The sequence below is a fragment of the Anguilla anguilla genome, chromosome 3 (assembly GCF_013347855.1).
Source record: "Anguilla anguilla isolate fAngAng1 chromosome 3, fAngAng1.pri, whole genome shotgun sequence".
Classification (NCBI taxonomy): Eukaryota; Metazoa; Chordata; class Actinopteri; order Anguilliformes; family Anguillidae; genus Anguilla; species Anguilla anguilla.
The window spans coordinates 65,907,990-66,484,705 of NC_049203.1; the positions used below are offsets into that span (position 1 = coordinate 65,907,990).

At 42.7% G+C, this 576,716-nt stretch overlaps 16 protein-coding genes and 1 long non-coding RNA gene across 49 annotated transcripts in view; 9 read left to right on the forward strand and 8 right to left on the reverse strand.

Annotated features, from left to right (window-relative positions):
* LOC118223949 (insulin-induced gene 2 protein) overlaps nucleotides 1–2,368 on the reverse strand; it is a 9,082-nt gene extending 6,714 nt beyond the window's left edge. The window contains exons 1-2 of one of the 3 annotated variants that reach the window (XM_035411058.1): nucleotides 2,188–2,368; nucleotides 167–494 (exon numbers count right to left, since the gene is read on the reverse strand). In XM_035411058.1, coding sequence (XP_035266949.1) covers nucleotides 167–407 — 241 coding nt within the window. In that variant the 5' untranslated portion in view covers nucleotides 408–494; nucleotides 2,188–2,368. Of the gene's footprint in view, nucleotides 1–166; nucleotides 495–1,163; nucleotides 1,299–2,187 lie in introns of those variants that run through there. The other 2 variants (XM_035411059.1, XM_035411060.1) reach the window with 2 other exon arrangements.
* Nucleotides 2,369–9,593: 7,225 nt separating this feature from the next.
* On the forward strand, nucleotides 9,594–86,814 carry LOC118223681 (microtubule-associated protein 2-like). Of its 12 annotated transcripts, none has more exons than XM_035410540.1 (19): nucleotides 32,340–32,466; nucleotides 32,614–32,706; nucleotides 39,190–39,270; nucleotides 40,207–40,363; nucleotides 51,861–52,147; nucleotides 59,686–59,760; nucleotides 61,572–61,787; nucleotides 65,324–65,584; nucleotides 67,271–70,405; nucleotides 70,886–71,083; nucleotides 72,583–72,717; nucleotides 73,998–74,080; nucleotides 74,652–74,796; nucleotides 75,017–75,073; nucleotides 75,570–75,889; nucleotides 80,149–80,241; nucleotides 81,596–81,677; nucleotides 82,600–82,712; nucleotides 83,186–86,814. In XM_035410540.1, the coding sequence occupies exons 5-19, from the start codon at nucleotides 51,895–51,897 to the stop codon at nucleotides 83,402–83,404; spliced, it is 5,385 nt and encodes a 1,794-aa protein (XP_035266431.1). In that variant the 5' UTR covers nucleotides 32,340–32,466; nucleotides 32,614–32,706; nucleotides 39,190–39,270; nucleotides 40,207–40,363; nucleotides 51,861–51,894; the 3' UTR covers nucleotides 83,405–86,814. The 12 variants fall into 12 exon arrangements, with proteins under 12 accessions (XP_035266434.1, XP_035266433.1, XP_035266431.1 ...); XM_035410538.1 differs by having other exon boundaries at nucleotides 40,233–40,363; XM_035410544.1 differs by having other exon boundaries at nucleotides 40,233–40,363; nucleotides 51,864–52,147.
* Nucleotides 86,815–87,091: 277 nt separating this feature from the next.
* Nucleotides 87,092–111,965, forward strand: LOC118223685 (GTPase IMAP family member 8-like). Of its 9 annotated transcripts, none has more exons than XM_035410555.1 (5): nucleotides 87,092–87,847; nucleotides 88,382–89,065; nucleotides 89,868–90,434; nucleotides 92,888–93,322; nucleotides 103,838–105,184. In XM_035410555.1, exons 1-5 carry the CDS (start codon nucleotides 87,805–87,807, stop codon nucleotides 104,176–104,178), a joined length of 2,070 nt encoding a protein of 689 aa, XP_035266446.1. In that variant the 5' UTR covers nucleotides 87,092–87,804; the 3' UTR covers nucleotides 104,179–105,184. The 9 variants fall into 9 exon arrangements, with proteins under 9 accessions (XP_035266446.1, XP_035266450.1, XP_035266451.1 ...); XM_035410559.1 differs by lacking the exons at nucleotides 92,888–93,322; nucleotides 103,838–105,184 and adding exons at nucleotides 96,645–96,789; nucleotides 97,322–98,176 and having other exon boundaries at nucleotides 89,868–90,289; XM_035410560.1 differs by lacking the exons at nucleotides 92,888–93,322; nucleotides 103,838–105,184 and adding exons at nucleotides 96,637–96,789; nucleotides 97,322–98,176 and having other exon boundaries at nucleotides 89,868–90,281.
* On the reverse strand, nucleotides 94,246–95,450 carry LOC118223687. The gene is made up of 3 exons (XR_004764482.1): nucleotides 95,223–95,450; nucleotides 94,992–95,109; nucleotides 94,246–94,260 (listed from the first exon to the last, which is right to left on the reverse strand). It is a non-coding gene; the product is annotated as an uncharacterized LOC118223687 (long non-coding RNA).
* slc12a8 (solute carrier family 12 member 8) lies at nucleotides 104,604–119,382 on the reverse strand. 4 transcript variants are annotated; one of them, XM_035410553.1, is made up of 14 exons: nucleotides 119,265–119,382; nucleotides 118,761–118,894; nucleotides 118,142–118,288; nucleotides 117,570–117,761; nucleotides 116,129–116,360; nucleotides 115,609–115,722; nucleotides 115,147–115,234; nucleotides 114,550–114,637; nucleotides 114,283–114,429; nucleotides 113,230–113,920; nucleotides 106,264–106,361; nucleotides 106,033–106,150; nucleotides 105,225–105,285; nucleotides 104,604–104,812 (listed from the first exon to the last, which is right to left on the reverse strand). In XM_035410553.1, the coding sequence occupies exons 2-14, from the start codon at nucleotides 118,875–118,877 to the stop codon at nucleotides 104,647–104,649; spliced, it is 2,259 nt and encodes a 752-aa protein (XP_035266444.1). In that variant the 5' UTR covers nucleotides 118,878–118,894; nucleotides 119,265–119,382; the 3' UTR covers nucleotides 104,604–104,646. The 4 variants fall into 4 exon arrangements, with proteins under 4 accessions (XP_035266444.1, XP_035266443.1, XP_035266445.1 ...); XM_035410552.1 differs by lacking the exons at nucleotides 106,033–106,150; nucleotides 106,264–106,361 and adding exons at nucleotides 112,620–112,737; nucleotides 112,851–112,948; XM_035410554.1 differs by having other exon boundaries at nucleotides 104,677–104,812; nucleotides 106,242–106,361.
* Nucleotides 119,383–124,389: 5,007 nt separating this feature from the next.
* On the reverse strand, nucleotides 124,390–131,303 carry LOC118223683 (zinc finger protein 148-like). Its single transcript, XM_035410550.1, has 7 exons — nucleotides 131,139–131,303; nucleotides 129,894–130,179; nucleotides 129,341–129,457; nucleotides 128,878–129,001; nucleotides 128,106–128,189; nucleotides 127,574–127,692; nucleotides 124,390–127,183 (listed from the first exon to the last, which is right to left on the reverse strand). Exons 2-7 carry the CDS (start codon nucleotides 130,146–130,148, stop codon nucleotides 125,594–125,596), a joined length of 2,289 nt encoding a protein of 762 aa, XP_035266441.1. The 5' UTR covers nucleotides 130,149–130,179; nucleotides 131,139–131,303; the 3' UTR covers nucleotides 124,390–125,593.
* Nucleotides 131,304–131,779: 476 nt separating this feature from the next.
* Nucleotides 131,780–139,992, reverse strand: LOC118224316 (sorting nexin-4-like). Of its 2 annotated transcripts, none has more exons than XM_035411734.1 (14): nucleotides 139,414–139,992; nucleotides 138,398–138,522; nucleotides 137,989–138,145; nucleotides 137,726–137,875; nucleotides 137,353–137,400; nucleotides 136,936–136,991; nucleotides 136,470–136,542; nucleotides 135,976–136,037; nucleotides 135,578–135,643; nucleotides 135,133–135,222; nucleotides 134,697–134,796; nucleotides 134,429–134,574; nucleotides 134,105–134,219; nucleotides 131,780–133,722 (listed from the first exon to the last, which is right to left on the reverse strand). In XM_035411734.1, exons 1-14 carry the CDS (start codon nucleotides 139,606–139,608, stop codon nucleotides 133,675–133,677), a joined length of 1,431 nt encoding a protein of 476 aa, XP_035267625.1. In that variant the 5' UTR covers nucleotides 139,609–139,992; the 3' UTR covers nucleotides 131,780–133,674. The 2 variants fall into 2 exon arrangements, with proteins under 2 accessions (XP_035267625.1, XP_035267626.1); XM_035411735.1 differs by having other exon boundaries at nucleotides 137,989–138,127; nucleotides 139,414–139,990.
* A 1,727-nt stretch (nucleotides 139,993–141,719) lies between these two features.
* Nucleotides 141,720–147,334, forward strand: LOC118224228 (glycerol-3-phosphate dehydrogenase [NAD(+)], cytoplasmic-like). Its single transcript, XM_035411509.1, has 8 exons — nucleotides 141,720–141,931; nucleotides 142,379–142,556; nucleotides 143,534–143,674; nucleotides 144,590–144,728; nucleotides 145,387–145,499; nucleotides 145,853–146,086; nucleotides 146,300–146,406; nucleotides 146,742–147,334. Exons 1-8 carry the CDS (start codon nucleotides 141,891–141,893, stop codon nucleotides 146,836–146,838), a joined length of 1,050 nt encoding a protein of 349 aa, XP_035267400.1. The 5' UTR covers nucleotides 141,720–141,890; the 3' UTR covers nucleotides 146,839–147,334.
* Nucleotides 147,335–152,626: 5,292 nt separating this feature from the next.
* On the reverse strand, nucleotides 152,627–164,505 carry lmln (leishmanolysin-like (metallopeptidase M8 family)). 3 transcript variants are annotated; one of them, XM_035409205.1, is made up of 17 exons: nucleotides 164,379–164,505; nucleotides 162,094–162,191; nucleotides 161,912–161,942; nucleotides 161,496–161,578; nucleotides 160,722–160,839; nucleotides 160,181–160,359; nucleotides 159,597–159,702; nucleotides 159,341–159,435; nucleotides 158,763–158,880; nucleotides 158,243–158,350; nucleotides 157,083–157,159; nucleotides 156,557–156,667; nucleotides 156,078–156,210; nucleotides 155,003–155,162; nucleotides 154,370–154,500; nucleotides 153,539–153,749; nucleotides 152,627–152,887 (listed from the first exon to the last, which is right to left on the reverse strand). In XM_035409205.1, the coding sequence occupies exons 1-17, from the start codon at nucleotides 164,382–164,384 to the stop codon at nucleotides 152,787–152,789; spliced, it is 1,866 nt and encodes a 621-aa protein (XP_035265096.1). In that variant the 5' UTR covers nucleotides 164,385–164,505; the 3' UTR covers nucleotides 152,627–152,786. The 3 variants fall into 3 exon arrangements, with proteins under 3 accessions (XP_035265096.1, XP_035265095.1, XP_035265094.1); XM_035409204.1 differs by lacking the exon at nucleotides 164,379–164,505 and adding an exon at nucleotides 163,050–163,507 and having other exon boundaries at nucleotides 156,078–156,207; XM_035409203.1 differs by lacking the exon at nucleotides 164,379–164,505 and adding an exon at nucleotides 163,050–163,506.
* Nucleotides 164,506–164,586: 81 nt separating this feature from the next.
* LOC118223083 (zona pellucida sperm-binding protein 4-like) lies at nucleotides 164,587–166,593 on the forward strand. Its single transcript, XM_035409209.1, has 9 exons — nucleotides 164,587–164,831; nucleotides 164,917–165,107; nucleotides 165,182–165,279; nucleotides 165,351–165,517; nucleotides 165,597–165,783; nucleotides 165,858–166,005; nucleotides 166,082–166,163; nucleotides 166,251–166,370; nucleotides 166,443–166,593. Exons 1-9 carry the CDS (start codon nucleotides 164,609–164,611, stop codon nucleotides 166,556–166,558), a joined length of 1,332 nt encoding a protein of 443 aa, XP_035265100.1. The 5' UTR covers nucleotides 164,587–164,608; the 3' UTR covers nucleotides 166,559–166,593.
* Nucleotides 166,594–170,138: 3,545 nt separating this feature from the next.
* On the reverse strand, nucleotides 170,139–172,145 carry LOC118223082 (zona pellucida sperm-binding protein 4-like). The gene is made up of 9 exons (XM_035409208.1): nucleotides 171,901–172,145; nucleotides 171,625–171,815; nucleotides 171,453–171,550; nucleotides 171,215–171,381; nucleotides 170,949–171,135; nucleotides 170,727–170,874; nucleotides 170,569–170,650; nucleotides 170,362–170,481; nucleotides 170,139–170,289 (listed from the first exon to the last, which is right to left on the reverse strand). Exons 1-9 carry the CDS (start codon nucleotides 172,121–172,123, stop codon nucleotides 170,174–170,176), a joined length of 1,332 nt encoding a protein of 443 aa, XP_035265099.1. The 5' UTR covers nucleotides 172,124–172,145; the 3' UTR covers nucleotides 170,139–170,173.
* A 715-nt stretch (nucleotides 172,146–172,860) lies between these two features.
* LOC118223081 (zona pellucida sperm-binding protein 4-like) lies at nucleotides 172,861–174,880 on the forward strand. The gene is made up of 9 exons (XM_035409207.1): nucleotides 172,861–173,104; nucleotides 173,188–173,378; nucleotides 173,461–173,558; nucleotides 173,632–173,798; nucleotides 173,884–174,070; nucleotides 174,145–174,292; nucleotides 174,369–174,450; nucleotides 174,538–174,657; nucleotides 174,732–174,880. Exons 1-9 carry the CDS (start codon nucleotides 172,882–172,884, stop codon nucleotides 174,848–174,850), a joined length of 1,335 nt encoding a protein of 444 aa, XP_035265098.1. The 5' UTR covers nucleotides 172,861–172,881; the 3' UTR covers nucleotides 174,851–174,880.
* A 1,251-nt stretch (nucleotides 174,881–176,131) lies between these two features.
* On the forward strand, nucleotides 176,132–329,589 carry LOC118222531 (nck-associated protein 5-like). 5 transcript variants are annotated; one of them, XM_035408186.1, is made up of 20 exons: nucleotides 176,132–176,764; nucleotides 184,518–184,622; nucleotides 212,636–212,709; nucleotides 237,891–237,954; nucleotides 252,185–252,318; nucleotides 272,641–272,731; nucleotides 276,649–276,789; nucleotides 285,309–285,377; nucleotides 288,723–288,761; nucleotides 288,961–289,080; nucleotides 299,763–299,867; nucleotides 302,953–303,153; nucleotides 304,666–308,171; nucleotides 309,074–309,194; nucleotides 312,122–312,209; nucleotides 314,478–314,777; nucleotides 316,606–316,724; nucleotides 317,634–317,772; nucleotides 318,879–319,036; nucleotides 329,227–329,589. In XM_035408186.1, exons 2-20 carry the CDS (start codon nucleotides 184,554–184,556, stop codon nucleotides 329,512–329,514), a joined length of 5,826 nt encoding a protein of 1,941 aa, XP_035264077.1. In that variant the 5' UTR covers nucleotides 176,132–176,764; nucleotides 184,518–184,553; the 3' UTR covers nucleotides 329,515–329,589. The 5 variants fall into 5 exon arrangements, with proteins under 5 accessions (XP_035264077.1, XP_035264078.1, XP_035264075.1 ...); XM_035408187.1 differs by having other exon boundaries at nucleotides 176,132–176,715; XM_035408184.1 differs by lacking the exons at nucleotides 176,132–176,764; nucleotides 184,518–184,622 and adding an exon at nucleotides 193,025–193,139.
* A 10,519-nt stretch (nucleotides 329,590–340,108) lies between these two features.
* LOC118222276 (ly6/PLAUR domain-containing protein 1-like) lies at nucleotides 340,109–368,166 on the forward strand. Its single transcript, XM_035407726.1, has 3 exons — nucleotides 340,109–340,631; nucleotides 346,501–346,635; nucleotides 363,425–368,166. The coding sequence occupies exons 1-3, from the start codon at nucleotides 340,583–340,585 to the stop codon at nucleotides 363,676–363,678; spliced, it is 438 nt and encodes a 145-aa protein (XP_035263617.1). The 5' UTR covers nucleotides 340,109–340,582; the 3' UTR covers nucleotides 363,679–368,166.
* gpr39 (G protein-coupled receptor 39) lies at nucleotides 365,083–394,432 on the reverse strand. The gene is made up of 2 exons (XM_035407725.1): nucleotides 393,341–394,432; nucleotides 365,083–367,104 (listed from the first exon to the last, which is right to left on the reverse strand). The coding sequence occupies exons 1-2, from the start codon at nucleotides 394,107–394,109 to the stop codon at nucleotides 366,575–366,577; spliced, it is 1,299 nt and encodes a 432-aa protein (XP_035263616.1). The 5' UTR covers nucleotides 394,110–394,432; the 3' UTR covers nucleotides 365,083–366,574.
* Nucleotides 394,433–399,241: 4,809 nt separating this feature from the next.
* LOC118223733 (actin-related protein 3-like) lies at nucleotides 399,242–415,932 on the forward strand. The gene is made up of 12 exons (XM_035410663.1): nucleotides 399,242–399,444; nucleotides 402,092–402,147; nucleotides 403,416–403,540; nucleotides 404,959–405,069; nucleotides 405,341–405,436; nucleotides 406,049–406,156; nucleotides 407,596–407,739; nucleotides 408,656–408,829; nucleotides 411,127–411,219; nucleotides 412,594–412,719; nucleotides 413,225–413,308; nucleotides 414,524–415,932. Exons 1-12 carry the CDS (start codon nucleotides 399,401–399,403, stop codon nucleotides 414,617–414,619), a joined length of 1,257 nt encoding a protein of 418 aa, XP_035266554.1. The 5' UTR covers nucleotides 399,242–399,400; the 3' UTR covers nucleotides 414,620–415,932.
* Nucleotides 415,933–459,879: 43,947 nt separating this feature from the next.
* On the forward strand, nucleotides 459,880–573,746 carry LOC118224266 (inactive dipeptidyl peptidase 10-like). 2 transcript variants are annotated; one of them, XM_035411599.1, is made up of 26 exons: nucleotides 459,880–460,179; nucleotides 517,274–517,388; nucleotides 520,202–520,297; nucleotides 538,278–538,372; nucleotides 539,512–539,586; nucleotides 551,758–551,810; nucleotides 552,209–552,290; nucleotides 555,655–555,775; nucleotides 557,257–557,411; nucleotides 560,188–560,285; nucleotides 560,632–560,755; nucleotides 561,530–561,568; nucleotides 561,941–562,048; nucleotides 562,462–562,553; nucleotides 563,336–563,383; nucleotides 564,547–564,668; nucleotides 566,579–566,626; nucleotides 567,249–567,347; nucleotides 568,100–568,169; nucleotides 568,593–568,787; nucleotides 569,652–569,706; nucleotides 569,902–570,001; nucleotides 570,940–570,998; nucleotides 571,463–571,535; nucleotides 572,389–572,462; nucleotides 572,791–573,746. In XM_035411599.1, the coding sequence occupies exons 1-26, from the start codon at nucleotides 460,120–460,122 to the stop codon at nucleotides 572,923–572,925; spliced, it is 2,391 nt and encodes a 796-aa protein (XP_035267490.1). In that variant the 5' UTR covers nucleotides 459,880–460,119; the 3' UTR covers nucleotides 572,926–573,746. The 2 variants fall into 2 exon arrangements, with proteins under 2 accessions (XP_035267490.1, XP_035267491.1); XM_035411600.1 differs by lacking the exon at nucleotides 459,880–460,179 and adding an exon at nucleotides 500,638–501,315.
* The last annotated feature ends 2,970 nt before the right edge of the window (nucleotides 573,747–576,716 follow it).

The window sequence follows — 576,716 nt, forward strand, 5'->3', positions numbered from 1 at the left end:
GCGACGTTGGCGGTTCGAGTCTGTTCGCATTTCTGTCCCTCTCTCACCTCCTAGTTCTTCCTGTCCCTCTACACTGTTATACGCAAATAAAAGCTGAAAAAAGCCCAAAAAAATATTTTTAAAAAAGACGGAGGCGGAGGAAGAAGAGCACAGGAAGAAGGCGTACCCGAGGCGGTGCCACAGCAGGGCGGGACCCACCAGGCGGACGAGAAGATGCTGGCGATGACGTCGGGCGGGAAGAGGGTGACGTTCCGCTGCACCTGCAGCAGGTTCAGCACCAGCGCCAGGAAGACGCCCACGGAGAACAGCATCGTCCCGCGGATCGCCACGTTCGCGGCGCGGCTGGTGATGACCGCCAGGTACGGCCCGCGGGGGGGCGAACCGGGCTGGCCGTTCACCTCCGCCATGGCTGTCCGAAAGCGACGGCGGTGTCAGGCATAAAAAAAGCGCCCAGCCGCCAGCGTTCTTGCCGTGGACCGGACCTCACCTTTGGCCTAGAATGACAAACGTGCTTGTTAATTGAATGTACACACACACCTCAATACGAAAAAGGCACACCGTGCAGGATTTTCTAGCCTTGCTGTGGTCCTCCCTGTTTACAATCGAAGAGGTCTCCTACTCCGGGTTCAACCCCCACCACTCACTCCCAAGTAGCCGACCAAGCCACTGACACCAAAAGGGTAGCTAGCTAGCTAGCAACAAGCCACAAGCCTGAAGCCAAACCACAAGCTCAGTAGCCACACCCACCCCTCCCCACACAGAAAAGAGCAAAACGTCCCGAACACATTTTAGAATAACAAATACAGGTAAAGGTGCAAAAAGTCAGTACGTAAAGACAGAGACTGCCAGGACATTATAGATGCGCCTTAGCATGATTATTTTACAGTATTTTCAAGGTAAAACTCCTGCATTGTATGCCTTTAACCGTCTCCATATGCTTGATCTGATAGTCTGACCAGTGACGCTATTCAACCCTATCCACGCCAAAGATGTACGGTTATGAACTGGCTAATATAGACACAAGGATCAGCTAACTTTTCATTTCTTTATGAATACATTAAGCCAACAAATAAAACCCGTTTTCCACTTTACAATAATATTGTATAGAACACACAGACAGACCTGGGCTAAAACCCTCACTGGAAAAAATGTAAATTTCTTACCAGAAAACATTCAATACACAAAACACGGAAATTTAAATTTCAGTTCGAAAGCAGACATTCAAGGTCTATTCAGTTCGTTTAACACACAAGTACACTGCCCATAGACAAACTTTGCATATTCATCCTGTTTCATAACTGCCGACAAAGGGCATTTCTCGGAGTTACACCTGACCTGTTCTACCGAAGCCAAGAAATAAATGCGGCATTAACTATTTCGCAAACATGGCTAACCGTGAACGTAGGATTCCGCTTGTGCGCGTTTGAAAATAGTGTTTGCCCTTTACGTAAACGCAATTACAATTAACAACGAATCACGTTAAATCTGCACCTACAGCTATGGTTGACTGGGTTAATCCTCACGAAATTATCGTACGTGGTCTTCAACTATTCCGATAATGTGCTCTTTTCAGGCAATTAAGTCAGCTAGATAATTATTGCGATCGTTTAGCTAATATATAACTGGTAATCTAACGTCAGAAAGAAAGCAGCATATAAATTCGACGGCTACCAAATTGACTATGCTGATGGCCAACTGCCTATTCATTTAGACTAGTGTTTACGGATTTAATTGTGCAGCACTAGCTACATTAGTTGACTGAAGACAGGTTACACAACGTGGCACAAAGTAGGTCACCACGGTACCGGTGACACGTAGATTCACCCAAATACTCTAGAAATCATTCATTTCAAGCAACACCTCGCCCACTGTATTAACGTTAGCTAGCTAGGTAGCCAACTAGCAAACCGAAACCATAGGCCAAACAGGCCTACTCACTGCCAACTAGTCTCGAGGCATTTAAAAATGGCCGGGTTGTTGCTTGTAGACAAATTGCCTTAGCTAACAAAACATAGCTCGACTTAATAACAGAAGATTTACGAACGCTAGTACATGCAACACAAACACGTAGATCCACAGTGAAGAGCAAATTAATTTCACAGGTGTTTCTTGTAACAAGCTAGCCTGCCGAGTTAACTTGCAATGTGTAGCGACATATTTACAACATAGCTGCCCTTCGGTACTTACCTCTTTTCAAATTGTTAAAACTCGCGTTCCTCAGCCATGTTACACATGGCATGTTATTAAAAGAACACCTCGCCGAAAATAATGGGAGGTTACGCGAAGGTATATTTATGAACAACTAGCCAGCAAGCTAACGTCGCTATCCGGTAGCTACAATCTTGCTCTCGGCGACCACATCATTCCAGTGCGTGTCATTTAAAGACTATTGGACGCTGGTACGTCCAATAAGAATCAAGTTAAATGACGTAGCCGCCTAGGGCAAAACCGTTGTGTGGGTTTGCCAACATAGTGAACAAACAGTAGCAATTATATAATGTGAAGCAAATAATAGTAAACAAACAATGGCCTACGTGTATAACGGGTTCAGACACAGAACACAAAATAGAGCCTCTCCATAATTAATTAAAAAATTTAAATTAGTTACAATTAAAGAAATACCACACACTAGAAATACAGCATTAACAATAATAAAAAAAACCTCCAGGTTTCTTGTGTACTGGGGTGTTACATCTTGCCAGAAAGTCATCCCTGGTCATCACTACAAAAAACTGAGTTCACGATTGACCTGCCTGTTTAAGTAAATGTAACAAATATTGATACAATCTCCTATGTGATGACTTATCCCCAATGTTTACAGCTGTAAAACAAAATAAAGATGGCTTAGAAAGCAGAGTGAAATTCACCATAAGATGAGTCTTATTTGATGACTCAGTGCAAAACTAGGTTCACATGTGAAATATAAAATTTGGAAGAAACATAGCATTTTGTTTACAGAACAATGCCTGGTACCCTACAAAGTAGAATACATCATTCAAATTTTGTTTAAGGAAAAGTTGGAAGATTGGGGTGTTGTCTGTACAAGTTGCTTTGGAATTGCTTGAAGTGTACTTGCTTTAGACCGTGAACCACCAAATGCTTTATTCCTGCTATTGTAGTACTGGAATGGAATATTGTAGTACTGGAGACAGAGAGAGAGAGACAGAGAGACAGAGAGAGCGAGACCACAATTATGTGTCAAGGTCTGGGATGAGTCCACTGATGATAAGTGACCAGGCACCCAATTCATCATTCCTCTCAGCCCACTATCGAAGGGGTTTTCGCTATCAGGGCTATTTCCCCTGGCTGTCATAACCCCAGGATAAATCTCAAGGGAGAAATCACATTTTGCTGAAGTGATTTCCCCCCTTTGACCTATTTTTTTATTAATGATCATACTGAAGATCCCCACTTGAAAAAAAGGTAATTTGATAATTTGATTACAATTCCAACTCAACCATTTTAGGATACAACTTGTATGTGGCAAGATCTATTGCATATATTCTAAAAACACTCCAAATAGAACACCATAACCACTTTGACAAAATGACGGATTAAATGAAATGAACGCAGTTAAAAAAATTCTATACAAATTGCGGTGTGTCAAGTCAAGATGATATGAATGCATTAGAAAATAGAAAGGGAACAATAAAGCAGAGTTTAATTGAGGCCCTTTTCTTTTGGGATGGGACTGAATTGACTCGAGTGAGTTGCGATACGGAATACGGGTCATGTGACCTGTCCATTGTGGGGATACTTTATTCCAGTGGTGAAATGGTGGAGGGGGTGTGGGGGGCAGGGGCTGTGATATCTTGGAATGAAGAACAATATTCTTTTTTGTAGCCAGACGTAGCCTTGGAAAGTCCTTGAAAACCACTATGGATGTAAAATCACCATAAAGCATGACTCATTAATCTACAAGCTGCTGTGCTTGGCTTATCCACGCATGACTACCCGGAGTCCAAGGCCATTGCTGCACCAGTTTCTTGTGCTTTGGGGTAGATTTTGTCACAGTAAAAGCATATGCAGGGCTGCAAATAAACATCACAGTAAATAAAAGTCCTTAGCTCATTTGTGCTGGTTTAATTTTCTCATGGAGACTACAGGCCCAATCATATTCCTCCAGGATTCAACAAAATACCATCATTTCATTCAAAGGTACTTGTCTGAATCCCTAGGCACAATTATGTCTACATTTACTTTGCAGTTGCTTCACACCAAATGGTTGTTTACTGTCTCAGTAGCAGCAATCACATTAACAAAAGCACAATATTCACACAGCTAATGCTAGCATAATTACATGGGAAAAGCGAATGAAAAAAAGAGAAGCTACAATAGAGGAGATCGGCTGTTCCTATTGGCTGATCACGGGCAGAGCGACACCCACTCTGGCTGTCACTGTTAATCAGTGCACATCTCTTAACAGTGGCCACAGTTATCAATGAGGTGGAGATTAATATTCTGAGCGAAACAGATGATAAATCATTTGTGCGTAATTAGTGTGCAGTGAGGTTACAGCTGACATGAATTTTCATCTTAATTAGGGGGGAAATTTGTTCCATTAATTTAATTTGGCCTGCATGAGTGGCTCGACACCTAACAAAGTTAATCTTACACCTGTCACTGCCATGGCTTTAGTGGGATTCTACATGGTGCGGGCAAAGAAACAGCAACCTCTTACTGCCCTGCCGTGTCTTTAATCTACTGTAATGGAGAGACCTTAGTGACTGAGGACTTTTTCCGAATGCAAATGTGATTGTTGAATCTTGGATAGTTTTATAGCAGCTGGAAAACATAGTATTGCGTGCCAGTTAATACAATGTGATAGCATATCTTTAGATTTTAAAAAAGGTTTTATGGCATCAATCATTAGTTTTGTGGTCCCCCTTATTTGGGACAGAAAGACTCTGGGGAATTAGTTACCCTGGAAATGCCACGAAAGGTGGCTATTGCGTCAGCTTCCACTGTACTGCATGTGCTAGGTGGAGACAAAAGAAAATGCACCTATTGTAGCTAAGAAGGGATGTTCTACATTTTAAACTAAAGTCACAGCATATAAGCCCATCCTTCAGCACAAATTCTCAGGATATATGATTAAGATAATTCAAGCAGGTATAATAATGGTACTGTATGTGTAAATATGAATATGGTCTGTCATGCATTGGCTGCATTGAATCAGTCTGGTGACTTAATGCTTTAGGGAGATTTAAAGCTCAAGCCATGCATTTTTATATTAAGCTGTGATAATTACATTCAAGTGGCTGGAGACGGAGGTAGCTCTATAGCATGTGTGTGTGTGTTTGTGCGTGTGTGTGTGTGTATGTGTGTGTGTGTGTGTGCGTGTGCGTATGTGTGTGTGTGTGTGTGTGTGTGTGTGTGTTTGGGGGGGCTGGGAGGTAGATGGGGGGATAAAATTAGTTATTTAAAAGCGAATGCCCTTTTTGGCATTCACTGCTGCCTCTCAGTCTGTTCACATGGCGACTCTATTATCCGCAGTGACTCATTCACAGTCCATTATGGGGAGCGTCCATTTCAATAAAATGCCTATCTCTGCTGTTACAGGCATGCCAGGTGCCCAGTCATGCATTCCTCAACCCCACGGTTTCATGTGGAAACTAGTCTCACCCTCAGTGGTAGCTGTGCTTAATACTGCTGTGACTAGAGGCCGATATTATGGTATATTTGTTTCTCGAGGAGCAATTCAGTTTGAGGATATGGGACTGGGCAATTACACATTGTTAGGTTGAGTTTTTGAGCTTATAGAGAAGCCCTCAAATACATGTCATTCTCCTGTCTTACAAAGTATCACACCCCCATTCTGTCTATCTGCTAATGTCTCTTCTGTGCTTATGGTTGATTTTGAATCTTTCAAAGAATTTGAATTTGACCCCTTTACATAGCCCACTAGTACCACACGATGTAGAAGTGTCTGTTGGCGTACACAAGCTCAAAACAGAATAACAGGCAGTAAAGTGCATACAATAAAAAGAAGCATGTACACACTTTATATTGAAAGATACATAATTAGCAGCATTACAATCCAACAAGAGAGGAGATCAAAATTAAAACCTCATTACGAAGAAAAAAATAAAATAAAATATAGGCAGAGAAGACTGCGCGGCAATAACAATTGGTCTTGAATCATTAATCGGCAAGATCGGAGGACACATTTTTCAGTATACACAGAGCCCTCTAGTGGTAAAATTAGACACTACAAGTATTTGTTTTTACTAAATATATTTGTGTTTGGTTACCGCGCCGCCTACTGGATTAAAAGTAGAACATACAGCTATGAAAACTACCTGAAAGAGCTATAACTAATTTTCTCATAGTAAAATCTTAGCAGCTATTTTCCTCCTTTTCAGGATGACCATATCAGCTCTTTTTATTTGGTCAGTGCTCAGAAAAAAATTGTAAAATTGTATCAGTTCACACTGACAAAAAGCACACTCCATATCTCATTCATTGAGCTTGTTTAAATTAATCCACTAACCTCCTATTTTCAGTTGGTCTTATAAAGGGTCTATCTGTTTATGCTCTGAAGTCAACATGAAGGGATAATATTTATTGCAATATCAGTTATGTTTTCTAGATTCTGGCAGGATATCAACACGGGTATGAGGAAACAAAGAATAATGTTTGTTTTGGCAAAGAACGCTCAGGATATTTATCTAGTAGTCAGAACACATTTACGAGCACACCACACTATCTACAATTCTAACAAATCAGTGTACAGAGTTGGCATCTACATATCTTTTATTTACGGACCTAGTGATGTGTTATGCAGCACTGTCCTTTTGATGCAGCTAACGTATATTTCAACAACTATGGTGAAACGAAAAGGGAAACTGTAAGATGCAGGATTTTCATTAATTTGTTCTGTCAATCGGCATTACTAGAAATATCAGTATGCAGTGCCAACATGATCAGTCATATCAACTTGAACATCTTTTATGCTTGGAGAATGATCTTGGGCCAGGTTTTCACATGTATGCACATCCAGGGAAATTTGCTAATGGAACTTGAATGTGATCCAGTACAGCAGGACTGTTCAATGAGACTCAACATTGCATTGCTGTGTTGAATTTGCATGAGTATCTACAGTATATACTAGAGAATACCACACATTGGTTGGCATCATTCGTTTTCAAGTGTAATTAACGCTATGCTTTAGCAAGCCAGGTCCACATTCTGAATTGCTTGTCACGTGTGCCTGTGATCTTCTCCTTACGGTGGTTATTGTGTATAGAGACAGCTTGAAAAGAATCACAGTCACAATAAGACTAAAACAAAAACAACTAATGGCTGCATTAAAATAGGGTTTATAACATTAAGAAAATAATTAACTATATGCTGTTCCTAATGGAAAACGTGAATGTAAAAGATTACCCGCTCCTACAGTGTAGCCAACATAAGGCAACAAACAACCTCTTAGCTCATTACCAGTCTGCTTCAGCAGTCCATGGCTGTGGGTGAGACGACTGCTGTCCGTGGTCCTGAATAGCTCTTGTTTTGGAACACAGACTCTCCGGTAGCAACTAAAAGCTTCCTGTCTCCATAAAGAGAACAAGGACAATCAGTACATGCAACAATAATATTAAGTTATATGCACTCCACACTTCTGCAAGTGGGTTAGGAGTGGACACCTATTGCAGTGCAATGCAGATGGCTTTGGTACATGGTCCAAAGGTACAATTTCCTGCAGTGTGCAGACATGAAAACATGTACAACTCTGTCATGTATTTAGAAGACGTTGGATAACAATCTTAGCATCCCTAGAAGAACACATAGCTCACAGAGCTGTAGTGACCAACAGTGTTTTAATTATACTGCACCAAAACTTAACATCCCAGGCCGGCTGCCTCAGACATCCTGGTGTAATACTGACTGAAAACTCTAGGTGATGCTGCAGTTATATCTTTGGCTACAGGACAGACAAGAACACATCAAATAATTTACTAGTGTAATATGAAGGGTAATTGTGAGCAGCTGTTTAACATTTAAAATGGTTAACCCATCTATGTTGAATCACAAAAATATTGATGCTCATGTTTTCAATCCTATAGCAAAGCAGATAACAGAATGTAATGAACCTTAATGTGATTATGCACACACACACATACGGGAGCATGGATGTGATGGTTGGGCGGTGGGAGGGGGGGCGGGGGTTGTGTAAGGGGTGGGGGTCAGGGTTTGGGAGTACCTTGTGTTCCTGCCCATCCCATGAGCCCAACTATAACTGCAGCAGCTTCCTAAATTAAACAAATCAAATTAAATCAATTTTATTTGTATTGTGCTTTTTTACAGAACACTGTCACGAAGATGCTTTACAAAGTAGCAGAGAAAGAAATAGTGGCTATAAATGTGCATCACTGTGTGTCACTGGGGTGATACACTACAGGTACATAAAATTGCACCTTGAGTCAGCAATACATAATTAATTTGTGCCTTTTTTGAAAAGGGTACATATTACTACCCAACATTTTTTGTACTTTCAGGGCAAATTTGGAAAATTTATTTCTTAAAAAACAAAATTGTACCTCCCGTGCACCATCATTTCTCAGTGTGTTTATTAATGCTTGCGCCCTGCAGCTCAAATTTTCCCGTGTAATCATCATTTTATGCTACAAACTACGGCAATATGTCCCTGGCTGTACGCCAGATTCGCCTGTAATCAGCTGTGAAACTGCATTAATGTGTTTACGGAGGTGCTGCTCAGGTAGGCGTGCGTAGGCGTAGCCAGAAATATTAAGCTCTAATGATGTTTTCGCGGTCAGCGGCACTCAAGCAGTCGGTGAAATCCAGTTAAATGAAATGCAAATAATCATATTGCCTCTTGTGAGAACAGGGCACATACTGCCCGGCTAGGGTTGGATCAGGGGAAACCGCACCATAGACATATTAGGAATGGTTCACAGAGGCGTCCGTCTAGTAGAGACAATGTAACGACCCAAACCATAGTCCTTTCTCTGATCATTAATTTGAGTGCCCCACTTTGTACTTCCAGCTTGGGTGACTGGGCATCACAAGAAGCACCAGCTGAGCCACAGCATGCATTAGACGGCAGGTAGTTTCGATTGATGCCAAAAGTGTGCATGGCTCTCCTGTCTGAGTGAAAGCAGGAGAGATTATTCTCACAGAGGTCACAGCGCACAGAGGTCGCAGGAAAGAGCACAGAAACAGGTCCTTATGCATACTTCAGTTATTGATTAGAGAAAGGAACTCCCACGGCTGTATGCATATTGGTGGGGGATAATGTCATTATAACAACAAATTGATCAACTAAACCCAGCTTGATCAACAAATTGATCAACAACACATACTGCGTTTAGGTCAGTACTCAGTACTTCTTTATCTATCTATCTATCTATCTATCTATCTATCTATCTATCTATCTATCTGTCTATCTATCTGTCTGTCTGTCTGTCTGTCTGTCTGTCCAAAATGCTGAACGTATCAAATTTTAAATTAGGCTACCACATTGAAGTGGTAGTAAATTCTCTGCGCTCCCATTTTAGTAATTACGGTATTTGGATAGACCTGGGAGGGGTTTGGACGCTCGGGTATTCTTTAGGTTGTCATTGAGCTCAAAGCGGAGTTCTGCAACGGATCACAGGTAGGGAAAATTCTTTATTTAAAACAAGGCGGTATTTTAACGGTTATTCCAAGAGGAAAAGATGAAGAGTGTTATTTTAAAGTGTGTGCGTGCTTGCGTGCGTGCGTGTTATTGAGCGCCCACAGTGTAAGTGTTCTTAATTGCAAAAGCGATTGTATCTACTTACAGGTTTATTGCGAGATTTTAATCGTTTTCTGTTCGAGCAAGTTTTTAATTTTGTTATTGCATCAGCGTTGGTGCATGGTTTGTTTTTTCTTAGTGCGGCTATAGCCTGCCTAGTTTAAAATTTGGTTCGGTATTGTATTATATTACGAAACTACCTGCTGACCACACATTTCGTTAAGCTATTTTAATTGTATATGGTATACATTTATACGGAATTTAATTCCACTGTTTAAAACATTGAGTGAACAAAAACAAATAGGTACCATGGCATTCCCTGTATGTAGTCAACTGATTTGATATGCTGAGCCGAATAGTGTTGCAGATGTTGGGGGCTGGTGTATGTGCCAAAGTAGGCGTGGCAAGCGAGGGACCAGAGAGCGCGGGCTTGGCAAGTGGCTGCGGTGGACGCACCGAGCGCAACAACCGGCGTTCCATTGTTCGTCTCCCACTGACATGACGCTAAAACAGAGATCGTATCCCTTCCTTCAGCTGAACTAGTCCCACGATTCGGAAAAAAAGCATATGCTGTTTTATACGTGCACGTCTTGCTTTTTTTGCGCAATGATTCTCACACTATTTTTGCTGTTTAGGGTAAGGCAAATGGACGTGCAACGCAAGGGTGCAAAAAAGACCGTTCAGTTGAATATGGCATGGCCATCGATTTGTTGCAAAAAAAGGTGTCAGGTACTAAACAAATACACTTTAATATGTCAGTATTGGTTAGTTATTGTTTTTCATGAAATTATTTCAGTTTAAGCCAGGGCACTGTGCTGTGTCTTCAATATTTAAGAAGGTGGGCCCAAATAGTGTGTGCTTCTGCTCCACGCCATAGTAATGTATTCCTCGCATGACAATAAAGGCTGTCATATATCCTACATGTGCCTAGTTGAAATTGATGTAAGCTCAGACAGGACAGCCTCCTCCATGCAGGAAAAATAATTAAATATGGGCATGATCTGTGCAGGACACTTACCTTCATGTTTTCGTGATATAGCTGCCAAAGACTGGCTTGAGACAGAAAATGCCCGTACAAAATGGTTTCAAGCCACCCCTGCCCTACCTAAGTTACAATCTCACCCATTAGAAAGAAAAGCTGCCTTCAGAACAACATCTATGGGCGGCTTCCATCTATGGCTAGAGGCTGCCCAGTCTTCAGTGATGGACATGGAAGCTAAAAAAATCTTTGATTTGGGTCCAGTTTGTGATCGACACTGTCAGTGTGTGGTGGGTTGAGCTTTTCAAAAAATTGTGAGTCCTCTGTGAAATATTTCCATTCATGTCATTTTTTTTCATACGGAAGTACAGTTCTTGCATTGATTACTGGGTTGCTACACTTGAATGTTTTCCATGCGACACAGACATTAGGTTTCAACTGTAAATGATATTGAACTTTCCACCTTGGTGGTAGTCGGTTGAGAAAAGTCCAGTCACTTTGAGAAAAGCTGGTGACTAATCTCTCTTCCAACTGCCAAACTAGTTCTGAGAAAGTACGTTAGGAAAACTCAGGAAGCCAATATCAAGCCTCGGATCGTCTCGTCTGGAGAGGAATGTGATTACGTCAGCATCGATTCAGATTACGGTAATCACAAGGACGGCAACAGGAATGACCTTAATCACAACAGGAGGGTGTGGCTTTGACCTCAATTATATTGTCTGCAGTTTAAGTTAAGTGATCCGGATTGCACAGAGGCTGATTAGAGACTGAGCGTGTGCAGGGTCGTGCACCAGATACAGTGACATCACTGTTCACCGTGGAGCCTTTTGATTGGCCTTCCGTGTCCTACACACTGGGGTTTTCATGCTCTGTAAGGATGTAGACTCCAAATGGGGTGGATGCATGGAAATTATTATTTTAATAATAATTTTAATTATTTCTTGAACAGAGTAACTTCGCAGGCATTGCTGTATTTTTCTCGATTTCCAAATAAGCTTCGGGCTTTTGTTCACCGTGCGGTTAAAGTCAGACAGTGCCTTGCGTCTCCTGGCATCCTCACTTACATAATGGGCTGAGTGAGTAACTGCTGGTGGGCTGTGGAGCAGGCTGAGACCGGGCGGCTCAGCCGCTGCGTTTCTGGCGTTGCTAGCGGCCGAGGGGACGCGGCAGGACTTTAACACGGAGTGGCTCCTGGTGCAGCGTTTCTCTGCGTGAGCCGGTTCCGTGTTGCTCGTTGGTGAGCTGCAGCGTTCTGTATACTTCCTTCCTGTTCCTGTGCTGTGTGGCTCATGCCTGGCTTTGGCCTCGGGCCGGCCGGCTTCCAGTCGGGTCCGGTTCTCTTTCCCTTTCACTCTTTTAAGCTTAACCCTTTGAAGAGTAGGTCTTTTTGGAATGCTTTTTTTTTTTTTGCTTCTTCAAAATTCCAAGTCATTGTTACATCATTGTTTGCATCATCGATGATTGTTACGTCAGCATTAGAATGTTCTCGTCACACAATTGCGATCTTACACCTTAAAGGGTTAAACCCCAGGTGCCATCTGTTTGCTCTACTTGAAGCTCATATTCTAATAGCTTTATTGGCATGACATTGAAAAAAACACAGACACATTCAATGCCCCCCGGTTAAGTAATTGCTCCAACACCAGAAATGTCTCGACGAGGCATTGTTCACTGTGATCTGCAGTACTGTGTCCTGAGTCACATGGATAAAACAGTGCATCCAACCCTTATGCTGATGTTGTGTGTTTGCATTTTTGCGTTCCTGTCGTGCCGGTTGTGTTGCGAGACTCAAATGCTTTAAGGCGGCCTTGGGGAGACGGAGGAAGGAGATCAGATGCCTGCCGACAGGGCGGAGGGTCTCCAAAGAGAGGAAAATGACGCCAGCAGCCAGTAGATAAGCAACCTTCTGAGACATTTTTCATCCGGCGTCTGCGGTCGCCTGTCATATTTTGGACAAGGACGAAGTTATTTAAGCGTGTTTTTGTCACCAACTGTTCGGGTGACACCTCTTATCTTGATGTTCTAATGTTCCTACTCCGGTCGGTTAAAGCGCAGCCTGTAATCCTCCACATAATTGGGTGTGCGTGAGGTAGGTAGGACCGCGTCGATTTGGCGGTGCAAGGTGGAATCGCAATTTATTTATTATGATATTATTATTGAATGACAATTTTTTTTTAAACCATGCACACTGAAGTATTCATAGCCAATTTCATTCACAGACAGAAACTGTCGTTATGAAAATTGAATACATTTGAAAAATATATTCAAATAAATAGATTATCAGTCGATTGTAGCCCATCGCAATGTCTTGGGAGATACACAAATGAGTGCTTTTTTAATATATTGCAATACATTACACTGCAGTGAAATATATTATTTATTTTAAAAATAGGTTCATAAATATTTAATGAGCATAAGTAAGTCCATGTGTTTGCAATATATTGTAGTATATTTCATTTTCATGGGGATGGTAGCCTGTGGGCAACTACGATTAATTAAGTTTATGCATCATTGACCCAAAGAGTGGCAGACTGATTAAAATAATAATAACAATTGGTGCGTACATGATGCAGAATATCGGCAGAAATATTTTAGACTCACTGAAATATGGCCTTCATGTGAAAGGGCTTTGTGGGCTGGTCTGGCCCTCTCGTGAGTTTACTGCTGTCACGACCAGAGAAAAGCAAGAGACCTGTGACAGGGCACAGAAAAACCCACCATCTCCATCTCTCTTCCCCTTTTCTCCCCTCTCTTTCCTCCCCCCGACCTCCTTCTCCATGCTCCATCCCCCTCTCTTCCTCTTTTCTCCCCTCTCTTTCCTCCACTCGACCTCCTCCATGCTCCATTCCCCTCCCTTCCTCTTTTCTCCCCTCTCTTTCCTCCACTCGACCTCCTCCTCCATGCTCCACCCACTCTCTTACCCTTTTCTCCCCTCTCTTTCCTCCACTCGACCTCCTCCATGCTCCATCCCCCTCTCTTCCTCTTTTCTCCCCTCTCTTTCCTCCACTCGACCTCCTCCTCCATGCTCCTCCCCCTCTCTTACCCTTTTCTCCCCTCTCTTTCCTCCACTCGACCTCCTCCACGCTCCATCCCCCTCTCTTCCTCGGCTCTCCTCCTCTCCTCCCTCCCCTCTCGACCTCCTCGGCAGTAGCGCAGACATTTCAGAGCTGACATTTTACAAGGCCAGACAGCGCAAGTCTTTTTTTTTTCTCTCCGGCAGTAAAAGACGTTGGTTTTATGGCATCGTGACAAGCATCTGGGTGCAGACTGTTCCAGCTGAGAGGAGGGACAGTGGACCATGGTGCCTTCTGCATTGTTTTTTTTTTTTTGTTTTTTTTTTTGGTGAGGGACAGAACCTGGTTATTTGTTTGTCCTGAAAACTAACAGAGCAAAAAGACGTGTTTTTCCCCTTTGCCATGAGGCATCCACGAGAGAGGATCCCCTTGGAAGACCAGTGTTTTCTAGTTTTATATCATTTTTATAGCCTAATGTACACTGTCCTAGCGTTGTTCATTCTGTCATTAGATAAATCTTTTGACCGGCTTTGATTGCGAGAACGTCAGCTTTTGGTTCTAGACCTGCCCTGCCACGAAGTGAAACCAGGCAGCCACCGCTAACCCTTCTCCCGTTACCCAATGGTAACAGCACAACAGGTCTCATGGGGACCACTGCACCGCCTCCTAATCAACTTACTTCCAAAAGTAATAGCGCTGATGCTGAACAACGTTACGCAACACTGACAAACGCTCACAGGGGAGCAGGAGAGGATCAACGCAAGGCCTCTGTTCCAGCTGACGTCCCAGCGGCCTATAGGGCTGCCTTATTTAGAATTTGTCAAAAACCAGACAGCATGCATAGCAGGAAGCTTAATTGAGAACGTGGTGCGGGGCTGTCTGTACCAATGTTGAAATGGGGGGGGGGCCGGGGGGGGGAGTGCGGGCGGGGGGGTATAGCCATCGTAATGGATCCTAATGGTGTTTGAGATGCAAATTCATTACAAACTAATGGAAAATTTAGTAAATCAGTTACTCAGACCAAACGTTATATTGTCCGGTCGAGACCACAAAGCCGGACCTGTATATAATAATTAGAAATCCAATGGAAAACCGGGCAGCTGGCATGCCCAGCAGCCAAAGATCAATAATTCAGCGCACCGTGGCTCTATGCCTCTGGCTCTGGGCGTGGGGGTGAGCGGAGATGGCCCCCATGTTGTTCATCGTTTCTCATTCGGCCTTCTGCAGCCAGGAGTGTCTGCTCAGGACTTCCATCCGCATTCCATCCGTCAGCTTCCCACTGCTGAGGTCACTGCTGATGTCACCGTTATTCCACCAGCCTCAAAGAAAAATAATCGAATCTATTCACAGGGTCTTAAAGCAGAGTTTCTGCTGGACCTTCCTAAGCTGTTCTTAAGTTAGACTGGTGTCTCGCTTGGGCTTTCTAGCCGAGCTTGGTCGTGTAATCGAGTTGCTGAAAGACGTGGCAAAAAACTGCAGCCGATGAAAACAACGAGAGAGAGAGGTTCAAACCCCCCTGGGGAAGTGCCCCAACTACGGTAGAGGCTGGACATCCTCCTAAATACACTGCAGTTTCTCTGTTTCCATATGTTTGACTGGAGCAGTGGCCAATCCCGTTGATCCGTAGCAACTCAGGAATAGGATTTGTGGGAGTAAACTGCACACAAATGACAACCTGGCAGAAATTGTATTAACACAGTACCAGTTCTGTAATAGTACAATGCTGCTGGCCTTGTGTTTGGTCTGCTTTTGGGGTGTGCTATATTTAAAGTGGGCTTTATCTCTCTGAAATGAATTTCAGTTGCCCTATGTCAAAGCTGCTGCTGCTGTAGTCCATTATCAAATCAAGAATTGGAAAAAGTACTGGGGCAATATCTACTTTTGTGTGTTTCTTAATTTAACAATAGCATATGCTAACTATGTCATCTATATTTTATTACATATTGATGTTATTATGTAACTATATTATGATCAAAACTATTGTGTGTATATATATATATTAATATATATATGTATTAGTGTTTTATTTGTCTCTCATAAAACGCATTGACAACCCATGGCTGCGTTTAAAAATGTAACTGCACACATGCGTTTGTCAATTATGTTGTGAAACTTCAGTGGAGGGTGGCCTAAATGCACTCCGTCATCACCACGGCAACCTCTGCCATGGAAACCGGCAGAGAGAGGCCCCGGCTGCCCATTCAGACAAAAGGGCCCCTCTTCAGAGCTCAGTCCATGTGGAATTAACCTGGAGCCTGCGGAGGACCGCCCCCGAGCCGTCCCCCCCCTGGCCCCTCCCACTTCAGCTCTGCTCGTTCTGGGAGAGTGTCGGGCGCCTCCTGGGCCATGCCGGACTTGCGTTTCCACGGTTTCCGCTGGACCGCAGGACCAGGCGCCAGGCGAAGTGTGCCGCTCACAGGTAACCCAGTTCAGCCCGTCCAAACTCACCCCCCAGCCCCGCCCCTCCTCCTCCATCCCAGAGCCCAAAAACGGCCGGCGCACTCCGTCCCAGATGACTCCTATTAGGCTAAGCAGTACGGGCAGATCCCACGCTGCCCTGGGACAACACGCCCTGCCACCCGTGGTCACCGGGGACGTTGCAGGACAAAATCCGTCAGCCAAACCTAAACGCCCCCCCTCCCCCCCCCCCCCCGTCTTCTGAGCAATTACAGGGCGTAAAGACCACTGATTGAGGAGCGGAACCTTTAACGGTGCGATGGCTCCCTCTGACCCATCGGTCCTACGTAACAGTTATGCTAGATATCATTCATGAAGCGCAATGGATCCAGTGGCCTCCGTTTCACCCTGTGTTTCATTTAGCCTCTTTTGAAAGCACAAGCACTATTAGGATTTTTCTTTCTCTCTGAAGCACCACATTTTTTTTTTCCCCCAATGCTTGATGTCAGTGCAGATAAAGCTGAAATGGTCGCCTTTCATAAAGGCCATTCTCATTTTTGTTTTCTCCAGAAAAAAGAAAAGAAAAAAACAAATCAATTTTCCTAAGAGCGCCAGCACAGTGTTTCCCTCTTGTGAATTCTGGAGCTGTGGCAAAATGCGTCGCTCAAGGGTATAATGGCTTAGTCCTCGCTGACATCTCTCTCCCTCTGCCCTGTAGGGGGAGCTCATGAGCACCGTCTCATTTAGGAGTTTAATCCCCTTGCATCCTCGTCCAGCTTACAATTCCACGGATGGGAAAGAGGATGGCAGCGGTGACGCATCTGTGGAAGAATTTGTTCTGCCTTTTTTTCCCCCCAATGCCCCTCTGGCTTTTCCACAGCGGCGTCCCTTTTGCTTTTTTCACAGCCAAAAGAAAAGGCGGCTGACCTTCGAGTAGCGACCTCCCCTCTGAGCGTTCTCCTCTCCATGGCAACGTGACCGGGCACTTTGGAATGCACAGCTAACACGCAGGCCCCTGCTCTGACCCACCCTGCGCTAAGTGTGGCTCCGTTTGTACGCGGCGATCTCAGTTTTTAATCACGCTCCTGATATTGCTGCAGGGGGATCTCCTTGCACTGGGGGGAGTGCCGTCGGTAGTTCCTCGCTAATCCACCAGGGAGGCCAAACGCGGGAACATCTTAACAGTTCACTAACGCAGTTCAGGCCACATCGCTCACTATCGCTGACAGCCGGATAGAGGAATCCGGTCACCCTCTCATCTCTGTGGTGTCGCTGCGTGCGGAACAGCATTTGCAGGCAGCAGAAGTAGAATTTATTTTCTTCTTACTGGAGAGCAGGAAGTCCACCCTCCTTATGTGTTTTTTTAACCTTATTCAGACAGAAGAAGAAAACCAGAGAGGGGGACAGGAGTCGGATTCGCAGTACATGTAGTGTCACCCTGGAATCAAACCCGTGACCCCTTAGGGGGGCTTTTGTAGGTGGATCTGCGGTGCAGACTGCACCACCGTCTTGCTTGAGGCAAAGCAATGTTAAATGGTCCACTGGCAGTTCACCTCTTCCAGGCATCAGCAGCTGCATTTGCTTATTATCACACATAAATGATTGAAAAGCATAAGTAATTACGTACAAAAACTGCACTTTGTTAAAACAATGAAGAAGAAACGTGGAAGATTAATGTAAGAAGAATACATTTTTGTATAATTAAAGGGATCAATTAAGAATCAACATTGCTAGCCATGCGTGGGATTTGATGGCATTGATTTAGGTGGTACCGTCTGTGTATTATTTGAAAGAGTTTGGTGGAGTACCCCGGGTGACCCTGGATCCATGTCTGGCAGATGGGAGATCTTGTGGTTGAGGGCAGATGGCCAGCTGGCCTGTTTGGTGGACCACCCACCACCCCCCCCACCCCCCCTTCAGAAAGCCTCCCATCAAAGAGAGGCAGGAAGAATGTCCTAGTGGGAGTGGGGGGGAGGTCAGCAGGGAGAGAGGGAGGCAAAAACCAACGGGGGTCCAGGAGATTGCAGGTACCATTACCATATATACTCTAATAGGAGTGCAAGATTGTGCGAGGTTCGGAAATTCCATTACCGTATATACCATTTTAGGAGTGCCAGCAATAAAAGAGGTGCAGAAATGCAATCAGATGAGATCATTAATTCTTGATAAATTAAATGGATGTGCTTCACAATTCTAACCATGAACATATTCAAATCTGCTGCAACTACGATGTGATTATAAATCCCTTCATCTCCTTAAAAAAATGATTTGTATGGATGGATCAGAGTATTTGTCCCAGTGGGTACCGTGTACAGCTTCTAGCGGTAGTGGGGGATGCAACACCAAGTTACAGAAAGATCAAAAGAAAACTGAAATATAGGAACTGGTAATAGATCTGCTCACTCATATTATTTCTGTGTTTACTTCATCAATAGATATGAAAGGATGAAAGAATTTCTCTAGTCTCTTGTAGTGTGTAGCCCTTTCATGGATTGCATCCTTGTGAGGACATGCCCTGTAACCACATACTGAGGGAAAAGAAAGCATGATGATGTGGCTTTAATTTAGAGAGGAAGACAGGCACTTCCTCAGCCCTTTCTGTTTTTTTTTTTCCTTTAGTGTGTTTGAGTCACCCGATTGTAGAGATGGCTTTGATTTTTTATGTTAGATTTTTGTTTTTTTTTATTCTGTACTATCACAAGAAAAGGTACAAAAAAGTGCCTTAAAAGGTACAACACTTGCTACTCGGGTGGTGCTCTATTGATACATACATTTGTACCTCTAGCTTTGGTTTTAATAATTCATTTTTATTTTTTTTTTTGCTTGTAAAATGTGCTAATTAGTACCCAAATAGAACATCGTTGTACCTTCCAGGGTACATTTGGGAAATCTGTTCCTTGAAGAACAGAAATGTACCACTGCTGTAGGTTTATCTCTGAGAGTGTTTTTTTGGGAGCTGAGGCTTCAGTGGGATGCAGTGGCACTTCAGTACCTGGCTGTAGACAGGTGAATAAGAGGAGGCCGCCATCAGAATGGTGGTCCTGTTATTATTTTTTTTTTTACTGCCGAGCCTGGATTTCTCATTTCCCTCAAGAACTGTGAACCTGTCGTCTGCTTTAACGGCTTCGTTCAGAGCCTGCCGGTCCTTTTCCGGGAGAGTGCAGGCCAGAGTTTTTGGCAGACACAGCCAGGCTGTGGACGCAGGGCTGGTCAAGGGAAGGAAAGGGTACCCTTTCGCTCAATATAGTATAATGGGTAAGGAACTGGACTTGTAACCTGAAGGTTGCAGGTTCGAATCCTGGACAGGGTGCTTGGAATGTCACTTATGAGCTGCCTTTCCATTTGGGGACTATATAGGCCTCTCTATTTAACCACATACTGGGATCTTACCCACCAGTGTGTGTGTGTGTACATTTCTTCCAGGACTTTCTTGCTTCTCTGTACTTTGATTTTATGGCCGCCGTGGCAGCTTGCCATCAGACTAGCACAGCTGTGGGGACGTCAGTGTGCAGTGCGCTTGGAAAAGACTCTGTGGATTCCAGGAAGTCATCCTTCTCTGCCAGTGAGGACTGAGATCTAGGGCTTCTTCTCCACACACCTGGCTGTGTGTTCAGCCCCTGCAAGAGATGTGCAAGTGCAATAGTTTGGATCGGGAATGATGAATTGCAGGGAAAAAATACCACACTAGAGAGTTGCTGTTGCCAGCAATTTATATTCATGCTTATCTGGGTTACAAATGTACAACCTGAATCCTGTCTGCGGGGAGGTACTCGACTGTGTGTTCTCAGTGTTTTTCAGATCTGACAGAATCACTTAGCGTGTCGCGCTGCAAGTCTGCTGTGAAGAGGTCCTGGGCCACTTCCTGCTTCGCTTCACAGCTCCTGACGAACACCACTCTCGCAGTCAGAGTTGACTGGCAATGATGACACCGAAACTGATTTATGAGGTCACCTGTCCCCTGCTAGGAAATATTCTTTCACTCTTACGGAAGCGTTGGAGTGTCACAAATAATGCAATATGCAATGTCTGACAGTTGTATTTATTCTTCTCAAATTGAAATTGATTTTTTTTTCTTTTTCTGTCTTGGCTGTCACCATAGCATTTTTCTTAATCTTCCCAAGCACTCACAATAACGTGCACCAAGTAGCCCAGTTGGCAGTAATTTTTTAAAAAAAACTGCCCTTTGCAGCTTTGTCTCCCCAATTTGGAATGTCCAGTTGTAATTATTAGTGCTAAATTGCTGCAACCTCTGGCAGGCAGACAGGCTTGTGCTCTCTTCTCAAGCATATGAGATCAGCCACTATTTCTTTGTCATGTAAGAGTTTGCGAGCTGGCCTCACACAGACATGAGTCAGAGGATGACTCTTTATGTGCAGCTCAACAGACGGGCTTGCAGTTGCCTGATCAACCAGCAGGGGTCACTGCTGTGTGATAAGAAGCTGTCCCGCTGGCCAGCTGAAACTTTTGGCATGAGCACGGTCTGGATCCATACCCTAAAACAGTGCCTTAACAGGATGAGCCACCCAGCAGCCAAATATGTGGATGTTCCAGGGCTGACGGGCTGGTGTGTATGTAGGTGTCTGTTTCTTACCCTGGTTAAAATTAGCTATATTTGGCTTATATACACCAACACTGATTCACTCATAGTTTAGATCACAGTAAAATGGTTTCATATAGGGACACAAGAACAGCCTTTGGTTGTCACTCACAAACTTCGCAAATCAAGAATTGTACCATAAATGAGAGGTGAGATATAAATGTTAAAGTGCAAATTACATAATTGAGGCCAGAAGTTGGCATGGAAACCAGAATAAACAGATACAACCCTCATTGCCCACCTCTGCCACGGTCTTTCCCATCCGACTTGAGTGGAGTTACAGCCCAGGCCTGTTAACCCCTGCCACCGTGACTGTCACCATCAGTGGGTTGCTGCTAACCCGCCATGATGGCTAACGGGCGACGCTACGACGGCTCTGTTGGATATTTCTGGGGGGTCGCTGCCTCGGTTGCCGCGCTGCTCGTGTGATGCTTTGAGTAAGAGGTGCTGGGCCTGCTGACTCAGACCCTGTCCCGTGTCTGCTCAGCGGGGGGGACTCCAGCTCCCTCTCTGAGCCTGTGATGCTCGCTGATACTCCCCTGGCGGTCTCAGGTCTGTCTGTCCCGCTCACCGTCTCTGTCAGCCAATGACCTTTCCCGCTCACCGTCTCTGTCAGCTCTGTCGGCCTTTTCCTGGCGCTTCACGGTGGGGGTGGCGAGGCCGGGAGACGACCTGGCACGAGCCGACGGGAGATGCGGCTAAAAGGGGACGCACGTCTGGCGTGTGTTCTCTTAGGCCGTTCTGTCCCGATTTCACCGGCGAAATGGCCGCCCATGTCACCTGAAACACCAGCGCTGTCTGACTCCACAGCACTTAGACTAAGGGAAAATGGCCTCCTGTGGGCTGAGAGGCCTTCCATAAAGCACCATTCAGGATTATGAAAGGGCGATTGTGTGTGTGTGTGTGCGTGTTTGTGTGTATGTGTCCAGGTGTATGTGTGTGTGTGTGTGTGTGTGTGTGCAGGTGTTTGTGTGTATGTGCATGTGTAGAGGTGAGTTTTTGTGGGTGTGTGGTGTGTGTGTGCGTGTGAATGTGTGTGTGTGTGTATGTGTGTGTGGAGGTGTAAGTGTATGTGTGTGTGCGCTTGCATGTGTGCGTGTGTGTATGTGTGTGTGGAGGTGTAAGTGTATGAGTGCGTGCGCGCTTGCGTGTATATGTGTATATGTGTGTGTATGCAGGTGTGTGTGTATATGTCTTTGTTTGTGTGTGTGCATGCATGTGTGAGTGCATGTTTGTATGTGATTAAACTCTCCAAGTATGAGTGCCCATTTGAGCACGCATATTATAGCTGTTATTAATGAGGAAGCTGTCGGTAACCATGGACACTGACTCAGTTGAGTTGCCATAGAAACAGAGTTTTAGCTTACTGATACACCTCCAACGGCACTCAGCAGCTGCTTGTCTGCCCACCAGCGCCAGGATTTATCTAAACCATCGCCGAACACTCTCGAACCCGGGTGGGCTGTTCTTTACCAGCAGCTGTCGTCAGCGCTAGCTGTGAGCTCACAGAGCTCAGGTGTCGTTGTAAGACAACCTGTCTGCGTAAATGGATTCATTTGTTGCCCTAAGCTTGATAGATGTGAGACACTCCGCCAATGAATCTCTTCCTGTTTACGGAGGCCCGCGTCCTGAGCTGAGCAAGTGGTGTTGCTGTGACGACGCTGTGCGATGACCCTGAACACAGAGGGCGAGTGGAAAAGATTTGCTCCGCCTCCGGGCCTCTGAGGTGCCGGGAGCTGTTCACAAAACTTACTGCGAAACTTACCGCAAACTATATACATCCTCCTCTTTTTGAAGAGCGAAGAAGCTCCTGTCAGGAACTCTCTTTGTAAATATTATAAAATATATCCCTCTGTTTTCCTCACAGGCTTCCTCACAGAGAAAACTCTCGACCACAAGCAAGCAGCATTATTAGCTCACGTTGCGGCGTCCAGTGAGAGTCCTCCGATTACATTTCTTAAGTTGGCATCTGCGCTCTAAGTAACCTCCCGAGATGGTCTTTGAGTGCCAGAGGCTTTTAAACGCGCCATCGATTGGAAATAGATAACCCAGGGCAGGGCTAGAGGAGGCACCTGGGGGCTGTTTCTCTCTGAAGCATCCGTAAGTCATCTTTTAACTGTCATTTGACATAATGTGATTTAACGGCGACGGAAATCAGTTGCAGCATTTCTGGAGGAAGTCAATGTGTGGGCCGTTTGAAAATGAGCCCTGGGGATACAGTTCAGCAGGATGACCTGTCTCAGGTTACCCATAGCCCTTTGGGAGGCTGGTATGTTTTGTACAAAAAGTCAAAACAGACATATTTTTGTCCTTTATTGTTTCGGAAAAACCATCCCAATCTGCCTTTAAAAGTAGTTTTGATTTGCAGGTGCAGAGGGAGCATAGCTATTTTAGGCTGTTATCGGGTGTGGAGTAATTGCACAGTGCTGTTTCGCTTAATGCCCACGTGGCTTTGTTATTATAAAAAAAAGTACAAACTTCCTGTAACATGGCGGAACTGAAGAAATACAGGCAGGGTTCTGTTTGATGTTTACCGTATTTACCTGTTTGTGCAGTCTGAGAACACGGCTGACGTGCAGCGTTCCCAACAGCAGCGCTGTAATCTCATCATGCCAATGCCGCTGGAGTCTGGCTGAAACCGTTTGGATTTCGAATTTTGAATTTGTAATGCGCAACTGTAGGATTTGGGCGAAGGAGGACGGGGTCGGTCGGGTTCTGCTGACAGGGATGAGAGAACTTGCGAGTCTCTGTTGCGAGCAGGGGAGCCAGCTCTTCCCGAAGGCTTCGCAGACACCGCGAAGGAGAAGAAAGGGAGCGACAACGGAAAGCTTGGCACGAGGCGAGGGAGCGTTTTCGTTTTTTTTTTTGGTTCACCCCCCCCCCCCCCCCGTCTGAAAGTCGCGGGCGCACGAGAGAGCGGTGACTCAGCGGGTTTCTGCTTAACCTGCCAGATAAAATCCCACTCCCATGATCCTCCTCTTCGGCGCAGCGCTCGGCCTGACTCATTTCGGCTCGCCGCGCGTGGGCTCCGCTCGCTGATTACCGCGGCCGTCCTGTTGTCACATTCAGAGCGTCGCCCTGGTTATTCACTGTAAGTCACGTGAACACTAATCGGTTGGATTGACGGTTTGAACACTGATGGTCCTGAAGCAGCATTACATCTCGTTCTGTGCTTATTTTGGTTGGTCTCTCATATTCTATCATTCCGATATTCTAATATTCAAATTGCAGCGCTTCAACGCACACGCACATATATTCTCACAACAGACTGGCCTATATTTAGCCATAAATAAGCAAACAAACCATCCAGCAGCCTCAAGAGGCTATTTGACAGAGAGCACAACAGGAAGCCTGTCCACTGTCTCCAGAACCGTAAAAGCAGATGTGAGTTGCCGGTTGTTCTTATTGCAGTCTCATACTGTGTGCACAGGACCGTGTCGTGCGGTGAAGGATATACAGGGGTCTGTAACAGGGTTTGTAGGAAGGCAGGAGTCAATCTGTTGGTGGCTCCCTTGGGACGGTAAAGGGGAACAGATGAGACCTGAGAGGACAGAGAGTCCCACAGGACAGGCTTTAAGGAGGGCACATGTTCACTGTAATTAGACCAATTACTCCAGCACAATCTGGAGCCAGGTGCCTTCCATTCAAAACAGACCTTCTTTCGAGTATACATACATGCACTCAATCGCAGACATGCACGTGCGCACACACACGCACATGCACACACACACACACGCACATGCACACACACACACACACACACACACGCACTCACACGCACAGATGCGCACACACACGCACATGCACACACACACACACACACACACACGTACAGATGCGCACACACACGCACATGCACACACACACACACACGCACTCACAGATGCACACACACACACATGCACACAAACACACACACACACGCTCATCACAAAAGTAATCTCTAGTGTGTTTCTAGGAATCTCTTTGGGTTTCTTTCACAATTTTTATCTGTACACTTTGAACAGTGACCAAAGGAGATTTTTTTGTTTTTTTTATCTGTATATTCATGCGAACATTGATCAATGTGTTGAGCTGAGTGCCTTATGTTCAGTTCAACTGAGATACTACCTGCCACAGAAGTGATGATCACCACTGATACATAACAATGGCCAGCCATCCATCCATCCATTATCTATACCCGCTTATCCTGGGCAGGGTCACGGGGGGCGCTGGAGCCTATCCCAGCATGCATTGGGCGATAGCAAAGACCAGCCATATCTGTTGAGAAATGTATCCTGCTATGCTGTCCCAAAAAAGGACGAAAGAAAAAATGATAGATGAAGACGAAACACTCGTCCCTCATAGCTGAGGCCTGTGAAGCGGACTGGAAGAAGCTGGGTCCTGCAGCAGCTGCACATCAGGTGACAGATGTGTATCTTTGAAAATGTTCCATCATCTTGACTCCAGAATGCACGCAGACTCCTGTTCCATATGGAATTTTGGAGCCTGTCTGCGGGCGTAGGGACTACAGTGCTAAGGTTGGCCTCTGCTGTCATCTGAACGCACACACACTCACACAGACACACAGACACACACATACACAAACACACACACACACACATTCTGACATGCACACACAAAGGATGTGGAAGAATTATGTTTCATGGGTGCTGGAGGTATCCCCCTCTCCCTTTCTTTTGTTATTTCATGCTGTCACTCCATACTTCCTTTTCTCATAAAATCATTTTGCCGTTGTTTCAAATTGGCCCTGGGGAGACATATTTCGCATGCGTGGAATTTCCTGTGCTCTTCATGAAAGCATATGAAAATTCAACAAGATGGAAGCGAACAAGGAACTTCTTGTGAAGTTTTAGCTGAGACCTGCAACCCTTGAGGGAGGGAGGGAGGGAGGGAGGGATGGCTTTGGACCAGAGACCCCCCAACCCTGGTCAATTAAAGCACCTGTTTACACTATTATCTCACTTGACCTGGTTTCCTGGGTCTAAACTGGTTGCTGATGAGGTGAATATAAAACCCAGGACATCAGGGCTGGGGACTCCTGATTTAGACACTTAGACACGTCTGGCCCATTAACTGTTATGAGCACCACCCCCCCCCCCCCCCCCCCTCGGTCTGTTCACACCCATCACTTATCTGCAGAGCAGGAAGTCTCTGAGACTGAGACTGCCAGAATCTGGAGCACGATATGGAGGCTTAGTCTCCTATAGAGAGAGAGGGGGGGGGAGAGAAAGAGAGAGAGAGAGAGAGAGAGAGGGAGGGTGGGATGGAGAGAGAGAGAGAAAGAGAGAGGAAGACAGAGAGGGAGAGAGAGAGAGAGAGGGTGGGATGGAGAGAGAGGGAGAGAGAGAAAGAGAGAGGGTGGGATGGAGAGAGAGAGAGAGGGGTGTGAAGGCAGAAGGGGGAAAAGTAGAGCCCTTGAGTTTCAGGAAAATTCTAGAACCAAGAGCCACAGCTGAATCGGTTATACTCACTACTGCAGTCTGGAATAAAAATGCTGCTGCACACACAGGGACTTACACATTTACACTTTCCGTGTGAATGCTTTCACTCTCAATCTCTTTCCCTTGGTCCATTTCTGGCATCGATTTCGGGAAAAGATGACCAACTGAAAATTATGCCTTTTGCTCAAAAAAAAGGCCACATGATGCGCATATCACCCACAGCAGACACAGAGGCCTTTGTCTGACCAGACGTTTTTGTTTTTTTTCCCCAAATCCCAAAATGCACTGTGTGGGGACAAACTGAGAACGGACAAAGTTCTGTCACAGTCTTGTGGCCGGAGTTGACCTTTCCCTGAAGGACGTGATGTTCCTACGCAGTGCTGATTACAGTTTCCAGTCCAACGTGAACATTAGTAGACTACCGAGCCGTGACTCAGTAGATCTCCGTGCTGTGTCTCGGTAGATCTCTGTGCTGTGATTCGGTAGTTCTCCGAGTTGTGATACTGTAGCTCTCTCTGCTATAACTTGGTAGCTGTGACTCAGCAGTTCTCTGTGCTGTGACTAGGTAGCTCTTTTTGCAGTGATACCGCAGCTGTCTGAGCTGTGACTCGGTAGCTCTCTGTGCTGTCGTCTTCAGTGTCAAGGAGCAAAAGTTCAGCCTTGCCGGGCACAAGGGGCTTATGGGATTATCGAGCACAAAGAGGCGGGAAACAGATGAGCTGCTGTCCTGATTATTCACGCTAGCCAGCTAGCCCAAAGCCGACAGATGCGTCAATGGCAGGGGAAACAGGGACAGTCTGAATGGAGAGGACGGGGGCCAGCGGGCAGTCCACCAAACCTACAGGTGATAATGACATCATCGGCAGGTCGCTGTGAGTTTTCCTGTCTACCCCACTGTCCGACCGGCCTCCCCACAGGCCAAATATTCTCTTCCATCTGCAGGAGGGTAGTACTGTGTTTACCTCAAATTGGAAGTGCAAATTGGGACATCCAGACCAACCAACCCAATCCTGAGATCATGCTGCATTTCCAACTGGATGGCAAGTCCACCGCCTTTCACGGCATTACCAAGAACAATGAATGTGCTGCAGATGAACAAACTGTTATGCAATGTTATGCCCACCAGATTGCGTTTGTACTCATGCTAAAAGACAGCTCTAAAACCTGGCTGAAAATAAATCATCACTGTGAGCTCGCTATTCATCTAGTCTCTGATCTCATAGAGGACTGCTCTCTCTCTCTCTGCTTCAGCAGGACATTGTTATGGGGGGCTGCTGGGGGACGGGGGACGGGGGACGGGGGACGGGGGTCATTCGATTGAGGCACTGCGCTCTGGTGCATGGATGTGCCTCACGGTCTGCGCTCGAACCCGGATCGTTCCAGTGCCGACTGTGCCCGGTCTGCATGAAACCCATGTGGCCAAAAAGCATTGACTGCTTATGATGGAGAACCTATTACTATAATCATTATTTTAAAAATATTGTTGCAGTTGTCAGTCATAATAGTAGTGATAGTACTTGTAGTAATCGTCCTGTCTCATGAGGGTTTGTTTTGAGACTTGTGTGTGGTTCTGCTAGGTTTACATTTGTTGTAATGTAATGCATAGCATTTTTAACTTCACCTGTAGTTAGAGCAGGCTCTTTCAAAGGAGCGTTTCCATCTTCGTATCCATTTCCATCTATTTTAATCTGTTAATGAAAGTGAGAGAGGTTGTTGTTTTATTTTCGCAGTGGCGTGGTGCTTTTATTTCCCAGCATTCCTGTCCACGCAAAGCTGGGCTCCTGAGCGCCGTCTCCTGTGCGTTCTCACTGCCTCTGTTTGCCACTGTTACGCTCGTTCTGTGCGGTAAAACCAATGTTTTCATAAATAATTGAGCTGTCGAGTTTCTAAATGTTACTTTTTCGGCATTTTTACCTCCGGTCTTTCGGGCCCGGCTATCCGCTTTTCTTTTTTTTTTTTTTTTTGGTTTACGCATGAATTCCTCATCTGGGGATCGCAGAGGCTGTTGTGTGGAAGTAATTATATTTTGAATTCAGTTCTGTGTTGGCTTCCCAGCTACTGTATCCTTGGTGGCAATACTGAAACCCAGCCTGTGAGTCATTCACACGTGTGCGCACGGACAGGGACTTACACAGAAACATGTGTGTGCAGACTGGAATGCATGCACTGAGATATAACACAAAGAAGAACAGGGCTCGCACACACACACACACGCACACATGGACACAAACACATACACACATATACACATATACACATACACATACATGCACACACACACACACACACACACACACACAAAATATGCACACACTGAACCCACACAAGCACAACTGAATATTAAAAAGCATGCATGCACACAGCCTCTCTCTCTCTCTTTCTCTCTCACACACACAGACACACACACACACACATTGAGTTTGCAGGAGCGTCATATTATACGAGGTGTCAGTCAGGAACTGGAGTAAACTGTACCCGATTCTCAGCAAACACACTGACACACTGATTAATCTCCCTGTTGACCTGAGAGAGAGAGAGAGAGAGAGAGAGAGAGAGAGAGATTCCAGTAAAATTGAAGCCACACAGTTGCTCTCTCAGGACACCGTGACTGACTGGCTGAATCCTCTCACCGGGCCCGTGCTCCACAGACGCTGTGGTGAGGAGGAGGATGAGGAGGAGGAGGAGGAGGATGAGGAGGAGGAGGAGGAGGAGCAGGTGGTAGGCAGCCTCGTAGCGCAGTCTGATGCGGCCCCCGCTCAGCCCACGGACGGCGTGAGTCAGCCTCTCGCACTGCGATGGTCAGGCCTACAAGGTTAAAGCCCTCTGGCACAGCACTTTCAGTGAACGCTAACCAGGAAAAACCATACAGAAGCTAACCAAGAAACACACAGAGAAGCTAACCAAGAAACACATAGAGAAGCTAACCAAGAAACACATAGAGAAGCTAACCAAGAAAACCATAGAGAAGCTAACCAAGAAAAACCATAGAGAAGCTAACCAAGAAAAACATAGAGAAGCTAACCCCTTTCAGTGGAGTCTTGGGAACCAGCCAACTCACTCTCTGGTTTTCATGTTTTCTTCAGCTGTTTTTTTTTTTTTTTTGTGGGGGTGGGTCAGGTTCCCTGTCACACCATCACCTGTAGGGGGGCGGGACATAACCCGTCTGTGGTCTGCCTAGGACTGAAGGAAAGAAGAGAGACATCCTGCTGATTGCAGGAGGGCGGGATTGAAACCAAAAAAAAAAAAAAACACTTCTCTTTGTTCTGCCTCTCTAATTTAGAGCATTCACCATGAGAGGCTCACAGCCAGGCAGGAAAAGACCCAAGGGAGACCCTTGAAACAGTGCAAATCCCCAAAAAGGCAATGTATTTTTGAACGTCGGTAAAATATAACGGCGCATTGGTGACTAAATCTAAATTCTGTAAAATAGCGGACTTGCTTTTGAACCACAAACAAAAACTGTCTCTTTCGTAAATGCAGACTTGTCGGGGGACCACATGATGGGGGGTGGGGGGGGTGGGGGTGGGGAGAAGGGTAGTTAGGATGATTCCAAGGGCCCTGACTGATGGGGGCCCTCAAAACATATTAGAAGATAGGATTTTCTGGGGTGGTGGGGCCCAACGTGAGGTGTTTTCATGGGGCCCAAAGCTCCGTGGTGGTGCCTCTGCTTGCTTGCACCTGCATACACTTGGGCACAATGGTGCACACGCACACACACACACACACACACACACACACCTGCAAGTGTGCACATTCACAGGCACACAGAACACACACCGTCTATCAGGCTGGTTTAGAGGTCTTACAGGCCTGCTCCAATCTCTCCGCTCTGTTCTGTTTCCTTAGTGGGGGGGTGGGGTGGTGGGGGGGGGAGGGGGGGGGGGGCGCAGGCTGGTGCATTGTCACCATTAGAGCAGCACTCGCGCCTAAGGCCTGGACTTTGTCCCCACTGTACACTGGGCTAACTGGAGCTTATGAAACACCCATTCATTCATCCACTGCCTCCCCCTTCCCCTTATCCTTCAATCCCAAAAGATGCCACCGTCATCATATGTGGGAAAAGAAGGTGTGTTTCAGTACCTGGTGATAAATGAAATCCAATATATCATGAATCTTTATATCATCACCTGCATGTGTCCACAACAGACGTTTTACCTGTTTTCACGCTGTGTGGATGACGAGCGAAATAACCGCCAGGCTATTGTTTTGCGTTAGTTCGGCTGTCAGCTGGGCCTTAAAGTGATCAGCAAGAATACTGCAATTATTGAGCACAGGGTGTCCCTCCCAATCCTAATTAAGTACAGAGAGGATCTGAGCCTAATTCTCCCCCCAGACTGCAGCTGTGCATCCATTACCTTCTCCTGGATTTAGATAGAATCCCAGCACACAGCTCAGAACTTTGAACTTTGAGCTTTGACCTCTGAACACACAGCTTGGCAATCCCTTGTGAAAATATCGCTTTAGGTAATTAGGATGTAATATATGTTAGGTAATTTTGGATGTAAACAATATTCTGTGTATCTGTATCTTTATATAAAAAAACAACACATAGATTTTTTGACTTTCATAATTGGATAAATATTACAATATTCTATAATTCTGACTATAATAAACAGTATTCGTTAATATTTGTCAGATCACTAATATGTGATTGGAATGCTCTTAACTGAACATTCTAATGCTGATGTAACAATCACTACTAGAAACTGAAAGTAGTGGAGTTCTAGAACACTGACTTATAATTTAGGAAAAAAAATAAAAATTCCAAAAAGCCTACTCTTCAAAGGGTTAAATTGCATTGTGGGTGTTGTTATCCAGATAGATTGACAGACTGTGTAATTTTACCAATATTCAGTAGACCGAATAATAGTACAGCAGAACTGGGTAACTGACACACTTTGATTCAGTGAGCTTGTAATAAACAAATAAGTGTCGGACTATTCTGTGCAGCTGGTCTGTTAGTGCCAGTAACTGAGCTACAACAATGATTACATTATCCTGATAAACGCATTCAATCTGTTCGATGCATTCAACAAATTCAGCTGTTCAGCCTTTTCAATGTATTCAACAAAATCAGCGACACAACATTAACATTAACATTAAAAAATTAGAACATAAATAAATACAGTTTATCCAACCAAAGTGCTAAAACTGCTTATAGAGAGCTGGGTTGAAGGGTACAGCCTGAGTCTTTTACTGTATAAGACATTTAGTACATTGTAAATTTCCCATACGAGTCATGGACATGATACTTTTGATTCCTCTATGGTTTCACTATGATGTTCCAGCTGGTTTGTGTTTGACTGTGCCTGGTCCGTGGCTATAGCAGCTTCCCAGAGAATGATAAATGAATGTGTGGTTATTGGGAACTGGCTGATATATCGATTCTGGTGCATTGTGGGAGAGTTTGTAGCATGTTGAGCTGTGTGTCTCAGCGTCCGCTCTTGTCAGGGATAGAGGAAATGTCCCTTTGAATGATGGACAGTTGTCCTTTTGCGAGGCAAACTTGTCAGCCTTCTCACTGTGCCAGTCCAATTAAATGAAAAATCTTGGCAGCCAGACAGTGCGTAAGCAAGAGAATGAGAAATGGATGAGATGGAGAGAGAAGTGGGGGAGGGGGGGGTCACCAAGGGAAAGAGATTGAGAATGAAAGGATTTACCCAGAAAGTGTAAATGTGTAAGCCCTGTGTGTGCAGTAGGTATATCATTTTCAATATCAAAGAAGGATATATCAATATCATTTTCATTCCAAGCTGCAGCAGTAAGTGACTGTGGCTCTTGATTCTAGAATTTTCCTGAAACACCAGGGCTCCACTTTCCCCCCTTCTGCCTTCACCTTCTCTCTCTCTCTCTCTCTGTCTCTCTCTCCCTATCAGTCTCTCTCTCTCTCTCTCTCTCATTGAATACCCTCTTGAGAGAGATGTTGTTATTCCCCAGCACGCCTGTAATTATTTAGTCATTATTTCCCCCCCCCCCCCACCCCATTAGACAAACACTCCATATACACACATTCACATACAAACATCCGTCGCACATACATAACTCTGACTTGGCGCACGCACACACACACGCACGCGCGCGCGCACAGACTCACTCAATCACGCACACACACACACACACACACACACACACTCCTCCCACTCCCTCCTCCCCTCTCCTCCCCTGCCCTCCCCTCTTTTGCGCGCTGTGGCTGGCAGAGAGAGAGAGAGAGAGAGAGAGTGTGAGGGAGAGCCGCAACCCGCCGTCTCTCCGCGCACCTCCGCTAGCTCTCCGCTCGTCCCCGGGACACAGGCGACACGGTGGGTACGGCCAACTGCCGCCCGCCCCTGGTGGGGCCCTGCCCGAAATCCACCGGCCTCACCTTCCTCCTCTCTCTCTCTCTCTCTCTCTTTCTCTCTGTCTCTCTCTCTCTCTCTCTCTGTTTTTCTCTTTCTGTCTCTCTGCAGGTCTTTCAGAAAACCTCCTTCCTTCCGCCGGACCGGAGCCCACCTCTGCTCTCTCTCTCTCTGCCCGCCCCTCCCCCCCTCCCCCGGCTCCAGGTAGGGCTCCTCCCCGACTCCGCGGGCCGCTGTCGCGCCTCTCTCCGATCCCGCCGTCCCCGCGCTGCGGAGCTGCTGCGTCACCGCGAGTGTCGCCATGCCGACTGTCAGTCTATTGTTGGGTGACGGTCGGTCTGTTGATGGAAATGCCGGCTCATTGCTATGCAGCTGATGTCTCGCTTTCTCTCTCCCTCTCTCTCTATCGCCTCTCCTCTCCCCCCCTCTCTCTCCCTCGCTCCTGCTCTGTCTTTTGCGCTCTGCCTCTCTCTCTCTCTCTCTCCATCTCCCCCTCTCTCCTCCCCTCTTTCTGACCCTGGATAAGAGCTCTGTTTCTCTCCGTCTTGCTCTCCTTTCCTCGTTCCCCCTCTCTCTGTCTGCGGAATACTGGCGTTGTGGCTCTCGGCTGGAGAGATTGCTTAGAATGTTCGTCTCACCTCTGCTGCCGTCAGCGAATTCTGTCCTCTGTGTGTGTATGTGCGTGTGTTTGTGTGTGTCTGTGTGTCTGTGTGTGTGTGTGTGTGCCGGTGTGTGTTTGTGTGTGTGTGTGCGTGTGTGTGTGCATCCGTCTGTTAGCGTGCGTGTGTCCGGTTTATGCGCACGCGTAGCTGTGTGTGTCCGACTGTTGGCGTGCGTGCGTCCGTTTAACTACCAGTATCACTGTGGCAGAGGCACGACATCGTAATGTCGCAGAATCTCATCTGGACTACGTGTGTAAAATGTTTGTGTGTGGCCTTTCTAATTTTGCTTGTGGGGTGGGTGGGGGAGGGGGGCAGTAATTGAACCAGAAAGGGGTGAAATATCACAGTTTTTGTGTCATTTTTTTTTAGCCGTATGATTTATTAATACCGCGTGCTTCCCCTTGATGCTGTATATTTGATGAGGGTACTTCCCCTCTTTGCTTCTGGGGCGTCCGTTGAGTGAATGAGAGCGTCCTGCGCTTCCAGTGGGAGCCGGGGGACAGAGAGCGTCTAGACAGAGTTGGTTTTTCAAAAGGCGCAGCGATGACACTCAGGGTAGGCTGTGGGGGGAGGTGGGGGGGTGGGGTAAGGAGGTTCGGGGGAGGGGGTGGGGGGGGTGGTGGAGGAGAGTGATGGCGTCAAACACAGTAGATCATCACGAAGAGATTTGTTTCTTTTTGTTGATAGGTATGGTATATATCATATGTGTGTGTGTATATGTGTGTGTGTGTGTTCTAAACTGCCGGTCTGCTGTTACCTCAGCAATAACTCAGTCAAACCCTCACACTCTCCCCATCTGCCATAAATGCTCTTTAACCTGGTAATATCAATCACAGTTATGAACATCAGGACACCACCTGTGTTTTGTGTGTGTGTGTGTGTGTGAGAGAGAGAGAGGGGGGGGGGAGGGAGAGAGAGAGGGAGAAAGAGAGGGAAAGAGAGAAAGAAAGAGAGTGAGAGGGAGATAGCATCTTGAGCTCTGCCTCAGTACAAATAGATTGTTCCCTTTTAATTATAGCCTAAAATGCACAGTATAATTTTATAAAAGGCGATTACCAATTATTTATGGTTAACTGTTGGAAATTGCCATGAGAAGACTGAAAGCTGATAGTACAATTTACAAATTGTACGGGTGAATAAAAGACTATCGGTGCATAAATTTATTTTAAACAACAGTACTTGTGCAGTACTCAGCACAAATGCAGTTCTGTTTCATGCAGAAAAGGTTGTTTTGTGGTTATTAAATTGCTGCCAGAGTTTTTTTTGTGTGAAGTTACACATGAATTGAGCTCAGAACAGACAGGATGGCCAGAAGACCAGCATCTTTATGAAGCTCTTGCAGTTCCTTCCATCAGTCTGTTCCCTAGAGAGCCAGAAAATCAACAAAGCAGTGATGGAGCCATGAAAATGAGCTTTACGTGATGGCAACCGGAATGTTTCTTTGATTATCCGTCATGTGCTGTATTCACATTCTTTGGTTGAGATATGTGCTAAGCGTGTTGTTAAACATTTGTGGTGGCTGGGCGTCCGCTCGAAAATGGGTCTTCAGAAAAAAAAAAAAATCAAAGCCAATTCATGTAGTGTGACAGATGTGCCAGAAGTATAAACTTTTTAATTTGACAAAAGAAAAAAAAAACATGGATGGAACTGGCTGGCTTTCACCAAAATGGCTCTAACATTCTGAAAAGATGTTATGACAAAAGAGGATTCTTTCAAAAAAAAAAAACATCTGTGGGTAACCAGGCAGCTTTTTATGGTGACTCAGTGCAACCTGGTCACAGATGCCAAATAGGAACAGGCTATGGCATCAGCATAAGCAGAGAATAAAACACTCCAGTATCTCTCCAGAGTCTCCATGACTGCAGTGTTTCATCAGTATACACGCTAATACGGTTCTGTACCACTCTTGTTTACCCGACTATTGTTAGACATTTAATAGTGCTCGGTTTCCATGGCTAACTGGCAAACCTAACAGGGTGGCTTAATCTGGACTTACTCAGCCTGATCTATTGCTTCAGTACCATCATGATTGGCACGTTTAGTTCCGGTCATATTTTCTTCTTCTAAGAACGCGGCATTACTCAGGACTCCGCGTGATTGGTCATACTGTTATCATCCTTTTGTCTGCCTCACTGCACGGTTGGCACTTCTTGACCACTGACACCACAATTAGAGCGCTCAGCGTTGAAATGCAGGCTGCGATACGATGCAGCTCCGCCGTGGCGAAGGCTTCTAGAGTCGCTCTTAACGTTAGTCACGGCCCCACAGAGGAAACAGGAAGCAGGAAGCCGCCTCGCCCCCCTTGTCGCGACAGGCGAGGTCATATAGCTGAGCCTGTGGAGGACCACTGCCCCTCAGTGGAGATTGGGCATGACACCTGTCACATCTGTGTGGGCGTGTCCAATTTCACAGGCGTCCCTCTGTCGCATATGCGGTGGCGTGTCCATTTAGGGCTGCCCCCCGCCCCGTCATCTCTTCCCTGACACCTCAGCCAAGGGGCTGCGGGGGTGGTCATGGGCTCCTGTGGACAAACCGGCACTGACACGGGTGGGCGTGTGTCCCTCCAGCCAATGGGCCGGGGCCTTTACCGCTGATGTCATCTGACTCAGCAGGGTTCCAAAGCCTGTTTCCACCCATCATCACAGTGGCTGTCTGCCTGCCCCAATTAATAATGAACTGTGGATGACGAATGGCGTCTTGTTAGAGGGCAGGTCCTGCTGCGTTAGATGGATCACAAGATGAGGAAAAGGCTAGACAGTTGAATATAATGTTTTTTTTTTATCCAGTTTTTGGTTTAGACAATTGTGTAGCAATTTTTATGTTCTTTGAGCTTGTGCGAACTGTTTTTCTTGGTTGGCGTGCCCTTTTATCAGTTTCTCAAAAGGTCTCCACTGGGTCCTGTGTGTGAGAGTGTGTGTGTGTGTGTGCATTTGTGTGTGTGTGTGTGTGTATGCAAGTGTGCGCGTGCGTGTATGTGTGTGTGTGTGTGTGTGTGTGTGCGTCTGTGTGTGTGTGAGACTGGGCACTTTTCTGAAAACTTTTATGCAAAAGTGCAGTGATGTGGCGGAATTGCCAAAGTGCCAGAGAAAGTGTGCTGAAGCATCGCTCTGCACTTTGGGAGGAACAATGTCTGCCGCTGACATAACACTGATATAAGTCATGCCTAGAGCAGATTTTTAAAAAACTGAGTCAGCCCTGTTTTGGTAACAGCTAGGCCTGCCTGTGGTGTTTATCACACACCCCCTCCCCCCTTCACCTCCACCACCACCACCACACACACTTATACACACACACACACACACACGCACACTTTCCATCATTGTTGCCATGGAGACAAAAGATCTCTCTGGCAGTTAGGTCTCTTCTGTTGCTAAATCTGCCAAATGAATTAAACTTTCATTTGTGTTTATCGGGAAAAGTGAAAATGTATTTTCCATTTAGAATAGAATAGGAACAGCCATTGCGGGTCTGATATGCAATAGTGGCCTAGAGCTCTAAACTCAGTGTTTACAAACCTGATAAAGTAATGTAATGTAATGATAAAAATCTGCAGTCGGCCCATTGGGTCTGCTGGTCATTGCCATTTAATTGTTTTTATTGTAAAAGCCTGGCTATAAAGATTTATCAGTTGATTAATAGGCCTCAGCAGAAAGTATACATTCTTTTCTCTGTCCTTCGTCAATCCTCAACCTGAGTTTTACTGCAATAGAGTGATCTGAGTAGGTTGAAAGTGAAGTAAAAGATGGCCACCTTGGTGTTATTTATTTTTATTTTATTTATTTTTCTGTGTGGGATCTGTATCTTTCTTTGAAAATGTGCTCACGATGACCTCCGGGCTGGATCCAGATGAGAGCGTGCCGTTGCGGGGGCATGACTGTCCATGTAGATAATAAATAAGGGATACAGGCTAGGCTCTGTGGCCTCCAGTGGTGCTCTAAGCCTGTCTGCATGGGAACTGTCTAAAGTTCAGAGGTGATTTAATATCAGTACAGTTTTTTGTCCCCCCACCCCCCCTTTCCCCTCCCCCTGGCTGCTGCTGTATTGCAGCAGATGCTCTTCTTGTCTTATTTTGCATATTATTAACTGCATTATTTTGACCCCTTTTGCATACCTTTTGCTAATGCATTAGACAATGCTGAGCATTTGGCGGGGGGGGGGGGGGGGGGGGGGGCGGGGGGGGGGGGGATGTTAAAGTATATTTACAGGCCCTGCAGGTTCTGGAAGGATGTTGTTAGGTCCCCTGCTCCCTGGAGCTCCTTGTTAACCCCTTCAGGTTTGAGATCACACATCTGTGATTAGAATGTCCGTTGCTCAGCATTCTAATGAAAATCTAACAATCGCTACTGGTAATTGAAAGCAATGTAGTTCAAGGACATTGACTTAGACTTTTGAGAAAAAAAACAAAAAAACAGTGGCACAGACCTGTCCTACGCACCTGGCTGGGGTCTCAGTATGTCTCCATGGTAACGCGGGGAGGGGCGTCATGGCTGGGGCTTGTTCACCTTGCCCTGTGAACGACAGCCAATGTCAGCGTGCCCCTGCTGTAGTCTGGGACACTTACGCCCCCCAGTTAATACAGCTGCTCCGGACATCAGCTGTGTTCATCTCCCATCGTCCGTGCAGTCCGGTTCTATAGTCTGCTCCAGTGTGTCCATCCATTTTCAGTATTTAATGAAATAGAATAGAACTCATAGGCAAGCTCTTTTCTGAAAAGAAAATGATAGTAATTTAGCTGTTCCTGAAGTGTCCATGTGGACCAGTGCCACCCAACCCCTATTCCTGGAGATCTACCATCTCGTAGGCTTTCATTTCGACCGTAAATAGGCACGTTCTAATTCTACTAATTAGAATCAGAACTAATCAATTAATCTCTAGCTGCTGAATGAGCTGTGCTTTGTTAGAGCTGGAGTGAAAACCCACAGGACGGTAGATCTCCAGGAACAGATTTGGGAAGCCCTGATCTGGCATCTTCAGACTGTTTTGTGTGTCCGTCCATCAGTTTAAAGTGAATCTGGAAGTGCATGCTGAGGTGTTGGGTTTCCCTGCAGAAACAGAACACAACTTGTTGCTGTGCCCTTCGCTCTCCTTTCAGATGGGGGTTCATTTTACCCTAGGGTTGAGCGGGCCAAGGTTACTGCCCCCGTGACCAAACCAGTAAGCCTTTCCTCCTGTCAGGGGTCAGCGGCGACCCGTAAAACGCTTTCGGCCAGCCAGTGATTCGGAATCCATGAAATGGGGCGGCGTGCCTTGGCGGGACGCGCTTTCCATGCTTAACAGGGACAGGATGTGTCCTGAACCGCCAGCTTCCACACTCAGGGCTGCCCAGACCTCCCTGCTGTCTCCCAGCAGCCAGCTGTGCAGCAGCGAGGCACAAGAGTCAGCACTTTCCACTTTAATCTGGGGCTCCATGCACACAGAGGGATACGCTCACACAGACATAAAAACTCATAAACACACACACACACACCCACACACACTCACGCACACTCACACACACACACATGCGCGCACACAGACAGACGTGCAAACACAGAAACACACGCACGCACACACACACACACACACACACAGACACAGACACATGCACACACACCCACGCACACACACAGACACACACACACACACACACAGACACACACGCGCGTACATGCACACACGCACACTCGCAGAGGATCTGCCAATGTGACAGCTGTTTGTGACACGCTGGTTCTCTTTCATCAATGCACTTTAATTTGAACCACCTGTTGTCTTGTTCTGCTACTTTCATCAGTCCCCCTTATTACTAGTATTACGGTAATTCAGGGTTAGACACCAGGCTTGGACTCCTTTGCCGCCCAAAGTGGAGTGAGCTGCCGTTGCACTACCCGGAACATAGTGTGTTTGACTGAAACTGAATGGCACTTCAGTCTCTGGGCCTAAACAAAAAAGACCATACTCTTGAGCTTGGAGTACATTTGGCCCACGATTTCTTGAAATGAAGTCCAGTGAGCAGAGGTCTAACAGTTTCCATTGCCTCTTTTCCCAGCAGATTGGATCTGATCAGCAGAGTACTCCCAAACTTCAGCGGCAGTCATACTGCAGTCAGACACCGAAAATCGGCTCCCAGGTTTGTATACCGTGCCATGATGCAGTCGTGTCACAGCTCTTAACGCAGTGTTCAGTGTGTGTGAAAAATCTGCATACATCTGCATGTCTTCGGCTAATAAATGTATGTGTAATTGATTTTTTTTTTTTTTTTATGAGACAAAATTGGAGGTGCTAAGGCGCTCTTTGACAAGAAATTAAGTGATAATGCTGCATTGCGGAGCAGCAAGGAGCTCTTCTAATTACATTTCTGTAAGCCTGTTTGAAAAGCGTAACCACAGAAGAAAAATCCCTGTCAGTGCTGGAAGTGTGCTTCTCCCTAATTAACCATCCACGTGCTCTCATTTGACACATAATCTCGCGCTGTGAGTCAGGGTTCACAGCCTGGCGGTGATTACTGCCTGCATTGCAGAGAGTCATGACGAAGCATTAGGACTGATCCACTGACCCAGAACCCCTTCCTGTTTCCACCAGTTATCTGTATTATGTACACGGACAAACATGGAGCAAATCATTTGCTTAAATTTCACCCCTCAATAAGCCTCTTCATGTAGTACTGGAGCTGGGTGCCTTGTTCAAGGGATCAACAGGATGCAAACCTATGACCATCTGGTTCAATAGTTTGAGCAATTTGGCTACGTGCTACTCGTTTTGCAGAACAATAACATTTTAGATATGTAATGCAAGGTACAATTTTTGGCAATATCTCAGTATTTATTGTTATGTGTTAATGTTTATTTAAATGGCTACTATGTCATTTATTATGGGTATATTACCAATGATGTTGTTGTTTCATTTGATTGTATTATTATTAATGAAAACAAGTTATAAAGTAATAAGGGAATATTTAAAGATATTTACGGGGATGCATTAGCCTGTCCAGTCTTATACAGTTATGTCAGTGTAACACTAATGAGGGGGCAGTATAAATGACTCACCCCCCTGGCTCTCATTTCAGACCTGCTCTATCAATCTCCCATGCAGGTGTGGATCTGAGGCTTTTCAATTTGCTTCCGTATCCACTGGTGACCTGCTGAGCTCCAGTGGAGAAGAGGCCTGCATCTGCACTGACCATCGCTCACCACTAGGGGATTCTCAGTCCTCCACGTTGTAAGGTAACTCCGGCTACATACCAAAAAGAAAACTGAAAAAATCACATCCAAGCTGGAGGGGTTTCAAAATGGAGGGAGGGGCTTCAAAATATTTCCAATTGCCAAATGTAGGCCTGACCAAAAAAGTTCAGTCTGCTTTGTAAGGTAACTCTACAGGCTACACAGTGGGTGTGGCATTTTAAATATATTTTTATTTAAATAAACTTTTATTTAACCAGGGTAGCCACACTGAAATTGACATCTCTTTTGTAAGTGAGTCCTGGAGCCTACAAAATGTTGGACTGTGGAAGGAAACAAGAGTTCCCGGAGGAAACCCATGCCAGCATGGGTAGAACCTGCTAATCATAAAGCATATTGACTAGAACCGCGTTATAAAGCTGAATTCTCCATAATTCACCCTTAGGGTGGCTATACGTACGGTACGATGCTGACTCAAACCTCCCGGCTTGCGTTTCACCGCAGATCACTTCTCTGAATCATCAGACCTTAGGAAATGGGTCAAGTGGCTCCAGTCAGGCAGAATGAATGGCTGACAATTGAGTATACAGTTGGATAAACGGGTATTGTGGGTAATTGTATCAACTGGATGACCTGCGATAGATTGGCGGCCTGTCCTGGGTGCATTCCTGCCTCTCGCCCAAAGCATGCTGGGATAGGCTCCAGCACCCCCTCCCCCCCACGACCCTGCTGAGGATAAGCGAGGATAGATAATGGATGGATGGACGGATGGATGGATGGGTGAATCCACTGGAACGTTGAGCTTAGCTGATGTGTTGCCTGAGTTATGGGGGGCCGAATCCCAGTCCAGGACAGCCATGGATGGATGGATGGATAGTGGTGCTGATCTATCCCACCAGCAACCCCCCTCTGCAGGATTTTCCTGTGCCCCTTGTGATCCCTGAGATATGAAATCCAGTTTGCCACATAACCAACGTACAGTGAAACCAAATTCCCACAATGCATTCCTTCCTGGCATGTAAATCACCTAAATTATAAAACATAGGAAGGACCGAAAATGCTCCAACCCATCCTGTCTGACTTTGTTGGGAGTAAGTCTACAGTGGGTCAGTGAGATCAGACTTCCCTGGTATTTCCTGTCTCTCTCTGTCTGTCTCTGGATCATCCCCTAAGATCACTGCTGGGAGGTTTCCGTGCATTGCACCACCGTCCATTTAGCCTTAGCTGTACATGTCGAGTCAACCAGTTGAACCCGACCAGTATGGATTTCAAGCCTGTAGGCAGTACATATGGCGTGACAGTTGCTTGACTGCACCTTGTAAGCACTCTGTGATTCTCGTAAGTTCTTTCCTCTGTGGGGACTCCCATTGGTGCATTGCGTGCATCAACACGGTCCAAAGTGCTACTCTGAGAAATGGGAGGTTGTGGGGAAGTCTTGTTCCCCAGCAACGCCGAAGCACTGAGAAGACATTTGTGGAGACATTTTTTGATACAGTGTAGGGTAAGAGGGTATTCATGATGAAGAAAAGTTTTTGTTTTTATTCTGTAATGACCAAACCAAAGTCCTTGTTTTGATTTGTGTACATGTATAACCGTGTGTCTAATTGGGTTTCTTAATAAGAGATGACTCTATGAATCCATTGCTGACAGTTCTGTAACTAAGCAACCACTGCAGTTAGGGAAAAGTGTTGGCCTGATCCATTAATTGTTCAGGGTATATGTTACATAAGAGGAAAAGCCTGTTCAGTACTGTTTATCTGCTTACAAATGGCCTCAACTGAAAGTATTAGAAAAGACCTTACATTTTGCACAGTTTGCCTGTCTTTACAGGTGAAAATTCTTTGGTTTGGTTGCGACTGGGTCTTGGATATGAAGTCAGCCATTTTGTTTGAGAATCTCAGAGTGATAAGATGAGGAAGCCACGCCATTCGGCATCGACTAGAAATTTTCCAGCACATGCTCGCGAGTTAGCCTTGTGATGATAAATTATCCAAAGGCCTTTTGAAATGTGCCTTTGAAAATTTGGGGTACCTCTTGCCCTCGCTGCTGAAATTACCCAGAAGCCAAAGCACTTTTCCATACTGGCAATGCAGGCAGTTTTTTCTTTTTTTTTTGTCAAACTCACATTTGTATTCCACCAGAGAGGCATGTTTAATTGGATTATCCTTCGCTATCAAGAGGTATTTAATGAATCCCTTGTCAGTTAATGGGACCTATGCACATTTTATATGCAGATGGTATTTTCTCAAGAGGTTAGATAGCATGGTGTTCAGTGGCTTTTACTTGCCAGAGGGAAATTTCCTTCTCTCATTTGGATTTAGTGGTATTTGCTGACATCATCACCTGTTAGTGGTGTGTCCATCAGCCTTATGTCTGGTTTTTAAGTAGTAGGTTCATGAAAATTTTTTTTTAGAGCCTATGTAATCCAGAGGTGTCAAACTCCAGTCCTGGAGGGCCGCAGCGTCTGCTGGTTTTCTGAGTTTTCTCACGCAGCAGTGGTTCATTTAAGTCATCGATTGACCAGAGAATCCGAGAATCCGTCTTAACTACTGCTTGTATTTTTTCCATAGACTGCTTTGTTGCCGTTCTCGTTTGTGTTAGTGTTAATCAGTTTAACCTTCAGGGTCCAAGTTGAACTATGCGGTTGTTCCCTGCACTTGGACCGGTACTTCTCTCTAGGGTTTTCGTCATACTTGTTCCTGGTTATGGTTATACACTTTGTTGTACGTCGCTCTGGATAAGAGCGTCTGCCAAATGCCTGTAATGTAATGTAATGTAATGTGCACCTTGTTCTCCAGGCCTGCCGTAAAGGAACCTGCAGGAACCCCAGAGACACTGCGGCCCCCTGGGCATTTACAGTAGCTTATAATACCTCTAGGCGGCCAGGGAGTGACACGGGTGTACCGCTGGGGGACCCCAAACTGGGGGGACATGCGAGCACAGCGTTCGGCTCCGTTCCTGCTCCAGCGTAGAGAGAGCAGTGGCTCTGTTTCCAGCTGCTGCTGCTGTTCAAGTGTCTCTGCAATGCAGCAGAGGTGTGGTTCAGGCAGGCACTGGAGTGGAACTCTGTGGAGTGAGAGAGAGACGGGACAAAGGGGGGAGGGGGGGGCATGGTTGGGGGGGGGGGGCGGTGGGCGGCTAGGCCACAGGAGCAGACATTTTCATCATTGTTTTTACCTTGCGAGGGCTGTACTGCACCTTAGGCACTCATCCTCCAAAGGGGCAGGACTTTTGGGCGAAATCCTTAATTCGGTATGTTATAAAATCATGACCGACCGAGATCCAGACTTGGAAAGCAAAGTTAGCTCAGAGAAAACAGCCTTTGTGCGGTGCTGCGGGTGTTGATGGCACATTGTACAGAATTTATGCTTTTGTTTTTTGTTTGTTATTAATGTTTATGTTTGAGATAACTGGACATTCTGGATCTTTGTTATTGAGGTGTTTATGAAGGTGTCATTGATGACTAGCCGTTCGGGAGCTTCCTGCTGTTACTGTTCACAGGGTTTACACGGGTATGATGTTGATATGGTGGATGCTTCAGCACACAAAGCATCACAGCAGCTACGGAGCATTGAATCCCAGGGTGCTGGTGAGGATCTGTGTCCGTCTTGCAGCAGCTTGAATCAGCAGGCTGAAAAAAGGAAAGCCCCCTTTACACAAGCAAACAACCCGAAAACTGTGGAACTAGACAGGTCACATGACCAGCAGTCTCCGCTACAGAGCCGGAGGAGGTGTGTCTGTGTGGCTAAGCCAGCCCAGGGACGAGCCTCAGAAATTTCCGGAAAGAGGGCCAGAGCTGTCAGTTTCATCCGCCACAGTGAGAAGGTCAGCCAATCGCAGGCGATCGCGGCTTTCAGCCAATGGCGTGTTGCTATTGTGTTTGTAGCGAGCTGTAGTTACTGACCCATGGCTGTCCTGCCTTGGTTCATAGCATCTTGCTTGTCGAACCAGATCTTTCGAGAGTTCATATCAAAGTGAGCAAGTTGAATTTGAATCTAAATGCCTGTTACACGTTTTTTTTTCTGTTATGTTTTCACATTTTTGTCCTCTCACACTTTATTGTACTTTATGTATGTAGACTGTATGAATTGGGGAATCTGCTAATTGGTGTTGTTGGGAGCTGTGGCCACGGTATTACAGTAAGCCATACAGTAGCAACCCCTACACGCCTTTAAAAAGCACCCGCACCCAAATTACTCCTGTGAAGCCCCAGTTGGATAAAATTGTGTGTCCTGTGCAGTATAAGCAATTCGCAGTAAACTGTCCTGGATAGAAGGGGTCAGCTGAGTATATACAATAGCCGGGGTTATTTGAGGAATGTTTGCCCTTGATTGTCCTTACAGTTCCCCTGTTCTGTCTGGTGCTTCTCTCTCCCCTCCGCTATTGTCAGAACCAGGGGGTCGGGTAGCGCCTCCTGGGTGGGTCGGCATTGCGGCTCTCCCTGAATGTGCAGGGGGACATTCTGGCTCGGTGGAGCTCAGAGAGGCACAATGATTGACCCAATTAGGGAGGGCCCAAAGACAAGGGGATGGGGGGGAGGGGGGGGGGGAGTGTGGGGGTAGGGGGGGTGTGTGGAGTGTGGTGGAGGGGGTGGGTCAGCTGGCAGGAATCCACCGGAACCCTACAGCCACAGTGCCACTGCCTGATGGAAATAACAACTCGGCAATTTTTTATTTAAAGAGTACATGGAACACCTTGGGCTCCGGGTTCCCATGCCAACCCCCGTGCCATCCCGCGAAGACTCAAGGGGCGTCGCCGGGCTCCCTGCGTGGTTTGCGTGGGGGGGGGCTGGCACCCGACAGCGTTGCCCCCACAGAGTGTCGCGGGGCGGGGGGGAGTGATGCGAGGAGACAGCCAGTCAGCCTCGTCAGCTCACACTCTCAGCCCTGTCCGCACACTGCGACCGCGCGCTCATGCGGCTAACTCCACCGCGAGGCATCGCTGTTTAGATCGAGCAGGATGAGCTTAAGAATTCAAAGTTTGGAATTTCGGTTACGTTTCGTTTCGTTATTCGTTTGTTTATCTCGTTCGTCGTTGCCGGGAGCGACCGCTGCCCCGACGACGTGACTTCCGAGGGTCTTCTTACGGGCTTCGCCTGGAAGTGAAAGGGTTGCCAGTGACCCCATTTTAGGATTGCACAGATCGTAGGTTTTGATCCTCAGGGCAGGGTTGTGACAGAATGAACATGGGATGTGGTGACTGGTTTTTCCTTTGCATCTGATGAGGAGTGGCATGCTTTGGACACCTTATGGAGAAAATGATGAAAGAGACTTGTGGGAACACAGGCACAATGAACGGGTTTTTATTTTGGGGGGTTCCACAGGGGGGGGGGGGGGTTGGCACAGAACGGGCCTGTGGCAAACACGCCTGCCACAGGCCACCGAAGTGGCTTTCCAAGGGGCCCTCCAGCACAGAGACACAGGGAGAAGATGTTCAAATAGTCCACATTTATTTATGAGGGTTGGCAAGATGGTACAGCCAAATGAGCAGATGTAAAACACTGTCATGACAGAGAGGCTTCCTTGTGTGGGTGGGGATGGCAGATTTAACCTGTGCGCACTGATTACCTCACTACGCACAGGTGCAGCCACCCCTGTTCCCGGGTCCAATTAGCCTGGCCAATTATCTAATTAATAACCAATTATCTAACTAGCCAGGTCTAATTAGCTTGACCCAGGGCAGGTGTGGCTGCTTAAACCAGCCATCCCCACACCACAGGGCCCAGTGGGGTTATGCACTGCGGATGGAGATGTGGGAGGCTGCATTGGTAGAAAACTCCAGTCTCCCCAAAAAACTCCTCTTGGTTTGGGTTAGATATCCGTCACAGCGGGAACGTCGGGAGGCTGCATCCCAGATCATCCCGCGGGTTCCCCTCCAGCTCCCCCTCAGCCCTGATTCTTTTTTTTTTTTTTTTTTTTTGCGCAGATCCGTCCCGTCGTCCCTCCAGCCAAAAAGTACGTCAGTCAGGAGGAATGAGCAGCCTTTACGCGCCGGGCCCGGGGATCGTGCTAAGTTGCTAAGTTGCTAAATGAATTCCGATTAGCCGCGCGCTCCCTTAACAGCTACACGAATGTGAAAGCAGCCTTTTCTTTAACGAGGCCATTTCCATATGTTAGGCTTGCTGCACTGTTTTACAACCCCGTCCCCCAGCAGTCAAAACTGCGTAGGGCCCTGCACATAAACAACCTTTGAGTACCTTTGAACGTAATTAGGTCACGGGCCACGGACCTGCTGATTTTTGCAGACCCCTTTGTGGTACGCCGGTCACCTGTATATCAGAGATGCACTCAGGGGTAATGTAATGTTCCACCGCATCAGACCCTATACATTACAGTTTAGCTGGAGAGAAAGGTGATTTGACCAGTTATAATGATATTATCCTGTAGATCACATAATCATATTGCCTGACTAATTATTCAATTCAATTCAATTCAATTTAACTTTATTTCAGACACATAGGTCCATAGCAGTAAGAAAAATAATAGAAGTATTGTTGTGTGTCATCTGACTGTAGTGGAGTGAGCATATTATGCTTGTGAATAATGCAGAAAGAAAGAAAGAAAGAGCAGAACATTACATTAATAACAGTTCTTTGATTATTTTGCTGAAGAACTCATAACTGGTACTGGGATTAATGAATAGGATTAGGTTTTTTATTTACCAGAAGTGCTGGTCACAGGAGCATGGGATTCTGGTTCTGAAAGTGATGGAGTCGTTGGTGAGAGTCTGATGAAGTCGCAAAGCATTTTCGCTTACATTGGTCTTTAATGGTTTGGCTAGGCTTTAGCATTAAGCCGGCTGACTGCTTGATTGTTTTTTTTTTAATTTTACTTCTGGGCTAAAATCTATTCCTGAAGAAAGTAACCGATTACGCATTGCAGTAGCAGCTGTGTGCTGCTGGAAGCGTGAAGACCAAAATCAACAGCAGGGCCCACCTGAGGCCGTGTGTTTGCTGGAGTATGTAAATCGTCCTGTCCTCAGGCTCTGCTCTCTCTGAGCATGTGCATCTCTGCACGGCACTTTGTGGGTTTCGCTGTGGCTATCAGGGTTTGAATTACGGGGGGGAACCAGGGGGACCTCAGCCTCCCCCAAGAGAGACTGGAGGTCCCTCAGAAAGAGAGCACAGACCTCCCCCCCCCTAAAAAAAGAGGCCAGAGACCCCCCCAAAAGAAACCAGAGCCCCGACATAGCTCAGGAGGTAAGAGCGGTTGTCTGGCAGTCGGAGGGTTGCCGGTTCGATCCCACGCCCTGCGTGTGTCGAAGTGTCCCTGAGCAAGACACCTAACCCCTAATTGCTCCCAACGAGCTGATTGGTACCTTGCGTGGCAGGCTTTCACCGTTTGCGTGTTAGTGTGTGTGTGTGAATGGGTGAATGAGAGGCATGAATTGTGAAGCGCTTTGGATAAAAGCGCTATATAAAATCCACTCCATTTACCATTTACCCCCAAAAGAGACTGGAGGCCCCCCCCCCCCCAAAAGAAACCAGAGCCCAAAAGAGACCTGTGCCCCCCCCCTCCCCAAAATCAATAACAGTGATTGCAGTGGCAGTGTATCCACCCCCTGCTCTGCGATTGCACAGACAGCCCCCCGTCAACCCCCACAACCCCCCCCCCCCCCCCCCGTCTCCCCTCCAAAAGCCAGATTCAATCCCTGCTGGCTGTTACCGTGTAAACATTAGATATTTGTTTTTTTTTCTTTTCCCTCTGGGCTTTTTTCCCAGAGATTCTGTTCATCTGATGCTGCTCAGCGCTGCGGTCGTAAGCTCCGGACAGTGCGTGAGATAATCACATGGCTGTGATCGTCCGCGACCCCCCCCACCCCCCACCCCCCCGCCCCCCACACACATACGCCACCGTCAGCTGAGCAGCGGGCCGGAACGCTGCCAGCACCCTGCCGAAAAATCACCTGCCCAATATCAGCGCTCATCTCTTCAGATCTGTCCAAAGGTTCCAAGTTCCAGCTGTCCATGAAAAAGATCCAGAACCAACAGTGGCATTAGTATTAAGCTGCTCATCATCTCGCAATGATGGAAAGGGCATAGATCAACTGATATGTCATTTGATTTATGGATTTATTCATTTACATAATATTATTACCCCCAAAATAACAATATTATTGTTATCGAATATTCCTCTGTTTGATTGAAATAATGTCAAGTGTTCGAGCATTATGTCAAGTACCCCATGTGAAAAAATAGCATGCTGAAGTATACCTGAAGTTTTCTATTTACTTACGGATACTTGAAGTATAATTAAAGTTTAGTTAACAATTTTTTTCACATGGGACACAACGTTGCAACATTTCATTACATTTTGGCATTTAGCCAATGCTTTTATCCAGAGTGACTTACACAGAAGACATCAGTTTATACAGCTGGGTATTTCTACTGAAGCAGCCGCCGGGTTACATGCCTTGCTTGAGGGTGCAATGACAATATCCCAGCTGGGATATGGAATCCATTACATTTCAGTTACAAGCCCAGTTCCCCAACCATCATACCCCACCGTTGCCATTTGTTGGTTCAATCAGATCAGCTTCGCATTTCAGTAGCAATACTGTCTATGCTCTTCCGCTGCTTGTAGTTGTACTCTTTTAATTGTGCACAATGGTCTGGTTCACAGTATACAGTCAACTGCCATTACTATTTTTTTTCTACCCTATTGCAGTTTTCAGGGGTATGAGCTGGCAAGATATGATTTATCCAACCCTCCAATGTTGACAGGCATTAGAAAATAGAAGAGAATTACAACCAGGATCCCAATGAAAGGTTTTCTCGTATCTACTTTGCTGTTCCCAGCTGTGAGTGCCTGGATGCATTGTTTTGTTTGTTGTTAGATGCGAAGAGGCTGCCACCGCGGCCAATTTTTTTTTTTTACAAAAATGGCAGAACTGTGGCAAAGGACAAAAACCGAGTCAGCGGAACGGAGTGCGCACGAAAGGGCTAGAGGAACAACAGACGCCGAACTGCGGCGTCTGAAGTACGCGGCGATAACTTGAACTTTTAAAAAACGTCTTTTGTGAAGTGTGCGGGAGGATTTTCGGGGAGGCTGGAGGACACATTCTCCGCACTGCAGCGTGAGCCTCTTTGATCAGAGAACAGGGAGTGCGGCTGAGCCGTTTGAATGGGGTGGGGCGGATTAGCTCGTTCCTGGCGTTGAAACTCAGCCGAAACGCAGGGCGGGGGGTAACTACTCCTAACACGAGAAAAAAAAAAAAAAAAAAAAAGCAACTGAGACATTGTCGGAAATTTGCGGAGGCAGGCGTGAGCCCAAAACGTGAACCCACACAATGAAGCCCATTCTGGGCGAAGAGATGGGTCAGAGGATAACACGTGAATATACGTCACATCGCATTTATTTGGCGGGACGCTTTTATCCAAAGCGACGTACAGTACAGTAAGTGCATACCGAAGGCCATTGGGTAGTTACAAAACGAGGTTTCAAGTCCACAAGTCCAGTTCACACTGTAATCATAGGCTAGGTCAGAAAGTCATGACTTTCAAGTCAAACTAGAATTAGGATATTATAGAATATGATTGTAAAGTTAGCACAATGCATCTCTTCTCACTCTTTCATTAGATGTACTTTTAGCCCTCTGAAAGAAAAAGAAAGACAGAGCCACAAAGACCTTCTGTTTGAAAAAAAACAACCAGTAATAATACCCAGCATCCATTTGCTGATAAATGAGGATATGGAAAGAATATTTTAGGAACACCTTTATTTTCTTTCAACTGCAACCAATGAGTAATATTTATTTTTGTATTTTAGATTGTGACCTAAGCCTTATCCCCATCCTGTGTCATACAGGGCCTAGTGGTATGAGCCAGAATAGCATGCTGTGGAACAGCGGTTAATATTGCTTGATCAATTCTCAATGATCCATGGAAACATGTCTACCACCTCACCTATTGATCCTTCTGTCAAATCACATAACATTACTTGCTCAGAGCATAGCATAGCTATCAAGAGTGACTTGTGGAGATCGGTATCTTTATGCATTTATACAGCCGGGTATGTATTGAATGCCCGAGCTAAGTTTGGTAACTTTCCATCCACAAATTGACTTTGCATGCCACGCTTCCGCCTTCGATTCGTCCAGTGTGGCAGTTATCCCTTTTAGCCGACCAATCACCTCGTCCGTGGTCAATATTCCTTTTAGTTTCTTCACCCCCTGGGGGGTGATCTTGAAACCCGGCGGCTTCCATTGTCGCATTGACGAAAGTAGACCAACCGCTGCGTCCGTCAATTGGTTCAAATGAGAAATGCCCCCCGTGCAGGCTGATTCCGGTTGGCTGACACGCTCTCCGCTTGGTTTTTGAGTCACCTCATTTCACGTTTCGCGCTCATTCAATGCATATCAATGTGCACCTTCTGAAAAAAAAACAAAACAAGCAGATCTGTAAAAAAAAAAAAGGAAGATGGCCTTCCTGCCATGAATAAATTGCCATTTTGAAATCGCAGGAGTCAAGCGTGTCAATAATTCATGCCTGATCCCGGCACCACACTGCTATCTTGCTGTCCCAGGATAACACCGTTCTTCAGAAAACATTTTCAGTGTTAAATCAACTCTTACGGAGTAACACCTGGTCCCTATTGCACTGATATGTACTCTGTTAGAGTTGATTTAACACTGAACGTTTTACTGCATAGTGATCACATGCAGCTGTGGAGCAGAACTCACGAAGTGCTGTCAGCTATTGTGCCAGAGCACAGGATTTTGTCAATGCTTAACAAAATCCTGTAAATACTACACCTGTTCCTCCGCACAAAGTTGAAAAGGGGAATACGCTGGCAATCCACCCCCTGGTCTCCTTTATGTCCCTCTGTGTAGTCTGAACCGGTGAGGAATGGCACAATCTTACGAGTCTCTATGCTTGATGCTTCAGTGCTTTCGCGGTGCCGTTTGAGTGCCTTGACGTGAATCGCATGGTTGCACTTGATCGAGGCTCTGACTCTATCTCTGGTCTCTGTCCGCTTTTAAAAAAAGCTGTTTTAACCTGGCCTTGTCAAGCGAATCATCTGGCACATTCTCTGCGATGTCTCTTGTTTAATTTCGCTTGATGAAAAATCGCAGCGGACAAAAGGGGCAGTAACAGCACCGCGGTGAAGCTTTTTTAGCCTCGTTGCAGTGTTGACACAAAGCAACCCTGATGTTCCTGGACAGACTAAAATCCTCGAAATGTGGAGAGGAATTTTAACAGCGGGCAGTGGTTACGGCAGCGTGTTAAGTCGCAGACTTTTGCGATCCATACAGAGAGAGAATGATCGAGTGTATGCCAGAGCTTCGTAATCATAACAGAGGGGGGAATGACTTGTAACATTTGTTTGAAGTACGAGTAAAAATATGGAGTTGTAACCTTTCTTGTAAATAATTTACAACTTGCAGCTATTCTAAAATGACAATCAGGTATTCTTGGTGTCTGCATTCATTTTCGGTGCACAAATCTGATGTAACATAACTAGAATTGTTTACATTTTACATCTTTACTTAAGGTTCATAAACACCTGAGACTGACATGTCCCTCCACCCTTCCACCCCCCAGCAGTAAGGAGTGCCCCCCCCTCGGCCCAGTCGTGATGGCGGACGAACGGCAGCCCCAGGACAGCGGTCCGCAGTGGGTTCCCCCCGGAGCCCAGGGCCAGGCGCCCCCTGCTGGCCACAGCGAGAACGGCTACTCTTCCTACAGAAGCTGCCAGCCCGGAGAGGGCCCCGCCTCTGGCCCCGCCTCTGGCCCCGCCTCAGGCCCTGCCTCCGGCTCCGCCTCCTATTCCGCCACCAAAGAGAACGGCTTCAACGGGGACATGACTGGTGGACACGTGGTGACAGCTGGTAAGGATGCTTCAACCACCCCCCCCAACCCCCCCGCCCCCCCCCCCGTGAGGGCTATGCCCTGTTCTACTTTAACCCTCTAAGGTGTGAGGTCACAGATGTGTGATTAGAATGTTGATTAACATTCTAATGCTGATGTAACAATCGCTGCTGGTAATTGAAAGCAATGCAGTTCTAGAGCACTTAGGCTTAGTTAAAAAAAAAAAACTGCAGTCCATCTCTGAGCATCCAGTACTATTGTTTGGCAGTTCAAATGATGTGCTGTTTCACCTTGCCATATATTTATGAGTGAATATATAATGCACAAGATATGTGTGTATTAGTACAGACATATGACAGTGTGTTCAAAACTTACATTAACTCACTAATGTGCATGAACATTAATATCCTGCTATTTATATTTGGCTTAAGCCACTTGTATTGCTTTTCATACACTGGCTGAAAATATTCAGATGAAATTGACAAGCAAAGTGTAAGCCCTTGAACTGTGTAGATTCAAAATCCCTCATGTCGGTTTTCATGATCAGGTCGAACTTCCTAATGACATAAATGCTAATGTATTGTAAAAAATATCTTTATCAATTAATTTTCAATCAGGCAGCACACATAGCATGATTGGTGCTGTAACATTACTGCTCTCCAGTGCAGGACGTAGCATTGATCCCTAGTGTATCGGTCTGGGAGGGAGGTACAGCTTTCGTATTCCTTAGCAGCGGTGACTCAGATTTACTGCGCTGTTACAAACGAGCCATTGGTGCTCCCAGCTGAATCAGTGATGACCCCTCTGTGTTCTCTCTCCTCATTGGCTGTGTCAGCAGCACAAGATTACAGTGATCTCATTACATTACATCAGTCCTGCTTGAGGTCACACACACACACACAGTGTGTACAGTGCCTGATGACTTGTCCTAAAAGAGGGACATGCATACTTCCATACAAACATGCATGATCTGTGAGATGAACTTTTTTTCATTCTTTTTTTAAGATAACCAGCGAGCAGACAGGGGGGTTGAGGCCTTATTTTTGCAGACAGCAACAGCAGCGTTGAATAACCGTAAAACCCGAAAGATGTTGTCCCATTAACCATTCTGACACCTCTTTTCCAGAGTCCATCCCTCTGAAAATAATCATTATGGCCACTTCAGCGGTACTTTTATTGAGATGGATGAGGTTAGGCGTGCTATAGCTCCCTTCCTCCCTCCCTCCTTTCCTGCTGAAATTCTCCACTTAGTTTTTAGCTGCACAGAACAGAGGCTTCGGGGATGCGTCTGACCATGAAAAGGAGACGGTGGCGTGAGCGGCAACAGTGGCGCTGCTGTAATTATGGGATGGAGTCCCACTCTCCCCAAATGGCGGTGGCGTTACGCAGGGGGCAGCGGTCTTGCTCCAGCGTTGCCGGGGCAACCGCTCCTCCAGAATTCAGCGCGTGGCACCTCTTTGTTCCGGCGTCCCTGCAATGGTGAAGCGTCCTAATGCGACGGTACTCTGCCGCACAATTAAAATTAAAATTAAAACATCAGCTTTGTCTCCCGCTGCCCTACCGCTCCGTTCACTTCAAGGAGTCCACTAAGCACTCGAGAAGAGAACAAAAATATTTGTCTGCGACGTTTTGCTACGGAAAGACGTTGAATTGACGTGTATAACATCGTAGTGCTTTTTTTTTTTCCTGTGCAAATCACAAATCCAAAGCCTTAAATTATATTAAGGACTTGGCTTTCCCACAGCACTTGAGATTGCTCCTGCTGTCAGGGTGAAGTTAATTAACTATTCTCAATGGAAGTGTTAATCACACTTTCAAAATATTAGCTCTCAGAAGTTTTCCACTGACAGTTTAAAGTGTGGGTCACACCAGATATTAGCAAGTAGACTAGCGATTAACTTAATTTTTTGTTAGAGATTAGCATGCAGCATACGATAATATATATCTGTAGCATAAATTAATTGGCATATTATCCATTTTCACAGTTATAAATTTGGGCACAATAAGCATGCTAATCATGGGTATCCCTTATGAGTAAATAGTTTTGCTGTCCCCCATTTGAAGGTACTGTACTTCCTGTAAGGCCCTGAACTGCATGTTGGGAATTGTCTGCCATCCTGAACCTTCTGCACAGCTATTTTACATTCAGAATCCTTTCAGATGCTCTGGAGCCGTACGTCTTGCGTCAGATCAATGACTATCTGCTTTGTGTTGGAAAAAGAAAAAGAAAAAGTAAAAACGTAAAAGTCAGCCAAGAGGAAGATTGACTTGAACTATGGAGAAAGCACTGAAATGTGAAGTCGGTGGTTGATGAAGAGCACATGCCAAACTGCACCGCTGGGGAAAAAACCCAGCATTTTACAGATTCAGTAGGAAGTCATTTTGAATATTCCAGAAAGAACTCTTTCCTTACAAATCGATTCAGATACGGCCTCTGCAGTCTAGCTGGTGGGTAGTGGGTCTCATTTCTTTCTCAGCAGTGCTGTATCAGGGATATGAATCATCACACGCTAGCAGTTCACAGCACACAGTAAAGCCCCAGGTGTTTTTTTTACCTCCACAGCCCATGAGCTCTGGCTGCAGTCTGTGGGCTACAGAAACAATGAATCGACAGCTTTCCTTGTTTATGATGGCGATTAGCATTAACAGTATGAAGTAGCAGGCTTGAAGATAATATGCCGTTTCCATGGCTACTGAGTTCCTGGTTGTGGCCAGAACACCGTATCCTGCTCAAAATTCCAGTGTAACCCAGCCATAAGATGGTCAAGCTGGTTTAATAACTGTCAACACTTTTAGCTGGTCAGCTGGCTGTTCATCAGCTGACCAGCCTATAGAGTCAGCTAGTTCACCAGTCTGACCGACAGCTTTACTCTACCAGCTTAACCAGCTCTGACCAGCTTTGTCCGGCTAGAGACCATCTTTGACCAGCCACAGACCAGCCGTGACTGGCTTAAAGTGTCGTAAACACGGCTTAAACCCTCTTACAACCAGTTTACAATCCCAGCTGGTCTCGGCTGGAAATTTTTTCGGCAGGACAGAAAGGGGAAAGATGATGTGGGGAGCCTGCTTCCACGGTACTCGTCTGAGATGAGAATGAGGTGGGGTGGGGGGGGGGGTGGGGGGGGTGTGGCGGGCGGGTGGGGTGCTGGGGGCACGGGCATCGTGTTGCCAGGGTAACGGCTCCCGCTCCCACACAGAGAAGACGTGCTGGCTCGGACGATGTCGCTCCCCGCTGGCTCTCAGATAAGTGTGTGTCGGGATACTTGGGTTCCTTCTCCCCTTCGGCCGTTCGACCGCGACTTCCTCTTCAGATATATCGGCCTCTCCCGTTTTTTTTTTTAGGGAAGCAGCTGCTTTCGAATTTTACTGGCGGGGGTGAGTGCTGTGTTTGAATCCTGCATGCTGCATTGCAGATTAGGAAAACGATGTGAACATCAGCCCTCATGCCTGTGAACTTGGGGCGGGGGGGGGGGGGGGGGGGCTTTTTGTATCATTTTTCCATTCGTCAGTTTTACAGGTTCTTTTTAAAAAAAAATTATTTTACTCATCATGTCAGAATATTTTAACTTCCTGTTTCATTCCTAAGATATTATTGGCACTGAGGCTTGAGTAATGGTAGCTTAATGGAAATGTGTGGTCAGTTTCTTGCTTGCTTGAGTCTTATATACAGCGTTTTGAGATGATGTGGTGGTGTTGAATTCGGTGGTTTATAGGGGCTTTTAAGGTGATGTGGTGGTGTTGAATTCGGTGGTTTATGGGGGCTTTTGATGTGATGTGGTGGTATTGAATGCTGTGTGTGTGCGCGTGCACATGTGTGTGTGTGTGTGTGTGTGTATGTGTGGTCCGTTGTGTTGGGGCAGGTATTTGTATTTGTATCGTACCTAAAAATATTTCTACAATTATATGCTGCAAATGCGTGTGTACAAATGTGTCTGTATGGGAATACCGTAGAGCAGTGAGTGTGAGTGGGCTGGGATTTGGGGGTGCTGGTGCTAGGGTGGAGAGGGGGGGGGCTGGAATGAATCTGCTGTCTCATGGTCTTCCTGACGGTGACAGATGCCGTCCCTGTTGAGTGGTCACTTTAATGGACGCAGGTTGTGTTTTGTCTGAGACGAGAGTTTATTTGCAGACGGAGCACATCAGCACTGTCTGGACAGGGTGGAGTCTGGGAAGGTGAGGGGAGGGGGAGAGGGAGTGGGGGGGGGAGCAAGGGGACGAGGCACCCGCCCCAGACTGTGAGACAGAAGGTGTGTCTGACTGGGGAGGCACGCAGCGGCAGCAGCCCCCCCCCAAAATTAAACTGGTGCAGTAGACGCAGCAGCGGCTGATGGGCTGGGATGAACGGGGGGGGGGGGGGGGGGGGGAGAAAAGGCGTTGACGTTTTCGGTGCATGAATGCACCGCCAGGCCGATCGGGGAGGATTCCTGTCTGCGACCGGGCTGGGCGCTGAGAGATGAGTCATGTGACAAGCGGTTGGGAATCCGCCGTCTGCCGCTCAGTAGAGCTCAGATGAGTGTATTACGGTCACACGTTCGTCTTTTTTTGTGCTGCCGCCTAGATATATTTTATTAAGCCAAGATGCACCAGAAAGCCTGTTTAATGCTTGTGACTGATCGACTGAAGTAAGTGTTTTTATTTGCAAGACGAAATCGTGACGTCTGGTGCTGTATGTTCAAGGCAGCAGTGTGCATTGTGGTAAGAGTCTTCTCTGTCTATTATTATTATTATTATTATTATTATTATTATTATTATTATTATTATTATTATATTTTTCAGGGGTGCCCTGCATTTTTACAATAAAATGAAAGATAAGAATCTATATACAAAGTATATATACAGAATAATATATGACAGAGTAGTGATAGATATATACTACTCTGTCATATATAAAAAAGAACAGAAAAATAATGAATATATAATCCTAGAGAATTCATCATTAAATATACTGTGTATATATATATATATATATATATATGAAAGAATAAAAGTAGACATATATGTTCATTAAAAAGTCACACTCTAAACGTAGCTGTCATGGTACGTTATATTAGGCAGCTACAAGTGCATTTCATATCAAATAAGTTAACTACCATTTGACATTAATGGGTGAGTTGAGCCAACTCCCACCTGATTGGTCAGTCTTTCCCCGCTTGCCTTGCAGTGCTGTCGTTTCCATGGTGATGCATCAAATATGATGCTGCCAGTGTTCCTGGCATCAATGTGAAATTTTTGTTTTGTTTTTAAAGCCTAGATGTTCCCCATGGGGGGGAGCTATTTGTGTCAGGAACAGAAACTGATTAAAGAATTTTCAAAAAACCAAACGAGAGCCAACAGGTGGGACAGACACCCGAAACGAGGACTTGAGCGCAAGGGTTTAATTTTGGGATAATTTCCCCATATGCCAATTTTACTGTACTGGGGAGGCAAATGTCACGCCCATCTGGTTTGAATTAGTAACCAGCTTTCAGTTTCTTCAGAACTGTTGAAGGACATTTATTTTTTTAAATAATAATATTTAGTTTCCCTGACTGTTTAAATAGTCAGTTAATGTAAAGTTTTGAATTCAGTTTAAATTCTGTGCAAATACTGAATGGTTCTTTCTGTCTAAAGAAGGCTATTGGTATTTTAGGGTCAAACACAGTGATTGTGAAGTAGATGACTTCTGCAAAGTTGCAGTTTCCAGCAGTGTATTTTCACGAATAGAAATGCATTACTTTACCTGTACGTGTAATTAGCTTGGTTGGATGAGAGCATGCTCACATCCTTACAAGATTTTAGATTGACTAAATCTTGGCTCCCATCCCATCACTACCCACTTGCACTGAGATAATTTTAGATTATATAGTACTGTATGGTACTGATGATATGGTACGGTATGGTTCTGGTTCTTGGTTAACATGGCTAACTCACATTAGTGCTGTACTGATGCTGTATATTATAAACTTGCTGGTCAGGGAATGTTAGCCATATCTGAAGCTGTTGCTACTCTGCCAATTATTTTAGGGGCTGGATCACAAGTGTCAAACCAGCAAGCTTATCTCTGATTTTTGATAAATTCAATGTATTTTTTAGTTAACAGGGTGTGATTTTTTAATTTTTTTATTTGCTTTTGATTCCATTTGTCTTTTTATTTTTGTTGGTACCTATAGGTCTGAGACTTGGCACTGCTGGGAAAATTTTGGATGCACGTGGTGTGCCGCATTGACCCCTGGGGATGTCATGGCTTTGCAGAGCAGATGCGATGATGTTATTGGGGGCTGTGACAACCCATATGTTTTTTTAATTATAGGATAACCTTGAATTATTTAACGGTTATCCCATAAGTGTTCATTTTGTTCTTGGACAGTATGTCGAGGCTCCAGTAGTGAGCAAGTTTGCTTTGCTGGAGGCTTAAAAAAAATTTTTTTCCTGGACTTTACTTGCCGTTGACATTTACATGAAACGTTGTGTAACGTTTGGCTGTCTGATGCTGCCCCCCAGTCAGCTCTCAGCCCGTCACCTCACTAAAAGCTGTAGATGCATTATGACACCTGTCTGGTTCAAGCACCGTGCTGTCCCGTGTGTTCCATTGCCCCCTTATGCAATTTGACACGAAGGCGTCACATGACTACGGTTCTGGAGAAAACATCAAGCATGTTGGTGACGTCTGGCTCTGGTGGTGTCAGATTAATATGTTTAATATAAGCCCTTTGGGGTTTATTTTGGTGTCAAATTAATATGTCCAGTATAAACCCTTTGGGGATTATTTTGGTTTCAGATTAATATGCCCAATATATGCCCTTTGGGGATTATTTTGGTGTCAGATTAATATATCCAATATAAGCCTGTTGGGGATTATTTTGCAATGCCTCCAACCTTCTGTGCAATCTGACTGGTTGGCTGGAAGGGTTCTACCATGATGAACGCTGTCAGGATAGCCCCGCCCCCTTTTGGGGGGAGGAGCTTGTCTAGTTAACTTGAATGAGCCAATCTGGGATCAGCAGAATCATGCATACGGGGTCACTTGAAATGAACTCCGGGTGCCGTGCTAATGATATCTGCACTGGAAGCTTACAGGGTGAGCTAGCCTGTTTTTAAAGCCTAATTGGCCTCCTGTTGTGAACTGACACAGGAGGCAGTGCAACCACTGAGTCCAGAGATTAAGTGTAGAAGTAACTTTCGAGTGCAGATTGTTTAAAAAAAAAATTAATAACGCTTTTCCTATGCCAGTTTAAAATCCACTCATTCTGTGTGTTCTGCCAGCACTAAGCGCATTTTCCACTTAATTTTCTTCTCTTTCCCCTATTTTTTTTTTTGATGGCTGAATTATATATTTCCATGGTGGAATGATTCAGCAAAAAAAGACCAGCTTTAGAGTTCTGTTTCTGAAGTTCAACAGGCCTGTCAAAGAAGCTCAAAGGATTAGATTAGACCTTTTTCTAGAACCCTCCAAAAACAGCTTCTGTGAGCCACTCTGGACCCTAGCACAGTTGGCAGTTGTGGGGTGTGAGAGAGGGACCTTATGTGAGTTTAACAGCCCTGCATTTTCGCTCTCTGTCCTCTGTCTCTTCCTTCGTAGTGGACGACTCGGCCAACCTGCCCCCCTCCCCTCCGCCCTCTCCATCCGCTGAGCAGTTCGGACCCCTGGAACAAGGTAGGGCCCCCCGAAACTCTGCCCTCGTTTCGTCCGCCCAGCAAAGAGGAGAGAAGAGAGTGCGAGAGAGAGAAAAAAAAATAGGGAGGTTTAAGAAGGTCTGTGTCACACGACGAAATTTAACGGGAAGCTCGAACTCGCTCGGCCCCTTTTCTCTGGGTTCCGTTGCGTCCAGCCGAGCAGCTTGAGAGGGAGAGAGGGAGCTCTGGCGATGAGCTGGGCACAGATGCATCCTGGGATATGCTGGGGGGGGGGGGGGGGGGGGCTCTACAGGGACAAGAGGCCGGAACAGGAAGAAATGCGTCCAGGCTTGTTTTTTTTTGTTTTTCATTTGCCGATGTGACAGGAGCCATCCTCTTCCTCTTGCTACTCTTCCCCAATATTAACAAGGTAGCTGTGCTCACATTCACTAAATTACGCGGTTCTGGATGCCCCCCCCCCCCCCTCTCCCCCACTCCACACATACCTGCCCAGGTCAGAGTTCATGCAGCGCTGGCTCCGCCCCTTGCATGATGTAATGAGAGTTACCCTTTCCCCCCAGCCATCCCCGCAGCCAAACCCTCCCTGTCATCTTTGTTCTTGCCACCCGCCCTTCCCCTTGCCTGTGTATTTTAAAAAACCTGCTTTACATCTTTTTTTTACGTGGTTATTTCTGTTTCGGTGTCTTTATTTGGCATGTTTGACCTTTGTCTTGTTGGTGTTCTTTCTGTTGTGGCCCTGTCTGACTGAGGTCTAGTCCGTATCTGTGTCCAGTTGTCACTGGAGCTCCAGAACCCGCTGTCAGGCAGAACAAGTCGTGCTCAGACGGGTCAGTGCTTGGTTCTGGTCAATCTGGAGGTTATTCAGAGATAGTCATCCATCCCTGCAGCGTGTACAATTCTTCTCTTGGGGCAAATTCACTTATAATTGACCACCTACTTACCTAACAATTGATTTAATGTTACTTTGAATATAAACTTCTTCATGCAAACATTCTGTGGGTAAACTACTCTCAGTTATCCACGTTTTAGAATCATACTCCATAGGTTTGTGGTCAGCTTATCGGTTTATCAGATACTTCCCTCAAAAAAACACCTTTATGAACCCAAGCTTTTTGATCTTGAGGGGCACAGTCACTCGAAAGATAGAAGGTGCCAAGAAACCAACTGTCCTCCATTGAGTTTCCGCACGAATGCTATATCGCCATTCCGTGTGAAATAGCGATGATGTCACAGGCGCGTTTGTAGAATGTTACGTCTCAGCCGCATGCTAGATCCGCCCCTCCCAGTTCTGAGCATGGCTTGCTCCGCCCTCGACTGCGTTTGAGTTTCTGGACATCGAGCTTGTGTCCATGCGTCTGTCCGTCCGAGCGTCCCGTCTCCTGGGCACCAGCGTGTCTCTCCTCTCTTTCTCTCTCTCCCCCTTTCTCTCTCTTCCTCTCTCCCTCTCTTCCTCCCTGGCTTCTTCTCCCTCTCTCTCTCTCTCCCCGCCCGGTTCTCTCTCTCCCTCCGCAGCTATCTCTCTCTCTCTCTTCCTCTCTCCCTCCCTGGCTCTCTCTCACTCTCTCTTCCTCTCCCTCCCTGGCTCTCTCCCTCTCTCTCCCTCCCTGGCTCTCTCTCTCTCTTTTCCTCTCCCTCTCTCCCTCCCTGGCTCTCTCCCTCTCTCTCCATCCCTGGCTCTCTCTCTCTCTCTTTCTCTCTCTCTCTCCCTCTCTCCTTCCCCAGCTCTCTCTGTCTCCCTCCTCAGCTCTCTCTCTCTCTCTCTCTCTCTCTCTTTTCCTCTCCCTGTCGGAATCTCCCTGCAGTTCTCTCCCTTGTGTCCCCTGTTTGTAGACGTAGGGGACGAGGAGGAGGCACGCCCTCTCCAACGCTTCCAAAATTCTCGGGAGAGGTGCAAGTTCCTCGCCCCCTCCATCTCGGTGTCAGTGCCCGAGGATGAGCCCTCCCGCTCTGACGAGGAGTTCTTTGATCACCCCTTGTTCAGCCCCGAGTGGACGCGGCATGGCTACTGCCCCACGGGGCAGGCCGCCGTCTTTAGTCAGATCGAAGGTGAACCGCGCATGGTTCCTCGTCTCTGTTCTTCCTCCCGCTCCGCCCTCCTTCCTCTCCCTCTCTGCCGCTCCCGTTTGTCATGCACGCTCAGAATATATATATGTATATATATATTTATATTTCTTTTAAATTATTTTTGGTCTCCCAAATCGTGGTGTGGTCATTTGGTTGTCCTTCGGCACTTTACTCCTGTATAATGGGCTGTAGTATGTCAGGCAGAAACTCAGTAGAAAGTCATGGACCGCCCTAGTAGATAAATGTATATGGCTGTAAAATTCTTGGCAATGAGTTAATAAATGCATCTCTGCCTATACACATACACACACACACACACACACACACACACATATTGGTGCATCAGGCACCAGCCATGATAATGTAGCCATACTCATTATTAACTTATTTGAAAGTTAAAAAATATGACGACAGGTGAATATGAGATAGGTAAAGCAAACTGCCCAGGCCGTGTACTCCAAATGACCTGCCAGATTTGAAAATTATTATTATTATTATGATTATTTTTAAAAAGCAATGCGCATGATTCCCTAAGGTCATGTGCATTCTCTCTCCTCCATTGATGCCCACTCTCAGTGTCTGATCAGGTGGTGTTGCTCCGCTCACTGACTCCTACATGCCCCCCCCCCACCACCCCAGCCCACCCTCAGTCAGGACCCCCCCCCCCCCCACCAACTCCCCCATGCGTCCCACCTGTTGTAGTTCACCAGAGGGCTTTTCAGCTCTTTCTCAAAAGCACCCACAGGCCAAAAAGTGCTCACGCGTGCTGGAGTCTGAAGTCAACGTGGACTTGGCCTTTCTCCAGAGATTTTCCACACTTTCTCCAGCGAAAACAACAAAAAAAAAATCTAGCGAATCAGGGCTCCGGCCCTCTACTCCGTCCCCGCATCCCACTTTTTTTTTCCCGAAAGCGGGATTTGTGCGCCGCGGCGATCTCTCAGCGCGCGTAGCGCCCTCCCGCCCGCCCGCCCGCCCGCGTCCCGTCGAGCTCAGCGGAAGCGATAATGAAGCCGCGCTCCTCGTGAGCTGCAGAGGAAGCTAAGTTAAGCGCCCGCTCTCTATTCTTTTAAGGAATTTAAAAATGCGTCGGAGGGCTCCAGGGCCTTATTAAGGCTGAGATAAAGGAGAGAGGGCCTGATGGCTGTGTTACCAGACAGTAAAAAAGCCCACATTTTCAGCGCCGCTTCTGTGTACTGCATAATTGCTCTGCTCCCAGGGGCTGCGCACACTGCCTGTGGATTAGCATTAAGCATTAGCGTTTGGAACAGACTGTTTTTTGTTTTTTTTTTGTTTTGTTTTTTTCTTGACGATACAGCAGAGCAACTGCGTAAACATAGTTAACTCAAATGACACATACAAAACTGTTTAAAATTTTTTTTTTTTTTTGAAATTTTTTTTAAATGCAAGTGTGCTGCATTTGCAAATGTTCTTGAGCTTCCAACAGCGTATGAAGTGCCTGTGGAATCCACGAACAGCCATTATTTCCTGTGATAGTACACCCAGCACACTGAGTCCTGACTACTCTGCAATTCAAGACAAATGGCGTTCCCTGAGTTTTTTTGTAGTTCATTCTGACTGTGGTTTTCTGGGAAAACTGGGGCGTTCTGGGACGTGGGGACAAAAGAGCTTTAAACTAGGGGACCATTTTCCAGCCCATCTCCTCAGGTCCCAGAATAATCTCTTAGCCTAAAAACCCTGGAGCGAAAGCATGTTTTTGAACTGTCTTGTATGTGCGGTGCATAATCTGCTAGCAGTTAGTTGCAGCCCGCTACTAACATTATTGCAACAGAGGAAGACTTTTACTCTCATAGATATGCTGATGTAATATGATGGTGAGTTCAGCAACTCTATGGCCCGTCCCTACAGTCATTCATTTGCTGTATATCTGTTTTACATTTTGAGCTTTTATCTGCTTCTGTGTATCATTAGAACCCTTTTTATCGTGGAGGAGCAACTTATCAATATATGACTGTGTCTATCATAATTGTACATAGTGTGCATTTCCCTAATGTTTTTACCCATTCATATTATTGTATTTATTGTATGTATCTGAATACTTTTATTTAAGTGAGTATGTATGTTTTAGCACAAGGCTGCTATAAATGTAAAAATTAGCCACAAGATGTCATCATACAAACTAAACTGTATCCTTTGCCTCAGAATTTTAGTCAGTACCACCTGTAGCAGTTAGATTTCTTTACTTTTTTTTCTTTTTTTTTTCACGAAATCATTTTAGCCATTTGTGAGTTATGCTATTTCAATCTCAGAATTAAATACAGAGCAGAGTTATGAAAGAAAAGAAGGAATGGTGACACTGTTATGTAAAGCAGGTAATTAAGTCAGTCTGAAGACTTACTGAGTGACACTGAGGGCACTTTTTGGAAGAACTACACGTGCACTATATGCATACACGTTCAAAACCATAATCAATACATCATTTATGATATTTTATACCTGACTAGAATGATGCTACTGTTATTGTAGCTGAAGTGTTCATTTTAAGAGGTCTGAATATATTATCAGAAGACAGTCATAATTCATGTCAAATAATTATCTCATATCGACCATGCTCAAATTGTAGTAATTGCCAAAAACAAATAGCTTTCTTGAAATTCTTCACATTCATCTATTTTTTTGGTGTGTGGTTGAGATAAAAAAAATAGCAATCGATTTACTGATGTTAGATTCTGTCACAGTTCAGTTATGAGTATGATATTATAAATTCATTGTTTACTGCCTCAGCAGTTGGCTTTATAGAATGTTATTAAATGTGAATTCATATTGCAATGAGATTAAATTAAATATGAGAATATGAGCAAAGTATGTGAGTATGCACATTTGGCAGCCTTGGATCCAGTGGCATCCTGAGGTGGTGAGCTCAGCAGAATAGATAATACTGTTGAAAGGGCCAGGCAAACTGTACAGAAGCAGTTTCACTTCCGTCAAGGCAAAAAAAAAAGGGGAAAAAAAAACCAAACAAACAAAAAATAAATAAATATGTGGAAAAACAGCTGGAAATTATCTTAATCATAGTGCCCAAATGTCAAATGATGCAGTTCACTGATTACGTTTAGAGTAAGCTTTATATTTTTGAGTGATTTATTTTATAATCTCCCCCTTTGTTTCTGCCTAATTTGAAGGCACTGATTATGTCCCCCCAAGTTATAAATTATTATTATTATCATGGTGCTACAAATGAAAAATTACATGGGTGTTTTGACCTTTCATGCAGCGTTATGACTAAAGTAAAGCCGCCACATAAGGACTTACAGAAAGCTTTGGAATCTGCTGCATAAATTACTGATTGCCCATTTGTTTGGAATATTCTACCAAGAACTTGGCCTTTCATCCTTTCAATCATTTGGCCTTTGGCAAACACAATGCAGACCACTGAAGTTCCTATGGCAGAAACTGCTGGCAGAACTGAAAGGACATCGCGGAGTTTTACCCCAGCCTGTGTTGTCCGTCCGTCTGTCCGTCCGTAGTCTTTATGTTTCCGCCTCTTCCCCTTTCCAAAGAGGAACAGTCCATAGAGGCTCTCACAGAAGCTGAGGAGGAAGAGGAGACTGCAGACGCAGACGCTGCTCCTGAGGAGCGAGAGCAGCAGGGGAGTGGGGAGGAACCTGAGCAGGGGCCCGAGGTGGAGCCCGTAGAGCAGGCAGAGAGCTTAGGCGAGGCCCAGGCTCGGCCCTGTCCGCAGGCCGAGACGGCTAGCGCGCCCGCAGAAGCCCTCGAAGGGAGGGGCAATGAGGCAGGGTTGGAGAAGTGTCCCGAGGAAGGTGTGTTCTGCCCCACTCCTCTCGATATGCATGCCGTCTGTCTGTCATTACTGGACTTCGAGCGTCGACAGCTGCGGGTGCGAACTAAGGTGACCCGGAAACAAGTCCACCGCTCTTTTGCGCACGCGCAAATTTGATTCGCTTGCTCTCGTCTGCCGCCGTAACCCGCTGACCCTCCTAGAGGGAAAGCACTGCTTTCGCACAGTAGGTCGGCAGGTCACGCCAGCGGACGGGAGCACGAGTGCGAGAGAAGGGGGCGCAGATTCGTTTACGGTCACCGTTGCCGTACCCACAACCGTCGACGCTTGAAGTCCCGATTATAGAGCCTCTGGGAGGGGGGAGGAATGGCACAAGGCTTCTCGCTTTTTGGCTAACGCTGCCAGGCAACGCAGGCTATACGTCCGCCCTGCTTCTCCACGCGAGCTCAAGCTATGACGTCCTGTATGGAAGAGCCGAGGGGTTTTTTATTGCCTTTTTGTCGTTGCTATGCTATCCTGTTCGTTGCCATGTTTGTTTGTTTGTTTCAGGAACTGTAAGTTTGTCGGTCACGACGTTCATGCGCCAACGCTTCTGCTGCCGAACCCTATTGTGCTTTCTGCATCGATGCGATGTCTTAACGCTGCCTTCCAGAACCAATCCGTCTCATTGGTTTTAACCCATTGCTTACTGTCCCTTTGCCGGCTACATTGCTGATATAAATCAATGATTTATCCCAATGCCTTTATCACCTGTCTTTTGTGCACAGGATTCAGTGTAAATCCTCTGAAATTGTGGTATTTTGGCTCAGCTTTTTTTTTTTTTTTTTAAACCTATTTTATTTTACTGAGTTTTGTTTTCTTTGTTTGTTTGTTTTTTTATGTCTGTGAAAGAGCCTCATAAGTACTTTTTCGATGTTTTTATTTTTATTTGTGTCTTACATTGCCATCATTCCATCTGTTTTTGTAAAGCACTAATTGGATTTTGATACCTTGTTTGGGTGAGGCTATAATATATTGATTGATTACCTGATTTTTATTTGCTGTTTTTATATTTAATTATTTGTATTGCTTATTTATATAGCTCTTAGTCATAACTGTGAAACAAGGATAATATTAGCTAATATATCCAAATGAAAAACTGCAAAAATTATGTCTATTAATGATATTGATAAGATTGATTTATTGATCACATTGTTGCAAAAAAAAAAAAAGTAGGATTCAACCTGCTTTTAATGAAATTTTTATTGTGAGTTACACAAATACAACATATTAATTATGACAGTCTTGACAAATGGCAGTGACTGTATTGCTAATAGGCTATTTGTAAGGTTATCATAATCCAAAAAAGCAATAAAGGAATTGAGAAGAATAAATTTCCACTCCTGTCACATTCATATCTACTTCTCACGAAGCCATGGACGATTGTTCCATGTACACGTCTGTGTCATTCATTCAGCATCAAGGGCGCTGCATGCTGACCCCTGAGAGATCCATGCCATTTTCCCAAACCATCACTGAGTCAGTGTGTGCGTTCACCTGCTGCCGCCACGCTCGCCCATCAATCCCACGCACTTGCGCTTGAGGAAGAGGTGTGTGCACTGGCAGAAAGCTTTGCCCGTCTGTCATGCGCTGGCCTGCGGGAACTGCCGAGCAAAGCAAAAACCGAATGTAACGCAGAGCAACCAGACTACCTCAGGTTTGCTTGCAGCCCTGAAGACGGACGAAGGGAAGCCGGACAGCATGCAGGCTGCCGCTGCCCCCGCCGGCTCGGACTTTGCCGAGAAAGGTTCGGAGGAGCCCTCTGCCTCGGTCAGCCCAGCACCGCTCACTTCAGAAAAAGATAAAGAAGATCCCTGCAAAGCTGCTCCAGAGAGCCCAGGCAATGGTCAGAAACACCCTAAGGAGGCCACGGAACCCTCCTCTAAGCAGCCTGACAAACCATCCCAACAGCCCACTGACCAATGGAAGGGGGAGGAGATGGCTGACACCTCCAAAGTAAGCTCAGACGAAGAGGACAAAATTGCCCCTAAGGTCGCAGCCGAAAAACAGGCCTTTTTGGAGGCACCTATAGGGAGGGACAGTCGGGACAGCCAGGATGAGGAGCAGATGAGAACGGATGCCGAATCTCAGAGTATTAGCAGAGAAAAGGAGAAGGAAGTCAAATCTGATGATGAAATGAACAAGGACAAGGAAATGATAATGGTAGTTGGAGGCAAGGAAACTAAGGACACTAAGGCAGAGGAATCGAGTGAAAGGATGGAAATGACCCTGAGTTCAGATTTTAAGGAGATGGAAGCCCGTCAGGGAACCTCTATTGTCAAACCTGCAGAAGTGTTTGAAAAGCTGGAGGCAAAGGGTCATTCTGTCCCGGAGGACACCAAAGGCGAAGTGGAGATCTTTGATCAAGGAAAAGTCATCGGCGAAATGGAGGATTTAAATTTGCACATGGACACCGTTGACCAGTCGCAAGATTTAGACATTGAACAGGACAAATCGGGAATGTCTGCCTACTTTGAGACGTCAGCCCTGAAGGAAGATGATGATAGGGGGCAGGAGGAAGGATATTATCAGCTTAGCGATGCCAGAGAGAAGATTTCTGTACCAGTCGCAGCTCCTTCACACCCCGAAATGGGGTACACCACACTGGCACAACCACCATCCCCAGAATGGGATGCAAGGATGAGCCCTTTGGAAGAGCACCGGTCCATCCCAGTCACTGAAACGAAGGATGACAGTAAGCTGTCACCTGGAAAGTTGTCACGGGAACAGAGGAGTTACTCCCTGAACATCTCCATTGCACCCGTGGATCAAAGTGGTGGGCAGGGGCGGCCAAAGATTTTTTCCCCGTTGGCCACCGATATTATGTCCCATACTAGTGGAAGTCTGGACGAGTCTGCAGAATACCTTCCAGTGACCACCCCATCTGTGGAAAAGAGGCTAAATTTCCCCCCCATGATTCTCGAAACCGCTCCTTCAGTTGCTACTCCCCCATCGTCACCACCAGATGTTCCAACCAGTCCAAAGACAAGCCCTCAGTCTGAGTCGCCTGTGTTGCCTTTCCCAATGAAGTTCAACAACAGAAATGGTACCGTGATGGCCCCTGACCTGCCAGAGATGTTGGACCTAGCTGGTGTCAGACCAAGGCTGACGTCTGACAGCAGCGATTCTGAGATGATGAGGAGGAAGTCTGTCCCGGCTAATGTCCTAATGAGTGATTCTTTAGCTAACCTAGTGCTAGGAGATAAAAGCCAAAAGGCGGCAAGAAGTGAGAGCCAGTTAGAAGAGCTGGGCTACTGTGTTTTTAATGAGTACTCTGGCCCCATGCCCTCCCCTGCTGATGTGCACAGTCCCCTGGACTCTCCTCCCCAAATCTTCCCCACAATGATGTCAGAGAAGGATAAAGCTATAAAGGAGCCAATGGCAACAGAAGGGGAAATTAAAGAAGCGCAAGACCAAAAAGATGATGAAGAAGAAAAAGAAGCTCAAGAAAAGACAGAAGAAGAAACTGAGATTCCCAAAGACAAGGAGGCAGAGGAGGATAAACTTGAATATGTGTCTGGAGAGAAAACTGTATTGTTAGACGTACTTGCTGCGGAAGATGGCAAATCTAAACCAATGATCAAACCTACTGAACCACTTGAGGAAAAGCCAAAGGATTTCAGTCTGAAGACTGGTCTGGTTAGCGATATCAAAGACCAAATCATTCCTGAGGTGGAGGAGCAAGATCTGTCAAGAGAGGCCTCTCCTGTGCCACCAGATAGGATTGGGACAGAGGCTGTGGAAAAGCAGCCCGATAGACCGGTGACACCAACTGTCACAATCACCCTCGATGAAACGAAGCCCGAACTAGACAGGGATGCAAAACTAGTGACAGAGGCTGAAATAGCTGACGCTGAAATCAAAATTCGTAAGTTGGAGATGGAGAGCAGGCCTTTGAGCGTGGAGGAGGAGCGTGAGCTCCAGGAGCTGAGAGAAAAAGTGAAGGATAAGCCGGACTTAGTACACCAGGAGGCCTATGAAGAGGTGGATGCTGAGGATGTCTACCAGCTTACCGGTGTAGCAAAAGACAGAATTGCACGACCCATAAAACCATCACCAACATCATCAGTAGAGAGTGCTACAGAGGAGGAGAAAGTGGATATTCATGAACAAGAGAAGGTTCAGCAGCCTGAGAAACAGGTTTCTCTGAAAGCAGAGCCTATGCAGGTGAAGGAAACCCCAGAGGAAAAAGCCCCAGAATCCTCTAAAAAGCCAGAGGAACCTGCTGTAGTCACCTCTACTGTCCAGGAGGAACAGATCGAGCAAGAGGACGAAGATATAGAACTGGCTGAAGAGCCTGAAGAGGTCATGGAGGACGTCCAAGCATTGGTATGTCTAGGAAAGGAGGAGGAGCACGAGATCCCTGAAGAGGAAGAGTTAGTTGAAGGTGCAAAAGCAGCTGCTCAGGAGTCATTGGAGCCCCGAGCCATCATTGAATCAGTGGTGACCGTGGAAGACGACTTCATCACAGTGGTGCAAACCATCGACGAGGGAGAACAACCTGGACACAGCGTCCGTTTCTCTGCCCCACCCGAAGATGACCAGGTACAGCTTCCCCAGGAGGAGGAGGAGGAGGAGGAAGAAGAAGAGGAATCGATTGAAATAGCCCAGGAAGTTGCTCTGGAGGCTCCCAGTCTGGAGGAGGTTTCAGATGTCCCAGAAGCTCCTGAGATGACCACCTCCCCCATGAAGGAGGCAGCATCAGAGGGAGAGCCACATACAGAGACATTTGATGACTACAGAGACGAGACAACCATGGACGACTCCATCTTAGACACAGACAGCGCCTGGGCAGACACTCAAGGTGCTATTATTGTTTCACTAAATGTAAAATTACAACTTTGCAGTTTATTCAAAGATATGCGCAGAACCATATACTAAGTAAATTTTATGCAACATAAATTCAGTGGATTTAAAGTTCATATTTACTTTCTTTTTACATTTTAGATTAAAATATTGGCAGTCATACATTTTGTAAATCTACACATCAGATTGAATAAATGTTCAGTGCATGAAAACTATATTACCACATACAAGTGCAGCAGACAGTTTGTCGGATAGCAATTTAAAAAAATATAAAATATCCCAATAATCTGCATTGTCACATCTATATATGGCATATGGCATTTGATCTTTAATTAAGGACAATACTGTATTACCTTTTCACGAGGATACCTAATCGCCCGCTGAGGTGATTGCAGTCACACATTGGGGGTGTCTCTGTGGCCAGGCAACGAACGAAAGGCCCCCGAAATGTCCCTTTCTCACTCCCTGTGCGCTGCAGATGACGACAGGAGCGTTGCGACAGAGAAAATCGAACCCCTCCCCGAAACGCAGAGTCCCGTCAGGGAGCCCCCCGAGGAAAAGCAAACGAGGGGGAAGCCGGCGGGCCGTGCGAAGGCGCGCGTCGGCACCCCCGAGCGCCGGGCCGTCCGAAGGGAGGCCAGCTCCGGCCCCCGGGACGAGAGCAGGAAGAAAAAAGGTTCCCGCCACAGACGTGACGCCTGGCAGTTTTTGTGACATCGTTTTCGTTTTATTTTTTTAAAATCAATTTTATCATATTATTTTTTTCATATTTCTCTCATAACTTGAACTGAATTGTTCACAAAACCTTCATTTAAAGGTATTGCGTTTACGATATGTATTATATCAAATTATTTCTTTCTTTATTTAATTTTATTCCTTATATTCCTTTATTTTTGATTTGTAACTTTCCCGATGTTTACCACTGGCCAGTGATGAAGGCACCCCCCCGCCCCCCCACCCCTTACCCATAAGAATAAGTATATAAGTATGTTTAAAAGATGTGTTGCGATAAATACATTACTGAATTATATACTTACTTAATAGTGTCTGACTTCCAAGAAAGTATTTACAAGCAATGAGAGTGAGAGCAATCTCTCAATAGAGCAATATCTTAATCTCAGTATTCTACATTTAGCATTATATGGTGTACCTATGGTAACAGTATTATTTCCATATGGGATATGACAGGTACATCAGAAACATAAAAATTAAGTCTGCATGTATTTCAAGAGTAGAATACTTCTAATCCAAACACAAGCCATTTGGTGTATCCACCATATGCAATATCTTTGCAAGCATACTGCATATACTAGAAAATATATTAATTATTGGTGGTGTAATTTCTTTCAATACATTGAAAACAAATGATAAAATGTACTCAAAACCATGCCTTGAACTGCATATATGAAATCAGATAACCAATATATTTTGTAGTATATGCCATATATATTTCAACATGCACTATATGACCAAAAGTATCTGGACACCCCTTAGTCTGGAGCTGTTTTTCATGGTTTGGGCTAGGCCCCTTAGTTCTAATGAAGGCAAATCTGACTGCTACAGCATGCAGTCACATTCTAGACAATTCTGTGATTACCCAACAGTTTGGTGAAGGCCCTCTCCTTTTTCAGCATGACAGTGCCCCCGGGCATACTGAAAGTCCATATAGAAATGGTTTTGTTGAGAACAGTGTGAAAGAACTTGACTGGTGTGCACAGAGCCCTACCTCAACCCCATCCATCAAGTGCCCGACCTCACTAATGCTCTCCTGGCTGGATGGAAGCAAATCCCTGCAGCAATCCTCGGGCATTTATTATACAGCGTTCCCAGAAGAGTGGAGATTGTTATAACAGCAAAGGGTGGATAATCTCCATTTTAATGCCCATGATTTTGGATGAGATGTTGGATGTTGTCAGGTTCCACATACGTTTGGCCATGTAGTGTACCAACACTTCCCATGCGTGTCCGAGAGTATATAATGTTACTTCCTAATTGCAGGGGCAACAGCTTTTAATTGAACATGACGGTTTTTCCTTCCTTATGTTTGTTTTGTAGTGCTGAGCTGAGGGTGGGTGTCTCCATCGCACTGTTCCCTCTCTTTGTGTGCCCTGCCCACCACTGCCCCCCCCCCCTTGTTCCTCTGCCGTCCTTGACTGTGTCTCTCCCTTCCGACAGCTGTGATTAAGAAGGCCGATCTTACTAAAAAATCAGACTCTCAGACGCGCTCTCCCTCCCGGAAGAGCGCGTGCAGGCCCGCGGCCAGGCAGCCCAGGCCGGCCCAGCACGTCAGTGCTAAACGGAAGCACACAGGTGACACACCCACCGCTGGGCAAACTGCAATGTGGCTGGCAAACGCGGACGTTGAGTGGCTCGCTGCTGGAATTATCTTTGCCTTTTTTTTTTGCGTCTATTTTTTTGGCGTTTAATTTATTTATTTTTATTTTTTGCTGTTAGTATGTTTGTTTTTTTTTTTTTTAAAGCTTTATAGAAAGCACCCGGCTGTATGTTTTATTTCATTTACTGGCGTGTCTGTAGATGTGCTCCACGGTTGTTCTACGGCTTCGGTCCCTCTGTCCCTGTTCCCGTGTTGTTTTATTTTCCACTTTTTTTTTTGTTGCCCTTTCAACCCGCAGGACTGCAGCACGTACTGCACTGCTGACATGCATCCCTGCTGCTTTTCTCCTTGGTTTTGATTGGCTACTGAGAATCACGCTTTTGTGAGCGGCCTTAGCAGAACATTGGTCAATCTGCTCTCTCTCTCTCTCTCTCTCTCTCTCTCTCTCTCTCTGTCTCTCTCTTTTTCTCTCTCTCTCTCACAGACACACATGCTTTTTCTGGTTCTCTCGCTTATTTTTGGGTGGAGGCTGTATGCTGTTCAGACGTGTGTTTTGTGTGAAAGAAAGACTTGCAGAATGGCAAGTGTGTCTTTCTGTGCAACATAGGCGCATGAACCACCACAGCCTTTCCTGGAGATTTCAGCACTTCCCAAGCAAATGGTGGTTTTTGTGCATCATAACAGAGACTTACAGCGATACGCATCACCTTTTAAAAGCCTTAATCAGGGCCTTTTTTGTGTGACAATGACATGATGTGCATTTGAGTGGTTGACAGAAACCACTCTGTCAACCATTGCATCACCACCTGTAAATGCGACAGACAATCTCTTGTATGATCTGAAATATTCTTTGATTCTGATTGGGTCCCTACCAAGGAACTGCAGAACAAAGCATATCTCACGCTACAACTGGGTACTATTCCATTGTGTCTTGAAATGGCTGTATTGGCAACTCTAGTTTTAAGCAGTGCACTGTCATGTGTGATCTTGTGTGAGGTCTATTTGAAAGATTATATGCACGCTATATGCAAATGTAAAATGGTTATCTTCTGATTCACATATTCACAGTTGTGTCAGTATACGTGTGTAAGGACTGGATGTTCTCTGCTCATTCTGTTCGTTCCTGCGCAATTTTTTTGTCACCAATCTCTAATAGCCAGGTTTTGACATACCCAGTCTCTCTCTCTCTGTCTCTCTTTCTTTCTCTCTCTCGCTCTTTCTCTCCCTCCCTCCCTCCCTCCCTCTGTTACTTTAGTTCTATCAGTTTCTCCAGCCATGGCGGTGACAGAAGGCCGGCAGCCACTCAGTGTAGCCCATAAGTCCCGGGAAAGGATCGCAGTGAGTGCACATGCGCATGCACACACATGCACATGCACATGCGCATGCACACACATGCACATGCGCATGCACACACATGCAGTAAATATGCACACACATGCAGTACATATGCACACACATGCACATGCAGTACATATGCACACACATGCACATGCAGTACATATGCACACACATGCACATGCAGTACATATGCACACACATGCACATGCAGTACATATGCACACACATGCACATGCAGTACATATGCACACACATGCACATGCAGTACATATGCACACACATGCACAGAGTGCACATGCACACGCATGTGTAATGCTTGTGTGATGGTGTGCTTCTGTGTGTATTTATGTGTAATTTTGTGTTTCTGTGTGTAATTGTGTTTGCATGTGTAATTGCGTGTTTCTGTGTGTAATTGTGTGTTCCTGTGTGTAATTGTGGTTTGCGTGTGTAATCATGTGCTTGTGTGTGTAATCGTGCATTTGCGTGTGCGTTTGTGGTTTGCGTGTGTAATCATGAGCTTGTGTGTGTAATCATGTGCTTGTGTGTGTAATCATGCGTTTGTGTGTGGCAGGATGGCAGCTCGCGGAGTCCAGAGAAGAGGTCCTCCCTGCCCCGCCCGGCCTCCATCCTGACCCGGCGAACACAGCCGGCAGACCAGGACGAGACCTCCACCTCTATCACCAGCTCCGGATCCACCGCACCCCGCCGCCCCACCTGTAAGACTGAGGCCCCGCCCACTACACGCACGCTGTGATGTCGTCACTGTGCTTACTGGAGCTGCGCCTGATACTGCTGTCCCCTCTTACCAATGTTTCCCAACCTGGAAACCATTTCACTAACATAGGAAATGAACTTTATGATATATATGTACAATTATATAATTCCGGCTTTTGCTCCCCCATTCCCCCCCCCCCCCCCCCCCCCGTTCTCTTGTAGCGTTTCGTACGGAGGGCCGAGCGGAGCACAGGACTGGACGAGCCCCCACTATGACAGGTACAGGTAGTCAGTGTGTGTCTCGCTCAGTCATTGCCATTCCTCCTGCTGTACCCATCTTCCCCTGCAGGGGGAGCCAAAGGGAACGCTGAGATTTAGGCCCAGATTCTCTAAAGCAGGGGGGTCCAACCTTCTTCTAAAGGGCCGGTGTGGGTTCAGGTTTTTGTTTTAGTCCAGCACCATGTCACCTGTTTCAATTAATTAACTAATTATGGTCTTCAATCAAGACCTTGATAAGTAAAATCCGGTGTTTTAGTGCTAGTCTTAAACAAAAACCTGCATCCATCCCAGAAGTTAGTTATGATTTCCCTCCTTTTTTTTACTCAAGAGCTCAGTTAGATACAAATGGTAAAGCACTGTATCTGCTGTGTATTAGCCTTTGACCGAGAAAAGGACACCTGTGTGGATGTGTTTCACCTGAACTTGCGTGTGAGCTTTGCAGCATGTGCTCGCTGACTGACCACCGCGTGACCTATGACCTTTGCGACCTCCGCAGGGATGGACTCCTCTCGCTCGCGTTCGGCTCGCAGCGGCACCTCCACCCCCCGCACCCCCGGCTCCACCGCCGTCACCCCGGGCACCCCGCCCAGCTACTCCTGCCGCACCCCGGGCACCCCCCGCACGCCGGGCACGCCCAAGTCTCTCAGCCTGCTGCCCCAGGAGAAGAAGGTGGCCATCATCCGCACGCCGCCCAAGTCCCCCGCCACCACGCCCAAGCAGCTGCGCGTGCTCAACCAGCCGCTGCCCGACCTCAAGAACGTCAAGTCCAAGATCGGCTCCATCGAAAACATCAAGTACCAGCCCAAGGGTGGTCAGGTAAGGCTGGACACAGCGCCCGGTCACCTGACCCTCCCGGCCAATCGGCTACTCTCCTGCTCTTAGTGCTTCCGCCGCTGCTGCTGCTGCCGCTGCTGCTGCCGCCGCCAACTTGCGTCTGGAGTCACGGTGTCCCCCGTGTGGTCCCCCTCCCTCCCCAAACCCCGCCCGCTTCTCCAGTGGTCCCCAAACCTTATCCAGAAAGGGCCGATGTGGGTGCAGGTGTTTGTTTTGGCCCAGCACCAGGACACCTGATTCCACTAATCCACTAATCAAGACCTTGATAAGCAGAATCAGGTGTCAGAATCACCTGCACCCACACCAACCTTTTCGGATAAGACTGGATCCCCCTGCTGTGCTCCATCACTGGTCACAGTGTGTCAGATGGAGTCATGTGTGTGTAATTTGTTGCTCTGTGATCTGGTTTTTATCTCTGTGGGGGGATTAAACCGTTCTTGTCCATTCTTGGTCTGTAGGGTGGTGCCAAAAATGGACACCGTTGCGTTTTTAAATATTCAGAGTGAATCTTGAAAATCGTTCATTTTTCTTTTTGATAAATAGAACGTGTTAAATTTGTGAATTAAGAGAAATCAGAGGACAGAATATTGCGTTGAGTAATGATGTGTGGAAGTGTGCAAGTGATGGGGCTTGCCAACAGGGTGAAATCCTGCATAAGACCCTGCTCAATAAAGCCGAATAAATACCCAAATACCCAATAAATACCCAGCAGTCAAAATGCATTCTTAAACTTCAGAAAAATTCAGGTTGTGCAGCGGACGGGTTTAGGTTTGCCTCTGAGATATAAATGATGAAGATTTGTAGCTCATCTGAGCTGAGACAGGTCAGTTAATATCTAGCTGTGTAAGACTATCGTGCATATTACTGATTGCACCACTGATTCCTGGTGACTCGGATGTGGAATGTGCAAGCTAAGAACATAACAACTGAGAAGTTCAGTCGGGAAAACTTGGTGAAAAACATTTCACTTATTTTTCCAAATTATTACAATTTGAAAGTAAGTTTTCCTCTGTCTATATGTATCTCTCTCTCTCTCTTTCTCTTTTGCACCACTAATATAAAATCTCAGCCACAACCCTGAGCAGATTAGCCTTTTAAGGTATAAAATCACAAATAAGTGATTAGAATGTTTCTAACTGAACATTCTAAGGCTGATGTCACAATCACTACTGGTAACTGAAAGCAGTGGATTTCTAGAACACTGACTTAGAATTCTAAAACAAAAAAAAACAAAAGAAAATTCCAATAAATCTACTCTTCAAAGGGCTCATCGTAGCCCAGACAATCCGCAGGCTGTAGCCAGCCGCTTGGCGGTGCCCAATGAGCATGCTCATGCCCCCGCGTGGATTTGACAGAGATCCAGAGGGGGTTGTGCTGCAGGGAAATTGCCCTTCATTGACTTTCCGCCTCGTGGGGATTGTGAGAGAGGACGCGTGAGACTGCGGAGGGTGTCACGGACGAGCACGCACCCTTCCTGTCACAGCAGGAGAGAGCCCTCGCAGTGGGCGTGCGTGGGAAGTGAACAGAGCTCTGACACAGTCTGTTTTAGTCTGTTTGGGTTCACAGCCAGCCTGTGGGGTTCCCTGGGAGTGCCCCTTCCCCGTCCCCCCTTCCCCGTCCACCCCATCCATGGCAGAACGAGGAGCCTAATATGTGGACTCTTCTGTGCAAATTACTGCAGTTGTCTCTTTGGCTGAAGTGGAAACAACAGCGCTCAGGGGTCACTGTCCGGGCACGCGGCAAGTGGGGGAGTGGCAGGGGGGACTGCCTGCTGACGCAGTGCTGAGGGCCAGTGGGCCGAGGTGTCTTTACTGTAACGAGTCAGAAACATGACACGTTGTGCCCTTCGCTGGAGAGACTTTGTGCATGTGTGTGTGTGTGTGTGTGTGTGTGTGTGTATGTGCATGTATGTGTGTGTGTGTGTGTGTGTGTGTATGTTCATGTGTGTGTGTGTGTGTGTGTGCATGTGTGTGTGTGTGTGTGTGTGTGTTTGTATGTGTCCGTGTGTGTGTGTGTTGTGTCTGTGTATGAGTGCGTGTGTGTGTGCATACGTGTGTGTGTGTGTGTTTGTATGTGGGTGTGTCTGTGTGTGTGTGTGTGTGTGTGTGTGTGTTGTGTCTGTGTATGTGTGCGTGTGTGTGTGCGTGTGTGTGTGTTGTGTCTGTGTATGTGTGTGTGTGTGTGTGTTGTGTCTGTGTATGTGTGCGTGTGTGTGTGCATACGTGTGTGTGTGTGTGTGTGTGTGTTGTGTCTGTGTATGTGTGCGTGTGTGTGTGTGTGTGTGTTGTGTCTGTGTATGTGTGCGTGTGTGTGTGCGTGTTTGCGTGTTGACTTGGTTGACAGCAGAATCCAGGTCAGACGCCTGCTGATGGATCTGCCTGCCACTCACGTCCCTCCCTCCCTCCACTGCACCACAGCCGTGATTATTAACCCATTAAGCTATTTATTCCCCATTGCCAATGGCCATCATGGGGATTTGATGGCCTCTGACAGGGGGACACGGGAATGAGATTCCAGGGCAGTAGGGAATGGGGCTGTGTAATAATATTCAGGACTAACACTCCCAGTCCTCCGCACTTTTCCGCGAAGCCCGTTATGTGACTTTTGCGAATATTTACAACGTTTTGCACACGGTAATCGTAAAATGGCTTTGTGACTCTACCCAGGTATCTGACAGGTTTTACGCTGCACCGCTTGAGGGTAATTTTTTAGATCTTCTAAATCCAACTAACTGCACTACTGGCATCCAGCATTTTTTGTCAATGAGAGAGAGAAGTGGGGCGACATAGCTCAGGAGGTAAGAGCGGTTGTCTGGCAGTCGGAGGGTTGCCGGTTAGATCCCCGCCCTGGGCGTGTCGTAGTGTCCCTGAGCAAGACACCTAACCCCTAACTGCTCTGGTGAGTGCGAGGCATCAATTGTAAAGCACTTTGGATAAAAGCGCTATATAAATGCAGTCTATTTACCATTTAGTTTGGTAGACTACCATTCCTCGAGAGGGATCATGAAGTGCCGTGGCCTCTATATTATATTTCCATTTTGGACGATAATCCCAGTTACATTTCGGTACGTGTGATTCATGTGTATTGTAGCATAAACAAAATGCAAAATGAAAGAAATTAGATTTACTAAAAATATGTATTAGTGTGAGGAATCCACATGACTCATATTTAGTATTGACATACTCATAATAGTATCAGTAGTCATCACAGGAAATTATAAATAATAATAGAAGGCTAATTTTTGCACAGCAGCCTCTGTGGTTTATATTGATCAGGGCTGTTCTGTATTTCCCGTTCCTGAAACTAAACCTGATTCTCAGTGTGTCTTTTCTATAAAGCCTTTTTTTTTGGTCTTAGTGTTTGCTCATCCCTCATCTCTTCTGTGATTGGCTTTGGCCAGCCAATTATTTCCCTCCGGTTTTCTGTGGAGCCACCGAGGAAGGCTTTGAATTGACAGCCTTGATTTCAGGAGATTCTTTGGTCCAACAAGAAAGGACCCCTCTTTTATCACTGAAGTCTTTTTATTAAGCATTTTATTAATAAGATTAAAGATTAAGACTAAACCTAGTAGATGTCTCATAGGTGTTACTTTGTTTTCAGTTGGCTGAGTGGTTACTGGAATTTGAAAGCAATGGTGTTTTAGAACACTGACTTACATTTATGAAAAAAAAAAACATTCCAAAAAAAGCCTAGTCCTCAAAGGGTTAAAATCTGAGTGAGACTCATGTGCTGCACAGCTACAGCTGGGTCTTCATTGCTAGGTTTATTGACACCTTCTGTTACCCCTGAGATTATAATGGCATCGTTCCGTTCTTCTCTCTCGTTTTCTTAGATCATCTCTGCTGAGCCCTGAAAATATGTGCAGAGGTTTTTTGTTTTTTTTTAATGTGAGGTCACAATGTTCCTGCTTCTTAGTTTTCCCAGCTGAAACTGTCTCTGCATCCTAGCAAATCAGCAGCAGATGTTAATGTACACTTTAGACATTTAGCATGCTGCGGCTAACGTAACCACTTCTGCGTAGAAGGGCATAAGACTAGAAAAAACTGGTAGAGCAAATGAAGATAACAGAAATGTAACACTGAAGCACTCTATAATTCTGCAAAACTATGACTGTGTAATATTCCAAGAATAGTCGTGGGTTTGGTGCCAGTTCAGCGCTGCTGGGTCCTGCAAGACACCCCTCCAGCAGCGGATAAGACTGTTGTGGAGAGCATTCGCATAAAGTGCCCTGTCATCCCCAGGTTGTAATCCCCAGTGTAAAACTGGACTTTAGCCACGTTCAGTCTAGGTGTGGCTCCATGGACAAAACGCATTACGCTGCAGCTGGTGGAAACGTGAGTGCCCCCGACCTCACACCTGTACCTGTACCTGTACCTGTGGTCTCCTTTCACTCACACTCACTAATCCCCGGAGAGAGATGGTGCACGGGGAGGCGTCGTCCAATCAGTGCACTGACCTCATCCGGGAATCCATTGAAGTTTTTCTGGGGGCTGTGTTTTGTTTTTTGGGGAAAAAAAGGGGCGCTGCCAACAGGCTGTTTGCCCTTATAGTCTAAAAGACATGCACCCTTAATTATTAAATGGCTGATTTAAGGAAGGGGAAGCCAGCCAGCTCCTTTTTTTTTTTTTTACCAACATGAAACACAGCTCCTCCATTCTGAAGCTGACAACCTCTTCCTGCATGGGCTTGTTCATGAGGCTGTGTTTAATGTATAGAGGTACATTGCCCTTGGAAGTCAGAGTAGTACCACGTAAGCGGAGCCCCTCTTCTACTACTAAACAGGTTAAATGTCGAGGAGGGAAACCAATAGGCATGCAAACCCTAGTCACTTGATCAGTGGCTTATGATTTGTCTTCCCGTAGTTTGTTTTCATTTTATCGTTCGTCTCTGTGTTCGTGCTTTATCACTGCTTGCTTTGCCACCTGTCCGTGCAGCTTAACCGTTCCTCTTCTGTGGTTTTTTTTACTGTTGTCCTGACTTGAATTGTTGCATGACTGCCCATCATCAGGCCATAAATAAGTCTCACTCCATGCTTTCACTTGACTCTTCTTTCTTTGAAATAACATGCCTTTTAAACATTTTTTTCTCTGTGTATGGCTTGTGTGGAGTTTAAATGAAATGACTCCCAAAACTGTAACTGAAGGCTATGGGTCAGTTTGGGTTTTCTACAGATAGTGGAGAGTGTGGCCTCCCTAACCATGCACTGTTAATGTATTTTAAGGATTTCTGTTAAAGTTTTCACTGTAGCTGTCAGTAGTGAACATTGCTTTTTGTCAGGAAACCCATAATTCTGTTCTTTTATTAGTGTGAAAATGTCTGTGATTCGTTGCCATGTGGCAATGGCTGTGAAACAGTCATTTTCCTTTGGAATGACAGTGAAAATATCACGTGCTAGCAAAAGAGAACTGTAACGTGTCGCTACTGGTACTGCAATGACATTGAAACTATCACGGACATGGCATATCACGAAATGTGGTTACCTTAGGATATCTTATGCTAACAGGCTAGCCGTGATATTTGGTAAGCTGGCAGTATGACATGGTGTAAGTCTCATAATCACAGACAATAAAGCTGCTAAAAACTAATTCACTGTCCATGGGTTTTCCTACAACCCCCCCCCCAACTAGGCTGTGCTATTAAGCGTGTGCCACAGTAGAACCAGGAATGACTACTGCATGTTGTTCACAGGTGCAAATTCAGACCAAGAAGATAGATTTGAGTCACGTGACCTCCAAGTGTGGATCACTGGACAACATCCATCACCGGCCAGGTAGACTTTAACACCTTCCAGTCCAGTGCAGCCCAGCCCAGCCCAGTCCAGTCCAGTCCAGTCCAGTCCAGTCCAGTCCAGTCCAGTCCAGTCCAGTCCAGTCCAGTCCAGTCCAGTCCAGTCCAGTCCAGACCAGACCAGTACAGTTTCTGGGGAATTTTAGATTGATCAGCATCCTATGGGACATCCCATAGCACAGTAGTAACCAACCTTGTTCCTGGAGATCTACCATCCTGTAGATATTCACTCTTACCCGACCCAGGCACACCTCATTCAGCAGCTAGAGATCTTTTTGAGCTGCTAATAAGTAGTCGGTCAGAGTCAGGTGTGCCAAATTAGGGTTGAAATGAAATTCTACAGGATGAAAGGTCCCAAGGAACAGGGTTGGTTATCACTGCCATAGCACATATTAACGAAGAGGGCCTGAATGCTGAGGCAATAAGCATGAATGAGCCCAACACTGAGAGGGAAAAATTCCCTGTATGCAACAGCGACCTCTTCCTGCTATGAGAATTTATGATTGTTGAGTCGTAGCGAGATCACAGTGCCACTGTTGGCTCGCACTGCCATCTACTGGCCATCTTCTCATACTGCATTCATTCAGCTTGGGAGAGCATGTAAGGCAGTTAATGGGAGTGAAATAGACTGAAGCATTGCTTTATTATTGACAGGTTGGTGAGATTGGCACAATTTTTGAACTGAATATATTCAGAAATCAAAACTTGGTATGGGTATGATACAGACCGTGGTCATTCCCTGTTTAATTTTTTCTCCCTCTGCCTCTGTATGAAAGGAAAGGGAGGGATAAGGGGCGAAGGAGAGAATCTTTTACCACAGGCCAGACAGATATCTCTCTCTCTCTCTCTCTCTCTCTCTCTCTCTCTCTCTCTCACTCTCTCTCTTTCACTCGGTCTCCCTTCAGGCGGTGGTCGCGTACGTATCGAGAGCATGAAATTAGACTTCAAAGACAAGGCCCACGCTAAAGTGGGCTCCCTGGAGAATGCTCACCACATGCCGGGGGGAGGAAACATAATGGTGGGTGAGCATACTTCTGTTACCTCAAATATCGCAGCTACTGCCTTCATAGCATAGCCTTAAGCATAGATGTGTTTCTTAAACTGCGGGTCGGGACCCAAAGCGAGTCATGGGAGTTTATAAGGTGGGTCCCGGAATGAGTCTGTAGTCCACTAAGCTATACTAGTAGGTGTATTTGACGGGTCTCTTTTCAAAGTTGGGTCCTGATATAAAAAAAAAGCAAAAAATGTTTAAGAACCAGTAGCTTAATGAAAAGAATATAATTTATTGTAGTTCATAATAATAATGGTCCCTAAACAGAGCCTTGTGGGACACCAGGTGAGATATACTTCAAGGTTCAAGCAGAAGAATACCCATAGCTCAGTGTGCTGCCTTAAAATGAGGACAGAAAAGGCAAAAAAAAAGGCCTGCCTTATAGAGAAGCACTTCACCTGGTCTTTAAACAACCTCCCCACCCTCCCTTATTCTGTTAGATCGAGAGCCACAAGCTGAGTTTCCGAGACGTGGCGAAGGCACGCGTGGACCACGGAGCCGAGATCGTCGTGACCCAGTCACCTAGGCTGTCCGGCGGCACCTCTCCCCATCGTCATAGCAACATGTCCTCCTCGGGCAGTATCAACCTGCTGGAGTCTCCACAGCTGGCTACCCTGGCTGAGGATGTCACTGCTGCGCTGGCTAAGCAGGGCTTATGAGCGGCCCACCCCCCCCACACACCCCCCACCTCCCCCCCCCCCAATATCCAGCCCTCTCCCACTAAACGCCCCCCCCCCCCAACCCCACCTCTCCATGGCACAGCAGTGGGTGGGACACCACTGATATCACGGTTTTGGGGAGGGGAGGTCCTGCACCACTCATCCATTTAAAAAAAACAAAAAACAAAAAACAAAAAAAAAACAGATTTCCTCTTGGGACTATAGTGACTGTATCTAGGAATAAAGCTTTCATTTTTGAATTAATGTTTCTGTTCACACCAAAATGTGGTGTTTTTTTTTTTTTGTTTGTTTTGATTTTTCTATGGTGTAGATAGACAGTGCTGCCCAGCACTGATCTGGGATCAGTTTTGGTTATTTGCACAATATGGTTGCGATTAGAATGAAGGGTTGGGTCGGCAGGTCCTGGATCAGTGCCTGGGGACCCTATCTACCCACAGCATTTTCTATGATAACTAGGACGAGACATTCCTTGCAGAACATCTCCTTGTTCTCTGTCAGTGCATGGACAGCAGACACAAACATGCTAGATCAACACGCAACATATATTTAAACAATATATAAAGAAATATACACCAGGCTATTCGTCAGAGACATCATTTCAGTCAGATTTTAAGGACGACTGACACGTACCTTTAATATCGCAAGACCAGATTATGGTATGATGAGCATGTTAAAAAAAAAAGAGGTCATTTTCTATTTAAAAAAAAAAAAAAAAACAACAACAAAAACATTTTAGTAAGTTATTACCTCAATCAGAGGACGAAACTAATACTTTGTGTTTTGTAGATATTAGTAATTATGTTACAGTTTGGCGAGTTTCAGTGGCTGCTCTGACACTGCCCACGGAGCCCCCATTTCAGCCCTGCCTCCCTGAAACGCTAGACAGTTGGTGTTACTGCGGATATATTTTAAATGAAACCAGCGGGAGTTTTTTTCCAGCTTGATTCGAGCTGGTTGTGCTCTCTCTCACTACTTAAAGTTACCGGTGTGACTTCCAGAGCAGCTGCAAGCACCGAATGCCTGAACGCGCAAACTCGGTCAGGAAAGGGCGGGAAAAACTCCTGGACCGTGGTGAGCTCAGTAATAGCGCTATAGCTACACAAAGCAATAGGTCATCCTCTTTCGCTGATGCAGACGAGCCCGAACTGCATAAGGAGTAGAGGGACATCAAGTGACACTAAAGTCACTGAAATTAAAGAGTTCACTCTCCCATGTTGGCCTTGTCAGAAGCCATAGCTCCTGACAACTTACACATTTACACCCAAGATGGCTGACAGTGGACATTTGGAGTTGAGGGCTTACAGTGATTTCAGAAACAATGATACTAGAAATCTTATTTAAAACTAGTTGAGACTTGGGAGCAGCTTTTCTTTGGGCACTGAAATCATGAAATTCTAGACTCGACTCGACTTATTTATTCGCATTACACTTGTTAGGCTACGTTGGTTTTGTGTGTGCATTTTAAGGGATAAAAAGTCAGGAAAAAATATATTTAAAAATTGCAAAATCGCAGAGAAAAAAAGTTAAATCACACTGACTTATGTTTGATGATGTTTCAGTGCCCTTTATATATGTCCCCTTTTGTGCCAACCCTTCCAGGAATTCCCCAGTGTCTTTGGCTTCTGTGTTTTTTCTGCACTCTCCACACGTGTAAATGTGTATAACAGGTCATGTTGATGTGCAACAGTTTTCCCCCCCTGTAGAACTAATAACACTAATAACATATGCTCTTACTCAATAATGACTGTAATAAAAAAAATCATTAGCATGAAGTGCTTTCTGAAGCATCCCAAAGCAGTGATCAAGTTTTTTTTTCCCTTTTTCTTTCTTTTTTTTTTTTTTTTGCAGATGTGATTGGGATCCAATGGCTTGAGTCATAGTGGGTGTGAGAGTGCTTAGTTACTGTAACCAAGGGGAGGGCACAGAGCAGACGGGAGGCCTGGCCTTGGGCCTGTGCTTTGCTGAAGTCGAGCATGTGCGCTGGGAACATCCTACGTCAATCGTCTTTCACAGGATTCGCCACATGCTGTAAATACAAAGCCTATTGAAGAAAAATGCCCACATGAGCTCTCGTATGCTATGGCCACAGTGCGGCGTAAAAAAACTTCTTTGAGCTGAAAATACATAATGGTATCAGACACGTTATGCACATTAGATACCCCATTTCCTTTTTTTCTCTCCAGGGGGTGTGTTGTTCTGCATCTCCTGTGCAATCGAATAGCCTTAAAAATGTATCTGCTACTGTGCAGCTAAAAGCCTAGTATGACACCATCAGGGTAGAAATATGCTCCTCTTCTCAACTGCATATCAACTTGTTTTAATTGATGTGGGTGTTGACTTTTGAAGCTGTGTACCAAAATACCTACGAAGTTGCATAGTATCTGCACTTGATCGCATAAGGTCACCCGAGTCTTATACTCCCTCACAAAATAGGTATTGACTTCGGCTGGAATACACCTTTTCTAATTTAAATGAACTGCATCATACCTTGATAGACCAGATATTGAGGTACTACCAAATCCTGTGTGATTTGTAATGTACTTTCCAATATGGAGTTAAGGCCGAAAATAATAGTCTGACATGTAATCCATCCATCCATTATCTATACCCGAATCCTGGGCTCTTTCCAATGGCTTAGTTTAGCTCCTTTCCTTGCTTCCTTGGCTCCACCCAAAAAAGTGTCAATTCAGGAATATCTGGTATATCATCCTACATTATGGGAACAGATCCCATGGGCTTTCCGTGGTCTCAGTTTGAATCTGGAATGTGGGGTGTGTCACTGAAACTGGTATTAAGCTGTTACAGTGAATGTCACATGCTTTATGAAAACAATATGGACACATGTTTGTTATAAAGTGGAACTGAAATGCGATGTAGCTCACCACTCCATAGGACACTGAATGTGTCAATCAAAGTCGACATTGCCCCATATAAACAAGAATAGCAAGCGGTCAAAATGACCGTGGACAGAATAACAGGGAGATCAACAGTGAGTATGTGATTTTTTGTCGTTTTTGGAAAACGACAGCGAGCGAAAGCGAAACAGGGCTAGTCACGTCGGGTCACTTCCTGCTTGCTCTCTCGTCGTCATGGTTACCGTCTCAACACAGCCGCTCTGGGCGTAGCTCGACTTCAGCAAAGTAGAGTCAGAGAGAGACCCCTCGAGAGTAGACGTTTGAGTTCTGGCAGCGTTCCCAGGGTGCCCCGCTGGAATTCAGACGCAGGTCTCCTCGCCTGTCCCCGTGTCTTACGCCCGCGGTCGAAAGAGACGAGAAATGGGTGACTAAGGACGCTTGTGTTTTGATTCGGACACCCCGCTAGGCCCATGAGAAGCATCGCACCTTTTCCGTAAAACGCACTGATCCTCCGCAAGCCCTTTAGAACGTTTTTTTTTATGTTTTCAGGTTGCCTGTTGCTGGGGCGACCAAGGTTCCCCCTTCTCTCCTTTTGTTCAGATGAGATGGCAGCCTGCTATCCTACTTGCACTTGTGTCTGTTGCTATATGGTGATGGTTGTTTTTAATCAATAAACATGCTTCTCACGTGCTGCTCAAACGTTGTCCATATTTCATGTGGAAGTTTCAAACAAAATGTATTCCAGCGTGTCATTCGAAAAAAAAAGCTCTTTTTCAACTCCACATGTACAGTACAGAAAATATGTACCTATATTCCATTCAAATAAAAATACATTTATATAGAACCTAGGATTCATTTGTACAGTAAATAGGCTACAGAATGTTTCTATGTCAGAATTAACGCAAGTTAGCCATGGGACAGGTAATACTCTTGCATACACCACAGGTTGTAAAAATGTGTCGAACCACCATCAAGTTAGACTGTTCAGCTACTTGGAAAGGTACGCTATAATAAACAAAACGCCACTACTTGAATGAGTGTGGATCACGAGATGAAAACCCCTCATCACACATAAAAGGGTGCCAGGCCCAGAAATGGCCCGAACACATTTTAGAGTAACATAATACAGGTAAACGTGTGATAATCTGGAGAAAGCGCGCATAGACAGATATTGCCGGTGCACCATAGATATGTCATGGCATAGTTATTTTATAATATTTTCGAAAAGGTTAAAAAAAAAAAACTGCGTAGTATGCCGTTCAAGGAAGCATACAGATTAAAGGATGCATGCGACCAGGAAACAAGTTCTGTGGTGATAAGGGGTTAAATTCCTCAGTAAAGTTACCTCAGGTTATAAATGCACTAGAATGTCCTTGAGAAGTGGAAGTAAAAAGTGAACTGGGGGAAAGACTAGCTCGCGGACTCGGTTTATTAACGTTCAATGTCAACGATTAATGGTTAACAAAATAAATTTGGTGTACGAAAGCTTTAATTTGAAAAGCTAAATAACAGGCATTTTCAGACATGGGAGAAATATTACGAACATCCTCACCAGATCCGGGACTTGGTAAGTTACGTTGGCACATATAGCCTACATTCAGACAAGTGCGTAGATAAATTACATTGGGAATAGGGGGGGATTATCAAATCCTCCGACGGGTTTGGTCGCAGTTATTGCTGCTAAAGGTGGTGGCACAACCAGTTATTGTTATAGGGAGAAGTTTAAGGGAGAAATTACTTTTTCACATATTTTCATTAAATAAATGAAATCATTTTTTAAAGTATGTTTTGTGCTTGCTCAGGTTCCCTTTGTCTAATTACATTTTGTCAACAGATCTGTAACCATTCAGTGTGACAAAAAATGCAATAATATATTAAATCAGGAAGGGGGCAAATACTTTTTCATGGCACTGAATCTGTTTTTGTATTGGCAGTATAGAATATGCCGTGTATTTCATTAAATATTTTTTGCTGATTGTATTCTTTTCTTTTACCCTTGTGGTTGTGTTGCTTATAATGCATTTGTCACCCCATCCAGTTTTAATTTATTTGTTTGAATATAACTTGTGAAGAGGCACTCACTCACTTTTGTCTTTCATAGGTGTAACGTCCCGTTTGCCCAAGCTCAGAATTGTGCTCATTTGTAATGACAAGCAACAGAAGAACTGGGCAGTAAACACCATCCTTGGCCGAACACAAGCTTTGTCGAACCTAGACATTAAGACGGAGGGTGAAGTGCAAGACAGGCATGTCATTATAGTCAGTGCACCAGACTGGGTAGAATATTCTGTTCAGGAACCCTGGAAGCATGTCAAACAGCAGATCGAAGAAAGTGTGTCCTTGTGTCTGCCGGGACCACACGCCTTCCTCATGCTCGTTCCATTGCGCCCGTTTAGAGAAGCAGAGAGGAGGGAGGTGGAGGAAAATCTGGAGCTGCTCTCTGATAGCATCTGGAGACGGTCAATAGTGCTGTTCTCCGGGGAAGAGCGGTTGGGCGGTAAAACCGTCGAGAAGCACATCGAGGAGGAACCATGCCTGCAGCAGCTTATACGGAGGTGTAGGAACCAGTATAACATCCTCAGCAATGAAAATAGGGAGGTGGTTCTGGAGAGCATAGTTACTGTGGTAACAGGAAATGATTTCCAGCATTTTCAAATGGGGGAGCTTTTAGAAGAAGTAAAAGAGAACAAGGAAAGATTGGAAGAAAATGCCAAACAGAGGCTCATCAAGGAAAGAGAAAAGAGAAAACAAAGAGAAACACTCAAAGAAATGATGATGATAAAGGGTGAGTTTTTAAAAACATTTTTTTTACCTCAAATCTGGCCCTCAAATCCAATTTGAGCCTTTTTCTTTTCTATCAGGTAATTAATTGAACAAGTGGAGCAACTGATTCCCAGGAAAAGGGAGGGTAGAAAACCAGCCGTTATTTGGCTCTAAAGGAACGTAGTTTGAGTAACAGGGCAGTGTCTGGAAAGGGAAGTTACTGTTTCTGTAGAATTGGTTTCTGCTAAAAATACTGCAAGCTGATTAGCGCTTAATAACCTTTAGCAAGGGTTTGAGTTATAAGTCACTAGGTGAGTTGGCTTGAATTGCTAGCTTCTGTTGAGGCCACACCTACACAAAATCATAATTCATTCCAAAATATCTGACCACTGCTTTATTAGCAACGCACAAGATGGCCAGACATGGGGTGTCTCGTGGCGTAGCCTGTAGAGCACTGTCCACATGCTCATTGCGAGCCGCGACGCTGGCGCTTTGAGTCCGACCGCGCGACCTTTGTCGCACGTCTCTCCCTCTCTCTTCCCCGTTCTTCTCTCTACACTATCCTGTACAATAAAAGCTGAAAAGCCCATAAAAAACTAATAAAAAAACAAGATGGCCAGACTTTGCTTAGAGCAAAACATCTTCCTGGTCCGGCTTATATTATCATTCATACCTGTTTAATTTTCCGCCACTTTTGCTGAATAGATCAAACAGCACGTAATACCCTCACTCAGCGTAACAAGGATGGTACAATTGTTCTTTACGGAATTGTCATCAAACAAATGGCACCAAGTGATTTATATTATGCTGTCTTTCTCTGTCAGAGTCCGGACACAATTTCCCAGATACAACGATGGTTCTCCTGGGAGGATTCGGCGCTGGGAAGAGTTCCACAGGAAACACCATCCTGGGAAAAGAGGAATTTGACACGACGCATAAAGCTGTGGAGTGCGTGAAGAAGCAGGGTGAAGTGGGCGGGAGGACGGTTACTGTGGTCGAAACACTGGGCTGGCACAGGGACTCCTCAGGGCAGGACGAGACGGAGCGCGTCAAAGAGCAGATTAGGCAAAGCGAGTCTGTGTGTGCAGGCAAACCCCATGCTTTCCTCCTGGTGGTACGCTGCAACTCGTCATTCACGGAGACGGACAGGAGGCGAGCGGAGGAGCATCTCTCGGCTCTCAGTGAGGAGGCCAGAAAACGCACGTTGGTGCTGTTCACTCGGGGGGACGGGCTCGGAGGGACAGACATCGAGACGCACATCGAGAGGTGGAATGAGCTCCGCGGTCTCGTCGACGAGTGCGGGAACAGATATCACGTTTTGGACAATAACAGCACCGATCGCTCTCAGGTCGAAGAATTGCTGGAGAAAGTGGATGAAATGGACGCTGAAAGTAAGTACGCATACTCCTTCCTTAGCATGTACCAGGTAAACCAAAAGAGAGGAACAGGGAGCTGAACAAAATGTACTGTATGAGGAGAAAGACAGAGAGGTAGAACAGCAGGTGAAAGAAAAGAATTGGAACAGAGGTGTCAAGAAACCAGAAGCCTGAAATTAGTCAAAGTCAAAGTGTTTTTATTTGTCAAGTGCACCGTATAACACAAGGTCATTCTGAGCAAAGAAATTCTTATGACATGGCAGGCAGCAACTACGTAGAAGCAAGAGCAAAAATATCAAAAAATATCTAAAATATACTTAATATTAAACATAATATTAAATATTAGCAGCAGTACCAGCCTGTACAGATGGGGGATATGGACAGTGAGGAGTATTAAATATTTAAATATTAAACATTAAACATATAAAGTGCAGGAGTACTGATGAATACGTGCGTAAGTTTGTGATAATGTACATTGAACGTACATAGGAAGTGAAGGAGCATACATAGGAGGTCATGTGATAAATGTGATCCCTGAGATTAATGTTGCTGGTTGAGAAGCCTGATGGCCTGGGGGAAAAAACTGTTTGTGAGTCTGGTCGCCCGTGCCCGGATGCTCCGGTAGCGTCTACCAGACGGCAGCAGCGAGAACAGACCATAGCCTGGGTGGCTGAAGTCTTTTATGATTTTCTGTGCTTTCCTAAGGCATCGTGTGTGGTAGATGCCTTGCACAGAGGGGAGGTGGCAGCCAGTGATGCGCTCCGCTGTCTTCACCACCCTCTGGAGGGCTTTGCGGTCAGCAGTGGAGCAGCTGCCGTACCAGGCAGTAATGCAGCCAGTGAGGATGCTCTCAATGGTGCACCTGTAGAAATTGATGAGGGTTTTGGCAGACATGCCAAACTTCTTGAGTCTCCTCAGGAAGTATAGGCGCTTTTGGGCAGTTTTCACTGCTGCGTCTGATTGCCTGGACCAGGTGAGGTCATCATTTATGACCACACCGAGGAACTTGAAGCAGGAGACTCTCTCCACTTCAGCTCCGTCGATGTGAATGGGGGCATGACCCGTTAGGAAGTCCAGGATCCAGTTGCAGAGGGAGGTGTTAAGTCCCAGGTTCCTGAGCTTGGGAACGAGCTTAGCAGGCACAATTGTGTTGAATGCTGAGCTGTAGTCTATAAACAGCATCCTCACGTACGTGTCTCCCTTATCCAGGTGGGAGAGGGCGGTGTGCACTGTCAGGGCGATGGCGTCATCTGTAGATCTGTTGGGGCGGTATGCGAATTAAAGGAGGTCCAAGGTGTCAGGAAGAAAGGAGCAGATGTGGGTCCTGACTAGCCGCTCAAAGTAGGTCATATCTGGACTTCCTCAAGGCCTCCAGGTCCCCAGAGCTATGGGCAGAGGACCGTGCTCTGAGCTTAGCACGGACATCACCATTAACCCAGGGCTTCTGATTGGGGAAGGTCCTGACATTGACTTTCAGGATGACATCATCAATGCACTTGGAGATGTAGGCTGAGACAGAGTCTGTGTATTCATCAATGTCCCCATCAGCTGCAACACAGAATATCTGCCAGTCTGTGGTTTAAAAACGGTCCTGGAGGGTGGCAATGGATTCCTCACTCCAGCGTTGAACTGCCCGAAAAACCGGTTTTTTCTGTTTTAGGCGTTGTCTATAGGTTGGGAGGAGAAGAATGGAGGTGTGATCCTCCTTGCCAAAGGCAGGGCGGGGGAGGGGTTTATAGCTGTCCCGTATTTGAGAATAACAATGATCAAGAGTCTGGTCACCACGGGTAGGAAAGTTAATGTGCTGGTGATATTTAGGCAAAACTTTCCTCATATTAGCCCTATTGAAATCGGCAACAACAATAGAAGCTGCCTCAGGGTGAGCGTTCTCTAGTCCATTGATTACTCCGTAAAGGTCTTCTAGCACGCGCATTTTATCCGCATGTGGGGGTATATAGACTGCTGTGATTATAGCGGAGCTGAATTCCCGAGGGAGGTAGAAGGGACGGACTTTTATAGTTAAGAGCTCCAGGTCTGGTGAGCAGTGTTTAGCAAGTACTGCTACATCCGTACCCCAGCGAGAGTTAACCATAATGCAGACCCCCCCGCCTCTGCGTTTACTCAAGGGTCAGAGATGGGTTAGGGTTAGACTCAAGGGTCAGAGATGAGTCAGAGTCAGAGATGACAACAGACAGCTGGAGATTTCTCATTTGAAGGATGAGATGATTAAAATTATGGAAGCTCTTGGTTGTCCCCCCTTCCGGGGAATCATTGTCTTGCTCATGTACTACTGATATTAGATCCATATGAAACAGACCAAACTAGGTCTTATCATTAGCTTCTAAAGGATCTTAATTTATTCTGCATTTAATTCCTGTATTTGTAAAACAATAATCTGATGGCATATTCATGAGATCACAGGGAAATGCTGCATATGAGGACTGTGAACTTTTTGTTTGGCTTTGCAGTGAAGGAAGAGACATACCAAGGATATCTGGGTCAGCCGTTACGTGTGGAGGAAGAGAAACCGGGGGACAGAGAGCAGGAGTTGCAGAGAGAGGAGGAGAAGCTAAGAGAACGACACCAAGCCGAGTTGGAGGAGTTGGAAAGGGAGTTCAGAATTCAGAAACCGCAGAACAGGCTGGAAGGAGAGAGCGTTGAACATGTGAGTGAGCTTGAGGGAGAACTGAAGAGAAAGCAAGAGCAGAGGTCACGGTTGGAGAAGGAAGAAGGAAAGAGGAGGGAGGAGAAAGAGATGGAGCTAAGGCAGAGGCATAAAGAAGAGATGGAAGCACTCAGACAGCGTTACAGGGAGGAGGACAGACAGGGTGCAAAGGGGTACCTGAAGCCTATATTGGCAGTTTCGGGGGCAATAATAGGGGGTGTAGCAGGGGCTCTAATAGGTCCAGCAGGGGTGGCTGGGGGAACTCTCTTAGGGGCTTCAGGAATTGGGAGCATATCAGCAGCTTGGGTGGCTGGGGGAAATCTCTTAGGGGCTTCAGGAATTGGGAGCATATCAGCAGCTTGGGTGGCTGGGGGAAGTGTCTTAGGGGCTGCATTAGGAGTACTAGGAGGGATGTTTGGAGGAAGGGAGAGATCTGAAGAGGAGGGAAGAAGTGGGAGAAGGAGAAGTATGGATATTAAAATGAGTCTTTGATTAGACTCATGAAACATACAGACCTCATACAAGTTGAATGTGTGTTTCAGTCAGAGAGGGATAATGTGGTGTTTAATTTTATATACGTGATCACGTGATATCTGTCACGTGAGGCAAAGTCAGCGTTGTCCTCTGTCACCTGTCGGGTTTCCATGCCAACAGCCAGAAACAAGGGCGTTAGCACGATCTGGTCCTGGAGGGTTGGTTCCTTCCTGAAAATCAAAACAAGGCAAGTATAATGGGTAAGGAGCTGGTTTTGTAACCTAAAGGTTGCAGGTTTGATTCCCTGGTAGGGTACACTGCCGTTGCACCCTTGAGCTAGGCACTTAACTGGCATTACTTCAGTGTATATCCTATGTAAATAGTAGTGTAAAGTCGCTCTAGATAAGAGCGTCTGCTAAATGTTTGTGATGTAATGTAATGTAATGGGGGTGGGACTTATGATTGACATGTATGGCAAGCCTTGAGTACTGAACGTTTTAACATTTTACATTTAACGGGTGTATGTTTCTTTTTATCTGATCGGACATAGATTTTGTTGTACACATTCTGATACTTTGAATTAAAGTTGTCTGAAAAAGGACCTTTGTCATTTGTAATACACGCGAGCAATAAACACACACCTGCCCACTTTCTTCAGGGAGGACCGTACCCATCTGAAGAAACAGAACTGAGCGGCTGCTCCTATGGGCAAAACAAACAGTGTCTGAACAAAACAAACAAAGCGTCTGAAGATGTTGCGGGTTCAAGAGTTCCATTTAATACATTGTACTACCCAGGGAAAGTGTTTGGTTGGATGTTTCAAGCACACTGGCCATTTATTTAGTTCATGCTTGTTACTTCTAAAAAATAAAATAAAATAAAAATAAAATACCTATGGACAAAAGTGTCTGAACAAAACAAACAAACCGTCTGAAGATGTTGCAGGTTCAAGAGTTCCATTTAATAATACTACCCAGGGAAAGTGTTTGGTTGGATGTTTCAAGCACACTGGCCATTTATTTAGTCCATGCTTGTTACTTCTAAAAAAAAAAATTAAAAAATAAATAAACCTTTCCCTGGGTTCCATTCTCTATTGCTTGGCACATTTTGTTGAGTTTAATATTACTTTAAACAGGATAGATCTACGCAAAGTACTCTGAGAAATCTCCATATCAAACAAACTGTGTGTGTCACCCTATACCCTTGTCAGAATCCATGCTTGTAGACAGATGCCTTGAGACATCTCTTTATGTTGTTCACGTCTAACACTGACTTGCGATGAGGGAAGTACATTTCTCCAAAATTAAATTTCCTTGACTCTGATGAGCATTTTCAGACCTCAGTGAATATAATAGCCAGCTCAAATAATTAACAGATTAAACTTATAGGTATCTTTCTGGAGGAAATGGCAACATTCAGAAGCCTGTATTCACCTATTGGCAGACCAGGGCTTGCTTGTCCAATGTAGAGGAAGAGGATAATGGCGACTACAATGTTGATGCCAGCATATACCCACTGTATAACAAACATTATCAATATGGAGAAGAATGCCTGAGAAAAGAAGAAAAATGTCAGCAATTTGAAAAGGAAGAATCCACGGAGAAACAGAAGAGACTTTAACAGAAAGTTTGGATATTTATACCTCCTATTTTTAACCAACTTACGCCAATAAGTGCCATCCATTGGTTGCAGAATGAGGAATAAATTGACTTGGGCATTAAACGAATTTCTGACCCCTGTGGTTTTGGTTTGGGGGCAGAATCTGATGAAGAAATCTGTACAGAAATGTCATACTTGTATGTGAAGTTATAATAACTTTTTCAAATACAGAATTTGAGTCATTTGAGTCCAACAAGTTGAGTTCTGGCAGCGTTCCCAGGGTGCCCCGCTGGAATTCAGATCTAGTCCTCCTCGCCTGTCTCCGTGTCTTACGCCCGCGGTCGAAAAGGACGAGAAATGGGTGACTAAGGACGCTTGTATTTTGATTCGGACACCCCGCTAGGCCCATGTGAAGCATCGCACCTTTTCCGTAAAACTCACTGATCCTCCGCAAGCCCTTCAGAACGTTTAAAAAAAAATGTCTTCAGGTTGCCTGTTGCTGGGGCGACCAAGGTTCCCCCTTCTCTCCTTTTATTCAGATGAGATGGCAGCCTCCTATCCTACTTGCACTTGTGTCTGTTGCTATATGGAGATGGTTGTTTTTAATCAATAAACATGCTTCTCACGTGCTGCTCAAACGTTGTCCATATTTTACATTGTTCATGTGGGAGTTTCAAACAAAATTTATTCCAGCGTGTCATTAAAAAAAGGCTTTCTTTCAACTCCACATGTACAGTACAGAAAATGTGTACCTATATTCCATTCAATTAAAAATGCATTTATAGAACCTAGGATTCATTCATAGAGTAAATATTCTGTAGCCTGTTTCTATGTCAGAATTAACGCAAGGTAGCCATGCGACAGGTAATACTCTTGCATACACCACAGGTTGTAAAAATGTGTCGAACCACCATCAAGTCAGACTGTTCAGCTACTTGGAAAGGTACGCTATAATAAACAAAACGCCACTACTTGAATGAGTGCGGATCACGAGATTAAAACCCCTCCTCACACATAAGAGTGCCACGCCCAGAAATGGCCCGAACACATTTTACAATAACAAATACAGGTAAACCAGAGATAATCTGTAGAAAGCGCGTAGATACAGATATTCCCGGTGCATAGCTATCTCTATGCTTCATTCATAGATATGCCTTAGCACGCTTATTTTGTAATATTTTCGGTAAGTTTTTTTAAAAATTGCGTAGAACGCCGTTCAAGGAAACATGCAGATTAAAGGATGCACGCAACCTGCAAACAAGTTCTATGGCGACAAGGGGGTAAAGTCCTCAGTAATGTGTCCCGCCTTTTACTTCAGGCTATACATGTTTATTAGAATTTCCCTGAGAAGAAAAAGTGAACTGGGGGAAAGACTCGCTTGCGGACTCCGTTTATTAACGTTTAATGGTTAACAAAATTAACTTGTTGTAAAAAAAACGTTAATTTGAAAAGCTAAATAAGCTACAAGGCACCCTAAAGGGACGGACATCGAGACGCACATCGAGAGGTGGAACGAGCTCCGCGGTCTCGTCGACGAGTGCGGGAACAGGTATCATATTTTGGACAATAACAGCACCCATCGCTCTCAGGTCGAAGAATTGCTGGACAAAGTGGATGGAATGGATGCTGAATGTAAGTATGCATACTCCTTCCATGGAGTGTACCAGGTAAACCAAAACAGGGAGCTGAACAAAATGTACTGTATGAGGAGAAAGACAGAGAGACAGAACAGGTGAAAGAAAAGAGCTGGAACAGAGGCGTCAAGAAACCAGAAGCCTGGAATTAGACACAAGGTTCAGAGATGACAACAGACAGCTGGAGATTTCTCATCTGACGGATGAGATGATTAAAATTATGGAAGCTCTTGGTTGTGTCGCCTTCCAGGGAATCATTATCTTGCTCATGTACTACTGATATTAGATCCATATGAAAAAGACCTAACTACATTACATTACATTACATTACAGGCATTTAGCAGACGCTCTTATCCAGAGCGACGTACAACAAGTGCATTAGTTCTAGGTCTTAGTAGCTTCTGAAGGATCTTAATTTATTCTGCATTTAATTCCTGAATTTGTAAAACAATAATCTGATGGCATATTCATGAGATCACAGGGAAATGCTGCATATGAAGACTGTGTGAACTTTTTGTTTGGCTTTGCAGTGACGGAAGAGACATGCCAAGGACATCTGGGTCAGCCGTTACGTGTGGAGGAAGAGAAACCGGGGGACAGAGAGCAGGAGTTGCAGAGAGAGGAGGAGAAGCTAAGAGAATGACAACAAGCCGAGTTGGAGGAGTTGGAAAGGGAGTTCGGCCAGGAGAGCGTTGGAGCAATCTTGGTTGCGGTCATTCAGAACCTGCAGAACAGGCTCAAAGGAGAGAGGGTTGAACACGTAAGAGAGCTTGAGGGAGAACTGAAGAGAAAGCAAGAGCAGAGGGCATGGGTAGAGGAGGAAGAAAGGAAGAGGAGGGAGGAGAAAGAGACGGAGCTAAGGCAGAGGCATAAAGAAGAGATGGAAGCACTCAGACGGCATTACAGGGAGGAGGCCAGACAGGGTGCAGAGGGGTACCTGAAGCCTATATTGTTAGTTTCGGGGGCAATAATAGGGGGTGTAGCAGGGGCTCTGATAGGTCCAGCAGGGGTGGCTGGGGGAACTCTCTTAGGGGCTTCAGGAATTGGGAGCATATCAACGGCTTTGGTGGCTGGGGGAAGTGTCGTAGGGGCTGCTGGGGGAAGTGTCTTAGGGGCTGTAGTAGGAGCACTAGGAGGGATGTTTGGAGGAAGAGAGAGATCCGAAGAGAAGGGAAGAAGCGAGAGGAGGAGTAGTATGGAGGTTTCACTAGGCCTTTGATTAGACTCATGAAACATACAGACCTCATACAAGTTTAATGTGTGTTTCAGTCAGAGAGGGATAATGTGGCGTTTAATTTTATATACACATTTCTCCCACATGAACCCTATTTCTGAATGAATTGGCACAATTTAGCAGAACCATGTGTATAAAGCATACTGGGATACACTGGTGCGTCAGTCATTTATTTTTAAAAATATTTCATTTCCAAAAGAATGTTTTAATATTGTTGTACTATGTAAATATTGAAGATTTTCACTGACCATCTGTACACATAGCTCTTCAATTACTTTAGGATTTTCTTTCTAGTACAAATTCATAATTTGCTGGCTACAAAAATTAATTAAAAATCAAAAAATACATGTTTACATCTTACTTTGCCAGCCCGTGTACAGTACAAAAAAATGATAGAGCCATTAAATCTTTTTTCCTGTGACAGTGACATGGACAGAAGAATCAATAAAAAGCGTAGCTTGACTATTTAAAATTACAATCTCGAAGATTTGTTTTGTTCTCTTTGGCGGTACCAATGGCGAAAAGCAGTAATTGCAGGTGTGTTTTTGGACCTCACTTCCCAGAGATCCAACCGGATCCAACAGTCTCTGGATCCAACCAGTGTCGCCTGTGTGACGTCAGTCAGTTGGCACCTGGGCCACGCCAACTATAACTTATTATTTACTGAATAAAAGTGGTTGTTATAAAAGTAACGCTATGTACACACCCATTCATTGTCTAAGATTAGGCTAACTTAAGTTGCCTTTATACTGCCGAGCTGGGTTAAAATGCTGTAGCAGACCTGGGGTAGAATTAGTGATGATCAATTTCCACAGACGTTCTTTATCCACCTTTTGCCCGGTATGAACATCTTTACACTGCAGAGAAGAATTTGCGGGATTCGCTGCGGCTCGTACAATTATGTATCTCTAAACAGCCTCTCGTGAATGATTGTTGTGTGATATTTTTGAAACAGCTGCCTTGCAAAATGTTACCGCTGGTGTTTCTGGTTTTGCTAGCCAACTGTTCGAGAATAAAGCGGAGCTGGGTGTTAAATTAGCAGTCAGAACACGAATAATAAAACAAAAACAAAGGAGATTTCATCAAAAAGGGCAAGGCTGAAGGACCATATGAGGACGCGTAATAAAATAACGCTAATCCATACTGCTGTATTCTTTTATTTAGTTTTCTCCGGTTTGACATCTTTACACTGAAATCAGACCTGGCTCTGCTCCACCTATACCCCTGGTTAATGCTCTGTGTAAAGACGGCTTTATTCCAATCATTATAATATACTGATGAACTTGATGGCAATGTAAATAACGGTAACGTTAAGGCCAATTTAGATCAATCATTCGAAACTAGACAAAACGGTTTTAGAATGTTGCAGAGAAAATTGCAGCGGTGTGCACTGGTTAGTTGCAGAGCGTCTGAAGCCGTTGCCTGGGGTCTCAAAAGACCCACCTTGTCAAATCTAAGTGCAGTTAGAACGTTCATAATCAGACGTCTTGGAATTTTGCAAGTTGCATTCAGTCTCGTTGCGAATCATTGATCTGAACTGACATTTCGTAGGCTAAAATGCAACGTTGCAACAAGGTAGCATTGCATTCGAGAGACGTTTTGCGAGGTCGGTACCAGTCGGTAGCATTAGCTAGCGTTTTTTTTCTAATTGTTAGCTGACATTAAATTGTGTTAATTACATTAGCTAGCTAGCTAACGCAACGTTACCTGACATGAGAGATGGATACTGTGCGCAACGTTGTCTAAACTAATGTTGCCTTTCTTGACATGGTCCGGTAGATATCGTTAGCTGTGCAAATAGCTAGGCTATGTAATTTAGTAACGTCACATTGTCATCAAATGTAATACGAAATCTACATCAACAAATAATATGACCTCTCATGTTACACAAAAACCTTTTAGGGTTCCATAACTCCCCCTTTCTCTGTTATTGTAACGCTAGTAGACACCGGAAAAAAACAATACACCGCTCACACACAAGGAAGTTGAAGAGCGAGCCTGTTGCGTTAGCTCCGTCTACCCTCTCTGGCGGACCAACCACTGATGGGTGATGGAAAACGCGTCACTATCTATGCGCCGCTTGTGATTTTTTCCCGGGAATGTTGCCACAGACACCCAGTTCTTTAATCATAAATTATATTAATAATAATATAAATTAATATAATAGGCTTAATCACCATTGTGTTACCTAATTCGGCAATAGATAGTGACATAACAGACATTTATTTTAATGAAAATCTTCGAGATTATTACTTGAAGTTATAACTTTTTCAAATACAGAATTTGAGTCCAAAAAGTTGAGTTCTGACAGCGTTCCCAGGGTGCCCCGCTGGAATTCAGATGCAGGTCTCCTCGCCTGTCTCCGTGACCTACGCCCGCGGTCGAAAGAGACGAGAAATGGGTGACTAAGGAAGCTTGTGTTTTGATTCGGACACCCCGCTAGGCCCATGTGAAGCATCGCACCTTTTCCGAAAAACGCACTGATCCTCCGCAAGCCCTTTAGAACGTTTTAAAAATAAATAAAATGTTTTCAGGTTGCCAGTTGCTGGGGCGACCAACGTTCCCCCTTCTCTCCTTTTGTTCAGATGAGATGGCAGCCTGCTATCCTACTTGCACTTGTGTCTGTTGCTATATGGTGAAAGGTTGTTTTTAATCAATAAACATGCTTCTCACGTGCTGCTCAAACGTTGTCCATATTTTACATTGTTCATGTGGGAGTTTCAAACAAAATTTATTCCAGCGTGTCATTAAAAAAAGGCTTTCTTTCAACTCCACATGTACAGTACAGAAAATATGTACCTATATTCCATTCAAATAAAAATGCATTTATATAGAACCTAGAATTAATTTGTAGAGTAAATAGGCAACAGAATACTCTTACAAACAAAAATACACAGTTGGCAACCACCCTTTTTCTAATATGTCTATACAAGTTTCCTCCTGTGTGTAGCACCGGTGTATAGAGGCCTCTGTCTTACCTGCCCCAGGGCCTGAACCACACACAGACAACCACGCATACACAAGCAGGGGAAACGTTTACACGCGCACACACACCGGTCTCTAAATCTCTACCGCACATACACAACCACACAGCGAAAACAAACGGATATCAACGACAGAGAGAGCACGAGCAGCAGTAGCCACGCAGCATTTATCTTCAAAAGGAGTGATGTGATTGGTGGATGCGGGACCAGGTTAACGATGATTGACAGCGAAGACAGCGAATGGGATGATGGATGGCTCTCCTGCAGCATGACAGAGGGGGGGAGAAAAACACACACCACGTGGAACGTAACAAAACGTACTAGAATGTCCATGCGAAGTGAAAGTAAAAAGTGAACTGGGGGAAAGACTAGCTTGCGGACTCGGTTTATTAACGGTTAATGTTAACGATTAATGGTTAACAAAATACATTTGGTGTAAGAAAGCTTTAATTTGAAAAGCTAAATAACAGGCATTTTCAGACATGGGAGAAATATTACGAACATCCTCACCACATCCGGATCTTGGTAAGTTACGTTGGCACATATAGCCTACATTCAGACAAGTGCGTAGATAAATTACATTGGGAATAGGGGGGGATTATCAAATCCTCCGACGGGTTTGGTCGCAGTTATTGCTGCTAAAGGTGGTGGCACAACCCAATCATTGTTTAAGGGAGAAGTTTAAGGGAGAAATTACTTTTTCACATATTTTCATTAAATAAATGAAATCATTTTTTAAAGTATGTTTTGTGCTTGCTCAGGTTCCCTTTGTCTAATTACAGATCTGTAATTATTCAGTGTAACAAAAAATGCAATAATAGATTAAATCAGGAAGGGGGCAAATACTTTTTCATGGCACTGCATCTGTTTTTGTATTGGCAGTATAGAATATGACGTGTATTTCATTAAATATTTTTTGCTGATTGTATTCTTTTCTTTTACCCTTGTGGTTGTGTTGCTTATAATGCATTTGCCACCCCATTCAGTTTTCATTTATTTGTTTGAATATGTGAAGAGGCACTCACTCACTTTTGTCTTTCATAGGAGTAACGTCCCGTTTGTCCAAGCTCAGAATTGTGCTCATTTGTCGACCTTTGTCGCACGTCTCTCACTCTCTCTTCCCATTCTTCCTGTCTCTCTACACTATCCTGTCCAATAAAAGCTGAAAAGCCCATTAAAAAAAACAAGATGACCATCTTCCTGGTCCGGCTTATATTATCATTTATACGTGTTTAATTTTCCGCCACTTTTGCTGAATAGATCAAACAGCACGTAATACCCTCACTCAGCGTAACAAGGATGGTACAATTGTTCTTTACGGAATTGTCATCAAACAAATGGCACCAAGTGATTTATATTATGCTGTCTTTCTCTGTCAGAGTCCGGACACAATTTCCCAGATACAACGATGGTTCTCCTGGGAGGATTCGGCGCTGGGAAGAGTTCCACTGGAAACACCATCCTGGGAAAAGAGGAATTTGACACGACGCATAAAGCTGTGGAGTGCGTGAAGAAGCAGGGTGAAGTGGGCGGGAGGACGGTTACTGTGGTCGAAACACCGGGCTGGCACAGGGACTCCTCAGGGCAGGACGAGACGGAGCGCGTCAAAGATCAGATTAGGCAAAGCGAGTCTGTGTGTGCAGGCAAACCCCACGCTTTCCTCCTGGCGGTGCGCTGCGACTCGTCATTCACGGAGACGGACAGGAGGCGAGCGGAGGACCATCTCTCGGCTCTCAGCGAGGAGGCCAGAAAACGCACGTTGGTGCTGTTCACTCGGGGGGACGGGCTCGGAGGGACGGACATCGAGACGCACATCGAGAGGTGGAATGAGCTCCGCGGTCTCGTCGACGAGTGCGGGAACAGGTATCACGTTTTGGACAATAACAGCACCGATCGCTCTCAGGTCGAAGAATTGCTGGAGAAAGTGGATGAAATGGACGCTGAAAGTAAGTACGCATACTCCTTCCTTAGCGTGTACCAGGTAAACCAAAAGAGAGGAACAGGGAGCTGAACAAAATGTACTGTATGAGGAGAAAGACAGAGAGGCAGAACAGGTGAAAGAAAAGAGCTGGAACAGAGGCGTCAAGAAACCAGAAGCCTGGAATTAGACTCAAGGGTCAGAGATGACAACTAGAGATTTCTCATCTGAAGGATGAGATGATTAAAATTATGGAAGCTCTTGGTTGTCCCCCCTTCCAGGGAATCATTATCTTGCTCATGTACTACTGATATTAGATCCATATGAAACAGACCGAACTAGGTCTTATTATTAGCTTCTGAAGGATCTTAATTTATTCTGCATTTAATTCCTGTATTTGTAAAACAATAATCTGATGGCATATTCATGAGATCACAGGGAAATGCTGCATATGAAGACTGTGTGAACTTTTCGTTTGGCTTTGCAGTGAAGGAAGAGACATGCCAAGGACATCTGGGTCAGCCGTTACGTGTGGAGGAAGAGAAACCGGGGGACAGAGAGCAGGAGTTGCAGAGAGAGGAGGAGAAGCTAAGAGAACGACAACAAGCCGAGTCGGAGGAGTTGGAAAGGGAGTTCGGTCAGGAGAGCAGTGTAGCAATCTTGGAGGCGGACATTCAGAAACCGCAGAACAGGCTCAAAGGAGAGAGGGTTGAACATGTGAGTGAGCTTGAGGGAGAACTGAAGAGAAAGCAAGAGCAGAGGGCACGGTTGGAGAAGGAAGAAAGGAAGAGGAGGGAGGAGAAAGAGACGGAGCTCAGGCAGAGGCATAAAGAAGAGATGGAAGCACTCAGACAGCGTTACGGGGAGGAGGCCAGACAGATAATGGGGGGTGTAGCAGGGGCTCTGATAGGTCCAGCAGGGGTGGCTGGGGGAACTCTCTTAGGGGCTTCAGGAATTGGGAGCATATCAGCGGCTTTGGTGGCTGGGGGAAGTGTCGTAGGGGCTGCTGGGGGAAGTGCTGTAGGGGCGGCTGGGGAAAGTGGTGAAGTGGCTGCGCAAATTGGGAGTAGAACAGGGACTATGTTCGATCCAACTTGGGTGGCTAGGGGAATTCTCTTAGGGGCTGCTGGGGGAAGTCTCTTAGGGGCTGCAGTAGGAATACTAGGAGGGATGTTTGGACGAAGGGAGAAATCCGAAGAGAAGGGAAGAAGCGAGAGGAGGAGTAGTATGGAAGTTTCACTAAGTCTTTGATTAGACTCGTGAAACATACAGACCTCATACAAGTTGAATGTGTGTTTCAGTCAGAGAGGGATAATGTGGCGTTTAATTTTATATACACATTTCTCCCACATGAACCCTATTTCTGAATGAATTGGCACAATTTAGCAGAACCATGTGTATAAAGCATACTGGGATACACTGGTGCGTCAGTCATTTATTTTTGAAAATATTTCATTTCCAAAAGAATATGTTTTAATATTTTTGTACTATATTGAAGATTTTCACTGACCATCTGTACACAGCTCTTCAATTACTATAGGAATTTTTTTCTAGTATGAATTCATGATTTGTTTGCTACAAATCAAAAATCTAAACAAACATGCTTACATCTTACCATGCCTGCCCATGTACAGTACAAAAATGATAGAGCCATTAAATGTTTTTTCCTGTGACAGTGACGTGACATGGACAGAAGAATCAATAAAAAGCGTAGCTTGACTATTTAAGTTTGTTGGCAAATTCATCTGCACTAATGAAGGAGGAGTGGTGATATCTGTCACGTGAGGCAAAGTCAGCGTTGTCCTCCGTCAGTTGTCGGGTTTCCATGCCAACAGCCAGAAACGAGGGCGTTAGCACGATCTGGTCCTGGAGGGTTGGTTCCTTCCTGAAAATCAAAACAAGGCAAGTATAATGGGTAAGGAGCTGGTTTTGTAACCTAAAGGTTGCAGGTTTGATTCCCTGGTAGGGTACACTGCCGTTGCACCCTTGAGCTTGGCACTTAACTGGCATTACTTCAGTGTATATCCTATGTAAATAGTAGTGTAAAGTCGCTCTAGATAAGAGCGTCTGCTAAATGTCTGTGATGTAATGTAATGTAATGGGGGTGGGACTTATGATTGACATGTATGGCAAGCCTTGAGTACTGAACGTTTTAACATTTTACATTTAACAGGTGTATGTTTCTTTTTAATCTGATCGGACATAGATTTTGTTGTACACATTCTGATACTTTGAATTAAAGTTGTCTGAAAAAGGACCTTTGTCATTTGTAATACACGCGAGCAATAAACACACACCTGCCCACTTTCTTCAGGGAGGACCGTACCCATCTGAAGAAAGAGAACCGAGCGGCTGCTCCTATGGACAAAACAGTGTCTGAACAAAACAAACAAACAGTGTCTGAACAAAACAAACAAACCGTCTGAAGATGTTACGGGTTCAAGAGTTCCATTTAATAGTACTACCCAGGGAAAGTGTTTGGTTGGATGTTTCAAGCACACTGGCCATTTATTTAGTTCATGCTTGTTACTTCTAAAAAATAAAATAAAATAAAAATAAAATACCTATGGACAAAACAGTGTCTGAACAAAACAAACAAACAGTTTGAAGATGTTGTGGGTTCAAGAGTTCCATTTAATAGTACTACTCAGGGAAAGTGTTTGGTTGGATGTTTCAAGCACACTGGCTATTTATTTAGTTCATGCTTGTTACTTCTAAAAAAAAATAAAATAAAATAAACCTTTCCCTGGGTTCCATTCTCTATTGCTTGGCACATTTTGTTGAGAATTTAATATTACTTTAAACAGGACAGATCTACGCAAAGTACTCAGAGAAATCTCCTTATCAAACTAACTTTGTGTGTCACCCTATACCCTTGCCAGAATCCATGCTTGTAGACAGATGCCTTGAGACATCTCTTTATGTTGTTCACGTCTAACACTGACTTGCGATGAGGGAAGTACATGTCTCCAAAATTAAATTTCCTTGACTCTGATGAGCATTTTCAGACCTCAGTGAATATAATAGTCAGCTCAAGTAATTTACAGATTAAACTTATAGGTATCTCTCTGGAGGAAATAACAACATTCAGAAGTCTGTATTTACCTATTGGCAGACCAGGGCTTACATGTCCAATGTAGAGGAAGAGGATAATGGCGACTACAATGTTGATGCCAGCATATACCCACTGTATAACAAACATTATCAATATGGAGAAGAATGCCTGAGAAAAGAAGAAAAATGTCAGCAATTTGAAAAGGAAGAATCCACAGAGAAACAGAAGAGACTTTAACAGAAAGTTTGGATATTCATACCTCCTATTTTTAACCAACTTTCGCCAATAAGTGCCATCCATTGGTTGCAGAATGAGGAATAAATTGACTTGGGCATTAAACGAATTTCTGACCCCTGTGGTTTTGGTTTGGGGGCAGAATCTGATGAAGAAATCTGTACAGAAATGTCATACTTGTATGTGAAGTTATAATAACTTTTTCAAATACAGAATTTGAGTCATTTGAGTCCAACAAGTTGAGTTCTGGCAGCGTTCCCAGGGTGCCCCGCTGGAATTCAGACCTAGTCCTCCTCGCCTGTCTCCGTGTCTTACGCCCGCGGTCGAAAGGTACGAGAAATGGGTGACTAAGGACGCTTGTGTTTTGATTCGGACACCCCGCTAGGCCCATGTGAAGCATCGCAACTTTTCCGTAAAACGCACAGATCCTCCGCAAGCCCTTCAGAACGTTTAAAAAAAATTTCTTCAGGTTGGCTGTTTCAAACAAAATTTATTCCAGTGTGTCATTCAAAAAAAAAAAAAAAAAAGGCTCTCTTTCAACTCCACATGTACAGTACAGAAAATATGTACCTATATTCCATTCAAATAAAAATGCATTTATATAGAACCTAGAATTAATTTGTAGAGTAAATAGGCTACAGAATACTCTTACAAACAAAAATACACAGTTGGCAACCACCCTTTTTCTAATGTGTCTATACAAGTTTCCTCCTGTGTGTAGCACCGGTGTATAGAGGCCTCTGTCTCACCTGCCCCAGGGCCTGAACCACACACAGACAACCACGCATACACAAGCAGGGGAAACGTTCACACGCGCACACACACCGGTCTCTAAATCTCTACCGCACATACACAACCACACAGCGAAAACAAACGGATATCAACGACAAGAGCACGAGCAGCAGCAGCCACGCAGCTTTTATCTTCAGAAGGAGTGATGTGATTGGTGGAGGCGGGACCAGGTTAACGATGATTGACAGCGAATGGGATGATGGATGGCTCTCCTGCAGCATGACAGGGGGGGGGGGGGGGGGGGGGGGGGGGGGGGGGGGGGGGGGGGGGGGGAGAAAAACACACACCACGTGGAACGTAACAAAACGTACTAGAATGTCCATGCGAAGTGAAAGTAAAAAGTGAACTGGGGGAAGGACTAGCTTGCGGACTCGGTTTATTAACGGTTAATGTTAACGATTAATGGTTAACAAAGTAAATTTGGTGTAAGAAAGCTTTAATTTGAAAAGCTAAATAACAGGCATTTTCAGACATGGGAGAAATATTACGAACATCCTCACCAGATCCGGGACTTGGTAAGTTACGTTGGCACATATAGCCTACATTCAGACAAGTGCGTAGATAAATTACATTGGGAATAGGGGGGGATTATCAAATCCTCCGACGGGTTTGGTCGCAGTTATTGCTGCTAAAGGTGGTGGCACAATCAATCATTGTTTAAGGGAGAAGTTTAAGGGAGAAATTACTTTTTCACATATTTTCATTAAATTAATGAAATTTTTTTTTTTAAGTATGTTTTGTGTTTGCTCAGGTTCCCTTTGTCTAATTACATTTTGTCAAAAGATCTGTAACTATTCTGTGTGACAAAAAATGCAATAATAGATTAAATCAGGAAGGGGGAAAATACTTTTTCATGGCACTGAATCTGTTTTTGTATTGGCAGTATAGAATATGACGTGTATTTCATTAAATATTTTTTGCTGATTGTATTCTTTTCTTTTACCCTTGTGGTTGTGTTGCTTATAATGCATTTGCCACCCCATCCAGTTTTCATTTATTTGTTTGAATATAACTTGTGAAGAGGCACTCACTCACTTTTGTCTTTCATAGGTGTAACGTCCCGTTTGCCCGAGCTCAGAATTGTGCTCATTTGTAATGACAAGCAGCAGAAGAACTGGGCAGTAAACACCATCCTTGGCCGAACACAAGCTTTGCCGAACCTAGACATAAAGATGGAGGGTGAAGTAGAAGACAGGCATGTCATTATAGTCAGTGCACCAGACTGGGTCGAATATTCTGTTCAGGAACCCTGGAAGCACGTCGAACAGCAGATCGAAGAAAGTGTGTCCTTGTGTCTGCCGGGACCACACGCCTTCCTCATGCTCGTTCCATTGCGCCCGTTTAGAGAAGCAGAGAGGAGGGAGGTGGAGGAAAATCTGGAGCTGCTCTCTGATAGCATCTGGAGACGGTCAATAGTGCTGTTCTCCGGGGAAGAGCGGTTGGGCGGTAAAACCGTCGAGAAGCACATCGAGGAGGAACCATGCCTGCAGCAGCTTATACGGAGGTGTAGGAACCAGTATAACATCCTCAGCAATGAAAATAGGAAGGTGGTTCTGGAGAGCATAGTTACTGTGGTAACAGGAAATGATTTCCAGCATTTTCAAATGGGGGAGCTTTTAGAAGAAGTAAAAGAGAACAAGGAAATATTGGAAGAAAATGCCAAACAGAGGCTCATCAAGGTACAGAAACAAAGAGAAACGCTCAAAGAAATGATGATGACAAAGGGTGAGTTTTTAAAAACATTTTTTTACCTCAAATCTGGCCCTCAAATCCAATTCGAGCCTTTTTCTTTTCAATCAGGTAATTAATTGAACAATTGGAGCAACTGATTCCCAGGTAAAGGGAGGGTAGAAAACCAGCCGTTATTTGGCCCTAAAGGAACGTAGTTTGAGTAACAGGACTCTAGTGTCTGAAAAGGGAAGTTTCTGTAGAATTGGATTCTGCAAAAAACACTGCAAGCTTATTAGCTCTTAACAACCTTTAGCAAGGGTTTGAGTATAAGTCACTAGTTGAGTTGGCTGGAATTGGCAGCTTCTGTTGACGCCACACCAACACAACTGCTTTATGAGCAAAGCACAAGATGGCCAGACTTCACTTAGAGCAGAACATCTTCCCGGTCCTACTTATATTATCACAGGTTTATACGAGTTAAATTTTTCGCCACTTTTGCTCCATAGGTCAAACAGCATGTAATACCTTCAGTCAGGGTAACAAGGATGGTACAATTGGTAAATTGCTCTTTACGAAATAGCTAGTCATCAAACAAATGGCACCAAATGATTTATATTATTCTGTCTTTCTCTGTCAGAGTCCGGACACGGTTTCCCAGATACAACGATGGTTCTCCTGGGAGGATTCGGTGCTGGGAAGAGTTCCACAGGAAACACCATCCTGGGAAAAGAGGAATTTGACACGACGCATAAAGCTGCGGAGTGCGTGAAGAAGCAGGGTGAAGTGGGCGGGAGGACGGTTACTGTGGTCGAAACACCGGGCTGGCACAGGGACTCCTCAGGGCAAGACGAGACAGAGCGCGTCAAAGAGCAGATTAGGCTAAGCGAGTCTGTGTGTGCAGGCAAACCCCACGCTTTCCTCCTGGCGGTGCGCTGCGACTCGTCATTCACGGAGACGGACAGGAGGCGAGCGGAGGACCATCTCTCGGCTCTCAGCGAGGAGGCCAGAAAACGTACGTTGATGCTGTTCACTCGGGGGGACGGGCTCGGAGGGACAGACATCGAGACGCACATCGAGAGGTGGAACGAGCTCCGCGGTCTCGTCGACGAGTGCGGGAACAGATATCACGTTTTGGACAATAACAGCACCGATCGCTCTCAGGTCGAAGAATTGCTGGAGAAAGTGGATGAAATGGAGGCTGAAAGTAAGTACGCATACTCCTTCCTTAGCGTGTACCAGGTAAACCAAAAGAGAGGAACAGGGAGCTGAACAAAATGTACTGTATGAGGAGAAAGACAGAGAGGCAGAACAGGTGAAAGAAAAGAGCTGGAACAGAGGCGTCAAGAAACCAGAAGCCTGGAATTAGACTCAAGGGTCAGAGATGACAACTAGAGATTTCTCATCTGAAGGATGAGATGATTAAAATTATGGAAGCTCTTGGTTGTGCCGCCTTCCAGGGAATCATTATCTTGCTCATGTACTACTGATATTAGATCCAGACCGAACTAGGTCTTATCATTAGCTTCTAAAGGATCTTAATTTATTCTGCATTTAATTCCTGAATTTGTAAAACAATAATCTGATGGCATATTCATGAGATCACAGGGAAATGCTGCATATGAAGACTGTGTGACCTTTTTGTTTGGCTTTGCAGTGAGGGAAGAGACATACCAAGGACATCTTGGTCAGCCGTTACGTGTGGAGGAAGAGAAACCGGGGGACAGAGAGCAGGAGTTGCAGAGAGAGGAGGAGAAGCTAAGAGAACGACAACAAGCCGAGTCGGAGGAGTTGGAAAGGGAGTTCGGCCAGGAGAGCGTTGGAGCAATCTTGGTTGCGGTCATTCAGAAACCGCAGAACAGGCTCAAAGGAGAGAGGGGCGAACACGTGAGTGAGCTTGAGGGAGAACTGAAGAGAAAGCAAGAGCAGAGGGCACGGTTGGAGAAGGAAGAAAGGAAGAGGAGGGAGGAGAAAGAGACGGAGCTCAGGCAGAGGCATAAAGAAGAGATGGAAGCACTCAGACAGCGTTACAGGGAGGAGGCCAGACAGGGTGCAAAGGGGTACCTGAAGCCTATATTGTTAGTTTCAGGGGCAATAATAGGGGGTGTAGCAGGGGCTCTGATCGGGCCGGCAGGGGTGGCTGGGGGAAGTGTCGTAAAGGCAGCTGGGGAAAGTGCTGTATGGGCGGCTGGGGAAAGTGTTGTAGTGGCTGCACAAATTGGGAGTATAACGGGGGCTATGTTCAATCCAATTTGGGTGGCTGGGGGAAGTGTCTTAGGGGCTGCAGTAGGAGTTCTAGGAGGGATGTTTGGACGAAGGGAGAGATCCGAAGAGAAGGGAAGAAGCGAGAGGAGGCATAGTATGGAAGTTTCACTAAGCCTTTGATTAGACTCGTGAAACATACAGACCTCATACAGGTTGAATGTGTGTTTCAGTCAGAGAGGGATAATGTGGCGTTTAATTTTATATACACATTTCTCCCACATGAACCCTATTTCTGAATGAATTGGCACAATTTAGCAGAACCATGTGTATAAAGCATACTGGGATACACTGGTGCGTCAGTCATTTATTTTTGAAAATATTTCATTTCCAAAAGAATGTGTTTTAATATTTTTGTACTATATTGAAGATTTTCACTGACCATAGCTCTTCAATTACTATAGGAATTTTTTTCTAGTATGAATTCATGATTTGTTCACTACAAAAATTAATCAAACATCAAAACACACATGCTTACATCTTACCATGCCTGTCCATGAACAGTACAAAAAATGATAGAGCCATGAAATTTTTTTTTTTCTTGGGACAGTGACATGGACAGGGGAATCAATAAAAAGCGTGGATTGACTATTTAAGTCTGTTGGCAAATTCATCTGCACTAATGAAGGAGGAGTGGTGATATCTGTCACGTGAGGCAAAGTCAGCGTTGTCCTCCGTCAGTTGTCGGGTTTCCATGCCAACAGCCAGAAACGAGGGCGTTAGCACGATCTGGTCCTGGAGGGTTGGTTCCTTCCTGAAAATCAAAACAAGGCAAGTATAATGGGTAAGGAGCTGGTTTTGTAAATAGTAGTGTAAAGTCGCTCTAGATAAGAGCGTCTGCTAAATGTTTGTGATGTAATGTAATGTAATGGGGGTGGGACTTATGATTGACATGTATGGCAAGCCTGGAGTACTGAACGTTTTAACATTTTACATTTAACGGGTGTATGTTTCTTTTTAATCTGATCGGACATAGATTTTGTTGTACACGTTCTGATACTTTGAATTAAAGTTGCCTGAAAAAGGACCTTTGTCATTTGTAATTCACATAAGCAATAAACACACACCTGCCCACTTTCTTCATGGAGGACCGTACCCATCGGAAGAAACAGAACCGAGCGGCTGCTCCTATGGGCAAAACAAACAGTGTCTGAACGAAACGAACAAAGCGTCTGAAGATGTTGCGGGTTCAAGAGTTCCATTTAATAGTACTACCCAGGGAAAGTGTTTGGTTGGATGTTTCAAGCACACTGGCTATTTATTTAGTCCATGCTTGCTACTTCTAAAAAAAAAAAATTAAAAAATAAATAAACCTTTCCCTGGGTTCCATTCTCTATTGCTTGGCACATTTTGTTGAGTTTAATATTACTTTAAACAGGATAGATCTACGCAAAGTACTCTGAGAAATCTCCATATCAAACAAACTGTGTGTGTCACCCTATACCCTTGTCAGAATCCATGCTTGTAGACAGATGCCTTGAGACATCTCATTATATTGTTCACGTCTTACACTGACTTGTGATAAGGGAAGTACATTTCTCTGAAATTAAATTCAGTTTCCTTGACTCTGATGAGCATTTTCAGACGTCAGTGAATATAATAGCCAGCTCAAGTAATTAACAGATTAAACTTATAGGTATCTTTCTGGAGGAAATGGCAACATTCAGAAGCCTGTATTCACCTATTGGCAGACCAGGGCTTGCTTGTCCAATGTAGAGGAAGAGGATAATGGCGACTACAATGTTGATGCAGGCATATACCCACTGTATAACAAACATTATCAATATGGAGAAGAATGCCTGAAAAAATAAGAAAAATGTCAGCAATTTGAAAAGGCGGAATCCACTGAGAAACAGAAGAGACTTTAACAGAAAGTTTGGATATTTATACCTCCTATTTTTAACCAACTTACGCCAATAAGTGCCATCCATTGGTTGCAGAATGCGGAATAAATTGACTTGGGCATTAAACGAATTTCTGACCCCTGTGGTTTTGGTTTGGGGGCAGAATCTGTTGAAGAAATTTGTACAGAAATGTCATACTTGTGTATGTGTTATAATAACTTTTTCAAATACAGAATTTGAGTCATACAAAAAACCAAACCATGAACCACAGTTCAATGAAATGGTGTGTATAACCAAAGACTTTTAGACTGAGGGGTAAATGGTACACTTAATTCCTGAAGATTATTCAAATGCTTGAATTTGCACATTTAAAGGCTGGTTAATTTGCCATGCACGTAGTAGAATGAACACCATGACAGAATTAACAGGAAGAGTGGTCATGCTCACCTGAAGGTTCCAGTACAGGGTCTGGTGTATAATTTAGCTCAGGGGAGGAGGAACAGAACGAAGACCTCTTCTCTTGCCATGTTCCTAATTCTTGGCCTTGTTGAGAGGCTTTTTCTGAAGATTCTTCCAGTAGTTCACTTTGAGGTTGAGCACCATCAAGACGATGAGCTTCATCAATAGTCACCAACATCCTCTGATCGCCTAAGCTTTTACCATGTTCTGTATCTGAAGGCCCATCAGACCAAAACCCAAAGCTGTCCATCAGTGTTTGTTTTGGGGGTGCCCTCGACCTCCTTTCCCGCTGGGTGAAAGAGGAGGTCTTCCAGGTCTCCTCCTTTAAGGGGCTGGGTGGTTGAAGAATCTGGTCCAAGTCCCTGGTGAACTCAAGCAGTGTCCCATTACTTTGGTTCTTCATGATATCGCCTGTTCCATACCCCGAGTGGTCAATGTTGATGAGTGGTCTACTGGCACCATGAGCAGAGGCCTCCCTTGTGGGATGCCTTTGCTCCTTAACCTGAAGATTGTAGGTCATGGCCACACAGAAGTAGGAGTAATCGATGATGCTGTATGTCATCATGAAGTTGATGGTGACAATTGGGGCCAGGACATTGACCTGACCGATGAAGACAAAGGCCATGGTCACCAGGCTGGTAAGGCAAATGGCTGCCACGGGAGTCTTGTTGGGACCTTTCTGCCAAAAAGAGGAACGGCAAATAGTGTGTTACTGCAAGGAGCCACAATAAGTTCAAAGTTTTCTTTCAAAGGTCTTCTGAGCCTCAGGTAGTCTTCTTATGTGTTCAAGAACAGCATGTCTTCCTTTTACACAAGTTAGGTGAGGATAATCACACACTCATTAACCCTTTAAGGTGTAAGATCACAAATGTGTGATCAAAATGTTTGTAACTGAACTAATTCTAATGCTGATGTAACAATCAGGACTGGTAACCAAGTTCTAGAACACTGACTTAAAGAATTTTTATGATATACGATCAGTTTCAGAGAGGCCCTGGCAGAGAAGGCCAGCTCTTCGCCGGCCGCCAGCCTGCCGCTCACCCCGTGTGCCAGGAAGCCGAGGGCGGGGATGACCCGCTCCTGCGCGATGCACTGCAGGATCCGGGGGGCCCCGTACAGGCCACCCATGCAAGACGCCAGAGAGGAGACGTAGAGGCCCAGGAGAAACAGGAAACCCACCAAGGAGACCTGGAGAAAACCAAGCGTTGACTCATGGTGATTTCCTGTCACGTTTACCAACATATTCAAAAAAAAAAAGTAGAAAAAAAAAAAGATTCATAGATTTTATAGGTGATAAATGGTGAAGACCTTTTCTGCTATTAAGAAATCATAGCGTAGAGCCTCCCTGGTGCAAATGGCCCCCAGCAGAAACACAAAGATAAGATACAGGAACCACCTGAGAATATACAAACCAGCAATCATCATAATGATTAAAAATAAGATCATTAGTGGGGTGGTCTTGTCACAAATAATGGATACGTGATTAATTAAAAGTGCTGAAAAAAATTCAGCACTTTTATAACATACAGGGACAACAGTTGTGTGAACAGGAATTAACAACAGGGATTTAAAAAAAAATGCTGAAGTAGGATCAAGTTGACCAACCCAGATCATAACAACTATAAGGCAAACAAGACCAGGTAAAAACCCAGTATATGCTGGACTGGCCGACCAATGGTGTGACTTCATCACTCACTCACAGACATTCGCGTTTGTAGGGCTGGCCCCGCTGTTGCGCAGTCCAGCCAAAAATAGAGGCACACAGAATTCAGAGATTGGTATTCAAATATTCTAAATACAAACAACATTCAATAGGTAATTTCTGATATGTGTATTTGTAAACAATAGCAAATTTTCACAAAAAAAAAATTGTTTACAATTACACGATGCGGGAGAGACACCTACGAAATGAAGACCGCGGCCAGCGTTCCCAGCGGGATGTTCTGCTCCGGTCTCTGGAGGTCTGAGCTCATGTTGAAGCCCGCCATCACGCCTACACGGCAGAACCAGGAAGCACGCAAAAAAAAAAAAAAACCGTTAAAGCAGTTGCTGCCCGATCGATTCAAAAACCGCGTTTTAACATATTTACTGTATGCGTTCATGACTGGCAGGCCGAGTCATGTTTGAACACAAGAGGGAAGCTCGTACACACTAGGCGTATCTGACTTCAACTAACCCTGTAGCCTGAAAACCTTCATTACATTACATGCATTCAGCCAATGCCCGTATCCAGAGTGACTTATAATGTTGATGCAAGTCACTCTGGATAAGAGCATCTGCTAAATGCCAGGAAAGTAAGGAGGTGAACCATTTAAAATACAGGATGCACTCCCAGCAGAAAAAAAATGAAAGTAGTGTGCAAGTTACCTGTGGCAACCGGAAAGAAAACTCCAAACACAGTGAAGAAGGTCTCTCCTGTTGTGTAATCTGGCAGCGAGTTTCTTTGCAGCAGCTCCTCAGAATATCCAACAAAGCCATGTTCTACAGGCAAAACACACGGAGCAAAACATGTCCGGTGGCAAATAAAGTGCATCACTTCAGAAACCGGCGATTCCCTTCTGTAGGGAGGATGTGGGGGTATATCCAAATAAGAATCCACATGCAAAAAAAAAAAAACATACTCCATGATCACAATGGCCAAAATTATTGAAAACAATGACTACTTTCGGTCTTTGGTCTTGTTTTGTACAGTATTGTCTGTGTGGAAACAATGCACTGCTGTCATTTGATTAGAGAATGTCACGCACATTATGGAGATTAAAATGGAACCTGGGATTTCCTTTTCACTTTTGCCCTGTTTGTAGCCGCGGATGAGATCGAACTGCTGCGTACAATTGTCACACGGGTACATTTGTTCCACCATTTAAAGCCGGACAGGCTAGGTTACCTGGGTCAAGGTGGGAGAAGCTCCCCACGACGAAGTCCAGGGTGGAGACGGCCAGGACGGCAAGGAGCAGCAGCTGCAGCCGAATGATCCACTTGACCCCGGCCAGGTTGATCCCGAGCAGGCCCAGGAGCACCGCCACGGAGATGGCCCGCACCACCCACGCCCCGCTCAGGTTCAGCACCTGGGCGATGGACTCGGCGAAGCCGGTGATGTACAAGGCGCCTGCAACGCACTGACACACGCGAGCGGCAGTCTTATCGTTCCCGGAAAAAAAAAAACTCCAGCAACAGACACAAAGCTCCTCACACAGAGAAACTCCAGCAACAGGACACAGAAGTCCCCGCACAGAAAAACTCCAGCAACAGGACACAAAACTCCTCACACAGAAAAACTCCAGCAACAGGACACAAAGCTCCTCACACAGAGAAACTCCAGCAACAGGACACAAAGCTCCTCGCACAGAAACCTGGGAAGGGTTGTTCCCATCCAAAAGCGGCCAGTGGGTCTGCAGGCTCAAGTATTATGCGAACACTTGGACGTGCTTTAGGTTCAGGAGAATTAAATCATTTGGTTTTCAGTGTGTTTCAGTGTTACTGTACAGTAAGTGTTTAATACAACTCATTGGCTGGCTCTACACGCTCGTTATCCAATGCTCAAAACTGGTTTCTGATTGAAAGAAAACCATAAAAGCCTGCAGATACTATGGCTGCTCTGGGCATGAGTTCAGGAACCTTGCAACAAGTTATGACAGGATAGGCATGTGTAAATTAACCCTTTAAAGTGTAAGATCACAAATATGTGACTAAAATGTTAACTGAACATTCTAATGCCGATGCAGCAAACACTACTAATAACTGAAAGCTATGGAGCTAGAGCACTGACTCAGAGTTTTGCAGAAATATTTCAAAAAGCCTATTCTTGAAAGGGTTAAATAGAGCGAAACCCCACACTCTTTGGTTTAATGCAATTTAAAGGGCAATAATATATCATGGTGAAGCATACGAGTATGCTAGTTTTTTCCCCAACTTTGCCTACAGTCAACAGAATCTACACATAAACACAGCCCATAATTTTAACTGTAGCTTTTTTTAAATGGAGATAATTATTGTGCAGCAAGTGTTGCATTATTTTCTTTACAACAAGATTATACTGCCACAGTGTGGTGGAAGAAGAGAATAACAACTTAGACTGATGTCTTCAAAGCATTTTAACCACTTCAGTAAAGCACCTTAATCTTGCTTCATCTCAACCCAGACATACCCCTGGTGCTGTATGAGGTGGAGGGTGCATGTACCATACACTGTTGCAATTATCAATATTGGAAAAGACATGGCTCCCATTACACAAAATTAAAACACCCCCCCCCCCCACTGTTGAGTGTGATGGATGTCAATACGAGACCTTACCTGGCCAAACACAGGTCAGCATGAAGCCTCCTTACCTGCCCAAACACGTAGAGGAGCCCGACCGTCCCTCCCACTCGGCCCCCCAGGACCGTGGAGATCATGGAGTAGACCCCGCCTCCGCCCACACTGCAGCGTTCGCACACGCCGATCCCCGACATCACCGTCACCAGGGCCACCAGAACCACCAGGGACACCAGGAGCATTCCCAGCAGCACGCCTGTGTTTCCCTGGCAACGCCGAGAGGGGAACGCGAACCGCATCGTCGGCAAAAAAGGAAACGGAACCCGGGTTCTCCTGTAGGGTTCTCTACGGGAGGGACTCGCACCTCACGTTAGGACTAAAATGAATTCTGAACTTTTTCCCAATGAGGTTTCATTTAATTTCATAGCCTTGTGCTCAGCCATGGTGGAATCTCAACTGCATCTCACAGCGTAATGTTAAATAATCAGACAACACAACACTGCATGTAGACCACACAACAACACTGCATATAGACCACACAGCAACACTGCATATAGACCACACAGCAACACTGCATATAGACCACACAGCAACACTGCATACAAACCACACAGCAACACTGCATGTAGACCAATGAGAAACCCACCACGAGCCAGCCAGTCCGCAGAAACAGAACCACGCCAAAAATGTTGATCATGCAAGTGGTGAAGACCCCATCCCAGGTCCCAAACAGCACCGGCTCCCAAACGAAGAGGTTCACCTTCCACCAGGGAAAGGCCTGGCTCTGGGACCCCTGCAAGAACACATCAGCCATTTTACTGTCCTGTCCCAAAGGTTTTCTGGCATTCAGAAAATGCATAGCATTATGCAAAATGCATACCAAGGACCCCAACCCAGGCTCAAAGGCATCCAGATTACCCCCACCATAAGTTAAATTAAAACAAAAAACAGCTTAATATTTTCCCATAGTTCTGGGAATTAAGTCTGGCCAGGGACCCCCTACAGTACTTTCAAGACTCCCCTGAGATATGCAGACCATCTGTTGAAAACCCAAATAGCTGGAGAGGAGACATGTTGCAAAGATACCAGTTGCTGTACTTTTTAAGATGATAAATATTGAATGAAGCTTAAGGACTAACACCATAGCTAATCTTCCAGGTGCCATTGCAACTGGTTGAAAAAAAAAAATCCCTATTGGCTTTGGATCCCTAGAGTCACCGGTGGTCACCAATGATCCAAGGCCCACAGGAGAACAAAAACCTGACCTGCACATTCTCGTGGAAAAGCTCCTGGACGTTTCCGCCACTGTTGCCACCGGCCAGGGATGTCAGAAGCATGAAGTTGTTCGCTGGTGGCGTTCGGCTGTACGGTGGAGCCTCCATAGTGCTTGGCGCAGTCGCTGAAAAGCATGGCATCAACAATTTTCAAATGTCCTGTGCACTCTGTGGTCTTCCACTGGACCAATTAAATTCCTCCAGTTTATATAGGCTAATTCAATTTTCTTTTCTGTTTAACAATAACCATTTACATTCAAATATCACAAGTCACCAACTTCCTGACAACAAAGGATTTAATTGGCAGCATACCTCTATGTCTAAGTGCACTTTTTATACTCAAGACATATCACTTGGCCTTCATCCATGTCCCTTTTTAATTACAAAACAAATTGTTCTTTCACAGTTAATGAACCTTTCATTGATCCCATTACTGAAAGATGGTATTTCAATGACCTGCCCTCTAGGTTCAAAGCATGTCCAAAATATATTTACCTGGATGTCAGAGGTATCGTCTCTACGGTCTCTACTGAGACAGACTACAAATATGTTCTTAAAATTTACGCAACTCCTTTAGAAAGTGGGAATATAAGATGACTGAATGATTTACTCACTGAAGTGGAAGCCTACATAAAGGAAATCAGATTACAATATCATCATCCCTAAACGTAAAAAAAGCACCACCAAGGCTTACACTGATTGACTGACCTCGACTATAAAGAACAACCTGCGTTGACCAATCACAAATATTTATCAAACGTTTGCTTCTTATTTGTTGTCAATCGGCGTCATGTTCACAACCTTGACAGAAAATCTGTCATATAAATAGAAAATAAACTGTAGGCTGCGAAGTAAAGTGACGTGGATCTGTAGCATCTGTAAGCTACTGCTCAGTTAGAAGGAAGCCATAGATAGAAAATAGAACGGCGAACCCTTACCTTTGCAGGAACACCGGAATTATACCGGATGCTGGCAGGTGCGAACGATGTGAGGATTGATTACGTTAATGAACATATGTTGCATATATCAGAATGAAAAAAGAAAAGAAATACAGCTCCATGTAACAAAAAAATATTTGTCTGAACATTACAAATTGGATTGGTACACTGGCCTACAATTCGTCGTAAAACTATTTTGGTTCGGAATGATGTTAGAGCATTTCCTGCTACATGGCTACAGACTGTTTAGCCTACTTTTTTCAACGGCTAAAAATTGCGCACTTAAACTTTTTTTGTCCAGCAATTGACAATTGAGTTCATGCCGTAGGTCTATATCACACTATTCTCGAGGGAATAGTTTTAAAAGTGGAATTTTTGTTTTTTAAATACATTTCAGAGAGGTAGGAGAGTGGAATTCTGCTGGGCAAACGGTGGACCAGAACGTCATTGAAATACCTTCCCTCCAGCTCTATAACATTCCATCGCTAATGGAATTCTCTGAATGAATTTAAGTCAATGATTAATGAAAATAGGCATGTTATGTGGACCTATGTGTAGCCTATAATAAATAATCTCGGTTAGGTAGTAATTCTCATAAAAACAGGACTAGAATAAGAGTTAAGATGTATGAAAGGATGAGGGAGAAATAGAGCCTACCTTAATGAAAATCCATTCCTCTTAGAAATCAAAAATGCATTTCTTTAAATATTTCAAATGGCTGCGCTTATAGACCAACACGATAATTACGAAACAACCTGTAAATTGCAATCATATGCACACCGGTTAACTTTGAGCACAAGATTTTATGCTACGTGTTCCAGTGAAACGTCATTAAGTAAATGTTTGTTTCCACCAATGCCCTTTAAGGTGTGTTTCAGCGTTCGTGAATCAAACGGTTATTTGCTTGTTTTGGCCATTTTCCATATGAAGCATTTCGACTGGTTTTCCAGCGCATATTTCGGTATAAGTGCCAGCTTTTTCAGTTATGTACAAAATCTACGCTACGTAAACAGATTATTACTCAGACAAGTCTTTATTCATTTTCAATATTGGTTGAACCCATTCTGCTCAAATGTGTTTATTAGGCTACTGTAGTTTACTGACGGTGCTTCCTTGTAGCCTTGAAGGGGGGCTTATCTAAAGACAGATACTGTAGCAAAACTGAAATGGCAAAATTAAAGCAGGCCACTTCAGAGCATGCAATATAGCCTACAGGCAGATGAACTGAACGAAATCAGAGCGAAGTTATTTTTCTAAGATAATATTAGGCCAATTGCAGTGCTTAGCTGGAGTTTAAACCTCAGGTATAAAACCATAGACCATAGAGCTCCATGACAACTAAAACAGCGAATCACAAATTTGTCACATATTTGGATTAGCTGTTCCAGTTGTAATGAAGTTATGTGATCTACGGATTTGAAGTCCAGGTGAGCATTCTGCAATTGACCCAGGGGATTTTAGGGATCCAACAAAACAAATTAAGATTCTAGCATGAATAAAGGACGTGTTGTGGTGAGTAAGTAGATACACATAACAATGATATAGACTGTCCTGTTGTCCAAAACATAAGACAGGAATAAGATTTCTAGACTAAAAGGATTTTCTTTTTATTATTACTAATATTACATTTGGTTGTCAGCATTGAGAAACTGAACCCTTCAGATTCTCAATGCTCTTTCAACTAGTTCCAACAAATGATTTCACTGAAGTACTCAAAACGTGCAGTGGAAAGGTATACATGAAGGGGAAAAAAAGTTTAAAAAGTCAAATACTTTTCTTTTATCACATGGAGGTGAAAGATAAAATGGATCTATCAAAGTATCAGCACTACCTGAACTGTGCCTCTTTGCCCGAGTTGTGTAGTCTCTCCCTGATTAACGAAGCGGTGACGCGGTAGCGTTTTTACCACTAGAGGGAGCCGCAAAATACCGAATAATGTCTTTAAACAGAATTTTGTATTGCTGTAATGACGTAGCCTAAAATTCTTGAATGATCTCATCTGCATATCTGCTCATGTACACGATCAGAATTATGATTTTTACTTTAAAAAAACCCACCAGCAACCATCTATTAAGGGTCAAGTTGACAGGATACACACGCTCATATAAATTATGGAAGGAGGCGCCGTTTACCCGTCATCCTTATTTACAAAGGGCAAGCCAAGATCAGCCTGTAACATATGGAGATCGTTCAACATCCGTTCCATTGTTACAGAGCAAACGGACTTCTAGAAATACACACTTTCGATTTTACAACACATAAAAGTGGTGTGGGTGCTTGTCTTAATCTAAACATTTCCCTTTCCATATGCGTATCATTCTAGTATGCAATAATGTCAGTCTGTGACTTCTAACAGTCTTTGCTGAAACCATCCCATTTTGTTTCTTAAGGGAAAATCAGAACTATGCTGCAATAGTTCTTCAAAAAAGGAAAAAGGAAAAATAGACAAAATATCCTGACACTGTTGCGTTAAAAAATCCCAAGAGCCTCAGATTAGTGTCTATTTTCCCTTCCCACTTGCAATAGTTCTTTGAGTTAACATTTCCCCTTAAAAAACTACCTCCATAAAAATATAATCACACTTCAAATGTGTTAAATTTCATTAAAAAAAAAAAAACAAAGAAAAATGATTTCAGCTGTTTCACTGCTTCAATTCACATAATGCAGCCAGACTGGATTACTCGTATTATAGGCACAAATTAACATGGAAATAAAAAAATAAAATAGACATTAACAAAAACCAGTATACTGCATACAAGTAAATGTCCCCATTGAAAGCTTTATATTGCACATAAAAACAACCAGTGTACCAAAATTAAATTGATAGACAACTGATTTTCCATATTTCTATATCTTCACAAAAACTTGAAATTAAATGATTTATTACCCATTCATAGTATTTTCCAAATGATCAATATAATCAGAAAAACATTACACACATGTACAAATCTCAGTCATAGATATACAAAGGTGTTCAATGATGTACTGTACTTCCCTGGATAACATTTCATTACTGGATATGAAAAACTCGAAATATCATAAAATAATGCAGTGCCAATTCAAAACTACAAATTAGAACATACCAGGTTCATGGTTAACATTTCATACCTTACGTACCATCCAGACAGAAACTCAAAATAAGCATCATAACTGCATGCTGACATCTGCATTGTTGGAAGTGTAGCATAATGGGTAAGGACCCATTATACTACACTGACAACAATGCATATGTATGAATGGGAAGAATTATTTTATAATAGCCATAAACTTGGCATAAGACAATAATCTTAATCACAGAGTTTCAATGAAAAGGAATGTTATGAGAGGACAGAGTAAAGCAGCTAAAGGATGAAATACCTGTCCATGATTTAATTTAAAATTTCATTCCAGGCATACAGGAACAGGCAGTGGCTCTTATCCAGAGGGACTTACACAACTTTTTACATTTACACTGCATCCATTTATACAGGACATGTACTGAAGCAATGCAGGCTGCAGGTTAAGTACATTGCTCAAGGGTACAACAGCAGTGGCTTACCTGGCAATCAAACCTGTGAACTTCATGTTACAAGACCAGCTTCTTACCCATGATGCTACACTGCCAACAATGCATATATATGAATGGGAAGAATTACTTTTTATAGCCATAAACTTGGCATAAGACAACAATTCTGAAGAGAAGAAAGCAAGAAAAATCGGAACAGGAAATGAGTCACAAACCACTTTCACCATTTATAGCAAATCAAAAGAAAGCCCATACAAATAATCTACCTAAAGTGGTGCATTATATTTTCATAAATGTTAAAAATTATGGATTTTAAATTTACAGTAATATGTTAAAGTTCGTTCCCTGATGTTAACTTCATTGAATTGAGAGGGGGAAAAAACTTATTGAACAGTGATGCATGTTGTGATCATTTACTATTTTTTTGATTATTTACTGCACTGATTTACTAATTTGTACATTAGACTACACCATATTTATAGCGCATTTTGTGTACATAATGTAATAGATGTATGTTTGTAGCAAATCTAAATATTACAAAATTAGAGGGAATACAAGATCAGTTATATTTAAAATTTTGTTTAAATTATATTTAAATTATTTTTATACATTTAACATAAAAATGTAAATCTATACATTTATAATTATATTTATAAACTGAAACTACAAGAAATTTTCAACTAAATAGATCTAAAGAGTTAACTCCAAGCATATGCTCTGACTATTTTGTTATTTAATAATTTAAAAAATAATCTTCAATAAAATAAATTGTTGTGGAAATATATATATATACATATATATATATACACTGTAATACTGTCGCTTGTGTCAAGCAACATGATCTTTATGGTTTTGCAATGTAACAGTAAAAACATCTTGTTATTATTTTTTTAAAATTACTGTAGTCTAATGTATTTACATTACATTACATTACAGGCATTTAGCAGACGCTCTTATCCAGAGCGACTTACACAACTATTTTACATAGCATTTTACATTGTATCCATTTATACAGCTGGATATATACTGAAGCAATGCAGGTTAAGTACCTTGCTCAAGGGTACAACGGCAGTGTCCTACCCGGGAATCGAACCTGCGACCTTTCGGTTACAAGTCTAGTTCCTTACCCACTGTGCTACACTCCCTTTTTATTTTTTATTTTATTATAAAAATTTACAGTTTTAAGCAAGTCAATACGTTATATTTTTCTAGTTATTAAAAAATAAACAAAACTTTCTAAATGCAAGTAGACACATGACATAAAAGCCTGTAACACAGGATGTGTGGGAGAAAGTTAAACTTACTACAATTTTGTCCAAAGAGAAATTGTTTTCCCCCCAACAAGACAAAACAGTGAAGAAAACCAGTTTGGTTTATGTGGCAACCAAACTGCTCATTGAACAATCTGACTAAGTGGTATCTTCCAGTAATTGTTATATGACTACCAGTTATGCCATTAATAAGGGAAGAAATAGTTTCATTTGTATCATGTTTTGATTTACAAACAGCAGCGAATCAACTCCAACCTTTTTAATCTTTCACATCCCCATACAATAAATACAATCAATCATTTTTATCCAACAAATTCTCTGCAAACAGTCTTAAACGTGATATTTTCCCATTTTGTTATTGAAAACTCAGATGAATGCAGATGAATTCTGAAAATATAAAAGAAAAGAGCTTAGCAGTGGCTTAAAGTGTCTATCCAGCAAAATGTCCATATGTACTGAATACATTTCCAGAATGTTAATAGACTATGTTATCACTATTAGTCTGAAGCTGAAACATGCCAAGACCATTGTTAGCCATCAGTCAGGACTACCTATGGCTAAATCTCTCATTTGCTTTGTAGCTCTTTTGCATCTCCACAACTCACCTTCTGAAAAGCCAGTTAGCAGACCCGTCCAGCTTTTAATATGATTTGTATTTCAAAGCTCACATAGCCAGTTTGCACATACCTACCCAGTTACAAGCAAATGGTGATACTTTGGGTAGCAGTTCATAAGTAAAGGGGTGGAAGTGTTTTTTGGTACATTAATCTGGCAAGCTGACCGAGGAGCCAACCGTAGATGCTATCCTAGCTGGACCATCCTAGCCCAGCAACAGCTACAATCTTATGAATGAGATTGATTTCTTCTATTAATCTTTTTTTCATCATTTAGGTGGGTCCCATAACCATTTTAACAATTCAAATACGCTATAAACAATGTGTGTGTGAACCTGTTCATTTGAAGCCATTAAAAGGTGCTGGACAGACACTTTAAACAGCAATGCACTGAACTTAGGGATAACAAATGTTCTGTAGCCAAGATTTGTTGGACATAAAAGAGGATATGTAATGATTAAAATGTTTCAAAAAAAAAATTTTTTTTAATAATAAATCAACTATACATTTGGCTGCCTGTAGAATCCAGGGATGAGGTTGGTGGAGTTCTGCCATCAGCCACACTGGCTAGAGGGTACTCTGAGAAATCGGTACCACTCTCGTGTCCATGCAGATTTACTGCTCCACTGGAGAAGCTAAACAGGGAGGACACAGCAGATCCAGAGCTCTGGAACTGAGATCGAAGGTTCTGCTCAAAGGCGCCTATCTGAAAAGGTGAGTCGGTCACCTGACTGTCGGACTTTTTCGGAGGGGTTACCTGCTCGAGGAAGTCCTCCGTTGAGGAGACTGAAGATGGGTTCGTCTCCTCCCCGGAAAATGAGAAGGAATGCTGGGAGTCCCCGAAAAGCAGCCCAAAGTGTGATTTTTCTGAGGACATTCTCGTGCTCAGAGACGGGTTCATCCCTGACCTAGAACGACTGGAGGAGGTGTAATGTGTGTCAATGGCAGAGAATTTAGGCTGGTGTGAAAGCGACTGGCTTTTGGGAACACAGGTAAGACTCTGTGTGTTCAAATAACTGTCATTCTGGCTCGTCCTTTCCAGGGTCTGCTGGAGGAACTTGGAGTACTCCTGCAACACACCGGCATTTCCACTAGGGGGCGCCTGGGCACTCATCCCCAGCGCCTCAACATGGCCGCCAGCAGACACATCAGATGAGTGGACTGATACGCGCGAGGTCACCTCTGTGTCGTCCACACCGAAGGAGACCTCTGGCTGCCCACCGGCCTTGTTGGAGTAGTGGTCTAAGAGGGTCTGAAAGACCTCGTCGGTCAGGATGTTCTTGTCCTGGGTCGACTTGATCTCGGTCTTCGCGGCGTGAGAATTCGAAGTGCAGGCGGTTGCCGCATCGTTGCCGATGCTGGCTCCGGCGGATCGGCTCCCGGAGGTCTGCGCGGCGATACCCGCGTTCAGGGTGCCGTCCCGGCTAGAGCTGGGACCGCCCGCCTGCAGGTACCTCCTCTTCTTCAGGAACTGCACGGCGTCGTCGTAGTTGGTGCTGCTCGTCGGAGGTTTGCTCAGCGCCCCCCGGCGGGGGTCCAGGTCCGTGTGACTCTCCAGGCCCGGGAATCCGGGCTTGTCCGCCGGCTGGAAGGCGTACCTGGCGACCTTCCCGTCCTCAAACGAGGACGTAGGAGACGAGTCCTCCCGCAGCCCGGCCGGCTTCCTCGGGCGCTTCCTGCTCGCGGGCGTCTTCAGGACGTCGTTGCGGGAGGCGTTCGCCTCAGGAGCGGGAACCTCCGCCAGGCGGCCGATGCCGACCGGTGAATCGCGGCGCTGCGCCGAACACTCAGCCGGCTCGTACTCGTCCTTCACCTTCGACGCTCGCGAGTACGGCGACGGTCGCTCCCCGCTACCCGGTCCAGGCTCCTCTCTCCCCTCCCCCCCTTCGAGGCATACAGGATGCCAGGGCTTGTCGTTAGCTTTATGCCTTTGCTTCTTCGGCCGCGAGCGATCCCCAGGGAGTGAGGAATAGCCGAGGCCCTGCCCGCTGAGCACCAGCCCGTCTCCAGCGTGCAGCTCGTCAGCCCTCCTGCTTTCACGGCACAGCCGCTGGTGCTTCAGCACCCGATCTGTCCTGGAGAAAAGCTTCACAGGGGGGAACGGAGTATGAGTATGTATACCGTTTTACTAAAACATATCATTGCTGCAGTCAAAAAAAAAAATTATAGAAACAGCCCTTCCAAAATGAATAACGTCTAAATTCCAAATTATTACTTTTTTTTTTTTTTTTTGAAATACAGTGTAAGACAGGGCTGACCAACCTGGTTCCAGGAGAGGTTTTCATTTCTACCCCAATTTTGACGCACCTTTTTTTTGTAATATAGAATTTTAATATTCTACTCTTTAGCAGCTCAACAAGATCTCTAGCTGCTGAATGAGGTGTACTTTATTATGGTTGGAGTGAAAACCTACAGGACATTAGATCTCCAGGAGCAGGGCTGGGCAGCCCTGTTGTAAGCGATAAGGCATTTGCACCTGTTGGCAGTGACTGCACTGATAGGGCTTCTCTCCACTGTGAGTCCTCTTGTGCCTCTCCATGTGGTATTTCTGGATGAACTTCATCCCACACTCATCGCAGCGGTAGGGTTTCTCACCTGGAGACATTCAAGGAAAAGGTGACATTTCATCCCTTCCTTTCTAAATACACAGAAAGGTAGGGCGCACAATAAGGACCAGTCATATAGAGAATGCAACAAATTAATTTGCCATTGTCTACTCTTGTCAAACTATTAATTATGAATAGATTTTTTATTTTTCGAACAGAATTTAGAAAACATTTTATATGGGTGTTGTGTATCTAAATTTAAACACATTTTTGCACAGGAATTTTGTTTTGTAACAAAATACATTAACTGAAAAAGGTCCTCTCCAGGTTTTTCATGGATGCGGTACCATAATAGTTTTGAGTAACCTCAAAAAGAAATGCTTTTAAAAGGAAATGCCATACCCCGTATTTCCATACCCCGATACTCTTATCTCCATGGCATTAGTGGAGTTCTCCTCTTACCTGTGTGGATCTTCTCGTGCCTCTGAAGGAGATACTTCTGAATGAAGCGCATATCGCAATGACTGCACTGAAATGGCTTCTCCCCTGGACAGACACATTTTCTTTAGGCACGCGTTGACAATACGGATTATATTTTTCACTGCTATTACAATGCAAGACAATGAGCATCAGGGCTGTCAATCAGTAATATTTCTTAAAATTTATATCATAAAATGTGCTATGAGCTCAGCTGTCAGGATACACTAATCACTATCAGCTCGTTTGACTCGTTTAATGTACAACTGGACATTTTTCCTTTGGTTCACTTTCATCAACTGGTATTTGACAGGAGGTCAGAAAACACAAATGGATCCAAAGCACTGGAAATGTAGCATGGGGAAGAAAAAAAAACAGGTTTTTCCAGACAAAACTATTAAAGCGGGAAGAATTACACGCTGAAACAAAAAACTTGTTGGAAAATGTATGAATAATTGCCATCAAGTTCCACTTCCATTTCTAGAAGGCCACCCAACCTTTCATGTTGTCATTCACACAATGCCCTCAGTATGAAATTTGTTATTCTCATTAAGATTAAATGGGATCTCTTTATATCCACCCAGACACACACACATGCGCACAGAGACACATGTACAAACACACGTGTACACACAAAAATGTTATTATTACCATTTTCAAATCTGGGGTCTCCAGATTTTGTTGTGGACAAATGCACGGGCGACTGGCCGGTCCAGTGCCACAGGACGGTACCCGTGAGCAGAGATCCCCCTCTTACCTGTGTGGATGAAGGCATGCCTTTGCAGGTGATAGTTGGTTCGGAAGGTGGCACTGCAGTGTTCACACACATGAGGCCTTGCGCTCTGCAGGCCCAGCGACCCGTCTTCATTCATGCCGACAATCTAGCAGGGAGATGATGTACATCACAATAAGCATCTCTTAATATAGGTAGCATCATAAATCGTCAAGTACATTTATCACAATTCATTTACGTTGCAGAAATACACAGGTCAACGTAAAAAAAAAAAACCACACAACGATTGAGCAGAACACACATTTCAAATAGGCAAGTACAGGTGCCTATCTGTAGCATATAACTGCATATAAGCATATAACACGGTACCACCTCGTTCAGTTAGAAATATATCCTAAGATGATAACACTAATATTAATACTAATACCAATGCCTATTTTGCTGTATTGCTCTTATTTTCTTGACTACACTCTTGACACTATTGTACCTTGGCAGGAGGGTGCTGTTTTATTTTCTTCTTCTTCTGAAAATCAGTAAGTTCTTCCCCTTCCTTTTTGATCTGCATCACTGCATCAGACAGCTTGAACTCCTGTTTAATGTTATCCTGTGAAACAAAAAGGATATCGGATAAAGGTCAAACAGACCTGAAATATAACCTGGGGTACAACAGGAAGGAACACACACTTCAGCAATACCAAAGACAGAACAGAATCACCTGACCACTTGTACCAGCCAAGTCTAGACTGAATGATATGGGTCGTTAAATCGACCGAAAAACAGGAAACTGGACTCTTTGGGTTGGTTATGAACCTAGTAAAAACACAATATTATAATTTCCCTGCATTACTATAAGTCTTTAATTGATTGTGAACTTAACTGAGTTCTTTAATGAGTGAACATTCGTCGATTTAGAATGGGCTGCCCATTCACGTATGGTCGTGGTTTGCGTGCAGTGGCTTAACACATTAGGAGGAGGAATTCGGCAGCTGGTAGGGGAGTAGAGAGCATAGCTCAACTTCCTCAGCCATTCAATCTCTCACCGTCTCCTTGCGCACCATCAGTCCATCCATGGAGGCCAGGCCTCGTGGCAGAACAAACCGTCTGGCAATACCCTCTTCCTCATCTTCCTCGCGGTCTACCAGCAAGGTGTGGTGGGCGAAATCCTGCCCGTTCAGCATCAGCTCGGGAAACCCCGCTCCTGCCCTCCTCCAGTCCATTCCCCGGAAGGGGGGGTTCAGGTCGGCCGGGCTACTGCACTTAATTAGCATCCCGCCCGGCTTCTCATCCCTGTTCATTCTCCCAGGTGGGGCACGTGCAGCTCAGAACCTGCCAGATGTCAGAGAGATTGTGGCTGCTTTTAGAGAAACTTTCAAGTTGCCTTCTTATGCTAGCTAGTTGAGTGGCTTAATGTATCATGCATTGTAAAAGTTGTCAAATAACCATTTTGTCATTTGGTAGCAGATGATAAACGATAATACGACAGTTTATATAACATTCAAAATATGAGCAAAATCAAAATGAATAAATTGCCGTAAAATATATACATACATCTGACAGAACTGTTATTCGGTTCACATTTCGTAAGGCCCTATAAAGATTATAACGAAATCAAGATATGGTCGGTAACTTACAAGGTCTCAATAAAAATAAATAAATAGCCTACTTGTCACTGACATGCATTAACAGCTACTGTAACTTAGCTCTATCACGACAGCGACCACTTGATATATCAGCCAGCTAACTAAGGCAGCTAGCGAATATTTTGTGACAAGGCAGAACAAGCAACTATAAACTAGCAACGTTATGTGGAACTGGAAGTAACAGCTGTCGGACTGACTCCCCGTGATGTAGATTCATTTAGTGTTTGTAATTTTGAAAACTATTAACACACACTTTAACTGCATTTTACTGTCGAGTTACTGTCTGTCGTGCTAATCGCTGAGCGAGCATATTTGCCCGTTTCTTAGACTATTGGCTTATTTTTTAAAAATTGGTCATCGACTGACACTTATCGATACGTCGGCTAGTTCATTGGGCATGCTGGCTACATATAACTAATATTAACTCAGCTACACACGGTATTTTAGATAGCTAAGTTAAACACGAAAACAGGCCTGAATAGACGAAACAAAAAGCAAGCTTCACTGACAGAAAATCCAGCAGTGCAGTCAACAAATTAACGCTAGCTTGTACTAAAGTGGACTTTGCAGAGGTCAAAAAACAAAGCGGAAGAAAACAGAAGAGAATCGTTATATACATAGCCGATTTGGTTAATTGTTACGCACCCGTCGTATTATTACGAAGCTTTGCAATGTGGTCACGGATTGCCAGCAAAAGTTTCTCGCGGCTCCACTCCAGTCACTGACAGCAACAGACATTCCAACCGAGAAGTCCCTTCATCTGCGGTGCATTGTGGGTTCTGAACGGAACGGCTCTCAGCCAAGATCGTGCTGTGGGCACCCACCGACATCAAAGTGTTGCTGCATGAAATCAGTTTCAAAAGTAATCGTAAACATGGGCGTTGCTTGATTTTAGTCGTAGATTATGACTGCGCCCCTCAACTCTCTCTAAATTTGTAAACTTAAGTTGCAAGAAGACAGCAAGAAGACATGCTTTTCTCTTCAAGGCTGCTCCTCACTCGGTTCAAGTCCAAAACACTCCAATACTGACAGAGAGCACCATATTGATATGGCTTGCACTTTTCAAAAACATTTTTTTTTATTCCTGTGGGTTTCTGTCCAGTGACAGAAAGAAAATAAAAAATGCAATTACAAAGGCATGCTTGGCTTCCTAGGTATCTGAAAAGTAACCTTAGCATTTCCTTAGAATTATAATCACTTTTCAAATGTAATATGCCAAATTGTAATGTACAACCTCCATCACCCAGCTGTTGGCAATGCACAACACAGACAGAAACAACTCATGGTATCATACAATCATTCTTAATTTATTAGCGTTTTTGAAAGCTCAGGGACAATGATTATGCCAACAAGTTCAAAATTAACCTGAAGTCAAAGGAAATGTCAAATATTGATTCCTCCCAAGAAACCATTCTGACATCGTAGAATTCAGACAGCAGAATGACTTAAAACCAAATCAAAGAGCCAAGCTAGTCTTCCAGCCAGTTTCTACACAGAAATGACAATATACATTTCCTCACAGTCCTTCACGTTATTCAGACAGAAACTGACCCACTTCCTCAGAAGAAACTACAATGCTGGTTGCTCCTTCATTGCAAAAATTAACCAACGGTTCAGAATGAAGGCCGACATTTTCAGCAAACAAAGGGTGTGCCAAAGCTGGCCATTTGAATGAGTTTTATTTTAAAATTTCTTTTAATATATACATTTTTTTTTGTTGACATGTTGATAAAAGCAAACTATGCCAATATTTACTTTGCAGCTCACCCAGAGTTGGACCAGTAAAACCCAGTGATGCAAAATAAATCCTGAACACAGGATCTGGACATTAACCGTCAATGACAGCTCTCTTTAAACTGGAAGCTCTTTCATTAAAGTGCTGCTAATTTTAACAGTTTAAACCTCTACTTTGACAAAATGTGATATTCACATTCTTAAGCCTTTTTACAATGTGTCTTGTGACAAGGGACAATGCTATAAACAATGAAACATCATATTCCACTATCTTACATTTCCAAAAAACTTCATCTTTTGTCCACTCCTCTCATTAATTTCTGAGACATTTTTTGTTTAAACTGGCAACATTATGTAGTTCATTAAATGGCCTCTGCCTCAAAATTGTCTCAGCAAAGCACCGAAATTCCTGAAGTGCTCACTCTCACTGTGCTTGAACTAGTCTTTTTGGAAGATTTTAAATATAATGCCACCCTGAGGGTTGTTTAATGAAAATCTAACAATTTCAAACTGAATTTAAAAAGCAACATTGCACTTACCTGACATGCAATGGTCTAAAAATGGTTTAAACAAAACGTGAGCAGCTCCAAATTCACAATACTCTTAACTTATGAAATAAAGCTTACTTCAAAAAAAAAAAAAAAAAAAAAATACAATAATTTATTCAAGCACAAAATTTTGAAAAGAACTACACGGAGAAGATGAAGAGGCATGTTTAAACAAAAAACAAAAACAACTTCTATATTGTACATAATGTACCCTACAATATACCGTATCCTTAAAAAAAAAATTAGACAAAAAAATTGAAACCCAGGATTCCTTGGATGGCCACCAGAGAGAGACAACACAAAATTTGGTAAAATATAATACCTGAATTAGTGAGCATGTGTTGAGTTCACATGAGTTGAGTTAAAATAAGGTCCCATAAATAATTCAGCACACACAGTACTGACAGCTGCAGGAACTGAACTGATGTGCTTTCCAGTAGACTCACCAGAATGGGAGCCATTGTCTCACAAGAGAATACAGTTTTGAGAGCTAAATGTCAGCTGTTATCTACTCTGAGGAATGGGGGGGGGGGTGCAAGAGAATCCTGCACATCAAACCAATGTCAGTTCCACATAAAAATGTCACAAACGGTTTCAAAATAAAAAATTTTAAAAAAGCCTAAATATAATATAGGGAAAATCAAGTCACGGAGCAGCTGTTATTACTTTCTGTGAAGATAGCCTTTGCTCAGTTTACAAAAAAACAAAAACAAAAAAAACAAAAACATACTATGATTAATGTGCCATATATTTTCAAATGACAGGTTTTCCCATGGTTCTTCCAACAGCTTCCAAGGTTTCAGTCTTTCAGTCTTCCATTCTGGTTGTTGCTCAGATCCATTCCGAAGCCTCGTTTCCTCTGCTGGTTGGTTGCTTCAGACTGAACTCAGACCACCATTTTACATCTTGCTGAAGCATTCCTTAGCATTGGCCCACATTTGAATTCCCTGTAATGGAGAACAGAGCAGAGCACATCGGTACAGAATCTCCACTGCGACTTGGTCTTATTACATCACCATTGCCAAGTCTTTTACAGGTTTTATAATCAAAGGTATAATTTTCACAAAGTACAAACACAAGTGAAAGCTAAAACCTCTAATAAAGAGGTCACGATGGCTTATATGTACCAGCTTTTGATATAAAACAAGTTATTCGTTGCCATACATTTGCATTTTTGAGAGTGGTAACTGGCTAACACGCTATTGCCCAGAAGAGGTATAGGAGAACTTGCTAGTGCCCACAAGAACTCTAACCAGAGGACAGAAACAGGAGTTGAAAGCTATTCCAGCCTTTACATTTAGTATGAGCACTGATACACAGGACACCCACCTTCTTACACACACTGATCTGCATGATGGCGTAACTGATCAGTGCTTCCTTCAAGTCTCTATCTTTTTGCTCCTTGAAACGTACCATGTCCACCCAGGCATTCTTTACAAATTCACTGGATGAAAAATGACATTCAGTTTTTGCCTTTAATAACGTAAATATTGTAACACAAATAATTATCACAAATGAACGTAAACTTACAACAACACAATATACGCAACAGTGTAATAATGTCATCTTGAATGACACATTGCGCATAATGCATCAACGATAATGATTTTAAAACAACGAATCATTAAAACGTGAAGGGTGTGGGCATCTTACTCGCACTCAATGGTCTTCTCTTTGACCAGCTCCTCCCCCTCGATGATCTGCTCCTCTAGCACCTGGAGCTTGGCCTCTCTCTGCTCCTGGGTCTCCTGGCCGAAGAGCTTATTGGTCATCCCTTTGAAGGAGAAGGTCCGTACGGTCTACGGTAAGAAAGGACAGGTTTCAGACAGAGTCGGCAGCCCTGATTAAACAGAGCACCCCACCCAGGTGACCCCTCACCCCCCCCTCACCCCCCCGCCCCAGGGGGGAAAGACAGGCTCACCCCAGTGGCTAGCTCCTCCCTCTGCTGCTTCTTGGAGGCCAGGTCCAGCGCGGCCGTCTCCAGCTCGTACTGCATCAGCTCGTGCTTCCGGCAAACTGCCCTGCGAGAGCAGAGAACCGAGCACGCTCACTCAGCCACCCGTGGGCCACTTTACTGATTTCCCCCAACCACATTTGTTTAAATTGCCTTCAACTGCAAATAAATTGTGCTGGCGACACCGTCTCTGGGGCATCCAAATGTTATGTTAATCCGGAATGTTTGCATCTGGCACTTAAAACTGACTGAGTGGAGCACTGCTTACAGGGATTCAGGGGGATCTGCTACAACCAGCAAAAGATATAAATGAGGTGTAACCAAAAGAAAACGCCACCTAGGGTGTCACTTAAACGCGATAAATCAGCTGCGCTGTGAGATTTGCAGAAAGTGACAGTTTTACCGTAGCGCTTCCGCATAGAACAGGTACTCCTTCATCTGGTCGGCATAGTGCTCCTCTTCCTCCAGGATGTCGTCAATCGAGGAAGCATACCTGAAATCATCAATATAATCAGGACAAGATTCAGAAGTGAGGAGCACAATAAAAAATATAGCAATATGCAGGACAGATGCTATCCGACAGCGTTCCAAAGATCCACACATTCTCTATTAAGGCTGAGGAGAGGGAAGCAGTTGACCAAGTAACAACTTTCCAGTCCTTACAGTGTGTGAAGCCATTTGAAACTTTGATAAATGCTCTGTGTACATCTGCATGTGCCAGAGCCTGTGTGTGTGTGTGCGTGCGTTTGCTTGTGTGCGTGTGCCTATTTGTGTGGGTGTGTGTATGTGCGTACGTGCATGCTTTTGCGCGTGTGTGTGTGTGTGTTTGTGTGTGTATGCGCACTCACGCATCCATGTGGTGTCCAGCACTCTGCAGTCCATCCCCCATCTCCCTTTCAATGGCACTCCACTCACTAGCAAACAAGCAGCGCAGTCACTACACAACTCACATCTCAAAATGGCATCATCTCTTTTTTTTAGTAAATCATTAGCTGTAAGCACTTAGCTTTCCAAACAAATCCTCTGCTAATAGATTACAGGCATTCATTTGACAGAAAAATTAACATCCCAAAATTAGGAAGATTTCTTACAAAAGCCTAGTAAACAATTCCAACCCTCCCGGGAAATATTCATTTATACTCCCTACGCATCACAAGCCACTGATCATGGATAATCACATAACGCAGCACAAAAACCGATCAGTTTCACCCCACTGCTCAGAAGACAAACAGCTTTTCTTTCCCACCTGAAAACCCTTCCGTAATTTCCGTGCACTTTGTAGACACCATACAGACGATCTGCTACTCTCTGGTAAAACAGTAGATTACGGTTAGAAACAAGAATAACGAGTTACATCATGCAAATTAACCTAAACAAACCAATGGGCTACATTTATTTTAAGGTTCTAAATTGCAGTACCTGACCTTAATCTCAACTGTACATTCATAAACTTTAACTGCAAAGCATTCTGAAGGCTGTTCATGGTACTGCAGGTCTAAGGTATGAGGTTATTTAAAATGCAAATAAATATAGCAGGTCCTGAACATTAACATCACATGTTAAAAGTCCTACATGTTAACTTCCATGAAAGCTGCAAATCAATCATGCAAAAAATGTTAGTACAGCAGTTACAGGTTATACCGCAAGCTAGTGCTTTGGGTCTGCTAAGCCTTAGTACTGTTGGACTCTTGATGATAAACTGGATGACATAAATAAACTGGATGATATTAGACTGCTTACGGCTCGCACTCTGAGCAGCTGAGAGGTGATAGACTGCAGCTCATCGCTGTAATGCTTCAGTTCCACGAAGCGCCTGCGTATCAGACAGAACACCAGTCATTAATAACACACTGAGATCACATGGAATATTATTATTATTATTATCAGTAAGTATGACTGCACCATTCCCAGAGGGGAGGGGGAAAAAACCCCCCCCATACACCATGTTGTTCGGTTAGGTTGTCTGTACAGCCCATTACGGGTTGACTCATTGTGAAGTTGGCGCCAACTGACAATTATTAAATATTAAGCCTTGTAAATTTTATGTAAAATGTAAGCTATGCAAGTCACTCTGGACAAGACCATCTGTTCAATATAAATGATATCTGCAGAGAACTTTAAGTAAAAGATACAACTGCCAATTTCATTAAACAAAAAAAACAAAAAAGTACCCTTTTACATTTGCTACTGTGGGGAGAAGACCTACTTGTCTGGACTTTTTACCCTGAAGGTTGCATTCAGAGCTTTCAGCCTTGAATCAGCCTGCAAAAATGCACACAAATACTGTAAATTAAAAATTACGTCTAACACACTTAGTTCATGAATTGCTAACTGCTAACTGCCTAGATCAAAGAAACCACACAGTAAAAAGTGTGTTACATGCTCTCTGATGCATACAATATCCTTGCTTTGCATGTTAATGACCCACTATTTCTGACTAATGTTTAAAACTCAAATGAAATTTCACCAATAGCTCATAACATTGAAAAGTAATTTGCTATGTTCACGGAGGATCACCAGAAGGTAGTCTGTGGCCATTTTAATAGCACGTCTTAATGCATTCGCAATGGCGGCACAAAAAAAGGAAAGGGAGAACGGGTGAGCAAAATTCATAATGGAATACCTTTGCCTGGAAGCCAGTGTCAAACACCACCTCTTTCCATCCATTTTCCTGTGAAGGAATGAGAAAATGGTTTGTTTTAGTCGAACACTGTATTCCAAGCAGACTTGTCAGCCACGAAGCTGTGAGAATGTATTGATTTAATAAAATATTGTAAATGTACTGACTGCACCTCCAGAGTGAAAAAAAAAAAATCAATAAGTAAATGCACAGTGAGAATTAGCCCTTTCATTCTGAGAACCATGGAAATGACCATACACCTTCACACCTAACTGATGCAGTGCACGCTGGGGTATTTATGAATGCACAGACCACAGTGAATAATGAACCATCGATCGCCATTTTCTGTGAACGCACGCCGCCGCACAGCTCGCACCTCCGTAAGGAACTGGTAGAAGATCTTGTCGTTTGAAAGGACCGAGTGGGAGGCCACACGGAGCAGGAAGTTCTCCAGTCCCACCCTTCGTCTCTCCACAAAGTCTGGGTCCATGTTGTCTGCGGATAACTTGTGCCACACAAATTCAGCCTGAGGGTGACAAAGGGTGCGCAAGAAACTGACTTTAAAGCTATATTTTTGTGGTTAAAAATAAAATAAATTAATAATAAAAAGGAGAGGATGTGACCTCAAAAAAAACATACTCTTTTCTCAGGCAGAGGGGGCACAACCACAAACGGAAAGGTGACTAGAAAATAGTTCCTCAGAAGCTCAAATTCACTGTAGCGTCTCCACACAGAGTCAGGGGCTGGGTTGTGACCTTCTGCCACGGCATCAATGGGCCTATCAGAAGAAAAAAGTCTGAAAGTAAATATTTTAATTTTTTTAGGATTAACAATTTTTTTCTCTGAAAAAAATTGGCTGACAGTCAAAATAGTGCTTATCTCCCTGTTGAGCAACCAACCCCCCTCCCAATCCCATTCCCATTCCCATTCCTTAAGCCAAGCGTTGAGCATTGGGGGGGGGGGGGTTTATTTAAGAGAAAAGTACACAAAACACAGAGTGGATATAGCTCTGATTACAGAGGATTGTGGGTTTGGCAGTGGCCCTTACCGTGTTTCTATGAGGTAAACTGTGTAGGTCTCCTGGATGTTAACGGAGTTCTTCCCCATTCTTTTCTCTGCCTCAGCAACGCTGATCTCCATCTTCCTCAAGAGATTTGTGCCTTCCTCCACCATCTACAACACGGCAAATATGCAATAGCGTTTTTTTTATTATTATTGAACTAGCAAGTAATTTGTCTTATTTTAACGATATGCAAAGTATAAAGCCGCCGGTTGGTAAAGTTACTGGTAAGCTTGATTTATGATCGATGCTTCCAAAAATGAATAGCCCGGAGCACCGTTATTTCGCAATGTTACAGTACATTTACGTGTAATTAAGAGTAATTAGTATAATTATAGCAGTAATACTGTATATGAATGGTGAAAAACCAGTCTGTCCTCATCACTAGCTTTAGATTTATAACGCCAGTCCCGAATACAGCACTATTTTAACTGACCAATACACTATTTTCTCAAAACGATTTCGCATTCGCCAGGATAAACGGTTTTGCTCGGCGTCGATAGCGAGCTGAAATCCAACCATTAATACAATTATCACACATGCGAGAGGAAAGAAAGTTGATTATTTCCGTAAATAAAGCACCGGTTGAAGAGAGGCCACTCGAACTAGTGGTCGTGCAGAGTAGCTAGCATTAGCAGGAACACCAAGGCTAAACGATTTAAGCAAGCTAGTTTGCTTGCATCTATAAGCTATTATATTGTCATACATCGTGGTATAATAGCTATAACCTCCCAATGCATTTATTTGCGATCGCCATGACATTAAATGGTCAGAGTTATCCATTTATCCTGCCGAAAAGTAAAGTAAAATTAGAGGATGCTCAACTGAAGTTCCTAACCACTCCTAGCTGGATGTTCCAGCTGCAAAAATTCAAGTAAATGAATTTGGTTGAACAGCCAGGATTGAACACAGGCCTCCATTCACAAACAGACTGCGTTACTACGCTGGGATTTTACAGACACCTCCCTTTTCTCCATTCATAAGCGCATTATAAGACAACATACTGCGTTGGTCTGGTTGTTCTCCAACTCCTCAGATGTTGCATCTGCATCATTCTCAGTCACCGCTGGTATCTCCTCACTGCCAGTAACAGGCTCCGCCATCCTCACAAAAATGTTTTCATTAGACTGAACCAGGAAAGGTGTCCGGCTGTCCGCATGCGCAGAGACGACTAACAGTTTCCTACGGATTCCTGTCATATGATTGTGTCATCTGAGCAGTCACGCGAAAATGACCGTTTTTAAAATGATACCTTTGTAACTATAGTACAAGAATAAAGCATGAAACGTATAAAATTACAAGACAATTTTCTCAAAACACTGACACATCCAGATGTTAGACTCCAGGGACGATATCCTTCTAAACATGAAGTTCAAATTTCCTGGAACAAACAACCAAACCAACAAAACACTCCATAAAACATCAAAACGTAAGTAAGCATCGAATGTCAATTATCGCAATGTCCCTCCCCAAGCGAATGACACTCCAACAACAATACCCTTTTAAAAAATATTTCCACTATACATTGACGAAAATGATTTTAAATGACTGTCACCTAACGGGTAGGGAGGACCCAAACGCAGAGTAAAGAAACACAAACTCAAAAGGGGAACTTAACAAAGACTTTACTTACAACACGACAGGGGACAAAAAAAAAAAAATGTAAAAAATGAGGAAACCAAAAGGCCATGCAAAAAAAACCAGAAAACTCAACATTCAAAACACACACAAAACAGAAGCAGGACAAAAGCAGGCAGGTACATTTCGTCAGAAACAAACACAGAAACACACAATGCACAAGCAGGACCGAAGCAGACAGAATACATATATTCCAAAACAAACACAAGGAACCAGCACCCGAGTCATGTGGACAAATAACTTAAATAGACAGGGGTAACAAGACACAGGTGAACAACACAAGAACAATCAAACCAGAAAAGGAGGGGATAACAAAACACAGGTGGGAACAATGATAGAATAATTAAAACCAATAATACAATTAACACAGGGTGGGAGAACAAACTGAAACACAAAACTGCAGTGCCGCCATCTGGCGGCCAAAAGGGGAAAAACAAAAACACAAAATACAGAACCATGACAGACAATTGAAATTCCTTCCCTGTCATTTCAAGTTCTTCTCATTTATTGATGAAAAGTAAAATTCCACTGCAAAAAAGTGAGAAGTCATCTTTGGTTGTAACATTGAATAAATGTGGGCATTGGAAAATTAAATGAGAAAGTACTATGGTGACTGTGTTCCTCCTGCTGCAAAACTTCATATAGCCAGGACACATTCATATTTTGCTTTGTAAATGAACTTGCTGTAGATTGTAGTCACGTATTTTGCTCAGATGATTATACAGCGCCTCTTGATGAGGTGGCATTGTCCTGTTTCCTGTTAAAATGCTCTTGCAAGTGTGTCTCCCTGGTACTGTGAAGATTTACAATCCAATGGAAATGTTTATTGGGTGACCTAAATACTACTTAAAACGTATTCATATTTTGTAAGCAGGAATGGTGGTGGTGCCCAGCCTATAGTAGATCAGGACTATACTCTGTAGAGATTGCATGTAGCTGCAGGATGAGGTTGTTGATCTCCTTGGACATCAACAAAAGGGGAGGGGGGAGACTAATAATAATAATAATAATAATAATAATAATAATAATAATAATAATAATAATAACATTTAATGGGGATAGACATGGGAATTGCTGGAGACAGCTGACACTAAATGAGAAGAGATCCATGGTGTTTTATACCTGCGGTAAAAAATGGTTAAGCAGGTTCAAGGTAATAGGCGGAGGGATTGTCAGAAAATTCATCTCTGATTTTATCAGAATCTGTACTTTTCTTCAAAAAAAAAAAGGGAAAAAAAGAGGAACTCTGCAAAAAATGCTGACTTTGCGATTTCATTCTAGGTTCAAACGCTGGAAAGAGGAAGCCGACATTGGCTCAATGTCTAACATTAACTCCATATGCTAATATTGCCAATGAAAGTGTCCAAAACTGGCGGTTTCTTCTGATTGATAACTAGGTAAAGCTTGAGACTACGGTGCACATGCACACGACTAAGGAGAAGTTTCAAATCACGAGCATGTAATAACCTTAGCTATTATTGAAAAAAAAAAAAATAACCTAGCCCTTTGACAAATCACACATATAAAAGTAAACGTGTAAATATAACATTGATTAATCAGATATCAGTGGCTGACTGTGAATGGTTTTCCAGGAAACCCATGTAATAAAGCTGCTTGCCTTTAAGGGAATCGAGGGTAGCAGGTAAACATGTTGCGTTGGCAACCATGAAGATCTGCCCATTTCTCTTTCAGCAACGCTGAATGGGCTAAATCTAGCTTCCACCAGACAGGCGTGTCAGGAAGTTGAGGACTCACAGCCGACTTTTAGCACAAGTTTGTTTGCTGTTTTTTTGGCGCGACGTTGTTTCAAGTTTGATCAAAGCAGACAGACGTTTTAGCTACAATGCCCGGAAAGAAAGTGTGCATCGTCGGATCCGGGAACTGGTAAGAACACCGAGTTAAAATTAACCTAAAAAATAGCTGCTTAACGGAAGGTTCGGTAGCCTAATTAGATAGCTAATAAATTTTACAGTATGTAATTTTCTAAATTCTAGGCCTATGCACTAGGACTTGTAAATACGCCAGGTGTGCCACGAATGCGAAGTGGTTCGCCAGTGCAGTAAACTGCACTTGCACAAGAAATGACAGATGGCTTGCTAAATGAACTGTATTTTCACAACGGATTGACTTCAGCTAGATACCTGAAAATTAGCAACCAGTTAAAACGCGTTTTATTTATCACACACGTTTGTTTAGCTGTTTCGTTTTAAACTAACAGGTTTTTAAAATATTGCATTTACTGTTGTTTGCTTAAAGAGTGAGACTTTTTCAGAAAACTCACGATCGTACTGTACTTGGACAATTGCCTGCAGCACTGTACTTTCTTTGCAGGGGCTCGGCAATTTCTAAAATCATTGGACAGAATGTGAAGAGGTCCAACAGATTTGACCCCATTGTGAATATGTGGGTGTTCGAGGAAATGATCAATGACAGAAAGCTGACGGAAATAATTAACATGGAGCACGAGAATGTGAAATATCTCCCCGGTCACAAGCTTCCAAAAAATGTGGTAAGTGGCCAATGATATTTCCAGTGGGGAGATCTGATGTGTAAGCATGCTTCCTTCTACAGACCTTTCACACAGTATTTAGCAAGTTTAAACCAATTGTGAAATGTAAAACTCTTGCATACATAATAAAAATTTATACTGTAGGTGCAGACTGTTCTATAAAGAAACATCCCTTGAGGTGAATATACTAGATAAGTACTTGTGAAACTGTGAAGTTTGACCTTCCACAAAGCAGTGTTGCCAACTGACTACAGTTCTGAATAGAGTGGCCTTTTGCCTGCTTAAAGTGGTACAACATACACTATATGACCAAAAGTATCTGGACACCCCTTGGTCTGGGGCTGTTTGTCATGGTTTTGGCAAGGCCCCTTAGTAGCAGTGAAGGCAAATCTTAATGCTACAGCATACAATCACATTCTAGACAATTCTGTGCTTCCCCAACAGTTTGGGGAAGGCCCTTTCCTGTTTCAGCCTGACAGTGGGCACACAGTGAGGTCCATATAAGAAATGGTTTTGTCGAGGACGGTGTGGAAGAACTTGACTGGCCTGCACAGATCCCTGACCTCAACCCCTTCCAACACCTTTGGGATCAATTGGAAAGCCAAGTGCAAGCCAGGCCTAATCACCCAATCAGTGCACAACCTCACTAATGCTCTTCTGGCTGAATGGAAGCAAATCTAATATAATGCCTTCCCAGAAGAGTGGATGTTGCTATAGCATGAAAGGGGGGACGAACTCCATATTAATGCCCATCATTTTGGATGTAATGTTGGACGTTAGGGGTCCACAGACTTTTGGCCATGTAGTGTATATAATTCCCAAGGTAGTTAGTGATGACCTAAAACCATCAACACCAATTTTGGTACTGTGCCTGTGGTGTCCGGTGGAAAGAAAATGAATGTTGTAAATGGCACCTGCTCTTTAGGAGATGGGACTCTGTGCCATCCATTTTAAAAAATTTATTTTCTTATTACAAGGTTGCGGTGCCGGAAATCGTGGAAGCCATGGCAGGGGCAGACATTTTCATCTTTGTCATCCCCCACCAGTTCATTGGAAGGTTGTGCGATCAAATGAAGCCTCATATCAAGGCAGGAGCTATGGGGATTTCCCTCATTAAAGTAAGATGAAGAACACTGGTCATCTCTCTGTTCTGTGTTCCGTTTGTGCAGAACGTGCTTTTGATAAGAAACGTGTGTACAAGCGGACACCTTTGTAGAGTGATGGTAATAAGTACTGATATGCATTTCAAGAATTGTGCCAAATAACATGTCTGCTCAGTTGGGAGTCTGTAATCTGCACACATAACTATGTAAGATGAAGAACCCTCCAGCTCACTGGCTGTGTAGCTCAGTTGGTGGACTGTAGAAAGAAAGTGGTAAATGGGAGGATGCAAATGCTAGTCTGTCTGTTAAACTTTGAGAGGATGTTTCCGTGATGGAAAGGGCTTGCAGCTGCGAATGGGCATTATGCTTTTGGAAATAATGAAAAAAATATATATACATATATCATTGGGCGAATCCCTTAGTATTGTAACTGTAAGGTTTGGGTGCTATAAAATAGACAAGGCTGTGTAAAATGCATGATGCAAATAACAGTTTATTTAGCATGCTGCAGCATTTTTATATTGTGTAAAATGCAACATCTTTACAGTATGTAGAGACTAGCTTTAAACCGGAAGGGCTATTGAAAGTAATGTACACACATATAGCAGCTGAATCGCACAAAATTGTTATCAGATCAGATGTGTGTGTCAAAGCAAGAGTATAAAATTGTTCTTAAATCTACTGAGTTTAGGGCATTTGAGGGATTAAGCTGAAGGGAATGGGCTCTGCCAGATGAAGCTTGACCTCATTCTCAGGATTTCACATAGGCTTCATTTTTACGCTACTAACACAACAGAAACAGGGGGTGTATTTTGTACTCTAGTCACTGCAGTTGGCTGTGGACCGGACCTGTTGACCCTTGGTGGTGGTGGTGGTGGTGGTCAGACTGTAGAACCCAGGCACGGTGTGTGAAACCCTTAATCTGTGCAGGGTATCGATGAAGGCCCCGAGGGTCTGAAGCTCATTTCGGAAATCATCCGAGAGAAGCTGGAGATTGAGGTTTGCGTGCTGATGGGCGCCAACATCGCCAACGAGGTGGCCGATGAGAAGTTCTGTGAAACGACCATTGGTACATACGACATGACCTCGGTTTTGGGACAGGGGTTGTGATTGGATCCCCATATAAGGGAATAGGGCCTTGTTAAGGACAGCATTACTTTACTGGGTGTACCTCGAGTGTTGTGTTGTAAGATGCTCTGAGCTGATATTGATGTCTTTTGGATTTTACTTGAGAGTATGAAAACCAAAATGTGGAACTTCACAACAACTGTATGGAGGTGTTTATAACGTCCTTCCTGAAGACAGTAATCCCGCAACATAATTCTTCCTGCAGAAAACTGGTGCCAATCATAAAAAAAGTTGAACAAAAATAGACGTTTAATTTCTGATTCTTAATGTTAACAACTTTAAGAGTCAGTGGACGTTACTGGATGTTATAGGGCCAGGCTGTCCAATCCTGTTCTTGGAGATCTATCATACTGTAGACTTTCACTCCAACCATAACGAAGCACACCTCATTCAGCAGCTGGAGATCTTGTTGAGCTGATCTTTAGTAGAATCAGGTGTGCCAAATTATGGTTGAAATGAAAAGCCACAGGAGGATAGAGTTCCAGGATCAAGGTTGGTCAGCCCTGCTGTGGGGAAATGCAGTGCAGTATTGTAATTTGTTAACATTTGTGAAGTTCTGCATGAGGCATCCATAATTTTGTGTTTCACCTTAAACACAGGGGCCAAGAACAAGCAGCATGGCCAGATCTTCAAGGAACTGCTGCAAACTCCACATTTCAGAATTACTGTAGTGGCAGAGAGTGACACCGTTGAACTTTGTGGGGCTCTAAAGGTATGGGCATGTAAAGTATGAACATATTATATGAAGCTAATAAAATGCAGTAAGATTGTGGAAATCTTGCATTATCAAACTAAATAAACTACCACAATTAAAACCCCATGGGCCACTTTGAAAAAATACAGATTAAGACTAGTTCTAGACTGAATTATATTTTGAATAGAGATTCTCCATACAAAGGACTAAGCTTATAGGTCTGTAAAGGTTTTCCTTCCTATCTTGCCCAGTGTCTCAGAGAATCTCTTGAAAGTGCATGCAAACAATCAGTGTAATCGATGAGCTGTAAATGTAAGGCAGCTAGCTAAACGAGCTAACCCATAGCTAAGCAAGCTGAACTGCCCTCGCAGAACATTGTGGCGGTGGGTGCGGGGTTCTGCGACGGCCTGGGCTTCGGGGACAACACCAAGGCGGCGGTGATCCGCCTGGGGCTGATGGAGATGGTGGCGTTCACCCGGATCTTCAGCCAGGGGGACGTGAGCTCGGCCACCTTCCTGGAGAGCTGCGGCGTGGCGGACCTCATCACCACCTGCTACGGGGGCCGCAACCGGAAGGTGGCTGAGGCCTTCGTCACGACCTCCAAGGTTAGCCATATTCCATTCGCTCGACCCTCCGTCATCAGACGTGGATACCGTAGGGATAAGGGTAGAGCACTGATGAGCACCTCTTAAGCTCTGAACTGTCTGCGCTCAACACTGCGCTTATAACGATGTGCAGTTTTTTATGTGTTCCTGGGACAAAAACAGGCCAATAACCCTTTTTTGGGTGTAACTGTAATGTCTGTGAACTTTCCCTAGTCCATCGAGGAGCTGGAAGCTGAGATGCTGAATGGGCAGAAGCTGCAAGGCCCACAGACCTCAGCTGAGGTCTACAAGATACTCAAGAAGAAGGACATGATCAACAAGTGGGTGAAGGTTTCTTTCAGAACTTTCCTTGCAATCATTTCCCAATACTCCAGACTCCGTCGCCAATGATACCTTACCCATTTTATTTTTTCTAAAGAGTGAAAACTGTGAGCTACACTGCTTGTATTAGCAAGCTAGCACTGAACTAGACAATCCAAAGACATGCAGGTTTGGCTACTTGGGGGGGGGGGGGGGGGGGGGGGATTTGCAGGGCGTTGCTGCAAATGAGCATGCGTGCTCAGTCAACCTACCCAGCATAAATGAAGGTTAATAAATAAATAAAATAACTAGGCAAAGATTGAAGTCTAATGTAGCCCTTGAATTCCCCACACAGATTTCCGTTGTTTGCCTCCGTGTGCGAGATCTGCTTTCATGACCGACCCGTCAAGGACTTCATCACCTGTCTGCAGAACCATCCGGAACACATGTGATCACCTCACTACATCCCCTTCTCAATATTATTTGTGCCGACGCGGGCTCCAGGCTGTGACCAGTCTCTGTCAGCAGTTCTCAAGCCCAGTCGCAGGGAACTTTGGGTATGCTGGTTTTGGTTACAGCCAATCTCTTGCTCCGTTAAGGTTTTGCGCACACGTCTTTCATAATTTTTGCCATTAACTACCTTAACACTATGCTGGTTTGTCTCATTATTTGCTTTGTTTTTGAATTCTTCATTATCTACAGTACTACATTAGTTAGTTTTAGTGGTCAGGTATCCATACTTAAAATGTATGTTTTTATGTAATCATTTGCAATATAGCACAATACGCACAACGGGTTGTCTTTTTATTCTCAATGGCAACTATTTGACATGGGGAGCATTTATTGTTTTTGTGAGAGCGTGATTGAATCTAGTACAATTTGTGCAACTGAAAGCATACTAAGTGAACTTTTGTCATTAAAATGGAAATGGCAACAACTTTTCTTCTACTGAAGGATCTGGACGTTTTTTGATGATGCAGTCACACTGATGGGGAAAATCACTGTGGTACCTTTTCAGTTGTATCCATGTGGGGAGAATGAGTTTCACCCCTGTGTGAAATGTACATTAGACTCATGATACAACCTATACATTAGTCGACAAAGAACGGCTAATGAAACCACGCAAGATGAATTCATGTTTATTTCATATGGATTTTGGACATATACATTGCACTTAATACAGAAGCCCTTTTTTTTTTTTTTTTGGAAAGTAAATAAACCAGAAGTCAACTTCTCTAATGCAGATAGACAGTGGCCCAAGATAGTATCAACTCTGGTTCTGTAGTCATGATGATTCACAAACCATTTGGAGTCTGACCACTTATAGTGCGGTAGACAGTGGCATAGTGTAAGATCTGCAAGCTGTAATATATGCATCCTTGTGTTAAAGGAGTAACATGGTGGTTGAACGTGACAACTGGGAAGTGTCTTTAAGTAACAACAAAACAAATGTTCATAATTTTTTATCATTCAGTCATTTCAATGTACTTTAAAACGTATTTTTCTAAGCCTAAATTTCCCGCTATAAAAGTTCACCCGAACCGTCTGGGCGTGGTAATGAGAACTGTCAGTCAGCTATGATTGACAGACCGTGCCCCGTTACCATAGCTACCCCCATGATACGCGCTCTTTTTGGGAGACTGAATTTTCACAAGCTAGCTAGCTTAGTAGTATATCAAGTATCGATAGATAGCTAAGGTAAGGACGTTGACTTATATCCAATTATAATTTTTGCTATCTAGCTAGCCAAGTTAAGATAAAAGCACAACTATAACGTCCTCATAAAAGCAAACTAGCTAGCTAACGTTATCGATAACATTGCCTTATGAAAGCAAACTACCTAGCTAGCTAACATTAGCTAGCTAGCTAAATGAATATAACCAGAAATCATCTAATAGTCCTTAAAAGGCACTCCAATTTAAGTGAACCTAATGTTAGTCAAATATTTGCATTGTCTTGCCTGTAAGCCAACGGCACAAACTATGGGTCTCGAGTTATCCATGGATTTACGGGGCGTGGAAAGGGGAGTGGTTACTGTATTCGTGACGCACCAAGTTGACAACTTTCTCAACCGGTTGAAAATAGGACAATAAATTTAAAACGCATATTTCTCCAAAAATACAGAACGGACATAATTAATACTTTACTCATTGTGTTTCTTCAATGCCTCTTATGCAAATAGCACATAAAACCGAGAAAGTGTGAAAATCACCATGGTACTCCTTTAAAACAGTGTTATTTGAACCCCATACATACCCATTTGGGATGTTTTTTTTTTTTTAAGGGGAATGGCCATTAATATGGTTGTACAACTTCTATAAATGTACAGTTGTAATCCCTAGATTTCTGCATAGAAATGTCTTTGGTCTCTGTACATTAAGAAGGGTTGTGGTAATATTGTGATTTCAGATTTGCATGATGGCATGTTTATCAAATCACTGGCCTACCTTTGTACCATTTGCTTTAATCGTTACTTTAACAAAAACATAATTACAAGCTGTAATGATGACAGTTTGTTTCAAAATGTATTCAATTAATGACAATGATTTCCATATAATTTGAACCAACCATAAAATTTGCTTGAAGATGAAAGGCCAAATTTGTGCACATGTAGTCCGTCAATGTTAATGGCTGTCAGTTTGCCTGAGGAACAGTGCATGGCGATGGCGTTTTCTTGGTGTACTAAATTGGGCACCGCCTTAGCTCACATATTTGATTAATGGAAAAATGATCTGAACCATAAACAGAAGTTAATATTCCACTGGCAACCATAAATAAAGACATTTAGCAACGCCACAGAACAATTTTGACAATTCCTACGACAAAAAACTAAGTGTTACCAATAAATAAAAGTTTACAAAACCCTCACAGTACATGACTAATGGAATGCAAACAAAGACAGACGTCTTAAAATAAATATGAAAAACGGGAATTTCTAAAAACATGACAGATCAAATATTAATCTAGCAGAATGCCAACTGCCAATGTCTAAATGTGCAACATGGATTAATGGTAGAAAGTCAAAAGAACTGATAACCCATAAAACACGTAACAGTTTGAAGTTGACCACAGCATACTTTCCATGCACAAACACCCTTTTAAACGTGCCATGTATTTTCTATTTTCAGGAACACAGTAACAGCACTTTCTTTCTCGAGGGAATGAGAGACTGAAATGACTTTGCAGCTACATTTCAAAAATAAATATACAATATTACATTCGAACACAAAGTACAGTCCAGTTTATGACTCGTGTCGATTCCTTGGAGTTGTGGTATTCTACATGGCATAGCAGACACCTGGACCACTTTACAATGCATTCTTTCTACACATGGAATTACTCCGAAACCAGACTCCTGCATGTGCCCCTTGTAACATGCACGACGCTTGTTACAAAGAGAAGACCTAAAAATCCACCCACCCACTGCTCTCCTGTAAGAATGAAATTGGTATAAACGATAGATAGGTAGGCACCACGGTGCGGTGTGGATACTCCAGCTCTCCTTCTACCACTTGGTCTCCTTTAAGACTAGTCTCTCAGGATATTAAGGCTTACTGATGATAGATTTTAGTGCATTAAGAAAGCAAGAACCATTTTTTTAAAACCCTTACGCAACCCCTGACCTATGTACAAAGCCGTAAAATATTCCGGTTCGAACAGGCTGCAGGAAATATTCCCAGACTGCTACAGTACAGTGATAGGTTTACATGATAAGGGCAATCCAGCAAAAAAAAAAAAAAAAAAATCTGATAACCCACTTTTTCAAAACACAATGTACACACGCTACATGCAGATGCATGTTTGCAATGTCATTTTTGTGAAATTTAAACCATCCATCTCAGCAATGTTTTGGAAAAGTGAAAACATTCCTTAAAACCAATTTATGAATTCCCCATCACCAGTAATCCCTTCAGTATCCAAAATTTGTGTGGGTTGTCACATCACATAAACTGCTTTTTTTAAACATCTAAACATCTTTCCATTTGCCCAAAATCAATGGAGAATGACAAACATTACACAACTTGTACAAAATAAATAAAATACAGTAGCTGCCTAAACACTGAGATGACCCAAAACAACAATGAACCAACAAAAAAATGCACACTGGCATTTATAAGCTCCTACTCCTCACATAGACCCAAACCACATGCCCACCTTCGCTGTAGGGAAGGTGAACTGGATTCTGTACCAGAATGTGACACTTTTCTTAATACCCTAAATGCATACATTTGGGGGGAAGAAAATCACTCTGATCATATATAAACCATATATTTCACTCTTTTCCTCTTGAGTATTGGCTCTTTACATACATAACGCTGCACGCTTGGGTAGTAGCCAACAGAAACTTTGATGGGAACAAAGAGGGCCAATTATCTACTCTGGCAGTTCCCCACCCCAGAATGAAATGCTAAAAGCCATGACAAGACAGCATCTACATTACCATTCTACTGCTAATCACTGTTGAAATAATGTGGTTAATCTAGGGCTACACTTACGCAAGTCTGCCTGAATAATGTTCCTTTTTCTCAGTCTTCTCTTTCTGAGATGACAAGGCAGTAGAACGTGCAAGTGATTCATGTTCATGTATTCCCACTCATAGGGTCTTCAAGTAAGAATGCAAAAAAGCGATCTTTTCTTCATGTACTTAGACATTAAACACTACACTTAAAAACATATACAAACATATATATACACACCATACAACACATGTACGGTCTTAAATGTTAACTGTTGTGCAAATATTAGATTAAAAAAAAAAAAAAAAAAAAACATGACTGTTTTTGTTCCCTCGCTATGAATATTCAGATAGTATTTTTGTTAGTAAGCCATGCTTATCTAATGTGGACTTACGAACAAATATGCTAAGCATTTTCATGATTAGCTAAAAGCAAAACCAATAAACCTTTGGTGTCAAGACGTAATTTCAGGAATAGCACTAATGATATAAAAGTGAGAGTTATAATGGCACAATGCTATCTACATTTTTCTTTTTTTCTAAAATTTGTTGTGAAGGGCTGACCTTAAGAACAAATTACACAAATGCTTCCAATTCCTGCAAAAATGCAGATCTTCTAAAATAATGACTGTCATTAAAATTTTACTGACACAATGTCCCCTGATATCAACGCACATCTTCCAGCAATATTCAGCATTCCTTCACTGCATCACCTCATCTGGCTCTCTGTACACTGTGCCTAGCCATTCACCGTCACTAGCAGAACCCCTCACAAACACAACAAAGCTGGTGGCCACTGGACGACCATGAGTATAAATGCATTTTAAGTAGCAGTTTTCTGCAGGTATGTAAATAAATGGATCTTATCGACAGCCTATAGTGTGAGTTCGGTTATAATTAAAGAGTACTACCGGGACCACTATCTAAGTGAAGCTGCAGCCTGCAATCCTTTAGATTGATAGTCATAGAAAGTGTGTGTTGCAACACCTATGACTCCAAACACTTCATGATTCAGGATTGGGTGAGAATTGTCCCGCAAATTCTTCGTTTTGCGTGAAGGAGAGTTTATGAAGGGCGGTTCGATTCTTATTGTTAAACTACGATATTATCAAATGTTGTTCTCTAGTTAGTCAAAAAGTGTTTCAAAATTTAAAAAGTGTTACACTCGGAGCTACAAAAATGCCTTTAAGTTAATATATTAATATTTTCATAAATTTAAATCATTAGCTTGTGTAGCATACAGTACATCAAGGGTTTATCATTCCATGGCCTATGTTATACAAAACAGTACAGTAACGTTCAGTCAATTTACATTCGCCACCAATAAAACAGAACCCTACAAGCCTGAGAATTCATAAATATCGGATTTAGACACATTTTAAATTCTACCACGCACTACATTATGTCGCACACCTAGAAACGACGTTCTTCAACAATCTGCTCAGAGCATAAAACCAATGTTATTACCGGACGACCTCAGGTCCGGTGTCAACCGACCAGTCTACTCCACTCAAATGTTATGGCAATCATCCATCGACCATCCAGCACCAGCTACTTAAAAGCACACATACCACACCGCCTCAAGAAGACCAAGATGCAGGGCCCTGAACTTCACCCTCCGTGGCCACCCTGCCCCTTGAAGTATGGCTTCTCATTTTATCTGCTTACTGGCACTTTGTTTAACTCTGTATAACAGGAGTATGACGATGGCTTCTTGTTCCTTCAAAACGAAGGTTGAGCTGGCAGACACAGACAAGATTTTTAATTCTTTTTTTTTTTTTTTCTTTTGGGAGGGCGCTGATGGACGTACGGTAAACATCCTGTCTGGATCTCTCCTAGCAGGGCGCTAACTTCAGTAGCCGGGAAGCCGACGGCAGTGGGGGAGGGGGGGGGGGGGGGGGTCCGACGCGAGCTTCAGTGGGCTCGCGAGCTCCAGGGCTGGCTTCAGTTCCACGCACACAGGGCAAACCCAGCCAGCAGAGGGAGGAGGTTGACCAGCAGCAGCCACAACGTCACCACCAAGCTGGAAGAGCTCGAACAAGGGTCTGAAAACAACGGGAAAGCAATAAAGATAGTGTTAAAAGTGCCTGGTAAGAACATAATGGAGAAGAAAAACCTCATGCTGGATAATTTACTCCAGTGCAGAGCCTAAGTAACCTTATATTTATATTATTACGATCTTGATTTCTGTTTCACAATATTGCAACTAGTATATCCTGCCTTACATAATGACAGACATTACACATTATTGACAGTCAGTGCAGATCAGTCATCACTCAAACACTGAAATAGGAATGTTGTGTCACTGTGATATGCTGCGTTTAGATGACTGAGTGTAGTACAGTTCTACATAAACAAGACCAGGTCAAAACCTAGTATATGGATGGATCCAACACACTTCATCCGGCCGACCAACGGTGTCACTTCGTAACTCGGCCGACCAATGGTGTAACTTCATCACTCAGTGACTCAGTCACAGACATTCGAGTTTATAGGGCTGGCGCTGTAGCGGCCCAGCCAAAAAAAAACATGCACATGCAGCAGCTGCAAGCTGGAGTTGAACATTTGAAATCCACCGACACTCAGTCAGCACACTCGTGTTAACCAGCTGTGGGAGCGTAGGTATACTGGCAAACCTCCACCGTGCGTGGCTGGGCATGATTTTGGGCGCGGCGAGTGGCGTCACTCAGACTAACCGATGGGGGTTCTCCTGGAGGCGTTGAGGGGCGGGAGCTGGTGCGGGAGCGGGCAGGTGCCGCAGAAGTCGGAACAGGCCGGGCAGACCAGCGTCCCGCTGTACACCCATTCGCCCATGCGCACGTTGACGTTCAGGAGCTGGCCTGCGTGGGCGCACCAGAAGGGCGTGTCCCGCACCCACACCGTCAGACCCGTGGCGGAGCAGGAGACCTGGCGGGAAGAGGCCACGCCCAAATCAAACATCGGCACGTCAACCCCTTAAAGGAACGGATTCGTTTTTCTCGCCATCTTGACTGGCACCGGTTTGTATCTAATCGCTACATAAATCATTAGCCCAGCTGCACCAGTAAAACGGATGCTTTGTTTCAGATGTGGCAGCGTACGGGTGAACTATGGAACTTGTTTCTGAGTGAATTACACTCATAAGACACTGGATGAGTAGAACCAAGTCAGTAATAACTGCTTTTTGTTCATTCCACAGTAGATTTCATAATGAACTGAATTAAATGGGATGTATGCCTGTATGAACTTGTGCTGGAAATATTAAATTCGGTTTCCTTACTCTAGCAGAAAATTTGCATACAACAATGGAATAATGAAAAATGGACAGTTCAGCATCTATGAATCTGTTCAGACAGCGAGCGGTGTTAAACTGTAAGGCCGAAGCTTCTGCTTTCCAGACGTCTGCATGAGGAACTGAAAGAGCCAGAAGACCTCAGACACGTGACTGTCTTGGGAGGGGGGGTTGCTGGGGAGCTTAGCGGTCTACGTTTTCCGTTTCACACAACGGCTTTGCACCGCGGTGTCGCTCTGCGCTCGACTCGTCTTGCCTTGTAGCAGCCGCTGCCCCAGTCGGGATAGGTCATGCGCGTGGCGCACTGCTCCATGACGAAGGGCGACCTCTGATAGACGCACACAGAATCCGGGCCGTACTCCTCCGCCCCATAGTTCCTCCACAGATCTGTCAGGAGCAGCATTAGCAAGTCAGATACACCACATGGCCAAATGTATGTGGACACACTGACATCCAACATCTCATCCAAAAAAAGTGGGTATTAATATAGAGTTGGCCCACCCTTTATACTAGATGTTGGGAGCATTGCTGCAGGGCTCTGTGCAGGCCAGTCAAGTTCTATATGGATCTATTTTCTACATGAACCTGACTGTGGCTTTGGGGCATTGTCCTGCTGAAACAGGAAAGGGCCTCTTCCCCAAAATATTGGGGAACCACAGAATTGTCTAGGATGTGATTGTATGCTGCAGCATTAAGATTTGTCTTCACTGGAACCAAGTGGCCTAGCTCATACCATGAAAAACAGCCCCAGACCAAGGCGTGTCCAGATACTTTTTCGTCATACAGTGACACGTCATACCATGATAACTGGCCGGTGAACAAAAGCTAATGCTAATGTTGAAAAACCGTAATGCACACTGTGCGCCTGAAGGGGGCGCTGGCGTCTCACCGGGCTGGTTCTCCAGCACTCTGCAGTTGGAGCTGCGGTGGTAGGCCCCGCTCAGATGCCAGCTGAACTCCTGGCTGAAGGGGCAGTAGTCGGCGATCTCCACCGCGCCGCCGTAGAAGGCCAGGTCCCTCTGGGCGACGCCCGCGACGTGGTCAAAGTACTGCGCGATTAGGAGAAAGCGTTCAGACACACGGCCCGTTTTCATGCACAACACCGGCAGAGGAAGGAAAGCCTTACCAGCTTAACAAACACTACACACTGACAAAACAACTCGGAAGGCATCACTGACAGGAAACTATATTCAATATTAAAATATTACCTACAATCTTTAATAATAGGTCTGTATAAATGATGCCACGACTACAGAAAGAAATATTTCTCAAGTAAAATATTGTTTCAGGTGTATAATACTTTACGGACTAAGCTTTCCAGTCACTAGCTACATTCAAATGTCAAGATGTCACATGAAATGATAGCTGTCATATAAAGTTAAACACATACACAATTACTATTAATGTCAAGCTTTAAAATGCATGTTCATTCAGTGTGTACTGTCAATTACAGTCAGAATAGTATTGCCTTTTCAATACATTAGACTTTATATTTAACCATTTAGCAAATGTGCTTATCCAGGTCAAACTACAAAAGTGTACACAAAAAGATAAGGCAAAGACCAAGAATGATATCAACCTATCAGTATCACAGCGGATAATAAGGCATTGCATAACTTTATGACATAGGTCCATATAGTAAGGGCAAGAGGGAGACTGTGGATGTACTACTGTGAGCAGCAAACTGATATCAATTTTAAAGCAGCAAAACGGGGACAGTCAACGCAGAATTCATGAGTTCAGGCTCTACTGAACCAACACTTTTTCCCTTAACCCTTTACTGTGTAAGATTACAACTATGTGATTGGAATGTTCTTAACTGAACATTCTAATGGTGATGTCACAATCACAGCTGGTAATTCAAAGCAATGGAATTGTACAACACTGACGGGGGGGGGGGGCAGGGCATTCAAGAAAAACCTGCTTGTCAAAGGGTGAAAAGTGCTTGTGCGCACACACTGTACCTGGAACTCCAGGGGCAGCTCCTGGGGGTACTTCTGCAGGTTGCAAACGGCCACGGCCAGCTGGTCCTGCCTGCAGGTGAGCTGGAGGGGCGTGGTCCTCACTGTGTCACAGTACGGGCTGAGCACCCGCCTACTGTCCGCACAGGACAACACGGGTCAGCCGGGACGCCACAGACTGAGCATCCGCAAACGGGCAACCCGTCAACCCACCCAGAACCAGCAAAGCAGCTGCGGCTATCGTTGGATCAGCGCTAGGAATTCAACCTGGGGACCGATACTGTGTTGCTGTATTAGAACCGTTTTCTTGTAACCCCAGAGCTTAAATTCTCAGTTCCAATACAAGTGTGCTCACATGGAAGAATAACAACAAATGGAAATACCTGGGAATCAGTGTGCTGAAACACTAAAAAAAAAAAAAAAACTACAATGCTATAAACAGTATGGCGCCCCCTGCTGGCTGCCTCTGTGCAGCGGCTTACTTCTGACGCTGCTGGTCCATCCAGTACTTGCAGCTTTTCATCACAAAGTCGCATCCCATGCCCCGACCCCAGTCCAGCCTCTCCGACAGACTGTAGTTGGCTCTGTACCACCTGTACACACAGAGCGACACGTTACCATCATCATCATCATCACCACGACCCACTCACACAATCGCGTTTAGCAGGCTTAAGAGTCTACACAAGGGGGAGCTATTAGCATGCAAAGTACCAGACACTGTCTGTCCTTGTTACTTGAATAAACATAAACCAAGTTTGCCAACTAACTACATTATGTGATCATAGTGTCTGAAGGCAATGCAAATAGTCAGCTAACAAACTTAGAAAATAGTTAGAAAATCTTTCTGCTCACAAAACCATTTCAAATCCTTACTTTTACATCACTTGGGTTTTCCCTCACATTTTAACTTGAGGGACCCCAGGGTCATCTACCATCTACTGCAGAGATTTTGGTTTTAGGATTACCAAAAAAATCCAGAATCACCAAAAGAAAAAAAGACAATCTTACCCAGTGTCTTCCATTATAGCCAGTGTAATCCTGGAAAACACTCTGTTCTGTGTGTGAGATCCTGTCATGGCTTCATTCTGATAAAAAGAGAGAAATGAGAGAGAGAGGAGACTTTCAGAAATCCTTACTTTTTTGGCTTTCACGTCACACAAATTCCTGGGCAGCTCTCCAGTATTTCTCTCCAGTGACTTAATTACATTGGTGTAGCACTGAGTGACAGTGCACCTTTATTCCTGTATTCTATAAGCCCCAGACATACACAGACACCCGCTTTTCCCCCATTTGGTTCAAACTCCTGTTTGAACATAACTGCTGAGCCACCTGCTGCCATGTAGCGAGGGCAGAAGCAGAACCACCCCTCCTGCTTCCACTCCAGAGAGAGAGAGAGAGAGAGAGAGCCATGAGGAGATGGGTAATCTAGAGACACCTGGTGGCAGAACACAGGTAGTGCGAGGAGGACCTTACGCAACGACAACCCAGGGAATCCCAGCCAACTCAAACCCAGCCTACCCGCGCAGAAGCCAACTGCATCCAACCGCTGCAGATTTCCAGTCACAGTCCGATATTATCATATCCCAGATTCAAACCAACCATGTCAAGGATATAATGCTCAGTCTTTACTGAAAGTGCACGCCTTTACTGGCAGAGGACCCAGTTCTAACAGGACTACCACCACAAGGGAATGATCAGTTAAATCTGGGGGGTTAAGACCTGTAAAGGCATACTGTGCAGGCTTTTTAGCATTGCTGTGCTCCTGTCCTTTATTTTTATATCTCTGTTCTTCCACAGTCGCCATTGAGGAGAAGCAGTTCCAAGGTTGACTGGTTTTTGAACGAGCCCTGGCGGCTGGGTGTGCTGCTTTGCTGTACTCTGCAGCAGCGAGCTTGCTACAAACACTCTGCTGAAACCCGATTCATACCGCTACAGGCTCCGTAGGCACACCCACTCCTCCCCACACAGAAAAGAGCATCACACCCAGAAACGTCCCCAACACACCTTAATTAAGACACACAGGTGGTGGAGCATGAATTAAGCAGGTGTGTGCAAAAACAGAGATTGCCAGCGCATCATAGACATGTCGCAGCATGGTCACTTCATAGTATTTAAGGTAAAAATCCAGCCTAGTATGTCGTTAAGATCACAACCGTCCCTCCACTCACCTCCAGCAGTCTCTTCTCCCAGTGGTTGAACTCGGTGCCAAGGCCTCCCTGGTTCTCCAGCTCCATGCCCTCCAGGATGGGGCAATCGAAGTGCCGGCGGGCCTCCTCCTGAGAACAAGAGCCACAGCATCAACAGAGCCACAGCTTCAATCAACAGAGCCACAGGTTCAACAGAGTAACTGGTTCAATCGACAGAGCCACAGGTTCAATCGACAGAGCCACAGGTTCAATAGAGCGTCAGCTTTCAACTGCTGTTCAAGTCAGTCAGTCAGGGAGCACGCACGCACGCCCTATTGCCTCATACGTTACAGCTTCGACTGAAGGTACTGCAATAGAAAGCAACTGCACCATACCAGGTCAGAGAGCACTGGCTGGCACCAGCCAGCACTAGCCTGGACCAAGCTCAAACTGTAATCTGTACCTTTTTTTTCCCTTCTGTCTGTGATTTGTAAAATGTAAAAATGAATTTGTGATAAAAGTTGCGAAAACAGAACCAAGAACAGAAATACACATCCCTTACCACCACTCGGGGAGTCACTAGAAGGTGAACTTCATGCCGGAGCATCCTGTTTCCACGGATGTCCCACAGCCTGGATGCTTTCCGTACCACTTTATCACTCCACTGGTACAGGCCCAAACTGCACCAAGAGCACATTCCACACTCAGCTGTCTGGCACACGACTCGGAAGAGCTGCCTCGTGTTATTACACGTTAAAGAGAAATTCTATCTGTACAGGAAACACCACTTACATTCCTGTCTAGAGCAGTAGGACAACACACTGCTTTCATTTACGAGTCTATAGTTATTAGTCTATTATAATACATTACAAATCAAATATTACAAGCAAAGCATTAAATGGACGATAAACAGTTTTCACTATTAAACATGACTATTAAACATTTTGGGATTGATAAAGCACAGCGTCAAATGATTTTTAAATGCACACATTCAACTCAATAAATATTTTAATATGCCACGACATCTTCATAATAAATTTTTAAAAAATCTTTGCCCATAATACTCACATTATGCCATCCACCGATGACCAATAACAGTGCAGTTAAACAGAAACACATACAATCACCACTTTCCCATACCTCTCGTTGAAAGGCGGTAATCCACTAGCATATCGCTGAGTCAAAGGCTTCCCGTTGTCATCATGATAAAATGCAAAAAGCCCTGCGGAAAACCCCTATTTTCAAGAGAAAAATGAAAGAATATTCTGCAATTACTCTAATAAGGACGATGAAAGAGGCTTTCAAGGATTCATATTCATTTCTAAATGCAAATTTTACGATGTATATGAATTCCAGCATGAATGTGTGCATGAATGCGTGTGGCGAATGGTCTTACCAGGGCGTGAATGATCTCGTGTTTGACAGTGGACAGCATGCCCACAAACTCCTGAGGCTGGGTTGAGATCATACTTGGGCAAAGGTTTGCATATCCAGCGATGGGTCTACATAAGAGCAGAGCATGGACAAATATGAGAAACTCCAATTCACACACATTGCATGGCGCATAATAAAGTTCACAGTTTGTGTAGAATAAAACACACATACAAATAATACAAATACGTAAATGTACACACAGCCTGTGGCAGCAGACACTGTTGATGACCAGCTTTAGTCAGAAGGCAGTGATGCGGTCGAAAGCATTCATTTTCAAGTACGGCAGATGTGAGCATGCTGCAGTGTGGAGCGGGCACACAGTGAGAGTGGCAGAGGGAGCTGGTTGTGGTGGAGCGGGCACACAGTGAGAGGGGCAGAGGGAGCTGGTTGTGGTGCAGCGGGCACACAGTGAGAGTGGCAGAGGGAGCTGGCCGTGGTGGAGCGGGCACAGTGTGTGGAGCGGGCACACAGTGAGAGTGGCAGAGGGAGCTGGTTGTGGTGCAGCGGGCACACAGTGAGAGTGGCAGAGGGAGCTCCAGCGCTTACCGGTCCAGCTCGGACTCCAGCTGGCAGTAGGCGGCGTAGGCCACAATGTTCTCCTGGCCGCAGCGGTCCGTGGTCACCCCGCTCACGTACAGCACAAAGTCCGCCCCCTCCACCCCCTCCCCGCTCGGGGGCCCTGCCGGACCGCACGACCGCCCCAACTCGCTGCACACCTTGCATTGCTGGAGGAGGACACACAACGTCACTGTCGCAGATTACCGAGGAGGTGAAGTCACCATCTCCAATGAATTACTAGTGTCAAGGTGTCCGGACTGCCTAAACTAAAAGGTAACCAGCGACAACTGTGCACGTGGCAGTTTTTACTAATCCGCATTATCCCCCAATCCCAATGGCTGATCCAATTAAGTGCTGCAAGATTTAAAACACAAAAAAAAACAGAAGGCTTTATGACAGACAAACGATATGTAACAGCATGGGCTTAATTCGAATGCACCCCAGCAAAATAAATATGCATTTAGGCCTTTTTTTTCCCCCCCTTCTTCAAGTACAATTTTTTTAAGTATACCTGAAACATACGACTGACCTGTAAATGTTCTTCAGGGACGATGACGGGTCCACATTTGGTGACATCAGCACAAGCTCCCTGGCAGTAGCGGTGTGGATCATCTTTCTTCCGCAAATACTGGTTGGTGGCACATTGCCTTTGCAAAAGATCACCTCCGTCAGCAAGGCTTACGGAAACGAGATGACATGCGCACCTACAGCTGGCTACTGATAGGATTAGCAGACCAGGCCAACGCTGTCTAAATGCTCCAATCACTGCTGAACGAGTGCATTCGAGACAGCTTAAAGAGATCATCAAAATGACCTAAGTTAGAACTAATAACCATCTGGTGGCACTGTATGGACATACAGTTACATGTTTTTGAAAACGATGTGACAGAGAGCACGAAAACCAACAGCGACAGCCCTCTGACATGAATACAAAGATCACACATGAGATGATGCTTAAGCCCCAAAAAGAAACTCACACATACATATACTGCTAAACTTTCAGGACAAAGCATCATAGCACTTTGACTGAATGTTTATAAAGAGAACACTATTGCCCTCTATACAGAATATACAATAAATATATCAGACTAATGATAAATATAATAAATTCTTATATCCAAATTGATGTGTGAATCCTTTACTGTACACACAAAAGATGTAGCCTAATATTTCAGAGATTTGCAAACTGGCTGCATTTGTAAAACAATTATACATATCACAAAACAATGATATACACACAAACCAACTACAAACGCCTGCACATTGTTTCACACAGGCAATATGACACCGTACGCAACACTACCTGCTAAGAAGCACAGGGCCAGTTTGCCTTCGAACTCTAAATGTCTTCTGAAGATAGTCAATCGCTTGTGGAAACAGTTTCTCCTGTACACAAAAGACACGGATGAGCCACCATAGACGCGTCGAAATTAAAAATAAATGCTTCAATAAACACCCCGTTTTCTATTCCTAGATTGAAACAGGGATACAAGAAAGAGTAGTGTACACATTTTCCATTAATTGCATGGGTTTACTGAAAGCAAATACCTCTTGTCAAAAACATAAAATTTCAGTAAAATTGGTACCTAAGCTTTAATGTAACAATATTAATCGTTTTACACATGAAAGTTCTCGTCAAGAACGTAGTATTCCACAGCCCAATTGGTACATACGTTTTCAACTAGCCAAATTAATAATTTTGAACATAAATTTTAATACCTTCACAAGTCTTCTTTTCTCTGAATCCAACCTAATGAAAGCAAAGGAAGAGTTAAGGTTGCCATGTAAATTAAGCAAGATTAAGTTCTGAATCAAAGACGGTGCTACTCAAGTGCAAAATGGTTAGGAATATTTGGGCATATTGGTAACTGTGGAGCTAGGTGATTAACCAAATTACTTACTCTTCCAAACTTGAATCATAAGTGATTTTTATTTTGAGTTGCTGGTCAATACTTCTTTTAGATATTCTCTCTGACTTCAAGTAAACTTTGTGGACGACCTATGGTGGGAAAAAAGAATGAGTTATGTTTTTTTGTATTTCAAAACATCAGCTACTAGTCAAGTTAGCAGCACTGATACTTTGTCCAAAGGTCCATTTAGAATGACGACGTTACAGTTGAAACAGATTCTGATTATTACATTACAAGCAAGGACCATGCAAAACTGGCAACAAGAATATGAACTGTAACGTAGCTAGCAAACTGATACAATCAGAGGGCTACATAGATTGTTTGCTTACAGTGAAATTCAGATAGCCGTGGCTTGTTATATCGCGGCTATAACACGGGTTATGAGCGGTAGTTTAGCTTTGCTAATTAAGAGCAATCCTCCATATTCTATTTCGCTGGTTAAGCAAAGGAATAACTTAACGTTAAGATAGCTAACTAAGAATTAAATAATCAGTGAATAAATATGACACCAGTACTTCATCATTTCCCTAGCTGCTGCTAGAAAGCAGCAAAACGAGTGTCAATTCATATTTCGTTTACCTAACTAGCTACCTTACAAGCTTGTGCTATATTATGATAGTAAAATTCAGTAACGGTAACGGTAGCCAACGCAGTATAAGATAGCTAGCTGCCTAGCTAACTATCGATAGGGAGGTAAGATTATGCTAGTGCTAGTATCTGCTATTACTACCCAACTACCAATATACACCATTTTATGCAAGAGCACTGCGTTAATTGTAACGTTAACGATACTGTCACGTTAATCAAACCAGGAAAAGTGATGAGATTGAGAGTATCGATTCGGATACTGCTAACGCGATAACGCCACAAGCTAGCCAGCTAACTAGCTAGTTTCCAATTAGCCAACAGTAAGCAAGATGGATAGCAATGTTCTGTCGTAAAATTACCTCCGATTGAGAGGGTACTTTGTGTCTACAAGTGTGACTATGTACAAACAGGACTAGAAGGGAAAAAGTACAAATCCGGCAGAGTGATCCAAACAGCTTCCACCAACAGCTCAGTCTCGTCGCCATCATATGTGACCAGAATATGCTGGCAAACCCGCGACGTCGATACCAGTGATTCGCTTGCTACTGCCGCACAGCCAAAGGCTATTGCATTCATAGCTAACTATCGGTTTAAAATATAGAAAGAAAACAACACCCTCAAAAGTAGCCACGCAACACAACGATAAATGAGCACAAAAATATCTTCCATCCTATTCAGACCCAGGATTTTGTATAGAACGTCACTTCCTTAACAACCGTAACCTCCTCTCATCCTGGTAACGAGCGTTGATCCTGGATTATCTTTGTAAACTCATTTCGTTTGTATTAGAGTTGGCTATATATCGTTGTTGTAAACTGACAATGGCTTCAAGATTTAATGAGTGATGGCGTCTTCTTTTAACTTTAGATGTCTAATTTACGTGGCTCAGGAAGTAACGTTGGTATACCTGCACATGTATCTTGGAAGCGGTGAAGGCGTCCGGTCTAAACCGTCGGGCGTTGCCAAACAAATGTGAACGAATGGTATATTGCTAACTAGATAGTTGACTAAAACAAAATAAAAACCTAGTATATCAGTTTTACTGCAGCACGGTCTAGGCCTAGATACATCCAATCAGATTTCCACCAAATAGCCCACTTTCTGAAACCGTAATCAAACAACTGCTACTGGATTCAGCTATTTATTACTGAAAGGTGTTTTCTTTAATGTTGTAGCATTTCCTAAATGAAAGCTCTCTTCAACCATGCTGAAACAGAAAACATAAAGCATGCCATACTTAGAACAAGAAAGGACGTTATCACCGTCACAGAAATGTAGCAAACACATACCTGAAAGATTAGATTTCACACACCTGAAAAACAGATGGACTGGGAGCGTCTAAAAAAGTAATTTCATGTAATGAATTTAAGATCAATGATTCATCGCGTCCACGTGGGGGCGCATAAACACCAGCAGTCTGAATAACTCGAACAGTTTGAATGACGCTTTCATGTTTTCTTGGTAACTTCAATAGCCCGAAGACAGACTACGTAGGTCAGTTAGCACCTCTAAACTATGCCTTTACATCAGACAAAAGGTCAAATACCTTTGTATCTCATAATTTTTTTAAATCACAAAAATGAACCTATTTTGATATTAAAATTGGCATTAAGACTACGGACCCCCAACTGCAGAATCTATAAAGGCCATATCCATAAAGACATATTAACTAGCTGTTGGGCACTCACAATCATGATGCTTCCTAATACGTCAGATACAGTTTTCTCCAGTGAACTAAATTGGGTGAACGCAATGTTGCAAACACACCCGCTGATATAGAACGAGCTGCACCTTATTGCTGAGATCTAATGACCTCATAGAATTTCAATTACCTAATTACCCAGCTGAGACAATCAGAGTGGTAGGGTATTTAAAGTCTAGAGGATGGATCCTTTGCATTATTTCACCTTCTATCATTATGGCAAGGGTTGTGCAGCTTGGACTATGGCTTGGTGTTCTGGGCTTTGTTTTGGCACAAGATCAAAGTAAACATTTTGGATCAAAAGGGTCAGATGAAACTTTTCATAGATGCCAAGTTGCTTCCTTTGCAAGAGTGTTATGTGGAGACCCTGCTATTAGTAGTATGGACTGCGAAGCCCTCAATTGCTGCTTTGATCAACAGTGCTATTTTGCAAATGAAGGTGAGGGGGCTGCATGACCGTTCTTGTTAGCAACTCTGATCATGTCTGCCTTTGCCTGTTTTAATGTTTCTGTTCTTCCTACCAGTTACTGTCCACTGTCTCCGGGATGGCCAGTTCATGGTTGTAGTGTCCAGAGCCGCCACCTTGCCTCTGCTTGACCTTCCTTCTGTGAACTTGCTGGAGGGCCCCAGTGGCGGTTACTGTGGTCCTGTTAGTGCCTCTCCTGCTTTTGCGGTCTTCCAATTTCCAGTCAGTGACTGTGGAACCACAGTGAGGGTAGGTTGCATGCCATGGGAGTGACCCTTTCTACGTTGTACTGTATCTGTACTAACCGCTTGCTTCCCCTTCAGGTGGAAGGGGATTACGTGATCTATGAGAACAAGATGTCCTCCACATATGAAGTGGGCGTTGGCCCTTTAGGTTCCATCACAAGGGACAGTATTTATGAGTAAGTGGTGGGTTTCTGTCATTGCCTATTTCTCCTCTGCTTTGGTTACTAACTTGTGGTTCTTTCTCCAGGCTGTCCTTCCAGTGCAGGTATTTTGGCAGTGCTGTGGTTTCTCTGGTGGCTGAGGTGAATACGGTGCCTCCTCCCCTTCCAGTAGCTGCTCCAGGGCCCCTTCGTGTTGAGCTCAGACTGGCTAGCGGTCAATGTGACTCCAAAGGAGCACATGGATGTGCTGATGGTAAGACTGAATAATGGAAATTTAATGAACCCTCCACCTCCCATATCCATTTGGTAGTAACACTTCCTTCCCTTTGTAGCTGTGTACAGCAACTACTACGGAGATGCGGACTACCCTGTGACCAAGGTGCTACGGGAACCTGTGTATGTGGAAGTGCGGATCTTGGAGAGGACCGACCCAAACCTTGTCCTGCTTCTGGAACACTGCTGGGCTACATCCACCGCCAGCCCCCTCAGCCTACCCCAGTGGAGCCTTTTGGTTGATGGGTAACTAGCAACCTGAGTATTGCTGCTCAAATTCCTTCTGCCCCCTCAAATGCTGAACTGGAGTCTTTGCCCAGGTGTCCCTACCGAGACGATCGTTACCAGACATCCTTAGTTCCTGTAGATGCCTCTTCTGGACTTCTCTTCCCCAGCCACTACAAGCGGTTTATTGTGCAGATGTTTACCTTCGTGGATCCTGAATCCTTCGTTCCACTGAAGGAAACGGTATTTCATTTGTACGATTGCAGTTCTGAACATCCTGCCTAATCCATCAGTCTTCAACCCTGAATTCTCTCCTCAGGTGTTCATCCACTGTAGCACGGCAGTTTGCCACCCCTCTGCTACCGATCGCTGTGAACAGCGGTGCAACAGTGGAAAGCAAAGTGAGTGGTGCCTGCCAATTGTGGCACTAGTAGCTTCCAGGCTGCACTGATTGTCTAATGATTCTTTCTTGTGGTTCTTCATTCCAGGAAGGTCAATTGCTCCTGTAGTCAAGCGGTCCCCTGAGGAAAAGGCTATCGTTTCCAGTAAGCCTGTAGTCCTGACCAGTACAGAGCTTACAGCCACAGACCAGAGGCTTCACAGTGAAGGTGAGTGAGATTCCCCTTGGCTGTCATGCTGGCCACCTGTCTAGTGCTAACTATTCCTTTCCTTGTTTCCAGTGCCCTCGTCTCTCAGCTATGGTCTCCTGGGAGTGGCTGCATGTGTTCTGCTAGTCTCAACCCTGGCACTGGGTGCTGCATGTGTTAAACGATCTCGAGTGGAACCGAAGGTGTGAAACTTTACAAAAATAAAGATCTTATGGAAAATCTACTGTGGTCTGTGCGTTCCTTGTAACGGATATGTTATGGTAGTTTGCAAAATGACCAGAAAGGTTTGGTTCTCAGAATTGATTTTTTTTTTTTTTTTGGGGGGGTGAAATGATGCCGTAAGCGCATTAGCAATTAATGTCCTACAAAGAGTGACCGCATTCTTTCGAAAGAACTACAAGCAAACTTCTGACCAAGTACTTTTCAGTATTCAATACCAAACTGAGTGTTGGTAGGTTACTGCAGTAACAGACTTGGGTTCCACCACCCCAAGTTGATATGCACAACGTAGGGACCTAGACTCCCAACTTCACTTCTAAATTCCAAGCCAAGAATTTTGGCACTTGTTTATTTTCACTGATCTTATCACTAAAGTTTAACTCTGGCTGAATTGGGTGAAAGGACAGGGAGCAGTGTAATTTTTTTATTAGCAAATGGGGGAGCTCTTGACTGGTGAGAAACCTCTTGGGACCTTTCATGTACACTGCCCTGGACAAATTCAAAATGGAACTTTCAGCAATGAAAGTTCTGAGTAATGGGGGCTGAAGTTGCAGGCTTGTAGGACTGCTTTATGCTATTTCTGGGTTGCCATTGACAAAGACCTAATTGTACTGAATTCTCATGAATGTTTTACTATCAATTGAGCCAGGATCTACATTTCATCCTTCAGCTGCAGCCCTCCCCTTTTTTTTTTTTTTTTTTTTTTTTTTTTTTACTTGTTGGCCAGTAAATGCAAACATGTTGAACCACTGTTGCGGTCATCTTAGGTACTGGGGCTGTCATTCGAGGACCTACACTAATTTTTGAAAATTATTCATAATTGGAATCTTAAGTGTTTTGGCACTTCAGTGTGTCTATTACATTACAGGCATTTGGCAGACACCTCTTATCCAGAGTGACATACAAGTGTATAACCATAACCAGGAACAAGTATGATGAAAACCCTAGAGAAGTACCGGTCCAAGTGCAGGGAACAACCGCATAGTTCAACTTGGACCCTGAAGGTTAAACTGATTAACACTACCACAATGAGAACGGCAACAACGCAGTCTATGGAAAAAATACAAGCAGTAAAGACAGTTGCACCTATGTAACAGCTGCCTAGTTACAACCCTAAGCTTAGTCATTTACAGGGGGGTAGGGAGGGATGGGAAGAGGTGCAGCCTGAAGAGGTGAGTTAGTCTCAGCTGTTCTGACCTCCATGGGGAGGTCATTCCACCATCGTGGGGCCAGAACAGACAGGAGACGTGTTCTGGAAGTGCAGGTGCGAAGAGGGGGAGGTGCCAGGCATCCTGAGGTAGAACAGAGGGATCTGGCTGGCATGTAGGGTTTGAATATCTTGTGGAGGTATGCTGAGGCTGATCCCTAGACTGCCTGGTATGCTAGGACCAATGTTTTAAATTTGATGCAAGCTACAACAGGCAGCCAGTGGAGGGTAGTGAGCAGGGGAGTGACGTGGGAGTGTCTGGGAAGGTTGAAGACCAGACGAGCTGCAGCATTCTGAATGAGTTGCAGGGGTCTGGTGGCAGATGCCGGTAGTCCAGCCAGAAGAGTTGCAGTAGTCCAGAACCATTGCTTGGACCAGGAGCTGGGTTGAGTAGGTGGTGAGAAAGGAGTGGATTCTCCAGATGTTATACTACTTGACAAATGCATTTAGGTAGGTCATGGCTTGGGTTATTTTTCATGCAGAATGGATTTTGACCCTAAAGTATACCAGAAAATGTAGTTGGGTACAAACATTCATCTGCAGTTGTGTGTCCACAGTTCCTGTGCTGTGTTACAAAAGGAGCCCAACTACTTAAGCCGCGTTTCCACCGCAGGAACTATACCCCGGAACTAGGAACCTTTTGAGGAACTCAGTGCGTTTCCACCGCAGGAACTAGGGTCTAAATTTAGTTCTGGGGGCTTTGTTTTACCCCCCAAACGTTCCTGCTCGGGGGGTAGTACTTTCCGAAAGTACAGGAACCTTTTGGGTGGACCTTGCAGCGCTGAACATTTCTGATTGGTCGAGTACTCGCAGCATTTGTGTTGTATTTATTTTCCGCCATTACCCGCCATGTTTGAAAATATGCAGCGGCAAACCAATTTATTTTCATAATAACTTCAAATCAAACTTGTATGTTATGCGGCGCAGTAGCCTAGTTTTGGTTATAGCCTGTCAACGTCTTGGAATTATAACGTGTGCTCTTCTGTTCTTTTCTTGCTTTAGTATTCGTTTTATAAAATGCTAAGCATTCGTGCTGGGACAGCATATTACGTAGGCTACCAAAACATTCAAACGGATTAATTCGGTTGCTGAATATTTTCTTCCGGATTTTCTTTGTTAGCCCGTTGTAATTGACTCAAAACGTTTGATACAGTTATGTGAGGTATGCGGTAGTTCTGCATAATTAACATTGGTGATACAGTACAAGCAAACTGGAAATCACCATCCGCACTTTTTATCCAGGTAAAATAACAGGTTAATTCTAGTAATCTTCCCTTTAGCTTTTTCAGACTGCCGTAATTTTACTGCCATTTTTCAATTCCACGAAAAGACCAGGAAGACTATGGACTAATTTATGGTGCATGGTTCGCATTCTGGAGGGCACACTTCGCTGCTCGGCTAGCAGTAACTTTGAAGGAAAGCAAACGGTGGCTGTACCACTACTAAATTTACATTTTCACGCAAGTCCGAGTTTTCGTTCTATTCTTGTCATTTTGCCATTAGCCTATATGGAATTGACGAAGAGAAAGTAATCAAACAGCAAATTGTTTACGTGTGCATGTTTTCTGCTGTTGTTGCCAGTTATACATATAAATGTGAATGCATTCTGTCGCTTCGGATGTCAAGACATGAAAGCGAATGTTCGCATAAAAACAAATGTGTTTGAGAGGATATGAAAATCAATAAATAAAGTAACCATATATAGTCATTGTTGGTAACCCGTTGTGTAAGTGGAATAAACCCCTCCGGGCTGTCCCGGTTATTAGAAAATGTAGACTACTTCGGTGGTAGTATGGGGTTACGGAAGAAATGACAGATGGACCGACGACAACGTTGCTTTTTCATACGTCAGTGGGCTAATTTGCCTAATCTTCGCGGTACTTTAGACCCCGGTGGAAACGCAGACAACCATTGGCTGAAGGAACCTTTTAGTTCCTGGTAAAGTAGTTCCTGGGACTGAAAGTTCCGGGTAATTTTGGTGGAAAGCCGGCTTTAGTGTCAAATTGAACACCAAGTAGTTGGAATTTAGAAGTGAAGTTGGGAGTCTAGGTCCCTACGTTGTGCATATCAACTTGGGGTGGTGGAACCCAAGTCTGTTACTGCAGTAACCTACCAACACTCAGTTTGGTATTGAATACTGAAAAGTACTTGGTCAGAAGTTTGCTTGTAGTTCTTTCGAAAGAATGCGGTCACTCTTTGTAGGACATTAATTGCTAATGCGCTTACGGCATCATTTCACCCCCCCAAAAAAAAAAAAAAAAATCAATTCTGAGAACCAAACCTTTCTGGTCATTTTGCAAACTACCATAACATATCCGTTACAAGGAACGCACAGACCACAGTAGATTTTCCATAAGATCTTTATTTTTGTAAAGTTTCACACCTTCGGTTCCACTCGAGATCGTTTAACACATGCAGCACCCAGTGCCAGGGTTGAGACTAGCAGAACACATGCAGCCACTCCCAGGAGACCATAGCTGAGAGACGAGGGCACTGGAAACAAGGAAAGGAATAGTTAGCACTAGACAGGTGGCCAGCATGACAGCCAAGGGGAATCTCACTCACCTTCACTGTGAAGCCTCTGGTCTGTGGCTGTAAGCTCTGTACTGGTCAGGACTACAGGCTTACTGGAAACGATAGCCTTTTCCTCAGGGGACCGCTTGACTACAGGAGCAATTGACCTTCCTGGAATGAAGAACCACAAGAAAGAATCATTAGACAATCAGTGCAGCCTGGAAGCTACTAGTGCCACAATTGGCAGGCACCACTCACTTTGCTTTCCACTGTTGCACCGCTGTTCACAGCGATCGGTAGCAGAGGGGTGGCAAACTGCCGTGCTACAGTGGATGAACACCTGAGGAGAGAATTCAGGGTTGAAGACTGATGGATTAGGCAGGATGTTCAGAACTGCAATCGTACAAATGAAATACCGTTTCCTTCAGTGGAACGAAGGATTCAGGATCCACGAAGGTAAACATCTGCACAATAAACCGCTTGTAGTGGCTGGGGAAGAGAAGTCCAGAAGAGGCATCTACAGGAACTAAGGATGTCTGGTAACGATCGTCTCGGTAGGGACACCTGGGCAAAGACTCCAGTTCAGCATTTGAGGGGGCAGAAGGAATTTGAGCAGCAATACTCAGGTTGCTAGTTACCCATCAACCAAAAGGCTCCACTGGGGTAGGCTGAGGGGGCTGGCGGTGGATGTAGCCCAGCAGTGTTCCAGAAGCAGGACAAGGTTTGGGTCGGTCCTCTCCAAGATCCGCACTTCCACATACACAGGTTCCCGTAGCACCTTGGTCACAGGGTAGTCCGCATCTCCGTAGTAGTTGCTGTACACAGCTACAAAGGGAAGGAAGTGTTACTACCAAATGGATATGGGAGGTGGAGGGTTCATTAAATTTCCATTATTCAGTCTTACCATCAGCACATCCATGTGCTCCTTTGGAGTCACATTGACCGCTAGCCAGTCTGAGCTCAACACGAAGGGGCCCTGGAGCAGCTACTGGAAGGGGAGGAGGCACCGTATTCACCTCAGCCACCAGAGAAACCACAGCACTGCCAAAATACCTGCACTGGAAGGACAGCCTGGAGAAAGAACCACAAGTTAGTAACCAAAGCAGAGGAGAAATAGGCAATGACAGAAACCCACCACTTACTCATAAATACTGTCCCTTGTGATGGAACCTAAAGGGCCAACGCCCACTTCATATGTGGAGGACATCTTGTTCTCATAGATCACGTAATCCCCTTCCACCTGAAGGGGAAGCAAGCGGTTAGTACAGATACAGTACAACGTAGAAAGGGTCACTCCCATGGCATGCAACCTACCCTCACTGTGGTTCCACAGTCACTGACTGGAAATTGGAAGACCGCAAAAGCAGGAGAGGCACTAACAGGACCACAGTAACCGCCACTGGGGCCCTCCAGCAAGTTCACAGAAGGAAGGTCAAGCAGAGGCAAGGTGGCGGCTCTGGACACTACAACCATGAACTGGCCATCCCGGAGACAGTGGACAGTAACTGGTAGGAAGAACAGAAACATTAAAACAGGCAAAGGCAGACATGATCAGAGTTGCTAACAAGAACGGTCATGCAGCCCCCTCACCTTCATTTGCAAAATAGCACTGTTGATCAAAGCAGCAATTGAGGGCTTCGCAGTCCGTACTACTAATAGCAGGGTCTCCACATAACACTCTTGCAAAGGAAGCAACTTGGCATCTATGAAAAGTTTCATCTGACCCTTTTGATCCAAAATGTTTACTTTGATCTTGTGCCAAAACAAAGCCCAGAACACCAAGCCATAGTCCAAGCTGCACAACCCTTGCCATAATGATAGAAGGTGAAATAATGCAAAGGATCCATCCTCTAGACTTTAAATACCCTACCACTCTGATTGTCTCAGCTGGGTAATTAGGTAATTGAAATTCTATGAGGTCATTAGATCTCAGCAATAAGGTGCACCTCGTTAGGAAGCATCATGATTCGGAGTGCCTAACACAGTGGTGTCAAACTCGTGCCATGGAGGGCCGTGTGTATGCAGGTTTTCATTCCAGCCTCAGATCTTGATTATATAATTAGTTAAATTATTTGCTGAATTAGGGATGCAGGTTTGTGCACAATGGTGACCCGACGTCTATGGTGACCCGCATTGTCTAAATAAAAATTTTCTTATATTCTGTGCTTCAATGCAGTTAAACGCATATGGCTGAATGAGTAATTGGACTCAATTAAGGCAGCATTAATTGGTTGGAATGAAAACCTGCATATACACGGCCCTCCATGGCACGAGTTTGACACCACTGGCCTAACACCTAGTAAATGTATATAGCGTGTGTTTGTAGCTCCTACAGACTCTGAATCAGAGTGCTTCCTAATAATCCAGATAAAGTTTTCTCCAGTGAACTTAATTTGGTAAACACGATGTTGCAAACACACGCGCTGATATAAAACGAAGTGCACCTTATTGCTGACATCTAATCATCTCATGGAATTCGCATTTCTTAATTACCCAGCTGTGACAATCAGAGTGGTAGGGTATTTAAAGTCTAGAGGACGGATCCTCTGCATTATTTTACCTTCTATCATTATGGCAAGGGTTGTGCAGCTTGGACTATGGCTAGGTGTTTTGGGCTTTGTTTTGGCACAAGATCAAAGTAAACATTTTGGATCAAAAGGATTAGATGAAACTTTTCATAGATGCCAAGTTGATTCCTTTGCAAGAGTGCTATGTGGAGATCCTGCTATTAGTAGTACGGACTGCGAAGCCCTCAATTGCTGCTTTGATCAACAGTGCTATTTTGCAAATGAAGGTGAGGGGGCTGCATGACTGTTCTTGTTGGCAGCTCTGATCATGTCTGCCTTTGCCTGTTTTAATGTTTGTTCTTCCTACCAGTTACTGTCCACTGTCTCCGGGATGGCCAGTTCATGGTTGTAGTGTCCAGAGCTGCCACCTTGCCTCTGCTTGACCTTCCTTCTGTGAACTTGCTGGAGGGCCCCAGTGGCGGTTACTGTGGTCCTGTTAGTGCCTCTCCTGCTTTTGCGGTCTTCCAATTTCCAGTCAGTGACTGTGGAACCACAGTGAGGGTAGGTTGCATGCCATGGGAGTGACCCTTTCTACGTTGTACTGTATCTGTGTACTAACCGCTTACTTCCCCTTCATCTTCAGGTGGAAGGGGATTACGTGATCTATGAGAACAAGATGTCCTCCACATATGAAGTGGGCGTTGGCCCTTTAGGTTCCATCACAAGGGACAGTATTTATGAGTAAGTGGTGGGTTTCTGTCATTGCCTAGTTCTCCTCTGCTTTTGTTGCTAACTTGTGGTTCTTTTTCTCCAGGCTGTCCTTCCAGTGCAGGTATTTTGGCAGTGCTGTGGTTTCTCTGGTGGCTGAGGTGAATACGGTGCCTCCTCCCCTTCCAGTAGCCGCTCCAGGGCCCCTTCGTGTTGAGCTCAGACTGGCTAGCGGTCAATGTGACTCCAAAGGAGCACATGGATGTGCTGATGGTAAGACTGAATAATGGAAATTTAATGATGAACCCTCCCCCCTCCCATATCCATTTGGTAGTAACACTTTTCCTTCCCTTTGTAGCTGTGTACAGCAACTACTACGGAGATGCGGACTACCCTGTGACCAAGGTGCTACGGGAACCTGTGTATGTGGAAGTGCGGATCTTGGAAAGGACCGACCCAAACCTTGTCCTGCTTCTGGAACACTGCTGGGCTACATCCACTGCCAGCCCCCTCAGCCTACCCCAGTGGAGCCTTTTGGTTGATGGGTAACTAGCAACCTGAGTATTGCTGCTCAAATTTCTTCTGCCCCCTCAAATGCTGAACTGGAGTCTTTGCCCAGGTGTCCCTACCGTGACGACCGTTACCAGACATCCTTGGTTCCTGTAGATGCCTCTTCTGGACTTCTCTTCCCCAGCCACTACAAGCGGTTTATTGTGCAGATGTTTACCTTCGTGGATCCTGAATCCTTCGTTCCACTGAAGGAAACGGTATTTCATTTGTACGATTGCAGTTCTGAACATCCTGCCTAATCCATCAGTCTTCAACCCTAAATTCTCTCCTCAGGTGTTCATCCACTGTAGCACGGCAGTTTGCCACCCCTCTGCTACCGATCGCTGTGAACAGCGGTGCGACAGTGGAAAGCAAAGTGAGTGGTGCCCGCCAATTGTGGCGCTAGTAGCTTCCAGGCTGCACTGGTTGTCTAATGATTCTTACTTGTGGTTCTTCATTCCAGGAAGGTCAATTGCTCCTGTAGTCAAGCGGTCCCCTGAGGAAAAGGCTATCGTTTCCAGTAAGCCTGTAGTCCTGACCAATACAGAGCTTACAGCCACAGACCAGAGGCTTCACAGTGAAGGTGAGTGAGATTCCCCTTAGCTGTCATGCTGGCTACCTGTCTTGCGCTCTAACCAATCCTTTCCTTGTTTCTAGTGCCCTCGTCTCTCCGCTATGGTCTCCTGGGAGTGGCTGCATGTGTTTTGCTAGTCTCCATCCTGGCATTGGCTGTCGCATGTGCAAAGCCATCTCCAATGGAACTGAAGTGTGTGTGAAGTATTAAAATAAATCTCTTGGAAAATGTATGGTCCGTTTCTGTCTTCCTTGTAAAAGACTTGGTTATGTTGTAGCTGGCAAATGTCCAACTGAAACCTAGGTTCTTCTAACCATTTATTTGAACAGCCTGCAACTGCAAGAGTGCACTAACTACTGAATGGAAGGCCTTGTCTTTCCATAGGCAGTAAGGTCTATGAATCAGTCTTGCAATTTCCAAAGAAATCAAATGATTCCACCCTAATGTTTGGGATGAAGGTGAGGAATGGGATTTTATTCTTTTACCTTGTATACAGATCCTTACAATGCTGAAGTGATTTAAACTGGAACTTCAGGCAACTTAATGTTTGTTGGCCAGGCCTGGAATACTTGTTTTTGAAGTTTGTACTGGTCACGTTTAATGGCGGGTGTGCTGGCCTGTTGGTCTTTCTCTTATACATGTTTCTCACTTGGTCATCAGTCACTGAAGCTTTGATCTTGCGTCATTAAAACTTGAGTTCTCCCAAATGACACTTATGATCACCAATACTGAGCAAACAAAAGCCAACGGAATACTACCACAGCATTAAATTCTCCCTTGTGGTTTATTCTGGAAGCAATGTTTAGATAAAGATCTTCCAATATTGAGTAGCCTTGTGTTGAAGAAATGTACAATGGCCATACATGTGAGAATTTACTGAACTAGCTAACTGCCTCATGAATTCATAATATCGCTTGTTATAATCAAGTCAAAATGGTCTGCATGCTATTCTCAGGTCTGTGCTTATCACTTCCTGCTGAGTCACCAAGACTTGGTCTGCTATATCTGCATTATTTACATGACATTGATCACCTTGCACCTATAACCATGCTTACAGGTTGAGCCTTAACATTGACTTCTGGCACTTCAGGAATTGGATTTGATGGATCAGAAGTTTAGATGTCTGTCTTTTGGTTACTTACTACACACGTACAATTACTAGATTCTGTCTTCAACATCAACATTTTGCCTCAAGGCAATAATTGTACCTCAAACACATTACTGTTTAGTGTTGGACATTAACTAGTGCCTGTTCCAATAGGACTATTGGCTAAATTGCTATCCACCAAATGAGTCCGCAGTCCGCTGTAGTCCCATGCTTTTCAGTAACCGAATAAAGCCTCGCAAACAGAAGGCACATCTCTTCTCGGGTTGCCCCATGCAAACAGGGGAAAAAAGAACGCAAGCACCAGAGAGTCGAATTGTGAAATCACTCGTATCTGAGCATTAGCTATACCAGTAACAAGCACACAGTCTGCAGTACATACAGACTCACGCATCATTCCACAGAAACTGTTACTGGCTATGCATGTAAAATAGAAACATAATTTAATGTGTTCCATCAGCAATATATTTGATATGTTCATTTATTTTGTATACGACAATTATACGCCTTAACACAACTGTACCGAACTGAAATCACGCATGTACGATCCTACAACAGATGCTACATGTTATCAGTATTTCTTTGCTTAAAAAGGATCAGTAGCCTACTATGTTTGTCTTGCAGCAATAAAATAAAATATGGAAACATTGGCTTCACCATTCCATTTCTATGCTCAAAACAAAACAGACTGACCGGGCGGTTCTGCTGCCAATTTGCTACTGTCAACAAGCTTTGAATTCTGCTCTGTTGGTTTGTGTAAGTGTATGTCTTGCTGAAAAGACAAGTTCAGTGCATCCCTTCAGACGACGCTCATCCGGTGAACGCGGACAAGGCCACGAGCCCGCCAGTCACGTGGCTACCTTTAAAAATGTTTTCATTCTGCGCCGAGTTCAGCAGACACTTGAAGATTGTTCCCGTGCTGCCCCTCTCTACGCCGACTACAGAGTTCTTGGAAAGGCCAGGTAGCAACTGCGCGCTAAACCACTGCACGTCAATGTAACGAAAGTAGAGGTATTTCTAACAATTTTATGAGACTTCTCAGATGTTGTTAATGATGTTCGTTTGGAACTTGCCCGTTGCGTCTCTGCCGCGAAGTGAGTGGTGGAGGTCTTTTCGCTGGGTTCTTTGACTGCTGCGTGTTAGCAAACACCAAACAAACGAAAGCTGCTCATAATGCAATGCAGAAGTTTTTCCGCTGTGCATGGTGCAATGATTTAATGGCGAACCCTCCTCCTCATACCCTTACGTTTTTTTTAAAGTAGCGTGGATGCTCAGAAATAATTCACGACTGCAGGTTTGTAGTTTAGCCTGCTGCCTGCGAAAGAAATAGGCTACGACAGTGCACTTCATGCACGCACGCACGCACGAGCCTGACAGTCTGACAGGGGCGATCTGCACAGAGGATTTGTAACTAAAAGTAGGTTTGTGACGACCTGACAGTTGCGCAGATTCAGTTAATTGATAACATGTGCAGTAGCCTGCGTTGCAGGCATTTTTCGTCTTCACGGACTGATGTGTGGGGAAATGGTAACTTGAGCTTCAATGCCTAATGACTTGTGTAGCTATTTATATAATTACATTTTAAGAACGAGACATGTTTATTGCTTGTGGTACTTGGACATTTTCAGGCCAGGGGTGTGTGACTGCATGCAGCACAATTAAAATGAGGTCAATTCTTGTTTAAAAAAAAAAAGTTGATGTATTTCTGTATTTAGAAATTGTGCACTGATTTGACCATTTAAAACAACCAAGTCCTCTCTCCAAAGCTTGAGAATGCGTTATTTCTAGCATTGCTTTCTTCAAGATTGCTGTCAGATTCAACGTAGCCATTTTTCAGATAAAGGAGGGTGCCCTTTCGACAAACGCATGCTATACTGTGTACGTCTCCCAGAACAGGAAACCCCTTTGGTCCGTTTCAGGATGCTGCATAATTTCCTAGCCTGCAATGTTTGGGGTGTGATCACTTCAGGAAATTAACCTTTCCTGCCAGGATCAGGTGACGTTATTGGGACATGCCGGTTTTCATTTGGCGGTGAAATTACATTTTAAAAGTGCCACAGTTCACTCCCCAGCGTACAGTGAATTGTGATTTATTTTTCCTGTGCCCGTGCAGTCCAGTAACTTTTCATGGTTCACATCAAAAAGGGAAGTCAGTCCAGCCTCCAGGTCGATATAAATCCATTTGATATAAGGGACGATGAAGGCGTGAGAAAGATCAGCCCGTCGTTGTTGTTGCAATACAGTATGGGAAGCAGCAAATACCTGCTATTCTGTCTAATGCAGGCCAGACTGAATTGCCTGTATTTTGTGGACCCCCCCCCCCCCCCCCCCTTCAGTTCATGTTCTCTCTGTCTTTTCTGTAGGCGGGCTAGCCCCTTGAAGATTCCTAGAGCCCAGAATGGCCAAATAGTGAATTAGAGATCCCTGACAATATTACAGCAAAAATGAGTCATTCGTCACTGCTAATCACATTATCAGCAGCAGGAAAGAGAATTCGGATGATAACCATCCGTATTTTAAAATTATTATTATTATTATTCATATCATTATAGCAAAGACAATCTTAGTCCTTTTTTTATTCATTTGGAATGCCCAGTGTAAGCCCCATTATATCGCCGTAACAACCTCTGTCACTCAGAGGGGAGGTTGCACACAGGCAGACAGTCTTCTGAAGCAGGTGCAGCCAGCTGCCCCCTCTTTGCGTTCTGCCGCCCGCCAGCTGAGCTCAGCAGTTACGGGGCCTGATGGGGTCTGCGCAGCCGAGGCAGCTGGAACAGGCAGACCGTGGGCGCCCAATTGATCGGGAGGCGTCCCTGTTGTGCAATGAGGGGGGAAAGCCTCTGTGTGATGCCATCGTCCCGCGGGACTCTGGGCACTGTCAATACCGGCATGGTCAGGTTGTCGGTCCTGGACCATGTGTCTCATCAGTGTTCTCAAAAAAAAAAAAAAAAAAGTGACATGCCTCAGCTGGATGAAGTGTCTGGGTGTGTGGTCGTGCGCTGTTTAAAGATTCTGCTCTTTTTAGAGACTTGACTGTGAGAACGGACATTATGATTTTCCAATTATGAATATGAATTAAAATAAATGAAAAATTAATGATGTCGTCTTTAACAGCAAAATGACATGGTCTTTCCTCTCGGAAAGTAATAGCCTAATTCACGGTTAGACACGAGTGTGCGTGGTGGAACATGACGGAAGTTGTGCTTCGCTATCCGGTTCCCTTTCACAAAAAACCTCTAGGGCTAATTCTGCCGGGAGGGGGGGGGGCTGCCATTGACCCTGGGATTAAATCCGCTAAAGGCGCTGAAGTGCATTCATCTAACCCAAATGGGGAAATGCCTGTTTTTATCCAAAATCCCCCTGGAAAATTACTGTGGTTTTTCTTGCACCTGGCGAGGCTCAGACAACACCTCATTCACGGTGCGCTCATCGGGCTAATTTCTGCACTTAGTGCGCACAATGGGCACCTCAAAATTGAGCGTCATCATCGGTGTGTTTGTTCATTCCCTGGTGAACCTGTTGTGCACTGCTGTGCAAACCTCGGTGTTTAGAACACGGGGGAGTCTGTGATGGAAAAATACCAAGTGGATGCAAATTTGATGTTTGGTGTGCGTCTGCGAGAGATGATTGTGATTGCGTGGGGAACAAAGCTGAGGTTGTGAAGGTAGAACCAGCTGCCAGTCCACATTTTATTGTATACCTGCAACTAGGGAAGCAAATTTTGTGCAATTCTGTTATTCGATCATCAGCACCCATTAATCGATTAATAGTGATTAACTGATGAGATTAAAATCTACAACATGGCCTAAAAAAAGAATGGCTCAAAATAGAACTACCAATTAATGAGTTGTATATATCAGAGCAAATTTATTAAAACATGAATTCATTATTGATTATTATTTATTAATGCCATTACTTATATATATATATATATATATATACACAATTACAATGACTGCTAAGATAACACAAGATTAATTATCGCCTTTAACCTTTTTGTTTTCAACAAAATCAGCAGTATTTTTATAAGCGCTGTAAGTAAACGCTAGGTGTTATTTTTGTTGCACTGGAAATAATTTTAGCTGGTTTTCTGTTGGCCTGCTTTTGACAATACACCCACATACGCGCTGCATGCCGTAAATTCAGATCACGAACCTGGGGCCGTGGGGCTGACTTTGTGAGAATTGAGTCTTTATGGAAAGACAGGCTCCGATTGGCTTAGGGGGTGGTCCGGACCCCATATGGGGGGAAGCAATTCCCCGCTGATGTGGCAGCGCTGGACAGCTGTAGCACCCAGTCTGTTGGGCATGCTCAGTGGCAGCCTGGGGGATTGTGGCGGCACCAGGCGCAGGCTTTTGTGCTTCGTTCTCCAGCTGATGCGCGGCTTTATAGAACTACTTCTCCTGAAAAAAAAAAAAGAAAATGTATGAGCAAGCAGGTAAGCAGTGGAGACAAAGAGACAAACGCACCACTTTTATAAATCCCACTGACTTTATAAATCTGTGGGATTTATAAAAAGGTGAAACTGGTTATTTGAGTATGTGTACTGTAGCCATATTGAGGGATTGGTGTCATTTACGGTTTCAGGAAGAAAACTCTTCTGTAGTCTGAATGGGTGATCTGTGACGGGCCACTCTTTACATTTCAGCTTGTTCTGTAATGCATTTTTTCACTGTAATATTTGTGCTGCGGGATCAGTGTTGTGTTTTACCAGTAGAGGGACTCCGATGTCTTCTCTCTGGCCATTGGCGTACATCACAGATAATTCCTCCTATGCTTTCAGCTTTTCTCTGGGATATAAAATCACGGTCACGATGAAGATGAGGATGAATATTATTCAAGGGAAATTTACGATGCGCGACAGCTGAAATTCACAACTTGTACTATTGAACAAAATAGAAGACTGCACTCATCAAAATGGAAGCGGTGCCGATCCCGGGAGAAGCTATTAAAAGGGAAATGTGCCTCTTGTGTTCAGAAATGGGCTCCAGGTTTGTCCAGATGGGCAGATCATCTCTCACCCTCGTTCTGCCCTCGATCCGAATGAGTCATTCACGAAACTAGGACTCCACTGGAGGGCTGTTCAGGGCTGCCCCCCCACCCCCCCCCCCCCTTCCGCATTCAAGGCACGGTGCGCACAGACAAAAGGACTTTGGCCTGGGGGGGTGCGGCTGTCAATTTCCCCATCCATTCTGACCAGCTTCGCACTTCCTGGTGGGGGGGTGGGGGGGGGGTGTGGGTATTGATTGCTTCCGTGCCCAGTGCCTAGCTGAACTCCGCTTTTCAGTCTGCCAATCGCAGAACCGGATTTGGGTGACCTCGTAAATTAGTGTTAAATTAACGCTCAACGGCAGTTCTATAATTTAGTTCTCCTCACTGGATTCAACCCGGACAATAGAAATGGCTTCATTCTCAGTTTTTGCGGTGTCATTAAAAATCTGTCATTTAGGAGGGTGCTTGGAAGGGAGAAGCTTAAGGCAGACATATGTTAATTAAAAAAGAAATAAATAAAAAAAACTTTGTTTCCATATTTACATCTCAGTAAAATAGTGAAATGACATGCTTACTGTGGGTGCTAAACCATGTTAAGAACCACAGACTAAAAGATAAAGTCAGGAAAAAGTCTTGTGAATTGTGAAATAAAAATATGATAGCTGTAATTCAGTATTTAAGACCATGCTTATGTTGCAGTCTTTGCCTGGTAACATATATTTTGGCTTTAACGGACACACATTACTTTCTGATTGATTTTGACTCCCTTTGTGCTGGTCTCTGTGACCCTTTGCTTTTTTTGGAGCAGATGTTAACAGTCACCCCCCCCCCCCCCATTTAAAGCAGCCCCCTCCAAGGTGTCTAATTAGCAATACCACAAAAGGACCCACAGATGTCATAATTGTACTCGCCCTCTGATTGCACCCATTCTATATATCTTTCTTTTTTTTTTCCATGCTAGGCGAGCGAGGGCATTGAACCCCATCTCAATCTGATCATCCATATTTGGGTAGCTGGGATGGAGGTAAACCAGTGGCGCTGGCTTTAAAAGTGCAGCTAAGAGGACGGCCATGTTAAAATGAATGACCTCGAGGAAATATCATCAAACACGGTGGACATCATCAGATCAAAATACAGGTAGATGCAAGAGTGACGTCAACGAAGGTGAATTTTGCCAAAAAAATAAAATGTTGTCAGTTGATGTATTCTGATTTGCTGTGTAGCTTCCACTGATGAGATGTCTACAGCGTGGCTTTTGACATTATACACTTTGTGATACCTGTGCATGTGGCTAGATTTTAATCTTGACTACATTGCCTTTCTCAAGGCCTCAGTCTGCTGCATCTGCAGTATGGTTCAACCACGGATCCATGATCAGTTGCTGCTCTGACCCATGCAACACACTGCAGCACGTTGCGGACGCTTGAACGATCACATGACTTATTCAATACATTAAAAAAGAAAAAACATTTAATATTGAAATGTCCATTATATTTTAAAATTGAACATTTTACACTTGATTTGAAATTTATTTGGCATCTACTGCAGCTATAAGCCTTACTGATAGTTGCACATGCAGAATTAGTATACATTTGTGTAGTCTGCTGTGCTTTTCTTCAGGAGTGTTATCAGTTGTTTTATTAGGGCTTACAGTTATCCGCTGCAATTAAAGCATGATTAATAGCGGGATTATTCTCTGTTCGCCAGTGGAGCAAAGATTTAACGCGGACCCCGATTCTGTTTGCATAATCCACATCACCGACACACACACACACACACACACACACAAGATATAGCTTTCAATGTTGTCGGACATTTTGTACACAAATTCTATGTGATCTCATTTATTTTCCTCGTCTCTGAAAAGGGATTGGAAATTGAATGTCTGTCTATGGAGGGGACAAAAGAATCGGAAGAAAAGATGGGGGGGTGGGCGGGCGGGCGCGGGGGGGGATTTCCCTTGGGGTGACCGCTACGGGACCCTCTCAATGCGATGGCAAAGCGAGGCCGACTGTTTTTGTTTAGATAGGGAGCAGCCGAATTCTCTGGGGGCACATTACATTACATTGCATTATGTATCTGCTTTGAACATGGCTTCATTCAGGGCGACTTTCCAGAGCTTACGTTTTTACATATTTATACAGACGGATATTTGCTGAAGCAGTCTGGGTTAAGTACCATGCTGAAGGTTATGTTCAGTTTAGGATTAGAACCCTGGCTACTGCTTATTATTCGGTGGCATTTTATATCGGTTATTATTATTATTATTATTATTCGGTGGCATTTTATATCGGTTATTCCACAAACCTAACCCTAACCCTAACCCTAACCCCCCCCCCCCCCCCCGTGCTGTAGTAGTCTTTATTTGGTTCCAGTGGGATTTGTGGTGGGTTCATACTGCTGAGCTGATGATATACTTGGTGATATACCTTACAGCAGCGTGGCATTTGCCTCTGATCAAACCTGTTGGCAGTCGTCCGTCATAGATGGGCTTCTCTTTGTGAGGTCACATCTGTCCCGTTAATGTGCTGTGTTTCTGTACCACCTTCTAAATGTTTGCGAAACAGTCCCATCTATGAGATCCGTTTGGAAAATGAGGTTTTTTGCCCTAAAGGTCTGAACCTGGTATTTCCAGGTAATCCTTGTCAAGTGAACTCCAGTTATCAAGCGAAATGTATAATCTGTGTAAGTTCACGCTCCTCTTCCTGCAGCCCTCCCCCATCCCCCCCAGCACCCCAAGCTCGCAGGCTCGAACCGGGGGGGGGGGTTTATTTTTGCCCTAATTTCTCTCTTGGGAAGGGCGATAACGTGTCGTAGTTGCGTAACCGTGACGCCGTGGCCTGGATGTTGAGCCACATCTGGCCTGACGCGCTGCACGCGTAACCGTGGTAGCGTGTGTCAGTAGGGCCCATCCGACGCCCCGGTTGCATAAGAGGGCTTAGCTCCCCAGCCCTACGGCCGTCCTCTTCAGGGAAGCGGCTTACGGTCTTTTGCGCATCGGCGATTGCCAGTGTACCCAAGGGTAGACCTTCGATGTCATCTGCTTCTTATCAAACGGTTAGACCCTCTCTGGTGGGTTGGGAGTGCAGGGCCAAAATGAGCTTTTTGGGGAAGGAATAATGGCTGTCAAGATGTGGTTGGGACACAGCCAGGTACTTGTGTGGTCTCACTATGTGATATCAGATAATGGGATTGTACCTCTGTAGCAAATCTTTTGTCAGGCATAATAGATAAGTTACATTGTGAAATGCTTAAGACTCAGTGGAGTTAGTGGAGTCTTACTACAAGCAGACCTGATTAGGCTGGGATCTGTAGTTTTTGAGTTATGATACCATTTCACTGGCTGATGGACTAATGGGAACTAATTACTTTTTTGAAAATGAATGAATGATTTGTCTCCTTAGCCTGTTCTACTAACACATACAGAAATAAGCACCCTTTTTTAAAATTGAGAAGAAATGAATAATGAGCGGAATTATGGGAATTAGGTTCTGTATGTCTTAAAAATGACATATATTCTTCCTGAAATAGGTGCAGGCAAATTGAAATCCCCCCAGTTGTGACATTGGATCTGAACCTCCCTGACCTTTGACCCCTGGGTCCCCTGGTATGGAAGGTCAATGCTAATGTGGTGTGAGTGCCAGAGCCAGGATTTGTAAATGAGTGGCATGCGTGAACTGAAGGGTTTAGTTATTCCCAGATTTTTGTCACATGACTAATGGCATGCTCTCTCCTCCCACTCCAATACCCCCCCCCCCCCCCCTTACCCCAGTTCCCAGTTTTACAGAGGGCCACTGTGGAGTGAGCCATGACCTCGGATGGATGTCTGGACAACACAGATCCACTGAAGAGGCTCTCCCTGGAAAGTGGCGTTGTGGTAAGCGATGGTGTTCCCTGAGGTCTTCAAACAGATCATTCACACGTAGACCACATATGACCTGATTTTGAATGAGTGATGATTCACTTGTGTTATATACAGTATATTTCAACCCAGGTACCGATTTTTGAATGACATTCAATATTAACTTTAAACATTGTTTTTTTACAGTCAAAATAATATATTGTAATGGTGGAAAGTGCATCATGCACACTCAGTGCATCATATACTCTACATTCATCATTTGAACTGTTCTTGGCTGTAGGCCCCATTTGTATTAATTTTTCCATGCTTTTTGAGATTGCTGGGGATGTTGGTGAGGTTTTCCAAGCAAGACTGTAGATTGCAAATTTTGGTGGATTTACCTGGAAATGAACTTTTTCAATGTGGCTTAGAGGGCCATATGTACAATACTGTAATTACATGGCTCTGGAAGATGTTAAGGGCATATTATTGGTTGATTATTGAGCTGTGCAGTGAGTATCTGCAAATAAAATTTCAAAGTGCATAACTCTCTTAGTATTAGATCATCATTATCTCTTTACAGCACATAACATTATTAGACGTCATTACCAGGAGATGCATTTTTGGTGTCATAACTAGACCGATTATGTGAGGTCATGATTTGATTTATGGAAGATATAATATATAAGTGATCATGGTTATCATTATAACCATAAACCCTTTAGGCTTGAGCTAATTGAGTTTTTACTCCGTTTGCCCTGGTCATCACAATTAGCACTGCGATTCCAGGTCTTTTTGTGATCCACCTTTGGCAGAAATTACCTTTAAAAAAAAAATGTCATGCGGTATTCTTGTAAGTCCTTCTATATAAAGCTTAATTTAAAGAGGTCATGAAAGAAAATATTCTGGTTTTTATTAATGTAAATAGCCTGCATGTGTTCATGTATGCAAAGATGACATTAAGGGGGTTTTCAGGGGCTGTGTTTTACAATGATATGGCACTGATATGTACAGTGTTTCCACATGGCAGGCCTGTGCCGTAAGGTGGGAGAACCATGTCTGTGGTCCTTTCAGTGTCTGTGATGCTGTGGTTAGAGCAGTGGGGTTTTTTCAAGGCCTTCCACATCAAATGCTCCAGTATAAAAGGAGCTGTTCCATATGACAGGGTTATGGAAAGTTAAAGGTATAAAACTGTCAGTTTGACTGTATGAGGGGCCCTCTGGGTAGGCTTTTGTCTGCAATAGATTTGTCTTTCAAGCGACAGTTTTGCCAGGGATTTTTGGGCCCGTGTGACCCGTCGTGAATTTCATGTTTGACAGACATATCCAACGTTCCTTTGTGTACGTCTGACAGACGGGTGAAATCCTATGATGCCTTGTGATGTAAATCATGTGCTTCCAAAAAAACGGCGAGGGTCTAAACGAAAGCAGATCTTTTGATACGGTCTAGTCTGCAAGCATGGATGAGATTCCCACTGCAGCTCTGCAACGTCGCGTTCTTGCATGTTACTCTCATCCGAGTTTGTTTGGCGCGGAGTTCTTGCCCGGCTCAGCACAGAACAAAGATGACGTCTGTCATCTGTCAGCAGGTTGGATGGCTTGGCAATATATGGGTTCCAGGCTCCCATGGATGCTCTCTCTCTTCCTTGTCTTCTCATAGGGAGTTCATTTTTTAAAATGAAAATCCGTCTCATCGTTCGTTAAACTATGAGATGATATGATAGAAAACCGACTTGTTCCTTAGAATTGAGTAGAGGTATTGTTCAGCTGCGTTTAGGGAAAGGTCCAAAAATTTCCAAGTCTTTAATGTTGTTTAAATGAAGTATCAATTAAACAACATTAAAGGCTTGGCTTTTTAATGCAACCATACCCTTTTTATTGAAAAGCTTTAGTAGTGGTAAAGCATTCAGCTGTCTTTGTCTTCTGCATCTGCTCTGTTTGATGAGCCCGTGTGCCCATTCAATATCAAACTGAAGCACCCAACCCCCCTTCCCCCCCCCCACCCCAAACCACCCCCCGGCTACTGTACATCAATGCGTTTCAGCCTGCTTGTTTACGGTGAAGCAGCTTGGCGGTTTTGGCGGCTTCTGAAAGAAAGAAGTGAGAACACAAACGGCGGCGGGGGGGGAGGGCGGCGGGGGGCGGCGGCTGGGTATGTGATCCGGATGTGGAGCTTTCTCAGACGGCACGTTCCGCTTCTTTTTTGCTGTAATACTGTAAATATTTACCCTGCGTTCGCTGCGCCCCTGTGGACCCCCCATGGAGACTTGGCCCTGTCTGGGAGGTGCCGTGGAGTCAGACACACGGATGTTAGCAGCTGCCAGGACTGGCTCTCCGCTGAATTGTCTGGGCAGGCTGGTTTCCTCTTCCTTGTCTTGTGAATTTTGATACCTTTTTTTCTTTTCATTTCTCACTACAAACTGCTTCAGATCCTGGCTTATTGTTCTCCAGCCAGGCAATACTGTTTGTTCAATGCAAAACAGTGGAATTGTACTAGTTACTTATGAGAGTGCAGTTATTTACCATTACATTTTGGCCCTCAGTAGAGTCTCTTATCCAGAGAAACTTACACAGGTAATTTTTTTTTTTTGCATAAAATCCAGTTGTGTGTTTGAAACGGGCACTGATCCAGCAACCGTGGACAATGGGTACATCTATTTTGTAACATAATTATTGTAAACAATAAAAAAAGAATCAACTGTGAATTGCATTATGTGATTTATGTGAAACAAACACGTGTAGTCTCTGGGAGCTGAGGATCAGGGATGTTTTAGAAAGACTGGGAAACTTTGTTAGTATTGTTAGCTGCTTGGTTTCACTAGTGTGGTGTATGTCAGAGAGGGCTGGGGGCATGTTTTCTTTTCACTGCTGTTTAAGCACTTGATGACATGCAGGCTAATCTGGCCAGAGGAAGACAGGGGTGCAACTAGGGCATGGTGAGTGTGTGTGTGTGCATGTGTGTGCATGTGTGTGTGTACAAGCGTGTATGTGTGTTTGTGTGTGTGTGTGTGTGCATGCATGCGTGTGTGTGTGTGTACCTGTGTGTGTGTGTGTGTGCGCGCACGTGTGTGTGCATGTGACCGCGGACGGTGTGTGTGTGTGCGTGTGCATGCATGCATGCGTGTGTGTGTGTGCTTGTATGCATGCATGCATGCGTGTGTGTGCATGTGTGCGTGCGTGTGTGTGCATGTGTGCGTGCCTGTGCGTGTGTGTGTGTGCATGCGTGCATGTGCGTGCGTGTGTGTGCATGTGTGTGCGTGTGTGTTACATAAGCACTGCAGATACGGGTCGAGAGGAGTGTGTGGTTTATTTTTATCTGCTGGGTCTTGTGCAGCGGAGACTCTCAGCTGTGCACTGGACCGTAGCGGGACGCTCTTCCGCTGAACGGCCGGAGGCTAGCAGCGCTCAGAATAGGTCAGAGAATAGCCTCACCAGCGGCCGCGGTCACGTATCGTCCCCTCACACAGCACACGCTTGCAGTTAGCCGCTCTCCTGCCCTCGACTTCCTTTACTCACGATTCGCTGTTTGTCAGTAGGTACGATTTCACGTGGCGTAGGCTTCTGACACTTGTGATAAAGCTTCACTCTGAGCCTAACGGAGGCGTGTGTGTGTAGTGTAGTGTGTATGCGAATGCTCGAAAAAATTACATAAAGAATGGGATTTAATATCCCCTATCCGTGGCATTCCGTAATTCTGAGTCGTACAAATTCAACGTCTCGTTAAAATATATCGCGTGGACGCAGTTATGTGCCGCGCCTTTAACCGCCGATATTGTTTGCTGTGCGAGTCAGTATTTTACGCACGCTTCGCTGGGATCTTGAGCCCATTGCCACACACGAACGCAGTCGCCCCTGCACATGAGCGAGCCGTCCAGCGTGACTCGGCCAAGCACATTGCTGCAGTCGCCAACGTTGTTCATTCAAGGGGGTTTAATTGTGGACGGTGATAATTGAAAAAAATGAATGGAAAACGGTTGGGTGGGTTAACGATCGCATTCTGCAGATTGCTGATTAGGCATTCAAATTTTAAATTGTCCGTTGAGCGTGCCTTTCAGAGCGCTGTTTGTCTCCATGGCTTCAGGGGGCCCTACCTCATCATCAGGGTTCCAATTACAGGGGAGCTCTTGAAAAAGACCTGAGCCCCCCCCCCCCCACCCCCAGTACACAATCTCAATTGCCACACCCCATCCCAGTTCCAGGATCTCGCATCAGACCCCCCCCAGCCCAAAGGGTGATTCGAACCCTGTTCACCGTGCTAAATTTCAGTTTTACTCAATTTTTCCTACATGTCATTTTTCTGGCTTTACTCTGCCCTTTTCTTTTATTGAGCATAGCGAGCCAGTTGGTCTGAAACTGGAGGGGCATTTCAAAGCCCTGAAACCAGGAGCTGCACCCAAAAAAAGATAAATTAGTTTAAAATCCACGCTACATTTAAGCGCAAATGATTTGGAAAACACCCTGGTGTGAGGTGCGCAGAGCAGAGCGGTTTTTTCTTTAATCTGGGAACAGCCAGGAGTGGCACTGCCAACCGAGAGCATTTAAACCCAGCAGGGGGCCAATATCTGGGGGCAAGGGAGAGATAGACACGCTTTGCAGGGGAAGCTGAATGTCTGCCGTCGCCCGCAATGTCAGGGAATACAGATTGGAGAGCGGCACGACTGCCCAGACCAATGGTGCCAGGATGTGGGGAGAGATGAGTGTAACTAATGGCTCTAAGGCTTCTGAAATGGACCACAGATGCAGTGGAAGGGGTTGTCCCTCAGGCTAAAGGCCGGGGGGGAGGGGGGGGGGGTTCAAATCCCAAGACGGGACACTGCTGTTGGGTCCTGTTGTGAAGTATCGCACCTGATTTACCCCAGAAGAACCCAGCTGTCTAAAATTTGCATGCTTTTACATGCATGCTCTCTCCAGGATATTTTGCTGCCAAAACACATTGATAATTACAGTTTATATATATTAATGTTTTTATGGTCATTTGTGCCAACAGCTTATGTTTTGTTTTGTTTTTTTGTTATTACTTTCCCCATAGACCATGAGTAAGTAGACGGGCAATTGACTTCCATTAATACCCACAGTCCAGAATCAGTGAACTTTGATTGAATCCCTGCGGCTAATATCAAAACAAACAAGGGAAATAACAGGCTGTTCAACCGCTTCTCTGTGATGAGAAACGACATAGAGAGAGCAGAATCATAATGAGGCAGAGTCGGATGTGGCTCACAGTCACAGAACACTTAAATGGTCGACAGCTTGTTAGATACATATGGGGGACATCTAAAGAGCTGTGAAACTCAAATCAATTGATCATAGCAGGCTCTTTGACTCTCAGTTTTCACCCCTTTAAAAATATGCTATGTATGTTTTGTGAACAAGCTTGTATTTATTTTGAGGCTTTTTCCAACTGTATTTGGCCACTACGTATATAGTTTAGCTATTCTCTCTACCAGTCTTCATCTGATGTGACTTAATGTTAAAGCAATCATGCAACTTTAAAATAATTTATTTCTTTTTGATGACATTCACTTCTAGTATGATACAGTCACAGTTGACTATAAAGGTCATTGAAAGATTGTGTTATTTTTTATTTTGTCCTAGTTCCACCTGTAGACCATTTAAATTCAGATACCACAGCCCCCCTAGGCTCAAAAAAGTAAAACAAATAATAAATAAAAATGTACTAATCGCACATTCTCACTTCATCATTGTATTCTGACTTAACACTTGTGTAGTTTACTTGGCTGTGGGACTTGGGATATAGCATGTGCGGAGAACATGCATGACTGACATTCAGAGAGAATGGTGTGTAATATGTGTGGGTGGGTGGTATTACAAAAGGATTGAAGGGGGGGTAACGTGGGAAGCCGTGGGCCACACTTGTTCCCAGCACCCAAAATATGTGGAGCCAGAGTGTTTCAAATAAAGTTCCCCTCCAGGGGCGCCGTTGCCAAGAGACGCACTTACGGCCTTGTGATTGGCAGGTGACATACCAGACATACCTGCCGTGGCCATGTGGTCCGTTGGGGGGGGGGGGGGGGGTCACCAGACTGTGGGAACACGGCAAGCCGGGCTCTTCAAGGTCACGTCCGTCATCGGCTCGGGGGATGGGGGGGGGGGGGGCGTTCTTTGCGCAGAAATGCACTAGTCAGCGTTAACGAGAATATCCCACGTCCCCACCGACCGCGGAGTGGTCTGTCACGGCTTTCGCTGCGTCAGGAGTCTTTGAGGTATGATTGACTCGTTTATGACGGCTGCCGTCTGTTCTTTACGGTCAATTAGTTAAATGCACTGTAACGGATACATTGCTTGAACAGTCTATAGTAAATATAATATGTATATTTAATTCTTTGGTAATTTGATGGCAAATTAAGGAATTGTTTGGATATATATGGATCTCATATCGCACATTTGGGTTTTGACATCTGTGGTATGTTGAAATCTGAGACCTTTTTCCACCATATTTTGCAGTATTTTTAGGAGGTTTCAGCCCAACACGTGAAAGTGTATACCAAAACAACATGAATGTATCTGACAGCTGCTAAAATGGTTTGCACACTGAATTATGACTTTGGCCTACAGCAGACATTACTTTCTAATGATGGGATTTGCTAAATGAACCAAAAGAGGCTAGAATTAAAAAAAAAACTGCAAAGTGTCTGAATGCTTCACAAGCCAAAACCTTTTTTTTTCTTGGGCATATTTCTTGTATATTCCGTAGGGTTTCACTGATTGATTCATATCCATATTATCTGAAAACATAAAAGGATAAATAAATGAAAATATAGCCTACTTAGACTGTGATTTTATAGCCATAAAAGCACCATACAGTATGTACAAAAAAATAATTCCTGTTAAACTATTTTTGCAGTAAACATTCTTGTTATTCTGTAGCTATGGGCCATGGAAATTGTCTGTTTCCGGAGTTGAATAAGCTGTCCTTTTGTCTCCCCTTGAGTCAAGGGTGTCCAGTTAAACCTTTCTCCTCCCTGCCACGTTGAAGATCAAATCCATGACTCTGCAATGTGCACCAGCTCTCACAAGTCTCACTGGTGTATCGTGTGCGAAGCTCCTGCAGCCGTGCGTGCACGCGTGTGTGTGCACGTGTGCGCGTTTGTGTGCAGTATCCTTTTCCCTGTAAAATATGGATGATATATTGTAGGTAGCGTTCAATAATTCACCACGAGTCTGTGTGTTTCAGTGGAACTGTCGACTGTGACTTCTGTGACAGGCACACGGCTGTTCTCTTGGTGTGGCGTCGTGCAGGCTCGCGTTTTACGATTGTCGATATTTTCCAGTAGCCCGTGCGTCACTCACTATCTCCTCAATATTCCTGTGACCTTGCGTGTTATGTGTGATTTCACAACGGTGTTATTTATTGAGGTATCTTAATAAAAATCGGAACCGAATGAGTCGGGAATGGCAGCAATCTTCTTGGGAGAGGCCGATCCTCAACGCTTAATGTGTGCGGAGATGAGAACGGGTCACTGGTGAGACGTTTTCCCCCTCGTTCTGACAGGTCGCATCGCTTGGCTTAAATGAGCTATTTAAGTGGCCGTTTGCAGTGCCTGCGTTTTGCATCTCGATGCGCAGCGTGGTCATGGTGCATTTGTGGCTTGGGATGTGAAGCAAAAAAAATTAAATAAATAATAATAAATGCTCTGGGAGGCAAATGTCAGAGAGATCTTTCACTGGAGCGCTCTCTCTCTCTGTTTCTCTCTCTCTCTGTATCTCTCTCCCTATCTCTATTTCTCTGTTTCTCTCTCTCTCTCTCTCTCCCTCTCTCTCTCTATTTCTCTCACTCTGTGTTTCTCTCTCTCTCTCTGTCTGTCTCTCTCTCTCTCTGTGTTTCTCTATCTCTCTCTCTCTCTCTCTCCCTCTCTCTCTCTGTGTTTCTCTATCTCTCTCTCTCTCTCTCTCTCTCTCTCCCTCTCTCTCTCTGTTTCTCTCTCTCTCTCTCTCTCTCTCTCTCTCTCTCTCTGTGTTTCTCTCTTGTTTTCTCCCTCGCATGCACATGCACACTCACTCACACAGTCCATTTCCTTCGCTGGCTGTAAACCCTCACTCTGCACTGAGCTCTTCCCAGCAGTTCCTATCGAAGTGGAGAGGGGCCGGAATCGCGGAGAGCAGCTTTTTGGGCCTGTGGGACACCAGATATTTTGGGAAGTCTTTGTGCCTTTTTTTGGGATGGTCTGGGCCTCTGCTGCAGGGTTACCTTTTCACGCCCATGTTCGCAGCCCCCCTTGACCCCATACCTTTCCCCGGATGAGGGGACAGATCCTGGAACAGGTGATTTAATCCGACCGGACGGACTGCTTTAATATTGACTGGGAGTGGGGCGAGGCGGGGTAGCGGGGAGGCCTTAGGGGCGGCATTTTCGTACGAAGCCGATTCCAGCCTACAAGCTTCCCGCGAACGGACCGGCGGGGGACGCTCGCCCGCAGGAGAGACGACACGGCGGCCAGACACACGAGCCACTGCAATGAGCCACCTGGGGGATCAGGCCCTGCCGTCGGTCTGTGGGAGGGTGCGCCGGGTTCCGCTGCTCCAGATATTGGCGGTAAGTGAGGGTTCCCTCCTGCCGCTGGCGCCATTTCGTGTCTGTGGTCCTTCTGCTTGCATGGATGGGGGCTCCCTTCCCCCTCCTCCCCTCCTCTGCCCTCGCCCCCCACCAGGATACGTCATTTTGGAGTTAGGTGATTACACCAGGTGGGGAATGAGACCTAGGAAAAGCTGCGCGCTCGACATTGCGGAACATACATTTCCTGTGGATTTGCAATTTCGCTGGTAAGTAGGTCATTGACCTGCCAACTGTCACAGATTTACCAGGAAGATCATGCGTGCTCCAAATGCCCGCGGTGTCTATTTATAGAGGAAAATAAAAGTCACTGGACTGTTTTCGGTAGAGCAAAATGTGCCCGTTTCCAATTCAAAATGTATGAATTTGAAGCAGGGTTACATTCTGAGGTATTTCATGCTTAACCATTGACGAGATGAAGGATATGGACTGTAGAGTTGTGTCTTCCACAGTCATGATCAGATCTGATGCTCGAGGAAAGGGAGGACTAAGAATTATTCTCTGTCGTTCTGTTCACCCAAACCCCAGACCAAGGGCTCTTTTGAGTATGTTGTCCCAGTCGTTAAAAGCTGTGAGAAAACAAGCTAGCACTGTGAAGTAGGGTTGTCAAATTAGGGTTGAAATGAAAACCTACAGGACTGTAGGTCTCCAGAAACTGGGTTGGGCAGCCCTGCTTTACGGAGACACAGATGAGCGGTTGGGGAACCCTTCCTTTCTTCTGTGGACGTGCCGCTACCTCCATTTACTTTCCAGCTTAGAAGCCTTAACTGTTAGCCTACCTCTGGCCCCTACATCTCATTGGTGCTCCATATGTCCCTCGCATCTCCAACTGACTCGGCAACACCCAATCAGTGTTCAGCGTTCTCCTATAGATAGACATCTCGCTGACTTATTACATTGACCGCGTTCCAACGACCCTGCCCGTATTCGTCAGCTTTACATAATATAGCTAGAGGTCACAGGGCTGTGACTGTGGCCCATTTTTTATTAGAATTCTAGCCTTTAGCTTTCCTGCGTGTGGAGATTTTTTTTTTTTAACCAAAGCTGTATTATTTGCTGCCTTAGATATAGAGTATGTCAGTTTCTGCACGCTGAACTTTATATTCTTTGCTGGAGATCTGGAGACAGTACCTATTTAGTTTTCATAATGCAAAAATCCTGTGCTTATCTTTGTAAAGAAGGTTAAGCCAGATGAGCCAGTCATGGTTGCAATTCAAAAACCATTATTGCATTTTCTTTTTTAAACAAGGATAAGCTTACCTTACACTCATAATCCTATTTGTATTATCTTGTATTGGACGTATAGAATTTTACAAATGGAACAACTGCCATATATTGTGTATTTAGATCAAATCTGAGTCTTGGAAACAATACAGAATACGCACTATTCTGTTCACATTGAATTGTTCTTTGTGGCCGTATTCAGATTTTCTTTTGTAGTATTACCTAAATATAGGCAACTTCTTTATCCCTAAGTTTTACAGTAGTGTTACTTAAATCATTCACAACGATGGCTTTTTTATTGCATTATTTTGTGTTAATTGTGTGTATGCATGATTGGGATAAAAGAAAAGCACCAATACCTGATGATAAATCATATACTGACGCGGCTTGCCGTTACACGGGGGGGCACTGCGATGTCAGGGCGGGAGCAGATGTCGCCGTGGTTTCCGGTCAGAAGTTCAGTTGGAAACGAGCGGCCCCCCGCGCTCCCCGTAGCGTGTCCTAATGTTCCGCAGCTGCGATCTGGGTCTGTGGGACAGGGACGGGGAAGGGGACGGGGACGGGGACGGGGTCGGGATGAAAAGGGAAGCGGGAATGATAAATTGACTCTGCCCTCATTCCGCTGGGTGGGCCCGGCTGGTTTTTTTTTTTTTTTTTTTTTTTCGACAGGCTTTTCGGCAGCGTTTCCTTCCCCGGGATGCCAGATATTAAGGTCAGATAATTCGGGGCCGAGTGGGAACGCTGTTTAACCTGATTATGCGGCCCTGCGCGTACATGATGAATGTAGGTGGTTAGCAGACGTGGGTTTTACCTTTATCTAAACGCAGTTCACTTTGTCCGCAACTTGAGTTGACTGAGTTAGGAATTTAAGTAAATTTTCCTAATTTACCCCTGACATAGCATTTTCACTTGTTTTCAGCGAGCACTGATTAGTGTGTGTTAGTGTAAAAAAAAAAAAAAAAAAGGAACTTCTTTTGTGTGTGAACCTGTGTGTGTTTGGTCTAGGCTGTGAGCACAGTGATAAGCCCTTCTGAATAACCATATCTGGCATATCAGTAAATTAACCTTTTTCATTGACGTTGATAAATGACTCCTGTTCTGTTTATGGCAGTTTTGTGTGTCCCGTAGTTCTCCCGTAGTGCCGTTGTTTAAAAAACACGGGACAATTCCCGTTTGGACCTCTTACAAGTCCGGTGCCCCCAATTGATATGCCACACACAGTCTGCAAATGAACACACAGTATCTATCTCAGCCAGAATCACGGTATTACCATCCCAGTATGAACAGCTGAAGTAGTTGATAGCTATTACATCTTCGATAGCAGTAGAGTCCTCTGATCTCTGATGATAGGTATTCATTTAATGAGGTGTGGGAGGGAAAAACTGAATTGATCCATTAACAAAAATTCAACTCCACTCAGATGTTTTGGTTCTTGGATACAAACAGTAATCCAAACCCACTAATACTACATTCATCCTTTGTCCTTTTTTTTTTTTTTTTGGATAATGCAGCTATTGTGATAGCCAATCAGTGACACAGGGTCCTGTAAAAAAAAAAAAAAAGTGTTCTAATTGAATTGCAGCCTCTTTGCTCTGTAATTTTAAATTTATGACAGCACATTTATATGAGGAGCTCCCCTTTAATGGGCCAAATCCACTCTGTGTCCTGATTGGAGACTGTTGGAAAGCAAGACGCACAATAGAACCCTTGTTCGTGCCCTGGGGAGAGCTTTTAGCCTGGAGCATGCACACGTTTTGAGACAAAAGATCCACCTGCCTTCGTGTTTTTTTTTAGCTTAGGGGGATGGCCTGGGCCCATTATGCAAACCTGTGACTCCTGTTACAGCAAGCTGCGATCATCTCCGTAATGTTTCCCCAAAAAGTCCAGCCATTTTCTGCTGTCTGTGCAATGATAAGTGCACAGACAGCAGTGTGTGTGTGTGTGTCTGCATGTGTACGAGTGTGTGTGCACACGTGTGTATCTGTGTGTGTGTGTGCGTGCGTGTGTGCGTGTGTGCGTGCGCGTGTGCGTGCGCGTGCGCGTGCGCGTGTGCGTGTGCGTGTGCGTGTGCGTGTGCGTGTGCGTGTGCGTGTGCGTGTGCGTGTGCGTGTGCGTGCGAGTGTGTGTGTGTTTTGTTCTTGCGTCGGTGGGCCTGCGGTTTCTCTGCTTTTGTCTCGGAAGCTGTGGCTGCTGGTCTGTGATCTACTTTGACGCCTGTAGGAACGTTATCAACATTTATAGCTGCATCATGGGCAGAAAGCTTAGCAGTTTCGTTTTAATATTGGCTCCAGGCATGCGAACACTGAGTAGGACTCATTTAGAGAGAAATGTATTATTGATTATTATTGTTTATTTTTTTTCTCTCTCAGGCACAGACATACACTGACCATCTAAGCGCAGTCATACACCTGGTCATTTCTCTGAAATAAGTCCAATATCATAATTCAGTTTTCATATGCCTTCTGTGGCACAATAATAACTGCAGAGAGCATAAATGCTAATTTAGCGCTTTGAGCTGAGCAGCATGTTAATGTGGTGTTTATTTCCAGGGGACTGACACCGTTAGTCCAGCCTGTCATGAGCATTTGTTGTCAAGGCGATGCATGTTTTTTTTTTTTTCCTCTTCTTCTTCTTTTACCTCCAAAATGGGGGTAAAGAACACCCAATTCCCCAGGCACATTTATGTAAGAGATAGGCCATGAGGATGCGCTGACCTTTTGATTCACACCCGCTGTTCACGATGGATGACATCAGCGAACTCACAAAGTCACAAAGTCACAGAGAGTAGTCTCTGTGTGGAATAGCTTGCCAGGTCATGTAGTAGAAACCAGAAACGATACGGTTTATAATGTGTTTGATACCATTACAAGCACAAGATACCATCTAGTTTGTAGGTAAACAGTGAGCACTAGGGTAACCTTAGAGGTTGGGCTGAATGGCCTATTCTTGTCATTATGTTATGTTATGTTTTGTTTTATGTTTTTATGTTGTGTTGTGTTATATTGTTGACCTTGTGCATATGCAGTTGAGAATGTATTACAGTAATTTACTTATTTTCATTTGCAAATCCAATTTCGTGTCAATTTGATTGCAAATCTCACTCAAAGCACTTCCTGTAATATCATTGTGGATGTACACTGTCCAACAATGGGACGTACACGCCTTTCTATAACAAGAATCACAATAACGACATCTAATTTCTGCACATCTTGTTCTCATTTTAGTGAGATTCCGTACGACTGACATCCTGGTTCGGCAGGTAGCCTCTTCTTTGAATGCTGTATGTGATATGCACATACTGAGGCATGGAATTGTGGGAAATGAAGTACGTGTGAGCAGGATGGATTGAGGAACTGTCATCTGAAATCGAAGAATCGTTAACACAGAAAATGATGATGAAATATGCTTGTTCCAACTGTTATTCCAGTAAATTGCCTATACCAAATGATCTGAGAGGATTTGTTTCCAACAGGCTCTGTATGATATACCCCCTTATTTCATCACACAGGAACAGAGGTGAATAATCCAGGGTCAGAAAGTAAAAGTCCTCCCCTGTATTTTGTTCCAATCAGCTAGATTTTCTAATTAGCACAATTCTTCTGCCAGGAGGTAGAACTAATTGGTGAAATCTGGCTGGCTGAGTTCATGTGGATGATTGAAACACATGGCAGGACTATTACTTTCTGACCCCTGGACTTTCCGCCTCTGCAGAGGAAATCTTAAATCACGTAGTTTTTGGACTACCATTTTGCGTCCTTTTAGTCTCCATGATATATCCAGGGCTGAGGCTTTTGTTCTGTTCTCCATTGACACTGCTGAGTTACAGTGTTAAACCGCATTTATAAACGGATAATGTGTAACTTATTCATTATTCATCAGTAGATAAATCACATTAAAAGTGATAGGCTTATGGCTCTCAGTGATTTTTTTGAAACTCTTCACAGTTGACATAAATGCGATGAGCACTCCCCTCCCCCCCCCCCCCCCCCAAAACATCAATAGGCCCCTGCGGTCGTCAACTGCTTGAATTATATGTTAGGGGCGGGCAGCCTTTTGACCCCTTAACCATTGTTCCTGATGTCAGTGGTCAGTGATAGGCTTTGTATTTGATCGTGGCGGTCAATGATTACCATTCGGGTTCAGGCGGCGGTGGTCATCAGGCTAACGTGCTCTGTGCGCTAGCTCTCGTATGCACCCAAGCAGCTGGGCAGCAGCAGACCAAAGGGGAGGGAATTCTGGGCCGGGCACCCCCGGGGGCAGATCTGGTCAGATGATGAGCTGGAGGTCACCAACCTGCTCCCTCATGCACAGGAGGCACCGTCCTGTTTGTCAAAGCCGCAATGACTCTCTAACAGTTGAGCTTTCCATTGCTGGTAAGAGCACGGATGTGTCCTGAAAACAGCCTAAAGGCTTGTTTGTATGCTTTTGCCCTTTTTTGCAAAAGGTGGATACTGTTATAGGACCAGTGTTGTCGGGCAGATTCTACACCGTTGAACAGTAATGCTTATACTGCACTGCTGCACACCCATTACTCCACTGTTCTTCAGCCCTTGAAGGGGGAAAAAAATGGGACCCCTGTTCCCGAAACGCATGGAACGAAATGCATGTCTTCCTTGTTTCAGTCTACTTTGAGGCTGTTTCACCTGCTCTATGTGCAATTGGTCAGTTATGATAATGTGATTTCTTGTCTTGTTAAGCATTTCATGAAAATGACCTGTAGTGTACAGCATTATAAAGGTTTTCTCGGGGGGCAAAAAAATCAAGACTGAGACTTTAGTGTAACTGATCTTGACCCGGTGGTAAGATGACTGAAGTTTAAATTCTTCTTTTTAGAGCAAGGCATTGCTCACCTCCAGTTGACAGTTGTGTTTCGTTTTAGTGCCTTTAATTAGGCACTCGGGACCAAGGCTAATTTGTTGCTGTGGTCCTGCAGTAGGCCGAAGTATCGAAAGCCAATGAGGAATGCTCTTCCAGATTGGAAAGCCAATGAGGAATGCTCTTCCAGATTGGAAAGCCAATGAGGAATGCTCTTCCAGATTGGGATTGAGTAACCTGTACTTGAGATGCTCTGTTGCTGGCTATACACTTGCCATTTGGTTTTGTTACTGCTCTTTTACAGCAATGTCATTTTCTGAGAAGGTTAATTCCAACATTTCTGACAAATAAAATAGTGAAATCACTGCAGCCAAATGGTTTTCTGTGTGTTTTGGGGTGCAGTGTATTGCACGAGTAAAGGTGTCAGATTTGTAATCTGTAATCTGTAATCACAATGCTGTAGGTTACCTTGGGTAAATATCCAAAGTTAGCCATGGATATGTAAACTATTAATAAGTAGTTTTTACTAATGTTTGCAGAAAAGACACCCTCCCAGGATGAGTTTTCATTACAGTGGAGGGTTGGGAGGAGGACACCTGGCAGGGCCACTCCAGGGTATTGGGGATCAATGCTGAGCCGAGTTAATGTCATCACAGCGGTCTGGGTATTGACAGCGTGAATGGGGAACAATGATGAAAGCTGGCTGTTTTCCATTTCCCAGGGTGCACTGCTTTTAGGGCGCCGTGACTTATTCGCGCATAAGTGGTCGGGTGCAATAAATCGGTTTCATAAATCACGGCCCGCGCGCGCGCGTGACAGATGTGTATTCAGAGCGTCGAGAGCGCGAGGCTTTCATCGCTGGGCTTCAGCATTGATTTGAGGTTGCTGATTTCATTATGAAGATCATATTTTGTGGGAAACCGTGTGACAGCTGTTGTGGTTGGAAGCGGCAACGCAACCATGAAGGCCGGAAACTAATCAGGAGTTTGTGCCTTCCAAAAAAATATAAAAACATTAATAAATGAAAATATATAAATTTGCTTTCACATATATTGCATATTCTGTGCAATATATGGAATAATATATTGTGAAGTGTGGCCCTGACTGTCCAATCAAGATGCCTGATTCACTGCCTTTAAGATTGCGTTTGTGAATCCACCCCAGCACTTTTTCTCCTGTGCTTGTGGGACGGTATCAATGTTGTTTGCTACCAGCATAATCCAGTTCTACATTTTGTTTGGCCGGTGCTGTGCATGGCTGTCCGAAACACGTCAAGCGTGTTTTTTAAGACGAGGTTCCACTGACAGGTGACACTGGAAAGGTGCTGTCATAGAGCTGTGGGTACAGTGTATGTGTCTCTAAGCGTTTTAATGTGCAGTTACTGTGGCACCCAACACCCACCGAGTTTGATGGCTGGCGTTCAGAATAGCTGTAATTAGGTCTCTGTTGGGTAGAAGGGAGGAGTTATGGGCAGAACCAGAATAACTGGTGAGCACATGTTGAATATGCCATCTCTGCATTTAATAATAATAATAATAATAATAATAATAATAATTGCTTTATTTATAGAGCACTATTCAAGCAAAAAAGTTAAAACATGTATATGAGAAAACATGAAAACCTAGCAAACAGCAAATTATCCGTTAGCAAGTAACACCAAAACAAGTAACAAAATTGTACAAAAACAAAAGGGAGTAAAACAAATATCCAGATAGGCAGAATAAAATTAATAATACACCTCGACGTTGTCCACAGGACACCTCAGCTCAGAAGAGATTCCCCTGACGTTCACACAGCGGGCGCGACTGAGTGACAGCTAGGCTGTGTGTCAGTGAGCCGACGGCACGCTGGACACCGGGGAACCCGTTCTCGTCCAGGAACTGCTGCATATTCTGATCCGGCCTGGCGGGGTGCACTGAGATTTTATGCGGGACGTTTTGTGGTCAAGCTCGACGTAACCCGGCGATGGACAGGACTCTGATGGCTGCTTTTGGGCATGTCCGAAAGTGACCCTGGGGGGGGGAGTCTTTCGGCGTTCTGTCGCGGGGCAAAATCTGCATATGAAATGTGCGAATTTGATGTGCCCAAATTATGAACGTTACGAAGAAAATATTAATAACTAGTGAAGTTAAAACCCTTAGCCTCACTGGATCGTGGATGTGGCCCGGGAGTGTGTAGACGTTTCTGGAAATACACATGTGTGACACGGGGGGAAACTACTGCTCACGACCAACGCAACCCCAAATTTCACTGAAATTTAACAGGTTGGACAGCTTCCACAAGCTGCGTTTATCACACAGTGATTCCCATTGCTATCTCACGTAGGGCATCAGCGAGGCCTCCAGAGCTCAGCCTCTTACATTTTTTAAACCATTGCTAAATGCGTTATGCTAATGTGTCCAAGCAATTTATGGAGTACTTGCATTTCAATCATATTAATGTTTGATACTCTGTAAGCAGCAAACATTTATTTTTTCATTTTAAATATTTAATTTTTGGTCAGAATATGCATTATTTAGCGTTGTCATTTAAATGCATATCACATCTTGAAAAATGCTGTTTGAGTGTGATGTTTAGTTCGGATGTAAGACGTCAAAAAAAATAATCCATGTTAAATAATTCATCATAATAATAATTCAGTCATATTTGGAATACCATAGGGATCCGGCTCAATTCTAATGATATTTTTTTCAAAGAAAACTGCAGGGGCAAAATACAGGAAGTGTGCTTGGTTTGAAGTATCACACAGTCATCACTTTCACTGTTTGAGCCGAAAAACAATTATCTGGAGAAATGTTCTTAGAAAAGGACAAAAGGACAATGAGATACTCATTGGCCTATTAATTGCTTAAGTTATGAATGCATATTGTCCATATAAACTGTGATTGTAAAAGGGTCTGATCTTGACTTAAAACTGAACAGTTTTCCCCAAATGACGAATTATTTCATCCTCTATTGTAGGTTTATAACTTTATATCTCAAACCAGATTTTCTCATATTAGCTTGCAGTAAAAGTTACCTCAAAAACATTAGGTTTTTTGTGCAAGGTGAGGCCATTTTTCTAGAGCCCTGTTGATGTCTCCACATCTGGCTTTTCATCACAGCCTGAGATGATGGCAAATGTACAATACAGGCAATCTGTCTGGAAGGCGTGTAAATTCATGGTGGCTAAAACTATACATTCCTTAGAGGCCACAATTTGTCAAACTTCAAAATGTTATGGACGAAACTTAGTTGGAAAAAAGTGTAATTGCAATTAAATAAAATTGTGTGTGTGTGGGGGTGGGTCTAATTACTAACAAGAAAAAACATCATAATTCATTGCTTTGAATACCTTGGAGTTGATAGTTAAAGTGTTTTTGATTAATGTTTAACAGGGACTTCACTTCAATCACATACAGTGACGTACTCATGTTCATACAGTATCTGACCTTCTGTGAAACAATTCTGACCACATGGGTTTTTAATTTTTTCAATACATGTAAAAGAAAATAAATATATTTTATACTGTATATTATACTAGCAGAAGACAGTTGATTACATTGAAAATACAAAATACCCTTACTGCGATAAAAAAAAAAAAACATGCAGACGCTGCAAACAGAGATTGCATTCCCTTGCCACAAAGGTGTCACAGTGTGTTTTAATTTTTTACCATTTATCCTCACCGCGGATCGAAGGCAAGGCACTGAAAGTGCCGTAAACATGGCTGTGTCCATCGACAAAATAATCAATCACTGGTGATGATTAAATCTTTCATGCGGATATGTACAGACCACCACAGAGGCCCCACCAGTAACGACACACTGAGTTAGAATCAGCTGCTTATTGGAATCAAATCATAAAGTGCAAATGGCCTTCTTAGGAGGGGGGGAAAGCACTAATATTTTATCTCTTATAATAAAAAATAAGACATTAATGGTCCGTTCTTGCGGTTCGCATTTAGAAAGGATCGAAGCGGTGTTTTCATGCAAGTGAAATAGAATCGTGCGTGTTTGTGTTCTGCGTGATTGCTTAATGAATAATTCTAACTCACTTCAGCTATTTCATTGTTCACTTGAAAAGCATGCATTTAGATTTATTTTAATGCATTTTTCATGAGCATGTTTCCATAATAACTAGCATCTTGATAATAAAAGGAACACTTTGGCTTGTTCGGCTGCATTATTCGTTTGGTATGATGTGTAATGTTTTCAGTGTGATGGAAAGCCGATCTGTGTTGTGTTCCAAAGCTGGCGTTATGTGCATATGAATTGATTCCATCTCATTTGGCATCAGAAAGGGAGCCTGGAGTCTGTTTTCGGACATCTGGCTTTTCTCGTCACACACAATAAACACTTCAGACCTGGTTTAGACACCGCTGTGATGTAAATTTTCAAATCGTAAATGAGTGTGTGTTGCTTTAAAAGAAGAAGAAGAAGAAAAAAGGTTCCCATTGACAAAAGCTCAGCATTTAGACAGGCCTTTACACACAAATGTAATTTTTGTACATCTTGAGCTGAAAAAGTTGGCTGAAACTTTCCTTCACCACAGTTTAGGTTGGTTTTGCCCTCACTGATGGGTGGAGAGAAATGGCAGGAACAGGACAGTGGACAAAATTTTTTTTGGGGGGGGGGGGGGGCATGCACTCAAAGTAAAATAGTGCAGCGGTGGTGTGCGTCTGCGTGCGCTGGTGTCTGCACATGCCTGGACAGGAGAGACGCGCAAACGGCGTCCCGTCACCTGCGATCCACCCACCTGTGTCCTTCATTCAGGCCTCGCTTGGGTCCCGGGCCTTTGTGACAGAGCACCTCTGAGCAGCTGCAGTGACTTTGACCCCTGACCTCAGTCTGTCCTGAGGCACGCTCCTCTGCCTCCACATCTGCAGAGCATGTGAGTCGAGAGAGAGGGAGAGGGAGAGGGAGGGAGAGAGAGGGGGAGAGAGAGAGAGAGAGGGAGAGAGAGGGAGGGAGAGAGGGGGAGAGAGAGGGAGGGGGAGAGAGAGGGGGAGAGAGAGGGGGGGGAGAGAGAGGGGGATGGGGAGAGAGGGAGTGAGGGAGGGAGAGAGATAGAGGGAGGGAGGGGGAGAGATAGAGAGAGAGAGGGAGAGAGAGAGGGGGAGAGAGAGAGGGAGGGGGAGAGAGAGGGGGAGAGAGAGAGGGAGGGAGAGGGAGGGAGAGAGGGGGAGAGAGAGAGAGGGGGAGAGCGAGAGAGAGAGAGGGAGGGAGAGGGAGGGAGAGAGGGAGAGAGAGAGAGAGAGAGAGAGAGAGAGAGAGAGAGAGAGAGAGAGAGAGAGAGAGAGAGAGAGAGAGAGAGAGAGAGAGAGAGAGAGAGAGAGAGAGAGAGAGAGAGAGGGAGGGAGGGAGGGAGGGAGGGAGGGAGGGAGGGAGGGAGGGAGGGAGGGAGAGAGAGAGAGAGAGGGAGGGAGGGAGGGAGGGAGAGAGAGGGAGGGAGAGGGAGAGAGCGTTGAATCAATATGTCAGGTTAAACGCTGAAAAACTAATAAACCCTAAGCAAAGACAAATACATGGAGAAATTCTGGAGAACCATTTCCAAAAAAAAAAAAACGTGCCATGTGTTCTCTACTTTCATCCGGAACTATATGCAGACATAGAGGTCATTTGAGTTAAGGCTGAATTTCAGCTTGAGTGGATTGTCAGAATTATCACCTAGAATCATAGAATTTGGTCAGACAGCGATGTGTTTTACTGTCGTCTGGCATGGTATGGCTATAGTAAAACACTTCACTTTAACTTTATTTGACTGGTGGGGAGTGCGGGCTTGGGTGGGGGAAATGCATGCCTTGCCAATTCACTTTTAGAGCGCAGCGAAAAGAGAATTAAAAAAACAGCGAATGTACTGTAGCTGAAGTCCCGTCCTCGTGTTTAAACTCACTACATATACTGTACTCCCAGCACAATATCTCTGAAGTGGATGATTCCCCAAAATTTTGTAAAGGTACAGACATTGACACCACCTGACTGCGTTACCGTAGGTGAATGACCATCCTACCCATCAGTATTTTAGCTCACGTGGAGTGCGGAACTCTGCAGGCGGCATGGGGTTCTGTTGACCGTCTCCAGGGTAGGAACTTCGCCTCATGCGGTCACGAGGGTGCCAGTTGATCAGTTTACAGCTCTGGATATGAACGTGTTCTCATCTGGCACCTCATGACTAGCGTTAGGTGGGTATCCATTTTTCCCCATCAGCACTTTAGCTCGCGTGGAGTCCGGAACTCTGCAGACGGTTCTGTCGACTCTTCTCCAGGTTAGGAACCAACTCCTCATGCGATCATGCGGTGCCAGTTTGATCAGTTTGCAGTTAATAATATATGTTCTGTAATGTGTTCTGGATATGAATGTGTTCTTATCTGGCACCTCATGACTAGCGTTAGGTGAGGTTCCAGCCCGTCCGCACTTCAGCTCATGCGGAGTCTGGAACTCTTCAGGCGGAATGGGGGTTCTGTCTGCTCTCTCCAGACTCTCCTGAAAACCTCCAGAAGCTTCTTTCGCTCCCTCTAGTCTAGTTCTCTCTTCCTCTTTCACTTGCCATCTGTGACTTCCTTTCATTTTTTGAGCAGGTCGTTGTTCTGGGTTTTGGTATTTCCGTTCTTCTGTTTTTTTTTTTTTCCCTGCGGGTTTTAAAAATCATCTCACCTGGTGTAAACGCACCTGATCCAACCCCCCCGTTGATCACTGTGCACTCACAGCTGGCCCCCAGAAACCCGTAAAGCCTGAACCTAAAATTTTCCTCAGTCTCAAACTCCTGGTTTTAGATTGGAAATACTGGAACCAGTGGCAAGGAAGGTCAACACTAAAATGCTTTTTTTGGCACCCTTGCTTTTTTAGCTGCAGATTTCTAATTTTCCCTCTTTACAAATGCATTCGATGAAAGAAGTACAAGTCCACAGTGGACTCATTGAGTCCAATCCTTGAGTCAAAATGTGTGATTCATATGTGTTTGTTTTACTTTTTTTTTTATTACACAGTGAGCAAATTTGCTTCTGTTTTTACTCTGGGATGAATGCCCAGTGTATACAGATGCAGAGGCCATTTGAGTTTAAGGCTGAATCTCAGCCTGAGTAGATTGTCTGAATGATCACAATGGTGGTCCCAGTTTGCATCATACTGGGACCCATTCCAGGAAAAAAAAACTGACCGCATTGCTTTCAGTATGACAGTTAGTCCGGATTTACTCAATCTTAGGAATGCTATTGGAAAAAATTGGAAACGCAGCAACATTTTGTGCGTGCTTTACGCATTTAAACTGAGTTTAGGGAAAAGAAAACAGAGCGTCAAGAACTATTCCTTAGAGCTCTCATTACAGGGATGATGTCCAGTGCTGTTCCCTGAGGATAAAAATTGAGAAAGAACATTCACACACATTATGTGTACTTACAAACGTGTTTCTTGGTAGAACTAAATGATCTTTTCCATTTGGCCATTTGGCATTGCTTTACACTTCTTAACTTATTGCAGGTATCATAGATCCACAAACTTGGGTGCTAGATTTTTTATACCTGGAATGTAGATTATGTGAATGTTTTGGATAAGTATTTTGAATGTCAGGAAGGGCATGTCTGGTGTAGGCCAATGCATTTTTGCTGTATCTTTTGAAATTAATAATTTTTCCCATCTAGTTACTGTACCACACTGTGTAATGTTAAAACCAGATAGCCACATACAAATTCTTAATTGTTTTATGAAATACTTTCTGTCAGAGGTTTCTGCAATAATTTCAAGACATAAATAATTTATTTTTTTTTAGATAAGAAATAATACATGACTTATTTCTGAATTTGTAGGTATGGGCTACGTTTTGACTTGCTGGCATGTTGCCTGCAGTGTTGCAGTGACGTACAGTAAATACATTTTCGATAGCGGCGGCTAATTTAAGACCGGGTTCCTCTGTTATTCCGAAGCATCCTGGGTTTTTGGCAGGCGTTATGGACTCATGCAGGCTAAGGGTGTTGGGCCTTTGCCAGATCATGCTGGCACAAAGGACTCCCCCACTGACAAATCACACACAATCGCCATAGTAACTCCCACCTCATTATGGGAAATATCCGTCCCGTCCCCCCCCCTTTAGATGCAAGAATAAATCTATCCAGGAAACAAGGGAGGGTTTGTTGTAGGGGTAAGACGTGGGGGACAGATGCGGGGTGTGGATGGGGTCCACTGGAGGTTGTGAGGATTTGGGAAAGACGTTGACCTGTGTTGTGTAGGCTAAACCCGGACATAAAGCCGATCGATCTGACTGAAGTCAGGCGCACGTGTGCAAAATGCGAGATTGAGACACGGCCTTCTGACCAGCATTGTGTTGGTTGTAATCCATTGAGGTCTATGTTGGAGTAGGTAATACGTTGGAAAAACTGCAAGCACATACCAAGACACATACAGAAACAGAAACACAAAAACCCATACATGTATAGGTAGATGAATACCTGCTGGTATAGGTAGACGAATAGGTGGAGACCTGACTACAAAATGGCATCTTCCATCAACGGTCCTCCGTTCTTAACATATGAGCTCACTATGTAAATGAATTTTCCAAAATGCCTTTGCAGCTTCTGGAGAGGAAGGACTGGCGTTCCCTTTGGGTGACTAGTGATTGCTCTGTCCCTCCTGGGGAAAGCAGCTTTCTGTTTGGAAATCCTTTTATTCACACTCCTCCTTTAGTTTAGTATTTTGGACGGGTTGGCTTTGTCCTTCTCTCCCGTCTCTGTCAAGTCATCAAGTTCAGCCTGGCGCACAGACGAGCAGTCTTTGGGGGGTGAAGAGGTCGTGACCTTGTCTGTGTCTCCTCAATCCCAGAATTCAAAGGGGCATCGGCAGCTGACCTGCCTCCCAAGTCTGACGTTGCCATTGTGGGCGAAGAGCCGTATCACAAATGCGGTTGGTTTTTTTTTTGGAATTGCAACCCCAACCATGACCTGTGCCCTACACCTGTTTATCCCTGCAGATAAACCATTTCAATAAAAGCAAGTTCAACTATAGGTTGATTTAGACTGGAATTAGTTGTACTGCTAGTGAGCAATCAGTGGCTAATCAGAGCTGGAAATGTTGAACAAAATCACTTGTTTTTTTTTGCAAGTACTTCCCATCATATTAATTGTTAGTTAGAGGTCTTGCTCCCCCCCTCCCCCACACCTCCCTTTGTAGACCAGACTAATCCTGACAGCCATTTTACTGCTTCGGTTTTTGTTCAATTCCATTGAAAGAGAAACAAGGGGCTTAAGTATGGGGGAATTTTTTGATTGGATGTAGAAATCCCTTTTATTTCACCCTGGTAAAGATCAGCAGTTTTGTTTGTGCTTGTTCCTTTTTCCATAAACTTAAAATATATATATATATATATATATATATATATATATATATAATTACAGCCTATAATAAAATAAAATGATCTTTGCAACATAAAGCACTGATGATTAACTCCAAACCTCATTTTCCACACCCATTTGAGAAAACAGGACATGATGTATCTCTTGGATAGCATTAATATGCATGGGAGGATGATTATGGTTAGAGAAATATGCGCAAATAAAACATCTTTTATTATTTCCTTTTCTGGCCATGAATTTGATTCCCGAATTAGACATTTATGTGCAGGCGAGTGCGTCTGCCTGCGGGTATTGTACAGTATATGTGTTCAGGGGGCGTCTAGGGGGTTGGGGTTGGGGTTGGGGGCGGGGGAGGGGGTGTCATTTCTGCCCATCACTGCGGGGACTGCAGCAACGGGATGGCAGCCCATTTTAAAATTTAATAAAAACCCGGAGTCCACACTGCGCGCGTGCACCGGTGCTGTGGCTGATAGTGGAATGGATGCATGTTTGTCCTCTCAACCTTGCTCAAGTATTGGGTAAACATGTCTGAAAGCATTTGGTAATTGCCCATATGTACGTGCACACACGCGCACACACACACACAGACACACAGACACAAATACCCACAGAGACACACGGACACAGACACACACACAGAAACAGACTCACGCACATGCGCACACACACACACACACACACACACACACAGAAACAAATACCCACAGAGACACACACACACATGGACACAGACACACTCACATACACATGGAGACACACACACACATACTTGCACAGACACAAACACATGCACACACACCAACTCAAACAGCCCACACAGACACAAGTGCACACAAAGCTACCCCATCTACTCATAATCAGTTCACGGAAATTCTGTGAAATTATAAACACGGTGTTATAAGGAGGAAACTGAACATCCAGTCAAATCGCAGGTTCGTGTCCTTAGTGAGACTCTGTCATTGTAGCCGTGAGTTAATTCCGCAAATGTTCAACACATAAAAAATCTAAATGGATTGTATGAGAGAGTAAGCTGTAATGTATAATCCTGGATAAGTGTACTTACCGTTTACATAATACTACTACTAATAATAATAATAATCTCTGTTTATTTTGCATGTAGTTGAACTGAAACGACCTGGTATCTTGTTAAAAACGTCAAAGCCAGTTTGCAGAGGCCCAGCACTTCCAGTAAAGCGCACATTTATTTCGGCTCGACAGGTCCATTGATTCTGGCACCGCAGAGCGGTTTCTCGGTCTGTGTTCTGCTTACTGTATTTCCTTTGTTTGCTGACCCGTACCGAAGGGACTCGGCGAGAAAGACAGAAACTTGGTCTTACACCAAGTTTTTTACGTTTAAGTTCCCCCTCAGTCAAAATTAATGAAGCATGTCCCCTCTTTTGTCACGATTTGACGTATTGATCACAGTGGGTCTCATGCGCGGTGTGTGAAGTTTTGGCAACTCTGCTCGGCCTTAATGGTCATTAAGTGTGTGGATTAGACTCTCCTCTCGACTGGAGACCGTGACCTCCCTCCAATCCTCAGATGGCGTTTTGGGTACTCGTACTGAAAATTTTGTGCGAGGACAGTGGCACGATTGTTTGGAACCGCCATCAACTCGGTCTTTCAAAAGATACACAGCCTACAGTACACATTGCAGTTCTTCAGTTGGTGCATTGCGTCATGTGCTGATGATCATATTTTATTTTATACTGAAGGTGTTTACATCAGCCTAAAGGGAGTGTTGTTTAACGCATGGAAAACGGTTCCTCTAATGCGTACATCCCCTACAGTCAGGTTTTTAGTACTACGAACGGGAAAGGGTAACGGCAAATTTAAGCTGATTTCTAACTGATGTGGAAGGGCAGAATCGAGCCATTTCCCTGCTTTTAGACATGAGAACGAGGCTTGTTTTTTTTGTTTTCGTGGGTGACATGCCGAACGTTATTCCGTACGGTAACCCAGGTTTTGGGCGGCTCTGCGTGCCCCCTGACCTTCACGCGGCGTGACCTTGCCTGGCATCTCCACAGGACTGCTGGGGCCGCTCACTGTGTTCCTATGGTGCCCTGGCACCTTTTTTGCCAGGGCTGGGTCTCCGTTGAACCGAGGGGCTAAAGGGCTAAAGGGCTAATAGCTTCAGGCCCAAACGCTCAGATATAATCCCCTGTGATGCAGAGGAAGAGTGAGTCGGGGACAGTCTCTGTAAGTGCTGGCATCAGAGAGAGGTAAATGGACTGCATTTATATAGCGCTTTTATCCAAAGCGCTTTACAATTGATGCCTCTCATTCGCCAGAGCAGTTAGGGGTTAGGGGTTAGGTGTCTTGCTCAAGGACACTTCGACACGGCCAGGGCGGGGTTTGAACCGGCAACCCTCCGACTGCCAGACAATCGGTCTTACCTCCTGAGCTATGTCGCCCCGAGAGATGGTGAGAGAGGATTGAGACGGGGAAAGAGAGGGACGATGGCGTGGTGCACTTTGTAATCAGGTTTACCTTCCTTTTCTACTGCTGAAAGTGGTGATGCGTATACACCATAGAAAGTTAGCCTACACATTCCAGGTGTGTGCACTGAAATTTGTTCTTGACATGCAATCAGCAAGTTAATTAGATGCAATATCAGTTGTATTTTCCTCTGGTTACAGAGCTTGCTCACTTAATCTTACTCTTAAATTAAGTATGATCCTGAAATGTCTTTGTGACTTGCTCACATACTATGTGTGGATTCAGAGCTCTTGTTCTCAAATTGATGCCTATAGGAATTACTATGCTGTGTTTTTTTTCCCTGAAATTCATATTATTGAAGATAAATCATAAATTGAAGAGCTATGACAAGAGTCTGTCATGTTGAACTGTGGTTTAAACAAAAGATACATCACTTGCATTTGGGGAAAAAAATGGAATGAATTATGGAACTATATTCAGCGTAAACAAAACCGATTTATTTTATTTTATATGGTCCATTGTCTATGCATATACTGTTTTCTAGCATTGTACAGACAGCTGCTTTGAATACATGCTGTCTCCAGTGAGCCGTCTGTCGAGGCATGTCTGCAAAGAGCAGATCATTAAGCACAAAACAATAGAAATATGCTGCACGTCAGCTTTTGTAATATTCTCGGCAACCCCTCTCTGGGCTCTCAAAGCAGCGGAACAGCAGGAGATTCCGGAAGCAGGAAGCTGAGTTCTCCCTTGACTTTGAACTGCTGGCTTGAAATTGAGTCTGATTGTATTGGACTTGGTTCCAACCATCCAAACGGAAACATCGCAAATCATTTAATCTTAGTTTCTGGACAGAACACGCCAATTAAGGATCCACACTGAAATCAATGAGAAAATGAAAATCATAAGGATTTTTGTGGTGACTAATTGTGTTATTTTTAAACCTGTGCTCATTCTTTTGCAAGGCTAACAAGGCAACCAACCCTGTTCCTACAGATAAAACTACGCCTTTATTTTTTTTCTTTTTGTCTCCAAGTCTGTGAATTATTAGTCAAACAACCTTGACCCACTGGGCCGTTTGGACAAATCAAGCCTTAATTGTAATGAATTTAGCAGTGGGATGCTGCGTAAATCACGGGGAAGTGCTAGGCCTGCGTTGGCTACATCTGCAGTCAGTCATCGTAAATCTTCTGCGGAAAAGCACTGCTAATTTTAGCTGGCGCTGGGGCTGAGATTAAATGAGCAGCAACAGGTTTATTAATTGAAACCTTTTTTTAGGTGTGAGGTCACAAATGTGTGATTAGAATGGTCTTAACTCAACATTCTAATGCTGATGTAACAATCACTGGTAATTTAAAGCAGTGGACTTCCAGACCACTGACTTAACATTCTAGGAAACCTGCTCTTAAAAGGGTCAGCTAACTTTAATGGAAAAGTTTTAAATAAAAAGTTTCACTTAGCAACTCTATGGCTTCGGTGTCAGAAAATAGTAAACACTTAAACATGACATATGGCATAAATATTTAATTAAGGACAAAGTGAATTAAAAGTGCATTGTTGACTGGTTGAACCACCGCCCCAGGGCCTTCTAAAAATGTCCACATGTGGGTTCATTTTGTATTAAACATAATTATTATTATTTATTGGTACTAATTTCGGCACACTGATCTTTTCTTGACAGGAATACATGGATTCTAACAAGTGCGTTGAGGAGCTGCTCAAACAGCTGGAGGAGGAACAGCTTCACGTGAGAAGGCAAGTGGAAAATGAAACTGTGAAGAAATGTTTGACCCTGTTGGGTGGTTGGCTGCATTAACTGCCACTTTTCAATGGAGGTAAACCAGGCCCGGTCATATCTTGAAGCACGTATTTGCGGAGCTCGGTGGAAAGGCTCAAAAATGAAGGGCATAATGTGTAAAGGCAGCCTTTATGTGGCTGGGGTGGGGTGGGGGGGCTTCTCATCGATTTGTTTCTGGGAAGATTAAATGGAAACAAAGACAAAGTGGACAGAAGAGATGATCTGGGTGCGGGTCACAGTGACCCGGGTGCGGGTCAGAGTGACCCGGGCCCAGGGCGGCCCGGCGCTTAACCCGACAAATAAAGTGTCACATAGCGGAGGGGAAAAGGAGACGATTTAAAAAAAAAACTTTCGCTCTTTTGTGTCTCGCTTTACATCTCAATGGAGTTCGGGGTTGCCCTGTCCACGGTCCATTTTCCCCCTCAGTGAGCAGGGGGGCCCCCGGGGCCTTGGTCAGAAATGGGCGTGGCCGAGGCTGGTGATCGGAGACTTTGCCTTGTCTCACAGAGAAAAAGGTCCTTCTTCAGTCAGACCTCGTGTTGTAGCTCAGGGATGGCCTGCTGATCTCACTGTGTGCATGTATTTGTGGGTCCTTTGCCATGGCCATAGCTTTCTTTTTACTAGGTTGGCTGATATTTGTGGGGAAAAAAGGAGGGAAATGGAATTATCTAGAAAAAAGGTTCCCAAAGGCTACATAAAATAAAAAAATTCAAACCTTCTTATTTTAAGATGAATTGTTTAAAAACGTGACCAAGACTGACTTTTTTTTTTTTTTTTTTTTTTGCATGCTCATGTCTTCAAGACACACGTTTTCAAAGGCAATTTCATTCAAACGTCGAGGCATTTTCAGTCAGTTCAGTGTTGATACGCGCATGCGTGCGCATGCGTTTGTGGCGCCTCGCCATGCGAATGAGAGAGATGAGCTCACGTCGCATTGTTTCCCTGTGCATGCTTGCCCTCATCAAACTAATGCGACGCCTGCATTAAAATGCCAAGATTGAGAATCATCGTCTTCTTCCGTAGGTGACCACACGCGGCCGTTATACTACAGGATGCACGACCCCCCCCGGTCTGTCCTTGCCTCCCTAAATAAAGACACAGGCTGACACGTATCGTTATCTGTACATTAACCACAGCAAGGCTTCTTTCACAGAGCATCCGGCTGACAAAGTGGACAATAAATACAGTCGGACCCGAAGGCTTCAGAGAATAGTTGTTAATGTATTGGCACATTTGCGGAGGAACAGACCCGCGTTCCCGTAGCAGTGGGGGAAAAAAGGTATAACAGGGGGGGTCTGCCGCTCATTTAGATAATGGCTTATGCTCATAGTAGATTCGTCTGGGTCATTTAAACAAATCCAGCCTTAATTGTAATTCATTTAGCATTTGGATGCTTCATAAATCACGAGGGCCAGCGCGGCTCCTCGGGACCTTCCATTAGCCCCACTTGCTCTCGATCATCGTAAATCTCCGCCGCGGAGCAGGGCGAAGACCTGGGCGCATGCTGCGGGTTTACTTTGCGCCGAGGGAAGGGTTCAGTCTAACCGCAGCGTGCACCGTCACAGTGACTAAGAACGTGTTGCTTTAAATGTTTTTTCTGTAAAGCACTTTTTTTTTCCCCCAGTGAGGTAACAAAATGGAATTACATTTCAGAATCTGGCATTTTTGATTTGATGAAGCAATTTGTGCGTGTGTGTGTGTGTGTGTGTGTGAGTGTTCATGTGCGTGTGTGTGTGTGTGTGTGTGTGTGTGAGAGAGAGAGAGAGATAAACAAAAACAGTTTTGGCACGTGGGGCAGAAGTCAATGTGTAATTTGGATTTTCTAATGACCCATAATATGGAGATGGCGGGGGGATAGTATTGATTATGTCTTTATGAATTGCTGAACAGAAGGTACAGAGAAAGCTCCAGAATTCAGACAGCATGTGCACCTGAACCACAAGGGGGGGTGGGGGGGGGGGGGGGGGGCACGGTGCCTGCAGTTGGACAGATGCCTCTGCAGATCATATCAGAGGTCACCGTGGTGACCGTGACTCACCTCGGACTCTCTCTCTACTGTGGGGGCGGGGGGGGGTCACGCTATTCTGGAGCCGACTGTGACTGATTGATCCAAACGTACATTTGTCAGCCTGGAATAAAACAAACCAAAAAAAAAAAAAAAGCAGGCACATGTGGGGACACCTCAGTTCCTTCAGTTAAGCTGCACTGATGGGGGGGGGTCCTTTCACAGAGAGGTGACTTGCTCACTTTCTCACTACCCCCCCCCAACCCCACCTCTGAAATCACAACTAAGATGGGGTTCGTTATCGAAATAATCCGCAATGTAAATTTGGAGCAGAAACATCCATAAAGTTCAATGAAGAAAGGGAACAAAATTCAGATAATTAAGCGCCATACTTCATTTCCAACTCAATGCCTCCTTTCTTTCAAGGTTTAATTAACATCAGCAGGACCTCCTTTATCTCCGTACACAAGCAAAGTGCATTGCCCCTGAGAGACAGAAGCAGCTCTTGTTGTATAGTGCCTCTCTCCTGAGCCCGCACTGTCATATACAGTGTATAGTGCGTCATATGGCCCACAGCTGTTGCTTTTGAAATATGTTGAATCGCTGTACTGCTATGCTAAAGCTCTTAAAGTGTATACCCAAGTAGTAAACAACCTGACGTACACTGTGGAGCTGCATTGAGAATGGTATGTTTTGTGTGGACGCTGAACATTGGGACCTATTTTCGAGTGAATGATTGCCGTCTTGTGAGATGTCAGTGGTGTGGCGTAGAGTGCCTCAGGTGTACTGAAAAAAATAATGACAACAGGAGCGAGGGATAAAAGCCACCAGGGTCAGATTGAAAGCATCACAGAAGGAGAGTGGCATGATCAAGATGTTGGGTCTCTTTTAGCCGAGCCGCGGAGCGGATCACTTCATGAAAATGCATAGGAGCTCTGTCTAAGCACACAGACCCGCCCTCGCCCTTTCTCTTCAGCTGTCTGCAGCATCTGCTGTGAAATGTGGGGGGGGGGGGGCTCTGTGGAACCCCCACCCACCCAGACACACCCACACACACACACGCCCACTCACAACCCACACACACACACACACACACACACATACACACGCACACACACACACCCACACCAAAACAGAAACACACACACGCCCACTCACAACCCACACACACACACACACACCCAAACACGTGTGCGCACACACACACACACACACCCACAACCACCCACCTCACACACACGCACTTGCATGCGCACACACACACACATTCACGCACACCCTCAAACACGCGCGCACACACCCACACACATGCATGCACACTCCCTCCCTCCCTCTCTTGCTGTCATGCAGTGTCAGTGGGGAATAGTGCTTAGGACTCTGGTGTCTGTTCTTGGGGTGGGACACTGTTATTGTGCATTCAGGTCCGATTCCTGCCCCCGCTATTCTGCACTAATGGATTTCATGCATTGAAACTGACTTGCAAATGTTTTTTTTTTTTTGTTTAAACTACTATGTCTTTTTTATGATTAAAATGACTTCACACTATGATTCATCAGAGATATTTAATGGTATTTTGGCCGTAACATTCAGCATAGAAATTTTTAACACCACAATGCCTCAATTAAAATATATTATTGATTTAATTTCCCTTTAAACTGTCAGCCGTAAATGGGTCATACAATTGAGTGGGTGAGTAATATCCCTTCATAATTCATGCCTTTACATGTGTGGGCTTACTTGAAAGTATTATAAGACCTATCAAGCTGCTTTAGCTGTCTGAAATTATTTATGGTTTTTTTGAGTAATTTCTACAGTTAAACAGAAGCTGGCAGTAATAGCGTATGGCAACAGATTTGGGTGCATTTATGCATTGGCTCATAAGTGCCCAGTTCTGGGCCTGCATATGTGCTTATTCTGGGCCTAGCAGTAGGGAGATGCAGGTGTGCTGTCTGTGGGAGCATATGGATGCTTTTGGACATTGAGGAGCATGACGGACTGGGGCAGAGGTCATAGACCCTTTCCAAATTAGAAAACTGCAGTCAATAATCCCCCTCTTACTGGGCTGGGGACAATATGGACTGACTTTTCCTGTGTCTGTACTGTGTTTGTGTTTGTGTGTGTGTGTGTGTGCGTGTGTGTGTGCGTGTGTGTGTGTGTGTGTGTGTGTGTATATTGTGTCCACATTACACTTCTGCAACTGCGTGCTGTTAAGTGTTCTAATGCATGTGCTGTATGAGGGTGATTTCTGCCTGATCTTGAGAGAGCTGAATGTCAGTTTAAACTAAACGTATGCCCTTGGTTGGGATAGGTGAGCCCCTGATAGATAGATGAATGGGGGGCTATGTATAACTCAGTCATGGAATTTGCTTGTACAGTAGGTGGGGTTAACAATGCTCTAAGAAAAATACTCCAATTCAGAAAAGGGGAGAAAGAAGATAGATTACCTTACATCACAGGCATTTAGCTGATGCTCTTATCCAGAGTGACTCACACAACATTCTACATGGCATTTACAGCATACATCCATTTATACAGCTGGATATATACTGAAGTGATGCAGGTTAAGTACCTTGCTCAAGGGTGCAATGGCAGTGCTCTACCTGGGAATCGAACCTGTGACCTTCAGGTTACAAAACCAGTTCCTTACCCGTTATACTACGCTGCCAGGTAGAACTCGTTTTCTTATAATAGGCCAGCCCATAAGACAAGTATTCCTGTTTGTTTGTGCAATGGGAAATGTTTTCTCACTGTTGAATAGAAATCGGCATTTTGTCCGAGGAGGTCATCGGGCGCGTGTTTTTGGGACAGTGTGAGGGTCTTTGATCCGTCAATGGGGGGGCGGCCCTGGCCTCCGGATCCGCCTCCCTGCCGAAGCTGGTCTCAGGAGATGAAAGGCGTAATCCTCTAGGAAAATTTGCTGCCCGCTCTCCCGATGATGGGGATAACATTGAGATGCTGCGGCGTTGAGATGCTGCCGGAGAGCTGGCAGTCCGCTCACATGGGGGTCACGTGTTTTTACAAGTTTAATGGGCTGAGATGCCCGGCCTCTAATTCAGTAATTTGATAATGCTAAGCTCAGCCGAGACCTAATACACTCAGTGGTATGTTTAGCCTTCCCTCTCGGGAGAGCGGGATTTAGAGTATTACATCGATTAAAAATCTATTTACTGGATGAGTTATAATAAATATTTATTCAAAAACCATGTCTAAAAGGATTTTTTTTTCTTTTTTTTTTTGCTTTTAAAATATCCATTAAGGGAAGGTTTCTAGTCTTCAAATAATGCATTTTCTTGCAGTTGATTCACGTATCGATGGAAAACAAAATGGATTTCTGAAAATAAATGAAAATTGATTACTTGCGGGGGTTTTTATGTGTCTATTACGGAGTCTTTTCAAGCCTATTAATCTTTCAAATTGAAAAGAATTTTCTTGTTTCTTCACGGTATTTCTTTTTGACATTTGCTTGCTTCTTCGCCCTTCACTTCAACATTTGCTATTTGTGATGGTCAGTTATTACTGTTCTGTGCCTAATAGAATTTATGCACGCTGATGTCACAATCTGGTGCTCAGTCTCTTCCTCCAACTCTTCATTGCTGGAAAAAAGATTACTTCAAATCCCTCTTCAAAACCACCTGGGCATTGCACTGTTCTGTCTGCAACCAAAGCTGTGGAATATGATGACATGCATGCTGTAGCAATGCTGTTCAGTTTTGAAATGTTTTCTGCTCACACACTTGTTAATAGCCCAGTACTGGCTGAGTTGATTTGGTGGTGAACCTGTTCATTGGGCAGTGTTGAGTCCAATCGCTGTAGCTGGCATCTGTCCAGAGTGAGGATTAGCCATTAGCCGGCCTTGATTTATGGCTCATTGTCACCATGGCGATGTTGTCAGGCCTAGTATGTATCAGACTTTTTTTTGTGCTGAGGACACTTAATAGAATGGATTTATGATGCTTTTAACTTGATACTTACTCAAAGCTGTAGATTGTCTCATTCTTTCTTAGAAATATAACTTTTCATCACTGATGCCCCTGGAACATTTAGCCTGAATCCTGTACCCTTTGCTACTCGTTCAATGCCGACTGGATGATTGCTTCACCCCTTGAGATGTATTTGAGGCGAGTTTCTTAATATCCTGGACTCAAGGTCAGGAAGATCTCCCTGCAGTCCTGAGTCGAATGGCGCCTCGGGCAAGGGAATGGCCGTCACATCGGTGCTGAAGCATGTGTATCCAAAGGGGAGTTTGTACGTCAGCCTTATTGTACGTTGCTTTGGCAAATAAACGCAATGTAACGCGATGGGGAGACATGACGCACAAGTACAAACCCCAAAACATTGCGTTGCATCGATAAAAGAAAAAAGTGAAGCCTGATGGCTCAGTCAAGCTTGCAGTAAGTAAGGCGCAGCGCACGTTGTGGCTGTTCCGAGCGTCTCTTTCAGATGCAACTCCATTTTTCCAAAGCCGGTCAAGTTGCGTTCTCATCCGGTTAGATAACGCCAGGGAAACACGGATAATGGGTCCGCTTTTCCATTATGACGTTACGCAACCGAGAAAAAAAAAAAACTGCTGGTGTTTGCTCCACTTGGCTCCAGTTCAGTAGCCTCATTTGCTGATTGCATACCATATTTCCATATTACGCTATTAAATCATGGGAGGGTAACGATTTATTGTGCTTTTGATGTTTGAGCTGCGTGATGGAGGCTTTGATATAATCGGTTTTATGAGCTATTCTAGAAGTACCTGTTTTTAAAGATGTTTAAATTACTTGTGTCGTTTCCCAGTACTATATTGTGAATGGGAAGGAGAAAACAGCCTTCTATTGTTTTTGGTAAAATCTTTTAAATGTGTTAAAGGTTTCACATTAATGGATAGATAAGAAAGCTGTGTGCGCGCGCGCACACACACACACACACACACACACAGCCATATATACACACATATATGCACATGTATGCATGCACACACACACACAAACTGTGTGAATCTGTATATTTCAGTTGTCACAGTGATTGAATCTGTTGCTTTTTGCTCATATTTACTTTTACAGGAATCTAGGTTTGGCTGTGGTGTTACTGGTACTTTGAGTTGTTTAGTTGTTTTAGGTGTGGCTCACACCTTTTAACCACCTTTAGGATGACTGAAAAGTTCATAGTACATTACACCTAAAAATTGCTTTTTTGGATTTTGTTTCATACCCTGATACCTTTGGTTCCCAGGCCTGAGTCCCTTTCCCTGCAGCAAGTCCTCCTGTTCGCTGGGTGCTGTGCGCAGTCGCTCAGACACACCCCATCAAAACCCTACCGTAACGAGACGTGACAGGACTGCGGTATAACACACACACACACACACACACACACACACACAGTGTTACGCAGTCCTTACTGCTCTTCTGGGGTTATATAATTGCATTAGCGGGCGGAGCCACAAGTCACAAGGGCTAGTGCCCTTGCTGTCCCCAAATCACGGGAAAGCCAGATTAGCTGGAATTCTGTGGAAAAGGGCGCAAAGCCCGCTATCACATGCACGGGATGTTGCGTCCACTTCTGCCGCTGGCTCAGACGCTGAGGTCACCCTTAAGGCCATTTCAGTGAGGGGGGGGGGGAATAAACACAGGAGTGAAGGTATGCTGGCCGCTTACTCGCGTTCACAACAGTGTCGCGTCGTGTAATGTCCTCCCCTTTCTTCAGTGTGTGGGTTTTTTCCACGTGGGCGTTCAGACCAGACGGCGAATAAGCTAGCTTCGTCTCTGATATCTCATTAAAAATTTGACGTACTCCGCGAATAACAATGAGTCTCTGGCCACAAAAGATATTCAAGGACTAGAGGGGAAAAAAAAAAAAAAAAAAAAAACAGCACATTGACGTACCGGCCTTCGTCCGCCCGACTGTAAAAGCACTGCCAGAAGTGTGTGTCTGTCAGCTGTGATTACCCCCTCCTCCTCACCACCACCCCCTCCCCCTGTCCCCGTCCCCCCTCCTCCTCTCTCTGACTGTCCCGCGCAGCAGGCTACGTGGGGGTGTGCGTTTGTTTCCAAACAGAGGGGTCTGTCACCTGCTCCATCCCCCCCCGCTGTGTGATAAGCAGGTCCTAATGAGTCGAGTCGGTTCAGGCCCCAGCACTTTCTGTTTCCAGCGCTGGACAATGCAAACCCGACCGCAGCCCGAGCGCTCCTGTGGTTAGTTCGGCCTTTTCACCGGGTAGTGTATGGGCCGTCTGGTCTGGCCCCACAAAAAAAAAAAGAGGGGTTTTCCAGGCAAAAATTCCCTCCTTCGGCTTGCGCTATCGATAAACTGGAACAACGAACCCACCCTAAATTTCTTCTGTGAATATTCCACTGTGTGAATACAATATGCATGGCAATATTTCAGATATATACGTGCAATGCAAACTGCCCTGTGTAAGCCTATCCAATAGACAATTAATTGTAATAGTCAGTGGAGAGAGAGAGAGAGAGAGAGAGCATGCTGTATAAACATCAACCTGAGCTTTTGATTTGATTTTTTATGCCAACATGCAATGGGATTGTCTGTCACTGTGCTTTTTGCTAAATTACTTGAGTAAAAGGACCTTGCTGTGTCTCTCCAAGAGCCAGTTTTTTTACTGGGCTCATCAACAGTTCAATTTGGTTGGTTGACATTTTTAAGGGGAGGCATATTTCAGGAAAGCACTATAAATTTTTGAAGCCAAGATGCATTCAGGGTAGCAACAGTGCATCTGGAATCGTGAGATCAGTTCCTTTGTCACTCTGGGATCTATAAGCAAAGGTAGGGTATATGGAGCCAAAGTATGTTTTGTTTGCTATGAAATGTGGGCATATTTTTAAAATTATGTATTTGTTTTTGTGAAAATATTCACAAAACAAGCAATCACTTTAAGTTATTTTCTTATTAGATTTTACATGTTTACTTGCAGTTAGTAGCCAAGTTCAGTTAAGATTTGCACTTTATTATTATAACTTGATTTCTGTGTCACTTGGTAAGCAGAGAAAATGATGTGTCAATCATAGTTCAGTGTAGGGAAATGGTAATTGATCAAATTAAAAGCAAGTCAGCTTCTCAATATTTCTTGATTATGTCACATGTTCACCGCTCTAGGCCGGCCTCCCTCGGTGTACGGACCGATTTTCTCTTCATCTATCTTTCCAGTTTGGAGGCAGAACAAAAAAACTAATTGGTGGCCACCTGCTCTCGAGATGAAATTAGTTTCAGCATGAATAAACATTTGCTTATGAATGCAGCTGCATTTATCAAAACTGGGCAATATTTTAACCTCAGACTAGACTCGTGGAGCTGAGTAACTGTCACATGAAAGCAACTGGGGAAAATGTATTGGATTTTTCTTCAAGGTGTTATAGTGATGAGTATGGATTTGTAACAAAAAACCCACCAGAGTGATGCCTCTTAAGATAAAAAAGAACTGTACTTTGAGTGTAAAAAAAACTGTACTTTTAGTGCCGGGCCCACATTAACATCTGACATCTAAGAACTGACTTAGTTTCCAAACTCCAGTTTTCAGAATTGACAGGAAGATGATGCATACACATGGATGAATGGATGCCATTAAAATTTAATCTTCAGTTAAATAACGGACAAAAAAAGTGCAGCCACATCCATCTGTCAGTTCAGGGCAACCCGAGTTTCTTTCATTCCGAAATTGCCAATGATTTACCCCCTTCACCTCGTCTCCGTCCCCCTGTACAGATTGCTAATCTGATTAGTGTAATTGTTCATTTAGTACATTAGTTGTGGTGGATGTCGAGCAAAGTGACTGTGATTAGGTACGTTTTTTTTTTTTTTGGGGGGGGGGGGGAGGGGGGGGGCTTGCTTTCTTTTTTTAATGATGGCTGCTGTATCCAGGAGCCTTTTAATTCCCCTTTCACCCCTCCGGTTGCCGCCCCCCTTTTCACGGTGGCCTTATTTGGGAGGAGACAATAGACGGGGGGCCCCCGTCCCGTCCCGTCCCACGCAGAGTTGTGTGTCTGAGGCTGCGGAGCGATTCGGCTGAAAACCGGTCGTGATCGCGGCAGATGGACCTCAGCCCCGTCGGTCTCTCCCTCCGCATCTCTCCATACCTCCCTCCTCCTGCCCATCTCTCTTTTTATCCTTCCCTTCCTTCTCTCCCTCTTCCCTTTTTGTCTCAGTCTCGCTTTCTGTCCTCGTGCCCCCTGCACAACACTGTCTGCAGCCTTTTTCTCCCTGGTCATCCCTCTTTACTTTGTCTCTTTCTCCTCTCTGTGGGTCTCCTGTCATAAGCATTGTGAGTGGTTCTGCTCAATCAGGTTCACTCCCCCCCCCCCCCCCCCCCCCCACACACACACACACACACACACACACGCACGCATAATCACACATACACACACACACACACACACATACAAACACACACACATTGATGCGCACATACGCATACACACACGGGACACACACACACAAACACTGACACGTATACACACACACACACACACACACACACACACACTGCCTTCTGTACCCCCCTTGGAGGAAAGGGCCACCTTCAAAGGCTGCAGCCCCCCCTCTGCTGAACACATGTTAAACATCCCAGAGGCTGAGCCCCGTGAATTTACTGAGAGAGAGAGAGAGAGGGAGAGAGAGAGAGAGAGAGAGAGAGAGGGAGGCAGTGACAGAGGGAGAGGCAGTGAGAGAGAGACAGAGAGAGAGGGAGGCAGTGAGAGAGAGAGAGAGAGGCAGAGTGAGTGAGAGAGGGGATAGCGAGAGAGGCAGAGCAAGAGAGAGAGTGGGAGAGGCGGAGATAAAAGGAAAGAGCGAACGAAAGGGGTAGAGAGAGGGAGAGAGAGAGGCTGAGGGAGAGAGAGAGAGAGAGGCAGAGAGAGAGAGAGTGGCAGAGAAAGAGAAAGGGGAAGGGTATGAATGAGAGAGCGAGAGAGGGAGGGAAGTAGAGCGAGCCGGAGCGGCGAGAGAGAGGTGGAGGGAAAGAGAGGCGGAGAGAAAGAGAGGTGTCGCGGCGCCGGGTTAGCGTTTTGCTCCGAGCCGCACTGTGGATGTAAACTTCCTCGTCGCCGAGACCTCTGAGCTGTCGGCTGCTGTCTGTCGGATTACCATGTGCGTCCCCTGAAGTCCGTCCTCCAGCATGAACGAGCACCGTCAGGGTAAGGACAGGGGAAGCTGCACCACAGCTCCCTTTATCTTCTCTTTATGCTAAATTATCGGATAAGACTCTGCAGTGTTAGACTGCCGGTCCGGTGTTCTGAGTCGGCTCTCTTGGAAAATACCGCCGCATGTATTCAAGCTGTGCTTTTCTTTTTAAATTTCTTTTTAAAAAATTATTTTAAAAGGCTTGGTGTTGCATGTGCGCTCACTCTGAACTGAATTAAGTTCTCTTCAGGTTTCACACTCCCCCCCCCCCCCCCCCCCCCCCCCCCCCCACCCCCCTCGAGTGTGGAACGAGAGAGTTGATTTAAAGTTTAAAAGGGCTCGCCTCCTTCTCCTCACAAAGGTGTGTGCCGCCTGTGACTGTGGAGAGGAGGATTCGGGAGCGGAACTATGCTGTGACGTGCAGCCTGTGTTTTAAGTGCAGCTTTTCAAATTGCAGCTTTGAGCGTCAGTGCTCCCGGCGTGGGGAAAGAGCGCTTCTGTGCGTCTCAGATTCTTTGCGCGTGCGGGACCCGATAAGCCCCCCGTAAAATACACCCGTTATTTACTATAGCAAAGGGGAGGATGGGGTGGGGTGGGGTGGGGTGGGGGGGGGGGACTGTCCCCGTGCCCTGTTGCTATTAGCAACTGCGCTAGGCTGAATTGGCGCACGGCTGTACAGTAAAGTGGCTTAATGCTGATTGATGCCCAGGGAATGGAGTCCAGGGTGCGAGGAGGACCAAAACAAACCTCTGAGCTCTGAAATGCTGGAATGCATTTTTTTTTTTTTCCCTCAGCCTGATTAAGGTTTTTTTTTTCTTTCTTTTTCTATCGAGCGCTTTAATCCTCAGTGACAGTCGCTCAGTGACAGGTCCTGATCGTATTTTCCACCAGGCTGTGAGTGACGAAGATCATACTTTTTGTGCACATTTATTTTATTTTATTTATTTAAGGTGGTAGTAGGGAAGCCAAACGTTCCCCCTTGGTCCGAGCATGCTGAACACATGTGCCTTGCTAGCCCCTCCGGAGCCCTGAAACCTCTCCTTCCACATGTACGGAAAGAAGACTAATTACAGAAGCTCCTGACCACGAGTCAGTAGTTAGGACTGATGGCACTTATTTAGATTGGCTAATGACTGCACACTTTCAGCTCACCAATTAAGCGTAATTGATTTCCACAGTTAGCGGCCGCCGCTGGCTAAGTTGCTCAGCAACTTTTTTTTTTGCGTTTAGTTCAGTCTGGTTGCGTGAGCGGAAGAAGGTGGTTTATGCTCTTGCAGGGGCTCAGAGTTCAGAGAGCCGTTCGCACAGGACAGGTGTGCGCTGTCGTGGAGACCGTGCACGCCGCGCCGCACCTGATGACAGGTGTCCCGCACAAACACAAAGGAGAAGCCCAGGTTACGGTGTCCTTATTGTGCCCAGCCAGTATTGACCTAGAACCAGATTATAGTTTAAGTCAGTATTGGTGGGTTGACTTGTATTTAACTGCAATATCTGCAACAGACTATTTGTCTGTAGAAATTGTTTTATTAAATTTGTAATGATGCGTATGCAGCAAGCTTGGGTTCACTAGCAAAGAGGGACTGCCAGCAATTATTGAAAAAAGGAATCACTGAACAATGTCCACGTTCAGTGTATTTAAAAAACCAGCTGTTTTATGGAAACTTCCTGTAGACCAGCGGCATATAGAAAGTGAAGATGCGTGATGCAATGCAAACTGCAACTGTGTGAGCACCAAGATGTAAACAGACACTGGATCGAAGCTGAGGATGGAATGAGGAATTTATTGAGCTGTGGCGAGAGCACAGGATCACACATTTGACCTGTATGCAAACAGCTGCCAGCACCAACAATGGAAAAGGGTAAACAGACCTGAAATGCTGTGCTGTGCTTTGTTGGAAAAAGTAGGTGACATAATGTGTCCTGCATTCGTGGAACCTAATAACCTTTTCAGGCAGCATTAGCAGACAGTGGGCTGCATTGTGCTGCTCCAGAATTGTTGTGAACCACAGTAAAATTCCTCCATTTCTAAAGATGTGGCATCAGCCCAGACGACCCCAGTTGTTGTTTTTTTAGCACATTGGTGTGTGTGTGTACGTGTGTGTGTGCGCGTGTGTGCGCGTGTGTGCGCGTGTGTGCGCGTGTGTGCGCGTGTGTGCGCGTGTGTGCGTGTGTGTGTGTGTGTGTGTGTGTGTGTGTGTGTACAAGGACCTACTCTGTGTGCATCTCCCTCTGCTGTTGGCAGAGGAGCAGGTAAATAAATGCATGAGGTCTTCTGCTATTGCAGTTAAATTAACATCATGCCCTAAATGGTTTCCACAGATCGTTGTCTAATTCATAGCAGTTGAAGTCAATTTGCTACTTAGTTTGTGGCATCTACCACAAACGTTAAATCAAAACAGCATTTTGCAGGGAAGAATGCTGATATGTTTGGCTGAGGTAGCCAAGAATTTGGGCCAAACCTCTTGTGGTCTAAGATGGCCTGCACGATTTGGTAATGGTAATTACATTCAGCTATCTCATGAGTTGGACGTGCCAAAGACTGCGCCTGTCATTGTTAGATGTGAGTAATATTTTCAATAACTACACGAAGGGGAGTTGTTTATTTGATATAAAGAAAAAAAAATTATGAGAAAAAAATTGTCAGGGGAACAATATAGAAAGAGAAATGGAATCCCTTTTAGCTATTTTGGGAATTTAAAGTATGAACGAGATGCTGGCGGATCAGTGAACAGCTCCGGGCAGCCGGCGCAGAACAGGTCGGAACAATAGCGGCTAAAGAAATTGCATTCTCGGTAAACAAATGACGCGTGGGACGTCCAGCGTAGCTCTCTGCTGATGTGGAAATCAGATTAACGTGATGTCATGTATCACACGGCCCGCATCCCTGTTTTTGGCCCGAGCAAGTAATTCACCTCTGGAATTTATCCAGGGTGCCATTCCAGAATGCAGACTGCAGTGTGGAAGGTATCCTTGATTGCTCTGCGTTAGGCCAAGAGGGGGAAGGCGTATCGCTCAGATTTCACATGTTTGCGACAATGGGGATTACGCGTCACTTACATTTTTTAAAAGCTGTAGAACCTCTTCCGTTAATGCACCAGATCAGGACAGTGCTCAAATTACAAAATAAAAAGAAAGAAAGAAAAAAAAACATATTACAAGCGAAGAATTTAGGTATCACGGTCACGGTACCTGGTCTGTTGTGTGGTTGTGTTTGTCCTTAAGCAAAATGGGAAAGTTTTTTTGAATAATATGCATTTCATTTTTTCACAATGATGTATAATACATATCATATGAGGTACTGGGCCAAAGCCAAGCCTGGTTGTGGTGTCAGCTGGACTGAAAACTAGTCCTTCATTGATTGTCCAGTTTCAGTCCTCTTTTTTTTTTGCATCTAGCCAATCAGAACACTCCATTATTTTGGGGTAAAGGCGAGGGGCCTCATGTATATTCTTCTTATGGCTGCTATCAGGAGTTTTCCTACCAGTGTGATTTCTCACGTGGTTTTAAAAATCATCCCAGTTTCTGAATTAGCTTTTGTAACATTTTATTGTACCTCTATGTGCCATTTATCTGCTTCGGCTTCATTGTGCAATAGCCTGGTATGTTTGGTCGTGACAATCTGGGTTTAATGTCCAGAGGTGGAAGATCCAGGTATAGAAATTAAAAGTCCTCCCCAGCGTTTTGTTCCAATCATCTGGATTTGCTAATTAGCCAGGTGGTAGAATTAATTTGTGAAATCAGCTGGCCGAGTTCAAAGGTGGAAGAAACACATGGGAGGACTTTTACTCTGACCCCTGCACTTTTCACCTCTGGTTGTGCCATCATAATATTGCAGTGCTGTGGTTGGGTTGTTCCTGTCATTGTGTGTATGGAGAGTGTATCAATGCTGAAAGAGCAGGCAGGGACCATGTGACCAGTGAAAGTGGTCTTAGGCGGCAGATGTGTTCTGGGGGGTGGGGGGCGGGGTGGCGGTGAGGAGCAGTGAAATGTTCCTGGGGATTAGTTTAAGAGGATTTGAACGTACAGAGATTGCATTCTACAGAATGTAAAAAAAAAACCCCGCTGCCGTTACGACAGAAAGAATGAGAACTATCTAACTACCCTTATTCGTTCAATTACGTATATTTATTGTGGAAAAGGCTGGAGGCTCGTCTGCAGGCAGTTCTGCTCGGAAAAGTGTCAGCTTGCCTTGGATTGGCCTTCGTCCGACCTGCACGTGACCTTGGAGGCTTGCAGTGTCAGCACAGAGTTCCATTCCAGAAGGTCAGGATCATGGGAGAAGCACCGAACGCAAAGAAACGCAGAATTAATTTAGCGCACGGCAATATAATTCAAAACCCAAGGTTTTCGCCATAGGTTGAGTGATGTGAAGAATTACATTATGTGAATATGCAATGCGTGTCTTCCGCTCTGCAGCTTGTGATGCTGCAGTAAAAACCCTGTGGATGCATGGGAGAGACATGGTGGGTTTGGGCTGAGATTATCTGATAGAGGAGCGAGGAGCGCGGGCAATGCACACGCCACAGCCCAGCTCACGCATGCCTGTCAAACGGCGTCGGTCCTGGAGGACAAGGCTTGCGTTCTTTTAGATTCAGCTGATCTCTCTCTCTCTCTCTGTCTTTCTTTGTCTCTCTCTCTCCCTCTCTCTGTCTCTCTCTCTCTCTCTCTCTGTCTCCCTCTCTCTGTCTCTCTCTCTCTCTCTCTCTCAATGCTTCGCTTGGGTTTCAGGAAGAATGAAAGGCATACCTTTCCTTCCAAAGTGTCCAGCGATTAATGGCTGTGACAGAGGACAATGGTGAGGACAGGCACCATTGGGGTGGAGATAAGGCCCATCCAGAACCAGGCCTGGGTCTCCCTGGTGTGCCTCACTGGGCAGACTGCTGCTTGACCGGTGACACCACTCCGTTATGGGAGGTCACTGTGTGACCCCTGACCCTGGTGACCCTGGTGCCACAGGGCATTTCTCTTTTACTGGCCCTGGCAGGTGACAGGTGTACTCTAGCGGCCTTAGCTGAGAAGCTGTATGAAATGGAACCCACAATTCACCAAAAGCATCTATTTGAACAAATGTTGTGTGGTGTGTATTCTCCACCACTCATGATCAATTTAGTTTTACATTAGGATTGGATTCTTTCGTCCGCATTTTAAAAAAAACAAAAAAAGTAAAAAAAAAAAAACCATGTTTGCTCTAGAAGACCTCTGAGAAATGAGTAAAAAGCTGGTGTGCTATGTTTCTTGGATTAAACCTCTAATTGGATTTATTTTAGCTTTAATACATTTACCGAATGTGGGTCATGGAGTTATATAAACGCCCATATGCTCACATATTTAGTTGGGCGATCATTGCTCCAGTTGTCAGATTTCTTTCTTTCTTTCTGTTTTTAAAGAGCAGATGTAGGCTAATATTCCAACACGTTCGATTGCATTCTTTTTCAGACAAATGTCACTCAGTGATATAAGTGTGGTATGAAGACACTGAAATCATGATGAAATGTTTTTATGTGAGCTTTAGACTGTGCCAAAATACCCATAGTGGTGATTATGTTGCATTATATTATAAATAACCACTACCCCCCACCCAGCCACCCACCCGCCCCATGATATACTGGAGCTTCACTGTACTGTCTGTGCAATGCAGAACCATAGTGGTTGCCTTGGGCAGGAGCATTTCTGGAAACATACGTTACCCCCCAATGCCCAAATCATTAGGTACGCCATAATTGTGGAAACAAATATGAAATAGCCTCAGTGTTTTTTTCGTAATTGCTACAGCATGCAGTCGTTCGCCTCTCTCTGCGGGTTGAAAGAATGTTTCTCCAAATGTTTATTCTGTGGTTTTCAATCGCGGAGAGCAATTCCCCTCCTCAAATGGAATTAAGACCCCAAAAAAAAAATCTTCTCCAAATGATAATCAGATGTGGGTTGAGAAGGATATCTGAAAAAGTGAACATACCCCTTGAGAATAAATTTAAAACATATTTGTCTTTGTCCCAACTGCCTAAAAAGGGAAGAACCTGCGCTTGATATGCATGTAATTGGGTGGCGGTGTAGTATAATGGGTAAGGAACTTGTTTTGTAACCTGAAGGTCACAAGTTCGATTCTCGGGTAGGACACTGCCGTTGTACCCTTGAGCAAGGTACTTAACCTGCATTGCTTCAGTATATATCCAGCTGTATAAATGGATACAATGTAAAATGCTATGTAAAATTTGTGTAAGTTGCTCTGGATAAGAGCATCTGCTAAATGCCTGTAATGTAATGTAATTGGAGGTTAAAGAGCAAGTGTCACGAATGTGTGAAATGCACATGCATATGTGCGCAAGCCCAGGTCTGATACACTAAGAAGGTGTGAATGTGTGCCCGGGGTCATGATCTGACCTGACATTTTTATGTGGAACGTGGCACCAGTTTGTGTTCAGCGTTCCTCAGCAAACGCCAGAGTTTCAAAACTGAACTGTTGTGTAATAAAGAGCACTTTGCTCCATCCAAAAGGGTATTTCTGTCCAGAATTGTAGCAGAAATGGCATTTGGACGTTTAATGAAGAAAGAGCTGTGCGTGTACTTGCGTTCCAGTTCAATATTTGTTGGTTTCAGGTTTTATTGAAATAAGTCTTTCATATCCTCTAAAATGCCATTCCTTGATTTAAAAAAAAAAAAAAAAAAAAAATGCATTCCTTGGATACTTCAGCAGTTCATTTCCTTCAAACGTTCTCAGATTTTTCCTCTGAAAATATATTGATTCTTGATACGGAAATGGAGAGGAACAGGAGTCAAGTGTTTTGTGTACTCAACTTTGAGGAATGAATTTGACAAAGTCAAAACTCCACCCTTTTTTTGATTCTTTGGACTTTCTGGCATTTTTTGCACATAAATGGTAGTGGAATTCATGATGTTAATTCATCGAACGGGTTAGCAAATATAAATACATTGCGTCCAGGTAAGGATAACCTACAATGTATATGCATTGAAACGGGACCCGTGAATTTGTAGGGGCCTAGCCTCTTTTTTGGCCAGTACAAGCTGTTGAAATTCCCAGTATAGCGGTGCTGTGTTGAGCCAGAATTGATATAAAATGACAGACAAGAGGCACCCAGTGTTGAAAGTTTATTTCCATGGAATTCTCATTGCATCATCGGTGGTCAGTTATTCAGGGCGTTGTTCTGAAGAGCCTGCCTCATCAACAGGTTGTCATGGCCGCGATCCTGTTTTGCCTAGCCTTGCGGTTTAATCCCTGATGATAAAATTATCACCCTTTGAACGAGGCATTTTTCAAATGATAAAACCTAACATGGAATAATATGCACGCAAGAAAAGGAATGCCTGCAAAAAAATGGAAAAATCTGGTAATGCATTCCATAGATGTTGACATATATTAAGAACATATTCCTTACTGTTTGACAAATTGAAATGGTTGATATTGTTTAGCCATGCATAGGCACGTCTATGTCATGAAAGAGCAGGCTTTAGGATAGCATGTCTGATTCTTGGCCTAAAGGCCAGCCTCAGTGCATTGTCTGTTTGGATGCACGCACAGGTTGCACACAGTGATTTAGTGGGATTTATGGTGTAACGAAAAAAAACGAAAACAAACCTGGTCCAGAAATACTAAAACAATCCCTTCTCTCCAAACATGCTGTCCATGTTTGTAATCCTCTGATTGTGTCACGTGGTCCCAGGAGTGAAGAGGTTTCACCTCGGCGGGTACGCTGTGCCAGCGCGTATCACCCTCAGAGTGGCACTTTCAGCTGGGCACGCTCGGCTTCTGCGTCTGTGAAGCTACGAATGTCCCCTGCATTACAGACTCTCCAGCTCTGGCAGAGTTTGATTTTATCAGTCTGTTATTTAGCAGTGCTTGAACTGGGCCGGTACTCGCCGGTACCTGGTTACCAGCACTTGCAGAGCACCGGAGATGCAGAACCGTTTTCCTCTTTGGAGTACCGTGACTGTTTCTTGCATACCGGTACTTATCACAGAGGCAGCTCAGAGATACCTTTTGCAATACAGTACTGTTAGAGAAGGAATCCTAGAGAAACTGTTCCATTGATTGTCCTGGTATTTGTAAATCTGGTGGTTTGACTGAGCGGGTGCTTGGCATTTCCCGCAGAACCCCCCCCAGGGTTCAGCTTTTAACACTTGCTGTGCATTAACATTTCTCAAATGTGTTGTTCAGAAAAAGCACGTAAATTGTTGGGTGAAATGCCCAAAAAAATGGCCCTGTGCGACCTTTGACCCTCAGACCAGGAACCTAAGGCACAGTAGACTGGGCCACTTAATTCAAGCGCGTACACAGAGCGCACAGCCAGGCAAACAGAAGTGCCGTTTTATGTGTCGCACGTGGAGGACCGTTAATGAGCCAGGCCAGAACGTTTCCATGGCTACCGTCCTGCCCTGAGAGGAGATTAAAAAACAGCTGTTTGAGGCCGTTTCTTTAAATTGTACAAATGCCCTATTAAGCATCATATACGCTCATCAGGATTGAGTTCATTGAGATTAGATCTGTAGTTCCACATGATGGCTCTATCCTTGTCATATATTCATGCTCTCACTTGTGCTCATGCATTCACAACGTCCATTGGCTTTAGCTCCTCTGTTCCCTATGTATTAGTTGAGCTGTGGACTAATGAGGCAAAGGAGATGCTGCAACATGGCTGAACACAGTCTTGACTCTTTGATAAAGGTCCTCCAGACATTTGCCTCATTACGAGATTTTTACTCTTGGCATCGTTGGGTTGAAGAATGTCATAGCTGATACAGTGAATACAAAGTGCTGATTGGCTGATTTAACCCTTTGAAGAGTAGGTTTTTTTCTTCTTTTTTTTTTTTTCTTCACCGGCCTTTTTGGGTTAGGATTGGACACCCCTGATTTACAGTGAAGTTTGAGTCTCACTGATACAATATGCGCACAGGTAGTTTGTCTGGTCTACGTGGTCACTTCTGGCACTACTATCTTTACTTCACTCTAGTGTGTTTTTCTGCACCTCTGCACCTTGAACTGATGCACTTTGTTGTATGTCGCTCTGGATAAGAGCGTCTGCTAAATGCCTGTAATGTAATGTAAATGTAGTTTGTGTTCATTATTAAGAACGGCACAGTGGGTGGACAGAGATGTGAAACACTGCACTTCTGGGATAACCGTTCAGCTGCCTCCCACAATGCAGTTCAAAGCGCGCCCCGCTTGACGTGACTTGCCGAGGCTTGTCAATTCCGGTCGGAAAATTAGATCTTTCGGGACGGGCCGATTGATCCTCCCCTCCGCAGACCTGTGTCTCCACTTCACCTGTGGCTTGGTGACATGCACACACTCTTTCCCAACGCTGCAACACAAACACGCTGACATGCTTTTGTTCTGATTTGACTGACATCCAGTCATACCGGACATCATACTTTTCAATACTATTTCATGCAGTAGATTAATGATACTTTTTTGTTTTGAACTGGCATTCTCAATTATCTTTATCTTATTATATTCAAATAAACCATGTAGGAAAGAAGACATAAAGCAACTACGGATGATAAACAGCAAATAGAAACAGAACAAGAAGCAAATTTACCCTGGCTTAGTCACTGGTCTCTCAAACATGTCATTCCTCATGTACTAAAAGTTTAAAAAGGGTAAATTTGACCCAAACCAAGCACAATGGTCAATTTAAACATCAGTAAAATAATATGGAGATATTATTTGCTCCTTTCAAATTTCTCTCCAAAGCACACTGTTGTTTCTAATCACCCGAATAGCATCAGATAATGTCTGTAATATCTCAAGATAAGCATACTCTGTTCCTTTGATATGGTGAATAAGCATTTGGCTTTTAGCTTGGTTGGATGTGAATCAGTTGAGGCTAAACATTGTGCATTGTTGCTGGTTTGGCGAGCAGGACACATTAGCACACAAAACAAACGGTACAAGCCTTTACAGGAAATCCTGTGAGGGAGGACTGGACTGGGATGAATGTCTTGGAAGCAAACGGATGTGCGTAATGCGGCGGGATCAAACTGGTTTTGGGATTGATTTGACGGAAGCACACAGGATTGGGATGAATGTTGTGGGCGCAGACAGGGATTGAGATAAATGTCGCAGGAACAGGCTGGAATTGGGATAAATGTAGCGGCGGCAGAGGGGATGGGGGGGACAGATTTCCGGGGAGCACAGAGACATGATTGGGATGAATGTAGCGGTGGCAGAGGGGTTGGGGGGGAACAGATTTTCGGGGAGCACAGAGACATGATTGGGATGAATGTTGCGGTGGCAGAGGGGATGGGGGGGACAGATTTCCGGGGAGCACAGAGACATGATTGGGATGAATGTTGCGGTGGCAGAGGGGATGGGGGGGGACAGATTTCCGGGGAGCACAGAGACATGATTGGGATGAATGTTGCGGTGGCAGAGGGGATGGGGGGGGGACAGATTTCCGGGGAGCACAGAGACATGATTGGGATGAATGTTGCGGTAGCTGAGGGAATGAGGGACAGGTTTCCGGGGAGCACAGAGACATGATTGGGATGAATCTTGCGGTTGTAGAGGGGTTGGGGGGGGACAGATTTCCGGGGAGCACAGAGACATGATTGGGATGAATGTAGCGGTGGCAGAGGGGATGGGGGGGGACAGATTTCCGGGGAGCACAAAGACATGATTGGGATGAATGTTGCGGTAGCTGAGGGGATGAGGGACAGGTTTCCGGGGAGCACAGAGACATGATTGGGATGAATGTAGCGGTGGCAGAGGGGATGGGGGGGGACAGATTTCCGGGGAGCACAGAGACATGATTGGGATGAATGTAGCGGTGGCAGAGGGGATGGGGGGGACAGGTTTCCGGGGAGCACAGAGACATGATTGGGATGAATGTTGCGGTAGCTGAGGGGATGAGGGACAGGTTTCCGGGGAGCACAGAGACATGATTGGGATGAATGTAGTGGTGGCAGAGGGGATGGGGGGGGACAGATTTCCGGGGAGCACAGAGACATGATTGGGATGAATGTTGCGGTAGCTGAAGGGATGAGGGACAGGTTTCCGGGGAGCACAGAGACATGATTGGGATGAATGTAGCGGTGGCAGAGGGGATGGGGGGACAGATTTCCGGGGAGCACAGAGACATGATTGGGATGAATGTTGCGGTAGCTGAGGGGATGGGGGGGACAGGTTTCCGGGGAGCACAGAGACATGATTGGGATGAATGTAGCGGTGGCAGAGGGGATGGGGGGACAGATTTCCGGGGAGCACAGAGACATGATTGGGATGAATGTTGCGGTAGCTGAGGGGATGGGGGGGACAGGTTTCCGGGGAGCACAGAGACATGATTGGGAGTGAACAGTGCTGGGATGGCCCCTGTTGTCTGGCGGGTCTGGGCGGGGTTGGCGGTGGCGCCGGCGCCGGTGGCGACTCTCTGGGCGGTGAGAGAAGAGGCGAGCGGAAGGGGGCATCAGGTGGCCAGGGCGCGCTCCGGTGAAGCGCGTCGCCATGGCGCCCAGCCGCCGTCTCTCACCCATCGCTCCGGCTCTGCCAGGCCCGTCTAGTTGGGGGTTGGGGGGTGGGGGGGTTGGGGGGGACAGCTGTAGCCAATGGAGGTGCCAGTCGCCGTTCGTAGACCGCTGTGATTCGCTTAATAGAATTTAATTGCCAGAGCTTCCTGCTCGTGAGGAAATGAGCTTGGAGAGAGGAGAGGAGGGAAACAGAAAAAGGAGGGAGTGTAGAGTAGAGAGAGAAAGGGGGGACAGATCCACATCCAGAATGGGGGTCGTGGGGGGGGGGATTTCCACTGTGGTGTGTAATATGTAGTAGCCACGTTGCGCAGCTCATTGCTCCGGTGATATAAATCAATCGAAGGATATCAGGGAGAAGGGGGCAGCTTCGGGTGTCATCTCTAGGAAGACCCCCCATGCAGTACAGTAATCAGTAGCCCCTCCCTCTTAGATCCTCAGACAACAACAGAACAGGACTAATTAATAACTGTTGGATCACGCTGGATTTAGATCACGTGATTAGAGCTAGCTGGGCAGCCTGGGTCCTTGTTGCTTCACTTCACATTATATTTATTTGTCAGACGCTTTTATCCAAAGCGACGTACAATAAGTGCATACCGAAGGTCATTGGAACAACTACAAAACACAGGTCCGATAAGGTACAAATATACATTTTGTACAGTTATTCATAGCCGAATTTTACAGAATTTCAGGTTCAAGTCTACACTTTTTGGTGAATTTCAAGCTTCTCAGCTATTCCATAGAAGGCCTGCCACCTGTGATTTTCCCTGCTTGTGATACTTCTTGCAGTCTGCTCCACCCAGACAGGGATCAACACCGGAATGTTTCCCCCTGGTTACGGCAGGCGGAATGTAAGGGCTATGTCACAGGAAACTCCGGCACTGACTTCATTATACATTATTAAAATACCGAAGGACCGTTTTTTACTTCTGGGAGCTGAAATTAAATACAAATGTTCCCATTTAAGCGTGTGCAGAGAATGTGTTTTGACTGCGAGTGAAATATGTACCAATTACTATAATTATGTTTTATGCAGAATGTCAGATTAGTCTTCTCTGGCGGTGGTTCTCTCCGACGCATTAAGCTTTCTTCTTTCAAGCTTTCTGTAGTTTTCTGGCTGGCGTCTGTAAATTAGCACGTTGCGTTTTAACCCTCGACGGCTCGGTCTGGAGCGATTGCGTTTTTTTTTTCTTTTTTTTTTTTACACTGAAGATGTGTAGCCTGTCCTGATTGGTCTATCCCAGACTGCTGAATGAGCAGGAAGTAAGGTGACTTTTTTTTGGGATCCTCTTGTTCTGCTGAGGCGCTTCCGTAAGCTGCACCCCAGGCCGCCAGGACACTGAGGGGGGAGGGGGGGGGGCGGAAACACTCTTTGCTGGAGAGGGGCAGAAATGGGGGCTCTGCAATTAGTGCGCGAAAAGTGCCCTAAATCCCAAATTTCAGGTGCAAGATGACAGGGTGTACCTTCCTGCAGCTGCTGCTGTCTCTGTCTGTCTGTCTGTCTGTCTGTCTGTCTGTCTGTCTGTGTCTAATAAATCTTCGGTCAGTATACAGTAGGCCTGCCCAATCCTGTTCCTGGAGACCTACTGTCCTGTAGGTTTTCATTTCAACCCTAATTTGGCACACCTGACTCTACCAATTAGCGGCTCAATGAGATCTGTAGCTGTTGAATGATGTGTGCTTTGTTAGGGCTGGAGTTAAAACTTATAGCATGGTAGATCTCCAGGAACAGGATTGAGCAGCCCTGATTTACAGGGTCCTGAGCTGTGGTTTTGGTCAAATTAGCTTGATGTCATGAACTTTATTATCTGAAAAAAACTTTCACTACAAAGTTTATTCTTACCAGCCATGCATTCCCTTTCTGTTCTATTACTGGTTATTGAGAACCTGTTTTGATGTTTCTCTGTGCAGATAAGCATGGTGCATTCAGCAATTACTGATTTCATACTGCTGCTTGCAAACTTTAAAGGGCTCAGCTTTTTGCACTCAGTTGTGGGGGAATGTGGGACGATATTTAACCAAAATTATGACGAATTTCAACCTGCCTTGAGATGAAATTTAATGTAAGCATTTCCGTGGAAAGAAAATGGAGGAGGGTAAAACCGCTATATTATTTCCAGACATCGAATTATATGTACAGTCCACAGTTAGCTTGAAAAATAAATATTAAAGACTATTAAAAAAACAGTGGATTGTGAATGTATGGCATTTTATTGGGTTTGATGACTGTGTTGCATGTGCATGAGGGTTGGGTTGCATGCGCGTCTGTTTAACGAGCGGTTGTGGTGTGGTTTGCGGGCCAATTTTAGCCCAATAGAATATTTAGGAGTCGCTCCACGTGCTTTCCAGCCAGCTCTGCCGGGGCTCCCGGTCCCTAAACGGGTGTCGGGGTGCGGCGCTCCGCGCTTTCGTGTGGGAGCGATTCCGTGCTTGGAGCGGAGCCCGAGCGAACGAGGAAAAGAGTCGGGAAATCATTCCGGATGAAAAACGGCCACTCGCTCACTCTTCGGCTCTCTCTCCCTCTCTCTCTCTTTTGTTCAGGGAGAAGCTGGCCGCGGCTCGCCTGTGGAGGGAAGTCTTACGGACCAAAGGCGAAGGAACAATGGTACTGTTCACTTCTTTCATTCCGCCTCGAGCCCAGTGCTTAAACCCTGCTTCCGTGGCGAACTCTTAGAATGTTCCAGAAAAAAAACAACAACAAAAAAAAAACAACAACTAGACGCTGGCCTGTACCTTTTGTATAGTGGGCTCAGTGAAATGATGCACACGTTGGGAGCTTGCCTTGTGCTGCGTTCTTCTTGTGTTTTTCTCGTGTACACGTGGTACACGTGAGAGCGAGGATTGAAACAGGGGGGACAGAGTTTAAGAAGCAGTTAATCTTGCGTTGAGAATTATTGCACAAAGCCGGGTGAAAAAGACGCAAATACACAGAAGGATATGTGAAGAGGGAGGGGATTGCATGGCAGGGTCGTAGAGCGGAGCTGAGAACAGCTGACCACGCGGGGGTCAGAAAAGTGCTGTTGCTGGGGACCAGCTGTCATTCAGCAGAATAACACCCTGGCAGGAGAATTCACTTTTTATAATCTGTACATGTAGGCCTACTTTTCATAAGAACATCTCATATAAGCTCATATTTTATAAATATTTTCAGGTTAAGGAAAACATTGTGTAATATTTTACAATGCATAATATTATGCCTAAATGTTGTAGTATTACTGTAAGTCAAGGATAACATTTTCTATCGGCTCTGTTGGTATGATTATACTATTATAATCAGAGAAGATAAAATATTTCTTATTTCTTGGGGAATTAAACTAAAGACTGCTTTTGGGGTTGATCTCTGAGTTTGTTTCCATTTTAAAGCTGTACTGTGAATAGTCTGCTTCTTAATTTGGAAGAGAGCCGTGTTTTACTCCTTATTTTATGTACCTGCATTTAATTCAGAGAGTAAGAGAGAGTTGTTTAGTACATAAGGCCTTTTAAATTATGTATATGAATGATGTCTTTGAAGTCTTTTTAAAATTTTATTTATTCACTTGCATCCGAGTGCTTGATATCCATTCGCCCATTCCTTTTCATTTGCTGGAAAGCTTCCTGACACTCTTAAGGTTTTTACGTGCGTCGTAATCCATTTACAGGGCTGAATATTTACTGAATCAATTCAGGTTAAGTGCTTTACTTAATAGCACAACCGCAGTGTAAACCTGAGGGGATTATGAGACCGGATCCTTCATCACTGTACCACGGGTCCTTTAATAAAGGGGATTATTCCGGAGGAAACGATGTAGAGAAAGTAATAATGTCGCAGGATATTCACGATCCGTGCTGTATCGTGTCAAGGTACAGATGAGACTCACTGAAAGCCTTCTGACTTCCTGTTGCTATGATGATGTATGCCGACTGCAGTGAGACTCAAGTCGATGGGCCTAGATGGACTGCATGGCTTGCTCCCAGTGTTGCCAGATTGGGCGGATTCCTGCACAATTGGGACACTTTTTAATGTTATTGTGTGGGGGGGAAATGGCTTTGGGCAGGTTCAGTGTTTTCAAATCTGGCAACTCTGCTTGCTCCTGCTGCTACGTGTTATGTTCTCACGTTCTTATGCATTGGAGTTATTAGAAATCATAACTTCTCCAAGGCAGATGTTATTTATGACAGAAATTCTGTTAGAGTAGATGTGCTCTGTTCATCACTGGTTTAACTTGTCTTCCCACTAGGAGGTGGCAGCAGGCATGCAATCCCTTTAGCAGCGTGGAGGACGATTCCCCTTGTTTGGGTATTTTTACCGAGCCGTGGGAGTGTGGAAAACACGCACCGCTCGTAGAATTAGACATACGCTCTTCGTTTTTCAGTCCCGTTTGCGGTTGGAGCAGTCTGGCTCCTGAGGCCTTCCCATGATTCCACACTGCGTGGTCTCTTCCCCAAGCCCCCGTCACTTCGCTGTCTGCCCCCCATCCCCCCCCACCCCACCCTCTTACTCACTTTAAGGGGGCTGTCACAGGGTGCTGAAGACCTCTCACGTTTTCCGGATGGGCCTACAGCTCTGTCTGCCAAGCTGGTGTTTTACACGATGAATGATCCTACTCAGACTTGAGCATGTCAGTTCCATGCTAATTCCTACTTGGAAAGATAAGGGGGTGGGGGAGGGGGGGCTTCAAGGATGAGTTATCAGTAGCAGACAGAAGGAGAGCTGAACAGGTAGTGAAGATGACGGGGATGTGGGGGAAAAGTTCCATTGTAAATTAGGATCATCATACATGGCTCCTGACAGGATGGTCCCGTGCTGCAGCACAGTAAGATGAGCTGAGCCTGCACACCTTAAAAGCATTGACTGCTGTGTGCCTATTTCTGCCCCCTAGTGGTGGAATTTAAGGCATTCTGTTCACTTCTGAGGGCAGATCGGAGGGGACGACTGGGCACTTTGACCTGGGCCAGGCTGGTCAGCTGGTGAACAGCTGGTTGACCCGCTAAAAGTGTCCAAAAAAACACGTCTTAAACCGCCATTGGTTTAGGCTTGGGGTGGTTTAAGTTGGAATTTTCAGCGGGGAGGGTTGGCGACACAGTCGTTTCCAACGGCAACCTGGTTAAAAAAACGTGCCGCTCCAGGTGGGTAATTGTGAACGTGCTGGCGGACTGGGCCAGTCTGGACAGACGTGGCCTAAACCACCCCTCCCCCCCTCCCCCTCCCCCTCCCCCTCCCCCTCCCGCCCTCGAAAAACCAGATTAGACGGAGAGCGCTTTGAAGTGTGCATCCTTCGGCTTGCCCCATGCCCCCTTTAATCATCCCCGCTGCCATCAGAAGCTTCTTTTTCATTTCCCTCTGCTTGCGTCGGCTATATTTAACCGGAACTGAAGGAAGGAATTGGATTTGAAAACATGGGGGCCATGTCCCAGCATGCATTTCTCTACTGAAAGGCAACAGCTGAATTGTTCCAGATGGTGACACAGCAGACCAGTCCGTTATTCCTGTGTGCAGCTCAGCCACGACGTGGGGAAGTTTGATAAGACCTTACAAATTTAATATGATTTGATATTTTCTGTGAATAACGACCTGAAATGTCAAATTAAACCCTAAAACCTTAAGCATTGAAAACTATTTATGATGAGTTCATGGGCTAAATGAGAGGGCCATAGTGAAACATTTACTTTTTCCCATAAGCCATCTGAAAGTTTGTAATGTCTGACATCATTGCATCATTGCATTCTGAAGCCAATTAACTACCTGATTCAGTCAACCTCTCCTTAATTAAGTTTCCGGAAACTTTCGGACCAAATTTGTTTTGCATGATTCACACCCAGGTGCACTGAGAACATGATTCAGTTCTTTCAAAAACAAATTAATTTGCAGATAAACTGAAGTTTGTCCACTTGTTGCTAAACAGCCACCGGAATGTGATTGGCTTCACATTGCTAGTTTCTGGTCGCATCTGATTTACTCGCTCTTGGATTGCGGTGGAATTTTTGAAACCGCTCATGAGAGGAGGAGACTGCTGAAGGCTAGCAGATGATGTCATTTTTTTGTTTCCAACTGAACTTCAGGACGATTGCTTTCATACGGTGCTCTTTTTTGGGAATCAGGCGTCGTGAATTCACTTCCAAATGTTCCAAGACCACCCATAGGCATCGGTCTCCAGATGATGGAGTTCATTTCATTCACGCCCACGCGTGATCGAGTCACAATGAGAGTTTTCACGTAGGACTTCAAATATAAAACCAAAGCACACTTGAACTGCGTTAATCAAGTGTGCGCAATTCACAAACTCCAATAACATCACATGTGTGTTTTTGTAGCTGGTCAGATTCCAGGCGTAGGGTAGTACAGTGAATGGAAGTACAACGTGTGCCCTACTAACTTTTTGGTTGGCTGATGGCGGTTTGCGGTCTAGGTTTCCTTAGGTCCGGGTTTCAACAGTGGAAACGTAGCTTGTGTGTGTTGGAAACAAGGTTGGGCTGTGTTTCTCCAGCACTGGAATAGCCCTGAATATTGTTACTGTACCACGATTTCCATCATGATTTGCTGAATATTCCTTATTGTATCCTGGTTGCCCTGAAGCTTCCTGCTTTTCTTCTTCTTCTGTTGTATAAATATTTAATGCCCGAGAAGAATTGTGTTTCCTTAATAATGCCCAGGTGGGCCATAAAAAAAAAAAAAAAAACAAAAAAAAAAAAAACTCCCAGAAAGTGTTTGCATTTGCTGTCTTGTGCTTTCGCGGAGTTAAACTTAGCCCCCAGCCCCTCCAGCTAAGTGCACACTGTCTCTGCTGATATCAGTGTTTGGGAGGAAGTTGCCGCACCCCTCTGCAGGACTTCCACAGTGAGAACACACACGCAGGCCTTCAGGCCCCGAGGGGCTGATATACTCTGCCACTCCCCTGAAGCCGGGGTACACGCCCGGGAATTCCGACAGGCCCTCGGGCCTGGATGCTGTATCCTGTGTGAAAAAGAAAAACTTGCACATGTGTTTAAAAAATATGTCTATTTAACCACAGTGGGGAAAGCTTATGAGCGCACTCTAGTTTTATTTGACTAGTTTTATTTATTTATTTTAGTTTTCGGTTTGTCTCTGGAATCCTTTTTTGTGTGCTGTTGTGGATGCAATAGAATCCGGTGAGCTAGAGGCTACCTTAGACACGGTCTGCCTTTCAGATATCCATTGGACAGCGACTCTTTGTTTCACAGTATAAAATTGAACCTCATTACCTTGCAGATAAAAAAAAAACTGCCAGCCATGCTCTGTAATCTATGTGGGTAATTGATAGCTGTCTCAGTTTAGCATAAAATAAAAAAAATCTGGCTTCAGATCTCCGGGCTTTGTGTCAGGATTGTGGTTTTATTAATGAACGAGGCTGTGTGATTGTTGTCTCGGTGTTTGTACTGCCGGGGGGGTGGGGGGTGGGGGGGTTAAAGGCTATGTGCCAGTGGGCTCAGTTTCGGGCCCGCCCCTTTTTGGGATTAGCCGTGTAATGAAGAGATTATCGAGGCTTCGCACCCGATTCTGTTTCACACCTGCAGTCCCTCATGGCGGACGCAAGGCCTCTGTAGACCCAAAGAGCCCCCCTGAGATTACAGGGATACGGCCCGCAGATTAATTTCATTTAGCCCTCCCCCCCTGGGCGAGTCAGAATCACTCAGAGAAATGCTATACTTCTCTTAGCCGCACGTGCAGGGGGGTAGATAATATTATGAATTGTAAATGTATCTATCCGTCTGTGGTTTCTATCCCACAACGTCCGATCGTCAAACTGTCATGCGAGTGTGCGGGAGAAAACTCTATCGTGCTGTTAATCTCCTTGCATTAATATTGTGGCTTTTTTGTTGTGAGGTGCAGTACACACCTCAAAAAGTGGAAAACATAGTGATGTGAGAGCTACCTGTATCCAGTATACACATGCAGTAGGCTATTCAATGCAGTAGAGGGCAGTGTTTTATTAATCATTTGGCGTTTACTATAAGATCGCCTATAGCATTTGCTTATTCCTGTCAGTCTATTTTTGTTAATTTATGCATTTCCTCTCGACTCCAGTTTTAGAGTCGTCTTACTTAAAATTGAAATTATAAAAATAACAAAATGATGTAGAAAAGCAAAGCAATTCTGATAGATAGCCACGATTTACTCGGGCCAAGGTTGCTGATGCCTGTTTAATTTCCTTAGTGTGAGAAGGCCATCTAGAGGTGAAATAGAGGAACATATTCTTATGGTCTAAACTTAGTGTATAGTGATGTGCCATGATCCATTGGTAATGCAGGCATCGTTAGGCTAGCAAATCATTGATTCATTGTGCTATAAAATTAACCCTTTAAGGTGTAAGATCACAAATTATGTGAGTAGAATGTTCTTAACTGAGTGCTGATGTAACAATCGCAGACTGTTAATCGGAGGCAACGGAGTTCTAGAACACTGGATTATGAATGTAGTGAAATGTACAATAAACAGTGAAATGGGACGAGTTATCACCAAAGATTCCATGAAAAAGAGAACATACAGATGCATGGTTATTTCCGGGTAGGAGGTATATTCCAAATACGGTATTTATGCGACGTAATATTCTGTTCAATAGGGGAATATCTCACACGTCTTAGACTGGTTATTTGTATAATTAATATTAAAGATAATGGCTTGTTTGTGTTATGGTTGTCAGAATAAGGTATATATATATACATGATTACCTTACATTTTAGTTTAACATTGTAATATTGGTGCACATGTTAAGATAATCAGTGTTGTTACGTAGAAGAGACGGCAAACATAATGTGAGAATTTAAGGTCTTCGGCTTTCATGTAAGCTTGGATCACACTAGTCACAGAGTGCAGAATTGTAGAGAAACGTGCTTTTTAAGCTATATGTCTTTGTCACGTATGTGGCGTAAGGTGTGGCAGATGTTATTCATTGCCAAAAAGGTGCTGTCGTGAATTCAAAGCGTACATTTATAGTGTTTTTACCAGTTTTTATTGCAAGTTTCCATTATATTTTATCTGCAGTACTGTGATAGATTTTTCCCTGAAAACTCTCAAGCACTCCTGGATCCCTTGTGTAAGAGTCACACTGCGTGGACCAATGCTTGACTTTGGTATCCACTTTAGGACTGTATACTTGCTGATAATACAGAACAGTGCTTTGAGTCTGTGAATTGGGAAATGAGCTCTTCATTAATACAGGCATCAGGTTAATAAATCAGTAAATATCTATTTTGTCAAGTAATATTCATATGGGATGTAGTTATATGCAGAGCATATCAGAGGTTTTCAGTGGTTGTTAATACTTAATTTGCGATTCAAGTTCCCCTGATACAAACGTATCCACTAGGGGGCAGTCTTTCTCAAGGTGTACATATTTGTGTGCTATTCTAAGGTCAGGATAACCCACCAGACATAAGACACCTTAATTGGGGAAATATTTTATATGTTTTCAAATAAACGGTTACAGTGTAACTAGTGAGCATACATAAATTGTAATATTGATGTTGATACTTTTATGAAGCCAGTATATTGATTCTTTTGGAATCCATACTGAGAATGAATTTTCCTTTCAAATTTTTATCAATATGAAAGAATCCCATTTGCCATTTTACTGTTCACACATTGCTTAATTTACAGTGGTACAGTAACAAGGAATTCACAGTGCTCTGCAACTAAGTCCAGAAAGATGGCTTTTAATGTGCCATGAAAAAAGTGGATTTACAGCATCTAAGCTGACAGCAGATCTACTGTTGTCAGGGGGATTGTGTAATTCCCATGAGAACTGCTTTTGTACAGTCATGCTTTTCAGTGAGGGCAGCTCACACATACACTTCCTATACATGTAAAAAAAACGGCAAACTGCAAAAAAAAAACTTACCTGAAATTGTGGTAAATAGACAACTAAACGTGTGTCCGTACTCAGTGAACATCCTAAAAGCCTGATACGTGCTCTCTGTTTTATGCACTGCTGCATTTTTTTCATGTATTTGCGTAGTATGTGTCTATTTTTTGTATTTGCTGTTCTTAATGTATCCGTCTAGGCCGGGGCTACACAATTAGCCACGTTGGCTAAACTAGCACGTTTGATGAAATGTTAATCAATGTGCACTTTCCCTGACAAGCTAAACTGAATAGTAAAGTAAAGCAAGTAAAGCAGTAATGCCAAGGCTGCTCTGCAATGGTAGTGTTTCAGTATCTATTCACGGGAAGAGTGAATGGCACAGGCCTTGATGTTTTGTAGGACTTACTTGGGCAAGGCAGTGAAACGTATTCCACACAGAGCACCGGTGGCTATTCAGCTCAGCTCAAGTGATGTTTTTCAGTGCATATAAAACACTGGTACTTGTGTGAAAAGTATCTCCTATTCAAAGAATTTGACAGAGTTGTTAAGCCAGGTTATAAAAGTCTGCCTCCTCAAAGCCAGGCTGCTGTCTGTCTTCACATGTCATAGAATTTACAAACCAATGCTAACTATATGGAGAATACAGCACAACAAATAAAATATGCTTGACACATTACACGTATGTGCATGTTATTTTCTGTGTAAAAAAAGTACATACCGTGATCGTGATCAAAATTCCGATTCACTCTCTAGCAGGCTAAAACAGCAGTGAACGGTTATTTCAAAACTTATTTTGTGAAAACAAAGTGGAGTAACGGCTATTCAAAGAGAAATAGAACAGCAAGGACAAATTTGCATCAATTTTAAGCTTAGCTGAATATGATTGTCGTGCCCAAGAACACCATTTATCATCAGAGAACAAACTCCTCTTTCTAATTAGCATTCGAACGTGGCTGCGGCGCGCGCAAGCTTCCGGGCTTCTCTCTCTCTCTCTCTCCCAGAGCACCAGCACCGCGCAGCCCACGTAGACGTTGACTGTGTGGAGAGAGAGAGGGAGAGAGAGAGGGAGAGAGCTGCCAGTCTGAGGACTGTGGCCTCTCCGCGAGCAGGAGAGTGTGCGCGCTACCGGTAATGAGAGACAGGCTGATTCCAGGAGACCAGCGGCTCCGCGTTACCGCTGGCAACACTTCAGGTTCTCGGGCCCGTGTCAAGTGTGCACGTTGACCCGCCCACTAATCAGCAAACGCAGGCCCATTTCTTTTTTTTTACTGAATATGCATGAAAAATTTTGATTGCAGCAAATTCACAGAGAGCTCTCCTGCGACACTGTGCTCTGTGCTGTTTATACCTCATCAATGAATGAGTGAGTGTATGAATTAATTAATCGCTCATTCAATCAATAAATCAATCTATCAGTCAATCAATCAAGCTAAACGCAGTATGGTAAACTTGGTTATTCTTTATCGTATGGTATGGCAGTTCAATAAGGCCGCAACCACATGATTCAGCCTAAGCCCCATGTACAGGTGGGGGAAGGGAAGAAAGAGGGGGGGGATGTTGTTTACATGACCACCTGTATAAAATTTGGAACCCTGCTTAATAATAAAAATAAAATAAAAATTGAATTACCAAAAAAAAAAAAAGACGTCAATCAATCCATTAATGCACGCATTCAATGAAACTTTTATTCTTTACTATGACACCATCAAAAAGCACTGGAAAGAGTATGCTTTCCTGAGGCATTTGAAGAAACGAAATGATCAGAAACATTATGGCTAAAGCTGGAAAAATATTTCCCAATCCCAGACAAAAGGCAGTTGAGCGAGTGTAAAACAAAACAAGCAGCACAACAGAAACTGGAGGTAAACGCGGGTTCGCTGAGTTCACCGATGATTTGATCAGTACCTCCTGACGTGCAGGCAAATAGCACAATCAAACTGTTATATAATTTCATTGCACCTACTGTGTAGCTTATAATGTGGGAGCATTAATTTTCATAAACATGTTGATGGTTCCCCCTTGCCTTGGTCCTAACCTCACACTTCATCTGAACCGCAATCCTAAACCCTTGCTACTCAAATAACCGTGATGCTCACATATAGTGATTATGCAGTGCCTGTTATGTAGCGGTAATGGCTAACAAATGCAGTCGTTGTAGGCAGAGGCAAAATGCAGTGAATCACATTTGTTGATGCCTGATTTATATGAAACTGTGATCTCCGTCTTCATTATTTACTTAGGTGAACATTGTAACCTGGTATCTGTCCCAGGATCATATCGATGGCCCTTCTTTATCAGTAGATGGCAGCAGTGCGGCAATTGTGGGTGGATTGCAAGTTCAAATCCTGGCTGTGGCATTGCCCTTGAGCATGGTAATGAATCAGAAATGCTTCAGTACATGTCTAACTTATGTATGGATTGAATTAAAACTAAATAAAAAAAAATATATATATATATATATGGCATATAAGTAACCCTGGATAAAAAAGGTGTCCGCTATGAGAATTAATCACTTAACACAATGAATAATTTCTTACAATGACACGCATTGTTTGATCCTAGGTTGGGCATTAATGTAAAATGCTTGATTTAGCATCCACTCATTTTCCAGTGAGCAGATATTTCATTCCCAACCTTCATATCCTCCTTCTCTTGGCACCCCCGATCCATCAGTGTCAGCCGTCCAGGCCTGCTTTGAGCCCGTGAAACTGCAGCGAAGATAGCTCATGAAATGTAGATTCATTAGCTTACCTCTCCTGGAGTCCGCCCTGCTGTGGCTGAGCGCTTATCCAAAAACAATGCGCTTTCAATCCCTTTTGCATGGATTTCGCTGGGGCCGTTCAAATGTTTTATTTTTTATAAAGTCTTAGATTTGGTCACTGAAATTAATTACTGGGTGAGGGGGGGAAAAGGAATACTTAAGTTCAAGTTTGTTATTCAGTGTGTTAAGAACAGAGTGTTTTTGGGGTTTAATTAAAAAATTCAACAGTTACATTCAAGTTTTTCCTTTATTACACACGTCTCTGTGTTATCTCTGTGTATGCCTTTGTATTCCGCTGTGCACATTTTCCATAGTGAAAGTGTGGCTGCAGTGAAGTGTCCATGCCTGTGTCTCCTTATTAAAAATCTCCCATAACCAAGCGTATGATTTACATCAAGAGACCTATCTATTTGGGGGGGGGGGGGGGGGGGGGGGGGGGGGGGAGGAGTTTTCCTTTATTATACACATCCCTGTGTTATCTCTGTGTGTCCCTGTGTATTCCACTGCACATACTTGCCATAGTGAAAGTGTGGACGCAGTGGACAGTGGTAGCTTGCGTTGTAGTTGGCAACATGCTGCTGTAGACTGGTGGCCTTTGTTCACTATAATCAAACTGCCAAATGAGTGGATTCGTCACCTTTTTTTTTAAACCCAAAAATGAAGATCAATGGCTACTGAAATGAGGGCAGAATAAGACCAAAGACTTCTGTTAGACCCAATTTAATGTTCTGCGAAAAAGTTAAGATTCCCTGCTTTTTGTGTGTGAGAGAAAAAAAAAAGTAGAATGAGATAACTGTGTGACAGAAGTATATAAAATAGGAAATGACAGCTCTTTATACATGGTGCTTTTTCACACTGTTGGACAGGAAAATTGCAGATAATCGGCCTCTCATTAAAAGACGACAATCTTACACATTAGTGCTTGGAAGAACAAATAGGCTGATTGTTTCTGACAGCATCGTTGTTAGATTAAAAAAAAAAACCTCTTCCTCGTGTTTACACCCACGGTGTATCATTTCCATTCCCTGTTTCTGCCATTATCTTTCAGTCTGTATCATTAGACTAGATTAGACTCAACTTTATTGTCCACTTATGTGGAAATTTGTCCGTAGCATCACCGGGGTGTGGTCAAATTAAACCATTGTTTCTCTTATACTACTACTACTACTACCACCACTACTGTTACTACTGCTATTACTGCTCATACTACTATTACGACTGATGCTGCTACTACAACTGCTGTTGCTGTTGCTGCTGCTGCTGCTACTACTACTACTACTACTACTATTACTGCTGCTGCTGCTACTGCTATTATTACTAAAACTGCTACTACTAATACTATTACTGCTGCTGCTGCTATTACTGCTGCTGCTGGTGATACTATTACTACTACTATTAATACTAAAACTGCTAATACTAATACTACTATACAACTTCTGCCGCTACTACTACTACGTCTACTGTTGCTGCTGCTTCTAGTACTAATGCTGCTGCTGCTGCTGCTGCTGCTACTACTTAGTACTGCTACTACTTTTGCTGCTGCTACTACTACTACTTCTACTACTACTGCTACTTCTACTACTAGTACTACGAATATTACTACTACTGCTACTACTAGCTAGCTTGCTGTCATTGTTATTTCTTAGCAGACAGTTGTAGCAAAGTCTATATCATACAAAGCAGTATACTGTAAATCATCAAACACCACTGTTTTATTCTGGGTTTTCAGTAAGATGTGCATAGGATTTCTTTAAGATGCCCATCGTTTAAAACCAGAAGCGCTCTTTTTTTTGGCAACATAAATATGACTTACAAAAGCATTGGCTTGTAGTTTTTTCTTTTTATTTATTTATTTTTAACATCAGTAGTATCAGTATAATTAACTGTGCTCTGCATTTTTAGTGTTATCAGTGTATGTTCTAGCTTTGAGGCCGATGCCACAATCAAAGCTCTTTCAGTTATTCTATTCTATTCTATTCTGTTCTGTTGTGTTCTGTTGTGTTCTCTTCTGTTCTATTGAACTGTGCAGTTCCCTTATACTCCCTTATACTGGAGATAGACTCTTGGCCTTGTAATCAGTGGTAAATTTATTCACGGCATGCATGTGGCAGTAGATCAAATGAAGGGGCAGACCATATGCGTGGCCTTTGGAAAAAACTGTTTTATAATTAAACGGTAATAAAGTATTCTTTGATCTCTGAACCCCACTTTTCATGTGGCAATTAGAAGCAGGTAATTACTGATAAGCGGCGCAGTTCATTTTCCTCATTTAATCTTTGAGGGGGAAATGCCCATGCCTGTGTCTCCTTATTAAAAATCTCCCATAAACAGGCTTATGATTTACATCAAGAGACCCATCCATCTATTTTGGGGGGTGAAAAAATAGACAAATATTTCTTCAGGAAGCTCAGGCAAAAGCTTTTTGTCACACCTAATGGTGTTTTAAATTGAATTTGGTTGGTTTGTCTTTTTTTTTTTTTTTAAGTCACTTCTGGGGTGTGTTTTTAAAAAAACTCGGGAGGCTTAATTTACTCATGCCTGTAACAGCCCGTCTCTCATAAATGACAATTTTTTTTTTTACAATCAGAAGATACAGTAGATGATTGTGTGGCACAAAGCCATGCTGGGGTCTTTTGTGAAAGCACACATTCCCCAGAGCGGATGTATTTTTTTTGCGCTGACTCGGCATTCTGTACGTGCAGCTGTGTTCTTAAAACGTGAATCAACTAGCCTTTATCTTCCGAGGGCGTCCAGGCTTACCCGCCGAATTAATTATGAGTAGCTTACCGTACCAATTATCATTCAGCGTGTTTATCTAATTGGAGGCCATACTCAAAGTTTTCTACAAAAAAAAAAAAAAAAATTATTTTTGAAAACATACCTCTGGGAAGCCCATCGTGTCAATAGCCCCTAAAATCTCAGATTTAAAGCTTTAGCCCTGGGCTTTTATCTTTCACTTGAGTTATACATTAAAAAAGGCGCAATACCAGCAGATCTAGCAACTGCTCAGACACCACGGGCTGATTCTGCAACAAAGAAAGCAAACAAATCACTTTCCACCGAAAATTCTGCTAACCGTACAAGAACGAAACAGATCATTACATACACCTTTTCCTAGCTGAGAAAGGCGCTGGGGGAAAAAAAAAAAAAAACCTTTCCAAAAAGTTTCACAATGCAAAAGGGAAAAAATGTTGATTGGCTTACGACACGGTGAGATTGATATGAAACATGAGGAGCTTTGTAACTGTGCTCCAAATGTGTTTTGTGAACTTTGTCATAAACCAAGCTTTGATCAATGTTTTTTTTTTTTTTTTTTTACTGCAAAAGATATAGCCTTAATCAGAAGTCCTAATAAGGTCAAAATATTTGAAGTACTTTACCACTTTAGATCCTGTGGAACGTTGAAAATTTAACAGAACATCCATTTTAAAGAAACATCTATTTTCATCGGTATTCAGAGCAGAATTCATACGACCTTAGACGATAGTCGTAATTTTTCTCAACAGGTTTTTCGGAAAATTGTCAAGGATCTTCAGGAGTGTTTTTACATTTTCCCTGCGTTAAAGAGCATAAGCATTTCAGATATGCATTTCACCCAGGCCTGGTCTAATTAGGAACTGTGGAGCATAATCACTGGTAATGATTCGGATTCTGTGCGATACGGGCACTCCTGACAACCATCAATAAGTCAGGTGTCACACATTCCCTGGATTTATAAGGTGAAATGATGGCAGCAGTTGCATATTAATTCGATTGGTTTGTGGCCTGAAGGTAAAGCATAACCAGGGGCTGTTATGGTTTTTAGAGCGTAGATAGGAACTGGAGATGGTAGGAGGGGCCAGGCGGTGAAGCCTAGGAAGTAACGGGAAACAGCTTCTTCTGCACATGTCGAGGGCAAAGGAGCTTGGTGCCCATTGAAATCAAAATTCACATTTAAAATTTACATATTTTATTTTAAATGTACATATTTTATGAAATATTGCATATTTTTAACAATCTGCTTTTCATATGAAAGTTATATTACAATTGTTAATCGGGTTAATCTGGTTTTAAAATACCATCACAGAAGTTTTATTTCACCTTCAAAAGACTGATATATTCCCCATTCACTTTCATGGGAGCTCCAATGATTTGCACTCAACGTGCGCAAGTACAGTCATACCTCCAGGGCCTCACAAGCTTAAGTTAGCTTGAAGGCATGTTGTCCTGTCTAGTTAAATATGCAACCTCTATGGTTATAGCCCCCCTCTGACCGGGTCGTTTCCTGTCCTCAGTGGGAGAAGCTGATCCAGAAGCTGGAGGAAGAGAGAGCCCTGAGACTGGACAGGGAGAAGCACCTGCAGGAGGTCACGGAGGGGTCGGAGGTCGGCCGAGTGCAGATGGTATCGCTGCAGCAGCACTTCTCCAGGTATGTCGTGCTCTCGTGATCTCCTGCCCTACGCCTTCTGCTCTGTGCCCTATGCCCTCTACCCACTGTCCTCCCCTTCACGCACACACAGGGTGTCCCGCTGTGCCTTCCACTGGGCTGTGCTGGAGCTCACAGTACTGATGAGGGGACATGGGTGGCAGTGTGGCATAGTGGTTAGGGAACTGGGCTTATAACACAAAGGTTGCAGGTTCAATTCCCAGGTAGGTCACTGCTGTTGTACTCTTAAAGGAACACAATGCAGAATTTTTACCGTTTAACCCTGGTGGAAGAAGCCCAGGTGCAACAAAGCAAAGACAGATACAGGAAGTCACGCTAGATAGGATGCTCAATGCTAGCAATATAATGAAGGTGAAAATGATCTTATGTGAAGAAAAAATGCAGTATGTCCCATAAATATGGTAGATCAGGGCTACCCCACACTTTTCCTGGAGATGCATACCTGCTTATAATAATTCGCAGCTCAGGGAGATCTCTAGCTGTTCAATGAGTTTTGCTTTGATAGGGTTTGAGTGAAACCCTACACGAAGATGGATCTCCAGGAACAGGGTTGGGCAGCCCTGTGGTAAATGATCTAAAAGTAACAGGAAAATTTTCTTTTCTTTCATGACAGCGACAATGTTGTCACAGGGAAAAAAACGATTAAACAAAACAGGAACGGCATGCAGAATGAAACAATTGTCGGTCACCAGGTCATGGTTCAGCTATGTGCGAATAGTGCCTGGTTTGTATGGTTTGCCAGCTTCTGCTGAGAACTGACTCACTAATGTCCTGAGTTTGCATAGTTGCAGTGCCTCCAACATTCCAGTTTACCTATTGTTTCTTCATAGGTAGCGACAATGTTTATGAGGCAACAGCTCATGAATTAACATCATTAATGGATAGTAATTAAGGAAGAGATGGCAAATGGCATGAATTTAAATTTTCTTAATCAGCAGAGGCCCCGATTCATTATTCAAATAATGAGACGACGATTTGCGAACGTTTATTGAGAAGGAACTGTTGATGGAAAAATGGCATAATTGTATCCAGTGAGAACAGGTGGCAAATAAATTACATCAAAATGAATTAATGCTTAATCATTTAAAATGACAGCGTCGTGTAATACAAGCGCACAAACAATTATTCTGATTTAGCAAGCACTAAAAATGTGTTTTGCGAGTTGCACTATAAACTCATATTTTACATAAAACCATGGTTACCTGCGAAGGGCTGCCGTCTGCTGGTGTGATTTAGATGCGAAGTCCTGTTCGATTACGCTTTCTTCTGGAAGTAACGTACGGACATTGGCACTTTGATTTACAAGTCCATCCCAAGTGTCTGACTGACGTAATAAATTGGCCTTCTGCTCACTTCATTCTGTGTTGGCACAACTAATTTTATCCGTTTGTCACTTGAGTCATTATGAAGGCTTAGCCGACCTATTTCAAGCATTTGACATTTTTTAATATGTATGTGCTATTTGCAATTTGTAGTTCTGACATCATGCTTAACTGACAGCGAATCTCCTCCCATAGATATGGTGCCCAGGTGCGGTATACTGTCCCTGTTATCATTTGGGATGCCTGCTCAGTCATATAAATACATAAATATATTTTTTCTTGATTTGGCTCTGTACTCTACAATTTTAGATTTATAATAAAGCAATTCACATTGTGGCTAAAGTGCACATTCTGTGCTTTTATTAAAGGGTATTTTTTAAAATACATTTTGGTTTTACTATGTAGAAGTTACAGCAAAGGCCTTTTGGTGCTCTTGATGCACAGCAAAACTGCACACTCTGAACTGAACACAACAGAACACAAATGAAAGAGAAGCCAAACTGAGCCCGAGCTTTGCTGGGCCAACTGAAATGTATTGTTTTCTGTGACAAGAAATATCTCAGGTACTTTATGTTCTGAAAATTAAAATTGATTCCGGGGATTACGCTGTGCCTGGGGGGCTTTTGAGCCCTTGGAGAAATGATGACTCATAATAATATCTGGAGTTTTCATATTGCATTACTTTTCACAGTTGCTTATGTGAGGATGAATTAGTGCCTCGCGATGCGAGCGGCCGTTGGCTGTGCCTGTGTAATATCGCGTTATTTATTTGCTTCGCGTGCGTCTTTATTTCGGGTGACTTACGGCTGACATATTATTCATTTTGTACCGCCGCGTATTTACCGAAGGAATTCAAATAATTTATTCAAAGGAACGGCGGCAGTGAGCTGCCCTTTGAATCAGGTCTGCAGCCGTCTGGTGACACGTCAGATTCCTGCCCTGCTACTCGACAGACGCTGCCAAAAAATACTGCTCCATGAGAGAGAAGAGACCCGTTTAACTTTATTTTGACAAGTTCTAAATGACTGTTCATCCTTTTTTTTTTCTTATTTTTCCCCCTTTGAATTATTATGATTTTTTTGAACCTCTAAATAATCTTGTTTATTTTAAACTGCTAAACTGTAATTAATCTGCGTCTGCTGTTGGCAGAACATGCTGAGCAGTAGCCTACATATTTGTAATGAATAGGCAGAGTAGAATAATGGATGAGGAACTGGGATTGTGACTCAAAGGTTGCCAGATTCTCAGGTAGGACACTGCTGTTGTACCCTTAAGGAGGGTACTAGCCTGTATTGCTTCAGTGTGTCCTGCTGTCCAAATGGATACTGTGGGGAAAAAAGTTTTTGGTAACAAATTAATAAGGTCACGTGAATTGGCATTGACTAATGTAGTTGTTAACCTGAATTAATGATGTACAAATACATTAACAAAGCTGTACAGATTAACTTTTCAGTAATTAGTAGTTAACAACTACATTGGTAATGCCAATTCATGTGACCACATTGCGAAGTGTTACCAAGTTTTGTGAGTCGCTTCTGGATAAGAGCATCTGCTGAATTGCAGTAATGTTAGGAACAGCTTTACTGCAGTGCATTTCTTTTGTACAGTCACTTCAAAGTACAGCATGAAGGGATGGTGTCCTTCACTGTGAAGTCTGCCTTGAATGGTCACCCTTCTGGGTGGTGTGCTTCAGGACCCCACTGCGCGTGCGTGTTTATGTATCTTCTGAGTTGCGGTCACATGGTTCGCTGTCTGGAGGAGCAGGCTGTTAGCATTAACGAGCGGGTGCACCTACTAAAGTGGCCACCGAGTCTATAGCTCGCGTGTATTTTGTATGCGGCAGGAATACACGGTTCTCGCATAATGGCCTTGTCAGCTTTTTGACTACCGGAAATGATTCTGACTCTGGGGGTGGGGGGGGGAGGGGGTAGGGTAGGGGGTGGAGCGGGATGGGGGGGGTTCAAACTCAGCCCCCTAGCACTCAGCGAGGCGTGACATTAAGTAGGCCAATTTAGGATTGAGCCGATCGCGCCGCTCGAAATTAAAAAGGTGGCGTCGCGGGCGACTCCCGAGTCGCGTGCGCGGAGTCACGGAATTACGATCCGCGGCTGTGATGAGGGCGGCTTTCGTTTCGTGAACGTCTTTCGGATCAAGATCCATCAGGCGACGTGCCGTGCAGCGTGGTACTTTTTACCGATACTTCAGAGAATTGTATTCAAGCATTGATCAGCTGTATTAGTTTGAGCTGTGCTGTATACCTGTGTGCATATCTATCAAAACGAATGACTCCCTCAGTCATTCGCATTTCAGTCGGAAAAAGGTGATGTTTTTATTATTTATGCTCTTGTCACGGATCACCATATGTGGTCAGAGCAGGGTTCGAATTACACTCTTCGTGGCTTTTGGGGGGTCTGTGAGATCACAGACTGTGGGCCTCAGGTCTTTTCTGGGGGCTTAGCCCCCCTGCCCCCCCCCCCCCCCCCCCCCCCCCATAATTCAAACCCTGGGTTTGACTATGCATGAGAGACATGAGCAACAACAGCAGGCAGACCAGGAAATTAGTAGATAATTTATTTTCTTTTTTTTTGATGGATAAACTGTGCTGTTGCAGATATGCAGATACACCAAAGAAAATTTCTAAAAACAAGGATTAGGTAAAATGAGATGAAAGCAACAGAACATCAAAACAAGAACATCTGCTGAGGCTTCCATAGGAAGGAAACCAAAAAGACAACCAATCAGAGTGAAGCCAAAGGAGAAGCTGTCCAATCTGGGCATCTGCCTGGAGGCTCTGCCTCTTTATAAGCCTTTAGAGAATGGGAGCTGTTTGATGGAAGTCTTTGTCCAGGATGAATTCTTAACTAGAGGACGTTTTTGTTGGGAGTGAGGATGATAAGGCAGATGTACTGCACTGTAGATGGCTTATTGAGCTGTCTCTTTCAAACACACATTGCATTTGTACAGCATGTGATGTGGGCCTGTCACATTGCTAATCACAATGTTTATTTTTTATATGTTTTATAAGCTCGTATGGGCTGGGAACCACTAGATGCATGACACCATAATACATTCCATCCATCCATCCATCCATCCATCCATCCATCCATCCATCCATCCATCCATCCATCCATCCATCCATCCATCCATCCATCCATCCATCCATCCATCCATCCATCCATCCATCCATCCATCCATCCATCCATCCATCCATCCATCCATCCATCCATCCATCCATCCATCCATCCATCCATCCATCCATCCAGGAGTGTCCAGGGTTGGAGCAGCCAATTGTGAGATGCCACTTTAATTGTGAGATGCCCTTTCTGACAGTGCCCTCATTAATAAGATGTCTGTTCTGACAGTTTTTATTCTTTTTTTTTTTTTGCCCAGGACCACTGATTTTGCATTCTTTGTTTCTGGTAGTGTTGTTGTCATTTATTTTATTCAGGAAAGTGAATTTTGATGAGCTACACTCAAACTAAGGCTGTCATTTAATTCCACTTTTCATTTCACATTTAAAAAATAATATTGCATACTGATGGGGGAGTACATGGAGGACACTGAAGTACACGAGGTAACATTTTAAACCATAATAAGACGTCCATTAAAAGCGAGCACAGGTTGCATTAATGAGAGAAGGCCATATGTCTTCTCTCGGATAAAAATTAAACACAAATGCCATTCGTTATCATCGGAGTAAGAGCATTTCGTTTTTTGTAACACCTGCCACTGCAGCCTAATTACGGACCTCACAGAGAAATCAAACTGCTTGTCTGAAGCCTGCATCTGGTGCGAGCTTTTAATGAAACGAAAATTAGTCGTCCTTCCTTTCATCTGCTTGTATAAAATATCAATAAGGCAGATGAAAGCTACTGAAAGGAAATAGAGACCGAGAGATAAATGAATGAAAGTGTTTTGTGTTTTAAAAATCTATCGTTATTATTGTATGTACAGCGTACGTAATATTGTGTCTCTCTTCACTTGGGGATTCTAATGTTAGATGGAAATTATCTGATAAAACCACGAGAGAGAGAGAAAAAAAACGTGTAACTAGAGATTTTAATGTATTTTAGCATTGCGCTATTGATGTTGCATGTTTTGTTCTGAATCTCACAGAAACATACTAAAATGCAGCACGACTACTCAAAGTGTTTGTCGTATTTACTTACATAACAAAGGCCCGCATCCATCAGTGTTTTGCTTCCAGCCCTCCATTTAATAGACTAGAGGTAGGGTTTTCTATGAATTATGCTGAAAACATACTCTTCATAAGTGCTATTAAACAGGCTGAAGATTGACATTGCGCTGCCAATGCTGTTATTGTGCTCTTCAGCGGCAAGGTATTCAGCCTTGTTTCATTGAATATCCAGCTGAATAAACAGACTCCATGTTAAGAAGAAAATAAAATAAACACGATGCGAGCGGTGAAAGCAATCCTAGACGAAGGTATCCGCCAAATAATTAAATAACGCAATTATGCAAGTCAAAGCGGCGATGCATAATGCAGTAAGGAATGCCAGTGAAGTAGGTCGAAAATGACATTCAACGACACCCGGCGCTTATTCGGTGTACAAGAGGCTCATTTATATTTCATGGCCGTGACTTGAGAAATACGTCTGATTCTGTTCAGCCCGTCGGCTCCCTGATCTAACCCCGCTGCCCTGTTGCAGCGCGTCTCCTGAGTGTCGGCGCAATCTGTTGCTTCAGTAGCCCGTGACACTTTTAACGGTGCCCGGTCGCGCGCTAATGGCGCGGACGCGGTACTGTTATCCGCGGATAAGCGCCAATCTCCTAGTGGCCGGTATCCTTCATCACCAAACAACCCTAGTCCCGGGGACAGTCGCTGTGGGGGAAGTGACGCTTACGTGTGATTAGGGCCCGTGGTGCGGGAGCTCTCCTGATAGATGCTTCAATCCGCAAAAAATTCTGTCACTAGGTGGTCTCAATCGGTACTCTGGGCCAGTCTTTGAATCGCTGTGAATTTCCCATGTTTGGTTTCTCTGTCGCATTAAGTTTTGTCACATGACTTCATGTTAACCGGAGAGCTCGCTGAGGTGTGGTAGATGAAGGTGGTTGTGCATGGTGGCTCACTAATAGATTTGTCAGATGTTGGCACCTATAGAAGACAACACAGATATATTTCATTTACACATTTTCAGAGAGAATTTCTACAGGCAGGCAGACTCTGTTCCAGTTCCCACTGTTCGGTACAGAAATCATTGAACTTGAACATTCTGTTCCTGTCAGCACAGAACAAGGCAATATGAAGAGACACACACACACACACACTGCATATGCCATTGCTCTTGGCCCATGAAAGTAGAAGTTACTGTGATAATTATGTATATTATTGAGCTGGGTGGCTGCCTGCCTTGTTGTAACTCAAAGATCTATCCAAAATGAAGTTTCATATAACTGTCTATATATACATATGAATGAGAGTTTCTCATTATTTTTCTCATAAAAGAATTGTGCTTTGAAACAAGTTCATTTATTAGTTTTAACACTTGTCGTTTGCCGAAGGGATATAATAATTGCGACTTACAAATTAAGGTTTGTAATGATGTGATAATTAACTTGTGTATTTAACAAAGCACTCAGAAAGAAAATTTCACGCGATGCTTTCTGTCGGAGTATCAGTGTGAGAAAACACCAGTGAAGCATGAGATAAACAGTGTTGTTTCTGTCAGCGTTCAGACAAAGAACACCAAATCTGTCATGGCAGGGAGAAAATCGAGAGTGACAGCACATTAACAATAATTAAAATCAGTTAATTTAAGCCTTCTGATTTTAGTTGTCATGCAACTGCCCAGCTCTTGAAAATGATATGGCAACGTCCCCCTACCCCCCCCCCCCCCCCCCAATAAAAAAAAATGAAAAAAGGAAACGATAAATTACAGTATGAAGGATAAATTACGGTTTTAAAAAAAACATAACCTGCTCTGCTTTGGTAAATCTGTTTGTGCCATTCACTCTCACAATCATAATGTTAATTCCATTCCACCATGGACTCTCCCATTCCCCCCATTTGTTTCCTTTGGCCTTCCTGGCCAGCGTACAGTACGTTTAAAAAAAAAAAAAAAAGATTTTTAAAATTTTTTTTTAGCACATCTGCCCTGTCGGTGGATTAACGTACTTAACACAAGGGGGGGGGGGGGGGGGTGTTAGCAGTCTGTGCCGGGCCGTGGCGGGAGCAGATGGAAGTTTCCACGCGGTCACTTTGATTAGGAGCTCACGGGCTGCTGGGAAACCTCGTCGCCGTGCCGACGACGCTGCGGCCCGTTGGTCCGTCGCCCCGCTAAACGCAACCTCTCTCTCTCTCTCTCTCTCTCTCTCTCTCTCTCTCACCCACCTGTCGGATTCCCCCTTAGTCCCCCCCGGCGTGGAACTTCGATGCACTCGCTCATCAATTTCAGTCGTCCTGCGACGTGAATGATTAGCACGCTCTCCCGGCCAGGAGTCCCGGGGAGCGCTCTCGTGGATCTTTTCGAATGTATCATTCGAAAGATTATTTCAGATGTGTGCTGGAACTAATTGGGTAAGCAAGCTTGCTCAGCCTGAAGGGGTGCGGCGCGGGGGGGGGGGGGGGAATCTGTACTTTTTTCCTGACTCTGATATTGAGTGAGAGGTCCATGCTGTGTCTGTGGAAAGAAATGAAGTAAATGACTCGGCATGCGAGGAAGCTCTAGCCCCACAGAGATGCCTCTGCAATAACATTTTAAATTATGGGAGAAAAATTTTAATTTAGCTCATCAACATAAACCACCTTCGGCCATGAAAGAACTCGCACACAAATACATCTGATTGACTGGATTCATGCTCAGAAAGCCAATTACATATTCAGCTTTAATAAAGCTATTATAGGATTGCTCAGTTATTACACAGAATTATTAAACAAGTAACTAACTGTCTAGTGCTTCAGTGTGTTTTTAACTTTTAATTTCTGCACATAGTCAACTGTTTGACTAGCTGTATTGATTGGACAGACTGATAACCGATCAGTAAAAGCACTAGTGTTAGTATGGCAAGCTGAGCTTTTTCAAGTGGATTTTCAACCGCAACAAGAACATTCTCTGTTCTGTTCTCCTAGATGTGTGCTTAAACAGTCCCAGATTCCATATGCTTTTAGGGTGCATGTAATCGCCCCCCTTGGTCCCTGCCCCCCCCCCCCCCCCCCCCCAACTCTGCACAGCCGAGGAGGGCCCCCCCCCCGAGCGTCACATGACCTTGTTTCGGCTCAGGGAAGCCCTTGGAACTGTGCCGCGCCAGCCTCTAAACTCCAGGATTAGCCCGTCTCTCTCTCTGCCCTGGGAAGTAGGTCAATCTGAGCGGAAAATCCGGATGTTGACGGGAACGCCGCGGCAGAGGGATCCCAACCTTGTGTACGCGCGCACACACACACCGCGGGGCGGGGTCTTCCTCGAACCGCGCGCGGCACTCGGCGAGGAAGAGTGTGTGTCTGAGACGGGAAGAGGAGCCTTTCGTCTTTACAGCTCCTACCTGGAATTCAGTCATTTTTGTGGAGGAGGAAGTGGAGGAGGAGGAGGAGGAGGAGGAGGAGGAAGGGTGGGGTGGTGTTGTCAGCCAGGTGGCTGGTCGGAGTGGCAGTAGGGCGGCAGAGTTCCTCAGGAGCGATGGAGAGGTCGTATGCGGCTACCCTCGAGCTCCAGGTAGTGAGGCTAGACTAGACCTGGGGCCTAAACGTCAAACAGGATGTCCCGGGAGTCAACGGGGCACAGGAGCTGCCAGAGGGTCTCGTTTGGAGGCTTCTATAATGGGCTGAAGATGAAAGAAGCAGTGCACAGGTACACCTCCCACCCCCACTTGTATCCCCCGGCCACTCCCCCCCCCCCCACCTCCCCCAGCCTGCCTCCTTTCATCCCCACCCCACTGTGTACTCTAAACTCGTTATTTCAACCCACTGGTCTAAAATGCACCCATTTTCACAGTAACCACTTTAAAGGTGGATGATCTGAAGAAGGACGCGTGTTGTTTTCTGTTTGCCTGTCCAGCTTGCTGCAGAATATATTACCTCGCATTGAAATGCAACGTGCGAATGTGCGAATTGCGTTCGTGGTGTAATTTGGGGGAAATTGCGGTGAAGGCTGCGGGGAAACTTATGATTGCATGAATGACAATGATGGATGGTGATGATACTGATTACAATGATGATGGCAATTAGGTTTCCATTACCAGCACAATGGAAGTTCTAACTAGTGTAAGTAAGAAAGTCTAGGTTTTATTTATTTATTTGTTTATTTATTTATTTATTTGCTTTTCTTTGCACTCTGTGAATTTCAGACTTTTCTACTGCTCTCACATAAACGTCCGAGATACAACTTTAAGGCTTTTTGAGCATTTGGAATTTACGAGGGGATCTGTCGATACTGAATACGCCGCAGTGCCCGTGCACGAGAAGAAGCGTGTTCCGCTCATTGCTTTGCGCGTGTCCCGCGAACCGTGGCGCCGAACCGGCGCTGATGGTCTGGAAACGCGCCCTGCGATTTTGGCTCTGTTTAAAGATCAGCGTCCCGCCTCTGATCAAACGCCCTCTGTTTCCCGACGTCGGTAACGGTTTAATTAGGGGAGAGAGAGCGGAGAGCGGCGTCCCGGGGAGGCAGCTGCGGAGGTAATTTAGCGGGTGCGAGGCGAGGCGAGCCAACGCAGCCAACCGCCGCCGACGCCGACGCCGCACCGCCACATCTGGTGTCTTATTGTCGGGAGCTGGGACTCATTTGGAGCCCCCTTTTTGAAGCCGCCTTGCTGTCGTGGCGATCAGTGAAACGGACAGCAGGTAGTCTCTATGAGCTGCATTCATTCATGTAGGTCAGCTGACTAAGGCTCTTTTTTCCCCGCTCTGTCCGTCAGCATAAGCGCACTACCCGTTTACTTTTTGAAAATCTGAGAAACTTGTTTTTCTCGATTTGAACGCAGCGTTACGGTTTCTGTGATAGTAGACAGTAGATAGTAGTTTTTTGTTCTGTAAGTAGAAGTAGTCGTTTTTTTTTCTTTTCTAAATTCATTTTTATCTGAATTTGAATCTGAGCTGAATATGCAGTTAAATGTGCTGAAGGATATTTACGGTACGTGTCATTTGACCAGCCCGTAGGCGCTTGGCTAAGTAAACACACTAAAAATAGGTGTGAGGTAATAGGATGACAGCTTTTCTTCCTGCAGTTCCGCTCTTTTATAAAGCCACATATAAACCTGCCGTCGGAAGGTTTGTCTGCTCCAGGGTTCGCCGGTGTTTGTTAGCTCAGCTGTAGCCCCCCCCCCCCCCCCCCCCCCCCCATGACAGAACATTTGGAGAATTTTCTCCAGAGGGTGGATTGGATTCCGGAGTTGTGTGTGTGTGTGTGTGTGTGCGCATTTTTTAATGAAGGTTGCCAGCAGGCCCGCAAGACAGAGTTCCAGGAAAAGAAGAAAAAAAAAAATTAGTTGCTTCTGGAAGTACATGTAGGTTGGGCGCATATGGGCAGACCTGTCAGACGGGGGGAAAGACAGTCGCGTTATGAGAGAGAGCGGAAGCTAGTCTTCTACCTTTTTTACCGGGGATGGTAAGGCTAATTCCTGTGGCAGGTAAAGCAGACCGTTCCCACCACAGCCTCTCACACACATGTCAGATCTCCGGGTATTAAGGGACTGTGCGGGGGGGCGGGGGGGGGGGCAATTAAAAACTCGGGAGTCCACCGAGCGGTAACGTGCACAGATGCACTGACCCCCTCTTCCTCTGTTAAGCTTACTGTTATAGTCCTTTTTGGGATCAGCGAACGAGGTCAGATTATGGCTTTCTATGAAAGTAGGTCACCCGCTAACGCCCCGCCGCTAACGTGGCTTGTTCAGAGGGCATTTGCTACACCGCGCGCACGTAGCCTGCAGCAGGAACATGTATAGAATAGCCAGTGACCGTATGAGTGGTGCATATAGATTGGCTTTGTCCAGGGCCTTTGATGAGAATAATTAAATGACATCGTTGCACGCGCATGGGATGTGCAAACATGCGTGCGCATTCGCGTGCACAGAATGCATGACTGGTGTGGAAAGAATGGATCAGTGTATTGATCCAGTCTGTTGAGTTTCAGATGTCCTCTAGGCATCTGTGAGGGTTATGAATGAGGAAACGTAACCTGTATGGGTTATGAATGGGTAGACAACCTGTGTGGGTTATGAATAAGGAAACATAACCTGTGTGGGTTATGAATAAGGAAAAATAACTTGTGTGGGTTATGAATAAGGAAACAAAACCTGTGTAAGTTATGAATAAGAAAACATAACCTGTCTGGGTTATGAATAAGGAAACATAACCTGCGTAAGTTATGAATGAAGGCACATTACCTGTGAGGGTTATGAATGAGAACACACATCTATACACACTGAATGTACAGAGCAGTGAGCTTTACCACTCCAACTCCCTCAGATTGGACTGATCCGTAGCACCAGACAAAAAACACAAACACAAAAAAACACTGTCTACATAAAACATGAAACATCTCAACCTAGGAACCTGCCCCCCCCCCCCCTCCTACAGAATTAGAGACAGGGTGTCTTACCCTGAATGGACAGTCACTGTTTTATCTGAGGGTTTCCTCTGTCATGTGGGTCTCATTCAGAGGTCAGAGGTCGGCCGGGAAAAGCCGGTGGTCACCCACTTGGAAACGTGTAATGCTACTCTGCGCTAACATGCGTGACAGTCCCTCCCAGGGTTTCACAGCTTTCTTTCACACAAAGCCAGGTTTTGAAAAAGCACATTTGAAACAAAATCGGATGGGTTTCCTGCGGCCGGAGCACTGCTTCTGTGCAGCCGAACGAAAGAGGAGCGGCCAAAAATCTCCGCTCCGGGGAAACCCGGGAAGCGGTGTGGAGTGCATGTTGAGAAAAAAAGCGAGAGAGCAAAAGGTTTACCTGACTGGCTGTCGCGCACCTTTAAAGTCACTGGAGGGGAATTCTGGAAGAATAAGAATAAGGATACTTTAAATTTGCTGAGTTGTCGCGACGCATCTGGGAGTCTGATGACGGTAAGGCGATAATATTTATCCGTCAACGTGTGGGAATGACAGGATGACGGAGTTCAGGAATGCCTCACTATGTTTTGACAGTTTTATTTTTATTTTTTTAAATGCAATGCTATCTGAACTGATCCATAAATATGGGGTAAGCTGAGGTGAGCCTTGATGATAGAGTTCTAAGCTCTCTCATCAAGCTCTCTCTCTCTAGGGTTGCCTAGCAGACTGAGATTAGATACACCGATCAGCCACAACATTAAAAACCACCTGCCTAATATTGTGTAGGTCCCCCTCGTGCCGCCAAAGCAGCTCTGACCCGTCGAGGCATGGACTCCACCTCTGAAGGTGTCCTCTGGTATATTTAGATTTCTGTGTATATTTGTATCTACTGTATATTTGTATCTGATATTTTGTATTTACTGTAAATTTGTATCTGATTGTGTTACTTTGTTGTCTTTGCTGCAACAGTGCAAATTCCCCCCAGGGATCAATAAAGTACACTACTACTACTACCACTACTACTACTTATTACATTATTAGTGTTTATTACATAACAAATTTGAAATTGATTACATTATTGGGAGTTATTACACTATCGGTAGTTTATTACATTATTAGTTGCTACAGGGCTATAAAAAGCTAAGATATTGTTAGAGGGTGAATTATTTCCACGTGATTTAAAAAAAACTCTTGATGGGTCAGAGCTGTTTTGGCGGCACGAGGGGGACCTACACAATATTAGGCAGGTGGTTTTAATGTTGTGGCTGATCGGTGTGCAAGTCTGCTAATTATTCTCCCTGGCCTGCTGTCCGCACAAATACCAGCAGGGCGGCGCTACCGTCGGCCCGTGGAAGTGGCACGCCTGGATCCCCCCCCCCCCCCCTCTTCTCGGATATACTGTTTCGCGTCATTGATGGCATCATACGCACTGCGCTCAATCAGTGTTAATTCGTTTCGTGCGTTTATTCGCGGTTGGGCTGCGGCCCTGCGTCTCGCCGTTTAGGCCTGAAACATCACGAGGCGCGATTGTCCTTTATTTGTCTTCATTTCCGAAATCATCTGGAGTGTCGGTCTTCTCGCAGACGAGTGCAATCTGTCACGGCGTGCCGGCTAAACTGCGCTGGAAGGGAAGACTCAATTAGGGGATGGTAAACAATGAGCACCCAATTAGGCCGCTGCGGCGTGGTAACGGAGTCTAATGCTGTCCCGCTCACGGAGGCATATGTCTGTTATCTGTATCGTTGCTTCGCTCGGTTCGCTGATGACCTTTCTGCATGGGTGCCGGTTAGACAGACTTGTCCGTGTGCAGCCGGCTCGATTGCAAATGACGCGTCCTTCCCATTAATTCGCCCTGGGTGAACGATCGTGTTGCTGTTTACAATTAATTTAGGTATTCTCACTGCGGCGCGGAACGTGCCTGCTTAATCAGAATTATAGCGCCTGATTAGGAGACCGTTGTAAATGCAGTGTTTATGCGAGTCGCCGTTTGCTGTGATTCGTAGAACTCTGAAGCTAACTACAGCCTGATGTTAGAACATCGGGCTGTACATCTTCACTCATAAACGTTGTTTACCAGTGCATGCAAATAGGATGGACGATTATACTGCTTTAGAAAAAACTGTCCACATGAGCGATTCAATTTGGTTGATTAAAATGGAAAATAAAGAACTTGAATGTTAAAAATGCCACCCGCTCAGCTGAGGAGGCAGTTCTGTGTGTAGTAGGGCTGGCACCATTTGCACAAGTAAATGGGGGCTCCCCAGCAACATTTAGAAAAACAATTTAATCGGAAAATCTGAAATCTTTTCCGGTTGAAAGATCTCAACTTTTTTGGAAATAAAAAAAAAAAATTACGACATCAAGAACTTATTTATACATCTGATTTTATTGCAGCCTTCGGGGAAAGATAACCTAATTTTGTGCTGGAGTTTAACTTTAACAGAAAATTCAGAACCAGCCAAGTGTTTTTAATCAGGCTCTGTAAAAGACACACGTCTGCTGCAAGCCCACATTCCATCAGGAAGTCGGCATACGAGGTCAGGGGGGGTCAAACCCCCTAATGCGTCCGGATTCAAAGTCCTGGCCTCTCACCGTGGGACCCTACCCCCCCCCTTGTCTGATGGATTTAACATGGGTCGCATCGCCCAGGGGGTCCTTTTTTTGATCCACGGCCTACTCTGCCAGACCAGAATCCCGGGGTCAGGAGCGACAGGGCGTTTGACGTAACTCAAACCCCCCGCAGATTCAAACGAGCGAACAGAACGGGAACCTACACGTGCGGTTGTTCCGCGCCGGCGGTGGGACCAGACAATGCCGTCCGTCGACGTCGACGCCGCTCGTGCGCGCTTTGTTCCCGACCGGCCCCGTTTGGAGTTGAGGCCCGCGTTACCGCTCTGCGGGGGCGGCTGCTGCTGCGGCGGCGGCGGCTGCGCGGAATGCGGGCGCTTAGCAACCGAATCGAGGGAGACGCGCGCCGTGTTCGTCACGTCGTTTTTGAGGAACGCCGCCGTCGACAGAAACGGACGACGAGGCCGCTGGGGGTGAGTGGCTTCCTTTTGAATTCTGCATCGCGCCGAAAAGCTGTGTCTCGGTGACTGTTTCTCCGGCTCCCCGGTGGAATCAGAGTCCCCCCCAGAATTACGTTATGGCGACCCATTCGAAATGCTTCGTTGTCCCAGGCAGGTCGCGTGCAGTCTGCACGGAAGAGAACGCATATAACTGGAGGTTTTAATAACACGACGCAGAAAATCGTCTCGCCACAAAGCCTGACGTTTGAGAGCGGTAACGTTGGCTGTGATTGGTCCAGGCCTTTATCAGGCAGATTAAGGGGAGAATTCGTCGGGGGTCGCGGGTCGGCCTCGTCCCTTAACACCCCGTAATCAAATGACTCCTCAAAATGGCCTCTTCCAACTGCCAACGGCATTTGAATTCATTTTCTCCACACTGCGTTGCTCTAAATGAAAGGTGAATCCTGTTTGACCGTGTGTCTGCGACTCATACCTGGGGGGCGTGAAATAGACTGGAGACTTAATTACCCTTCCTGTCAGCTTACAGTCACGACTGAAATTCAGATTTTCTAATTCATGGTGTTTGCTGTAGAAAGACTGTTCCTTCCATCTCTGCTTGGGTTTCAGTACCAGCCAAGTAGCATGAAATATGAAACACGGACTTTTTTCTTTTTTTTGTTATTGACACGAAGGGCATCTGTGGTGGAACCGTTTCCATTATTTGGCCTTGTAAGGGCCATTAAACTTGTTTATCTTAATTAGAGAAGGACGTTTAGCTTAATTTGCCTTGCAAAGTCAGTGTTATTAAGATTAACATTTTTCGAAGTGGTTTTACACGTGTCAGGATGATCAGGGCAGACCGTCTGTTGGATTTGCCTGCAGCTGTCTGGCACTTGTTTTTTGAGCTGAAAATAATGATGCATTTGGCAAGGCTGTGGCAGCCGATGGAATCTAGCCAGGTCAGTGAAACAAAAAAAACTCGATTCCTTTTCAAGTTTGATCCACATTGACTGATGGCCTTTGAAGGTGGTTTTTGTGGTCACTGGGCGAATATAGTAATATTAATGGCATTCATTCGCTTTGGGTCTTGTTAAATTCATGTTGTTTTTTTTGTTGATGTTTTATTTTTTGTACAGTGTTTTCGATTATCTCCAGTGGCAACTACTCTCATGAACTCATAAACCTGAGGATTTGTTTTCTTCAAAAACAAAAACAGCAGCAAAAGAGCCAAGGTATTTTCCTATTTTTACAATGACCATTCATCATGATTGGTCAGAGAAATACCCTGGAAAATACCATATATTACACCAGTTGCAGTGCGAATTGAACCCTTTGAAATGGTTTACATTTTTCATTGGTCTTATTACTGTGCGCTGACTGTTTGGAAGATTTTTCTTCCAATCTTGGATTTAATTCTGAAACATATTGAATATTCACCTTATAAGTAAACACTGGAAAGCATTAAAAAAACTTAAAATGACTCCTCATCATAACTCAACTGGTATTTCTTATAATAAATAGCTTCAGAAATTTGTTACAATTTAGGAGCAGCGCGCCATCAAATTGTGATTATTCGGAAGGTAATTGTCCGTGACAGTCTTATTTGCAAGGTTCCAGTTCGGAAATCACAGAAGAAATGTGCAGAGAATTAATTGAAACTTTTGCCATTTGCAGGCAAAACCCTGATATGACAGACAAGGCTGCCAGTCTGTCTGCCAGTCTGCCAGAAATAACATAACATCACATAACATAATGACGAGAACAGGCCATTCAGCCCAACAACGCTTGCCATTTTCCTGACTAAATTAGTACTCTGATTACCTACAGACTAGATAGCATCAAACACCATTTCAAGCCTAGTCTTGAAAATCCCCCGAGTTTCTGACTCCACTATATGACCTGGCAGGGGATTACACACATTGACTACTCTCTGCGTGAAAAAAATTCTTCCTAATTTCTGTACGACATAGCTCAGGAGGTAAGACCGATTGTCTGGCAGTCGGAGGGTTGCCGGTTCAAACCCCGCCCTGGGTGTGTCGAAGTGTCCTTGAGCAAGACACCTAACCCCTAACTGCTCTGGCGAATGAGAGGCATCAATTGTAAAGCGCTTTGGATAAAAGCGCTATATAAATGCAGTCCATTTACCATTTACCATGTACGGAATTTACCTTTTGCTAATTTACCGTTTATGTCCCCTCGACGACACGGTTCTCCTGGATACCGACAGGCTTCGTGTTGTGGCCTGTAAATTCTTAGAAATGTGATTTGACCAGACGGGAGGTACTTGAGGTACTGTAGTGTTTTTTATTTTTTTTTATTTAAAAAAGGCACTGCAGTCAGCTAGAAAGTCAGGACGCTAGAACTGCTCACGTCAACACAGATTCCGTGCGCTGGCTTCAGCTCGAGCCTCCTGAAACGGGCCAGCGTGCTCTCTGTCCGTCAGCGTGTCAAAACATTTCACCAAATGTTTTGGCTTTTTAAAGACGTACGCTCATCGAGTTTACATAGCAGAGCCGTTTGGGTGACGAGAGAGAGCTAACACACCGTGCCAATGACAGCTGTTTCCCCTTACTGCTCCGCTCAGCCAGTCTATGGGAGACCTTTATCCTCAGCCCTGCCTGTTGCTAGTAAAACCAGGCTAACAAGCCAAACTGCTAATCATCTGCAATCTATAATGAAGCAATAAAGTAACCACTGGCTTGTCACTGGCCAAGGGAGGCTTTGCTGCCTTTACATCACTGTACTAATGCCAGGTTGAAATGAACAGGATGCTAGTAGATGCTGAGCTTAAGCCATTGTTTCAGGCTGGATCATTGCAGATGTATTTATGCCTTTACAAGCTTCTAGGTGTCCATTTTGCTCGTTAAGTGCTGAACGGGGACTCCAGTGACGTTTAACTGCTCAGTGTGTTTGGTCATCCGTGGGGAAAATTCTTACCACCTGGAGTTATAGTGGCAGTGCACTTTGAACCTTCACATGTCACAGATCAGACTCACTAAAATATAATGACTCCTGCCCCCCCCCCCCCCCAGGGGATTATGGGAAAGATGAAAGCCTCCACAGTGGTGCTTTGAGGTTGCCTACACATGAACATGCCCCCCCCCCCCATTTTAACTGAGGTCATTCATTGTTTGTTGTGTCTCCCCCCCCATGTGCCATGACTTGTTTTTAAAAAGGAATCTATTATCACCTATTTTTCTGAGAAAAAAAAAGATCAGCATTATCAATGATTGCCTTCAACTTTTTTTTTTTTTTTTTAAATATTAAAAAAAAAATAATTTTGCCTTTACGATACACTACACTGCTGTTCATTGTGAACTAGAGATGTGCCTGTCCTCCAGTTAGGGCTTGCATCACGTTTTTTGGAACGAATGTTACCGAAGGAATCCTAGCTGGCTCAGACTCTGACTGCCTGCCATGTTTTTCCCCTCCCCTCTGAGGTCAAAAATCATTAAATTATGCTTAGATTACAATTTAACAATTATGTAAACAGTTGTGCGGCAAACGACTCCTGGAACAGTGTGTTCGGGCCACACAAATGTCACACCTTCCAAATGCATATTTTGTCCTCTAGGTTTTGCAATTCATTTGGCAAGTTTTATTTTATAAAAATGTTTTTTTTTTTTCTTGTGTGGTACACGTGAGTGAGTATGAGTATGAGCTGAGCTGTGGGGAGGGCCTCCCCCCCCCCCCCCCCCCCTCCCCGCCCCCCCCCTCTTTTGAGGACAACGAGAAGGAAAAAGTGAATCTGAAACGGACTCAATGGCAATTAAGAGGAGCACTTCAGCAGAAGTCGCGTCTGTCTCTCGTTGGCCCCAGGTGCTTGCTGGGAAGGCGAGATTGTGGACGGCGCCCGCTCGGCTGACAGATGGCGCGGCTGTCGCCGTGCAACGGTGTCGGCGCGAGGTTCCGCGCGCACGTCGGGTGGAAAATTTAAAAAAAAAAAAAAAAACGGAACAAGGGAAATTATACAAACATCACTGAGCCTGTTAAAAATTATATTCACTGTGACTTCAGCGCAGGAAAAAAAAACAGGCTACGCTGAAAAGCCGGTTTAAAATAAGGAAATTAGCGCAAATGTAGAATGATGGCAATTTGGAAAAGGTTTCTAAGAAATAAAGACACAGTGGCTGAGAAACTATTATAAAAACTGTTTTTTTCCTTCCCCCCACACTTACACATTTTTTGTCTTGTGGCTTAAACTGATCACTGTTGCATAGTAATGCAATGCTATTTGGGTATAATGACTTTAGAAGATTCTGGCTGTCACTCTGGATATATCTGGCAAGGTAATTATGTCGAAAGGCTGTGTTTGCACACCTAGTATTTGCAGAAATGGTGCTTATAGAAATATAAATATATGTGGTATAACAGTGTAAAGCCATGCTGCTGTACACCTGCTCTTACCAAATCTGAAATTGTATTGCTGACATTTCAGTCCAGGGAATTCATCTGAGCATGGAAAGCCAAGGAAACGGCAAATGCGTTGTTTCCATTCCGTGAGAAGACGCTCTTTATACCAGGTTCACCACTACAGTGCGTCAGTCACGTCTATGTTTGCCTTTACTGAAGTTTTTCAGAGCATTCTAGAAGGTCACCTTCTTACTGTATTCAACAGAGGTGGCTTAAACGTGACACAAGCACGTGGGTAAAAACTTGTACAGACACGGGTCTTTTTTTTCTTGTGTGGCCTCAGTCACCAAACGCTGATATAGGAATCTTAATTGCTCAAGCCTTCTCATGGCCTCTAAAGCAGGCCTGGTTTAGTTCCTTAGAGCTGCTGAGGAGTGCTTCTGAAAGGATACAGTGCCTGCAAGGGTTTCATTCAAAGCAGGCATCTGACCACCTGTATCAACTGATGGTCAACTTAACTGAACCAGATGGCTTCCTTCGCCAGTTCTGGGAGCTTTGTTGATTCCAGGAGAGCCTGAAGGCCTTGCTGGACTGTGGCTCCCTGGGAAGGGTGAATAGGGCCGCTGGTCTGTGCTGCTGGTTCTGATCGATGGTCTGTGCTGCTGATTCTGATCGATGGTCTGTGCTGCTGGTTCTGATCGATGGTCTGTGCTGCTGGTGCTGATCGATGGTCTGTGCTGCTGGTGCTGATCGATGGTCTGTGCTGCTAGGTTCTGATCGATGGTCTGTGCTGCTGGTTCTGATCGATGGTCTGTGCCGCTGGTTCTGATCGATGGTCTGTGCCGCTGGTTCTGATCGATGGTCTGTGCCGCTGGTTCTGATCGATGGTCTGTGCTGCTGGTGCTGATCGATGGTCTGTGCTGCTAGGTTCTGATCGATAGTCTGTGCCGCTGGTTTTGATCGATGGTCTGTGCCGCTGGTTCTGATCGATGGTCTGTGCCGCTGGTTCTGATCGATGGTCTGTGCCGCTGGTTCTGATTGATGGTCTGTGCTGCTTGTTCTGATCGATAGTCTGTGCTGCTGGTTCTGATCAACGTCCCATTCCCTGTGCTCCCCCAGGATGGAAGAGACGGTGCGGACGCTGCTGCAGAACCAGGGGGCCCTGGACCCCTCCGCCTTGGATACTGTGGACCTGATGAAGGCCTACAAGGTACTGTCTGGATCTCCATGGTATCGCTGCATATCTGTTACAATACATTACTGGCATTTAGCAGACACTCTTATCCAGAGCGACTTGCACAACTTTTTTTTTTTTTTTGACATAGCATTTGCACTGCATCCATTTATACAGCTGGATTATATACTGAAGCAATGGTTGCCCGGATACCGCAGCAAGCGACTTTGGGCCAGATCTGTGCCGAGTCCGGCCCGGCAGCGCAGAATCGGCCCAGATCCAGCCCGGAGTCGCTTGCTATCTGGGTAGGTACTTTTGATGAAGGGTACAACGGAAGTGTCCTACCTGGGGATGGAACCGGCGATTACAAGTCCACTTCCAAGACCAGTTCCTTGCCCATTACACTAGCCTGCCCCCCCCCCCCCCATTAATGAGAAGAGTTCAGACTGCTGAATGAAATGCCTTGGAGCTTGCCTGTGATTTTTTTCATTGTCAAATTTAGCTACAAGTCTGAAGTAGTAAAAAAGAAAAAAATCAATGCAAAACAAATGAATTGACAAGCAGTTAATTTACAGTAAGATCTGTGCTTCGTATGGAGTATTCTTTCGTATTGATCAACCCATTGTCTTGCTCAGGGGCGTCGTAGTGGGGGGAAAAGTGGGACTGTGACTACCCAGGGCCCGTATGGGGGGAGGGCTGTCAAAAAGCCTGGAATGATGCATGAGAGACATGGATCAAGAGAGGAACGGGGACCACAGAGACTGCTTATGTATAGGGCCCAGAATTGTGTGCTACACCACTGGTCTTGCTTACAGTAATTGAAGTGTTGCTATAGCCCAAATGAATTACATGTGTAGAGTAAGGCTCTTAAAATTACTGCTCATCATGGAGGTGTCTGTCAATGTGTTGATGGTGAATAGTGGAGACTAACCAGAACCCTTCCCATAAAACACTCTTTCTGCTTGAGTAGAATGACTATTGCAACTCAATGACTCATTTGAAAGGTCATGGTTTAAAGGTACTCATGACTTCACTTCATACAATGGTGTCTGTAACTTCTATAGCTGTGGTATCTTCGTGCACAGTTATTTACACCTCTGCCTTTATCATAACCGTGTTAATTAAGCCTTCACATTGCTATTGGATGCAGTCCCGTTAAACTTTCTTTCATGTATTCATGTGCGCATAAAAGAGTTTATTTAGTTGCGTGGTGAAATGAAAATAAAAGCCGTAGCGGAAGATGACACCAAGCAGAAAATGGGTCATTACACGAGCAGTAAAAGCAAACCATCTCAATGGCCGTTTAATGCTCGTAGGTTTGTCTCATTTTGCTTTTCAGAATCGCCGCAATGTGTTGTACTATCCAGTGATCCAGCAGCTTGACCTCAGCTTTTAATAGCAGAGCTCTATTTCAGTCAAGTCAATTCAGCAGATGATTTGAAATCCAGTTCAAGAATTGAAAAATATCCCTGTGTTCCATGACGATTTTTCAGTGAATTAATTGAATTTCTATTGATTTCCTAAGCTGACCAAATTGAAATGGAATTGAATTGACCCAAACTCTTGACTAATAGAAAATGGGTTGAGGGTCTTTTGAAGGTAGTACAGCGGTGTTTCATAATGAATACTGTCACAGAGGATTTTGCATTATGCATGCAAATTATCCGAGGAACTGCAAAAAGCATATGCAATTAGTCTTTAAGAAAGACCCAGAACCCATGAGATTCAGTCTGAGACCTGGCGTAGAAACACAGAAGAAATTTACGGTATCCGAAAGTCCTGTGGTTAAATATGCGACGGTTTTAACAAGAACAATGCCCTTGTGTGCGAATCTGTTTGGCTGGCCTCTTAACAGCATAACAGGATCATAACCTCCTGGAAGGATGTACATCTGCGACGAGTGTGTCCGCTTGTGTCCGCTCTCCTGCGTTAAGCCCAGGTTTTCTCCACAGCGTTCAGCATCGGCGTTGTGTTGTGGAAACGGGAGAGCACTTGTAGCCAGGTAACAGGTGGAGGCCTCAGATGGGTCATCTCTGTACCTCCCTGGAGCATCAGCTTTGGAAAATGATGGCCCAATATGTTATGTTTTTCAAACCAAGAACACGATATGTTATTGTGCGTGTGAAGTGCACTCTACCGACCATCGAGATGAGGTTTTAGTGAATACTTTAGTGAATCACTCATTGATATGGTGTGGATAGCATTCAGAGGTGTTGTGCAATTAGGAGAACCAACGAAACTCATTAGTTTTCTAGTGGATCTACTCCTGCATGCCGAGTTATAGGATAGAATAATATACAGCAATTATACAAAAATGACAATAATCCGATGCTTCGTAACATTAGCCACCACGGTAATGGATAGTTAATGGCTCTCTGAGAGAGAAGCAAATGCTTTTTGTCCCGTAAAATTGAGGACGGTTTGTGTAATCCGTTCCTAAGAAGGGCAAACTGCTTTTGAATGCAGTAAACACAAAGGTGTTGGAGCGAGCGGCATCCATCACTGTTGTTAAACACGGATGAGCTTTACTGCGGGAAGCCATTATCAAAAGTGACGACGGCCTGCCTGGTCGTAAGCGCAAAAAAATAATGGCTGTGATGTCAGTGGACGCACTTCACATGGAAATTTGGTTACCCACCACCACGGCCTTACGCAGTGAAGTGTCTTCACTATTAAATCAACTTTTAGGGGACATGTAGTACTGTATGGTCCCTGTTGGGCTCATATGGACTCTGTTAGAGTTGAATTAACACCGGACATTTTAACCCTGTATAAGAACAGTCATGCCATCTTCGAGGGCTGGACGCATAACCAAATTTATAAAAAATTAGAGGCATACTTTTTGGCCTTTTGGTCCTTTGTTAAATTGGTCCTGTAAGCTTCCAGTTTTGACTACTTGTCATTTCTGCTGATAATGTTATCTCGTCTAATAACGTGTGTAATGCCTGGAAGCTGATTTCCAATTTTCCCGCAAAGATTTAGCAATTCGAAGTCTCTGCGCATTCAGTCCGTTTCTCAGTCCGACGCCGTCCGAACCCTGATCTGCGATTATATGTGTGTGTGCGCTCAGTACCTGGAAAGGGGGCAGCCCAGCAGAAATATAAACTCTCTTTTTCCCCGGGTTCACAACAGTTTAGAGAGCACACGCTGTGAAGAATGCGGGGTTGCGTTTTATTGCCAGGGCTGTGAAGGTAAACAGAAAGGGAAAAGCTCAGCTGGCATTATTATTAACTTCAGATTACTCGCGCCGGCTGGAGGGGATTTTTACCTCGCCGTGTACCTTGAAAACGGTTTTGTGATAGACACGCGCTAAACGCGCCATTATTTCTGCTCGGCCGCTCGAATCGTCCGCGCGGACGGCCGAACTCCGTCTGTCTCGACGCCGGCAGGTGCCCCCCGAGCCAGACTCGTCGATGTGACGCGACCGTCCGTCGTCCTTCTTTTCGGCGTGAACGTCCCGAACGAATTCAGACCTGATAAATATCCAGCTGTTTGAAATTGATTACGTGTAAACTTTTTTTTTGAAGACGTCGACTGGGGCGTCCGCTGGGCACCGAGGCTGGCGGTGCAATTTGCAGAGGTTGTCGGCGGGCTCGACGGGGCCTTGGGCGTGTGCTTTATGGCAGCGCACCCTTTTTGTTTCAGTATTAACGCCGGCTGGCGCTCGGGCGGCGGGAGAGATGAGCTCTGTGAGGCATGTCATTAACTCTCAAGGTCGCCGGAGTTGACTGGGAAATGAGGTAAATTGGGGATTAGTGGGCCGCTTTGGATCGTCTCCCAGACCCCCCCCCCCCCCCCACTCCCCCCCCCACTCTGACTGTGTGTCCCCCCCCCCCCCCCCCCCCCCACTCCCCCCCCCACTCTGACTGTGTGTCCCCCCCCCCCCCCCCCCCCACTCCCCCCCCCACTCTGACTGTGTGTCCCCCCCCCCCCCCACCCCTTTCATCCGTCAGGACAAGCTCTCCGAGGAGGTGCGTAAGCGGAGGGAGAGCCTGGAGGAGGAGGAGGCGCAGCCGGGGAGCGGCGGCGGCGGAGCGGAGGAGGACCGAGATAAGGAGACCAAGGCCCTCCTGGAGAGACTGCGGGCCCTGGAGGTAACGGAGCCACCTTCCTCATCCTCATCCTCATCTTCGCTCTCAGAGCCCCCGGGTCCCCCATTGTCGCCACGCGGCACACCGGGCGCGGTGCGACAGTTCGTCGAGTCCTTCCGAGTTCCTTTCAAATAGAAAAGCAAGGACTGATACCCCCCCCCCTTCCCCCCTCCCCCCCAAAAAAGTGTTCACAGCCGTCTAGCCGGGCATTCAGTGGAGCACGAGAAGCAGGGTTTAGCTTCTTATCAGCCTCCCGTTCTCAGCAGTGTTCACGAGCGCTTCTCCTCCTCGTACACTCTGTGCGCTCGGGGCCAAGTTACTCTCAGGCCACAAATATATTCATTAGTCCTGATTCTTTCCAGCTGTACCCACAAGACACCCTTCCCCGCTTCTCCAGCAGCACTTAATTCTGTGTGAATCCATTAAGAGTCACAGAGTAATTACACCTGAGGCCTCTTCTAGTTAAACACCAATTACTTAGTGAAAGTGTGAAATGTTCAAAGGCTTTCCGTTAAAAAAAAAAGAAAAAAAAAAACGGGAACAAACAGCAATCCTTGTTTTCGAGACTGATGGCTGATATTGCAGTGGGACTTCCTGATCTTTATGGCAGCACGCCTGGAAAAGCTGAACCCGCTGATGCATTGTGGGAAAGGAGGGCCCTTGTTCCTGTGCGGTGTGTTAGAGAGGTCGGTCAGTCAGTGCCAGGACCGGCTGGCCACAGGGGGGGGACGCCGGTATGAAGGCCTGTCAATAAGTCCAGAATTAATCTGCATAAATAGTCACGGGGCGCTGCACATGAGCGGACGTTAAACGAAAAAATGATCGTCGGAGTGCACAAGGATAATTACATCAAAGCTCTCGTAATTACGCGTTGCTTTGTGACTTCGGTCCGCTGAGTTTTGCGGAGTGTAATTACCATCTGCGTAGTATAGAATATAATAATTTTATACTTTACATATTCAAATAATATATTCCATAATGCTAATAATAGTAATCGATAAGATGCGTTGTACAGTATAATACATGTTATTGCATAAATGAAATTGGGAGCGATTGCCACATGTTCTAGTATGTGGTTTATGCAATGTGTCTATTTGCAAGGCAAATATGTTCCTCTTAGTAAAGAATACGCACTTCATCAAACATCGGCATGCAATCTTTCCTAAGGAGAGGGGAGAATATAAATATATATATATATATATATATGTAAATTTTAAATGTGTTTTTTTTTCCACAAATACTTTCACATCATGCATTCAATATGAATGGAAGAAACAGAAGAAAGCCCAAAGATCCGCCTGTTGTAGCAATAAGACGTGAGGATTAAACCGCAATCTCTGTTCTTTGTAACGGATTTGGCAGAGCGCAGGTCTGGCACACCATTAAAACTGGAGTAGATCAGTCTGTGCTGATCACAGTGCTCCCTGCCACATCGTAGTCGTGTTCTCCAGGACCTACAGTGCAGCGTGTGAGTGAGGCTCTGACAACGTCGTGTTCGGTCCACCGAACAAGGGGGGTGACAAGAGAGAGTGCGGGAAGAGAGGAACGGCGAACGACGGCACTGGAGGTGATGCCGGCGGGATCGTTGTCCTCGAGCCTGTCACATGACGCGGCTCTGTCGCCAACTCGGCCCTCGTGAGAGCCAATGAGTGCCTGTCATGAGAGGGGGCTGCTTGGCACCCTGTTCCGGGAGGAAAGGGCACTTCTTCAAATTACTCTCGACTCTCGAGTGCGAGGGCTCTCTGTAGTGCTGCCGGATATAGTCCTACCCCCCAATCATGCCCATGCCCCAAGTCCCAGTGGTAAGATGCCCTGTCTTCTTCTGCCGGCTAGCCCGGCTAGCTGCTAACCTTAGAACAGGCAAGCAATACAGTATGTTAGCTTAAGAGTGACCGTGTCCGCAGGGATTTAGTTAATTTTCTTCCTCAAGCTTGCTGATTGAATGAACTCTTTATGCATTTAATGGCAATGTGCTGCACGTACATTGCCGTTAAAATAAAAACACTCAAACGGTACTGTTTGGTTTTTCAAGGACTTCCTCACTGAGAAATTGCAGAAAATTGCAAGGACTAATGAACCAATTTCAATAGCTAATATGAACAGATAGGCCTTTGTTTATCACAAAATACAACTGCGTCAATGCTGGAGGTCGTTTAAACATCAGATGTTTTTAGAACTGATGTTTTGAAAATCATGTCAAATGACTCCAGAATTAGAGTCCTCTGGTGATTGGAAAGTATAAATTATGCCTCACTTGAGCTTGTTTTTGAAAGGCTATGCTATAAACCATTAGATTAACTATATATATATAAAATTGGTATTGCATTAGATCATTATTAATTATTTATTTTTTTGGCATCTCTATGCCTATCTATGATTTCATGGCCTAATATATAGGGCATCTTCTGTGAACTGCTTAATTCTTCCTTATATGAAACCCTTGATTTTCTTTAGCAATAGTGCTAAAGTATGTATTTTATTCCATGGAATGAGTGACTTGCTTTGGTTCAGTGCTCACATTTTTTCCATCTGCCACATTAAAGCTTGATATTTACAAGGTTTAATTGGGCATGCTTCATTTTTTTTATTATAGCCATTTCATTTTTTTTTTCCACTGTCCTGTCCAAAAAACGTTTTCATAACTGCGTTAGACTATGATTTTGGACACCTTGGCCAAAGGAACTCCAGCGTACAGTTAGATAGCATCATGTCCATTATGAAGAATGCAGCGTAATTAAGGCTGCAGAGTCTGACCAAGCAGAACTTAAATTAGGGAGGAGGAAGTAAACAAAAGAAATCGCGATGAGCTGATGGTATCTCAGAGCAAAAGGGCTGAGGGTGCTGGGAGACGTCAACACAGACACTCACAGACTAAATTCAGTCCCCAGCCCGGGGTTGATAAAGTGCCAAGAAGCCAGCAAGCGCCAGTTAAACGGCCCTAATTTGTGTGTGGGAAAATCTCAGAGTGCAGCCACAGCGATGAATGACAGTCGCTCGACCGAAACCTTAATTATCTCTTAATTAAACATTCATTAACGGCAATAAAAGGCACCCTTTCCCCCGTGGATTCTCTCACGGTTTGCGCCTCCTCTGTTCTCTCTTTTCAAATAGCTGATTGTCAGATATCTATCTTCGAGTACAAGCTCAATCTCAAAGGACAGCACTTGGGGGAAAAAAAAAAAAACGAAGTGAACTTTTGTTTTTGAAGGGAACGTGCGTTTCAAAGTATATAAAACAAAGTGCTGGGCTGCTTGGACTGAAGCCACTGCTGGTTCAAAGCTTGCAGTGACAAGTTCAGCGGAAAAGAACAGCGTCGATGGTTCCGTCACGTGAACTCAAAATGTATCGTGCGGAGACCAGGGCTGCCGCCTGGGACATTGGGCCCCATGTGAAAAGATGGCACAACGGGCCACGGCGAAACAGCTCATAATTATGTCCTGTGTGAAATTAGTCATTTTCCTTTGTTAATGACATTTCACACAACAAAGCTGCTGCAGGTCATTGTTTAATTGGTCTCTGCTAAACTGGCGATGTGCGGTTTTTCCCTTTAGGTGCATCAGGCAAGAACAAAGTATCAGAACAAAATAATTTTTGTCTGATCGCTGTCTTCTCTACACTAAATAAGTGGCCTTTTTGCAGTTAGGGAGGCAAAAACCATAAAAGAAACAGCCCAGATTTGCAGACGTGTCAAAGATTGCCATTGATATATTTCTGATTTTTATAGCTTTATTTAGATTAATGATAGCATTAAGACCAATAGGATAAAACCATGTTTGTATTTCATGTCTTTTTGTTGGATATGGGACCTTAAAAACCTTTAGCTTTTGCTTTATAACAATTTTTATTGTAGCACAATTCTCTTTGCATCCAGTTAATACTATGTTTATTGTCGGGCTGACGTTATGATTGATGTAAGTACACAGCTGTGTTGATTTGAACATATTTCTGCAGAACAGAATATATAACCTCATGTGTTTTTGCCGGATCTGTTTGCTAGCCTGTGCACAGAAAGCAGGCCCTAGTCAGAGGCAAGAATATAATTTGCCGGCAGGGTACCTCATTAAAGATCTCTGCATCAGTCAGAATTTCATTCACAGCTCAATACATCATAATCTAGTTCCATAGACACTAACATCCTGCCACGAGAGGATTCTCTGAAAATGAAAATGGATTTCATTTAGCCTTTTGAAATAATGGACTGCATCCTGACGCATTGATGCACCCTAATGAAGTTGCCATGGAGGATGGTGCCGCAAATTGAGTTTGAAACAATATTTTTTCTCACTCACCGAAGCTCCTCCTCTTGTAGAGTTTATGAGCTATTTTTCATTTATAGATATACTATTTTTTTTTACAATTGCTCATGTTGAAAGCCAGACCAAAAGTCTTAGTGTATGCAATATCTGTATTTGTAACAACATCTTGAATAAGAAAAAAATAAACTAAAATAACACAAAATCAATTGCATTTAATGTTTATTGAACACATGGCCTAAACATTCACAGTTCAGGCTGGAAAAGTATGTGAACCCTTGTATCTAGAAAATGGTAGGACCTCTAGCAGTAATAACCTCCAACAAATGTTTCCTGTAATTGCCAGTCAGACTTAGACAATGGCTAGGAGGAATTTTAGACCATTCCTCCTTACAAAATCGCTTCAGTTCATTGATATTTCCAGGATTTCTTGAGTGAATAGCCCTCTTCAGGTCATTCCACAACATTTCAATCGGGTTAAGGTCTGGACACTGACTTGGCCATTCCAAAACATGAATTTTCTTCCGTTTAAACCATTCTGTTGTTGATTTACTCGTGTGTTTTGGGCCATTGTCTTGTGGCATCTCCCAACTTCTATTAAGCTCCAGTTTTGAATTCTTTGTTCCCTCAATGATTACAAGCTGTTCGGGCCCCGGGGCAGCAAAACAGCCCCAAACCATGATGCTCCTTCCACCATGCTTCACAGTTGGGATGAGGTTTTTAGTGTTGGTGAGCAGAGCTTTTTTCCCCTCCGAGCATAACGTTGTGCATTTCTGCCAAAACGCTCAAGTTTTGTCTCATCTGTCCATAGAACATTGTCCCAGAAGCATTGCGGAACATCCAGGTGGCCTTTTGCAAACTTGAGATGTGCAGCAATGTCTTCTTTTTTTTTTTTTTGGAGAGTAGTAGTTTCCTCTGTGTTGTCCTCCCGTGAATACCATTCTTATTGAGTTTTTTATATATATAGTGGACACATGATCAGAGCAAGCTCAAGAGATTTCTTCCGTTCCTTTTCTGTTACCCTAGGGCTATTTTTGAGTCTGCATGTGCTCTTGCCGTGATCTTTGCAGGATTCCCACTCCTAGGTAGAGTAGCAACAGTACTGAATTTACTCCATTTGTAGACGTGTTTTATTGTGGATTGATGAACACCCAGGCCTTTAGAACTGCTTTTGCGATGTAGAATTTTCCTGCAGTATGTGTCTCTACACTTCTTCTCGTAAGGTCCTCTGAAAATAGTTTTGTTCAGGCTACTGTTCACAGGAAAAGATGTTTCTTTAGAATAGCAAACTCTGTCAGTCACCTAACTTTCTGTGCCTTTTTATAGGACAGGGCACCTCCAATCTCATCTCATTGATTAGAACACCTGACTCCAATTAGCTTTTGGAGAAGTCATCAGCCAAGAGGGTTCACATACTTTTTCCAACCTAGACTGTGAATTAAATGATGCTATTAGTATTGACAAGGAGAAGTACAATTATTTGTTTGTTATTAGTTTAAGCAATTTAAGTACTCTATTATTGTGACTTAGATGAAGATCAGACCACATTTAATGAGTAATTAATGCAAAATCAAGGTTGTCAAAACTCATGTTTTTACCACGGGACACTCTTTTGGGCTCTTTCATGCTCTCAGCCTGGCCCAATGACACCTCACGACAAATAACAAGGCTGCCTTCAGCTGTCAGGACACATTGTGATTAGTTCATATACATGAGGTGATTAGAAGTGACTGTTGATTGGTCAGTTGGCTACCTATCTCTGACAGCATCCAATCAGCTGCCCTCGTTCCCCACATTCCCCAATCTCAACACCCCCCCAATTAGTGATTTCAGATCCCCCCCCCCCCCCCCCCCCCCCCACCACAGACACAATAAATCTCACTCCAGCTACCTGACCAAAGTAGGCTACCCTGATAAACATACAGATGAGATGACTGAGGTGGACGGAAGAAATCTGGCAGGTATTGCAATGTCCTGGTGTGTCTGACAAATGAGAACTTGTGTGAATTGATTTGCCACCCAGCTACGTAACAGCATTGAACCAGCCAGCTCTCATGAAGTTGCTATGCCTTAAAGTTCAAATCCATCATTTGAGTTCCCCCTAGCTGTGACTACCACTGATTTACAACATTTGATTTGTGTATTTTAGTTTCACTTTGACTCATAAGTATCTGCATCTTGCTTGTTTTTCCTACTAAGAAGTCTGAACTGACTTTGTGAAGGTGGCCTTAATTTTAAAAATTATTTGTTTCAGCCTCAGTTCAACCTTTCCATTATTCCCCCTCGTGATTGGCCAGGAACCCAGGAGGCCACTTTACCTTATCATCCCAAGGAGGGAGCCGTTTGATTGGTACCTGGCCTGTAGCCAGGGCAACACTTCTGTTTACTGACCCAATGGGGTGTGCGAATAACAAGGCCAGTGCCATCGATTTAGATCTGCCCTAGTTTACACCCAGGCAAAATGGGCTCGTGTCTTGTGGGGTTGAAGCATAGCCAAGGGCTGTCTGTTTGTGTTCGTGAATTGTGAACGAACACCGCAAAAATATGTCGCCGGTGTGGGCTGCATCCTCGCAGAAGGCAGGAGGTCTAATGCACCGGACTGGCGATGAATATTAAAAAGGTGGAGTTTGCGTGTTATTGCCGTGTTCCCATGGCGATTCCGCTTTCCTCTCATAAAAAAAAAAAAACATGGCATTCAGCTTGATATGATGGCAAGCGCTTGATAATACCGGAAGTGATTTATTCAGCAATTTTCAGGTGCTGTCCTGAAAATCCGAACGGGTATGCGATTATGTCGCGCCGGAGATATACGAGAAAACATAACTGTAGATAGTATGGAAAAAATAAATTAACGACGTGGTTTAGAGTGTAATAAGCGATCGAGGGATGGGGGAGGCTCCTGGTGTTTTATTGCCCTGTCTTGCTTTGATGGCCGATGAGAATAAAAGTGGCTTTGTTGGCCAGAGATGAGTCTAACGAACGCTCAGGCTGCGTACCTGCGGGGTGTTTGTCAGATCTGTTTTAGTGTCATTGTTCATTGTGCATGAGTCTAGGTTATTTGGGCGGTACCTTCAACGCCAGCAGGGGGCCTTGGGTATAGGGTCACGGTGGTTATTATAGTGATAAAACTGCCACTGTAATGTTTGTTTGGCTTTTTTATTTCAGACAAGCTGTATTAAAAATGGAAATATTTTCAATTGAAAAAATAATATGTTATGGATTATTTCTGGTCAGTTGCACTACACTGGGACAGGTGCATAAAACTTTTTAAAATTTATTTTATTGCCATCACTGACGAACCATATTGTTCCTGTCCAATCCAGTTTATAGTATCTTTTATTTCAATCAGCACATGCAGTAGTACCTTGCTTGTGTAACTGCCACCCCTGATTGATTTTGCCTTGGGACACTGCTTGGAAAATAGCAAGTGCTATTCAGTCACTGTGCTGCAATTTAGAAAAGATAGTTCTTGTGCAGATAGAACTTGGAACATCGATATTTTTAAAAACTGAAAACTTTTTTAAGACTCCCATTTGACTTTAACTTTTAAAGATGCTGTGCTGTTGCAACTGCCTGTCCAAAAAAAAAAAAAAAAAAACGATTTAGTAAATTTGCATTTCATAATTTTTGACTGTTGAATTCCTGCTGAACAAGTGAAGAAATCGATGTCATGGTGAACACAGCAATCATGCATCTAGGAATGAGATGCTGACTGGGGCATTGCATTTGCAGCATATAATCATTATAAACAATTGCAAAGTTCATTTCCTGGATATTTTTCCCGTTTTAAGACAGAACTGCTGTTACGTTTTTAAAGGTCTTTTTTTTTTATATAAAGAGGCATGAGGAAAAAGAAAAAAGGATTTTTAGCCCATGTTTGAGCACTTTTCTGTAACAAATTTATAAATGTGTACACTTTCTAATATTTTAAATTAATTCTAGATCATGTAATGTGTACCTAATGTATTTAATATATACACTGCCATTTTATATTTCTTCTCTAATCTGAAGGTCTATTTTCCCATTATTTTTATATGAAATGAAATGAGATTTCAGACACAGCCTCATTTATAAAAAAATCATTCAAATTATAATACAGTAGATTGCTTATTCTCTATCTCCTTTTTTTAACTGTGAAGTTAATCACAGGCATCAGATTCAGGCTCTGACTCAGGCTGTTCATCAGTCTCAGCTGGTATGCTTTCATAATGACCCTTTCCGGGGTGACGGCGTTTGTTCATGTCAGTGCGTTCGGTGTTGTTTTTTCAGGCGGAAAACTCTGCGCTGGCGATGGAGAACGAGAGCCAGAGGGAGCAGTACGAACGGTGCCTGGACGAGGTAAATGAACACCTGCTGACTTTATTTCCTGTCCTGGCGCCGTTTGTTATTTATTCAAAAGAAAGAGAGAAAAAATTCACCCCCCCCCCCAAAAAAAAATCCAAAGAACAACCACATCTAGGAAAAAACGTTGGGTCGATGTTGCAGTCTGCTTATCTTGGGTTTTAACCTCGAGACCACAGAACTGTGTCACAACTGGAACAGCTGATCATTATTTCAGAGATTTGGAGGATTGCTCCGGTTGTAGTTAAGTTATGTGGTCCAGAGGTTTAAACTTGAGCCAAACTTAAGCTAAGCACGGTGTAATAGGCACACCGGGCTTAATGTAGATACTGTTTGCCGTTTTGAACAACACAGTGGGCGATCTGTTTGGAGGGGAAATGTCATTAATAATGAGTGGTTCTGTGCTAGTTTGTTGTCGGAGATTCATCTTTGTAGACAGTGTTTATACATGTCCAAAATAATTACATGTCACCCTGTACATTTATGGCTCGTCATAGCTGCATAACAGTGAGGTTGGAATCGCACCCCATGTTCGTGAGTCTTGTCTTTGTAACATCGAAATTATAATATTAAATATCACATTTGCGATAGTCTCTGGAAAAGGATCACGTGCCAGGTTTGAATGCTGGGTCAAAATGACACGGGGGGTCAGTCATTGTTCTGAGCAAAGACAGCTATTAATTCACATGATACTTACCGTTTCATTACTAGTCCAGAAATTAACAACGGGCAGATTTGAAAGAAAAATGATTCACATTCCGTTAAAACACGAATGATCCAGCGGGTCCTCACTGAATCAAACCTAATTTAGGCCTCATTGTTCCCTGAAAAAGCTCAAAGCAGAATAAAGGAAAATCAAGGAAGCATTATAAGAGAAAGTCTGGCTGACTTGTAGAAAGGTACTGTTCAGGGAATATAACCTTAGGAGAAAAACACAGTGGTTTAGTTAATGAGTTCTTTAGGGGACGTTTTGTTAGCTGAATAACTCTGACGAGACTCATGGTATCACATGTTTCGGGGGGGACGGGCTCCCTATTAATTGGAATTGCCAGCTTCGGGGGCCAAGACGTTTAAGAGCTGCGGACAGAATTTCAGATATACCCCCGCCCCCCCCCCCCCCCCCCCCCCCCAACCCACCCGAATCAAACCATGCTGTCCAGTTGCTTCTTTCCTCTCCCCATCCTTATGCAATCTCACATTCTGTACAGCCCTATTGGCTGGTGTTTGGAGTTTATGCAATGTGACATTCCTTCTACAGTCCCCAGTCCCCTGTCCTTAGAGAAACGTCCATTCTGTTTCGCCTCACCTGTTTTTTTTTTTGCCTCTGAATTTTTTAAACAAAATTTTCTTCTTTTTGCTTGGAACTCAACTCGCAATTGCATTACGCAAGGCAAAATGCTCGGATAAAATTTGATTCTAAAAGAGTCCCTTTTAATTAAATAGAGTACATTTTGATCAAATTTACTTACCTAACTAACCCAATTAACTCTGAACACATTTAATGCTGTCTTTGCTGGCTAAAGTTATGCTATAATTAGTGCAGTTGTGAATATGTCAGAAAGGAAAAAAGATGTTTCAGTCTTTTTCATGGCAAAAATATGCCTATGCCTAATGTCATGGATCTTCCTTGTAAAATTTTAGATCATCAAAGTGGGGCATCGAAAAAAGACAATTGAAAATTAACACAATTTTTCACAACTAATAAGGTGTTAGCTGAAATATGTGTTTTTAATGTATATATCATTTATTTCAGCTATGCAGAAAAAATAAATACAAACATCTCAGCAGGGTATTATTTTTAGTGAAGCATACAGATGTGCTTTCTCTCAGCTTGGGTTTCTCACATACCTTGTGGTAAACTGGTACCCAAAGTTCCCGCTGTTTATTTATGTATAGTGCAGAAATAGCAAAACACTTCATGTGGTGTACATTGCGTGACTATTTTGAAGAGTGGACATTTTCTGGCTGTATGAGGTGCTTCAGTTTCTGCGTGAGTGGCAACACACATTCACTCACTCTTCAGATTGCGCACACACACATGCGCGCACACACAGACACACATGCACAGGCATGTATACGCACACAAGCAGGTGCACATACACACACGTACACATGCGCTCACACACAGGCAAACATGTACATGCATGTATACGCACGCGTCTACGTACACACATACACTTGTAAATGCTATGTTAAAGGTGTGTAAGTCGCTCTGGATAAGAGCGTCTGCTAAATGCCTGCAATGTATTGGAGCTTTACACACGTACACACACACACACACACACACACACACTCACACGTACATACACACACACACACACACACACACACACACTCACACTCACACTCACATACGCACACACACGCACAACAACAGCAACAACTAGACAAACTGTTATATGCAGTGTGCCACAGCATCACAGAATTGCAAAGGGCTGTATGTGTACAGCCTGTGTTACGGTCATATTTCAGATTCAATCACTTGATCATTATTTAGTGTGCAGTACAAATGTGGGCCTTTTACCGAGAAATTGCATAAGAAAATAATAGGTTTGGGGATTTATACTCCAGTGTTCATAAATGTGTGTGAGTTATTTGGCAGCGCAGAGACTGCTGAAGTGTCTGATAGAGAATTCCTATGGGGAATTCTCTAACGCTCTTTAGAGTAAAATATAGCCACATTACAAATGGTTCTGCTGCTGAATGTTATTAAACAAATATGTATAATATCTGCACTCTTCCTCCCTTCCTTCCTTCAGACTAATAAAGTATGAAGCTAGCGCAGTCTCGGAGTATTTGAAGCACTAATCGAATCCTTGCGGTCGAAATTCTGCCACAGGGCAGCATACTGGGCACCCTGGGCATGGCAGAGCTTCATCAGCGTATGGTGCGGTGGACATCCTGCAGGGATCCACATGCAGTGTAATCCCTCGCTTAATATATGCAGTGTATCAGTGTAAACATGGATAATCTCAACAAAATATGTCCTCCCAAAATAAGGAAATAGTAATCAATAAATACAGAACAGTATGACGAAGAAAATTCTTATACTGCATATGTGTTACAGTATGTTTCTGAGCTTTGGGCCTTTGCGGTGATTTACGTTGATGGTGAGAGTTTCGATGACTGAACTTGTTGCACTTTTAAGAGGGTTGTTTAGTTTTTGTCTACCGTTAACTTTAACGAGGTGCGCCGTGCACTGCAGACCGTTCTTTTATGATGCATCAATGCCACCCTGCCTGCACGAATGGAACAACATTTTACAGTCCAAAGTCACCCGTGGAGCTCGGCTGTGTCTCATGATAAGTCTGAAGCGGGATAAAACAACCTTTTCTTTTTCAGGTTGCTAATCAGGTTGTGCAGGCCCTGCTTACTCAAAAGGTATGCTGCTTGCTATTAATGTAAACTCTCTTTTTAATTGAATGTGTACAAGTTGAAATTCATGGTATTGTATACTGATTAACTGTTTTTTTTTTAATCAATCGATTACAAAATTTAGCCTCGTTTTGTTTTGTCTGTTTTTTTTCTGTATGAATATGCTCCATATTTGCTGTTTTAATCCTGTTGTTCCGCTCCTCAGGACCTGAGGGAGGAGTGTCTGAAACTGCGTACCCGGGTGTTCGACCTGGAGCAGCAGAACAGGACTCTGAGCGTCCTGTTCCAGCAGCGGGTGCGACCGGCCTCCGACCTCCTCCTCCAGGTATGTCTGGGTCTCCCGGACTCGCCCTGAGACAAATTGCGCCACACAGGAGCGGGCACGCTGTCCAAACCTGCCCCACTCACACCCTCCCAGCATCAGTCCATGCGTCGGTGGCAAGCCATTTTGAGGCATGTCTGCAATTGCGGTGTCCTTGATTAAACTATTGTGCTGTTGTGTTAAATTCGCAAGCAAGCCAGCCCATTCTGGGACATTTCGGTGCCTGAAAATGTATTTTAGGCTATTCAAAATCCTTGAATGCTATAAAATGTATTATTTAAATCAAGCACGCATATTTACTTCCAATAACCTTCCTAGGGGCAAACTTTCGGGAGAATGCTCTTGAAGCATATTGTAGTATGCAGTAATTAGCTTTCCTCCCATTTTATTGGCCAGTTAAGGAGTCCAGTAATTAGTCACTGTTGAGCCACGGTGCTATTTGCCATTGGCTCCGTCCTCAGTAATGGAATGCATTATCATTTTTTATAATGTTCTTGTCCTCACCTGCACCCACTTTTTTTGTTGTAATTAAGTAAAGGGAAGCTGTAAATGCTGGATCAGCTTCAGCTTAAGAGAGAGGAGGGGGAAAAAAAAAACTTTGGTTAAGGGTTTGTTTTAGGCATCCTTATCCTGGATCAATAGCGAATGGACAGAGCCAGGCCTAAACATATTGTGAGGATTATGCCTGGGGGTCGTGGGGGTGGGTGGGGGTGGGGGGGGAGCTCAGATGGGATGATTGGTGTCAGGTCACGCAATGCATGCTGGGAAGTGGGCGGTCCTCCTCTCTCCTGCAGCGAGTTTCTCCCTCCCTCCATTCTGCTGCCAGGGAAGCTACTCTTGCCCTGCTGAAAAGCATCCAGCATGTGGGCAGCCTTTGCAGTCTGCGATTACAGCTTGATGAGTTTTTTTTTTAGCCGTTCCTTCAGCCCCGGGCCTTGACTCCAATTCCCCTTTATGATATTTGCTCTGCCAGTTTGTTATTATCTGTGATTATGATTGATTCCGAATGTCCGCCGTAACTCTTTGAGGCACCTGAGGGGGTACTTCTACCATCTTGTATTTTTGGAAATTCTCTCCTCTGGGGCATGCAAGGCTGCTCCCATTACCATTTCTAACTGGTAATATCGTTAGAAATGCATTGCATATCGTTCTGTTGATCCTATCGGTAGCTTTGCTTACCTCAGACAATTTAGGAAAAATCACACATACATACACAGACACATACGCCTGCACATGAGCACACACACACACACGCACGCACACACACACACGCAGCTGAGAAGCATTAGTGTAATGTTGCATCTGTGATCCTGTGCAATTTCTAGGGAGATTTGAACATATTTTGAAGTAAACCCATGATACAAATAAATAAGGTGCATTTGCTCCGAGTTTGTTTTTCCCGGAAGTTTTATGTACTATGTTGTTTTTATCCCAATCAAGGGACCGGCAATCTAATATTAGGCCAAATGCAGTTTGGTGGTATCTATGGAACTGGTGGGCAGTTTTTTTTTTTTTTTGTGAGCTAAGCCATATTTGGTAGTTATTACCAAATGTAGTCGTCGTGTTGTTGCACTTTGATAAATTAATTATGTCCTTTCTGATGTGCACGGGACACTGGCATCTGGTGCATTCTTTGCATTGGGATTTTGTGTGAGGGCACTACCACATGGTGCCACCAGAGAAGTCCCCTGTGCAGGGGATGTGTCATTGTGACATCAGGCCATGGTTGCTGATGTCATTGTGTCATCAGGTCATGTGTCATTGTGACATTAGGTGTGCCCTACCCTGTTTCTGGAGGGCTACTTGGCACAGCAAGTTCCTCACACATTTTAGATTAGAATAGAATAGAATTGAATAAAACAGCCTTATTTCTCTCGGAGGAACTTCAGGTTACTCCTGGAGTGGTAATGTTAATTCAAGTGAGGCAGAACTAGATGCAATTTGATGAATACTTCCTGGGCAGCTGAACTTGATTGGACATTGCTGAATGATAGTGCTGTTCCTTATAATGTTTTCTTCTGGACTACCTAGCGTGAACTTACATTTTTTATTTTCATTGTTTAAACTGTTTTAAATTGTTTACCTATTTTAGTTTGGGAAACATGTTATTAGCGACATGCTAACGACTTTATTTTTTTTGTCTAATCCTGTTTTGTACCTGTGTGTCAGCTTCCGTAACACCTTGTTTCGAGTGGACATTTCTGTCAACATGTTTTTGTATCAGTTAATGGATGTTTACCCATTCCCTGTTACATGAGTCATGTAGTGCCGAGAGTAGTACCGAGTATTCTGTGGCCATGGCCAAAAACATGAGAACAGAACGTATCTTCTTTAAAGAAGAGTGTGTGGTTAGAATGGCTCCATCAATCACTCAAGTGATGCGGGCCGAGCCTGTGCTCACTGTAATCCCAGAAGCCAGGTGAACGGGGGCCCACGAAGCTGATTGGATGTCACGAAACCTCATCGCTTCACAACGCTGTGCGGCCGTTCCGAACCACAGAAACACTTTTTCCTCATTCCAGCAGAGCAGGGAGATGTTGACGCGGTTACGCGTTCGAAAGCTTCTCGTAGTTACGACCGTTTCTAATGAGATGGAGATGATGATATCTCCCATGTGACTGACTGAGCCGGCTTAAATTTGAAATCAATATGAGCTATTCATTAGACTTAGAGTTTGGTCCATTGACTAGTAGGATTTCAGAGCCGTAGTAAGAGGAAGAAATTACCAGGGTGACTTCAGGGTAGGAAGGCCCTTAAATTTTAATTACACAACAAAAAAGTGGAAGCAAAGTTTCATAACATGTTTACTTGGAAATATCATCAGGGTAGAGCGTTATATTTTTGTGGGTATAATCACGCTGTTGCCAGTTTTGAGTCATGAAGGACCTGACTAGCACATGAAAATATTATTGCTGGGTAATATTCAGACTGTTCACAAGCATATTTGGAGGTATATTAAATATCTCTGTGAATTGCAAAGGAGTGACTCATGTTTCCATCTCCTTGTAGCAGCGGTATGGTCTCATGACAATGTATTAGCATAATGTGTATTTCCAGGATTCAAGAATTCATATTAACCTTCTTGAAATAAAGACTATATCAACTTAGAATATGAGAAATTGGCAAACTGCTCCCCCTGTTGTTTTAACGTTTATATTTGCATGCAATTATCAAGACATATTTGCTTTGTAAATTTTTCCATATTTGTTCCATGCATTGAGTTGAGGACAGCATCCAAAACAAAATATTTTTATGTTTTTAAGCACATGGTTTAGGGAGATGAATAGCTTTTTTTGTGGGGGGGGGGGGGGGGTTGGGGGGTGCACAGCTAAAAGGAGGCCCAGTGCAATTTTCTATTCAGGGGGCCTAGATTTCTGAGCTACACCCCTACATGCTACACCCAAACTCTTCTGACCAATATAACTCAATGTGATCTTGTTCATTCCTGTAATGCATCAGAATGAGCTGTCCTTCATTTCTACCATGGTGATGAATTTCTTTTCAAATCAGATTGCCAGTTATCCAATTAATTTGTAATGGGGTGTTGGAATTTTTTGATAGTTCTGACAAAATTCATCACTGATTTGAGGGGAAAGAAGTCAGGTGAAAATGTTCACATAATTGCTAGAGTATCAAATATTCAGTTCTGCTCTGTCATGCCAATTGTTTGTTGCCTAAAGTTAGCAAGCAAGTGTAGGAACACCAGCATTCACACATTTGAATTTCAGTATCATTAACTTTATTGTGAGTTTAATCTATATTTATTATTCATACATAAAAAATGTTGCATACTGTAGTTTAGGAGATTTTTTTTTTTCCACTTTCATCTCATCGCATGAGAGTCAGTGTACTGCAGTCATTCAGACGAAGCTTCGCCTTTCTCTGCAAAAAAAAAAAAAAGTAAATGCTCCAGAAGTGGCCGTGTTAATTACTGTCTGCATGAGCGTCTCATTTCCACCCTAACCCTCCAGTGCGTTACTCGGGGAGCCCAACTCATTAAATTTATTGCCGCCCCGAGGGGCATCTTGAATTTCTGTGATGTTCAGCTTTGCGATGCCGTTTTTTTTTAAATTTATCTTTTTTTTTTACATCGACGACGAGCTTCGGCTCGCTGTTGCGCACAAGTGCGGCAGATCACGTGACCTTGTTTTGGCTCCGCAGTTTGACCGGTTCGAGGTGCGCATCAAGGTGCCGGACTGCGAGCGGCGAACGCGTCGAAGCCGTTGCGTGCGTTTAACTTGCCCTGGTGGTGAGAAACAGCTGGCGCCTGGCCAGTTCAATTGCCTGTTGCCTGGAAGAGCGGGATCAAAATCTGAATCGCCTCCAAGCCGTGAATGGAGGAGACAGCTCATTCGTTTGCTCGTGCCCCATGGTCTTATTTTCCCCCCCCACACCCCCTGCAGGCCCACTGGCCAATTAATTCAGGCACTTGGACCAAAGTATAAAGGATTAACGTGGAGCTGGAGCACGCCGAATAAGCACACAGGCAGATAACTTTTTTGAAAGGGTTGCCATTCAGATTGCATTATGATGTGGAGGTGATACCGTTTACTTCCCTGAATGGAGTTTCCTTGACCTCTGGAGTGCTCCTGTGACCTCTTGATTAATAGCCAACTTCTGTATCTATCTGTAAATAATGAAGTCTGACATTGGCTCTTTTTTTAAATTGTGGTTAAAAAAACTCACTGCACATTCGACTAGAGATGTTTACCACTCTAGGACCGGTACCGGTACCTCCCTGCCCCCACCTCTTCTTCTTCCCCTCCCTGCCCCCACATTCTGCTTCACCTGCTGTTGAGTTGCTTCCGGGTTCGGCTAACATTCTCTCTGTGTCCAAGTTCTTAGGCAGACACTTCTTTCACTCTCCAAAAATAAATAAATAAATAAATAATAAATAATAAATAAAATAATAATAAATAAAAGAAACAGTTGCTTTCAATTGATGGCAGTGTCCAAGGTTTGTGGAGAAATCCTTTGCTTAACCAGCCCCATCATTGCTCGTATAATTGTAGTTTGGCACATAACCCCTGCCTTTTTTTTTTTTTTTAAGCACTTGCTTTCATTGGTCCTGAAAGCCCTGTCTGCGTGCTGTTTGACCTCTGCACTCTTGCCAGCCTTTGTTTGTGACATCACAGAGGGCTGCTGAGAAGGTCTTGCAGTGTTCTTCTTGATATGATCTGCCTGTATGTGGCCAGAAAGGCCCATTGCTCTATTAACAGTTCCTCTGTCACGTGGACAACTAAAGAGCACTGCTGGAGAGGTCCCCCCCTCAGTCCCAAAATGGGCACTCTGTTCATACACAGATGGTTCATTATCGTACGAATGGTGCCCTACTGTACACTTTGTTTTTGGAACGAGTCCAAGTCAGTGTTCTAAAATAATGTTTTCTACTTTGTATTTTGTAATCATGTTTACAAGCCTTTTCTGTGGTGTTGCCAAAGTGCCACTGACTATAGTACCCATTTTAATAGTGTGGTTCGCCCTAAATGTCCCCTGTGCACTTCTACCCCTCAGATGAAACATACCCCTTTAGGTAAAAGAGAAGAATGTGCTGTATCTTCTTGCCATTTTCAAGTTTTTTAAATGATGTTTATTGTCTTCACTTCTGAAGTGGACTCATTTAAAATGTGTCTTTATGTTATAGTACACACATTCTGAGATTAAATTGAGTCTTACGTTAATTTCTCTGTACAAATTCATGTTTACCTTCTTCATTTTAAAAGCATTTTAATTTCCGGAGAGCACATTATTCCTGAGTTAAACGCTATGGAAGCTCTTTGGATTACACTAGGCTTTTTCAAGCTCATTATAAAACACTCCTACAAGGTCCATGCTTAGAATAAGGCACACTACAGCTCTCTCAAAAGGCTCGTAAATTAATCCTCGTAAAATAAGGATTAATACACTATTTTTCGGCAATTTGGGCCATTATATATTTGGGTAAATAATGGATTTTTAAGTCTTTTAGTTATTTATCTTTTCAGTAGAAACAATAAGTAGGCTAAAAGATTACCTGCAGGAACCAGTTTAGTTTGAATAGCTGGTAGGAGACAATCAAGTGCTAAGAGCTTCCATTGACAGCATTGATCTTATACTGCAACTGCATGTTGGCTCTGTACAATTCTCTCTTTTTTTTTTTTTTTCATTTTGTAATTTTCTGCGCTGGCTGTGACAAAATTGTCTTCCATACTTAATTGGCTTTATGGCTGGCTTGAAGCATGATGTGAATCAAAAAAAATTAATGTGACTCTCAAAAGATCAGGCTGGACAAATCCAAGTGCGGCACTGCGCGCTTAAACTTGGTCTCAGAAGGGTTCCAAAAGGCTCCTCTGTGTCTCCGTAGAGGAACCCTATCTAGTTCAAAAGTTTTTTTTATCAGGCAAAATGGTTCCGTCTGGGAGCTTTCTCAACGTTCTGACTTACCGTGCAGAGTTCAATAAAAACCAAAAAGCATTCCCCTAGGGAGACTAGCCAAAGAACCCTTTCTTCTGATCGTGTATGTCTGCTATTTAGAGAGAAGTAATTCAGTTTGTAAAGGTTGTATTAGGGAGAACATGAAAAGTAGTCTGCATTCATTTTTATAAATCAAAAGTAAAACTGCGAGGTCGTGCTTTGGAAGGTGGACAATTCAGTTTAATAATGTCTTTCAGCATATTAGTTACATATTTGTAAACTATTACATCATCCATTATTCCACAGTAGAGATTATATATGAAACCCTACCTTTGGATTTCTCAAATGTATTAAATTTCCACAAGAACTACAGTCTCTGGCTATGTGATTAACAGCAGAAATTAATTAACAGGAAGCTGTTAATTAACTGTGAATAAGAAAGGTTGCCAAATGCCGGTAAAGTAAAAAGTTAGAATGGTCCTGCTTCCGTCTCAATTCACTGGCCACCATGAACCTGTTTTTTGAAAAGTGTTAGCAGCACAGGCATAGAGATGTCACATTTACCTGATTGGGACGTACTGTACCACCAAAGAAGCACCAAATCAAAACATTATAGCAATTAAAAATACTCTAACTACTCAGCAGTGCTGTAAATACTACTGTTTTTACCCACTGACAAACAGTTCTGCATTGAAACATCATTAGCTGAAGTTTTTTTTCAGATGCTTTTGTTTGTAATCTTTCTAAATTGATTATTGAATTACCAGTATGATCAGACAGGGTAGTCAGAACTTGAAGCCTTTTTTTCTTACTGTTGAATCATGAATCAAGAACAAGACAATTCCTCATAATCCCAGCATCTACAGTATGTGTACTGGGTTTATGTACATACAAATCGTTTCTAAAATGGATTACTTTAATCAAATACATTTTTTATTGTTTATTTTTTTGTAGGGTTTTGTTTTTAGATGAAAAATGTCTTCCTTATTTCTCCTTGTTAAGTAGTTTATTCAAGAAATGAAATATCTCCCAATAGGGAAAATGCAATGAGAAAGCAAACCTTCTGTTTGAGAAGGAATTTGGCACATCAATATTCTATTAGGGAGATAGTAAATTACACTTGTTTTCACATTTTATTACCCAGAAATAGGAAATATGTGCGTACAGTGTTTTATTTTTAGTGTAATAGTTGCAGCAAGTTGGGTTTCACCTTCTATTGCTCTGTTCAACACCTGTCATGATTACAGGTACGTTATGAACTCAGGTTAGGCAAACTCGCCATTTTATTCCCCCCCCCCCTTCCTCATTGATTGGCAAGGCCTTGGAAGAGGCTGCGTGAGACATGATATCCCTTACAAGAACGGCCCCGTAGGTCCCCAGCTTCCTTAAAGACGGGATCCAGCCAATCGCTTCCTCTCTTTTGGTGCCGAGGAAGAGGCCCAACTTCCTTAAAAACGCAGTCTAGCTAAAAAAATCTGTTCTTGTAACCTAAAAGTCACAGGTTCTAAATGCCTGTAATGTAGTGTAATGTAATGTAATGCAAAGATGTGGGTGACTGAGCTTGTTTGAAAAACACAGTGTGGAAACCACCAAAGTTATCCATGTACCTCTTTCTGTGCATCTGCATTCCCTGGTTCTTACCTCAAATCCCGAAGCCTCTTTTTTTGTCATTACGTTTAGCTCAACAGTTATAATGAACAGTGCTCTTTAAAAAAAAAAAAAAATATTTGAAAGAATGTTATCAAGTAAAACATGATGTTTATTTTAATGTTAAAAGAGAACAGCAGTTGCTGTTATCATTACTAGTAGTAGCAGTAGTAGCAGTGGAAGGGTTGGTAGTTAGTGGTAGTAATAGTAGCCCTAGCATTCATATGCTAAACCGCAAAGCGGCATGACCTTTGCGTAAGACAGCTGTGCATCAGGATGTGTGATATGAAATTGCACTCACGCTAAATTGTCTTGCATTAAGGAGGCAAATTACCACTCCATTTTATGTTGCTTAATGGGGGGAGAGTGTGTGCAGCATACGGACACGAGAAGGCACCTTGAACAGTGGTTGAGCGGTTTAGCTTATCTCTGTTTTCCCACTCAGACGATGTTGAAAGCGAGCAGCGAAGTGTTTTCTGTGCTAAAGAAAATAACATAATAACTCTTCTATTATCTATATACATGCCCACAGCTGTTCAAATCTCTTAGCTTGCCTTTAAAAAAAAAAAATATATATATATATATATTTCACCGGAGTAATCCAGTGCCCCTGAGTCTCATAAGTGCGCTTTCAATATCAGGACGGGTTGTGCTACAGTACACTAAAAATACCCCGACCAAAGTGCACTGTTAAATTTGCCCGTCTTCGCGGAAAGGCATCCTAACTAGCCCTAATGAGTTGGGTTATTGGAAATAAGTAGTTGGACGGAGTCCAAGGCTGTGAGCGCTAGTTGTGCTGTGAGCACAGGATGCATTAATATGCATTTGCGTACTTGGCAGGTGTGATGACGGCCTATTTACATAAGACGTGTTTTTGTGGATTATACTGCGCGTGTGTTTTAGATGCGGTTATGGTTAAGGTGACTTTCGTTTCAATGTAGCAGAGTAGTCACGGCCATATCAGACATCCCTGTCCTCTGCCAGCTTAGGGCATGAAAATAAATGAAGGGACTGTTGTGCTTGTGTTTTTAAGGTTCTTTCAAAGTGCATTAGATATGAAAGCAATTTTCCAAAATAGTGTTGAGGTTGCCCTTGGTGCTCAGCGGTGTGTTATAAATCAAGAGTTTTATAATTTCCGCAGTTAGGAAGATCTGAGAGTAAACAAATAATAAAAAAGTGGTAATATGCCTACTGATTACATTTGGTTCAAAGTCCTTCCCAAGAAGACCCTAAACAGAGTAGACTACAGCGTTAAGCAATTGGCGAATATTTTCCTTTTTTGATGAATTGCCGTAGTCCCCAGGCCTCCAATGCAATTATTTTCAGTTCACATTAATTATTCCTAACAGATGACATTAATGCCTTTGAGTTAAGTTAAAATCCTATCTGGAAGAGCCTTGCATGGGGGTCATTGTATTTAAAATTTTTGTTATATATGTATAGTGGTTTTTCAAGGAAGGCCTATTGAAGAATGGCAATATACCACAACACAGACAAATTAAGAAAATTTTATGACGACGCTGTTTTATCGCCTCATAGCAGTGGGGAATAAGTGCCTAATATCATGATTATATTTGCAAATGTGCAGTATAATTGTACTGCACACATTAATGTTTAAACATATCACTGGCACATCCTTTTTTACTGAATGTGATGTATGTTCCAGTGATTGCACTTTCGGTGAGATAATTAATACAAATGTGTTCTGTGACCTTTAGATGACTAATTTTGGAGATGGAAAAACCGTATTACTTGTATTTGGTATTTTGTGGAAGGTATTGATTCAGGTTGTTTTCCCCATTCTTGACCTTTTGTATTCTGCTTTGCATGTCTGCCTGCGTTCAGGATCATTAGCATACGCAGGGCGTGCTGTTAACAGATAGCCAGCGACTCCAGGCCGGGTCTGCTCCAGTTCTGGCCCTGAGTCACCGCTACCGGGCCAGAATCGGCACAGACCCTGCCCAAAGTTGCTGGCTATCTGGGCTGGTCTTAAGCCATCAGGGTTTACTATCAGAGCATGTCCTGTGGTCAACGGGGTGCACCATCAGAGTGCGTACTGGGGTCATTAGGGTGCACCATCAGAGTATCCAGTGCAATCGTAGGGTGCACCATCAGAGTATGCAGTGCAATCGTAGGGTGCACCATCAGCGTATGCAGTGCAATCGTAGGGTGCACCATCAGAGTATGAGCTCTGGTCAGTAGGTTTTACCATCAGCGTATGCAATAAAATCACTAGGGTGGAACATCGGAGTATGTGCGTGCAGTCATACATGCAATCATAGGGTCCGCCATCAGAGTGTGTACTGTGGTCATTAGGGTGGACCATCAGAGTATGCAGTGTAGTCATTAGGATGGGCCATCAGAGTATGCAGTGCAGTCATTAGGGTGGACCATCAGAGTATGCAGTGCAGTCATTAGGGTGGACCATCAGAGTATGCAGTGTAGTCATTAGGGTGGACCATCAGAGTATGCAGTGCAGTCATTAGGGTAGACATAAAACCTCACGTTACAGTCATCAGGGTGGAAGGTCCACTTATGACACGTGACTGGCATCAACATGGAACATTAGCGGGGAGTTCTTTAGGGGTGTATCCCTCTTCTGTGCAAGAGTGTCTTTCTGAAAGTCTGTGTGTGTTCCCTTTCAGAAACTCCACTCCCGGATCATGGGTCTCTCTGCAGGGGACCTGATCCTGGATCCAGAGAAGAGTAAAAATTTCCTGCTGTCCCGTAACTCTGACTCGCCCCCTCAGGTGAGAGAGAAAAATAAAAAAAATTAAATAAAAAAATGATACCCACCTTCCCTGCTTGTCAAAGCTTAGCAGATCCTTTTCAGAAATCGGGTGAGAAGAACAGGACTTGCATTATTGCATTATGGATTTGACAAATGTGCACAAGGACAGAGACTGCCATTGCATCATACAAGAGGTATGACTAAGCACAGTTATTTTGTAATATATTCAAGGTAAAATCCTACATAGTATGCCTTGAATAGGCCTTTAGTAACATTCGTGCTCTTACTGGCAGTTTTTTCTTGTTTGTAAAGTAAATGAGAGGCATCAATTGTAAAGCGCTTTGGATAAAAGTGCTATATAAATGCAGTCCATTTACCATTTACCATTTAAACTTGTTTCTTTTAAATAGGGTAAATAGTTGTCAATCAAGGCTGTGCTTCTTGCACTTGCTGTCTCTATTGTGACTACACTTTCACTCTAGTGCAGTGGTGTCCAGTCTTATCTGAAAAAGGCTGATGTGGGTGCAGTTTATCAGTCTAGCCAAGCACTTAGACAAACTGATCGTGCTGATCAAGGTCTTGATTGAAGTTAATGTTTAGTTAATTAGTTGAAACAGGTATCGTAGTACTGGGCTAAAAAAAAAAAAAAAACCTGCACCCACACCGGCCCTGACACCCCTGCTCTGGTGAATAACTGCACTTCAATCCATTCTCTGTGCACTTTTGTGTGAACTGTAAGTTTCGCTGGATGAGTGCTAAATCTGCTAAAAGCCACTAAATTAATATAAAATGAAGTACCTTTTTACAGTAATATAATGCCAGCAGTTCACCCAGGATTTATCAGTGCAATGAAAAGGACACCAACCTGGTTTCCAAAAACCTCTGGTGCATTTGAAATTGTTACAGCAAAGGAATGCTTCCCTTTTTCTAGCCTTTGACTTCGGTTCGTCCTCTAGAAAAATGCAGGCGGTGTAGCATATTGCTCATCTGATCATGCATTATGCATAGCGGGAACTTTTTTTTTTTGAATTCATTCTTTAAAAACCAGAGCGCTAGAGGAGTCGAACATATGGCTTGGCAGGTTGAGTTATGGCAGACGGCACAGTCTGCTGGTTTTAATCCAGCCTCAGCTCTTAATTGTTTTATTAAAGTCATTATTTGGATAGGAATTCACCTCACCTGCTGTTCTAGGTATAAATCACGTTAATTAAAAAGCCACTCGCTGGACGAACGGTGCTGGACACTGACCTTTTAGGATTCGAGTTGCCTGTCCCTCACTGTGGAGTGCATCCCATGCTTTGGACAAGAACGCAGTGCCATGAAGGAAAATAGTTCAAAGAGCTGCTTTTCCAGTAATTAAGCATCTTCGGGCAGACGTTCCGATGTAAAATGCATTTAATTTGATGTTCAGTCTTCGGGTTTTTTCTAATTAGCCTCACGACAAATTTCTGTGAAAAATGTGACAAATTGAAACGCTATGATGAATAATGAAAGCCGTTCCATTGCTGGGCACAGTGCTGTAATTAATTTGAAATGGGCGACGACCAACCATCGTACCCCTTTCATGGACTCTGCAGTTTCCAGCAGATCGTGAAGGCTTTGCTCCAAATACTTTTCAGAAGCAGTGCATTAAGGAATGACATTGATTTTTTTCGCATATTCTGGTTTGATGAACTCTTCCTTTTAAAGAGGTGTTCGGCCTCATATTTCACTTTAGCTTTTGCCAATAAATAAATAAATAAATAAATAAATAAATAAATAAATAAAATGTAATAATAATATTTAGGCTTGCAGTGGCTTGCATGGGGTATCAATAAACCACAAGAGTGAAGAAGCTCAGCCGCCCTGCACTGACACAAAGATGGATGGTTGGCCATCAGAGCCATTCTAATAGAAAGGATCTCAGTGCATTGGGGACCACAATTAGACCGCTATAACGGATTTTCTCCCTCTGTGGACTTCTACTCAGCTTCTAAATTCATTTAACTTGTCTGGCCTATAATACCCCATCTATCATAGATGTTCTTTGAAACTTGGCAGGCCCGCTCCGGCACCAAACTTCAGTGTGAATTCATTCACTGGTGACCGTCGAAATAAAGACTCGCATTGCAAAAATAGTGCTGGATGGCTGTGTCTTACTGGGGTTAGATCAATACAATCATTGCATTTTGCAATTGGAATAAAGCCAAAGGGGTTTGAGCAACTCCTGGCTTTTCTGACACCGCGAGTTGTGTTGCAAGTTGTGGTCTACAGTGGTATTCATAATATGCCTCGTCACAGACAGATAAATGTGCTCGAATGAATTAAGTCCCTCAATCATGGGCGACAGTGTAGTATAATGGGTAAGGCACTGGTCTAGTAACCCTAACCTTAACCGTAACCCTAAAGGTGACAGGTTCCCTTCCCAGGTACGACACAGTTGTAATGTCGTAAGTTGTGGTCTACGATGGTATTCATAATATGCCTCGTCACAGACAGATAAGTGTGCGTGAATAAAATTAAGTCCCTCAGTCATTATATGCTGTTGTGCTAAAGAAAACATTACAGTTGCAATCACAATGGGATTCACTAGGCTGGCCAAATTTAATCAGTAACGCACCAAGTGAATGACCGTGCACACACTGCTTGACACTTTGCACGAGGCTGGACACCTGTAAGAGCTTACAACAATACTGCACTTTGTGCCCAGTAAGATGAAGGATAATCCTTTCTGGCATGTGAGATTAGAGGCCAACGCTCTCTCTTCCCTTGTGCTATCGGCACCGGACACACAGATAGGATCCGTGCCATCCCTGGCTCCAGCTTGAGTTATTGCACGTGGATGTGCGAGAGCCATCTACTGCCGCTTCACTCCTGTTATGGAGCGGTTCCCCATGGCATGTATTCACGTGAGTGTTCAAAATCAAGATGAGCACGCACTTTGGTCCGTTTTTTCCAGATTCATCTGGTCTGTCTGTCTGTGTCTTTGCGTTGTGCATAGTTACACATGGCTATTAATAAACTGGGGCTTGAAAATACTTGGCCTCGCGCCCAGAATGCCGATAAACTCCCGTCTGTACCGCACAGTACTCACTGAATTCCTCCGCGTTGCCCGTGCCGCGCAGGACGCCCAGCTGAACGGGAAGGCGGGGGTCCCCGTGGGGAGGTTCCCCAGCCAGCTGAGTCTGACGGTCCCGGCGGCGGGGGGCGGGGGAGGCTACCCCCGGAGCAGCTGCAGCAGCAGCGAGCTGTCCCTGTCCAGCGCCTGCAGCGACTTCTCCAGCGGCTCCCACACCTGGAACGAGGGCCGGTCCAGCGGCAGACTGGTAAAAAACCCCCCCGCCCCTCCGCCCCTCCGCCCCTCCGCCCCGTCGGCTCGCTCGCTCTCTCTCGATTGTTCTTTCTCCTTCAGCGGTTTTCTCCCCCCCCCCCCCACTGCCTGAATTCACAAGACTATTACATTCACCAAATGTCTCGAGTGGTTCTACAAGGGGAGAAAAAAGAAAGAAAGAAAGAAAAAGAAAGAAAGAAAGAAAGAAAAAAAATGTCAGAAAGTGTTCCTTTCATGAACCAGGATTTTATATATTCGCACTATGCCTTGGACTTTTTGAACACTTGGTACTTACTAGTCACTTCTCATAACATTTATTTTAAAACAAATGTTAGTTGTCAGTTCTTTCTGACAACTTTTCATTTCACAACTGTAATGTATATCTGTATTTCTGGGAACGGTTTATGATGCATTGTGTTGTGTGTATTAAGGTTTCCTGAGATCTGTTGTTATTTCAAGCGATTTTCGTGGGTTACTGGTAAAATTATTCAATGAAATTGGTACACTGTACAGTGACCTCAGCCATCGCATGGCAACAATTCGTTGAGAACACATTTCCAGGTGTGTTACAACATGATTTATAGGAAGTAAGCCATGGTCGGGGTTGCAGAGAGATTTTCATATTTCTCAGAGCAGTTTCTTTGTCATACTATTAAGGCCTCAATGAATTTGCTGTGCAATACCTTGAGCGACCGAGATGCAAAATATATCAGATCTATCGGCTTGCCTCTGCAATATGATGAAGGTGACTTCTGACCATGTTCAGCTCGCTCAGGAAAGGTAATATACTGCAGGGAAATCTCTTCCGTGGAGGCCAGGCTTGATGTAGAATGTAGCAATCTCAGGATCTCTGTGTATGGGTTTGATTATATGAGAGCACTGCATTGCATTCTGGGATGCTGTTAGAATAACTGAGCATTGCACAGCAGCCTTGCCATGGTCTTCATGAATACGTTTCTCTGTGATTTTTTTTGTTAATTTCCTGAATTTTGTTTCTTATCTGCTTAAAAATCAGAAGCTGTAGTATAATGTCATCGCCATGATGTGTACATAATATGTATTTGCAGATAAGATCATTGGGACATGTAAAAACCATTAAAATGTACTGATAATAAATGTCCCTACTTGCAGTGTGCAGTAATTGGAAGACAAAATATTTCATGAAGACGACATTTCAATATTGGGCTGAATTAATGCCTCTTTTTTTTTTTTTTGAAGTGTCTCTCATATTCCATATTAGAGCGACCAAAGAAGTGTAATTCCATATAGAGAGTGGCCTGTCAGAGTAATTATCTCAACAAAAATAACTGCCTGCCGTGCAGTAAACAGATTAAATTCATTAGTTTGCAATCACAGGTCACTTGAGCATTCTGGAATATATTAACTAACAAGCGAAATAATCAAGATTTCTATTGAGGGTATTATTAAAGTTCCTGATGACGGTGCGGCTGGCATTTCACTGTGTATTTTTGTCTTTGTGTGCCCATGTCTGTCTCCCCCGCTGCAGTCGTCTTTGAACTGGGAGAAAAGATCAAGCCTGGGCTCATCGGCACCCAGCAATATTTGTGGCCCCGCTGAGGAACAGCTCCCTGCCCGGAAGAAGGAATGCCACATTCTGGAGGGGTTGAGGAGGCTCCAGAGGCGCAAGCCCAAAGGCTCTTCCAGATCCGGAGACTCTAAATCGGGCTACAAGGACTGCATGAACTCCAACGAAGGGATCTATTCCCTGGGGACCAAATGTCGGAGCCAAACGGCACCCAAACCTTCCTCAGCGGACAAGACCGCCGGACTGTGGGCTGGGGACAAGGGGTTTGTTTACGACTCCGACGATGCCGATGATGAATTTCCCCGCCCTTGCAGCACAGACCGCTGGGTACCGAGCCACGGGAAGTCAGATGGCCTCTGCGGCCCAATGGAGAAGCTCAACGCTGGAGTGGGGGCTGCTTCTCCGAAGCGCCCAGCCGTCACTGGCTACGACTCCAAGGAGCGGCCTGAGAAGCTCACGAGCTTCCTCAGCGGCTTCTTCTTCTCCGGTGGGAGAGCCCGCACCACCGCCAACCCTTCCCTGCTGCCGTGTGAGGTGAGCCACGTAGAGGCCAGCCTCTCTCATCCCCACCACTCGGACTCGGATGAGCCCGGGGACCTGGAGAGTAGCAGCGGGCGGTTAGCCTCCCAGCCAGGAAGGGACCCCAGGCGACTCTCCAGGGGGTTTGAGGAAAAGCTAGCGCCCCGATGCTTGAGGAAGGACCACAACCGAGCGCAGTCTGCGGACAGTAGGCCGAGGCCCCTTAGCCTCATCGATCGGCCCAAGGTATCCAAGAGTGCGCAGTCCGAGGAATGTCTCGCCATGGCCTTCAACAGGGAGCAGCCTGTTGAGTATGGCTCACAGCATCTTGCAGTCATGGGTCAAAATGCGATCCCAAGACGCCGACCTCAAAGTGCATGTATCAGTGAGTACACCCAGCTCGTATCTCAGGGGAGGCCTACCTGTCAGAGGGGAGGCGATGTGAGGAATTACATCGTCTTAGAGTCACCGGAGAAGCCCGTTGAGCTTCATTCCCCTAGAATGGGGAGGAAAAGTATTTTGCACCAGAGTGAGGACTCACAGCAGCAAAAACCCACAAGGTCCCCCAACAACCGCGCTCAGAAAGGTCACTCCGTCCCTCCCATGGTGAATGGTGCTTCCGGCCCGAAGGCTAACTTAACTAAGATCCCTGGCCGAAGCAGGGAATCTCCCCTCAAGGTGTCCACCGAATCAGGCGGCGGTGCTTCCGTCGCTCCCCCGAGCCAGGAGCGGTCCCCCTCCTCCCCGCCGGTCAAATTGTCCAAGTTTGGCAGACCCCCTGGGTGTGGTTACTCTGCTCAGAGCCCCCGAGCGGCTCACCCAAGCTCCAAGCTTCCATGCAGGACTGAATGGGGAAAAGGTCCCACCTCCAGCATCCCAGGCTCTCCACTCCTGACTAGGAGGCACTTGGAGCCCATGGACTGTGGCGAGCTGCCCACCCATGATGTTGGGCAACAACTTGAACTCAGGTCCCCTTCTCCACCGCCCCCTCCTGGTCGCTCTACCTCCCTACTGATCAGACCAAACTATGAAGGCACACCTCAAGCACTAAGACCTGGGTTTCACCAAAACACACCCAGCACTGTGAGGGTAGCCCCTCATGGCTCCCAAACACACCCTCATGCTTCACCATCTGTGCTTAACGGACAACATCCTGGCACTCATAAGAGCCAAGACACTGCCCTCTGGGATGCAAGTTATAACACAGAGGCTGTACCTCAGAGGTTAGTGGAAGGTCCTAGCCACCCCTTTCAAAAATCTCCCGTTTCTTGTCGGACCCCCTTGAGGGGATCACCAAAAAAGGTCACTGCAAAGCTCTACCCCTCATCAGCTTCAGGACATGCTCCAGATCTTCACGATACCATATCCAAAGGTTCAAAAAACAGTCTTCAGAAAGGGCAGTCACTGCAGAACACAAATTGTGGCAAGAAAGGGCAGCTTCCTGAGAATGGATACCCCCAGTTGTATAAGACCTCAGGCAGCTTGCCCATCTCTCTGCAGGGTCACTCTCCAGACGTTATAGGGTCCTGCGGGTCTGCTTTTCTGCCTTCCCAAGCAATGTCAGACCCCGCAGTACTGGGGCTCAGTCCTCAGAACTCAGCAGAAAGGGTCACCAAAACACGCATTCCTCTTGGCATGAAAGCCTTGGTGAAATCACCTGCTGTGTTGAGGGAAAGCTCCTCTGTATCAGAGCAGCAAGATAAAGACCACACCAACAGCACCTCCAAAGGGCCAGCGGCTACATCCAGCACTTTCAGTCTGCGGTTGAGACCTGAAATCCGCTGCAGCTCGATGGATGGAGAGCTGCTCCCTCCAGTGGTGGCCGAGGACGGTTCGCTCTGTGAAGAGATGGACGCAGAAGGCAGGCTGTTCAAGCGATCCATCTCCGTCTCAACCAAGCCCCACTTAAAGCCGGCGCTGGGGATGAATGGAGCCAAAGCTCGCAGCCAGAGCTTTAGCACCCACTACATGCAGAAACCCTGCATCGGAACGTCAGAGGGAGCGGGGAAGGTTCGCACCCACATCATAACAAACACGGGCGATCGAGGGAGCTCCTTGACCAGGCAGAGCTCCCTCGGAGACGGCTTCCAGCCCAGGTCCGCGGGCGGGTCTCGAGAGAGCCTTCCCCAGTGCGCTGTCAACACCCGCCAGGGCCCTCACGGGTGCATGACTGGCTCCAGCAGCAATCACGGCCTACCGGGCAAAAGCGCCGCCAGGGCCAGCGCTCAGAAGGAGGTCCGCAGTCTGCCTCTCATCGACAGGTTTGGTCCCAGGAGCTCTAGACGGCCAGCAAAAGTGGCGTCACACCCTCAGTTTGACTCAGAATCCTTCCCCGTCTACAACCCTGAACTGAAAGTGGAGGGTGTCGGGACAAGACTGCCCGCAACAAATAAATTTGACCTGGCGAGGAGCATCTCAAAACAACAGGCTGGTGGCGGCGGCGGCAAAGGGCTTGAAGAGCCTGAGAAACTTGTGAGCCCCTCCACCACCTGCACCATTGAGGAGAAGGTGATGATGGGCATCCAGGAAAATGTACAGAGAGGCCAGGAGCTGAGCAAGTCCCAGGCTTCTGAAGCTAAGCACAGGACTGGCTCGTCCATTGCTAACTGGTTTGGCTTCCGCAAAAGCAAGCTTCCAGCCCTGGGGGGCAAGAAAAATGATGCCCCTAAAGGAAAAGAGGAGAAAAAAGAGAGCAAAGAGGAGAAGAAAGAGAGCAAGATTGGCTCAGTGCTGGGAGGCAGGCAGACAAAGCCTGACAAAGCAAAGGATAAGACGAAAAATGAAATGCATTACAGGGACAGTCACGATCAAGCGATAACAGAAAACAGGGATAAACTAGACTCAATAATGGATCAGTGCCATTTCCAGATGGGACAACATACAAATCAGATCCAGCATTCTGTGAGCTACATGGGCAAGGAGCAGTTTATGAAGGAGATTCTAATCAGGTAAATGTTTACCATGGCTGCACGGTGTTTGTTGCTTCCAACAATGAACAATGAACATAATTCTACATTTCAAGATTATTGGTATTAGTACTGTTCACATTGGTTTGACCTTCTTTTTGTTTATAATTTGTTTTTTAAATGTCTGAATGGTTGTTTAAAAATATAGACCTGTATGCCATTTAACTTGTTACTTACACAGATAGACATTTTTTATACCTGCAATCAGATTTTTGCATGAGATCAACGGTGTAACTGTATGTCATATTTAACTAAAAGTAAAGAACATACATTCAAGATTATTTAAACTACAAAATATTGATTGCAGCATTGTAGTTTTTTTTTTCATCATCCAGATTTCTTCTGCCAGTATATGTGGCTGTATTAATTTATGTGGCTGTTTTCTTGTGTCAGTGTTAACTAAAATGTAAAAAATCTTAAAGCTCTAGAAATGGATCAAACAGCAGCTGTCTGTTTGAGGCATTGTGCTGATTAAGTGAGCACCTTCGGTCCTCTAAGCTAGAAGCCACTGAGTCAGTCAGCCATTATGATCCATGATACCAGTCTGCTGCCCCGAGCTATCTCAGCCTAGAAAAAAATATATATATATATTAGACCACCTCCGATAAATTGATATACTACTTCAAATTGTAACCGACAGATTTTATCAAGGCTAGTTAGAAACATTTATCACTTGACAAGTCCAGAGCTGGAGAGATGAAACGGGTTATTTCAGATATTATGGGAGAAGGAGACAGTGGCAGGATCGAAGTAGGATGGTGTCATTTATCAATGGAATCACTTTCTACCTGCGGACTTAATATAAAAGCGCCTCTGCTGACAAAAATAAATAAATAAATAAAAATAACAAAAAAATAAAAAAGATCAAATCCTGTTTCCTATAGGAGTGTAACTAAGGGCAGTTCCCATGGTGCATCTCTCCCAGGCATCCCCAACAGTCCCCAGGGCATTTCCATTGAAAAGAGAGGAATGGGGGAAGATATCGAGATTCATGTTGATGCCAAGGTAAGGTGAACGGAACAGAACAATTCATGAAAAAAAAAAAATTCTGCCATTTATTTAAAGAAAATAAATTTTTTCAAGGTCATTTTCTTAGAAAAATTTACAAAAGTGTGCATTTTCCTGAAAAATCTCCCTACATTTTACCTGTTTTTGTCAGCTTTTTTCATTGTGAGAACTGGACAATTACGGCAGTCCTTGCACCACTTCAAGTGTTTCAATATGCAAACTGCACGCAGTGTGTATGGAACATTATAACAATTACATTATACTGCACGTATGGTGTATACATACAGAAGATTGAAGAACAATTTAGTTAAGATTGAAAAGGAACAGCGCAAATTATTAACAGGTAATTTGTCAGTCCAAGGATTTTGTGAGTGTTGGGTAACGGAGAGCCTGAAAGCGCGTTCCTGTTGCGCGGACTTGCATTGGCGGTTTCTGAGGTCTCAAGCTTTGTGGGGCCCTGCTGTTTTCAAGTGTCTCTCGCTTTCAGTGGCGAGGCTGAATTTGGGACGAGCTTCGGGCCGTCTCCATTGTCGCAGTGCGCTGAGTCATTGTAGAGCCCCATTCAGAATACCCATCCAGCACTTACGCCGGTATAATTAAGCCTCTTAGCAACATCTAATTTCACCCTTCATCCCCGAACGTTTGCTTTTGTATCAATCCAATCTCGTTTCTTTTGCCATTTCACAGCCCCGCTTCTTTTGTCGTTGTGTCAGAGTCAGTTAGGTTTGAATTGTCCTTTGGATTATACCTTGTGTGTACTTGTCTGAAAAAGGCTTGTCTTTTGCTTTTAAAAACAATGCACCCTGCTGAGTCCCTCAAATTATCACAAAGAACATGGCTGAGTGCATGGAGGGATATTGTAAAGCCATATAGGGGAAATTCAGTCTGATCTGATGTGTACTTCTGATTGGCTGGTAGCGGGTCTCATCACAGGCATTACTGAAGCCTGTGTACTTCTGATTGGCTGGTAGCAGATCTTATCAAAGGCATTAGTGAAGCCTGCCTACAGAAATAGGTACAATAGTTTGAGCGTTCGTTGTTTGGTTGTTGTCAATCAAATTTTAGTTTTTAGTGGCTAGTCTTTACACTGTATTTCACTTTCATCACACATCGTCAAGACCTGCGAACTAGAGTTCTGTCTTCCATTTGTACATCTGAGATACTGAGCTTTAAAGTTCTTGTCAGTTCATTGGTTTCATCACTTCCTAAAACTTCCTAAAAATTACACCCAGATTTAAAACTTTTATTGGATCTTTTTTTAACGCTGTAAGTATGGCATCATGTGATGCATTATTATCTTTGTTTACTTTGTATATTAAGGAGGTTTTCATCAAACTTCAGGTTAGCTATCCAAGTTTTGAAGGTGTCAAAAAATCATTGATGAATACACGTAGTCAGATTCAGGCCAGTTCACTCTCAAAAATGGAACTGTTAAAAAAAAAAGTTTAGGTGAGAAACCAACGGTGAGAAAAACGTCACTGTGAATGTGGTGTCATCACAGGTGACATTCATTAATGATAATGATACTGAAATGGCTGCTTGACATTCCGGATAGCATTTGACAAGACTCATGGTTCTGGCAAAGCTTTTCCAAGTGTTAACTTCCAGGAATCAGCCTGCAGTGTGAAAAGTATGGGCCTTGGAAAAATACTTCAAGTTATCTGCCACTATTAGGGCATAGGAATTCTGTAATATTGGCACATCACGTACCTTCAGCATAAATCCACTATATTAATGACAACTGTTTGTTTATTTTGTTATGAGAGCCATGTTTTTCTTTATCATATATCAGTGTATGAGAGAAATGACATTCAACTTTTGGCTCAAGCCTTATTAACATAAAATATGTATTAAAATATCTATTTTTTCCCTATTTACTTAACACCTTTCATAGCTTACATGGTACATATTTGGGAGCTATTGGCTCAATTTCTAGAATAGTATAAGTGGTATTATTTTTAGAATTCATTTGTTCAGTGAAGAGAGGGCATTTTCTTCTCAGTGTAAGCAGATTTTGTTTAAAAGAATGACACAGCCAAACTAAAGTGCAGCCAAGTGAATAATCATTCAAATTAAACTCTGGCTTTAGAGAACATTTTAGAAAAAATAAAAAAAGTTTTAATTTAATCCCCTTTAAAATATTGTTGACTTGACGCTGCGTATAACAAGATCTAGTTCTTCATGGCGGTACGGTCGTTGTAAATAGGCCCTGTAAATCCACCGCATAACCTCACGAAAACTTAAACCACGATCCAGTTGTCCAAAATGTTTATGCCCAAAAATAATTACGGGTCAATGAAATCACCCGTCTCGACAGTTGTGAGGTCTTTCGTTTTTCTGTGGTGCTTTTAGGGAGGTCTAGAGCACTGATAGTCTCACACAGGTGTTTGTGCTGTTAATTTTTTTGGAGGTTTTGATAAAAAATCATGGTACATTCGTTTTCAAATTCCCATTGGGAATCACAGCTTCCATCACAGCCTCTTCCTTCTTTTGGCACTGCAGTGAAACGGGGCAAGTAATGTGATGCTGTTTATTTATGAGCACAATTTACACATCATGCTGGGTGACTCGTGTTACATGTACCTCCATCCAGCACTTATTGTGCCTTGTATCATTATCTTGATGTTGTAGCTTGTAATGCCTCCTAGTTTGACAGCATAGGTTTGGTCAGTATAATGTTCACTATGTGAACTGGACTTAACGTGTTCATGACTATGAATAACTGTACAAAATGAGTATTGTAGCTTATCGGACCTGTGTTTTGTAGTTGTTCCAATGACCTTTGGTGTGCACTTATTGTACGCCGCTTTGGATTAAAGCGTCTGCTAAATAAATGTAATAGAATAATGTAATGTAGTGGGTGAGTTTTAATGCATAATATTCGAAAGAGCCGTCATAGGTGCCCAATGATGTTCCACAAACAGACCAAGAGTGTGACCCAGAAGATCAACCTCAGGGGTGAGGCTGAAGCAGACCTCGAACCGGAACCAAACTGTCAAGACCACATGATCGGTAAGGGTTTGCAGCAGTGAATATGCTTCTATTTAACACCCCCCAATCTGATAAACTCACTTTCTGTCCCTGTTTTTTAATGTATAGTAGCGATAGATAATAGAAGACAGCAGTAGTACCACTTAAAAATTGGAATTGCGAGTGGTAATTTTCAGTGGCACATTATTTTAGTTCTAATCTGCCCCTCTTGTGATGGATGTAATTAGCTAAAGAGCCAATTTTGTTAAACAGCAGCAGTTACACACTCTCATTAAAAGATTATTCAGATTTTATCAAAGTTCATACCGTGTATTGGAGAATTAAGCACTTCAGCTAAACACATTTTGAGTGGTACTGGGAAAGTTCTACTACCGAAATGCAATTATTATCTGAAGAAAAAAAAAAACTGAGAATTGTTCGAGTTCAAACAGAGCACACTCATTTAGTCAAATAGGCGGATTATTAAAGTTCATATGATTTTGTCATAAACTGAAATATGTCATATACTAACATATTTTTGTCATATATTGAACATACAGTATAGTCAAAGCTTCAGTCACTCAAAAACAGACGTAATTGTCCACACGTCCGTTGTAGATTGTTCTTCCTGTGTCCGCGTTGGCTTCCTTCAGGTACTCCAGTTTCCTCCCACAGTCCAAAGACATGCAGGTTAGGTTTATTGGAGAGTCTATGTTAATTGGAGAGAGTCCCTAGCTATGAGTGTGCGAGTGAATGGTATGTGTGTACCCTGCGATGGACTGGCGACCTGGCCAGAGTGTATTCCTGCCTCTCACACAATGCATGCTGGGATATGCTCCAGCACCCCCCGCGACCCTGACAAGGAAAAAGCCGGTTAGATAATGAATGAATGGAAATAGGGAATGCCTTTGTTGTAAGTAGTGTTCACCTCTTGTTGAGTATTCCTTCACTCTCCTCAACATGATATGGGTTCTCTGTGCGTACAATGAAATTAAGGAGGACTCGTTATACAGTGCCGTTCAGAGCAACATGTAATGGAATCATACCGAACACCACTCCATCCATTTTATTCTGGGTACAAAAAATAGAAGGTGGGGGATGTGCGTGAGTGCGTGTTTGTGCGTGTGTGTGCGTGTGTGTGTGTGTGCGAAAGTGTGTGTGCACGTGTTCGTGTGTGTGTGTGTGCACGTGCTTGTGTGTGTGTGTGTGTGTGTGTGTGCTCGTACATACAGTGCAGATCATTTTGCATGTGAAATCTAGTCAGCTGTCTATAGCACAATGTAATCATAAGAGTATAAATTGGGGAAAATTGACATTCAGAAATACAATAGAGACTAGATGTGTGAAATTGCACTTGTAACATTTAAGGGTAAAAAAAAAAAAACATGCTCAGCTTGGATCTTTCTGTGGTGAAAATCTATTTCTTATTTAATAAATTGGAATTTTCTTTTCTTTCTTTGAGATATTCAGATACCAATCCCCGTCGCACTGACGCCCTTTTTGCTTACTGGCGGCTATTGTCTCTGCAAACCCCCCCCCCCCCCCCCCAAATAAATAAGTTATAGCCTACCTCACTATATCACGGCCTGCTGTTTCTCATCCAGCAGGCCCCCCGGCAGTGGAAATGTTTGCATAAATACAGTATTTTCCCTCCATTACTTTGTCATCGAGAACAACCGCCGCAAACGTTCGTTATTTCTCTCGACAAAAACGTCTATTGTTAGCTGAAAGGCTCACTGTCCAACTGGTAGCGATGCATCGCTGTTCTGATCACGCTGTTCGTAAAAGCACCGATCGGTATTAAGATGATATCCCGAACCAGGTTGACGGCAAGCTGTGCCTGTTGCTGTTTTATAACCACAATAGGAATAAAATGTTTCTTTGCCTAAACTGGGTTATCTACAACATTAAGTTGCCGAAAGAGAACGTTTTTATTTAATATTGTATTTGTTCCCCCCCCCCCTCTATAACACAACCACCAGTTGTAAGGACAGTTGACATGTCTTGTGCTTTATTTGCTCAGAAAGGTACAGGTATTTCCAGGCAAAACAAAGAAAGTACTGGACAGGCCAGCTGGTTTGTGTTTACCATTTCTGGCTCCTGCCATCACTGAACAGATTCAGTGTTTAAAAAAACTCTGAGAAGTATGTCAGTCTGATAAATAATATTCTTGTTTTTCTCATTTTTTTTTCCATGTTATTTGAACCTTCCCAAGATGCCCTGTTTTCCCACAATCCCTTTCACTGCTTGTGAATCCAGTGCTTCCTTGTTTTTCCTCCCCTTCCATCACATGCTTCTCCTGTACCCCAGGCTCCAGCTGCCAGACCCGAACTTTGGATAGCGGGATAGGGACGTTCCCCCTACCTGACTCCGTTGCCCGGGCAACTGGGCGACAGCTCCCCAAATCCGCATCCAGCCCCGGGCAGGCTCTTGCCGCACCGGCTGAGCCTGCCAAAGACCCAACTTCAACTTCACCACCCAAGCCACAAGTGCCTTCCAAGTCCAGCCATGAGACCCCACACGATGCCAGCCACGCCCTGCCAGACTGCGCCGAATCCAGCAGAGATGTGCGTGACCTACAGACCCACCTGGCTAAACCAACCACCTCAGGTAAGGACCCATACGCTCACCAAAAAAACATACGATTGTGCTCTAGTTCGGACTTTTTCAATAAGCAGTTAATTAGAGATTACATTTAGATTAAATGCATTTTTGTTTGAAGTTATTGCTTTCTTTGTTCTCCAGCACACCCAAGCACAGAGTCCCTTTTCCAAATAGTTCCCATGTCTATGGCCTCACAGTAAATGTCATCTTAGACTGTGTCATGCCTGGTTTTGAACACTCCAAGGATTTGTAGTTTCAGTCACAGTGGAGTCCTGGCAGGCATTAACTCCGCTCATTAACTTCTCTTGAGATAAAAATATAAAAAATAGCATTGACGGTGTGAAATTCACCTTCGACTAATTTCCGCCTGAACACAATTGTTCTGCTGACAGAGCTCAACTGGAAATAGCTTCAGTAATACAGTTTAATAATCCCTTTTTACATTTCTTGAAACCTCAGTCCCTCCGAGACTCCTTTTGCTGCGATTGGAGAGATTAAACGCCTTTACGTGTCTTTAAATGGGTTAAAGACGACAAGAGAAAAGGGTCTTGTGCAATGCTGCTAAGCCTGATAACTGCGCTTCTTACGTTTAATTTCTTAAAAAGTCGCACCGTTCTTGTGTTTTATCTACGGGAGACGATTCTTTTTTTGCAGTGGCAGCACGAGGCCTACGTGCTCTGCCAAACAAACAGTTGTTCAACGGCCATCAGTTACTAGATGAAAAACAGATACGCGGGGATTTCTGTGTTCATGTAGACCCGGGGAACGCGCTGGGCCGAGGCGAGTCTCCTCTCCCCACGGTGAAGCCCGTCTGCCATCAGATTAGAGGTGTAATAACAAAAAAGGTTCATTTGGCAGTTGCTGCAGTCAAAGATTATACAGTGCATGCAAGGATACTTTCTGGAGGGGCTACGATTGCTCCGCGCGCCCGTGAAAGAGGCAGCTCTGATTAGGCCCTGTCATTATAACAAATTGAGGCGAGGCATTCGAAGCTACAGATCGCCTCCGTAAGTACAGGGAACGAGATGAAAAGGACTACTCTGATCTTGATGCAAATTAGTCTGTCGTTGCCTGAGAAATGAAGTTAATTATATTGTCAGAAGGTAGAGTTTTAAAAAGGGGGAAGAAATGAAACAGGCAAAAAAAAAAAAAAGATAATTTCAATTCACATTTCAGTGTTATTATTGCGGGCACTTAGTCACTCCAACCGACAGTTTTTTACCAGTTTGGTTTTTGTTTCTTATTATTTATTTATTTTCTTGGGATGCTTTCAGTGTAAGATGCACCACTGGAAAATTGGTAATGTTGGGTAAGATTGTTATCAGCCGTTGATGCATTACACTGAGTTCATCAGGAAAGCAAATACCCAGAAATCCTCTCTGACGGCTTCCTTTGCCACGTCGTCCTGTGGGGGGAGGGGTTCTTGGCTGCCACCGCTCGTAGCTTGTTTGGAGGAAAATATATTTTTTTGTTCAGAAGTCTTTGTTCAAGATCTCAAGAAAATGAGCCTTCTGCAATGTGGAAAATGCCATTTTGCTATCTCAATTCCCTCTCTGGGGATGTAATGCTTTGGGATTTTTACTTAAAATAAATAGATAAATAAAATTTCTTTTTTGCTAACTCTTCATTTTCATTACTTCCATTACTAGTCACTTTTCTTACTTGCTGCTGTGTATTCCTGTCCTGTTAAAAATAATGTAATGTATGATTCTCATATTAGTATAAATGGTTGATAATACAGGAATGGCTTAATATACTTAGCTCTTCCCCTTTATAAAATCCATGCCATTCCTGAGCATTTATCCTGTGTGTTTTTGGACGTGTGATGTTGTAGGTGTGATGAAAGGTCAGAGGTTAAGCAAGAGTGAATACAGGACAAGCCCTGCCCAGAGCCCAGAGGATCATGGGAAGGAGAAGGTGAAGAGGAAGAACAGCAATCAGAGCCCGCCCACAGTAAGAGCCTGTTTGCTGGGTGTGGAGGGAGGGGCAGGGGTAGGGTTTTTACATTTCTGCAATTTTTTTGCATCACGCAAAAATGACCTTGTGTTTTTATATATAATGGATGGATGGATGTATGGGGCCCATTCACTGCAAAATCTACTTATTCTTTTGTCTTGTCTCTACTACAGTATATGCAATTCTATGTGAGCATGCATTCAATATATTTAGATAGGCCTATGTTTAAAATACAGTTATTCAATATTTTGTATTATGAAAATAATATATTTTTGTAATATGTACTACAGTGTAGGTATATAATTGCATTCATTGATATGACTCTTACAAAAGAAATGTCTTTTGTACTTCATTAGAGATACTTTCATAAGGATTCATTGGTTTGTGGCTGCAGGCACTTTGGGTAGTCATAATAGTAAAATTGATGGAAAAGTGTTCAAATACGTTTAAAGTGGTTTTATTTCATCTGTTTTTCAGGTACAAGTGCTTTTACAAAACCAGACGTTTTTTTTACGCATGTGCAAAAGTTTAAAGGATTTTTTGATTGTGTATACTTTGGGTTTTTTTCTTCTTTATAATATTAACTTGTATTATGTGTGTTGAACAAATGAAAGATAGACCTCTGTAATTTTGGGTTAAGTGGTTTTCTTAATCAAAAGAATTCCTCTGAAAAGCCATTCTGTATTTCTCTGACATTTCCCAAAGTGCATTAGCGATAAAAAATAAATAAATTACTTTACGCTTTCATTTCCATCCGCTTCTGAACCTGAGCCTCTTAGGAAAAAAAAAAAAAACGAGGCTTTATTAGTTTCTAATTCCGTGAACCATTGAGACGAAGAGGAAGAGGAAGAGGAAGTGGGCGTGTGCTAATCCGGTGGTCGTTCTCTCGCTCTCGCTCTCGTTCAGGACGGGACGCTTCGATTTAGCGCGTACTCGGGGAGCAGCGGCAGCGGCGGGGAAACGGACGGCGAGTTGGACCCGGCGTCCGCGGCGGTGTGCCTCGGCCGCGATGCGTCGCTCAGCGAAACCGGGAGAACGAGACGAGGTTGGTGTCAGGTGTCGGCTACACCGAAACATTGAGTTCACTGAAATGTTTTAAGGAAGATGTAATATTTTATTTATGTATTTATTTTTGGAAAACACTGTTTAAGTTTTAAAGGTAGGTATTCGGGGTGGAAGCCCCCTGACCAGGGCTGGGCCAAGGCCTTTGTGAGGGGCAGCTGCTTAGTATGAGAGATGGGCATACTGACCTAGGAAAACTGTTTTACCACACCCTAGTAACTGTCCAGTGGTTGTAAGTATGTTTTACCAAAATTAATTAATGAAAATGATTGACAGAAACTATAAAAATAGAAATATTCTCTTTTTTTAATCAGATGAAAGGGGCTCATTGGGTACTTGGAGCAGGTTCTGGGGCACATGCAGCACCACGCCCCCCCCCCCACCCCCCCCCCCCCCCCCCCCCCCCCCCCCCCGCACGCGCACACACACACAAAAACGTGCACACATATGCCTGCACCTGGCCAAATTAGTTTATGGTATAATGAATTTGTTAAGGCAGACACTGTAGCCATTAAATAGTATCGAGATCCCTCATATCAGACCAAAATCCCACATTATTGGTGTGTGGTTGGGTTGCTACCAAACACAGTGCAATGTTAGAGATGTCTTAAACTACAGCACGGTATGTTTTCAGATTTTCTTTAACCGGCTGCTTGGTTTAGCTAATTTTATTTGTGTATCAGTGTTGCTTGGTCTTTTCACGGGTTAATTTGGGCTGTTGTATATATATGTGTATATATATATATAGTTTCACAGAGAGAAATAAAATGGGTACTAATGGACTAGAATTCTACATAATTTTCCGATTTTTAACCAATTGTCCAGGGACATAATACAGTTGCAATTATTATTCAGTTCATTTTAAAGCAGTTAGTGTTGGAGCCATTTGTTGCATGATGCATTTAGTTTTTTGCCCAAAGTGTGCTTCCTCTAATTAAGAAATACAAAACTATGAAAAGGGTCCCAGAGCTAGTGCTTGTCACCAGTTTGTTCACCAAACTGTTGAGTTAACGCTGCTGTATCAGTGTACCATACGACATTGCCCTGACAGAAGACAATGCAACTCACAATTTAAAATTCTCTTCACAGCATATCAGGAGGAGGAGGAGGAGCTCCGGAAGGGCAGTGTGCAAAACCACCTGTCAATCATGGAGTACTACCAACAGGAAGTGCTCATCCACTACAGGAGGGAGGAGCAAAGGGAGGCTGATCAGTACAGCTCCACAGACAGAGAGAGGAAACCCCAGGTGAGTATTGCTTTTCACAGTGTCCATAAAAACACCAGCTTCCCGCTCTCAACCAAAAAAAAAAAAAAAAAAAAGTTGAAATTTTAATTCTTTTTTAAAGGGGTAATTTATTAATGGTGGGGGAGAAACACCCATGATTACCACCCACCAATAACTCATTTATAACATGGCATATCTATGCACAAAGGTGTACAACTCATTTTACTAACTTGCTTTAATGGAGCTTTATTTAATGGATTTAATTTCCTTCATTTTCTGCTCATAGTCTGGTATAACAGAGGGTCACGACCACAGTAGAGTACTTGTTTTCACGGAATTTTTGTGCGGCTATTCAAGTAATGCCTGTTCTGTATGAACACAGTCTGAAAATCTGAGACCGTAAAGTTAGTGTGTTAAATTCCAGAGCACATTCAGATGCTCTGTAATTGTTGCCATTCTTGATGCCTGCCATTATTTTCTCATGGTCATGCAAACAATGAAATAGAAATAAGATATTGGTTTCTTCTTCACATGACGTGAATAATTTTGCTAAGCGTGTTGACGTAATATTTATAGATACTTCATATATCACGATCCTCGATCGTCGACGATCGCTGGCCTCAACCTGTTTTCATTCATTTACTGTTGAATTTCATTTATGAATTTCATGGGAAGGGTTTTTTTTTTTTTTTTTTTCTTTCCGACTTTATCTCCCGGTGGGAATACGAGATGATTGTCAGGTTTCTGAAAAAGAACTTTCGTGATACAGTGCATTCCGTACACGACACATTCACGCTTGAAAATATTTGGCACATTTTTAACTCGGTCACACGGAGAGAACTCTCCAGCACAGAATGTTCTGAGAAGGCCTACCGGCAAGAGATTTCCAATGGGTCCCATTTCCCTTTCTGCCGGGCGGATTAAATGCCACGTCCCAACTTCCTCACGTGTCTCTGCCCTTTCTCTCTTCCGCTTAAGAAACTTAAAAAAAACTTTACATGACATTCAGGCGCTTTAAAAAAATTTTTTAAACGGGCAATAATTCTCCCATCGGTGTAAATCGTCGTTAATTTCATTAACCTGCGGCTCAGAGTCAGAGCGGAGTTTTCGTACGGAAAATTCCTTTCGCCGTGTCGCCTTTGAGCGTCCCAAAGCGATCGCTACGAGGGCGCAAACTGCATTAGGCAGCGGAAGTCCTGTCGGTGCTCTCTGCTTTATGAGGGGATCAGTGGAACTGTGGACAGCGTGTCCTTACATGAGTGCAACCTCTGGCAAACCCTGTCCAGTGGCTTTCATTCCCAGGAAGCTCGTTCTGTTCGAATGTGTATTAAGACAGAGGAGGATATTTGGAAATTACGTTACATTACATCACATTACAGGCATTTAGCAGACGCTCTTAGCCAGGGCAACTTACAGAACTTTTTACATAGCATTTACATTGAATCCATTTATACAGCTGGATATACACTGAAGCAATGCCTTGCTTGTTAAGTACTTTGCTCAAGGGTAGTTCCTTACCCTCTATGCTACACTGCCGCCCACTAGACCTTATGGGCCAGTTCCGTGGATACAGATTAAGCCTAGTCCAAGACTGATTTCAATTTGGAACGGAGATTCTCCAAGCAAAACGCGATTTAGTCCAGGACAAAGGTTAATCTGTTCCTATCCTATATTTTCTTTGCAACAAAATTGTGTAAGCACATGAACAGATAAGTTATGCAAGTGCTGTGTAATTGGTATGCAAATACACTTTGATTTAATTTAGTATGCTGAGGTTTAGGATTTAATTCAGGATACGATCTGAGTTAGAGCTATGACTGGGATTTTTTTATTATGTAATAATCATAATTATCATAGTTGATCACGTAATTATAATGAATTAAAATCAGACCTGCACTAAAGCTAACCCTATTTTGTGTTTAATTACATAATTAATTGAAAGAAATTGCAGTGAGCAGGACTGTAGAGTCTTTGTTTTATCCTGCCATCGGACTATGCCATCAATCAGTCACCATAGTCTGCTGTATATTTTGTCTGTTTTAAAGGCAACCACTTCTCCAGCGCACCACACCCATTATCATTTGAGTAGTGGATATGATACATCTCTAGCTTGTTTGTTAGCCAGACTGACTTCTCTCCGCAAAGATTTGTCTCAGCGTTATTTTCACACTAGAAAACCGCTGAATGGCATTCAGTCTTTTAGCTCTTGTAAGTCTGCTGATACTCACCTGCTCTAGTAGATAGCTTCCTTGGAGACCAGATGAAATCCAGTGGGTGGGAGAGGTCTGTTCTTTCTCAGCTCAGTACTGTGGTACAGTCTTCCCATGACTGTTGCTTAGCCCCCCCCCGACAAGAGTATCCAGGTTTTTTGACATGTCACATGCAAACAGGCAAGCAGACAGAAATCCAAGCAGACAGCACATCAGGTTTGTAGACCTATGACAGTGGTTCCCAAACTTTTTCAATCTGGGCACCTTTGTTGGACCTCTCCAACAACTGGGATTCCTCTTGCATGCTGTATTCTTTTTGGTTTTTAGAGAATTTTTTTTTTCATTTTTTCAACCTTCACCCCCCCCCCCCCCCACTCCCGCCCAGCTTTGAGAACCATTGACCTATGATAAACAGGATCTTCATAGTTAAAGTTAAAGCACTGCCAAATGGGAAATTAAAGTGGATAATGTGCTCATCACTAAAAGTGTTTTGTCCATCATAATCAACTATCTCAGTCAGCAAACGCTGTTTACTTGATAGAATTATTTTTTTATTGATTGCTCTTTTTGTATTTAATAATGTATTTGTTTGGCAGACAGGCTTACGGTATATAGAGCGAGATTGCAAGGCGGTTGTGATGTGATGCACTTTACATATCACAAGAACAACAATAACAAAGATACTGCTCGACCAGCAAGTCATTTTGCATCAGGCTGGCAAAAAAAAATGCTGAAACTAATGTATTTATGTCTCAATAAAAGCACAGCCCATAATGAATATTATCCTTAAAAGCAGTCTTACTCTGCATGGCGGTGGAGGGCATGTAGAACGTAAGTCTGATCTATTCAAGCGGCATCACCTGAAATCACAGCGTTTACAATGATTAAAACCCCTCATTCGCAACAGCAATGGCTCGCAACTTTAGCCATGACTTGCACCATGCCTCTGAGGGTAATTAAGCGGTAGAAGCAGCCATTTTGTGTGTAAAGGGGTGTAGGTCGAGGTTTGATGTGAGCCGGTGTGGAACTGACACCAGTGGGAGAAAGGGGCCCGGGTCCTCATCCTCTAATGAGGACTTGCAGGGGGGGGGAGGTGGTGCGCCGAGCAGCCTGCCTCACCTTTTGATGGCGTTCCCCCCAGGACCTGCGCGGCATCAGGGGGGGAAGAATCTGTGCAGCCGGGCTTGCAGCAACAGGAAAAAAAAAGCCCCCAGATCCGGCAACGTGTAACCCAAAGAGACTGCCTTAGGAACGCAGAGGTATGGGGAGGGAGGGGGGGAGAACGGGAGGGGGGGAGGGTGGGGTGGGGGGGGGGGGGGGGGGGGGGGGAGAACAGGCTGTGTTTTACACCGGCCGTGTCAGACGTCCGACAGCTCCGCGGAACATTCCGGTTAATTAAGCGAACTCTGGTTCGGATGAAAGCGTGCGTGCTGAGCATCGCTGCCTTATATCCAAGGGCTGGTTGGGGGGGGGGGGGGGGTGGCGGGGTTGGGAGGATTTGGTGTAGACTGTGTAAATATTTAAAAAATGCAAGACACAACTGGAGTGCGCTGACATGGCATTCTAAATTATTTATTCAGTTTATCTCCAAACATTGGGGGAAAATGTAGATAAAAATTTATCCCATTTAGCACCAAGAATGTCAAGCTCGGTGTCCTCAAAATGATTGTTATTGCAGATGAAATACACCTTTTTTTTTACACTTATGAGAATTACCAGTTATCTGAGTCTAGGCCTTGTCTGTCAAGGTACAACATGAGTAAGACTGAAACCCTCACAACTGATATTGAATTCCAGAACAAAAAAGACTGACACCTTCAGAAATAGAGAGAAAGAATAAAAAGGAATGAAGGCACAAGCCTTTGACCCCTGTAACTTCACCAGTATGGAAATACCATTAGGACACAGCAGAGTAAAAATGGTAAATGGTCTGCATTTATATAGCGCTTTTATCCAAAGCGCTTTAAAATTGATGCCTCTCATTCGCCAGAGCAGTTAGGGGTTAGGTGTCTTGCTCAAGGACACTTCGACACACCCAGGGCAGGATTTGAACTGGCAACCCTCCGACTACCAGACAATCGGTCTTACCTCCTGAGCTATGTCGCCCATCAGATTAACATTTGTACTGATCATGCAAAACTTTATACACCCTGCTTGTTAACTTTCTCAACAGATTGTTATATCCATAACAGTTTATCTTACTTGTTTTTGTTTTTCTAATTATCAAACATACATGGCCCCGGATATTTACTGAAGCGAGTCAAATTAAGCACCTTGGTAAGAATAGCCCAAATTGCTGTACCCCACCTGGGACTTGAACTTGAAACACTTGAGTTACAGTCATTGTCCTTAATTATGGCGCCAAACTTCCATTAGCACAGTGCTAATTGCACATCTGATGCCTGTATAAATTCACCATTCCCCCGTCTCCGTTGAAACCAGTGGTTTCACGATTTTAGACGCAGCGTCTACTTATCCATTGGGGAAACTAGTGTGTTCAGCTGAACTTCTGTGAATTAAAGAATTCCTCTCCATCCAAAATAGTTTGCCCCGATCCCTGGCAATATCATACTTCACACCTGCAATCCACGTGAATGGAAGCTATCACTTCTATTATTCAATAAGTCCAGCAATACCCGCCAGTTAATATGTGGCGAATAAATAGCTACCAATATAAAAAAAGCTATCACTATCAAAATGATAAAGAATTCGAGAGAAATGGTAATAATTCAATATTTAATAGTCACCTATTTTGAATAGCTTTTTTTTTTTTTTTTTAACGAGAAAGCAATTTCTCCACCCTTTTTGAGCTTGCAGCCTTGTCACCAGTAAACCAGTCGGAATGATTGCAGGGTTTTTACCGTTAGTGGAAAGAGAACAGGAAAGGCTCTGAGTCTTTATCAGTGACAGCACAGGTTGGGGATGGGAACTTCAGGAGAGCGCGGCATTGCAGCCTAAGTACCTTTAATACGCTTTTTTGCAAACGCTCTGGAGAATGATATAAAGTCTGGCAACTCCCATCAGCAGCCCTCATTGCCTGAGCCGGCCCCAATTCATCATCCAGGCATTACCTGACAGCTCTGGCAACCCCTCCCTCCCTCTCTTTCTTCCTCCCCTCTTCTCCTCCATCCTGCTCCCCATGTGTGACTTCAGCTTGCACGGCCCAGCCTGCAACACCCGCCCCCCACCCCAACCCAAATGACACAACTTCTTAATTTTTTGATGGGGCAGAGAGGAGTATGTCCCAAGATCACACATCACACCTCCCAGATTTATTGCCAAATTGAATCTGAATGCAGTTTATTATTACATTTGTCTTTATTTCTTTATTTTTCACATCATGAATTACTTTTAGCTCACATTTAAAAAAAACAATTTAACGTTTATGGTTAAGCCCAAACTGCTTGCGGTCTAAACTGAACCGAGCCTGTATTGTTTTTAGCATGTTTGCATACTCTTCATAAAATGCCTTACCTTCCAAATAAAGAGAATGGGGCAGTCAGTTCATGTTAAGAATCGTATCTTTCACGGTGGAATTTTCCCAGAGTGCTTTGCAGAATCATATCCTGGAAAAAGTGATTGCCATACCATGAATAAAAATGCAGGATGACTGGTATTTGAGAAATGGGGTTGTTTTTCAGGCGTGCCATTTTATTTTTATGCCTGGCCTTTTGCACAGTAATCTACCACTCATTTCGCGTCACTGTTGTCACTTTTATTGAGTTGTTGTTTATGCCATTTTATGTTCTGAAATGGCGACTCGTCTATGTTTCACGCATGGCGAGGTCACAAATGTGAAATTACCTGAAATTGTTTTGTACCACGGCCAAACGTACGATGTCTGTGACGCAACCAAATTCACCCAAAACACACGAAGCAATGAACAGCCCCTCGCAAAAGACCGAGTGAGTGATTTGTGGAGACTTAAATTAATATCTGTGCTATTCTTACGGCTCACAGAGAGTCTGTACTTTCCGAGTTCTGTCTGTACTTTCCAACAAACAGTTCATGGGAATTTTCCAGATGCTTCTTTATATAGTTTGTACTCGATGTTGTCCCCAGATAAGTTCACCCCCCCCCCCTCCTTGTTTTTCATGTAGAGAAAGGGTGTCTTGAGGGTTCAAAGAGGAGCCAATTTTGAGAGAGTCGAATCTGACCCTCCAGACAAGTGCAATCACAGCCAATCACAGATAAGGTCCCTCGGCCCGAGACGGAATAGATCCTCGCGCTGTTTGGAAAATGGTAGGATCATGATTGCTGTTCCTCACTGCCAGGGGCCGAAAACTTAATCACTGATCGCAATCAGAATCAAAGCCGTCCCCGAGGCTTTTTCGATGGAATACTCCGTAGTGCGCTAACCATGCCTACTGCGTTACCCTACTCGCACCCTACCCATAAATCGCATTACATCTGATAGTCCCCTAAGATTTCAAATATTAAGAGTGATTGAGGTTCTGGTAAATATCAGTCGTGCTGAAGATGTTTTTTTGAAGCCAGCAGTTTGGAGAGACGGATTTGAAATGGAAGTTTGGAATTTAGTTCTGTTTGTGCGGGATTTCTGATAATATTGGGCCCCAGAATCTTATTTTTTCAATTGGCATTTATGTAAAACATGTATAAATATAGGTAGAATTTTACAGGTGCGTCACATTTACTGTATATACACATGCGAGATATCACCCAAACTGGTCTGATTATATTGTTCATAGGCTTGTATGGTGGTTTTGATTACCCACATGTGGATATGTATATTGCAATGACACGCAGGTTTAGGTGGTGTATTTATTGATGTGCTCATAACAAGGCTGTGTAAAATGAATAAACACCGGGGTTCAAATGTCGAAATGATCACATTGCATTTGTGTACGACTGCCAATATAAACACCCATGTTGTCCTAGAATGCTGTGCCAGCATAGTGAATGGAAGCAGTGTTCTTACAAGTGTGTGTGGCCGCAAATATACTAAATGAAAAGATATTGGGTCGGAAATTAAAGCTATGGCAGTTGTATCATTATTGTTGAGATTAAAGAAGAGTATAGAAGTGTTTCCTGTTTATCTGAACTGATGTAAGCCTGGCTTTCCAGAAGAGCGACTTCGCTGACACACTGTTGTCACTGGCTTTTGTGTTGTTTTGATCTCTAAACTGCAGCAAGCTAGTTCTTCAAAGTACCTGCTTTGGCTTTTTCCCGCTGACTCGTTTGCACTACTGCCTTTTATACAAATGTAACTGCCATGCTGTGACTGCTGGAGGATCTGAGCTTCTGCAAAGCCGTGAACATTGATCCGTGCTGAAGCAGCAAGTAGCCTACGTGTTTATGCTTCTGTGGGTTCTAGTGCTAGAGTAACACAGATTTATGTGTGTATGTTCTGTATGTATGCATGCATGTGTGTGTGTGTGTGTGTGTGTACATGTGTGTGTAAGTATGTACTGTATGTCTGCACATATGTGTATGTTTGTGTGTATGTATGTATCTGGGCGGGCACGGTGGCATAGTGACCGGATCCTCTCTGTGTGGGGTTTGCATGTGCTCCCTGTGTTCGCGTGGGTTTACTCCGGGTACTCCGGCTTCCTCCCACACTCAAAGACATGCATGTTAGGTGCGCTCCTGCAGGTGCCCTTGACCAAGGCACTGGCCGCAGAACTGGAGTTGGTGCCCGGGCGCTGCACTGTGGCTGCCCACTGCTCCTAAGTAACTAGGATGGGTCAAATGCAGAGGACAAATTACCCCACGGGGATCAATAAAAGTATATCTTTATATCTTTATTATTATTATTATTATACAAAGATGAAAAAGTAGCAGATAATGTCTAGCCTCCTCCTAGAGGATAGATGGAGCCCTTTTGCTGAGTTTAAGAAGGGAGGGATTTGTGTGGCCAGTGCAATTAGGGGATGGTTAAGAGTTCCAGATTGAGAATTTTGCCAGGGCAGTGGGGGAAACGTCCTACTCTTTGCCTTTGGGTTTTTAATTATAGTGTGAGTAAGGACCTCCGTTCAGCGCATTATGAAATATACCGAGGCGTAGGAAACCATCACTTACACCGAGGCGTAGGAAGGCGAGTGGACCGTGAATACGCACACGGAATTAGCTGCGGATGCTTGTGTCAGCAGTGATGTGTGTGAGATGTGTAACGATGCGCATTGGGAGCGGTCTGGTCTGCGCGTGTACATAGTCTGACGGTGGGAAAGTACAGTAGGTCTGCCAATCACATCCTATTAACCGCAGGTGGATTATGGGAAGGGGGCCGTGGTGATGGTTTGTTTTCTGTGATGAGAATCCATGGGAGTTTTTGAGTCGGTCGTTATGTAACTGTGTGCACATTCTCACTCACTTATAATATACTACAGCACTGCAGTAAGATTATGGTTGATGTGAGCATTGTGGGAACTTTTATAACCTTTATTTTTTGTCACTGTGATGCACTGCTTTTCACCTATGTTGTGGTTGATGTTCTCTACTGAAAAAGTAAGGGTGCTTTTGAGTGTGCTTAGTTTCCACACTGAAAATTGAACAAATGGTACTACAGTTTTTCCATTGACCACATATAGTATTACAGCATTGTGTAAAGCAATAGCATGGCATGATGCTATTGATATTATGTGTTAGCTGGGGTCATGTAGTAAATATTCTGAAAATATCACCACGTAGTAGCACATATGAAGATGGGAAACATTTGTGTCATTTATTTCCTGGATAATATGCAGTATGTTCTTTGATTATATGTGGCCACCCATTTTTAAAGAGGAGGTATTCACTATCCAACTTATTAATGATTATCAATGACTTAAGTAAAATTCTAGAAAGAGAGAGGGTAAAAATGCATGACATCAAGTGACTTTTTTTTGGCAACAGTATGTTTTTCTGTATCTTTTTCTGTATCTTTTGTATTAACATTTAAGAGTATTTTCATGTTTTTGAGAACTTATCAAAGCCCATTTTATTGGTTGGTTTGCGTCAGACATTTTGCAGGATTTATCTTGTGTATTTGGTTTAGAGCTGCTCCATTATTAGCGTTGGATTAACGCAGGGAGGTGTGTTTTTAATCAGCTTCATTTTTGTCTGATTTACGACCAAGAACAATGTCTCCCTGACCTCCAGACATCAGTCCTCGTTAGATATTGAGTGCGCTTCTAAAAGGCTGAGATTCTGTTACAATACGGTAATCTCAAACAGTTGTTTCCTTTGAATTCGCAAAGCTGTCTTCGATGTGTTATCAGTGTCTTTTCAATGCGCTGCAGTTTTGAAGTGCGGCCCTTTCAACAAATGAATTGACCAAGTGAGCTGAAGATTGCCCTTTTATAAAAAAAAAAACAACTCTCTGGCAGCATTGTTGCAGGTCAACGCCATGACGCTAATCCCTAAAAAAAACATTCTGAATGGCTAGTGGACTGTAAAATGAGTGTTTCATTGTCTGGATTGTTTTTAAAGGATACTAAGGATATTTCTTGCTTTTGTCTCCAAGTTTTTTTTTTTGTTTTTTTTTTGCTTTAATCAACAGTATTGCTGATTACTTCTACATCTAACTGAAGCAGAAAATCCTAGTATTATTTCACTCATTCTGTTAAAGTTTTTGCTAATTTTCCAGGTAGCAGCCACTTTTAAAACAACGTTACATCCATGCAGAATATTTGACCCCATTTAAAGTTTTAGGCAGACTGCCTGTTGGTTTTCCACATAACTACATGGTCCAAGCTTCTCCTAATTTCCGTTAACATATAAATGATAGTGAACATTTTAACCATTATCATAATTGTCTGTATGGCCACGTTCCCCAGAGTTGAAGTAGTTTGAAATCATTGTATCTTTAGATGAAAGAGAGATTGTTTTTTTCTTTCCCAGAAAGCATCACAGAGGGTTCCATCTGCCTTCCAGGAAATACTGTCGATGTATGAATGAAAAATGAAACTATTCACTACTAATGTATTTGTTTTCAGTGGCTGACAAAAGCTACAAGGATTACAGTACGTGCCTTATGGTTTTGACTGTCTTGTCCTTCCGCAGCAGAAGAAGAACAAAATGGCCGACTCGACGGGCGAGGAGAGCCAGCTCATCTTCCCGGGCGTCTCCCTGGAGTCGCTCAACGCGCTCAACAGCAACGGCGGGCCGCGCCCGGAGACGGAGCGGAAGAGCGGCCCGGACGAGGCGGCGGGAAGAGGGCGGGAACGCCGGACCGAGGAGCCCTCGTCCGGCTGCTCGGACCAGCCCGGGGCGGACAGCCTGGGGTCGCTGAGCGACTCGCTCTACGACAGCTTCTCCTCCTGCACCAGCCAGGGCTCCAGTGAGGTTTAGACGCGCCGAGTCTCTGCGTCCGTCGCGGTTTGTCTTCGGACTACCAAGCACTTGCAGTAAACAAAATTTTTTTTTTTAAAGTAATAAAAAAAAAAACGAACAGACAAGAGGAAAGTGAGACGGACAGGAGAATCCCCTTCATGAAAATTCTGGGGGGGACACGGGGACAAGAGGGTAATATTTTAACCCTGTCGCATTTTTTACCTTTAAAATACTATCCCTTGGTTTTCTTGACATTGCACTGTCAAAAAAAAAAATATTTATACTGTACAACACTGAGTTTCCTCTGAATTTTTACAAATGATATTTATATTTGTAGCGACAGCAACAGCAAATATGAAAGCAATAAACCTTTTCTGCTTGTGCCATTCCCCCAGTTTATGAAGTCTGAAAACAACCAAACTATCTCTTTATTACTTCCGTTTACCAGGAATTACTTTTGGTAATTTGGTACAGTCAGGAATTAGATTCAGAATGTTGAATAATTCTGGAAAAGGTGGTACAATGGTGAACATGTCTGTACTGTTTGGCATTTTCTACGCATTATGCGACCTGTCGAACAGACAGATAAAATCTTTTAATATGTTATAATGTCACATTTATGCATAATGCAGTTTTAGAAAATCTGATTTGTATTTGAATGCATTTGAATTTATTGGCTCTGAGAATCATATTGGTTTGTTATGCATGCATTTTACAAGTTTTTATTTTTTATTTGCACTATTACAGCTGCATATCTGACTGTAAGCCACACAGAACTGCATATTTGGAAAAGAATGGATAGAGTTGGGGGAATCAGTGTAATCTGAGAAACTAATGTTAACTCATTTTCTATACTGGTGACTGTAGAACGGTGGAAACTTGCATAGAACGTACTTTTGTATACAATTACACTGGTTTGCGAGTCATTTATAACATAGAACATTTATGTAATATGCATTACATAGATTCATAGATGGTACAGTGCATATGCACCCATTTAGTATTTTACATCATTCATTAAATAACAGGGTCAGTGATAGTAGCTCAGGGAAAATACTGGCTATATGCAAATACAAAAACATAATTGTGAATAATTCATAATTCTGTGATTTTTAAATTGGAGTATCATCGCAAAGGAAAGAGCAATTAAGTTAACATGTGCTTGAAGTTTCAGAAAAAAAAACCCTTCTGTGCAGTCAACTATGACACTGTTTACAAATTGATTTTGAAGCATCAGATCTCATATTTCAAGAGACTTGATTCTTCTCTTGCTGCTTATGATGTCTAAAGAGTTCAAACATTTTCACCATTTAACTATACTTTCCGTAGTAACACTTTACAATAAGGTCACATGAATTGGCGTTAACTAATGTAGTTGTTAACATGAATTAATGATGCACGAATACATTAATTAAGCATGGGATTTTGTTGGTAGTTAACAAATACATTAACTAATGTATTATGTTACATGATTATTTATACATTAGCAAAACAAAGATAAACGGATAATTAGTTAACCATTAACAAATACATGAAGTTTTTTTTTTTTTTGTTTTGTTTTATCCCAGTATGAATTGGCATTAACTAATGTAGTTATTGACATGAATTTATGATGTACAAATACATTAACAAAGCTGTGCGGATTAACATTTCCGTTAATTAATAGTTAACAACTATATTAGTTAACGTCAATTCATGTGACCTCATTGTAAAGTGCTACCATTTCCGCTTCCATTTTTTGAGTGAATTATTGCTACTAGGCAGTGCTGTCACAGGGTCAAAAATTGATATGGCAGACAAGTATTCAGCATGCATCTTAAACTCCTACATGCCAATAATGTCAATAATTGCTTCATAAATGCTGATTTCGATTTTCTGAACACCTCCCTCAGTTGACATAGTGTTTTCATGCTTTGAAACATTTTCCTTTGTGGGAAAGTCTGTAGATATTTTAAGATAAATGTTTTATTGATCTGTAGAAACGGTCACTCAGTCCATATTGAAGTTAACTCAGTTGATATTCAGGCCATGGGAACATGCCAAAAAAATCAAGTTATCGCAGGATTTTTCAAGGTGCTAATCCAGTGTACACTGTGTTCCTTTGTTTAAATCTTTTCTATGAAACTGTTAAAATGTACTGAGAAAGTTAAAGGACAAGGGTATTTTTCTAGTTGTTATGTATTTATAACCACTTTTGTATATGGAACTGTATAGCAGTGTAATTGTATTATTCTTTATGTCTCCTCAGTTCTTCTATTTTAAAGAGAGAATCCAATACCAACAGTGTTATTTTGGTAATAATTTGTGCAATTGCCTGTTACATTAGACCTCTATGCTATATTTTATGTATGTACGCTGTCAGGAAGAAATAAAATTATTTCCATTTGCAAATTTTAATTCTGCCTGTGGAACCATGACGTGAGGACTTCAGTGTATTTGTGTGGGTGGGTGAGTGTGCGTACCTTATGCGTATGTGAGTATTGGAGTTCTTGTTGGTACATGACTGAAGTATTTGTAGTAATATGTGTAATTGTTTATTGAAGTTAATCAGTTGCATCATATGTTAGAAAGTACAGAGTAAAATGTTCAGTGTTACTTCAACTCTTAACAGAGTATACACGAGTCCAATGGGAATTGCAGTTTAAATAGCAGAAATACATCTACTGCTCATCTCATGGCAAAGTACAAGAATGTCTGTGAATCAGTGTTTTGCCATTTGGCTAGTGGTGCTAAATGATGGTCCCACACAAGTGTGTAACCAGGACCTTAAAAATACTGAAGTCATGAGACCAGGCTGGGGTGAGATGGGGTAGGGGTTCAGCCAGGGTATGCTCCTTTTTTACCATTTAATTTAGTCATTTAATTGAAGATTTTAGGGTGGAAAATGCTGCACATATGCCTCCAGATTAGGCTTATATTTGAGAAGATATGAAATGCCATTCATTCCCTGCCTAAATGAACTGCAACTGATGTTCTCAGTAAAGAATTAAATGAAACATAGGCTTTGGAAATGGACATGGAAAAAATAAATACCAAGGACATGACTTCTGTGTCCTCAATGGTAGTTACTGGCCTGGTTCCACACTTAGAGTTTTTTTTTCATCTCCCTCCTCTCTCTACTGTCTGCTCCCATCAGCTGGAGTGTGCTACTCTATGATGTCACCATGAAAGGCACTCATTGGCTGAATCTGCTCCACCACCTCATTACAGAAGCATCGTTGAAACATATTTTCTCTGCTTGCATTCATATGTATTTGTGTTCTGTTATTAACGTCTGTCTGTTGCAGTGGTGGTCCGTTCTTCCCAATGTCGATTAGGTGGTGACAGGGCGGAGCAGTGGCAGAGCAGTCTTGGCCAGCCGGATCCTCTCTGCGTGGAGTTTGAATGTTCTCCCCGTGTTCGTGTGGGTTTCCTCCGGGTACTCCGGTTTCCTCCCACACCAAAAGAAATGCAAGTGAGGTTAGATACGCTCTTGTCATTAGCGAAGGCACTGGCCCCAGAACTGGAGTTGGTCCCTGGGTGCTGCACTGTGGCTGCCCACTGCTCTTAAGTGTCTGTCAGTCTGTCTATCTATCTGTCTGTCTGTCTATAAAGGGGGGGGGGGCTTCCCCAGATTTTAGACTGTCTCAGAGGACACAGAGTTCACATTAGTAGCGGACCAACCGTTGAACAGATGTGCACTGGTAACTGGGCAGCTTAACTGTCTCATAACCTCCCACTCTCTGTCATGCCCGTCTTTCATTTACTGCTTCCTCGGCACTAATAGGAAATACCTTGTAGTCCACTCTGTGCAGGACCTATTTACTTTATAACTCAAGGAAAAAAAAATGGCGGGCTTGAGGATCATGATCAACACCATAACCTGCCACAGGTGGTGCTGTTTAAGACATTGATTTTGTGCTCATTAGTAAAATCAGCTATGGAAACAAATAGTGTTTTGACTGGGCGGAAAAAATAAATAAATAAAAAATAACTTTTGTTTTGCCTTAATGTGTGTACATCCTTGTTAAGGGCTAATGTTGATTGAATGTAATATGTAGTTTTATACGCAAATCCAAAATTAAAAGGAAATCTAAGCCGCTAGGGCCAAGATGGACGTCACAAAATTCTGTCATATATAATTAAACTTGTACAGAGATTTTATTCCGACCATGCCCTATATCTCCTCTGGAAATTCAGTCTGAGGAAGGAGCACATACACAGTGAAATACATTATAGAATGTGTATGGGACTTCCATTATCGGAGAGCTAATTACACCCCTGCAAAGTGAAATGAATGGAAAAAATGTGTTTGTTCCATTGCTGAATGAAAAGGGCACTTCATTTCCTGTGTAGTAAGAGGTCAGGAACAAGATATTAAAAGATGAACCAGCGATTGAACCGCACATTAAAAGCAGCTTCTGCTATTGAAAAGACAACATGATATTTTTTGGGTGAGGCCTTTTCTTCCACAGAGTCAAGAGTTTTGTTTTTTCTTTTAAATTTAGGCATCTCCAGTTGACAGTTTTTTTTTTTTTTCTGATACCAGTTCTGCTGTTCCTCTGATGCAAGGGTGTCGAATCTTATCCAAAAAAGGGCCGGTGTGGGTGCAGGTTTTTGCTCTGGCCCCGCATGACTCAGCTAAATAACTCATTATGGTCTTCAATTAAGTAGAAGACCATAATGATAAGTAGAATCAGGTGTCTTTGTGCTGATCTTCCAAAACGGAAGATCTTTGCGGTATGTGTCTGTGAATAAAAGGAATGGCAAAAGGCCAGGAGACTGCAAGTTCAACTCCAGGGAAGGACACTGATATTCAGCAAGTTGCTTCAGGTGTTCAGATTGCTTTGTCCTATCCCCAGACGTTTAAAGCCATACTTGAGTGCCCGCCAAGCAAACAAACCATTTTATTATGGTATTAGTACAGGTGTAATACGACCGCTCTTCGAAAACAGATGCGCAGCCTGACCTCAAATACCTTGTAGATGACATTTCTCTCTTTCGAAATATGGACCTGGTAGGAAGACAATTAATCCTTTTCAGAACAAGCTTTTCTTTAACCTTGAGTAGTGACACGCTGTCTGATCTAATGACTGGAGTCCGGGTACGGAGAAATGACGTTCCCGGAAGACCTTCTGTTGATACAGCATTGAACTAACATGCAGCTTTAGGACACGTTGAACGTTTTCCAACAAAAGAGCACAACTCACAGTTACCGGTAGCATCTCCCTGCACTGTTACAGTCACATACACAGTGAAATGTCCGGTATGGATTCGACTCCAATGGAGGACATATGAGTCCAATGGGGACCATATGTACTCTGTAAGAGTTGATTGAACGCTGAACATTTTTACCATGTACAGTATACTGCGTGATGGTAGTAGTTCACATTTCATATAAGCACATGTCTAAATGTTTAAATTAGCTTTTTGTTGCCTTGTGATAAATTGTGCATGTAGCACCCACCAGTCAATATGCAAGTCCACTTGAGTGTTTCATTGCAACTGCAAGGGAATATCTCACAATTTATTCGCATATTTTATTTTCGTTCTAAAGAATATAGTTATATATAAGGTATTTGCATTTTAAGGATATTTCAGTGAGTGCATTGCATCATCATATAAAATGTTAGTTTTACTGTCCCAGTGCAGTTTAACACCTTCTACTGCAGTTTGTTAGTAAGACTGTGCAAGCTTGCTAGGTCTGGCAATGCTCCAAAGGCTGTAATTTTTTTAAAAGTCTGAAAATTAATTTTAAGAAGGCTGTGTGCAGTAATTTCAAAGCACCATGTGGGAATCCAACTAGACTGCTCAGATTGGATTTTTACTAATAATAGATTTTTACATTACGTTACAGCCATTTAGCACATACTTATCCACAGTGACTTAAATTGCTTTTGATTTTTACACAGTATCCATTTATACAGCTGGGTACTGCATGTACTGAAGCAATTCAGTGACTCTGCACAAGGGCCCTACCCTTCTGGCCTGCAATCTTTAGGTTACAAGACCAGTTTCCTACCCATAATGCCATACTGTCCTCCATCACATGGTTGAATTGATACAAAAGAAATACGAAACGCAAATGAGTAATGCACATAGGCAATGCTGATTTTGAGCTTCTGATAACTTTTGTGTCAGAAACTGGGATTGTTTTTTTTCATGTTAATCAATTCTGAGATACAAAAGATTCTTTACTTGCACAATAGAAAAAATATGAACAATGATTCCACCACAATGGTTCCAGAGAAGGCCACAGACAGAAGTCTGCAATTGAACTGTTTGTAAATGGCCATCTAGTCGCTGGTTTAACAAACTCATTTCTGAATGTCACACATTCAGAAAAAAAAAGCCCTATCAGCACTGACAGATGTAATGGTTGTTGTTATTACTGAATCTTGAATCTTAAAAAAATGTATTTAAGAAATGAATGAATGAAGCACATTTGATAACACTATAATGGGGGCAAAGACATATTTTGTGCTGATTTGGCTCTGTATTCCACAAATTTTGATCAAACAACGCACATGTGGTTAAATGTCACATTCATAGCTTGTATTTACAGCTTGTATTCATACGTCTTTGTTTTACCATCTAGAAATTACAACCCTTTTTATAAATAGCCCCTCCTTTCAGTGCATCATAATGCTTGGGATGAATGATGTCACAGGTTTTTCTGATTAGTCAGGTGTTCTTCCTTAGTCCAGCTATACGAGAGCTTTTAGTATCTTATCTAACTTTGATGGACGGAGTGTAGCACAGTGGGTAAGGAACTGGGCTTGTAACCGAAAGGTCGCAGGTTCGATTCCCGGGTAGGACACTGCCGTTGTACCCTTGAGCAAGGTACTTAACCGAAATTGCTTCAGTATATATCCAGCTGTATTAATGGATACAATGTAAAAAATGCTATGTAAAAGTTGTGTAAGTCGCTCTGGATAAGAGCGTCTGCTGAGTGCCTGTAATGTAAATTCTAGCCTTTTAATTGCCTCTGGAGTTTATTGACATCACGGGTGTTTCTGATTGGTGGCGTGCGCTCGATTGCTTCCTTAGTGAAGCCGTATGAGAGCTTTCAGTGTCTAGTTTTGATTATAGCCTTTGGGGTCTGCTATTGGCGTTTGTCAACATGAGGACCAGAGTTGTGCCAAAGAAAGTCAAGGAGGTCATTATGATCCTGACGCCTCTGAACCAGCTGTGAGGCCATTTGTCCAGAACATGAAATTGGGGGGGGGGGGGGGGGTTGCTATATATATATATATATATGTGTGTGTGTGTGTGTGTGTGTAGTTAATGCAAAAGTATTGTGATAGTGACACAATTTTAGTTGGCTCTGCACTCCAGCACACTGGATTTTAAATAAAACCATGAATACAACGTGCAATGACTACCAGCTTAAACTTCAGGGTGTTTACATCCATATTGGGTGATCCATGCAGAAATTACCGCCCATTTATAATACCATGGTCCCAATTCATCTAATTTGTGACAGAATATGTAGGGATTATGACATGAATCTACTCTCCCTGAACAGAACAGAACGGTCCTCAACTGCAATTTATCAACTGGCCTTGTGTGGTGTGGTGCAGAATGAATGTTTCAGTCAATGATTCATGAATTTTAATCGTGTGGGTTTAGTATCTGAAAATGGAAAAAGAATTGGTCAATTGAACATAAATAAATTGCATGTTTAGACTACTTATGACTACGACTGTCTGCTTTTTTAAGTGGAGGTTTGTGCCATTAATTCATTCATGCAGTTGTTCATTTGTTCATATAATTGTTTATTTTATTTTATTTTATTTTTGGCTGGACCGCAACAGCGGGGCCAGCCCTATAAGCGCGAATGTCTGTGACTGAGTGACTGAGTGATGAAGTTACACCATTGGTTGGCCGGTCCAGCCACATACTTGGTTTTGACCTCATCTTATTTTGACTGTATATGTTTTAGGTGTTGAATATAAATTTCTCATGAAGTCATCCACACTAAGGAACTGAAAAATCTGGAGAAAAAACACTAACCCAAACTGGCCAGGTAAAGCTGACTACTTAGTGTTTAAAGGCATACTATGCAGGATTTTTAATTTTAAAATATTATAAACTAACTATGTTAAGGCATATCTGTGATGCACTGGCAATCTCAGTCTTAATGCACTTTCGCTGAATTTGTGAACCTTTTACCTGTATTTGTTGTTCTAAAATGTGCTCGAGACGTTTCTGGGCATGGCGCTCTTTTCTGTGTGGGGAGGGGTGGGCGTGGCTACAGAGTCTGTGGTTTGGGATGTGATTCAAGTGCTAGCTGCTTGTGTGCTGCAGCAATGGAAGAAGCTGAGAAGAAAAGCTACAACTAAGCAAAAAACACAAGCCGACAGGGCTCGTTCAAAAAAACTTGTGTCAGCCTTGAAATTGGTTGTTCAAAAACTCAAGTCAACCTTGAAATTGGTTTTCCTAGGTGGCGTCAGCTGAAGTTCACCAAGGGGCTGAGAAGTGATGCAGAGTTGGCCTATTTTCTGTTGGACCAGTATGTAAGATTACTTTTAGCTAGCTACATTTGGCAGGTAGATGCCTGAGGTTGGGTAGCTTTTGTATCAAATTCTGTTCTCCCATCAAGATGTCTTCCCCCTGTGGGAACTGCTGTTACTGTTTATAGTTGCAATTTAGCTATAATATAAATAATTTTCTGATAGTTCACTTCCCATACCCAAGCATTAGCCCAGTCGACAGAATGCTCCTCTAGGTTTGTGATACTGTTAGGATGTGAGATAATTTTAAACAACTGGTTTTTAAAAATGCTAATAACTCATATTCATCCTCCTTAACAAACACTAAGAAAATATGTCCTTTTGTATTTTATGAAATTACAGATTTTTTACCTGTTGACTTAATTCCGTGGCAACATCTCCCTATTTCTTTTTCCAGTCTAGCTTGGCAAATTGTCATCATCAAACCTCCCCTGTACTATTGATTTGAATTTTAGAGATTGAAAAAAGCCAGTCCAGCACATTGATTTTCTCTTGCCTTTGCCATTTCGTTGATGTTGATTTTGTACTTCGGATCATTATTATGTTTTTATTGTTATTGTTTTTTTTCTCCCCCAACCAATCTTGAGGTCTTGGCAGGGGGTATAATATTTTTAGACATAAATATGTTGGTGTGTTACACGTTTGAATCCATAATTACATAGATTCTGACAAGGGGATGTTTTGAAAAGTAAAACTGTTCTACCTTAGTACCTCTAAGAAGGATTGGTGTGTTTTTTAAAAGTGATCTTCACCTTTCTGATGTGAAATTACTCCTGTAAGACTCAGTTGTTCTTCACTTTAGCATGAAACATGGTTGCAAGTGCTACTGAGCTGCAATTTAACAAATCTCAGTGCTCATCTTTGCATGGCGTCTCAGAGGAGACTTCTTACTTGCAACTCAGTTTCAAGCTTCCAGCTGGCAATGTGGGCTGGTAGTTTTTCACATGCTATTAAACCTGAATTGTCCAGATTGATTCTGTTTTTCGTAGTTGCTCTTGGATTTAAAACCACCATGCACTGAAGCTGTAGTACCTTCCCTTGCCTCCGCAGCCAGAGAAGGTAACAGTCCTGTCTGTAACATATCCGTAACGACTGTTACTGTGAAAACTGTGATTTTTTCTTTCCACAAACCAACGCAATGGATGCTGCTGTTTTTTTTTTTTTTTTAAACTACTGTTTATAATCTCCTTGTATACATTGTGGTACAACAGGTAGTTGAAGATTATAAGATGTTACAGAAACTTGGATCAACTTTTTGGTGAGAGGAACTTTAAGTAACTTACAGGTTTAGATTTACATGAGATAGGTGATGCAGACATTTGATCATATTTAAAATGTGGGAGGGGTTTCGAGTGGGGGGGTTAAATATACATGCATTTAAACATGATGTCATATACATTGTGTAAGAATACATTGTTATTTAAAGTACATAATTTTTATTTGTCAGCAACATTTTTATATTTTCAATTCAAATACCTCTGCTAAAGAATGCGGGACTATGGGGGAAATTCCTTCAATTTGTCCAAGTAGATATCACAAATGACAGAAATTTTTACCCTTCAAATGTTTTCGCATTCATCGTGTGTTCACTGAAGGCAATTAACTTACTGTGAGCACTACTGTCTTGCAAAGCAGGGGATTTATAACAATTAGTCTCTTGATGAGCAATTATGAGAGTATAAATAAAACTAATTAATTCAGCCAGTCAAGAGTGACTTTGAAACATGCTGTTGTTCCCGATTTGCCTCAAAAACACGCTTGAAGTCTAAGCTAGGGCAAAGATAATAATATTACAGTGGGGACTTGAATTATTTGGGGATTTTAAAAACAAACACACCCGTGAGTGTTAGTTCAATTTGTGAATATTTGAATTTACCGAAGAAAATTATTCGAGAAAAAAAGATAATAAAACAGTACAGTGTTTGAAGACAGTGCAGTCAGACGTGCGGCCAAGACATACGTTTAATGTCTACAAAACACGTAGGCTTTTTCATATCAGAGTAGGCGATCAGGCTGCAGGCGATATAAGACACGTAGACTAGACTGAATAAAGGTCGTCATGTATCGTTCTTCAATTGGTTACTAAATTCACATTTTCTGGGGAAATGCACGAAAACTTTCCTGGCATCTATCAGTGCTCTGGGGAAAAGGCAAATGTGCTATGTCGTTTAATCTAAATAATTACGGTTTGTGTTATAACTCGTTGCATGACAAATTTGCGCAAGAAGCGTTTCCATTAAATTTGACAGTTTCCCGCATGCATTACAGCCCAATGATTTCACTAGTCCTACTGAGGTGACTGTGTTTAATCCATTTTTCATGCGCACTGCCTTTTGAGTGTGGCTATGTGCGTTTTATGAAGCGCTCGGAGGTTCTTGACAACCAGCTTACGTCACGTGGTTCATTTTATACCTCAGTCTGGTGTATTTTAACTTTTAAGGTGCCATCAACTCTCAGTGCCGAACTGGCTGGGAAACGCGCAACACACAGCATGTCCAATATCCCGATCACACGGATCTTATCAAGGGCTTTGCTCGCCGAGGAAGTTCGCCAGGTCTGATGTTTCCTCTCAAACCCACACCGGGGAGAGAATGCGGTTTCTCATTTATACAACTTTCTTGGGATTTTTACTCAAAACAGGTAGGTTAAACCGGGAGGAATCCACTTTCCTCTCCGGTGTATATCGCAAAGCGACGGATCCCGTTACGTGCTAGGTATCTCTTCTTCGATCCTCTATTGGTTCGGTTAAAGTGTAAGAGCTGCACTATTAGTCAACCAAGATCATTGTTTGCGTGCACGATCTAATTATTAGCACAATCATATTCCACTTGACTAATTGTGTAGCCTATTGAATAAATCAATGAGGTACCACACTGTCCGAAATACTATTCTCTTTTTTTGTGAATTGAGTTTATGCTCACATAGCACTTTAAAGAAACAGAAGTTAGTGGTTGCGAGATATAGGTTAATAATGCTGTCGGTCTTTTTATTTCAATAGTCATCGTTAACAAGTAGCCTAGTCGGGATTACGAGTTTCTTCGTGGTCATAGCTTAACGACAGTCTGGCAAAGCCGTTGCAAAGATTTATGTTGTAACCACGCTATTGTAGTATAGGAATAATATTTCAGTTCACCTCTTGGCAAGACTTGCGATCTAGCTCTGACCACACGTAGCCTAATTAGTTATATTTTTATTTTTTTCATGAGTAAATGTGTCTTGTGTGTTTGGAATATGATATAGGCTACTCATAGTTTTGTAGAAAACGCATATCAATCTGAAATACATACACTGACTAACTAACTAACTAAATAAATAAATAAAACGGAATGTTAAACTTTCCTTAAATATGCCTTTCCACGGTTTTTGTTTTTGTCTCTTCCAAAGGCACTTTGTCTTCTTAAACGCGTCCATTAAATTGTGTTTACGGTTTTTTAAATGATAAAAAAATAGCCCTCCTCTCAAGATAAATAATCCTCCCTTATTTTAAATGCATATAAACGTTTAAGACTAAGATTTATATGCACAGTTAGTAGGCTACTTAAAATGCTATTGGTCGTCAGTCTTAATTCCACCACCCCAAAGACAGACATACGGACAGACAGACAGGCACACGCGCACACATACACACACATACCACCACCATCAGCAGCATCATCGTCATCATCATTGTTATCAACCCAGCCACGACAGTCAAAGGAAACCCATATAGGCTATATATTATTAACTTCATTATCGAAGTTAAGCAACAACCTGTTAAGACAACTCAGTAAAAAAAAAACTACCTACAGCTGTGTTAGTAGTTAGGACACTGCCATTGTTCACAATAGAGGAGGGGCCAACAGAGAACAAAAAAAAAAAAAAAAAGTCATTTATGCATGTTGTTCATCGGTTTAGCTATGCATTCTCATTAAAATATAATCTACAGAACAGTTAAAAAAAGGGGGCGTGTGGGGTGGGAGGCAGAAGGGGCATGAAATGCTTGCGACATAAAAATACTGAAATAAAATATCTATGGCATGTCATTACTGTGGTTGAATTTTTATCAGCTTGGACACTACCTGAGGCCTAACAAGCAAGTGTTTGGAAGAGATATGTACTATATTAAGTAGAACCACAATTCTCCGGAGGCATTATTTCAGACTCACTGGCATATATAGCTATTTGCACAAGATTTTTCTTAGAAGAGAGATAAACAGGTATTTGCCAAAGATTTAATGACTATGAATATATCTCCATAGTTTTTTTTTTTTTTTCAGTCAAATTGTATACTGTATACTGAAGCTGGTGGGGACAGATCATACAGTTTTAAAACAGTTTAAACTTTAATAAAGCATATGTGGCCACACCCAAAAACATGCATAGCTTTCTCAGGGGCATGCTTGTCATCTCTTAGGTGTAGGAATCTCTAGCTTATGCTTTCATTTCAAATCCTACCCCTGACCCATTGCAATATGAACACGTAGATCTACCACTGAAACCACTGAGTAGACACAGGATTTCTTTTTCATGACAAGTAGGAGTGACACATGAAGTTACATAAAGTAACCTTAATATGACCCTTAGTCCAAAACCTACCAATCCAAAAAATATTTATCAGTGTCCCTCAAAGGAGAGCTGTATTCCTATTAGATTTTTAAAAAATTAAAAAAATCTTATCTAGCTAGCTTGAATGAGCAAATCAAGCAAGTTAGCTATTACTGTACCATAGCTGGCTCGCATTAGCTAGCTAACTTACCTAATGGTAGCCAAAGCTAGCTGCGAATCCAAGTTTTTGTGCTTATTGTCCCAGAGTTGGCTACAGTAAGTTGTAGAAGTCATTGATAGCTATAAAACCTAAGCAGCACTAATCAGATATTACATAGGTTTCTAACTTATCTGGTTATACGCAAAGAATCTGTCCTGCTAGCTAGCTAACTTAGCAAGTTAGTGTCAACTGTCAACATTTCAAGGATTCAACCAAGTTTGAATGCTTCTTGAGCTGGAGGGTGCTTGTTGAAGGAGTTGGCTGGCAAAATAGACTTTTTTTGATGTAGTAGCAAATTCCACTGTTGCAATCAGTTCATGTAAGGCAAAAATGTAATTACGTTTTCTTTCTCTTTTTAAAAACTCCTGCAAACATAGTACATTTATTTATTTCTATTATATTATGTATATAGCCTATATTCACCCCCTTAGGTAATATCACTTTGTTGCATTATAAAAAATGTACAGTATATGTATGTATAATTATATAAGCCTATATTTTAATGAACTGGAATTATCAAGCACTTTAATTAAAGGAGAAAGAAGTTGCAACTGCAAAAAACTATTTAAAAAAAACTGAAACTGAACTTGATTGTATAAGCATAACTATTTTTGACTGAGTCAATACTGTGTGGACGTACCTTTGGCAGCAATTACAGCTTTAAGTCTTTTTCGGTGTCTATCGGGCTTCTGGTCTTTTTGGATGTCTCTCAGGTTTGCACTCTTAGAAGGAGCAATTTTGCCTCATTCCTCCTGGCAAATTTGCTCTGTCTCTGTCAGAATGTTTGGGGATCATTCCAGGACAACAATTTTCAAGTCTTACCGCAGATTTATTATCAGATTCAAGTCAGGATTTTGACCAGGCCACTCAAGGACATTCACTTTATTCTTGTCAAGCCACTCCGATGTAGTTCTGTCCTTGCGTTTTGGGTCATTGTCCAGCTGAAAGGTGAACTTTCCTCCCATTTTTGAGGATTTAGCATGCACAGAAGTAAGTTCTTCTGCTAGGATTTTCCTGTGCATTTATTCATACTTTTACTTATAGTTTCCCCCTCATTACTGACAAGCTTCCCACTTCCCGTTGCTGAGAAACTTTTTTCTTAGAACGATATTCCACCATGCTTGAAAGTATGGATGGTGAGGACAGGATAACTGGTACTGAGTTTGTGCCAGATGAAACAATTATCATGTAGACCAAAACATTCGACATTGTGATCACCTCCTGATCTTGCTGAATGGCTGTTTAGAAATTCTTTACTTTCGGAAATGCATTCAGTATATTATTTAACCATGAACCAATATTATCATCAGTTGTATGACTTAAGGGGAATTTGAACAGCTGGAATAATTTAGGTTTGCTGTGCAAAAAGGTTTCACCATTAAACCTTCAAGATGTCTTAATTGTTGAAATTATTACTCATTTACTGTGTTGATTTATAGTTTATTTGAATTGATTTATTCTTTTATCACTTAATAGAGAAAGTACAGCCTGCAGTGCTGTTAAATGTAAGATTATTCTCTTTCAGTGGTGGATGCAATAGTGCCATTGCCAAACCTCTGACATTTTATCTTGTGGCAAGGGTCAGCGTATTCTGGAGGGTTCCAGCGGCAAGTCATCTTGACTATAGCCTATACATATCTGATGGATTTTCTTTCTCGATCTACAGTTATTTAAAAAAAAAAAAAAGAAGTACATTTTATTTTTTTTAAACTCTTATCCATCCATCCATCCATCATCTATACCCGCTTCGCTTATTCCTGGCCCGAGTCCCGGGGGGGGTTAGCTGGAGTCTATCCCAGCATGCTTTGGGCATGAGGCAGGAATAAAACCCTTATATATACTTTAAATATACTACTATATATTCTTTTTTATATTCCAGTCAGATTTCATAAAGATAGATGTAAAAATTCATGAACACCACCATTTTAATTATGAGCATTCCCAGTACCTGTCACTGAGTAGAAGTGAATGAACTGAAGCATTCGTGCTGAAGTAAAAACATTAATTCTAGTATAAACTATATTTGCATTCGACTGCATTTAGTTGGAACTTGTTTAGTATGGTAAGTGTTTGCTTTATGATTATATCTTATGTTAGAAAACTGATTTTGATCAAGTTACTTAATATCACTAATTACATTTTGTCTCCAGAAATAGACATATTTTTGTTGTTTTTTTTTTCCAAAGAACTCTGACCTGGGACATCAAAATAGCAACAGATGTACTGTGTTTTCTGTAAAGTATATTTACACAGTAAAGGCTCTACTTCTGGCTGACGTCAAGCTTGGAATCTGTTTGCATGTCTCACTTTAGATGGCATTCAGTGTCTGAAAAGAAGAGAAACCTTTTTCAAAGTGTCACATAAAAAAACACTTCTATTTAGAGCATTTGTTTTCTCACCATCATCCTTGATTTATTGCATTTGTGAGGAATCGCAAAGGTACTTATATATGATTAATCTTGCAGAAAACCTCTATTTCCATGTCATGAAACAGACACTTGGGGGGAATTTGTTCCAACAGTATCGCGGTGTTAATTTTGATGAATTCAGGCACAATACATTCTTTGTAAGACTCCTTAACAGCCAAACTTAAGATGCAGTATATGCTAAACATACAGTTCAGTCTTTTTCATTTGAGACTCTTAACTACTTCATAATGTCAGCAAAAAACATTAATTGAAGACACATTATGTTCAGACTCAACATAGAACAGTGGTGTCCTATACTGTTCCTGGAGAACTACTGTCATGTAGGTTTTCACACCAGCCCTAACAAAGTACTCCTCATTCAGCTAGCGCTAGATTAGGGTTGAAATGAAAGCCTACAGGATGGCAGATCTCCGGGAACAGGGTTGGTTACTACTGACATTGACCTTTTTATTAACAGCCTTGTCTTGCATATTAGTGTGACACAAATGTCAGATCTCATTATCTCAAACCACCACAGATAGGCTGAGATATTAACAAAAGGTAACCCTGGCTTAAATTTATTATACACGATGAAAGACAAACCACAAGCTGTTAAAACGAATTAAAGTCTTGCTGGAACATGACACCTGAATTGGGAATATATGGTGAACTAACTTGCATCAAAAAGCTACTGTGGTGCTGAATTAGTTTCAGGCTTGTGCAGTAATGATGCGTACCCTTACTCTCTGTTCTTTGCACTATGGATTTGCTGAATACCTTCTGTGCAGTAGGCTGCTCACAGATCTACTGTAATCCGGGAATGGTGACAATAGGGTTTATTGATGGGTGTCCAAAAGAAAAACAGTGTTGTTTGCACACATCAAACTCCATCCTTTTTTTCCAAATACAGTAACTGCGTAACGTACATAACAGTACAGTGCTACATTGGCTATGGTCAAAAAGATGTACTGCACCAAACTAAAACAGTTACCCCACAAATTTAGCAAAACTATCCTTAGGTTGTTGCCAAGCATGTGCAAAACCACCAGTGGAGTGCGGGAAGTTTAGTCAGCCACTATTGCGATTTCCTAAATTACTGAAACATACAATAAAGCCATGTCATAAGAATGAAATAAAAACAATAGTAGTTTTTTTTAGCCTATCCAGGGTGTATTCCTGCCTCTCGCTCAATGCATGCTGGGATAGGCTCCAGCACCCACCTGCAACGCTTCTAAGGATAAACGGGTATAGATAATGGATGGACGGAATAGTTTATTTACAACAAAAAATGAGACATGAACACATGCTAAACTGGTGTGGCTCTGACGGTATGTATTTCCTATGCTTCTTCTTTGAGGTGCTGCGCTGCAGATCCAGTGTTACCAGTGCGAGGAGGTCAAGCACAACGACTGCTCCACCCCCGAATTCATCGTCAACTGCACGGTCAACGTGCAGGACATGTGCCAGAAGGAGGTGCTGGTGAAGGAGGATGGTAAGAGCTCCGCCGGTGCGCTCGGCCGGCCCTTGTGAACCGGTCCCCGTAAAGTCGGAAATATCCGAGCACTCCACCAGGAAGTTGCATTCGAACGGCCGACAAAGTTGTAAACACCAGTGGTGAACTTGGGCAAGTTCCATGATACTCGAGTTAGCCAACTGTGAAGTGTCACTGTTAACACCCTGCTGTAAACAGTTGTTGGGCAGTAGCTACAATGTACATGGTTATTTTTTTTTTTGTACCAGATAAATAAACTTTCATTTATTTATCTATCACGATGTGTTTAAGCAGAGTTGCCAAGATGGACGAGGAACGAGGAGGGGGTGATGACTGTCTGCGGATGGTTCTGTCTACGAATAGCTCTCGATCGGGGCTGCCCAACCCTGTTCCTGGAGATTGCCACCCTGTAGGTTTTTTCATTTCAACCCTAATTTGGCACACCTGACTCTACTAATTAGCAGCTCAACGAGATCTCTAGCTGCTCAATGAGGTGTGCTTTGTTAGGGCTGGAGTGAAAAGCTACAAGATGGGAGATCACGGTTGGGCAGCCCTGCTCTTGATTATCTCAAAGTCTGGCATCAATCCACATTAGCGCAATCGTGCATAATTAGGAGGATCTGACTAATTGGATTTTTTTACCACGTCTTTTTATTTTTGTCTGTTTCCTGTCGTGGTTTGTGTTTCCTTTGAGCAGTATTTTCAATAAGAAGACGTATTTTGTGATGCGATATATATATTCTTTGCGAGTTAAGCCTTTTGCCATAATCACTTAAGCCAGTGGCTCTCGACCTCGGTCCGAGGGACCCACTGCGTATGCCGGTTTTTGTTCCAAACATAGTAACAAGCCCTGTATTTAGCTGCTGAATGTTCTTAATTGGACACTTTTACATCCTTCCGAGGACAGCATTATGCCAGAAATGGCCATACGTGCCCAAAAAAAATTAATGTCCCACATTCACAGACCAAACTTAGGATTCAGTTACAGATTATCAGGTGCAGTTAGTTGGGTCCCATTTGCTGAGAGCGTGGAAACCTGTAACCATCTGTCCAAAAGGAGTGGAGGTTGCTGACAGCTAATGGCAACAAGCCAAACGTTGCGTTGTGCTAGAATAAGTTTAACAGCACAATTATGATAGAAAATTTTCGACAAACCTAGTTGTGCAATAGATTGGATTTGACAAAAGTCAGCACATACAGTGGGTCCCCCAAACCTAGGTTGAGAACCACTGACTTTGACACTGCATGGTGTTATTTACTCAAGTTAAGCACTACCTTTATGTGGGGAATGATAGGTCAATTGCAGTGTGTTTGGCTGGAGTTTAAACATCAGGTTTATATTTCTAGACCGCAGAACTACATTGAAAATGAAACAGCTAGTCCAAATCTGTGACATAAGAATTAGCTGTTTCAGTTCTAATGCAGTTCTTTGGTCTAGGGGTTTAAACTTGAGGTTGCAACTGCAGAGTTGACTGGATGCAATCCAGCATATGTATGTTTGACTGAGCTGGACTAGGAGGTCCTTTGTCCGACTGTTTATAGCTCTACCAGGGAGCCATGTTTCTCAGCATTTGATCAGCTTTTTACGAGTGACATCTTCCAAACCGTTAAACCATCTTTAGGTCCTCTGTATAGGCTTATATTGGTAGATGGACTGCATGACTTGCAAGCAAGTTATTATCAGCCAAATATAAAAATAAATTGGGAAAGTATAAGAATTAACAAACATATTGTTTGTGTACCCCTGAATATGCCTTACTTGTGCTAGCCTTGCAGCCCTTTGAGAGGCTAGTTAGTGTGATTTTAATGAAGACTGACCTCTTCTTGAAACTGAATTTTTGTTGCAAACAATGTTTTATGCTAGTGTGGTGATGCTAAACTTGAAGCAATTACATGGGGCACCAGATTAAAAGGCCAACATTTTAATCCTCATAGTCCTTAAGAACTGACGTATGCTTGCTCACTATTTTACTGCTTTGTTTGAAGAGTGTTATATTTAAAATATTGTACTTAGTTTATGGTGCCACCACAAATGCTCTGAAAGTACAAGTGTGAGAAGGCAATGTTTTGGGCTTACATATTACTGCAATCACGTTGCAATGTATTTTTAAAAGCATACTGATTGCACCCATGAAATACAAGGAGAACCTTGTTGGGATTAAGCAGTAACCATAAATTTGAAGCGATGGAGGACTTTGCATTTGTGTGTGTGTGTGTGTGTGTGTGTGTGAGGGAGAGAGAGAAAGAGAGCAAGAATGACACTGATGCTATCTTTGATATTTGCATAATAAAAAAAATCTATCTGAAAAATCTTTAATCTAAAAAAAAATGATTTGACTGCTGATAACAGTGAGTGATTATTTCCACATTTCTGTGACTTCAGTGCATGATAGAAATTATGTTTAAAATCACAATGTGCCTTCTATTTAAATACAAATTAATATTGAGAAATGTCCCATAGGCCACAGAAAGTTCTGCTTCTGACTGCAAAAGAAATGTAACATGCAGCAGAATGATCATTGCTTACTGCTGTAATCTGGTAATTTACACAAAATATCACCCAATAGTAGGATTATGGCAAAAATGATGTGTATCTGCAATCAAGATGTTTTGTGATGCAGTTTTAAAAACTGTATTAGACAGCATCATCCACCTGATTAATCCTTCAAGTGGCTTGATGACTTGAGTATTCAGTTATTAAACATATGACTATGTCCCATTCTTTAGCAAATGTGCCTGGATTTAGTTTTAGTCATTCTTGTGAGGTTTAAATACACTACATTACATTACATTTATCTGGCTGACACTTTTATCCAAAGCGACATACAATAAGTGCATACCGAAGGTCATTGGAACAACTACCAAGCAGGTCTGATGAGGTTCAACACTCATTGTGTTAGAGTTATTCATAGTCATGAACACATTAAATCCAGTTCACACAGTAAGCATAGGCTAGGTCAGAAAGTTGTGGCAAGTCAAACTAGGACGTATGACGTTGAGCTACAACAAATAGACTTCTCATATTTCCATGTGTACTTTCTGTATAATACAAACACATACATATTAATCTCCGATGTTTAATTGTTATACTAATGTGTAATAAACGTGCTTCCAATATGCTGCATCGAACATGAACATGAGTGTAAGTGTTTGCGGTACAGTGCAGTGTGATGCTATGCTATGCAAAGCTTCCCTCAGATGCACACACAGCACTTCAGTACAGTTAGCATAAAAGAACATTGCCTGTAAGCAGTATAATATTGTGCAGGGACACAAAAAGCAGTGTTGTATAGTAAGACACTCCCACACCTGAATCGAGCCTGTCACTTCAACATGTTGTCTCTGGTGAATCTGCTTTCAAATGATCTTCCCTAACAAGGGACCTTTCTGCTGAGGAAATGCATTAAGTGGCACTCGATGAGACGAGAAATAAATTCACCAATTTCCCCGTAAGAATTAAGTGCTAGATGGCAAGGAAGTTTAATAGACTAGAATTAAGTGCTAGATGGCAAACAATTGGGATGACTGTTGGTTAGGAGCAGGGATTTTTAAGTGTATTTTTTTTTATTCAAAAAAGTGTCCTTAAAATCTGTTGTAGTGTAAGTGTTATACCATTTCCATCCAAAATATATTTTATCTGGTATAGTCAAGTGACTCACTAATCTCTGAAATTGCTGTTGTATAAACAGAGACATGGAAAGTTGTGACGATTGTAAGGAAGAGGCATAACTGAAACGTTTGAATTAGAGGATTCTGGTATGGAGGACTATTTATACACATGGACATTATACAGACTGTATGTGGGGGGAAATGTTTGGTTATTTTTATATGGTGTTGGAATTCTCAAACGCCTTTCAAATCTTAGCTGGAGTTTGTTGTATGATTATTTATTTATTTATTTTGGCCACACAGCTTGCGCAGTATTGGCAATTTAGCCATTCCGTGTCTTGTAGTCAGTTCAAGACTTTTTATGCAACTGCTATGTCTGTGCAGGTTTTAAATTGTGCTGTTGCATAAAGGTTGAAGTTTTGGTTTTGGGTCTGGTGGGGTTGGAAAAGGTTTAGACTTGGAGGAAGGTCTAGGGCTGTTTGTTAAATGTGTGTACATTTGAATTACTATGGGCTGTTGATACCAGACTTGGGTAAAATGTGTAAGTACTGGAGAATGTGTATGTGGAAGCATTTTATTTTTAACCTTCCTGATGTCCCCAAGTAACTTTCTCGGACATTACTGTTATTGTTTGAATTTTATGTTATTTTCGTTAGCAAATTCCTAGTTTCATACGATATATTTGGACATCTGTCTGAAATCTATTCTTGTAGTTCCATTGTTAAATATAATTATTAAACTATAGTTTGGAATACACAGAAAGACTGTACTAAATGGTCTCATTTCAATACTTTACATAGCAGGAGCTCTGTTATTATATATTGTACATTACATCTACAAATGCTGTACGTACAGACTGTAAGCTCTTATCTATATTAAAGTTTTATCAAATGCTCAGACTTTCTTGAACGTAGATGTACAGTTTGTACACACAGTATATGAATGATGTTGCACACTGTAGAGGACACTAGAAAATAAACTGGAAAATATTGTGAAATATTTTGTAGTGTATTCCAAGAGAATAAATCTAGTACTTTCAGCACACATTCAATTTGAAGGTGTTTATGGCTGCCCACACAGGTCACGATAGGTGAAAATGCCATTAAATTAGACAAAATTAATTTTAACAGAGTGTAAAATATGATTGTGAGTAAAAAAATAAAACAAGACCAGGTCAAAACCTAGTATATGGCTGGACCTAACACACGTGATCCGGCCGACCAATGGTGTGACTTCATAACTCGGCCGACCAATAGTGCAACTTCATCACTCAGTCACAGACATTCGCGTTTGTAGGGCTGGCCCCGCTGTTGCGGTCCAGCCAAAAAGTATACAGATGATTCAGCTTATTCAGGAGGTTGTTTGATAAAATGTGAATTTGAGGCAGGCTGATTTCTGTACATATTGGATAAAAATGTGGTGGTGCCAGACAAAAATAAATAAATCAAATCAAGGACATTGGTGTGAAACTGGTTCATTTATTAAAATAAAACCTCCAGACTTTGATTAGTGTCACATTCAAATGAGTTGCTGTCTACAGCGAGAAACTTGTTACGCGCACACGGTACAGTCATCACATGATAATGCCGTTGACACCATCAATAATTCAGTTGTTTTGGATTCTGGGTAGCATGTGAATGAATATGAAGGCCCTAGCCGAGGGTTTACAGATTTGCCTCATGGCCTGGAACCGACTTTAGTGTGCAGGTGAGATTATGTGGATCATCTATGCTACCTGCGTAGCATGTGTACAGCACTGCTGGCAAAGACGCTTCATGCAGACAGAGCTTTGCAGGGAATGAAAATCTTCTGCATCAATGTGAAACCGTTGTAGTTGCTTCTTTACCTGCATCTCATTGGTTCTGTAGCTAGCGTTGTCAGTGAGCGGAGGTAAAGTGGCCACTGAACAAGCTACTTATGCGTTTGGAAACTTGCCAGCTAAACTCCCCCCCCAGTTCTCCATTACTACCCCACACCTCCGCATCTCTCCTACCTCTGCTTCTCGATCACTACGCACCAACCCCTGCCTGCCCCACAATCTGGCATAGGGCAGCACAAAGGCTAGAGCTAAAGGGTGGCTTTAAATGACTAACTGTGACTCATTTGAGGTACTGTAGTACGCTTCTGATGGAGTTGCCACCCCATTCACCTAAAATGGATGCCACCTCATTCACCTAAAATTCCCCTCTGGGATCCTCTGCATTGGTAAGTGGATCATTGTGTCCTCACCATGCCCATAAACACTCCAGGAGCATCTGCAATGGCAAATGAAGCACACATGAAGTACTGAACTCGTTAACTGAAAAACATTTATACATTTTTTGGAGTACTGAAAATTAGTTTTGAAAATTGGTCACAGCTGCCCTGCTGCAACTCTTCAGCTGCAGAGCTCCTGGTGTGCAGGCGTTGGTGATATCATCCTCCAACGATAATTTAAAAAATGAAAATGGAAACAATTAAAAGCTTTTGTGGGTTTGGCCTTGGAACCAGGACAACTAAAAGTATTTTCCACGCTTCCACAGTAAAATTTATCTGGTGTTATTTAAACTCTTAACAGTGTTAATTCAACTCTTAGCAGGTAACAGTTGATCCCACATTCAAGAGTGGAAGCAAATGTTATCCACTGAGAGCTGTGTTAACACTGTTGGAGTTGAATTAACACTGGACATTTTACTGTGTAGTCACAATGATTGTTCAAAATGTATCTATCTGAATTCATGCAGTGAAAAAACAGCAAATATTACTTTCATCACTTTTGCTTTGGTTGAAGATATTGGAAATGGCAACGGACCAGGAACTTTAACAAGCAGTTTGCCCACATCCAAGGAAGATGATTTAGAGGTGTGCCTAACGTGCACTGAATGCACGGATGCTGTGGGAAAAGTATTGATTAGAAAATATGTGTCGGTATTGAGTGGGAAAATCCCGTTTGCTGGCCTTGCTGGAGGCTATGAATGCAAGTCTAGGGAGTACTGGCGGAATGGGTGATTTGAGTGAAATTATACAAACTGTCAATAGCTTCAAGGGGGAAAGGAAGAAAAAATAACAGTTTAAAAAGCATAAAGCAATACACTATCTACCATTTGGGCTTGAGAGCCTAATTATTTGCTAATAATGCTATTTAGACGTTTGCAGGAAAAAATCAATAAACCTCTTAAAGCAAGTGCAATGACAATTAGTCACAGTGCGTGTGGGTGATCATATTTTTATTTATTTATTTATTTTTTTTAATGCTCTCAGAGAAATGTCACCATGTTCCTGTCTTTAATTGAGCCGGGATTTTAAACGTCTTTTGACCGGAGAAGACGAGAGTTCACGCACGGAAGACATGCCTGCCAGCGCTGTCTCTATCTCTCACTTAAAGTGCTTTGACGTTTTCAGTTTTACAGTCCATGAGTTTAGAACTGGGATTATGTCCCTTTTCCATTCATCGCGTCATTATTTCAGAGTGCATTCGAATGAACTGTTTCTCATTAGTTGAGCATCATCCTCTTCCACTTAGGGAAACAAGTACAGTGGTGACTTCAAGACAAACCAATAAAATATGAAAAAAAAAATAAAAAAAATCAGATTGGCCCACAATCTCAGATTTCTAGTTCTCAGAAAATCAAATCAATAAATCATCATGCCCAAATTATCAGACTCTTAATAAGACTGTAAAGCAAATTAAATGGTCTGCAGTTACATCTACTTCACCCCCTAACATCATCTCAAAGCTTGCTGTAACTGCTCATACCACGGATATGCACTTTCCACTGGACCTACATTTTTTTCTTTGTCTTACATGGTAAATAATTTATATGAAATAGTGGAGAACTGCATGTATAACCTGCTGGCTATTCTGGGCATATTCTGGAATGTTCCATCCTATGCAAATTAATATGGAGGGTGCATCGAGTTACCATACAGCAGAGAACAGTGTTCCCTAAAATATTGTTGTGAGCATTAGGACTCATTTTACCAGAGAAGGTCCAGAAAAGATGTTAGTTAAAGCCTTGTCTCTGTTTAACCTTCTTTGTTCTGTGCTGGTTTTGCCTAATTTGAAGTTTTTTGGTTTCAATCCTGGAATGAATCAGTATTTTTCCTCAAACATGTTTGACTCAAACATACTTTTTTACTCTAATATGTTATAGCCCGTAAATTTTATAGTCACGGTCGGATAACTATAGTATAACATACAGAACATAAAAAAGTGTAAACAGTGAAACCTAACAGTAATAATAATATGGCCACCATTCTTTCATGTAAACAATGACAAAAATATTTTTATTAAGGTCAAACACACTGTGGTTGTGATTCAGAGATTTAGGACAGTGTCACTGTTTTTCAGGGCGGGCATTCAGTCTAGCTACTTCAGTGATTTGTCCTTAGCACTGAGTGGGCTAATTCAGAACATCCCAGGGATGTGCTCAGTTTGAAAGAGCGGATAACCTGAAATGGTTTTGCAGGTATTCAGTCGGTAAAGTACTGAACGCAGTCTTATAATGAATAACCCATCAGTGTGCTGAATGGACAGCTTAATAGAATTTTAATTAGATTTTTTTGGCAGCAGTAGTCACTAGCACAAGGGTGTGTTTTTGTAACAGTTCCTTCGCCAGCATGTCCTATGAAGAGAAGCAAACAACTAATGATAGTTTGATTACAGTGAGTCGAGATCACACTAGGTGTACTTATATTTATATGCTTTAAAGCTGTATTGCGTTCAAACAACACCAGCCCTCTATTTACTGTATTGTATAGATGCAGTATCTGATGCAAGGAAAGATAGTACACATGCTGTGGTGTTCTTGGATGCTTATCATAAAAGAGACTCTTTCATTGAAGCAGGTTAGAGGGAATGCTCATTGGAGGTGGTAGCACGGCCAGGGTGGTAAGAGACTGATTTATATATCAGAGGAATTCAGGCATTGGAAAACCTCTGGCAAGCACCGACAGTGTCATTTAATGTACTGGACTTTAGCCTCAGAACTCAGTAGAACACCCATTCAAATCCATATCACCATTGGTGATGATATATGTCTTCGTTCAGTTAGGAACTTGCTTGGTAACTAGAAAAGTGCCGCACCAATAGATTTAAAAACTCATTTGTCCCTGCTACTATTGGCCCTTTAAATAATATTAGGTAATGCTATGTTTTTTGTGTGAATTGTTTGTGTGTTGATTGGTGTGCGTTGCTTGTTGTTGATGTTTGTATTTACTGCTGGCTAGATTACCTTACCTTACCTAAGTTGTATGGTTCAACTAATGATCATTGATTGAATGTTTGCACAGTTGCATTCTTGAAGTGACTGAGGAATATTTCAAGTTTGGTCATTTAAAAAGTAGTTGTGTACATGTGTTGCACAGGTCTCTGTTAATTATTTTTGTCTGCATGTTTAAGTGTCATGGCAGTGTTGAATAAGCCCAGGACACTGAAGTGTGCTTTTTAGATGGGACGTCCATTCTTGTGAGTGGTGAAGCAAATTATCTGCAGCAGTAATTTTAGAGTGTGTCCCAGGCGTGGGACAGACTGCAGTTTATCTACAATTTAAATTTGTCACAGCAGAATAAAGTTGGTGATGCTCAGCCTTCCTGAAGGCAAGCAGGCGTTCATGTCAATTTTCATTATATTCTGCAACCTTTTTTTTTCCCCGGCGTTTGTCTGCTGATTTGCATATGTGCCTCTCTCTCTCTCTCTCTCTCTCTCTCTCTCTCTCTCTCAATTCAATTCAAATAAGCTTTAGTGGCATGATGTGTGTATATATATATATATATAACAGACAGAAACATATGAATATAACATTTAACAAAATTAAGAAAGGTATACAAACAATTTATTTTATAAAAGGAGACTGTGTGCTAATGTATCATCATTACTCCCTGTCCCTCAGTTTGTGGCAAGTGGCAATGTATTGCGCAGCCAAAGCCACACATTCCCTCCTCTCTCCCAAGAGAAATGGCAGCTTCTCTCCCCCTCTCTCTCTCTCTCTCTCTCTCTCTCTCTCCCTCTCTCTCTCTGTCTCTCTCTCTCCCTCTCCCTTTCTCTCTCTCTCGCTTTCGCGCTCTCTCTCCCTCTCTCTCTCTCCCCCCCTCTCTCTCTCTCTCTCTCTGTGTCTCTCTCTCTCCCTCTCTCCCTCTCTCTCTCTCTCTCTCCCCCTCTCTCTCTGTGTGTCTCTCTCTCTCTCTCTCTCTCTCTCTCTCTCTCTCTCTCTCTGTCTCTGCATTTTAGCCGCAGAGAGGAGCACGGTGGCTGTAGGATTGCTGCCCTGTGGCGGTAAACAAGCTGAGCTGTGCGCGCGATTAGAGCCGCGTATTCCTTCTGTCTGAGACGTAATCAAATTTGCAATCATGGATGATTCAACAGCGCACAAATTTACTCCTTAATTATAGCATACTTTTAGATTTAATGCGATGTGTGTGCAAGCCAAACTAATTATCTTTATTTGCGGCAAAGCACCATGTATCACAATAATGAATTTGTACATTACGATGATATTATTAGTGGCACGGAACACCAGTATAATCGAATTTTATGAAATATGAAGGCATTCGCTGTGTGTAATTTCTGAATTGAAAAAAGAAAAAAACGCAAGCCTTTGCCTTCACCATTTCCCCAGTGTGTCATCCAAAGACAACAAATAATTTTATTAACATATCATTTTCCGAACACTGATACAGCGATATTAATGCAATTCTGTTTTCTGCTGTGAAAATTATTGAATTATTTCCTAATAAATTTCCCAAATATCATGAATTATGTATGTCCTGTAGCTCATAAATGACATATATTGAGTTGTTGCTATTAATAGTCAGATGTTGATTGAACGCCGGAGAGCTCATGCAAATAAACATAATAAGAACGATGAATAGTAGTGTATGCGAACATTAAATTACAGTTGAAAGTGAGAGGAGTATCAGACAATGAAGCGCGGCTGTCATAACACAATTATCTGTTAGCGGTGCAGCACAAATCTGAAAGAAGAGGAGTGTAGGAGTTACTGCAGACTACCTTCAAATTAACTCAGTGGATCCCCTTACAGTTCACATAAATGACACCGTTGATTAAATGCATGCGCAACTATTTATGATACGGTCGGCGGCACCCTGGACAAATATTCATAAACCTATTGATCTTAGCAGACGGAAGTTATACAGAATTATAAGAAGCCGAAACAAAGCCCTACATGACATGTCCATCCCCCACAGTCTGGAGTCCTTATTCCAGCGATGTAGTTACTGGGGAGCGAGGATTACGTTTGGCTGGATTGTCCCCATAGCATTATTCTGTGTTTTTTATGGCTTTAAACCTATTCAACTTATTTTCTCTATTCCTGTCGAATATACTGTGTCGTTATTACCAGTACATATTTGTGTATGCATTATAGCCGCCTTTTTAAGACTAGCATAATTAAAATACTACCCCAGTGAACTTTTTTTTGTGGTGAAAAGTCAGTGAACCACTGTCTAGGCGTTCATGTTATACCTTGGCTACATTTGGTTGAAAGTTTTCTAGCCGAATTGGACATAGGCAAGCTACATTTGGGTCAAACCTGAGCAATATTAAGGATAACATATAATCTGTTTTTGTAAAAAATCAAATCACTCAACCTAGATTCCTAACCCCCCCCCCCCCACCCCCTGCAACCCTGCCCAGGATAAGCGGGTATGGATAATGGATGGATGGATGGATGGATGGATGGATAGATTTCCATCGCTCTTGATGTATAGATTCCAGCTTTTGCTCAGTGGGACCTGTGAAGACCTCTTTGTGTGAGATGTTTTATCTTGATTAAACCACAAGGGAGCATATGCTAGTGTGGGCATGTTCTGTGTATTTCTTCCTTTCTTCCTTATTCTTTCGCCCTGCACTTGGCCAAGCCAGTGGAAGGTGTGTACACTACGTTTTTTTCTCACTGGGGTTTGCGTGCCATGTTGTCCTCGAACCCCACACAAAACATATCCAGCCATAATCATACCAGCTCAGTGCTAGTGCGAGGGAAAGAAGAAGGAAAAAAATTTGAAGGATCATTTTTTCATCATCTTCCCCAGTTCATATTACCTTCCAATATTGCATTGTTGTGAATGTGCTCTATGTTCTGTTTTGCTTAGCACTGTTTTGCCGCTGATAATACCAAGCTAAGCAGTTCTGAAACAGCGTCAGCATAAGGAATTTGAGCATGGCCGCGCTGCATTTTCAGTATTTATAATTTGAAATGCTGTGCATTGCCCTGGAAGAGAACATTATTAATTTATGATGGCATACGTTTTAGCTTGCGCATAATTAGTTTTGGCTGTGCTGATTAGCTGTTGAAAAGAGCTCTACACAGGGGCAAGGTGATAGGCCTCAGGTGAAAAATGACACAAAATCTAATTTTTCAGGTGTCTGATCTTTTGAATTTATTGGTTTTTCTTTGATTTGAACCAAAAACCATTGCTTTCCTAGTGAGCCTTTACCATTTCTCCAACTGTGAATAAAGTCACCTAGTGTGCTCTGTGGCACAACCTCCATGTTCTACTAATGTGTGAAAATTTCCCACAAGTGAATTCTTTTTGATATAATATTTTATAGTGAATGAACACGCGTTGCTATAAAGTAATTGTGTTTTCGATATCTGTTGATAAAATGCAGTGTTGAGCAGGAGAGTAAAAAGAGTAACTTTTTACTGTGAACACTCATGATTTAGGTTACCATTTAATTGCATCAAAATTTATATTTCAGGCAAAAAATATGAGTAGCCTTTAACTGGTGTTTTGGCCATGCTTGTCTCCTTGGTCGTCATTGGGGCAGCCAGGGGCAAAAGGGTTCAGTCATAGTCAAGGGCAGGGTTATCATAGGAAGCCTTCAATAAAAATACAGAAGTATCATCCATCTTTTATAGACAGAGAGCATAATGTTAACACCAAGGACGTGTTAAATTTGAGGGACTTTGGAGTGATTTTTGGCGACTTTGAGGTCCAAAAGCGGACGGGCCGTCGGTCTGAGTCATGGAACTCATGAATCACACACTCGCTTGAGATTCTGGCTTGACCTGGCTGGCCTGGAGACTAAGTAAAAAAAATACAAAATAAAAAAGAACAGGGTTACAGTTCAATCCTATATGATTGTCACAATATCACAAATACTCCAAGTGTGAGAGACGGAGCCCTTCCAGGGCGGCAGTTATAAGCCTGGGAATACAGGTGTCCATTACAGATTCCGTGGAACCAGCTAGACAGTGACACACAATATAAGTTTGTCCTCCATTTTAGAATCCTTCAGGATGACTTTAATGTCAGTAATAAACTGGCGGGGCACCATATTGAAGAGAGAGAGGCCCTTATTGCCCCTGGGAATTAGCAGACTAGCAGTGTTGTTGCGCCTGCAAGACCAAATTGCGGTCTTCTGAAGCAATAATTGCCTGCCTATTTTGGGTGACTTCTCTCTCATTGTTGGGGACCGGTGGCTGGCATTCTTCTGTATTTATTGACTGTCACACTCCCGGGCAACCAGAAAACAAACAAATAAATAAATAAAAATGAGAAGAAGAAGAAAAAAAAAAAAACTAACAAGAGTTACAGTCATTCACCACAATTTGTGACTTGTATCCCTCACCTACTATTCACACTTCCTCACTATGTTGAATTTATTTCCTGTTCGTTGGCACTGAAGGATTTTTAAAAAAGCTAAAAAAAATAAATAAAAAAACTAAACAAAACCGGGCAACCTTGGGTTTTGAGATGTGCTTTCAGCTTTATTCCCCGTAAGGGATGCCTTCTAGCTACACATACAAATTCATTTATTATAGAGGGAGGGAGAATTTCATCAGCAAGGGACCGTGGCATCTCACTGCTTCAGAAGGGAGGAAAATTATTATAGGGAGATATGAAAACAAATTAATTTATGTCGCCGTTGTGGCTTGTAGATTATAATGCATTTGCAGCGTGTATCCCTGTGAACTTCCATGATGATGATGGTGCTAAAGAAAATTAATGTGCCAAAAAAAGTCATTTTTATTACTATTGGCTGACTTATAGTAGCCATGACATTTTTTTTGTGGTTACCGGAATTAGAAGAAATATCTTCTTTTTTTTTTAAATTCCTTTTTTTTTTTTTTTTTAGTCAAAGTGGAGGACACAATTTTGATCAAACCCAGGCCTGAGTCAGGAGATTTCCTTTTTACTGCCATGGATTGTGGGCCCCATATATATGTATATGTATATGTATATGTATATGTATATGTATGTACTGTATGGATATATTATCTTTATCTTAATTCCAAACAGTATAGACAATAGTGGTTAATGGTTGCTATTTAACTGCAAGATCACATTTAAGTGTCATTAGTTTTTTGTGATAAAATGTTATATAAAATAAAAAATTATACTATAATGAAGGTATGGGGTGCATAAATCATATTTTCTTCTGTGAAAAATTAAAATTAAAGGTTTAAAAAGGTTTTCATGCAGTATTTGCTGTCTTAAACAGGGGTTTCTCTTTATTTCTCTTTGATGTTACAGGCTGTTTTTTCGCAAAGTAGAATTTAGAGACAGATCTGGTTAGAAATCTGAGAGACATGGGGGTAAATTAGGAATTGACAGTGTTACAAATAAATGTCAGTACTTAAGACACGCAGGGTTAATACATAGGATATAGTTAATTCCCATTTTTTCTTGAGGTAATAGAATCCCAATCCACACTCCTTTCCAGTAGGTGGCGGTAATGCTCCTAAATGTTGGTTTAAAACCGGCATAAAACCCGAAGAAGAAGAACCAGTGGCAGATGAAATGGCTTTAGGACAACATCTCATGTTTGCGCTTCGAATCATGAGGTTTTTTTTTGGCAGTGTAGTATAATATTTAAGGAACTGGCCTTGTGACCTGAAATGATGCAGGTTTGATTCCCTGGTAGGACCTTGCCATCATACCCTTGAGAAAGGTACTTAACTTACATTGCCCGTAATGTCATGTAATGTTTCCCCTTTTTCGTTTGGTCAAAATGCTTTTTTCCTCCCTGACTTCAGTAAGTTTCAGTTTTCATTTAGTTTGTCCCATCTGGAGGAATTGAAGTGGGCCTTCATGGTGAGTGACTTTTAGGAACCTTGTCCCAGTTGCATTGCAAATTCCAGCAGACAAGCCCATGGGTGCCTTCCAGTACCCTGTGTGAAACCCCCTTTAGTTTCGGTTTGATTGGTGATGCGACTCTTTGTTGGTTCCCTGTGAGTTGAGTGGCTTCATGTTTATTACTTTTGGGAAGCATACCAAATGGCAAGTTCCATTCCTTGCAAGTTGCACAGCTTTGTCTCAAATTGGAAAATGTCAGTGCATTCATTTTAAAGTGTAAAATTTAATAAAAAACTAAGTGTACATTGTTGCCAGTGTCGTCATAATAAACTATTATAATAAATATAAATATCGACTTAGGTTCAATAGCATTCTGACAAATATTACTACTGAACAGTAATATCACTATAGTGTTAACACTGATTACTACTTATAATAGTAATATTACATTGTAGAAATTGTACAGTCTCTATAATGTAACATAATGTAAGCTGTTATTTTAGAATGGTTATATCGTGCCTTTAACTGGAAGGTGAAACTAGGATACATCTATTCCCTATATGTTGTGAACTTTCTGAGAAACACTGAGGGATTTAAAGCAAAATAAATGCCATTCCTAAAGCCTATTGTCAATGTGTTCAATTAAGCCATTATCTGTACATCAAATAAAGGCTTTATTAAACTGTTAATTATCACACCTAATTAAAGGGTTATAAAAAAAGGAAAATGGCGAGCAAACCTTGCTTGCTTCTTCGGTTCTGTTGGGCAGAGAACAGTTTAATCCTGGTCCTAGTGGGCTGCAGTCCAGCTCATTTAATCCTATGAATACTTAAGAGTGGAGAGGGGAAACTAAATTAGTTCAATAAAGACAATAATTAAGGTATCGATGAGGTGGATCATGTGGCTAGATGGCTAGCTTGCCTGAAAGTCCATGGACCCCCCCCCCCCCGGCTTGTACTCAATCAATATTTGTCCTTTGACTCGCAAATTATGTGCAAGCATGAGCTTTTTTTCTTTTCTTTTCTTCTTCACATACACAGTTTTACAAGCTCAGCGTTCGCCTAAATTAACTGGCTGATGAAAAGTTACATTTGCATTTGTATGTAAATCAAAGGTAAGGACAGATGTTGAACGCATTCGGGCCCGAGGCCTTGCTGGTGCAGCACCGAGCAGCTTCTGTCGATTCGGGTCAGTGCTTCTTAAATTATGGGCCAGGACCCAAAATGGGTCACAGACCTGCATGATGTGGGTCCTGGAATGAGTCTGTAGTCCACCAGGCCGGTGTGTCTCAACCCTGGTCCTGGGGACCCACGGTGTACACTGGTTTCTGTTCTAAACATAGTAATTAGCGCACTATTGTAATTAGCTGCTAATTGTTCTTATTTAGCCTAATTGTTCTTAATTAGACTCTTTTTTTTAAACATCTATTGAATAACCCTCTTAAAGCCCCATTATGCCAGAAATAGCTGTGTATCCCCTTTAAAAATAAATCTCCCATGTTCACATCCCAGGAATTTAAATCAGTCAGACCAACTTATCTTTTCATTAACTGTGCTGTATGTACTATATGGCAAATAATTCCAGTTGAAAGAGGTTCCATTTGAAGTAGATTCAGTTACAAACTGACAGTTGAAATCACAGTTGGAGTGTGGAAAGCCGAAACCATTTGTGTAAAATGAATGGGGTTCACTGACACAAAATGGCGAAACTCCCTTGTGTTTAACCACCCAGTTTTGGTGGAACACATTTTCAACGACCTTAATTGAGTAAGAGATCTGCTGTGACAAAAAACAAGCTTACGCAGTGGGTCCCCAGAACCAGGTTTGAGAAACGCTGCGCTAAGCTATGCTAGTATGGGTATTTGGAGGGTTCCTGAATGGAACTAAATTTCTCATTTTGGGTCCCGGCTGTAAAAAAAAGTATTTGTAATTTGGGTTCCCATATTTAAAAAAAAAAGTTTATTCCAAAGACATGCGGGTTAGGGGCTACTTGTGTGTATGTGTGTGTGTGTGTGGGGGGGGGGGGGGGTTAGGGTTAGGAGGCATTGACAGGACGTTGCTGTAAAAGGGCACGCGTGCTCGCCCAGCCTGCCCTGTGTAAATACGGGTTAATTGATGGTGTGCGTGACGTCCCGCTTCCCTTGTCTCTGTGCTTCCCGCAGGTGTGCACTACCGCAAGTCCTGCGCCTCGTCGGGAGCCTGCCTGATCGCCTCGTCCGGCTACCAGCAGTTCTGCACGGGCAAGCTGCACTCCGTCTGCATCAGCTGCTGCAACACGCCGCTCTGCAACGGGCCCCGGCAGAAGAAGCGCCCCGTCCCGTCGTCCGCGGGGTCCCCCGCGCGCCCCTCCGCCGCCGCCCCGGGCCCGCTCCTCGTTTCGCTTGCGCTCGCACTCGCGCTCGCGCTACGCACGTAGAGGTCACGGCGACCTTGGACTGGCTTTTCGGTTAGGCTGACACCCGCATGCAGGAGACGGAGCATCGTTACGACAGTACGCCCTCGCGTTCCTTTGCTCCTTCGACCAATTCGCTTTGTGGACTTGACCCCCTGCTGGGGTCCTAACTCCTGCCCTTATTTTCTGCTTTGTGTTCCTGTGTGTGTAAAAAAAAAGAAAGAAAGAAAAAAAGGAAAAAAGAAAGAAAGGAAAAATAGAAGAAAGAAAGATAAAAAGCCTTAATGCTCCTGATTTTATGATTGGGTTATGTGTCACAGATACAGCTCTTTTATCTCCAAGGGGAAAATGTTTAAGTATCATGGAAATATGACCTTGTGATAACTTTACAGTTATAAAGTTGTGATAGTATACTGACAGGAGCTGATTGGCATTTCAAGTCCACACACTACTCGCATACGTGGATGCTGCTGTATCTCCCATTCAACACTTTTTCTGGGAGATATTTAATGTTGCCCCTTTGCAGACATTGATTGACATTTGCACTAGCAGGGAGGAATAACTAGAGATAGCAGACTTAAATATAGAAAATCTATAAAACGATGAAATCGGCAGAGTCCTTACGGTCCATTCATTTCAATTGTTATTGTGGGAAATTTTATTGAACAAATGTCAAGTTCTATTTAACGAAAGTAAAAACTCAGTAAATATAATACCGAGTACAGAAATGTATTTTAGATAAAAAATTGAATGTCTCAGCTCCCATTGAGTGAGAAATTTATTGTAGACCAGGCTGCGTGCGCCAATTTCAGCTACAGACGAAAAAGCTCATCACGAGTTTGAGGAGTGTTTTCATTTTGCACGGAGATAACTGCCACCAGATTGGCAGCTTTAATTTATTATGACCTGGAATCCACTTTGCCCAAGTGACAAGTTTGAGACTGAGTAGCTCACTGAATCACAAGAAGAAGAGCCCGAATGCTTTAGAGCTTTTATATTATGTGCTATTTGCGAGGAAAGAGAGGCTCTTCTGCAGAACAGTTTATGACTTGGTCTGGAAAATCAACTTTTTATAATAGGTTTTCTGATGCTTATTTTATTTTGTTTCATTTTCAAATTGCGCTTGATATTTTGTATGGCTGAGCAGTGTGAGCTGTTATTGCATTTCAGTGGGGAGAGCAAGCAACAGCCGCTTCCTTGATTACTGCACATGCACATTCAGAAGCATTTTAATGTAAATCCATTATTATTTATTATGCTATTCTAATGTTCATTCAGCACTATGTACTGCTTAAAAAAAAAAATAAATAAAAAATTAAATGTAAAATGAAAAACCCAGGGGAAAAGGATAACAACTAACCCATCAAAATGTGAACTCTGTCATTTGAATTGGTTGCTCCAGTAAAGTGCACCCAGAATTACTCCATGTCATTTAAATCCTTTTAATTTTCCGGTAATAACTGCTAACATTTACAGGAGTGACTTAGGTCCCACTACATTATGTTGTCTTGGTACCTTTTTTAAATGCACTTTAACTGCAAAAGTAGGTAGTATATAACCAGCGGTGGTTGGTGAGCTGAAAATTGGTGGGCCCAAAACTTTAAACTTGTCATTGGCCTCAATGTGATTTCATTAAATTTCTTCGAAGTGTGCCAACGATGTGACTAATCGATTGACAAGAAGCACACAGCTTTTTCACATTGTGTCAGGGAGATTAACTGACAAATTCAATTAGGAAAAATCAGTTTTTAATCACTATATGCACACTTAACGAAATAAGATACACCACTCGGTTAGCCCCCACGTTAGCTTTCAGCATAACCTGCAATAACAAAACCTGCAATTCAAGATTTTTTTGTCATGAATATTCTCCTAGTGTGAATGTGAAGAAGGAAGGAGTCTATATGTATCCACAAATAAGGTTAACAAAATGTGCACAGTTTTGCAATACAAATAAAAAAATATATTTTATTACTTGCTAAATGGCCTAATTGAGGAGAGCTGGCTATATCTGATGGTATTGAATGTTTCGTAAATTAATCGCTGTATTTATAATCAAGGGAAATGGCTGACAACAGATCAAGACCAATAATCAGTTTAAGGGGTATTTTCTGCCCCACTAATTTTAAGCTCACCATCCACCGCTGAATTTAACAGTGTATTACACATTGTTACATTATTGTTAATTGTAAGATAAAATAATACATATGTATATCTTGATTGACTTTGAGAGGATGAAGAACGCAGATCAGCTAGTAGACTACAGACTGCAGTAGAAGCAAAAGCTTGAAATACAGCAGCAAACAGGCTTTACAGTTAAATACACTGGCCTTAGGGCCACTTGGTGTGAATTTTTATATGCTTGTTATGAGCAATCGAACATCTCCCCAGGTCCTATTTTCTCAGAACTAGGACGCTGAACTGTGGTCACTGTCTTTTGGCCTCTTCAGCGTGCGTCTGCAACAAGCAGGCCTTGTCTGTCCAGCCCCAGTTTAGATGCTCCACCATTATTTCTAGTAAGAAATAAAACCATTATTTCTTACTATGGCTACCCTAGCCGTGGTGTGTTAATATGTGAAGAACGAGTGATCGCTTTACGATGGTTGAATTACAAAGGAACTTTGGAGACCCCGCTTTTTGAGTAACATTGTACACACGCAATGTAATGAAAGGGGCAGCAGCATCACTTCCTGTAAGGACTCCTCTGCTTGGTGAAATGTGTCGTTCTAATCTATTTGTGATTCAAAGAATTATTAAAATTTTTATTTATGTATTTATTGCTAAATGTCACTTCTGTTAAGACGCCAATAAAACCATAGAGACGGCATGAGAAAAATGATGACTATATACCAATGCATATGAACATGAGGGGCATATATGTGTACAGTGTGGGTTTCATACTGTAGTCAGTGCGGCCAAACTACTCCTTCTCATTGGAGGAACCGACGGCGTGTTCGGGTTCGAGCGTCAAGCTTTCTGACACTGTGGTGCTCGGTAGAGTGGTGCTCTGCAGCGACGAGTCATCGGAGTTCGGGGGGCACGAGGGGGCGGGCCCAGGGCTTTGGAACGTGACCAGGGTGATGGGTTTGTCCTCCGCGCGGGTGGACCGCCCGCGTCGCAGAGACTTGAGCACCAGGGGGCGCCTCGAGTGGGTGGAGCCGGCGGCGGCGGAGGAGGCCACGCCCGCCAGGGTGCGCTTGTTGACGTGCTCGATGGTCAGGCGGCACCGCAGGACCTGCAGGAAGACCTGGCGGAACTGGCGGGACGAGAGGTTGTAGAGGAAGGGGTTGAGCACCGAGCTGACGTAGAAGAAGGTGTCGGCGACCGGGTGGAGGTACACGTAGGCCTGGAAGTAGGCCATGGTCCAGCTGGCCTTCGGCAGGGCCGCCGTCATCAGCCGACGGATCTGGTTGGGGATCCAGCACACGGCGAGAGTGCCCACGATTAGGCCTGCACGGGGGAAAGACAAACGACCAGGTTATAGCCAGAGAGCAATGACAAATATATTGGGGCTATTATTGAGGGGAGGATGGTGCGAAAATGATTGACCTCAGAATTCACTCAAGGACCCAATGAAAAATGACAGACTGTCAAACAAGGGGGGGGGGGGGGAAGAGCGTTCCTCAAGTCATGAAATGATCTATTTCAGCGTGTATTTTTATATTTATAATTAATGGAAAAGGTCCACTGTATGGTTTATTTCTTTCCTTGATGTCACTATTTCTCGCGCTGTTCCTTTAATCAGAATCATTTCTGCAATCTTTTTCAAATCACGTATTTGGCGCTTTACAATATTCATATTCTATTCTATTTTTTTTTTTTTTTTTTTTTTTTTGTCAGCGCAGTGCTATCTCTGTTATTTTACTGCTTTGTGATTGGGAAGTGAAGTTCTGCACTGTGTGAAAATGTTATCACCATAAGCCAGTCCCAAGGAGACAGAGGAATTATAAAGGCTGTTATTATGAAAGGCAATCATTTTATGACATAAACGGCATACAGCAGCTTAATTAAATGTATATATTATCAGACTAAATATCATTCTGGGTCTTGCTTTTACATTATAAAAGCAAGAAAAAATTAAATAAGCAGGTTATGATTTAAGGATTGACTCATAAGACAAAATGAAACCAGAAATATAACAAAACTCCCAAATCTACAGTATTCATGGTCTAACAGTCCTATTGATCTATTTTTGGGATGAATTATGTATTTTAACTGTTCTGACGATTCTTATAAAAATGTGAGATAGTGAATCCACCAGAAGCTACTGTATTAGAAAGTTGAAAAGGACAAATTACTGGGTGATGGCATTTATTTCTATCCTTATTTATTTATTTTCAATGGGTTACTTTGATTGGTCTTCTGTGAAGAGTCACTGTATTCAGCAAATAGGAAGTATAAATAAAGACGTGCAGCAAAAAAAAGAAGCTGTATCAACCATATGTGTAAACATTAATGGATGCAGTGTTTTCATGTTTTAATAAAAATAAAAAAAAGTCTGTCATTATTTTATGACAGAACTAATGGTTAATTGAAAATATGCATATACTACGATGTACCGGGATCACAATAACATTCCGTTTTTTTTAATTTTTTTATTTTAAATTTGCTATAATTGCAGACTAACAATAATACACAATCTTCACCAATTAATTAATTTCACCAATTATTTGAACACTTCAGCCATTTTCACTTTGCCCTGAGTGAGTGCATGCGATGGCCAGCTGCGGTGTCAGGATTTAATACTAGACAATAAGGCGCATCCCTATACAGACAAACAGTGGAGGATGAGTCGCTTGACAGCCGGTTGTGTTATGGTTGATGACATGGGATAAGCGGTTTGACCGTGCGAGCAGTCCGTCCGCAATTCGGCACTTGAACCTTGATCGCTCTCATGAACACTGTCATGAGCCCTCTCTTTCATCTTTCAAAACAGAAGCCGTTAATGTGCTTAGAGGGCGCATTTTGGATGCTGTGGAACTGTGGGATACATCGGTAGGCTAGGGACGTAGGTTGGAGACATTGCTGATAAATTGGGGGGGGTGGGGGGGGGGGGGGTGTACCACTCATATTATAATAAATTACAGTCTGACTAGTAAAAGCTATGGGATCATAAAAGTAAACCGCCCAAAAGTTGTGAAAGTGGGATAATAATTCAGGGCTGGTTTCTAGGCCACAGGGCTGTTTCATTCTCTGTTTGAGAGCACTGCTATCATAATTTCAGTAACTGAGTAATTCAGCTGTACGTGTGGACAATATGTTACATGTAAGCATATAGCAAGTCACACTGGATGATGGCATCAGCTAATTAAATTATAATAAAATAATTATGAAATGAAAATGTATTTAATAAAAAAACAATAAACACTTCAATCATGGCATGAAATATTCATAAAAAATAGCAAACCAAACAACTGGAAACAAAAACAAACAAAAAAAATATAAAACATTTTAAGACATAAGATATTCCCATAGGTCCTAGTAAGCCATCCATCTGCTGCTTTTCATCAGTAAAATTACGTATTGGGCAGGACCAAGAAATTACATACTACATACCTACCTATCTGTCATTTGGGAAAGGGAATACTATTTACTTTCACAAAACAAATAGAGCCATTTCAAAGCCCATGCTTAGAAACACAAATAATTCACTTAAAATGTAACTTGTTTAGTTGCAATTTTACCCTAGTCATAAATCAAGAAAAACACCAATGCATCACAAGATCCAAATCTTGCAAACAGAAAAAGGAATGTTTTGAAAACCTTTTGAATTCTTTCCCAATGCTTTATTCATAATGTTAATGTCTCAAGATGACATCTGCCAAATGATTAAAAATCACTACTGGGAAAAGATTTTGAAAAACAAAACAAAGAAGTCTTGGGTCACATCTGATTTGTATTTATTTGAAGATTTAAATTTGTATTTGCTTGTACAACAGCATAAATATATTCTTTGGGGCATATTCATAAAAAACCCTCCGTTGAAATTAATTCCAAGTAGTACCTTCTAGTGTATAATCGTGTAATGATCCGTTTAAATGTAATTCGCAAGGCCATTTGGATTGCATTGAAAGTGGTTTCAAATAAGTGCTTACAGATAACTTAAGAGTCTGAAGGCAATTGCTGCTGTAGATCATGAAAAACCACAGCAAAAGAGGTTTTGGTATAATACAGAATGTTTGTGAGATGTAAGACAAATTAAATTGATAACAAAATATAGAATGCTGACCACATCACTGCAGACAACATTCTCATTTAAATACATACTAAAAAAATAAAATAAAATAAATGAAACAGTGGAAGGCACAAGGTATAGTTAGTATATGTAGCCAGTATGACCTATATGTGCCATGGCTGTTGTGTATCAATATAGTGGCATGCCATCCATAATTCATGGATGCACATCAGTATGCTTAGACTGACTTTCCTTAACTAGTGCCAGCTACAGCCTGGTAATTTGACAATAATAAGTCACTTGGAATGGAAAGTTGCATTCTAGATAATGGGAGCATTGGAGGTCTGTGTGCTGCTTTTCTGATTGACCCGGACATTTGATTGGCCCATATAGTCAACCAAGCATGGATGGATCAACCATTTACCATCATTTTAGTGTTCATACATATTAAATCCCATCGCCCCTTTTCCCTCTCAAAGGGAGCGCTCCTGCCCAACACGGCACCTAATCGATCTAGCAGTCTGTGAGGTCATCGCAGCGCCGTGTGAGGAAGGGAACAGGCTCTTCATTACAGACTACATGGCCAAATGTATGTGGACATCCAACACCTCATGCAAAATTATGGGAATTAATATGGAGCTGGTCCACCCTTTGCTGTTATAACAACCTCTACTCTTCTGGGAAGGCTTTATAGTAGATGTTGGAGCATTGCTGCAGGTATTTGCTTCCATTCAGCACAAAAGAGCATTAATGAGGTCGGGCACCGATTGGGCGATTAGGCCTGGCTCGCAGTTGGCTTTTCATATGATCCCAAAGGTGTTGGATGGGGTTGAAGTCAGGGCTCTGTGCAGGCCAGTCAAGTTCTTCCACACCGCCAATGCCCCTCTGTATCGTTAACAAAGCTATGTGGTGAGTTTCCACCCAATTTGGTATCACACATTTTCCTTATCTACTCACCACTTTCCCACCTGTGCCCGAGCAAGAAGCAAAGCAGCTGAAGTATGTGCCTTCTTCTGATTCGCTCACCCATAAGCCAATGACTGTTTTCCTGAAAGGGGCCACACACTCCCACAGGGGAGTTTGGATAAGAGGAGAGGTACAGCTGTCAGGAATGCTGACGGTTTCCCCTGTGGGTGCCTGGTGAGTCCTCACAGATAAAATTTTTTTTTTTTTAAACCGCACAGGTAGAACTTTCACTTTTGTCAGAGGCATAAGGAGGACTTGTGGTGTATGGGGCAAGGGAGGGGTGCTGAATCCTTAACCCTAGGACGGAGTGTAGCACAGTGGGTAAGGAACTGGACTTGTAACCGAAAGGTCGCAGGTTCGATTCCCGGGTAGGACACTGCCGTTGTACCCTTGAGCAAGGTACTTAACCGGAATTGCTTCAGTATATATCCAGCTGTATAAATGGATACAATGTAAAATGCTATGTAAAAAAGTTGTGTAAGTCGCTCTGGATAAGAGCGTCTGCTAAATGCATGTAATGTAATGTAATGTAACCCAAACCCTAACCCTAACCCACGAGGAGGGAGAGGCAGCCACTCTGATGCTGCAGCGAACAAACATGCTTGGATAAGATAGTATTGATATTTAGGACAACTGCAAAAGGGAAAGCATTATAACTGCCCCAAGGCTGCAATGCTCTGCTTGATTTTATTAATGCTTTGTGCGAGTGCTGAGGCTAGGATCATCTATTTAAGTGTGCGGATTGATTTTAATATGTGGTATGTGGCGCATTATTGTTTCAATAAAAATTGAAGAAAAAAAAAAATCGAACACACAAGGGGTGGTATTTGAGAAAAAATATTGAATGAGAACATTTTCTTTTTCAGAATATGCTGAGGATGCGTCCACAAGACACAGCTCGAAGAAGTCTAAGTTAGTTAAAAGTACTCTTTGCCACTGCAGACAGAGCTTGTTTGTAATTTACTGTGTCATTGTGTAAGTTTGCAGGAGTTTTGTGTTGTACTCCAATCTGTTAGCATGCATAGGGCCTGTTTTGATTTAATCTGTATCACTCCACCGAGCCCCATTCATAAAGCCCTTTGCCCCATAATTCAACCTCAGGTACTGAATATTTTATCATCAGAATAGATACACATTTCTACCAAGTATTCATAAAACATAAAACACTTAGACACAACACGAAACAAAATAAGATCATTAATCCATAAAAAATGGAGGTCATGTCTTATGATTTCAGCACCAACAAATGTACATGTATAATTTAAAAGGTGTCTACTGTAGTCCCAGGTGTTTACAACCATTTATCTTGCTCGTTTTTAAATGTTTATTACAAATTACTTCTTCAGTTAGACAAAAAACTAACCTCGCTGTGGATTTTCAGTCAGTCCTGGGTACCAGCTTTCTTTGGATGGCCATGTTAGCCATCAAGTTAGCCTCCTTTAAAAACATGACAGAGATTTATTCAGGTACTCAGAAATGTTAGGTGAAAAATGGTGTACCCCTCAACGGTAATTTCATCAAGCAGTCCAGACAGAATAAGGACCGCCAATAAACATGAAGACATTTTTAGATGCATCCCCACAGCATATTCTGCATATTTTCTTATTCAATATTTTTTACCCGGATAAAAACATGTTTGTTTGCTGGATGTGGAGTGTGTCTAGGGGAGGCTTTTGGAATGAAATCTGGATTCCAGATTTGGAGGGTCAATTCCATTTCAACTCCATTTTCTTTACTCGGGAATTCAGGAAATGAATTGAAATCTCCTTATAATGCATGATAGGCATCCTTTTTTTTACCTGGAGTGACTGAACTAAAATGGAATTGACCCCGACCATGCTGGATTCTCAGATGCCGGCCTGATGGGGCCAGGACTTGTTATTCACTTTGCTTTTCTGTTTCGTTTTTTTTCTTTCTTTCTTTTCTTTTTTTTTTTTCTGTACACATTTGTACACTCAAATGCGATGTGTGATTTTAATTGGCTTTAGGATTCACTCTCACATTTTACATTAAGTGTGACCTGTATGCTAATTAAAATAATAATACTGAGATATGACATTGAATATAATATGAAAGCAGATAATTTCAGCTCACTACATCACCAAAGAAATATTCAACTGAAATCCAACTTCATATTATATGTTTTGAGGTGAAATTGCTCCGGTAAACTACTGTGATACATCCCACTGAACGTAGTTAACTACAGTAAAGTTAAAGAGAAATGTACAATTACTCAAAAAATGTAGTTCAAGCAGCTTTGTTAAAAAAGAATTTAATTAAAAAAATTATAATTATCATTCAGGTACAGCTGAAATAACAACTGATCGCTCTGTCTGTAATGACTTACTTGCGGAACTCAGAATTGGAGAAGTTTCCAAAAGGAATAAGAGTTCACACACACTTACTTTTTGGGTCTTTTGACAAGACGAACACGTTGGAGAGATTAATGAAGGAGTTCTGTATCAAGCCTCATTAAAGACCATTTTTCAAACTAATGATTGGTCTAAAGAATGATTAGACAGCTCAGGTTCCAGGCTGGAAGAAATGCAAGTCATTGTCCAATGTGACGAGGGGTCCAGCTGTAGAATGTCAAATTGCTTCCGACAGGTAATGAAAAATGAGTGACTTCTTTTAGTATTTCCAAATCTACTACTTTAAAGCTGTTATGGCTTATTGATGGCCTAAAATCTATCTTACACAAGGGTGTCCTTAAATGTTCTAAAAATAGGCATCATGTAAATTTTGTGGGATTGTTGTTGTTGTTGTTGTTATTATTATTATTATTATACAGAAAGAAATCCAGATATTAAAATGCATCACTAACCACTAAATTCTAAGTATATGAAACGGGTATAAATGAAAAATCTCTAGCTGGTAACATTTCGCACCCAGATTTGTGTGTGTCTGTGTGTCTGTATGTGTGTTTACGTGTGTGTGTGTGTGTGTGTGTTCATACCTTGAGAGAAGGATAAAGATAAAACTATTAACTTCTTTCATTTGAATATGATTTGTTGTGAATATAATCCATTGGGGTGCATGTTAAGTGGTGTAAAGGTTAAGCCCTTATGTTCTTTCAGAATTCCTTGCTTATCTGTGCCTGTTGACAGTACAGCCCTAGATGTCCATAAAAGCCCATAAAAAAAACCATGCACAGCTGATCCACTGCTTCACTCCAGTGGACAAATAGCATGCCAATGCTCTTTACAACAAGAAGAAAAAGAGAGCGTGTAAATATATTTTTATTTAAATAAAAAAACATTCAAAATGGTTCCTTTTTTACAAGTCCTGTGATGATTAACATGAACTCTGGTAACGAGCCAGGATCTACAGTTTAGAGTAGGGTTGGGCCACTCCACTGAGCAATCCCATCGCTGTCAGATACATACATCACTATAGTGTCAGAATGACTCATTGCACATTTCTCATCTGACATGGATTTTGCGAGTGTAATGACTCCTGCTGTTGCAGCTCAAAGACCAATATTTACATTAAAAAATTAATTATTTTTCCATTGGCATATTGTGCTCTCTTCAGGGCCTGGTCAAAATAAGAGCCTGTTTGAGAGGAATATAAATCTGGACCCTGGAGGACTTTAGGCTGAGTCTGCCTTAATGGAGAAGCAATGGTTAAACCTACATTTCATATTTGCACACTGTGGTGCCAGAAAGGGAGCTGTGGTGCTGGCCACCAGGGGGCAGCACCGGCCCTGCACACAGGTATGGCCACAGCTGTGATGCATCAGAATCACTATGGTGAGGCCTAGTCCAGGATAGGTTTTTGGACTGCGTGGCTGTTATTTTGTGGAAACTGCTGCATGCAAGAGTGCCTCATTTCCACATGTGATTTTGTATTTTTGCCTGTCTTGCCAAGGACGTTTTGGTTGCCAGCTTGGCCTTTTCTTGTTTTCAACAACTTTCTGTTATTTTCAGTTCCGGGATTAAATAAATGGCAACAAGCCAATTATCTCCTTGTTGTTTTCTGTCTGTTCACCGTGTGATATGTTGGCCACCCCAGCCCGGCATTACCACCCATGCAGGTCTGCTTGAAAGAGCACCATAAAACAAATCACAGGAGCCTAGGTGGTTAGTTCAGTTGAGAATCTGATATTCTGTGCTGCAGAGTCATTTTAACTAGCACAAAACTTCACCGTGAAACATACGGTGGCATGTTGGACATTCTCTCCGTGTGGCTTAATGCATGCCCTTCAGCCTGTGGCAAGTCCTGGATGCCAAACACCAGCTTTAATAATTCAGGCACTTCCCTACCCCTGGCCTTTGAATAATGCCTTTGCATAGCTGTGTGTCTGGTCAAAAAAAACGAACGATGCCAAAAGTGAAGCTCATTAAAATGTGGGCAAGTTGAGAGTGAGACAACAACACAAATCCTCCAGGGCCCTGCATCTTCCACCCACCCGCTGTTCATTTATTTATTTATTTTTATTTATTTTTTTCTTAACAGAAAAAAGTATGCTGAAAGTTTGCAATATAAGAACACATGGAAAACGGGACTCGGGGTAAGTCCAGATTTGTCTCGAAGATCAACGGAGCTGTGTAGAGCAACAGAGACGTGTGGTACCTGCACAATTCAGCAAACACAATACCGGCGTGAGTGCAAAGGGAAAGCGAAGCCAGGACAGCAAGCTACAGATCTCCCAGGCTTACGAAACAGCAAAAACTCAAAGATTATTAAAAATAATGAGGCAGGTGCAAAGGCTTTACAATGCAACTAATGATCTCCTGGTGCAGTGAAGTCACATTAGGTGCTTGTGGTGGAGACACTCATGTTGATAGGGGACTTCATAATGTCAGCCTTGTTTACTGTGTCGGTCTATTAGCGAGGAAAGTCAAAATTATTAATATCAGAGGTAGAAAAATGTTCTGGATATGGCGTCTGGATTTGCCACACAGTCTTAAAACAGTTGACAATTTCACTGGGGTTTAATTAACAAAATGCTGACATGACCACAGAAGTCAAAGAGGTTCTCTTTGGAGAGAAGCACATCTATATCAATGCCTTTTTCTACAGTAGTCACAAAGTCATAGTATGTAATGAAAAATCTGAGATTAAAGACGTCTTTTGCAAATTTCCCCCATGATAATGAGTACACCAAATATATATTTCCCAAAAAATATACTGTGCTCACAAACAACTGCTAAAATATTTTCCTTCTCATAAAATAATAATAATAATAATAATAATAATCATCATCATCATAATGTACACTTATATGGATGTATATGTGGATATCATCAAAATATCAACACATTTCTGTACCTCCCACTCTGGACACCCAAGGTGAGGAGAAATTGAAAGGTAATTACAGGTGAAACAGAGATTGCTACCTCAGGTGCAGAGAGGAAGATGGCAGAAGGCCATAGGGATGCTGAAGGATTGGTGCTTTAGTGTGCACTGAAGTGAAATATTCTACCTGCTGCGATTCATGAAAAGAAGAAATTAAAAAAAGATCTATTTATGGTTCTCCCATTGGGGCACTAACACTTAGATCTTGCTGTGACCGGCTCAATCTCTTACGCAGTGGCTCCAGGTTCGAGATTCGATTTTCATAGCTTACCACATACCATGTAAATTGGTAGTAAAACTGGGCAGTCCATTGTGCCCAAGTACATATCTGTTTCAGGAAATGCAAATCGAGCTCTGTACATTACCTATCCTGTGCTATCGGCATATTACAGAATATAATCACGGAATGCGTATAGGAATGCACAGGCTGTTAAATATACCTTAAAATACTGCGCAATCACATGCGATAGAGGCATAAAAATATTTTGTTAGTTTGTGGCACAGTCATCTTTTGGTAAAAGACCGTGGAGTCAGTTGCACGGAGACCGTTTGCCTCTGTGCACTCATGAGCTGACAGAACAGTGACCAAAAATGGCCAAAAAAAAATAGGCATTCTAACATTGAATTAGCTGCATAGCATGTGTAACAAGTTAATCTGCACACTGTCATTTCTTAAATGAAACCAATAAGATAGCTATTTATGGGAATGCCAGCAATCTCCGCTAAAATTAATTTTGAACATTGGCTCGTTTCTGTGATACCAGCTCTAAATGGGGGATGTGTTTCTGGCAACAATACCATGTCAGAAAGGCCGATTTCCTGGCACAGACTCAGAATGCGGGAGGTTTGCCTGATTTACATTACAGGCATTTAGCAGACGCTCTTATCCAGAGTGACTTACACAACTTTTTTTTCACAAATTTTACTTTGGTAGAGGCTGATATAACGTCAGTGCATGTATAGCAGTGAAAACAGATGCTGCTGAAATGCTAGCAAATAGAAAATCTTTCAAAATGCAGACATTGGTAAAAGATATGGGTATATCTATATATATATATATATATATACCCATCCATCCATCATCTATACCCGCTTATCCTGAGCAGGGTCGCAGGGGGTGCTGGAGCCTCGCATTGGGCGGGAGGCAGGAATATGTATATATATATATATATATATATATATATATATATATATATGCTAATTTACAAATTCCAAATGGGAGAAATTAATGCACTTTAAAAGATGAGTTCATTTTGAAGCAGAAACACGAAAGAATCACATGGTTATTCCACCACTTCCTTGCAGAATATACACTCCTTTTAGCCCCAATGGCAAGAAATGGATACATCAATCCTTTTTAGGTCCCACATTTTGAATGTTTAAAGGACCATACAAGACTACAGGCTCCCTGAACCCCTCTAAAACAAAAAAGCAAACACGTGGCCTTTCAGCTGGGCCAGCACTGACAGTTTTTCAAATGAAAACCAATGGCTTCGCGGCCCGATTCTGCACTTTATCTGACATTTCTCAATTCAACATTTTTCAGATTAATTATGCACAGCACCATTTACATCAGCCCGCTGCCAAACTCAATTAAACCGCGCGTTTGAAGTACGTTTTAGAAATGTCCTTTGGTTTTCTGCGGGACACATACACAATTATTCATCCCTTCTCTTTTTCATTGAATTTCTTTTTTTTCTGAAACTACCTTTTCAGATGATTTATTGGGTATGTCAGAGAACAGAAACTATATTTTGCAGTATATATATATATATCTATATAAATCTGCACAGGATTTCTTATTTCTTTTTAGCAGGACTGCCAATGCAGTGAAGGCCGTTCATGCAATAAACACCTTTATGTGAGAAAGCAGCTGCGAAATTTGCAATCAATAACACTGTCAGTCAAGGTACTCATTAAGAAATAAAGAAAAAACCGTGTCAACACGGATAACCCCGGACTCCACTCCCAACAGACAGCTTTTTTGCCATCGATTACGCCCACGTCGCCGTGTATTCCTGGAGCTCCCGGAGAGCTATCTCCCGTTTGTTGTTTTTACAGTGAGCTGTCAGAACTCCGATCCTTCATTTAGGATATATTCCTTTAGCTTTAAAAAAAAAAAAACCCCAGAGGACACACCAATTCTGAAGAAGAAGAAGAAGAATCCACAACAGAAGACGAGAATGTACTATTCATTTTTGAACACAGATCTAAGGCTTTTTTTTAGTCCTTTAGTTTTACCACTTTGTCAAGTAGAGAAATACTGATCACCCGCTCCACTTTTAACTCCATTAAAATGCTGAAATTTATAATCAAACAAATGAGCTTTAGTCAACAAATACACATATTAATGTGTTACTTAAGAGCAATCCATGTGTAAGGCATCAGGGTAACTTACAATAATCAGTTTGTTCGTGACAACATTCACATGCATATATTAAGTATACAAGTATATATTATGAATGATTTTACATCAATTTTTAAGATCGATTGTTGCTGTGTCCATAAATTGATTCACGCAAAAAAAACAAAAAAAACATTTGAACAATATTTTTTCAACATAATAATTCAGAGTACCCCAGTATTCTCAGGAGCAAACAATGTTTGTGCAGGCATACCTCTGGTTCGGTATAAATTATTCTAAAGTATAATAGGCACATTATTCTAAGGTTTTTCATGCACGGTGTATGGTAATTGTATTGTAAACTATAAATTTAGGTATATTTGTCCACACGGTCATTAATATATTTTTTATTATGTATTCTTCGGTGTGTCTAAAATATGTTGTTCCATATTGTGTTTCTAAATTAATTATATATCAAATAAAATAACAACGCCCACATAATTGATTGAGGTCAGCATGCATGAGTCCTGCATCGAACTCTATTTGTCTTCCTCACATGGTCATGTGTTAACCTACAATGATCCATTAGCATGACAGAAGCTGACATACATCTCAATCGAAAACCAAGCTTTTCAATTACAGGGAGGTTCAAACTGGTAAACTATTCCGTCAAGATGATGTAGAATGTATTTTCTGGTTGTGAATATTTTAATATAAATACATCCGCGGGGCCAAGAAAACTTATCTGCCTATCCGAGGGAAGGTCAGAGAAACAATAAAGAAAGTGAAACTTAATAATAAAAAATTAGTTTTGATAGATTTACTTGCGTTACAGGGGACGGGGGTCTATATCACTGGGTCACGGATCGCATTAACAGGAACGGGGATGACACTAAATGCATCACACAGAAGAACTAAGAAGATAAAGGGTCCATATTAATCACCATAATGCCAGTGAGAAACCCTGGCCGGTGTCTGGCGGTTTTTACGCTGATTAAAATGGAAGCCAGGAAACAGGGAAACCAATAATGATGCTTTATATGAGCGCTGATTGAAGTGCAGTGGAGTATCATTAAAAAAAAACAAAAAAAACAAAGACACTATTCAGTTAAGCCACCGCAATCATTTATCTTTCTGGAGCATGGTGTCAGGCCCCAAACACTTTCACAAGAGAAGAGTAATTAAAAACAAACAGATTCTCACTTCATTGTCATTTTACACTGAGAGAGACAGACAGACAGAAAGAAAGAGACACAGAGAGAGAGCAAAAAGAAAAGTTTCATTCAGAGAAGGACTGTTTTTGAATGCTATCATTCCAGGTAACATAGACAACTACCTGAACTGAAGCTTGATTTACAAAAAAGACTGAGGTCTTGATTCAATCAATGGCCAGTATTCTTTGGTGATTTCTGATATAGTGCAATTGTGTTTAGGAAGGAAAAAAATAACACAATTAAGAATAAGTGTTGATTGAATCCTAACATAAATCAGTGTTCCTGAAACGGACAGCAGATACTTAAAACGTTACTGCTGAAGTGTTTAACGCTGCACACATTAATATTTTGCCGTGGGAAGGGAAACATTAAACTACGTCGTGATGAAATACGATGATCCTCAAATGTCTTCCGTTTAACCAAAACGAACAAAAAATTCCAAATGCAGTAGTCTGTGAACGGTATAGACTACACACAATGTCAGGAGAGCGAAGAACCGGAGAGCCCATATGGAGTAAAGAGACAGCCTTTATATAGCGCTTTTATCCAAAGCGCTTTACAATTGATGCCTCTCATTCACCCATTCACACACACACTCACACACCAACGGTGAAAGGCTGCCATGCAAGGTACCAATCAGCTCGTTGGGAGCAATTAGGGGTTAAGTGTCTTGCTCAGGGACACTTCGACACGCCCAGGGCGGGGGGATCGAACCGGCAACCCTCCGACTGCCAGACAACCGCTCTTACCCCCTGAGCTATATCGCCCGTATAGTATATTCATGTACTTTACAGCTCAAATAGACAAACGCAGACAAGATTTAGCAGTTATTTTTTTGCTCACGAACATACAGTATGTTCTAGGTGTGCAGGTCCTATTACAGTAGATTGCAAAGCCATTGCTTTCTATCTCCGCACAAATCGCTATTTTTTCGGTTGCGCCTTTTAGTGGCGTTCACATGCCACGTGTCTCTGCTGAATGTCTGTAACATTCAAGTATGCTGTGCACATTAAGAAAAAGCAGAAAATCGGGTTGTCACTTTTGTCTATGAAAGCCACCCCATCACGTTTGATCATCAGAGAAGCATGAACGTTTACTCCCTTGACTTTACCACTGCCTGAGTGCTTCGTCAGAAAGAAAACAGACTTCATAAATCAAACTGTTACCATGGCAATATTGGGTTTTGCTCTAGTCTAGCAAACTCCATATAGAAACTGGTTATTAAGACTTACCATTTAGAAAGGGCACTGCTTTTATCTATTTAAGATTTTTTCTGCTGTACAGAGCCATTGGACAAGATATGTATTGCAACAATGCATATGTATGGTTAAAAATTCTGTTCATCCAGATTCAATCTAAGCAGAATGCATATTTGCTGTTATTAAATTTGAGGGACAAAATAACTAATGACAATGAATTTTTTTTAATGTAAGATAATAATATATAATATTGGCAGCATCATTGGTTGACACCATATTGCTAAAAACAAGCCAGCGGTGGGATGGGAGAGTGGTGTTGGGTGGTGTTATGTGAAACAATGCGAAAACTAATAAAAATACATATGAAAATCTGAAAGATGGCTAGTTTGCCATGTTTCTCACCACAAGGGGGAGCTGCGGATGTCTGTTTGCTGGACTATTTCCATCATTAAGTCATCCTCTTGACTCGGATGATGAACAGCCTCACTTACAGTGTACTTTAATTAATTAATGCATTGCAACTAATTGCATTATGTATATGCAGGCTAGTACATGAGTACGATGTCCACAAAGAGGGTAGCGGGGGGGGGGGGGGGGGAGGGTTGGGCACCAAGGTCTGTGAACTTGTGGTAAATATTATGGTCCTGGGCCCAGGAATAATATGGCAATATCATTTTGTCCAGAGCCTGGGAATTCTACCAAGCAGCCCTGTGTCTGCATACAGGACAATGTGTGTTTACACACCAGCTGTCTGAGGACACAGTACTTACTGAAATTAAATACACTACAAAATATTCTTTTGAAGTGCTGCAATATCCCGGTAATGCATTTAATTCATATGTATTCAGTTCCCTTGAGACACTTAAGGTGTTTATGGTCCACATTGGTTGGGCTTGTGTAGGTTCATGTGGGTCTCTCAGTAAATAGAAGATTACAGACTGTGAGCTTCCAATATCCCTCAAAGGGAGAAGTTGTACACAGGTGTGTACACGGATTACCTAAAAAAAATCTTCCTTTCTGTGTCACTCAAAACTGTCAAATAACTCTCTTCCTCTTCTGCAATTGTGAATATTTGCATTCAAGGACTGAAATTATTTTTTGAAAACCAAGTCAGTGTATTAATGACTAAGTATCCAACTATGGAAATTATTTGTATGATTTGCATATCAATTTTGCAGTGCATATTATCATTTGAATAGCATTTTGTGGGAAATATGTAATGGACTTACGAATTGTACTAGTTGGAATACTTTTTGAACTGTCAGTAACATCAATGTTACAAAGGAAGCGACAGTATAATTACAAAATGCCTTAACAACCTAATTGTAGATCTGCAAATGAATAAACAGTAATTGTGCGATTTTAATATACTATTTTGACAGTGTAATCAGTGGAATATGCTAATTTTTCTCCTTTTTGGATTCATTAATAAAAATGAACACAGGGAAAAAAGTTTATCACTTTCTCATTCGGGTTCGGGTTCAGTCTTTTCATTCTGCACTCAAGAACATCAATTTGGTTGTCAGCAGCCTTGAAACAAAAGTTTTTTCTGTTTTGTTTTGTGCAGTGTATTGTAAGCTCTTCATGAAGACATTACATGGAGCCATTTAGAGACATTTATAAATGAACATGGTAAAATTTCTGTGTCTGTGTACTGTAACTTTTCCAACTGTCCTTTCAGACAGAAGAGCATTATAGGTTGGGCATTGATTGAGTGATTAGACCTGGCTCACACTTGGCTCTCCAACAGATCCCAAAAGTGTTGGGGATGGGGATTGAGGTCAGGGCTCTGTGCAGACCAGTCAAGTTCTTCCACATCGATCTCAACAAAACCATTTCTACATGGACCTCGCTGTGTGCCAGGGGGCATTGCCATGCTGAAACAGAAAAGGGCCTTCCCCAAACTCTTGCAACAAAGTGGAAGCACAAAATAATTTAGAATGTCATTGCATTAAGATCTGCCTTCACTGAAAGTAAGGGGCCTTGCCCAAACCATGAGAAACAGCCCCAGACTAAGGGGTGTCCAGATACTTTAGGTTTTATAGTGTATATTCTGTGGACAATACATTCTGTGGACAAACGCCACAGGAAAGAACTTAATTCCCTGATAAAACCAACTTTGATCTGCATCTTCTCGTGCTTTGCAGAAGCATCACAACCGATATGCCGATATTTTAGTCGCAAAAGAAAAGGCGGGAATACTCTCATCGCTGCACACACGGCAATACTTCCTCCACACTGATCCGTGACGCCGACTGGGGGCCAATGCTGTCTTTAACGCGTATAGATCTGGCTCCATTGCCGTTCAACGAAAGACAGCTTACTGTCCCTTTGCTGTTGTACCTCTCTAACCTTTGCAGGGGTACAGCGAGAAGCAGCCGTTACTGCACTGTAAGCTTAATCAATCTGACACGTAGCTTATGGCCTTCCATTTAACAGGAGTGCCTGGGTAATTCACTGCTGTACGCCAGCGGGAAACAGCGTGATGCTTCACCTCAGGTCATCCCCTGAGGGTCCCTGACCACGGCACGGAGAGTGCAGGTGCATTTCTTCCATTTCAAATAATAAGGATTTCATTTTGGGACTCCGGTAAGTGTGCTGAAGTTATATTTTACAGCTCAGTGTCTCAATTTGAAATGAACTATATATATATATATATATATATATATATATATATATATATATATATATATATAGTTAATGAAAATACTGCATCAGGCCTACACTTTTCAGCTTCAGGACCCTCTAAAGTTAGACCATATCCCAAAAAAGGACCACTTTAAATCAAATCCTTACATCTTATGCACTAACGTTCCTGTGTAGCTAAGAATTATGAAACTCATTTGTAGAACGAGCCAACGACTGCACATGGGTTCTCTTTTGTTTTACTAGAAACTTGTGGCTGTAAATAAAGTACTGAAATTGTATGCTGGGCTCACTACAGTTTCCTTGACACTGTATTGTGTAAAACAGTATTGCCTTTTGTTTTTTTTTTTGTAGAAAACATGCACAGCAAATATCTCCCACCCGTCCCACCTCCCCATTGCCCTTCTGCCAATCATTTACATACTTGTCGCTTTTTCCTGAAAACCCTTGTGCAAGGAAACACCCCATGTGTCCTCTTCTAAGGCAGGACAGACACAGTGTGGCCAATTATAAATGAAGGAACATAATGCCAAAGGAATTAAGCCATTGGAATTATTTTAAAAGCCAACTGTCCCGCCTGCAAACCTCATCCCAAGAACATTTGGGGAAATATTTTAAATGTTTTTTTGCTCACAGCATGTTGGGGGGGGGGGGGGGGGGGGAGGACTTTAGGCAGGTCAGAAATAACTTAAGGGGGGAAAAAGACAGAAATAGCAAAAATTGCAAGCTGCATCACGAACACCTGTGGTTCTTGAATTTTTAAAAGCCTTTCAAGGGTGTGGGCAAGGTACTTCTACAGAGGCAAATGAGAAGTCAGGTTTTCAAAGCAAAGGTAGAAAATTAGGATGAAGTTGTTTGACATAGATTCAAAAATATATTGGTTTCCCTTGAAATGTAGCATAACCTTGGAAATGCAATGTGAATTACTAGGTAGTATTTATAGTGCAGTTGCAAGTGAAGCTGGTTGTCCTTAAGGGTCTGAGAGTGATTTAAAAGTTTTCCCCCAACGTCTGTGTTTGTGTGATATTTATATCATTCAAACAGGCTGTCTGTACGTTACCTTTCTGTGTAGACCTGAAATGTTCTATTTGAACATTTCTGTGTACTAGATCAAGCAGAGATTGATTTCTTTTCTTTTTCTTCAAGTGATTTGCTTTCTCTTGCCAATTTATCAATGTTCCTACTTCCATCTTACTAGTGTTATAATATGGGAATCAACATCACAAGTGCATAGTCACCTTGTTATTATCATTCAAGTTGTCACTATTTAGCCTATTATCGTTGTATTATTCCTTTGAGGGCTGTAGCTATAGTTTAAATAGTTGAGAAAAAACATACTGAATTGTGCACGTTTGACAGAACTATAGGACACATACAATTTGTGCTGTCACTATAACAGTTGTATTTGTCAATTATCCAAGCCTTTTTATGACAAATGGCTGCATACAGTAAAGGCCTGAAGCTTCATAAAACTCTTAAACAGCTATTTGATGTATTGCCATGGGATTTAACAAATTGGTTTCTGAGGAACTCCTCTTTAAATGCTAATGCAAATGGGACAATCCACCATGAGAATATATATTCCGAAGCACTCATTAATGATCTGCAGATTAGCTCTTAAATGGCAATTATTGACCCTATCGGAATGAATCCCAGTACAGATGGTCTAAACATCATATGTAAACAGGTAACCCAATCTCATGGGCTATTCTTATCATTTCAGTTTCACTTGAAGTGCTAAATATATACAATTAAGGTTAGTGAGCTGGTTTGTGACTTGTAAAGCCTACACCTTTGTGGTTTACCAAATGCCTAGCAATGGAATACAAATTAATTTTCTAAAATCAATATCTTAAATGAATGGACTCCTCTTAGACCTCAGTGTGCTCCACCACAGTCTCAGTTGTGGTCCTGACCATGCCAATGGTAGCGATGGAGGGAGGGTGTCAATCCTCAGAGCTTTCTCTGTAGCGTAGTTCTGTTGCCCTCCAGCACAATCACTGAGCTGCTCTGCTGGTGCACTCTGAAGTGAAATGACTGATAGTGTTCTATAATGCTTCCAGTGTGACAACTTTTATCATCAGTCTCGGTTGTCACCTTTATGTTTTGGGCATCCAAGTGCGAAGAGAGTGAAAAGCTGAAGTATGTTACTGTACGGTCCCCAACTAATGGGAGATTTAAATGTAAATGATAAACATTATAATAAATCATTTACATAAATACACATTTTATTTTGTGAATACTGAATCATGGATTAGATTAAGCTCAGAGATTTATTTAGCAGGTAAGCATCTACCGTGTATCCCTGACCTGACTGGTCCAATGCTGGATATTGGTGGACTTGGGATGGGCAATCGCCTTCAGAGGCTATTAGGTTCTGTTGTAGCAAGCCAACTGTAGCTAATGCCACTGAGGGGCCATGAGTTTTCTCTGACCATTTGACCTGAGAAGTTCTGTGTTTCAGTCCACTTCCTCCAGCTGTCACTGAATGCACCGCGATTCCAGTAATTGACCAATTAACCACCAGCAGAGCTTGTTAGTGCAAGGGTCTCATTTAATGATTAATTGGGGATGATCAAGGGTAGCACAATGCATTGATTTGCTTGACAAGTGTCCTCAGAATGTTTCGTATTGGCCTCTTGGAGGATGACAGTGAGTCACGGCCCTAAACGTTACTTTCCCCAGCTGTATGTACCATAGTCATCTGGACAGTCCCAGTCAATCCACTGAGGCATACAGTATGTGTTTGTATCTAGAGCTAACTGAGGCTAAGTGGTATGAGGGAAAAACTGGCCCTATAGATATCTGTCTGTGACCACGCTGGGCCAGGTAACTGCCTGATATTTTTCTTTATAATTAGCCTACCGTAGGATTTTGTGATGAACCTGTCCAGCATATGTTGGGGACTGTCATGACTCATGTCCAGACCCATTAGGAGTTAACGTGTGTCTGTGCTGTAATTTTACGGATATTTATTTAGCATCTATCTATGTGGATGAACAGACAGACATCGGTACTGACTGACATTCCTGAAATCATGTACAAGTAGTGTAATTTAGAAAATGGCTCTCTTGCATTGATGAACAGACAGAAGGATAAGACGAAACTTATTAGCCTATATGGTGTGCATTTGATTACAGGCCATTTTAAATGGACGGACAGATGAACAGCGAATATAAACAATAAAATAGTTTAATCTCCAGTCTCGTTGAAACACACGCACACACACACAAAACAATGGCAACTACAATATATCTCACGGTTACTGTTTGTTTATCGCTTACCAACACCCTCTGCACTGTCCCCCATTCCATTCATCTCCCGAGACGTTAGTCAGCACAGCTGACACATGCCTCCCCAACCTGCGGATGACAAGGTTGCCCTCGGCGACAGTTCACTCACGCAAATGGACAACGCGCGCATCGCGAGACCTTGGGCCGACAGCCGTATGAACAATCCATCTGAGGCTGGAAACGGTCCCGGGGGAGTTTTTTTCCCCACCGCCTAACCAGTGAGCGCCATCGCGAGAATGCCAGGAGCAAGGATTCCACTTGTCTCTAATCCCGCAAAATAACAACCCGTCTGAGCTGAGGTAAATAGCCATATGGATCGTGGGACACAAATTCGATCCAAGAAATGATAAATATGAACGGCTGAACACCACTGCAGTCATAACACTTACGTAACTTTACATTAACTCTAGCACCACCGAGAGAATGACTCGAGAGAATACATGAATACCCTGCACGCAGAACTAGTTTAATAAGTACATATCATACAGTTACACTCAATAACTGAGTCAACTGTATAAGCTAATAATGATTATCTCAACATCAGACTTACTTTAAATACCATATATATTGCATATAACCACTGAAATATTAAGGTTATAAAGGTACATCCTAAAACATGCAAAGTAATAAGCACCTTTGCAGTAGGCAGAATGCGTGTTTTGTAGACAATTACAACACATATTGCACCTGTGCAATCTTAACTTCAGCTTTACTGGTGTTTATCAGACACTGTTATCCAGATCACCTTACAATGCAAACAAGTGCAAAGATCAGGGATCGAAGTGCAGTAATCAACCATTGCATTCAAACACAAACTATCAGATCAAACCAACCCGACGGACTTGTAAAATGAGTGCAGTTCAAGGCAAAACTTTTATAACCCAGTTTGACTCATATGCCATTTAGTAAAATTACATTGACATTACAGACATTTAGCAGACGCTCTTATCCAGAGCGACTTACACAACTTTTTTACATAGCATTTTACATTGTATCCATTTATACAGCTGGATATATACTGAAGCAATTTTCAGTTAAGCACCTTACTCAAGGGTACAACGGCAGTGTCCTAACCGGGAATCGAACCTGCGCCCAGTTTTTTACCCACTGTGCTACAGTAAAATCCTATGAAAACAGGTTAAACAACATTTTTGGTCAATGAGAACAGATTGTGTAAATGTAATTGTTTGTGATGAATACCATAAATAAGTATGGTATACTTAAGCCAACTGTTAAAGTGACAATGTGTATTATTGATCTCCTATTAATTTACAGCGTGGGTTATTTTCAAGTAATAAGTAAAGTTAATTCGGGTAACTCAATTGAATATAAGTGTATTCTTAATTTGTACTGGCAGCACAAGGGAAAACTGCAACATCACTAAACAGAGAGAGGAACTAGAAGACATCCGAAAGGGTAATTATGTATAGATTTTTCTCACAGTATCAACTTGTGTCTGAAATAGCTGCGCAAATATCTCCCAGTGTGATTCTGTCAAGAGACTTGGAGGGAGGGAGGAAGGGAGGGGAGGAGAGAGAGAGTGTGTGAGAGAGAGATAGCGAAAGAGAGAGAAAGAAGAGGAGGGGAGAGAGAGAGAGAGAGAGAGAAAGGGAGAGAGAGAGAGAGAGAGAGAGAGAGAGAGACTGAATTTTGGCATTTAAAGTTAACTCTGAAGGGCACAAGCAGAACGCCAGAGGCGGGCAAATAAAATTAATATGCATTTCGCTAATAGCCACAGACTGCATCAGAGAAAAGACCAAAACAATTAACCTTTTGTCTTAACATGTTGTCTGGATACCTTAACTAGGTCTAACACTTCATTAATTATTCTCCAAAGTCAGAGCGGATTGCAGAGATTTAAAAAATAAAAAAATAAAAGCAGATTAAAATTTATGCCGAGGCAATGGAGGGTGGTGGCAAAATAAGCTGAGCTAATTTGTTAGGATGAAGCTGGCAGTTCAGATAAACACTCAGCTCCAAATTAGTATTTAAGAACAAACTTTTGGCAGAATGCTGAGCTCCTCGGAATGCATACAGCTGCGCTCCTACCGTTTATGTCTGTGGGCTTTGCCATATCAGACCATCGCTTATCCTTATGCATTAGGAACCGCAGGTGCTGTTCTGTCTCCTTCTACCTTTAAGACTGCTAATTCCAGTATTGTATCCCCCCACCCCTCCTCTTTTTATAATGGGTATGCAACAGTGCCCAATCCTTGGCCTATTGCCTCCATCCGTCTCCCACACAGCTCGTTAGAAGAACTCAGTTTCCCTCTGATACAGGAGCACCTACAACATTATCAGTGTCACACCCATTCTTTCAGATATTTGAAGATTCGGGCTGCTGAATATTTCATGTATTTTAAAACTTGCAAAGGAAAAATAAAACATGCATTCTACTATGTATAGCGTTGTTACGGCTGATGTCCTACTTTAACTTTTTACTGTCCAGCCCTTCTTTTGAATGTATTTACAGTGCTTTTCATTGCCTTACAACGCTTGTGTCTGCCCTTCATTCATAAAGCACATTATAACGCACACCAGGCCCAGCAGCTCACAGACAGGCCTTGATCTTATTCTTGTAAAATGGTGGCTAAAATTAACTGAGGCTTGAGGAATAAGGCTTGATTTGTAATGGTGGATTATAGCAGGTGACAATGGTGTCACTTAAGTACTGCTATTACGACTGCTACTGCTGCTACTACTGCAACTACTGCTGCCACAGCTACTAGTACTACTGATACTACTACTAATACTGCTACTACTACTGCTACTACTACTACTGCTGCTGCTACTACTACTACTACACTACTACTACTACTACTACTACTAATAATAATAATAATAATAATAATAATAATAATGACCTTGGTATACTTCTAAATGCCATCAGCAGAGATCAAGGGGTTTTGCTTTCCAAAGTGACAAACAGATGAATTTTCTAGTTTATTTTTCAGCTGCCTTTTTGGAGTGGGGGGGGGGGGGGTATGACAATATGTGGTTAGACTGCCCTCTTGTGGAAAAGAGAATGGCAGGTTACACACAAGATGGCTGAGCTTGTGTTTGTTCAGCTTGCATGATGGAATCTCATAGTATACTCACCGTCTCTTAAAGAATGCTCCTCAGTCACAGAGATAGCCCGCAGCGAGAGATGAATCTAGCTCTAGCACAAAAGTGATCTGGCATTAATTCATTCCAGTCCACGGGTTAATTATACGGCAATTTGACCTGAAGCCACTATGCAATTTTTCAAGTAACAGATTTTTCAGACGTTAAAAGATTCGCTTCTGCCCGTTGGCAGATGCATGTAGAGAGAAGCTCCCGGTGCCTGGCCCCTGGCCCTTTCGCCCTAAGTGCCCAATGTGCCCCTTTTTTTGTTTTAATATTTTATATATGAATAAAAATCTAATGCTTAAGTCTTGTGTTGCTGTGCTTCATTTTGGTAGAATATATCCCGTACAATAACTGGGTGTCGTAACACAGTTTTTCTAGGTTAGTGTGCCCGTTTATCACTTTAAGAACTTGCCCCTCAAAAGGTCTCAGCACGGTCTTGTCCCCTGGTCACCCCCGATATGAAACGCAATAGCTTAAAAGAGAATCTAACAGCTTGAAATCTGACCTTTATTCTTGAGGGTGACATTGGTGTCTATGCCAGACTGACATCCACAAAAAATTTGAACCCCCTAACCTTTCCCACCTGTTCTACTACAACTCGGCCTTATTAACTAGTGCAAGGCCTCGTTAGTCAAACTCGCATTTTGAACTCACAGAAACTACCAATAGATGAGGAGTGGTTGTACAGGAATGTGGACTACACGCCCCTTTCAACTTCAACTGTGTTGTGTTCCCTTAATCTTTGACCACTTGGTAAATTAATTTACCAGGCTTGCAACGTACTTTAACATAAAAATGTCATTTTCGCTCGATTATTACTGACACAGCAGGGCCTTGGGTACAGAGACATCAGTGATATAGTGTAAATACAGCAAATATTATTATTTTAAAGCATCAAAGTGGACAAACAAAGAAGTGTCATGACACCGTGGCATTCAAATTAAATATATTATATTACTTTTTTGTTTGGAGAAAAAAACATTCAGGGAATATAACAAGGACTATGATTTTATGTTGTTCTTTATATGACCTAATATATACTTCTTGTTTATATACTGTAACTGGGACTACCGGGAACGTCTCTTGTACGAGCACACAGTATAATATTAATACCACAATATTGACTCGTAGAAGGCAAGATGCAATGATATATCTGACATTGGTGATTTACCTAAATTTCTCAAATTAAATATAAAGTTGCGGCGTGGTTTAAAAATCACTCACCTGGTTCATATATTAATTCATGCATTTACTCAGATATTATTTCAGATATGTTTCTGTGGAGAAATTCAAAGTGTATCCCTGTTGGACGATGGGAGTCCTACTGATATTTACAGATATACAGTTGTACAATATTTTATTTGAAGTTAGTTGTTCTGACAGTGCCCTTTGCATGCTGTGGTTTAGCAGTAAATATTTCTATATACCTACTTTCCGGAAACGTGGTTAATGAATGAATGAATGAATGAATGAATGAATTAATTAATCAATTTTTTAATAATACAAGAGCTAAAAATATGTAATTATAATGGAATTATCTTTATATAATCACTTATAATCTCAAGTTTAAACAAAAAAAAACATTACATGCATATACAAAGCATATTCTACCATACTTGATACTTGTTTGCCTGTAAAATTATTGATATTAAAATATTTATTTATTATTCTTTTTTTCTTTTTTTGCCAAAAACGAGAATTGGACAAACGTAATCTATGTCGCTGGTGCCGCACTTGAGAAGCACAGCTCTGTATTTCCTCAGTGACAGCACTTATGACCTGCTAAAGATCAATAATATTCAATAACCCTCGTCAAGAACATCAGATGTCGCCTGCCATGGTTTATAACGTCATCTGCTACGACTTCAAAATCACCCTGCTGGAAACAAATTATACGCTGCGGCAAGCAGTGTCCTAGTACCTGCCACTTGCCAAAAAAACAATAACAGGATAGTGCTCAAGGACCAAAATCAATACCATATTATCGGTTTAAGCATTGCTCTTTGAAATAACTTTCATCTGAAGCGATTGAAGCTTTGCCTGGGGGGAATTAAAACTGCCACATAATCACTTCTCGAATGGCTATTTGTATTCAGAGAAAAAAAAGAGGCCTGAACTGAGCCACGTTTTTAGCCGCGGTTGTAAATCACGCTGATTTATGAGGTGACGGGCAGCTGCTATGGGGGATGTCTCAAAAATAAATTTAACGGGATCTTGAGAGGGGAACAAACGCAATCCAACTGAGAAGAATGCGCACTTCCCGATAGCACATCGCAGAATTCCTACAGGAGATATTGATATTGCTGATGTGACATAGATCACGTCAAACGGAACGTAACGTAGTAAATATTGTAATTGAAACTACTAAAGCCTTACAGCCTTTGGCTGGTTTTCTGAGAGACATGCCAAGCATCGTCTCCCTGTGTGGTGCTTGGATTATGCATGAATAGTGAATTTGAGCACCACAGTTTGTTCACTTCAGTAGCTGAATAGTCAAACTCAAACTCATATAAGAAACAAAAACAAATTATAAAAAAAGCTGGCTGCAATTTGACATTCAAAGATAAGGACTAGCGTAAATATAATTATTATTGTTATTATTGGGCAGTGGTCCTTTTCTTGTGGGATGACCATTCTTTACAGTTACAATTTTTTTTCCTTTCATAACAAGTGAGATTTACAAAAGCAATTCATATTATGTACCTCAAGTGTACAACCAAACCTCTAACATCTTGTTTTGAAAGCCCATATCTCAACCACTCCAAGAAGGACTGCAACTCACAGATAGTCTCCAATATAAGCTAAAGCTGAAATTGGCCAACCCGTTCAAGCCAAATTATTCATCTTCATTTTCAAACAAAGTGAAGGCGTGGTCTCCGAAGGACTTTTTCAGAAGTTTACCAAAATCTTGTCACACACAATTGCGCTATATAAATTGATTTTTGAGGAATAGCATTTGCAATTAATATTTAAGTCACAAAGTATAAATCACATATAACAGTGGACGTAAAACTGGCACTAAATTGTGGCAGTAGATTTTTAAATCATTCACTCAGTTCATTTCCATATCGTGAATATGGAGGAAACACTTTCTCAAACTATCAACATTTATTGACTTTTATTTAAAAAAACTGAAACGATAAAAATTTTGGGAGACAAAACAAAGTGTATGCCTGTCTGCTACTGGGAGTCCATTAATTTATATTAAAGCACAATGGATTATGATAGTTAATATGAATTGTTAAAAGCTGAATTCCATAACAACTATGGCCTTAAAATAAACAAACAAGTTAGTATTTTCCTCCATAGGTTTGCTTTTTCCCCCATGAGCCAATGCATAAACCTAAATAAGAAACATTTCAGCTAGAAATGTATAATCATTGACAATAAATGTTCATATTAAAATCATTTATTAAATATGTATATCAAGGTCTTACCAAGAAACAGGATGGTCTGCTTTCGGGATGCTTTAACCTTTGAACTCTGGTGCCTGGATAGGAACTCCTCTTTCTTGGCCGAGTGTTCCTTCGGTCCTCTCAACACACCGATCATCTTCTTGCACATTATCCCGACGCTGACCAGGACCAGGACGTACACGACGAACGCCCCGAAGATGCTGGACCGGTACATCACCCACCAGCTGGTGAGGTTGGTGCAGAAGGTGATGTTCTGAGGCTCGACCCTTAGCCCCTCGGTCCCGGTGGCGAACAGCAGGGGTAGGGCGACCGCGGCCGAGGTTATCCACACGAAGACGATGAGCTTGACCGTGCGGGAGCCCGACAGGGACTTGTACCTGAAGGGGTGGCAGATGGCGACGTAGCGCTCGAAGCTGAGCGTGGCCACGTTCAGGATGGTGGCGTAGCTGCACGCCTCGAAGAGGAAGTTGTACACCTTGCAGGCCACGTTGCCGGACGAGGACGAGAAGGGGAACCAGATGGCGCTGTAGAGCTCCACGGGGAGCCCGATCAGCAGCACGAGCAGGTCCGAGCACGCCAGGCTCACCATGTGGTCCGTCACGTTCTTCTGCAGGTAGCCCTTGTTCTGGAGGACCTGCGTGACCCTGATGGTCACCCCGTTCCCCACGATCCCCGTCAGCAAGATGAGGCTGTAGAGGACGGTCAGCAGCACCTTAACCGGCGTCGGCTGCTCCAGGTCTCTCCAGTCCTCCTCCTTCATCTCCTGGGCAATCTCGTACTCCAGATCCATGGTTTAACGATTAACTGCTTTTTATTTCGTTCAAAACATTATTGATTCTTACCTTCTGTTCGCGGCTGCGTTGAGTCGCACCAGTTTGACCGAGCAGACGCTGTTCGCCTTGGCTGAAGAGGACTTATTTTTCACACTGGCCGAGTTCAACTGTGGATCCCGTTGATTAACAAAAAGTAAACGGTTGGTGTCCTCCTCTTCCTGCCTCCTGGCTCTCCTCCACCAAACGACATGACCTCGGGGTGTAAACCCGTCCGTTGCCTAATAATCCATTTCCACTTCCAGTTTCTAAATACCACACGCTCTATGGTCTGTGGGCTGTGACATGTAATGGCTGACAGGCACCTAATAGCAGCCGTGATTCATTTCGTCGACAAGGGCAGGTCGGTTAAATATTGAATCACGGCCCATACAAGGAGAGCCAGTGTTTGCTCCTGTTATCGTTACTTCAGACAGAAACTCTGAGTTAGTTTAAGGGAATGCCCATAGGGGAAATTGCTTGTTTAAAAAAAAGAGGGGGGGCTTCAGATAAGAAAAAGTACAAAGATGACAATGCAGGCATGCACTCCATGAGAGGCTGGGCCAGTGTTTTATAAAGAAATAGAAAACCCAAGATTCTGTAACGTCACAATATATCAAGTCTCTTTAGCTAAGAAATAAAATCGAGGCACATTCAGCTGACGTTATTAGTCTGTGTTTTGGCTCGGTTTACAGAGTGTGCCTTAATCCCTTTACTGTCAACAATACTCAACATTTTAAGTCTGCGTATATAAGCTAATATGTTTCTTATTGTATATTATATATATATTATATATAATATATTTGATAGGTAAAATAAGTTCTGCACGCCTGGAAATATGTGTATTTAAATGTGATTCTGTATGTTTTCATGATAAAATGTCATCTTACTTTTAAAAATTTGTAATAACTACGCATTTTGTGTATATGTGTAGAAAAATTTGAATACTGCGTCTATGCTGGTTAGACATCTATGGTGCCTTTATTATCCGTGCATGAGGCAATCAAATGGGTTTGTCTTAGTGGACATTAACCAGTAATAAATTATCACATAGTCACATGTTCATAAGCGTCCATGCTGCCTTGGCTTAATGGAGAGTAATGCCTGGGTGGGTGTAATGTTTTAAAAAAAATAAAAATAAATTGCAATACCATACCAACATCATCTCACAGTTCAAATAGAGAACCACATAACACCATTAACTTTGCAAATTTATAAAGTGTACCCCCACAAAGTATATTGCACTAATACATTACTTTCAAATAGAGAACACGGTGCAGTTTTTGCATGTCAATCCTTCTTAAATTATTAACTCAAGCGAAATAACTGCATCAGAATCTCTTTCTTGTCCTTGATTTTGCCTTTGTGTAAGTGTACATGAGGCTTTCACGTAAATCGATATTAATACATTACAACTAGATTAATAAATAACAAAATTTCGGCATTGCCGATTGCGCTATAGGGTTTTGGAAACAGCCCAGAATTTTCATATCGGTACATCCCCAACATTTAACATGGATTGTGTCATTTCCATCCTTGCGCTAGTGACATCATCTAAACTGCAGATGCATGCTTAGCAGATGTTAAGTCTTTTCCAAACCAAGAAACGACTTATCACTTGATTAAACATATTAGCCATTAGGAGGAAGATAGTCTACAATCTTGTTTGTAATGGATAAATATGTGAAGGCAACGGCTGCCAGCATTAAACCTTAAGATGTTGCAGCTGTGATGGCCATTTAAGATGGATATGCTATTCCACTGACATCAGACAACACACAGACATAAGGGGGACTGTGCAGACCAAACACACCAATGGCATAATTAACCACAGAATCTGTGAAAACATCCATTTTCAACAATGTTGCCGGACATATACAAACTGTTTCACCACACTGAATCAACAAAATGCAAGGTCTGTTCTGCGTTGTCTGGGTCATTTCGCAAAAAGGTCAGACTTGGAAACACAGCTGGACGGGGCCAAAGTGGTCAGGAAGGAGTCTGGAATGTTCTGTGGCTCAAAGACACTGACTGTCTGTAAGTGAAACCAGGGGAATTCCGAGTGAGGCTGTCACACTCCATCCCACAAAAATTAAACATCTGTCCATAATCAGAGAGACGTCGGCTGCAGTGCTCCATTCGGTCTGAATGTGTCTTTCCTGGAAGAATTTGCTGGAATTCCCATTGTAGCCTATATTCTCTGAAGATTTAAATAATAATAATAATACTAATAATAATAATAATACCTCAGATGTATATAGTGCTTTTCTAGGTACTCAAAGTCGTTTTACATGGGGAAACAAAAAGAAAGAGAAATAAAACTTTATTAGGTGAAATAATAAAAGAAATTTTGTCGAAAAGTTAAAAGTAAAAGATCAGTATAAATAGTCATTGAGATATAAATTGAGTTATGTTGACACACAACCATTCGGAAAAGACTAAAATTTCATCTTTTAGTCTTTGCAGGCAACCTTTTTTTCGTGCAAACTGAAAAAATAAATTTTACAGTATGTCTTCAATCTACAGCTTCACTATACTGAATAATTAAAATAAATGAATGAATTCAAACATGATATATCTGAACATATCACGTGACAATTTGTGATTATTTTGAGCTGGAAATGCTGCCCTGATGGCAAACACATTAGCCTGTTTTGGTCAAAGGCCTTGGATCAGCTGTAATGTCATACATTGGCTGGTGGGAAAAATACTAATATGGATAAAACACTTTACTTACAAAGAAAGTGCTTGAAATTAAACAGGCCCCAAGCATTGTGTATTAGCAAAGGCTGTTAAACTCACTCAAAAGGGCTTAAGGTATTATATTGGTTTAATTTGTCCTAACTTTTCCAGTGTCTCATGGGTCTTCTTATCCAATTAGCTTCTTTGATAGCAGACAGGCAACCTTGGCAACTCACAGAGTAAAATTAGTTCATGAGGCAATCACACGATTATCATACGAGCAATACTCTTCAGAATAATCAAATATGAGTTAAGTAGTGCTAACAGCTAGTGCTAATCAAGTAATTGAAGATGTGGACGCTCTATACCCAGTACTAATTACAGACCACAGCATGGTACCTGTCCCAAGGCATCTGCAGCTTTGTGATGTTCACCACAGAGGGACATTGTGTGCTGTTCATTGAAGTTTCAGGATTAACACCGTGCAGCTCAAGCAGAGTGTTGGTGATGGACATTTCAGGGAGACCTCAGCCTTGCAAATTACACAGCATGAGCATGTAAGGCCTCCTAGGTTCTGGATTTCCATGTATATTTTATGTCTAACCAGAATTATTTTAAAGTTCTAAAACTTCATTTGCAGACAGGCAACTTTCTTTAAAGCACTAAAATTGTTTTCATTAACACTGTTGGCTGTAAAAAAATAAATAAATAAAACACAGTGTCATTTATTATCATCCTGGTGGAATATTAAACACATCCTATTTCATGTGTCTTTCCATTTCTACTGCAAGTAATGCAAACTTGTTCCTGAAGTTTGCCTCTGGAGGGAAAAAGACTGAGTGCATTTCAGTAAAAAAAGAGATAAAAACAAATGTAGACCATTTACTGCCCTCTATGGGCAAGATTCTCCAAAGGGTATGCTCATTTGGAAACAACATAATCCAATCTAAAGGCATTACAAATGATGCCCATGCGGCTCCCTGCAACTTGCTGAATCACTCAGATGAACGCCGGCCACAGCCATTCAACTGAATGGCCTGGTGGAAACCCTTAGTCCTACATAGTACAGGCCTAAATACAAGCTGCGACAAGACTTGTTTGCTTAGGGGACATTCTACTGGCTGAGTTATAGCGAGTTACACACTTTGGCCCTTAGAAGTTACATGCATCAAGGGCTTGGTACAGGACATACTGTAATATAAACACAAAATATATGTGTTATGATGGCCCAGCAACAGGAATAAGATTTACATGCACACAAGTGCCTGGGTCCAGCAGTGCCTCCAGTGGTTTAAAGTTGTCACTGTGCAAAACCATGAGTTATGATTGGGACCCCTTATCGATTTATTGATAATTATCAATAACAATGTGAAATCGACGAGCAAGATAAATCACTTATCCAAACACTGAACATCGGTTTCTGACAGAATGCAGTTCTGTAACAATCACCACAGATGCAAGAAGGATATCTGTGCCAAGAAGCATTTTCAGAAGTCCCTTCTGAAAGGGTGCTCAGTAAGGCAGGACAGATTGTAAAAAAAATTCAATTCCTGTCTGAACCCGAAGAATGTGGACTCAAGTCTCTTTTTCAACAAAAACAAAGATGCTTAGTCAGTGACTTTTTCATTTATTTGTTTTTATAAGAGTGACTATGTCAGAAATGTATTGTCAATTCCTCTATGAAGAATCTGTAATCTATTGAAAAACACAGAAAACAAAGTAAAGTAAAAATCTAAGTTCAACCCCTGATATAACTATTGTTTTTGCATTATAAACTGAATATGCACACATCAGATATATCTGCCTTTTAGAATAGCTGTAGATGCTGTCCAGTTCATTAGTATGAACATTGTGGTTAATTAGACATAAAATAAGTTATATATTCATCCAAAACGCATGTATTGATAATACTTTAAATGATTATGCAACCCTTAAATTCATACAAATAATGACCTTTCTTTCAACCCAAAGGGGATGGCGCCCCCCACAGTCGCACAAGTGAGCTACCCATGCGCGCCCCCCACCCCCATAGTAGCCTTTTAAACAAATACCGCCCAAGTTGGTGGAACCCAACCCTTTGGCCACGCGCCGCACGAGTACAGCCCACTGCCTGCTTTAAGACGTCAGCGTGGAGCAGCCGCTGCGATTGTGCCGCACCTGCTTGTATTAGATCGAGATGCTCACTGCTACTGTTGCTTTCCATTGCAATCGCATTCAAATGTAGAATACAGGAAAATAGCCCACAAAGCGGCTGTTGCTTAACGATGCTGTTGCAAAACCCAGTACAGTAACGCGTTCAGAAACACGTCGTATACATGCCGTTTATATCCTGCTCAATGAACCATTCCTCTTTAGAAAAAAAAAAAATAATAAAAAAAAATCAAAATTCGTGATTGGCAGTAGTCTGGCCCTGCCCTGACGGCGGCCATCTTGCCTCTCCTGTCTTCCCGAGACCCGAGTGCGGAAGTAGAAACTTCACTGTGCGGGTTCAGGGTTCCGCCTCTGAATGGTGAGATAGCAACTCTACCCGACACAGGTTACTTCCCATCAAAGAACACACCCGTAAATTCTACTGCCTGGATCGCAAGAGATGGCTGGACGGTTGCCGGCTTGCGTAGTCGACTGTGGCACAGGGTAAGTCGCTTTCACCACACATGCTGTATTCCAGGCAGAATGGAAAATTTGGGTGTGCTGATGGGAGATGGCTTTTCTCAGTGGAAGCTGGGGTGTAGCTGTGTTAGCTAGCGTGCATTTGCAAAAGCTCTCTGTACAGCGAGGTTCTGTTCAGGCTGTTTTCTTACATTCATTCGTGGCTCTGTTTCCTAAAAGATAGTTTGGCGCAAATGTGGTGCTTTAATTTTAATTAGAGTAGTCATTCTCGATAGCTAACTAGGTTTGGTTAAAACAGTAGCAGTCAAGCTACCAGCTATTGCTTCCATCATCAGAAAATCATCTTCCTGTATGACAGGGGTATTGCAGAAAAGAGGTTCACCTGACACAAATTCACTTGGCACGTCGAAGCCATTTGATTGTTCGGGGGCACTTGGCCAGTGTTGGGTTTTGCATTTTGAAGCAGGATTTGAGGAAGTAGGCCCATTTGCCTGTATCTAATGGATATTTGTATTAACTAGCCATCAAGACCATTCCGGTTTGAGCATGCGCATTACGACTTCCTAGGTTTGTCAAATCCTCTTCCTGATTCACCCATTTTATTCCATATATGGTCTGCTTCGGCATCCGAAGCATTTTTTAAGTTAACGTTAGCTTTAGTACATTTTATAGGTAATAATTGGCTTTCTGTGAATAGGTTTTAAAAACCGAACATGAGCAGGCAAATAATGCTAGCTTGCTGAAAGCTACTGTAGTTTGCTAACAAACAAAAGTGAAGATAAGAATCTTTGCTCTACTGGCAACATAGCAAATCTGGTCTCAATTTTCGTTTTGGTGGTTATGTGTAGTCTTCTGTCCATTTATGTGGTACTGTTAAAACTAGTTCTTTTTCGTTATTAAACATTTATAAAATAAAACGATACATGTCGATACATGCAATATTATTGGTAAACGCCCAGCTTGCTACAATCAGAGCAAGAGCTTGGCTAGCCTACCTGACAAGTTAACCGGAAATATTATTGAACAGACTTGGGAAATGTTGAGTTATTATGAGTTAGCGGAATTCGTGTGCTAAAACGAATGTTACTGTCAACAGCGGGTTTGTATCTCTAAAGACAAGAAAAGTGTAGTTCCTCACACATAAAATGCAGAATACACAACATACGTGTGTAGAGTGTCCACGTAATGTACTGACTGGTACTGATCTTACATTGAGCGGTATTACCCAGCTTTTAGTTTGCTGACTATATTTCTTGAGAAAGCTGTAGCTGAGCATGCAAGGAATTCCTTAAAAACGCCAAAAGCCTCAACCACAACTGATTGATTGTATGCTGTACTTTTGGTGTTACTGGCATGCATTGACAGTTATCTATATCTATGTTTAATTGGTTAAGTAGGCTAAAGCATTTGGACAGGCTGCACTGTGTAACCACTGGAATGGAATTAATCCACTTGCTGGAATTATTTAACAATTTACCTAAATCCTCTGGCGATTGATTAATGGTAAGTAATGTGTTATCAGTATTACATGAACCATTCTGTAGAAAAAAACAATGAAAGGGATTTTTCCCCCCCTGTAGATTTCTCAACGGTCAAGTTAAAAGTTTTTGAGCACCTCTAAAAGGCCAACTGAAAAGTACTTTAAGGAACAGGATCTTGCTCAGACACGACTGGCTGCTGCATACTTTCAATTTTTTTCCCAAAAAGATTTTTTTTGTCTCTCCAGCTGTGATGTGTTCTCTGCAGGGAATAGCCTTTGTCTAGTTTGAATGGCATTTTTAAATTTAAGGACATAAAAATAAAAAAAATTGAAAAGGAGTTTAAAAATTGAGAGAGCCGTTTCCTATGGCTGCACTAGCTCTGACCATATTAAGTGGTCTAACACATTAAGTCATTCTAATAAATTCAGCAGCGTGTCCATCTAGCCTATATACCCATGCGTGGGGCGTAACTTGGGTATGACAGTTGCTAGCCTATTCATGGTCAGTGTGCGTACTTAAATGTTATCATCCAACCATAAGAAGGATATTTGACTGTGGCAAACGGCTAACTTATTCTTGCTTGTTGTTGTGCAGTCCAGGGTCTTGTGTTCTGATACATCATACTTGTTGCAACAGATCAGCTGCTTAAGGGGGCTACTCCAGGAAAGTTAGGAATTTACTTTGGAATGCAGTTCTGTCCCTTTCCCCCCGCCCCACCCGCTGAGACTGTCTAAAGTATTAATATATCATAAAGGGTTACAATGATGTCAGCACTTGGTGGGAACATTCAGCAATAATATGATAATATAATAAACAGACATGAGCTTTGGGAAAACCTTCCCCCTCTTACGCACACTCATTTATATGCTAGACATCTTTTTCTTCGCTTTTGTATGCTGAGTTCATACTACACGGTAACATCCTCTCTTGTGAATTGATTAGGTCTTATTATTTTTCTTTTGCAACATTCAGCATTTTTCTCTAAACTGCAGGCCCATGTTTGAAAAGCCTTAAACTTTGGATAATCAGCTCTCTCATTTCTGTTATTGTCCTTTCATGGTAGACTTCTTCTAATGTGACTGCAATTCTTAAACCGTTTTACATCTTAGTTACTATTTACAACACGGGTATTTTCTCTATATGCTGAAACTGTGTAAAGCATTGACGCATTGACTTTCTGTTCTTTACAGATACACAAAACTTGGCTATGCTGGGAACACAGAGCCACAGTTTATTGTTCCGTCATGTAAGTATTATTTTTATTATTACGGAATTGACCTTCAAATTATGCATGCACGACATTGAGAGAGACACGTAGCTTACCGGATTGTTAAAAATAGGACCACAGACCACATTTATTATTATTATTTTTTTTATCTTTAAGGATGGACACATCTACTTCTTATATTCAGCCTTATTATTATTATCATCATTATTCAGATATTGGATTATTAGAATTATTATTCAGATTTGTATCTAGTCCGCCTGCTGTGCAAGCTTTCAAGCTGTGTGATGCATTTGGGGTGGAAAATCTGGACGCTCACCAAACCCAAACAAAAGTGCTGTTATGGAGGGCTTATGCATATGGATCAGCCGCCGATCTCCAAGGGAAATGACCCAACGCTGGGGACGAACCCGGAAAAGGCATCGCGAAGGACAGATTTCCAAAGGAGATAGAACGTGTGCAGTTCCGGTGCAGGGAAAAGCAGATATGTAAAACTATGAGATCATAATCGTTACCCGCGTATGGCTTATGAATGCGCCCCGTCAGTGTTTAATAAAGAGGCTTCGACCAGCAGGTCTTCATCACCTCTGTGAGATTAAGATATTGGGACCGTTCCAGTCCACGGGGGGGTGGGGGGGTGGTACTTTGGACGTTTCTGGTGGTTCGGAAAAGAGGGCACCGTCGTGTCCCTTGCCTTGCTAGCGTTTGAGTGCACACGCCTCCAAGGTTAACTAGAGAAAGGCTTTCAGGCTTTTTCAATTCTCAGGAAATGGATCTCTTGGAGGAGAGAAAAGGGGAGCCTGCACTCTTCTTGTCTCCCCTTGAGTGTGCAGATTTGTCAGCACTTGCATCTATATGCTTGTTGATGCAGTTGCATTCTAACTGGTGGTTTTATTTAGTTACGTTTCGCCTGTCAGTTCTGATTCGCATACCGTGTTTCTTTAATTAACATATGGCCATGTTTGGTATAATCAGCCTAGTTGTGAAGTACAGAGTAGTTTATAGACAGCAATTTCCGTTTGCTCACTTTCACTTCCCTTGGTTTATGATCACTGATCTAGTATGGTTGGTCTTACATGGTGGACAAAAGTATGAAGCATGGTTCTTTGGTGGTGCATTTTTAAAATTGATATTGATATAGGCATGTGTTATCAACATTTCCTTTCTTACATATGATACATATGTACTATTTGTAGGGAAATGTGAAAGTTTGTCTCTGTAAACCTGACATATCCTATCCAGTGTCCCATGCAGAATGGCCTGTTATCTTTCTGCCTTTTTTCCCCCAGGTATCGCCATCAAAGAGTCGGCCAAAGTTGGGGACCAGGCCCAGCGCAGGATGATGAAGGGGGTGGACGACCTGGACTTCTTCATCGGGGACGAAGCCATAGACAAACCCACGTATGCGACAAAGGTAGCGGCCCTTTGCGGTTTCCTGAAGACAGGCCTCTGCTGCGCCTGCCCATCAACGTTGAGAGCTGCCCGCGTGCCATTAACATGGGAGCTCAGTCAGTCGCTCGTTCGTTTTGATCGATTTGAATCCATAACCACGCCCTTCAAAAGTCAGAAATAATGAGGAAGTTAGACCTTGAAGTGAAACCCAACCTAGTACAAAATATGCCGGGTTGGCACATAGGAAACAAGTGACTTGGAGTCTTGTGAAGAGATTGAAGCTGGCTTCCTGACCGGTGAATGCTCATCAAAGATTTAAATTTTGTTCCTCACCTTACAGGCGTTGAAGTGTCACGAGAAATCCCTTGATTCCTTTCCATACCTTTCATTTGCTTTTCACTCCAGTGTGTGATGGCAGACATTTCATTTCTCTAATACGCACGCATTAAACAGCCGCTTGATTGCTAAGTCCTCGCTACAGGGCCAAAATCAGGTCTGAAGTTGACTGAGTGATTATGATGCTTACTGGGGATTCTAGGCATATTATAGGCAGCTTCCGGTGGCAGCTTGTATCAAATTCCTGTAGATTTGAGCCGGCCTGTCTTGGCTTCCTCTTAGATCTGAACTAGCCTCTAGCAACTTCCCGTGTCAACTTTGTGTCTTCTGTTCTCAATGGCTGCCACTGCCACCTCGAAGGATCGAAAATCAGCCTTATCTCCCCATTGTCTAAGAGAAATGAGTGCGGTGTGGGCTGGGTACTGTTTCAGAACCTGCGCGTACCAGCCAAATCAATCCACATTGATTTGTAACGCTTATACTATTCCATTCATTAATGCTCCTACCCAATTAATTTAATCTCAACGCTTTCAAATTGTGAATCTTTAATGCGAAAGTATAATTATATTTGAGTGCTTCATTATGTGAAATAACCTGATGAATTCATGAATACCCGGGGAGATGGCATTAACTGCTGTAAATTATTAAAATGGCTGGCGTATGCAAATGAGTCTCTTTCTGACATGTTTGATATTATAAGAGGAATTACCAAGTTAACTTGCCCTTTAATGCCCACTTCTTAAGTGGCCATTATGTTATCGTGCCTTCGTTGACTCGTAATATTCCCCAAAGAATGCAAACGATCCTCGTGAAATTAACCGTCGAGATGTGATCCTCCGAAATTGAGCTGATGAAAGACGTTCGGGGACCTGTTCTGTTAACGTGTGCTATTATCAGCTGAAATGAATGAGCAAGCTGTTGCCAGTTTGAATCCCAGGTTGGAAAGACGTTTTTTTTTTTGTTAAAAAGATAACCAGCCCGGATTTGACCGGTGTACAACCCGTATTCGGTGTCTGTGTGAATAATGAACAAGTCAAGATATTCTCGTCTGGTGAGGGAAACTGGATATGCGGTGTGTAACCTTGGTGGTTTGTGTGCAATCAGTGGCCGATTCGTCACGGCATCGTAGAAGACTGGGACCTGATGGAGAGGTTCATGGAACAGGTGATCTTCAAGTACCTGCGCGCGGAACCCGAAGACCACTACTTCCTGTTGGTAAGGTGCTGCAGAATATGTTTGGCCTTGTAAAATAAGAGCATGTACAATTGCTTTATTTAGTTTTTTTCCCCACTATTTGGAAATTAAGTCTCCTGTTTCCTGTATTTCTGAAAAGGAATATTTGATCAATAAAGACTTATTGAGGAAGGGCTATTATTATTATTATTATTATCATTATCATTATTAGTATTAAGACCTGGAATGACTGACATGTATTCAGTGTTTCTGAGTTTGACTCATGGTCCAATTTTTTGTTGTTTCTCCACAGACAGAGCCCCCGCTGAACACACCTGAAAACCGGGAGTACACCGCGGAGATCATGTTCGAGTCCTTCAACGTCCCTGGCCTCTACATCGCTGTTCAGGTAAAGCCCTGCAGACACGGAGCAGCCTCATTGGTCAGTCCCCCCTGAGGGACGTCCGTGCATCACGCATTTCTCCACAGCCTGAATGCCTTCAGTTCTCACGATCTCCACGGTGTCTGACTATCAGTCTACCAACCGCATCCCAGAACAACCTTCCAAAGGCCATCTCCTCAAACTGATTTGATTAAGACTCATAATTGAGAAGCCACTGCGATTTTTTTATTCACCAAAAGCTTCTGGCCTGACACCAGTAGACGTTTTAGTTTACTAGTAGACACATTACATTACGTTAGCATTACATTACATTTAGCAGACGCTCTTATCCAAATCGACTTACACAACTTTGTTACATAGCATTTACATTGCATCTATGTATACAGCTGGATATATACTGAAGCAATGCCGGTTAAGTACCTTGCTCAAGGGTACAACGGCAGTGTCCTACCCGGGAACTGAACCTGCAACCTTTAGGTTCCAAGGCCAACTCCTTACCCATTACACTACACTGCCTCCCAGATACGTTAGCTTATTGCTGTTTGTCATCATTATGTGTAATGGTGTCTGTGCTGGTTGAACCGTCTCACGTGGCTAACATCACTTCTCCTTCCCCAGGCAGTCCTTGCGTTGGCCGCCTCCTGGACGTCCAGACAGGTGGGGGAGAGGACACTGACCGGGACGGTGATCGACAGCGGGGACGGGGTCACTCACGTCATCCCTGTGGTGAGCGCCGTCGATGAGCGTGCTCGACCCCTGACCTCTACCCCTGACCTCGCCCTGACCTCTCCCCATGGCCTTGCATTGACCTTCATAAAAGCAGCTGGGGAACCGAGCTGGTGTCTGACCGGCGACATAGCTTTTTAGCCATAGCTGAGCGCAGACCGTGCACCTACGTAACGACACTGTGAGCTGATTGGACCTTTCACCTCCATGTGATTAGCGGAGAGACTCCTCCACCGTGCGCTGAGCCACTCATGCGTCTCCTTGGCGCCGTTCATTCATATCCGAACCCGCGCTTACGAAGGCCTCCAAGTGCCTCCAAATTTCGAAGCCAGCCTTCCTGTGACTCAGTCGTCGAAATGCTAGTTTATTTAAGCATGCTCACACGGCTCCCCAGAACTCGTAACATAATCTCCTTTTCCGTTGTTTTAATGTCTGTCCGATCCTCAGGCTTCAGCAGTTCCTTGTTGCCGTGTGACATCACGTCATCCGTCCCCCTCCCCAAAAATTGCACTAATTAAGTGATTATTACTGATAGTGGAAGACGTAAAATCGAGGTGATTATATCTTGGTAATATGTGGTGAGGGTAGGTGTTTAATCTGAATGCACTCTCAGCTCGATGTCCTTCCGGGATGGTAAATGGTAAATGGACTGCATTTATATAGCGCTTTTATCCAAAGCGCTTTACAATTGATGCCTCTCATTCGCCAGAGCAGTTAGGGGTTAGGGGTTAGGTGTCTTGCTCAAGGACACTTCGACACGCCCAGGGCGGGGTTTGAACCGGCAACCCTCCGACTGCCAGACAATCGGTCTTACCTCCTGAGCTATGTCGCCCCATGGACATAGTGGACGTGATGGTCTGGGCAGATTGTTTCAGAACGGCAGAGGACAGCCGCTGTACGTCTGAGGCACAGAGAGACAGACAGACTTTCACTTGCTTACTTTCTCACCCGCCTCGTCTCTCTGTGACCTCCGTAGCGGCTGGCATCCAGCACAGCAGCCCACGCAGCGCTCCCTTAATTCAGTCTACGCGTTTTCTGGCAGGTGGTGCTGATGTGCTTGGCGTGCGTTCTTCTTAAATAACATGATGCGTTTGACTCACTCCGCATAAGGTTATGATCGTGGGAAGGAAAAAATGTCTCCAAGGCAAGGTTGCCATGGCAAATATTACTAACAAGATCCCAAATTTTTTTTTTTTTTTTTTTTTTTTTTTTTTTTTTGATGGTGGTAAAATTGAGCACTCTTAAGTGCTCACAAGAGAAAAGGTTGATTTAATAATACATTTTGTTTTAAATTGAAACATGTCCACTGACGGATAGTAGTGAAATGTAGAAAGGTGTTCTCTTGAGCTTTTGTTTAATCATGCTTTAACGGACGTGCGCCGTTGTGTACACCGGTGACCGTTTCCTAAGCGGTTCTGTCTTTGATTGGCTCCCTGCAGGCTGAGGGCTATGTGATTGGCAGCTGTATAAAACACATTCCCATCGCGGGACGGGACATCACGTACTTCACACAGCAGCTGCTGAGAGAGAGGGAGGTGGGCATCCCTCCGGAGCAGTCCCTGGAGACCGCCAAGGCAGTCAAGGTACCCCGCGCTGTCCCTTCGCTGGCTTTAGAGATCACTTCAGTTCTGCCATGTACTGTTACTTTCCAACGTGCTCTGCTTACACGCATACATGTACACACACACGCGTATACACATACACACACACACACGCACGCGTGCACACACACACATATGCACATGCATACACACACACACGCGTATACGCACACACACACACGCACACACACATACGCACATGCATACACACGTGCACACACACACACACACGCGCGTGCACACACACACGCACATACACACACACACACACGCGTGCACACACACACACACATATGCACATGCATACACACACGCGAACTTGTACACACACACACACACACTCATACACGCTTTCATACATGCATGCAGTCACACAAACGTGTGTACAAACGCACACGCTATTGCATAAAGGTCAGATTTATTTTGAGTCTGTGTCTGCATTCATTTTTTCTAAAGGAGGGCCCTGGGAATTACAGAGATGCCAAGAATTATTATTATTATTATTTTTATTTATAACTGGTTGGTTCGTATTTTGTACAGCAGATGTCACTGTTGTTCCATCATCTGCGTCGGTTCTTTTGATCCTTTCTGAAATGTTTTTATTTCTATTTTTGATGCTATACGGTGATTTCATTGCGGACTTGTTGGAAGGAGAACTTCCTGTAGGAAGAAAAAATATTAATGTTTTTATATTTTGTTTCGGAATACTGTGCAATGCATCTCACACCTACAATTCACATAGATGAAGAAACTGTTTAATTTTCCCGTAGATATTGGATCAAGAACCACAATAAGATAGGCAGGAGATGAGGTTTTATTTAACGAGACATGAGGAATGAGAAAGGAATACGCAGTCCAGTAAAATGTTCGATCATTCATCTTTAATATTTGATTTCAGGAACGGTACAGCTACGTCTGCCCAGATCTAGTCAAAGAGTTCAGCAAGTACGACACAGACGGGTCCAAATGGATCAAGCAGTACACCGGCATCAACTCCATCAGCAAGAAAGAGTTCACCATCGACGTGGGCTACGAGCGTTTCCTGGGCCCCGAGATCTTCTTCCACCCCGAGGTAAGTGCATCGCTGGCAAATATGAAACTTAAAAAACATAAAAATATGAAATAATTATTGCCACCGTCATTTATGTTGCATTGTGTATATGTATATATATATGTATATAAAAAGTTATTTTTTGTATTTTCCTGCATTTGCGTAAAACAACTAAAGCCGGGCACCCACCGCACGCGTATCGACCGCGAGCGCACTACGCGCGTATTACGCGCGTAACTGAAGCGTAGTTGAAGTACTGTTATTACAACGGCAGCGGGCGACGTCGTCTCCACCAGATGCGAACGCGTCGCGTACCGGCTGCGAAGCTCGCGCGACACAAGCGAACTGAAGCGTAGTTTTTCGCTTCTGTTCTATTTTTTCGGCTTGTCGCGCGTCACGGTGGCCTGTTTATACACAGAAATATGCTCTAAAATGCTAGGTATACATGCTCTGATTTATATTTCATCCTTATATTACTGGGGGTGTGTCCCTAGTTACCTCCCAGATATTTTTTAAGCAGCTAAAAAAAACACAAGCCTTTTCGTTTTGTAAAAATAAATAAATAACTGGAACCTGGGGGAAAGGCAAATTTAGTTTCGCTGTTATTTTGCGGAGGGGGTGGGGTAAATTTGAAAATACACCACAGAAAGACGTAGGCTATTGAGTGACGTAGAAGGGAATGCACCGAGCAGCGGTTTGTTAGCTCGAGTATTGGAAGATAGTTTTTAACCAACCATTGCTCAGCCTATTTGACTTCTCCGATGTCTTCGTTCGCCGTGCTTTCAAAAAGGGCTTGTTAATAAAAATCAGATAATCCACAGAGCTTTAAAAAAATCTGATTATTTAGTGGTCTTGCCGATGAAAATGCACCTATTTTATAAATTAAGTTGTAAGCAAGCCTTTATTGCACTTGTACTTCAAAGCTTCCGGTGTTCATGGCGTTGTGGTGTTCATATCCCTTCAAGATTAAAACTGTTACTGACTTTTTCATGATTAGCTGATTTTACTAAATCTGATCCTATAAATGTTTTGACGTGAATGGCAAGACAACACGGGAATTCCCAATGGTTGATTACGGATTATTTATTATTATTATGATCATTACATATTCTTCATGAAATTGGCACGCTTGTTAACCAAGCAAATAAATTAATACAGTTTGAGATTGATTGTTATGCAGGCTACGTTGCGATTTAAGTTTATGGTACTTCTTGAAAGCGTTTACTTTCTCACGTAGGCTATTTACGAGTTAACGAAATATTACCAAATTAACAAACTGAAAAAGGTCTCTCACCAAAGTATTCACTTAACCCATAATCAACAGTCGTGAACAAACGTGAAATACACGATGTAAAAGCCCACTGCAGACTGCGAGAGCTACTAGGAATATATAGCTTTTACGCAAGCCTTTGCGCGACACAAACGGAACCAGTGGAGACACCCTACGCGTCGCGCCGTGCTGCTTCGCCCTGCTACGCGACGCATACGCGACGCGTGCGGTGGGTGCCCGGCGTAAGGCAGGTGGCAGTTCTATTTCATAGATATTATGTCGTTATAAATACTGTGACCAGCATTCCTGACATTTAGTATTTTACTGTGGGTGTAAGTTTGATTTATACATTTATGTAAGCCATTGTGCCTAACTGAACTCTTAGAATGATTTGTGTGAAGAAAATTTGATGCCTTCTATAATATAGGGGTTTGACACTTGAAGAGAAAATTCAGCTGAGGCCTATTCAGCTGAGGGCTATTATCTCATGTATGAAATATTCCTTGTGAACAGCGTTTCCTCCATTTTAGTCAGTGTACAAATCTCTGGATATTAATAACCGGTATTTGACTGGCCTTTTGGGCCAATACCTCTGCTTTACATTATAGCTCAAGTGCAAACCAAGTTCCCACATTCATGGACGTGAAGGGAAAACTTATGATCTCATGAAGGAAAAATGTAACCCATATTATGTGTATAACAGCATTTCTAAACTTGCTATTTCTGTAAGCAGGGAACATGAGTCTAGACGGCTACTCTCTCTGTACAGATTTGCGTATGAGTTTTGGTAGTAATGGTAAATTGAAAATAGAAGATTATGATTGTGCTACTTTTTGAGCATGATATGTTCACTTATTTACAGAATCTGGCACATGCATGCCTTGGTATTATATTGGCTATGAACTTGGTATTGGGCCAAAACTGATAAGTCTGCTATAAGCTATTAACAGCCAGTGCTGACACAAGCTTCCTGTTGTCCATCTCTGCTAGTTAGAGGAGGTGTAACATATTCAGAATGAAATTTTAAATTGTCCCGTGCTTCTCCCAGTTTGCCAACCCAGACTTCACCCAGCCCATTTCAGAAGTGGTGGACGAGGTCATTCAGAACTGCCCCATCGACGTCAGACGCCCCCTCTATAAGGTCAGTTCAGCTGTGTGTGTGTGTGTGCGTGCGTGCGTGTGATTCCTGGGTTGTGTGACAGAAAATGTTTCTTCCTTGTGTGCGTCTTCAGTGCGTCAGCTAGTTTAATTTTTCAGACTGTAACCCGCTCAACCCATTTGATTATATAATATAATCGATGTCTTATTACATTTATCATCCATTCTACCCTTATTTTGCATTAGGACGACCAGCAGAGGTCTCAGCTGGGTTTCCCCTGAGATTTCTTCCTTTTGTGGATTTTCTTTTCTCACCTCTGTATGGGTGTTGTTCTCCCCACTGGGGAGTTTTTGCCTCACAGGCTTGGGGGTCCAGGCCTGGTGTCTGCTCAGTTTTCCTTCCGTTTCTCTGTAAAGCGGCTTTGTGACACTGTTCTCTGCAGAAAGCGCTGCACAAAATGCTTTGAATTGGATTGAAAAGTCTGCCAGTGCGTGTGTTTGTATGTAAACTCCTGCTTCTCCCTGTGTTCATGTACGTAAACTCCTGCCAGCGTGTGTGTGTGTGTGTGTATGTAAACTCCTGCTTCTCCCTGTGTTCATGTACGTAAACTCCTGCCAGCGTGTGTGTGTGTGTATGTAAACTCCTGCCAGCGTGTGTGTGTGTATGTAAACTCCTGCCAGCGTGTGTGTGTGTATGTAAACTCCTGCCTGCGTGTGTGTGTGTGTGTGTGTGTGTGTGTATGTAAACTCCTGCTTCTCCCTGTGTTCATGTACGTAAACTCCTGCCAGCGTGTGTGTGTGTATGTAAACTCCTGCCAGCGTGTGTGTGTGTATGTAAACTCCTGCCAGCGTGTGTGTGTGTATGTAAACTCCTGCCTGTGTGTGTGTGTGTGTGTGTATGTAAACTCCTGCTTCTCCCTGTGTTCATGTACGTAAACTCCTGCCAGCGTGTGTGTGTGTATGTAAACTCCTGCCAGCGTGTGTGTGTGTATGTAAACTCCTGCCTGCGTGTGTGTGTGTGTGTGTGTGTGTATGTAAACTCCTGCCAGCGTGTGTGTGTGTGTGTGTGTATGTAAACTCCTGCCAGCGTGTGTGTGTGTGTGTGTGTGTGTGTGTGTTTAAACTCCTGGGAGTGTGTGTTTGCGTACGTGTATGTAAACTCCTGTGAGCGTGTGTGTGTGTGTGTGTGTGTGTGTGTGTGTGTGTGTGTGTGTGTGTATGTAAACTCCTGCCAGTGTGTGTGTGTGTATGTAAACTCCTGCCAGTGTGTGTGTGTGTATGTAAACTTCTGCGAGCATGTGTGTGTGTGTGTATGTAAACTCCTGCCAGCGTGTGTGTGTGTGTGTATGTAAACTCCTGCCAGCGTGTGTGCGTGTGTGTATGTGTGTAAACTTGTCCTCCTCTCTGTGTCTCTCAGAACATCGTTCTCTCGGGCGGCTCCACCATGTTCAGGGACTTTGGCCGCCGCATGCAGCGGGACCTGAAGAGGACGGTCGACGCCCGGCTGAAGATGAGCGAAGAGCTGAGCGGGGGCAAGCTAAAGGTGAGGCACCAGGCTAGAGTAGCGCCCCAAACTGCTTCTCTCAAAACCACTTCTCCCCAAACTGCTGCTCCCCAGGTCCCAGGCTAGCGTAGCACCCCAGAACCACTGTTCTCTAGCTACCAGGTTAGCGTAGCACCCCAGAACCACTGTTCTCTAGCTACCAGGTTAGCGTAGCACCCCAAAACCACTGTTTTCCAGGTACCAGGCTAGCGTAGCACCCCAAAACCACTGCTCCCCAGGTGCCAGGCTGGTATAGCACCCCAAACTGCTGCTCTTTGGATCCCAGACTAGAATAGCACCCCAAAATCTGGGAATCAGATTCAGGAGAGAAATATTTTCATGAAAATGGGAGGAATAAATCTACAGTTTTCCTCACAAAGCTATGGATTTGTATTGAGAATGGAATTTGTAGTGTTGTGTTAAGTCATATTGCACAGTCAAAAGTTTAAAGTTTTGCCATTATGTGTATTATTAATTGAGGTGATTTTCTGTGTTTTTTTTGTAGCCCAAACCGATTGATGTGCAGGTCATCACTCACCACATGCAGCGATATGCTGTTTGGTTCGGGGGATCCATGTTAGCGTCTACTGTAAGTTTTACAATAACGCTTGTCCTGAGTGCCGTTATATCTGTCAAGTTGTCTGTGTAAGCATTTTCGTCATGAGCGTTTTATTCCCCCATCTTTCTTTATATTAAATAATGGTTTTCCAAGTCTATATCTGGCACATAAAAGTCTACAACTGTGTACCTATCGTCAAATGGGGATAGTTATGTTACTGTACGTTGTACCGTCAATGCCTTATGTGTTGGCCAAAATACATATGCAGAGAGTTTCCTCTGCCAAAATCGAATTGCCATAAAAATAGCCCGTTTGTGCTGGCGTCGTGCTCAAATGGGCTTGTGAAGTGTTCGGTACAGAAATGTTTAAGTCCTTGCACTTATGGTCAACCGTAGAGAAATACGTTGAATATAGCAAGTGTATGCTAATCTCTTTCCCTGCGGAATAATGTCCCCTCGAAATATGCTGAGTAGTCAGTATATCATCCCTGGGCTAGGAAGGGCATTTATACCCTGCGGTGTCTGTATAATGAGAGGGATCGTTTTATTTTCTGGCTTTAAGCACATTCATTCGCTCTCTGGATTATCTTGGCTTTTATGTCTTCAGTTACGAGCCTCGCTCTGTGCATATGGTGTTCCTCGAGATGCGTCTTCCCGTCCAGTGATGGTGTGGATTAAGCCCGCGACAGACTTCAAGCATTTGATTGGTTTTATTTGCGATAATCTTGCTTAATCTGGAAAGATGAATTCATTCACGTCTTCAAAGAACCCGGCACACCAGATTAGTCTTATTATCAGCTACAGTAACACACGAAGCCTGTGCCACTCGCTATAGGCCAGGGCTGCCAAACTCTGTTCCTGGAGGTCTACCCTCCTGTTGGTTTTCACTCCAACCCTAACAAAGCGCACCTCATTCAACAGCTAGAGCAGGGCTACCAAACCCTGTTTCTGGTGATCTGCCGTCCTGTAGGTTTTCACTCCAACCCTAACAAAGCGCACCTCATTCAACAGCTAGAGCAGGGCTTCCCAACCCTGTTTCTGGTGATCTGCCGTCCTGTAGGTTTTCATTTCAACCCTAATTTGAACCTACAATTTGATTATACTGATTAGATGATTGATGCTTTACCCTCGTATTTCAGTGAGTTAAAAAAAAAAAAAAAATTTTTTTTAAATACACCATTAAAAAAAATGCCGTGTTAATGTGCAAATGTGAAGCCTGATGTGTGTGTTCTCCTTGTCTCGTCAGCCGGAGTTCTACCAAGTGTGCCACACCAAAAAGGACTACGAGGAGATCGGGCCCAGCATCTGCCGCCACAACCCCGTGTTCGGTGTCATGTCCTAAACGCGGACCTCGGTCCTACCTCAGGGCTCGCTGCGGGGGAGGCCCCCGTGAGGGGGAGGGGGGGGGGCCTGTAGGGGGGTGGTGTGGGAGGGGTTTGTCTGTTCTTCGGTTGTCATTCCCTTTGAATGGGCTGCAACTGCCAGAAGAAAAAAAAAAAACGGAACGAGAACGAAACCGATTTCAATTTTTAAAAAAAAAGACCAAACGCAATTAGGCTGGAAAACTGAAGCGGGATTGTCTTCAAAAAAAATAAAAAATAAAGAAAATAAAAATGAGGGAGGATAGTTTAGTTTATACGCCAAAACGATTTAAACGTTTATGTGTCCTGTTTTGCGGAACAGTGTGTGGGAAACAAATCAGTGATGATAGTGGTGGTTTCTTGAGGAGGAAAACAAAATTGTTTATGGTTATGAAATGTAATGTGCCCGAAATCTTGTGTATGTCGATGACGTGTCCAGATCATGACAGGGTTTGAACATATGGTTACGCTTCATAGTTTTTGGGCAGTTTATTCGTTTTTTTATTCAAATAAATAAATAAACAGGAAGCAGGCGCATGTAATTATGGAAAAAGGTTGTGGATAGTTCTGGTGTTTGGTTTAAGGTTTTAGTAAGTGATTAGACGTGTAGTTTTTGGGTCAGACGAGGCTCACCGAGTCAACTTTTGCACATAAAATACATGCCTCTGTAGCAAAGTGTAGGTACATGGTGATCAACAGGTATGAGTTCCAGCCAGTAAACTGCCCAGTTACTATGAAGTGTTGCCCAATACATTTTGTCACCTGCTCAGTTTTTGCTTCAAATGCACTTCTTTCCGTGTACAAGGCAAGAGCTTGTTTATATTTCATACAAAGTTTTTATATGTAAAGCTGGGGAGATCAGGAAAAAACAATAAAGCGTTGTAATGCCAATAACGATGTGGTAAATATGATCCTAAATCCACAAAGAAACCTCGGTAGAAAGTCCAGTCTGCTCCACATGGTGGCCAGTGTTTTCTCTCCTTTTTTTTCCCTCTGCCATTTTCTTTTTTTTCTACTTTTGAATTTGGTCACTTTGCCACCTGCTCTGGCAATAACTTTTCTCAAATCTACATCTGCTAGAGCTTTCTCTATAGCCCTTGCCTGATTTCTTCTTTTATCTTGCAGCAAAAAAATATTAATAATAAAAAAATTATGAAATTTAAGACTGTTGGACCAGTATTGTAGCCTAGAACCTCATTTTTTGTTTTTGATTAAGTACCAAATGGTCAAAGGAACAGATTTGTGTATTTAATGCCTAGCAACATTCCAATAAAGGCACAAAATTATTTCTACACATTTATGCTAGTGTCTTTTTTTCTTTCTGAATTTCATTAGTTGTTGATTGGGGAGATGCACCGTTGTGACCTTTTTCAGATTTTCTGACAGGATCATCCTTTAAGCTTAGAAATGTTCAGCATATAGTGTGCAGATTGCAGTCGATAAATAGGAATGGGCGCTTGAACAAGCAAGATAGGTTGACCGTGAACTATCCCTTTATGCCACTGTCTTTGTCCCCTAATTTATAATTTCTGCGTTTTTAACGCTTCGCTAAATAGCTTGTATCCAGACGATGACGCCGTGGTTAGGCTGGGCTTTTAATCTGTTTGGAGAGGTCGTGGTCGCAATCCCAGGAAATGCTGGCGGTGCAGAGGAGTTGTGATTTTCAATGCATTTTGCCCCCCCCCCCCCCCCCCCCCCGCCCCCCCGAGGAAAAAAAAAAAAAGAATTTGAAATGTCAGCTTGAACACCAGCTCCTGTAATGTGTCACCTGATTAAAATGTCCTCACAGTTTGACTGGTAAAGTCTGAAGCCAGAGGACCTGGTGGAACTAAGTGGAAATGCCAAAAAGTTTGCCTAATTGAAGAGAATTCCGAAAGATAAACTGAGGGTCAGGAAAAGCCATTTCTTTTTTTTTTTATAGAAAAGTATCTGTTTGGGGCCTTTTTTCATTATCTCCAATGGCATTTGAATCTGTTCGTTGGTCTCAATTCTATCTGTAATCAGATCGTGAGGAAATTAGTTTTAGTTGCACGACAATCAGATCCTCCAAAAACCATGCTGTGCTGTGAAACTGTTGTTAACAATAGCCTTCTTTAAATGAAAGAAATGTGTCTGTTCCAGTCTACTGTAATGGGTTTCTGTAATGGGGGGGGGGGGGGAGTAAAGAGTTGGGTGCTCAGGTATTCAGACACTATCAAAAATCAATACGGACAGCAGGACATGAATGGGCCATTTTCTTCTTTTATTGTGTGCGACGACGACAGCAACACGGCTCGCTTTGTTTAAATCTATACTGACTGACAGAATGGATTAATCGCCAAGGCGACCGGCAGAACCGAATGGAATTGGATACTGTAGGGAATGGGCAAATAAGAATGTTGTGGAGCTGGCCCAGGATAACTTCTGTTTTTTTTTTTTCCCCCAGTAATATAAATATTGTACATTACCACGTTGAGCGACACCATATTTCAATCACTGCTTCGCAATTTCCTTCCAGTCAGCAGAGCCCTTGTGGTGAAGTGTCACACCCTTGGAAAGCCAGGGAATGAACATAGCTGGCTGCTAAACCCTGGTGGGATTTCCTTGGAGGCTGCACAGCTAACGAGAATTTTCTCAAAAGAAAAATATTCAATTCCTTAAACTTAAAAACAAGAATGTGCGAGACAATATCTTGTGGCTGGTTTCCGCGAAGAAAAATAATCTACAATTTTTACCCGGAGCACCTTTCTCCTTTCTGTATATTGTGATGTGCTCTTTTTGAGATTTCCATGCTTATGTGTAAATAATTTTGCCTTGCTGCCTTTTCACATATAAATGTGGAGGGTTTAATCACAGCTTTTTAAAAAAAAACAAAGCAGGCCCTCTTGGAAAATCCCAGCTGAACGCATGACACATTTGCTGTATGACAGTAGATGAATTGTACGTGTGCATTCCAGTATGCCATGCAAAGCTTCCCTGTGCAGTCAATGACCAGCGGAACACGTGTAGTCAGCTGTGATCCATCCCAGCGTGTTCCAACCATCCACTGTGTGCGCAAACATGCAGAACAAGTTTGAGCGTGACAGTTACGTTACAAGTCCCTGTGAGGAGAAATGAGCTGAGCCTAGAGCAGTATAACCAGCATACTGTAAGTCCACAGTGGAAAATGACACTTCTCCTTCATCATTTGGTGCTACGATACAGTTGATTCCCTTAGTTTGGCACCTGGATCTTTAGATTTAGCGTCTGTCAGGGGCTGTGTTTTGTGGCAAAGCTGAGTGTCCCCATTCTGCCATACTGTTAACACACGTGCCCTAAAACACCTTGATTCTTAGTTCTGTGATTTACCAATAAAGGCATCTCCGTCAATTACCCTCAACAAAACTCCCCTCCCCCCCCAAAAACGAGCTATTATTTGGCTTGTGTTATATCGTAAAAAATTCCTATTGCACTCTGCAAATTCAAAGAATTCAAGGTAATTCATGATTTACCCGCTTTTCTGTACAGCATCTCATAATTTGCCACAGGCGTTTGATGAATGAATGAATGAAAGAATGAATGAATGAATGAGAAATAGCAGGTCAGGGAAAGCACGTTTGTCATTCCGCCGTTAGCCACCAGAGGGATCTTCACTGCAGCGAATGAGTCTGAATGACTGATGTGTAACCTGAGCAACACAGGGCTTGACACGCAATGCTTTATCACCATTGTTTATTTATATAGGTATCATTTGTTGTAATGTAATTTAATTAAAGAAGAGTTTAAAAAAACTGAATTGAAAAACAAACAATAAAAGCAATGGAAAATGAAACGGTGGAATTAGGCTATTATCTAAATGTAACGTTTTAAAAATGTTCTTCCGATGCATTGGATTGCTAAAATGGCTGAAGGACTGAGAGGTTTACGGATAAGGTGACTCACAATATCTCAGATATCCGGAGGAGGGGGCGACAGGCCAAACTGAGGGAACAATGAGTTCCCAAATGCACATGAGTACACATCACCTTTAAAAACTATTGTGTTTTAGCCATTTAGCAGATCCTCCTATCCAGAACAACTTAGACAGCTAACAGTCTTTATACACGTATATGCACATATGCAATTATTTTCGACATTTAGATATTTTACAAAAGAAGCAAGTTCAGGTTCAGGTTCAATACTTTGCTCCACAGTACAACAGCCAGGCAAGGTACATTACCTAACCATCACGAGACAACTTTAAAAGTGTGTTTTGCTAAATTTTGCAGAGGCAGAAGGACGGCACAACCATGCACACGTCTTTATTTTGCTTGACGGAGGACTGAATCCACGCCCTGATTATAAAACAAATTAATCTTTCAGTCTGTGAAGGCACCAGATTAAGTCCTGCAAAGTGTATAATTATCGCCAGTTATACAACAGCTTGGCTGAATACTCGATTCTGATTGGTCCAAAGGGTGGGCATTATTTATCGGTAAAGGGACACCTCAGGCCTTTTAACGGTTCTAAAATCAATAATATTCTTAAAGACATGTTACTCATACACTGCATATGTACAGTACATGCTGTATACATACATAATATGTTTGCATCCTTTATATAATTGGTCTGTATATCAATTCACTATTGTTCAAAAGAAACTAAGTTACATAAAGCAAATTGGGCCACACGTCTCACCCAGAACATGCAAGCACTATTGCAGTTTGAAACTACCCATTGTTTCTTACATTTTTTTCCCCCCCACGTGATTTGGCCTTTGGTGCTTTCGTCCTGCAATTTCAAGTATGTGGAATTTTCTCAGCACCGTTAATAATGTTCTCTGCAAAGACCCCCTGTGTAACGCATCCAATCACCCGCTTCGTTTGATATCTAATGATATTTCACGCTGTGACGTTCATAAAGGAAATCAGTATGGAGATCGAGGCCGCGTCGAGGCCACGCTCGAAAGTATCAATCTTCGGGAGTAAATTGCTTCCTCTAAGATGGCCCCCGACGTCAAATAATATGAGTGAAGTAAAATGTTTTCGTTTTCATCAGTGGTGAATTGGCGGGCCAGAGTTCCGCAGTCCTACTGAACTGTTGGGCCCGCTCATTGTATTTTTCCTTTTTTTTTTTCATCGTTAATCACGCAGCACGGCACAATGAGTCCGGGCGGTTCCTGGCGAAGGGTTCAGTTGACTTTCGAAAGATGATTTTCTTTCGTCTCTCAAGAGGGTTTGAAGGGCGAGGACCTCGCCGGGGAGACGTCGAATTTGAGGTCTTGTTTTCCCCTGCTTATTTGGCCCTGATTGAATTTTCGTCTTGCGTTGTTCCCACGGGCTAGAAGTGGTACCACACGAGGGATTGGGGGCGAATGATTTCTAATGGGAGGTTTATCCAGAGGAGGCTGGTAAAAATCCTGACAGGTCCATCAATGGCGAAAAAGGACAAGGGGAAGGAGAAAATGCTAAAAGCTCTAGACAATGCATCGGATTATTGGGAATTACAACTAAGGATTGGCTCTTGCAAGAAAAACAAAGAGATGTTTCTACTGAGATTTATATATTGATGTCCCTAATAACAAGGAAATCAGAGAACCTACAAAAAATGTATTATATATATTACGAATAGCGTTTAGTGAAGTGTTTTGTTTCGCATTGATTGCCCCGATGTTATCCAAAAGGGGCAGATGTGGGTGCAGGTGTTTGTTTTAGCTCAGCACTATAATATGTGATTCAACTAATCAACTAGTCATTGTTTTCAGTCAGTACCTTGATAAGTAGAATCAGGTGTTTCAGTGCTGGGTCAAAAAAAAAACCCACACTGGCCCTTTTTGGATAAGATTGGACACCTCTGGATTACCCACTGTAAATAAATAAATAAATAATTATAAAATAAAAAAAAACCTTTTTACATTTCCCATTATAATAAGTATGTATCTACTATTTAACATACGATAATATTGTAGAAACATAAGAAAGAGACTTGTAACTGAATTGCTCCTCCAAGCAGCCATTTAAAAAAAAAAAAAAATGCATGTAGGCCGGTGGTGGGTGTTCATTGGTGTTAGAAAAAAAAAAAACATAGGAAATACCAGGACCTCCATTCTGCCCTGAAAACAGTCTGATGATACTCATTCAGTCTTCTGCCCCGTCACTCTCCGAAAGGGGGCTGGGAGGCGCAGACAGACGCCTGACCTCATCCATCTTGTGAGCCATTCTGTTGCACGACCCAGCCCACCATCTTAGTGGCACCACACAGGAGAGCGTGACCTCACCCACATCGATCGTTTCAATTTCAATACGGGGGGCATCGGTGATCAATACCCGGTATTCCTGTACTGCACGAGCAATGCTAGATGGAGGTACTAACTGCATACCGGAGAGTCGCTCTGCAGTACATTCCAATCAGCAGAGGCGTAAGCATTGGACAGAAATGCAATTACCCAATATGCTCTGTCCAGTCTTGTATCAAATTAATCAGCTTGGTTTCAATGGAATCAGGCACTAAACAGGTTCCTCCTCCCTATTGTGAAAGGTCATTTACTAATGAGTCACTGGAGACCCGTGGCCTTGCCTAATGCGCCCAATTCATTTCAAATACTAATATTGCATTATCAGGACTGATAGATGCACGTGTCAGAGTAATTTGCCTATGTAATGCTCAGTGATTAATTATTAAATGGCTAATACATTTGAATCACTGCACAATAATCAGATGCACATAAATATATTTTGATGCTTTGAAGAACACGGGCTTCCATGGAGATATGGATTATTTTAAGACCTGTTCTCATAGAAACGGAACTATTTTGTCATTTTAGTTTAAACATATGGCTGAATATGGTACTCTGCATTTGTGAAGCAAAGTAAAAGCTGTACATGTTTCTAATGTGGGTCATATTGATCCCATCTACCCTTCCCATGCAAAATAATAATAAAATAAAAAATAACTTAAATGCTGCTGCATGTGGCATTTAAAACAGGCTTTCTATGAACATTCATATGAAGCTACTGTAATACAAATTAATATTTATTAGCTACCAAGAAGCTGAAGAATGACAAAACACAAGTCAGCACAAATAAAGCAAAGCTCATTATTTTTCCCCAACTCATAAATCACTCACAAAATTTATAAGGCACTTAAGGAATTTATATTAGAAAATTAAATTCAGGGCTGTAACCAACAATTTTTAAATAAGTGTTGTAGGGGCCATTGATTTGACTTTGCCTTTCATGCATCCACAACACTTTCCCTGCAGTTCTTTTTCATATACTTATTGACATTTTTCAGTATAAAAAAAACGTTACTCTGATTATGTATCCAATTTAAATGGTAATCGGAAAGGTAAAGTACTGTTTCAGTGAACAGGCCTCGCCTCCTTTAAGTCCTGAGTTCCATTCACTTCCTGAATCTCTGCTCTGCTGGGTCATTTGTATTTGACTGGCTGACACCAAAGAAAAGAAATGCATCAGAATGCATCTCGATTGCCTCGATTGTCTCCCTGAAGGAATAAACCGTTCAATTTTCTTGGGCATCACCCCCCCCCCCCCCAGTACTGTATTATCAACCCAAAGTGAGTTCTCAAGGTCAACATCCATTTTATTTTATCACATGGTGCCACCTTCAGAAAAAGTTTTAATGCTATTTATGACCAAGTTTCTACAGCCAATTCCAAAAGACTTCAGAACTCAATAATTCTTCTGTACTCCACCTGTTTGGACCTGAGGTGCCTGCAGTGCAAACAATGCTTGATTGTTAGAAATGTTAAAACGGGCCACGCCTATCAATGTTCTGAATTTGTTACCTTGGTAACCCTCACCCCTTCGCTACAATTGTGTAATCAATAGCTTAATGTGTTGTGTTCCCTTGCACTTCCATTTTCTAAATTCGTTTTTCTACGCTCTTAAATCAAATGGGGAGGTTATTCTTTTTTCCAGTTTGCTTGTGATTTAAAAGCTCACATTTAATTTACGGCATCATTTAAACCTATTTATTGCTGAGCTGGGCCCCATACATTTTTTTTTATATGGCTCTGGGTGACAATATCGCTGTATTGAAAGAAGTGAATGGTCTGAGTTAGAACAAAGGAATTCGCAATTCATAGTGAACAGCACAGGGAAAATAAGATTGGATCTTTTTTTCCCCTCAAACATCCTTGCATACCCTACTACACCAGCTGCACCATATCCAAGCTACGTGCCAAAGCAATTAAAAGGTGCTTTACTCTGACGCACATGCTGAATTGCCCTCGTTATATACGCTGCTGGGCATGGTCTTGGGTCCGTGGCGACTTGGTGAAAGGCAGCGGATGTTATGCGGTCAGAATAACAATGAAATCACTTGCGTCCGATAGCAGTTTCCTTCGCGAAGTACAACACATTCATTGGCCCTGTGGCGCTCAAAGCGCTTAATTTATCGCCAAGGTTATTGGCTACAGTTTTTATCATTAACCGCTACTCCTGATCGCGGCTACTTTTCTGTCTGTGACTGTGAATGACTTCCCTGCTGGTCTCCGTAGGGTCTGTCTCTTCTCCTGTCGATTTCCCAGCCGCTGCTCGTGTTTCGACTGAATAAGGTACGTGCCTCTTCTCCGCAATCCCTGCGGATCCTGCCCTCCTCCAGTTTTTTCTTGCGTCTCCACCTGTCTTCCAGAAGCTTCTTCTTGTACTGTACTTGCCTCTGTGAGTTTTAACTCAGCCTCTCAAAATGGAGGTCCTTTTCTCACCCCTTCCACTCCACCCCCAAGATGCCTGCCATCTCTCCCGACTCCTGTCCTCTCATCTTCCACCAAATGCCAAGATCCTCTTCCTCCCACACCCCTGGGCACCCCACCCCCGCACTTCTTCCTTACAATAAAGTCTAGATCTCTCTCTCTCGACACTTCTGCCCAAAATGGTTGATGTGGTTGCTATGGGACAAGCGGATACGAAACACCTTCTTCGAGTCATGTCAGTCACAAAGCCTTTGTAAATATGAATCTGCCAGTCTGGTTCTACACTGCTTATATGGATTGTAAAGGCTGAAAGTTTGCTGTTGCCTCTGAATGAGGAAAGGACAGCACATGTTGCGTCAGAAGAGCCAACTATTATTGTATGTTCATCAGACCTCACTTGTTGTGGAGGGGAATGTATTCATTTAAACTTAACCTTAATCCAGAAATGCAATTTTTCCAAGAGCGGGTTGTACATTGGTATAGCTGACCCTTTCACATACGTGTATGTAGTCTGTGTACATTTAATGGCTGTATTGACACATGCCAGAAATCAGCTTTTTTTTCTATATGTTGTCCATGGAATTCCACCACATTTATAATGACTTTCCTGCTTGGCTTTTTGAAAAGGCTCAGATTTCTATCAGTATATATTGAATAAAGGGCCTCAAGTGTTATAAAGGACCGGCTTTCTTCCTCTAGTTGGCAGAGGAGATGTTGAGTGATTTGAATAGAAAATCAATTCTATCAAGGTCCCCAAGATAAAAGCTGTTTATCTAGGGAGGGAAAAAAAGGCTTTATGCTATAAAAAAAACAGTATCCCCCAGAAAAAGAAAGGAACAGGTTTTCTTCGTTTCTTTAAAGTCAATCTACACAAATGCCTAATGATCAAACTTTCTAGAGGTCATCTCACACCGTAAGAAGAGGAAGAAAAAAAAAAGATGTGAATTGAAATTTGAAAGGCATTTTAATTTTTTAAAGCATACTGGTGATATTTAGAAAATTGTGTGGGAGAATAATGAATTGCCCCTGGCATTATGTGCAGCTAACCTGATGCAACGTGTGGACTGAGCATTCAGAGCCCTCCAGTCTGATTACCTGAAAAAACCTGGTCAGATTTCAAAGCTTAGAAATCTCTATTTAGCAGTGCCTGCCTTATCACGTTTCCTCATTACGCGTACCGTGCTGTAACTCCCCAGTATTCACCAACAACAGTTTGCCCCAAGAAGATCAAAAAAAAGGGCATCTTTTGAGGAGGGAATCACTTCTAAAGCTGCATCAGATCCCCTTTGATATTCTGTTTCCCATTACGAGCAGATTCACGCATATATATGCCTCAAAGCGCTATATTAATTCTTCACGAGTCTGTCGTTTGATATTGTATAATCTGCATATTCGATCTCTGAGGGAGAACTTGCCCTTTTTTTTCCCCCTTTTGCACATTCATCACGATCTCTTTGTACGAGCACCTAAAACTGAGCTGAATAAATAATTGTCTTCAGGGCCAGTATGTTTAGACAGTTGTTCACTACATTTTTTGGACATTTTCTCCATTGTGTCTGCATGAAACAAAGATCTGATTAGTCCAGTTATAAATGTATCGCTCTACTAAAATTTTAAAATCTTTTAAAGTGTTTTCTGTGAAAAGGATTTTTTTTCCCCCCGCGGGTTATGATTACTTGAGATCTATTGTGATTACACAGTGCCATGAAATATATCTCTACGCTGATATAGCCGGGAAGCAAGAGATAAAGAGGAGAAACGCATGCAGAGCCCATTAAATATACATGCGAAATATTCTAATACACTTGCATGGCGAGCGTGTAGATACACACAGATTCTGTAGGCGCGTGTAGGCTTCTGATCCATTTTCCCTCTGGAAAAACAGCGCGCAGTTACAGTATATACTTGAAACACCCATGCGCACTGGGGCAGCCAAACACGCCTCGATAAATCAAAGGTTTGGGAATTTGCATGAGCAGCATGTGACGACCGCTATGCGATTCCTCAATTCCTCCGCGACTCGCTTTTTAGCGCCGGTGCGCTGGGGCCTTCTAGCTGTTGTGTCCTTCTCCGAAAACGATAAGGCAAAACAGACACACGAGACAAAAAAAAAAAAAAAAAGTAGAAAAAACATTCCCTGGGAAGGAATGTAAGCCACACTTCATGAGGAGGAAGTAATAACATAAGGTTATATTCATCCATGTTTCGCTTGCTGCTTATGCACGAGGCCTATGTGGTGCTATGTGCTGATATGTGTGCTCTATCCCCTCAATGTATTGCTTCGTGTTGCATGATGCAATGTGCTAGCTGGAGACTTAATCTTGTTTATCTGTTGCTATTACTGTATGCCATAACTTATGTGCTTTTATGTTTTTCCATCAACCTTCCCAGGGAATACAGATGAAAATGAGCCCCAATGGCAAAATCTGGCACATTTTACATTATGTTTATTAATGTGCATTGTCCCTGTTTTTTAAATGAATAAACTTGAACTTACATTTAATTATCTAGCCAGATTATTCCTGGTCAGGTTAGCATCCTATCCCAGCATGCTTTGGGCCAGAGGCAGGAACACTAATAGGTTGCCAATCCATCACAATGCACAACATCCCATTCACTCACACACTCATACCTATGGGCAATTGAGAGTCTCCAATTCGCCTACCTGCATGTCTTTGGGCTGTGGGAGTGAACCCACATGGGCACGGGAAGAACAAGCAAAGTCTACACAGAAAGGCAGAGATCTGAACCTCTGTGTTAAGGTGCATTCCACCGTTGTCATGGTTATTCTTAGTTTCTGTCATGCCTGTCAATGTGAATTCCGTCTGGAGAAAACCAATGCTGGTATGAACTGAGTGAGTTCACTATTCCTCATATTATCTTAATAGACAATAGCAGATACAGTACAGGGCCCATTGTGACAGTATAATTATCCAAACCATTCTGTAGCTTGGATAGTCTATCAGCATGCATTTTTCTTCATATTAACGGGTCATATTATGAAACAAGGTATGCAGTTGTATGGAGGAATAACAGCTGTTTTACAGGAATGACATAAAATGTCTTTGTGAGACTGGTTACAAGGGGCGCCTTGTGTATTCTGCTTTCTGTTTACAACAGTAAGTATATCCATTAGGGTCGTGTCTTTTGTCTTGCTTGTCTCACACAGAACGTAGGACAAATGCAATTGGTCAAATGTTCATTGATCTCAGAGAGCCGTGGCTTCCTCACTTTTCATGTTGCAGCGGTTGGAAAGAAAATTTAAAAAAAAAAAAATATATATCAAGAAAGATTCCCGCCACAGATCTGGATTTTTTCATCCACAGCTAAATAGTCATTAGCAGCCATTAGCCGTGCATTATCTTTCTCACCAGACACCCTTTAGAACTTGAGTAAATAGACTGAGGCAGTTAGAACCAACTTTTTTTTCATTTGGTAGCTTGCCAGCTCATCTCACACAGTATTAAGCTCAGCTCGGAAATGCAGATTTATTTTTTTCTGCCTGTTCTCTGCTGAGGGTGGATAAAAATCAATTTTTGCAAATCAAATCAGAACCGGAGCATATGATTTGGAGGAAGTAAAAACCCACAAATGCAGTACATCTGTTGTCTGTGTTCTCAAATTATCCAGCTTGCATATGTATGTAACAGGTGGCTTTTCCACACAAAAAAAAGCGATGAAGTTGCTAAACTACGCTAGATTAATTGACAGCATCTGGATGAGAGAACTGTAGTATTTAGTCACGAAAGAACAAAACTGTAACTGAAGTGCTTATCAGGGACAGGAAGACAGATCTGTAGAAAACAGAAATGATTACAATTTAGAACAAAAAACTTCAGAAATTACATTAAAATTAATTTGGCAGTTACAATACAAGGTTTATGGGCATCAATAGGTTTGCCATAAAGAGATTCGGGGATTAAATGCCAGCCAGGACTGCATGTGTGCATGTGTGTGTTTGTGTGTGTGTGTGCGTGTGCGTGTGCGTGTACATGTGTGTGTCTGTGTGTGTTTGTGTGCGTGTACATGTGTGTGTGTGCGTGTGTGCGTGAGTGTGTGTGTGCGTGTGCGTGTGCGTGTGCGTGTGCGTGTGTGTGTGTGCATACACATATATACTTTGTGTGGTGAGGTTCTATAGTCAGGAACATTTGCTTGGACCCAGAAGACTGAAGATTCAGATCTTTGTTTGGACACGGTTGCTGTAGCACTGTACACTGTATGCAAAAATTCTCTCCTTCTTTATAACTCCGCTCCTGTGCTTACTTCATCTGTCCCTTCATGCACACACTCTGTTATAGCAGGTAGCATCTGCACAGATCTGTTTTTGGTCCCTCAATGACTTCATCTCCATTTATTTTCACACCCGATCCCTTCCAAGATACTCCTGCGTACAGCACCTAGTGAGCACAGAGTCTGTTCTTTTAACGCATGCCAGCTCTGACTGGGTACTGTACCGGACTCCTCAATAAGCAGAAGACATTAGGATTTCAGTTCAAATAAACAACTTTACATTTGGTGGAATTACAGCAATAATGGAAATAAATAAAAATAAAAATTCAAAAAATTTAAAAATATGTCCAGTGTCTTGGTGATTTTTGTGTTAGTCTCGCAACTGAACTTGTTTTTCCAATCACTGATTCTTAGGGTTTGCACACATTAAACTGTCCGGTGTTTAATGCAACTCTTACACAGCACAAATGAGTCCAATAGGGACCAGAGTAGGGCCATATCTGCTCTGCAAGAGTTAATTTAACACTGAACATTACTGTATATTGTGCACGGTAGTCTTTAAACTAGGTAAAGTGTTATTTTAGATTATAAAGAAAGAATGAATGGTGATCCATGTGTTCACAATGAGGTCGCCAATAATTATTATTTGTTAACACTCAAAAACTCAAGGAAAATTCCATTTCAAGCCAGCTGCACTGTTTTCAGAACTCTATTCAGTAACAGTACTATACTGGTATGAAAAGATTATTTCAAAGTGGTTTCAATGTATTCCAACAATAGTTATAGTAACATTAAACTCTATGAAAAAAAAGTGTTATTCTGAATGACAGATTAATTAAGACATTTTTCTAATGACTGATTGTGCATTCATTCCTACACAATAACACGTTCTAAGACCATTCCTGATCTAAATGAAAAATATACATTTTAAGTACTTCCATTTGACAGCACCACATAATTACCTCCATTATGCTTTTATTAATGATAGTGCCTATCTAATGTGTGCAGTGATTAAAGTATGAATGGACAATGCTCAAACTGTAAAGTGTTCAAACTTATTTTCATAAATAAAAGATTTAAAGTATATAATTTATGGATGCTTATTCAACATTTATGAACTTTAAAATATTCATAAGCGACTTTATAGCTCTCTCTGAAGCATCTATATATGGTGCCTTAATCTAAAGTGTTAGAGATCAAGCTAATATGGAACGGCTAAATGGAATCAAAAGAAATCAATAGCTGTGCCGGGCATTCTTAGTTTGCCCAAACAAGACCAAACATTCTACCTTGGGAGGAAATAATGTTGCATTTCTCCGATATCGTCCACGTAAAGTGAAACATTAATATTTAATGGCCGAGCTGATGGAGAGGCTGTATCACAAGCGCCTTACCGAGAGTTTCTGAGAGTCCAGGGCTGTGTCCGAATCATCCTCCTGACTACTGTGTCTTCAAGACACGTGCCGTTAACTAAGCATACTGCATACTGTTTAGTGCATACTTTTTAGTACACGACGGACAGCGCGTGAAAAATAGCCTCCGTGATATTTTGCAACCGTACTGTGGAAGTGTCGTAAGACGTTCCGCCCTCGCGCGGACACGCTCACGCACGTTGTCGTTGTTGATGGGAAACGTCAGCAAAGCCACACCTTTTTTTTTTTCCAAAGCAAAGCCGCACGTCATATTTATGGGACCGAAAACGGTCGTTTACTTCCTGAAAAAGTACCACGGAATCCCAGAAATAAGTATATAATCCTAGGGTTTTAAGTTTGCAGTACATTTAGAGAAAATGTTTTGCCCGCGTAACAAATTCCTCATCCAGTGTACTCGACAACCGTACTCATTAGTAGGCAAGTGCGCTGATTCAGACAGAGCCCAGGCTTAAATTTGTTTGAAGTGGCGTTCTGCGTTTCTCTCGCGTTCTAACAGAGTCTGAGAAGGGCTGCCCTTTGAAGTGGTTCCTATGCACAGCAGCCAATTCCCTACGGAGTGATCCTTCCGTACCACGGCCACTTCCCTATCGAGTGATTCCTGCCTGGGCTGCACCTCCATTTACGGTCCTTCTTTTAATGGAGCAGCGAGCAAAACATGCAGCATGTGGCAGAAAATGAATTCGGCGAGAGTCGGAAAGTCTCTACTTGTAATGCGGACGCTTTTGTATCTGTGGTTCACGGACATAACACTATCCTGCCAAGGCAGGTGATCACACAGGAACAAGAGCTTTTCAATTAATACGATGCAGATAATGTTAAAAAAAAAGGTGCTATGATGTTAAAAAGGTTAAATGGTGCAGAAAATAAAGAAATAAAAAAACCTTTCTTCAGTTCATCACAAACATTCTACCTGAATATATTGAAAGTCTAAGTGAACCTTCAGGATGTTCAGTATCTTTTCAGACTTTTGTATAATTTTAAAATGTATGCATTCAATATTTTTCTATTATTGAATGGAAGATGTTGTCTCCAAACCCTTCCCTTGCTTAACTATTTACCAACCGTTCACTCCCCTTTGCTCATGTTTATCAAAGGTGTGAATACTTCTGGGGGGCCACTGTACAGTAAGTATGCAATTGAGAATTACATCCATGTTAGAGGCACACAGGTTTACTGTTAGCTGTTGATTGAGCATTAGCAGGGCGTGAGCCCATTGTACAGTTGAAAGAGAAGCACAGTCCTGTAGTGGCTCTGCAGTAGTACCTCTACAGTGGTATCAAGAACGTATACCGTTCATTGTAAGTTTCTTTGTATCCTTCATTGTGGTGGGGTACAATATATTCCTCATTACCAGTGCATAATTTAATCTAGCTCTGACTCGGAGCTTCTCGTTTGATTAATGGGATCTCCAGCAGAAAGCGGTAATGTACTTCACAGCAAACATGGGCCTAGTTCATATTTAATTGAACAATGGATTCCTCATCTCAAAAAATTAATAAATAAATAAACGAACCAGAATGAGTCTTCTGACAGATGTTAAAATTTACATCTTCTTCCACATATGCGGCAATGCTAACAGTTTAAAAAAAAACAATAACAACAAAAACAACAGAAACAACAACAACAAATCCTTCTGGGCCATAAATGATTTACAGCTGAAGAAAAGTACTGAAAATACTGCTCGTAATAACAACCTATGATCTAAAATACCATAAACCGAATTGGAGGGAGCGATTCCAACCGCTGTAGTTTTATAGGAGGGTAATCCTCTTGTGGAGATGCTCTATATCTACAGGGCGAGGGGTAAACAGGGTGAGGAGTAAAAGGCGATGTCCTTAATCTCATTCACCCCAACTGGGGCTGGGTTCAAGGGGCAACTGAACACACACACACACACACACACATCCAGTGCGGTCCGGGAATGTGTGTCTTCGCAATAGCAGTCGTGAAAAGAAACGCACACTCTTTCTGTCACGGCAGTTGGATTCGACAGTAAATGAGTGGATGAGCCATCTGACTCCAGCTATTGATAATATTTGCCGGAACTGGGAGCACTTGATAGCAACAGGGGTCAAATTGTGGAATGACCCCGAGCACATCAGGAGAGGCCAACGAGCTCTCATACCAACGAAGGTCTGAAATTACCACGACCTACACAAACAACAATGTATTTTGGCAGCGCACAGTAAGAACAGGAATGATTTACAGTGGACTACAAAATATGATGCATTGCACTGTGTCAGATGTGTCTATCAGATTAGTGTCCAGTGAATAGCCATTGATTTTGTTTTACAAAGACAGATGCTTCTGAAGTGGTCAATGGAAAACATTATGCAACCTAATACCGTAATACCACCACATCAATGTGGACTTTCCCTGCTACAGTGTAAGTCCTGACGCAGTACCAGTGATACAGCTATAATTTTTATAACAATTATTGAAGATAAACATTACAAAGATGCCAACATTTCTGACACTAGTTTAGCAAAATTCCAGTGCCACAACATGTAATACAATGGACAACATTGTTCAATTGACAGCAGTGCATTTTTATTTTTTAATTAAAAAAAAATATTAGATTTTATTGAAAAGCATCCTCTATAGGTTTCTCAATTTAAACATCTGACGGGCATCTGAAACTTGCTGCGCCTGCCTGGTTTTGTGTGCATTTGGACCGGCCATATTTGGCCGTTTTTATAGCATAACACCATCTGCCATAGCTTTCGCATCCTGGCAGTGAATGCAGCTACCTGCTGTTTGGTTCTCTTTCGCACCGATGTGTCGTTTCCAAAGCTCTGCGGTCATGATTACTTCAGTACGGCATGTCACTTGCTATTTTTCAGTCTTATGCAATGAGAACACAGAGAAGAAAGGTATCGGTTGTCTTCAGTTGTTTTTTTTTTGGCTGGACCGCAACAGCGGGCCGGCCCTACAAACGTGAATGTCTGTGACTGAGTGAGTGACTGAGTGAGTGAGTGAGTGACAAAGTTACGCACCATTGGTCGGCCGGATCACGTGTGTTAGGTCCAGCTATATACTAGGTTTTGACCTGGTCTTGTTGACCTTTACGTTTCGCCCGCTTGGCTACCAGCAGTGCACCAAAAGTGAGAAAAAGCCAGTCACTCCCCAGTCAATATATGGTTACCCCTTTAATCTCACCCAAAGCTTTGTAATTTTTCTGTGATTAATACAAATTTATGAGTTCAGCAAATCAGAGCTTTGATTTGAAAGAAATGTGAAGCACAGTTTGGCTGGAGATGGAACTCAACACAAACAAAAATGACCTTGCATTGTATGCCGCTCTGGATAAGAGGGGCCTAATTGTTTATCCATCCATCCACTATCTAACCTGCTTATTGCTGGTCAGGGTCCCTGGAGCCTATCCCAGCATGCACTGGGCGAGAGGCAGGAATACACCCTCACACAATCATACCTGGGCTCTCTAATTAACCTAGCCTGCACGTCTTTGGACTGTGGGAGGAAACCCATGCAGAGAACATGCTAACTCCACATGGCCGGGATTCAAACCAAGTACCTTCTTGCTGTGAAGCAACAGTGCTATCCACTGCTTCTACATGTGCATCTTACTAGGAATGGGTGATATATGAAGCCTGATGATCCATATTATGCAAACAAGCAGTTAATCACATAATCTAACAGTTGGCTAGTGTTTTTTTTTTTTTTTTTTTTGCGGTGTTGTATAATGATGGTAATGTTCATGTTTTTTATTCTGATTAAATTGTCTGAATTTGTTGACATTGTAAATTCCTCCCACTGTCTTGCTTGGTCTCTCTTGCAGAAGAGATTTTAATTTGAATGACTGAATAAAACCTGATGATTAAATAGAGGCTAAATTCATTTTAGTGATTTTTAAACTCTTATTCAATTAACTTATTGAGCCAAAGTTAAATGTTAGTATTTATTTGCTTATTTTTTTGTCAACAAATGGCTCGTGTCCTCAACAGGTCAACAATGACATTCTGATCAAAACAAATTTATGCAACTCAGGCTAATAATATTTAAAAAACCATAGAAACGATTTCTGTTTTCATTCATTCATGTTGAGCAAGCTAGCTAGAGCATAATATCTCATTTTAGACTTTTCATTCAAATTAAATGCTTTATCTTTGAATCACAGCTGTGTCAATATTATGTGTCAATATAAACAACACAAATGTGCATTGATGCCAAAAGAAGATAAGCTTACAGAAGCAGACCATTGCTAGCACTCAAAGGGCTGGATTCTTTTTGACGCACCTTCTAAAATCACAGTTTTGAACCAACAATAGTCCGATAACAAAAAAAAAAAAAATGAACCCATATGAACTATTAACTCAAAAGTAAATATTTACTATTTTAATCATAAAAATGACTTCATTTTTCAATTTTGTTTGGGCTAGCAGAGCATACCTTGAAGGCCCTGACGGTTTGCCAATGCTGTGTATTATTGCTCTGTTACAGTCTTCAGTGCTGCATGGCTGAATGTGTTGCAACATCCAGACATCAAGCAGTTGCTGATGGCACCCTGGGAAATAAGAGAGAGTTTTAGCTGGAAAGTTTTATCTTTTATATATATTTTTTTTTACTGCCCAACTTGTAGAACTGGAATTTATGAATTCCAGCCTCCCCAAGTCCCCGTTCCGTTGGCGTCTGGCAGGAGCAGCTGCAGCAGGAGAAGTTAAGGACAAAACCAGCCGGCACATCCGATGACTCCACGACCGTGCCTGCCGGTGCCAAGCCTGTGTCTGCTCAGGCACCTTCAGTTTTCAGGATTGCTTTCCTTACTGTCACCGGCTTTAGAAGGTCGAGTCCGATTGCTGCCGTCACACGTTCATGTTACATTTACATTTGTTTATTTGGCACTCCGACACTTTTATCCAAAGCGACATACAGTAAGTGCATACCGAAGGCCATTGGAACAACTAAAAGGACAGGTTCGATGAGGTACAACACTCATTTTGTGACAGTTATTCATAGCCATGAACACATTAAGTCCATATCTCATCCACTGGGTTCGAATGCCTTTCGAATATGAGCGCAGATAGCTACCTCAGGTGCTATATCTGGACAGTGATCCAGCCTTACTGTCCAGAGTTCATTCATCCACAACACTGCCATGCCAGGTCAGTGACCCCGTCACTCGGTACACTGAGGTATCTGAAAGCATAGCTACAGTTTTTGCAAATAAAATGCACAGGCGCTTCCTGGCGAGGGCAGATGATTGCCTGGTCAAGGAAGGCGAAAGCGAGCGAAAGGTAGCAGACGAGTGACTGAAATGAATGGTGTGTGTGGTCACTCAGACTGGAGCAATGTAGCAGAAAATGCTCTCTGTGCCTAAACATTTCAAAGCAGACCAACAAATCCATTGGGGATAAAAGTCAAGGTCAGCAAATGCGGGCATTGTAAGAAGCGTGGTAGGTCATGAACCTCAAAAAATAAGAAGTCTCTTCAATGTTGTCCGAGAAGAATTTGCTGGAGAATTTTACACTCGCTGTCTTTTCATATGTTGTCCTTCATCCCTACTGTGGTACAAATGCAGTGATATGTGTAGTATGTATGGGTTAATACACAAGAATTCTTCAAGTGTAAAATGGATGACTTTCTTTGCACCTTCCTGTTCAGCTTTCTACAATTGAACCTACAATTTCCCATAATGCACTTTTGGCTATTGTGCCCGCAATGCAAAAAACATGCCTTATTGTAGTGGCTCAACCTCGGCCCTGAGGACCTCTGTGAATGCTGGGTTTTCTTACAGACTATCTCTTCCTTAATTAAGACGTTGAACACATGTTGAAGTTCTCTGAATTATATATATTTTTTTTACCCCTTACAGACAGACTGCAGGTTTGGGTCGTTATCATTTGCTTTGTCTTTGATTTTTCTTTGACTTTGTCTTCTTAATTATCTAGCAAATTGGTAGTTTTAGTGGCCAGGTGTCCACACCGTTACCAATTAGAAGCATAATGATTCACCTCAGGCTTTAATTTGATCAGTTGAGAAAACGTTTTAACAGTTCTGGTGTAATCCTTTGCAGTATAATAAACGCAATGTGAACATGGGGCTTCTTCATGGCATGCATAGCAATTTCTGACATAATGTGACTAAAGATGGCAAATAATCCCTCAAAATAAAAAAGAAAAGTGTTTAATTAAGAAGAACCTACAACTTGTTAAAATTCTGGGATAGCAGTTGCAGATTGGAATAAAAAAAACCCAGCATACACAGGGGGGTCCTCCACAACCTGAGTCTGAAAACCAGAACCACTGTTTTACAGTCGGGGAAAATGAGACAGGGAAAAGGGAAAAGGAAATAATGGATCACTGATCGTCTTGTGTGAAATTGAACTGAACACTGACGCTGTCATTCTGATGTAAATGGTTTAATAAACCCAGGACGAGACAGTGTGTGCTTCAACCGGCCCCTGTGTGGCCCTCAAGCTGAAGTAAAGGCAAGCGTGGAGCAGCCCGTTCAAAATTCCCGAAGCTGCTATTTCCCAATGCACAAAGTTAAGAGAATTGAAAGCATTTTGGGCATCATAAAACGCCAGTGAAATTGAACTGAAGAACGGTAAGCCACAGAAGCACTTTCCTTAGTCTGTCTGGCCCCCCTGCCTGCACTCACCCCCTCCCCCACCCCCCCCCCCCCCACCACCTTGCCCCATAAGTACGCTTATCATCTGCTTTGTGCTCCAAAACATTTTGCTTTCCATCAGGAGAGAAGAAACCTGGAAGCGTTTCCATTAAAAAAGCTGGGACTTCAATTTCCCTTTGTCTGCGGCCATTTTTGGCAGTTGACTCCGGGTCAGCAATCCTCAAAAGAAGAGGGTAAGTGTAGGTGAGTCACATTACCCTTTGCCACACTGAAATGAAGGGCAGTAGAGCTCTATAAATGGGGGGGTGGGGGGGAGAAAGAAATATATGAGGACACCAACATGATCTAAAAACATCTTATTTTAAAAAGATATATATATACACATATACACACGTGTATGTGTGCATGTGGGTTTGTGTGTATATATGTGCATACACACACATAGACACACACGTGCATGCGCCTGCACACACACACATACAGGTATGTATATATAGTCCCTGTTTATTTAAATTGAGCCCTGATCCCTGTGTCAGTGCCATATATGACAATGTCTCAAACAGACTCCTGTGCCAATTGACCCTTTTTCCAGACTGGATATAAAAGGATTCTTGAAAGTTTACAAAGATCTGTTCTGTGCAACATTTGCTATTCTATGAGATCATTTATGGATTGTGTGGCAGACAGATTGGTTTCATAATATTTATTTTTGCATGTTTCTTGTGTATTTATTTTGTGCAGTTTTTCCTAAATAATTGTAACCATACAGGGATAATGCATTATAATGCCATACTACTAAAGTTAAAATTATTATTTTTAATTCAGTTATATGAAAATGCAATGTGGTAGGTTTAAATAATTGTGATCAAACTCCACGTAGTGCCAGGAGTGACCTCACTTTGGCAAATGGTTCGCAGGCTCTCTGGACTTGATTCAAAGCCAGTGTCCTTGGGCCTGCAAAGAGTAATTAATCTCTCTTTGCTGTTTGGGTGCTCCCCGCCTAATGATACATGATCATTGTTTTCAAAGGTCTCCTTTCGTTTCTTTTCAGCTCGATTATGTTCAGTGGACTGACACGGCCAGTCACAAAGGACTGCAGTGCAAGCAGAAAAATCAATGCGCAAAAAGACAGCGAAAAAAAAAAAAAACGGCACACAAGTGGGCATTATTTGATTTTCAGCGTCCCTGGCACACGGATCTCGAAAGATAAAGACGTATCGCGTTAGAAAATGGAATCAAAAGGAAACTGAATCGTAAAGTGCATTGTCCTGATATCCTCCAAAGAGCCAACAATTCATTCGCGTCCCCTGCAGGGTATACGAGTCTCTGGCCTTAATCTCAAGAAGAATCATATATTCTGCTGTGCTGAAAACCTACCCTCCAAGGCACTTTCAATAAAAAATAAAACAAATGATATTGTTGAAAATATTTTTACTTCATCATGTTTATATATATTTTTGTCATCCAAGACACTGTTATTATGTCAACTGTCAACAACAAAAAAATTAATAGCTTTTTTTTAATATATATGTTTGTTTCTGCAGGCTCGGGAGGACATTAACCGGATGTCAATGAAAAAAGGTCTCTGATGGTGGCGGAAAACAGAATTCCACATGGTGCAGCTAGGCAGGACTGGCTAGTTCCATTTGAGGTCATCCACGTATATGATAGGCGCATATCGCACTCTAGCAGACTGCCCGTGCAATCGCGCAATGCAACTCCAGCAACCGTAAATTTCCCTTATTATCGCTTAATGCCAGCGTAGCAGTAACAAACGCGTGCCCTTTGCCGGTTTGACAATAATACGTTTTCCGTAAACAAGCTGTTCAGCGGAAATGCTTCATTTTTCATGTGAGGAGTTATCGGTGTCATAAGGAGCTGGGATGTGCAGGCTATAATTAGCTGGAACACAAAAGCTTAGAATGCCATGGTTTCATTCTGTGTTCATATCACATTTTCACGGGAAGAGACCATGCGTTGTTTAAATGGCCTTATGCACCAAAAGACAGACACCGTTCTTTTTGAATGTTGAATGGCTGGAAAGAAGACACCTCAGGTTTTTGTTTCCTCAGATATGGGCACAATTAATAAGCAATTCAGAAAATGTAGAAGAATAACCTATATGTAGGAGTAGATCTGGTTTCTTTTATTAAACATATTTTTTGGTAATCTTATCTTTTTGAAATGATTTCATAAGATGCCATACACCTGTAGCACTACAGGTCGTCCAGATATGTATATTTGAAAATGACCACAGCATGCTCAGTAAAATTCTCATTTAAATTGCTGTTACATGACGAGGTAATTGCAAGGTGTCTTTTTTTATTCTTTTTTTTTTCTTGGAAAAAGTTTGATTTCTCTGCCAGCCAGTAATGCCTTGCATGCATATCTTTATAAATAAATAATGAATGAATGAAACATTGCATTTGCACAGTAGTTTTAGAGAAGCTCAAAGTGCTTTATAGTGATCGGGGGAAATTCACCCCAACCTCCACCAATGTGTAGCACCCACCTAGGCGGAGGTGGGTGAGGTGGAGAGAGAGAGGGCACAGTTTTTAGCCAATTAAATCAGGGGATGAATAAGCGGCAGGGTGGAAATTTAGCCTGGACAACACATTTGATTTAGAAAAGAAAAAGAAAGCTCACTCTCGCGCACACTTTCTCCCGCACACACATTTTTAACTAATGTCTTAATAAACAGCAGCGAAAGTGTGGCCGTTTGTCTTTTATAAATTATTTATCAAAGAGGATCTGCCATTCCCAGCACAGCCGTCTAAGTCGAGTAGTGTTCATGTTGATCTCTTCTGGAATACCAAATTTGATTTAGGCCATAGGGCACATGACTACATTAGGTACAAACGCCCCACTTGGGAGAGCAGCAACTGATCAACATGGATAACCGCTATCTATGTTAGCGCCGCCAGCGGAATCGCTTCATTTGACACCATAGACATCCCCCTTTCGGGTCCCTGTTTACAGCAGAGCGGATCCTTTGAAGCGGAAATGCGAATTCACCATCTACCGGGGCTTCTCTCTCTGCTCCGGAGCAGATTGTAAACAGCCCGTAAAGCCACCGCGCTCATTTCAGAACTGCCTCCAGCGCTGTAACGAGGAGAACACTGGACCTCCCTAGACGCCACGGTACTCAAACGTGTTTTCGGCGCGGCCGTAATCAATTTACCTAGAGCGCGTTTTATTTTAAATACTTTTAATGCGATGATATCTTCCGTTGGGGGAGGGGCATCCTTCGGTTGCTGTTCGGAACTTTATCCAGTTGATGACGTGAAACAAACAGAAAATGGAGGACACCTCTTTGGGGGATATTTATTCATTAATTAATTAACTTACTCCAGTAAAGTAAAATGTAAGTGAAGAAACCACTGACCCTTTCATGCATTATCAAGTTGAACACCCCATGGCTTCCAAAAGAGTACACGGTAAAATGTCCAGTATTAATCCGACTTGTAACAGTGCTAATTCACCTCGTAATAGATACAATGTGGTCCCCCTCTGGTCTCTCTCTAACCAAATGTTATTTATTGAGTGTTGAATTAACACTGAACATTTTACTGTGTAGACATATAGATGGAAGGACATGTTTTGACAAATGTGTGTGTTAAAATAAATATTTTAAAGTCTCAAGGTGTTTAGCCTCAAGGTATAATCTCAGTCAACATTTTTAGAAAATATGATAGTAGTCAATCTTGACTACCTTGACTAACTTTAACATTAAATTCCTCAGCAGGGCTACCCCTAAACAAGTATCACTTTCATGTGACACCTTGTATCTTGTATCTTGATCTTCTAGCACTTTCATGTTGTACTTGTATCATCATCTTAATGTTGTACTTCTTTTATCATATATTTTGTATTCATGCCACACTTCTAGCTTAAGATTTAACTTTACTTAGCCAATGCTTTACTGTGTGCACCAGACTTGATGTTCATGGCTGTGGATAGCTGCTATGCTACGTTCCCATGGGAATTGTACTTTATCTGACCTGTACGATCAGACGGCTTTCCGAAGTCAAGTCATAAAATGCGATGTAAAAGATCCAACACTGGCACTGTGTGAAGGCTACTTAATGAAAAGTCTTGCCTACAAAAATGCAGAGGTCGGTGGGATGCATTCGAAAGAAATGTTGCTATGATGTAACGTCTCTGTATCCTAGGGTCAATGCAGTCGGGGGCGGGGGGCGGGGGGGGGGGGGGGGGGGGGGGGGGGGGGCGTGGGGGGGGGGGGGGTTTGGGGGGGAGCTGTTGTCCAATCAGAATGCTAATCTACTCTTTGCTCCAGAGAGGCTTAAAACTGAAATTGTCTTGCAACTTTAAGCCTCCCCCTGGCCCCCGACTTAATACCCTTTAACTGATCCCAGTGTCCGCAGTAATTACCCCACCACTGGCTTATGTCTGCAACAAATCACCGGAGTCTGTCTCAGGGTACTAAGAAGATGAGATGGTCGGCTTTTGAAGGGGCGAAGGAAACGATAGCAGCCAATCTATTGGAGATTAGCACACACCTGCGTGTTCTGGAGTAAGCTCGGGTCTCTGTTACACACAGACGCTTCAGACACCGTTTTTAACAGTGTTGAACGTGTTTTAAGGTGTCGCGTTTAAATATTTCATACATAGCTTTATGTTGATTGCCAGACAATGTATAATACATTGGTTAGGCCAGTTGAGAATAAGCCGTATTGTTGCATAGATGGGGCTAATGCACCTTTCCTTTGACGTACAATATACAAGCAACTGCATGATTTGTCACTCGCCAACCTCGAGTGGAACCCCATAAAATAAAAAAAAAAAAGAATACTTAAAGAGTACAGTAATCAATCATTCAGCGTTACGTTTCTCATAAAATTGAAAGACACAGAAGATGTTGCATGTCATCCATCTTGTTGAATACAGAGATGTTTCCTTTCCTCCACATTCTAATCGAGCGCCTCAGGGCAGTACCCAGTCATGTACTATTGCAGGTTTTGTAAATCAAAGCGGCTAAAGCCAAGGGCCTTCATCTAATATGCAAATGGATTTTTTTTTTTTTTTGCTCACAGCTTTCAAGGGAAGCTGAAAGCACAGAATGACTTATGACTTAGCGCCGACTCTTAAGATTTACTATTGGTAATTATCGCACAATTTAAAATGCATAAGAATCACAGATGCACAGCCTCAACTTTTAAAATAATGCGAATCAATGTTAATCATAATATGACATGTTGGGCAGGGTGAATGCTCCGTGCTTATTGGTTTTTGTACAGCAGTGGCATAATGATCTATTTTCTGCAATTGCTTTATTGTTCTTCCATGTACCTAACAGCTAATTAACTAAACGGATGATCTTTTTTTTTTCACTTGCTGTACCTTTCCTTGCTCTTATTTTCTCGAGAAGGGGGTTGGTCGGCATGCGGTGGTGGTGGATTGCAGTCCTTTTAGCTCTTATCAATGCTGGCTGTCCATTCCAGCACATGACTCTTTATCATATATAGATTCATCTGTCAGTATCTTTTTCCTATAAAGCTATTGATAGTATTTTCTCCTTTGAAATAGTCATTTGGATGCAAATGTGTTTCTTTTGCTTAGTGCATATTGATACTTGCTTCTCTTGGCTACTATCCTTTCTAACGTCAAATCATAGACAATTTTTTTTCCACACAGTACAAGTCATTTGGATTTTCTCTTACCAAGGCACCATAGTGTTGTAAAATGTTAAAATTATTAACCTCGGAGCTTCAGAACATTGAACATTTCCTTTTTTACTGGCTCATTAAGCAGTTTATTTAAACAAAACGCACAATTAGCATTTGTTTACTCCTTGGAGTACATGAATCTGCTAAGCTTCTCTCGTGAAAGAGGATCTTGCTCAGTAAGAAAATACTTGAATGAAAGCTTCTTTTTTTTTCGAAACAGAAACTGTGCTGTAGAAGAAACTGCTTTAATTCTTTAAATTATTGCCACCATATTGTGCATCGATAAAAAATGCATGACCAGGTAACCTAATCTTTTTTCTTCCCCCCCATTCACTGATCACTGAGATGAGCGTCATCCATGTGGCTTATAGGGTTTTAAGTGACATAGACCTCGACCGCTCAGACAATGGCAACGTAAACCTATATGCTTCTTCCGTGTCATATGGGCAAACGTAATTCTTTTGATTTTGCACGGCTTCGCTGACACGACCCTGTGCCCGATTATCAGCAGTAAGCAGGCCAGCCTGTGTGCTAATGATTCTTTAATCGTCCTTCCTTTAACGCGTATTCACAATCACATGCCTCCCGGCGCTCGTGTCAAACGAGAACCGAAAGACCCTTTCAGCGTTCGGGCTGACCCCCGATTCCATTTCCGCCACCGCAATTTTCCCGTAAAAATGCAGTCTCTCTCTCTCTTTCCCACCTGGAAGGTAATCTATTCCCCGCGCTCTTAAGCGGAGAGGAATTTTTGGCTCGCTCGTTTGTCATACCACCCTCTGCCTCCTAAACCAATTTGGTCTGTTGCCTGTGCCGTCCCACACACCGACGCCCACTCTTGGAGCTGTCATGTGCACCTCCAGCAGCGTGGCATGGCGGTCCTTTCCGTGCTCCTTCACTGCGGCTATGTTCTTTCCGAGTCTGAATAATCCTGGTACAAAGATTTAGATAAATTATATTTTCTTTTATTTTTAATAAATAACATTTACTCAAGTACTGAAAAGCTGGTAGCTAGGGGGAGTTGTGGTTTAATTAGATATTAAAAATGTAATTGCGTTTTGACCTAAACCAATAAAGCAATCACAACCGATCAATTTGTTTTTTTTATGAACCGGATTTATGTTTTGGTCAACCATTCTGATTAGCTTGTCCTTTTGAGATTGGCAGCCCATTTAAGATTGGGGGGATCAAATTGCTAATTGCGACAGAGACGCATAACGGAAGGGAATCGCACAAAATGTAAAGATATCAGCAGGTGTGACAGTGTCAACAATATAACACAGCTTCACAGTATGTAATGAATGCATGGAATTCAGTTCTTCTCTTTTACTAGGTGTACTGTGCTGTAATGCATTGTTCTCACCCTGTAACTAATAACCAGTTCTTTCTACTGTACGCAGTGCTTGATCTGAAAATAGGAATTGATTTCATTATGCACACGTGGATTATTTTCCCTCTCTTTAATTTTGTTTTGGTCCAATAGCATGTGCTATGCTTTATATCCCGGACGGTAATCCAATGGATTATGGCTTTGTGGGAACACCTTTGTAAAAACATGCGCAGACACGCTCACTTGTATTGTGGCACCCCACACAGTTCTTGCAGAGAAACACTTGATAAAGGGCATAAGTAGCCGTGCTGAACACGAATTCAGCCTCAAGGTTTGCGCATTCTTGCCTGTGCCTTATAAGATAAGCCATTCTCACATTTTCACAGGAAATCAATTTCAGCCTTCCACAATGCGACAATGAGAGCCATGCACGAGACCTGAAAGCACAAGTAAAATGAAAGAAAAAAAAAAAAAATACTAGATGTATGCTCTAAATATAACACAATCACATACACACACGCACACACACATACAAGCACACACAAGCACGCACACACGCACATGCACACACACAAACTCATACTCATACTTGCGCACGCATATCAAATCTTGACCATACCGGTTCCAACTGTTACTAGTATTCCTGTGGGATGAATCCATTGTCAGTTCCAAGTAAATGGATGGTAAATGGACTGCATTTATATAGCGCTTTTATCCAAAGCGCTTTACAATTGATGCCTCTCATTCGCCAGAGCAGTTAGGGGTTAGGTGTCTTGCTCAAGGACACTTCGACATGTTCAGGGCGGGGTTTGAACCGGCAACCCTCCGACTGCCAGGCAATCGGTCTTACCTTCCTGTCTTACCGGTCTTACCTCCTGAGCTATGTCGCCCCTAGTATCAACTAAAAGTTGAATCGAATCACAATAAAATTATTTATGTAATGCATTTTTACAAAGAATTTACCCCAAAGGATACTCCACAACCTACCCCAGTTTAAGTCCTCACAAAAGCAAACCAACCAAAGGCAACAGTGTCTAGCGGGAAAAAACACCCTACAGTAGAGGGTACTGTATGTAGGAAGGAAAGAAACCATGAGAGGAACCAGACTCAAAAAAGGGAGCCATCCTCCTCTGCTTGGCGCAGTGTGTGGGTTCATAGCTTCACTTCCAGGTCCGAAAGTATTAACTGCCTACACGTTACTGCTGGTATGGACATTTATTTCACGCAAAGGCATGTACAGCTTGCAACCTAAACAAACAAACTGGCAGTTATCACTGCGGTATACCGATTGTCATTGTTTCTTTGGATGTATGCTAGTTTTCTAGCAAGCTAAGTGACACTTTTACTTACTCGACCTCTGTTTTTTTGTTGGTGACGTTCTGGTAACCCTGGCTGATGTCTTATTTTAATGAGCTAGCTAACTAGCATGGATGATATTTACATTGCTTGCAGTGCTGATCAACTAGCAGTGGTTTTCGTTTTGGTGAACTACTAACCTTCACTGACCAGATTAATCAAAATTCCGCAGACTGAACAGAAGACAACTGAAACATTTCTAAAATTACAGACCATGGTCATTTATTTTATTTTCTTCTTGAACGAAGCTTGGACTTGATGTATTATAAATACCAGAATTATGAAGGTAAAAGCTGAGGACAGCAGGATACAGGCCACAGGAATCAGAAATGATTTGAAATGTAATATATGAATTCTTCACACCGGTCAAATTCATTACAGTCTATGTTGGTGCAGCATACATTACGTTAACTGAAAAGTATAAAAACCATTGTTCATTGTGCACTTCCAAATTAGGCATTGATGCTTCAACTTTTCCATTCATCGTGTGCTGACTGTAAAATGAATTTGAAAGAACATTATGTTAATACATAGGGGAAGAAAAGCTGCTTCACTTCACAATGGTGCACAGAAACAATAATGGGGTTGTGACATGGGCAAGCATAAATTTGTGTTCTATCCTAAGGGTACAGACCAGAATGAGCTGCTGGTCTCTGAGAGAAAAAAATGTGTGGACTCCTTTGCGATGACCTGGAAATGAAAAAAGAAAAAGAAAAAAAAGTTGTGTGAGAACGGTTCTGTCTGCCCACAGCCCTGAGTACAGAGGGACATCCAAACTGCAGTGGATTGGGGGGGTCGGGGGGGGGGGGATGGGGGGGTAACAACTGGAGTTTCCTGTGAAGAGTCTGATAGCATCCATCTGTCAGCCTGTCACATTGACCCATAGGCAGCTCAGCATTCCATCACCACAGCTAGCCTCTAAATCGCGAATGGACGACGCGTAGCAGCGCATCATTGTGTGCACTCCAGCAACACCAGTCTCCAGTGTTTCATTGTTTTTCAATTTCCCATCACAGCATTCTGAAGTGTCTCCGATGTGAGTGCGCAGGGTCAAGATTTCATGAATTTATTTTTTAAGGAGCTGGTTATGCATAAAAAGTGTGGTAATTTCTACATGGTGAAACCAAAATGTATAAAAATACCTTTTAATATTCTGCACTGCAAGCACATGTGAATTGTTTCATTACTGTACAAATCTAAAATTGTGGAGTGCAGAGCCAAATCAAGAAGAAAAAAAGCATTTGTCCCAAACATTATGGAGCTCACTGTATATACCGTCTATGATGGTGCCTTCATTTCATTTTCAGGTGAAATGAACTCAACAAATTGAAACCCAATATTGTTTCAAAGTAAAAAAATAAAAAAAAAATGAAAAAGGTGGTTCGTTCAATCAAAACTCTGCGAATGGGGTTTCGATCCACTTTGGACCAGATTATTACACTGCAGCACTGGCTCCTGCACGGTGCCTGTCCGTATCAGGGAGATCATCACACTTTCTTTTAGTGCCTGTGGATGATGGTCTGCTGGACCAGGTAGTTGGTGCAGTGAAGCAAGAGGTGAAAAGAGGTCACCATGCAGCCCCCAAAATGCCTGTGCCCGGCACCTGACCTGCCAACGGGGCGCCAATCTGGAGCCAGCGATTTCTCCTGAACTGGACGGGAACGAGGAGGGAAGAATTAATAAAAGCTGACATGTGGCAGCCCGCTCTCCGACTGCTGGAGTAAAGTGTTCCATGAGCTGCATTTCAATGGGTCTAAACCCAGTATAATGCCTTTTTTTATGACACACTTCAGTTCTCTTCACTTCACGGGTTCCTTGGCGAACGAACCCTTTCTTTTTGAAGGGGGAGAACAGAGAAGTCTGAAGATACTGAGAGAATGTTCTGCCTCGCTGTCTGCTTCCGATCCTTTGAGTATATTTGAAAATGTTTTACTAACCTGCAACATTAAGCACAACGTGTCAGGAACACAATTTTTAAAAAATGGCCTTGCTTGCAATTTACTTACCTAAATGCTGTGAGTTCCCTGCCGCTAGAGCCTAACGGCTTGACAGAGGGCCCTGATCTGGCGTATCTTGTCCATGGGAAGTGATGGAAGTGCTAAAGAAAAAGAGAAATAAAAAAACAAGAGTAAAAGGCATGCTCGCATAATGAGTCCCTCCACTCTTACCAGCAGCCTTGCACAGGTTTATCCACTTCCTGTTTATGAATCTCAGCCAGTTTAGGGTCTTTGTTCAGCTGCCGCTCGGTGCCATATATAGGCGGGACAGAACGGCTTCCTTTGGGGCAAGAAAGAGGGGACTATTAGGGACTCGTAGCAGCGGGATAGCATATCTCTTGATACCATACCCTTTGCCCTACAGGAATGAGAAGGCAGCCACACGACCTGAACAAGACCAATTAGCATTAGTTCTGGACTTGCTTGATTCAAAGACTGTTAGGGTAGAGGAGGAGGGTGTTAGGTGCAATGCTACCCCACTGCTACGAGAGGCAGAGGTCTCCGTCACCGAGATGTTGAGTTTGGAAGACGACTGACCGGTGGCCAACCTGGTGGTGTCTTTCTTCATAGTTTAATTTCGTTTTTGAAACGGTGGGTCTGGGTTGGGTGGGTGAAGAAACCAAAGAAAAACAAAAAAAAAAAGTGCACATGCAAGGTATAAATGACTAGGCGTGTGTCATCTTAGCAAACAGCTCAGGTGGAACATTTAGAGTCCTTTGCGCAAGCTGACAATTCTCCGACTTCCGCCATGGACACGACATCGCAAACGAGATCGCTGAAGGAGTCAGCCCAGCACAAAATAACGTCAGGCCCGCTCACCCAGTGGTAGGTCTCCGGTCAACTTCAGTGGTTCTCCCACAGCTAACCGGCACCTTTCCAAAAATGCCACCAGAGTCGCCCTCATCTCTTCTGCCGGTAACCTCCCCGTTTTCAACCCTTCCTGGGGAGGAGGGAACCATGTCACACAATCAAGCGCCCAAATCCAAAAAAAGAAGGATAATAACAAAAAGTGTACAAATGGAGCGTGTATCTTATACTACCCTAAGGGCTCCTAACTCTAGGGTATTTCACAAAGCTGGATTACTGAGTCAGCTGGATAACTGCACTGAGTAAATGCTGTTGGTTCTGGGTTTTACTCAGCGCAGTTAAGCAGCTAACTCAGTGATCTTGCTTCCTGAAAAAACAGGGCCCTGGACTGAGAACTAAGAAAACAAAACTATTCTGGAGAAATATGGCAAATAAATGTAGAAAATTAGACATTTGACGTGATTCGGGCGTGATTTTAAAATCAGCGATGGCGATTTCCTTGGTCAACAGTTTAGTTTCATGCAGCTGATTAAGGACTATGTCTGGGATCACAGAGCTTCTCCACCCTAGCTCCCCAGTGGTGGAATGAACTCCCCGTCCCTCTCCGAACCTCCCCCTCACTACCCATCTTCCGCCGTGGCCTGAAGACTCATCTCTTCAGACTATACCTAGACTAACCACCACCACGCTGTATATTTCACCCTAAATCCCCCCCCCTTTTTTTCATGACACTTGTTACATGTTGCCCCATCCCAGCACTTTTTGGTAATTTGTATTTGTCCTAATACTGTAGCTTATTCTTCTGCCTAGTTGGCTTTGCAGAGGTTAGGTCTGAATAGTGTTCACTGTGTGAACTAAACTGTGTTCTTGGCTAGAAATAGCTGCACAAAATAAGTATTGTACCTTACTGAACCTGTGTTTAGCAGTTGTCTATGACCATGAAATGCACTTTTTGTACGTCGCTTTGGATAAAAGCGTCTGCCAAATAAATGTAATGTAACGTCTAATGTATTAAAAGACACAATGTTGACAATATTGTGTGGTATAACATCTTAGTCTTTAATGAAATGTTTATCACAATTTCCCATTTGCTGAACTCTTTATTAATAAATAGCTATTGCCATTATTGCCAAGTTATTCAGTCTGCTCACATGTGTACTCCCTATAAAAGCATAGACCCCAGACATTATAACAAAGTCATTGATGCTCTGGCTGCTTTGCACATGTCATATAACTAATGAAATGGGTGTTAATGGAAAAAATTCAATATAAAGCAATGACAAACTCTATTATGAGAAAAATGTAGAGCTTGAGTTAAATATGCTTTCAGTGAAAAAGAAGAGGACCATTTTACATATTTTACCCTTTTCATTCATGTTTACATAGTCCTCAGGAAACTGATTTTCCAGGGCAAAGGACAAAACAAAATTACAGCTAAACATCATTCAAAATTGAATATGTACAAACGTGTTGTTAAGCGTAGTATTTCCCATTTGCCTGATTGTGCATGTGCTTTGTGCAGGGCTATTTTAATTAAAGCAGACATTAAGTAATTAAGTAATTTCAATTTAAATGCTTGCTCAGTTATTTATCAATGCAAATGAAAAAGACCAATTTTTTTCATATTAGTTTATTCAGTGCAGAACAAGGTCGTCATAATAAAATTGCTTTGGCATTTTGAGTCATGCCAAATTTGATGATGTGAGATGACGATGATGATGATCAAATCAAATCTCAATTTATTTATATAGTGCCTTTCGTGCAGGATTGCAATACAAAGTGCTTCACATAGTAAAGATAAAAAATATCCATAATAGAGCTACTGCAACACTTTAAATAATAAAAAGACAATAAAAAATAATAAAAACAATAATAATAACAAAGAATACTTGCTATAAAAACAATAGTAGTAATAAAAAGAAGTAAAATAAAGCAAAGGTAATAAATAGGAGATTAGATAAATAAAAAGATATAAAAGTGAAGTAAAAACAAATAAATAAATAAAAAGTGATGCCAGTGAAGTAAAATAAGTGAAATAATAAAAGCGAAATACGTTTTGTAAAAGCTAAACTGAAACAGTATGTCTTAAGATTTCGTTTTAAAAAGGGCGATAGATTCTGAAGCCTAAAGGTCCTTTGGCAGGCCATTCCAGAGGGGAGGACCATAGACACTAAAAGCAGCCTCCCCATTGGTCTTTGTCCTAGCCCATGGGAACAACTAAAAGGCTGCTGCCAGAGGACCGGAGGATATCTAAAGGGAGCATATTATCTTGAAAGCATGTCTGAAGTGTATTTGGGCGCTAGTCCATTGAGCGATTTGAAAACCAATTAAAGAATCTTAATATCTATTCTACAACTAAAAGGCATCCTCTTTCTGGTCTCGGGCAGTATGCTTGCTGCCTCATGCCCTCCAGTTTAGCTGGAGTTTTCGTACGTAGACCAGAAAGGACGGCATTGCAGTAATCAAGCCTGCTAGTTATGAAAGCATGCGTTAGTCCCTCAGTGTCTGCTGTCCTTCTGCAATATTCATAATATGATAAAAAGCCAATTCTGATTATATTTCTGATGTGGGCATCAAAATTCAAATCTGGATCTAATGGCACACCAAGGTTACCAGCTCGGGGCTTGATGTTTTGTGCCAGGAATATTAAGTTAACGCAGCGTTTCTCTATCAGTGCCTTAATAATTAAAACCTCAGTCCTGTCTGTGTTCAGTTGCAAGAAATTCTGTGACATCCACAGATTCATATGATCAAACCAGTTTATAAATGGGGCTGATATCAGTGGGAGATATAGAGATGCACAGTCGTGTATCATCTGTAAAGCTATGCAAATCACTCCAGTGTTCCATGATAATATTACCCACTGGCGACATGTAGAGGCTAAACAATGCAGGGCCCAGAGTGGAGCCTTGAGGGACCCCAGATATTATACTAGTGTTGGCTGAGGAGTGGTAACCAATGGAGACAACATAACCCCTGCCAGTCAGGTCCTACACCAATTTAAGGCTGTTTAGAAGTATATCACGATTGAAAGTATCAAAACCAAGGCTTAAGTCTAGAAGTACTAAAATTGAGAGTTTTTTTACTATCCATGTTAACTCTGAGGTCATTTCCAACTTTAACTAGAGCTTTCTCTGGGCTATGATGAGCACAAAAACCAGACTGAAATAAAAAAAATATCTGAAATTGGCCTAAAATTGTTAAGCACTTTATGCTGAATTATCACGTGGCTGTTTTCTTAATAGAAAATGTATTCACGTGGTATTTGGTACTATTTTGTCGTAAGGTCTAATAATTGATACAGTCAAGCATTTCTAACCTATTAGCTGCTCACTCTCTTCCTACCTCACAGATTTTGCAAGTATGCAAATGAGCTACCAACGATATTAGAGTCTAGAACCAAATATTCTTTTGCATTTCCCAGAATACTCTTGTTGCTGTATGTGTCTGTATACTATATGCATTATGTTTGAGAACTGTGTGTGACTGAATGAAATCAAAAGAAAAAGAAAGTTCTTCTTTTACATATTCATGATCATCAGTGGCCTTTGTTTCCGACTGCAAACACATTTTGTGAACCCCAGAGTGCGTGTGCCCAGTCCTGAATCTATTGCTGTTGGCCGATTGCAATTTCTGAGTATTGTTATACAAGACGTGTCCTCCAAACCTCAACAATCACTTTAGTCATTGATGCGAAATCATTTTCTGATTTTGAATCGAACGCGTTGTCCAAGGTCGATGAGTAACAGCACCCCGAGCTTCTGTTCACCACAAATGTTTCATACTGAGCCAGAAATTGCTTTGTGGAAAACCTCTCTCTGTTTAATCAGAATCCAGTATACCCAGATACATACAGTAACATCTCAAAACACCAAATATAGATATGTACGTCACGTTCAGAAAACCTAATCACGTTCTTTTTCAAACAATACCTATTCAGGTATTCATAAGCCTGTGATGTTACGCTCGGCTAAGCACACAACTCAATTTTGTATGGGAAGGAGAATACCACAGTATGGTGTCACTGGGCAAGGCACAATATTTAGTTTAAGGGAGCCGAGCGATTTATTAAGATACAAGGAAAAAGGATCCTCTGTGATTAAGTCAACAGAAACACAATTATGCGTCAATCCCAATATAGGCTGAGGTTTATCTGTTAAATGATTACAACTTTCTTACGGTTTTATATTACAGTACTATGCTGAACAAAGCAAAGAAATACATTAATAAATAAATAGAGCCTGTTTCATAAGCCTGCAAAATGACGTCAATTTTTCAAAATAACAATCGTACATGTTCATGGCAGATAAGGAACAAGGTCCTGTACAATTAATTCTAATTGGGTAAGCTAGCCTTTTTCGAAAGGTTTTATTATAAGTTTATTTCATGATTCACACATATGGATAGTCTCATTTGCATATTTTCTAAATGGACTAGAATATGACTTACTTATAAATACTTAGTCATGGATTATTAATTTTATTAAAATAATTGACTAATACATTGGTGATATTTTTTTCAAGTTTTTAAGTAAATTGTGCCATTAAGTCCAGGGATTCTGCCCCTAAGTTACAGATGTCAGTGTCAAGCATGTGCATTGTTTTACATCTATGAAATAATCTCATCCATCCATCCATTATCTATACCCACTTTTCCTGGGCAGTGTCTCGAGGGGTGCTGGAGCCTATCCCAGCGTGCATTGGGCAACAGGCAGGAATACACCCCGGACAGGCCGCCAATCTATCACAGGGCGCACACACCTTTCACTCACCATTCACTGTCACACTCATACCTATGGGCAATTTAGAGTCTCCAGTCAGCCTACCTGCATGTCTTTGGACTGTGGGAGGAAACCGGAGTACCCAGAGGAAACCCACGCGGACACTCCACACAGAAAGGCCCCAAGACCGGATTCGAAACCCAGAACCGTCTTGCTGTAAGGCAAGTACACAACCAATGAAGCTGGTTCAGAACCATATGTGATTGAATCATACGCTGAGTTGGTAAATGGGGGGAAAAAAATAAGGTGTTGGTTCACTGTGCTTCTCTGTGCGTTCCTCCTGTAGTTTTATTGTGATCACTTCTGGGTTCAGCCGCCTGCTAAAGTATAATCATAACTGCTTTTGTATTGCACTTAATCACAGTCAGCTCTTTATAGAGCTCATTTAGAGCATTTGAGTACTTCCTCAAGAGTAGCTCTGACTACAGCGTCAACATTGACATCAATCTATGAGGCGATTATGTTCTGAAGAGCCATGAAGATTTTGATTCCAGAAAATGGTGTCTAATTGATGTATGAAGGTGTGCATCCAAACAGATGGCAGGATTACAGAGAGAAAGCATGCATATCACTGACAGGTGACTGGAATGTCCTTTTTATTTTGATAAAGTACGTTTTAAATGCCATGCCATCTTGTCACAGGCTTCTAGAAAAATGTAATTTATTTGCCCTTCAAATTATTCAGGAGGGCATATTTTCATGCCTCTAGGGTTGAATAAAAACACAATGAATTTTAAATACTCTATCTACAACATCAAAAAATCCAATTTTCTGAAAGTAAAAAATGGATAGATCTTGTATTACAGATAATAATGACACGTGATTCAAATATATCCATGCTTTTCAGGCTTTTGATATTTGTAAGCAGAGACCAAACATTTCTGCAGGAAATCAGTACCAAGGTGGCAAACTGAGCACCTCCAGTTTTGAATTATGAGAAGATACGCCGTTGAGTTTTGAAATATGGAATCAGTTGGAGAAGAACATGGCCTCACTGTGCCTCCAGATTTGCTATGAAATGCACAGCAGTCATCTCCATTAAACTGAATGGAGTAAAGGTCTAATAAAAGTTTTTTGATAGCATTGTTTTACTAGCATTTTTTGATAGCAGAGTTGTTTTGATAGCAGTTTTTATGTTCTTTTATGCATTCTTTTGAACAGTGATTTAGGTTTTCATATAAAATGACAAAATATGTCTAACATTTTAAATTTAAAGGAGTTTTTTTTATCACAACTTCTAAATTCTAGTCCAAGACCACAAATGTGGTTGGTCGTTTATAGAGAAACAGATTGCACGGCCATCTGGTGCATGACTCAACATCGAACAATACTATTTAATGCAAACTGTGGGTGTATTTTTAAAAAAATCAAAAGGCATTCTAAGCAGTTCTTATTAGGACACTTAGTGATTTAAAAATATTATGGCAAAAAAAGGTTGCTGAACATACAATATCAGATGACAAATTAATATTCAGTGAGTTGCAAAAAAAAAAAGAACAATCCCAAGATTTCTAACAATATCTGTCTTATTGGTCATAAAAATGTCACATTTCAGTACTGCAATAATATTTTGTTATATTTTTTATTTAAGAAAAGTGAACATTTTAACAAAAGCCAACGACATTCAATAAATGTAACGTGGTGGGATGGTACACACCAGCCAAATGCAGTGCTATGTCTGGAAACTTTTCTGTGCTGCGTTCTCGTCTTGCCCCTGACACATCATTCCTGGGAACAGCGTGGTTTCCACCGCGATGGGGCACATTAAACAGTTCCCGGGAAGAGGAGGTGACAGTGGAAGCGATAACAGCTGTCACAGCCTCAGGAGATCAGTAAGGGAGCGATCTCTCTCTGGAGGTCGGCGCTGAACTGGAGCCCATCGGCGTGCCAAAAGTGATTAATGTCGAGATTATTCGTCAACAAAACACCGAAGCCGATCCATCGCGCCTTGGAGGACGGGGGCGCAATGCTGTGAATGAAAAGCGCTTTTGGTCTCCTAATGCGGGATACATTTTCCACGGGTTCATCTGAATCTGCACCCTTCTCAAAGAAATACAATTAAATGGCCCATTACTTGCACAACAGTGGCAATAACGACGGGATTCTTTTCCCTCCAACTCTCCTAAGTTTTGTGATATATTCCTAAATTGCGCACAGCCACTAAACCAGAGCTCCTAATTGACTTGAAATGAAAAATATGATGGCACAGTATAATCCAGTCACTTCGGTATCAATGTGCCTTCCGTTCTAAACTACATTTATGATTATTACAGCATTATTACTGTACTTTGTCTTCATGATGCTGCTTGTCTAGGTGCCACTTTAAATAGTTTTTTTTCACAAACAACGCTCTTCTCACTCTTGGCACCGTTTATGAGGGGCGAACTGAAAGCCAACTGACAATTGTGGTGTAAAATATGTGCATATGTGGCAGATAAATGCATATACCGTGCTGCTTATTACTAGGTTTGGCAGCTTTTTTTTTCCCCGAAAGATGAGTTCTCACCTTCATTTCCATCATCCCTCAGCAGGAGATCAGTAGACCTTCTTTAATCGCATATGTTCGACAATTATCGCATTACATCTTCCCAGTCATCCAGCTAATTTGCCACTTAACGGTGATTGACATGTTTCCCACTCACTTTTTCATTCAAGACCGTTATTGGAACCGTGTGGCAGTAGCATGTTTTCAAGGTGCTATGCTGCATCGTAGTTTCTTTTTTTTTTAAGTTTCTTTTTAAAATCTGTGTGAGGTAGCCTTCACACTGCGCAAAAATGAGAAATAGAAGGCTATCAAACATAATGAAATGGTTTTACGGTCGGAAAAGGAAATTACAAAAACAAATAAATAATTAATAAAAATAAATAAATAAATTTAAAAAAAACAAAAACAGAATGACCTAAATTAAATTTAAATGTCAGACTTAAACTTTGTGATTGAATTATCTGCATCCTCTGTCATTGCATGAGGTTTCTTGAGGTAAATTTGTTTCTGTATTGACAGAGGTGTCTGGATCAGATTAGTATCATTTTGATTTCTGCGTGATATTTGGAAAGATTGTCTTGTCCGTGTCCCACAACGCCACCAGTGCCGTTGCAATAATTGAGCAGTGCAGAAAAACTTTGCATTGTCAAATCCTGGACTCAGTCCAAAGGGAGGTTTGTCAAGTCAACTGTGCAGACATAAAACTGTAACAGCCTCAAGGTTATTTGTGCACTGGCTGGAATAAGCTATCGAAGAGCACCAGAGTTGTAAAACTGTATGTTGCCTGCTTTCTCCTCAGGGTTATCTAAACGTTTTGGTGCGCTGGTTATTTATTGTTTTGAGTGCTGTGCACATGCTGAGCTGAGTGTTTGAGAATCATTTTTTCACTCGCTCAATCATATTTGTATGATTCATGTATTCTGATTTCTCAGTTCTCAGACAAGCAAATTGAGCCTTTCGTCTGTTTATAGAAATAATATGGCCCTCGCCTCTAAACCCTTGTCAGACAACAACCCCTTGAGCTGTGCCAGCGCTGAAGTATTTGGTGAGATGTCCATCTCCACGTCCTCAAATCTTCAATATAAATAGATGTGCTATAAATTGTGTGTGCGTGTGTGCTTGTGAGTGTCTGTGCACATGTGCTTTTGAGTGTGTGTGTGCGCACGTGTGTGTGTGTGAATGCAGTGACCTAAATCTAGATCTTGTCTGGTGTATTGGAACCAATGAAATTCTCTCAAAAAGTGCAAACCCTGCCTTCTGGTCATATTGGCAGGCTCAGTTACACCAGGCAAGATCAATAGAGCACAGAAAAGTATTTGAATCCAAAACAAATACGTAGTTGATCCAGGTCTGGTGGGGATGTATGCTCCGCAATGTTCCTTATCAATTTAACAAGAAGTTTTGAAATTCATTAACAAATTCTTGGAACATTTCTGAGTACAGCGATATGACGTAAAAGCACTGAGGTTTATTCCAAACAATTTTTTCATTAATAAAGCAGCCGCAAACCAAATGACAAATACAGCTTAATTGCTTTTCCAGGAAACAATTATCGGGTGCCTGAACCTTCCCCACGAATCATAGATCACTGTTTAATAAAAGCATTTTTGCTGTCCTTAGAAACAATTTTATTTATAATGTCAGCAAGCTGTTTCTCTTTTTTTTGTGTTTTTCATGTTCCACAACTTGGTTGGGAGTGGGTATCAAGGTGAACCCTGAACCTGATTACCTGAACCTGATTGGCTCCTTTCTCCATACAGGAAGGAGTTCAAGCCCTAGTGCTGCTTCGCCACGGAGATTGTAATTTTCTCTTCCTGGAAAAAGTAGTTCGCATTTATTGCCTTCTTTCGATCTCCTTTCTGCGAACACTCTGCATTTAACGTCCCTTGTTTGACATTAGGAACGGAGCAATTTCATCGCCCCATTACAAATCAGTAGAGAGAGCTGCCATTTTGAAAACGGCATGTCTGTTTGCTACTTCCTGTCTTTTCCTACTTTAATCAGGCATGTTGTAAACTATCTAAAGATGTTTTCTCACTGGTTGGATTTCTGATGTGAGATGTGAGGGGACTTCCGGCTCGTTCTTTAATCCTGAGATAGATTGCTAAATCTTGTGTTGTATCTTTGGGCTCCCCACAACACATTCTGGGGCTACTATATTGTGCAAATATTTACATCTAAATGTTTATCATTTTAGTGAAGAAAGTGTGAAGAAAGTTATATGCTTCCATGATAGGAATACCATTTAATGTGTTGTATGAACTATCATGAATGAGGGAGTTATTTTACTCAAAAGACTAAACTTTATTAATAGCCATATAAACAGAAAGGTTCTCTTCAAACAACATTGATGACAGTGTTGACAAATGAACACATATTAAATTAAAAATTATATATATTCTGCTCATCAGCGCCAGGGGACGAGAGAATACTGAACGTCCTACCGCACTGCTCTCGACTTGAAACTCTCCAGATCAAACAAAGTGTAGCCTTCTCTGTGTGTGCAATCAATTATCATACAAATGTGGTCACTTGTTTTCCAAGGATACCCTGTATCCTCATCACTGGAAAATTAACACAACAGCCATTGTGCCAGACAAATGACTGGATATCCTCGAGAGCATATGTGTTCAGATCAGCAGTGCATTTGCTCGCATTATATAATTATGCAATTAATGGCCGCTATAAATTAAATATCTGCAGTGGTTGTCAAGAGCTGATTTGGTGGATGAAGCTGCTGGATTCTGAACAGGTGTGAAGATCCAGGGCTGTTAAGGATGAAATGGTCTAGCCGTTATAGCTCCGAGCTGACTATTCCAGGTTTAATGGAACGTATGACATTCATAAGGAAAGGTTTCCCAGCCATTACCCTTATATTCCAGTAATCTAATACAGTCTGGGGGTGCTGAACTGAAATATTTCTCATCTGGAAAATATTGCATCCCAATATTTCTCTACTGTGAGCATGACAGTGGCGTCACTAGGGTTGGTGACACCCGGTACGGTTGTCAACCTCATCGACGAGGAGGGGGTGGGGGCTCAAGGAATTGTATGTTACGCATTCAAAGGACAAAGCGCTTCTCGTCACATTAATACCGCTAATTAAATCAACCGGCAGTAAACTGCTTCGGAGAAATTAAAATCGTCGCTACACAAAACAATGCACAAAAAAATTGTTGGCAGTCATTTCGGTGTCACCCTCCTCTGATGGTGTCACCCGGTGCGGTCCGCACCCCCTGCACCGCCCTAGTGACGCCTCTGGAGCATGATAAAATAAACGGGTCAAAAACAAACAGATATGTGCTGTGAGACTAAAGTAACTTTCTGCCTATCTGTAATGTAGATGGGGACACATACACCTGGCTCATGAAAAACCCAATATGCATAGAATGGCATGCTAGGATACCAGTGAAAAATTACCGGTATTTTCACGCAACAGGAAATAAGGCGATTCTGTGACACAAGGGAAGTGGTCTTGTGCCAAGTGTTAGGCCCGTAAGGTTGTGTGTTCAAACCGCACCTACACCCTACCAATGGCTTTCAAATTGGTACACAGAGCCCATCTGCTCATACTGGCCTCTCAACAGTAATGGTCCTTCGAGCGAACAGAAAACCATCTCCCAGGATACCGGATGCAAAATAGGATGTTTTGTTCAGAACAGAATATATTAATATTAAAAAAGACACAGAGGGGCAGAGAGATGGACGTATTCCGGAGATACGGGTACATTTGTGTCAATTTTTAGAATCATTTAAAAATCGCTGTGTGGTATTGTACAGGCAAGGCTCTCAAGGCTACCTGGTAGGGTCATGTATAGTAAATGTCGATTAGTAAGAGGAGAGTTCAGGCAATTGCACATTAGCAGCGGTGAGAAAGTAAATAGCAGAAATTTCCATCTTCCTCCGAGGTCCTTGATTTCATAGATTTTTCGTAACGCAGACACAGATGGCAACAATAGGTACGAACCGTGAAGTGGAACACAAACAATCTCAAATGAATGGTGTGATTTCTTAAAACATAGATTTTAATTGGTGGGAGGAGATCCTTGAAATGTGGGCCAGCACGATGAAGTAGCTCATGAATGAGAATTCTGCATCCCTGCGAGAGTCATGGTACCTCAGTGTACCTTCTGTTAGCTGATCCAGGACCAGCAAGCCAAGCTCCACCGCTCATATGCTGAAACTGATAAATGAGTTCATACAGAATGCTGCTTACAGAATAACTACACGTCAACCAACTCCATATTCAAGTCTTACGTCATTATAATACATTTTGATGGGGGGGAGGGGGGTTATAATTCTGGCCATTGCAGTCTAGAGCTCAAAGTCTGAAAGGATGGACAGTGCTGAAGTGGCCCTCACAAAACAATGGTGGAGCCTACGTGGTGCTTTCAAGCCAGCCTAGGGGTAGTTTTCTTTCATAACTCAATGAATTACTGCTTTGAAAGAAAAAAAAAAGAAAAAGCGAGTTAGAATTTACAAAGGCAGCCCAAAATAGAATCAACATGGTGAGTGCATAGTGCACAGGATTTGGCCTTGGACACTTGAGTAATGTAATCACCATAGGAACCATATATCTCAAATTCTTTTTTTTTTGGAGGTTGGAGGGGTTGGGGGGGATTGGGAAAATTAACACTGACTACATAAATGTCCTTGTATGTTGACTACAACATTGCATGGTGTAGTTTTTATGTGCAGTGATGGCAGTGGCTAACCAAGGTTTCATCAAATTAAAGAAATAATTTATATATCAATATAGCAAGTTGCGCACTCAAAAGGAACCCAATCTAGTGCAAGGGGTCTTTGATGGGGAAAAAAAATAGTTCAATCTGGGAGCTTTCACACATTTTTCTCATCAACCGTAGAGGGTTCCACAAAGAAATAAAAATGGTTCCCTTATGAAGACAAGCCAAAGAACCCTTTTTAGAACAGAAGCGTTTCTTTCTTCAATAAGTGCACCAAAATGGCTCCTTACATCAGATGTGTGTTGATAAAGAGCGGGAAAATTGGGGTCAGGAGGAATAGGCAGCCCTGGAAACGACAGCCTGTCTGATTTCAGGGAATGCCAGCAGGATACAGCTTTCCTGTGAGGTTTTACAGTGCTCAGGGGGGGAACTGTGAAAAAAAGGAATGTGATAATTTGGTCGTTTTGTTCAGGAAAGAAGTCTATCATTATAAGTTCACCACGGCAGGTTTCCTTTAGAAATACATTTATGGAGTTATGACATCACGCCTTTGCAATCCATTTCCCCCAGCACTCTCTACTTCTACCAGAGGTGGAAACCTTAATAAAGACATAGATTGAAAAACAGGTTTAAAATGGCCTGTGGTTCTATATAGCAAGACCCACACTTAGCCACTGGCAAGCCATTGAATACTGTAACATACAAAGAGCATTTCTTTCTAGTTAGTGGGCATAATAATGGCCTTTTGAAAGGACTGACTACGGATGAAGCTTTTACTTGGACATGGGTGTCCTACGGGCAGCATCCCCATTTATTCAAATAATACACTCTAAACAGATTAATAACCTGCTCAGAAATGTTTCGATCTCTGTAACATTTTCGCGTGGATTTCACAAACTACACACATGTTCTTCAAAAGTAAAATAAAACAAGAGTTTAGTATTAGGAACAAAACATTGCAAAGAAGAAGACAAAGAGGCAGGTACATTTTGATCAATTTAACGATCTGAATATTGGATTTAGGTTTTTCCATAAAGCTTTTGTACTTAAATTCATGAATGCTGCGGCAGCTGCTCCTGCAGAAATACCGGTAACAAAGGAGGTGCACTTATGCAATATGTCTTTTGCTGTTCAATACAGCGGATGAATCGTGCGCTGTCCAGCAGACTTTCAGTAGGTGGGTTTTTTTTTTTTTTTTAGATCCTGTGCGCCACGCGCACTGTGTAGGACGGGAATACGGTGACGGGCGGGAGTGACTGTAGCCAGCGTATCCTCAGTGTAGCATTCAGCTCACAGACTACTGCGCGAAAGGGAGCGGGATTTGAAGCGGAGGATACTCGACACACAGAAAATAACTTGATGGTGACTCGGGTGATTGTCCAAGGTGGTGCGTTTCTGTCTTTGCCAAACATTTTTCTCTGGATCGGAGCTCTAAGAAGTCAGCACCAAGATGAACCAAACGGCCACCGTTTCCCACCAAGTCAAATGTCAGTCTTCAAAGCCAATTAAGGTAACATCGCTTATTCCTGATTGTGCTTTACTTTTGACCATTCGACGTTGAGCAAGGAGCCACTCGCTCTGAGATGTCAATTAATAAGCTACATGTTATTCGACAGTTGCTTTTTAATTATTAGATTTTAGGAAAGTTTTGTGTCTCCAGCGTGTAGTTCAAACTAAGCTGATTGTTGATTGTTTTGCGCATGTAGGGGGCCCTGTTAACAGGGGGTTGGAGAGGACTATATGATATGAGATATTGCTATGACTGCATTAGTGTTCCGAGATCAGACCGTCAGCTTAGTGCTTTTGCACGGGTTGCGTAAGTTTTCCAAGAAAATAACACAAATAATTATTAAGGGGGTCCTTTTTCTTATTAGATATTAGGTATCAAATTACTACATAGACGTTCTACAGTAGCCTGGTTTTCAATATGTTTCATTTTATTACATTTTTTTTTTTTTTTAACTCGTTTGCAATTTTGGAGCCAGTGTAACTGCAGTAAACGTACTGAGCGACTTGGATTCGGAGCACGTATATATACCGTGCGTAACATGAAACAGAGGAAAGAAGAGGAAATATGTATAATTATGAGACAAATGTTATAAAATAAGCTTGCATGATTTTGTCAATTGGTTGACACGAGGTTGGAAGACAGATGTGTCGCTGCTTATAAAAAGCTATGGCATTGATACCACGTGGACATCCTCAGGAATTTTCTTCACGCTGCACTGATATAATGTAAAGTCTCCGATTAGTACCGTTTGCTTGGTTTTGTGTCTGTTCATCGTGGCAGGAAACAAATTATGCTTAGTTGTGTGTTGCAGTACTTTATCACAGTACGTCCTCACGGTATTATAGGCTACCGTGTCTACTTCTGATCTGTGGCAGCTGTATGAGTCCATTGGTTCCAACAGAAATTTGTGCGTGAATAAATTACCAGCGTTCCAGTACTTTGATCTAAGTATCATTAAGAATTAAGGTTGATATGACATATCAAACGCTTTTTCAGGGGACACTGGTGAATTGTGTGTTGCTCTTTGTTTCATAGCCCCGCAATATTGGATGCTGAACACAATAGAGGGAATCACTCTCACAGTATGTGCTCCAGTGTCACTGCTACAGTGATGTACAGTATACAACGAATGCTAGTTCTTGTTCACTCGATCTTGCTGCTTCATTCTTTTTTAATGCCATACCTTTCATCAGCTTTGAAACTGTACTTCATGCCAATTATGAAGGGGCTGGCTTACTTTTGTGTTGTGTTTGTTGAAGGGTAAAATCTTGCTTCTGGTGGTGACTCAATACAGCTGCCAGTGTCCTATCCTGTGTGTGGATGTGCTTGCGTGTGTTTATGTGTGTGTGCGCGCGTGCATTTGTGCGTGTGTGTGCTTTCCTTCAGATCAGATTATTGGAATTATATAACATTACAGGAACAAACGTGTATATATTTATAAAATGTATGCCATTAAGTAATACAGTGAGCTCTGTAATGTTTGAGACAAAGACATATTTTTCTTGATTGGCTCTGTATGCCACACATTTAGATTTGTAATCGAACACTACGCTTGTGGTTAATGTTTTATTTGAGGGTTTTTTTATACACTTGTTTTCACCATATAGAAACGACAGCACTTTCTGTACATAGTGTCCCCATTTCAGGGCACCATAATGTTGGGGACATATTAATGTTATATAAATTAAGGTAGTCATGTTTAGTACTTTGTCACGTAGCCTTTGCATGCGACGACTGCTTGAAGTCTGTGATCCATAGACATCACCAGGTGCTGAGTATCTTCTCTGGTGATGCTCTGCCAAGGCCTGTAATGCGGCTATCTTCAGCTCCTGCTAGCATTTTGGGAGTTTGTTGTTTTAAGTTTTCTGTTCAGCTCATGAAACACATGAGTGCAGTTTGATTCAGGTCAGGTGAGTGATTTTGCCAGTCATAGATTCATTGTCTTGCTGTAGGATAAAGTGCCGTCCAATGCGTTTAGAGGCATTTGGTTGAACTTGAGCAGATGAGACGTCTGATGTCTGTACACATACATATATATCTGCTCCTATTAGCAGTTACATAATCAAGGAGGATGTGGGCCAGTATCTGTAGCATGCCCAAACCAATACACCCCTGCCATGTTTCACGGGTGAGGGTGGGGTGGGGTGTGTGGGTGAGGGGGGGGGGGTTACTTTGAATCTTGGGCAGTTCATTTTAGCCTCCACATCAGATCTTGCCATACTACTCTGATACAAGTGCATATTGGTCTCATCTGTCCACAAGACCTTTCTCCAGAACTCTACAGGCTCTTTTAGGTACTTCATTGCAAATTGTACCCTGGCCATCCTGTTTTTCCGGCTAACTCCTGGTTTGCATCTTGCAGTGTAGCCTCTGTAGTGCGGTTCGTGAAGTCTTCTGTGGACATTAGTCATTGATGCATCCGTGCCTGCCTCCTGAAGAGTGTTTCTGATCTGTTGGGCAGGTGTTTGGGGAGGGGGGGGTTTCTTCATTATGGTGAGAATCCTTTGAGCATCAAGTGTAGAGGTCTTCCTTAGCCAACTAGGCCCATTGTGATTACTGAGCTCAACAATGCTGTGTTTCTTAATGATGTTCCAAACAGTTAATTTTGGTAATCCTAAGGTTTGGCCTATGTCTCTGTTTTAGTTTATTTAAATTTTTTTTAGCACAACTCTGGTCCAGAGACACCTGGGAAGCCATTTGTCCCAAACATATATGTGTAATGGGGGACTATGTATCCAAAGTTCTGTAATTTCTACAAGATGAAACCAAAATGAATGCTGTGAATATGAACTGGTTAAAGTGATAAAAATAGGCCATCTGTACACTAGTCGCTCTGAGGAGAATTGTGTAGTGTTCAATCGCAGAGAGGTTAGAACTATTGAAAAATGTTTGGTTTTGACAAAACATGCAATTACATATCAGCTGTATGGGTGTGTGTATGTGTGTGTGAGTGTGTGAGAGAGAGAGAGTGGGGAGTGGGGGAGGGGGAGGGTGGATTCTAAGGTAAATTATCTAGGTTTTCAGAGAATTGCTTTTGGTGTCGCTGTAAGTACAGGTCAACAGCGCCAGTTCCTGCTCAAGGCGACGCCGTCCCGGGCTTCAGGTTGTGGTGTCTGAACACGGAAAATAAACCGGGCCCTTAACACAGATTGCATTTGATAGCAGAAGCAACGCTGTCAGACTCCAGCTTCTATATTGTTGATGCTCGATGATAAGAAAGCAATGTCATGCAATGGCAGTGGGAGCCGTGGCATGTTGACTTATTGCACTGAAAGGGATTTATTTGTTTATTTTTTTTTTCCCTCCGATGTTTAACACCAAGACATTTCTTATCTCCGACATTCACTTGGCTCTTGCCTTCACAGTGGGAAGTAAGCCAAGGGTGAATCTATTACATCTCTCTTCAACTTTAATCCAGGAATAAGTTCTGGTTGAGCCACCTCAAAGCCTTCACGTTGTTGACTATATTCTTTAAATGTCTAGAGATTTTAAAGAAACACACGCCAAGCTGGTTCCAGTATCCTGCATAGCTGAGTGAGTTAATGATCTCACCAATTAGTTGGAGGAAACAAAACCCATCCATTATAGTTAGCCAATGCATTATCAAAGTTGTAAATATACAAATGCATTATTTGGTTTATAATAGGCTCTAGAACATGGCATGTTACAGCCGTCTGTGGGTCTTTGTCTGTTTTACAGTGGTTTTGCAATCGCTCACGGTGGAGAGAGAACTACAGTCAGTAACCTCAAACTGTGATTTATGAGAGACAGAGAAAATTGACCACACCCAGCTTATTAATGTCAGAAAAAACTTCTTTAATTAAAGCCATTAACTGGTTCATGCAACATAATCTGAATGAAGTGGAAAATTGGTTGAGCCCTCTAGCTGTATTACTGTAATTGCAGAATAAATGTTTCTATGTACTTAACTGCAGCGTGTAAGTGTATTTAGAAATTTGCAAATGGATGGCTGAATTTACAGAGCTTTGCAAGATTGTGGATATTTGTCACAAAGGTTAGTTGGAAAAAGAAGGGAGTTTATTTATACCCTGAAGAGGACCACTTTTCCACAATCAATAAATGATCATTTCAGTGCCAAAGAGCAGCAGCAAGTAAAAAAGAAAAGAAGAAATAAACAGTACATGATTACTCTAATCACAGCAGGGTGGGGGGGATTTCCACGTGCGTATTTCAATTTTAAATGTCACTGACTGCAAGCGCAGTTTGATTGGTGCCTTTCACAGTGACAGGGGCGGGGTCTTCGCAGTGGGGAAGGAGAGCGCCTATAAAAATACGTATTTGACCCAGGTCTGCTAGACAACACGATGTATTTGTCTTCTAGTAAGCGAAAACCGTCGTAGAACTGCAACACAACTACGGGAAGAACTCAGTACAACTAGAAAGAAACCAGTGACTACAGTGAAATGTTAACTACGATCTGCTGTTGTGAAAGGATGTGTGTCTGAACAAAAGCCCTTGCTATGTGCTGTTAACAAGAAGAGACCCCATTGGGCCAAGCACACATCGACACTTGTTCCAAGATTTGGGAAAGGCAGATGAACATCCTTTTTGACCAGCAAATCATAGTTGCCGCTTCACTGTAGTCAGAGGAACTGGGTTCCTATCTAGCTGCATTGCGTTCTTTGTGTAGTTGTGGTGCAATTTTACAACGGTTTCCTTTTGCTAGACACCACAAGACATCGGATGATGGTATTTCAGTGTTTCTGAACAGCGTGAATCTTCAATGAAAGAAATTCGGGGATATCAGTGAGATTTATAATTATAATTGATGATACTCGTTTGCTGACACGTTGTAATTACCTGAGTACAAGCTTCAGTACTTAGTGCTCTGTGTCTGAGTGTCAGTAATAAGGCCATTGAAGATTAGCATTATTTAATCTCCGACAAATATGAAAACTTTCTCTCGTCTTGCCGTTTTTTTTCTCTCTACCTTCTACTGTATCTTCTTTATTTTTACCAGAGCCATAAGACTCTCATCACCATGGCAGCAGAAGATTAGGGAAGAGCTGGAGGAAAAGGGTAGCTGAGAAAATCATATCTTCTGGTTCCAGCGCCGCGCTGCATGCTGTTTTCTTTGAATGGGGGGGGGGGGGCAGGGGCATTTAATTACGTTGACGTGACTTCCGAGGGTGGGAGGATCGCACATGCGTCAGATTATCATTGGGAGAAGGGGTAATATTAATCTGACGTGCCTTCAAGGCGGTGGAGTACATCTGCGGGGCTTCTGGAAGGCAGGCTATGAAGCAGGGTGGAATCCATTTTGGAATGGCTCTGGAGCGCTTGTTGTTCATTTTCTCTTGGGTCTGAATAAAGTCCAGCGTGTTGGATGCGAGAGTGGAGACTGGTGAGCGACTAGAAAGTCCAGATTCCCTGCTAGGCGTTCCTCTGCCTCCACATGCCTGTGGGTAATTGAAATTATGTGAATGCGTTTATGAATTGTTGATAGAGGTCCTAGAGGCCGTTTTCGGTAAAGTGCGTTCCCTTGGTGGAAGCGTGGCGTATTTTTCATAAATTTTAATATTTTATTGTTATTGATTCAGCTTTCATCAACCGTGCAGGTATAGTCCTGCACTCTATGGTGTGCACAGTCACTGAGCAGTGTTGTGTCAGTGACTTCCATTTTGTGTGCCTTTTGGTCTACCCGTTCTGTTCATTTGCAGTGACTCTACAGTCTGGCGATGCACCTGCAGTACTGTACGCCGCGTACTTACCTCTGCTTGCTCTGTAACACCTGTGAGACACGTGCTCACACGCCACGCCACACAAGCGCACGTTTGTTTACCCTTTTTGCAGGCGTGAAACGGAAGCTGGAGAGTAACCGACGCCGCTGTTCTTTTGTCAGCGGGATTCGCGGATACGTCCCCCCCCCCACCCCCCCCCCCCCCCCCCCCCCCGTATCATGTCCCACCGTCCCTTTGATTGGACGACGGCTTTCTTAGCGCCCCTCATTGTGCGGCGGCTGCCTGCGGCTTGGCGCTTCAACGTGAGCTCGGAAAAAAAAAAAAACAGCCGGTCATATTTCTGAGCGTGTCGGTTGTGGGTTTCATTTCCACCCCCCCCCCCTCCATTGTAATTACCATCGGGGCTGGGGAACCGAAAGAAAAGAAATATACGTCTGAGGCAATTATATTCCTTTAACGTTTTAGCAACAGCTGCAGCTGCGCTGTTCACAGGGTTGCGTTTTATTGGACATAAAATTCAACTGGAAATGACCTTTTGCGTTGAAGCATTGTGTTTGGCAGCCCCCCCCCCCCCCCCCCCCCCCCCCCCCCACACACATGCTACGGACCTCCTGAGGCTACAGAAGAGTGTGGGTGTGGGCTCTGTATCATTTCCACTGTCAGTCCTGTCAGAGGAAGTGCCACCCACTGCACACTCAGCCCTCATACACCCCACATTCACATCTGAGGGGTTTTGGCAATGCACACACACACACACACACACACAAACGTACACACACACACACACATACGCACACACATGCACACACATACACCCACACACACACACACACGCACACACACACACAAACGTACACATGCACACACACACACACACACACACACAAACGTACACATGCACACACACACACACACATACACACACACACACACGCACATATGCACACACACACACACTCTCACACGCACATATGCACACACACACACACACACACACACACACCCTTTAGTGTGCTTGGCACGTGTTTTCTATTGCATTGTTTTAATATTGTATAATTGTATAATTTAAAAAAATGTTAATAAAGCTCCTTATGTGGTGCCAGCTAAGCTGGCTCAAATTCCCCTGATTTGAAATGCCAGTTTCAAAGTACTTCGAAGCACCTTTATCAGTTGGTTAGCAAAAAAAAAAAATAAATAAAAAGGTTACAGGTTCAAACAGGTCTAAACAGGTTTAACTGAAACTCAGCTTTTGATAATTGGGATCACAGTTATGATTGTTCTTAACACTTTATTTTAGTACTGCAAATCATGCAGTTTGGTATTACTACAAATCCACAATTTAAAGCTGAACAAGAGAGTTTGTGATGAGAAGTTTAAAGAAGAAGAAGTAAAGTGACAAATATTGGCTACAATGGGTATTTTTATTTGTATTTTTATGTGCACCTCTGAACTTTATGCTTTAATCTTTCCTCTTGATCCAGGTACAAGTAATGACTAGCAGTACACATACAATGGCCTTAACTATGGCATTACAGACTTTGTTAAGATGAATTTATGCAACAGGCAACCTGAGAATGGCATTTTCCATCTGCAATTGCACTTTTTCATCATCCCTTTGAATTACAAACATTTTCCTGCTTTAACTTTGAATAACTGTAACTTTTAACATTCACTGAGCAATACGTCAAACCAGGGGTTCTCAACCCTGTTCCTGGAGATGTATCATTCTGTAGGTTTTCATTCCAACCCTAATTTGGCACACCTGATTCTACTAATTAGCAACTCATGGAGATCTCTAGCTGTTGAATGGGGTGTGCTTTGTCAGGGTTGGAGTGAAAACCTACAGGATAGTAGATCTCTACTTCATTAAAACACATTTACTCTCCATTCCTGCACGTGAACAAGGAACTCTCTGTTTCAGGCTTATGGATAGCTCCAGCCGTGACAAAAACCGCAATAATAATCACAACTCCATGGTACTTTCAAGCCTTTTAAGTGCTTGCCTAACCGCTTGTTTACTTTGCGATAGTTCTTGCTTGTAGTTAAATTGTGCTTACCGAAATGGGTACTTTTGGATCTAGTTCACTTAGCGTTCTGTTGTGAAATGTTGTCGTGAATTATTGAAATCCAAAATGTGCTGTTCGCGAGGTGTTGCGGCGCTTCGCATTGAAGTGCGATTTTTTTTTATTTTTGCCTTGCGTTCGCATCGCGTCGCTTTAGAGGTGAAGCTCTTGCCACCTGTCTGCGGAGGCGAATTAGCGACCTGACTTTAAAGAGCCTGGGCCTGCATCGTGGCACTGAGGAGCCAATCTCTGTGACCAACCGCAGCGCTGAATAATGGAAAAGCTCAGTCTTACGCAGCTGGGGATGAACTAATAATGCGGTGGGGTGGGGGACAAGGGGGATGGGGATGGGAATGGGGGGGGTGGGGATGGGTATGGGGTGGGGTGGGTATGAGAATGGGGATGGGGAGGGCAGGCTTATCTTAGAGAACTGACATGTTCTGCGGTGTGTACCTGAGACTCTCTGTGTGTGTAGCAGTTATAGTGCGTGCTTGTTAGAAACAACAAGAAATGCTAAAGTCTTCAGTTACACATACAGTTACAGTCTGTAACACCCCCCCCCCCCCCCCCCCCCCCACCCACCCACCGTCCCCTTAGAGGGGTATTTTTATCGTTGGAACTTTGAAGTTTGAACATTTCAGACCCTTGCAAAAGTCCTCATTGTTGCCAGCTTCTCACTACCGGTAAATGTTACTTACAGGTCCGACAGGACAAAGCCGGCTCTGCGTTGCTTTTAATCCCCTTGGCCAACTTCAGCTGACGCCACCGAGAAAAAGCAATTTCAAGGTTACCTCTTGAACGAGCCCTGTCAGTTTGCTTCACGGTTTCTGGACTTCTTTGCTGAGCAGCTCTGCAGCCACACCCACCCCTCCCCACACAGAAGACAGCGCCACACCCAGAAACGTCCCACACGACACATTTTAGAATAACAAGTACGGGTAAAGGTTTGCAAAGATTGCCAGTGCATCGTAAATATGCCTTAGCATGGTAATTGTATTGTGTTCTCAAGGTTAAAAATCCTGCTTAAGTATGCCTTTAAGGGCCTTAGCATTAAGATGGGGTATGGAGATAATTACACAGGGAGACCTCAACCTTTCTGCCAAAGCTGTTGCTAAGCGATAACATAAAATTTATGCTGACACTATGAAGCTTACTCTTTAAACTGACAGTTACATGTGTGTGTGGAGGGCATTCAGAAATAAACTGCTACCATCCGTCCACTTCACTTCAAAAGGTCCATCCACGTCGATTAATTTAGTGGATTTAAAAAAAAAAAGTTATCAAACCTTCAACTGTGCGGCAGTCTAATTTTTGATGGATCATGATCATACTACCCGTTAAACTGTGGTTTACAGGCTCTTGACGCACAGACCCGAAATGTATCCAGAATTTTCTGCGTTTAATTTTGATAAGTGAGTAGGAGCAGAGGGCTCTGTATCTTATTACAAACCAATTCATTACTGATGAGGACATAATTTTCTAACTTTACTTATTATTCTCATCACAATAGAGAAAGACCCCATCTTAGCTGTGTCAGCACTGCACTATGCATGAAAATATACACAACAGGAAGCCATATTCTATACTTTCTCACGTTTACTGCTTATTTTATGCTTGTTTCTGGGCTTGTGAAGGCTGTCTTGTAGCCCCAGAGCTTTTCCTCGCTCCCCTGAACCCCCCTAACCCCCCCCCCCCCCCCAACCCCCACACACACGCACACCTCTCAGGGAATGCGTTGAAGAAATTTTGCCTTGATCAGGCTGCGTGCTATTTCCCAGCGTGCCTTGCGGTGTTCCAGCGCACGCGATGATGGAGGCATTCGTATTCAGAGGATGCGCTTGGTGTGCGCTCTCCTCCCTGCGTTCAGCTGCCTCTCTCGCCCCCATTGTGATGCAGGGTATATACCTGGCTACCTGGCTGTTGCACTGGGGGGGGGGGGGGTTGGAGATGCAGAGATGCAGAATAAAATGAAAGTGAGCAGATAATTTCCCCTATGCATCTCAGTGACAGGGCGAGAGTGTTTTCTGCACCCGTGCAACCATCGTCTGATCGGCACCATGGAGGCCACCGTACTGCACGGCAATGCATTTAATCCGTTTAAAGACTGGGGCTGCGGCAGCTTGTGTAAACCGTTAAGCTTTCGCTTAATCACACATTTGAAATTTGCAATTATCATATGTGGATTTAATGCCGTTTAAAAGCATTGTTGGATCATTATGCCATTAATTAATGGCTTCTAATTTTCAGCGATTCACCTCAATTAGTGGAATGCGGAACCCCCGGGGAGGGATGTTCTAATTTGGAACGGTTTTATTAATGGGCTGATTTACAGTAATGAGGCCCTGATCAGCGAAACGGTTCAGCCAGAGGTTTGATTGTAAAGATTGTGATCCACCGTAAACACGCAGAAATTTACGGGGGTCCGCAGCGCTATAACTGAGATTAAGCTCATTTGTTACATAGTGCTGCCTCCTAGTGACATGGCGACCGGGCCACCCGATTTTAAGTGTAATTTGTTTTCAATCCACGATATATATCTATTTGGATACATTGCAGTAGAGGGAGGTACTATTACCACAACAGGCCTGGGTTACAAAGGTGGATTGGACATTAAACATGTAATTCTAGCACCGCATACAGAACACGTTTCTGTCGTCACCTTCTGAGCAAGGGGGGCTAAGTATAAGAGGTGCTGCGATTTCTAGATGGTGAAAGCAAAACGTATAAAAAATACCCTTAATAAAAGCTGAGAATTGGCACTTAAACCACATGTGAACTGTTCGCTTACAAATCTAGGATTGTGGAGTACAGGGCCAGATCAAGAAAACAAATGATTTTGACCCAAACATTTTGGAGGGAACTGTAGGTACAGTGAGCGTTATTCATCTATTTCAGACTTTGAGCGTTTAACTTGCATTCAGTTTTGTCAGCAGAGCGGCTACTGAGAAGCTCCGGTAATTTTGTGTAAGTTATTGTACCTGTGCATATAAATACGTCACCAAGGAAACAGGGCGATGGTATGGTGCATGAAAAACGAAACTGGGCTGATGGAGAGGTGTACGCCTGTACATTGACTACTCCATTACCATCTATTCCTTTGTTTGCTTGTTTCTTTCTTAGAAAAAGCTGGTTGTGTGAAGGTTAAAGCTCCTGATATGTGCTTATACTTTTTGTGAGAATAATGTTTAGGACAAGAAAACACTTGAAAACAAACATTTTTACCAACCCACCCATCCTTTTTCACACACACACACACACACACTCACACATACACACACATGCATGCACATGTATACACAGGCACACACATACACATGCACACATGGCACATGAACACACATACACACACACACACACACACACACACACACGCACATGCATACAGACACACACATACCCATGCACGCACTCTCACACACACACACACACACACACACACACACACACAAACAAATATGATATTAACATTAAAATCAAAGTTAAAACATGTGCATGTGTTTCTGCCAAAGTACCTTCTAATGGGCACAAATTAATTGGAAAAACTGCCATGCACCTTATAACCACCACCAGGGGGCGATAGTCTCTCACTTAAAATTTAACCAACATTTCCACTGTCCTTATCTCTGGTTTGATACATTTTTATGCTTACGGAAAGAAAATAAACCAGACAATTGTGTTGTTATTCTTATCTTAAGTGCTCATTTGTGTTGTCAGTCCACATTACAATGGCAACATCAGAGTTGAAATCACATTTTCAGCCATTTTTATGCAATGTAACAACTGTTAAGTGTTATTTAGCATCATTATCACAGGATAAAATAGAATACATCACTGACCTCAGGTTTCTGTTTGCAGGCCTATTCTTATCACTCCTGTTTTTCATAAACCACTGTATACATTTTCTTCCTAACACAGCTGGGAAAATAGGTGCATTTTATTGATTTAAATTTCAAATAGCTCAACATTAGAATCAGAGTGTGGTTATATGGACAAAGATACATTAATGCGGAATTATATATTTGAATGTGGATGTATGTGTGGATGCATGTAAATGTTTGTGCACATATGCATTTAAGATTCACGGTCCCCATCTTCTTCTGATCCACAGTTCAGACAAAGTGATATGTAACAAACAGGCCTGGTATGTAGTAAATTTGATAAACTTTAATTCACCTTACTCTAATTAGTTATAACTTCAGATTAGCTCTCTGTATTAATTAGAATGAAATGTTTTAATCAAGGGGTGAGGACTAATTTGCAGTCATTAGAATCAGTGGGTAAGTGGCGCACCTTTTTTTTAAATGCTACTGCTCAGAATGCACATGTCAGTTTTAATTGGATAAATAAATATGGCAATGCGTTAACCACGTCTTTTCCCAAAGGTGGTGGCGGTTTTCTTTACAGTCGATGAAAGACTGGCATTTCCTTAGGAAACTCCAGTTTGTTTCATGTATCATTCTAGCTTAGCTGACGTGATCTAAAGCAGGGGTCCTCAGTCTTACTTAGGAAGGGCTGGTGAGGGTGCAGGCTTTCATTACGACCTAGCAGTAACACCGCAGATACTACTAATCGGCCACTAGATTCTTTGCTAAGACCTTGATTAGTAGAATCAGGTGCGTTATTGCTTGGTTGGAACAAAAGCCTGCACCCACACTGGCCCTTTCGGCATAAGGTTGAGGACCCTTGATCTTGAAGACCCATCGTGGAGTAGAGGCAGTGCATTGGGATACGTTGGATGGAGAATTTTTGTGCCGTGCTTGAATCTACAAGTGGCAATGTAAAAAAGAAGAAGAAGAAAAAAAAACTAGTTCTGTTGAACAGGTGTTTTTCTTCGTTATGGTGAGAATTCTTCGGTCATCAAATGTAGAGATCTTCCTGGGCCTGCCGGGCCCGTTGTGATTACTGAGCTCACCAGGGCTCTCTTTCTTCTTGATGATGTGCCAGTCTTTTGATTTTGGTTAGCCTAAGGTTAAAAAAAAAAAAGCGATGATGAAATCTGTCTGTGGTCTTTCACAAGATTGAGGTTCCGCAGGCGTGAACGTTGGCTCGGGTTATGCAACAACAACAATAAAATGAGATCGGAGAGGCTAAGTGAGGCTAATCAGGATATTCATTTATCCAAGTGAGCTGTTAGTAGATGTTTATGATGGAGTGGGAGTGAGCTAAGCCTGAGACTACTGCTTGAATGAGAATGTGAGTCGTGATCCTCTAAGCCCCAGGTTAGTGAGGGTACTGTAGTACATAGACCCAGGGGATCACAGGTGGACCCGGGGGATCACAGGTAAACCCAGGGGATCACAGGTAAACCCAGGGGATCACAGGTGGACCCGGGGGATCACAGGTAGACCCGGGAATCACAGGTAGACTCGGGAGATCACAGGTAGACCCGGGGGATCACAGGTAGACCCAGGGATCACAGGTAAACCCAGGGGATCACAGGTAGACCCGGGGATCACAGGTAGACTTGGCGGATCACAGGTAGACCCGGGGATCACAGGTAAACCCAGGGGATCACAGGTATACCTGGGGATCACAGGTAAACCCAGGGGATCACAGGTAGACCCGGGGATCACAGGTAAACCCAGGGGATCACAGGTCGACCTGGGGGATCACAGGTAGACCCGGGGGATCACAGGTAGACTTAAGGATCACAGGTAGACCCGGGGGATCACAGGTAGGGCATGGGTTGAGGGCACAGTTAGGGCATGGGTTGTGGGCATGTAACTCAGCCAAGATACTGCTTTGCCTCCTTGAGTGAGGACTTCATGTTATTAGTTGCCTGAATGATAAATATGTCTCTGTACTGATTTATACGTGCGAGACAATGCAAGCTCGGCGTGTTGGCCAGGCCTGTTATGACTGATAATGACACTGTGTACTTTGGCTGTTTAATTCATTATACGCCGCGTGTGCCTGGCTGAAATGGCTTAGCTGACTCATCGTTTTCAGTGTGTTTTTCGCTATTAATAAATTTGTGGTGTGTGTCAGGAGGCCGGTTTTGGAGGACCCATTCGTCTGAACGTCTCAGGCGTGAATTCATCTTGAGCAGCTACACATGCAGATTGTGCTGGGTTAGGCTGTGTTTACCCAGCATTCAAATGAATCATATTTTCCACCGCAGCCAGCATTTGTTTGAGCGTGAGTTTGCAGGTATTAAATCAACAAGAAGTCCATCAACATTTCTGGAGGTGTAATTATGATTCACATTTATGTGCAAGGTGGAGTGTGCCGCTCGTACAGCGCATAACAATGACGGGCAGCTTCTGGAGTGGGAGTTCATTTTTTAATACGCATTTAAATTAAAACAAATGGGCCGAGACCTGTGCAGGATTAAGTAAGATTTTATGAATTGAGAGGTAAATCATAGCAACTTAAATTCAAATAGCTAGTTAATACATCAGTCATGTTTTGTGAGAGCAAAATGGCTGAACCTGGACCTAGGATTAATCCAGCTGGCATGCCCATGCATAGGCCCATGCTTACCAAATGCCTAAGGCCCCATCCTAAGACATCCATTCATCCATCCGTTATCTACACCCGCTTATTCCTGGACAGGGTCACGGGGGGTGCTGGAGCCTATCCCAGTGTGCATTGGGCGAGAGGCCGGAATACACCCTGGACAGGCCGCCAGTCTATTGCAGGGCACACACACACCATTCACTCACACACTCATACCTATGGGCAATTTAGAGTCTCCAGTTAGCTTACAGTGTTGTCCCACTGCACCACTGTGCCGCCCTCATGCTAAGACAGTGTGAACAGAAACAAGTTTAATGCGGGCTGCTGAAAGACATGAATGTCTCATTTAAACTCAAGCAACTGTCTGCTTGCTCGCTCGGCTTGAGCTCATACGGGGAACAACTAAAGTTTACTTCATTCTTCTTAGATATGTCAATTTCTGACAGTCTTCTGGTTGACAGAACCGCGATTAGTCATGGTCGTAGTATGCGGTGAGCTCCTCTGCAACTTTGTTATATCTTTCAGTCTTCTCGACCGGTGGTTCATGGTTTCGTCAGAGCTGTCCTTCTGCTGTAGTTCTCGACAATACGGTGCTGTGCATCAGCAAGAATAACTTTCAGACAGTGATGGATGTTCCTTGAAGAACAAATAAAATATGTAGAAACGTAATTGTCCGTCCAGTCTGTTGACTCCTCCATGACCACGGATAGGCTGCCAGTTGTTTTGATCAGTGATTTTATTTGATCAGTGATTTCATTCTGACTTGATGAGAAGCAGAGGTCTGCAGCACGTGCTTCTGTCGAAGCTCTCTAGCCGACGGAGTCGCCCAACCGCTTTGTCTGAGATGCGTGCAATTTGGGATTATTCCAGTGAAACATTCGCTTTGAGGAATGCATCTGTGGGAAGTCTTGAATAGCCTCCAGCCCGTGCTTAAGGCTGTCACATCCCCGTACTGACAGATGATTCCCCGTTGGGTTCATTTTGTTGTGTTCGCTGCACCATTTACTATTAATAACAAACATGGAGGCTTCAAAGGAGCATCTGTGAGCTTATGACGCTGCCATTTATGCACGCTCGTTCTCTGGAGCGAGCTGTTGAACGCATACCGGGGAATTGCGCTCACTTCAGTCCGCTATGCGGGAGCTTAAATTGGTTATAAATACTCAGATGGTTTACACAAAAGCTTGATCTCAGGCACGTGAAGATGTTGGCATTTATATGCCAGAGGGTTCGGCAATTCAAAAGGGTGAGCGTATCGTTAAGGAGACAAAGTGTCCTTCAAGGTCCATGTTGAGCTTCTGAGGAATTTAAATTGATACTCACTTCCAAAAACATATCTTGTTTTCCCTTGGAGGCCAAAAGAAAAGGGGTTCAAGCTACGTTTCTGTCTGTCATTGATGAGGGTGACATGCTGTATTTTCAAACGGCCTCATGTGTTATGGGGTCTTGGTTACTTCGCATTTCTTTGTGTTATGTTACCTTGTACAAAGTTTCTGTCTCACCACTGCATTGTTTATCTAATAGTGGGCTGGACCTCATTGTTCATTCCTAGGCAACTGCCTTATTATATTTTTTATCTATTAATCAATACAGGGTAGACTGCCTTCATGCCTCTGTAGTCTCCTTTCTCTAAATGATTGCAGTTATCAACTGTGCTCCACTGAGGGGCTGCATTTTAGTGTTCCTAACATATTAATTTTTTAAAAAACTGTTTACTTTATCCACCCTAGAGGTGGGGTACTTACACAAATGGTTGAAACTGAATGCACTCGTACCTTTGGGTAATACGAGGTAACATGAAATCTTTTCACAACACTCTGCTGAGTGTCATTTTTTTGATCGTAGGCGGGTATGTTCTGGCAGTTGCATTAATTTGCTTCCAGGTGTTACCATAATGGTGTTATCTGTATTACTGCACTGTTGTGTGTGTGGTCTTTGACCATGTTCTGCTCTGGTGACAATGTGAAATTTCCCTTAAGGGATGAAGAAAGTATCAATCAGTCAGTCAGTCAATGCATCAAAAACCTTACCCTTTCGCACTGTCCTACTTTCTCTTCTTCTCTGTCTTGCTGCATGTCTTCATCATCCTCTTATACCATCCTTCCATTCTTCCCTTCAATCTGCACCTCCTTCCATCTCTGATTTATCCTTTCCCTCTTTCCTCTTACTTTTTTTATCACTTTTTTGTTACTTTCTTTTATTCAACTGTTCTCTTCTCCCTAATCTCACCTTCCTTTTCTCACCTCCGTTCATTCCCCATACTTCTCCAGCCTTCTCCCTCCATCATTCCTCCCTCCGTTCTGCTCCGCCCATTCATCCTTCCTTTCGCCCTCCGCCCGCACCGTTCGATCCTTCGCACGCCCCCTGTCCCTTATTCGTCTTCGCTTCGACGAGTGGCAGTCATCCAGAGGCCGGGGTCACAAGGGGAACCGGAGCTCAGGTTCAACCCAGCGGGGGCCCCTTTGGGGGAGAGAGGGACAGCGCTGTGCGCTCCGTCAGGGTCTGAATCCCATTTTTATCAGCTGCTTTGGCAATCCCCTACATCCCAGGAGCTCTAGTGCTGAGCCACCGGGGTTATCACGGCGGTACCGTGCTGCACAGCTTGGAATACAGATAATCAGAAGCATCCCAGAATTCTCACATCTTGGTGATTTGGAAGTGGCTGCAAAGCGATCTTTCTTTCCTATTGGGGTATTAGTGGATCCGCTTGGGGCTGACCTGTCTCAACTGACAGCATCATAGACTTTGAAACAATGTCCCGTGGCAGCGTTTAGTTAATAATTACTCTTCCGTGTCTTTTTTATCCGCAGTTTGATTCTCATTGTTTCCGTAGACCGAGGAGGTTGTAAAGCGGTTTATGAATGTGGCTTCTAATTAACGATTGGACTGGATTGTGAGGTCGAACAGGCGTACGGCAGGCATCACTACTCTGCTTTAAATAACTCTTAAATAGGCAGCAGTTCTGATGAGAACACTTGTAATTAACACACAGGCTCATAGCAATTATCAACAGCTCCCCAAAGGCAGAATGTAATTTTTAAATGAATCAAAGAGTTCAGCTGAAAGAATTCAGGGAGCTTAATATCTACTGGGTGGGTCTGGTATGTAAAACATTACTTAAGTATAAAAGAGAATTTCAACTCTATGTTTAGTACAGTTGAAGGCCTGATACATGTGCCTTTTGCATATTTTCAATGTTTCAGCTTTTGGGTGCTGCTGATTTCAGATGTAGCATCAGAAAAAAATGTCAAATATATTGCAACATTTTAAAACCTTTAATCGTTAAATTATTTAATGTGATACTTTCTGATGGACTAAAATGTCAAAAAAAAAATCAAAAGATGAGTGCCTGTGTGCACCATCTTTTTTTTGCACACAGTGCTTGTGCGCGTATGTGCATGTATGTGCATGCATGTGTACGTGTGGTTTGTGCTTGTGTGTGTGGGTGCATGTGTGTGTTTGTGTGTGTGTGTGTGTGTGTACGTGCGCGTGCATGTGTGTGTGCGTGTGTATGTGCATGTTTGTGTGCTAGAGTGTGTGTGTGTGCGTGTTTATGTGTGAGTGTTCACGTCCCTTCCCCTCCTCTCGAAAGTCAATATTACACCTCATTTGTGTGTCAGAGAACTGCAATTGACACTGTCTGTTCAGTCCCACTGAGTTATTTGGCAATTATTTTAACTCCAATCTGTCATTCACACAGTTTACACAATGCATTTGCCTATTTGTGACTGACTCCTCTGGCACACTTTTAAACTTGTTACTTTGACAGCATGGTTCCCAGCTGGGGGTTGAAACCTAATTTCATACTTGTTTTCTTTCTAACGGCAAACATCGACGTCCCCGTTTATTCTGCGATATTTAAGGACAGTCTATTCAGTGGAAATTACACAGGTCTTCCGCATGTCACACTGCGCCCTTTGGCGATGAAAGGGAGAGGGGTCTAATTGAACTCAACAGGAAGCTGTTTGAAATTCTGTTTCCTTGTTTCAGTTTGAGAGAGGATCTTGGAGGATGCTATTTTTTCGGGGGGTGGGGTGTGGGGGTGGGGGGGGGTGGGTGGCGAGGGGGGGGAGGAGACGGGTATGGCTTACATGGTGAACCGGTCATCCTGGGAGAGGGCATTGCATGACTAAAGATTCAAAAAATGTTGTTTTCAGCCGAAGGGCAGAGCGCACTCTGCAGATAGATTGTACTAACACAGAATGCCACGTGCGTCAGTTCGGAATGCGATGAGTCAGCGGGGAAATGACCTCGGTGGCATTTCCTGTTTCGGATCAGGTGGTTAATGCACCTCCGCAGGGTCATGTCTCTCGCGTTGCTCTCAGTGACGTGTTATTTAAGACGCCGGAATTTTCCGCGTCTGCTTGAATCCCTCATCGGCACAGCTGCTCCGGGCCCATCTTCCAGCGCCTGACCTGCTTGTCACAGAAACCTTCCATCAAGTATATAAAACGTTATGGATGGTTTCGTCCTCAATATTCAACTTTGTCTTTTGCGTAAATGTAACTACAGAGAACCTCAAGGATATGAACTTCTGAGTTCACAGACTGTCAGCTGAATGGGTACGGGCAACCATAAGAAACATACGCATTCATGCCTTCTGGTATTTCACAGTAAAAATTCTGGTGTTCAAATAATTATAACAGAGTGTATTTCACTCTGACTTAGTTCATGCAATTCCTATTGGACTCACATAAATGATATTAGTAATTAGAGTTGAACTGACACTGAGCATCTTACTACATTATGCTGGTAGTGACCTTTGTACTGTGTTAGCTATGGGTATTGGCTTCTGCAGTGGTCATTTCTTAGAATATGTGCTCATCCAGTTTAAAATGCTACAATTTTCATGCACACAGCTGTATATTTACTAGGCCTAGATGAATATATGTCAAATTCAGCTCTATTTGTTTAATATGTTTAATAGACATTTTAATGATTGAACATAGCCGAACAATAACTTTATTGTGTTCAGCAGTGCAAAGATGCTTCGTGCTTTGTTTTCTCAAATTGGGATGATTATAATTTTTTTTTGGTTTTGAGAATGCAAGAATGGTAAATTCCCAAATCTTCATGAGTGATTAAAAAAACAACAGAAATTAAGAATTTCAAGGTTTACCTGAAGGAATCATTCACTGAAAGGTAGTGCAAGGGAAGTTAATAGTTTGGCAGTGCTTTCTTTTTTGTTTGAGCAGAGGGTCACTATTGCCGGTGATTGCTATGTACTGTACCTAACAACATCCTAAATCAGGGTCACTTGCCCTTGGTCCCAGAGGGCTACTGCAATTCTGGGGATTTTCAAACCTATATATGTGGCAGACTGCAGAGTCTATAGATCTAATCACACCTTGCCCTGGAGGAGCTCCAGGGCTGCAGACTGTTATCTAAGCCGGGAACCTAATAATTTTATTCCATGAATCATTATTTCAAAGTGGACAGCATATCTTCAACCACCTGTGCTTGTCGGTGGCTTAAAGGAAGTTTGAAAACCTATTTTCTTCCCAGGACCTGAAACAACAAACCCTGTTGAAACTTCAGCTTGTTTGAGATGGCCATACCTGCACTCACCTTTTAAAACTCATCATGGTATTTTCAAATTTCAACATGGTATTTCAATAACATCTGTTGGAAAAGTTTATTTTAACAGAACGCCCTCTCCAAACATGCTGTTGACTTTGGCCGGCGGTGAAAATTTCCCAAGGAGAGCAAGAGGAGAGAGATAAGCAAATGCCAGCAGCACCACCGAGGCGGGGGGAATCCGTTGGAAATGCAGACGCGGCTATCGGGAGCCTCCTGACGGGGCGTCGGCGCTCTGGATGACGGTTGAAGGTTGATATCACTGGCGCGAGACGGCGGGAGCAGTACGGCGTGAATAATGTATGCCGGTTTGCGCTGCGTCAGGTGCGGAGGAGGGGAAACGCGACAACGGACCGGGGCGAGACGTGCCGGAAGATCATCAGATTTGAACGCGGCTCGTTATCGCTCCCGACTTGTGTCCCCTGTGCCGTTTGTGAATTCAGCGGTGGGGCACTCCTCCGCCTCGCCGAATCATTATAGCAACAGACACGCTAATAAGGTAGACTCTGAGTCATTAGCGTTGCGGTGTTTTTTTTTTTTTTTTTTTTTTTTTTTGGCGTCACGGGCAAGGACTTATTCCTGCTGTATTTAAAACGGGTTGCTTGATGAATGGAAACTTGTTTGTTATGGCAATGGTCGTCCAAAATGTCTGGGAAGACATGCTTTTGTGGATTAAAAAAAAAAATTAGTACCATTACTTATGGTGCCATGGATAAAATTAGTTGCAGATATTGCTTATACTTTGCAATGCATGTTTACTATTTGACCTCTACACATTTATTTTCTAATTCTATGAAGAAGGGCATTTATCAAATACACAGATGAGTAGAGAGACATACAGTAATTAACTTTTCAATAATCTTTGCACATCAATGTATGGCTTTATAAACATGTCTAGCTTTTTAAAGCACATTGATCGCGCAAATAAACACTTCCCCCAAGATTTATTTTAAAATCTTAAAATGTTAAGTTTTCCATTTAAATATTGGTTTCGGGATAGTGGTAGTACTATTTCCAGCTGATGGTTGAACTTTATGGTCCTGTTTTCACTTTTTTAATGAATCCAGGCAAGGGGTAAGGTGTAATTACATTCCCCAACACTAGATGGGGCAGGGGCTATATTCTGGCCTTCGTTTGCCTTGCCAATATGATCACTGTAAACAGTGTTGGTGCACTTGGAAGAAATTATTTCCTTGGGGACAAGGAAGAGATAATTAGATTTTAGTGCAGTTATGCTAAATGTTAATGGTGAGAGTACACATTCTACCAATTTCCACTGTAGTTTAATTTGTGCTGTCAGATCTGGGACACGTTGCTGCTTGGGACTAGATATAGTGGCGCTTACATTTTTTGCCCCTTTGACCAAACATTAGGAATAAACTGCTTACTGGTTAAAAAAAAGAAAAAAAAAAAGAAAAGTAAGTAGCTTTGGACCTGTGAAACTTGTTGACTGTCACATCTCGGAGTATGCTTAAAGACTTGGCACTAAAAAAGCAAACACACGTGAGCCTCAGTTTCCCAAGCTGATTTGCGTTTGTCTTGGTGCCAGCCCTCGCTGCATACTTGCTCATGCTTTGGGTGCACAAACGCAGAAGAATAAATCAAAATATTTTGAGCAGGGATGGCAGGTTACTGGCTCCGTAGGGCCTGTGGTGTGTGCTGGTTCTCATTTCTGCTGTATTCCACTGTGGCTTAGTCCATCCAACCTTGGTGCTGTCTGGCACTGCGACGGTGCCCCCGGCAAGGTCCTTAACCTGAGGTGTCTCAGTACACATTCAGCTGCATTAGTGTGGTAATGTTCCAGGAGCATATAAAAGTCCTTCTGAATCAAACTAATGTTCACGGGGCATCTGATAAATAATTACCTTTTTTTTTTTTTTAGTTTCACTCAACCGACCCACAGGATTGATGCATTTTAAATAAATGATGATAATAATTTAAAATCCTATTGGCACGGCTGAGATTGTGCTCTCAAAAAATGCCAAAAATACAACGGCAGGCTCTCATTAATATGACAGAATGTTCTGGACTCTGTCCGTTTTGCCCACAGGATAAACAAAACATCACCCCAGGCAAGGAGAATAATCCTATTCAGTGTACAATTCACAATGAACTATGGACTACTCAAATCAGATATGGCAGGTGCTCTCACACTGGATATTTCAGATAGATTTACTGTACTCCATTCCACAATTAATCATTTAGGATGGTTATTACTACATACAAAACACAATATCACACTACTCAACTGGGGTTGCAGGTGTCTTTTCATATTACCGTACATCATTAGTAGTACATCATTTAACCAGACATTAGTTTATTTGTAATATGCTATTGCCGCAAAGTAGTGTGGGATTTTATAATACTGTACATTTAGTCCTGGCTCTTAAGGGTAACTCATTTATGTGTGGGGTCAGTGTTAAGATGAGCGGTAGTTTACCAATCAAGGCTGGGGGGGATTCTTAAGTGAAATCAAACCACGAAAGGAGAGATGAACTCAAAAGTGAGTAGTACTGTGAGACATCATTAGGGAGTGCTTTTTAATGGTTTACTCAAAAGTAGATTACACAAACCACTTTTCTTGTTTAACAAATGGAATTTGCTAATGGATGTTTACTGGAAGCTTCTGCATTGCTTGTTGAAAAAAAAGTAAGATTCTGTTTTTACCTATTCACTCAGATCCCAATCTTTGCCATAATGGTAACATAAAAACTAATCTTTGCAAATATTTGGAAAATAAATTACATATACTTTTTGAATGAAAGCACCTACTGTTTGTCTACCTAAAACTTGGCTACTCTTATTTTTAAGAGTAATCTTCCTAGTGTAGGTTGTGTGAAATGCTGTGTTAACTGACTGAGCAGAGCATAAAAGATTGTTAACATACCCCACACAATAAAGATGCACTACAGCGAAAGGGTGACAGTTAAGGTTATACATAACATATACACATTACCCTGTTGTGACACTGTGACGCTGCTGATATATTATTGGCTCTCTCTTCATGCGTGAGATGTCTGATAGCACAACCTGACTGGGTCTCTGTAGCATATTTCATTGGGCCATTTTGGGTGATGTCATAATGCCGAGCCTTGATTGACACCTGCACGGGGTGGGTGGAACGCAGGCCTAGGACTGGGAACGAACCGACATGTAGGCCTGTCTCCCGTGGCTCCGATTCTTGATGTGTAATGGGTAAATAAACTTTCCTCCAACTATGCCACCAGCTGCTGATGCCCCGACATCATAGTCTGCATATATACTGTAAATGTATTTACATACTGTACTGTAAATAGCAGCTCTCCATGTCTAGTCTCAGAGCGGAACTGGTAGACCTTGACCTAGAGAATGCCCTGACGTGACTTGGTAAATGGTAAATGGACTGCATTTATATAGCGCTTTTATCCAAAGCGCTTTACAATTGATGTCTCTCATTCGCCAGAGCAGTTAGGGGTTAGGGGTTAGGTGTCTTGCTCAAGGACACTTCGACACGCCCAGGGCGGGGTTTGAACCGGCAACCCTCCAACTGCCAGACAATCGGTCTTACCTCCTGAGCTATGTCGCCCCGACTTGTATTCCTCAGCAAAGATTACCGCTGCCGTCCTCCTCTGATCCTGTTAGTGTTGTAGATTCGGCACAGGTAAAGGGCAGGTAAAGGTATGGAGGCTTACAGGAAGAGGCTGGATTTGTAAGGGATTTGCGGCAGTGCTGAATCCGCGGGGCGAGGTAATGCCGGTGCTAGTACTGCGCTCCCGTTGTGGATTATGACTTAAAAGACTCGTAGCATTTGCTCAGTCAAAGGGAGCTCACGGTAATTTTTACTGATGTTTTACTGTTTAGTGAACCCCTGGATCTCTGGGAAAGGCAAGGAAATGAGAAAGTTATATGGCAGTGTGCTTGTGGTGCAACATTTAATGTGTAAGATTATTCATATAGATTCAATGTAACAGTATAACATCAATATATGTAGGCTATGCATTGGGCCCTGTCGTATTCATCCATCCATCCATCCATCATCCATTCATTCATCCATTATCTATACCTGCTTATTCCTGGTCAGGGTCAGGGGAGGTGCTGGAACCTATCCCAGCATGCATTGGGTGAGAGGCAGGAATACACCATTGTAGGGCACACTCACCATTCACTCACACACACACACGCACACGCACACACACACTCGTACTTTTGACTAATTTTGACTAATAATTAACAATCACCCTATTGCTATACCTGAAACTTCATCAACAGACATTCAACGATTACCGACCATTCAGAATTGTACATCAATTCACAAAGTGGCGCTTATGGTGCCTATTGATGACATAATATCAGTATGCGCAATATTTATTAATTCATTTATTTATTTATTCTTATAGCACCTGAATAAAACAGGGCTACCCAATGCATAATGTATGGCAGACTCCCCCTCTAGTCCCTCCCCACCAGGAACATGATAAAAAAATAAAAACAAGATAATAATAATAAAACAATATGTTACTGTGTCTACAGCACACTGATTATTATAAGTTCTTGCTATGGGAGATGAATACATTAAGTGACAGCATGGTATTCAAAATTAAGTGAAGTATTTTTATAACTACCAGATGACCAGAGATTAATTACTGAGTAAAGCCCATATGCAGGGTCTTAAAGTGAGAAGATAACTCATTTTGATGAGTTGAATTTAACGGCACTCATCGTTTTAAGAACACAATACAGAAAAGAGGAGTCTGCGGCACAGATACGTTTTTGGAGGCTAACGGCAAACCTCATCTGCCTTGAAGAGTCACAGAGACTTTGACCTGATAGATTTAAACCACAATCGAAACCACTTCCAGTCTTGTTTGCATTGTAAGTAAGCTCTGGATAAGAGCTTCTGCTTAATGGCAGTCAAGTATATTGTCGGAGAGGAAAGGGAGAACGTGTCAATGCGGGGGGTCAAACTATGGGCGTAAATGGAAGATCCGAAGGATTTGGCGAATGCGAGATGAGAAGGGAGCCGAACGCTGACCCCCTGCTTAATTTCTGTTTAAAGGCTACACGACGACAGGGTGAAAATGGCCTCGGTAATAACGGTCTGTGAAACAGGCAAAGACTGATTATACAATCGCTGGTTTTTTCAGACCACCGAAATTGAAAAGTGGTTAGGTAATTGGATAGAATGCTCTGATTGAATTGAATACATTCTAGGAACTTTGTCTCGTCTGAAACACAATTTTAGAGCTTTTATCCTCTCATTCTGCAAGACCTAGACTAAACTCTGGAAATCTGATACCTTAGGAAATGAACTCAGAAATAATTATATTTGCCTTAATCAGAATTTTAGTCCAAAGACATGATTTTTTTTTTTTTTTACTGCTTAACCATTTATATTTGTAATTAATTATAAGTATCTGAAACTTGAAATAGAAATGGAAACATTATAATGTTGTAAAGCTAAAATAATATATTATGTATGCAAAATATGGTATATTTTATGTAACATAACATTATCTCCAGTAATAGTCAGCACTTAAATTATCAGCCAAAAGATTGTGTCTTTAGTTGTCTGCATAAGACAAGAATGTAGTGTGTATTTCATCAATGCTATACACACATATGCAAAGATAAATGCAAGGTTTTGTTAATACAGAAACTGACCGTGGTTATTTTACTATATTCCAAGTGTGGTTCAGTAGCAGTAGTTAAAGGTTGTCAATCTTTAAAAAAAAAAGAAAAAAAAAAAGAACGTAATAAGCTATTAAGAGCTAATATCCTGTGCATCAGGAAGGAAACCATAGCGATAATGGAATCTTCAATCTCATAGCTCGTTATTAAATCTGAAGTGATAATGACTGTCCTCTCTCCGAGCTCCAGAAGTGCTCGTCCGTTCTTTATTATTTGAAGAAAGAGGCTCCGGATGGAAAGACAATCGGTATTATGCGGTTGTCTGTTTTTTGTCATCTCTGTTGGAATATAAGCTTTCCAAGTTATTGCCCTGAGAAGTATGATATGTGGAGGATGAACAACTACAATACTACAAAATGGGCTTCTCATGACATAAGGGGGGTGTGCCGTGTTGTATAATTGAAACTTATACACATAGCTTTGCAATACATTGTTATAAAATATAAATCAAGTGAGTTTCTTACCCTTCAAGCTGAACAGGCTGTTTAGGGTGGGCCCCTTGTGTGGGTCCCAGTGTGGTCCCCAGTGTAGTCCCCAGTGTGGGTCCCAGTATGGGCCCAGACAGCACACTGAGAAGAGCGCTCTTTCGTATGTTTTTTTCATGTGCTCTGTGGTGATTGGTTAACTGACTGACGAGCACCCCTCCTATAGGGGGCGACATAGCTCAGGAGTTGAGAGCGGTTGTCTGGCAGTCGGAGGGTTGCCGGTTCGATCCCCCACCCTGGGAGTGTCGAAGTGTCCCTGAGCAGGACACCTAACCCCTAATTGCTCCCAACAAGCTGATTGGCGCCTTGCAGCGTAGACGTGTGAGTGTGTGTGTGTGTGAATGGGTGAATAAGAGGCATCAATTGTAAAGCGCTTTGGATATATAAATACTGTATATAGATAAAAAGCGCTATATAAATGCAGTCCATTTACCATATCACACCCACACTCCAGAAAAGCGAATGAACAAACACGGCATCTTTAATTAGTTGGTTAGAATGAAAGATCATATTTACTTTTGTTTGCAGTAGGAATAAGATGGATAGATTTCCCAGTATGTGCTGTTTATTTTAACACATAAAATATTGGAAACACGTTCAAGAGGGGAGATTTGACATTTCTCATTGACAGATCATGAGAGAGGATTAGGGGCTGCCAATAATCACACGCATGCACACACACACACACACACACACACTCACCCACACAACACACACACACACACACGCACGCACGCATACATAACACACACTTTGGCAGTGATGAGTCACTCTGTGGCATGGTGTCTTCTGGTTATTGTGCTGTCAGTGGAATGCATTCTCTTATCCTTGGTTTGACCCTTGCTTTTGTGAGGACCAGAAGGTGACTCTGACTCTGCGCACACACACACACACACACATGCGCACACAACACACACACTTTGGCAGTGATGAGTTACTATGTGGCATGGTCTCTTCTGGCTGTTGTGCTGTGTCAGTGGACTGCGTGCTGGTGTCCTTGGTTTGACCCTCGCATTGCGAGGACCGGAAGGTGACTTTTAAACCCCCCGCCCCCCCAACCCCCCCCCCCCCCCCCCCCCCCACCAACAGCCAGGCCGATGTTGGGAGATTGCAGTGTTGCAGGAGGCAGGATTCATGTGCTGGAGACTCATTTAAAGGAAGTAGTGAATTATGGATATGTTTGGGCTTTGCGCGGTAATAAAAAATCTGTCGTATGACAGACAGGCGCTGCCGTGGTTACGGATGAACATAAGCGCTGTATGATTTCGTGGGCGGCGACACCAGGCCATCGCGTATGCGATGCCTCCTCAGACTGACGGCAAAAGGACAACAGAGTTCAAATTTACCCGCAGAGACGCTGATAGGCTTAGCGTTTCACACATTTCTCCAAGGGTTTTCAAAGATCGGCAGATGAATCAATACGAGGCGTAGGAGTGTGGATGCAAGACGTTTCTTTTCCCTGAAAGCTTTTTGCAGAGATGCTATCGCTTTCCAATGTCAGTGCCAAATTTCAGTATTCATTTTTTTAATGGTAACAGCTGGCTGGCTGTCCTTTGTAGTCTGCGGTTGGGCTTTGATTTATTTTATTTATGGTGGTCTTTTGAGGTATTGTGCAAACGGAAATGCTTCTGGATATTTTCTCTGCGGGGCCAAAAAATATAAAAAAATAAAAAAATAAAAAAATGGAGCTTTGTGGATTCCGTTACACTGGAACATTAAAAAGATGCAAATCGAGATGAAAAACCTCCCACATCTAGCAAAATCAATCACCCCACAAAAGGTTCAAAAACCATATATTTTTTGAGCTTAAAACATTTTAAAACAGCGCAGTTGTAAAAAAAGGCTGTGAAAAAAAAATGGATGGCAGGAGGTGCCAACATCAGTGCCACTGAGTGTTTAATGCCCGTCAGTTTAATAAAAGTAAATAATGTAAGTAAAAAACTGCAGTCACAGAAACATTCACAGTCTTTGCTCTCCAAATCATCACCTGACATGTCTTCTCCCTTCACATTCTGTGGTTGACGACATTCTCTTTCTAGTCGTTGTTGTTTACATATACAATAATGGGCACATGAAGACAATTTATTAAAATGTAAGCGTTCATATGCATTATTTAATTATTAATAGTGATTCAGTAAAGTTTAGAATATAAATACATGATACTGACATGCCAAATTGCTGGACTGACAGAGGACAACCTGCACATTAATAGAAGTTTGATTTTAGAAATTGTAAAACAGATGCAGTGGTGTAAAGTAAGTTGTTTAAAGCAAAGATGCCAGTGTGCAAATATTGAGTCTTTTGAACGTTGTTTATCAATTTTTATCTTCAGCATTTCATCTTCAGTGGCATTAGCTCCACATCATGATCATTTTCTCTCTCTTCTTCCAGTCTACTCTTATTGGCTGACCTCACGTACCCCTAGCCCTTCCCTTACCCTTAAAAAAAATGGTGCAATTTCTGTGGACAGCAGTGACTTATTGTGAGAGTTTTTACTTGCCAAATATGGCCACAAAGCTTTTCTCAGCTGTAATTCTAAGAAGTAGCTCTGTTGCTCCCAAATGATCCCCCATTTTATTCCTTTTGAGTGGAAGCACCTGTGCTGTGTACTGATGTGGAAACACACACATCCCAGAATCAAAATAAAAAATGGAAGAAAAAAAAAAAACAAACAAACAAAATAGCTGAGCGGGATTTGCGCGAGACCTCAGTCCAAACGCAACCCATTTTAACACGGTTAAGTTAAATTGCAGATGATAGACATGAAAGAAAGCACGCAGGTGTTCTCCTTTTTTTTTTGCTTGCGTTTCTGGAGCGCTTCTTCTGAGAGTTCTGCTGCAAAATTGCTTTGCGGCTCTGCAGAAAGAAGCCCTTAAGTGCCCCCCTCCATCTCTGCTTTTGTGGAGAGCCATGTTAATTTTTTAAAGGTAAACAAAGCTCTTTGAAGTCATGTTTGTTTGTATTCAACTCTCTTTTTTTTTTTTTTTGCGATTTTGATCGACACTAATGTGCACAGTCAAAGCTCCATATTTTCAAAGAGCAGGAAGTTTAATTAGATTCTATTTGCATTCCAAATGTAGCACTTGCGGATAAAAAAGTAGTATTCATCGAAAAAGTTTCCGTTGTTTGTGTGGCTGTTTATTAAGATGCAGAATACAATGCGTTCTGCTATATTAGGACTCAGACTAATATTCATGCAGCTATCATATTGCTCGTGTTCATTCACCTGTAATACATATTTATGAAAAAAGATATCTGTTCATAGCATAGCCTAGGTATAAGGAGTATCTTCTTAGATGGCCAAAATTATCAACACTGTGATACATGCATATATATATATATATATATATATATATATATATATATATATATATATACATACACACACACACACATAGTATGTTATCTATGACCTGCAGGCTTAAGATGAATGAATTCATATTTATGACTTTCATGATTGAAACACGATTCCTTGAGGCTCAGTCTCATGCAGCGGTGCTTGGGTTGGGTGCATTACAGCCGCTGCTTCGTCAGGATGAGGCCCTTACACTTCAAAGACATATATTTTGCTTGAGCAAAAGGCTCAGGTGTCCAGTGCCTTAATCTCGGTACTAAAATGAGCGTCTTTGCTTGATCGAATACAAAACTAATTCCTGCAAAGTGTCTAGAATATTGGATTATTGAAACCCATTAGCAGGGAATTGCGGTATACCGTTAGTTCACAGGTGTGTAAATCAAGCATCTCTCTCTCTCTCTCTCTCTCTCTCTCTCTCTAACTCTCTTTCTCTCTCTCTCTCTCTCTCTATCTTATGTCTGTTGGAAGGGGGGGTGTTGGAAGGGGGATTCATGGAGATAACAGGACAGTTTCAGAGCAGCTGGGCCTGCAGATGTGAACTATCAATCTCCTCAGAACCACACATTTATTTATTTTCAGATGCCCCTGTAGAGCGTGCATTTAAAATATCATCTGTCAGAGCAGCAGGATATTTTCAGAAGAAATGTAGGTTAATTACACATCCAGGATTTAAACGTATAACCTTCCTGTCACAAGCCCAGTTATTGTTGGGTCCCAAAACACTATTCAACTCCATAAGGGTTCTGAAAATGGAGTAGGCCTAGCATATGTCCTGTTTTCCATGATGTCTTATTTAAGCACGGCTAAAACAGTTTGAAATAACATGCAGTCTGGTGTTATGTTAGCACGTGTCAATGCTTGCATGTAGCAAGAATCAATTTAAAATAATTTATTAGCAGATAGGTTTTTCTCATGTCATCACATATAATTTGTTTGGACTTTATTTAACTGCAGTAGACTCGATGATTTATTTAGCAAGGATACATTTGACAACTTAAGGATATCTCAGAGTTATTTGAATTGATTTCATGGATTTGTTGCGGCCTTGTTTACACTGGATTTTATTTATGTGACACATAACCGATATGTGTAGCATTGGATAACTGTAGGGTAAGCACAAGAAAGCGAATACAGATTGGATTTTTTTTACAAATCTGATTTGAGTCACATTTGTAGGTAATATGAGTCAGATTACAGGGGGCCAGATTCTAGTATTGGAGATGCTCTAGCATGTTCTATGTCACCAACCTTTTAATAGAAAATAACATCCTGTTATTTGTTCTGAAGCTGCTTCCATCTAGATCAAATGGAACATTGATTCTAACACCTAGAACAAATGCCTTGCTAAATCCTAGTCTAAATACACAAAATTGCACACCCAACACATTAGAAACTACAGTCTAAACACTACAGGTGAGCATATGCAATGGATATAGATATTTATGTATGTACACAGAAATCAGATGTCTCATCATAAAACAATAACATTCCTCCACTTGAAATGTGCTGTGTCTGTGCCATTATTTACGGTGTTACTGACACGAGCCATGGACCGTTCCAGTTTTCATAATCCTGCAGATATGAATGGTTTTTGTTTGACAGTGTTATTTATATTCATAGCTAGAGAGAATTTCATCCTGTTACATATAATATATTTGACCCTGGAGACTACAAACCGGACATGACCCGTAACAACAAACATATGCGATGTGAACAAAATAACAGTGTACGGAATTATGGTTTTGAGGAAATATCAAATGTCAAACTGCTCCCATAAGCCAATGCAAATAGTGTGACCCAGGAAACCTTTAGTATTTACAGTTGTCATGTTTTATGTGATAGATTATTTTGCTAGAAGCATATAAATTCATTTTGTTGATTAATGTGTCACATTCAAGGACAGTCATGGGTTTGAACATCTCACAGCATTAACAACCTATGCAAGAATTAAATACCTTATTATTATTATTATTATTATTGTTGTTGTTGTTATTATTATTATTATTATTATTATTATTATTAATAATAAAAAGGAAAATTTGGTAGTATGGATCATTATTTGGCATAGTTATGAACTTCAGATTCTCAAAACTGAATTACAGTGAGAACTGATTGATCGGTATTTCATGGCAAGTCGAGCAGTCTGTAAAAGCCATTTCGGCAAGAGGGCAGGCTGGGCCCTGTAGATGGGGGCTCCATCTTCGGCTTCGTCAAAGGGGGTAGCGCTCTGTTAAATTGGTTCCCCCGGTATGGGCTAGCCAGTTCGTTAGTTCTCCTGCATCAGTTCCATCGCACGACCAGAAGCCCACGGGCCACTCGTCGTCAGTGAGTGAGCACCTCTGCTATGCACTACAGCTCTCGCAGTTTGTGTCCCGTGGTGTTAGATACAGCCGCTGGCTTGCAGGTTAAGCACCTCAGACAGCACTGATTATTATTTCACGAGTACTGATTTTGGCCTGGAGTTCTGGAACAGGGTCATTCATTATAAAGTTTTGATTGGCTTTCTTGTATTGGCTCGAGGGTTGTTTCTCCCTGGCTATTGGTTGCAAGTGCTTTGGCAGAAAAAAAAAAAATATATATATATATATTCTGCACAATAAATGTGTATTTATATGGTGGTAACTACCCAAAATCCAGGTCGCTGAGGAGAGGTAGGGTGCTTATTCATGTCTTTTAATCTTATTAATTATGAAAGGATTTTTTTTCAACCTGGGTCTTATTTTTGTAGTGTTTTTCATCATTCTTATTGGTTCTGGCAATATTTTACACTTCTGCTTCATTGTAAAAAATTTTTGGTTTTTCAGAATTGGCATGGCAGGAGCTTCACAATGGCTTCTATGGGGTATATCAAGGTGCAGGTTCATTTCACCTAAAATAAGTCTAGTTTTTCTAAACCTCTAGTTTGCAGTCGAGAGCATAGGGATGTAAAAGTTGAAATTTATTCACCGAGATTAAAAGTCAAAATAGTTCCCTTTCAATTTGCAGAATTGACATGTGGTACTTACCTATTCTGTTCTGTGCAAAGCTCTTTTTTAAGCAGTTCCCATAACCGCTGGGACATGGAAGCAAGTCGTGTGGTGTACATACATTTGTGATTGTAGCACCTGATCAGACATACACTTCACATGACTGATTAGCCTGGTGAAGGACGTACCTGTTGGAATTGATGAACGTGATCTTGCCCTGCTGATGTCTGGTCTGTGTCATTTTGCCCACATTAAAGCATTGCTTATTTCCTGATTTTGTATAGGACAGTCTAAAAAGAGACTTTAAAATGCTATTTTCTTGAACAAAGGCAGACATCTGTATTCAAGGAAGCAAGGATTACTGCCACGGATTAACACTGCAAATTGATGAGAAATTTCTAACACTGACCCTGCCAACACTGTTAAAATAAGACTTGGATATGGAAGTAATTTTTAATGCAGAGGTCTGGATGTTAACACTTTAAGCCCATTCTTAATTAAATACCATGCCACCACTGAACTGTTGTTTTATCACCTAAATTGGATTAATAATATGCTTGAAAATGCAAAATCACTGAAACTATGCCATTTTATTTTTAAAATAACTTATCTATCATATATTTTGAACATTTTTGACATTGTACTGTTTTATATAGTTGCCTCTAAAATGATATAATGAATTATGCAATGGTCATATTTTGCAATGATCAATAGTTTATATGATCAATAATGAAATTCAAAATATAATCAATTTATGTCTCCATGTATACTGCATTCATTCTAATATCATTATATTTTTGCAAGTGGAAGGACAACTTCTATATTTCTACTGGTGAGATTTGCTTCCAAAAATACACACACACACACACACACACACATAATCACACATCAATCAATCCGTGCGGGTCTGATGGTCTTTGTGTCTCTTAGACACATGAGTTTATTTCTAAAAACAAAAAAAAGAGAGTCATTTAAGATTCTTGAAATATATAGGAATGACGGAGTTTTTCACTTCAGGGTGAAATTCCATCACTTGAATAGTTCTGGGAAGGGGGGGGGGGGCTGCTGGGGGATAATTCCCAGGCATCTCTCTGTTACAGTAGGGTTCTCCGGAACATTCTCGTCATCCATGCCGTAATTGGTACAATCGATCACAGAACCCTGGAAAAACCTGACGAGTAGGTCATTGGACTCTGTTCTGCCGTTTGTATGCGCAGCTCTTAAAACATCAGGACTATTCCAAGTGCATTTGGGCCCCCCCACATTCAGTCAAAAAGAAGAAAAAAATGAGGACACTGGCCCCCTGGGATGTGTTGACATTTTCGCAGATGAGAAAAGTCAGACCATTCTCATTTCCTTTGGCTGTTTATTTTATTTTTTTACCAAGGTCACGCAGGAGATAAACACATGGCAAGAGCGGTTCTTTCGCCAACGCCTGAAGGGCTAACTGACCGCCATTGCTGTTTGCACCTTTTAGTTTGTGAAGCTGGGTCAATTTCACCAGGTAAACTGTGCCTGTCGAGCTGCTCAAACGTAGACAACAAAGAGCTTTGACAGTCTGCCAAACATCCAGGTTCCTATCATGAATGCGATTTAATGAGAATTATGCCATAATGTTTACAGAAATGCACATTCTTTCCATCATTATAAATTTGACCTATTTAATAGACTGGACAGTAAAGATCTATTCTATTTGTAAACATCCATCTGATGGACACTGGACAGACTGGCAGCAATGATATAATATTTAATATAATATTTAGTATCTGTCTAATGAATGCTGCATAAATACAGAAAATAGTTTTTTCAATTATTCGAATCCTTTACTAGGAGATGCATAATTAGGTCATAGTAACGTACCCATTCGGTTTGTAGGTACCTAAAGCAAATGGTGCTTATAAATTGTCTTTGATTTCCTTATGGTCTGAGCTGCTGCACTGATGGACATTTATTATGATAAATAGTAGCATCCTCGGTAATCTAAGTTCTTAGCTACTGAAGGAATCATCATCATCATCATCATGCATCATCTGGTTTCATATTATAATCTCATTGGGTGACATTTATGACACACACACACACACACACACACGCACGCACACATACAGCAACAGTATAGCGAGCTCCATAATGTTTGTTTCTCACTATATATATATATATATATATATATATATATATATATATATATATATATACATAGGCGTTTTGGTTTTCTTTATCTGACTCTGTATTCCAGAATTTACATTAGTAATCAAACAAATCAAATGTGTTAACATGCAGATTCTCACCTTTTAATTAAAGGGTATTTTTATATACTGTGTTTTCACCATGTAGACATTCCAGCACCTTTTATAAATACCCCTCCCTTATGAATACCCTTAAATAAAAGCTGAGAACCTGAACTTTAACCACCTGTGAACAGTGTGATTCTCTCTCAAATAATGCCCATTATTATGGAGTTGGTCAACCCTTTGCTGCAACAGTATAACAACCTCCAGTCTTCTGGGAAGGTTTTGAACTAGATGTTAGAGCATTGCTGCAGGGATTTGCTTCCATTCATCCAGAAGAGCATTAGTGAGGTTGAGCACTGATTGGACGATTAGGCCTGGCTCACAGTTGGCTTTCTAATGGCTCCCAAAGGTGTTGGATGGGGTTGAGGTCAGGTATCTGTGCAAGACCAGTCAAGTTCTTACACACCGTTCTTGACAAAACCATTTCCATATGGATCTTGCAGTGTGCCCAACGGCATTGTCATACTGACACAGGAAAGGGCCTTCCCCAAACTGTTGGGGAAGCACAGAATAGTCTAGAATGTGATTGTATGTAGCAATAATATTTTCCTTCACTAGAACTAAAAAACCTTGCCCAAACCATGAAAAACAAGCCAGACCAAGGGGTATCTAGATACTTTTGGTCATATAGCATATATATGTGTATGTGTGTATATATATGTGGGTGTGTATGCGTGTTTGTGTGTGTATAATTTTTAAAATAGCGAAAGGAACCCAGGAGGCACTGGAAGAATGTAACTGACAACATGCTAAGCTCAAAATGAGGACGCCCTACTTCAGACTGTCTGGCATTAATAGCAGGTCCCAACAGTTCAGTTTATATTTGTGATAATCCTGAAATAGATGTAACACTTTAAATATAAAATAAAATCAGTCTTATTTATAAAAAAAAAAAACAGATGCTCACTGGTTTATGCATCTGATCCAAGGCTGAGGTCAAGCCTAATGTGCTGTATTTACATGCTATCAAATAAATATGTTTTCTTTTGTGTTATTACAGTGTCTAGGGACAATGATGTTTTTGAACAGATTACCATGCTCCTGGATTAAAAATAGTAGCAGTGGAGCAGAGGTCCTGCGTACACATTGCTTATCGTTATTATATGAAATGCAAAGGCAGCGCTGTAATGTATTTAATATTTAAAAGATTTGTTTCCTTTGTCAAATGAAAGAAAGCCACAAAGGCAATATATATCCCGTGGAGCACAGATACATTTTTTTTTTTTTTTTGTTGAAAATGATTGATGTGATGCTGTGAGAGCAAGAAATGTATGTTTACAAAATAAGAGCACACAAAAAAGATTAAATTAATTTATATGTTGAGACTGCAATTTGAGTTCTCTTCGTAGAGCTACCTGTCATTTAAAGGCTACACATGCATATTAAATTCATATCACTGGCAAAGATGTTAAAGCAATTATCTACGCTTTCTTTCAGCAATTTCATGAAAAGCCCTAAGGCTTGCCACTCGGTGCTTGTGATGATGTATTTCCAGAAGCAAATTCTTTGAAATAGAATTCTTTGAAAAACATGAATTATACCACACTTTTTCTTTTTGATGTCCAAAATGGTTGCAGTAGGCATTTAAAAAAATTAAAAAAATAAATAATAATAATAAAAAACTTTACAGACCCTTAAGCAAACTTAAGGCCAACGCTAAGGTTGAAAATCACTCTGCCAGATGTCATATTAAAATATATGTTTTGTGAGTCCACATGGTTCCATTAATCTGTATACACAGATTTACTTACTTACTAGACAGAGGTAAAGTCTTTCAACATTTTTTAAGTGGAGCTAAGTGCATAAATTTTAGTAGCCCACACAAAACCAAAACCACACCTCTACCAAAATCACATTAAGATCATTCCTGTTGCTCTACCTCTCTATCTCTTTCTCCTTCTCTCTCGCTCCCTCCCCCTCTCTCTCCCTCTCTCTCCCCTCACTCTCTCTATCTCTCTCTCCCTCTCTCTCTGTCTCTCTCTCTCCCTCCCTCTCTGCCCTCCTTTCTCTCTCTCTCTGTCTGTCTTTCCTCCGTCTCCCTCTCTTTCTTTCCGTCTCTCTCTCTCTTACGCAGGCACCTACTCTACGGTGTGGCAGTCTGACTCTGGCAAGGTATAGCTTATTTAATCTTGTCCTTGTAATAAATCGTAAACTGATTTGCTATTCCTGACCATCATTAATTTAAGACTGTTCATGTCCCACACTTCCGTGATACCAGAGCAGAGACCTCATACACACGGGTTGCCAAATATCATTAATTACACTGTCATACACTGAATAATAAATTTGGATGTATGGATGCAATCCAAATGTGTTTTAAGTACAAACCAACATATTGCTGTTTTTTTTTGTTAACAGTACAGTGTACAGATGTTGCCACTAATAAGTCAGTGCTATATCGTGATGTCATTGCTGCTTGTGTGCAAAAGCTGAAAATATTGAACGAACATTGTCACAAACAATGAACAATCAAGGATGCTTAATATACTTGATCTCCATACCGTATATGGGAAAAGTAATGTGTATTTATGTTGTGTCAGTTTTTCTTTCAACATTAGTCCTAGAATAGTTTGGACTAAATTCAGCAGCAGGGAATGGTGGGATTGTAGCGGGACGCACCAGCAGTGTGATCTTGTATCTCTGATGGGATGTGCTGGTCTCTGTTTTATATTGGCTATGCTGTTTGTAACAGATGTGCTGTAGTCCGAAGGACGAATTGCCCTTGGTCTGTAGATGAACCACCTTATTCATGCCAGGCAGTTATGCATTATGGACAAGTTGTTTTGCAATATGGACGTGCGCTTGTACTGTCATCCTGATGTTGTAGTTCTTTATCATAGCTCCATGTGCACCTTTGCCTCTTATTGGTTCACCGTCATCCCATCTTATGAGCCAATCAGCAATCTAAAAGAATGCACGCTGTACACACAAGGAAGTGCGGGGAAAGAAAGACACACACACACACACATACACACACACACTCACACATACAACCAAAATTCACAACCGCCAATGCAATCATAAGATCCATGCGCCATAAATCAAGTGAAAATCAAAGTTCGAACCCTGGACAGGCTAGAATAAACATTATGCTTTCATCTTCCTCAAACCGCCAGTCTCTTCTATTAGTGAAATCAAAACCACCCACAAGCTGTAATTTTCCAGCAATTAAAGCTGAGAATGAGGAACAAACCAGACTATTTCGCTTGAATTACAAGAGCTATTTCGCTTTACCGCACTCACGTTACCTGCACCAGTTTTATTTCATTTAGTGTATTTCTAAAGCACCTGCAGGTTTACCAGAGCAATAACCTGCACGATTGATTACAGGCAGCCGCTGGCTCTACCTTTGATCTGAAAGCTGTAATTCCATTTATAATTTTCCTTTTTGTAAATTTTACATCACACAGCATAGGATGATGGACATTGACGTGTTTTTCTTTTTTTTTTTTCTTTTGCAGTTTGTCCTTTGAAGTGAAGTGATCAATGAAATATTTTAACCTCTTCAAGTATATTTTCCATCCAGGGGTTTTTTTTTCCCTCCAAGTGCTATAGCTCATGTGTGAAGTTATGACAATTTCCACTGCAAAACTGGCTTCAGTGTAGCTAGACTATTATCTAAAAATAATTTGAAAAATATTTCTGAGAAAATTATGAGCAAAGGGAAATCAAACTCTTGACCCACCCATTAATCAATACAGACACAATTCCACGAGAACTTTCTGTTTGGAGAAGAATGACACACTGACATTTTTCATTTGCAGAATAATTTTTGAATTCTTGTCATCCCAATAATGTACTTCTCATCTAAACTCCATCATCAAGTTCCATCAGCTTGTCCAAATCGTCTTAACAGTGCCTTTTCTGAGAGATTAGGGAGTAAACACTGTCATATGATGACGGGGAATCTGCTTCCCGCCATGCTGAAAACAGCACATGGGGCCCGATCTGTGAACACCATTTGGACTAGATACTATAGCCATGTCCCATCTGCAGTCCAACGTAGCAATCGCAAAAATAAATAAATAAATAAAAATCCATGTAAAGATGTGATTCATTTTATACTCCCTCTTTGCCAGGACTGGTCCCCAGAAAGCTGTTGCACCGGCCTACAACTGCATGTTAAGTAGGATTTATTTTAAGGCTGACGGCAATGCCAGAATCCACGGCAACTGTTCTCTCTGCTGTCCATTGATGAGAAACTTTGTTTAGATATCATCGCTTTGTTTAGATTTCATGAAGGTGCATAAAAATTGACTGTTAGGTGCAGCTGACTTTAGGCATACAGTATTTACAGTGAGCTCTACAATGTTTTGGACAAATGCTGATTTTTTTTTCTTGATTTGGCTCTGTCATCCACAATTTTATATAAGTAATCAAAGCATTCACATGTGGGTAGATTTTCAACAATACATTTTAGTTGTAGAAATTACAGCACTTTTTATAAGTAGTCCCCCCATTTCAGGGCACCATAATGTTTGGGACACATGGTTCCACAGGTGTTTCTGGTAAGTCAAGTGTGTTCAGTTGCTTCCTGGTGCAGACATAAGACAGTGTTCTGTACATAGTCTTGATTCTAGGCTTTTGATTGCCGTTTGAGTCTGTTATTGGCGTTTCTCAACATGAGGACTAGAGTTGTGCCAACGAAAGTCAAGGAAGCCATTATGAGGCTGAGAAATAAAAAGAAAAACTGTCAGAAACACATGCCTGGCTTACTAATGGTTTAGAACACAATTAAGAAGAAAGAGAGTGCTGGTGAGCTCAGCATCACAAAGGGCCTGGTAGGCTAAGGAAGATCTCTACAGTTTATGACTGAAGAATTCTCACCATAATGAAGAAAAACTCCCAAACACCAGTCTGACAGATCAGACACACTATTCAGGAGGCAGGTGTGGATGTGTCAGTGACTACTTTCTGCAACAGACTTCACAAGCAGAACAAAAGAGGCTACACTGCAAGATGCAAACCACTAGTTAGCTGCAAACAGAATGGCCAGGTTACAGTTTGCTAAGTAGTACCTAAAAGAGCTTGTGGAAAAAAAAATGTCTTGTGAACAGATGAGACTGAGAATGACTTCAAAAAAGGAATCAAAAAGGATCCAAAGTGCCCCCTTTCATCTGTGAAGCATGATGGTGGGGGAGTTATGGTTTTTGCATGTATGGCTGCCACAGGTACTGGCTCTCTTGCCTTCATTGATGACGTCAACTGTGACGTCAACTGATCGACTGTTGATTGCAGCAGCAGAATTCATCAATTCTGAAGTGTACGGAAGCATCAGAAGCTCAAGTTCAACCAGATGCCTCCAAACTCATTAGACGGCTCTTCGTCCCACAGCAAGGCAGTGATCCCAAACATACTGCTGAAGCAATAGGAGTTTTTGAAAGCCAGAAACACATGCAATATTTGTGTTGTAAAATATTTGTGTTGAAAATGACATTCCTAAATACTTTGTTTCTTTAATTTCTTTCCACATATATGTAGTAACAGCACGATCTTGTGATGTGTTGCTTTTACTATTTTAATTCCTTTGACTGAACATGCTGTATAGACATGCTGTATGTATTTAGGTTGTATTTCGGAAGAAATACACTGCTTTGTGAATAGATTACAGCATGCCAATACAATTAATTCGGGCTATGTAATAAGTAACAAGGACATATAAATCAAAGCTTTCTGGTTTGCTGAAGAACTGTCAAACGTGGCTTTGTTCGTCGTGGACCGCAGTTGCAATTACTTATTTGGCGGATGTCTTTGGTGACAGGACATTGGGTAGAATAGATATAGCCATTTTTGCGCTCAGTGGCTGCTGATAAGTAAGGCTTGCGTCAGTCCACTTAGCAATAAGCGGTCCCATAACGCCAGGTGATGGTAGTGGTGTAGACGATTCAAATTAGTTTAATGTCCTCATTTATCATATGATCCACATAGTACTATTTTATGAGACGTTATACCTACCAATACATGACACGATTTCAGTCTTCATTAAAACTCTTCGATTAGGAGAGCAGTTGCGAACCTTTCTCCCGCCCCCTTTTTCTGGAAGAACACACGGTCTTTTTCTCTCTCTCTCTCTCTAAGAAGGGAAAAAATGTGACCGCTTTATTTCGCCGATTTGCCCAGATGTGCAGATCACAAGGACATAGAAGAGACGACTAAGGAGTGCTTGCTTCTGCTTGCCTCATACACAGTAAGACGGAACGAAAAACGGATATATATGCCTGTTTTTTTATAACACGGTCATGTGAAGGCTCTCTACGTTACTCTTTTTTTGCGGAAGGTGAGACATAACCTTCAGAAATCTCAGCTGACTCGTGGACCGCGCGAAAACGCGAAATATCCGTTTTTGTCTCTGTCTCCACTTAATATTTAGAAATTGGCTGTCCAGTTGCGCAGCACTGTTCAAAATTCCTCCCCTCCGCGTGCATTCGGCGAGTCCCCAGACCGAGTGTGGTTTGAAGGCATCATACAGTGAGTTGGAAGCCGTCAGGAGAAGTTCTAATTTCAAGATCTCATCATGACAGTCACGAAGGACCAACAGAATCAAAGAGTCGCCCAGCAGCAACAAGGAGAGGTAACAACTGTCTCCCAACTGCACGACTCCGTTTAAAGTTGCATTGTTGAAACCGATTAGTCTACTTGTTTCCCTGGCAATTTAGAAAATATAGGTAACATCTGAGAACGTTACACTGTGTCTGGTTTACTGAATAGCCTGTATTGTTTGAGGTTGGGCAATGTCAAAGTAGTAGAATAGCTGAGAGACTGATCAGGGCTGAATTTTGCGAGGATAGATGGCCCAGCGATGTATATAACTGACTTTCATATTCGTGACGATATTTGGAAAAGGGGATAGCATCCTGTATGCGACCTTGGCTAACCTTATTGATAGATATTGGGTGTTAAACGCAAATATTTTTTTGCCAGCCCCGAAGGGATGATGCTCTAACATCAATGGCGCAAGTTAAATATCACTGCTTGAACGTTTACACAGTAACCGATGGCTGTTTTTATACCTGTTAGCTTGAACATCACACATGTAGAGAACTGGGCTCATATCGTGAAACATTCCGGGAATGATTCAGCACCTGGGATGCGTATGTCACTATCGCATCAGTTAGCAACTGAAATAGGTGGTTGTCAGCAGCCGTGGTACGTTCTATAGGTTCAAACGAATAATTAGTGAACTCTGTAGGAATCAAGGCTTATATGGATTCTCGAAGATGGTGCTGCGTGCTCTCGGAATAATTAGTTTCAGGATTCAGTTTGATAACTATTTTTGATTTCAGAGTTAAAATCGATGCGAATTAGCCTACTCAAAATTCGACATTGTTATTACCTTTAGCATTTCTGCTTTTAAAAGTACCCCCATCAATACTTTGTGTTAATTTATTCTGTAGTTAAAAGGCGGAGATCGCATTCCTGTCTCGTAGACGCGCGGTGCCCGCAAAATGACAGCACGACTTTCTCATTTGTAATTCGAGCACATACCTCTTTGTAATTAGTAAGCCTTTTAACTACGTGCACACTACATCCCCTTTACTGACCGTGTCACAGTCTATGCTAGTCTTGTATTCGGTAAAGATTTTTGGGAAGTCAGACTGCCTAGTTTGCGAGGAGTTGCAAAAGAAGACAGAGACGGCAATTGACTTGCACAGATACTGTAGGCTATCAGAAGGACAGTGTGCGGGAAATGCGAACTTATCCACCCTTATGCTACCGTTTTCTTTCCGCAAGTGTTGCTTAAAATATTGCGTAGTTGCACGTAATATTCGGCGTTTCCTACAGTGTAACTGCATTTGGTATTTTCTGCCAATTTACACTGCCTATTATAATTGCCTTTTGGTGTTCCTCCAGACAGAATTTGAGGGGCACCACAACGCGAATTATCAAGCAAAATCCATTTTTTTCTGAGCCACACGAGTCAATAAAAAGTCTGCTAAATGTTAATGTTTATGAGACGTCCTGCGCATATATGCCCAGACCAACAGTTCTCACTACGTTCCAAAGTTAAATAGTGCCCTTGCCGTTTCACTGCGGAATGATATTTTTTTTAAAATCATGCCAATATAAACGAGGCTATTTTGTGCTTTTTGCTTTACGTTTCCTGACGAAGCACAAGAACAAACTGAACTCTTAAAAGCACATTTTGTTAGAATATTTTTAGCGGTTCGATTTGAAGAAAGCATCAGGTTATCCACACAAATAAGTACTCACCCATACCTGACACTGACAGGGCCAACATGCTTTCCTGGCATTTTCCCCGTGCTATAGTGTTTATTGCTTGAACGGGCAGAACGTTGTCTCTCCATTCAGTGCGGCTGAATGAAAATTGCAGCTGCGGTGAGATGTTTGTTCCTTTCTATTATTGGGTATTTTGTTCCGACACCTTGAAAACATGACAAAGGCACTGTGCTAAAAATAAAGGAATTCTTGTAGTGTAAGTACAGTTCATTCTCCATCTCAAATAGTTCTCCATCCGCTTGAACAGTGCATTTGTGTGTAGTTCAGGCAGAGTGCAGAAAAATGGCTATCTTTCATATTCTATGGCTATCTTAATCTTCACACTCAAATGAGCTGGGTGGGTCTTCCTTCTGGGTAAATCTGAGATAAGGCTTTACCTTAGAAGCCTGGAGGATGTTGTTTTTTGTGATCCAAGTTTTTTTTTTTTTTTTATCGTTTCCAACTAAAGATACAAAACAACAGCAAATGACAAACAACAGGACAGGGATGGGGATTGTTGTTTGATCATGACAATATTTTTGAAGGAATTTATTCTTTATAGACAGAAACTATTTTAAAATTGATTGCTTCTGCAGTGGATACGAGATGTGCTGTCAAATGTGGCAAGACAATCAGACAAGTCTCTACTCACGAACCTAACACCATTAATAAAATGCATGTTAAAAAATGGCAGTCTTACCATTAAAATCTTTCCATCTGGCCCTGTCTGTTTATGTGGTGAGGGAAGAAAATCTCTTGCGCGCACTGTGCAAATACAGTATGACTTGTGAGTTACTGATCACGTATTTTCAGTAACACTACAGGACAGCTGTCATTAATAGAGTAAACAGTGATCCGATTGTTGGCTTGTATCGGAAGGACTGCCAGATCACAGTGAGTGTGGCACTGGCACTTCAGAACTCTCAGACACACCCGCTTTGTTATCCGAGCAATGCTATCTCATCTATTGTCTGCTGTGTCATTTAAACTACGTTCACTGGATTATTAATGTCAGCTCATGTCCCGTTTAACTGATCTGCCTTCCTTTTGCGGTCGGAGAGTTTGGAGAATTATATTTCTCCACTGCTCACTTTAAAAGACGTAAAGCTGTTCACTTGGTTTTGTTGCATTGCTGCACGTTGCCTGTTACGTCTTAATGGCTCTTGCCTCAGGTAACGTCCTCAAACATTAGTGTCCTCCTTTCCCTTTTCCCCCAGAACTCATTTATAAGATGAATGATCCCCTTCATACCGCTGAGCATGCTGGGAAACAGGAAGCTCAGGTGCCTTGTAGGAGCATGGGGGTGATGTAAGATGTTGACTAGGTGTTCAGAGCCGGAGGACCACAGGGCCCTTCAACATCAGATCAGTACATCCAAGATTACTTGGAATATAATTCTGTTCCGTCAGTAAACTGCAGCGTTATACTGACAAGAGTGGACGGAATGAGTAAAGCTATGGGTGGAAATCCACATGTACTGAATAAGATCTTTCCCATCATGCACCGCTGTACACCATGGGGGCTCCTAATAAAAACACTCCTAATACAAATGTGGAATAACACCAATGGGACAAATTAGCCCAAGTGACCTAATGTAGGTGAAAAGACACTTTGATGTGGTCCATGGTCTCCTTGGTAGAGATGGAATATCCTCCTGAAGATGTCTTGTATAAGAGATGAAACTTCTGTGGAACACTGTGTTTACCATAGCTTGTGATCTGCCATGTGATAGATGCATCTGTTATCCCAGAAAAAAATGTTTGGTAAACCTGTGGTGTTCTTCTTACAGTTCTACCAGGTATTTAACATTTCTTGAATTTCTTAAAGTGATGCTAAAATTCTGTTGCTATGCAGTCGTCAGTGATACTAGTGACCCACAAGTTCCTCGAAAGTTATTTCCACTCAGTGCCCTGGTTTCCTATCCTTAGAGACTGTCTTTTTAGAAGCATTGCTATGCTATCTTCAGATATTTTATTTTCTTCATACAATATTTTTCATGTATTTTCTTCTTGATAGTTAACATTACTTGTCCAGACTCATTATTCAGTTATCCTTGCCATAATTAGCTGCAAATATACTGTGCAAGTCAAAATATACTAAATATTAGAGCTGCAACAATTAACATATTAATCAGAGCACTTCATTAACTGTTGCATTATCCATGGTTTTTAATGCGTATTAAATTAATAGGTCTCTGTTTATAGGATGTAAAAATCTCCCTGCTGGTGAAAATGCAGGTGTTGCCAGGGCATAATAATAATGTTTTGAGGCAGTGCAGAGCTGTACAAGGTTGTTTATGCCACGGTTGGTATTTCCATCCCTGAGTTTTTGGAGGTTTGCACTTGTGTGAATGGAAAAAAACAGCCAGCCTAGTTGTTAGAGGGTGTGAATTGATGTAAATTCATGCCTTAGAAAAGGCCCAGCACATCTTCACGAGAGAGAAATTTACCATTGATCCGGTTAGATATAATATTTCAAATCTGAGTGATATTCTATTATTAAAAGTGTGTGTTGGAAATATTATCTTGAATTCATGCATTTGCTGGGTTTAATGGCAGCAATAGGCTTATACAAAAAAAGCAATACTTGTTCGGTCTCATACAGGAATGCTATGAAAGAACAGGGAGAGATATCTCCATGGGCTTGAATAATAGAAAATGGAGCGTGGCATCTAACTTTATACTTCAGCGTGTGATATGCTGTGTCCTCAAATCTGTTAGACCTGACCTTTTTTTTTTGTGTGGGAAATTAATTTTTTACTTCGCGGCTCAGTTGAAAGTAAAAAAAAAAAAGAAAAAAAACGATAGACTCTTTGCCCTGTGCAGGAATGTGTCCCAAGGTTAAACACGTCGGGGATGGCAGTACCGAAGGAGATCGGCGCTGTTTCTAACGGGACTTACTCAGAGGTTCCTGGAAGTCAAACAGCTCGTTATGCTGCAGAACGGCCTGTCTTTCATCAACCTGGTTTTGACTCAGTTCCCCAGGGTCGCTAGTGAAACGAAGAACAGCACGCACGTAACACATTTACGTGTTAATTTATTTCCCCGCTTGCATGGGCAAGACACTTAATCACATGCAAAAAGGGAAAAAAAAAAAACGGTCATGTATCGGAGGTGTGCTTTTGAAATGTTGGAGCTCGCAGTCATGGGCGATATGTATCACATGGGCGATACACTGGAGTTATATAATAATAATGGGAGATGGGCAAATTGATTTAAAAGGAATCTTTATTATATGTGTTACTTATTAATGCATGAATGGCTGAAATGTGTGGTGCACAGCATAGGTCTGTGGGAATGGATGTCAATAGGAGGCAATGCTTTCCGAAGAGAGAGATAGTTATACAGTATGGGGCCGCCAGATAACTGGAATTGTGAAGCAAGGTTTGCCAGCTGAACTTCGAACTTTGAACTTGAACCATAATGCTAATGCTAATGTGTCAATGTGTTTCCTGTGTGTTGCAGTCTATCCTGGAAAGACCGTGAAGAGCAGCTTACCTGCCAAAATAAACTATAGAGGGTCACAGCCTTTCCTCCAGTACTTTTAAAGGTTTTTTGAATAGATAGAGTTGCTGCTTCTTTCTTCAGCAGTGACAGAGGATCCTGGGATATTTGTTAAGGTACTTAACAAATACTAAAACTTAAATATTTACTATGCAATAGGATTTTCATTTGTAACTTGGTCACATTCTGTGTTTAGTGCCAGTACTAATGTTCTAATAATTCCATTTAGAACATTTAGTCCAGCTTTGCAGATTTGCAGAGATCTGATTTGTTAAAGATGGATTTTGAGTTTGTAAAGCACCATTAGAAAGCACCATTAGAAAGAAACCATTAGAACAGCAAATAGAGGAGGACTAAAGGCATACTTGTTAAAATTGTGCAAATATAAATATGATAAATGATAAAAAAGTGGATCCCAGAGAACACTTGTGTGTTCAGTGTGTTTGATGCATTTTCTTGAGCCATGAGCCTGAGCCAGCAACAGGCCATTTATAAAAAAATTTATAAGTCTTCACTTGCTGTAGGTAAAAGGGTTTCTCCTTTTTTGGTTTCTATAAAGCATTGCTTTTGTAGCTGAGCCAATTTATTTATGTATTTAGAAAGAGAACCCGGCCAGGTTCCCAGTATTGTAGTGTAAATCATTAGGGTCACTGAGAGAGAAGCAAGAAATTTCCTTCACCTATGATGTAGAGCATCAGGACGGCCTCTTACCTGCAGAGACATGTTCGCAGAATTAAACAACAGTTGGCTTCAGGCAAAGTGAATGCAAGTGTGGCACAACTAGTAGCATAGGTTCTCTATATGACCAAATGTTTCTGGACACCCCTTGGTCTGGGACTGTTTTTCATGGTTTGGGCTAGGCTCCTTAGTTCCAGTGAAGGCAAATCTTAATGCTACACCATACAATTACATTTTAGATGATTCTGTCCTTTCCCAACAGTCTGGGGAAGGCCCTTGTCTGTTTCAGCATGACAGAGCCCCTGGGCACACAGCGAGGTCCATGTAGAAATGGTTTTTATCAAGAACGGTGTGGAAGAACTTGACTGGCCTGCACAGAGCCCTGACCTCAACCCCATCCAACACCTTTGGGATAAATTGGAAAGCCAGGCCTAATCGCCCAATCAGTGCCCAAACTCACTAATGCTCTTCTGGCTAAATGGAAGCAAATCCCTGCAGCAATGCTTGAACATCTGGTCTAACGTGTATAGTATATGGGGCATGCCTCGCCAAGGCGTAATTATGGCCATAATTTTGGATGAGATGTTGGATGTCAGGTGTCCAAATACCTTTGGCTACATAGTGTATGAGGAAACAATGACAGGTGATAAAGAGCATAACTGCATAAAGGTGCATGATGTGTCTAAAATGTCTGCTAAATGTATGACGGAAGTATAGTAGCTTCTATACAAGACTAATAATTGGAATATTGCATTTCAATATTAAACACAGCGTAGCACAATATTTTCAATAAAGATATTGATGATTTTTTAGTTTTAAATCCAATTCTTTGTCCTTAAAAGGACTGTATTTGTAGAGTAAATATAACTCTTATTTTGAAAGTTATGTTGCGGATAAGAGCAACACCTAGTGATTGCAGTGTTAAGTTTTTACTACAATATTATTTTCACATGGCTGAGTAGTTAACTGTTGTTACCTATTAACACGTCTTTCCTTTGTAATGTTCCAGCAAGACAGATTACCAGGGATTTGTTTTTATGTGTACTCTTCTGTTTGCGATCTGAATCTACTTTGTTCACCTACTGTGTAAACAAAACACTTAATGGATCTTAAATTATGTGAGTATTATCAACTCCTTAAAAAAAAAAAAAAAGTGAATAAAAACTAAAATCAATACGTTTATAACCTTGAATTGCATGGTGCCTGTCTTTGCTACGTAACATCGGTGTTTATTTCACTGTCAGAGAGTGACTGGGAAGCTTAATCCTGTTCTTATCGGAAGCAACAGACCTATGCCAATGGCTAGGGCCTCTGAGGACAGGGGCAAGTGTAGGATTATCAACACAGATGATTCTAGTAAACGCGATGTCTGCAATCTCTAATCCAGGAGATAGCATGGCTAGTTTCCCCCAGGGAATTTACTTACCTGTCAATCACTAGCCTCTTTCTGTGCTCCCTTCTGTGTTACTGACATATGCATCTGTTTTGCCTTCTGTACTTACTGTACTTACAGTTTTTACCATTTTAACTTTGTTAAGTCACCTTTGGCTTTGGAAAGGCACAAACCTTGATGATTAACAGACCGTCAGGTATGGAAGCGTATGGAAGCTGAGAAGTTGAGTTTTTCTGCACAGAATACATACAGGCCATGTTATTTTCACCAAGAGTTAAAGGTGATTACACTGTACGTTAATATTTAGTACCAGCAAATTGATTTACGCAGGTAATAATGATGCCTTATGAGAGGAGATGTGATAGAGGACATAAGTAACAAACAAAAGTCCTCAAAGAGGAAAGGATAACTGAAAATCCTAAGCAGGGGCTGAAATCAATTTGCTTCTTGAAGCACAGAACACCACTTGGTTAGCCGATAATGGGATTGGAGGGCTCCATTTGCAATCTGGAGATATCTATCTGGCCACCTGCACATCCCCATCTTTCCAGCATAAATTATACGTTTCGTCAATCTAAAGCAAGTTGGCAGTCCACAAATTGTGCATGTTGATATTGGATTAGGTTTATAAAGCTCCGTCTTTTCCCATTGTTATACATTATTTGATATTCTATATTTATGCATTATTATATTGTTTAACTTTTGACAATTGCTGTTCATTTTCATACATCCTTTCAGCTGATGCATTCATTGCTCAGGATTTACATATTTAATTCTGTGTATAATTCTCACTTGCTCCTGTTTTTGCTATTTGATGACCTTTGTATGTTTCAACATACAGTGAGATGCTTTGGAGGTCGAAGCTGGCCCACGTAAGAATTTAGTTAAGGGAACTCGGTGTACAGGTATATAAACCCAGGCTTGTGGAGCTACACTTTATCTGACCCTGAAGAATACCAGGTGCTTGATACGCGTTAGACGTTGTACTGTATGTAGCCACTGTTAACAAAGTATTTTCAACATTATTACACAGTAGAGTGCTTTGAGTGGATAAACATAAGGACATGTGTTTTAGCTGTCTAAGAACTAAAACTAAAAGGAAATTCAAAAACTAATAACAAGCACTGCCGTGATAAAAATAGAGAAAAGACAGAAAAAAGAGAAAACAGAGAAAAAACTGCATATGAGATCCATTAACAAGGCAACTGGGGGAGCAGCAGCTGGAACAACCCAAAACTAATTAAAAAAAGAAAAGAAAGAAAGAAAGAAAGAAAAAAAAGGTGTTTGCCAAGCTGCCATCGGATCTAAATGGTAAAAAAATATATATAAATCAGAAAGTTATTGATGGATAGGTAGATAAATGAATAAATAAATAAATAAGTAAATAGTGTTGAACTCGTAAAATGTGGCAGCTCTCTTCTCTTTCGATGCAGGCCATGACGGTTTGTATCATCGCGTGTCATGTTCTGGATGTAAGATGTGACTACTGTACTATTTGGGAAGAGTGTGATTGCATGGTATTCATACGATTCATACGACTTTATCCCACAGCAGCATTTCCAAGGAATGGGACTACATAGAAACACTGTAAAACAGTTCTGTACCCACTGACACAGGACAGAAAACAAGGTTAGGGTACACTTTCTATGTATAGTCTGTTTTATTTATTTTTTATTTTTTTTGGTTCAGGGGCTGCTCCCTCTGACATTCACACCGGGAATTATGGGGGATATTTTTTTGTGTGTGTGCCAAATGGCCTCCTCTCGAAATGTCAGTTTGCATTCACAGTACAGATTGTGTCTCTCTCTGCAAGGTCATCCTCGGCGGAGGGTCTTATTGAGAGATGAAGAGATTCTGGGCTTTCACCAGATATCAACAGTGAGGATCGCTCCAGGGCACTGCCGGTTAGACTATCACCACAGGGACAGACGTCCAAACAGGTTTCTCTCATAACTAAGGCATTAAATGCATGCTCAGTGTTTCAGAAACCTTTAGGAAGGGGGGAGAGGAATCATGTCTACAACCCATTCTAGTCTACCTGGTCCAATCTCTCGCTCCCGTGCGGCTGAGGAGAGAATGATTTCCCTTTTTCGCGGCTGCTGGCCTGCAGGTAATTGAGTCCCGGGCAGGATGGGAGGATGTTACGGGGAGTCATTCATCTTATCTGGAGGGACACTTGAACGGGGCAGTTCCACAAGCCATTGCCAATAAGGAAGTCTAAAGATTGTGGGCCTTTCCGACAGTGACAGTGCCGAGCGATCTTTACCTCTGCTCAGTGATGCCAGAAGTGCCGACACTTTTAATTGGCCCTTGTAGGATGAAGAACAGTACCTTGAATTGGATTGAATTGAAATAGTGGCGTGGATGATAACGGATGGATGGATGTAGATGAGGCTCAACAGACTAAAATAGAAATTATCTGAGGAGTAGAAGAAACCTCAGAAGTTATTTATTTATCTATTTTCCTGTAGGTTTTACTTACAATAAATGGCATCTGTCAAATAAGGTATGTTGGTAAAATAAATAACTTTTTTATATGGATGAATTAAAATGCATGTGAGCTAAATAAATAATCAAATTAAAAAAAACTCCTCCTGTTTATGGAATGCTTCAGTACATGAGTAATATAGTTTACTGTTATGAGAGAGGAAATGATTGATTTATACACAGGGAACATCCTGGTGGAAGTGTAGTCCCAGGGAAGCTTGTTAGCATGGGTGTGGGGAGGATCTTTCTGGTCCTTTATGGAAAATAACTAAGAAGCTAAGAAGACGTCTCATGAAGATTCTCATGTCTATCTGCTGAAGCTAAGATGCCATACCACCCTGTACCCTTCTCACGTCTAACTGCTGAAGCAAAGCAGCCATTCCACCCTGTACCCTTCTCATGGCTAACTGCTGAAGCTAAGCAGCCATACCACCCTGTACCCTTCTCACGTCTAACTGCTGAAGCTAAGCAGCCATGCCACCCTGTACCCTTCTCATGGCTAACTGCTGAAGCTAAGATGCCATACCACCCTGTACCCTTCTCATGGCTAACTGCTGAAGCTAAGCAGCCATACCACCCTGTACACTTCAGCAGCCATACCGCCCTGTACCCTTCTCATGGCTAACTGCTGAAGCTAAGCAGCCATACCACCCTGTACCCTTCTCATGGCTAACTGCTGAAGCTAAGGCGGGGGGGGGGGGGGGGGTGGTTTCAGTTGTGCAGCTGAAGCTTGATATCCGTCTAACCGTGCTGCCAGCAGGAGTAATAATAAAGACCTCAGCGGGTGGGGCCAGCAGGCATTTAGCATTCAGCCCTGAGTCTGTGACTGGGAATAAGCAGTGCACTGCGCTATTCCACTCCGCGTGTCCCTGCAGAACCCCGTGTGTGTACACTTCCGCACTTCCCCCGGTCTGACTGGGGACGAAGTGAAAGGTCAGGACAGAGGACACTGGCACATGGGCTAATTACGGTGCCTGCAAAGGCCAGCATGCTAAGCGAGGAAGCGCTAGGTCGATGGCTAATTAAGTAGCATATATATATATATATATATATATATATATATACTGTTTATTTATTTGCATGAGGTAAAACATGCAAAATGTAATATTTAGTAGTAATATTTAGAAGTATGAATTGTTTTGGCGTAGATTTTCAAACATACTTTTGCATACAGTGTGTAATTTTGTGGTCCAGTACTCCATGGGCGTATGTAAGTGGTCGGCAGTGAACTCTACTCAAATGCCACCCGGTCGTTGATGTCTGATGACTTTGGTTTGGCCTGTGTTTGTGTTGTGAGATTGAGTGAAATGGCACTAAGCAGCTCGGAAGGTGAACATTGTGCCATGGGAGTGCCACCAGCTGTGACAGATTAACTGCACCTTTGCTCGGGGCACAGCCAAAGGCCCCCCACCTGGGATTCAAACTGGCAACCTTGTTGAGCAGACACCCTGATTAAGGACCATTTGCACGACTTATGCATTGCTGACAACTTAAGGCTAGATAAGTGATGAAGCAATTCCGTTCTACTTTAAAGCGTCTGGCTCAAGGGTACAATGACAGTGCTCCCTTGGACGGTATCAGTTGCTGCTTCTACAGCCAGATTTTCCTCCACTGTGCATCTGTGTCACACACACACACGCACACACACACGCACAGTGTGGCGTGACAGATGGGATATTTTCCTTGATGTCTGGATGATTGACGCGTCGCGCTTCCGGGCAATGTCACGAGACAATGTCACGGAACTCCCCGCGAAAGGTGCGTTTCGGAGGAACATACGGACGGGGTCGACAGCACGTCAGTCACGGTGGCCTGCGCCTGCCGTCCTCAAATGCTCCCCTCTTCATCGTCCTCGTCCTCGTCCGCGCCGGACACGTAGTCAGAGTGGCGGCGGTGGAGTGGGACACCAACGTGGAGACGTGCCAGCCGGGCCAGCTCCTTTGCATTCTGGGTACGCCGTTCCTCACCTGTCAACCTGAGGTATAATAAAGAGTTCAGGGGAAAATGGGAGAGCAGATGGCCAAGTGCAAACAAATGAGAAAATTAGGTTGGTTTCGTGCTGCGGATCCGACATTAATAAGGGGGGGGGGGGGGGATGTTAGATTCGTTGGCCGAGGAGCTTGGGAAAGAGTCCCAGTTTTATTCATTACGCTTGTTCACTGGGCCTTGGAAGACAATTTGGATTGCAACGACAAACGGTTTGACTGTTTGCAGAATCCTGTCTCTTTTATGCATTGATTTAGGAGGGACCTGCTTTCTCATTTTTTTGTGGTGAATTGCTACGCTATCCTTCGGCATTGGGCATTCCTTAAAGTAATCAATTCGTAGGGTATGGTAGCACGAAAACACAAACAATTACTTTGTATCCACAATTTCTGCCTTATTGATTTTTTTTTTCCTGAAAGAGTGAGCAATCTGAAAATAAGACAATCCGATTTTTATGACTGAGTGCAGCTAGGTGTTCTCTGGATAGTAAGTTTCAGAAAATGGAGTTGCTGACAGTTTATATGCCATGCGCTCTATGTTTGGCATGAAATACACAAAAAAATGCACAGTGATTTGATTTCTGAGATGTGATTGCCAATAATGACATGGTGTGTAGTTTTTTTGATAATGAGCCCAATTGATCTTTATAAAAACAAACAAATAAATAAATAAATGAATGAATTTAACCGAGGGAGGAGTGGACACGGCTGCTCTTCCTCATTGGCTATTGTTAGCTGTAGCCGTTCCTCTGATTTCCCAGGCCTGAACTACAGAAATACACACCTGAGGACGACTGTAAATACGCCCAGGTGTGTCTCGCTGACTTCGGACATCGGCTTCTGCGTTTTTTTTCCGGAAGAGAGACCTCGGATTTTAGTTTGCCTTTCATTCTGCTCCCAGTCCAGCTGTGACCGCAGTCGTGCGAGTTAAGCCCAGACCATATTTTTGTGTTGCGCCATCTTCTTCTTTTGTTTTTTCGCCCCAAAACCCCAGACGGGGGAAATGGCCACGGGCCACTTGTGCTGTTGACTTTTTTCTTTTGTGTTTTTGTTCAATCACTATTCCTGCATCGTTCCTGCACTTGGCATCACGCCACAACATCACTGAACCCCTCGAATCATGTCAGATTTTGGTGTCGTGGTGTCATGGTCCTCTCCTCCTATACTGGACAACAAGCTAAACGCTAGCACAGGCATGGTAAAATCTACATTTGTGACACTGACTGTAGCCTAAGGTTTTGTTTTACTCGTTTACTGTTTTGCTTTTTATACATTTAGGACAGGTTTTTAATTTATGAAATTCCTTGCCTAGTGTACTCAGTCTCTTTTTTGTCAGCAGCAATGTCCTGTAGCAATGAAGCCAGTATTGTTTGGACTGAGCTTCCTTGCTTAAAGGGATACATATATATATATATATATATATATATATATATATATATATATATGTATTCACTCCGGTATAACGCATGTTATTTTGTGGAGCTTGCCCCATTGTATTTGGATGTCATGAATACCAGCAACATCAGCTGTCCCTGTTGACCATTAACAGCAGTGTCGTTCCTCCTGGTTTTCCAGTTCCCAGTTCACTCTCGTTCATTTTCGTGACCTCGTTGAAATGAATAGTTTTAAAGCACAAACTAACTACGGAGGATAATAGCTCGCCAAAAGAGAACTGCTGACAGAAATTAGGCTGTTATACCGAAGCGAAACAGCCCACATTCACAGCGATGTGTCACTAGCGAGGCGATTAGCTGTAATGTACGTAAGTAAATGCTATGCTATGTTTTGACATACTGCAGATGTCCTTCCTTCTGTTCCAATCAAATAACACTCAGCTTAATTAAAACTGTGTTTCTTTCACTTAAGAAAGATTTTGAAAGCAGCAATGCAGACTGTATAAACAATAATTACACCGTTGAAAACGGTGTCCATATGTCCTCTGTTTCAGTCTAATGCAGTGCAATGATCGCACATCGCAGACAGTGAACAAGACAGTCAATGATGTGGTCTTTGAGCACATTTATCTGTACTTTTCCTATGATGTCATTAAAATGGGATAAGGGTTTGTTTTCAGAGTTCCTCACCAGCTGAATAAAATATGACTTGACCTGCTGTGATAAAACTTTTAATATTCTCTTTTGTTCGCCTCTGCTGTTTTGCTCTTTGTGATTCTCGCCTGACCAGCGGAGAAACCATGGGAACGTATTACATCTGCATTAAACATGAGGATCCAGGCCGGCTTCCTGGCAGCTGGAAATGAAATATGTGCAAGATGAAATTTTGTGGGGTGGTTTTCTTTTTTTTTCTTTTTTTTTTTTTTTTAAAGACAGTCTCCTTCTGATGCTAACAGATTTGGATGTCAAAACCCAACAAAGACCTAGATTACTATCTTTGTATACTGAAGAAATAAACAAACAAACAAAACAAACAAACAAAAATTGGTCTAAAGCTCTCTGCCTCTTTCATGTGTATCCTTCTGTCTCCCAATATATTCAAAGTATTCACAGCATAAATCTTTTAGTCTTAAAAATCTTTTTTCATCTTAACTTAATATATTTTTCATGTATTTTGGTGATACACAGTCATAACGTGTAAAGATCTAAGGATAAATGTGACACTTCCTTGAATTTGCAATTCAAAGTAGCATCTGGTGACTTCAGAAGATGAGAAACAGATTACCTTGAAGGCAGTATTTCAGAGAGTGATAAAGATACCTGTGTGATCGAGGTAAAGTGAAAACAAATGCGTAACATGAGTTTCCCTTTTTCCCCTGTACATGAGTGTGGCTCAGTTATATGACTTTAGATAGACAGTGGGAACCAGTGGTGGGAAGTCTGAGGTCACTACTGAAATCTGAGGTCACTACTGATGTCTGAGGTCACTACTGAAGTCTGAGGTCACTACTGAAAACTGAGGTCACTAACTGAAGTCTGAGGTCACTACTGATGTCTGAGGTCACTACTGACGTCCAGGGTGTATCATCTTCACACAAAAATACAACAATATATACTCAAACAATCAATCCTAGGTTTTAAAAAAAATTAAATAAAAAAAACATTTCAACATAATTACAGAACATACATTATCATATCTGAGAACTAAATGTGGCCAAAAGTAGGGTTGCAAAAAAAAAAAACCAAACAACAAAATATTGAATGCCAGTGTCATTGATCTATAAAAACAGGATTCTCTGTGTGATGACTCTCGATGCTAGTCGGAGTAGCCGGCGCGCCTTGTTTACGGTCACACCGTGAGTCCGCTCCCTCGCTGGAGTTTGTCAGTGGCGGAGGAGGAAGGGATCGATACGGCGCGTCTGCGTTCGGCCTCCTCTGTACTCTGTGTACAGGCTTGCTCTTTTAAGCACTCTGCCAATCCATCGGGCGCCACACAGCGACTGTTGTCACGGCTGCCCGCCCGCCTGTCAGTCATTCTCGGGACATTTAGTGGACCTGACTTGGGGACATGTGAAGGAAACGTGGCGGCCGGCTAGCAGGGGGTCATGCCAAGGATTTCGGCAAATCTTGAAATGAGTCATGATGTTTCAACCCATTGGCAATCTGGTCTTATTTAACAAAAAAAGAAAAGAAAGTAGAAATAAGGTTTAAGTATAACTAAGATGAAAATACTTAAGATTAAATTTTTTTTTTTTTGCAGTGTTAAAGATAGTAGTGTGCCTGCATGTATGCATGTGCCTGTGCCTGTGTGTGTGTGTGTGTGTGTGTTTAACACATACTGAATTTGTGGTAATCAGTACTATGTTTTTAATAGATTTCCTCCTTATCTCTTTCTTCAGTTTATGCCTACTTACTGTCATTCTCATGGTCCTTTACCTCTTAATTTTCTTGTTCTATTTTCTGGTACGCATTTTGTGTCACATGGCATTAGCCTTGCAAGCCATTCCAGATCCAGATACGCCTGATGAGTTAATAACAACACTGTTTCTATAGCTTAAGTGCTTCAAGCTATCCTATAATAGGCACATTGGCAAATCAGCGCTAAATTAGTCAGGTTTCAGCACCAATTTTTTGCATACGCAAATCATTCTCTTGACCAGTGAAATCAGCAGAAATTTTTGTTTTGCTCCTCTACGTAATGCAGTTTTATCTTTACTAAATGCAGTCTTCAGCATGTGACATGTGACAGTTGAATCATGGCTACGATGTAAAAAATTGCTAATTGTGTGGGGATTAGCGAGCATGCGATAATCTTTCAGTTAGCGAGCGGCTTGCATGCTGACAGGCTGGTGTCTCTGTGGGTCTCTTGTAGGATCTTGGAGGTGTGAGCCCCCAGCAGCGAAACTGGAAAGGGATCGCCATCGCCCTGCTGGTCATCTTGGTGGTCTGTTCCCTCATCACCCTGTCCGTCATCCTCCTCACCCCAGGTAATCTGGAAAGAATATGGAAGTGTGAAGTATGGTATAACTCGGTAGCCATTTTGAATGTTTGTGGAAAAATATGCAGGAATACAGGATTAAAACAAGTGATTCGTTGTATCACGTGTATGAGCTGTGTAGGACTGTATACCATAATTAATCTTAGTGAAAATTAAAATAAAAAATAAACTAATGTTCTTTACACTATGAATATCTAGGAGTATTAATGCACCTTTATGAATACGTTCGCCATTAAGTTGTGTTGATTATTTTTGCTGTATGATTATCTTTAATGAACTTGTTTTGACAAAACTTGTTTGGAGTAAATATGTTTACAGAACATTGTGGAAGATTCTGATTCAATTCGAGTTTGTTTGTCTAAGAACATTCCCCAAACAGTCATGGAATATTTATTGGTTGAAGCACATTTGTAAAAGTCATGTTCGACGTACAAACTTACTGGCAACATCCCTGAATGGTTGTTTAGTTAAAAAAAAATTTTTTTAGAAGGTGCAGATAATGTCACTTGCATTTCAGTATTTTCTTTTTCTTGGTAAAATGAGCATGATTATGCATGCAGTTCAAATTATTTCTTAAACTGAATAATACATAATGTTCTTGACTAATGAATAATGGGACATATTGCAAGGTCAGCCCTGCAATATGTCCCATGTGTCAAAATATTCTGGGGGTCATCTGTGAAACTGGGAACGTTTTTCTCAACTCCTGAAGTTATTGGAGTGTTTTGAGAACCGAAAATTGTCGGCTGAATTCCCACTGGCATTCAGAGAGATAATTTGGATAATTTGGAGATGTTCCATTCATTACTTTTTTCCTATTAACTGTCTAAAACATGGACCAGTAGTAATGTGTAAATACAGCCCTGCAAATCATGCAATTTGGGTGACCAAATCCCTTCCTTTCCAAGATTTTAACACAAATGTATTAATATTTTTTTTCCTCCAAATTTATATGATTAGTATGAAATTTACAGACAAAAGAAAAAAAAAAAAAACATTAAATGTGCCATCACTATGTAGATGACCGACAGTATATTATTGGACATTGTGCAATTTTACTGGCAGGAGAGAAGACACAGGTGATAAGCATTTCAAATGGCTCACCTGATAGAGATTAAGATAACCCTTGGTGCCTGTCAGACAGCACAGAATTGGCATATTCCTTACATTTTACACTGACATTTGGAAAGAGAAGTTACTTCCTCTTGGAGCTTGCATCCTAGTAAATAATACATCACCAATGTATGTATGTGACTGAATTGTAATTGCATACACGTTGCATGTAAACATGGAGGAAATTGTGGGGAGAACAAATCTACCAATAAGAATATGTCAATCTGTGAAGCATAAATATGCATCCACTTAAGCATATCCCTGCTTCATCCCCAGCAGTTACCCCTAACTTAACCATAGTACATTAAATAAAGGCTATCCCGCCCTGTTCCTGGAGATCTACCATCTTGTAGCTTTTTACTCCAACCCTAACAAAACACACCTCATTGAGCAGCTAGAGATCTCGTTGAGCTGCTAATTAGTAGAGTCAGGTGTACCAAATTAGGGTTGAAATAAAAACCTACAGGACAGCAGACCTCCATGAACAGGGTTGGGCAGCCCCACATTAGAGCCTAAATAATGTATATCGCCAAAAACTCACAAAATTTTCAATGCTTTGCATGATATGTCATCGCAGTCTTAATCGTGTGGCATATCATTGCACAATTGTGTACTCATGTTGCGTTAAAAAATATGTGTGATTGCAAATTACTGAGCCGCACAAAACACACAAAATCAATGAGGGAATCTTCTGCGATTTAAAGGTCAGCGTTTACTAACTGACGCTGACAAGTTTCTGAACATTCCACAGGAAGGCTTTTGAATGGAGAGCTTCTCACACAGAGCTTGAGCTCTGGCACCTCTTCCCTCATCCTCCGTTGGTGCTTTCATGAGTAGATTGATCATGGCTGACAGACGGCCCCTTGTCTGAGTGCGCTGGGGAGATGTACCAGCACGCATATTTTTTGAGGAACCCGGGTCCGAGCCACGTTCAGTCTGCCCTCACTAAGATTTGATGGAGTCTTTGTGTGCCCCCCCCACCCCCCCCACCCACCCTTGTCTAAAGTGGGGGGTCATAATATCAATGTTTTATTCTGTGCGGCTGTAAGGTTTTCTGTTTCAATATCTGTCTGTCTAAATCCAAGTTTACTGTGCATGTATTAAGCCTCATCTGTTGTGTTGCCTTCACCCTAGTGCCATTGTTAATTCTATTTTTTTATACCATCCACATTGTGTATTCTTTGTGTGACATGCGCACTGAGAAATCCTCTGAAATAATTGCTATGCTGAGAGTGATATATCAAATACAATGTGATGGCTGATTTGATGACTCAAGAATGACACCCTGTCAACATAAATTCTCAATACAAAAGAACAATACAAAATGTGCCATATTTGATTTCATTTAACAAGTTCGCAGATGAAAATCACCTTGTAAATCCCTGTTGCCAACAGCATTTTGTGCTGAGCACAGCAGGCTAGTCCACGTTCATCCAGGAATGGCCAGTGGGATGTGACATTCATTCCAACCCAGCACTGAAATGCCCGATTCGAACAATCAAAAATGCCGGCACCCATAAGGACACCGTTTGGCTAAGAAAGAACACCACTGGCCCGCAGTCGAATCATAGCATGTTCTCGTGATACTACACGGCCCTGTGTTTGTGTTGTCTTTCACCGCCTACTCGTGAAGTGAAGTACGATACAGAAACGCGATTACTTATCAATGCTGTTTGTTGTTTTTTTCAGCGGACGCTTCTTTGGGCAACGATACGAGGCTGACGGTGGAGGATCTGTTTAAGCCTGACTTCGCTGTGCATGACCCTGAGGCTCGGTGGATCAATGGTAAGTGTCTTAGCCTTGCGGCATAAATTTTCCATGCGCACTCACGGGTTTCTTCTCAAAGAGGTTGTCCCACCCCCCCCATACTGAGGACTCTCAAATTAGATTTCCCGTAGAAGTAAAAGGGCAGGGTGCATGTTCCTCACGGTACGGATTTGACTCAATCAAATGGATCACTTTTTTGTGACCCTTTCCCAACATCGAAGGAGCATATTGCTGTAATGCATATAGTGCATTACCGGTGGAAAATTCCAACCGTGAAGGTTAAGTTTGTGCTTGATGCTTTTAGCTCAAATTTTTTTTTTTTAAATTTAAAAATTGTTTTCTCATTTTAGGTTTTAGGTCACTAATGAATTTTATAAATCGGCGATCACCCGTGAAGCATGCGTACTGTGTGTATATTGTTCAGAAAGAGGCTGCTGTACGCTGATAAGTTGTAATTCTAAATGAAGCTTCGGCTACACTGGCAGCACTGGTAATCTTCTTATTTTGGCTCTAATTAAGAAGAGACCTTTATTGAAGGGTTGGTTCCTATTCGGTGTGTAAATCCAACAGACAACAAATGCCAACGCACAAACACCCAGCATTGATAATTTCAATAGCAGAAAGAGACCGAGGTGTAGTTTTGTTGAGCCTCTTGATAATGTCTTGTTTTACGGCGGCCATTTTGTAACCCTTTATCATTGTCAAAAGAAAAAAAATACTGGATGAAGAGATGAACCATATATTTTTTTTGCATTTGTGAGGGTGTTTTGTCCATGTTCATGTAGCCTGCTTTGCTAAACGAAATGAAAGTTAATCTAGCTGTGTTCTTGATGAGGTAGCGTTAGTGCATTGCTACGTTCAGTGTCAAATCAACTCTCACAGAGTACATGTGGTCCCTGTTGGATTCGTACAGTATGTACTCTGTTAGAGTTGAATTAACACTGGACATTTTACTGCGCATTGTTTTTAGACTGTGCGGTTTGTAGTGAACTTGCAGCAGATTGTGGGGCAAACTGTTTTAAAAGACTGACTCCTTGAAAGATGACATAGGTGGAAGATGGCATTCGCAAAATTAAGAGGCACGTGGATCCCTTCATGACCATTTAAGGAATTTAATGGCTATAATAATTATGCTAATGTTCTCTGCTGACTCGCTGATTGCCCTCTGCGATGCTGTCCTGATGTTACTCGTGCTGTTGTCGCAGTTCGCTCATAAACTTAACTTTTTCTCGGCCCAGGGAACTGCAGTAGCTTCCTTTCCATCAATAAGTCAGAGCCCTGTGACACTTTCCACTGTCTACCACTACGTGTAGATGTTTCAAATATGAAGACACCCTCAGCTTAGATATGAAAAGCAATTATTAAGTGCAGCCTGGCCTAGACTGTAGTTAGAGTGTGGTTCTGCCGCTAGGGACAGAGCACTGAGAAATGAGTTTTGGGTCAGGAGAGGTAAAGTAAGTAAAGGAAAGAAACAGGGAAAGAGAGACAGAATCGGGGTGGGGATGGAAGAAAGGAACATTGATTTTTAGAGACGTGGATGGATGAGTAGAGGCTTGCTGTTTATTAGCAGGATAGATCCTAGGTTTTTAACAGGAGGGGTGGGGGGGGAGGGGTGGGGGGGTGGGGGTCTGTGAAGGTACTGTAGGTCCATGGCCAGAAATGACATGCAATGAGTATACATCGATTTAAGGAAACATTTCAAAATATAAAAACCTTATTTTAAATGTAGCCCTTTTTTATTTTATGATGGGTGTCACCTGGTTACCTTTGGACCTGGGTGGTGGTGGGGGGGGTGGGGGGGGGGGGGGGGCGTCTCTGAATCAGAAAAGGATGAAAGCCCCTAGATACATGAACTAAGCAGACAGATGACATGACTGCCATGAAAGATTGGTAGATGGTTTTCCCCATGTCACTCACCTGTCAGAACATGGATAGAATAATTAGTAAGCGGTTATTTTGTTTAGACGCAAATGAGAATCCTACACTCTCAAGTAATTTATGATGTCTTTTTTACTTAGTCAGTTGAGATCCCTGCATGAAAAATTGAGTTTCTGGGAGATATCATACCTGTTCAATTTCAGTGAAATTTGGGGGTGTGTTGGTCGTGAGTGGTAGTGAGTGGTCCCCATGTCGACGTGTGTTTCCAGAAATTTCTGCACACTCCCAAACCACATCTGTGATTGGGGATTTCTGAACTCTGATATTTCGGATTAATTCATCGACACTGCCCACACTGAAGTTTCACAGTGTATCCTGCGATATGGACGGCCATGTCTGGTCATTTATGGCAAGTGTTTGGAAAAGACCACTTCCATGTACAAAATTATGTTCCGTTTCAGACATGGAACTGTGCTTTTCGACATTGACACACAGCAGGAAATGTGTCTGTTTTTGGATTTGTGTCCGCCCTTGTCATGCAGTGGATGTTTTTAACACAGTCTTGAGTGATCAGCTGATCTTTTCCAGACTTGGCAGCAACCTTTGTGTTTTTAAATGGCTGCCCACAATATCAGCACTTTCAAATGAGTACGGACATTGAAAGAATTTTTTAAAAAAAAGAACAGTTCCTTGTGTTATGTCAAACCATACATAACAGAGTTTACATGACCCTACTGGTGTAAGAGGTCTCTGAAAATGTTTCTGTGAAGCCCTTCAGTATGAACTCCTCTTCAGCAAAACCCCCTGAGTCTGCAGCTTTCACTGAAACCAACGCCTGGGTCTCTGAGTTGCTTTCCCTTGGACTTACACGCTGTTGAATTCTTCCTCGCAAGCGTTTGAGTGAACCGATTAATTACCCCTGCGGGCCTACAGTCCATTAAATTGACAAGCCCCACAGCACCTCAGCCCATTAGACAGTTCACCTCTGATAGACTGTGAGAGCCCCATCACCTGAGAGCACGTCTGGCTTTTTATTCAGGGCTTCGGATTCTGGTCTGAGATCAGAAGAACAATAGCCAAGAGGAAAGGGTAGTGAAGTGAAGAGACCTTATGCGCGCTGGACTCATTATCCATCTTAGCAATCAGTGCAGCGATTAGTTATTCAGAAAATAAAATCCTCCACAGGGCTAAAGGCTCTTGGTCAGATTTGACGTAAAAAGTGCTGATGTTACACAACTGGGAGCGAGTCTTCCCTACTCTAATTGGACAAGGTGAGAGACAGGTTAGTATGCGAGATATAAGAACAGACATTTTACGTTTGGGGGGGGGGGGGGGGGGGCGGTGGGTGTGGGGGGGGGGGGGTTGAGTAACACTAAATATGTGAAAATATACTTCGATAATAATGCACGAAATGCACCACTTTCACCGCAACAAAATGATGACAAATAAAAGTCATGCATATATCACAGTGCTTACAGTAAAATGATAATGCAAAATGTAAACATAATTAAATACTCTGCAATTTACGGTGCACTTTCCATGGCCACCCACGCCTTAGTATGTGTCACCTGCTTTTCAGCATAAGCTTGCTGCTTTCCATGCACATCACGCCCTGAATCTTTACTAGCAAGGCACCGTGGAGAAATAAAAATTTACTGCACATAAAGGTGTCGAACAGCTTCTGCTTTGAGGCCGAACATAATTATTCTTTAAGGCCGAGAAAAGGAGGAGTAAAGGGGGCAGGAAGAGGAACATTTTCAAACTGCGAAACACTGCGACCACTGGCAGCCATTTTAGTTTACCCAGCATGCATTGCCGCTTGCATCACATCCTGTCCCTGCACAGTCTTGACACATTGCTGTGTTTCCTCCATGTTCCTGTACCACAGTACATTGTCAGAGTGGCCAGTGACATTTTGATGTCTGAACAGATTGAATGAAGCCCACCTTTTCATAATCGTGATAACAGCCGGCAACCTTGTCAGCTCTGTGTCATGACTGGTACTGTTACCTGCTGTTAATCTGTTATGTAGTGATGTAATGATTATTAATGATCTGTGTTATCATTCTCAGAATATTTAAGCTGTTTTTCAATACAGGCCTCATCAGTATCAAATAGTAATAAACCGTTGTTATGATACAGGAATATCAAGTAGCATTTGAACAGTAGTTAAAGAATAGAGTAGGTTATTATAACACATTATGCATGCAAACATGGGGAAACAAATGTATTTGTGTTTCTTCTCTTTGATAAATGCGTCATTTAAAGTCATTAAAAAAGTAATTACTACGTTATAGATCTTTTTCACCATACTGCCCTGTACGTGTAATGCTTGCCAGACTGGTTTGTGTGTGTGTGTGTGTGTGAGTGTGTGAGGGAGTTTAAGAGTGATTGCATGAGTGAGTATGTGAGTTTGTGAGTTTTTGTGAGTTGTGCATGCTTGTGTGAGAAAACATGATAAACCAGCTCTTATATTGAGGCTGAGTATGTGTGTGTGTGTGTGTGCATGTGCATGCGTGTGTGTGTGTGTGTGCGTGTAGGTGTGAGTGTGTGTGTGTGCATGTGTGTATGTGCATGCGTGTGTGTGTGTGTGCGTGTACATGCATATGTGTGTGCATGTGTGTGTTTCTGAAGAAGAATGGCTAAGGTGCTCAGCGGTGGTGACAGGCGCTCCAGCGGTGGGTGAATCCAGCGGTAGGTCTGGCACACGATCTGAATTCACGCGGGTGGTTTCCGTGGGCAGTCTGCGCTCGGCTGCGGGAGCTCTGGGGGGGTAGGTCATTAGCGAAGGTGAGGACTCGGGCCGTGCGCTCATTGTGACCATCGCCGCGGCTCTCCGCGAGGCGGAAGGGATTAGAGAGACATGGCGGACAGCGCGACAGCAGAGCTCCCCGGTACCGCCCCCCCCCGCCTTGGCGTGCATCGTTACCAAATACGGCGCGGCCTGAGCCGGCAAATCCCTGTCCTTAAGGAGCAGAGTGCTGGACGCGGTCAAAGGAATATGCGTGAAAAGAGTGTGTGTGTGTGTGCATGCGTGTGTGTCTGTCTGTGTGTGTGTGCGTATGTGTGGGCACCGTATGTGCGCATGTGTGTGCGTGTGTGTGTCTGTGTGTGTGCGCATGCGTGTGTGTGTACCGTATGCGTGCATGTGCGTGCGTGCGTGCATGTGTGTTTGTGTGTGTGTGTGTGTGTGTGTGTGTGTGTGTGCACCATTGCTTGAATAATTTTTTTAGTTTTCGGTGGTTTTCAGAGGAGTACCACTATGACATGGGCCTTGAGGCATTGTGATTGGCCAGTCCGGTGGTGAGATTTGAAGTGTGATAGCCGCCGCCTCAGACAGGCTCAGGACTTCAATGCAACTTCAATGCAAAAAATGTTGTTGTCTTCTTGTTGGTGCCTCATTATGCTGGGACACAGATCTAATCGTGAGGGAGATTTGCAGCTGTTTCATCAAAGGTCTCCCGGCATAAGGAGCTTGCGCTGTTTGCCACAGCTGATTAACTGCTTAATAAGGGCTATTGAAATTGTTCCCTTTAGTTGTTCAGGAGAAATCCATTTAATTGTTCGAGATCAAAGTCCAAAACTGCTGCCTATACATGTCAAGGACCATACCAAGGAGGGAAATAAAAACCGGGACCGCACATTTTTAGCATTTTTATCCGTTTTATTATTCCAATCCTTTTTTTTCTCCTCTGGGTTAATTATATATGACATGCCCTACTTACTTTCTTTAATTAACGTCAGGGACTTGGGCGGCGTCTTTTCCCCGTTTCCTGTTGGACCGGCAGAAAGGAAGTCGAGAGCAGACGAACGTTTCGGAACTTAATGGGATTGTTTCGCGCGGTCGTTTCCCCGAGCGACGGCCTTCGGCGGCAGGAGAAGCAATCTGATTACGCTCTCCTCAACGACAAATAAAGAGATCTGAATACTCTGCGTCGCATCGCATGATCTCTCCACCAGGGGAATAAAAAATAAAAACAGAGCCGCTTCTGTCCCAGCTGTGCTACGCTGCCCTTTTGCTGTAAGTGTGCGATGGAATGCACCTGCAGCCACACGAATTATGGGATGGACTTGTTTTTTTTTTAAAGTGTAGAGTGATAAACACATCATAGTAACGAGGACGTTGGGGTGGGGAGGGGGGCGCATGTGGTTTTCAGGCTAATATCAGGACAGAGATCTGAGATTCATTTGCTTTTGGCATTTTTCTGCCTAGAAATTCCTCCCAGTCAACTTTGTATAAATAAATGTAATGTAATATAAGATGATAATGACCCCACACCACGTCTTGACGTGTGCTCCTGGTCTCAACCATTCACTATGGCGAGGAGTACACCTTTAAGCACCTGGGCTGATTAGTTAACAGCTCAGGCGCGTGTGTGCTCTCTCAACTGGGAGGTGTTGCCAAGATGAAACCCCTGCTTCTAACCCGTCGGATCGCTGCGCTCCTCCAGAATTCAGCCGAAGGCCAATTCGGGTTGCGCCGAGACCGCTCCGTCCCGGGTCCTTGGAACTGTTTATGTCACGCGTCATGTGACACCCCTGGGAGGAAGATGCCACAGTCCGGCCACATGGAGAGAGAGAGAGAGCCTCAACCCAAAAAACAAACAAAGGACCGTACACAACAAACTAAAACAAAGACTAAAGAAAACAAGACCCAGTGAGAGCGTTTCGGCTGGCCAACTTTTCAGCTGCCAGATTTTCAGCAACATTTTCATTCTCTTTGTCTTCTGTGCTCCAACAAACAGTCTCCAAGTTAACCAAGTCTCTCTCTCTCTCTCTCTCTCTCTCCCTCTCTCTCCCTCTCTCTCTCTCCCCCTTTCTCTCTCCCTCTCTCTCTCTCTCCCTCTCTCTCTCTCCCTCTCTCTCTCTCTCTCTCTCTCTCTCGCTGTGTGTTCCCAGTCTTGGCCCCGTACTGTTGGAGAGGAGCACTTTAATCACCTGCTCTATACACCAGTAGTCCTTGCCCAGACAAATCCGCTTCTCCTTCTGATCAAAATGCCACCAATAATAATAATTTGAAAAAATCTTTCAGATGCTTCCGAGTTTCTGCCATTAAGTATCGTCTGTTTGCTTCACTCAGCTGTGCCTATTTATTCCAACACATACTGTAGCTATTCCTCCAGGTAAACCACCAGGATTGATTTCAATACAGCCATGCCAGATGAGGAGTGTTGATTTGTTTCCGGACCACGCTGTCCTCATCTATTTTGTGAAAGAGTTACAGGTTAAATATCATAATCAAGAGCCATGACGATGCCCCGCCCTAGTTCTGAAATGATTCAGATATGAGGAATGTATCCGATGCATGCTTTTTTGTATCTATGTCTGATTTTACAGTAAAAGAAAGACAGACAAAGAGAGAGTGCGAAAGAGAGAATCAGAGGGAGAGAGAGGGAGATAGGCAGAGAGAGAGAGAGAGATTGAGAGAGAGAAACGGACAGAGTGAGGGAAGGAGAGTGAGAGAGACGGAGAGGGAGAGCGAGAGAGGAGCAGAAAGAGAGGGGGTGTGAGCCTGTGGAGATGTTGTCATCCGAGTATCGCAAACGAAAATGACTTTTTCTGCGCCATGTTGACTTTTCTTATTAGCTTTCAGAATGATAAGGCGCCACACGCCAGGCTGACCCGGCTGAAGGCCGTAGCTGCAGCCAACGTCCCATCGATTTCATTATCCCGCAGGAACACCTGCCGTCCGTACTGTATGTGGGATCTCCCTCCCAAATTTAAAATGCGCCCATCTCACTGCTCACCCATAGCCCCCCCCCCCCCCCACGCCTCTGCCCTCGGTCCCACTCCTAAAACACAACAGCCAACGTCCCATCGATTTCATTATCCTGCAAGAACACCTGCCGTCTGTACTGTATGTGGGTTCTCTCTCCCAATTTGAAAATATGCGCATCTCACTGCTCATCCCTCCTAAACCCTCCCCCCCCGCCCCTGCCCCCAGCTCCGCTCCTAAAACACAACAGGCTGAGTCCCTCGTCGCTGGCTGATATCATGACGGTGATAACTGCCGCTGTTTTAATTTGGCGGGTCTCAGCCGATCTCTAGGCCTCGTTTTCACCGCGGCCGCGGCGTCCCCATGACGACGATCGCGCTTACGCCTTCGCCGGTGCGCGAGGCGCGTTTGTTTCTGCCGTTTATCGCCGCGCGGCTGCGAGCACGGCCTAATCAAGCGGAGCCCTAACGACCCTGGCTGCTCGCTTGGCCCTCCACCTGTTTGCGTGGCGCTGTAGAAGGAAGGAGGACAGTGATGTATCACACGGGAACACCGGGATGGCGGGTTTTTCGCTCGCTAGCTCAGTGGCGGTAACAGCCGCTAGTCGAGGCCCGTCTTTTTCCGAGAGGCTTGCCCTCCTGACGGTGCTCTGAACGTTCACGATGCGTGAGGTGAGAAGGGCGACCTCCTGCACGAACTCTGGGAGGTCTTTAAACGCCGTCCAACAGCTTAATCCGCTAATAATTAGCGGGTAATCTGCAAGAGTTTTACTTTTTTTTAATAACAATGCTTAAATTTTGTATTAAGCACATATAAAATGGTTGCATTACATTTTTTTATACTTAAAATATCAATGTCAGGTGTTTAACCTGATATATAGGAAATTAATTTGCAAATAATTATTTGATTGAACTTTGAAAAAAATTGAAGGGAAGTATTTTAGCCTGAGCAATAGTTCCATATGCTTTTTGAGCTTTGCTGATAAGGAACTGAGTGACCATCAATATGTATTCTACCAGCAGCGTAACTGAAAATGCTTAGTGTACAATTTGTTGTTAAATAAGCTAAGATATCTCCAGTGTCCTTTTCGAATGGACACCTCGAAGGGATTCATGTTCAGTTTCTTTCATAAAACCAGAAAAGTTTGCTCATATTTTTCAGGCTTCCAAAGTGATCCGAAGAAATAGCTTGCCTGAGAAAACCTGACCATTGTCACATATTGTATTTTATTTTTGCCCTATTGACATTTTACTTTATCCCAAGGCACTGCTGCTTCCCCAGGGTACATACTCTAGCAGAAAATTGGTGGCAGCTTCCGCACACCAGTACAAGGCTTACTGCTGAATTGCAAACTGGAAAACATGCACTGCAACTCACAATGAGTTGTTGCACACTGTTGCATTGTGAAAAGTGTGAAAAAAAAAAAATATATACAACACGGCTCCATTTATTCCACTTTCCACTGCCATGGAAACTTAAAGAAACAGGACGGAGTGTAGCACAGTGGGTAAGGAACTTGGCTTGTAACCGAAAGGTCGCAGGTTCGATTCCCGGGTAGGACACTGCCGTTGTACCCTTGAGCAAGGTACTTAACCGAAATTGCTTCAGTATATATCCAGCTGCATAAATGGATACAATGTAAAAAAATGGCATGTAAAAGTTGTGTAAGTCGCTCTGGATAAGAGCGTCTGCTGAATGCCTGTAATGTAAAATGTAATGAAACAAGAGAGAGGTATCTCTGTCTAAAGTTAAATGTAACTGTAAATGTAATATTGGTTATATTTCTTGGAAGCAGCGACACAAAGTTTCCCATCTGTTCATCAAGGTGCTGAAACTACAGGGAGGACCCTCCTCGAAAGTGTAATCTATGCTGTGCTGAATCTATGTGCGGTTTTTCTTAATCGTATAAAAAGGATCCAGTGGAAATGCACTCTGTTCAATGCAGAGACAAAAAAAAAACAAAACGTGAAGCATCAACTTGTTCCATAGCATGTGCGGGAGAGAGATCCATGCAAGGGCGACTTTGACAGACGGATTAGAGACCAGATCCTGACAGAAGCTTCCGGCATCCTACACTCCTGCCTCTGGAATGACACAGCGTCAGCATCCTTTTGCAGCCATTTCACAAAAATAAAATTAAATAAATAAATAAACACGGGTGTAGCATGACAACAGAAGTAAAAACCCAGGAGGTCACATCTTTCATATGCAAGTGAGACCTGCCATGAAGCAACATACTGTAGGTGGCGTGTTTTGCATTGTGTGTTTCGGTGCGGAGTGCTTGCGCTTGTTCATACTCCCGAAGTGACAGTTGGGCAAAGTGGGGAACGAGCATTAAAAATATCCTTCGACTTTTTCTCAGCTAACAATTTGCTTTATTCGCAAACTCCGGCAGGATCAAAAAAAAAAGTCAGAAAAAAAATCAATGAATATAATTGTGTGGACATTGCGTATGAGCGTGCCTCCAGTCACATTGACTGATGTTGACTGAATCCAGGCGCACATGATGAAATGAAGCCTCGTCTTTGAAATCAATAATTGCCGCGGTAGTGGAAAAAAAGAGCTGAATCATCTGGGGGGCACTTGTGTTTTTCACCGCCTACAGTATCTCCTCACGCTTTTAACACTGTGATTCTTATCCGGAATCAGATGGGCGTGACTCCTAATGTCTTCACACGTTTGGGACCGGCTCAAGGACCTAATTAAAGTGGTTCTGTGAAGCATGTAACCGCCACCTGCCTGTCTAAATTGTCGGGATACATGTCCCGGTGGAACAATTAAAACCCTTAAGATCTTAAGAGTTGAGACGCCGGTCCTGCCAGAATCAAACTATCAGATGTAGTGTCGGGTGGAACTGCAAAGGCTTGCCTGCCAATTTGGAGCGGCCAATCAGGAGCGAAAGTCCAATCCATTGGTGCAACTTACTCTGTCTATTTAAGGTTGCACTGACTACCATGTGTGTCCTACTGTACCTAACACATGCAGCCAGTTGGTGCTTCTATCTACCCGCGGAGCTGTTTGCTCATGTCACTGGAGGGCTGCACTTAGCTTGCCTCAGGAGTTGCTAATGCATGATGGGATATGCAGTTCCAACGGCTCTACTGATTCCACCCTCCATTTTGCAAGAGCTGAGTATGTGTGTTTTTCTTCGCATACTTCTGGCCACTTTTGGCATTGACACTGTCACGATCTGATACCAGACTATGGGTCTCGTCTCTGGATCAATGTATACAGCTTTAGTGAGGCTTATCAACTGGGAGGCTGCCAACATGTTGCAGTTGTCCTGGAAAAAGATGTCTGCCAAGAAAATAAATTGTGGTGATAATCTTTTGGCTGAGGTTTGTTTGGGAGTGATGATCGTTTAAAAGTGAAGTCATCAGATTGGTATTTGCCACAATTGCTAATTAAATTATTTACTTTCATTTTGTCTTCCCAGCGATTTAATCTAATATAATCAAGTCTTAATTAGTATGTCATTGATTACATTAGTCTATCATTGATTGGCCAGCACACATTATGAGTGAAGTTTAGTTTTTTAGATTTAAAAAACAAAAAGTGTTATGTCACCATGGTGTCCTCTGGGAACCTTTTCAGAAACCTTATAAAGCTCTTAAAGCTTTATAAAGCCTTAAAAAGTGCCACCCAAACTGCGCCCTTGAGCGACAAACAGCCGCTGGAAAACGGCAGTGTGGCGGAGAATGAAAGGCGGGTTTGAATTGCCCACAGAGGACGGGACTGTGCTGTCCTTCCTTTTCTTCTCTGGAATAATAGGAAAGGTTGCTTTGAAGATGTCCCCTTGGTGAACGTCTCCTCTGAGTTTAAGAGGTGGTTTTTTTTTTCAGGCCGCCAGGTACTTGTGCACAGGGATTGGCCGGTTCTTACTGACTTGAAGAGCCAATCACACGTGAGGAGCCAATCACGCATGAGGATGTTTCTACCTTAATACAGTCGTGTTGTTTGCCTTAACGCTTGTACGTTGGGCTCGTCTGTTCTGCTTCACTTCTACTTGTCTGAAGCGCTCTGTAAAAAGAAGGTTAACTCACAAAGTAAGAGGTTAATTGTCAACAGAAAGGGGCAAAGATTACATCTTATAAACGAAAGATGTAACATCACTGACGTTTTCCACAACCAAAACATAGACATTATTCTCTAGACAACCCCCGCATGTCGCAAACATGGCACCAATCACAGTGAGTCGACATACCTATGAGATAATCCTCTTTTAACTGAATAGAGGCATTTTTGTAGGAAAATGTTGCGCATCCATTGCGTTGAGCATCCAGCAAGTTAATTTTGGTGCTAAGTGACTCCACACTTTGCTCCTTCAATTAATCTGTAGAAACATATGCAAAAAGTAGTAGCTAGTAGTTTGCTCTTAATTTTGAAGTGAAGGAATGGAAAATAAGGGTTCTGGTTTACTTCCAGTCTTCCAAGATGTGAGTCCAGTGATAGTGTCAGTTGAGCACATTGCAAGGCTCTTACTTGTCAAAGATGAACTCACTGTAATACCATAAACTATTTTCACAATCAAAACTGCTTCTTTCTATCACCATCATATTCCCTGAACATGGAACGACCTGTCTGTTCATATTTGAGGAGCTGCAGCCATGTACACAAGTCTTGCTCTGAATCTGACAAGATTGAAGACCGCACTGTACTATACCTCAGAAATAATGAATTTTCCTTCTCATCAAGTTACATATTAAAATTCATTTATTCATCTGATCAGTAAATCCAAGACTGGTTTAAAGAGTCCGATTTAATACACTGAAAAGGAAATTATTTCAAATACAGAGTAAGTAATGAGGGCTTAATTTCAGAACCCATGGCCAGGAAGGACCTGACTTGCAGGTTTCTATTAAAAATTCAAAGCCTGATTTAATAATATAATTTCTGAAGGTATTCACATCATATTCGATAACATGGGAACACCAGCGAAAGGTCAAGGGGAAAATCAATGTTTTTTTTTTCTCTCCCAAATTTTTTTTTTCACAATCTATTTATGATAATCCCTGATTATATCACAGCGTGTGTTAAGGCACCGCGTGTGCTATGGTGGATTATATCACGGTGTGTTCTGGGTAAACGGGATCTGGGGGAAGGTATATCTTTTTAGTTTGTGAATTGTGAAATGCAAATAAAAAATGTTTAATTTTAGGAAATCATTACACTTGTATTAGGTTGTAATTCTGGTTATGTTAAGATCGGGTGAGATGCACGGTTCCCTTTTACCCCTGGTGTCGTTGACATAGGCGTAGATTTCGGGGGGGGACGCAGGAGATACGTCCCCCTCAATATTTAGAACACGTGCATTTGTCCCACCCCCCACCCCCCCCCACCCCCCCCCCCCCCCCAAAAAAACACGAAAGAAGCATTTCCACCATAAATTGAAATGAAGTGTTTGATGCTCAAAATTTAATGGGGGAGGACCCCCAGACCCCCTGCTTAATGTGCCCCCCCCCCGCCAATGTTCAAACGAAACCTACGCCACTGGGCATCGATATAGCCTGTTTACCCTTGGCGTCAACATAAAGACGTAGAGGGGTTTCTGTTGAAGCCTACGGAGATACCAATGGCGTCCAGAAGTGACGCTGAAGGACTCCTTCTGCACCGTTTAGTGATGCTGAGTGCTTCTGATCAAGCATCAGCGCATGGCGAGTTTGAAATGAGGCAGGCGGGGACCGCAGATTTTGCGGCAATGAGTGCTGATTTAAAAAATTGGGCATCATAAAATTGGGGAGAGAAAAGTGAATCGGTTAAATTTACCGAGGTCATGGGCAGTTTATAATGCGGGATATCTACTGAAGCATTTCAGGTTGCTCAAAGGCACAGATTAGCAAAGGATTTAAACCTTACACCCGGCTACCATTTCCAGCGCGTTAAATATCATTGTAAATATTTAGATAGCAAGGGGCCTGAGCAATAATACAATTGGTGTTTGAAAGAGAGATGTTAGAGTTTTAAGATGGGAGTTGATTTTGAATTTTTTGAAATAAGTGCTTTCAAAATCGAGCTGTTCTTAAATTTCCTAAAAGTGTCCTAAATATTTTATGGAGGCATATGGTGATGGTGCTGGTGCTGTCTACAGTATATTCGTGTTGACATTCGCAGCATGTTGTTGAAAATCACAGAGAAAAGGTCAGCCATAAAATGAAACAAACATTGGCGCACAGGTAAATGATTAGATTTTTTGTGCAATGCTTTGGCTGCATTTTTTTGGGTCAAGGACAGAATCAGTAAGCATCAGAATCCTGAATAACTGGTCTCCATGGAGATACTGAGGAATTGAGATGTTTAACATGCCAAAGCTGAAACATATGGCTTAGAGTTCTTTGAATGTGACAATAGGAGTGCAAACGGTGCTTGGTCTAAACTAAAATGTCAGAGCAGATTCAATTAGCTCTCCAGGGTTAACAAAGCCTTTCAGTTGTCACACATGCAGCACATCATGAGTTCATTTCTTTATTCCATAGCTATGAAACAAGAAATTAATATATTTTTCATTAAAAAAAGAAAATAAAAATTGTTGTCCCTGTCTGTATCTTCACCTAACATACTGCCCATGGAATGAATGATGCATGATGGGTAAATGTGTTTTATGCAGGTGCGTTGCACATATAATTCATTACTGCGTATTTGGTCAGCGTGTACAGTGGTAAATCTGGCTCTGCCGGTTGTGGGACAGGGAGATATATAATGCAGTCAGGCGCAGAAGATATTGCGGACAGATACAGGATTGTGGCTGAGCACAGAGCTGGAAATGCTGTTTCCTAGGTTTCAGGTGTGATACCACGGATGGTCAGACGTGTTTGAGGCTTTTATAAAACTGACAAAATATGGGTACTTTGCTTTGGTCTGTGGCTTTCGTAGGTTCAGTTGTAGTTTGTCATCATTCAGATATTGTTGCTTTTGTGTGCCTATGGATTTTTCAGAATTGTTTTTTTTTTTTGTGCGAAAATTGCGTGCTTTGTCTATGTAAGTTAGTGTTTTTTTAAAATATTATAATGACATAACATAGATTAGATCTACATGTTCTGCTGACAGATTTTTTAGTTCGCAGATATGCGGTTTGATCACGTGCACTTGTATGATGGTTGTGAAATGTAGAAAATTTCAAAGAAGAGTTTTTTTTTTTGTTGTTGTTCCTTTTGAAGTGGCATAGCGGTTACAAAAAGAAGCGGGGAACCGGTCTCTCATAATTCCATAATAAAAGGCGGGTGCCTTGAGTCCCGTTTACCGTCTGAAGCTCTGCGTGAGACGTACAGAAACGCGATACGAACTGTCAGAGGTCTCGTAACGTCACTGTGGCTCAATGATAAAAAAAACGGCCGTGTACTGGCTGTCGGAAACGCCGTCTTCCGACGGATCGGATGCGAATTACTGTGATTCACTCCGTATCTCAGCGCCGGCCGCGTTCCGTATCCGGGGAGAGAATTCCGGGCCTTCATTCCTTCACTGTTACACGTGTGCTCCTGCGAGGAGCCAATCAGAGCCCTCGGAAACCGACCAGCGCCGGCCCTTCGCTTAGCCCTCAAGCCCCTCCTGACCGCTCATTTAAGGTGTTTAATTGAATCAACCGGTCTGCCACTCCGTCTCGGGGCGGCGGTGCAGTATAATGGCGAAGGAGTTGGTCTCGTAACCTAAAGGTCGCAGGTTCGATTCCCCGGTAGGACACCGTTGTACCCTTGAGCAAGGTACTTAACCTGCATTGCTCCAGTATATATCCAGCTGTATAATTGCATACAATGTAGGTCCCTCTGGATAAGAGCGTCTGCAATGTGATGTAATGTCTCACAACTTCCTGCTCTGGGTTGCCTGTATTGGTTGGCACTTCCATGGTGAATGGATTCCAGGATAAGTGTGCTTTGGGGGGGGGGTCCTCTCACCCTGTACTCTCCAGAGTTCTAACTGTAGTCTGGATTCAGTCTTAACTGCTTGGAGCATTACCCTTAAGTTTCATATTCATTTCACGTGCTCTAAATCTGACTAACATTAGTATAAAGAAAGAGCTTCAATATTCATTCTTATTTTTTTTATTTTATTTTTTTCTCAGTGCCAGCCTTTTAAAATGTGTGTACATGAAAAAAAAACACTGCTTTATTTCTTAATTTTCACTGTGTTTATTTTACTTTTGCTCAGGACATGCCCAGAATATGTTGGGCCTGCATTTGATTAGCCTTTTTGGTGCAGTTGAGCTGAAATGTATAATAATTCTAAACCCCAGAAGGTTTTATCTTTTTATGCCTCTGTTGATATTTTTGTCCTTTTCTATTAAAATGTCTGTTGTCAGCCAGAACTGAGATGAGAACCTGCCCTGTACCACGGCCTTTATAATTCACAGTCAACTGGCTGCCTAAATAAAATCTACTTTATTCAATCTTGTACTAATTAGCTTTTTTCCCTCTCGCATGAAGTGTGCTTATTAGAGGCTACAAAATGTGTCATTTTGCAGAAAGTAAGTACTAAAAAGTTTGTGTGCATTTTATTTTGTAATCCTAGGTTAAACTGTATCTGAAACAGGGTGCCAGACTCGCTGCAAAAGACCAACGCCACTGCCAGGGCGGAACCTCTAATGGGCAAAGATTTTGGACATTAATTATTTGCCAAAATGAATTAATGCTTTTTTTTTTCCCTGTCGTACATTGCACAAGTGATAAACTGCTGCAAGGATTCATCGGTTGTGGAGAGTCCTTTAGTCACATTACCGGGATGGAGCGTGATGGATATCCTGTTCCCCCTGTATTAGACTGGAAAGTTATTTTTAGCACGTGGTATGATTAACAAAATTACTTATAAGTTTTGAGGATAAAGCCTTGACATGGGCTGCTATTCAAAATCCGCTCTATGTGAGAGATTGTGGAAATGTGATTTGTACTAGATTAAACCTGGCCCTGACATAAATTACCCTTGCGAGTTGCGTAGTAGCAGCCAGGGAAATGTAACCCCAAATTTGATGGAAATTTCCGTTACCCATGCCTCATGAGAAGGATGGTTATTTACAAAGAAATACGTGAAGACCGTGTATTAAAGTCCCATTAATTAAATAGTTATAAAGTATTGTTATTACTGTTATTGTTATAGCACTGAGCTACTCAAGTGAGGCAACATCAGGGTTGATCAACAGTCTATATAGGATTGTAGTTCAAAATCTAAATGGCTCTCTCTCATTTCATTGACCATATAAGTGCAGAGTCTATTCTGACTGCTATTCTCTGTTCTCTAAGTAATGTTTTTGTGACATCTAGTACTTGCTTCAATGTGTTTGTCAATATCACTCTAAAAACGCCACAGTGGTTAGCTTGAATATCTCCCTCTCTTCTCTCTCCCCCCTCTCTGTGTGTGCTGTTCTTCACACAATCACCTTCTTTGTGTCTCTCAGAGTCAGTTGTGAATGACACACAATTCATTCTTTTAATTTCTCCTCATTATGTAGGGTCAGTCGATATTAAGTTGTGCTATACAGTATGTGTATATTTTTTTTAATTTTATTTAGGGAAAATACGCCTTTAGATGCAGCTGGGCTATGTTTCCAGGATATATACCCATCAGATCTGAATGTGTTTTGGAAAATGCATCCGTTCGTCTCTTTGTTCCCGGTTTCAATACCCTGGATTGCTTGTTGAGTGGCAGGCAAGAATAAACATTGATTTCCACTGACACCTCAGCCCTACTCTGCCACTCGATCTCCACTGGCAATGAAAGCGGTGCAGATGTTTGAGTTGCGGAACGTTATAAAGATCAGATCTCTGCGGTGTTGCGTTCTGTGTTTGTGAAGGGAAGACAGTGCAGCCATGGCGTTTATCTTAGTTGTGGGAGCATGGCATTAGGTGCAGCACAGCTGTAGACAAACTTCTCTCTCCCTGCCATATCATATATATATATATATATGTGTGTGTGTGTGTGTGTGTGTGTGTGTGTGTGTTTACTATTCATCATTATTATTATTACTTTCGGAAAACCTCTGTAGGTTGCTTTCTGTTTGTTTTGCATGACAGTGGGTTTACTGTGATTGTAGAAAGCTTTTAACATTTTACATGTTCTGCATTTGATTTAAATAGCCAAACAGGAGACATCTTTCAAGCCTTTTCTTTCAGTTTAGAAATGCTTAATTATGTCCGTACTAACAAAATGGGGGCATAGTTTGACAGCCGTTCTTATTTAACCCGCTTTATCTCCACTCCTAAAAGCACATGTCAGGAGTCCTCAGTGTGGGCCCAATTTTCTCATTTGTTAAACATTTAAAGGTTCGCCTTCATTCCCAGAGAAATTTCCGTTTTCACGCGGCGTAGTCTTCTCTAAATAAAAGGGAGCTAACGTACGCTCCCGATAAATCGTTTAAATGAGCCGAAAATACAAAATAACGGCTTTATTACGACAATGCTCTCGCTCTGCTCTCTTTTCCAGAATCTGAGGTTGTGTACAGGACCCGGGACGGCCACGTCATCAGGTTCAACGTCCTCACGAACGAGACTGAAATCGTGCTGGAAAACAGCACCTTCGTAAGTGAGGCTGTTCTGCGACGTCTTCTCTGAGCGGCAGTGTCACTGGTGTCAATCATCTGTGGTTCACCTAGATACATAAACAGATACCATGAATGAATGAAGCGGCTAAGTAGTGTCATTTGTATCTGGGCATGCTGTGAAAATAGCAATCTATTCAATGGCAAGTGTTTTGTAAGAGGTTGTGTTACCAAAGTTATAAAGTTTGTTTAATAAGCATGCTTGTACATAATTTGTGATTTTGACATTTCAAGTTCTGGTGGAGTTGGAGATGCCAATTAAAAAAAAAAATTTTTTTTTTAAATATTAATTTAATAAAATACTCAATTCTTTTAGTCTACAATTTCCAGGGCAATTTCCTTGACATTAACCAAAGTTCATTTAATATTTAAAAAATGGCCACACCTTGATCACCTTCAGGCTCAGAATGGCTCAGGTCTTAAAGATGCTTGCTTGGTCGGGTAGTTGCGGGTTTGAGTCTAGACTGTGTTATTATGGAGTGCACAACTGCTGGACGATATTGTTTTTTGTTTTTTTTTTCACTGAGAGTTGAGTAGGTTTAAGGCTGCCAGGATTCCTTACATTGTGTACGCCCAGCACCTTGCCAGGTTTTGTAACCTTGTGTATTCATTTTTTTCAGTCCCTTTTTCAGTACATGGGCTGTATAATAACTGATATACACCTATTGTTAACTTGCATTCTGATTTATTTTCATTATCAGAACTGTGCGAACCGGCAATGTTCCATAATATCTTTCATAGAGCTTTCATAGTGCTTTCATAATGTCATGTAAATGCTGGACACATACTGGAAAATGTATTCTTCCCACTCTGTTGAATATGAATGTCTTATCTTTTGTAGTTCAGCTGCCATCTGTCAGTAGGTGTGCCGTGTATCTCTGAAAATCATCCACAGCCGTCCATGATTTCACAGTGCCATTTCCCTGGGATACAAGCAGTTGGTATATGCCAATAGGGAAGCGCTTCTTGTCATTTCACAAAAAAGATTAAGCTTAGCTCAGGCATTCTAGCGTCTTTGTTGGAGAATCCATATTTGAAAATACACACTCTTAGCCTTATTAAAATGGTATGTGCATATACCGCATCGTAATTTTTTTTGTCGATTTCTTTCTCTTTTAGGTTGATTACAATGTAGCAAAATACTCGGTTTCTCCCGACCTGAAGTATGTCCTCTTTGCCTATCACGTGAAACAGGTAAGCCCTAAAAATGTTTCTTGTATAACATGATTATTGACAGAACAGAGCCATTAAATGTTTTATCTTGATGAAACTAATAGAGACCAGGGTTAAGGGAGAATGTAGTCTGGAACGGCATTGCAGTTGCATATTACCCAGTATCCCATAGAAGTTTCATGTAGAAAATGAACTTTTGGTTTTAGTTATCTCTCCTAACATTCCCACCCAGTACTTTACCCTTAAAACCAGATCAAAACTTTTCTAATAGTGACAAGCAGCACAATGTACAGCAATGGCCTTAAGACAGTTCAGCTTTAAGATTCTTATGAACAGTTGTACACTATTTACGCTGTCTTGAGTTCAGGTAAAGTCTTGTACATCTAACACTCTTCTACAAATGTATGTGATCTCGGTGTGCTCGGTATTTAATCCCCGAGGATGGTGCATCTTTGAAGTCCGGTGAAGATGTGGAGATATTGGCGATTCACTGAAGCTGCATAAAGCTGTCTCTCAAGTGAAGCCAAGTTCTCAAGTGAAGAAAACTTGCACCTGAGGACCTTCCACTGAGTCCATGGGGAAAGTTCACAGTGCTCCTTTGAAGTGATAGCTTTCTTTAATAATTTGAAATTGTGGGATGCATTTTTTAAAATTGCACTTCAGAACATCTGGAATTACTTTCAGATTGTGTCTGGCCAGACAGAACTGAACACCTGACAGAGTGCCGGACCCACTGTGTGAGGTCTGCTTTGGTTTAGTGTTTGCGTGTTAAGGCCAGCTTGCATATGAGCACTTTTTTCTTTGGGATCATGTTGACCACTCAGAAATCCATCCCTTGGATTCAGGAGATCAGGTTACCTTGCTTGCTCACAGCACAAGAGGGAGGCTATGTTTGTGTCTTCCAGGTGCTCACTGGATTCTGTACTGTTTTTGTTTCGCAGGGATTAGATTCAGTTACCTTAAAAAAACATTGCCGAAGTCCTCATGGAAGCCTTCACATTCTTGCAGAATGAGATTAAAATTTCTCCACTTCAGTATCACCCAAGAATCTTGGCCCTATCGAACAGCATCGTACTGGGGACGGTACCCACGATGCTCGCCACAGTTTTCCTGACTGAGGAAACTGCTGGCTGGGCTTAGCTTTGGCTTGCAGCACGTCAATGCAGTGAGCGCTGAGCACTGAGAAAATCAGGTAGCCCGTGGCGGTATTCTCAGCACAACCATCCAGTGCATCACTCATTGCTGGATTTCCATCTGTAGTCACTGGCACAAGCCTTATTCTCCCGCTCCTTTCCCCCCCCCCCCACCCCCCAAAAGGAATGTTGTTTTTCCTCAGTATTTTTGTGAAAACATCTTAAAGAAACTTCTCTGCATGCTGGCTGTGCGAATATGTACGCCTCAAGGAGCTAATAGATGCTGAAATGTCGTGTGGTGCTTTTTGTTAGAATCAGCAGTTAAGAATTCATAGACAGGACAATGAAATTCTTCAAAAGCAAATCTAGTATGAGTAACTGGATGCTTACTCCTTGCTAACGGCCAATTTACAGTATGCTGAAAATGCCCAGAGTGCCAAAAAGGTGTTGCTGTCTTTAGCTTGGCTTGATGAGTGATTCACTGATTCACAGTGTCAATTTAATCCTTGCCCAGGGCTAATCCAAATGAATATTTTTCAGGAATGCAGTTTCAAATAACCAAAATGTAGTATTGCACAGTATACAGGCAGCCATGCTTCTTTCTTTCTTTCTTGCTTTATTTCTTTCTTTCTTTATTTATTTCTTTTTCTAGCCATTTTGCAGCTGCATAAAAATAGATATGCCTTGGTATTTAATAGAGCAAGCTGGGAAGTTTATTTCTGCTGTTGTCAGGTCTATACTTTAAAGAACCAGATGTTTTAAATGTTTATCTCAGCTTTCTTTTTCTCTTCTCTAACTGATTACTGACAGTTTTAGTTCAGGTCATTAATTTGATGATTTCTTAATTAAGTGCACTAAAGAGTCAGATGAGTGAAACACCTATAGTTTTTCACAGAGTGGCTTTAATAGTAAGGTTAAATAAGTATTTGCTTCTTCTTAGACTTTGGTGGATATGCTGAAGCTTTGACAACGATTTGGAATTTCATTCTCAAAAGGCCAGGAAGGGATTTACTCCTAAATCTCACATAATGCAGTTTCTATGCAGAATCACGATGAACATTTGTAATTAAACAGAGGTAAAACCAGAGATGAATTAACCTTGAGAAGGGGTTGAGAAGACAGTGCCATTGACCAGGTGTAAATCAGAGAAGTACATTGTAAAATACCCGGAAGAACATCCTTGGGGTGCATTTGGTTTCATAGATTGTTAAAGTAATTGTTGGCAGGTGTTTTAAGTAATGTCCTCTATTTCCAGTATTCAGTGAAACCTACATTTCTGTGGACTGTTGTGCAACTCTTTTAAATGTACAGCATAACTCCCTCAGACAAAACACCATCTGCACTAACAGATGAAAAGTCTGTGAATGTTAATGCACTTATTTTGAACCATTTAATTCACTGAATTGAATTCTATTTCAGTTGTTCAATTCTATTTAATGTTTAAATAAATAGCAGTCTGTTAAAAAAAGACAATAAGACCGAAAATGCAAATAATCACACAAGGAACATTCAGATAGGTGAATGTTGGCTGTTTGGGGGGGGGGGGGGGGGGGGGGGGCAGCTGTGTAGGGAAGTGCTCACACATACTCGGGGGGGCGGGGGGGGGGGGGGGGGCAGAGTTCTTTGCAACTCTCTCTCTCTCTCAAAGCCATCCATAGCCAGCAGCATCTTTCTGCGGAAACTACTGCCACCTGAAAATATTGATTTCTTCCTTCTCCGCGTTTGTGAGGGTCCGTGCTCTTCTCCGCGGGCCATTTTGATGAGGTAGCGCTGAGCGGCTGTGCTTCTGAGTCCTCGTGTGGGAGAGATTAGAAGAGGGAGCTGAGCTGGGCTGAGAGCTGAGAGCTGAGAGCTGGACTGCGGGCCTCTGTCCGTGGTGCTGAAATCCCTGCAGCTTATTCAGGTCTGGATGTCGCTGACCAAGGTCCTTACAGCTTCCCTCCTGCTTTTGGCTTACTGTACTGCCAGAATTGCACGCACGTGCACAAACTCACATACACGTGCACGTGCGCACCCACACACACATATGCACGCACAATCAGACACACACTCACACACACACACATGTGCACACATACACTCAGACACACATACTCATGCACACACACGTGTATTCTAGCAACTAACCTTTCTGCTGGAATTGAAAATGTTTTCATGCATGCTGTGTAACAGTTAAATAAAAATAAAATACCTGCACAAATGTCAAACACCGGGGCCATAGTGATGGAATTCCTTAAAAGCTTGAGTAATGATATTTTAAGTAGCAGTGATATTTTGTGTAGGATTCATGTTCAAGTTTTATTTTAATCAGCTTGGCAGTTCATGTGCATTCATTCATGTAGCGTTGCACATCTCTCTTCCGTCACTAAGAGCTCTCTCTCACTTGAAATATGGAAATATGGAAATGTGACCTCTTGCGTTAAGCAGTCTGTCTTACCAGTTCCAAGGCTATTAATCTTAAATGATTTACATACTGAATGTAAGGGCTCCTCTATCTTTGTGATTCATGCTGTTAACATCGCGTTTTTGACCTTTTTACATATTGTTTTTGTCATAATTTTTCTCACAGTTTCTTATTCTAGTTATGTCATTTCCACTACGGGTCTTTCTTAGGGAAATCAGTCATCTCTATGAACTGTGTTACCGTTTTTCCTGATTTCACTAAAACTGGGACATGATAAGAAATATGTATTTGAATAAGTATTTTTTTGTTTGTTTCCTATATACCATCTAATACTTGGGTAAGTGTGTTGGAGCGTTACAAATCAGGGAAGTGTGAAATGTATTTTCATCTATTGCTTATAGGGGGTGATTCAGTCACTTCCATTGGATTCAATGAGGGACCAAAGTGTTCTCTGACCACACAATCTGTAATTTTATGTAGTTTATGCTTTTTTTGTTTGTTATTTTATTATTTAAAATACTGAACACTTTCCTGAATTATATAGGGCATCTTTCCTGGGTTCCCATATTTTTGGCAGACCCAGTGAACACAGCTGTCCTTATCCTTATCCTTATCTTTTCACTGGCAATGCAGGTGTGATTTATGAATAATATTCACACGTGGTGCTTTAGAGCCTTTCCTCCCCGGGCCAGGAATATAGGTCACTCCACCGAGAGATTAACATTGGAGGCCTTCTTACAGGCAGCCTGAGATAACACAGCCAGTGATTAAGAGTAATGGAGCTGGAACTGCTGGCTACGTGTTTTAGCACTAAGAGTGTCTGCGTTGCACTCATAGTTATACGATGTCTTTTTTGGAACTTTTACCCTCGGTAATGAGGTATTGTATGACCCGATCGCAGATAATTTGCAGTGTGTTGGACATTCATTATTTTCAGTGCACTAAGCTGCTTAGAGTGACTTCCGTCACTGATCGGACCCCTGGTTTTAATACTCATGGACGTCTAGTTCGGATTGGTTCAGATAAAGAATTCTGATGGCAGTGGGGAAAAAAAACGAAACAAAAAACAGCTCAGGGCTCCTACATATTCAACCAAACATTTAGATTTTTCTCATACTGATATCGCTCAAGACATTCTATTTATTTATTTTTTATCTATTTATATTTCTATTTATTTCCCTAAGTCTCCTGCTGAGGTGTAATTGCCATGCTGTGAAAGTCATATAGAGGTATGACCTTGGAAAGGGGGGGGGAGATGAAAAAACTGCTCACACACATAGTGTGTGCGCTGTGGTGGTGATGCATGTTATCTGCCTCAAATGTTTCAGCTCAATATTACTGTGCTTGAAAGCTTCTATTGAAACCAAAACCATCCTGTAAGCATCAGATCGAAGAAAAATGATGCTTTCTTGAAAATGGCCTCTCCTCTTAGAATAATCTGTACAAAAATCTGACCAAACTCAGATAAGAACAAACATTCAACCTAATTACCATATATATATATATATATATATATATATATATATATATATATATATATATATATAAATCCACCAATGGGGATCAATTAAGGAATGATCAGTTCTGTAATAATTTTTTCCAGTCAACTAGGTTCTTTTGTCTACAAGAACTGGGTGAAATCATATTTTAACAAACTTCCTCTTGCTAGTGATTGTATGTTGTTTTTACCTTGTTATACAGATGGTGCTTCAGTAGCTGGGTTAATGTATGGGATGCCGATGCATATGGTTTATCTGAAGGGATTTGCATGTATTTAGTTACGTTGTCACACAAATTCCACGGCCGCTGCATGATAAGGGCGTTAATTTACAGCTCAATCTGCCTTTTCCCAAGTTGCTATGAACAGGCTGAGAGAAAATGTATTCGGATGACTTTTTGTCATGAAAAATAGAAAGTGATCAAAGTCAATAGCAATTAACACAAACCCTTATCAAAACATACTACATATTCTATGTATGCCCATTATTTATAATTTCACAAATGCCATTTTGTGCTTTAGAGTAGCATACTGCATAATTACATTTACAAGCATTTAAATAGTACATAAGACACATACAGCACGATTTAGTAGTGATTGTTAAATGCTTCAGAATGAATGCTGCAAATTATAAAAGCATTTTCTGAATGATATGCATTTTAACTTGAAATTAGACGTATTTCTTTGTTATATCCCTATTAAATCTTAATGTTTCTCACAACGCTGAGACAAACGCAGATTGATAAGTCCTAAATTCAATTTGCATGGTTTTCTATTGTGTCACTGTAACACAATAAAGACGGCATCTAATAGTATGCATGCATTGCTGGCTGTTGGCCAGTTTTAATCAATCACTCTCAATAAAATGTTAGCATGTTTTTTTGTAACTTGATTGTGCAATGGCTTGGATCCAGACGAGAAAATTGCGTCAGTGAGAACTCAATATATGTATTTTGCATTCCTGCTGAATTTAAAATAAAGGATATCAGGCGTAGGGCTGTGACGGCTCTGTGCGATACCTCATTTTGACTTGTTTCGGTATGAAAGACCTGCTAACTGTGCCAGAAGAAGGTCTAGATGAACAAGCAGTGGCTGTGTAATTTTGTTCAGACTTAATCCTGGAGCTCTTTCCCATGAACTGGGCAATTGCTTGCCTCAAAAATGAGAAATTCATTATTAACCTATGAAGCAGACTAGGCTCGGGTCAGCTTGACTCAAGTTGGTGATTTGTGAATTTGAAGGAGCCCCACTACGAAGCAGATATTCGAACAAAACAATAAGAGGAAAAAAGGACAGAATCGCTGGACAGAGTAGAGAAATTTCAGTTCAATTGTAGTCATCAGTAGCACTCTGTTTGCATGACACAAAAATCCGTTTTTGTGTAACAAAACATTTTGGCATAACTAATTACCCATTCAGTACAAGCAGTAAAAATAAGAGTGACAATTGTTTAAACATTCAGAATGAAATATGCTTAATTGAGACCTTTTACTCCTGCGTTCTGGTAGTACTAGCTAATCTGTTTCTCTAAGTTGATTCGACTAGCTCTTAATTAAAAAAAATTAAAAATAGCACCTTATTAAATAAATATATCTTTTAAACTCACTGAGTATAAGCAGAGTTGCATGGATATGTAAAATTCTGTTCATCTTGATGAGAAGCTGATGTTAAGCAGTGTGTAATAGTGCCCTGTGGATGCTTTATAGTTATGTCATATACAGGAATCAGTCACAATTTTACCGTGAAACCTCTGTGTAGTCAACCCTTCCCTATGTATTTGCAAACCACAGAGAAAAAAAAAAGAATATATATATAATGCTGTATATATTGAAAAAGCAGCAGTGCCTTTGTGATGGACGTACTGAGGACCAAGGTGTTTTGTAACCCCACTGTGTGCAACACATCTTTGAACAGGGAGGCCAATAGATAATCTTTAACTTTCACATGCCAGCATTGACCCGACTGCTCTCAAAAAGAGTCCACACAGTCAATGAACGGCATCAATGATACCCTGCACCTTCACGTGTACACACTGTATCTGCTGTCCAAATGTATTATTGATTAAATTTACCAATCCCGTTCAACTTTTAGTGCTCTGGAGAGCAGAGGGTTCAGTTTGGTTCTGTGGTGTGAGGATATAGCCCATGGCCATTACAAATGAGTGGAGTTCTCTGTGGTTTGCAGATTCATAGAGAGAAGTGTGAGTACACAGTTTCACTGTAAATTTGTGTCCCAGTAGCTTTTTAAATCTGGAGGAACAGTGAGCTCCATGGCGTTCGGGACAAAGCCATATTTTTCATTTATTTGGCTCTGATGTGTGATCATTGATCAAGCAATTCAAACGTGGTTAAAGTGCTCAGCTTTTATTAAAGGGTATTTTTATACATTTGTGTTTCTCCATGTGGAAATTATAGCAGTTTTTATACATAGCCCCCCCACCCCCCGCCCCCTCCCCCCACCATTTCAGGTCACCGTGATGTTTTGGACACATTATTATGTTACGTAAATGAAATTAGTCGTGTTAATTGCTTTGTCCCAAACATTGTGGAGCTCACTGTAAATTATTATCAAAGTGAGAAAAGAACAGCTCATTTTCGCTCTGTGACAGAGGGGCATGCCAAAGACAACACAGTAGAGGTGATGCATCGGCTTTCTAACCTGGGCCTTAATCTGAATGTCAAGAATATTTTTTTTCCTCTTTCCTCAAGATAGACTGTTGTCCAAAGCCTTGTGTCCTGAATTCACAAGTTATACAGTACAGTATGTGCCTGCCTGACACAGGAAAATAAATGGGATTTGGCTGGAGAGCTTCTCCCTCCTCAACTCAAAATGTCAGGCTATGGTCGTATGAGGTTTTCTGGCCTTCAGATTGAATGGTTTCCTTCTTTAGAGCCCCTGTCGTGACATTGTGCACATTGTGCGGTATGTGGGAGGGCTGTACGTGACCTTTATTAGACATACAATAATTGAACTGCAAACAATGTTAGGAACATCCTGGATGGAGCTTAAGCAGAAGAGCATATACGTACCCTGCCACTGATGTAACTGAAGGGTCTGTGTGTCATGGTTCTGTGTTTTCCGTCTGTCCTTCCTTGTTGGGCCGCCAGATGGTGGCACTTCTGTTTTGTGTCCTGCTTGTACCTTGTTTAATTGTATTATTGTTTTCAGTTGTTCAATTATTGGTTTTTGGTTGTCTCGTTTTCCCCTCCCTCTCTGTGGCCTGATTGTGCATTGTGCCCTGCTGTGTCTCGTCAGTGTCTTGTCTATTTAAGTTCCCTTCTCCCTGACTCAGGTGCTGGATCCTTGTTGGTTGTTTGTTAGTGCGTGCGTCTGGTCATGTTCCTGCCCCGTGTGTTCCTGCCCATGTTCTGTTTTAAACGTGCTTTTTGGACTTTTGGATTTTCTTGTTTCCTGTGTTTTTTGAAGTTTTTCTTTGTGTGTTTTGAGAGTTGCCCTGCGAGGCTTTTTGTTCCCTGATTTAGTTCCTGTTTGTAAGTAAAGTCCTTGTTTCCGATTACCGTTTGGAGTTTTGTGTTTTCCCCCTCACTCTGCATCTGGGTCCTAACCCCCCACTACCCTGACACTGTGTACCCAATGACACAGAGACTTAACATACAGACCCAGACGAAGGTGTTGTGCTGGGGACATACTGTAATTGTCTGTGTCCCCCCCCCCCCCTCGGAGTATGGCTGATTTATTTTAGATTGCATTAGTAATTTTTTTTTCTCTATTCAGTTTCCATGTTTCACGGGGAAAATCACAGTAAAATTCAAGGACGCTGTTTCGGTTGTTTGTTCTGGTACAACAAATAGGTAAAGAGATTTTGTTAAATCTCAGATTTAACAAAGGAAATCCTTTTTCAATGAGTATTCAAACTTAATATTTATTTTTACAAAAAATACACATTTGACCTTGGTCTGGTTATAAGATGCATCAGACAGTGAAATCCAGTTTTTTTTTTCTTCTGTGAAAAGAGAAAAGGGGGTTAGTGCTGAGGTTGCAGGCTCGATTCTCTCAGGGGGCACTGTCCCTGTACCCTCTGTATTTATTTATACAATCCTGAACTGTATCAGTAAATGCCAAGCTGTATGAGTTTGTGCCCCTATTGTGTGGAATTCAAGTTTCCCTGGTATAAAAAAAAAAAAAAAAAAAAACGACAACAGAATTTTTCGAGAATGAATAGATCTATCACCAGTCTCACCCCATTGTTACTAGTCTTCAGTCTCTTGCAGTTTTTCAGTTCCGTACATTATTTATCAGTCTGGAGAATTGAAACATCTGAATCAAAAGGCTTTGCTGTTGCATTTTTATTTTATTTTTTTGGCGGGGGGGGGGAGGCTATATTTTATTCTGGGCATCCATTTCCCAGACTGCCTTCCATTTCAGCATCTTCCTTCCCAAACCTATCAGAGGCCTGATCTTTACTGCATTGTTCTGATAACACATCCTATCAGAAGCCCTGTCATTGCTGTGCCATTCTGGTAACATATCCAATCAGAATCCCTGTTTTTACTGTCCCATTCTGATAACACATCCTATCAGAAGCCCTGTTGTTCCTGTGCTGTTATGGTAACACAAACCTATCAGAAGCCCTGTTTTACAGTGCCATTCTGGTAACATGTCCAATCAGAAGCACTGTTTTTATTGTACCATTCTGATAACACAAACCTACAGTATCAGAAGCCCTGTTGTTACTGTGCTGTTCTGGTAACACAAACCTATCAGAAGCCCTGTTGTTACTGTGCTGTTCTGGTAACACAAACCTATCAGAAGCCCTGTTGTTACTGTGCTCTTCTCTGAGTACCAGCTTTCTCTGCATGGAAAAGTGAAACCTTTGTCACTCAAATGTTTTCTGAGAAATAAATGGGTCTCTGTGAGAGAAAGTGACATTTTCAGCACAATAGCAGGCCAGTCATTTTATTGCTAATGGTCGCATTTATTCACCTATTCATTTATACACCTGGCTGATGCATCATTTTGGTTTGGTTGGACCTTTACTGAGCAGTATGTGTGTGTGTGCGCACATGTGTGTGTGTGCATGTGTGAGAGACAGAGACACAGAGAGAGAACAAAAAATGATGTGTGTGAATGGCCTACACCTTTTAAATTATGTGCTGCCTGTCTTTGGAAATAAAGGTTAGGTTTTATAACGAGACCTACTTTATGATGTGCACATAATGTGGTAGCATTGAAACCATTTTAAAGACAGATTCTATGAATTCATAAGGTGTCGTGAATCACATTTTGTCTTCAGATAACGGCAAAGCTATTTTTAAACAAAGGCAGGTATGGATCATGGGAAAGTATCATGGACCAAAGGCAGCCCATCAGACCAAACAGCTGGATTCCTGTTTTTAAATAAATACGAAGGGATTTGCAGCTAATTGTTCTGCCCTAATGTTTCGCTAATCTGTCCTAGTTGCTCCTACAAGCCTTTACTTTCTGGTGATTTAGATTCAGAGAATAGCATTGATGGTTATCAATAACAGATTTATTCATATCTGTTTTATTTTTTATGAATATAATAATTCTGCTAGGTGAAATGTGATTAGAAAAAAAGATGATTATTTGATTCCTATGTGGCGGTGAAATTGTCATGAACTAAAAATACCAAAAGCACTGTTATGTGTATATATATATATATATATATAAACTGTAGCCCGTATATGTTACATTACATTACATTTATTTAGCAGACGCTTTCATCCAAAGCGATGTACAGTAAGTGCATACCGAAGGTCACTGGAACAACTGCAGAACACAGGTCCAGTAAGGTACAATACTCATTTTGTACAGTTAATCATAGCCAAGAACACATAAAGTCCAGTTCACATAGTGAACATTACCCTGACCTAACCTATTCTAAGTCAAACTAGGGGGCAGTACAAGCTACAACATCAGGACAATGATACACAGTACAATAAGTGCTGGGATGGAGGTACATGCAACATGAGTTGCATGAAAGAGGGGAAATTTAAGTGAAATTATCCGCAGAGTGGTGATAGTTATGTGCATGATGTTGCGTAATCATTCAGTGTTAGGTTGGTGGTTAGTAGTAGTGGTTTCTTAATTAATTTCTGGAGCACGAACAGCTCTGTGAAAGACGTGGTGGAGATGCGTGCGAATCCGTGTGTGTGGATTTGAATACTCGGATTGATGCTTTATGCATAAATGTACTTTAAAAGGGCATAATCCATACACCGCCATCCTTCTTGGCGTGTGATACATATTACATGAACATTAAGATGACTCTCCCAAGAGTAATGTGAACAGATGTGTAGAAATGAGATGTAGAAAATTTGCAGTCCATTTGCACAAATGGAATGAAGTGTCCTTTCTGCTGTCACAGTCTGTATATATATATTGCCTTTACTACCGGTTACTACCTGAGAAGGCTACACCAAAATCTCATAGGGGCGACATAGCTCAGGAGGTAAGACCGATTGTCTGGCAGTCGGAGGGTTGCCGGTTCAAACCCCGCCCTGGGCGTGTCGAAGTGTCCTTGAGCAAGACACCTAACCCCTAACCGCTCTGGCGAATGAGAGGCATCAATTGTAAAGCGCTTTGGATAAAAGCGCTATATAAATGCAGTCCATTTACCAGTCCATTTTCAATGTGATATGAGAGTTCCCCCTTCCAGTTCTATTGCACAGTACTGACCGATGTCTTAAGATTGAGCGGGATGGGGAAAAAATGCAAGAAAGGAAGTTTTTTTTTTTTTGTCACAGAATGATTTGATGCTTGATTGGCTGTTTAGAGGGGGAAAAAAACATGTTTTTGGGACAGTGAATTTGAAGACCTGTAGCAGATGAGAAAATGTATTGTATATTTGAAACATGAGATGTGGTTTTTCTTTATTTATTTGTCCTGTTCTGTATTAGCTGTTCTGTACATCTACGTAAATACATGCTTTTGCATATATATTCATTTTTCAGTACTTATGCAGTATTAGAGTACTAAGCTCACATAATGTATAGTATATACTTGAGATGTTGGGCTGGGCTTCTGAAATGGAGCAAGACATCAAAATGTAAAAAATAATCAAAATCTGTTTTTTCTTCAGGTGGACATGCTACACAAATGCCTAATGAGTTGTTATGCTAAGCTTTATTTATTCTCTGCATTTATTCTTCTGCTTTCTTCTCTTGCTATTTTAGGTATATCGTCATTCGTATACTGCATGGTACATGATTTACAACATTTATACAAGGTAAATATTAAATACAATATTAGTATCCATTATTGGTCGGGATTTTTGTTTCAGCAGACTAGAGCTATTGCTTCACGCTCACATAAATCTAGTAACATCCCGTTTCATATTTATGAGTCTATTATAGTTATAATATGTCATAATTATTCCAACAACTACTGGCACCCTTAAAAACATGCAAGTGTAGAACACCAAGTGTCATCAGTGGATGTTGTCCTTTTTGTATCTATTAATACTTCCCCTTCACTAGGACTCAACACCCATTAAAAGACAGACTACTCTTTATGATCTATTTTATCATCAAGAATTAACAAGCTTGTCCGTTCTCTTCTCTTTGACCTGCAATTAGACTCCTGTGCAGTAGGTGGCACTGCTCCATGTGTTTGTGTGTTTTAAAGGGAGGTATTGGAGCTGAACCCGCCGGAGGTGCAGAACGCCGTGCTGCAGTATGCTGAATGGGGAGTGCAAAGACAGCAGCTGGTAAGATCCGTCTCATATGTCACCCTAACCCACAGATCTCATGTAGGAGTAAAGAGCATCCATCTTGAATTCATCTAAATAAATAAAAAACTAATAATAAAATTATTTTTAAAAATACAAGTGCTCTTCAAAGCCCTCTTCCATAAAACACTGACAATTGATAAAGAATTGGTTGCTTTAGAACTGAGCAATCCAGAGAAAATGTAATTTTAACAATTTATTTAAATGACCAAAGTTTTGCTTTCCACACCTGAAATTATTTGATTCCATAATTTTAAAAAATGAAATTAAACTTTCAATTTCTATGTTTATTTATTTATTTATTTCTCCCTGGCTCAGTAATACATATGCATTTGCCAAGAAAGCCCTTTGCTAACAATTAACAGACTGCAACATTTTTGGAACCCTCTTGTCGAAATCAGGCATTATTGAGACATAACTCAGTCCCCTGCCATTATGAAGCCATTATCATTATGATGGAAGTGAGCAAGCCAGATGTGATTGTTATTTAGAGAGCTTTGCTTGGCACCACAAATTATGTAACAAAGGCAAAAACAGAACATTTGCTCTGCTTGATGATTACGTTGCATTACATTACATGATAATGCATCACAATGACCACAATGGTGATAATGATAATGGTGATGATGATGGTGGTGATGATGATGATGATGATGATGAATCATCCCTATAGTCCATGGTGCATTGTTTCCTGACAAATGGAAACAAGTCTCAGATGTACAAAATAATTTGGGCTGCTGTCCCGATGTACTGAGCGTAGTCAGTAGAACAATGCTCTTTAGTGAATAAACTAATAATTAATAAGCTAATAATTCCCCTGCCGTACTAAGTTTTTAAATATGACATAATGTGTTCATATATTAATTTTAATGTATTAGCTCTTGTCATAATATGTTTAACAGTGGTTGTAATTGTACTGATAACATTACACCCATTTCCTTCACCATTTGACACATTGTTCATCAGTGTCTAATAGAACCGTAGATGCAAATGCTGCTTAAGCACTTCCTGTTGTACCACGTGTCACCATAAACACAAGTGACAGTTTTGTTAAGATGCTCAACCTCTTCAAGCTTAGTGCAGAGAGACGTAAGGGTGATTTAATTGAGGCTTTTAAATTCTTAAAAGGGATTAGCGAAGTGAACTACGAGAGATTCTTCAGGTTGAGTTCTGTTTGTAGAAGGAGGAGCATACATGTAAATTAGCTCAATTCTTCACAAATGTATTTTTTCATGAAGTATTTTTTGCACATAGAGTAATCACTGTGTGGAATGGCTTGCCAGGTTCATGCAGTAGAGGCAGAAACTCTGAGGGTCTTGAAGACCAGGCTTGATACAGTGCTAGATAATGTCAAGTCTGTAGGTAAATTGAGCACTAGGTACACTTTAGCGGTAGGAAAATGGCGAGCATTTTTGGGCTGAATGACCTGTTTTTGTTGTTATGTTATTAATAAGCTTAATTATCTGATCTATCACGTTGCTTTGCGGTTAAACCTCATAGCGGCAGCTATAATTTATGACTTTGTAAATATTCTCTCTTCTCTCTGCATGTACCATCAGGGAGACTGTACTTATGAGCTGGTTTATATGATTATTTTAACCCTTTGAAGAGTAGGTATGTTTTTTTTAACCCTTTGAAGAGTAGGAATGTTTTTTTCCCTTCTAAATTCTAAATCAGCGAGAACTGGTTTCAGTTTAAGTTTACGTTTGTGACATGAGCATTAGAATGTTCAGTTGAGAACATTCTAATCACATTTTTGTGACCTCACTCCGTAAAGGACCATCTATCGAAATGTAAAGGATATAGACTCCTCTTGCTCTTTTTCCACCATAATGTAATCATGAAAAGCAGCAAAGATTTCACTCTGTTTAATTTCTTTCACTACCGTAATACATAAAGATGCCATCAGATGAGAAATTTGAGACAGCGCTTGATGGAACAGATGGCATGATTTTATTTTTAAGGTAGTTTTCATGGCTAGATTTGGATCGTAATTATCTGAAAAAATTATCTTTGATCCCCGGTACTGCTGTCACATTGAGTTGTCCCATATAATTTCGACACTGGGTATATTGAAATTAATTATACGCCTGTGATGACACTTATAGGTAATGATTCTCCATAGATAAGAGACTACGCAGCTTGCGAAACAAGCTGTTCATTAGGCTATTTCCACAAATGATCAGCCAAGATATAATATTCATATTTTGTCGTCCGATCTAGTACCTCATTCGTTTTGCAGAGAAAAAAGCATCTCTGTCCCGGATGCTCAAGTTTAAGGGAAACCACGTTTGTATTATTCCAATGTGGTGATCACAAATGGCAAAAAAAAACAAACAAACAAAAAAATAACTATTGACTCTTGACATACAAAAAGTCGATTGGCTGGTTTATGTCGTTATGCTCTCCATAGTCAAACCCCCTCATGTTCAGTTCTTTTGATTTTCTGAAACATTTGTGCTGAGGTTACTCTCTAATCGCGATAATATTGTTCAGTTTTGCTGCTGGAGGCACACTCACCTCGGTGCCTGTAGCTGATTCTCAGAGTATTCCAGATTGATAGTTCCTGTAATTTGTCACATGAGATTTTTATTTATTTTTTTGCCTGGGAGTATACAGCTGTGCCTCTTTGATGATCATTAATTAAGCACCTCAGAGGAGTTCTGCATGCAAATGCACCGGCAGAAGTAATCTTTTACTGGTCATGTGATCTCAGGTCTGTGATTTATTCCACAGTCAAAATTCAAATTAAGGCAGGCTACTGTAGTTCACGGGAGAAAAAAAATGAACAGTTGGGTACTGTAGCTGAACTCATATTTCTCATCCAACCTGTGCGTGACAAGGCAGCAAATGATAACGAGAGTTAGAAAGTAACATAAAAACCAGGGATTTTATATAATCACTGATAAAAAAAAAACATTTTAATTGTGTCTTTTTAAATTTATTTTTGAGACCTACTGAGACTTAATGAACTGCTGCTCGTACCGGCCGAACTTAAATAGAATCTGACGCTGTCTCTTCCGTTGCCAGGCAGCGCACACGCAGACTTTATCGTCCCTGTCTTTGTGCATCTCTTCAAAAAATTCAAATCAAATTTTATTTATATAGCGTATTTTACAACAGTTGTCACAATACGCTTTACAGAGAACCCTAGCCTAAACCCCCACAGGAGCAAGCCTAAGGCAACAGTGGCAAGGGAAAAACCCCCTGTGGCAGATGGGGAGAAACCTTGGAAGGAACCAGGCTCAAGGGGGAAACCCATCCTCCTCTGGTCGGCTCAGGGTGCCGACTGGTGACCAGCATGTCAGGCAGTTTTTTTTAATCTCTTTCTCTCATATCCCAGATATACATATTTGAAAACAACATCTATTATCAATCGGACGTCAGGGGAAATTCCCTCCGGCTGACATCGTCCGGAAAAGAAGGCCTCATTTACAACGGAATCGCCGACTGGCTGTACGAAGGTGGGTGAACTCAGGACGGGAACCGCGATCTGAAATGACCTTCCTCATCTCAGACGTTTGTTTCATCAAAACACGGAATGCTGAGGGTCTTAAATAAACGTATCCAGGGTACATGTACTGTGATACGACACTACGGTATTTTTACTGTACTGGAAATGCTTTCTGCGTGTATGTAATAAATGTACTGTATGATCTTTCATAATCACACATTTTGCTGCAGAGGAATTCCAGTATCCATTTTAGTCATGGTGACGTGTGTTCCCTTTTCAATGCGGCAGGGTCCTAAATTAGTTCTAAATACCACGTATGTTGTCCAGCTCATCCCCGTGCAGCAATTAAATTTGAGCACACAGACCGGCGGGTTGAGAGCGGCAGAGTTAATTACATTTGGATCGAAGGCAGCCCCATTATTTCGGCTGGATGCGCCCAGACGGCGGTGAGATTACGGCCTCGCATCGCGCGCCCCGGGCCGAGGAACGAGAGGGAACGCGGCCTCCCTCGGAAATCGCATTCCGCAATTACGCTCAAATCACGGGCCTCGGGCTTTTCCCGCTTCGCTTAGCCTCCGCTGGGGAAGCGTGCCGTCTGCAGCCATCCAGAAGGGCGCGGGGACGCGTGGCAGTTCAATCAGAGCCCCCCCCCCCCCCCCCCCCGGCGGCGTCCGGCTGTCGGGGGAATCTCTCGGGCCCGTGCGCAAGTTAGACAAGCTCGTCCGACACGGGCCTAATGAACCGGCAAATAAATAAAAAAACATAATAATAAAAATGCGCGGATGGATGTGGCGGGAGCCTGGAGTGGCGCGGGTCCACAGATCCATTTTCCGCCTTCCCCCCCATGCGAGGCCTCGGAATCCGCGCGTTCGGCCCGCGCGAGCGATCCGCGCGGACTCGCGGTTCGCCGGGAGACGGAGAGACGGCGCCCCTCGCGTACGCGCGACCGTGCGCGTGCCGGTTCGTCCGCGCGGGCGGTGGATGTGTCTTAGCCGCCAGCCCCGCGGCGGGCGCCCGTGTGGGGGAACCGACGCGCGAGCGGTCGCGCGCGGAGGCGCCGTCTATCCGTCCAAAAGCCACTGGGAGCGGCGCTCGGGAGCTGTGATTGACAGCTGGTGGGCGTGGCCGGCCCCCCCCCCCCCCGTTCTTTAGACACTGTACCAGGTTCCCCCTGCTGACGCTGACAGGGCTGCTCAGAGAGCGCATGACAGAGATCGATTTGTTCTGCACCTGGAGATTACCCATCATGCCCTCCTCTCCTGGATGAAATAATTTCACTTGTTTACCCTCCAGTGAAGGGATCAATTCCATTTAAATTCTGGCCCGTTAGGGAAATGAAGTGCAATTCAATTTGCGAATTGAAAAAAAATCCTCATAGGACGTTACACGCAGTACAGGCATCACTCTGTTATGATAGGAGCATGGCCGTGTATCTAGGGGGATATTCATGGAGAGGGGGCGGCGGGATTTGGGGGGTTTTTGTGTGTCCAGAGGAGATCTTGGGATCCCATGTCGCACACTGGTGGTCCCCGGACGGAGAGAGGCTGGCCTTCCTCGCCATAAACGACTCGCTGGTGCCGAACATGGTCCTCCCTCAGTTCACTGGCGACCAGTATCCCAGAGCGAAGCGCTATCCGTACCCCAAGGTAAGCTCTTAATCCTGTATCCTGGAAACAAGGGGGGGGGTCGGGAGCGAACTGTTTGCTCTGTAAGTGCGGTTTCTGATTCAGAAGGGATGTCTGCCCAATCAAGACTGGAGGAAGCTGGGGAATGCAGCATCCCATGTGACCCTGTGAGCTCTTCCCCCTGCGGGGGCGAGACAGACAGAGTGAATTACACGAGCAGCTTGCTCCCCGTGCTGCTGATCATCTGCTCATTTTACAAACTCAAAATGTGTGCCTTCCAGTTACGAATGATGAAGTGTCTTCTCTTTAGTCTATTTCAGAACCACAAAATTACTGGTGTTTCGATATATGGATTAGTTTGTGATTTATTCTTCATTTAAAAAAATAGAATTGTATGTGGGTGTATCTTCCTTTTGTGGTAAATGGTAAAAGGATTGCATTTATAGAGTGCATTTTCCAGCAACAACTGCACAAAGCGCGTTACAATGAATGCCTCTCATTCACCTATTCATACACACACTCTCTCACACGCACCAATGGCGATCAAGGCGGCTATGCAAGGTCCAAACCAGCTCATTGGGAGCACCGGGGGGCTAGGTGTCTTTCTCAAGGACACTTCGACACATTCAGAACACCAGGGGTCAAACCAACAACCTTTCAGTTGCCAGTCGACCGCTCTACCTACTAATGTCACCCCCATTTTTTATGCATGGTAACTTGTAGCGACTGTGTACTGCTGCCCTTAGCCCTTAGCAGTAGCTAGCGAAATTAACTACTAATGTCTCCTGACATCATCACATCAATGACTGAATCATCTTCTGTAGTGGGCATCCATTTACTTAATCATGCTTCCGAGCTCCACTGCAAATTATTCAGCCACAAATATCAGTGTGCTTGTGCATGAAATTAATTTGAATGATCACTTCAGGGATGTTTTTTTTATTTAATTATATCCTAATGTAATTTTTCGCTCATTTGTGTAATTTAATTTTGATTCATTGCTGTGAATGTGTGTGATGTGCCTACTGTGAGTCTGATTGAAATACTAATGTGAATCACTGGGTACCATCTGCATTAACTCTGAAATGTTTTTTTTTTTTTTTTTTAAATAAAAAAAGTAAATACATTTTTTAATATACTTTTTACAAAACAACAATGACTGGTGCCCAAGTAAAACCTGTACAAACAATAAGGGAAAAGGGGCAATAATTTAGATAAATAGACCTTCTATAGGCCCTGCGATAGATTGGTGATCTGTCCAGGGTGTTTTCCTGCCTTTCGTCCCAATGCACGCTGGGATAGGCTCCAGCACCGCCCCCATGACCCTGACCAGGAATAAGCAGGTATAGATAATGGATGGGTGGATGGACCTTCATTAGTGCATACTTGCTCCAGGTCTCTCACAATAGTTTGTGAATCTGAAAGCCCTGTGGATAAAGACCTGGCCTTATGTTTTACAGGGTAGGGTGGCATTCTTGCAGAAAGTGTTTTGGGAGGCAGTTTTAGAAGAGTAAAGCTTCGCCTCCCTGTCATTTCACCAAATCAGCCGCTGGGGTGGAGAGCAGTTTTTGGCCTTCATGATGCTGCAAGCGGTCAAAACTTTTTAACCTGGAGTGTAAATAGATATCAGAGAGAGGGGGAGAGAGAGAGAGAGAGAGAGAGAGAGAGAGAGAGAGAGAGAGAGAGAGGGAGGGAGGGAGGGGGGGAGGGAGAAGGAGGGAGGGAGGGAGGGAGAGGGAGGGAGGGAGGGAGGGAGAGAGAGAGAGAGAGGGAGGGAGGGAGGGAGGGAGGGAGGGAGGGAGAGAGAGAGAGAGAGCATGCTATTTAAAACAGTGCTTAATAATGATAGTAATAATAGTTTCTGGTAATGCAGATGTGTTTCACAACACTGTAGAATGTGACTGATCTGAACTCTGTTCTGATCTGATTTGAATAAATGGCAGTTTTTTTAACGGCAGTAATGCCCTGATTCCTTCATTAGTGCATTAGAGGAATCAGAGCAGCAGTGATTGGTTGGCTCCCGTGAGATTTCACAGCGTTCATTATGAAGAGCAACCAATCATGTCTCACTTTCCCCTTCGGTCCTCGCTTGCAAATTAGTGTCTTTTTTCTTATTTCTCTGGGCTGGAACCTGCGTAAGACAGGGTTTTAATATTGCAGGGAAAATCGACCAAGAGCACCTGGGGGGCATTCTATAACATTACTTGCTACACACTTTTTCATGGCTTGGTTCACAATCGGTTCTCACGTTATGTTCTTCACATTATTCACTTATTTTGGTCATTTGTGTGTTCTGTTCTTTTGGGTGCAAAACTCAGATCAGCTGTGGCTGTGATTAGAGATTGCAGTTACCTGCTTTTGAAACAGTCTTAAAGAGTCATTACTTTAGGAGACTTTGAATAAGCACCAATGATTAATATCAAGATTGTCGCATTAACATATGAAAGGAATCAGCATAAAGATTATAAACCTCAAGTGATTGAAGTACAAGTTTTTTTTATTTATTTTGATTGTAGCTGCAGCGTTTAGGTTTTGAATACATTCCACCCCTCAGTGACAGATTGGTGGGCTGAATGGCTAGCTGTCATTATCATTCACCCTGATTTTCTCATGTTCATTTGAAGCACAATGCAAGACGGACCATGCCAAAACAGGGTCTTGGTAACATGACAAGCGAACTACAGAATGGCAAAATGTTCTTGGAAGCATTCTTACCCGCAGTTTGCAAATGTGATCGTACATGTTTTGTGAATGAGGCCCACTGTGTATGGAATGACTTTTTTTATTGTCTTGATAGGCAGGCCAGCCCAACCCCGTCGCAAAGCTGTACGTAGTGAACCTGTACGGACCTACCCATACTCAGGAACTGCCACCACCAGATAGCCTGAAAGCCCGGTAAGAATGACATTCAGCCATGTTCTACTGTGTGTTTGAATCAGCTGTGACTTTAACCCTTTAATTTGTGAGATCACAAATATGTGATTAGAATGTTCAGTCTTAACTGAACATTCTAATGTTGATGTAACAATCACTACAATGCGATAGATTTCTAGAACAAAAAAAAATCTTGCCATTGAATACCATTTTCTATTAATTTAATGTAACAGCATATTTAAAATCAGTGAGAAAGGATCACATGCTTATACTGTCACAAAAAGATATTTTGGTCATTTCTGAGATGTAGATGGTGTTCAAGAGTATAATGCGACCATTGAAATGAGATTTTTTGTCCAATCAAAAGGGAGTACTACGTGGCGATGGTGAGGTGGATCAGCAACACCAAGGCAGCGGTGAGGTGGCTGAACCGGGCCCAGAATGTGTCCGCGCTCACCGTGTGCGACACCACCATCGGCGCCTGCATCAAGGTGGGCGGACCCGCGTTCCTGGTCTTCAGACAGACCGCTCCGGTGTCCAAACACGTCAATGACATGTTTTACTTGTGAAATTCATACCACTGTGCACTTTCCTGCTACTTTCTATTCAACTGGGGGATCGTACATACGTATAGACATATACAAACGCAACTAGAATACATAATATGAAACGGTGCAAATGGCATTCATACTTTTTTTATTATTTTAGAAGAAATAATCCTTAAATAAGCATGTGGGTGAATCATTTACTTATACCTGCTGTGGAGAAGTCTTGGAGCCACATCACAAATAATTGTAGACAATTGCAGTGTGATTGTGGACTTTTAGTGCCATCAAAAAAAAAAAGAGTTCTAAAGCTCCAGTTAAATTTTTCTCAGAACACAGCTGATTCTTTTGTGTCTAAGAGGGACCGAATGTACTCAACTTAAAAGTACACTACCGGAACTGATTTACGTGTAACATTTTTGTGCCTGTGAACAATTAAAGAGCAGACAAGACATTATAGAGTGTGCTGGTTTTCTTTAGGTTTTTTTCAGTTATTATATGAGCAGTATAAGACTGACTGTCACAATTAAGTTTACTCCGAAGTTGCAGTTGCAAGGAGAATTACTGTTTCTTGTTTCAAAGTGTTTATGGTAATTTTCCTTTCTCTGCAGTAATCCGTTGAATGTTAATGTTTTATTGTGGCAAGGCAGCAAGTGTACGCTGTAAAGGGGACTTTTCAGCATGATGTTTAAGTACAGTCCTTTGGTGTGTGCATTTCAGAGACACGAGGAGACTTCTGATCTCTGGTTAACCAAACAGGTAAGTTCATTTCAAGCAGAATGAACTTTTGAACCCAGATATTTTTGACTGTTCTGCATGCAAAAAGCCACATCTTGTTATAGACCCTGTTATATTATATTACAGCATTTAGCAGATGCTCTTATCCAGAGTGACTTACCCAACTTTTACATAACATTTGTATTGCATCCATTTATACAGCTGGGTGTATACTAAAGCAATGCAAGTACCTTGCTCAAGACTACAATGACAGTGTCCTACCACGAACCTGTGGCCTGTTAAATGCATAATCCCATCAGGATGCTTAGTGTCAGTTATAAGTCTCTTGTTACTGTACGTGCACTTTTAAGATATGGCAATAATATATTTATAATCATTTCCTGTTTATTGTAGATCCAGGAACCGGTGTTTTCCAGGGATGGAACCAAGTTTTTCCTGACCGTCCCAGTCAAACAAGGGGGGCAAGGAGAATTCCATCACATTGCGATGTTTACTACTCAGGTGAGACCACCCCCCCCCATCTCCTACCTGTGTAGTAACAAGCCTGGTTATGAATCATAATTGACCAATAATGGCTGAAAAAAAGGCTGAAAAGCATTTGCTTGTCATTAGTAAGGAAGGATCAGTACAGTACTGGCTTGACTTTACCATTAGCAGTCGGTCTACCAGCTGGCGTGGTTTCAAAGGTTTCATAGACTGCTGAGCCAAGACAATCCCCTTCCCCCCCATTCCATCCAGTGACCTGCAATTAGCTCCGTGGTGGACTGCAGCTCTGACACAGGGCCAAAAAGGGAACAAACATTTTTTTTTTTAAGTATTTTTTTTAAAAACGTCGTGTTTTCATGTCTTTGTTTTCTGTATTCTCTGTGTTTTTCCCGTTTTTTTTTTTGTTTTTTTTTTTGTTTCTTCCCCAGTCTAGGGCCGAGCAGAGCGAAGTCCGTCACTTAACATCGGGGAACTGGGAGGTAACCAAGGTGATAGCTTATGATGAAAGCTATCGCAGCATGTGAGTTTGATCTCTCTCTGCGGGCGTTCTGCAACACTGACTGAAAACACCTAAAGGCAACGCTTCGGTTTCCTTTGAATCGCTGCTGTCCCCACCTAACCCCGCAGATCCACGGCTTTTGAAGTTATAAAAATAATGGAGGCAAAAAAGAGAAAGAAATAAAACATAACATAAAAAAAGAAAGTTAAATTGATGTGTGTCCTGTTTCTGATTGTTTTTTTATGTCTAGGTTTTGCTTTTAACCAACAATTGGATATAATATATATTTTTTTTATAATAGTAAGAAAGATGAGAAAGAAAAAGATAATATTATTTGGATAGTTGGCCAAATCAGCATATTTCAAATTTATATGCAATGGTAGGATGACAACATTCTAATGTGCAGTTCCCCCCCAAAAATTGAAGCAATTCTGTGAAATAAGGATTCTTTTATATTTGGAGGTTGATTGAATTATTGAAGTAAGGGCACATCATTGATTCTAAAGATGCTGTCATTTTCAAGGTTTCAATCAAGTGCATGAAAGCTTCCATAAAACTTTTATAACACACATAAAATATTTTATGGTTGGCCTTGTGTGAAATTGTGTGAGGAAGGCTGTGTTTTAAAAGTTAGCATAACATTGCACATCCTTCTTATTAACGTGAGTTGCTATAGGCTGGGGAGTGACCATAAACCTTTGGCTTAAATCATATGAAGAGATAAAGAAGTCTATTTTCAATAAACTCTTGTTCATGTCTTATTCATGCCTTACATTCATGTGTGTTTACTTTTTCCTGTTTAGATATTTCCTCAGTACAGAGTATTCTGCTCAAAGGAGACACCTATTCAGGTGATTTTTTTCTACAGAAAAAAAAAATCTTTTTTTTCAATTCTGTAAAAATGAAATGAAAATGTTGTAACCAGTAAACATTAATTTCAAAAAAATCTCCAGAAGGTCAGATTTGGGAAAATGGTCAACCTCCCTCTTGTGAGACAGAATAACACATTTTAAAATGTTCTTTGTGAACATGCCGACTCACACAGATCAGAGTTATTCAAGCCAAACATTTATTTATTTATTTATTTATGAATTCATTCATTTGTTTATTTCCCCTAACAAAAATAAGCCATTACTGGGTGACCATGAGGTAATATAACTAATTAAAAGCTGTTAGCACTAGCCATTCACATTGTACATCTGGCATTTAAGGTCAATTTAATAATTTTTTTCAGGGGATTACATTTCTACTGAAAAAATAAATGGAAATTGAATGATATTGCTAATTATTAGGTACTCTGTTGAACATTTTCTGAGAACACACTCTGGTACCTGTATTCAATCAAAAATATAGTTGTGAACTTAGTTTTGAAGACAAACAAGTTAGTTGGTGAGTTTAGTGATCATGGAAATTAAGTTGCCACTCTGTGTTTGTGACAATGGAAATGCTTAAATATATTCATAAATCAGCATTATGGACCTCTGCTGATAGTATTTAGACCTGGGGCCTGATTTACTAAGAACTTTAGCACACGTAAAACCTTTCAGCACAGGCAAAGCTAATAACACAACCAATGATTGGCGCGAAACAAATACCAAGACCAATCACTGGTCATGTTATTGGTTTTGTCTGTGCTAAAAGTATTTTGCCCATGCTGAAGGTAAATCAGTAATCAGTAGTAAATCAGAATCCTGGTTAGTGTTTTGTTCAGATGTGGCAGCTGAGGGAAACATGGCGGATAGCAATAGCGCGTCCTAATGCTAAATGTGTCTGTAGCGCATGCTAATGCTAAATGTGTCTGTAGCGCATGCTAATGCTAAATGTGTCTGTAGCGCATGCTAATGCTAAATGTGTCTGTAGCTCATGCTAATGGTAAATGTGTCTGTAGCTTGTGCTAATGCTAAATGTGTCTGTAGCTCATGCTAATGGTAAATGTGTCTGTAGCTTGTGCTAATGCTAAATGTGTCTGTAGCTCATGCTAATGCTAAATGTGAAAATGGTGTGTCAATCGCAGAGTCTCTACCGTCGACCCGTTCCCCCGACGCTGCCTGACGTGCGAGTTGAGCAAGGCGCACTGCTCCTTCTTCGACGCCGACATCAGCCCCGGCCATCAGCACGTCATCCTCCGCTGCGAAGGTAAACGACGTCTCCATTTCGCCGCCGCGGCGTTCCCTCCGAGAGGCCCGTCGGTCTTCATTTCACCTGGTGCATTATGGGACGGGTTTGTGATGGCAAAACTCTGGGGATAGTATTTGTATTTGTCAAGGCTGACACTCTTAAGCCAGGTACTGCATTCAAAGAAAGTCGTTGTCGCAGTCAACCGTGAAAAGGGTAAAAAAAGTGATGTAAAAAATTATCATTGCAAATCATTCATGCGCTTCAAAGTCAGTATTAGGTTCTGAAGTGATTCAGTTAATCTGAAGATAACACAATTTCTTCATATACGCAGTTAGCACATCTGCTGTCCTTCTGGATCACATTTATTCGGCCGGTTTCTGGAGCCGTGTCCTTGGTAATCAATCATTTTTCTAAAGAAAACTGTGTATTGTGTCATATTTATAAATAGCTTCGGTTTCTTCAGTTATAATAGCTTCAGTTTCAAATGCTGATTGCTTTTTGCCGTTGTTTGCCAAGTTTAATTTTTGCATTAAACATAAATGACTAAAGGTGCCACACGAAGTGAATCTTAATAGTGACAAGGCCGTATTGAAAGGAAAGACGAAGACAACGTTTTACTGCCACACACGTTTGTTCTGAAGTTGTCATTTCCACCGGAATGTGTGCTTATTTATTTATATACCATGGCACATTGAATTGTAATCTTCTTTCCTTTTGTTAATTAAAAAGCCAATTACAGCATGGCAACGTATGCAGTTAGTGAGCGTGTTTAATGAAACATTCACGCATTCCATTACTGTAGCATTTTTAAAGCCTTTTAATTTATTTTTTAACAAGCAAATAGAAGCAAAACTTGGCTTTAGCTGTCTTTTTTTATTTTTGTATCATGTTTATTTTAAACTTAATAAGTTTGAATAAAGTGTCGTGCATATCATATAAACGATAAAGTGGCATGCATATCACATAAATGGCACTTCATTGTATGTGTCTATCACAGACGGAACATCAGTGATACACACACATACACACAATTCCATGATTTTCTCTAAATTTCTCTAATTTGTGTAGAATTTCCATACGGTGCAGCAGGCATAAGGCCTCTTCATATCTGTTGTCTATTGTGGCTGAACGTATAAAATACAGTACAGAGTACAGAGTACCTCTACCTGCAGTCAGGGGCGGTTTATCTACAGAGCAAACTGAGTCCCTTAACTGGAATATTGCATTAAAACCAGAGCTGGTGTCTACCCCGCATAATCTAACTTACTGAATTATGTATCTCTATCGTACCCTGACAAACGAAATAAAAGGTATCTTGATTTGGACATAGGTTTGATCAGGGAGTTGCATTGCTGATCTTGGAGAGCTGAGGCATCTGCTGGTTTTTTGTTTTTTTTATTGTTAATCTGCATTTAATTAGTTGACTAAAGCAGTCGATTCCACAGTGAACTCACTGTGGGAGATAAAATGGTATGCATTTTATCACACACTTCCTTCTGTCCTTAGCTATGTTCGGGCAGCAGTGTAGCACAGGAGTGTAAGGAACTTGTAACCGAAAGGTCAATGGTTCAATTCCTGGGTAGGGCACTGCCGCTGTACCCTTGAGCAAGGTACTTAACCTGCATCGCTTCAGCATATATCCAGCTGTGTAAATGGATACAATGTAAAATCCTCTGGATAAGAATGTCTGCTAAATGCCTGTGATGTCATGTAATTCTTGGTGGAAATAATATGGATTATGTCTCTGTGACAAATGATCTTCAGCAATAAGGCATAAGACTTTAATTGCATGATTGTGTATGTGGATGGGACATATAGTCTGAAGCTACTGGCTGTGTGCCCTGATATAATGTTCTATATTAATGATATTTATTTTTGGCATAAAATGGAATGCATCTATTAAGTCCTCCTTTTTTTTATTTGAACAGGTCCTGGTGTGCCAACAGTAGCCATTCTGAGTCTGAATAACACAAACAGTACGTATCGATTTTATCTTCTGATTTTATTTCTTATTTGATACAGGAATGCATTTATTCAACATTGTGTGTTTGGGGTTATATGTTCGATGTATATGAAGACTTTGAAACTCCTTAAAAATTAAATAGAACTCAGCAAAACTATCTGAACACTCCTTACATCCACAGGTGGCAACACAGGAAAGAAAACCTGAGACAGTATAACAAGAGTTCAATGGATTTATTTAGTATCTTTTGAAAGTAGCGTTGTTTGACAGGAAGGTGTAACGAAACTTCTAGGAGGAGTTTTGGCTCACTGGCGACTCCTTTGGTGGATCGGGAAACTGCAACCTGTCTGTGCCAGTTACCCCAGGCTCTTGACAAATGACAATAGTAAAAACACAGCGCTGGAGCATGTGTGCTTGCAACAAACTATTGCTGAACGATGTACCATAGCTCTATTCTCTGAAAGATGTATGTATTCAGGATGAATTCTTTCATATTCATGATCATTTCCTGAAAATGTGCACTGTATGTCAGAGAATCGTGTCATATTGCTAATCAATTGAATGCAAAAGCTTTGAATGACTTACTCACCCACAGATCTGTTTTGATTTGTTGTCTGTTATTTTCTGTCACGCAGACCACATTATCCTGGAGAACAACACTATTCTGAAAGCCTTATTGAGAAATAGAAGAATCCAGCACACAGAATTCAGAGCTGTTCCCATCGAACACTTCGGTGAGGCAATTTCCAGTGCAGGTTTGGTTTTAATACTCAGTGGTTTCCATTATTGTAAAGCAGTGGTGTCAAACTCGTGCCATGGAGGGCCGTGTGTATGCAGGTTTTCATTCCAACCACTTAATGCTGCCTTAATTGAGTCCAATTACTCATTCAGCCATATGCATTTAACTGCATTGAAGCACAGAATATAAGAAATTTTTTATTTAGACAATGCGGGTCACCATAGATGTCGGGTCACCATTGTGCACAAACCTGCATCCCTAATTCAGCAAATAATTTAACTAATTATATAATCAAGATCTGAGGCTGGAATGAAAACCTGCATACACACGGCCCTCCATGGCACGAGTTTGACACCACTGTTGTAAAGCATCCGTCTTTCGGATGAGACGTTAAACCAAGGTCCTGACTGACTGTGGTCATTAAAGATCCCACGACACTTGTCTCAAAGAGTAGGGGGTTCCCCGGTGTCCTGGCCAAATTCCCAACCTGGCTTTCTCAAACTTGCCATCTAATCATCCCCTGATTTAATTGGCTAAAAAATGTTCTCTCCCTCTCCACCAAAGCTAATGTGTGGTGAGCGTTCTGGCGCAAAATGGCTGCCGTGCATGACCCAGGTGGGTGCTACACATTGGTGGTGAGAGAGGGGAGTTCCCACTCTTCACTGTAAAGCACTTTACAGTGTGTTCAGAGTGTTCAGAAAAGTGCTATATAAATGCAGTGGTTCATTCATTCATTTCTTTGTACAGATCTGCCTTTGAGGATCTCTTACCCTCCTGATTTCACGGAGGCCCAACAGTATGGCCTTCTCTTGGTTGTGTAGGTATCAGGCTTCCTTTCCAGCATTACAAGGGGACACTGTGTCACATGGAAAAGGTCTAATTGTGATTAAGATCAGATCACTTGTCAAAGCATCTTGATTATATCGATGTTTTGTTTTTGTTATTGTTTTTTGCAGAAAAATATTTGAGAGGCTTTTTGCTAATTTAGTCTTGATTGCAAAGCACTTTCTTTAGTCAATGTTGTCATGTGGACTCTGGCCTTAACCAAATACTCATAACAGCCTTGTTCGCTGTGCATAATTTTGGATGAGATGTTGGATGTCAGGTGCCCACATACTTCTGACCATGTAGTGTATATTAATAAGTTCATTGCCTAAACAAGTAACCGGAAAAATGTTGGCTTTAAAAAAAAAAAAAAAGAATGGTTTAAGAGAAAAACGAGCTCTTTTTTTCGCCGCAGTGACGGTACGCCTGGAAGCCAGTCGGTGAACGACCGGTTCCGGCTGGACTGGGACTCGGTCCTGGTCAGTTCGGGCGGGGTCATCGTGGCCCGTTTGGACGGCAGAGGGACCGGGTTCCGGGGCCAGCGGGTTCTCTACCAGGTCCACATGCGGCTGGGGACCGTGGAAGTGCAGGACCACATCGCAGCGATAGAGTACGTGCTGAAAGAGAGAGAGAGAAAGAGGGGGGAGAGAGAGAGAGAGTAAGAGAGAGTGAGAGAGAGAGGGAGGGAGGGAGGGAGGGAGAGAGAGAGAGAGACAGAGAGAGACAGAGAGAGAGAGAGAGAGAGAGAGAGAGAGAGAGAGAGACTGCCATCAGCTACAGTATCCCCCTGAGACCCGACAGAAAAAAAAGAAATAAATAAATCATTTATTTTTTTTCTAAATGAATTTGAATTGAGTTTATTTTTGAACATGTATCAAACAGTAAATAAGTAACAGAACGTGACCATGAAAATAAAAAAAAATACTGGCAAATTCTTATGTAATTAAGAGGTAAATATTGCATGTTTGAGAAGGAGTAGAAAGAAGTAAACACATAAAGTGTCTCGGATGATGTAAACATACTGCAACGCAAATATTTTCAAATATATGGTTTTTAAAAAAACTTGTTTAAAAAAATGTTTTTCTTTTTTTTAATTGAATGTTCCTTGTAGTGTAGGTGTCAGCATAGTATAATTATATGGTTCTTGAGATCAGAAACTAATTTCCCTTGCAGGGGACAGAAATCATTTGTCAGGTCTTAGGAGGATATGATTCACAGAATTTTGATGTTGTTCCTCATGTAGAATTTAAGTCAATCCTGGTTTCAGCTAATAATTTCTTTTTATTAAATTGACTTCAGAATCCAATTTAAAAACGCTGGAGGCATAAACTACTTATGAACCACCCTCTTAGTTTTTGATGTGCAGCATCTGTGTTGACAGGTTGGATGGAAGGCATTATTAATCATTTTCTGACTTCTTCATTGAGAATGTATTTCAAATTAATTTTGTGGTCTTATGTTCTGTTCGTTTCAGGTACATGTTGAAATTCCCATACATTGATCGTACACGAATAGGGATATTTGGAAAGGTAAGCTTACTGGATTTTTAAAAATATACATTAGTCAAAAATTCTCAAGTTTAATGTAGTAATTACATTTCATTCCATTCTATTTAAATGTGTGATACATCTCTTTTCGATAAATTATTCCTGGTTTGTTTAATCGTAATTGCTTGGAAGTCTTTACTAAAAGCATCTGTTTATGTTGCATTTGTTTATTCGAAGGGTTATGGTGGCTATATTACATTAAGAATTCTAAAATCAGCAGAAAGCCTGGTCAAATGTGCTGTAGCAGTGTCTCCAATAACAGACTGGAAATTTTATGGTGAGTGAATGGATTATTATTTTACAGTATATCTATTTTTACCTGGGTTCAACTGACCTGGATTTTCTTCAGTGTTGATGTGCAAAATGCAAGTTCCCCTTATCTTTAATGACATGGGGGGGGGGGGGGTTATATGTATGTGAAAATAAATTGAGATTTCTCCACGGATTTTCCAAGCTGCCTGAGATTAAATACATTTGTATTTAGGCTTCCTTTTCAACGGGAGGGGGTCCCCAGTGTGTACTGAATCAGGTTCAAAAATAGTAGTATTTCCTTAATCTACACGGAAGACCCATTTCCATAGGGGGAGAAAAAAACACATCTAAAATGATTGTACAGATCCCTTGTGATTTTAAGACCGCTGTGGAGAAAGACAGTCATGCATCGTATGGAAGCCGCTGCCAAATAAAACTTTCTTCTTTGCCTGTTGTATTAAAATACTCTTTGGGGATAGCCTGACATCCCGTTCGTCTGCAGGTGAATATATGCAGGTGGATGAGCAGTATGCAAGAGAAGTGAGAAATGCTTAGAAACGGATGGGAATATGATTTTACATAAGAAATGCGATTTGAGCTGGGGCCAATATGATTGATTCATATCTGTCTTATGGGGCCCATTAAATCTCAAGTGGTGGTTGTCCTATATTCCCCCCCAGTTTGGTAGAATTTAGTGACTCAGTCGGTTGAGTACAGCAATAATTCAAACTTTATTTTGAGGGTTCTCTGAGTTTCAGTAATGGGTGAAAATGCACTAGAGTTCATGTTGCTCCTCTCTCCAAATACATAGCCGGTGCTTCGGTCTCTGGAAAATTCTAATTCAGTATGACAGCACCGTATAGATTACATTTATACGCACCTGCCAACACACCCATGAAAAGGCCCTATTTGTTTGGTTAGATACTATGTTTATTTAATATATTTGAATTTCCATTCCCTTAGCTTCTGCGTTTTCGGAAAGGTACCTTGGCATGCCATCACAGAATGACAACAAATACCAGGTGAGTTGTTCACCTTGTCACGCTTGCTTTCCTTTGATGCTTTCCCCCGCACTCCCCACCCCAGCTGTCAGATATAAACTGCATCAGGAGCACCGCAAAATTGCTGGTGAAAAAAAAAAATAGATTTTTAATTTGTTTTAAGTGAGCATTCTAATGCTGATGTAACAATCACTACTGGTAATTAAAAGCAATGGAGTTCTAGAACACTGACTTAGAATTTTGAGAAAAAATAAATAAATAAAACATTCGGAACAACCTACTCTTCAAAGGGTTGAACGGTGTAATTTTGCAGCAGTCAGCATGGAAGTGTGCAGCCTGTTCATCCGGAAGCATTGTCCAGTGCTTCTCTTTTTCTGGCAATCTGTAGTTCGAGTGGCATTTTTTCACATTATCATTTCAATCAAAGAAGAAAGGTGCCTTCAATCTCACCTGCAGTTTTCGCTCTGATTTCTTTGGTTCTGTAGTTGTCCAGCGTGCTTCAGAACATCCAGGTGCCGCAGGAGCACAGTTTGATGCTGGTGCATGGAACTGCTGACGGTAAGCAGTCCTCATGTTCAACACCAAAACACAGAAAAAAAGAAAATCAGAAAATTGTTGACAGTGTTCTCAAATCTGCGTTAGTTGTTACCGTTGTTATTTTTGACGTCGTCGAGGACTCAGTCCATGTGCATTATGCGCTTGTCAGGTGCACTGAATGAACATCGCAGCCTAGACCAGTTCAAGTCTCAGGTACTGTGTGCCATTAGCTGTGACTTTGAGTTCCCAGAGGTAGGGTACAAGTGTCTTCATCCTGCTCAGCGGATTCAATCAGACACAGTTCCCAAACCAGTACACAACCAGCCTGTGGCCACTCAACAGGATCATGCTGCTCCTTCCATACGTAGTTACTAAAATGATGAAAATAAAAATAATCGGATTCATTTATGCGCAGAACACCCACTTAACACTCATCTGTTTGCAATGTAGTGTATATTTGTGTAAGTTGAAAGTGCTATTATGGGAATACGGGATTTGAACTCCAGGTGTTGGAGTGAGCAATGGATTAAGCACTCACGTGTGGTTAGTGGGTGGTGGGCCATGTGGGTGGTGGTTGATCTTTTAATGCAGCCAAGGCGGTTGGGGGAATTTTGTGAGAACTTAAAGACACTAATTACAGCAGAGCACATTGCATAAGAGCACTGCACATTATAACTCGTTAACAACGAGAACAGATCAGGGAGACCAGAAACAATCGTAAGACTTTTTGTTTTCACACTATTACTCAAGAGACCACTTGACCTGTACCAGTCCCTGCAGGTATTACTGCTTTATTTAATGTAATTCAATTTTATTTTATTTTAGTGACGATATTCCAGTAAATATGCCTAATTCAACTTGTTTATTTTTTCAGCTAATGTTCATTTCCAGCATTCGGCCGAGCTGATTAAAAGCTTAATAAGAGTTGGTGCGAATTACACAATTCAGGTATGTGGAATGACCTCATGGATATTCTGTTCCCTCGTTTATATTAACCTAAAGAAGGGGAAAACAGTCTTCTCTAGCCTAATCTTCCATCTCTTGAGAGAAATTAAAAGTGCATGTTTTAATTACACCTGCGGTGTCTAGCATACAGAAGACTTCACGAGCCTACATACCAGCCCTTTCTTATCTTGTCTTGACATATGGCTCTCGAGCGCACGCTCAGGTGTGACCTTGATATTCGCCGTGTTCCTGCATTGTGTGGAATACTGCTTACACGTCCATTACACAGATAGGCCTGTTCCTCTCTCATTTTGTCCCCTGTTCAAAACAGATCTACCCGGATGAAGGTCATTTCCTATCGCGGAACAGTCGCCAGCATCTCTCCGCCTCCCTGGTCTCGTTCTTCAGAGAAGGCCTCAAGGAGGACTTCCTGTCGACGGTCGACGAGCCGGAGGAAGAGGAGTGAAGAGCGACGGAGTGGGCCGACCGGCGAGGCTTTATTATTTATTTTCTTAACAACTGCCCCCCTACCCCAGAAGGATTTTTTTGGAGTGGTTACCAGAGTCACGGAGGAAAATTGGGGGGTTTTGAAAAAAAAAAAAAAAAAAAAACAGAACATCAAAACAGGAGCCCCTGGGCGTCCAATGGGAACACTCACATATCAAGAGGGCCCTCAGACATCAATTATCTTGAAGAAGCACAAGATGGCGTCTCCCTACACACAGGCAAGGGTGACAGTTTGCTTTTTCTTTTTTTTTTCTTTTTTTACACAGTTGTAAGCGCATGGTTATTTTCATTCAGTGCCACCCATTTACCCATGTAAATATTCGTTGTGGTAGCCATTCAGAGGAGAATAAAATACGCCATTCTGCTGTATTGCATCACCCTCTTTTGTATCAGTGTGTGCGATGAAATGCTCACCTCCCTTTCCGATGTCAGCAACGCAAATGTCAACATTACTGTGACGCCCATAACTAAGTGCAATTCTGGTTCAGCCCACTTGTGTTCACCCCTGGGAAAAAAAATATGGTATTTTCTACAAAGCAACAGAGAGTGTATATATAGGTATATTTTTGAGATATGTCAGGTCTCATTGTTGTCTATGGGGGTTGATTTATTTGAAATCAGATCTGTATGTTATTTCTATTTTGTCTTGTTTTTGTTTTTTTCCTTTGGGATGAATTTTGTAATGCTTGTTCTTGTTGTTTTGAGGGGAGGGGTGGATTTGGGTTTGGGGATAATTGTTATTGTCTTCTAGTAATGATTATAAATAAAACAAACAAAATATCTGCGAGTAATGGTTATTATATTCATATAATTTCATGGTGTGGTACCTAGTCAACCTCAGGCTCTGAGATTTAATTTTAATCAGATGTAACTAAACTCAGTGCTCGCTCTCTCTCTCTCTCTCTTTCTCTCTCACTCTCTCTCTCTTTCCTACAGTATTATTTACAATGTATGCTGTTGATATAGAAACACTTTCTATTTTTTATTTCTATTGGTATTATTCTGTTGTCATATGGATCTTATGAATGTATGTATATAAAGATGAGGTTCAGTGTAAAGCGTGTTGTTACATATCTTGTTCAGGTACATGAGGGTGCAGGAATGGAAGCATTTGGTTAGGGTAGGGATTGAGTTTGGTATGGATTTTCAGATATCGTGTTCATTTCCATAGCATTATGCTCAACTTAATTTATGACTGAATAAAACCTCAAGATATATTGTAGCAACATAAAATGTTGGCCACTGGACCCTCAGTTCTTTAGATAAATAAATAAACTGCAATGTGTTTGATGTATATTCGTTCAGACTGCAGTAAAAAAATACAGGATTTGTACCAGCAGATTTTATGTGTTGAAAATAATACACCTTGAAGCATACCTGGGGGTTGTCAGTTATAATAAGAGCATGTGAATGTGCAAAAATGATCTTTGGTAAAAAAAATGTAAAAATGTATTTTCCGCTCAGAAAATGATGCCTGAAAAACAACAGGTTCTGGTATTAAACCCATCAGGTTCTAGAATCAGTGCTTTACAGTCAGTTAAGTATGAAAGTATTGGGGCAGGGACACAATTTTTGTTGTTTTTGCTCTGTTCTCCAGCACATTAGTTTTTCATTAAAATAATGAATGTGAGGTTAAAGTGTAGGCTTTTATCTGAGGGTGTTTATTTTAATGTGGGGGTGATCCGAATAGAATTTTTTTTTTACACATAGTTTACCCATCGTAGGGGAGTGAACGTAATTGGATTAATTAACACAATCTGAAATAAAGTTGTTATATTTTGTAATTTGGTTGCAAATGTTTTGCATTCGATGACTGCCTGAAGTGTATAAAAAGGGTACAGCCCTACAGGAATCACCTGATCTGGATGTAGACACCCTCAAATCAAGGCTGGCAGTTTACACTTTAACCTCATAGTGTTTTATTCCAAACCTAATGTGCTGGAGTAGAGACACAAAGCAACAAATATCGTGCCACTTTCCCAATACTTTTGTATTTAACTGTATATTTGATAAATCTTATACTTGATATTGGAGAAATTTTTTTTTAAGTTATTTCTAAATTTATTATCATTTTTGATGAATAAGAGCATCTGCACTAATTGAAGCACTTGGCTTCAATTTATTAATTAATTATTAAGCCATTAAATTCTGTGTTTAGATTACAAGGTCACGTTTGGCCATCACTGACTTATTATGTATAATTTATACATTTAGTTGATGCTTTAGCTAAAGCAACACACAAAGTACCTTTATGTTTTTGAGGTAAATAGAAATATTGAGGTGTAATTGAGGTGAGTTTGAAACGTTCATAAATTATCTACGTATATAGGCAGATAATAAAGAGTGTTCTACTAAAGCACAGATTCATTTGTTACGGTGAACCGAAACAGCCTCAGCTTGGTTGGAACCAAAACAAATTATCTGTGAAAGCTCTCTTAAATACAAATATAAACACAACACAGCAACATCATCATCAGTTGATTATTTGTTATTTGTGTTGATTCATCAACTGTCACTTTTTACAAAAAGAGAGAGCTGTCGAAGATGGTAAAAAAAAAAAAAAAAAAAAAAATTCAGAATATGAATAGGGGAACATGTTCACCTCCGCTTTAACAGCCCACCCCCAGCCCACCCCCCCCACCCCCCACATTTTGTGGAAATCAATCTAGACTGGCGGTAACGCTCGTTCCTTTTGTCTGGTGTCTGTGAGCGTGACGCACACGTACGAATGCACAGCGGTGACAAATGAGAACGCCCGACAGGAGAAGACGGTCCCGGCGCGACGGAGCTCTCGCCGAAACCGTCTCTGAGAAGGACGCACGGGACCCCCCCTCGGCCAGCGATGACTCGAACCCGTGAATGTTTTACCGCCCGTTCCTTAGCCGTCTTCAGCCGTGCCCGATCTGTAACAACCCCGACCTCAGTGTTTATGGAAAAAATGGATCTGTCCTCTTCACAGCCGCTGGTCCACAGCAGAATCCTCACCCTGGCTGAGAACTAAACGTTAGTAGGGCCAGGCTTAGCAAGGTACTGTAAATACATAAATAAAATAAATATAGTGTTAAAAAACGGCAGTGATTTAGGCTGTGGAAAACCATTTACTGTGTAACTGTTCAAAACTGTGTAACTCCTGTTGCTTAACTGACTGTGTGATTCTTGTTATTTTCTGGGATGGCTGTATAATTAGTTAATGTCTACATGACTTTGACAGTGTGAAATTCTTACACTGTGAAACGGTTTTTTGGCAAGTGCACACAGGATTTATTCAGTTTTTTTCCCCCTTTACTAAATGCCTTTTCACTGCCAAAATTGCAGCCTTTTTTCTTATTAGATTTTTTATTTTTTTACATTATAGACTTTAACCGTAAATTGTGAGATCTTAAGCCGAAGTTGTGACTCACTGTGATTGTTCTCGATTGCGTGACAGTCATCAGTCCATTTTACAGTCCAATTTCAGTTTTTTTTTTTTTTACAAAATCCTCTGGTTTCCATGCTTACCTTGACTTACCTTGAGATTATCCTTATGAAGGTGTAACTATAAGGTGAGTTGCTAGATCATATGCAGTACATACTGTGAATACAAATGCGGGATTGATGAGTGACTCGCTCTTGTCCAATGCATCAGATTGTGTCACTGATATATATGATGTAATTCTGACATGACGATTTGTCATGCCAGTTTGATGTAATTTCCGTCAGTTGGCATGAGATGTAGAAGATATGGAGGTCTCAGATCTGCCATGATAAAAG

Excerpts from the sequence above, each read along its gene's own strand:
- LOC118223681 (XM_035410543.1), top strand. The coding sequence starts at position 51,895 with ATGGCGGACGAACGGCAGCCCCAGGACAGCGGTCCGCAGTGGGTTCCC. Across the intron at positions 74,797-75,016 it reads CGCACCCCGCCGCCCCACCT|CGTTTCGTACGGAGGGCCGA; the intron begins GTAAGACTGAGG and ends GTTCTCTTGTAG. Across the intron at positions 75,890-80,148 it reads ACCAGCCCAAGGGTGGTCAG|GTTGTAATCCCCAGTGTAAA; the intron begins GTAAGGCTGGAC and ends TGTCATCCCCAG.
- LOC118223685 (XM_035410555.1), top strand. The coding sequence starts at position 87,805 with ATGGGAGAAATATTACGAACATCCTCACCAGATCCGGGACTTG. Across the intron at positions 90,435-92,887 it reads GGATGAAATGGACGCTGAAA|TGAAGGAAGAGACATACCAA; the intron begins GTAAGTACGCAT and ends TTGGCTTTGCAG. Across the intron at positions 93,323-103,837 it reads TGTAGCAGGGGCTCTAATAG|GTCCAGCAGGGGTGGCTGGG; the intron begins GTCCAGCAGGGG and ends GGGCTCTGATAG.
- slc12a8 (XM_035410553.1), bottom strand. The coding sequence starts at position 118,877 with ATGGAGGCTCCACCGTACAGCCGAACGCCACCAGCGAACAACTTCATG. Across the intron at positions 118,289-118,760 it reads TTTTCCACGAGAATGTGCAG|GGGTCCCAGAGCCAGGCCTT; the intron begins GTCAGGTTTTTG and ends GTGTTCTTGCAG. Across the intron at positions 116,361-117,569 it reads TCCTCTACGTGTTTGGGCAG|TGCGTTGCAGGCGCCTTGTA; the intron begins GTAAGGAGGCTT and ends CGCGTGTGTCAG.
- LOC118223683 (XM_035410550.1), bottom strand. The coding sequence starts at position 130,148 with ATGAACAGGGATGAGAAGCCGGGCGGGATGCTAATTAAGTGCAGTAGC. Across the intron at positions 129,458-129,893 it reads TGATGGTGCGCAAGGAGACG|GATAACATTAAACAGGAGTT; the intron begins GTGAGAGATTGA and ends TTTGTTTCACAG. Across the intron at positions 127,184-127,573 it reads AGTGCAGTCACTGCCAACAG|CTTTTCTCCAGGACAGATCG; the intron begins GTGCAAATGCCT and ends CCCCCTGTGAAG.
- LOC118224316 (XM_035411734.1), bottom strand. The coding sequence starts at position 139,608 with ATGACAGGAATCCGTAGGAAACTGTTAGTCGTCTCTGCGCATGCGGAC. Across the intron at positions 136,992-137,352 it reads ACACTGGCTTCCAGGCAAAG|GCTGATTCAAGGCTGAAAGC; the intron begins GTATTCCATTAT and ends GCATTTTTGCAG. Across the intron at positions 136,543-136,935 it reads AGGGTAAAAAGTCCAGACAA|GCGCTTCGTGGAACTGAAGC; the intron begins GTAGGTCTTCTC and ends TCTGATACGCAG.
- LOC118224228 (XM_035411509.1), top strand. The coding sequence starts at position 141,891 with ATGCCCGGAAAGAAAGTGTGCATCGTCGGATCCGGGAACTG. Across the intron at positions 142,557-143,533 it reads ACAAGCTTCCAAAAAATGTG|GTTGCGGTGCCGGAAATCGT; the intron begins GTAAGTGGCCAA and ends TCTTATTACAAG. Across the intron at positions 145,500-145,852 it reads AACTTTGTGGGGCTCTAAAG|AACATTGTGGCGGTGGGTGC; the intron begins GTATGGGCATGT and ends CTGCCCTCGCAG.
- lmln (XM_035409203.1), bottom strand. The coding sequence starts at position 163,178 with ATGATGGCGACGAGACTGAGCTGTTGGTGGAAGCTGTTTGGATCACTC. Across the intron at positions 159,436-159,596 it reads ACGAGATCATTCACGCCCTG|GGGTTTTCCGCAGGGCTTTT; the intron begins GTAAGACCATTC and ends TCTTGAAAATAG. Across the intron at positions 155,163-156,077 it reads AGCTGCCCCTGGAGTTCCAG|TACTTTGACCACGTCGCGGG; the intron begins GTACAGTGTGTG and ends CTAATCGCGCAG.
- LOC118223083 (XM_035409209.1), top strand. The coding sequence starts at position 164,609 with ATGGCAAGGGTTGTGCAGCTTGGACTATGGCTTGGTGTTCTGGGCTTT. Across the intron at positions 165,108-165,181 it reads ACTGTGGAACCACAGTGAGG|GTGGAAGGGGATTACGTGAT; the intron begins GTAGGTTGCATG and ends CTTCCCCTTCAG. Across the intron at positions 166,164-166,250 it reads GTGCAACAGTGGAAAGCAAA|GAAGGTCAATTGCTCCTGTA; the intron begins GTGAGTGGTGCC and ends TCTTCATTCCAG.
- LOC118223082 (XM_035409208.1), bottom strand. The coding sequence starts at position 172,123 with ATGGCAAGGGTTGTGCAGCTTGGACTATGGCTTGGTGTTCTGGGCTTT. Across the intron at positions 171,136-171,214 it reads AGCACATGGATGTGCTGATG|CTGTGTACAGCAACTACTAC; the intron begins GTAAGACTGAAT and ends TTCCCTTTGTAG. Across the intron at positions 170,290-170,361 it reads CCAGAGGCTTCACAGTGAAG|TGCCCTCGTCTCTCAGCTAT; the intron begins GTGAGTGAGATT and ends CCTTGTTTCCAG.
- LOC118223081 (XM_035409207.1), top strand. The coding sequence starts at position 172,882 with ATGGCAAGGGTTGTGCAGCTTGGACTATGGCTAGGTGTTTTGGGCTTT. Across the intron at positions 173,105-173,187 it reads GTGCTATTTTGCAAATGAAG|TTACTGTCCACTGTCTCCGG; the intron begins GTGAGGGGGCTG and ends TCTTCCTACCAG. Across the intron at positions 174,658-174,731 it reads CCAGAGGCTTCACAGTGAAG|TGCCCTCGTCTCTCCGCTAT; the intron begins GTGAGTGAGATT and ends CCTTGTTTCTAG.
- LOC118222531 (XM_035408184.1), top strand. The coding sequence starts at position 193,062 with ATGAGCCACCTGGGGGATCAGGCCCTGCCGTCGGTCTGTGGGAGGGTG. Across the intron at positions 193,140-212,635 it reads CGCTGCTCCAGATATTGGCG|GAATACATGGATTCTAACAA; the intron begins GTAAGTGAGGGT and ends TTTTCTTGACAG. Across the intron at positions 308,172-309,073 it reads ATGAAGGAGATTCTAATCAG|GAGTGTAACTAAGGGCAGTT; the intron begins GTAAATGTTTAC and ends TGTTTCCTATAG.
- LOC118222276 (XM_035407726.1), top strand. The coding sequence starts at position 340,583 with ATGCGGTTTCTCATTTATACAACTTTCTTGGGATTTTTACTCAAAACA. Across the intron at positions 340,632-346,500 it reads GGGATTTTTACTCAAAACAG|GTGCTGCGCTGCAGATCCAG; the intron begins GTAGGTTAAACC and ends TTCTTCTTTGAG. Across the intron at positions 346,636-363,424 it reads GGTGCTGGTGAAGGAGGATG|GTGTGCACTACCGCAAGTCC; the intron begins GTAAGAGCTCCG and ends TGCTTCCCGCAG.
- gpr39 (XM_035407725.1), bottom strand. The coding sequence starts at position 394,109 with ATGGATCTGGAGTACGAGATTGCCCAGGAGATGAAGGAGGAGGACTGG. Across the intron at positions 367,105-393,340 it reads GCAGACCATCCTGTTTCTTG|GCCTAATCGTGGGCACTCTC; the intron begins GTAAGACCTTGA and ends TCCCCCGTGCAG.
- LOC118223733 (XM_035410663.1), top strand. The coding sequence starts at position 399,401 with ATGGCTGGACGGTTGCCGGCTTGCGTAGTCGACTGTGGCACAGG. Across the intron at positions 405,070-405,340 it reads AAGACCACTACTTCCTGTTG|ACAGAGCCCCCGCTGAACAC; the intron begins GTAAGGTGCTGC and ends GTTTCTCCACAG. Across the intron at positions 405,437-406,048 it reads GCCTCTACATCGCTGTTCAG|GCAGTCCTTGCGTTGGCCGC; the intron begins GTAAAGCCCTGC and ends CTCCTTCCCCAG.
- LOC118224266 (XM_035411599.1), top strand. The coding sequence starts at position 460,120 with ATGAACCAAACGGCCACCGTTTCCCACCAAGTCAAATGTCAGTCTTCA. Across the intron at positions 560,286-560,631 it reads CCAGATAGCCTGAAAGCCCG|GGAGTACTACGTGGCGATGG; the intron begins GTAAGAATGACA and ends TCCAATCAAAAG. Across the intron at positions 572,463-572,790 it reads GTGCGAATTACACAATTCAG|ATCTACCCGGATGAAGGTCA; the intron begins GTATGTGGAATG and ends TGTTCAAAACAG.